Here is a 552,262-nt window from a genome sequence, read left to right as displayed (position 1 = left end):
GAGAAATACGCCACATTCTTTTTTCTGTGAAAGTTAATTACTATAAATTTAAATAATAATCTAAGTTCTATATGCTAAAAATCACGAACTCTATTCGGTCGAAAGATTTAGAAATGATTTCTCGATCGTCGTAATTAAGATTCGGAGCAGGAGATTCTAAAGTAAGAGATCTGTTAGAAAATGCAAGTCAAAAATAATAATAACGCGATGTGAGAAAGTTAATTTCGCGACGCGAAGATTAAAAGAAATAAAAATATTTAAAATATAAAAATTTCATTGCTTATACATGTATATATACGTATGTATGGAATTGTATGTTTCGATCTAAGTAATCCTGTCGAATCGTACAAAAACTCGCTGACCAAGGCGACATAAGCGCATACATATGAATAACCAGTTTTTTAAATACATGTATGCACTAGCTGAAGTTTCGTATATATAGGTATGTGCTCGAACGCATGTGTGAAACCTGCTCTTCGATCTTATGCAGATACATACATAGTAGCTTTCGTTTCGAATTAACAATATACACATATAGATACGCACACGCATATGTATATGTATACGTATGCGTATATACACATTTTTAATCCCGAGCATGTGTGTCACTAAACGAAAGTGTACCTGTCTACGGCCCCATGATCTTCCGTGTACATACCTGCTGTTTTACACTTTAATCAGACGGCTGCGCACGAGCGGCAAAAAAACGCATAAATGCTGAATACATTTGTTGCGCATTTATTAAGCAATACTTATATAGATAATAATACGCACACGCATACGTATGCGCGATGACGCTGATATAGATCGCTGTATGCACATACCTACTATGTATATATTGCTTCATTACCATCTAGTTAAATACGCTGCGTCTAATCAACACATATTTTTGCTAATCGTTATGTGCGGATCAATCTTGCGCTTAACATCCTCGTCCGAGAAAAAAAAACAGAATAAACTGCTTTTTTTTAACAATTTGAAAATAATTATGGAAGTAATCAGTCGGAGTTTTCTTGATCGGAACAACAATAATTTACATGTAATAAAAATTTATTTACATATATTTATACACGCATGCATTGCTTTTGATTATAACATTCTCGATTTTATACAAAATTTATATTTTTAAGTCTTATAGATTTCTCATTAGCAAAAATTTTGAAAGATATTTTAAAAAGCGTTTAATTTGAGACAATTATACAATCATAATTAACAATTATACTTTACGAGTCGCATTATTTTTTGGCAATTTTATAATCATGATCATACTTCTTCGATTCTTTGTGTTACGACAGTAGAGATTTATTGTAAGTGCAGTTAAATTTTCGTGTATAACTAAATTTTTTTTTTGCAATAAATATTAGCACATATTTAATAAAAAGTTATTAATTTAATAAATTATTATAATAAATGGCGATTAATTTTCCGTATGTAGCTGAATTTATTTAGAAGAACGAAAATGACAAAATTTATTACTTCTCATCAATCTCGATTTCATTCATAAATACTCAAATATTCATATTTCAAGACATGGCATTATTTGATAAGTATGAATCTCGCAGATTTATTATTATATAAAAATTAAATGAATTGTTACCTGTAGAGCAATTGAATCATGTGATTTTAAAACAACACAAGCGACTATTTTTTCGAAACAGGTTCTATAATATGTAATTTTGTTCTTTGAATTATTTTTCTCTCTTAAAAATTTTTTTTCTTTCTCCTGAGAAGTTTAGTTGAATGGATATATGTTGTTTTAAAATTACATTGATTTTATTGTATTCATCATAGAAACACAATTATGAAACTTTCCTTTTAAACCTTATAGGCTCTATCTTGTATGTTAATACCTGATTAATTAAATGCGCGTGATTTGCATAAATGGTATGATAGATTTAGGTTTATCAAGTAACAAAATAAATAATAAGATATTGTTTATAAAAAAGTTGATTTAAAATTATAAAATTTATTGATTATAAAATCACTTGATTAGATGTGATATAATCGCTATCGTTTATATAATTGTACAATATTCAGGCACGTTTAAATAGAAAGTACAAGAAGGCCTTACATACAAGGTGTCCCATTATCTGCTGGTATAATCAGAAAAGTAATGATTCTATATAATAAAAAGTAAATTTAAAGTATAGAATAAAATTTCTTCGCAAGAGTCTTTATTTTCGAGAAAATTGACTATTGAAATTGAAAAGTGAATAATTTTTTTAATAATTCCTATAGAAATCTCTTATTATATATTATCTTTTCATGGTTATTACAAAATATGTATAAATACAATATTTCTCTATCGAAAAAATAAAATTTATTTGTGTTGTTGTTAAAAAATAAGTTTCTTAAAATATTTCTTCCGATGTTGCATAAACACAAAAGTTTTTTCCTTCGCAAATTAATACAATGAAACATCTCTGATATATGAGACACACCTTCTGCATATGAGAGTGACCTATTGAAGGATGGGATTTATTTAATGAGGCAACGGGAGAAAGTGTTAGCAATGAGATAAACCAGTTATTGACATTAGCTTGAAAGCAAAAGAATTATGATAACACTTGCGATAGCGATGTAGAAGCCGCCAGTTTAGGACATGTGGGTTATATAGTAAATACACTGGTGCTACATGTACAGGAACAAGTTATGTTTCGAAATTTTTAAATCAATTTTGTGGAAAATAAAATCTTATATGAAAAAAAATTATTCCACATTTTTACAACTTATGTTTTTTCATTATTTTCTCGATTATACCACCAGTTGCGAGACATCCTGACTACAGTGTTTTATATCAAGAAGCTACAATCATGTCTCGCAATAGACATCAACTTTTATCAACATAAATTACAAAAAAAAAAAAAAAACGTTATCAATGAAATTTCTGATATAGCCCGCAGAAATGATTGAAATCACTGAATCAAACTTGACGTAGTGTTATGAAAGATTCTTTTAAAATTCATTTTAATTCCTTCAAAATGCTATTAAAATATTATTTTGTTATAATGTGTGTAACAATATTTTTTAATCTATTTTCTTGCATTATAAATGACAAAAAAGAATTTATGATTATCAGCAACATCTATTTTCCATTTTGATAAACGCGATTGTTTATATCATCATCATCGAAATATTGGAAATCATATATTTTCCATTTTTATTGAAATGTTCCTAAAACTCGAAATCTAGACACACAGCCATCCGGTTTTATCAAAAGTTTTACATAAGTCATTTTCGTCTGCTCTTGACTATGTGTAGCAATTAGTTGCTGAGTGCCAGCCTTTACCTGTAAAACAAAGAACACGACGAATATATTTGATTAGAATTTGTTTATGTTTGATACAAACATAAACAAATGTTTTATACAAACGCGCGTAGCGCGCGCCATTTTTTAATTTTATATTAAAAAGAATAATATTAAAAAAAAAATAATATATAGTTTGTTTAAACTCGATTAAAATATTTTTTTACAGAAATCAGCTGATTAAAGCGTTAATTTGCTAATTAAATTTTAAAAATATATTATAAAAATTAAAATAATAATGTTGTAAATAATATGTTATAATTTTTAACTTTAAACTCGAATAATATTTTATGACAGAAATCAGCTGATAACTTTCAAAAATATTAATCGAGTTTAAAGTATTATAACATTATCTAAAATATATTATTTTTTATATTATATTATTTGCTAATTAAATTTTAAAATAATAATATGTTAAATCGGAATTGTCCGGACTCGGACCGCCGAGCCGAGCCGAGCTCCGAGCTCGCACGCCATTAATACGCTGCGACCCCCACCACTACGACTTGGCCATCGGCCATCTTGTCGCAACGTGTGACGTGTTGCGCGTCCCGTAACTGGCAGTGCCAGTCCGGCAGTCCGACAGTATTGTTGTTGTTAGGTTCATTTTCGGTTGGTTATATATTTATAATACCTTATTCTTGATTAATATTTTTTGACAGAAATCAGCTGATAACTGTCAAAAATATTATAACCCATATTATTTAAAACATATTATTATTTTAATTTTTATAACATTATTTTAAATATTAATTAGCAAATTAACGCTTTAGTCAGCTGATTTCTGTCAAAAAATATTAATAAAACGAAAATTTGTTAAATTTTAAAATATTAATATGTTATAAAAATTAAAATAGTAATGTTTTATTTTATTTTATTTGTTACAGGTAGCATTACTGATAAGCTGTGCGCGAGATTCTCGAGTGTCGAACGGATTCGTGCGATTATAGTTTTCGCATCGTTATTTCTCATTGCGCAATGTACGCGAAATACGCGTTGCATCGGGAGTGCCGTGTAAAGTATCGGGCGATCGTAATTATTCGTGTTTTCGCGAGTGTCGTAAGTGCTACCATGAACTAAGAGAGGAGGAGGAGGCCCGGGGAGGCATCGGGCGACAACGGGGCAACTGTGAGGTAAAATCTAAAAATATTTTTTTCTAAATACATAGAGAGAATTTTCTCTTAGAATTTACCCTGAAAATCATGATAATTGTGGGATAATATGGTATGGAAAAAATTTTATGAGAATTTCTCTGATTAATATTTATCACAATAAACATGATAATATCTACACGTTAAAATATAAAACATGTTTGAGTAATTTTACCATGCAGTTTAGTAAAATTAATCAAACATGTTTTATATTTTATTGTGATAGATATTATTATTTTTATTGATAAATATTAATCAGAGAAATTCTTATAAAATTCTTTCCATACCATATTGTCCCATGATTACCATGATTTTCAGCGTAAATTCTAAGAGAAAATAAATTAAGAAATTTTTTTCTAAATTATATTGAGATATTTGACCGTTTCCAGACTTTCAAAACACCTGTACACACACACATACAGCCTCTCCCCCTCCACACACATGTATATACATAATTTGAATATTTTGTTTTCAGATGAATGTGTGCTGTGTACTACTCCACTATTGCACGGATCGGTGAGTGAGAAATTGTTTATTTCGATTAAGAAAATATTATATCATCCCTTTCTTAAAAATGGATGTTAAGTCCATTCTCGCAATATTGTTGCATCTTTTCCACGATACTTATTGACTGTTTCGATTCGCATTGTGCATTATATTTGTAGCATTGAGAGGCTGTCGCGAAAGTTAGTAGTTTGACAGTTTGTTAAAAAAAAAATTAAATGAAATGTTTTAAATAATATGTTATTATAATACTTTAAACTCTCTCGATTAATATTTTTGATAGTTATCAGCTGATTTCTGTCAAAAAATATTAATCGCGGATAAGGTATTATAATATATTATTTACAACATATTACTATTTTAATATTTTTTACATATTATTTTAAAATTTAATTAACAAATTAACAGTTTAATCAGCTGATGTCTGTAAAAAATATTAATAAATTTGTTAATTTGTTAATTAAATTTTAAAATAATAATATGTTAAAAATATTAAATAGTAATAAGTTGTAAATAATATGTTATAATACTTTAAATTCGATTAATATTTTTTGACAGAAATCAGCTGATAACTGTCAAAAATATTAATCGGGTTTAAAGTATTATAACATATTATTTAAAACATTTTATTTAATTTTATTTTGAACAAACTGTCAAACTGCTAGGGTTCGCGATGACAGCCTCTTGATACTATGAATATGAACGCACAACGCAAATCGAGATAGCATCGCAGAAGAGAGGCAATATTATTTGCGAGAATTGACTTAATATGTCTTTTTTAGAAAGGGATTTTATGTGCGTTTGTAAAGTTAGTAGAATTCGTCGTTTTTAACAGAAGACAATGAATTGAGACGATAGAAGTAAATAACAAATAAAAAAGCGATCGGTATGTGTATAACAAAGACAAAATCTCTCAATAGATTAAATCAAACTTACGATGGTATCAAATATAATATTTTTCCAGAACTGATTGTAAGTAGTATTTAAAAGCGTATCTACATGTATATTCTCTTCTGCCAGTCCTTGCACTTCTACAGTGTACGGAGCATTCCCTATACAGAATTCTGTATCGATTATAATAGAAGCGATTTTACCACGCAGTCCTAACTGAAATACAGCCCATTCTTCTCCAAATACCTAAAATTCATAATGCGAAAATCATTTTGTAATCTTTTTAGAGCATATTAATACAAGCGATATTTATACACAGCATTTTGTGGCGAAAGAATATTTTTCATATTCTTAAAACGAGATATCAAAATGAATATGAAATGTATATTATATGGCAAAGAAAAAAAAAAAAAAAATAGTTTTTAGATTATCAATCTTACGATTATTTATGGTTGGACTTTTTATGTACCTTATCGACCTTTTCTGTCCCTGCAAATGTGTTTAAAAAAGATGCGAATCTCATCGAACTTCTCGCAGTATGCCATCCATCCTCTTCGTTAGTAGGGTCTCCAGGCTTGATCAAGTTATTAGGATGTGTTTTGTTGTAACAACTACTACAGGCTATACAAGTACCACCATAAATCTTAGAGACGAGATCAATCTGTCCCTCCTGCGGTAATGAGCGTCCGGGAATAAGTATCACTTTTCCATAAACACGTAGTCTGCTTATACCACCGTCTGGAAAGATATTGAGCCGCAGATGACTATATTCTTCTCCATTATTCATTATATGAAAATATTTTTTCATCGACTCATAACCAGGATTCAGCGTTTGCGGTAAAATCAAATATGGCCAGGTCTGAAATCACATTTGGTAATCATTAATTATGTATCATATAGATATAGCAAAATTATTTGAGAAATTGAAAAAGGTAAAAAAAATTATCGATACAATTTCACGTTTGCAACAAACCCATTTAGAAAAACATTTTAAAAAAAAGCATATAATAATCCATAAAAAGTAAAGTAACAATACAAATTTGATCCCCCCCCCCCCCATTTATACAGATGTTTTTTTATACTTCTAATAAAAAATAAAAATTGATTGATCAAAAATATTATATATAAAAATATATAACGCTTTAATCATATAATTTTTATAATTATAGTATATTGAAATTTGTATTTTTGTGAGACCTCTGACTGGAGCTGCTCAATACGGGACCATTCTTCGAGGCTCGAAGTAGTGCCTAAATTGTTGTCCCGATATTGAAAGTAGGAAGAATTAAAATCTGTGCATAATAAATAATATAATAATACACATATAGACACATATATATATCTACATAAATAAAAAATACAATTATAAAATTACAATTATAAAATAAGAGAGTAAAATCAAATCTCATACAAAAGTTAAAGAGAAGGAGAGGGAGGAGGAGAAAGAGGGAGAGAGAGAGAGAGAGAGAGAGAAACAAAATATTACAAAATTATATTTAACGAACCTGTTGTCAATAAATTGGCTTGTACGGAAAACCGGGGTGCAACATTGCCGATCATAAAAGTAGTATCTACGCAAATGAAATGTATTTCAGCTCTTATTGCTAATTTAATGATTGCAAAATCATGATTTAACATTCGTTTTCTTTGGGTTAACCATCCATCTGCCGAAACGTTTAACTGTCGATCAGTTATTTGCATTAAGCCTTTTTCTGTAGGTTCACTCTCCTGAAGTAAAACATCAGATAACGATATATATATACGTAAATAATGAGATACTGTATATTTAATTTTCTATTTTTCTATTTACGTTCTTCATATATTTAATCGTTGCAATTATATTTAAATTATATTTTATATATTTTCATATTTTTTACAATATATTGAAAGAATAAATATTTTTGCAATTATTTTATAGTCCAAATATTCAAAATACTTTATACGCAACTTTTCACCGACTTTTCACATTTGTTTTGCGGATATGAACATGTAAGTCAAAATATATAATTAATTATATAAACAAAAATCCATGTTTTGAAATATTACAAAGCAAATCGATCGTTGAATGTGAATCTATCGGACTGGATTAATGTCTCTAATTATACAAGAAATTGTATATCCTGATTGTTACATTTTTTTATACAATTACATCTCAAATGTAATCACTTACTTTAAGTAGATTTTCAGCTATACCGAAAAAATCGTCGGTTGCAAATATAATTTCTGCTCCGTTCTAAAATTCAATTATTATATTTAATTTTAAAAAATAATCCATTTTATGAACACAAAAATATATTAAATGATTGCAAGAAAGCTGATGCAATAAAAAGAGATAATAACATTTTCAAAAATTAAAAAATTTAGAAAAATATAAAATATGTAATATATAATTAATTTAAAAAATTTAAGACTGCATAAAGTAATATGATTAGCAATACGAACCAAATGTGTTGCTATTGAAACGGATAAATGTTTTGCTATATGTATAAAAGAGAATTCAAGAACTTAATATAACTTAGGAATAAACTTTCCATTTAAGATGAGTTTATTAATTATTTGACTTTAATATTATACATATACATTCCTATATTGTTGAAAGAATCTAAAAAAAAGAATAATGTCGAAACGTTCCCAAAATATATTGAATCTTTATACTTTTATTAGTACAAAATGTTTAGCAAGAAATCAGTACATTCGTTTAAATAGCATATTTGGCTTGTATTATTTATCAAATTGTCACTTTGAAGAAAAAGTTACATCTATGGATGACAATTCGCACAATTCTGTCATCCTTTCCACTTTAGGCTTCTCGGAATTGAGATCTTCTGTACGATTCCAACTATATAATGTAAAAAAGCGTATTGCTTTTGAATAAGATATAATATAAGCTTATCGGATATTGTTTATTTAAGATTATACCGAATTTTTTGAAATATTTTATATTATAATTAATATTTTGATAGACAAATACTAATTAATATATACACAATCAGCGCTAATAATCATATACAATAATATAACAGAACATCTTTTAATCAATGAAATTTAGAGAAAAATTTATACCGATATCTTCAAACTTAGCATTTTTTAAATAATGAATTATTTTTGTCATTAATAATTATTAATTAAAAGCATAGCTCTTTATTATATTTTGTAAATCGTTGTGCACTTGTATTGTAAAATAATTATATATAAAATATTCAAAATTATTTTAAAAATACTTTATAAAAGTAATTTACTAGATATTTCTCGATTTAAATATATGTATTTGCTCTTACCTGTTCTCGCAAACGTCTTCAATCGATGCTTCAAGTCAACTAAAATTTTAACACTTAGTAACGTATACAAGGTCATTACTATAAGTAAACATAACATATAAGTACATGTACGCGGATTATATTAATATAATCTATATAACTCTCTGTTTAAATCATAAATCTTTTGTATCGAAAAACGATTATTTTTGAAATAATAAGCTAATGTTCTTTCTTTTCAGTTGTATGTTCTTCTATTTTTTATCGTTTTCAAATAAAATAAAATACATTTGACACACTAGAGAATTTGTGTAATAATATAATTAATAATAATAATGATATAAAATTGATAATAAACTAAAATAAATAATTAAATGAATAAATAAATGATTTAAAAACTATTAATATAATTTAAATAGAATTTTATCCTATAAACACTTGAGAAAAATAATAAAATTCTAAATAATAAAATGGAAAATTCTCAAAATTTATTGTGATCAAGATTAATGAATGTGTTACCGCCGATGAACACGATACTATAGAGTTATACCAAACATAATTATGGTTTCTAATGATTCTGGCTTCTAACATTAATCTCAATAGTAATTGATGGCTTGATAATACTATTATTTTTATTTTACATTCTGGTCAGTTTTTATAATAAAAAACAAAAGCCAACATTTATTATTTATATTTGACTAGAACACTACAAAGCGCGCGCTTCGCGTGCGCCATTTATTTCCTTCAACTATACATATAAGCTGCGGTCGAAAATGTGCTACTAATATGGAACAAAGATAGAATGATGTTTCGAATTATTCGTAGCGCATTCTCGATCCACAGCTTGTACATTAATTACATATTATACAACAATTATAATATTTATCTTTTCATCTTTTGGTACCATGCAGACACCAGCGTACAAATTTTTTAATATGATAAACATAAAATAAGTATGCGTCGTATAGGGTCAGCGGCATAAATGTATCAATTTCTAATATTTTAAGACGAGCCAAAAATTCATCGATTATACATTTTAATAGTACATTGATTACAGAATCTTTTGGTACCATGCAGACACCAGCGTACAAATTTTTTAATACGATAAACATAAAATAAGGATGCGTCGCACAGGGTCAGCGGTAAAAAGTATCGATTTCCAATATTTTAAGACGAGCCAAAAATTCATCGATTATATATTTTAATAGTACATTGATTACAGAATCTTTTGGTACCAACCAGACAACAGCGTACAAATTTTTTAACTTGATATACATAAAATAAGATTGCGTCGCATGGGATCAGCGGTAAAAAAGTATCGATTTCTAATATTTAAAGACGAGCCAAAAATTCATCGATTATACATTTTAATAGTACATTGATTACAGAATCTTTTGGTACCATGCAGACACCAGCGTACAAATTTTTTAATACGATAAACATAAAATAAGGATGCGTCGCACAGGGTCCGCGTCAAAAAAGTATCGATTTCTAATATTTAAAGACGAGCCAAAAATTCATCGATTATACATTTTAATAGTACATTGATTACAGAATCTTTTGGTACCAAACAGACACCAGCGTACAAATTTTTTAACTTGATAAACTTAAAATAAGGTTGCGTCGCATAGGGTCAGCGGTAAAAAGTATCGATTTCCAATATTTTAAGACGAGCCAAAAATTCATCGATTATACATTTTAATAGTACATTGATTACAGAATCATTTGGTACCAAACAGACACCAGCGTACAAATTTTTTAACTTGATAAACTTAAAATAAGTTTGCGTCGCATAGGGTCAGCGGTAAAAAGTATCGATTTCCAATATTTTAAGACGAGCCAAAAATTCATCGATTATACATTTTAATAGTACATTGATTACAGAATCTTTTGGTACCAAGCAGACAACAGCGTACAAACTTTTTCATTTGCTATACAAAAATTAAGGATGCGTCGCATAGGGTCAGAGGCATAAATGTATCAATTTCTAATATTTTAAGACGAGCCAAAAATTCATCGATTATACATTTTAATAGTACATTGTGTACAGAATCTTTTGGTACCATGCAGAAACCAGCGTACAAATTTTTTAATACGATAAACATAAAATAAGGATGCGTCGCATGGGATCAGCGGTAAAAAAGTATCGATTTCTAATATTTAAAGACGAGCCAAAAATTCATCGATTATACATTTTAATAGTACATTGATTACAGAATCATTTGGTACCAAACAGACACCAGCGTACAAATTTTTTAACTTGATAAACATAAAATAAGTATGCGTCGCACAGGGTCCGCGTCAAAAAAGTATCAATTTCTAATATTTTTAGACGAGCCAAAAATTCATCGATTATACATTTTAATAGTACATTGTGTACAGAATCTTTTGGTACCATGCAGACACCAGCGTACAAATTTTTTAATACGATAAACATAAAATAAGGATGCGTCGCACAGGGTCAGCGGTTCAAAGTATCGATTTCCAATATTTTAAGACGAGCCAAAAATTCATCGATTATACATTTTAATAGTACATTGATTACAGAATCTTTTGGTACCAACCAGACAACAGCGTACAAATTTTTTAACTTGATATACATAAAATAAGATTGCGTCGCATGGGATCAGCGGTAAAAAAGTATCGATTTCTAATATTTAAAGACGAGCCAAAAATTCATCGATTATACATTTTAATAGAACATTGATTACAGAATCTTTTGGTACCATGCAGACACCAGCGTACAAATTTTTTAATACGATAAACATAAAATAAGGATGCGTCGCACAGGGTCCGCGTCAAAAAAGTATCGATTTCTAATATTTAAAGACGAGCCAAAAATTCATCGATTATACATTTTAATAGAACATTGATTACAGAATCTTTTGGTACCATGCAGACACCAGCGTACAAATTTTTTAATACGATAAACATAAAATAAGGATGCGTCGCACAGGGTCCGCGTCAAAAAAGTATCGATTTCTAATATATAAAGACGAGCCAAAAATTCATCGATTATACATTTTAATAGTACATTGATTACAGAATCATTTGGTACCAAACAGACACCAGCGTACAAATTTTTTAACTTGATAAACTTAAAATAAGTTTGCGTCGCATAGGGTCAGCGGTAAAAAGTATCGATTTCCAATATTTTAAGACGAGCCAAAAATTCATCGATTATACATTTTAATAGTACATTGATTACAGAATCTTTTGGTACCAAGCAGACAACAGCGTACAAACTTTTTCATTTGCTATACAAAAATTAAGGATGCGTCGCATAGGGTCAGAGGCATAAATGTATCAATTTCTAATATTTTAAGACGAGCCAAAAATTCATCGATTATACATTTTAATAGTATATTGTGTACAGAATCTTTTGGTACCAAACAGACACCAGCGTACAAATTTTTTAACTTGATAAACTTAAAATAAGTTTGCGTCGCATAGGGTCAGCGGTAAAAAGTATCGATTTCCAATATTTTAAGACGAGCCAAAAATTCATCGATTATACATTTTAATAGTACATTGATTACAGAATCTTTTGGTACCAAGCAGACAACAGCGTACAAACTTTTTCATTTGCTATACAAAAATTAAGGATGCGTCGCATAGGGTCAGAGGCATAAATGTATCAATTTCTAATATTTTAAGACGAGCCAAAAATTCATCGATTATACATTTTAATAGTACATTGATTACAGAATCTTTTGGTACCATGCAGACACCAGCGTACAAATTTTTTAATACGATAAACATAAAATAAGGCTGCGTCGCACAGGGTCCGCGTCAAAAAAGTATGAATTTCTAATATTTTAAGACGAGCCAAAAATTCATCGATTATACATTTTAATAGTACATTGATTACAAAATCTTTTGGTACCAACCAGACAACAGCGTACAAATTTTTTAATACGATAAACATAAAATAAGGATGCGTCGCACAGGGTCCGCGTCAAAAAAGTATCGATTTCTAATATTTAAAGACGAGCCAAAAATTCATCGATTATACATTTTAATAGAACATTGATTACAGAATCTTTTGGTACCATGCAGACACCAGCGTACAAATTTTTTAATACGATAAACATAAAATAAGGATGCGTCGCACAGGGTCCGCGTCAAAAAAGTATCGATTTCTAATATTTAAAGACGAGCCAAAAATTCATCGATTATACATTTTAATAGTACATTGATTACAGAATCTTTTGGTACCATGGAGACACCAGCGTACAAATTTTTTAATACGATAAACATAAAATAAGGCTGCGTCGCACAGAGTCCGCGTCAAAAAAGTATCAATTTCTAATATTTTAAGACGAGCCAAAAATTCATCGATTATACATTTTAATAGTACATTGTGTACAGAATCTTTTGATACCATGCAGACACCAGCGTACAAATTTTTTAATACGATAAACATAAAATAAGGATGCGTCGCACAGGGTCAGCGGTAAAAAGTATCGATTTCCAATATTTTAAGACGAGCCAAAAATTCATCGATTATACATTTTAATAGTACATTGATTACAGAATCATTTGGTACCAAACAGACACCAGCGTACAAATTTTTTAATACGATAAACATAAAATAAGGCTGCGTCGCACAGGGTCCGCGTCAAAAAAGTATGAATTTCTAATATTTTAAGACGAGCCAAAAATTCATCGATTATACATTTTAATAGTACATTTATTACACAATCATTTGGTACCAAACAGACACCAGCGTACAAATTTTTTAACTTGATAATCATAAAATAAGGATGCGTCGCACAGGGTCCGCGTCAAAAAAGTATCAATTTCTAATATTTTTAGACGAGCCAAAAATTCATCGATTATACATTTTAATAGTACATTGTGTACAGAATCTTTTGGTACCATGCAGACACCAGCGTACAAATTTTTTAATACGATCAACATAAAATAAGGCTGCGTCGCACAGGGTCCGCGTCAAAAAAGTATCAATTTCTAATATTTTAAGACGAGCCAAAAATTCATCGATTATACATTTTAATAGTACATTTATTACAGAATCATTTGGTACCAAACAGACACCAGCGTACAAATTTTTTAATACGATAAACATAAAATAAGGATGCGTCGCACAGGGTCCGCGTCAAAAAAGTATCGATTTCTAATATTTAAAGACGAGCCAAAAATACATCGATTATACATTTTAATAGAACATTGATTACAGAATCTTTTGGTACCATGCAGACACCAGCGTACAAATTTTTCAATACGATAAACATAAAATAAGGATGCGTCGCACAGGGTCAGCGGTAAAAAGTATCGATTTCCAATATTTTAAGACGAGCCAAAAATTCATCGATTATACATTTAAATAGTACATTGATTACAGAATCTTTTGGTACCAACCAGACAACAGCGTACAAATTTTTTAACTTGATATACATAAAATAAGGATGCGTCGCACAGGGTCCGCGTCAAAAAAGTATCGATTTCTAATATTTAAAGACGAGCCAAAAATTCATCGATTATACATTTTAATAGTACATTGATTACAAAATCTTTTGGTACCAACCAGACAACAGCGTACAAATTTTTTAATACGATAAACATAAAATAAGGATGCGTCGCACAGGGTCCGCGTCAAAAAAGTATCGATTTCTAATATTTAAAGACGAGCCAAAAATTCATCGATTATACATTTTAATAGGACATTGATTACAGAATCTTTTGGTACCATGCAGACACCAGCGTACAAATTTTTTAATACGATAAACATAAAATAAGGATGCGTCGCACAGGGTCCGCGTCAAAAAAGTATTGATTTCTAATATTTAAAGACGAGCCAAAAATTCATCGATTATACATTTTAATAGTACATTGATTACAGAATCTTTTGGTACCATGCAGACACCAGCGTACAAATTTTTTAATACGATAAACATAAAATAAGGCTGCGTCGCACAGGGTCCGCGTCAAAAAAGTATGAATTTCTAATATTTTAAGACGAGCCAAAAATTCATCGATTATACATTTTAATAGTACATTTATTACAGAATCATTTGGTACCAAACAGACACCAGCGTACAAATTTTTTAATACGATAAACATAAAATAAGGATGCGTCGCACAGGGTCAGCGGTAAAAAGTATCGATTTCCAATATTTTAAGACGAGCCAAAAATTCATCGATTATACATTTTAATAGTACATTGTGTACAGAATCTTTTCATACCATTCAGACACCAGCGTACAAATTTTTTAATACGATAAACATAAAATGAGGATGCGTCGCACAGGGTCAGCGGTAAAAAGTATCGATTTCCAATATTTTAAGACGAGCCAAAAATTCATCGATTATACATTTTAATAGTACATTGATTACAGAATCTTTTGGTACCAAGCAGACAACAGTGTACAAACTTTTTCATTTGCTATACAAAAATTAAGGATGCGTCGCATAGGGTCAGAGGCATAAATGTATCGATTTCTAATATTTAAAGACGAGCCAAAAATTCATCGATTATACATTTTAATAGTACATTGATTACAGAATCATTTGGTACCAAACAGACACCAGCGTACAAATTTTTTAATACGATAAACATAAAATAAGGATGCGTCGCACAGGGTCCGCGTCAAAAAAGTATCGATTTCTAATATTTAAAGACGAGCCAATAATTCATCGATTATACATTTTAATAGAACATTGATTACAGAATCTTTTGGTACCATGCAGACACCAGCGTACAAATTTGTTAATACGATAAACATAAAATAAGGCTGCGTCGCACAGGGTCCGCGTCAAAAAAGTATCAATTTCTAATATTTTTAGACGAGCCAAAAATTCATCGATTATACATTTTAATAGTACATTGATTACAGAATCTTTTGGTACCAAGCAGACAACAGCGTACAAACTTTTTCATTTGCTATACAAAAATTAAGGATGCGTCGCATTGGGTCAGAGGCATAAATGTATCGATTTCTAATATTTAAAGACGAGCCAAAAATTCATCGATTATACATTTTAATAGTACATTTATTACAGAATCATTTGGTACCAAACAGACACCAGCGTACAAATTTTTTAATACGATAAACATAAAATAAGGATGCGTCGCACAGGGTCCGCGTCAAAAAAGTATCGATTTCTAATATTTAAAGACGAGCCAAAAATTCATCGATTATACATTTTAATAGAACATTGATTACAGAATCTTTTGGTACCATGCAGACACCAGCGTACAAATTTTTTAATACGATAAACATAAAATAAGGCTGCGTCGCACAGGGTCCGCGTCAAAAAAGTATGAATTTCTAATATTTTAAGACGAGCCAAAAATTCATCGATTATACATTTTAATAGTACATTTATTACAGAATCATTTGGTACCAAACAGACACCAGCGTACAAATTTTTTAACTTGATATACATAAAATAAGGTTGCGTCGCATAGGGTCAGCGGTAAAAAGTATCGATTTCCAATATTTTAAGACGAGCCAAAAATTCATCGATTATACATTTTAATAGTACATTGTGTACAGAATCTTTTGGTACCATGCAGACACCAGCGTACAAATTTTTTAACTTGATAAACATAAAATAAGAATGCGTCGCACAGGGTCAGCGGTAAAAAGTATCGATTTCCAATATTTTAAGACGAGCCAAAAATTCATCGATTATACATTTTAATAGTACATTTATTACAGAATCATTTGGTACCAAACAGACACCAGCGTACAAATTTTTTAATACGATAAACATAAAATAAGGATGCGTCGCACAGGGTCCGCGTCAAAAAAGTATCGATTTCTAATATTTAAAGACGAGCCAAAAATTCATCGATTATACATTTTAATAGAACATTGATTACAGAATCTTTTGGTACCATGCAGACACCAGCGTACAAATTTTTTAATACGATAAACATAAAATAAGGCTGCGTCGCACAGGGTCCGCGTCAAAAAAGTATGAATTTCTAATATTTTAAGACGAGCCAAAAATTCATCGATTATACATTTTAATAGTACATTTATTACAGAATCATTTGGTACCAAACAGACACCAGCGTACAAATTTTTTAACTTGATATACATAAAATAAGGTTGCGTCGCATAGGGTCAGCGGTAAAAAGTATCGATTTCCAATATTTTAAGACGAGCCAAAAATTCATCGATTATACATTTTAATAGTACATTGTGTACAGAATCTTTTGGTACCATGCAGACACCAGCGTACAAATTTTTTAATACGATAAACATAAAATAAGGATGCGTCGCACAGGGTCAGCGGTAAAAAGTATCGATTTCCAATATTTTAAGACGAGCCAAAAATTCATCGATTATACATTTTAATAGTACATTGATTACAGAATCTTTTGGTACCAACCAGACAACAGCGTACAAATTTTTTAACTTGATATACATAAAATAAGATTGCGTCGCATGGGATCAGCGGTAAAAAAGTATCGATTTCTAATATTTAAAGTCGAGCCAAAAATTCATCGATTATACATTTTAATAGAACATTGATTACAGAATCTTTTGGTACCATGCAGACACCAGCGTACAAATTTTTTAATACGATAAACATAAAATAAGGATGCGTCGCACAGGGTCCGCGTCAAAAAAGTATCGATTTCTAATATTTAAAGACGAGCCAAAAATTCATCGATTATACATTTTAATAGTACATTGATTACAAAATCTTTTGGTACCAACCAGACAACAGCGTACAAATTTTTTAATACGATAAACATAAAATAAGGATGCGTCGCACAGGGTCCGCGTCAAAAAAGTATCGATTTCTAATATTTAAAGACGAGCCACAAATTCATCGATTATACATTTTAATAGAACATTGATTACAGAATCTTTTGGTACCATGCAGACACCAGCGTACAAATTTTTTAATACGATAAACATAAAATAAGGATGCGTCGCACAGGGTCCGCGTCAAAAAAGTATCGATTTCTAATATTTAATGACAAGCCAAAAATTCATCGATTATACATTTTAATAGTACATTGATTACAGAATCTTTTGGTACCATGCAGACACCAGCGTACAAATTTTTTAATACGATAAACATAAAATAAGGCTGCGTCGCACAGGGTCCGCGTCAAAAAAGTATCAATTTTTAATATTTTAAGACGAGCCAAAAATTCATCGATTATACATTTTAATAGTACATTGATTACAGAATCTTTTGGTACCAACCAGACAACAGCGTACAAATTTTTTAACTTGATATACATAAAATAAGGTTGCGTCGCATAGGGTCAGCGGTAAAAAGTATCGATTTCCAATATTTTAAGACGAGCCAAAAATTCATCGATTATACATTTTAATAGTACATTGTGTACAGAATCTTTTGATACCATTCAGACACCAGCGTACAAATTTTTTAATACGATAAACATAAAATGAGGATGCGTCGCACAGGGTCAGCGGTAAAAAGTATCGATTTCCAATATTTTAAGACGAGCCAAAAATTCATCGATTATACATTTTAATAGTACATTGATTACAGAATCTTTTGGTACCAAGCAGACAACAGTGTACAAACTTTTTCATTTGCTATACAAAAATTAAGGATGCGTCGCATAGGGTCAGAGGCATAAATGTATCGATTTCTAATATTTAAAGACGAGCCAAAAATTCATCGATTATACATTTTAATAGTACATTGATTACAGAATCTTTTGGTACCATGCAGACACCAGCGTACAAATTTTTTAATACGATAAACATAAAATAAGGCTGCGTCGCACAGGGTCCGCGTCAAAAAAGTATCAATTTCTAATATTTTAAGACGAGCCAAAAATTCATCGATTATACATTTTAATAGTACATTTATTACAGAATCATTTGGTACCAAACAGACACCAGCGTACAAATTTTTTAATACGATAAACATAAAATAAGGATGCGTCGCACAGGGTCAGCGGTAAAAAGTATCGATTTCCAATATTTTAAGACGAGCCAAAAATTCATCGATTATACATTTTAATAGTACATTGATTACAGAATCTTTTGGTACCAACCAGACAACAGCGTACAAATTTTTTAACTTGATATACATAAAATAAGGTTGCGTCGCATAGGGTCAGCGGTAAAAAGAATCGATTTCCAATATTTTAAGACGAGCCAAAAATTCATCGATTATACATTTTAATAGTACATTGTGTACAGAATCTTTTGATACCATACAGACACCAGCGTACAAATTTTTTAATACGATAAACATAAAATAAGGATGCGTCGCACAGGGTCAGCGGTAAAAAGTATCGATTTCCAATATTTTAAGACGAGCCAAAAATTCATCGATTATACATTTTAATAGTACATTGATTACAGAATCATTTGGTACCAAACAGACACCAGCGTACAAATTTTTTAATACGATAAACATAAAATAAGTATGTGTCGCACAGGGTCCGCGTCAAAAAAGTATCGATTTCTAATATTTAAAGACGAGCCAAAAATTCATCGATTATACATTTTAATAGTACATTGATTACAGAATCTTTTGGTACCATGCAGACACCAGCGTACAAATTTTTTAATACGATAAACATAAAATAAGGCTGCGTCGCACAGGGTCCGCGTCAAAAAAGTATCAATTTCTAATATTTTAAGACGAGCCAAAAATTCATCGATTATACATTTTAATAGTACATTTATTACAGAATCATTTGGTACCAAACAGACACCAGCGTACAAATTTTTTAATACGATAAACATAAAATAAGGATGCGTCGCACAGGGTCCGCGTCAAAAAAGTATCGATTTCTAATATTTAAAGACGAGCCAAAAATTCATCGATTATACATTTTAATAGAACATTGATTACAGAATCTTTTGGTACCATGCAGACACCAGCGTACAAATTTTTTAACACGATAAACATAAAATAAGGCTGCGTCGCACAGGGTCCGCGTCAAAAAAGTATGAATTTCTAATATTTTAAGACGAGCCAAAAATTCATCGATTATACATTTTAATAGTACATTTATTACAGAATCATTTGGTACCAAACAGACACCAGCGTACAAATTTTTTAACTTGATAAACATAAAATAAGGATGCGTCGCATGGGATCAGCGGTAAAAAAGTATCGATTTCTAATATTTAAAGACGAGCCAAAAATTCATCGATTATACATTTTAATAGAACATTGATTACAGAATCTTTTGGTACCATGCAGACACCAGCGTACAAATTTTTTAATACGATAAACATAAAATAAAGATGCGTCGCACAGGGTCAGCGGTAAAAAGTATCGATTTCCAATATTTTAAGACGAGCCAAAAATTCATCGATTATACATTTTAATAGTACATTGATTACAGAATCATTTGGTACCAAACAGACACCAGCGTACAAATTTTTTAATACGATAAACATAAAATAAGTATGTGTCGCACAGGGTCCGCGTCAAAAAAGTATCGATTTCTAATATTTAAAGACGAGCCAAAAATTCATCGATTATACATTTTAATAGTACATTGATTACAGAATCTTTTGGTACCATGCAGACACCAGCGTACAAATTTTTTAATACGATAAACATAAAATAAGGATGCGTCGCACAGGGTCAGCGGTAAAAAGTATCGATTTCCAATATTTTAAGACGAGCCAAAAATTTATCGATTATACATTTTAATAGAACATTGATTACAGAATCTTTTGGTACCATGCAGACACCAGCGTACAAATTTTTTAATACGATAAACATAAAATAAGGCTGCGTCGCACAGGGTCCGCGTCAAAAAAGTATGAATTTCTAATATTTTAAGACGAGCCAAAAATTCATCGATTATACATTTTAATAGTACATTTATTACAGAATCATTTGGTACCAAACAGACACCAGCGTACAAATTTTTTAACTTGATAAACATAAAATAAGGATGCGTCGCACAGGGTCCGCGTCAAAAAAGTATCAATTTCTAATATTTTTAGACGAGCCAAAAATTCATCGATTATACATTTTAATAGTACATTGATTACAGAATCATTTGGTACCAAACAGACACCAGCGTACAAATTTTTTAATACGATAAACATAAAATAAGGATGTGTCGCACAGGGTCCGCATCAAAAAAGTATCGATTTCTAATATTTAAAGACGAGCCAAAAATTCATCGATTATACATTTTAATAGTACATTGATTACAGAATCTTTTGGTACCATGCAGACACCAGCGTACAAATTTTTTAATACGATAAACATAAAATAAGGATGCGTCGCACAGGGTCCGCGTCAAAAAAGTATTAATTTCTAATATTTTAAGACGAGCCAAAAATTCATCGATTATACATTTTAATAGTACATTTATTACAGAATCATTTGGTACCAAACAGACACCAGCGTACAAATTTTTTAATACGATAAACATAAAATAAGGATGCGTCGCACAGGGTCCGCGTCAAAAAAGTATCGATTTCCAATATTTTAAGACGAGCCAAAAATTCATCGATTATACATTTTAATAGTACATTGATTACAGAATCATTTGGTACCAAACAGACACCAGCGTACAAATTTTTTAACTTGATAAACTTAAAATAAGTTTGCGTCGCATAGGGTCAGCGGTAAAAAGTATCGATTTCCAATATTTTAAGACGAGCCAAAAATTCATCGATTATACATTTTAATAGTACATTGATTACAGAATCTTTTGGTACCAAGCGGACAACAGCGTACAAACTTTTTCATTTGCTATACAAAAATTAAGGATGCGTCGCATAGGGTCAGAGGCATAAATGTATCAATTTCTAATATTTTAAGACGAGCCAAAAATTCATCGATTATACATTTTAATAGTACATTGTGTACAGAATCTTTTGGTACCATGCAGAAACCAGCGTACAAATTTTTTAATACGATAAACATAAAATAAGGATGCGTCGCATGGGATCAGCGGTAAAAAAGTATCGATTTCTAATATTTAAAGACGAGCCAAAAATTCATCGATTATACATTTTAATAGTACATTGATTACAGAATCATTTGGTACCAAACAGACACCAGCGTACAAATTTTTTAACTTGATAAACATAAAATAAGTATGCGTCGCACAGGGTCCGCGTCAAAAAAGTATCAATTTCTAATATTTTTAGACGAGCCAAAAATTCATCGATTATACATTTTAATAGTACATTGTGTACAGAATCTTTTGGTACCATGCAGACACCAGCGTACAAATTTTTTAATACGATAAACATAAAATAAGGATGCGTCGCACAGGGTCAGCGGTTCAAAGTATCGATTTCCAATATTTTAAGACGAGCCAAAAATTCATCGATTATACATTTTAATAGTACATTGATTACAGAATCTTTTGGTACCAACCAGACAACAGCGTACAAATTTTTTAACTTGATATACATAAAATAAGATTGCGTCGCATGGGATCAGCGGTAAAAAAGTATCGATTTCTAATATTTAAAGACGAGCCAAAAATTCATCGATTATACATTTTAATAGAACATTGATTACAGAATCTTTTGGTACCATGCAGACACCAGCGTACAAATTTTTTAATACGATAAACATAAAATAAGGATGCGTCGCACAGGGTCCGCGTCAAAAAAGTATCGATTTCTAATATTTAAAGACGAGCCAAAAATTCATCGATTATACATTTTAATAGAACATTGATTACAGAATCTTTTGGTACCATGCAGACACCAGCGTACAAATTTTTTAATACGATAAACATAAAATAAGGATGCGTCGCACAGGGTCCGCGTCAAAAAAGTATCGATTTCTAATATATAAAGACGAGCCAAAAATTCATCGATTATACATTTTAATAGTACATTGATTACAGAATCATTTGGTACCAAACAGACACCAGCGTACAAATTTTTTAACTTGATAAACTTAAAATAAGTTTGCGTCGCATAGGGTCAGCGGTAAAAAGTATCGATTTCCAATATTTTAAGACGAGCCAAAAATTCATCGATTATACATTTTAATAGTACATTGATTACAGAATCTTTTGGTACCAAGCAGACAACAGCGTACAAACTTTTTCATTTGCTATACAAAAATTAAGGATGCGTCGCATAGGGTCAGAGGCATAAATGTATCAATTTCTAATATTTTAAGACGAGCCAAAAATTCATCGATTATACATTTTAATAGTATATTGTGTACAGAATCTTTTGGTACCAAACAGACACCAGCGTACAAATTTTTTAATACGATAAACATAAAATAAGGCTGCGTCGCACAGAGTCCGCGTCAAAAAAGTATCAATTTCTAATATTTTAAGACGAGCCAAAAATTCATCGATTATACATTTTAATAGTACATTGTGTACAGAATCTTTTGATACCATGCAGACACCAGCGTACAAATTTTTTAATACGATAAACATAAAATAAGGATGCGTCGCACAGGGTCAGCGGTAAAAAGTATCGATTTCCAATATTTTAAGACGAGCCAAAAATTCATCGATTATACATTTTAATAGTACATTGATTACAGAATCATTTGGTACCAAACAGACACCAGCGTACAAATTTTTTAATACGATAAACATAAAATAAGGCTGCGTCGCACAGGGTCCGCGTCAAAAAAGTATGAATTTCTAATATTTTAAGACGAGCCAAAAATTCATCGATTATACATTTTAATAGTACATTTATTACACAATCATTTGGTACCAAACAGACACCAGCGTACAAATTTTTTAACTTGATAATCATAAAATAAGGATGCGTCGCACAGGGTCCGCGTCAAAAAAGTATCAATTTCTAATATTTTTAGACGAGCCAAAAATTCATCGATTATACATTTTAATAGTACATTGTGTACAGAATCTTTTGGTACCATGCAGACACCAGCGTACAAATTTTTTAATACGATCAACATAAAATAAGGCTGCGTCGCACAGGGTCCGCGTCAAAAAAGTATCAATTTCTAATATTTTAAGACGAGCCAAAAATTCATCGATTATACATTTTAATAGTACATTTATTACAGAATCATTTGGTACCAAACAGACACCAGCGTACAAATTTTTTAATACGATAAACATAAAATAAGGATGCGTCGCACAGGGTCCGCGTCAAAAAAGTATCGATTTCTAATATTTAAAGACGAGCCAAAAATACATCGATTATACATTTTAATAGAACATTGATTACAGAATCTTTTGGTACCATGCAGACACCAGCGTACAAATTTTTCAATACGATAAACATAAAATAAGGATGCGTCGCACAGGGTCAGCGGTAAAAAGTATCGATTTCCAATATTTTAAGACGAGCCAAAAATTCATCGATTATACATTTAAATAGTACATTGATTACAGAATCTTTTGGTACCAACCAGACAACAGCGTACAAATTTTTTAACTTGATATACATAAAATAAGGATGCGTCGCACAGGGTCCGCGTCAAAAAAGTATCGATTTCTAATATTTAAAGACGAGCCAAAAATTCATCGATTATACATTTTAATAGTACATTGATTACAAAATCTTTTGGTACCAACCAGACAACAGCGTACAAATTTTTTAATACGATAAACATAAAATAAGGATGCGTCGCACAGGGTCCGCGTCAAAAAAGTATCGATTTCTAATATTTAAAGACGAGCCAAAAATTCATCGATTATACATTTTAATAGGACATTGATTACAGAATCTTTTGGTACCATGCAGACACCAGCGTACAAATTTTTTAATACGATAAACATAAAATAAGGATGCGTCGCACAGGGTCCGCGTCAAAAAAGTATTGATTTCTAATATTTAAAGACGAGCCAAAAATTCATCGATTATACATTTTAATAGTACATTGATTACAGAATCTTTTGGTACCATGCAGACACCAGCGTACAAATTTTTTAATACGATAAACATAAAATAAGGCTGCGTCGCACAGGGTCCGCGTCAAAAAAGTATGAATTTCTAATATTTTAAGACGAGCCAAAAATTCATCGATTATACATTTTAATAGTACATTTATTACAGAATCATTTGGTACCAAACAGACACCAGCGTACAAATTTTTTAATACGATAAACATAAAATAAGGATGCGTCGCACAGGGTCAGCGGTAAAAAGTATCGATTTCCAATATTTTAAGACGAGCCAAAAATTCATCGATTATACATTTTAATAGTACATTGTGTACAGAATCTTTTCATACCATTCAGACACCAGCGTACAAATTTTTTAATACGATAAACATAAAATGAGGATGCGTCGCACAGGGTCAGCGGTAAAAAGTATCGATTTCCAATATTTTAAGACGAGCCAAAAATTCATCGATTATACATTTTAATAGTACATTGATTACAGAATCTTTTGGTACCAAGCAGACAACAGTGTACAAACTTTTTCATTTGCTATACAAAAATTAAGGATGCGTCGCATAGGGTCAGAGGCATAAATGTATCGATTTCTAATATTTAAAGACGAGCCAAAAATTCATCGATTATACATTTTAATAGTACATTGATTACAGAATCATTTGGTACCAAACAGACACCAGCGTACAAATTTTTTAATACGATAAACATAAAATAAGGATGCGTCGCACAGGGTCCGCGTCAAAAAAGTATCGATTTCTAATATTTAAAGACGAGCCAATAATTCATCGATTATACATTTTAATAGAACATTGATTACAGAATCTTTTGGTACCATGCAGACACCAGCGTACAAATTTGTTAATACGATAAACATAAAATAAGGCTGCGTCGCACAGGGTCCGCGTCAAAAAAGTATCAATTTCTAATATTTTTAGACGAGCCAAAAATTCATCGATTATACATTTTAATAGTACATTGATTACAGAATCTTTTGGTACCAAGCAGACAACAGCGTACAAACTTTTTCATTTGCTATACAAAAATTAAGGATGCGTCGCATTGGGTCAGAGGCATAAATGTATCGATTTCTAATATTTAAAGACGAGCCAAAAATTCATCGATTATACATTTTAATAGTACATTTATTACAGAATCATTTGGTACCAAACAGACACCAGCGTACAAATTTTTTAATACGATAAACATAAAATAAGGATGCGTCGCACAGGGTCCGCGTCAAAAAAGTATCAATTTCTAATATTTTTAGACGAGCCAAAAATTCATCGATTATACATTTTAATAGTACATTGATTACAGAATCATTTGGTACCAAACAGACACCAGCGTACAAATTTTTTAATACGATAAACATAAAATAAGGATGTGTCGCACAGGGTCCGCATCAAAAAAGTATCGATTTCTAATATTTAAAGACGAGCCAAAAATTCATCGATTATACATTTTAATAGTACATTGATTACAGAATCTTTTGGTACCATGCAGACACCAGCGTACAAATTTTTTAATACGATAAACATAAAATAAGGATGCGTCGCACAGGGTCCGCGTCAAAAAAGTATTAATTTCTAATATTTTAAGACGAGCCAAAAATTCATCGATTATACATTTTAATAGTACATTTATTACAGAATCATTTGGTACCAAACAGACACCAGCGTACAAATTTTTTAATACGATAAACATAAAATAAGGATGCGTCGCACAGGGTCCGCGTCAAAAAAGTATCGATTTCCAATATTTTAAGACGAGCCAAAAATTCATCGATTATACATTTTAATAGTACATTGATTACAGAATCATTTGGTACCAAACAGACACCAGCGTACAAATTTTTTAACTTGATAAACTTAAAATAAGTTTGCGTCGCATAGGGTCAGCGGTAAAAAGTATCGATTTCCAATATTTTAAGACGAGCCAAAAATTCATCGATTATACATTTTAATAGTACATTGATTACAGAATCTTTTGGTACCAAGCAGACAACAGCGTACAAACTTTTTCATTTGCTATACAAAAATTAAGGATGCGTCGCATAGGGTCAGAGGCATAAATGTATCAATTTCTAATATTTTAAGACGAGCCAAAAATTCATCGATTATACATTTTAATAGTACATTGTGTACAGAATCTTTTGGTACCATGCAGAAACCAGCGTACAAATTTTTTAATACGATAAACATAAAATAAGGATGCGTCGCATGGGATCAGCGGTAAAAAAGTATCGATTTCTAATATTTAAAGACGAGCCAAAAATTCATCGATTATACATTTTAATAGTACATTGATTACAGAATCATTTGGTACCAAACAGACACCAGCGTACAAATTTTTTAACTTGATAAACATAAAATAAGTATGCGTCGCACAGGGTCCGCGTCAAAAAAGTATCAATTTCTAATATTTTTAGACGAGCCAAAAATTCATCGATTATACATTTTAATAGTACATTGTGTACAGAATCTTTTGGTACCATGCAGACACCAGCGTACAAATTTTTTAATACGATAAACATAAAATAAGGATGCGTCGCACAGGGTCAGCGGTTCAAAGTATCGATTTCCAATATTTTAAGACGAGCCAAAAATTCATCGATTATACATTTTAATAGTACATTGATTACAGAATCTTTTGGTACCAACCAGACAACAGCGTACAAATTTTTTAACTTGATATACATAAAATAAGATTGCGTCGCATGGGATCAGCGGTAAAAAAGTATCGATTTCTAATATTTAAAGACGAGCCAAAAATTCATCGATTATACATTTTAATAGAACATTGATTACAGAATCTTTTGGTACCATGCAGACACCAGCGTACAAATTTTTTAATACGATAAACATAAAATAAGGATGCGTCGCACAGGGTCCGCGTCAAAAAAGTATCGATTTCTAATATTTAAAGACGAGCCAAAAATTCATCGATTATACATTTTAATAGAACATTGATTACAGAATCTTTTGGTACCATGCAGACACCAGCGTACAAATTTTTTAATACGATAAACATAAAATAAGGATGCGTCGCACAGGGTCCGCGTCAAAAAAGTATCGATTTCTAATATATAAAGACGAGCCAAAAATTCATCGATTATACATTTTAATAGTACATTGATTACAGAATCATTTGGTACCAAACAGACACCAGCGTACAAATTTTTTAACTTGATAAACTTAAAATAAGTTTGCGTCGCATAGGGTCAGCGGTAAAAAGTATCGATTTCCAATATTTTAAGACGAGCCAAAAATTCATCGATTATACATTTTAATAGTACATTGATTACAGAATCTTTTGGTACCAAGCAGACAACAGCGTACAAACTTTTTCATTTGCTATACAAAAATTAAGGATGCGTCGCATAGGGTCAGAGGCATAAATGTATCAATTTCTAATATTTTAAGACGAGCCAAAAATTCATCGATTATACATTTTAATAGTATATTGTGTACAGAATCTTTTGGTACCAAACAGACACCAGCGTACAAATTTTTTAATACGATAAACATAAAATAAGGCTGCGTCGCACAGAGTCCGCGTCAAAAAAGTATCAATTTCTAATATTTTAAGACGAGCCAAAAATTCATCGATTATACATTTTAATAGTACATTGTGTACAGAATCTTTTGATACCATGCAGACACCAGCGTACAAATTTTTTAATACGATAAACATAAAATAAGGATGCGTCGCACAGGGTCAGCGGTAAAAAGTATCGATTTCCAATATTTTAAGACGAGCCAAAAATTCATCGATTATACATTTTAATAGTACATTGATTACAGAATCATTTGGTACCAAACAGACACCAGCGTACAAATTTTTTAATACGATAAACATAAAATAAGGCTGCGTCGCACAGGGTCCGCGTCAAAAAAGTATGAATTTCTAATATTTTAAGACGAGCCAAAAATTCATCGATTATACATTTTAATAGTACATTTATTACACAATCATTTGGTACCTAACAGACACCAGCGTACAAATTTTTTAACTTGATAATCATAAAATAAGGATGCGTCGCACAGGGTCCGCGTCAAAAAAGTATCAATTTCTAATATTTTTAGACGAGCCAAAAATTCATCGATTATACATTTTAATAGTACATTGTGTACAGAATCTTTTGGTACCATGCAGACACCAGCGTACAAATTTTTTAATACGATCAACATAAAATAAGGCTGCGTCGCACAGGGTCCGCGTCAAAAAAGTATCAATTTCTAATATTTTAAGACGAGCCAAAAATTCATCGATTATACATTTTAATAGTACATTTATTACAGAATCATTTGGTACCAAACAGACACCAGCGTACAAATTTTTTAATACGATAAACATAAAATAAGGATGCGTCGCACAGGGTCCGCGTCAAAAAAGTATCGATTTCTAATATTTAAAGACGAGCCAAAAATACATCGATTATACATTTTAATAGAACATTGATTACAGAATCTTTTGGTACCATGCAGACACCAGCGTACAAATTTTTCAATACGATAAACATAAAATAAGGATGCGTCGCACAGGGTCAGCGGTAAAAAGTATCGATTTCCAATATTTTAAGACGAGCCAAAAATTCATCGATTATACATTTAAATAGTACATTGATTACAGAATCTTTTGGTACCAACCAGACAACAGCGTACAAATTTTTTAACTTGATATACATAAAATAAGGATGCGTCGCACAGGGTCCGCGTCAAAAAAGTATCGATTTCTAATATTTAAAGACGAGCCAAAAATTCATCGATTATACATTTTAATAGTACATTGATTACAAAATCTTTTGGTACCAACCAGACAACAGCGTACAAATTTTTTAATACGATAAACATAAAATAAGGATGCGTCGCACAGGGTCCGCGTCAAAAAAGTATCGATTTCTAATATTTAAAGACGAGCCAAAAATTCATCGATTATACATTTTAATAGGACATTGATTACAGAATCTTTTGGTACCATGCAGACACCAGCGTACAAATTTTTTAATACGATAAACATAAAATAAGGATGCGTCGCACAGGGTCCGCGTCAAAAAAGTATTGATTTCTAATATTTAAAGACGAGCCAAAAATTCATCGATTATACATTTTAATAGTACATTGATTACAGAATCTTTTGGTACCATGCAGACACCAGCGTACAAATTTTTTAATACGATAAACATAAAATAAGGCTGCGTCGCACAGGGTCCGCGTCAAAAAAGTATGAATTTCTAATATTTTAAGACGAGCCAAAAATTCATCGATTATACATTTTAATAGTACATTTATTACAGAATCATTTGGTACCAAACAGACACCAGCGTACAAATTTTTTAATACGATAAACATAAAATAAGGATGCGTCGCACAGGGTCAGCGGTAAAAAGTATCGATTTCCAATATTTTAAGACGAGCCAAAAATTCATCGATTATACATTTTAATAGTACATTGTGTACAGAATCTTTTCATACCATTCAGACACCAGCGTACAAATTTTTTAATACGATAAACATAAAATGAGGATGCGTCGCACAGGGTCAGCGGTAAAAAGTATCGATTTCCAATATTTTAAGACGAGCCAAAAATTCATCGATTATACATTTTAATAGTACATTGATTACAGAATCTTTTGGTACCAAGCAGACAACAGTGTACAAACTTTTTCATTTGCTATACAAAAATTAAGGATGCGTCGCATAGGGTCAGAGGCATAAATGTATCGATTTCTAATATTTAAAGACGAGCCAAAAATTCATCGATTATACATTTTAATAGTACATTGATTACAGAATCATTTGGTACCAAACAGACACCAGCGTACAAATTTTTTAATACGATAAACATAAAATAAGGATGCGTCGCACAGGGTCCGCGTCAAAAAAGTATCGATTTCTAATATTTAAAGACGAGCCAATAATTCATCGATTATACATTTTAATAGAACATTGATTACAGAATCTTTTGGTACCATGCAGACACCAGCGTACAAATTTGTTAATACGATAAACATAAAATAAGGCTGCGTCGCACAGGGTCCGCGTCAAAAAAGTATCAATTTCTAATATTTTTAGACGAGCCAAAAATTCATCGATTATACATTTTAATAGTACATTGATTACAGAATCTTTTGGTACCAAGCAGACAACAGCGTACAAACTTTTTCATTTGCTATACAAAAATTAAGGATGCGTCGCATTGGGTCAGAGGCATAAATGTATCGATTTCTAATATTTAAAGACGAGCCAAAAATTCATCGATTATACATTTTAATAGTACATTTATTACAGAATCATTTGGTACCAAACAGACACCAGCGTACAAATTTTTTAATACGATAAACATAAAATAAGGATGCGTCGCACAGGGTCCGCGTCAAAAAAGTATCGATTTCTAATATTTAAAGACGAGCCAAAAATTCATCGATTATACATTTTAATAGAACATTGATTACAGAATCTTTTGGTACCATGCAGACACCAGCGTACAAATTTTTTAATACGATAAACATAAAATAAGGCTGCGTCGCACAGGGTCCGCGTCAAAAAAGTATGAATTTCTAATATTTTAAGACGAGCCAAAAATTCATCGATTATACATTTTAATAGTACATTTATTACAGAATCATTTGGTACCAAACAGACACCAGCGTACAAATTTTTTAACTTGATATACATAAAATAAGGTTGCGTCGCATAGGGTCAGCGGTAAAAAATATCGATTTCCAATATTTTAAGACGAGCCAAAAATTCATCGATTATACATTTTAATAGTACATTGTGTACAGAATCTTTTGGTACCATGCAGACACCAGCGTACAAATTTTTTAACTTGATAAACATAAAATAAGAATGCGTCGCACAGGGTCAGCGGTAAAAAGTATCGATTTCCAATATTTTAAGACGAGCCAAAAATTCATCGATTATACATTTTAATAGTACATTTATTACAGAATCATTTGGTACCAAACAGACACCAGCGTACAAATTTTTTAATACGATAAACATAAAATAAGGATGCGTCGCACAGGGTCCGCGTCAAAAAAGTATCGATTTCTAATATTTAAAGACGAGCCAAAAATTCATCGATTATACATTTTAATAGAACATTGATTACAGAATCTTTTGGTACCATGCAGACACCAGCGTACAAATTTTTTAATACGATAAACATAAAATAAGGCTGCGTCGCACAGGGTCCGCGTCAAAAAAGTATGAATTTCTAATATTTTAAGACGAGCCAAAAATTCATCGATTATACATTTTAATAGTACATTTATTACAGAATCATTTGGTACCAAACAGACACCAGCGTACAAATTTTTTAACTTGATATACATAAAATAAGGTTGCGTCGCATAGGGTCAGCGGTAAAAAGTATCGATTTCCAATATTTTAAGACGAGCCAAAAATTCATCGATTATACATTTTAATAGTACATTGTGTACAGAATCTTTTGGTACCATGCAGACACCAGCGTACAAATTTTTTAATACGATAAACATAAAATAAGGATGCGTCGCACAGGGTCAGCGGTAAAAAGTATCGATTTCCAATATTTTAAGACGAGCCAAAAATTCATCGATTATACATTTTAATAGTACATTGATTACAGAATCTTTTGGTACCAACCAGACAACAGCGTACAAATTTTTTAACTTGATATACATAAAATAAGATTGCGTCGCATGGGATCAGCGGTAAAAAAGTATCGATTTCTAATATTTAAAGTCGAGCCAAAAATTCATCGATTATACATTTTAATAGAACATTGATTACAGAATCTTTTGGTACCATGCAGACACCAGCGTACAAATTTTTTAATACGATAAACATAAAATAAGGATGCGTCGCACAGGGTCCGCGTCAAAAAAGTATCGATTTCTAATATTTAAAGACGAGCCAAAAATTCATCGATTATACATTTTAATAGTACATTGATTACAAAATCTTTTGGTACCAACCAGACAACAGCGTACAAATTTTTTAATACGATAAACATAAAATAAGGATGCGTCGCACAGGGTCCGCGTCAAAAAAGTATCGATTTCTAATATTTAAAGACGAGCCACAAATTCATCGATTATACATTTTAATAGAACATTGATTACAGAATCTTTTGGTACCATGCAGACACCAGCGTACAAATTTTTTAATACGATAAACATAAAATAAGGATGCGTCGCACAGGGTCCGCGTCAAAAAAGTATCGATTTCTAATATTTAATGACAAGCCAAAAATTCATCGATTATACATTTTAATAGTACATTGATTACAGAATCTTTTGGTACCATGCAGACACCAGCGTACAAATTTTTTAATACGATAAACATAAAATAAGGCTGCGTCGCACAGGGTCCGCGTCAAAAAAGTATCAATTTTTAATATTTTAAGACGAGCCAAAAATTCATCGATTATACATTTTAATAGTACATTGATTACAGAATCTTTTGGTACCAACCAGACAACAGCGTACAAATTTTTTAACTTGATATACATAAAATAAGGTTGCGTCGCATAGGGTCAGCGGTAAAAAGTATCGATTTCCAATATTTTAAGACGAGCCAAAAATTCATCGATTATACATTTTAATAGTACATTGTGTACAGAATCTTTTGATACCATTCAGACACCAGCGTACAAATTTTTTAATACGATAAACATAAAATGAGGATGCGTCGCACAGGGTCAGCGGTAAAAAGTATCGATTTCCAATATTTTAAGACGAGCCAAAAATTCATCGATTATACATTTTAATAGTACATTGATTACAGAATCTTTTGGTACCAAGCAGACAACAGTGTACAAACTTTTTCATTTGCTATACAAAAATTAAGGATGCGTCGCATAGGGTCAGAGGCATAAATGTATCGATTTCTAATATTTAAAGACGAGCCAAAAATTCATCGATTATACATTTTAATAGTACATTGATTACAGAATCTTTTGGTACCATGCAGACACCAGCGTACAAATTTTTTAATACGATAAACATAAAATAAGGCTGCGTCGCACAGGGTCCGCGTCAAAAAAGTATCAATTTCTAATATTTTAAGACGAGCCAAAAATTCATCGATTATACATTTTAATAGTACATTTATTACAGAATCATTTGGTACCAAACAGACACCAGCGTACAAATTTTTTAATACGATAAACATAAAATAAGGATGCGTCGCACAGGGTCAGCGGTAAAAAGTATCGATTTCCAATATTTTAAGACGAGCCAAAAATTCATCGATTATACATTTTAATAGTACATTGATTACAGAATCTTTTGGTACCAACCAGACAACAGCGTACAAATTTTTTAACTTGATATACATAAAATAAGGTTGCGTCGCATAGGGTCAGCGGTAAAAAGAATCGATTTCCAATATTTTAAGACGAGCCAAAAATTCATCGATTATACATTTTAATAGTACATTGTGTACAGAATCTTTTGATACCATACAGACACCAGCGTACAAATTTTTTAATACGATAAACATAAAATAAGGATGCGTCGCACAGGGTCAGCGGTAAAAAGTATCGATTTCCAATATTTTAAGACGAGCCAAAAATTCATCGATTATACATTTTAATAGTACATTGATTACAGAATCATTTGGTACCAAACAGACACCAGCGTACAAATTTTTTAATACGATAAACATAAAATAAGTATGTGTCGCACAGGGTCCGCGTCAAAAAAGTATCGATTTCTAATATTTAAAGACGAGCCAAAAATTCATCGATTATACATTTTAATAGTACATTGATTACAGAATCTTTTGGTACCATGCAGACACCAGCGTACAAATTTTTTAATACGATAAACATAAAATAAGGCTGCGTCGCACAGGGTCCGCGTCAAAAAAGTATCAATTTCTAATATTTTAAGACGAGCCAAAAATTCATCGATTATACATTTTAATAGTACATTTATTACAGAATCATTTGGTACCAAACAGACACCAGCGTACAAATTTTTTAATACGATAAACATAAAATAAGGATGCGTCGCACAGGGTCCGCGTCAAAAAAGTATCGATTTCTAATATTTAAAGACGAGCCAAAAATTCATCGATTATACATTTTAATAGAACATTGATTACAGAATCTTTTGGTACCATGCAGACACCAGCGTACAAATTTTTTAACACGATAAACATAAAATAAGGCTGCGTCGCACAGGGTCCGCGTCAAAAAAGTATGAATTTCTAATATTTTAAGACGAGCCAAAAATTCATCGATTATACATTTTAATAGTACATTTATTACAGAATCATTTGGTACCAAACAGACACCAGCGTACAAATTTTTTAACTTGATAAACATAAAATAAGGATGCGTCGCATGGGATCAGCGGTAAAAAAGTATCGATTTCTAATATTTAAAGACGAGCCAAAAATTCATCGATTATACATTTTAATAGAACATTGATTACAGAATCTTTTGGTACCATGCAGACACCAGCGTACAAATTTTTTAATACGATAAACATAAAATAAGGATGCGTCGCACAGGGTCAGCGGTAAAAAGTATCGATTTCCAATATTTTAAGACGAGCCAAAAATTCATCGATTATACATTTTAATAGTACATTGATTACAGAATCATTTGGTACCAAACAGACACCAGCGTACAAATTTTTTAATACGATAAACATAAAATAAGTATGTGTCGCACAGGGTCCGCGTCAAAAAAGTATCGATTTCTAATATTTAAAGACGAGCCAAAAATTCATCGATTATACATTTTAATAGTACATTGATTACAGAATCTTTTGGTACCATGCAGACACCAGCGTACAAATTTTTTAATACGATAAACATAAAATAAGGATGCGTCGCACAGGGTCAGCGGTAAAAAGTATCGATTTCCAATATTTTAAGACGAGCCAAAAATTTATCGATTATACATTTTAATAGAACATTGATTACAGAATCTTTTGGTACCATGCAGACACCAGCGTACAAATTTTTTAATACGATAAACATAAAATAAGGCTGCGTCGCACAGGGTCCGCGTCAAAAAAGTATGAATTTCTAATATTTTAAGACGAGCCAAAAATTCATCGATTATACATTTTAATAGTACATTTATTACAGAATCATTTGGTACCAAACAGACACCAGCGTACAAATTTTTTAACTTGATAAACATAAAATAAGGATGCGTCGCACAGGGTCCGCGTCAAAAAAGTATCAATTTCTAATATTTTTAGACGAGCCAAAAATTCATCGATTATACATTTTAATAGTACATTGATTACAGAATCATTTGGTACCAAACAGACACCAGCGTACAAATTTTTTAATACGATAAACATAAAATAAGGATGTGTCGCACAGGGTCCGCATCAAAAAAGTATCGATTTCTAATATTTAAAGACGAGCCAAAAATTCATCGATTATACATTTTAATAGTACATTGATTACAGAATCTTTTGGTACCATGCAGACACCAGCGTACAAATTTTTTAATACGATAAACATAAAATAAGGATGCGTCGCACAGGGTCCGCGTCAAAAAAGTATTAATTTCTAATATTTTAAGACGAGCCAAAAATTCATCGATTATACATTTTAATAGTACATTTATTACAGAATCATTTGGTACCAAACAGACACCAGCGTACAAATTTTTTAATACGATAAACATAAAATAAGGATGCGTCGCACAGGGTCCGCGTCAAAAAAGTATCGATTTCCAATATTTTAAGACGAGCCAAAAATTCATCGATTATACATTTTAATAGTACATTGATTACAGAATCATTTGGTACCAAACAGACACCAGCGTACAAATTTTTTAACTTGATAAACTTAAAATAAGTTTGCGTCGCATAGGGTCAGCGGTAAAAAGTATCGATTTCCAATATTTTAAGACGAGCCAAAAATTCATCGATTATACATTTTAATAGTACATTGATTACAGAATCTTTTGGTACCAAGCAGACAACAGCGTACAAACTTTTTCATTTGCTATACAAAAATTAAGGATGCGTCGCATAGGGTCAGAGGCATAAATGTATCAATTTCTAATATTTTAAGACGAGCCAAAAATTCATCGATTATACATTTTAATAGTACATTGTGTACAGAATCTTTTGGTACCATGCAGAAACCAGCGTACAAATTTTTTAATACGATAAACATAAAATAAGGATGCGTCGCATGGGATCAGCGGTAAAAAAGTATCGATTTCTAATATTTAAAGACGAGCCAAAAATTCATCGATTATACATTTTAATGGTACATTGATTACAGAATCATTTGGTACCAAACAGACACCAGCGTACAAATTTTTTAACTTGATAAACATAAAATAAGTATGCGTCGCACAGGGTCCGCGTCAAAAAAGTATCAATTTCTAATATTTTTAGACGAGCCAAAAATTCATCGATTATACATTTTAATAGTACATTGTGTACAGAATCTTTTGGTACCATGCAGACACCAGCGTACAAATTTTTTAATACGATAAACATAAAATAAGGATGCGTCGCACAGGGTCAGCGGTTCAAAGTATCGATTTCCAATATTTTAAGACGAGCCAAAAATTCATCGATTATACATTTTAATAGTACATTGATTACAGAATCTTTTGGTACCAACCAGACAACAGCGTACAAATTTTTTAACTTGATATACATAAAATAAGATTGCGTCGCATGGGATCAGCGGTAAAAAAGTATCGATTTCTAATATTTAAAGACGAGCCAAAAATTCATCGATTATACATTTTAATAGAACATTGATTACAGAATCTTTTGGTACCATGCAGACACCAGCGTACAAATTTTTTAATACGATAAACATAAAATAAGGATGCGTCGCACAGGGTCCGCGTCAAAAAAGTATCGATTTCTAATATTTAAAGACGAGCCAAAAATTCATCGATTATACATTTTAATAGAACATTGATTACAGAATCTTTTGGTACCATGCAGACACCAGCGTACAAATTTTTTAATACGATAAACATAAAATAAGGATGCGTCGCACAGGGTCCGCGTCAAAAAAGTATCGATTTCTAATATATAAAGACGAGCCAAAAATTCATCGATTATACATTTTAATAGTACATTGATTACAGAATCATTTGGTACCAAACAGACACCAGCGTACAAATTTTTTAACTTGATAAACTTAAAATAAGTTTGCGTCGCATAGGGTCAGCGGTAAAAAGTATCGATTTCCAATATTTTAAGACGAGCCAAAAATTCATCGATTATACATTTTAATAGTACATTGATTACAGAATCTTTTGGTACCAAGCAGACAACAGCGTACAAACTTTTTCATTTGCTATACAAAAATTAAGGATGCGTCGCATAGGGTCAGAGGCATAAATGTATCAATTTCTAATATTTTAAGACGAGCCAAAAATTCATCGATTATACATTTTAATAGTATATTGTGTACAGAATCTTTTGGTACCAAACAGACACCAGCGTACAAATTTTTTAACTTGATAAACTTAAAATAAGTTTGCGTCGCATAGGGTCAGCGGTAAAAAGTATCGATTTCCAATATTTTAAGACGAGCCAAAAATTCATCGATTATACATTTTAATAGTACATTGATTACAGAATCTTTTGGTACCAAGCAGACAACAGCGTACAAACTTTTTCATTTGCTATACAAAAATTAAGGATGCGTCGCATAGGGTCAGAGGCATAAATGTATCAATTTCTAATATTTTAAGACGAGCCAAAAATTCATCGATTATACATTTTAATAGTACATTGATTACAGAATCTTTTGGTACCATGCAGACACCAGCGTACAAATTTTTTAATACGATAAACATAAAATAAGGCTGCGTCGCACAGGGTCCGCGTCAAAAAAGTATGAATTTCTAATATTTTAAGACGAGCCAAAAATTCATCGATTATACATTTTAATAGTACATTGATTACAAAATCTTTTGGTACCAACCAGACAACAGCGTACAAATTTTTTAATACGATAAACATAAAATAAGGATGCGTCGCACAGGGTCCGCGTCAAAAAAGTATCGATTTCTAATATTTAAAGACGAGCCAAAAATTCATCGATTATACATTTTAATAGAACATTGATTACAGAATCTTTTGGTACCATGCAGACACCAGCGTACAAATTTTTTAATACGATAAACATAAAATAAGGATGCGTCGCACAGGGTCCGCGTCAAAAAAGTATCGATTTCTAATATTTAAAGACGAGCCAAAAATTCATCGATTATACATTTTAATAGTACATTGATTACAGAATCTTTTGGTACCATGGAGACACCAGCGTACAAATTTTTTAATACGATAAACATAAAATAAGGCTGCGTCGCACAGAGTCCGCGTCAAAAAAGTATCAATTTCTAATATTTTAAGACGAGCCAAAAATTCATCGATTATACATTTTAATAGTACATTGTGTACAGAATCTTTTGATACCATGCAGACACCAGCGTACAAATTTTTTAATATGATAAACATAAAATAAGGATGCGTCGCACAGGGTCAGCGGTAAAAAGTATCGATTTCCAATATTTTAAGACGAGCCAAAAATTCATCGATTATACATTTTAATAGTACATTGATTACAGAATCATTTGGTACCAAACAGACACCAGCGTACAAATTTTTTAATACGATAAACATAAAATAAGGCTGCGTCGCACAGGGTCCGCGTCAAAAAAGTATGAATTTCTAATATTTTAAGACGAGCCAAAAATTCATCGATTATACATTTTAATAGTACATTTATTACACAATCATTTGGTACCAAACAGACACCAGCGTACAAATTTTTTAACTTGATAATCATAAAATAAGGATGCGTCGCACAGGGTCCGCGTCAAAAAAGTATCAATTTCTAATATTTTTAGACGAGCCAAAAATTCATCGATTATACATTTTAATAGTACATTGTGTACAGAATCTTTTGGTACCATGCAGACACCAGCGTACAAATTTTTTAATACGATCAACATAAAATAAGGCTGCGTCGCACAGGGTCCGCGTCAAAAAAGTATCAATTTCTAATATTTTAAGACGAGCCAAAAATTCATCGATTATACATTTTAATAGTACATTTATTACAGAATCATTTGGTACCAAACAGACACCAGCGTACAAATTTTTTAATACGATAAACATAAAATAAGGATGCGTCGCACAGGGTCCGCGTCAAAAAAGTATCGATTTCTAATATTTAAAGACGAGCCAAAAATACATCGATTATACATTTTAATAGAACATTGATTACAGAATCTTTTGGTACCATGCCGACACCAGCGTACAAATTTTTCAATACGATAAACATAAAATAAGGATGCGTCGCACAGGGTCAGCGGTAAAAAGTATCGATTTCCAATATTTTAAGACGAGCCAAAAATTCATCGATTATACATTTAAATAGTACATTGATTACAGAATCTTTTGGTACCAACCAGACAACAGCGTACAAATTTTTTAACTTGATATACATAAAATAAGGATGCGTCGCACAGGGTCCGCGTCAAAAAAGTATCGATTTCTAATATTTAAAGACGAGCCAAAAATTCATCGATTATACATTTTAATAGTACATTGATTACAAAATCTTTTGGTACCAACCAGACAACAGCGTACAAATTTTTTAATACGATAAACATAAAATAAGGATGCGTCGCACAGGGTCCGCGTCAAAAAAGTATCGATTTCTAATATTTAAAGACGAGCCAAAAATTCATCGATTATACATTTTAATAGGACATTGATTACAGAATCTTTTGGTACCATGCAGACACCAGCGTACAAATTTTTTAATACGATAAACATAAAATAAGGATGCGTCGCACAGGGTCCGCGTCAAAAAAGTATTGATTTCTAATATTTAAAGACGAGCCAAAAATTCATCGATTATACATTTTAATAGTACATTGATTACAGAATCTTTTGGTACCATGCAGACACCAGCGTACAAATTTTTTAATACGATAAACATAAAATAAGGCTGCGTCGCACAGGGTCCGCGTCAAAAAAGTATGAATTTCTAATATTTTAAGACGAGCCAAAAATTCATCGATTATACATTTTAATAGTACATTTATTACAGAATCATTTGGTACCAAACAGACACCAGCGTACAAATTTTTTAATACGATAAACATAAAATAAGGATGCGTCGCACAGGGTCAGCGGTAAAAAGTATCGATTTCCAATATTTTAAGACGAGCCAAAAATTCATCGATTATACATTTTAATAGTACATTGTGTACAGAATCTTTTCATACCATTCAGACACCAGCGTACAAATTTTTTAATACGATAAACATAAAATGAGGATGCGTCGCACAGGGTCAGCGGTAAAAAGTATCGATTTCCAATATTTTAAGACGAGCCAAAAATTCATCGATTATACATTTTAATAGTACATTGATTACAGAATCTTTTGGTACCAAGCAGACAACAGTGTACAAACTTTTTCATTTGCTATACAAAAATTAAGGATGCGTCGCATAGGGTCAGAGGCATAAATGTATCGATTTCTAATATTTAAAGACGAGCCAAAAATTCATCGATTATACATTTTAATAGTACATTGATTACAGAATCATTTGGTACCAAACAGACACCAGCGTACAAATTTTTTAATACGATAAACATAAAATAAGGATGCGTCGCACAGGGTCCGCGTCAAAAAAGTATCGATTTCTAATATTTAAAGACGAGCCAATAATTCATCGATTATACATTTTAATAGAACATTGATTACAGAATCTTTTGGTACCATGCAGACACCAGCGTACAAATTTGTTAATACGATAAACATAAAATAAGGCTGCGTCGCACAGGGTCCGCGTCAAAAAAGTATCAATTTCTAATATTTTTAGACGAGCCAAAAATTCATCGATTATACATTTTAATAGTACATTGATTACAGAATCTTTTGGTACCAAGCAGACAACAGCGTACAAACTTTTTCATTTGCTATACAAAAATTAAGGATGCGTCGCATTGGGTCAGAGGCATAAATGTATCGATTTCTAATATTTAAAGACGAGCCAAAAATTCATCGATTATACATTTTAATAGTACATTTATTACAGAATCATTTGGTACCAAACAGACACCAGCGTACAAATTTTTTAATACGATAAACATAAAATAAGGATGCGTCGCACAGGGTCCGCGTCAAAAAAGTATCGATTTCTAATATTTAAAGACGAGCCAAAAATTCATCGATTATACATTTTAATAGAACATTGATTACAGAATCTTTTGGTACCATGCAGACACCAGCGTACAAATTTTTTAATACGATAAACATAAAATAAGGCTGCGTCGCACAGGGTCCGCGTCAAAAAAGTATGAATTTCTAATATTTTAAGACGAGCCAAAAATTCATCGATTATACATTTTAATAGTACATTTATTACAGAATCATTTGGTACCAAACAGACACCAGCGTACAAATTTTTTAACTTGATATACATAAAATAAGGTTGCGTCGCATAGGGTCAGCGGTAAAAAGTATCGATTTCCAATATTTTAAGACGAGCCAAAAATTCATCGATTATACATTTTAATAGTACATTGTGTACAGAATCTTTTGGTACCATGCAGACACCAGCGTACAAATTTTTTAACTTGATAAACATAAAATAAGAATGCGTCGCACAGGGTCAGCGGTAAAAAGTATCGATTTCCAATATTTTAAGACGAGCCAAAAATTCATCGATTATACATTTTAATAGTACATTTATTACAGAATCATTTGGTACCAAACAGACACCAGCGTACAAATTTTTTAATACGATAAACATAAAATAAGGATGCGTCGCACAGGGTCCGCGTCAAAAAAGTATCGATTTCTAATATTTAAAGACGAGCCAAAAATTCATCGATTATACATTTTAATAGAACATTGATTACAGAATCTTTTGGTACCATGCAGACACCAGCGTACAAATTTTTTAATACGATAAACATAAAATAAGGCTGCGTCGCACAGGGTCCGCGTCAAAAAAGTATGAATTTCTAATATTTTAAGACGAGCCAAAAATTCATCGATTATACATTTTAATAGTACATTGTGTACAGAATCTTTTGGTACCTTGCAGACACCAGCGTACAAATTTTTTAATACGATAAACATAAAATAAGGATGCGTCGCACAGGGTCAGCGGTAAAAAGTATCGATTTCCAATATTTTAAGACGAGCCAAAAATTCATCGATTATACATTTTAATAGTACATTGATTACAGAATCTTTTGGTACCAACCAGACAACAGCGTACAAATTTTTTAACTTGATATACATAAAATAAGATTGCGTCGCATGGGATCAGCGGTAAAAAAGTATCGATTTCTAATATTTAAAGTCGAGCCAAAAATTCATCGATTATACATTTTAATAGAACATTGATTACAGAATCTTTTGGTACCATGCAGACACCAGCGTACAAATTTTTTAATACGATAAACATAAAATATGGATGCGTCGCACAGGGTCCGCGTCAAAAAAGTATCGATTTCTAATATTTAAAGACGAGCCAAAAATTCATCGATTATACATTTTAATAGTACATTGATTACAAAATCTTTTGGTACCAACCAGACAACAGCGTACAAATTTTTTAATACGATAAACATAAAATAAGGATGCGTCGCACAGGGTCCGCGTCAAAAAAGTATCGATTTCTAATATTTAAAGACGAGCCACAAATTCATCGATTATACATTTTAATAGAACATTGATTACAGAATCTTTTGGTACCATGCAGACACCAGCGTACAAATTTTTTAATACGATAAACATAAAATAAGGATGCGTCGCACAGGGTCCGCGTCAAAAAAGTATCGATTTCTAATATTTAATGACAAGCCAAAAATTCATCGATTATACATTTTAATAGTACATTGATTACAGAATCTTTTGGTACCATGCAGACACCAGCGTACAAATTTTTTAATACGATAAACATAAAATAAGGCTGCGTCGCACAGGGTCCGCGTCAAAAAAGTATCAATTTTTAATATTTTAAGACGAGCCAAAAATTCATCGATTATACATTTTAATAGTACATTGATTACAGAATCTTTTGGTACCAACCAGACAACAGCGTACAAATTTTTTAACTTGATATACATAAAATAAGGTTGCGTCGCATAGGGTCAGCGGTAAAAAGTATCGATTTCCAATATTTTAAGACGAGCCAAAAATTCATCGATTATACATTTTAATAGTACATTGTGTACAGAATCTTTTGATACCATTCAGACACCAGCGTACAAATTTTTTAATACGATAAACATAAAATGAGGATGCGTCGCACAGGGTCAGCGGTAAAAAGTATCGATTTCCAATATTTTAAGACGAGCCAAAAATTCATCGATTATACATTTTAATAGTACATTGATTACAGAATCTTTTGGTACCAAGCAGACAACAGTGTACAAACTTTTTCATTTGCTATACAAAAATTAAGGATGCGTCGCATAGGGTCAGAGGCATAAATGTATCGATTTCTAATATTTAAAGACGAGCCAAAAATTCATCGATTATACATTTTAATAGTACATTGATTACAGAATCTTTTGGTACCATGCAGACACCAGCGTACAAATTTTTTAATACGATAAACATAAAATAAGGATGCGTCGCACAGGGTCAGCGGTAAAAAGTATCGATTTCCAATATTTTAAGACGAGCCAAAAATTCATCGATTATACATTTTAATAGTACATTGATTACAGAATCATTTGGTACCAAACAGACACCAGCGTACAAATTTTTTAATACGATAAACATAAAATAAGTATGTGTCGCACAGGGTCCGCGTCAAAAAAGTATCGATTTCTAATATTTAAAGACGAGCCAAAAATTCATCGATTATACATTTTAATAGTACATTGATTACAGAATCTTTTGGTACCATGCAGACACCAGCGTACAAATTTTTTAATACGATAAACATAAAATAAGGCTGCGTCGCACAGGGTCCGCGTCAAAAAAGTATCAATTTCTAATATTTTAAGACGAGCCAAAAATTCATCGATTATACATTTTAATAGTACATTTATTACAGAATCATTTGGTACCAAACAGACACCAGCGTACAAATTTTTTAATACGATAAACATAAAATAAGGATGCGTCGCACAGGGTCCGCGTCAAAAAAGTATCGATTTCTAATATTTAAAGACGAGCCAAAAATTCATCGATTATACATTTTAATAGAACATTGATTACAGAATCTTTTGGTACCATGCAGACACCAGCGTACAAATTTTTTAACACGATAAACATAAAATAAGGCTGCGTCGCACAGGGTCCGCGTCAAAAAAGTATGAATTTCTAATATTTTAAGACGAGCCAAAAATTCATCGATTATACATTTTAATAGTACATTTATTACAGAATCATTTGGTACCAAACAGACACCAGCGTACAAATTTTTTAACTTGATAAACATAAAATAAGGATGCGTCGCATGGGATCAGCGGTAAAAAAGTATCGATTTCTAATATTTAAAGACGAGCCAAAAATTCATCGATTATACATTTTAATAGAACATTGATTACAGAATCTTTTGGTACCATGCAGACACCAGCGTACAAATTTTTTAATACGATAAACATAAAATAAGGATGCGTCGCACAGGGTCAGCGGTAAAAAGTATCGATTTCCAATATTTTAAGACGAGCCAAAAATTCATCGATTATACATTTTAATAGTACATTGATTACAGAATCATTTGGTACCAAACAGACACCAGCGTACAAATTTTTTAATACGATAAACATAAAATAAGTATGTGTCGCACAGGGTCCGCGTCAAAAAAGTATCGATTTCTAATATTTAAAGACGAGCCAAAAATTCATCGATTATACATTTTAATAGTACATTGATTACAGAATCTTTTGGTACCATGCAGACACCAGCGTACAAATTTTTTAATACGATAAACATAAAATAAGGATGCGTCGCACAGGGTCAGCGGTAAAAAGTATCGATTTCCAATATTTTAAGACGAGCCAAAAATTTATCGATTATACATTTTAATAGAACATTGATTACAGAATCTTTTGGTACCATGCAGACACCAGCGTACAAATTTTTTAATACGATAAACATAAAATAAGGCTGCGTCGCACAGGGTCCGCGTCAAAAAAGTATGAATTTCTAATATTTTAAGACGAGCCAAAAATTCATCGATTATACATTTTAATAGTACATTTATTACAGAATCATTTGGTACCAAACAGACACCAGCGTACAAATTTTTTAACTTGATAAACATAAAATAAGGATGCGTCGCACAGGGTCCGCGTCAAAAAAGTATTAATTTCTAATATTTTAAGACGAGCCAAAAATTCATCGATTATACATTTTAATAGTACATTTATTACAGAATCATTTGGTACCAAACAGACACCAGCGTACAAATTTTTTAATACGATAAACATAAAATAAGGATGCGTCGCACAGGGTCCGCGTCAAAAAAGTATCGATTTCTAATATTTAAAGACGAGCCAAAAATTCATCGATTATACATTTTAATAGTACATTGATTACAAAATCTTTTGGTACCAACCAGACAACAGCGTACAAATTTTTTAATACGATAAACATAAAATAAGGATGCGTCGCACAGGGTCCGCGTCAAAAAAGTATCGATTTCTAATATTTAAAGACGAGCCAAAAATTCATCGATTATACATTTTAATAGAACATTGATTACAGAATCTTTTGGTACCATGCAGACACCAGCGTACATTTTTTTTAATACGATAAACATAAAATAAGGATGCGTCGCACAGGGTCCGCGTCAAAAAAGTATCGATTTCTAATATTTAAAGACGAGCCAAAAATTCATCGATTATACATTTTAATAGTACATTGATTACAGAATCTTTTGGTACCATGCAGACACCAGCGTACAAATTTTTTAATACGATAAACATAAAATAAGGCTGCGTCGCACAGGGTCCGCGTCAAAAAAGTATCAATTTCTAATATTTTAAGACGAGCCAAAAATTCATCGATTATACATTTTAATAGTACATTTATTACAGAATCATTTGGTACCAAACAGACACCAGCGTACAAATTTTTTAATACGATAAACATAAAATAAGGATGCGTCGCACAGGGTCCGCGTCAAAAAAGTATCGATTTCTAATATTTAAAGACGAGCCAAAAATTCATCGATTATTCATTTTAATAGAACATTGATTACAGAATCTTTTGGTACCATGCAGACACCAGCGTACAAATTTTTTAATACGATAAACATAAAATAAGGCTGCGTCGCACAGGGTCCGCGTCAAAAAAGTATGAATTTCTAATATTTTAAGACGAGCCAAAAATTCATCGATTATACATTTTAATAGTACATTTATTACAGAATCATTTGGTACCAAACAGACACCAGCGTACAAATTTTTTAACTTGATAAACATAAAATAAGGATGCGTCGCATGGGATCAGCGGTAAAAAAGTATCGATTTCTAATATTTAAAGACGAGCCAAAAATTCATCGATTATACATTTTAATAGAACATTGATTACAGAATCTTTTGGTACCATGCAGACACCAGCGTACAAATTTTTTAATACGATAAACATAAAATAAGGATGCGTCGCACAGGGTCAGCGGTAAAAAGTATCGATTTCCAATATTTTAAGACGAGCCAAAAATTCATCGATTATACATTTTAATAGTACATTGTGTACAGAATCTTTTGATACCATGCAGACACCAGCGTACAAATTTTTTAATACGATAAACATAAAATAAGGATGCGTCGCACAGGGTCAGCGGTAAAAAGTATCGATTTCCAATATTTTAAGACGAGCCAAAAATTCATCTATTATACATTTTAATAGTACATTGATTACAGAATCATTTGGTACCAAACAGACACCAGCGTACAAATTTTTTAATACGATAAACATAAAATAAGTATGTGTCGCACAGGGTCCGCGTCAAAAAAGTATCGATTTCTAATATTTAAAGACGAGCCAAAAATTCATCGATTATACATTTTAATAGTACATTGATTACAGAATCTTTTGGTACCATGCAGACACCAGCGTACAAATTTTTTAATACGATAAACATAAAATAAGGATGCGTCGCACAGGGTCAGCGGTAAAAAGTATCGATTTCCAATATTTTAAGACGAGCCAAAAATTTATCGATTATACATTTTAATAGAACATTGATTACAGAATCTTTTGGTACCATGCAGACACCAGCGTACAAATTTTTTAATACGATAAACATAAAATAAGGCTGCGTCGCACAGGGTCCGCGTCAAAAAAGTATGAATTTCTAATATTTTAAGACGAGCCAAAAATTCATCGATTATACATTTTAATAGTACATTTATTACAGAATCATTTGGTACCAAACAGACACCAGCGTACAAATTTTTTAACTTGATAAACATAAAATAAGGATGCGTCGCACAGGGTCCGCGTCAAAAAAGTATCAATTTCTAATATTTTTAGACGAGCCAAAAATTCATCGATTATACATTTTAATAGTACATTGATTACAGAATCTTTTGGTACCAAGCAGACAACAGCGTACAAACTTTTTCATTTGCTATACAAAAATTAAGGATGCGTCGCATTGGGTCAGAGGCATAAATGTATCGATTTCTAATATTTAAAGACGAGCCAAAAATTCATCGATTATACATTTTAATAGTACATTGATTACAGAATCTTTTGGTACCATGCAGACACCAGCGTACAAATTTTTTAATACGATAAACATAAAATAAGGCTGCGTCGCACAGGGTCCGCGTCAAAAAAGTATCAATTTCTAATATTTTAAGACGAGCCAAAAATTCATCGATTATACATTTTAATAGTACATTGTGTACAGAATCTTTTGATACCATGCAGACACCAGCGTACAAATTTTTTAATACGATAAACATAAAATAAGGATGCGTCGCACAGGGTCAGCGGTAAAAAGTATCGATTTCCAATATTTTAAGACGAGCCAAAAATTCATCGATTATACATTTTAATAGTACATTGATTACAGAATCATTTGGTACCAAACAGACACCAGCGTACAAATTTTTTAATACGATAAACATAAAATAAGGATGTGTCGCACAGGGTCCGCATCAAAAAAGTATCGATTTCTAATATTTAAAGACGAGCCAAAAATTCATCGATTATACATTTTAATAGTACATTGATTACAGAATCTTTTGGTACCATGCAGACACCAGCGTACAAATTTTTTAATACGATAAACATAAAATAAGGCTGCGTCGCACAGGGTCCGCGTCAAAAAAGTATGAATTTCTAATATTTTAAGACGAGCCAAAAATTCATCGATTATACATTTTAATAGTACATTTATTACAGAATCATTTGGTACCAAACAGACACCAGCGTACAAATTTTTTAACTTGATAAACATAAAATAAGGATGCGTCGCACAGGGTCCGCGTCAAAAAAGTATCAATTTCTAATATTTTTAGACGAGCCAAAAATTCATCGATTATACATTTTAATAGTACATTGTGTACAGAATCTTTTGGTACCATGCAGACACCAGCGTACAAATTTTTTAATACGATAAACATAAAATAAGGCTGCGTCGCACAGGGTCCGCGTCAAAAAAGTATCAATTTCTAATATTTTAAGACGAGCCAAAAATTCATCGATTATACATTTTAATAGTACATTTATTACAGAATCATTTGGTACCAAACAGACACCAGCGTACAAATTTTTTAATACGATAAACATAAAATAAGGATGCGTCGCACAGGGTCCGCGTCAAAAAAGTATCGATTTCTAATATTTAAAGACGAGCCAAAAATTCATCGATTATACATTTTAATAGAACATTGATTACAGAATCTTTTGGTACCATGCAGACACCAGCGTACAAATTTTTTAATACGATAAACATAAAATAAGGATGCGTCGCACAGGGTCCGCGTCAAAAAAGTATCGATTTCTAATATTTAAAGACGAGCCAAAAATTCATCGATTATACATTTTAATAGAACATTGATTACAGAATCTTTTGGTACCATGCAGACACCAGCGTACAAATTTTTTAATACGATAAACATAAAATAAGGATGCGTCGCACAGGGTCAGCGGTAAAAAGTATCGATTTCCAATATTTTAAGACGAGCCAAAAATTCATCGATTATACATTTTAATAGTACATTGATTACAAAATCTTTTGGTACCAACCAGACAACAGCGTACAAATTTTTTAATACGATAAACATAAAATAAGGATGCGTCGCACAGGGTCCGCGTCAAAAAAGTATCGATTTCTAATATTTAAAGACGAGCCAAAAATTCATCGATTATACATTTTAATAGAACATTGATTACAGAATCTTTTGGTACCATGCAGACACCAGCGTACAAATTTTTTAATACGATAAACATAAAATAAGGATGCGTCGCACAGGGTCAGCGGTAAAAAGTATCGATTTCCAATATTTTAAGACGAGCCAAAAATTCATCGATTATACATTTTAATAGTACATTGATTACAGAATCTTTTGGTACCAACCAGACAACAGCGTACAAATTTTTTAACTTGATATACATAAAATAAGGTTGCGTCGCATAGGGTCAGCGGTAAAAAGTATCGATTTCCAATATTTTAAGACGAGCCAAAAATTCATCGATTATACATTTTAATAGTACATTGTGTACAGAATCTTTTGATACCATGCAGACACCAGCGTACAAATTTTTTAATACGATAAACATAAAATAAGGATGCGTCGCACAGGGTCAGCGGTAAAAAGTATCGATTTCCAATATTTTAAGACGAGCCAAAAATTCATCGATTATACATTTTAATAGTACATTGATTACAGAATCATTTGGTACCACACAGACACCAGCGTACAAATTTTTTAACTTGATATACATAAAATAAGTTTGCGTCGCACAGGGTCCGCGTCAAAAAAGTATCGATTTCTAATATTTTAAGACGAGCCAAAACTTCATCGATTATACATTTTAATAGTACATTGATTACAGTATCTTTTGGTACCAAGCAGACAACAGCGTACAAACTTTTTCATTTGCTATACAAAAATTAAGGATGCGTCGCATAGGGTCAGAGGCATAAATGTATCGATTTCTAATATTTAAAGACGAGCCAAAAATTCATCGATTATACATTTTAATAGAACATTGATTACAGAATCTTTTGGTACCATGCAGACACCAGCGTACAAATTTTTTAATACGATAAACATAAAATAAGGCTGCGTCGCACAGGGTCCGCGTCAAAAAAGTATGAATTTCTAATATTTTAAGACGAGCCAAAAATTCATCGATTATACATTTTAATAGTACATTTATTACAGAATCATTTGGTACCAAACAGACACCAGCGTACAAATTTTTTAACTTGATAAACATAAAATAAGGATGCGTCGCACAGGGTCCGCGTCAAAAAAGTATCAATTTCTAATATTTTTAGACGAGCCAAAAATTCATCGATTATACATTTTAATAGTACATTGATTACAGAATCTTTTGGTACCATGCAGACACCAGCGTACAAATTTTTTAATACGATAAACATAAAATAAGGCTGCGTCGCACAGGGTCCGCGTCAAAAAAGTATCAATTTCTAATATTTTAAGACGAGCCAAAAATTCATCGATTATACATTTTAATAGTACATTGTGTACAGAATCTTTTGATACCATGCAGACACCAGCGTACAAATTTTTTAATACGATAAACATAAAATAAGGATGCGTCGCACAGGGTCAGCGGTAAAAAGTATCGATTTCCAATATTTTAAGACGAGCCAAAAATTCATCGATTATACATTTTAATAGTACATTGATTACAGAATCATTTGGTACCAAACAGACACCAGCGTACAAATTTTTTAATACGATAAACATAAAATAAGGATGCGTCGCACAGGGTGAGCGGTAAAAAGTATCGATTTCCAATATTTTAAGACGAGCCAAAAATTCATCGATTATACATTTTAATAGTACATTTATTACAGAATCATTTGGTACCAAACAGACACCAGCGTACAAATTTTTTAATACGATAAACATAAAATAAGGATGCGTCGCACAGGGTCCGCGTCAAAAAAGTATCGATTTCTAATATTTAAAGACGAGCCAAAAATTCATCGATTATACATTTTAATAGAACATTGATTACAGAATCTTTTGGTACCATGCAGACACCAGCGTACAAATTTTTTAATACGATAAACATAAAATAAGGCTGCGTCGCACAGGGTCCGCGTCAAAAAAGTATGAATTTCTAATATTTTATGACGAGCCAAAAATTCATCGATTATACATTTTAATAGTACATTTATTACAGAATCATTTGGTACCAAACAGACACCAGCGTACAAATTTTTTAACTTGATATACATAAAATAAGGTTGCGTCGCATAGGGTCAGCGGTAAAAAGTATCGATTTCCAATATTTTAAGACGAGCCAAAAATTCATCGATTATACATTTTAATAGTACATTGTGTACAGAATCTTTTGGTACCATGCAGACACCAGCGTACAAATTTTTTAATACGATAAACATAAAATAAGGATGCGTCGCACAGGGTCAGCGGTAAAAAGTATCGATTTCCAATATTTTAAGACGAGCCAAAAATTCATCGATTATACATTTTAATAGTACATTGATTACAGAATCTTTTGGTACCAACCAGACAACAGCGTACAAATTTTTTAACTTGATATACATAAAATAAGATTGCGTCGCATGGGATCAGCGGTAAAAAAGTATCGATTTCTAATATTTAAAGTCGAGCCAAAAATTCATCGATTATACATTTTAATAGAACATTGATTACAGAATCTTTTGGTACCATGCAGACACCAGCGTACAAATTTTTTAATACGATAAACATAAAATAAGGATGCGTCGCACAGGGTCCGCGTCAAAAAAGTATCGATTTCTAATATTTAAAGACGAGCCAAAAATTCATCGATTATACATTTTAATAGTACATTGATTACAAAATCTTTTGGTACCAACCAGACAACAGCGTACAAATTTTTTAATACGATAAACATAAAATAAGGATGCGTCGCACAGGGTCCGCGTCAAAAAAGTATCGATTTCTAATATTTAAAGACGAGCCACAAATTCATCGATTATACATTTTAATAGAACATTGATTACAGAATCTTTTGGTACCATGCAGACACCAGCGTACAAATTTTTTAATACGATAAACATAAAATAAGGATGCGTCGCACAGGGTCCGCGTCAAAAAAGTATCGATTTCTAATATTTAAAGACGAGCCAAAAATTCATCGATTATACATTTTAATAGTACATTGATTACAGAATCTTTTGGTACCATGCAGACACCAGCGTACAAATTTTTTAATACGATAAACATAAAATAAGGATGCGTCGCACAGGGTCAGCGGTAAAAAGTATCGATTTCCAATATTTTAAGACGAGCCAAAAATTCATCGATTATACATTTAAATAGTACATTGATTACAGAATCTTTTGGTACCAACCAGACAACAGCGTACAAATTTTTTAACTTGATATACATAAAATAAGGATGCGTCGCACAGGGTCCGCGTCAAAAAAGTATCGATTTCTAATATTTAAAGACGAGCCAAAAATTCATCGATTATACATTTTAATAGTACATTGATTACAAAATCTTTTGGTACCAACCAGACAACAGCGTACAAATTTTTTAATACGATAAACATAAAATAAGGATGCGTCGCACAGGGTCCGCGTCAAAAAAGTATCGATTTCTAATATTTAAAGACGAGCCAAAAATTCATCGATTATACATTTTAATAGAACATTGATTACAGAATCTTTTGGTACCATGCAGACACCAGCGTACAAATTTTTTAATACGATAAACATAAAATAAGGATGCGTCGCACAGGGTCCGCGTCAAAAAAGTATCGATTTCTAATATTTAAAGACGAGCCAAAAATTCATCGATTATACATTTTAATAGTACATTGATTACAGAATCTTTTGGTACCATGCAGACACCAGCGTACAAATTTTTTAATACGATAAACATAAAATAAGGCTGCGTCGCACAGGGTCAGCGGTAAAAAGTATCGATTTCCAATATTTTAAGACGAGCCAAAAATTCATCGATTATACATTTTAATAGTACATTGATTACAGAATCTTTTGGTACCAACCAGACAACAGCGTACAAATTTTTTAACTTGATATACATAAAATAAGGTTGCGTCGCATAGGGTCAGCGGTAAAAAGTATCGATTTCCAATATTTTAAGACGAGCCAAAAATTCATCGATTATACATTTTAATAGTACATTGTGTACAGAATCTTTTGATACCATGCAGACACCAGCGTACAAATTTTTTAATACGATAAACATAAAATAAGGATGCGTCGCACAGGGTCAGCGGTAAAAAGTATCGATTTCCAATATTTTAAGACGAGCCAAAGTTCATCGATTATACATTTTAATAGTACATTGATTACAGAATCATTTGGTACCACACAGACACCAGCGTACAAAATTTTTAACTTGATATACATAGAATAAGGTTGCGTCGCACAGGGTCCGCGTCAAAAAAGTATCGATTTCTAATATTTAAAGACGAGCCAAAAATTCATCGATTATACATTTTAATAGAACATTGATTACAGAATCTTTTGGTACCATGCAGACACCAGCGTACAAATTTTTTAATACGATAAACATAAAATAAGGCTGCGTCGCACAGAGTCCGCGTCAAAAAAGTATGAATTTCTAATATTTTAAGACGAGCCAAAAATTCATCGATTATACATTTTAATAGTACATTTATTACAGAATCATTTGGTACCAAACAGACACCAGCGTACAAATTTGTTAACTTGATAAACATAAAATAAGGATGCTTCGCACAGGGTCCGCGTCAAAAAAGTATCAATTTCCAATATTTTAAGACGAGCCAAAAATTCATCGATTATACATTTTAATAGTACATTGATTACAGAATCTTTTGGTACCAAGCAGACAACAGTGTACAAACTTTTTCATTTGCTATACAAAAATTAAGGATGCGTCGCATAGGGTCAGAGGCATAAATGTATCGATTTCTAATATTTAAAGACGAGCCAAAAATTCATCGATTATACATTTTAATAGTACATTGATTACAGAATCTTTTGGTACCATGCAGACACCAGCGTACAAATTTTTTAATACGATAAACATAAAATAAGGCTGCGTCGCACAGGGTCCGCGTCAAAAAAGTATCAATTTCTAATATTTTAAGACGAGCCAAAAATTCATCGATTATACATTTTAATAGTACATTTATTACAGAATCATTTGGTACCAAACAGACACCAGCGTACAAATTTTTTAATACGATAAACATAAAATAAGGATGCGTCGCACAGGGTCCGCGTCAAAAAAGTATCGATTTCTAATATTTAAAGACGAGCCAAAAATTCATCGATTATACATTTTAATAGAACATTGATTACAGAATCTTTTGGTACCATGCAGACACCAGCGTACAAATTTTTTAATACGATAAACATAAAATAAGGCTGCGTCGCACAGGGTCCGCGTCAAAAAAGTATGAATTTCTAATATTTTAAGACGAGCCAAAAATTCATCGATTATACATTTTAATAGTACATTTATTACAGAATCATTTGGTACCAAACAGACACCAGCGTACAAATTTTTTAACTTGATAAACATAAAATAAGGATGCGTCGCATGGGATCAGCGGTAAAAAAGTATCGATTTCTAATATTTAAAGACGAGCCAAAAATTCATCGATTATACATTTTAATAGAACATTGATTACAGAATCTTTTGGTACCATGCAGACACCAGCGTACAAATTTTTTAATACGATAAACATAAAATAAGGATGCGTCGCACAGGGTCAGCGGTAAAAAGTATCGATTTCCAATATTTTAAGACGAGCCAAAAATTCATCGATTATACATTTTAATAGTACATTGTGTACAGAATCTTTTGATACCATGCAGACACCAGCGTACAAATTTTTTAATACGATAAACATAAAATAAGGATGCGTCGCACAGGGTCAGCGGTAAAAAGTATCGATTTCCAATATTTTAAGACGAGCCAAAAATTCATCGATTATACATTTTAATAGTACATTGATTACAGAATCATTTGGTACCAAACAGACACCAGCGTACAAATTTTTTAATACGATAAACATAAAATAAGTATGTGTCGCACAGGGTCCGCGTCAAAAAAGTATCGATTTCTAATATTTAAAGACGAGCCAAAAATTCATCGATTATACATTTTAATAGTACATTGATTACAGAATCTTTTGGTACCATGCAGACACCAGCGTACAAATTTTTTAATACGATAAACATAAAATAAGGATGCGTCGCACAGGGTCAGCGGTAAAAAGTATCGATTTCCAATATTTTAAGACGAGCCAAAAATTTATCGATTATACATTTTAATAGAACATTGATTACAGAATCTTTTGGTACCATGCAGACACCAGCGTACAAATTTTTTAATACGATAAACATAAAATAAGGCTGCGTCGCACAGGGTCCGCGTCAAAAAAGTATGAATTTCTAATATTTTAAGACGAGCCAAAAATTCATCGATTATACATTTTAATAGTACATTTATTACAGAATCATTTGGTACCAAACAGACACCAGCGTACAAATTTTTTAACTTGATAAACATAAAATAAGGATGCGTCGCACAGGGTCCGCGTCAAAAAAGTATCAATTTCTAATATTTTTAGACGAGCCAAAAATTCATCGATTATACATTTTAATAGTACATTGATTACAGAATCTTTTGGTACCAAGCAGACAACAGCGTACAAACTTTTTCATTTGCTATACAAAAATTAAGGATGCGTCGCATTGGGTCAGAGGCATAAATGTATCGATTTCTAATATTTAAAGACGAGCCAAAAATTCATCGATTATACATTTTAATAGTACATTGATTACAGAATCTTTTGGTACCATGCAGACACCAGCGTACAAATTTTTTAATACGATAAACATAAAATAAGGCTGCGTCGCACAGGGTCCGCGTCAAAAAAGTATCAATTTCTAATATTTAAAGACGAGCCAAAAATTCATCGATTATACATTTTAATAGTACATTGATTACAGAATCTTTTGGTACCATGCAGACACCAGCGTACAAATTTTTTAATACGATAAACATAAAATAAGGCTGCGTCGCACAGGGTCCGCGTCAAAAAAGTATCAATTTCTAATATTTTAAGACGAGCCAAAAATTCATCGATTATACATTTTAATAGTACATTTATTACAGAATCATTTGGTACCAAACAGACACCAGCGTACAAATTTTTTAATACGATAAACATAAAATAAGGATGCGTCGCACAGGGTCCGCGTCAAAAAAGTATCGATTTCTAATATTTAAAGACGAGCCAAAAATTCATCGATTATACATTTTAATAGAACATTGATTACAGAATCTTTTGGTACCATGCAGACACCAGCGTACAAATTTTTTAATACGATAAACATAAAATAAGGCTGCGTCGCACAGGGTCCGCGTCAAAAAAGTATGAATTTCTAATATTTTAAGACGAGCCAAAAATTCATCGATTATACATTTTAATAGTACATTTATTACAGAATCATTTGGTACCAAACAGACACCAGCGTACAAATTTTTTAACTTGATAAACATAAAATAAGGATGCGTCGCATGGGATCAGCGGTAAAAAAGTATCGATTTCTAATATTTAAAGACGAGCCAAAAATTCATCGATTATACATTTTAATAGAACATTGATTACAGAATCTTTTGGTACCATGCAGACACCAGCGTACAAATTTTTTAATACGATAAACATAAAATAAGGATGCGTCGCACAGGGTCAGCGGTAAAAAGTATCGATTTCCAATATTTTAAGACGAGCCAAAAATTCATCGATTATACATTTTAATAGTACATTGTGTACAGAATCTTTTGATACCATGCAGACACCAGCGTACAAATTTTTTAATACGATAAACATAAAATAAGTATGTGTCGCACAGGGTCCGCGTCAAAAAAGTATCGATTTCTAATATTTAAAGACGAGCCAAAAATTCATCGATTATACATTTTAATAGTACATTGATTACAGAATCTTTTGGTACCATGCAGACACCAGCGTACAAATTTTTTAATACGATAAACATAAAATAAGGATGCGTCGCACAGGGTCAGCGGTAAAAAGTATCGATTTCCAATATTTTAAGACGAGCCAAAAATTTATCGATTATACATTTTAATAGAACATTGATTACAGAATCTTTTGGTACCATGCAGACACCAGCGTACAAATTTTTTAATACGATAAACATAAAATAAGGCTGCGTCGCACAGGGTCCGCGTCAAAAAAGTATGAATTTCTAATATTTTAAGACGAGCCAAAAATTCATCGATTATACATTTTAATAGTACATTTATTACAGAATCATTTGGTACCAAACAGACACCAGCGTACAAATTTTTTAACTTGATAAACATAAAATAAGGATGCGTCGCACAGGGTCCGCGTCAAAAAAGTATCAATTTCTAATATTTTTAGACGAGCCAAAAATTCATCGATTATACATTTTAATAGTACATTGATTACAGAATCTTTTGGTACCAAGCAGACAACAGCGTACAAACTTTTTCATTTGCTATACAAAAATTAAGGATGCGTCGCATTGGGTCAGAGGCATAAATGTATCGATTTCTAATATTTAAAGACGAGCCAAAAATTCATCGATTATACATTTTAATAGTACATTGATTACAGAATCTTTTGGTACCATGCAGACACCAGCGTACAAATTTTTTAACTTGATAAACATAAAATAAGGATGCGTCGCATGGGATCAGCGGTAAAAAAGTATCGATTTCTAATATTTAAAGACGAGCCAAAAATTCATCGATTATACATTTTAATAGAAGATTGATTACAGAATCTTTTGGTACCATGCAGACACCAGCGTACAAATTTTTTAATACGATAAACATAAAATAAGGATGCGTCGCACAGGGTCAGCGGTAAAAAGTATCGATTTCCAATATTTTAAGACGAGCCAAAAATTCATCGATTATACATTTTAATAGTACATTGATTACAGAATCATTTGGTACCAAACAGACACCAGCGTACAAATTTTTTAATACGATAAACATAAAATAAGGATGTGTCGCACAGGGTCCGCATCAAAAAAGTATCGATTTCTAATATTTAAAGACGAGCCAAAAATTCATCGATTATACATTTTAATAGTACATTGATTACAGAATCTTTTGGTACCATGCAGACACCAGCGTACAAATTTTTTAATACGATAAACATAAAATAAGGATGCGTCGCACAGGGTCCGCGTCAAAAAAGTATCGATTTCTAATATTTAAAGACGAGCCAAAAATTCATCGATTATACATTTTAATAGTACATTGATTACAAAATCTTTTGGTACCAACCAGACAACAGCGTACAAATTTTTTAATACGATAAACATAAAATAAGGATGCGTCGCACAGGGTCCGCGTCAAAAAAGTATCGATTTCTAATATTTAAAGACGAGCCAAAAATTCATCGATTATACATTTTAATAGAACATTGATTACAGAATCTTTTGGTACCATGCAGACACCAGCGTACAAATTTTTTAATACGATAAACATAAAATAAGGATGCGTCGCACAGGGTCCGCGTCAAAAAAGTATCGATTTCTAATATTTAAAGACGAGCCAAAAATTCATCGATTATACATTTTAATAGTACATTGATTACAGAATCTTTTGGTACCATGCAGACACCAGCGTACAAATTTTTTAATACGATAAACATAAAATAAGGCTGCGTCGCACAGGGTCCGCGTCAAAAAAGTATCAATTTCTAATATTTTAAGACGAGCCAAATATTCATCGATTATACATTTTAATAGTACATTTATTACAGAATCATTTGGTACCAAACAGACACCAGCGTACAAATTTTTTAATACGATAAACATAAAATAAGGATGCGTCGCACAGGGTCCGCGTCAAAAAAGTATCGATTTCTAATATTTAAAGACGAGCCAAAAATTCATCGATTATACATTTTAATAGAACATTGATTACAGAATCTTTTGGTACCATGCAGACACCAGCGTACAAATTTTTTAATACGATAAACATAAAATAAGGCTGCGTCGCACAGGGTCCGCGTCAAAAAAGTATGAATTTCTAATATTTTAAGACGAGCCAAAAATTCATCGATTATACATTTTAATAGTACATTTATTACAGAATCATTTGGTACCAAACAGACACCAGCGTACAAATTTTTTAACTTGATAAACATAAAATAAGGATGCGTCGCATGGGATCAGCGGTAAAAAAGTATCGATTTCTAATATTTAAAGACGAGCCAAAAATTCATCGATTATACATTTTAATAGAACATTGATTACAGAATCTTTTGGTACCATGCAGACACCAGCGTACAAATTTTTTAATACGATAAACATAAAATAAGGATGCGTCGCACAGGGTCAGCGGTAAAAAGTATCGATTTCCAATATTTTAAGACGAGCCAAAAATTCATCGATTATACATTTTAATAGTACATTGTGTACAGAATCTTTTGATACCATGCAGACACCAGCGTACAAATTTTTTAATACGATAAACATAAAATAAGGATGCGTCGCACAGGGTCAGCGGTAAAAAGTATCGATTTCCAATATTTTAAGACGAGCCAAAAATTCATCGATTATACATTTTAATAGTACATTGATTACAGAATCATTTGGTACCAAACAGACACCAGCGTACAAATTTTTTAATACGATAAACATAAAATAAGTATGTGTCGCACAGGGTCCGCGTCAAAAAAGTATCGATTTCTAATATTTAAAGACGAGCCAAAAATTCATCGATTATACATTTTAATAGTACATTGATTACAGAATCTTTTGGTACCATGCAGACACCAGCGTACAAATTTTTTAATACGATAAACATAAAATAAGGATGCGTCGCACAGGGTCAGCGGTAAAAAGTATCGATTTCCAATATTTTAAGACGAGCCAAAAATTTATCGATTATACATTTTAATAGAACATTGATTACAGAATCTTTTGGTACCATGCAGACACCAGCGTACAAATTTTTTAATACGATAAACATAAAATAAGGATGCGTCGCACAGGGTCAGCGGTAAAAAGTATCGATTTCCAATATTTTAAGACGAGCCAAAAATTCATCGATTATACATTTTAATAGTACATTGATTACAGAATCATTTGGTACCAAACAGACACCAGCGTACAAATTTTTTAATACGATAAACATAAAATAAGTATGTGTCGCACAGGGTCCGCGTCAAAAAAGTATCGATTTCTAATATTTAAAGACGAGCCAAAAATTCATCGATTATACATTTTAATAGTACATTGATTACAGAATCTTTTGGTACCATGCAGACACCAGCGTACAAATTTTTTAATACGATAAACATAAAATAAGGATGCGTCGCACAGGGTCAGCGGTAAAAAGTATCGATTTCCAATATTTTAAGACGAGCCAAAAATTCATCGATTATACATTTTAATAGTACATTGATTACAAAATCTTTTGGTACCAACCAGACAACAGCGTACATATTTTTTAATACGATAAACATAAAATAAGGATGCGTCGCACAGGGTCCGCGTCAAAAAAGTATCGATTTCTAATATTTAAAGACGAGCCAAAAATTCATCGATTATACATTTTAATAGAACATTGATTACAGAATCTTTTGGTACCATGCAGACACCAGCGTACAAATTTTTTAATACGATAAACATAAAATAAGGATGCGTCGCACAGGGTCAGCGGTAAAAAGTATCGATTTCCAATATTTTAAGACGAGCCAAAAATTCATCGATTATACATTTTAATAGTACATTGATTACAGAATCTTTTGGTACCAAGCAGACAACAGCGTACAAATTTTTTAACTTGATATACATAAAATAAGGTTGCGTCGCATAGGGTCAGCGGTAAAAAGTATCGATTTCCAATATTTTAAGACGAGCCAAAAATTCATCGATTATACATTTTAATAGTACATTGTGTACAGAATCTTTTGATACCATGCAGACACCAGCGTACAAATTTTTTAATACGATAAACATAAAATAAGGATGCGTCGCACAGGGTCAGCGGTAAAAAGTATCGATTTCCAATATTTTAAGACGAGCCAAAAATTCATCGATTATACATTTTAATAGTACATTGATTACAGAATCATTTGGTACCACACAGACACCAGCGTACAAATTTTTTAACTTGATATACATAAAATAAGTTTGCGTCGCACAGGGTCCGCGTCAAAAAAGTATCGATTTCTAATATTTTAAGACGAGCCAAAACTTCATCGATTATACATTTTAATAGTACATTGATTACAGTATCTTTTGGTACCAAGCAGACAACAGCGTACAAACTTTTTCATTTGCTATACAAAAATTAAGGATGCGTCGCATAGGGTCAGAGGCATAAATGTATCGATTTCTAATATTTAAAGACGAGCCAAAAATTCATCGATTATACATTTTAATAGAACATTGATTACAGAATCTTTTGGTACCATGCAGACACCAGCGTACAAATTTTTTAATACGATAAACATAAAATAAGGCTGCGTCGCACAGGGTCCGCGTCAAAAAAGTATGAATTTCTAATATTTTAAGACGAGCCAAAAATTCATCGATTATACATTTTAATAGTACATTTATTACAGAATCATTTGGTACCAAACAGACACCAGCGTACAAATTTTTTAACTTGATAAACATAAAATAAGGATGCGTCGCACAGGGTCCGCGTCAAAAAAGTATCAATTTCTAATATTTTTAGACGAGCCAAAAATTCATCGATTATACATTTTAATAGTACATTGATTACAGAATCTTTTGGTACCATGCAGACACCAGCGTACAAATTTTTTAATACGATAAACATAAAATAAGGCTGCGTCGCACAGGGTCCGCGTCAAAAAAGTATCAATTTCTAATATTTTAAGACGAGCCAAAAATTCATCGATTATACATTTTAATAGTACATTGTGTACAGAATCTTTTGATACCATGCAGACACCAGCGTACAAATTTTTTAATACGATAAACATAAAATAAGGATGCGTCGCACAGGGTCAGCGGTAAAAAGTATCGATTTCCAATATTTTAAGACGAGCCAAAAATTCATCGATTATACATTTTAATAGTACATTGATTACAGAATCATTTGGTACCAAACAGACACCAGCGTACAAATTTTTTAATACGATAAACATAAAATAAGGATGTGTCGCACAGGGTCCGCGTCAAAAAAGTATCAATTTCTAATATTTTAAGACGAGCCAAAAATTCATCGATTATACATTTTAATAGTACATTTATTACAGAATCATTTGGTACCAAACAGACACCAGCGTACAAATTTTTTAATACGATAAACATAAAATAAGGCTGCGTCGCACAGGGTCCGCGTCAAAAAAGTATGAATTTCTAATATTTTAAGACGAGCCAAAAATTCATCGATTATACATTTTAATAGTACATTTATTACAGAATCATTTGGTACCAAACAGACACCAGCGTACAAATTTTTTAATACGATAAACATAAAATAAGGATGCGTCGCACAGGGTCCGCGTCAAAAAAGTATCGATTTCTAATATTTAAAGACGAGCCAAAAATTCATCGATTATACATTTTAATAGTACATTGATTACAAAATCTATTGGTACCAACCAGACAACAGCGTACAAATTTTTTAATACGATAAACATAAAATAAGGATGCGTCGCACAGGGTCCGCGTCAAAAAAGTATCGATTTCTAATATTTAAAGACGAGCCAAAAATTCATCGATTATACATTTTAATAGAACATTGATTACAGAATCTTTTGGTACCATGCAGACACCAGCGTACAAATTTTTTAATACGATAAACATAAAATAAGGATGCGTCGCACAGGGTCCGCGTCAAAAAAGTATCGATTTCTAATATTTAAAGACGAGCCAAAAATTCATCGATTATACATTTTAATAGAACATTGATTACAGAATCTTTTGGTACCATGCAGACACCAGCGTACAAATTTTTTAATACGATAAACATAAAATAAGGCTGCGTCGCACAGGGTCCGCGTCAAAAAAGTATGAATTTCTAATATTTTAAGACGAGCCAAAAATTCATCGATTATACATTTTAATAGTACATTTATTACAGAATCATTTGGTACCAAACAGACACCAGCGTACAAATTTTTTAACTTGATATACATAAAATAAGGTTGCGTCGCATAGGGTCAGCGGTAAAAAGTATCGATTTCCAATATTTTAAGACGAGCCAAAAATTCATCGATTATACATTTTAATAGTACATTGTGTACAGAATCTTTTGATACCATTCAGACACCAGCGTACAAATTTTTTAATACGATAAACATAAAATGAGGATGCGTCGCACAGGGTCCGCGTCAAAAAAGTATCGATTTCTAATATTTAAAGACGAGCCAAAAATTCATCGATTATACATTTTAATAGTACATTGATTACAAAATCTTTTGGTACCAACCAGACAACAGCGTACAAATTTTTTAATACGATAAACATAAAATAAGGATGCGTCGCACAGGGTCCGCGTCAAAAAAGTATCGATTTCTAATATTTAAAGACGAGCCAAAAATTCATCGATTATACATTTTAATAGAACATTGATTACAGAATCTTTTGGTACCATGCAGACACCAGCGTACAAATTTTTTAATACGATAAACATAAAATAAGGATGCGTCGCACAGGGTCCGCGTCAAAAAAGTATCGATTTCTAATATTTAAAGACGAGCCAAAAATTCATCGATTATACATTTTAATAGTACATTGATTACAGAATCTTTTGGTACCATGCAGACACCAGCGTACAAATTTTTTAATACGATAAACATAAAATAAGGCTGCGTCGCACAGGGTCAGCGGTAAAAAGTATCGATTTCCAATATTTTAAGACGAGCCAAAAATTCATCGATTATACATTTTAATAGTACATTGATTACAGAATCTTTTGGTACCAACCAGACAACAGCGTACAAATTTTTTAACTTGATATACATAAAATAAGGTTGCGTCGCGTAGGGTCAGCGGTAAAAAGTATCGATTTCCAATATTTTAAGACGAGCCAAAAATTCATCGATTATACATTTTAATAGTACATTGTGTACAGAATCTTTTGATACCATGCAGACACCAGCGTACAAATTTTTTAATACGATAAACATAAAATAAGGATGCGTCGCACAGGGTCAGCGGTAAAAAGTATCGATTTCCAATATTTTAAGACGAGCCAAAAATTCATCGATTATACATTTTAATAGTACATTGATTACAGAATCATTTGGTACCACACAGACACCAGCGTACAAAATTTTTAACTTGATATACATAGAATAAGGTTGCGTCGCACAGGGTCCGCGTCAAAAAAGTATCGATTTCTAATATTTAAAGACGAGCCAAAAATTCATCGATTATACATTTTAATAGAACATTGATTACAGAATCTTTTGGTACCATGCAGACACCAGCGTACAAATTTTTTAATACGATAAACATAAAATAAGGCTGCGTCGCACAGAGTCCGCGTCAAAAAAGTATGAATTTCTAATATTTTAAGACGAGCCAAAAATTCATCGATTATACATTTTAATAGTACATTTATTACAGAATCATTTGGTACCAAACAGACACCAGCGTACAAATTTGTTAACTTGATAAACATAAAATAAGGATGCTTCGCACAGGGTCCGCGTCAAAAAAGTATCAATTTCCAATATTTTAAGACGAGCCAAAAATTCATCGATTATACATTTTAATAGTACATTGATTACAGAATCTTTTGGTACCAAGCAGACAACAGTGTACAAACTTTTTCATTTGCTATACAAAAATTAAGGATGCGTCGCATAGGGTCAGAGGCATAAATGTATCGATTTCTAATATTTAAAGACGAGCCAAAAATTCATCGATTATACATTTTAATAGTACATTGATTACAGAATCTTTTGGTACCATGCAGACACCAGCGTACAAATTTTTTAATACGATAAACATAAAATAAGGCTGCGTCGCACAGGGTCCGCGTCAAAAAAGTATGAATTTCTAATATTTTAAGACGAGCCAAAAATTCATCGATTATACATTTTAATAGTACATTTATTACAGAATCATTTGGTACCAAACAGACACCAGCGTACAAATTTTTTAACTTGATAAACATAAAATAAGGATGCGTCGCATGGGATCAGCGGTAAAAAAGTATCGATTTCTAATATTTAAAGACGAGCCAAAAATTCATCGATTATACATTTTAATAGAACATTGATTACAGAATCTTTTGGTACCATGCAGACACCAGCGTACAAATTTTTTAATACGATAAACATAAAATAAGGATGCGTCGCACAGGGTCAGCGGTAAAAAGTATCGATTTCCAATATTTTAAGACGAGCCAAAAATTCATCGATTATACATTTTAATAGTACATTGTGTACAGAATCTTTTGATACCATGCAGACACCAGCGTACAAATTTTTTAATACGATAAACATAAAATAAGGATGCGTCGCACAGGGTCAGCGGTAAAAAGTATCGATTTCCAATATTTTAAGACGAGCCAAAAATTCATCGATTATACATTTTAATAGTACATTGATTACAGAATCATTTGGTACCAAACAGACACCAGCGTACAAATTTTTTAATACGATAAACATAAAATAAGTATGTGTCGCACAGGGTCCGCGTCAAAAAAGTATCGATTTCTAATATTTAAAGACGAGCCAAAAATTCATCGATTATACATTTTAATAGTACATTGATTACAGAATCTTTTGGTACCATGCAGACACCAGCGTACAAATTTTTTAATACGATAAACATAAAATAAGGATGCGTCGCACAGGGTCAGCGGTAAAAAGTATCGATTTCCAATATTTTAAGACGAGCCAAAAATTTATCGATTATACATTTTAATAGAACATTGATTACAGAATCTTTTGGTACCATGCAGACACCAGCGTACAAATTTTTTAATACGATAAACATAAAATAAGGCTGCGTCGCACAGGGTCCGCGTCAAAAAAGTATGAATTTCTAATATTTTAAGACGAGCCAAAAATTCATCGATTATACATTTTAATAGTACATTTATTACAGAATCATTTGGTACCAAACAGACACCAGCGTACAAATTTTTTAACTTGATAAACATAAAATAAGGATGCGTCGCACAGGGTCCGCGTCAAAAAAGTATCAATTTCTAATATTTTTAGACGAGCCAAAAATTCATCGATTATACATTTTAATAGTACATTGATTACAGAATCTTTTGGTACCAAGCAGACAACAGCGTACAAACTTTTTCATTTGCTATACAAAAATTAAGGATGCGTCGCATTGGGTCAGAGGCATAAATGTATCGATTTCTAATATTTAAAGACGAGCCAAAAATTCATCGATTATACATTTTAATAGTACATTGATTACAGAATCTTTTGGTACCATGCAGACACCAGCGTACAAATTTTTTAATACGATAAACATAAAATAAGGCTGCGTCGCACAGGGTCCGCGTCAAAAAAGTATCAATTTCTAATATTTTAAGACGAGCCAAAAATTCATCGATTATACATTTTAATAGTACATTGTGTACAGAATCTTTTGATACCATGCAGACACCAGCGTACAAATTTTTTAATACGATAAACATAAAATAAGGATGCGTCGCACAGGGTCAGCGGTAAAAAGTATCGATTTCCAATATTTTAAGACGAGCCAAAAATTCATCGATTATACATTTTAATAGTACATTGATTACAGAATCATTTGGTACCAAACAGACACCAGCGTACAAATTTTTTAATACGATAAACATAAAATAAGGATGTGTCGCACAGGGTCCGCATCAAAAAAGTATCGATTTCTAATATTTAAAGACGAGCCAAAAATTCATCGATTATACATTTTAATAGTACATTGATTACAGAATCTTTTGGTACCATGCAGACACCAGCGTACAAATTTTTTAATACGATAAACATAAAATAAGGATGCGTCGCACAGGGTCCGCGTCAAAAAAGTATCAATTTCTAATATTTTAAGACGAGCCAAAAATTCATCGATTATACATTTTAATAGTACATTTATTACAGAATCATTTGGTACCAAACAGACACCAGCGTACAAATTTTTTAATACGATAAACATAAAATAAGGATGCGTCGCACAGGGTCCGCGTCAAAAAAGTATCGATTTCTAATATTTAAAGACGAGCCAAAAATTCATCGATTATACATTTTAATAGAACATTGATTACAGAATCTTTTGGTACCATGCAGACACCAGCGTACAAATTTTTTAATACGATAAACATAAAATAAGGCTGCGTCGCACAGGGTCCGCGTCAAAAAAGTATGAATTTCTAATATTTTAAGACGAGCCAAAAATTCATCGATTATACATTTTAATAGTACATTTATTACAGAATCATTTGGTACCAAACAGACACCAGCGTACAAATTTTTTAACTTGATAAACATAAAATAAGGATGCGTCGCACAGGGTCCGCGTCAAAAAAGTATCAATTTCTAATATTTTTAGACGAGCCAAAAATTCATCGATTATACATTTTAATAGTACATTGTGTACAGAATCTTTTGGTACCATGCAGACACCAGCGTACAAATTTTTTAATACGATAAACATAAAATAAGGCTGCGTCGCACAGGGTCCGCGTCAAAAAAGTATCAATTTCTAATATTTTAAGACGAGCCAAAAATTCATCGATTATACATTTTAATAGTACATTTATTACAGAATCATTTGGTACCAAACAGACACCAGCGTACAAATTTTTTAATACGATAAACATAAAATAAGGATGCGTCGCACAGGGTCCGCGTCAAAAAAGTATCGATTTCTAATATTTAAAGACGAGCCAAAAATTCATCGATTATACATTTTAATAGAACATTGATTACAGAATCTTTTGGTACCATGCAGACACCAGCGTACAAATTTTTTAATACGATAAACATAAAATAAGGATGCGTCGCACAGGGTCCGCGTCAAAAAAGTATCGATTTCTAATATTTAAAGACGAGCCAAAAATTCATCGATTATACATTTTAATAGAACATTGATTACAGAATCTTTTGGTACCATGCAGACACCAGCGTACAAATTTTTTAATACGATAAACATAAAATAAGGATGCGTCGCACAGGGTCAGCGGTAAAAAGTATCGATTTCCAATATTTTAAGACGAGCCAAAAATTCATCGATTATACATTTTAATAGTACATTGATTACAAAATCTTTTGGTACCAACCAGACAACAGCGTACAAATTTTTTAATACGATAAACATAAAATAAGGATGCGTCGCACAGGGTCCGCGTCAAAAAAGTATCGATTTCTAATATTTAAAGACGAGCCAAAAATTCATCGATTATACATTTTAATAGAACATTGATTACAGAATCTTTTGGTACCATGCAGACACCAGCGTACAAATTTTTTAATACGATAAACATAAAATAAGGATGCGTCGCACAGGGTCAGCGGTAAAAAGTATCGATTTCCAATATTTTAAGACGAGCCAAAAATTCATCGATTATACATTTTAATAGTACATTGATTACAGAATCTTTTGGTACCAACCAGACAACAGCGTACAAATTTTTTAACTTGATATACATAAAATAAGGTTGCGTCGCATAGGGTCAGCGGTAAAAAGTATCGATTTCCAATATTTTAAGACGAGCCAAAAATTCATCGATTATACATTTTAATAGTACATTGTGTACAGAATCTTTTGATACCATGCAGACACCAGCGTACAAATTTTTTAATACGATAAACATAAAATAAGGATGCGTCGCACAGGGTCAGCGGTAAAAAGTATCGATTTCCAATATTTTAAGACGAGCCAAAAATTCATCGATTATACATTTTAATAGTACATTGATTACAGAATCATTTGGTACCACACAGACACCAGCGTACAAATTTTTTAACTTGATATACATAAAATAAGGTTGCGTCGCACAGGGTCCGCGTCAAAAAAGTATCGATTTCTAATATTTTAAGACGAGCCAAAACTTCATCGATTATACATTTTAATAGTACATTGATTACAGAATCTTTTGGTACCAAGCAGACAACAGCGTACAAACTTTTTCATTTGCTATACAAAAATTAAGGATGCGTCGCATTGGGTCAGAGGCATAAATGTATCGATTTCTAATATTTAAAGACGAGCCAAAAATTCATCGATTATACATTTTAATAGTACATTGATTACAGAATCTTTTGGTACCATGCAGACACCAGCGTACAAATTTTTTAATACGATAAACATAAAATAAGGCTGCGTCGCACAGGGTCCGCGTCAAAAAAGTATCAATTTCTAATATTTTAAGACGAGCCAAAAATTCATCGATTATACATTTTAATAGTACATTGTGTACAGAATCTTTTGATACCATGCAGACACCAGCGTACAAATTTTTTAATACGATAAACATAAAATAAGGATGCGTCGCACAGGGTCAGCGGTAAAAAGTATCGATTTCCAATATTTTAAGACGAGCCAAAAATTCATCGATTATACATTTTAATAGTACATTGATTACAGAATCATTTGGTACCAAACAGACACCAGCGTACAAATTTTTTAATACGATAAACATAAAATAAGGATGTGTCGCACAGGGTCCGCGTCAAAAAAGTATCAATTTCTAATATTTTAAGACGAGCCAAAAATTCATCGATTATACATTTTAATAGTACATTTATTACAGAATCATTTGGTACCAAACAGACACCAGCGTACAAATTTTTTAATACGATAAACATAAAATAAGGCTGCGTCGCACAGGGTCCGCGTCAAAAAAGTATGAATTTCTAATATTTTAAGACGAGCCAAAAATTCATCGATTATACATTTTAATAGTACATTTATTACAGAATCATTTGGTACCAAACAGACACCAGCGTACAAATTTTTTAATACGATAAACATAAAATAAGGATGCGTCGCACAGGGTCCGCGTCAAAAAAGTATCGATTTCTAATATTTAAAGACGAGCCAAAAATTCATCGATTATACATTTTAATAGTACATTGATTACAAAATCTTTTGGTACCAACCAGACAACAGCGTACAAATTTTTTAATACGATAAACATAAAATAAGGATGCGTCGCACAGGGTCCGCGTCAAAAAAGTATCGATTTCTAATATTTAAAGACGAGCCAAAAATTCATCGATTATACATTTTAATAGAACATTGATTACAGAATCTTTTGGTACCATGCAGACACCAGCGTACAAATTTTTTAATACGATAAACATAAAATAAGGATGCGTCGCACAGGGTCAGCGGTAAAAAGTATCGATTTCCAATATTTTAAGACGAGCCAAAAATTCATCGATTATACATTTTAATAGTACATTGTGTACAGAATCTTTTGATACCATGCAGACACCAGCGTACAAATTTTTTAATACGATAAACATAAAATAAGGATGCGTCGCACAGGGTCAGCGGTAAAAAGTATCGATTTCCAATATTTTAAGACGAGCCAAAAATTCATCGATTATACATTTTAATAGTACATTGATTACAGAATCATTTGGTACCAAACAGACACCAGCGTACAAATTTTTTAATACGATAAACATAAAATAAGTATGTGTCGCACAGGGTCCGCGTCAAAAAAGTATCGATTTCTAATATTTAAAGACGAGCCAAAAATTCATCGATTATACATTTTAATAGTACATTGATTACAGAATCTTTTGGTACCATGCAGACACCAGCGTACAAATTTTTTAATACGATAAACATAAAATAAGGATGCGTCGCACAGGGTCAGCGGTAAAAAGTATCGATTTCCAATATTTTAAGACGAGCCAAAAATTTATCGATTATACATTTTAATAGAACATTGATTACAGAATCTTTTGGTACCATGCAGACACCAGCGTACAAATTTTTTAATACGATAAACATAAAATAAGGCTGCGTCGCACAGGGTCCGCGTCAAAAAAGTATGAATTTCTAATATTTTAAGACGAGCCAAAAATTCATCGATTATACATTTTAATAGTACATTTATTACAGAATCATTTGGTACCAAACAGACACCAGCGTACAAATTTTTTAACTTGATAAACATAAAATAAGGATGCGTCGCACAGGGTCCGCGTCAAAAAAGTATCAATTTCTAATATTTTTAGACGAGCCAAAAATTCATCGATTATACATTTTAATAGTACATTGATTACAGAATCTTTTGGTACCAAGCAGACAACAGCGTACAAACTTTTTCATTTGCTATACAAAAATTAAGGATGCGTCGCATTGGGTCAGAGGCATAAATGTATCGATTTCTAATATTTAAAGACGAGCCAAAAATTCATCGATTATACATTTTAATAGTACATTGATTACAGAATCTTTTGGTACCATGCAGACACCAGCGTACAAATTTTTTAATACGATAAACATAAAATAAGGCTGCGTCGCACAGGGTCCGCGTCAAAAAAGTATCAATTTCTAATATTTTAAGACGAGCCAAAAATTCATCGATTATACATTTTAATAGTACATTGTGTACAGAATCTTTTGATACCATGCAGACACCAGCGTACAAATTTTTTAATACGATAAACATAAAATAAGGATGCGTCGCACAGGGTCAGCGGTAAAAAGTATCGATTTCCAATATTTTAAGACGAGCCAAAAATTCATCGATTATACATTTTAATAGTACATTGATTACAGAATCATTTGGTACCAAACAGACACCAGCGTACAAATTTTTTAATACGATAAACATAAAATAAGGATGTGTCGCACAGGGTCCGCATCAAAAAAGTATCGATTTCTAATATTTAAAGACGAGCCAAAAATTCATCGATTATACATTTTAATAGTACATTGATTACAGAATCTTTTGGTACCATGCAGACACCAGCGTACAAATTTTTTAATACGATAAACATAAAATAAGGATGCGTCGCACAGGGTCCGCGTCAAAAAAGTATCAATTTCTAATATTTTAAGACGAGCCAAAAATTCATCGATTATACATTTTAATAGTACATTTATTACAGAATCATTTGGTACCAAACAGACACCAGCGTACAAATTTTTTAATACGATAAACATAAAATAAGGATGCGTCGCACAGGGTCCGCGTCAAAAAAGTATCGATTTCTAATATTTAAAGACGAGCCAAAAATTCATCGATTATACATTTTAATAGAACATTGATTACAGAATCTTTTGGTACCATGCAGACACCAGCGTACAAATTTTTTAATACGATAAACATAAAATAAGGCTGCGTCGCACAGGGTCCGCGTCAAAAAAGTATGAATTTCTAATATTTTAAGACGAGCCAAAAATTCATCGATTATACATTTTAATAGTACATTTATTACAGAATCATTTGGTACCAAACAGACACCAGCGTACAAATTTTTTAACTTGATAAACATAAAATAAGGATGCGTCGCACAGGGTCCGCGTCAAAAAAGTATCAATTTCTAATATTTTTAGACGAGCCAAAAATTCATCGATTATACATTTTAATAGTACATTGTGTACAGAATCTTTTGGTACCATGCAGACACCAGCGTACAAATTTTTTAATACGATAAACATAAAATAAGGCTGCGTCGCACAGGGTCCGCGTCAAAAAAGTATCAATTTCTAATATTTTAAGACGAGCCAAAAATTCATCGATTATACATTTTAATAGTACATTTATTACAGAATCATTTGGTACCAAACAGACACCAGCGTACAAATTTTTTAATACGATAAACATAAAATAAGGATGCGTCGCACAGGGTCCGCGTCAAAAAAGTATCGATTTCTAATATTTAAAGACGAGCCAAAAATTCATCGATTATACATTTTAATAGAACATTGATTACAGAATCTTTTGGTACCATGCAGACACCAGCGTACAAATTTTTTAATACGATAAACATAAAATAAGGATGCGTCGCACAGGGTCCGCGTCAAAAAAGTATCGATTTCTAATATTTAAAGACGAGCCAAAAATTCATCGATTATACATTTTAATAGAACATTGATTACAGAATCTTTTGGTACCATGCAGACACCAGCGTACAAATTTTTTAATACGATAAACATAAAATAAGGATGCGTCGCACAGGGTCAGCGGTAAAAAGTATCGATTTCCAATATTTTAAGACGAGCCAAAAATTCATCGATTATACATTTTAATAGTACATTGATTACAAAATCTTTTGGTACCAACCAGACAACAGCGTACAAATTTTTTAATACGATAAACATAAAATAAGGATGCGTCGCACAGGGTCCGCGTCAAAAAAGTATCGATTTCTAATATTTAAAGACGAGCCAAAAATTCATCGATTATACATTTTAATAGAACATTGATTACAGAATCTTTTGGTACCATGCAGACACCAGCGTACAAATTTTTTAATACGATAAACATAAAATAAGGATGCGTCGCACAGGGTCAGCGGTAAAAAGTATCGATTTCCAATATTTTAAGACGAGCCAAAAATTCATCGATTATACATTTTAATAGTACATTGATTACAGAATCTTTTGGTACCAACCAGACAACAGCGTACAAATTTTTTAACTTGATATACATAAAATAAGGTTGCGTCGCATAGGGTCAGCGGTAAAAAGTATCGATTTCCAATATTTTAAGACGAGCCAAAAATTCATCGATTATACATTTTAATAGTACATTGTGTACAGAATCTTTTGATACCATGCAGACACCAGCGTACAAATTTTTTAATACGATAAACATAAAATAAGGATGCGTCGCACAGGGTCAGCGGTAAAAAGTATCGATTTCCAATATTTTAAGACGAGCCAAAAATTCATCGATTATACATTTTAATAGTACATTGATTACAGAATCATTTGGTACCACACAGACACCAGCGTACAAATTTTTTAACTTGATATACATAAAATAAGGTTGCGTCGCACAGGGTCCGCGTCAAAAAAGTATCGATTTCTAATATTTTAAGACGAGCCAAAACTTCATCGATTATACATTTTAATAGTACATTGATTACAGTATCTTTTGGTACCAAGCAGACAACAGCGTACAAACTTTTTCATTTGCTATACAAAAATTAAGGATGCGTCGCATAGGGTCAGAGGCATAAATGTATCGATTTCTAATATTTAAAGACGAGCCAAAAATTCATCGATTATACATTTTAATAGAACATTGATTACAGAATCTTTTGGTACCATGCAGACACCAGCGTACAAATTTTTTAATACGATAAACATAAAATAAGGCTGCGTCGCACAGGGTCCGCGTCAAAAAAGTATGAATTTCTAATATTTTAAGACGAGCCAAAAATTCATCGATTATACATTTTAATAGTACATTTATTACAGAATCATTTGGTACCAAACAGACACCAGCGTACAAATTTTTTAACTTGATAAACATAAAATAAGGATGCGTCGCACAGGGTCCGCGTCAAAAAAGTATCAATTTCTAATATTTTTAGACGAGCCAAAAATTCATCGATTATACATTTTAATAGTACATTGATTACAGAATCTTTTGGTACCAAGCAGACAACAGCGTACAAACTTTTTCATTTGCTATACAAAAATTAAGGATGCGTCGCATTGGGTCAGAGGCATAAATGTATCGATTTCTAATATTTAAAGACGAGCCAAAAATTCATCGATTATACATTTTAATAGTACATTGATTACAGAATCTTTTGGTACCATGCAGACACCAGCGTACAAATTTTTTAATACGATAAACATAAAATAAGGCTGCGTCGCACAGGGTCCGCGTCAAAAAAGTATCAATTTCTAATATTTTAAGACGAGCCAAAAATTCATCGATTATACATTTTAATAGTACATTGTGTACAGAATCTTTTGATACCATGCAGACACCAGCGTACAAATTTTTTAATACGATAAACATAAAATAAGGATGCGTCGCACAGGGTCAGCGGTAAAAAGTATCGATTTCCAATATTTTAAGACGAGCCAAAAATTCATCGATTATACATTTTAATAGTACATTGATTACAGAATCATTTGGTACCAAACAGACACCAGCGTACAAATTTTTTAATACGATAAACATAAAATAAGGATGTGTCGCACAGGGTCCGCGTCAAAAAAGTATCAATTTCTAATATTTTAAGACGAGCCAAAAATTCATCGATTATACATTTTAATAGTACATTTATTACAGAATCATTTGGTACCAAACAGACACCAGCGTACAAATTTTTTAATACGATAAACATAAAATAAGGCTGCGTCGCACAGGGTCCGCGTCAAAAAAGTATGAATTTCTAATATTTTAAGACGAGCCAAAAATTCATCGATTATACATTTTAATAGTACATTTATTACAAAATCTTTTGGTACCAACCAGACAACAGCGTACAAATTTTTTAATACGATAAACATAAAATAAGGATGCGTCGCACAGGGTCCGCGTCAAAAAAGTATCGATTTCTAATATTTAAAGACGAGCCAAAAATTCATCGATTATACATTTTAATAGGACATTGATTACAGAATCTTTTGGTACCATGCAGACACCAGCGTACAAATTTTTTAATACGATAAACATAAAATAAGGATGCGTCGCACAGGGTCAGCGGTAAAAAGTATCGATTTCCAATATTTTAAGACGAGCCAAAAATTCATCGATTATACATTTTAATAGTACATTGATTACAGAATCTTTTGGTACCAACCAGACAACAGCGTACAAATTTTTTAACTTGATATACATAAAATAAGGTTGCGTCGCATAGGGTCAGCGGTAAAAAGTATCGATTTCCAATATTTTAAGACGAGCCAAAAATTCATCGATTATACATTTTAATAGTACATTGTGTACAGAATCTTTTGATACCATGCAGACACCAGCGTACAAATTTTTTAATACGATAAACATAAAATAAGGATGCGTCGCACAGGGTCAGCGGTAAAAAGTATCGATTTCCAATATTTTAAGACGAGCCAAAAATTCATCGATTATACATTTTAATAGTACATTGATTACAGAATCATTTGGTACCACACAGACACCAGCGTACAAATTTTTTAACTTGATATACATAAAATAAGGTTGCGTCGCACAGGGTCCGCGTCAAAAAAGTATCGATTTCTAATATTTTAAGACGAGCCAAAACTTCATCGATTATACATTTTAATAGTACATTGATTACAGTATCTTTTGGTACCAAGCAGACAACAGCGTACAAACTTTTTCATTTGCTATACAAAAATTAAGGATGCGTCGCATAGGGTCAGAGGCATAAATGTATCGATTTCTAATATTTAAAGACGAGCCAAAAATTCATCGATTATACATTTTAATAGAACATTGATTACAGAATCTTTTGGTACCATGCAGACACCAGCGTACAAATTTTTTAATACGATAAACATAAAATAAGGCTGCGTCGCACAGGGTCCGCGTCAAAAAAGTATGAATTTCTAATATTTTAAGACGAGCCAAAAATTCATCGATTATACATTTTAATAGTACATTTATTACAGAATCATTTGGTACCAAACAGACACCAGCGTACAAATTTTTTAACTTGATAAACATAAAATAAGGATGCGTCGCACAGGGTCCGCGTCAAAAAAGTATCAATTTCTAATATTTTTAGACGAGCCAAAAATTCATCGATTATACATTTTAATAGTACATTGATTACAGAATCTTTTGGTACCAAGCAGACAACAGCGTACAAACTTTTTCATTTGCTATACAAAAATTAAGGATGCGTCGCATTGGGTCAGAGGCATAAATGTATCGATTTCTAATATTTAAAGACGAGCCAAAAATTCATCGATTATACATTTTAATAGTACATTGATTACAGAATCTTTTGGTACCATGCAGACACCAGCGTACAAATTTTTTAATACGATAAACATAAAATAAGGCTGCGTCGCACAGGGTCCGCGTCAAAAAAGTATCAATTTCTAATATTTTAAGACGAGCCAAAAATTCATCGATTATACATTTTAATAGTACATTGTGTACAGAATCTTTTGATACCATGCAGACACCAGCGTACAAATTTTTTAATACGATAAACATAAAATAAGGATGCGTCGCACAGGGTCAGCGGTAAAAAGTATCGATTTCCAATATTTTAAGACGAGCCAAAAATTCATCGATTATACATTTTAATAGTACATTGATTACAGAATCATTTGGTACCAAACAGACACCAGCGTACAAATTTTTTAATACGATAAACATAAAATAAGGATGTGTCGCACAGGGTCCGCGTCAAAAAAGTATCAATTTCTAATATTTTAAGACGAGCCAAAAATTCATCGATTATACATTTTAATAGTACATTTATTACAGAATCATTTGGTACCAAACAGACACCAGCGTACAAATTTTTTAATACGATAAACATAAAATAAGGCTGCGTCGCACAGGGTCCGCGTCAAAAAAGTATGAATTTCTAATATTTTAAGACGAGCCAAAAATTCATCGATTATACATTTTAATAGTACATTTATTACAGAATCATTTGGTACCAAACAGACACCAGCGTACAAATTTTTTAATACGATAAACATAAAATAAGGATGCGTCGCACAGGGTCCGCGTCAAAAAAGTATCGATTTCTAATATTTAAAGACGAGCCAAAAATTCATCGATTATACATTTTAATAGTACATTGATTACAAAATCTTTTGGTACCAACCAGACAACAGCGTACAAATTTTTTAATACGATAAACATAAAATAAGGATGCGTCGCACAGGGTCCGCGTCAAAAAAGTATCGATTTCTAATATTTAAAGACGAGCCAAAAATTCATCGATTATACATTTTAATAGAACATTGATTACAGAATCTTTTGGTACCATGCAGACACCAGCGTACAAATTTTTTAATACGATAAACATAAAATAAGGATGCGTCGCACAGGGTCCGCGTCAAAAAAGTATCGATTTCTAATATTTAAAGACGAGCCAAAAATTCATCGATTATACATTTTAATAGAACATTGATTACAGAATCTTTTGGTACCATGCAGACACCAGCGTACAAATTTTTTAATACGATAAACATAAAATAAGGCTGCGTCGCACAGGGTCCGCGTCAAAAAAGTATGAATTTCTAATATTTTAAGACGAGCCAAAAATTCATCGATTATACATTTTAATAGTACATTTATTACAGAATCATTTGGTACCAAACAGACACCAGCGTACAAATTTTTTAACTTGATAAACATAAAATAAGGATGCGTCGCACAGGGTCCGCGTCAAAAAAGTATCAATTTCTAATATTTTTAGACGAGCCAAAAATTCATCGATTATACATTTTAATAGTACATTGTGTACAGAATCTTTTGGTACCATGCAGACACCAGCGTACAAATTTTTTAATACGATAAACATAAAATAAGGATGCGTCGCACAGGGTCAGCGGTAAAAAGTATCGATTTCCAATATTTTAAGACGAGCCAAAAATTCATCGATTATACATTTTAATAGTACATTGATTACAGAATCTTTTGGTACCAACCAGACAACAGCGTACAAATTTTTTAACTTGATATACATAAAATATGATTGCGTCGCATGGGATCAGCGGTAAAAAAGTATCGATTTCTAATATTTAAAGACGAGCCAAAAATTCATCGATTATACATTTTAATAGAACATTGATTACAGAATCTTTTGGTACCATGCAGACACCAGCGTACAAATTTTTTAATACGATAAACATAAAATAAGGATGCGTCGCACAGGGTCCGCGTCAAAAAAGTATCGATTTCTAATATTTAAAGACGAGCCAAAAATTCATCGATTATACATTTTAATAGTACATTGATTACAAAATCTTTTGGTACCAACCAGACAACAGCGTACAAATTTTTTAATACGATAAACATAAAATAAGGATGCGTCGCACAGGGTCCGCGTCAAAAAAGTATCGATTTCTAATATTTAAAGACGAGCCAAAAATTCATCGATTATACATTTTAATAGAACATTGATTACAGAATCTTTTGGTACCATGCAGACACCAGCGTACAAATTTTTTAATACGATAAACATAAAATAAGGATGCGTCGCACAGGGTCCGCGTCAAAAAAGTATCGATTTCTAATATTTAAAGACGAGCCAAAAATTCATCGATTTTATATTTTAATAGTACATTGATTACAGAATCTTTTGGTACCATGCAGACACCAGCGTACAAATTTTTTAATACGATAAACATAAAATAAGGATGCGTCGCATGGGATCAGCGGTAAAAAAGTATCGATTTCTAATATTTAAAGACGAGCCAAAAATTCATCGATTATACATTTTAATAGTACATTGATTACAGAATCATTTGGTACCAAACAGACACCAGCGTACAAATGTTTTAACTTGATATACATAAAATAAGATTGCGTCGCATAGGGTCAACCGTAAAAAAGTATCGATTTCTAATATTTTAAGGCGAGCCAAAAATTCATCGTATATATATTTCAATAGTGTATTGTTTGCAGATTATCTTTGTACCATAAGCATACCAGCGTACTACCTTTTTGGTCCAATATACGTTATATAATTCTGCGCCGTATGGGATTTGCGGCTTAAAAATTTTAATTTTCGATATTTCAAAACGTGCAAAAAATTAATCTTATATACATTTTAACAGTACATTGTCTGCACATTATCACGAGTTATGCGTGACTGCATGCATATATCGCTGTAATATATGTCGAAACTCATTTCTACTGCGCATTCGGAATTCGAATTATATCAAGATTATCGAAAAGTGTCGGACGATATATATTTGTGACTCTAATTAAGAAAATAATTTTTGTTTTAATAATTATTTCTACGAAACCTTAATTGTAAATTTGTATTCATGTCTCACTTCTATTCTTAACTTAATAAATATACTACTTCTTAATTAAATAAATATATTAGAAAATATGAATATAGTAAGGTAATTATATTTTACAATAGTAATATGTTATAAAAATTAAAATAGCAATATATTGTAAATAATATGTTGTAATATCTTATCCTCGATTAATATTTTTGTTACAGAAATCAGCTGATTAAAACGTTAATTTGCTAATTAATTTTTAAAATAAGAATATGTTATAACATTTAAAATAATATGTTTTAAATAATGTAATATATAATTCCTTAAACTCGATTAATATTTATAACAGCTATCAGCTGATATCTGTCAAAAAATATTAATCGAGTTTAAGGAATTATATATTATTTTAATTTTTATAACATATTTTTATTTTAAAATTTAATTGGCAATGTAATGCTTTAATCATCTGATTTCTGTAAAAAAATATTAATGAAGTTTAAACAAACTTTATATAAATACATCATACTTTTTTTAATAAAATCGAGGAATGGCATAACGCGCGCTTGTGTTATTCTAGTCTTTTTCTAAAAAAGACATATTAAGTCGATTCTCGCAAGTATTGTTGCCTCTTTTCCGCAAAAATATTAATCAAAATTTAAAGTATTATAACATATTATTTAAAACATATTATTATTTTATTTTATTTTATTTTGGACTAACTGTCAAACTGCTAACTGCTAACCCTCGTGATGACAGCCTTTCGATGCTACGAATATAACACAACGCGTATCGACAGAGAGCCAATCAGCATCGCGGAAAAGCGACAACAATGTCAATAACATGCCTTTTTTAGAAAGGGGATTCATTTTTGGCGCGCTTTAAATATATTTAAAATTGAAATTTTGTAACCGCGGACTCCATACGTCGCAAATTAATTTTAGGCATTTTATATCAAAAAGTTTGTAGGCTCTTGTGCTCTTGGTACCATAATTATCTACTAACTATGTACTTTTGAAATGTATATACGATTAATTTTTGGCGCGCCATAAATATATTGAAAATCGAAATTTTGTCACCGCGGACCCCATTCGTCGCATATTAATTATACGCATTTTATATCAAAAAGTTTGTAGGCTCTTGTGCTAATGGTACCATAATTATCTGCTAACTATGTACTCTTAAAATGTATATACGATTAATTTTTGGCGCGCCATAAATCTATTGAAAATCGAAATTTTGTCACCGCGGACCCCATACGTCGCATATTAATTATACGCATTTTATATCAAAAAGTTTGTAGGCTCTTGTGCTAATGGTACCATAATTATCTGCTAACTATGTACTCTTGAAATGTACATACGATTAATTTTTGGCGCGCCATAAATATATTGAAAATCGAAATTTTGTCACCGCGGACCCCATATGTCGCATATTAATTTTACGCATTTTATATCAAAATGTTTGTAGGCTCTTGTACTAATGATGCCATAATTATCTGCTAACTATGTACTCTTGAAATGTATATACGATTAATTTTTGGCGCGCCATAAATATATTGAAAATCGAAATTTTGTCACCGCGGACCCCATACGTCGCATATTAATTATACGCATTTTATATCAAAAAGTTTGTAGGCTCTTGTGCTAATGGTACCATTATTATCTACTAACTATGTACTCTTGAAATGTATATACGATTAATTTTTGGCGCGTTTTAAATATATTGAAAATCGAAATTTTGTCATCGCGGACCCCATAATCTGTATATAATATACTATTAAAAAAAACACACGATTAATTTTTGGCTCTGTTTAAAATATATAAAATCGATACTTTATTGCCGCGGACGCTATATAACGCAGACTTTTTTTATGTGTATTAAACGAAAAAATTTGTACGCTGTAATCTGTTTGATACGAAAGTAATCTGTATAATTGTTGGCTCTGTTTATAATATTTAAAATCGATACTTTATTGCCGCGGACGCTATATGTATAACGCAGACTTTTATTATGTGTATTAAACGAAAAAATTTGTAGGTTCGAATTTGTTTGGTATATAAAAGTAATCTGCATACAAAGTAGTATTAAAAAAAAAACGGACGATAAATTTTTAGCTCAGTTACATATATTAAAAATCGATAGTTTGTAGCCGCAAACCCCACACGGCGCAGACTTATATTATGTATATGATATGAAGGAATTTGCAGGCTCATATTTATTTAATATAAAGAACCAATAATTCATCACTTGTTTTTTTCGATAGTACATTGTTCGCAGATTATTTTAATACCAATCATATACAAGCGTGCAAATATTTTTATTTAATATACATAATAAAAGTCTGCGCCTTTAACGCTTTAATTTGCTGATTTATGACAAAAAATGTTAAACAAACTTTATATAAAAATATCATTCTTTTTATATAAAATCTAGGAAATGGCGCGTGCATATCGCGCACTTGTGTTGTTTTAAATTATATATTTTAATATGTTAAACTCGATTAAAATATCTTTGACAGTTATCAGCTGATATCTGTCAAAAAACATTAATTGCAGATAATGCATTATAACATATTATTTACACCATTTTATTATTATTTTAATTTTTATAACATATATTATTACTTTGAAATTTAATTAGCAAATTAACGCTTTAGTAATATTTTATACAGAAATCAGCTGATTAAAGCGTCAATCTGCTAATTACATTTTTAAATTATAATATATATATATATATATATATATATATGTTATAAAAATTAAAATAATAATATGTTATGCCGAAAAAGTTCGCACGTACGCCGAGATTTCTACCACTACGACCTTGGCCTTGGCATGCTGCGCGTTTCGTAACTGGCACAAGCCTGTTTGTTGTTAGATGCATTTTCGGTTGTTCGTGATCAACGTTTTAATTTTATTAATGACATTTCATTATTTTTGCAGAATGCAATCAAATGGCGAAAACTATGATAAAACGCTCGAATGATACTTGTATTGAGAAAAATTCTAAATTTATTTAAAAAATAATATTTTAATTTTACCCGCTCTTGAACGGGTAATAAAAAAATAATAAATTAGTAATTTACTCTTATTTATATTTCTCTTTTCTATTTTTTAATATATCAAGATATTTATTATATATTAGAACAACACAACTCGCGCTTGCCATTCTTCGGTTTTATGTTTAAAAAAAATGGTATATTAAAATAATAATTATAAAGTTTGTTTAAATACGATTAATATTTTCTCACAAGAAATTAGCTGATTAAAGCGTTAATTTGCTAAATAAATTTTAAAATAATAATATACCGCCGAACGCCGAGCCGAGCCGAGCTCCGAGCGCGCACGCCATTCTTACGCTGGACCCCCACCACTACGATTTGGGACTCGGCCATCTTGTCGCACGTGTCACGTGTTGCGCGCCATACTTACGGTGGACCCCCACCACTACGATTTGGGACTCGGCCATCTTGTCGCACGTGTCACGTGTTGCGCGCCATACTTACGGTGGACCCCCACCACTACGATTTGGGACTCGGCCATCTTGTCGCACGTATCACGTGTTGCGCGCCATACTTACGCTGGACCCCCACCACTACGACTCGGCCATCTTGTCGCAACGTGTGACGTGTGCGCGTTGCGCGTCCCGTAACTGGCAGTGCCAGTTCGGCAGTCCGACACTCGACGTCAGTATTGCTGTTGCTAGGTACACTTTCGATTGTTCGCACGCGCGATCGACGTTTGCGCGCTCATCGCCGATCCGCGACAGTACGAGCGTGAATTTAGTGTTTTTAAGTGCTTAATTATCATATAAATCCGATCGCGTCGCGAAATCGTGTACCAACATCGTGGTCGCGATCGCACGAGCGAGTCTATTACATGGGCGAGTTTACTACACGGGCGGATCGAATTATCAGCTGCGACGCTTTCGACGCGAATTTCCCGAGTTTTTCGGCGTTGGCGATCCGCGATTTCTACGTCGTTGAATTGTGAAATATAAAACTCTTGGAATATCGACGACTCCTGACCTAACCTAACCTAACCTAAGTGCGTCGCGGGGAAGTCGCCGCATCATCGTCGTTCGATGAGGCCCTCCGATAAGTGGGCCTAGAAAAAAGCGGCGACACGAAAACAGAGCATCGGTTCTATTCGCGCGCGAATAAGCTCTCGCGATTCTCGCGTTTTACCGAAACGCGTCGCGAACGAAAAAAATAACGCGAGTCCAAGTGTTTAGAGTGAGTGCCATAAAGGAACGGTGCGGAGAGAGAGAGAGAGAGAGAGGTGGCCCGGTGAGGCATCGTGCAACTGCGGAGCAACGATAGGGTAAATATAATTTATAATTTATTTAACTTTTCATTTTTTATTTGTGAGATTAAGTATCTATTTATCTTCGCGATAATGATTCAAATTTTATATTGTTGTATAATAATGAATATAAAATATCCTGGATTTTATATTTTGAAATACTTAGAATATTTAATAATAATAATAAATATAATAATTTTTAATAATTTAATAATAATAAATATTTGTATATGTATAAAATACAATTTCTACATTGTATTATATTTAAGAGATATGTAGATATAATTATTTATATGTAATGCGTACCTAGATTCTTTCACTATTAAATATTTTAATTTAAATATTTTTTATAATTATTTCTATCTTTCTTTAAAAAATATTTCTTTGCAAATTATGTAGTTTTTTAATATCTTAAAGCAAATAACAAAAGTTAACTATGCGCATAATATAATCATTTTTTGAAACATTGAAATTAATATTTAAATTTTCAAATTAATTTTAATATTTCAAAAAATGATTTAAAATATTATAAATAATTTAAATATTTTAATAATTGTTTTATATAATATTTATACGTTTATATTTTACAGATTAACATTGTCTACAACTCCGCACATCAAATTGGTGAGTGTTGAATTATTTAAAAAAATTTTATTATTATTGCGGTTAATATCTATGAATGTTGCCGAGAGTCTCTCTTACTAACTTAGACAAATTTTCAAGCGTATCAAAAGATACAAACATATATATTTTTGATACATTGGTGAACAATATATCTTACATTGTCTATTCCGAGTGCATTTTCTATGCACAATAGCTTACAAATTAAGCGACTGTCAATTAGCTCACAATTATAATTTGTTATTTTTTATAATGTAAAATTATCTTTAAGTTTTAATACTTAAATATTTAAGAAGTCATTTATTAATAATATAAAAAAAAATCTTTATTTTTATAGTAATATCTTATTTTATCAACTGTAGTAATAAATATGTAGGTAGATAATTCCATTAAAAAGTAACTCAATAAGCTTCTTAGAATTATTTTCATGATATAATTTATTCAAATAATTTATTTAAATAATTTATTCAAATAAATTATGTCATGAATATAATTCTAAGAAGCTTATTGAGTTACTTTTTAATGGAATTATCTACCTACATGTTTATTACTACAGTTGATAAAATAAGATATTACTATAAAAATAACGATTTTTTTTTATATTGTTAATCTCAATCTTAAATATTCAAGTATTAAAAATTAAAAATAATTTTACATTCTTGAGAATTAAAACAAATTTATATCTAAATATCTATTTAAATACATTTTTTTCTAAAATAAAGGCATGTTCAGTCGATTCTCGAAAGTCTCGAAATATTATTGCCTCTTTTCCGCGATGCTGATCAACTATCTCGATACGTGTTATGCATTATATTCATAGTATCAAGAGGCTGTCATCGCTCATCGCGAGGGTTAGCAGTTTAACAGTTAGTCCACAATAAAATTAAATAAAATAATATTAATATGTTTTTAATTTGTTATAATACCTACTTTAAACTTGATTAATATTCTTGACAGTTATCAGCTGATAACTGTCAAAAATTATTAATCGCGGAAAAAGTATATATTATAAATACATATTATAACATATTATATTATTTACAACATATTATAATTAAAATAATAATATTTTGTAAATAATATAATGTGTTATAATACTTTATCTGCAATTAATATTTTTGACAAACATCAGCTGATAACTGTCAAAAATATTAATCGAATTTAAAGTATTAAAATATATTTTTTTAAACATATTATTTAATTTAATTTAATTTTGTTTAAACTGTCAAACTGCTAACTCTCCCAATGACAGCTTCTCGATGCTAGGAATATAACGCACAACGCGAATCGAGACAGCCAATCAGCCTCGCGGAAAAGAGGCAACAATACTCGCGAGAATCGACTTAACATACCTTTTTTAGAAAGGGAATAATATCGAGTACTTACGATAATTAGAATTTATTTGATATCGAATTTGCAATCTCTAAAGCTTATGTATAACCTTTCGGTTATCGAATCTCCAGCATTGATGAGCAAATAGTAATGATAAGGAGCAATTTATTAGCAGAGAAATAAAATACAAAATCACACACACACAAAATCAAAAATATAAATGTCTACAACGTCATTTGCTTTAAAATGAAAAGATTGCTTTTAAGGCGTTGTATTCTCTAGACATAGTAATCATATCAAAATATATATAATCAATATTAGATTATTATTAGAGTTATTTTTCACAAGGCGGTGCATTCGTTTCATTGATGATGTTGACCATTTCCTTCACCAGTTCCCTGTCGGTCACATTAATAAAATCATTCTCGTTAACACCCAATCTGACTCTATTTGCACCATAGAGCACCATTTTCCGCCTCTTCGCCGACGCGTGAAACTCCTTGGCACCAGACTCCACGATTTTACGAATGTTATCCTTTGTAATACCAGCTCCAGGCATAATTATTAATTTTTGTGTCTTTTGCAATAACATTTTTATCAGTTCTAATCCTTCCAAAGCGCTATTTTTCTGTCCCGATGTCAGAATTCTTTGGAAACCGAGATCGGCGAGGACTTGCATCGATTTTATAGAATCGGACGTGAGGTCGAAGGCACGACTAAACGTTACTGACAAAGGACGAGCGGCGGAAATAATTTTCTCGCATGCGACAGTATCGATCTCGCAGTCGGAAGTCAATGCGCCAAAGACGAATCCGTCCGCGTGATGATCTTTAAGAATCATCAGATCGTGTAGCATAGCGTTGATTTCTTCACTAGTGTAGACGAAGTCGCCACCGCGAATACGGATCATGGCGTAAAGCGGAATTGTCGCGAATTTCCTTATTTGCTTGATTAGACCTGGACTCGGTGTTAGACCACCTTCCGAGAGAGCCGAGCAAATCTCCAGTCGGCTGGCCCCACCTTCGACCGCGTTCCTCGCAGATTCTAAAGAATCGACGCAGATCTCCATCTGCAAAGTAAAATGTGTGATAAAAATAAATTTTAGTGATAAAAATAATTAGTGATAAAAATAACTTTTTTCTACAAGTGCACTGACGAATTAATTGTCTTTTAAATACAATTATCCATTTTCTTATATATCTCATTATTTTTTATATAAAAGTCTTAAAACGAGAGAGAGAGATTATCAAAAAAAGTTTATACTTTACAAAATATTTTGTATATTTTATTTTATTTAATATTATATCATATATTTCTGAAAATATAAATCAGAATTTATAACTGATTGATATATTCTGAATATATCAATCGACGCGGTAAAACGTTGCATCGTCTGCTGATGACAGACTGATGCACGATAAAATTATCGATTGAAGGAAAAAAGAACACCTTTAGAAACAGTAATACTTGTGTATCTTATATATACTGAAAAAAAATTATATACTAAAATGTATTGAAGCGAATAATATATTCGATTGAATTAAACTATTAATGACTTACCTCGATTGAACAGCTGCTGCGATCTGGTTGATAATAATATTGCCTTAAATTAGCTAATAATTATGTACTGTGTGTTGTCATATTCGTTATTAAACTATTTTTATTGCAAATTTATTATCTTTGATTCTGTTACGTAGATCTGCTTGCGCGTTGCTGGTAACGAAATTATACGTGTATATATTCGCGCCGAATATCTCGAAACGTGTCGCGATAAAAAATTTTGTTCAGTCTCAAATCAAGATCACTGCATCTCAACACATGGCTGCAATACTTAAATATGGTTGCCAGTATGCTGTCTGTAAATCGAAGTTGTGTAGCGAGTCTCGCCATCTGTATTTTACCGAAAGGAATGTCGTATACATATATTGTGTAATGATAACGCTATTGTTCATTGATGGATGCCTGCTTGAACTGTCTGATAATGGCATCATCCGCTTATTTGACAGTTCAACAGATGAATATGATAATAATAAAACACAAAGATATTCCAATATTCGCTGTAATAATATGTAAAATTTTGCTGAAAAATTTAAATTTAATAAATTTTTAATTATGCCTGTGATTATTCCATTTGGCAATTAGATGAGCTAATAAATATTTCATTTGTCAATCAGATGAGCTAATAAAAATTCCATTGTTGTATGCGGTATGTTAATATATGTTATTATTATCGCTACGTATTATATGCATATTTGTTTTGTCATCATAGATAATACTTTTTTAATTATCATTAATTACGCACATTTACATTTTTAAGAGCACATATAATATATACCTATAAATTCACAAAAATATATAAAATTCTTATTTATTAAAGGACAGGTGTTTGGATACAAGGTCTATGAAGCGTAATGTAATATTGTATTATACACAACATATATATAATATATAATAAAATAATACCAAGTGCGGCGCATATGTAAATAATAATAATAATAATAATAAAATCAATAAAATAATAATAGTAACAAATACATCAAGCAAACTTTATGAGCGATGACAATAAGATTTTTAGAATTGAGGGGATAAGACACTTAATTTTTTTTATCAAGAAATATATCAGTTCGTTCGGGGATCGCTTTTCCATTGGCAACTGACAAACATATGTACAGTGCGCATTTGATATAATATAGAATAGATTTCGCAGATTACGCACGTAATTAAGTTGACGAAATAAGAAGCGCGCATTGACTCTTTTAATTTAAATCATAAATTCGCGCTCTCGATTTATGAGCCGATGAACATTGTGACCAAAATGTAATCGTTCACATTTGATTCATTTATTTAACACTTTCCGGCAAAATTACGATCCTCGAAGAGTATTCGCGCACGAAATTGTCTCTCCCACATATCTCGTTTGATTTTCTTTTAACTGTTAAATATACAATTAACACGTATTCGCACACGGGCTTAACGTAATATAAAAAAAAAATGTACAATTTATAATTATCATCGCATTATTTCCCAACCACAAGCGGATCTAGTTTATCGTTTTCGAAAAAAAAGAATGTCAAACTGATAAAAATACATAATATAAATTCACAAATTCGATTAATATTAATCCCGCGTATTTCCGAGAGAGAAGATAATTCTCCTTCCGCCTAGATCCGCCTAGATCCACCGTAAATCCGACTAAAATTCAATAGCGATGTACATACAAGGGAAGAGGGAAGAGTGAGATGGGAGACTTGGAAAATCAGAGATCGCCGTTTGAGACCGCGATCGGTGATGGGCTCGTGGAACTGTTAGAATTTGTCGCCCATTTGTTCTTGTGTGGATCGACGCCGAAGCCCTCGTCATAGTTTCCCCGTGTGATGAAGAGCTGCTTGAAGTGCGGAATGCAATACAGCTTGCCGTTGTTTAGCGTGAAGGAGTCCATCCTGTTCGAACACATTACGTCGTGACGATGATTTCACATATTCACATTTTCGTTTAAACATAGCGAGTATTAAAAATTGTATATGAAAAGTAATATACAAAAAATACATTATCACACTATTTCATATATAAAGTTTTATATTAAACATAGTTACATTATATTTTTCACAAAGAAATTATTTAAAATTAATCACCAATGTTTCTTTGTACATTGAGACCAAATATACCTTCATAAGCGACACGATGCGTCTGAGTAGGATATTTCAGTGTGGCTAATGAGTATAATATACAAACAAGAATTTATACGTGTCTTTTTTCGTGTTACCTTAAAATGCAATTGCACTGGAGGCACCGGAAACATTGCTTATGGAAGATTTTGTTATTTGTCTCGACCTTTTCCAACGGGTAGACCTTCTTCTGGCAGCTCTCGCACACGTCCGCGCAGTTCGTCTGGATCTCCTATACGAGCGTTACGTCAAAAGAGTGGACGGTATAGTTAAACTTATCCCTATTAAATACTCCGCGATACAGTCAGATAAACGGGAAATGTATTTGACGAATATATATACGATGAGAAATGTGTGTATGAAGAGGTGTTTCAAGAGGGATATATGCGGACGTTATGTGAAAAAGAAGAAGTAGAAGAAGAAGAAAAGCCGCGTTACTTCTCGAATTGAGAAATCTCTCCCTGCTCCTTCTCTCCTCCTCCTGCTCCCACGAAAGAGATTTAGCATCTTCTTTATTTACCACTTATGTATTATCGTAATAAATGTTACACGTGAAACAGAACAAAGATAGCGTTATACATCGATAAGAAATGATACGTTAACAGACGCAATAGAGTCGTATTAACTTAGTATTATCGCTAACTATGCTACAAATTAGAAGGCCATTAACGAGAATTAGAACTTGCTAAGAATCGTCACGCGAGATTGTCTCTATTGATAGCTCGATTAATGGAGCGAATCTTTCGCAAATCAAAATCCAGCTTAGCGCTTTTCGTTACAAATCGCTTGTCTCCCGCATTCGTGACTCGAAAGTTATTATTATTGCACAAACAAAAGAAGGAAGACGGAAAATATATACGTTGTCTAGAGAACATACATCTTCGAATTTTCTCTCCTCTTTCTACAGCACTTAGATTACATATCTACGAAAATTCGTATACTCAAAAAGAATTCTTTTCATTCTCGACTCGACTCGAACTCGAAGAGCGACCGCATTTTACCCTGATATTTTACGAAGTCAAAATTGTGCTTCTCTTTCCTGGAAATATATTAAGTATATATATTGATACACAGGTATTTCATATCTCTATATATCGATGACATTCTCGTACTTAAATTTGCGCGAAAAATATGTCGAATTTACAGCGAACTTCTTGCTTTTTCATACGATCTTATGATAGTATCAAAAACAATATGACAGAGAAAGAATAACGTAGTGACAGATACAGACGATAGAAGACAAAAGTGATAAAACCCCATTGATAAAAATGCGTCTCACTCTTGAAAAAAAATATATAATATACAATGTAATCTAGATATAATACAACTAAAAGAGAAAGATTGACATTCGCGCTTTGCAAGACAATAAATACGTAATCACAACTTCTTTTATTGCACAAGTGTAAGATGCAAATGCGCAATGTATTTCGCGAATATTCCAATCGCTCAGATCAAAACGCGAGAAAAATATTTTCGTTTCCGTTTGTTTAGTAATCTCCGAAGACCGTTTTGATGGATAGACGGGTATAAAAATCTACTCACTATCGCGCTAAGCTGTAAAAAGATTAGAAATCTGTAAAAGCGATCTCGAAATAGCTACGTTTCCCTAATCGGCTAATCAGCTCCTAGAAAGCCTAAAATAGCCGCCCCCGATATACTTCCTCTGTATACAAATGATAATTCTTCATTCAGGCCCTCATCTCGCATTTTGGAAAAGCTACTCACTCTTCTTTTCGTTCGTCACTCTCACGCATTTCTTTCTCTTGCGCGCTTTCTGACTCTCGCTCTCTCTTTTCGTTCATTTGTCGACGAAAAACTTGGCACTTATGAAAATCAGAAATTTAAAGCGGTACTTAGTTGTGTGAAAACCGTAACGATGCGAGAAGAAAGTTCGGAATTTGAAATCGATGAAACAAAAATGTAGACTCCGGAAATTTCATTAATTTCCTATTATTTTTGTTTACTCACAGTAATACATATATTTTATAATCAGTGATCAATTTTGATTTATAATATATTCGTTTCAATAAAAATTATTGTGACTTGCAAACTCACTCGAGTATATTCAATAAAATTTGGCACTCTGTAAAGTCATTAAAATCGTTCATAATGACCTCTGTCATAATTAAAAATTATAATATAGAAAAATGGTTAATAAAATACGTTTAATTACGTTCGACGATTTGTGTTTTAAGAGAGTAATATCAAGTAATGGAAGATTGAATGCGCATCGTTACGAATTTCACTATTGAGAAGCAAATCCATCTCATGCATTTTACAAAGATCTTGTCTCAACGCATCTATAGGCACCTTATAAAGAAAGAATCTTTGCAAGAAACGATAAAAGTCGCGTTGCTGTATACGACACAAATGGACGCTTTCTCTCTTTTTTTTTTCTCTAATTTCACTCTTTCTTATCTTTCGTTTATATATGAAGTAAATTAGTAGACGATAAGATTTTCTCTCTCTTTTTCTGTTTTATATATATCAGGATAAATCGAGCGTCTCTCTGCATATAAGGAATATTCGTTTTCTGTGATAAAGTCAATTCCTGTTGAACTTATCATTCAATTTTACAACTGTCGAATTTATTTCTTGTATAAATTTTTATTTAAAAAAAAAATAATAATGAGATGATCATTAGATCGATTAACGAGGTGTTTTGTGAAACTTTATGTGAAAAATTTTTTATGTGCAAATCAATATATATTAAATTTCTCACATGGTCTTTATATTTCTTATGTGACTCAGCACATTATCATCTCGAATGCTTTACAGCCATCTGCTAGTTTTTTTCTCTCTGTTGAGGTAATTTTCCATCTCTGAGTGGACGAAACGCTCGACAGATCCAACAGTCGTGCAGACTCGTAATACAATAATATATATATGTATATATATTAACATGCAACATATGGTACAGTCTACGCGGACTAGAGAGACTCACTATACGAACATAACACTCAATGTGTATGTGTGTTAAAACCAGCCCTAAAAAAACGAAAAGATCGTTACAATAATTGACGATAACCGAACATTATTGCCGTTGCGTGAGATTAAAGAAAAAAAAACTGCTTTTCCAAGATGGTTGTCCCAACGACGCACTCCTTCCTCCATCGATTCTTCTCCTCCTCTCTTTCCTTCTTCGATTTAATCCAGGGGTATTTTTCCTCCGTCTCTCTTTCTCCCTTTTACTGCTCCGCGTTACAAAAAGAAGATCACTTGATACTCTTTGCAATTATTTTCTCTCTACGATATCACATACGACACAAGCGGGCAAAAAAATTCGGCCAAAATATCGCATAGGCAGATTAAAAAAAAAAAGAATGTAAAGACGATAACGACAAATCAAAAAATAATCACACCGATCATGCTCGATAATAATCAGCAAGGGAGTAAAGGTTAAACCATCGATGTTCACGCTTAAAATTTTAAAACACATGTACTCTAAATTTCATTCAACCGTGTAAATTTATATTTTTGTTGATCTAGCGGGCTATTTTTTTCATTTTCTATAATCGTGGAACAATTTTACCGCTATGTGCACTTCATGCAAACAATAATTTCATATTATACCGACGAGTGAGTTTAAATGCAAAATTTACTTTTCAGATTGCATCGGTATTTTATGTGTATAGAAATATATTTTAACCAGAAAGAAATGATTTAAAAATTTAAAAACAATTTTAAAAACATAAACGTTCGGATAATATAATCGTCGCTTAAACAACATATTTTCAGATTTATCGTCAATTAAAATGCTATTATTCCTCCAAAATATAATAGCACACATTCGTAGTTTTTTCTTAAATTAAGAAGATTATTCATAGCTTTTCTTCTTAATATGTTCTTATTACTTCTTATTACGAATATTTGAAATTATAAACAAATAACTAGCTTAAAAGTATTTTGGCTAATATTAAAAAATACAACATTCGCCAATGTATACAATTTATACAATATAGCTTAACTTTTTGCAATATTATATCGTAGAAAAAAATAAAAAAATAAATTTTCCATGCTATGGAAAGTTATAATTACATGTCTTGTAAAAAGTTTTGATAATATATTTACATTCACAGAATCCATTGATTGTACGAAACGGATAAATAGCGGATTTAAATTATCATAAGCAAACAATTAGTCTTTATCGTAAAATATACATATACGTCGCCAAAATAAAGAGTGCAAAAATAAAAATCCTTGTTTTATATATGTATATACAAGACATATAGAATAAAATAAAATATAAATCAGTCGTGCTTTCAAGCAGTGCTCTTATCGCGTTTGAAATGCTGTGATTTGCTAGTTCAAATAAAATGCGCTTATTAAAAACGCGCGTATCAAAAATACATATCTTTGTTTGTTCTGAAATTCTGACGCAATATAAACACTGCTCACAATGTAAATTTAAAGAATACATTTATAATTCCAACATATAAGTTGATAAGCAGGCAGAATGATGACAATTCAAAAAATTCACACCGCATGCGCATACTTCATGATGCCGAGTCGTTCAAAAACAAAACAGGAATTTTCACTGGGAGAGATATATTTGGTCTTTTAAGTTTCTGAACGAACACACACACACACAAAATTAGACGCATATAAGCTAGCCAGAGAAATATCTTGTTACGTTCAAAAAGAAAGGATAAAAAAATGTGTGTTTTTCAAATTTAATTAATATGGTAGTAGAAAATCAAGACACAAATGACAGATGGATGGGCGTAAAATGATGGATGCAGGATAGATGACGATGATTATGAACGACGAATCGCGAATATCGTTTCGAGTATGATATTTGTCGAGGATGAGGGTGAAACGTGTGCGATTATATTTGACGAAGTGCTTCCATAAGTACTTACCACAAATCGATTAACTTTGACCTTCGGTGCGCGCGGAGATTCGTTGCTCTGCGAGCCGAGAGACTCGAAACGAGCTCTCAAACTGCTCGCGGATTCTATGCTCGACTGTTCGCCCGTGCCCTGAGCCATTTCCATTTCGGCGATATGGTGATTGCTGACCTTGCCATCGGTCTCCTCCCAATGCTCGAACTTAGCACGAAGGGTCTTGGCGCGCGCCGCATTTTGCGCTTGTTTCAAGAATTCGTCCTCAACCTAGGCGAGAATAACAGGCGAGAATTTCGTAAATTATAGGGTAATGTAACATAATCAAGAGTAAAAGACAGCTTTCCCGAAACGATTAAATCTGAAATATAGATTTGCTCCGAAAATTTGCATCAATTTCTTATCGCTGAATAAAACAATCCAGCTCGTTCCACTTTCAGAATATCAGTTTTTAATTTATTTAGTAAAATTAGAATTTCGAAAACTCATATAATGTGTAAAGAAAATTTTTAGAAAAGAACGAAAGGATTATATATTTCTATAATTTAAATAAATAACTCTATATGTTACATCTCCTTCACTCTAATATGCAATAATTTTAAATAATAGTTACAAAATAGAATCAGAAAACTGAACAAGATTTTTCCTTTTTGTAAAATTATTAGATTTACCCGATATTATACTAGAAATTCTACATTTATTAATTATATACAAAGTTATATTATTCTCTGCTTTTCATTTACATTTTGATTAAATCTTAACAAATTCGATGGAAAATCCAGTATAAATATTGCATGCATGCATACCTTATCAGAAGCACGGACGTAGTTGGGATCTTTCTCCTCAGCGCTCTCGTCGCCGTCAGACTCTTCGTTTTCTTCATCCTCATCCTCCTCAGAATCTGAGGCCGTCGCCTTGGCGAATTTGTCCTCGGGAGGTGGTGTGAAGCGTTTCAGAGGTTTTGGACCATCTGGCAGTTCCTCCTTGCTTGCGTTTTCCTCCATCTGTCGGAAGATGGACAGCATCTTCCTTGCCGTATCTGTGTGCACCACCTCGTCCACCCTGTCGTTGGCCCTGACGACATCGGGATCGCGGTATATCTCGCGATCCGGTGAATCCATCTGTTTGAACAGTTAAGATGATGTTATAATGTGACGACATGATAATCGAATAGCTCGAACCACATTACTTGATCATTTAATTTTCTTATCAAAGACAATCTCAATCCCTCTCGTATTGAAGAACTTAATTTATTAGATTTATTAGATTTTACAACATTTATAGCATAATTTTTATTAACGTTTTTCTTCTATCAAAGTTCTTTTCTTTTCTTTTTAGATTTTTATAAAACAAATTATGTGATTCGATATTTCTCAATTATTATTGCTCACTTTATGTTTAATGCTTCTATTACGAATTGTTCTATTACAACAGATATTAACACATCAATCAAGCATTATAAAAACATCTAAACAAGATGGGATATAATTAGAATTGTTAAATATAACAAGGTTTATTCTTTTTCTTGTAAAACCTTATTACAGATAAAAAGTATTTAAAATTCAAAGAAGAGTTTTCAAACTTATGACTACTGATCATATTATTATTTCTATATATTTCTTGATAAAAGCATGTGTTTTTAATTGGTAAATTCCACGCCAAATTTTTATAAAACATCTTTTTATAAAAAAGAATATGTCTTCTTGACGTCTGCAAAAGGTAAATATATGCAGGAAATAACAGCATTACAATTATATGAATTCTAAGCACAGTGTATTTTTAATGTAAAAACGATAAACTAAAGATTTATATTTAATTAAAATGAGAAAGTAATAATAATTATATTGTAAAAATAATCTTTTTACTCAGAAAAAGATTTCAATTAGCTGAATATACACATATATTTGAATATATTTTAATGCATTAATCTTGCTTATTAAAAATTTGTGCATGCAATTCTTGCATACTAATTACACATTATTTTCACTCGAATTAGTTTCATTTTTCTAGAAATTTATCAAATAATTATTATTAAAAGTATTGTAGGTTGTGGATATATTTATTAATTCACATGCAAAAAATTTTTTTGGGTAGAAAAATTATATGATAAAGTGACAAGAACAGATGATTGTGAAGAACATATTTCGTGTGTCTTTCATCGCACGATAATTTTAAATCGAATATTTAGACCTGTGATGCACACACACACACATATACCCACACCATATACGCACGCATACATGCATACACTTCGTCGGAAAGGATCTCAGGTAAGCTGGAGATTGGACGACCAAAATGTTCTTTTTTACATGCTGTCCGACGTGAGTCAGCTCTAAAGGTTCTAAGTGTGGGTGGTATGGTTATAAATCTCGTGTAGAAATTACTACAAATCTTTTTTTATCGAAAATTATTTTATAAAATAAACAAATGTATAAATATAAAATAATATATAATTGTGTATATAACAAAGTTGGAAAAAAAATATTAAAAAACGACAAATTATAGTTTAAATAATATCTTCAAAAATAAAAAAGTTTATGTATATGAGGATACAATGTTAAAAAAATATATATTATACATGTATCGCGCACAAAAAAAAATTTTGGAGAAAAGGCAATGGGTGAAAAAAAATCTGTATGAGAAAAAATATGCAATGTACATAAATAGCTGAATATTCACGCTTTGAAGTTTCACAATCATTCATACTGCAATATCAACAAGAGTTCCTATTATACAAAACAGGGTCCCTTTTTTACGAAAGTTTGGTCTCTCCGACAGAGACTGTACCCATTTGTACCTGAACCCAAGCAGGTCAGGTAGAAGCTGAAAATCCGATTGTACATCGCATGGAGCGATCGAAGGTTGTGACATTTTAAAGGGACCACCCTTGCTTCAGTTCTAATAGTTCAGGTCTAATAGGGGCGAGGAGATCGGGATTGTCGACCGGAATCGTCGGCTTAATCGGGCAAAAGGGTTGCGAACCGCTTCAAGGTTGACGACGACAAATTGACAGGTTCAAGAGCAGTACCCGCACTATGCGGAGCGGTCAATTGTCGTGTCACTTGCGACAATCCGACTAATTTACTCTTCTCGCTTTCGTTTATGTCGACGAATTTGCTCTTCAGCGAAAAATATTGAAGTGCGTGAGTGCAACCGTTTCTCTTGAGAGAGAAGCGACACTCTTCAGAAAGCAGCGAGAGAGAAACAGTCTCTTCGAGAACTTGTTAAAATAGATATGTTACTGTTGGGAGGAAATAATTAAAGTAATTAGAGTTGAAATAGATAGATCACGTAATATGGGTGATTCATTACATGATTACGGTGAAAAAAAAAGGAAACTGAGACTACATGCTTCGACTATTATCGTCGTATTATCAATTAATCTCAATCTTAATCATTGCAAAAAAATATAACTTTGGAAGGTAACTCTAAATTATCTTATCAACGATCGTGTTAAATTCGAATTAACTCCAGAGAGGACTTTTAGTCGAAAAGGAAATGGGAAATCAATCATTGTCGCGCGGTGTTTTTATTGAATTACGCGAGAGACCTGGTGTTTATCGCATTTAGTCTAGAATTGAGGAAATTTCCGTCACATAAAGTTAGTGAACATGAATGAATCATTCCACCGTGTCTTAATTCACAATTATAAATATTTGCAAATATGAATTATAAATATAATACAATAATTATTAATAAGTAAGAAGAGAGAACATAAGAAAGCAAAAATATAATATAAGCAATGAAATCGCAATTAAATAAGGAGTAGGTGTATTCTCGAAAAAAAGATTTATCTATTTCCGACGCGCCTTTAAAGAATTTAATTTGGTTAATTAGCACAAAAGTCTGTGCTTTTTAATTAGGGTGGAGTGAAGGCAACGTTTTGATACACTGATTCTTGGCCGGATTTCGTATTAAGATTTCATATTGGAATAAAATAGAGCGGCGGAGAGAGAAGCTACGGGAGCGTACTTCCAGCGGAATTCCATAAAATCATCAGTCCAGAAAGGATATTTGATCACACGGTATCCTTCAAGCGGCAAATCAAGCCGCGACGAGAAAGAGAGAGAGAGATTTCGCCCTGCAAGCGACGTCCGTTTCTTCACAGATTACCATCAACGGAAACGCACTTACGGTCGCGCGACGCGAGGCCAGAAAAAGATCTCGATTGTACTCGCGAGTGTACGTTGAAAAGTAATTAAAACAATCAACAATTCGATGGGAACACACGGTGCACGGTTACACGCGTATTAATGATCTCTCTAAATATGGTAATTGAAACTTTCATATCAGAGTTTCTCGCGCAATTTTCACCTCTCCTGCAAACGCAAGATGTATCACTCGCGATATAGAATGGTCTACTTAGAAAATTTGATTAAAAAGATCTGTAATACTGTAAATATTTTGTCGATATCGAGCGCGAATGCACAGTGCAATTAATTAAACATAGATGATCAATTATCTTCAGTCTAAAATTTTAGCGTACCTATATCAAAATTATTCATACAGCTAGCGAACTTCATTTAAGAAAAATTCAGATACCAAACGCGGTATTTTAAAAAAATTCGACTGCAATTGCAAGGCATTATTAATTTGATGTGTTCAACAGACGATCGAATACTTTTCAATTAAATTGTCAAGAAATATCACAGCAAACGCGTCACACAGACACCAAATAATCGTAAATTAACGAAATCTCAAATGTGAAATAACGATCACAGTATCTTGCCGAAGAATTTAGTCGATCGCGATCGCAGAGAACATTATTAATCGGAGCGATTTGATTACCTGTCAAACTGTCAACTAGAAACTTGAATCGCGTCACTTTTTCGAACCGCGCGAGTCAAACACCAAGAGAAGGATCCGCAACCAGAGAGAAATCTTGCGAGATTACTCTGTACCGAAAGAATCCAGGTACTTTCGACAATCTGAGCAACGTAATTACGAAATGCTGACTTGACCGCGTTTACTGCGTGGGGGATCGCGATAATTACCTTTCCGCAATATTTAATAACGCTTCCTCGGCGAGCGGATGAAGACTAAGCGTCGTCGCTCAAACCGTCTGCCACCTTCGACGCGCTCTCGAGGGAGACTCTCTTTCTCCGGTTCGTGAGAAGATCGTCGCGACAGCCGGTCGCCGGTTGCTATGCCGTTCACACGAGGAGGATACGGCAATGTGTATTTCTCTCCTTCGGGTGTGTGAGTTACTGCGATGAGGGGGGCTTCGTGGAGCGCGCGAGCGCTCGCCCTCCTTCTGTTGGGTCCCCGGACCCGCCACGAGTTCCCGGTCTGTGCTCGTTGCCCGTTTGCTCTTCACGAATGGAAGGATGTAGGAATACTAACGGTAAAAGTATGGTTGTGCTGCTGCTGCAGCGTTGACCACTTCGGGGGGGTTCAAGGACAGCCCGGTTTGTGTTGGAACGTCGACTCGCTCTTGTGTGAGTTGCGCGCGCGACTCATCGTCGGACCCTTCGTACAGGGGCCTTTTATTATAAGCTGCGTCCGAGAGTATGCTGAGCTCTCGTTATCGCGCTCCGATAATTATCGATAAACACGCATTTCACAGTGATACATTGACAGAGCGAGAGAGAGAAAGAGAGATAGAGCTGGGATTTAGGGGTTGCTATTTTTGGGTACGAGATAAACGATATTTCATTCTTTTGCGAGTAATAATTATTTTATTTAAATATAAGTATTTTATTTTAATTTTAAATATGTGTGTACTCGCGAAATTAAAATTATTTTAAATATTATATTTTAAATATAATCTAAACAAAACAATTTCTCTTGAAAAATATTGCGTATGTTATTTATAAAAGAAAAGTAATTTAAAGAATTTATCATAACACAATATATTTTCAGAAGACTCTTATCTTTCTTGAAACTCATTGTACTTGTGTTAAAATAAAGAAAAATTTTATTTGGAGGGAAATTAATCATAGCTGTTGTTTTTTATATGATTTTTTTTAAATATACATATATGGGCTGTTATCAATCTTTGTCGGATAATGATAAGTTCTTTGACGAATTTGGAATCAATATCTTACGAAATAATTTTGGACAATTTTGTTAAATAACTCGAGTTATTTAATGCAAGGAACGTAATTTAATTGGGGAAAGTAACAAACCACGTTAATATTAAAAATTAAGAATAAAATATTAAAACATAAAACATGAAACTGCAGGTGGTTAAAAACGTGCAATATTTTATGTGCGCGCAATTTAGTCTCGTATTGCTAATATCAACGTAAATCAATGTCTTAACATATCTTTACACATATATATATTCGCTTTATCAATAATCGAAGTCTTTATCAGTGAGTAATAACGTCATTGCATGAGCAATAACGTGTTGCATTTGAAATACGATAAAAATAAATTAATATACGAAAGATAATAGTATCAGAAAGGAAAAACAGTCATTGAAAGCTTTATCCCTAGCGTAACGTAATAATTTTATACACGTTTATTTCTACATCAGTTACTTGATTAAGTGAGTTTTATTAGTTTCTATATATTTTTCTTCTAACTCGATAGAGAGTATTTTTTTAGCGAAAGTCGTTTTACCGAGTATGTAATGCGATACATTATGCGATTACTTAATTAGTTAACACGCACACGCATTTGTTAGATGAAATCACACAGAAGCGTGAGTCAATCAACGACAACAAGGTCAAAGGATCGAACCTTGACTTGACCATCGCGAGGAGGTGTGATGCGAAACTGCTTTCGCTGTTTCTCCGGTTCCTTGTAGGTCTCGAAGAATTTAAACTTGTTCGAAATTTCCGAAGTTTCTACGTGAACCTCCTCGGTCGCATCTGAGCTGCGTACCACATCGTCTGAGACTTGACGACCCATGAACGCCTTTTTCGCAGATATTTTCGGAAATTATCTACTTAGATCATTACTAGAAGCGATGACATTTGACCTATTCCGCGCAAATGTTCTTACGTTTGATATCTCTTGTTCAAAGGCGAGATAGGTTTGTCTCAAATAGAGTATTTTTCTTGACGCAACTTTTGCTTTGAATATTAAATTGAGCGACGTAACATCGGATGATATAAATAAATAATACAATATGTGATAATAGCTAATAATAAAGAGAATTTTCAGAGTATCTTACTTTGAGAAATTAAATTAAATTAAAGTGTCCAAAAAGTATAATTTTTTAAACAAATGTATATTTAAAGAAACCATCTTAATCTTTTAATAAACTGAAAAATATTTTTTAAATTAAAAATAAATTATATAAATTATATATTATTAAAATATATAGAATTTCTTACAAACTCGTAATTTTAGCAGACGAATCAATGTCTGTAAGATTTCAAAGACGAATCGTAGAAGCGACTTAATCGAAGTTTTAATCGAATAATAAATAAATAAAAAATTAAACTTACGTCTCGTGCACGTCGTGGGATTTCAGTTGGTGTCTTCGGTTGCACTGGCGTTACTGGACGTCCTGTTTTCGCTGCAGAGGCATCCAGTTCCAAAAAGAGCGATCGCGATTTCCTGCTGATACCTGTGTACGATGACCAACATAGATTACTATAAATCAATCTTGTGTTTTTAAACTATTAATTAGCATCGTCGATACTTTCCCTTTGCACATTTCGACAACTTATAATTACTTGTCTCTATATCCGGAGCAAAATAATAAATCTCACAGAGAAGCCGATGAATATTAATATGACCTCTTAACACAGTCTTCTATTCTGTAGAGACTTTTTGCACTGAATCTTTCTCATATATTATATATAAGCAATATTAGTTGCTTTCTTTCAAGCTTTTCTCTCTAATTCTTGACAACAGCGTATGAGTGTGTACATCTTATTAAAATGTATTTCATTAAAAAAAAAAAAAATATTAATTTTCTATTCAGACATCACCTCATTACATTTATTCATCCCTAATTATCGATAATTAAATTAATTTTGAAATGCAAAACGATACAAACAACGATAATATTTCTTTTTTATATTTTTCAGTGCAAATAGATTTTTATACGTATTTCCAATTATCTCACAAATCTTCTACACTTTTATGGTAATCATTTTTGATTAAATATTTCTTCGAACTCTTTTGCGATATATATTAATATCTTTGTTTATTTTAAGTTGGTTTATATAACATTAATAATTTTCAATTCGCAAGTCATTTAATTAGTGAAAATATTAATTTGTACCTGCTGCGATTACTTCTTCGTCGGCTTTCTCCGGTTTCGGTTTACTGTCGATTTCGTCGTCCGAAGCTGCGATTGGCTCGCCTCGTTCAAATCTCTCTTTGATGGAACGAGCGTGGGCAGTCGAGTGCTGGATCTCATCTGCCGCATTTATCTTCGTGACGCGGTCACTTCCGGCTACTGCCTGCTGATACATTTCCTTCATCTTACCCTGTTTACCCTGCAAAGTAGAGAAAGAGAGAGAATATTATAATAGCGAAATTATATTGCGAATTATTTAAAAAATAATAATAAATAACTAGTGTGATGTATTAATTAATTGTAAGTCTCTCTCTTGCAAATAGCAAGTATTCCTCCCTTCGAAATAATTATATCTTATTATTTTTTTATCTAATTATTTTTATAGAGGTAAATATTATAATTACCATGAACAATCGCGAGCGGATTCCTGCGATTTCTTCCTTCCTAGCCTCGCGCTGAATCTCGCGCCTTCCCTGCTGACTGGTGGATTCCCAACGATTCTTGATGTCGTCCATCTTCGAGAAACTGATCGGTCGTTCACGTGTGCTGCGTTTTGCCTTCACAATCTCGGTTTCCATTTCTGAAAAATCACGAAAGAAAATAAATAAATAAATAGAATTACATTCGGCGCACGAAAGAACATATGCGAAAAAAATGTTTATTGGGAAGAAATAAAAAATTTTACATTTAAATCGAGGGAAATTTCCATTTCTGCCAAATTAATTTGTTATGCAAAATTTGTATATCGCGTGTCTCTCTCTCTTTTATCGTAATGACCTTTTTACTTATCTCACCTTCGGTCTCCTCCGTCTCTACGTCGTCTTCGCTTTCGCTCGACTCCTCGTAGGGTATGCCATTGAGAGATTCGTCCGCCACGCCAATATCCATGCCTTTCGCCTGGAATCTGCATGAGAAGACATGCAAGGCGGTTACAGATATTCCGATTACGCTTGTAGCATGTTCTGTCGCTTGTGAGTTTTCTCGAGTTTCAACTTACGAAAAGAAAACTGCTGACTGCTGAATACCGCGAAAATACCGGTTGTGTGTCGCACACGAAGTAGATTAATGAGATTATCAACGGTGAGATTTATATTTGATTATACGTCATAATTATCATAATGAAAATCTTACAATCTCTCTTAATGCATTTTTATTTTGATACTAATTTGAAAAAATTTTTTTAAATAAAAAACAATTTTTTGTGATTATCATATCCAAGACTGTAATAATATAATTATATGTTTAATATTTGCTTTTTTTATATCAAAACTTTAATTATTTTTATCAATTCTTTAGCAGCGCTCTCAAATATCATTTTAATTCTTTACATAAAAATAAACACGATAGAAATTACAGACTCATCATTACGCATCCTACGGAAACGAGTCTGTGTGTCACGGATAATATAAGATATTACAGTTTAGGGTAAATAAAGAGAGTCGTATATGGTCGTATCAAAGAAAGATGTGACTTGCACTACCAGCTAATACTTAGATATAATGTGAAATTCCATTCTGCGAATATATTACAAACAGATGGATTTTTAATCAGCGGTTTTGCATCTCGTAAAAAAAATCTATTATTGATTGCTCACTTGGCCAGTTTACTGAGGATGCTGGGCGATCTCTTGACAGCGATCTGCGACGGCGATCTCTCGATTTCATTGGCGTTCTCTGTTCTAGCTTTCTCAAAGACTTGGAAGCGCGATTTGACGTTTAAGCTTGAGAGCTCCTCGAGTCCTAGGTCGGGTTTGTCGGAAGCTGAAAAATTCAGATAAGAGGTCTCTCTTTATACATTCCACTCCCCGTGATGCTTCTGCTCCTGCTTAAACATTTAGACACTTTCTCTCCTCGGCGGTAAATTTGTTAGGCCGCCATTCGAGAACACGGCAATTTGCGGAAAAGACAAAGTTGCACACACGATAAAAAATTCTAAAAAGCGTCCGAGATGAAAGAAAATCTTGTTAAAAGAGCTGGGGTTAAAAAGAAATCGCTTTGATATAGCGTCACATTATATAGACACATCATATTACGAAAAATTGTTTTATTTTCTCGTGGATGTTAACACCACATACCTGTAATGAGATTCCGCTCGTTCTTCGTGAACTATTAGTAATATCGTATATAATATAATATAAGTTTGATGAAAAAATAATAATTGTGTTAATTTTTTTGTTTCAACTTCCTGGTGATACGTGGGCCGCGATGTATATTCAGTAATGAATCTTTCAAAGAATCTTGTCAACCACAGGTAAAATGAAATAAAGTTAACATACAATATACGTTAATATTAATATACGTTAAAAATGCATCAAATAATTTTGTACGCGAATTTAAAGCATTAATAGCGTTATTAACCGAATAATATTGATCACTGCATTTTTTTCATGCAAAAGACTAGATTAATTTTAGTGTTGAGAGTAGAATTAGTTATTTCGTAATTTTGTCAAATATACTGGGAAATACGCCCCTCGTTTTTGAAACGTATTCACGTCCCCCGTTTTATATTAATCGACACGCTGATGCGAGAGACCCGATTAAAGATGCACAGATAATTCTTCTATTCGGCACAGAACCGAATCAATGGTTAGATAAGCCACTTGCGAAAAGGGACACGCAGTGTTAGGAGCAATCTCCAAATTGCGGTCCACACACACACGTAGACACACGCACACTATGTCGAATATCGTTACCTCTGACCACATCGGGCGGCAACTCTTTCGGCTCGTTCTCCCGTATGATCAGCTCCGGCTTTCGAGGTCGCACTGCGGAGTTCACAAGACAAACTCTTTGTCGCATTAACGATACCTCTCATTCTCTTGGTGCGCGCGTGCACGCATGTAATTATACAGGTTGGGGGAGAGGGAGAGAGAAAAGAGGACTCTGCAATGTTAGCCTCTGTGCTAACAGCGTATAACAAAGTGGATCCGCGACGACGTTGTACTCAGTATGTTCCCCTCCTCCCTTTTCAAGTTATGCCAGCAATTAAGACAGCATTATGCTACATCTAGATTCCATTTTATACACCACTCTGTCTTTGTCCGACGTCTTCGTACAACTTCCTTTCTGTTATCTCTGCATCGAGAATGCAGCCTTGTTTCCAATTGTTTTTACGTTCTATACATACTCATTTTTTGACGCGTATCTTGTTATCGGGAAAGAAGAAACACGGGACGGCATAAGTTTGTACAAAATTACAAAAACCTGACCCGAGACGGGGCGGCTGGGATTAATCGAGCGCCCTGGCTAATCATTAGGGCGAAAAGAAATTTACGAGCACCGCGAGAACCAACTTTATCTCGTCCAATTTTCCCGTCGAAACGTATCTCATCGCGTTTACGTTTCTTTGATACATTCCGGCCGCTTCATACTTGCAAAGTTCTCCTTAGCCCTGCGACTACGAGATCGACATCGATCGTTAAGTATTCCGCGTTAAGATTTAATGTATAATATTCGCGAGAGCGATCCGTTTAAGCGGATTAACGCGGCTTAACGGCTTAAAAAAAAGCGTATCCGCGCTACATATCTACCCGAGAGACATAGCAATCATCTTACCGGGTTGTTCGGACTCCTCGACCGGTTTCGGTTGGAAGAGCTCCTTGAAGTGAGGCTTACAGTAGAGCGTGCTCTCGTGGCTCTCGTAATTGTCCACGTTGAGCTGTTTACCGCACTGCACGCACCGGAAGCAATTCTTGTGCCAGACCAGACCCTCGGCCTTTGTCTGCTCCATTTGAAATACGACCTTGCCGCAGCTGCGACAATTCGTATTCGCATCACCGCCCTGACCCACCTGCAACGCGTTCAAATTCATTAGCGTCTTTTCGCGGCTTTCACTCTCTATGCCGCGCCGCCTCTTTAGAAGAAGCGAGCAGCAGATGATTTTCTCTAGCACCGTCGTTCTCGGTGTTGAAGGTGTGTCCAAGTATATGCGTCTTTTGAGCGAGAGTTTAACATATTGCGTCCGGAAGATGATTTCAAGTGATTTCAATGCAATATGTAAATATTAAGATATTAAGATAAAAAAACTCAATTTTCAAAGTGAATTGTTCTACGTTTCTTCTTATTTTCATTCTATACTTGTAGACATTTTTATATAAAAGCGATATGTTTTTTTTTTTCGGAGTTTTGAGTAATGGAAAGAAAAAAAAAAAAGAGAGAGAAAAAGAGACTTACGGCATTTAGTTGTTGTTGCACTTTTCCTGCATCAACCGAACGTACGTGCAGAACTGTCTTCTTGGTGAGAGCGTCGAATTTGTTGAAGCTTGATTTCTGTAAATAAAACAATGATCTTGTCACAAAATAGATACTATAAATCTCGAAGCTAAAAAAGAAGAAAAAAAAGAAAGAAAATGAAGATAAAAGCTTTGCAAACAAACGTTTCATCCTCTTCCAATATTATTATGGAGCAAGAAAATTTTTTATCACCCGCAACCCTTTACTATTCTCAAAATAAGAACGATGCAAAGAGAAATGATTGTAGATTATCAAAAAAACTACGGAAACGGAAATTAAACGTGTAAAATTATGAAATTATTAAAACTTATTTGAACCCAAGTTTGAGATATTCTATTAGAAGAATAATTCGTACCAGAGAGAGCTAATATTAATTATACATAATTATTACAATATGTATTATAATATTTTTATAATCATTATAAACTGCACCAACTTTTGCGCAAATTGCAATTTTCAATCTCCACAAAAGAGTTGATTTGATTTGAACATTTATTTTCTAAGAAGATCGTACAAAGGTCTGAGAAAGCAGAAAAATCAATCGCAAGCTAAGAAAGCGAAGCATATATTTCTCTCTCTTGAGAAAGAGATGGCACAAGCAATTAAAAATGAACTCTGGGTCAAGTCAAATCAAACCTCTGTACGAATCGACCTTATCGCGCTTTATCTCTCTCTCGTCAAAATCTTTCTTACCTCGAGTTTCGGCCTCTCGCATGCACGATCCTTGTCCTTACCCTCGCTCGTTAAGCTTGCCAAACTACAGTAGGAAGCCCTCTGTCCCCCGAGGTCGGTTTCAATGATTGTCAATTTAGGGTTTCGCATGCCGGGAAGAGGTAGACGTCGAGAAGAACAAAGAGAAGAAACGGAGGCCGCGGGTTAGTGAAACGGTGACGTAAAACGAACAACAGGCGGAATACGGTACTCGAGTACTTATTACGGGATGCAGCAGTTAGCGATACTCGCGCCATTATCCACGGTTATGGCGTCGCCAACGACGCGACCGGAAATTTTAAAATCATAATTTGCAGGTAAAGAGAGAGATCCCTCACGCGGCTGAGGACAAGTATATACAATATATGCGACGACGTTGTCGTCATCGTCGAAGGCGGAGACGGTGCTCGAGTCTTCGCTAATATTTACGTCCGAGAGTATTAATTTTTTTTCTAAGCATACATTCTGTGCACTCAATATAAAATACACGTCCTTGAAGCGAACGAGGGAGAAGGCGATCTTGCGCCAAAGAGTCCTCCGACTCAGATATTTGCTTAACAATGTGTGGATACTATAGTCTTTCTCAATATTTTGTTCGCATTCTGTGTTTCACGACTTTAATTATTTATGTGTACGATTTGTTTTCTTTTGAAAAATCAATTTCTCCTTTTTAATTTGAATTTTAATATCTATGGGGAGATACTTTTCTCCCTCGTCTGCGTGCTAGGTGTTTTAATCGCCTCGAGCGAAGCTTTGCCAACTGCTGCATCAGACGATAAAGGAAAAGAGGGGTCCAACAAAACGAACGACAAAGGACAACATTGGAAGTAGCACGAAATTTATCCGTTGAATCGCGCCACGAGCTCACACACTTCATCTCGAATTGGCTTTGCTTTCGGCGCCGTCACGCCTATCAGCCACATCAGTAGGCTTTCTTCAGCAAACCAGATACGATCGCGAACATTTAATGGCTTGGCATTACCGTTAACACGATATATTTCTATACGGCGCATAGAATCATAAAATCAAATTATATCGAATAATGCCTTCCTTTAATTGGAATAGAAAGGATTTTAATCAAACGTCTCTCATCAGTAGCACGATTTGCAGATAAGATCGAAGACTCGTTAGGATCACGTTATACAAAGTTAATAGATAAAAAAAGAATTGCATTTTAATTATTATAATTTATCTAAATAATTAAAAATTATAATTCCTTGATATTTATTCTTTACACACATATTTAATATTAACTACTCGTGACTACTTTTTTGTTTTACCTCAGAGGCAGTCGCTAGTTTGTCTCAATCTGGTCTGGTAATTAAAATAAAAATTCTAGCAACTATGCGACACATTTAGCAGCATTGCGGTCTCGATGCGTCAATTCTTACGTTTGACCCGCTTTTCTCCCGCTTTCCTTTCCATATTCGGATCGGAAAACGATGAGAAACGTAAAATTTTGATAGGGGCACGCGTGCCCCATCGACGTTTCCGGGAGCGAAGTCGTGCACCGAAAACCCGATAACCGGATAACCGGACGATCGGCGGGTGGAAAAAAAACTCGTAATCGCCATCCGGAGTTCGCGTTTCCACGCAATCGGCTGAAGTAGGGCAACTGAGTAGTGGGTTATTATCAAGTCGGACCCTTCCATAAATGGAGAGACGGCATTCGCGGCGCGATGGAATGAAACTACTCCGGCGTGCATACGAGTTCTCAGAACACTGTACTTGACCGAGTACTTATTCAAGGAGAGAACTCATATTACCGAAATTCTTTTCTCAGGTCGCTTTCGGCGAGAAATTTGCGTGTTCGTAAAAAAATTATGAAGCTAAATCAAAGTTAAATCTCCTGAACCATGTAGTTTTAACACATCAATTTCGAACAAATTTAATTAATTAATAAAACGTTAAGGAGATAAATTTTTAGATTTATGTCAACAGCGAGAGTATTTCTGTTCTTCGTAAATTATCAATCATGTTTGCATGGACGCTTTTTGCATCAGAGCTGATTAAAGATTTCAAATACTGAGACTCAACGCTTTGAGACGAAAAAAAATTAAGTCGCCACTTCCACGGAAATGATCGCGAAACATTATAAATCGACGCTTGTAGAACGTTTATATTTTTTCATTCGTGATTTGATTATTTGCGATGATGCGAACGCGGCAAACAATAATCGATGGCCTTCAAGTACCGGATAGGATAAGACAATTACACGTCCATCGCTCTACACGTAGATTGTTATTCTCGGATAGAATTTGCCGATTGCGAGTCACGATAAAGGCTACACAGTTTCGATAGAACGAGTTCGCGACTCCATCGGTTCATTGTTGCTCGGCTGACTCCGATGTTGTCCGTGTCACTTACAAAAGATTACTTACGAGGGCCTTGACCGACACTCCGGCGAAGACGGGCGCGTCTTTGGCGAATCTCGAGTAACCCTGCTCGCATAATCTCAGATCACCCATCGACCTCGCTTTCTACGATCGAGCGAGAGAGCGTCAACGAGAATACAAATTAGCGATGAGCCGTTTCGAGAGACGCGAGTTCTGTGAAATATCGATCGCAAGCTAATGGACCGTCTTATTAGAGACGTGACGAAAAGTTTCGGCACCTAACTTTTTAAATTTTATAATAAAAATTTTTAATTTTATAATAATACTTTGCTATCTATATTTTTAATTGTGCAATAAAACAAAAACACTAATAAAATATTGTTTGCACAAAATTAATCAACATTAACAAGGCTGCGTTTTGTTGCAAAAATTCTGTTGCTATAAAAAAGAAAAAACATAATGTTTCTCAAGACAAAATCATTATGCAATTATAATAGCGTTTCATATCACAGAACTCGCGTTTTAGAATGTGTGATTAGTATATTATAATGTTGTAGTATATTATAATGTTCATATTATTTATTTGGAATTTGGATAATCGCCACGTTATAAAGCAAATCGGAAGTAGCTCATGCAATAACGAAGGTTAGATAATGCACTTTTCATTCATGTCTCGTACATATTATGGCGAAGACTAATTAGCGACATCGTTAATAAGCATTCGCATGCTTGCACAAATTCTGTCTATGCAGCGCGAATCATTCTCTTCTTACTTTGACACTAAGAAATTGCAAGTAGATTATATATTTACTTTATGAATAAAAAAATATTGATTAAACGAAGAATGAAAATTTTAATAAATAAAGACAATCTATTTTTCAAGAAAAATGCTATAAAAATTTTTGGAAAAAATCTCATCTTTAAAATCTGTTAAAAATAATTTCAAGATCCTATTTTATCTTTTTTTATATAAAAAGGTTTTTCAAACTTTCTAATTCGAATAAAAAAAAATGAGCATTTATCAATTTGCACTTAAGTTGTTTCTTACAACACTGTTTCCGACTATAACGAGCAAGACAAAACGAATACATAACATTCGATGCAAATTTGTGTGAATACGGATTATAAATAAAATATATACAAACCTCCTCGGTTTCCATCGCGTGGCTCGTTTTCCCAAAAGCCGCCTGATCGCCGTCGCTCATGTTCGAGATGTCGCCAAAACTGCGACACTGTTAGTGACAAATGTATCGGCTATTTATTAACGAAGCAAATTTGCGGCGAAAGCGTACGAAATGATCATCGATCTTATCGTTAAAAAAAGAAACGAGGCGCTTCCTATCTTATACAAAAAAAAAAAATGCTCGATAAAACGACAAGCTTATCTCGTCGTTATCAATCTCCACGTGTTTCTCTGTAAATTTAAACACATACATAATAATCGGCAATATGTCACTTACTAATTGCTTGATAGACACGCCGGTCGCGATTCGTTCCCTGCACAGCTTCTCCTGATCGCTACGGCTCGTCTCCGAGACATAGTTCTGTGTCTGCATGCGCAAAAAGAAAAAGAACAAAATGCAGGCGCGAATCGATGAGCGTATGCATGCGTATTAAGTACGCTTTAGTGTGCGTTTTTGCGCAATCTCGCGCCGTGAATCACAATTACACGCGGAATATGCATTACGTTTAATTATATGTTAATACCAATCGTCATCTCTGAACGATTTGTTCCGTTTCACCCCGACACAACAGGAAACTATTACTTTCCTTTTCGTAAAAAGCGACTTTATGAAACGTGCTCGGTCATGTTGGCTCATTATACTTACTCTCGTTACTCTTGCTCGCGTAAAAGCGCAAAGCTAATGCACGCGATTCCCGAAAGTGACAATATCATTTCTTCGGCGCCCTTAATCAAACGTCGCGCAAAAAAATTACTTTCAGTCGCTCACTGAAATGATTGCACGCCACAGCCGAGCTAATTATTTAGAGCTGCGTCAGTCATTGTTTCCGTGATCGTGTCGAGTGGATCGCGAAATGAGGACTCAGATCTCAATCTCGTGCACGCGCGTTTATTCGTTTGCAGGAAATTGTGAAGTCAGAAAATAGCATCTCTCGTGAACGCATAAACGCCGCGCGTGAAATGCGTCACTGGAGAACAGCTGAACCATAAGAGAAACGAGAAGATAGAGAGAATACAGAATGTTTGGTTGAGGTTTACGTTAAATGTCAAAGATTTATTTTATGCTGACGAATTCGAAGAATTTGACTTTCTCTGTTTGCGAAAATTTGAATATACGAAAGTACATCCGCGGTAGTTTGGAAACGTTTCAGCTATATAATCATTTGATAATTCATTTTCCAGAGGTATATAATGTTAATTGTTAATAAAATTGGATTAGATTCGTAAAAAGATTAAGGATTATAAATTAATAATATCTCGACTACAATTATTAGTTTGCGGTTAGTTTAAGGACAATACAGACTTTAGCGTAACTTACCAGTGACTTAACATTGACATTCGACAAATCGTCCTCGTCGGAGAAATCGATCATCTCTGAATGCGATCGCCGAGTACCCGTATGCATGCTTGCGTCTCGTAAGCTACAATTCTGAATGAAAAAAGAAACACAAACACACTGAGCATGCAACAGTGAGAATATTAATAAGCTGCGCTACGCTAATTTGTATCGAGCCATTAGTCGCGTATGAGATATCAAACGGCAAGAATAATTATTATATGCTGCATTAATTTTATTGATGTTATATTTTTCAGAATTCGAATTTCATTAAGCAGGAAAATACTCAATTTCTCTTTGATTTCTTTTATTTTAATTAAGAAAAAAAATGCATTCTTTCTCGATAAAAATTTCAGGAGCAACTAATATCAAAAGCAATGCACTTATACGATAATAAATTTATCGCATTTTGCTGTTTACATATGCAAATAATTTATGCAATTTTATCAGCACAGTAATTAAACCGATATTATGCAAGAGAAAGCTAACTTGCAAATAAAAGAAAATTTTTACGCACAATTAAGTTGGCCACAAAACATTTTCTCGGCACATTCTAAACATAATTTATACTCACGCAAGACACATCCCACGATACTGTTAATTGGTATAATTAAGGGATAAGATTCGCATGACACGATTGTTACGAATACTTGTTTGAAATCATTACTGAATTGTTTCTATTTTGCAGTTATAAGTTTGCTTTATGAGTCAAGACATAAATAGTAACAGTCATAATGAAACAGTCATAATAAAGTTTTAAAATCTTTCCTCTGCAATTGATGACGAATCGTTTAGCCACTCGTAATGTATTCAAATCTCGCTGAGTCAATCGATTTTTGTATAATATCAATATCAATTCGTTTTTCTCTCTTTCATGGACGTTAATGTCATAAAGGATGATTCGCGGAACGGAAGTAAAAGCTTGCGCTAGCCTGCAAAGGGAAACGTCGCAATCTCGATCGATATCGTTCGCCGCTCCACTTAATCAACGTTTCGATCGCGAATGTATCGGATCTTCGACGATGCCAAGAGGAACGCGATCAGGCTAAAATAGAAAACTCGCTCCACAATCTGTGCCGACGAAGTCCGGAAAAGCCGGCGTATGCAGATGAGAGACGAAAAGTGCGAGCTTCCGGTTTTCACCGGCGCATCGCCGGTAAAGAGTTACCGAGCAAAGCGATAATTAACGTGATAACGGTTATTTTATACCCGCGCATTTTGCATGTCGGATGACCGCCCTCGCTCGTGTTTCTAGAGTAATCGCTGACGCGACAACGCGAATAACCGGGCGCTTATTGAATGAGAAATCGCGTTGACATATATACATATGTATACATGTACGCCGTGTCGATAATTAACGCGACAGAACAAAATAAACTAATAAACATAGCAAAACGTAGACAGGATGTCCCGGAATAATCGCCCATTTCCTTCGTTCGCGGACCCCCGTGGTTTCTCCAACGAAAAAGAAAGAAAAAAGGTCGATCGATGATAACGCAACGTTTCAACGAGAGTTCCAGGCTTGAAGTAACTCTACGTGGAGTTTAATTCGATGGAACTCCGATTTGACGTCCTATCAGATATTCGTTCGAGTCGGCTATATTAGAGAATATGTACGGGTGAACGGATAGCTGCGGGACATACATATGCACACACACGCACACACACACACGTGTGCATCTATCAAAACGATTTATCACTTACCACGGAGATGTTCTCCTTCTCGAGATCGCTCTTCTTGCTCTTCTTAGTTTTCTTTGTGCGCGGCGTAAGGTTCGGCGAGGTGGCATCGTTACCAGCGACGCCCTCGATCTTCTTCTTCTTCGTTTTCGTTCCTACCTTCGAGGAGGTCACCACGGTGGAACTGGCGGTCACCGTCTCCTCGCGGCTTTCGCTCTACAAATAATAAGGAAAAAATTTATACAAATTAAATCTAGACCATCAGAAATTGAACTCCTTTCTTTTTTTTTTTTTTTTTTTTGTGGCATTCTCGTGACCTGGGATTCTTCGCGAACAATTAAAATGGAAATTCTGAAATGGTAATTTCTTTCCGCCGGAGATACCGAATATATATACCTATGCATGTATTTCTTTCGTGACTATATCATATGTGGCACACGCGAGGTCTCCCGGAAAGGAATACAGACTCGCAGAAACTAGATTTAGCATGCGCTATTGTGTTTCAATCGCTCTGGGATTCAATAGACTTCATTGCGCGTGTCGACGTATAAGTGAAATGCGGTCTTTGCGGTGGGACACGAAAGTTTACGTTCGCCCAACGAACACGATTTGCAAGCAATAATATCGATTTCACGGTATTATAACGCAATCTTTCCGTCAAACGCATGGGATAGTAAGGGAAAAAAAAATTGTTTGACGATTCGTTGCTACGAAAAATAAATTTTCCTCGCTCAACGCTTTTGTGAAGAGTCTATCTCTCGTCCAATGTACGTAAAATCTTGATTACTAAACGATTACAGACTAAATGTGAGGAAAATGTAAATTAGAAAGCGTGCGAAAGAAATAATAAATTAAATTGCATGGTTTTTGCCAATAACACAGTCGCGATTCTTCCTTCAAGAAACCATTTAAGACACTTCTTTTCTATCTCTGTAGAAAAACCGCAACATCACGCATCTTTCTCTATTGCAATTAATTATTTAATATAATTATTTATCGTCAATATAATAAGACAATAAAAACATTATAATTTTCGACTCAATATTCTCTTTACGAACAAATCAAAATTATTACTCCAACACCATGTTTATCCCGATCCAAGTATATCCCGTTGCAAAAGCTGTTCTTTCGTACGATCAGCCGCATATTCGCAGCGCACGTCATTTGCGATGTGCATACGTGAGCGTGCATAACGCGATCATCTGCACGTTAGAAAGGCGAGATTTGAGACGGAATATTTGTTTAATCATATGGTTTCACCGGCGCGGGCGGAACTGCTCCGATATCGCACGCTGCAATTAAAGCGTCACCCGCCTACGTGAGTCTCGGTCTGACTTGTAATTGTTCGACTCGTAATAACTCAAGTCGCGCGCGCTTACGATAACACACTGAAGTAATGGAATAATTATCAGAATAGAGAGTTTACGCGCTCGGGGTCTCGGGGACAAAAATATACATATCATAAATTAAAAAATGCTATTTTTTTAATTATAAATTAAAAAGATGCACATCGTTCTCGTTCTTTTTTATCAAACCGGAACGACGACTCGACTTTGATTCCTTTGGAACGTAGCGGAACTAGTTTTCAGCATCCAGATGTGTCGTATATAGACGACTGATAAGAGTGTATGTTCGTAAAGCCCCGATTTATGCGCAACAGCATAATGACTGCCCGACAAGGAAGACTTACGATAAGAGTCCCGCGCGCGCGAAAAGCAATATTCCGGAACGCATGAGTTATGCGAGCGTGGCATAAAGCCGTGACATAATGCGCACCGCTGGTAATCAAGACGACGTGACGTTTGGCTATTAATTAATCTCGAGAGTCGAGAAATCAGCACGGCGCAACATTCGATTCCAGTCGTCGTGACGAGCTGTTTATATTGATTTTCGTTCGAATGTCGATCGTATCTTGACAACGCGATACGTAAAAAAGGAAAGATGTTCGGATGCATCTATACATTGCGGGATATCTTGGTTAATTCTGACGCACTTTATCAATTTTTTTTCAGAGCTCTTCCGAACAATTAGAATCTTTTTGCGATATTTTACAGGCTGTCTATTTTTCACACTTACGTGCTCTCCGATACAAGAGTACGGAAGCAGAGTTTCTCGAGAATCCGCGCTACGTTTTAATTATTCACTCTCATCCCGAGGAAACCAGAAGATCGTGATCTTCCTTCCGATCTTTTCTCCGCGACGTTCACCAAGAACTTTCTCGTAGAGAAGATAGAAAATCGTGTCCATCACATCATCACTGATTCACAAAATACAAAACGGTGTATCCGAACGATTCACGAATAACTTATCCTAGCAGTCTCTAACACCGGCCACGCACTCAGAATGACGGACGCGCGTCTACCTTGGCAACGAGGTCGACGAAGGACAGAGGGAGAAAGAAGGAGTCACTGGAGGCGGATTTGAAGTGCGAGCAAGACGACCGGTGACCGAAGCGAGAGTGGGAGTGATGTAGAGTGAAAGAGAGAGAAGAAAAGAGAGAAAGAGAGAAAGAAGGAGAAGACTACAAGGGGACCAGAGAGAAAAAAAGCAAATGTTCTTGCTCAACAACCGTATCGTCTCCCCCGCTCACGTTCGAATCCATCAGCGACCTGCACTAGCACTGATGGATCAGGCCGATCGTCGTCCAGGTCATACCTGATCGATGATCATCCTCGGAACGCTGGAGGCGATGTGAAGAGACGCACGAGGTGCCTGAGATATGTCTGAGGGACCGAAGGAACGCGTTTCCCGAGGAGAGCGTGCGCGTCTCGTAACGGGTTCAGGAAACTCGATGTTCTCCAAAGCGTGGCACGCGCTTCCCGATTGGTCGTTTCCACCGGGCACGTGGAACCGATTGGCCAAGTGAGAGCTCTCTGGATACCGCTGCTCAAGCCAGCAGAACCAAGCCGAGGTGGAGCGTCCCGAGGAGCAAGCGGCCGGCAAAAGCCGTTCTTACGAGCGCAATGCGCAGCGTACGATCGACTTTGACCTCGATCTTGGTCAGCCCTTAACTGGTGACATAAAACCGCTGGTATTGCGTTTCATAAAGTATGAGAATTTAATAAAAAAGGAGGACGTCCATTTGAGAGTTGATGAAAACGAGGACGAAACTCGGTGGTTTTGCTTCAAAAGAGAATTCGTTGAAAATGATTTAATATACCCGAAATTTAAATAAAATAGAAAAGAGAAGTAGAATGTAATTTTGTGATAAAAAATATTATTTTTAAAATTTAGCTTCTCAGATATACTGTGTAACAAGTAGGCAGAGACTGCGTTGAAAAGACGAGGATAAAATAATATATTATTTATGTACACAGTCGTTCATTATCTCTCCTTTTATACGTTTTCCTTGCACAAGCAGTAAAATCGACCATCAAAAATTATTTCTTTTGAAAAATCTGCACTGCGCATATAAATAATAAAGTTACAGAAAATTACAGGAAGAATAAATCAAATTTACGAATGTAATTATCAAGTTTAGCAGAATATCCAGAATACGGAACGCACGAGTTTAAAAAATGAATGTTACCAATTAAGAATTAAATATCTCTTTTTCGCTTTATTTATCTCTTTTTAGATTAAATATTTTCCGAAAATCAATTTGGTCAAGGAGGCAAATGTCATTGTACCGCCACGTGATAAATGACGTTTCATGGGCTGATACGAAAATCCATGGCGATAAGCTGGCTTCCGCTGCCGCAGCAGATCTCGCATTTGCATGAAATTTGTGGCGTGAGCGATCGTCACGCGCCGCTGATCGTGAGAGGGTGTACCTTGGAGGGTATCGAGGAGATGAAGGCAGATAATACTGGTTCGGGTTTTGCGAGTAATGAGTTGTAGCGAAAGGTACACGTCGCGAGAGTCGCAATTGTGCAGGAATGTTGAAATAAGTGGATAATCATAAAGAAGAGGGGAAAGAGATTATCTGCTATTAATGATTATTTAGACTCGTGCTCGTTCGATTATTTCACGAAAATTGAAAAATTAATCGAACGGATTAATAATAAAACGTCGCGTTTCAGTAATCGCCGGGTAATTCCTGATGTATAACAGGAACATAAATTTACTCAAAAACTCAATGCACCATCGATGAAAGTATCATCACGTTATATGCGGATCCCGCGGGCGTTCTGAGAATCGCTTACCCGGAGGCAAATGCTGTCGAGAAAAAAAAGTATAAACGAGATTAATCGCTGCAACGTGTAAAAACATGCGTAGGAGTTACATACATAGAGCGATGGCGCAATTAGTCTCGCGAAGATTGCTAGGTGGATTCACAATGCGCTCGCAAGAATTATTCAACACAAGCAAAACCCGAACGCGCTTGCTTAAGTTATGGCGAGCTTGCGTCTCTCTCTCTCGAGACGTGTTCTATGCAGCTCTTTACCGGCAAAAGCAGAAACCAACCCTATCAATTTCAAGGTACATAAATTACACGCTCTGCATACATGTGAAATAGTGTCAGTTAATAAAACGTTTGGAATTATTTCTCGCTGAATTAATCGGGCACAATTTTCTATGATATCATAGAAAGAACAATTAATTTTAATAACAATGATGTTACTCGACATTAGTAAAATGTCGAGCAAATCAGTCGGCAATCAGGCATTAATTACTAATAAAACGATCATTACTCTTACCTGTGTGAACGAATGGCTCGAAAAAAAGAGCTGTGACTCGAAACGATGAATTTTCTCAACGCTTTACACTCACATGAAATACCACATGAAATCAATATGTCATTGTCATAAAATTTATGATAGTGACATATCGTTAATTAATTCCTAAACGCTGAAATTAGTTGCGAGTGCAAAGATTCGATTTAGGCAGATATATAGACACAGATCTTGTTCGAGTCTCTCTCCCTCTTTCTTTCCCTCGAGCCTCTTCGTCGTGCGTAGGCATCAAAGTTAATTCACGAAAAAAAAAAAAAGCACACTTACATCGCAGGCGTTAGAAACATCGCTCGTCTCCGTCTCGTCCGGGGTGGCCAGGGGGGCGCGGGGGGACGTGGGGGGCGCGAACGAATCTTTCGCTTTCTCCTCGTTATCGTCTCTCGTCGCCTCGTTAACGTTACCGCCGCGTTTCTCCTCGACGTCAACTGATTTCGTAGCCTCCTCGACCGTGGTCCACGAGTCCAAATTCTCGTCGACGACCCTCTTCGTTTCCGAGAAGATGGTCACGTTTGTGTCCGACACCACGACTTCGGTCTTTTCTATGAATGTCGAATCTGACGCCGACAACTCGCTCGAAGACTCGTCCACCTGGTTCTGCGGATCTTCCGCGATGGGACACTCTGGGGCGGATTCGCTCTCGAGAACTGATCCCGTTGTCGATGAATCAATGATCTCTGACAATCTCTGACACGTACTGGCCGTCTCTGTCGACATCTTAGATTGGCTGGCGATATCGTCGTGGAAGCTTCCTAATTCGTCGTCGAGAAGCACGAGCTTCTTGCTCAGCTTCGAATTTGCCTCTTCGATTTCGGAAGACAACATTTGCAAACTTGCTCCAACATACTGGGTGAAATCCTCAAGCGGCATGATCTGAGATGTCTTTTGATTGGCCTCTTCGCTCAACACGAGACACTCCGTAGCGAGAAATTCCTGCGTGCTAGCCGTCTCCGTGAATATCTCAAACTGGCTAGCGATACAGTCTGCGTCTTCGATGATTTCGGAGGGCGATTGTTTGTCCTGAGAAATCAGCGATGTTCGCAAACTTGCCTCATCACATTTCTGAAGCGTCACATCGTACAAAGATTCTTCGTTCGTGGAAGGAAACTTCTGCTCATCATCTTGATTTTGCTTGACGAAGTAGTCTATATTTATGCTTTCTTGATTGACATCGGTGCGACAAAGATCCGCGTCGTCCGGCTTTTGCGCCAGTTCATTCTCCTCATTTGCGGAACAAAGTTGAGAGGTATCGATAAAATTGTTCGTGACGTTACTAAAATCCGGGACGTCTGTAGCATGAATGGCGTGATCCCTGGCGATTGCCTGATGCTCTTCGGGTTCGTCTCGATTCGACGTTCTATCGTCGTCGCACGTTTTCCGACCAACTTCCGGTTGCTCGACGAACACCTGATCCTTCTCCTGATCGTGAAAATGCACCGGTTCCGGTTTCACGATTTCAGTATTGGCGTCCGGGGACACGTGACCGTTTTGATGGGGTTCCTCGATCAGAGAATAGTGCTCGCTCTCAGCCGCTATAAACTCCGCGTTGATGTCAACAGGATCCTGTCGACGATCCAGGACGATCCTCTTGATCGGCTCCGGTTGAGTGACGACGGATTCCTCCTCGAGCTCGTCGGCGATGTCGTCGTCGCTCTTGCTCGAGCAGATTCTCAGCGCCAGCTCGCTCTCTATCAACTCCTGCAGGCTCTTGTCCTCGTTGTCGTCGAGCTCGTTACGCGTATTGTTCGTGAGTACGAGATCGTCATCGTCGTCGTCGTCGCACAATGAGATTAGTTGGTTGTTACTCGCGGTTAGATCATCCAAATCAATCAAACCGTTGTTAGACTGAACACCGCACACCTCGTTCTTCTTGCTACTTACTACATTGATCGATTTCTTCGTCGCCACCTCCGCCATCGTGATTCCTCGTGCGGTCACACCGTGGAGGCACCTGGAAGAGGATGATCATTTAAAATCGAAAGTAATTTAAATAAGCGCATTTCGATAATGAGCTTGAAAGCGACATTAAGGTGGTTATTCGTCCGATTTCAAGAATGTTAATGCCGCAACTCCAATATATGTAATCCTATTTTATATTTTGACTTTGGCTTTGTAAGAGAATATACAATATGGACTGGAAAATAAGGCTTCTCTCTTTCTAGCGCGAACAAGAAGAACATATGAATTTATAGATAATTAATACAAAGATGCAGATTAATACAGAGATGAAACTGGGCAATGGGAACGCGAAATGTAACCGGTTTTTCCATGTAATTTCGAGCTAGAAAGTGCGAGATAGAATAAAAATTTCACGGGACACTCGCTTGCGATGCGGGAAAATGTAAAAGGCTATACGTTAAATTAACGTTTCGAAGAATATAATGAAAAATACATTTATTTCAATAACACGTTCCTAATTGTTCCTATATCGAATAAATATATACGATGTGTCCGTCAAAATTAAATTGTATGTACATTAATCTCAATTAATTTGCACGAATATTATATCGCAGATATAAGAGGAATAAATTTCCAAAGATAGAAATTTTTTAGTTCGAGACTTTCTGTAAATATTCTCATAAGAAATCATTTTATATATACACAGAGAGAATTTTCTCTTTGAATTTACCCTGAAAATCATGGTAATCGTGAGACAATATGGTATGGAAAGAATTTTATGAGAATTTCTCTGATTAATATTTATCACAATAAAAATATCTATCACAATATAAAATATGTTTGATTAATTTTACTATGCAGCCCCACGATTATCATGATTTTCAGGGTAAATTCTAAGAGAAAATTCTCTCAATGTACTTGTAATTTTTTTAATCAATCATAATAATATGTATTATCGAAAACAATAATTTATTTAGCTATATTTATCTTGCCATAATACGTTTCTTTATTTTACGCGGCACAATAAGCATATACATATGAATCCGATCTCTTCAATCCTCGCACTTGACTTTCTCCGTATCGGTGTGCAAAGAAAACTCTTCAGGGACGCGCATGGTGAACCATCTGCCACTCGATGAAGTAGCGTCGGTTTATGGTTATGCAAAATATAGTTCGCGCAAGTGGTCGTGCAAGATCAGGGTCGAGAGGATATATAGCGCGCTTGTTAGGCAACTCCTGCCGGTCGCTTAAATAATGTTTGCTTAAATTTATTTTTTTGCATTGCATTTTTCGCCGATTTTATCCTAAGCTAATTAAATTAATTTGCACGAATATTACGTCGCAGACATGAAATTTAACAAGCCGTATGTTTGTTATATAAAAAATATATCATCAAGTGTTAGACGCGCAAGAATAATTTTTAATGTCGCGTACATCAAATTATGATAATAATATTCTAGAGTATCGTATTCTCGAAGCATCAGATATTTATTACTGCGTTTCAGTGTGTATTTCGTGCACGTTCGCGCGCTCTCGAAAATTTCTGACCTCGCTTACGAAATCGTCGCAATGGAATGCGTATGATATTCTCATACGCGGATGTGCGAGAGCACCAAGATGCACCAAGAGCACCAAGTCCGTCGCGATATTAACGGAAGTTACGCCTCTATAGAGCCCAGTCGCGACTGCGGACCGGCGTTGTTGGCCGGCAAGCCAACCTCCTATTATTAGCCATTCCGCACGTCGCGCATTTATACCTCTACGACGGAATGCACTTTCAAAATATGAAATTCAAAACTCGTAAAGAATATTCCGAAATAAAATTTCGAGGAAGTCGTTATTTATAATTGCTTTCATGCTCAACAGTATCCTGTTGAGGCCGTGGAATTAAAGGCAACGTGTCACTATCTATTTAAGATTTCCTAACGTTTTATTTTTAAATAGTCCGTATAATTAAAATCAAAATATTCATGCAATAATAATTCAGACTGAATTAATTTAGTGAATTAGGAATGGAGAACAGTTTCAGGAAGTTTCACTTCGGTGCCCCAATTCGCACCGTTTTATTAAAAGAGAACCGTATAAGCTCTCATTCATCTTCTTTTTCGGCCCGCTCGAGTATAACGGTTCCCCGTTAATTCCCTCCGTAATTTGACAAATTCCAGCGCTACATACGTACATCCCCAACCGTAAGAATTTATAAACAGAGCCGGTTCGATCCCGCGACGCGATGTAAACCGACGCGATATGTGGCGAGTTCAAAATTAGAAAGTAATGCGTGGGGCGAGCGATTTCTTATGCGCAGGCATCGGTTTCTTTGCGTCCTTAGAACGCGATATCGCGCGCAAAATTTTAATTTTGTTTGTTCGAGACACCTTCGAGTCTTTCGCAGCTGTTTAATTTAATCTCACCCTCTCTCTCTGTCAGCATCACCCACCGCGATTCCATCTTCTCTTTTTTTTTCTTCTCTCCCTCTCTCTTTCTCTTGCTCGTTCCTCTTTACACGACGTTTCACCGAGGTCGTTCCTCGGGTTCACGACCGAAGTACTCTTTCCCTTCCTCTCTTACTCTCTTCACCTACCTCTCCTTCTCCTTTCTCTATTCGTCCTGCCACCTCTCGTTCTCTCGCGTCTTTGGCTTTCCTCTCGTTTCAACCTCTCTCTATTTTTAGAATGACACACTACCGCGATTCAAAGATGCATCGTGTACAGAGAGAGTCCTCGGAAAATGTTCTGCCCAAATGTGGTGAGCGAACGAGAGCGAGCGTTATGAAGGCGATCCAGGGGAAAAAAAGAATTTTTTCTCTTTTAGGGGACGACAGATGCATCATATGAATCCTGTCCTGCTATAAAGTCTGGTCGTAACCCTCGCCACCAGATCGCAGGAAAATAAAATTCGCGAGATCGCCTGGACGAATTGCAAGGCGATAGTAAGCAAGGTCTGAGAGAGACGAAATACCGCGAGAAACTTGAAAAAATCTCACTCCGATACTATTTGAAATCCAAATTGAGTTATTAAATTATTTCGGAAATATCGGCCAAATTGTTAAGTATCGCATATCTAAATTTCACCGAAGAAATTTAAGACACATATTTATTCGAGACTTTGTAGTCCATAACAATTAGCTTTGATATATTCTATACAAAAGGATTGTAAGATTATTGTAATTTCAAGAGCTAATAAAAGATAATTGATCACGCAATCGGAGTTTGCCGCCCGTTTCTCCTTGAAAATACGAAGACTCTCGACGCTCATTTCATGGTGAGATAAAGACGGTAGATAGATACATACGTACGTACAACAACGCGAATTATGATAATAAATAGAATCTGCTTACGCTTTAATTATGCACCATTAAAAAGAAAATGCCTCGGCGTACAGATCGTGGTCCAAATAGCAGAATCATATCGGTCTCGCGCTCAAGAGTGCACGCAAGGGTGTTGCACATTCCGTTGTCTCTTTTTGTGTGCTCGAGAAAATGTTGCGATCGTAACATTTTTAATTGTACAGTAAATGCGCTCGCGCTAACAATAAGTATACCTCCGAGAATACCAATTCCACGTGTATATACGACGGAGTCGTTGGAAACGCAAGGTCTGCGCGTTCATATAAGAGCACCCACCATCGCGTATATCCACGATCCTCGGTGCATCTACTATGGAATTAAAGCCTCCGAACGGTACCGAGCCTGTTGCGTAGACTATGAACGCGGTCAATGAGTTAACAAGTGTGTAATTACATGTGATCCAACAATGTTGAAAATAATTTCGTATTAAATTTCTACGTAATCATATTGTATATGTATAAGGATGGCAGAGTGAAAAAATTGTATTTTAAGTGCTTATCGATCTTGAGAAATTTCGCATATTGATTAAAATAATAATTTTTGAATATATACCTAATTGCAATAACTAAATATATATTTAAGATAATGCGTCTCGTTATTATTAATTTCTTATACTAATAAACTTTGCTAAATTACATGATTCTTTAATTTAAAAATTTATTCAATCGCGTTTATTATATATATATTACACAATTACACTAATGCAATTCTCTCTAAAATTTGCCAATTTCTTGATAAAAATGTCTGAAATGTCTATGAAATAGTGTCGTCGTTTTTATCTCCTATAAAGTTCTCCGTTCTATAAAGTTGACTTTTCGGCCGTGATCAATAATGTAAATTTTATTATTCAGGACTGTTGAATAATGCAAACACTTCGCTGCTCGGATTAATCGTGATAGGTCTTCATCTCAATAGCGTTTTATCGGGATAACATCGCTTCGGTGATTCCATTCGACAAAACGATGATTACTTTACATATCCACGTCAAATTAGAATTCCTAAGGATTATCAAATAACTTAATTATCTACGCACACATTCCTTCATTCAACTGCTTTCGATTTCTTTAAACGTACTAGGGTACAGGGTTTCGTTGAATTAACTAGTGGAATATTTCGATCACTGATAATGATACAGTTATTTACGATTTATTTCGGAAAATGCAAACATTATTAATTTCTTGTCTTTTTTTGCGATACAATGAATAAAGATTTTAATTAATTATAATAGCAATTTTTCAAAAAACATATATGTAGATATATTTTGATAAAAAATTAATTGATAGATAAAAAAAATTTCGGATTCATCATTAAAATCCATCATTAAAATAAAATAAAATAATTGTGATAAAAAGAAAATTATAAGTGTGTTAAACAATCAAAAAATAATCTGATAAATACATAATTTAAAAAATCAATTAATTTCTATGATTTGGATTATTGATAACTCGAATGTGTGCCTTTATTTAAAAAATCCCCTACGTCATCTTCTTCTTCCCTTCGCTTCTGTATGTTTGTGTGTGCGGCGTACGTGTGATACGGTCTTAAATCATCTCTGAAAAATAAATCCGTGGAAACGCAACGCACGCACGCACGCGGCCTTCCGCGTGTCTCACGCACGGTGTGCGCTTTCATTGCACAAGCCAAATGCATAAGGCGCGGTCCCGGTTTTCTCTCTCTCTCTTTCCCTCTTTTCTCTCTTTTGGATGCACTCGCGGTGTCCCCTTACAGATTTCTATGTGCAACTATAATTAGGTAACCGACACCAGACTGCACTCCACTCTGCCGCCGTAGGAATCCCTGTTAACCGTTAAGCTATGTCGCGGTGGAAAGTGTGGCGCGAATATTTTCGGCGCGAGGAAAGCCGAAATTAAACGGCCGGCGTAATGCTTCTCCGGCCTTATTTACTTACTCCCGTTACTTCCCATCTTCCCACTTTTTCTCCTTTTTTTAAATTTCTTTCCTTTCATCTTAGTCCCCTTTTTGGAAACGCGCGCGATAATTTCGGGCACGCGAACGAACAAATCGCGTCATAAATCGCGTCATAAATCGTGCTCGGAGAGGAGTCTCATATTTTTCTTCTCTTTTCGTCCTGAGAATATTTAAGAATATTTAAAGCTCGTATCTTCCTCTCGTTGTACCGAGAAATTTGCGCGATTCCTTCGTCGAATAATATTTTTGCGCGCAGAGAAGAAGCTGGCCAGAGTCCAATTTTTATTTTTGCGCGACAGGAGAGGACCTGTGTGAGTGTGTAACACGAGATTTTCTACCTGCGCGTTTACACGAGAAATGGATTAACGGGATGAAGTTCTATGTCAAGGACTGAAATCCGATCAATTCGATCGCGAAGATGAGAAACGGAGACGACGCGACGCGACGGTCCAGCGGCGACACGCGATCGCGCGCAGCTTCCGGCTTTATGATTAAGCTCCGCCATCTCGTCGCCTTCCGCAATTTCTATTTCGATCGATGCGAGCGCATATGCGCGTGCAACACAATTCAGTAATATATGTAGCTACAGAGCACTTTATTTTCTATTCTTTTTTTTTATATAGAGACTTATACATTATTTGTAAAAAAATTATTTTCTTTAATTAAATTTATATAAAGAAAAATTTGATTAAATTTGCAATTTTTAAATTAAAAATATCAGATTCTTATTTAGGCTTTAAAATTGTTACTATTGTTAACAGTTGTTTTCTATAAAAACGACGGCAATTTTATTAGAGAAAAATTGCGACGGAGGCAGGGTTCCTAAATAGTGCTCGACGACACGCTGAGTATTTTCGGAGCGCACAAATATTTAGGTAGAAGAAGTTTCACAAGGTGTAGCCGATACAAATGGAGTAAGAACATAAAAATGGGATACAATCTTTTTCGACACGTTGTCGGACAAAGAACAGCGCTGATATATATACGGATTCCTAGGTGGCAAGTATAAATGATGCGTGAATCTGTACGAGTCTTTATCTTTCATAGGTGCAAATTCGAAATCTGTCTCGTGATGAAGTGAGAATAGTAAAAAAAAAGACGATGTAATAGGAAATTTTTGAATCATTTTGAAGATGAAAACTTTTACGGCAAATGTATTTTTAAATAAACAAATAGCTATTGAATTTTTGCGATTATTATGAATCAAGTTCGGATGCTTATTTCTGTTGAATTATCTGCATGTTATAAAACTCGTTTTTCATCAAATTTTTTCAGAAAAATTAATATTAAACGCTGGAAAATTATTTTTTTTTAAAAAGGAATGCAGCAGCTGTGATGCATTTCTTCTTTCATAAATCATTCGTTAGAGATAGATAATTATGCAATGTCATTAAATTTTCCAACTTTATTTTCGTAACAATTTCATATAAGATCTCTTACAATTCACGACGCGGTCATGCCCTAATTCTCTATACTCTGCACACTAGGAATGCAGTCGTATTAATCAGATATCGTGCTTCGTCGCCTATGCTAGGCTCGTAGGCGCGTCGCTTCCTCTATATCGAAAAACGAATATATCCCGATATTATGGCATTTCGACGAAGCGTTAATTAAAATACGATCGCAAGTCGTCCCGCACGTGATGCAATGCAATTAAAAATAATGCGCGATTTTCAGCGAGCAAAGCGGCTGTATATCGCGTGTACCAGGAAGAAGGCGCTTCTCAACGCAGACGAACATTGTTGGACAATTGGCTTGCCAGACACCGAAGCGAGTATGCGCCACGCATGTCGGTGCATGGCACTTACTCACTTCCCGCCCATCGCACGCATTACGCACGCGGTGCGCGTAATGAGAATGCAAGCAACCAACGCATCGCGATCCTTTACAAATATAAGTATCGCGAGCCTCTGTGCAGCTGTCGATTGTTGAGCGCTTTGTTTCGAAAATAGCCGCAAAATTGACGGTCAGACTCCGACCGCGAAATCGCGCGGAAACCGCGAAGTTTTGCTTGATTGAAACTTTACAAATCGATCGTTTGATTTAAGAGGTAAAGCAGAGTAAACTAAAATAAATAATAAATTAAAATAATAAAAAATGTAACAGCCAATGTTATATAAATATGTATAAAAACAGAATACTTAAAAGTATTATATATATATATATATATTTCGCAGACAATGGGATATTGCAGAATCTGCATTTTATTGAATCTCGCTTTCGCGGAATTAACTTGCAAATTAGACTTCGAACAATATCGACTATATATTTGTATTGGTAAGCAATCACTCTTGTATTACCAATTAATGGCAATTTGTTTTGTCGTTCCTTTATTCAATTTCACATTTTAAATAAAACAATCAGGAGTATTTTATTTAAGATAGCGATCAAAAAACTTCTCTCTAACCAAGGAAAAAATCTATTAAATTCCCCCTTCAAAAAAAAAAAATTATTCTTAATAAATATGACTTAAATTAAAATTGATAAAACTATAATATGTATATAATTTTTACAACTTTGCAGTTATGCACACTGTACTATATATTGAATACACGTTTCTCGATAGCGAGATAATTTCGAACAGTAATCGGACAATCTCCGGATGCTCTCCTGAATATATAATATTTTTCGGAAAGATACGTCGCGAGCGTCTTTTCCGCGATGCAAGCGGAGCGATCTCTGGAAGAGGTCCGAGCGCGGCTCTCGGCTGCGAGCGGGTTGAACGACCGCTCGAGAATCGGTATTCGCGGCATTCCGCGGAACGAATAAAGATGACCGAGCGAGAGAGATGAGAGTCGCGCTCTCGCTACGTCAATTACCACCGATATCGTGTATCGCAGACAATGAATGAGAGTCTCACTCGCTTCGCTTTCTCAGTGGCGGCTCGAAGACCAGAGTATCTTGCCACGCCGAGCCACCGTCAAGGTCACCGGAAACGACCGGAGCGCGCCGCTCTCTCGGCCGGATATTCGCCAACTGGTGCAAACACAATACCGTAAACGGGAAAAATGCGAGGAGGAAGACCCGTGCACCGTGCGTTTCTATACACGTTCGGAATCTCGCGTAGCTAACCGCATTAATTAACGCGGTATTCCTGGGAGAATCATTCGTCTGGCAAGCTGAAATGCTAGGCTAACATTTCTCATCGATGTATTGTTGTATGCAAAGTCGTAGCGAGAGTACGGAGTCAAACATTTAATATTAAAAATTTGATTTAATCAAAAAAATAAAAGTTTGTCAAATAAAGTTTAAAATTAAAATAATTTTAAACTTTAAAATTTTATTATTTACATTCTTTGCGTCTCTCTTTCTTTCTTTTATTCACTAAAATATTTATATATTAAAAAGAAAGTTATCTCTTTTAAATCACTGCGTCACGTCTCGACTCGACAACGCACAATAAATTCGAGAGTCGGAATTGGAGATCAACTCAGGATGACTTGGAAAAATATCCATCTCCGTCAGAATCGGAGATTGGTATATTATGTTACATGTCGTAGGTACCATTACAGTTGTATTTCACATAGCTGAGGTGCAAGCATGCGTTACACCGCACGCTCGTGATGTGCGTCTTCACTCCAAGTAGTGGAAAGCATGTTGCAAAATTCGAAACTGCAACGTCACTGACACGAACATAACACCTTCCGTAAGAGAGATGCAATTAATCTCATTACAGTATTCTACTTGCTGAAATGTCTGCTCGAGTCATCATCTTTCTCTGTGAAGTCCTCATCTTTTCTTCATTGTTCATTTAACTTCAAACAAGTAACTTAATAAAACTTGCCGGTAAATTAAGTAATTATCTAAAATAAAATGTTTAAAAAGTTTTAAATTGATAGAAGGGCATCTTGCAGAAAAAATATCCCATATCAAGATCTAACTATATACCTATGTACTATGTACGCAAATGAATGGAAGAAATCCGGCTCTATCGATCGTATTTTATTCGCAATCCAAGTAATTTCATCGAGCGAAGAAGAGTGCCAAAGAAGATATTCGTATGCGACGAGGGAGACTCTTAACACGAAATTAATCCAGGCAGAGACGACACGCGGAAGAATGCGGGTAGGGTGTTGCAGGTTGCAAAACAGATTGAAGACAGACACTCATGATCAGTGACGCGCGACGCGCGATCGTTATGCCACGAGCGAATTAATGAAGCGTGGATGCTCGGGAGGGAAAGCTGACGTTTGATTTCTCGCAGTCGGCGGTATAATCACATTTCATTCTTTTCTCTTGAACACCACGAGAGAGAGCACCGTATAGGAGTACTCTCGGTACCATTTAACGCTGCTCCCTTCGGCGCGAGCGTTTCATACGTCCGCCGCCTTTCCATCCTTAATCGCGGTCAATTGTTGCATTAATAAAAAAAATACATGCGAGAAAGGGAGAGGGACAACTCGTTGTGTTTGTGTATGTCGGAAGATTTACATCCTAAATGTCAAAACGCATTATTCGCGCGCGGACATGTGGGTCGACGATGCGTAACATAATGGAGAACAGAATTATGCGCAATAGTCTTAAAATGCAGTCTGAAGACCTAAGAAGCGCCAGCTGCGGCTTTCTCCGCGATGTGTCTTCGGAATGAAGCTTGATATGAATTGTCTATGTCGGAGTCTTGTGTAAAAAAGAAAAATTAATCCAGAAAATTATTAAAAAATTTCGAAAACTGAATATACAGAAAATAACAATTTTAAATTTACTGCATATTTTTTAACGTAATGTTTTATAATAATATTGCAATTAAAAAATTTTAGAATGTGCTTTAATTATATGACATTAAGCTACACGAGGAAAATTAAATATAATAATGAAAGATAAACAGAGCTTTTAAAGCGCGACACACAAACGAGAGGAAATTTTCAAGTGGCTCTCTGCGCGAGTCAACCAAACTTAAGGACCGGAGTAGATTTAAGCGTTCTCGGGCCAAATAGCCGCCCGTATAAATAGACGCTTGTCCTCGATTTCTCGATGAGCAAATGAATCGGATGCCGAGATACTTAATACCCACCAGATGGTTAACATAGCACTTCGATTCAGTATTGATGGAGCTTTGAACGGCATGAAAAAGTTGCGTTCACGATCATCGGGCAGCCCCAGGCATGTCAATAAAATTGGTTTGTCAGTAGGAATGCTCGATATCACACAGATATCGATTCACGTGGCATCTCGAGAATACGTTTTCAATATAATGCCCACTTTGTTACCCGCATTTTGCCTCAAGAATCGCACTCTCGACATTTTAATTGATGATTCATTTCGCGCGTGCGCGAACTCGCTCTAACATTCTCTCATGTCATTCTTTCTAATAATTACGTTAATGAATGAAATTAAAAGATATAATAAAATCTTTGATTAGTCAAGAACCATGATAAGATAATTTAAACTCATCCTTTTCTTTCGATAACGCCGGAGCTGACTCTAAGTAATCTCGGATTAGCCCTATTAAATGATTTCTCGTATCGAGCTTGCTAAAAAAAAAAACCTAATAATTAATGGTCAGAGTTGTAATTCTTAATGTGATTTTAATTTGAACGCCTAACTTTTTCAGTGTGGTCCAGATAATCTACGTAATAGCTTAGTAATAACGGTAGTATGGACTAAGTAATAGAGGCACGAGGAAAGGATCACACAGGAAGATTCGATCTGAGAGTAGATATTCGCTTCCTAGAATCTCGCGCGAATTATTTCGTTACGCGCCGCCTCTAAACACAATCCTTCTGCCTTCTACACGTTAGCGAATATCTTATACGTTCACCTAAATCGTCTTCCTCTCTCGAGATATACATCCCGGCCCCGCCGGGAACAAAAACCCATTTATCACATTTCCATCGATCCTGTCTCGACGAATACAGTATCGATATATTGCGCAGCGCGTTACCACACGATATCTTTAAACAGAACGAACCTAAGGCGAACGGAAATCGATTATAAGGAACAATCGCCAACCGTAAATTTCGGCTCTTATGCTTACGACAACCGATAATCGTTCGTGTACGCAACATTATCGCGTGCTCTTTTTGTCGAGATATCTCGCGATACGTGAAAAGTGCTCGATAGGTACACTTGTAGAACACTGCTGGAAGTTAAAGTATCAAACACATGCCGCGATAGATTTAATCCCGGAGAGGTCGATTAAGTCAGACTGCAATTGCGATTTGATATCGTTGGTATAAAGTTTGCTTTTTTTGTTGTTTACAACAAACTCTAATATCGCTACAGAGAATCGTTACATGAATTACACAATTCGCACAAAGTTTATCTTTTATATGGTTGATAATAATAATCAAAAAGAATGGAAAAAATTGAGTTGCGTAACAATACGACTGTTTTTCTTGAATGCATCCAAAAGTGCTACTGCATATATATTTTTTTAAGTTATAATGAATAATAAAAAATTGAAAAATTTATGAGATGTTTCTATTTTAATCAGACATAATTTAACATAAAATATCTGGTAAGAAAATATTTATTTTTCGATCACCTTAACTATTTGATGTAACGTCATCTCAAACTCTTGTCATTATGTGTCTTCCATTTATTTTCCAGATTTTTCAAATAATTTGTCAATCTTATCTTCTTCCTAATGTTACCTTCCCACATGTGTCAAGCGAATGAAGGAAAGATACTTTCCAAACTTTTCAATGTTCATTATCTTCCATACACGTAATAATATTCAGGAATTTGAAAATCAATGACGATGCTACATAAAAAATTGCAAAATTTTTTTTCGCGATATAATATAAGATTTTTAGATCACCGAAATCGCACCGGTTTCTTCGGACTTGTATTTATAAGTATATATATTCCTAAGAGAGAAAAGAATTGCTTCTCTCTCTCGTCGGATTCCCGATGTCGAGGCAGGTGTGCGATGAGTCGCGCATCGTCGTCTCGGCAAGATTTCGTTCCGAGATGTCGGGTCGCGGCAGATTTGCGGACGAGAGCTCACGCGTTTTCTCCAGGATTATTCTACGCAACATCATATTGGCGTAACAGGTTCTAACAGGCGTTATTTCACGCCTTATAGATCCGCATTCACGTAATAACGATTGAAACAATGCGACCACTCTCTCTTGACATAACGCGCATACCAGATGCGCGCCAGATGATATCTTTAAATTTCTCGCGCATAAGATAGCATTTGATACGCGGATTAATTCGATTAATTAATAACACGAATTGGGTAACGAATAAGCTCAGAATTTTAATCGTAAGGGATGATTCCGACATGTCCGATAAGTCTTTGATCAAATCCCTTGCAAAAACGCGCGAAATGAATTAATTATATATTTTATTAAATATGTATGTCTGCACATGTATGCGAAAAAATTTAAAAAAAAAAATTAAAATAAATATTAATATTAGACTCTTATCCATTTTCATTTTATTAGTATCATATTACTTTCTATTATTATCGTTATTGTAATTTATCTCTTCAATGCGCTATCTCTCATATCACATTGATAATTTTCGTTCGTGAAATGAAAAAAATAGATTCTGTCGTTGCACTTCCGAGACAATCTAGTCTTCTAAATGCGGTCGCTGGCATCATGGGGCGTGTCGCTTTTAAAATTAGTCGCACGATCGTTGGCACGACGGCGCCTATATATAGGTTTAATTAAAGACTCCGCCAATTGCACAATCATCGAACGCGGCCTGTTTCTCACTCGACGAACGAGTGCGATTCCTCCCTACCGGTGCATTTATATATACCGGTGGCCCTGAGTGCGGTTAATTACCCGACGCGAGTCAATCAACGATATATCGCGCGTGCTGACGAGAGAAAAGATCCGCGCTCGGATCTTGCTCGCGCGATCGCACAAAGACCGTGTGTGTACAAAGGCGCGTTAAAAAGTAGGGTGCAATCAAATGACCGACGATTCGTGCGCACGCATATCTTCGTAAATCAACGGCAATTGATGCGCCGATTATGCTTGGCGGACCCTTGTATTAACGCGACGAGATGAAAACGAGGCCCTCCTTAAAACAATTATTACGTTGTAATAAAAAGGAGACTACTCCCCAGCTGCTTTCAGCTGGAACTTACTCTGTATTTTGCGTTTATTATCGCGCCCTGTTGTCCCAATTACGCGAACACGTTTTTGCTCAACGCGAATTATTTTTCTTCGTCGTCTTTTAACTGTACATCTAATAATATATTAATAATAATAAAATATATAAATTAAAAATAGATAATAATATATGATGTTTTGCCATAATAATAAATATTAATATTATTCTAATAAAAATAATAATTAAAAGTATTGCCAATGTCTAATAATAATAAAATAATACTTTTTTTTATAATAATGTGTGAAATAATTTTTTGAAGAATTTTTTTAAGAATTTTGCTGCATATTCGTGTGCACGTATATCATCAATATTAAGATTGTACACAATTATACATAGTATAGTAGATCGTCAATACACACTCAGGCGCAAGACTATCGACGAATTTATCGAATGCGTCATCGTGGCCACAAAGGCGGCAAATAGGGGCCAGTGGCTAGCTAGGAGATTTTACACGCGTGCGTGCCTTCACGAGCACGCGAATCACGCGCTTATAGACAGAAGGAACGTTTAGGAAGTGGAGCATGCGGTGCGCGCCTTTCAAGGGTTATCGGTTCCATGCCGATATAAAGCGCGCGCTGACCCAAGTTCGATAATTCGCGTCGTCGTCTTTTATCAGCAAACGACGACGATATAAGGGAGCGCCTTTTCCCGCGCAAAATTCACGACCGCGATAGTCCAAGATCGGAGAATCCGTTCAAGAACATCCGCTCCGCGTCTCTAAACGGTGACGACGGAATCGATAGTGTCGCAAAACACGATTATCGCGAGAGAGGATTGGATTGCATCAACAGCCGTAATTTTGCAACGAAGTAAAGAAGAAGATTCTGAACATAGATCAAACAAATTCGTCACTTCAAGTATTAATTAATATTTAAATAAAAAATATTAATTGTTACTTCTTATTTAAATATTAATATAATATCTTTTATATAAATATTAATTAATATTTAAATATAAAATATTTACTAATACAGGAATAATTAATACTCGCAGTAGTAATTATTCACATCATACAAAAATAATTATCAATTATAATTAAGAATAATTAGCGTAAAAAGTAAATTCAACGAATTTTTAGAGATACCATACATCTTTATTCTCCAGTGCAAGATTGTTTCTTCCTCTTTCTCTCTTTCTCACTCTCTGCTTCGACATGCAATAATGATATGCAGTATGTAATATTATGTACAATATTCGAATAATATAAAATGCAAATAATCTAACTTGTATGCAATTTACAGTGTAGAGTAGATGTGTGTAACGAAAAAGGAAAGTAGCATGCGAGGAAAGTATCGAAATAACCGCTGTACCAGATACATTAATAGCTCCGCACTTGAGTGGATAACGCGGGAACATAGCAACAACATTTTACAGTGATGTAGAGCGTTTAATATCGGCGCTCGATTAACAGTGTTAAAATACGCGAAGACGATACCATGCGCCTTTCCGTTTCGTTCGATAATTCCCACGAACCTGACGGCGAAAAGCAGCTGAATAAATTCATTTCATCCGTTTAATTCTCGATAAACGAGAAAACGAGAGAGTGGAAGACGTCGGTCCTTACCTCCAATGCGCCGTGTCTCCCTTATTCAATCCCGTAAAGCTCATTAAAACACTAATAATTGCGGCAAAGAACGGCCGCGAACGACGTGGTTTCCAGGAAAAAAAAATTCAAACCGAGTCTAGCAGGCTGTCCATAAATTAAGGAAAAGCAACGAATAGATCGGCGATCATTATCGGCGTGAAATAAACGGCAATCGAGTCACGGCGCGAGTAATAATAAGAAAATTCATTTCTAAGGATCGCCGGCGCGAGATCAACAGAACGACTGACTTAAGCGAGATTTTCAAAGAGCCCGATTTATTTCGAAATGCAATATCGAGAGATAAAAAGAAAAAGAACTCTTGATTTTTAAGAATCACTATATTATAACGGATCGTTATCCTTGCCTTTTTTATTCTTATAAGATTAGCTTGAATATAGTAATTATCATCAACGTTTAATGTGTTATTTCACCAGTTAAAATTTTTATTTTTATCATAATAATGTCATGTTACAACATTTCGACAGCGATGCGCGATAATATAACACTGCTAATGAGCGTCTATTACCAGCACAACTTATTGTTAGTCACAGTAGTCCGAGAGCGGCCAGTAGAAAAAGATGCTCCATGACAGACACGACGACTCCGTTCAAACGCTTCGGAAACAATGTGCTCGAACAACGATTTAAAATTTCTCTTATCGCATCTCTTATCGCATTCTGCCTACAAATTCTTAGGCTACAGATACTTGTGAGAGAAGACATACAAATAAAGATAATAAAAATAAAAATATAAAAATATAAATATCCAAAATATAAATATTATGATATTAATTATATTAATTAATTATTAATTAATTAATTTTTAATAATATAACTATAAATATAAATATAAAATAATAATTATAGTTATAATATAATTCATATAATATAAAAATATAAATATATAAATATATTATGATATTTAATATTATTAGTACAATATAATAACTAATTTAATAATATAAATATAATATAAATATAATTAATATTTTTATATAAAATTTTTATTTTGTGAGTAAAATATCCAATTTATTATAACTCCTGTATAAAAATATTGAAATGTAAATTAAACGTTAATATTTGTGTGATGCAATATTTAATTATTTTTTTATATTTAATTAATTTAAATATTTTATTGGTATTGCTTATGCAACTTTAAGATGTCGCTATCGATTAGTTTATAGTTGGCGTAGACACTCCTTAAAATGATCGATTAGATTCCGAGACTGTCAGGAGCGTTTTACGGCCCAGCGACTCTCGTGTCCGACTGTCAGATAACCAAGCGTTATCGGGGCTGGATGATTCACTTTACTACTGATATGTAAACGGAAAGTTTATAGAATAAAGAAATGAATGTGCAGAGTTTTTTCAGGAGCAAAAATTTAATCACTACTAGAATAACACAAGCGCGCGCTATGCGCGCGACATTCTTCAATTTTAAAAAGAGTGATATATTTTCAAAAAATAATATAAAGTTTGTTTTAACTCGATTAATATTTTTTGACAGAAATCAGCTGATAACTGTTTAAAGTATTATAACATACATATTATATTATTTTAATTTTTATATTATTTTAAAAATTAATTAGCAAATTTACGCTTTAATCAGCTGATTTCTGTTAAAAAATATTGAAAGCGAAAATTTTTTAATTAAATTTTAAAATAATATGCTATGAAAATTAAAATAGTAATATAAAATTAAAATAGTAATATATGTTGTAAATAATATGTGTTATAATGCCTTATCCGCGATTAATATTTTTTGACAGAAATCAGCTGATAACTGTCAAAAATTATTAGAATCGCAGATGAGGCATTATAACACATATTATTTACAACATATTACTATTTTAATTTTCATAGCATATTATTATTTTAAAATTCAATTAGCAAATTTTTGCTTTAAAATATTTTTTGACAGAAATTAGCTGATTAAAGCGTTAATTTGCCAATTAATTTTTAAAATATAAAAATTAAAATAATATGTATGTTATAATATTTTAAACTTGATTAATATTTTTGACAGTTATCAGCTGATTTCTGTCAAAAAATATTAATCGAAGATAAGGTATTATAACATATAATTTACAACACTAAACAACATAAGCGCGCATTTTGCGGACTTCAGCGTTTTATACGGTTTGCTCGACTATTTCGTTGCTGTTATAACTCCTGTCCCCTCTAATGCAATTTATCTGCATTAAAACTATACGATCTAAAAACCAAGTTAACCAGGGTCGCACGAACGATACGATGTGCAATTAATTCGGAGAAGTAATATCAAGATTAAGAAAAAACATCGAGCGGGATTTAATGAGTTAGTTGGACGAATCGTCGGATGCAACGGATGTAGCGATTCGCGCAGAATGTATTGGCAAAGATTAGGAGGAAAGAAAGAGAGAAAGATGTAGCTCTCTCCTATATCACTTTTAATTGCCGTGACGCAATTCTTTAATCGATAGATCGTTATATTGGCACTTTTTAACATGGCTTCTGTATTCATTTTGACTATAAGAATCGTGAGACCATTTGATGCAGAACAAAATGAGATGATACCTGCGCACGTTTAAAAAAAATATATATATATATTTTTCTTTTGCAGACCATAAAAATTTCTTTACGAGCGGATTGGCGTGTGATAACGTTTAACCCATCAAATTCCTCGTGCCATTTATAGGTTCTTAGAATTTGCATAGAATATTTCGAAATACTTTAATATCAAATTATCGACTTGGAATAAGTTGAATAACCTGTAAACAATTTTTTTTAGATATACGTATGTATAGATTATAATTATAATTCTTTTAACATTATCTTAAATTAATTCGCTTTTTCATCCAAAACAAGATGCGTCATTCGCGCGTTTGTATGTTTGTAACCAGTAGAAGTGACGTGTTACGTACGGAAGGATGGTGCTAGGGTTTATGATTCTGTGCCTAAATTTATGCGGGCCAAAGCGTATGTTCCGCACGCGGCCTCACGGGATCATCTATATGTATATCCGGGATTCTGAACAAGCTCGGTTCAAGCTTACGTATCTTGAACGAGAGCCAGGGAGAATCAGCGGCAATTTTTTTTTTTTTTTTTTTTTTTTAAAGCGAGAAGATACGAAAATAATATTTGATATAATAATTGAAATAAGTTTGATAATATTCGCGCAAGTGTTTAAACAATTTTTATGCGTAGTACGATTTGTACATAGATTTCAACATTCAATCCGGCATGCTCTTTAAAAATTTATTTTTAAATTTAATTTTAGAAATGTTTAGCTCGAAAATAATTATCATCATAATACATCTCTCTCTAGTTTACATAACTTGCATCCTGTTTTATATACTATATCTTATTTTTACTTTATTCATATATGCGACACGTTCCTCGAACCAATTCCGATTTCTTCGGATTAATGATCGTTGACAGGACAGTTAAAAGCATCGGTCGTTGTTGTCCCTTTACAGGCCGCGTGTGCCGATTTCACGCTAATTCATTCCGAACGTCGCGTCGCTCGCGAATGAATCAGAGCAGATGCATCACTGTCTCGCGACTCTCGGCGATTAGTCATTATTACCGGTTGCGAGCGTGGCGAGTCTTCTTCAATCGAAAGAACGAGTCCTGTGCTGCGGGGCACGAAACAGCTGGAGGATCGCGAGTCGCTCACACAGACAGAAATTTTTTTCAAGTCAACAAGTTCTCGCGCTTTCTCGCTAATATACATATAGGATCTAATTGCAGAGCGACACAGAAACTGACGAACGGATTTCCATAAACATCTCGCGGGCTTCTTGTTTTGTCATTTGTTGGTGCTTCGTGCAGCGGTACCTTGCCATCTGGTCGCGGCCAGATTCTGTCGAAAGCACATCGGCCGATGGTGAGTCATGCCGGTTAGGTTTCTGGCAGTCGGATTTATCCTTTATTTTGTACGTATAGGGTGTCGTATAAAGAGAATTATCGCGAGAGAATTTATTCATCAAACGACGCGGCGCGATGTAAAATTGTTAAAAGAGAGATTAATCTTCTCAAATCTTTAAAATGGGCAAACTGTCTAGAGTCTATTGTTCTCAATTGCTCGCGTACTTTCTATATGAAATGCTGATAATCTGCGAGGTAGATTGTTGGAGAGATACATCCTTCCATCGTCGATTTCGCGTCGCGCTTGAATTGCAACGAGCATCAACCCTTGTCGACGTTCGTCTCGTCTCTCCCTTTGCCATTACATAAAATGACATCAGAAAACTTCTCTCTTCACCTTCTCTCATGCATTATGCATTGCCAACCGAGAATCCTTTGCAACTAATAGTTAATCTCCGGCGGACAAGACTCCTTTCCATTCGAGCGAGTATCGTGACGAGGAACTATATCTTCCTACGATTTAATCTGAACGGTGAATCTTTCCGCGCGAACAGTCGCTTTCGATCTGACACGGGCGTGCAAAGCGGCCCGTTCATTTTTTCGCAAATCGAGCTTGAATTCACCGAGCGATCGCTCGCGGCAAAATGGCTTAAAATAACTGTAAGCTACGGAGAATGGACCGAGAAATATTTGCGATGCTATTTCGACAATTGTATGCGATTAGAGGAGCAAAGTTCTCCGAGGAAATCCGACTTCGCATAGTAGTTGTCGAATTATTAAATTTAGATTGCGAATAATTGAATGAAGAAAATAGAATGAAGAAAGTAAATTACTATCTCAATAATCATTATCGAGTTACGTTAAAATTTGGCCTAATATTCGCAAAAATATAGTTTCAGTTCTTATTCGGATTTATTCTTGCAGGAAGCTTTCTCATATAAATAACTAGATTTATAAATAACTAGAATTCCTGTTGAAATATAATCTGATAATAGTCCTGTACATATAATTTTACGTTTTAATTTTGTTTACGACAATAAAAATTTATTGGTTTTCGTTTATATGAAATCGTTTATTTTTAAAAATAAAAATTTTGAAAAATTTATTGTCCAGAAATTAACACGTGCGTAAAAGACGAACATAGATTCGTGTCCACACCTTGACATATGCATTAAATTTTATTATTTCACGCGATTCTCGTGAACCGAGAAATAGTCGTGTCAAGCGATGACAGAAATTGGATTTGCCCCTATTTTTGCGACGTTGGATGCCGGAAATAGTACATCTAGGCTCTAGAATCCCGACTATTGATTGCGCGATGGAATTGTAAAGAAAACACTCGCGGGGACCATGATCAAAAGCCGTCGCGACATTAATGCAATTTATTAAATGCAAAACAACATAATTGGACGATATTCCTGGCCTTATAAATCTCGTTCAACTCCCAAGTTTCGCATATAATTTTCACAATAAATTTTCCTGTTATACAGAAAAGAAGAAAATGAATTGAAAATACTCTCTTCCTCACACATATCAGTACTATTTCCAAGTACAGTTGTTTTCTGTGTGCACCTGTTCTGACAGGATTAAAATCATGTGAAGCACACTAGACGGTCACACTACCGTGGCTTTCATGGTTGAGTCAACGCGAAACACTTCCGTTTGACGAGGACCACTCCGTCGGTCGAAATGCATACGTGCTGATTCACCCTATGCGCTTTCCACCCAGATACCCTCACCGCAGTCTGCAGTCAACGAAAATATACCGGGTGTACGATGAATATCAAAAATCTTTACATGATCCGAGATCGCGCGGCCGTTTCATTAAACAAGTTGGAAATAATAATTTCGCGTAAAATTGAAAGTAGGTATTAATCGACAATATTGCTCGAACGTCAAAATATAAAAATATCGTTGTGCTGAAATAGAAATCGAGGGATCAGAATCGTTGGTTTTTATCAATGTTTGTGTTTTCAGCTGTAGGGTTTTTAAAATAATATTTTAATATTTTATATAAAGAAGCATATTTTCGAATCGTGCAAGACGGTGCGTAAAGAATGCATCTTTTAGGCGGTTCGGAAACCATAGAAAAACTGTAATGACATTAACACAGCTCCGTCATGTGTCAGTGTGTCGGCACCTGATCTAATGACATAGATTCGTGGGCAATTTAATATACGCGAGCACCGGTAATACATAAGTATTTCTATGTTTACTTTCGTTTCATCACACATGGATATAATATATTTACATATATATATTATAAAGAAATTGCAAAGAAATCGTAATGTGTTGATATATAAGCTATAAATCTATCACGCTTGGCAATGGCAATATGTGATTTGATGTCACTTGGATAATTTAACCATCGATAATCATCGCGATTAACTGACATTTTTCTTCTACTGGAATGCACTGTATGTTTATCTTTTATCGATTTATTAAAAATAAATATTCTGAAAATTACTTGCATTCTTTCTGCTTTGCATCACCCAATAATACAAGAGAATTGCTATTAAATTTTGAATAATATTAAAAATTTGATTAAAATCTCATACATCATATAGAATACTATATTTTTTCTATTCAAAGATTATAGCTGTTATGATAATTTATATATAATTAAAGTTTAAAAATTCTTGAATATTTGTTAAAATATAGAATTGTGTTTTAAATATAATTATACCTGAAATATTTGAAAAATATATATATTTATAAAGAAACAAATAAGATAAATAAATTAAAATAATAATTAAAAATCACGAGAAGTTTTTTTCTAAACAATTAAATTCTATTTCTTTCGCTTGAATTATTTTCAGAAAAATAAAGTAATACATAAATGGTTGATTTAAAATTTTCTTTCGTATTATTGCAACTTGCATTGCGAAACGATATGGACCTCGTGGCTGACTGGCTTATGGCGCCAACATGTGTCTCGATGGTCTTTTATAAAAAGATCACACTGTTTCACCAGCTCAACTCGAGTACGTAAAAATTCCCAAGAATTCGCGCTCTCAACGTTTACTTCATATCATCACAATTTCTCATTAGAAATTGATAAAATTATACATTCATTCATACACCATAAATTTCTCATTATCGCATGACAATTGTGTTGTATTGTGAAAGTTTGTTTTCTCTTTGATTTTCTACGATATTTAAACATTGCGCATGTCACAATGTGTGATAACTACTTCTAATACATATATCCGTTTTAATAACAGCACGGAATCGCGCGTGTGTGAGTCACAAGTTAGATATAGAATACCTGAGTGAGACAAGGCCAAGTTAGAAATTATTTCGATGACGAATTTCCGTTTATGCAAGGAGTTTAATCGGTGAAAGTTTTTACATTACTAAAGCTTTTCAATTTATCATTCTTTCGATCTATTACACACATTCTTCTTTTTTCAATTTAATATAGATTTAGAAACTAAAACACAATTATATGATTCATGATAAAATTATGAAACAAAAAAAGCGTATGCTACTTTTTGGATCTTTTAAAAGCAGCACTTTGTCAAATCGGAGACGCATTTTAAAATATCACTAATTGACAGCCATTATTATTAAAATAATAAATCGAAAAAGCTTTGAAATATAAATACAAAATCAGGTATGAAAAGGGCTAATTATTTTGTTTTGTTTTGCAAAGTAATTAAAGGGGAATTTAAAAACAATTTTGTTTGGCGATGTTGCGTTGAACATCTACGTCTGGCTCTTATTATTAGACTTTTTCATATCTGATTTTATATCATCACTAATTAATTCAATCAGTGAAATTTCACTAATTTACAGTGCTATATTTATAACTGAGGCAGACTATGATTATTCACTACTTTTGAATGATAATACATTCTGATTCGATTTAATTGTAAAGGAGTACGAAGAAATAAATGAATTAAAACAGATTAAAGCTATTAAATTAAAAACATTACAAGATTACACCAAGTATAAAATGAGTTATAAAAATAATAAAACGATATAGCAGCCCAAAAAATATCTAAAAAGCACGTGTTCGGAGGAAGATGATGATTCGCTTGTAGCACACAGACGAGAATCGTTCCGCGTCGTAAAGTACTGGCTAATTTCGGCTCTGACCGGCAGAAGACCATATTTTCTTGGTCGCAGCTCTTCCGCGAACGGTTTATAAGACTATCATGTAGAAACACTAATTAATGATGGGTGTGAGATGAAGGAGAAAGAAAACTCGGATCTGAGATATGTCAAGTGATGCGATAAAGCGATTAGAATAATTTTCCAAATTTCGAGTTTAAATCTTAATTATATGATATATTCTCGATTTATTACTTTTTCCTAATTAAAATATTTCCGTAATTCTATTAATGTTTATTTATTGACGCAGCCACATCAAATATCAGATTCTCGAAAATTTTTAAATATATAATAATCTAAAATAAATCTCGAAAATATTGTAAAATGCTCCTCTTTTACGCTCATGTTCGAAAATGTCTAACAAGTTATCCATGCTCACGTTTGTTTTGTCGCATGTGTCGCTTTTAAGTCACGTACAACGAACGTGTCGTGCTTCTTTGCGAAATCTCTTGAAAAATTGATTTGAAAAAGTAAGTATACAATAGCCTGAGGAATGTGCTCTCGGCCCAATCTTGATAAATATTAACTCGATACCACATTATTTGCTTTTGCAGGAAATCGCTCTTTAGGAGAGATAACTTTTCAACTTATATAAAAATTATTGCTTTGAAGTAACCTTGTTTCTAATATATTATTTAATACATTATATAAAATACAATATTTGGTAAATTTTTTCAACAAATTTTGTTTAATAAAAAAGAAAAATAATATAAAATCTTAAAATTTTTATAATGTACGCTTAATGCTTTTTGTATATACATTACAAGATATAAATTTTAGAACACTATGCAAATAATATAAATTATTTATAACACTAAATTATTCGATGCGTATTTTCTTCGCCTAAATATAATTCGTTGTGTTATATTATTTCTCATAACTTCTCTCTATATTCCTTCTGTGCCAACGATAGATCACGAGAGCAGCAAAGTCGCAGCAGGGGACACAGTGTGTCACCCACTCACTTTCTCTGCCTTCGGCATCTATTTGTGCATATGCTGCATTTCCCTCTTCCCGTCGAGAGGCCATTGTTGCTCCTGTGGGAGATATCAATTTTGCAAAGATAGAATTTGGCTGCGAAACGCTCTGGCATCTCATCTCTCAACGGAGAAAACATTTTTATCTCACTCATTTCAGTAGAATTTATTAGTAGCGCGTTGGTATTTGTTAGCGAAGAGTGTGGTAGCGAGATGTTTACTGTCTCGTTAACTATACGTCCTCCTCTTGCCGCGTTGTCGAGATACGAAAATAGAGACCGAGCGGGCAAATTGTATCTATTTTTTGCTACATTCGAAAGACCACGTGCTTCGACGACGATTTTGGAAGGAGCACTCCCCGCAACGCGTTCAAGAGTAACGCGATATCGTAAAATCGCGCTTTTAATCATTTTATCCTTAAATGACGCGGAGCGCTTCCTTGATCGCGGAAAAATAATCGCAATTTCGCGCGGTTCGTTTGGCCGATACGATTTAACCGCTGAAAACTCTCGGTAGATGTGCTTGACCGGATAATTACAATGAGTTGCGCCGCACTTAAAGTCATTTCGCCGGACGTACTCTAAACAGGGCCGGTAAATGGAAGGCGGTGTATTAATGCTGCTGCGGCAAATTGCATGGAAAAAAAAGTGCCAAAAAAAGGAAAACAGTAAGAGAATAAGCTTGTGGTGCAGTCGATGCAATAACGATGCAACGACCGGCATAATTCATCGAGTCTTGTTCGCAAAATCACCGCCGACCTTTCCGTATTACTCGGTTTCGCAAACGTGCCATTTCCTAGATAAGGGCAAAATATTTTTTAGAGGTGTGAGAAATCGATTAAAGTGAAAAGAAATAAATACTGTTGTATTTACCCGTTAGATTTACGAAGAATATCGAAATATCAAATCTATATTATCTCTCTCTTTTCTATCATAAAATACTAAAATATTACTTTACTTCGGCAGCATTCGATAAGGTATATCGCTTAATAGTAGCTTAAGCACTACAGTTAGTGCATCCCCAGATTGATTGTACATATCTGTTATATTGTGCTCGCGGCTGCTATCGCGTCATTTCCTATGTTTTTACTTGCACGAGATATTGCACAAGAGATAATTGCCGGGGTAACTCGCGTGCCCTACTTTCCTAGCGGAAAAGCGATTCACGAAATCCGCACAATTTTGAATATGTATAAGAATTTCGTTTATTAAAATCATTTATCGCAGGCTGGAAATTCTCATTTGAAAAAAAATTAGGAAGATCTATATGCAATATTAGAGAATTATTAAATCTAACAAACAGTTATTTCTGCAAATAAAATAGGTATATGAATAATACAAGCCGCTCTTATAGAAAAAGTTATAAATATTATTATTATATCATATAATTATTAATATAGAAATTATATTTCTCTCTCCTTGAATAATTTTAATTTCCTCTTTTATTAGAAACATTTCGCGAGATGTGGCGGGATGTTGATTGTCCGGTAAAGTAAACCGCAACTTTTCGCACACGGAAAGATAATTCTGCGGTGAGATATTGCAATATCCGCGCCGGAGATGTATGACCAAGTGTGTGATGCGGAAATGAGCCACGATCTCTCGAGAAAAGCCACGAACTCGTCGGTTTCGTTCGTAAAAAAACATTCCTTCTCAATAAAGACTCGATAAAGAAAAGAATCAACAAGTTATGTCGCACCTGTCGCGATTGTTTCGCACGTGTCTCGAAGAGAAATTCTTTTCGCGAATTTTCGCTTTCTTCGATCATGCGGTCAAATTGTCACCAAGTCTTCTTTATCGTCCCGGAATTTTTTCGCGCTTTATTTCCGCGCAGATGACTCACGACGGAGTTCGTTACTCGCGAAATGCAGCGTTTTTATGCAGAGACGTCGTGAATCGACAGGATGCATCTCGTGCACACAAATGAATCGATTCATGCCGGATCAAGAGCGTATTATCGATCCAACGAGATAAAACACAAAAGATCGCCACCATTTCCTTTTCTTCTCGAATTCAAGTTTTTTTGGTCTCATAATATCAAAAGATAGATTCGTTATTGATCGAAAAAATAAATCTCTATTTATAATTGATATTCACGTCAGTGTATATGATATGATAACAAGTCGAGTGAAATTGAATAATTTCAAAATTGAAATTATATTTTTGTAATTTTGTTGCAATTACACGTCATTAATCTTCATCAGATCTCTCGGATATAAATGGATTATATTTCGCTTGCGCATCATCAACGAAGATAATTCTAAGCAACAGCGTACGACAATTAGCATTACGGTGCAATATATCTCTTATGTTTCGCGCATGTCCATCTGAAGGCCATTGTATGCAATAGGATGCGGTGTTGTCTACAATGAGACAATGTTTTTAGGACATTATGCAAATAGAAAGCAATTACAAATTTTGTAAGAGCATCATTAAAAAAATAAGAAAATATATACAAAAGATTAAAAACGAAACTATGAACGAGACATGACGGAAATACTTTCCAAAAATAAAATATTTTATTCTAATAACACTTTCAACTATTTTTCACATAATTTTCAATTTAAATATACATCTGCGTCGATGTGCGGTTTATGTCAATATTATTTTTACTAATATATAAAATATATTTATTCCTTTTAAATATATATCTATATTTCTCTCATTATTATACAGGACATTTCAATACCATTAAATCATCTCGATCATAGAGAAAAAGATTGGTCAAGAGACCTGTAGTTAAAGGGCTATGCGGGACACCCTGTATACGACTGAGTACAGGCCCTTATTACGAGTCGTATTATTTTGGTCGCCGATTGTGGGAACGGATGCGCGAGGCCCCTCGCTTGGTTCCGCGATGCGCGCGAGTGCATCTATAATTGTCGCGCGCGTGAAATTAATGCGGGCGTTTACGCGCCAGGGATGCACCATCAGGCGCATCTAGCATCTATATAAAATATCGTTGCTGGAAATTCGACGGCCTAACTTTTGGGTCGACGGCCTTCTCGCGTCAGAATCTTGGGACAAAAGGGGCTCTGTGCGTTGGGGAATTCTTGCCCTCCCTCTCGCTCTTCCATAATCCCGTTTTCCCTCCCTCTTCGCGCTCTCTCTGCACCACGTCGAACTTTGGTGCTTCTTTGACATCTCTCTGAGTCGGAGTCCCGGCGACTACTCGGACTCTCGCTGCAGAAAATGAAAGTGCATCCGCACGAATGCCCGCGTCTCTAAAGCAACCTGTGAATAATAATTCGTCTCTTGCTAATTAAGGAGGGGGGTCTTTCAATTTGCGCTCCGAGCGCAACACTCGTTAATCTCGACGCGACTTTTGTCCTCGAATATGATTGAAAGTCATCGAGAGTTGTTGTTTGCTCGCAGACACTGAGAACGTGACTGTATGTAAACAGCTGTATTATTCGCAATTGCTCGCAGAAACCATCATCACCCGAATAAAGTTAAATTTGTGTCTACGTAGCCTAAGAAAGAAAATAAAACCGAGAACAACCTGTTCGAAAAATCGATGAAAAAAGCGTTAAAATATATTATAAGAAGATGATGAAGAAATAAATTTCTGATAAGCTTAACAAAGGAAGAGAATGAACACACGAATATATAAGGCGAATATATTTAAATCTATTATGTATATTGTATATTCTAACGTTAGAGCAAAATGACACGACTTTTTCCTCGGCAACGCGATGCAAAATCAAGCGGAAAGGGTTAACCGGATTCAGAAGGAGAGCCAACATGTGTATAGCGGAATGTAGCGCGCGGGATTCCAGCTGGCTGGCTTTAGAAATAGCAACGTTAAAGATTCCGAACGCGGACCGCAACGTTTCTCTCTCCGACCGGTCACGTTCGGCGATAGAGCCGCGCAACTCGGCGCGGATCCTTGGAGGTAGGTAGGTAAAGGCAGGCAGGTAGATACTTCTCGGGACGGACTCGCAAAAGAGAAAAGCACACGAGCGAATCCGCGCGTGCATATATACGGGGGATCGGACACAGTCGCCGACCAGACGAAGCGCACGTTTTCAGCACGCGCAGTAACTGAAGTAAGCGAATTTCACCTCGAGGTAAAGGGTCGCCGGCAAGGTCGACATACGACGCAATCTTAGGAAGAAGAGAAATGAAAAAAATAAAAGAGATATAGAAAAAAGTATAGATATATATTACTATTATGTAAAATAAGTGCTATTGTGCTAGAGAGAAATTGCACAACGTTTGAAGCAACTTCTTATTGTCAAAGAGCAAAAAATTTATTGGTACCGGACTCCTAGATGTAAATAAACTCATCAAGTGTATACGAGACAGATAATGAAAATGAATTTTTCAAAACATTTTTTGTGTTACCGACCTTTCCTCGTCGTTCACCAAGAAGATCGGGAGACAATCGACTGGAGAACGAGGAACCGGACTTTATTCGCGGCGTATCTCGACGAAGAAACGACGATGCGGGTGCGAGACGACAGGGCAGGTCGTTATTTGCGGTCGCCGGACGACCGCATGTAAATCACGTCCATCGAGAGGAGAGTTTCGCGACGTTCTCCGATCGCATCGCAACGCAAAGTGTCGACGAGAGAGAAGCCGTACGAAAGTAACTGGGACGATTCGATAAAGGTGACTCGCTTTCGACGAGGTCACGACTGCAAGAGGTCCACGATTGAGGCGAATCGATGTTAATTCAGGTCAAAGAAATTCGACATTAATCATCCTCCTTTAGAAAGATGCGCTTTTACATCTAGGCGCAGCATTTGGCAAGTGCATATGCATGTATAAATTGTTTAAAAATAAATTTAGTTGACCGATGCACATTGACATATAAACATTGATTAATTTTAAATTAAGAAAAATGTATTTCAAAACGCGCAACAACCCGATAATCTACGATAATTCTGTCAAGACGAATTTCGGGACTTAAATGACTCGAAGATTCGCGAAGTGTAGCAAGAGACATCTAATTTCTCAGACAAGTTATACGTCGAAAGATCGAAAAAGAGAGAGAAGGAAAGAAAAAGAAAGAGAGACCGGGGAAGATATATTTTATTCAACGAAACAAGATAATTAACGGATCTGAGGGACTGGAACGACGAACGATGTTACGCAGCTCGACTGGTTGAACCGGAGTAATGTGCGAGTATGGTATTCAAGGCGTGGAAAATGATATAGAACAAAATGCAAAAGCGTTCTTCCGATAACGAGGAAAAATTGACCATCGCACGGAGCCATTTGTTACGAAAATCGATTCGTTGCATACTTTCGGCTGCGTGGCATTCAAGCATTCCGAGCTCGATTGCAATTAATTTACGTCCATTATTTTAAGCCTATCGTTAATTTGATTCTAATGCATATAAGATAATGTAGATTTTTTTATATAATACTTAATATATATTGTAGATAATTAGAAATCAATATATAATGATATATATTTTTTTTTACGCAGAGATTTTTTTAAGTATTCTTACGCATGTTTTTTTTACCTTTGTATTTTTTTTGAGTCAATTTTTTTCAACCGAAAAATTTATAGTTGATCACTGTATCTTTATAATTTCCCTATAGAAAAAATAAAAATTTTAAATATACAAGAACACACTATGTATACAAGAAACCCGTGAGAGAGATTTATCCTTGGCCGAGTAGTTCGAATAGAAACGTCTAATAAAATTCCCCCCGAAATGTGTTTTCGTGTACAAGTACTCTCAACACTGTTATAACGTCATAAACAACTCTGTACTGACACCGAAGGAGAGAAGGAACGCTTCTTATACTAAGAGTTTCTATTTGTCGTAGTATCTCACGCATTATACAAGTGGCTAGTTTTTCATTCGTATCACTATATTTACAAACAGTGCCATATTAATCATCCGACACGGAATCCGCTTCGACATTATGTGTATATATGGGCCTACATTTTGTTCCGCTAGTAAGCGAATCTCTCAGAAATTTGTTTGTACGTTTAGCAAAATTTCGCTCTCTCATCTTGCCGCGATACTTCGACAATTTTTTATTATTCTTATTTTTTTCATTATTGTCATAGCTACGAGATTATCGAGAATAAAAACTTATCATTAATGTTATATATGTATATTCCTATCTTTATATGTAGATAACATATTATTTTATTAAAGTAAAACGTTTTATCATTAAGATATTTAAAGTAATTTTGTGATTTATAGTTCTCTATCCTTTTTTATTTCATATTTATCACATATATATTTTGTGAAATAATTATTAACACGTTATACGAATCATATCGAATAGATCGATATACAACATGTAGACGTTTAAAGGGCAACATCACATATAGCGACATATTGGTGTCGGTATAATTCAATAACAACTTAAATTAAAATTACTACTTCTAAAAGCCCTGCTTTTTTTCGACAAAATGTTCCATGCAAGATTACGCAATATCCCCATATTCTTTTATTCAACACATTCAAACAATTCTTTTTTCACACGAATATTCAATTCTTTGATTGCTATGAACGCCCAGCAAATTGCGTAATTCGAAATATATTATGAATATGTTTATCCACTCGTTAATTAAGTCTCATTTTACTCATATAAGTTACGTTCAAAATATTCAGATAAAATTGAAAAGATTGATATACAATAATTTTTGCACGATTCTCAAACGAGCAAGCTCGCAAATGTCAGGCCAAGCAAATAAAGGTCACGGAATATAATAGGGCGTGACGAGTTCCCTTTCGAGGCTTATATATCCGAGGCGAATCTCACGCCCTTTCGCGCGAGCTGTCCCGAAAAGCCGGCAGCCCTCAGGCGTATACACGCGAATCCTCCGGTCCTCGTCATCGAGAGTATATCGTTCGCCGGGTCGATAGGAATTCGTCTCATCCCCGACGAGTGACATCTGCAAGGACACTCGAAGGAGAATCTCGCGAATTCGCGGTCGATGCAAAATCATGAGAAGAGAAAGGGAGAGAGAGAGAGAGAAAGAGAGAGAGAGAGAGAGAGAGAGAGAGAGAGAGAGAGAGAGAGAGAGAGAGAGAGAGAGAGAAGAGAGACCGAAAGCCGGCGCAAGCGGTCGCTGGAAGGGCGGAGGGCTCGTTGTCGGCGGCGGCGATGGCGTGGTTCGAGGAGGAGAGATCGATGCCGACGTCTGGGGCCACGATGAGAGGAGGCCACGCTGGGCCTCCCTCGCAGGAAGCATTATTGTGCGAAGCGGGAACATGCGTCGCGCGCAGAAGGTAGAATAAAACTCGTAAGGGTAAAAGGTGGTACTCACCGCTGTTCGGAGTATAGCCTACAGCCGCTTCCTCTTCTTCGTCGGCGTCGTCGTCGTCGTCGTCAACCCTGCCAAATTGTCCGGTTCGCTCGCAGCCTTCCTCGATCCTATCCTGTCGATCGCGACACCGAGACGATGACGAAGTACACAAGATCGATTTAGACGGGTGAAGTGAAGGGTAGAAAAGCACAAATAAGGAAGGAGACGGAGCAGTGTGCGGGGTGTTGTGATAACACCGGATAACAACACCAGCTCTCTCTTCTGCACGTATATCCCGTACGACACTCCGCGCGACACTACGCCGAGACAAACGGATAGATTACTACTTCGCCTGAGTGGGTTGAGGCCGCTAGAAGAGGGGGTGCATCGGGAGAACGTACCGAAAAAGGGGAGGCAGCCAAACCACCGTCGTTCTCTGTTTCTCTCTCTCTTTCTTTCTCTTTCTATCTCTCTTTCTCTCTCTCTTTCTTGCTCCGTTCACGCGGGTGTCTCGAGCCTGACTGACACTCGGCTCCGGATCGCGCAGCCGGTCGACCGACCCCTTTGCTCCCTCTCTCTCCCTCTCTATCTCTATCTCTCTTTCATTCTTTCCTCCTCTCCCTTTTTCTTTCCTCGTCTCACTCGTCTGTGTTTCTTTCTATCTCATGACAATCTCGGCAACGTTATCCATATTTCTCTCTCTCTCTCTCTTTTTCTCTCTCGTCCCCTCCCCTCCTTTTCTCAGCTCCACCGATGTTCATCGCACGTATCGGGTGGTTTTCTTTCGCCTCGGATGCTTCTCGACAGGAAGTCGGGAATTAGATCGACACCCCGTATGTGGCGGAGAACACGCGAATGAGCGTTGTGGTTTCCCATGGGACCCCATGAATTATTCCAGCTGATATGAGAAGCTGTATGTATCGGCGCGTCTTCTGGTCGTATATGAATGATACTGATAATTACGAATTCTCATCATTCAGATCAGAGCAATTGATACGACAAGGTTTACCGAATTAACATCTCAGAAGATGAGAGCGGAATTTATGTTCAGAGAATAATGAAAATTATATGTTTTCTCGAGACCCCCCGATATGACACGTAAAATTGTGCGAAAATTGATCAAAAAATACGTTTCATAATTCTCTTTTATTGATTTTTTTTAAGTATACTTCATAATCGTTCCACGCGCGAGATGTTTAATCAAATAAAACACATGCGAATGAAATTAGATTTGCGCACTTTGAAGGTTTTTTAAATAAACATTTAATAGCGGATTATGTAGGGGATTTAGTTACATGCAATCTTGAGCGAAGCTCTCTCATTACAATTTCATATCTATATCAAAACCATACACACGATAAATTATTTTCTAAATTATATAAATAAATATTAGCGCTATATGTGTACCCTATAAAAATATTAGCAAAATTAATTGATTCAAATTTTTATATATATTAAATCCTATCGTAAATAAATTAATTAATATTTCTTGTACATATTATTTTGTATTGTATATATTTTTACATCGTGTGTGTATATATATGTGATGTATTCATATTTTAATAAAAGATATCAAGACTTCTGAAATAATAAACTAGACGATTTCTAAAGGATATCTAGAGGACGTGTGACACATTAAGACGCTCTTAGACTTTAGAGCCTTTTAAATATCGCGTTGTTCAAGAATGCTTTCATCATGCTCATTGAATCTGTTTAATTTAACGAATCGGAAGCGAATCGAAGCGAGAAGCTGCAGAGATCGAAATGCATTTATCTAGGAGCTGATTTTCTCGTCCTTCTCATGCGGGATGTCTTCGATCATCACACTGTCTGTCGGGACCAGTTTAACACGATCGGACGGCTTGGATCTCATCAGAACAAACGGCAGCTCGGCTGCCAACTCGCCACCCAGAGCGCCCAAGTACAGCTTGACCTTGACGGCATAAGACACGATGATGCCGAAGGAATCGCGCACGTCCGGCGAGGTAAGCAGGGTGCTGGACGCGAGTTCGCACTCTTCTCGTTTCATCATGCCGTCCAGGGCGATGCCGCGACGCTGCTTGTTGCTCTCCAGGCAGGGCTTCAGGTAGAACACCTTCTGCAGGGTCGAGCCAGGATTGATCGGGCAGCCGTCCTGCGTCTCCACCGACTCTATCACCGCCCTGAACTGACCGTTCTGAAAGATGACCACGTCGATGCCCTGCTGCACCAGCGTCTTGATCTTCTTCACCACTTTGTTGCTATTGTTGCGCACGCATATGTTGACGGTGATCGTCTCGCCGTGATTGTACAGCTGCTTGTCCAGGGTAACCTCGAGCTCCAGTTCACCCGGGCTCATCATAAAGTCCTTGCGCACCACGGTGCAGGGTTGACGACCCTGCTTCGTCGGTGCGTACTGGATCTTGCGGATCCCCATCAAGACCGTGCTCCGCTTATGGGTCAAGTCAGTCTCCGTTTCGCCACAGTACACCTTCACGTAGTAACTGACGCCGCAGGGCTCGCCGATTTCGTCGGGTCCAGGCTGAAGAGTCACGCTGGACGGTGCAGATTGCGGGAACGTGAAGTTAAACGGTATCGCGTTCGGGCCCAGTTTCTTCAGCAACCTATATATTTCGGAGATATACCTCAATTTTTCATATATAATTTGCTCTTATAATTTCTTATATATAATTTTTATAATATTAGTTTATTTTATAAAGACTGAATGAAGAATACAACAGCCTGAATTAAAGATGAATCATTTCAAAAACTAGTCTTTTAAATATCATTAATGAATGTTGATGGATTTCGACTCGATTTTTAATATATGCATAATTGATTGCATAACAAGACTTATCGAAGCTTTAACTCGTATTCTACATCTTCAAGCTTGAGAATATCACCCTGACCTGTCCTGCAACTTGGTAGGATTGGATTCGGGCTTCTTAACTTTCGGGAAAATCTGCTCCGATGTCAGATAGAGATCCTTTTGGAAGTTAAGGCCCATCACCTCGTCTTCTTCGCGGCCGTACCGGAAGCTGCACACCAGCTGACACCACACCTTCCTGCCGCTGTCTACGTAATCCTGATCGACCAGGACTATCCCGTCGATCGGTTCGGTGCCTGACAGATAGTCGATGAAATCGCGTTTGCCCAGGTAGACAGCGAGCTTGCCGTTGGGCGAACATTTCTTGTAGACCTTGAAATTCGCCACCATAGTGAAAATACTTTTTTTTTTCTCTATACCACTCACACAGAAGACGACTGGATCGTCGAGTCTTAAATCGAGGACTTATATACCGGGTGGTTACGGTGACACGTGATCGATTTCTAAGGTTTCTTAAGGCGTTTAGCGATGCGGATGAAGCAACCTTTAGGTCGTCTTTATGTGAACTTTCTGCGTTTTTCAGATACTCACGTGGTACAGATTATTTATGACGCAACATGTACATCATTCATTTTTTTCGCTCATGAATAATTTAATTTTGAGAATATTATTGCGTTGCAAGGGACAACAAACTATAGTCTTATCAAAACATGTATCCCCTTATATAATATCTTTTATAAGCTTGGTGACTTTGACTTATTCGGTTGATCTTCGAGCTTCTCGGGCTTCGTTTCGACGTTCAAAGTAATAATTTCTTAAGAAAGCATTCTTCAACATATGTTTATCAAAATTTTTATATGAAGAGTTGCATTTTTTGCGACTTGCTGACGAAGTAACATTCTTTTATTTAATTAACAAATAAAGAATGTTGTTATTTGAATTATACGTAAAAATAAATATACGAAATAAAATACTAAATATATAAATCTAATTCTCCTAAATTTAGTTTTTTTAATTAAGAATATACACAGAGAGAATTTTCTCTTAGAATTTACCCTGAAAATCATGGTAATCGTGAGACAATATACGGTATGGAAAGAATTTTATAAGAATTTCTCCGATTAATATTTATCACAATAAGAATAATAATATCTATCACAATAAAATATAAAATATGTTTGATTAATTTTACTATGCAGTTTAGTAAAATTAATCAAACATGTTTTATATTTTATTGTGATAGATATTATTATTCTTATTGTGATAAATATTAATCGGAGAAATTCTTATAAAATCCCATACCGCATATTGTCTCACGATTACCATGATTTTCAGAGTAAATTCTAAAAAAAAAATTCTCTCCGTGTATAAATGTAAAAGTATTTATAGGAAATCAGAACAAATTATTCATAAAATGAAGACAATCAATTAAATATTGTTGTCCAAAAAATGGATTGATACCGCCATTGAAATGTATAAATCTTTATATTAATTTATATGTAATATATAATTAATTTTAATTGCACGTTGCTCATATGTTAATAAAATTTCTTTATATATGAAAATATTATATAAAAAATTTTTTATATATAAAAATTATATAGAAAAATATATATATACATATACGTAACAGTGGGATATAGTACAGCTTGAAATCGTTTCGATGTTCAAAGTAATAATTTCTTAAGAAAGCATTCGTCAACGTACGTATGTTTATCAAAATTTTTATATGAAGAGTTGCATTTTTTGCGGCTTGCTTGTAAAATAACGTTTTTTGTTTAATTAAAAAGTAAAAAATGTTATTTGCAGAGAATTATATGTAACAATATAAATATACGAAATAAAATCCTAAAAATATGAATCTAATCTCTTAATAAAATTTCTTTATATATGAAAAAATTATATAAAAAAATTGTTTATATATCAAAATTATATAGAAAAAGAGATATAGTACAGTTTAAAACTACATTATCTCTATTTAATAATGTAGAAAACTGATAATTCAATGATCAATAATTTGGCGTTCAACTTTAGCGATGTAGTAACAACATGGTTTACAGTTGTATTATTTATATTGCCGGAGCTGTGCACACACAAACTGTTCTAAATATTTCTAGAAATTTTCAGATACAGTGAATTTTACAAACACGTGTTATTAAACAGTGCACGAAAATGTCGAAAAATTCAGATATCAATGTTGACACGGTAAGTTTGTTGTTATTTGACATATGCAAAATATTGTTTGATCATGATTCATGATCTTTTGCATAGAAAACATTTTATTATATATCATTATTTTAATTGACGCATATCTATAAAGATAATTTATAATACTTCAAAGATAAAAAATTTGTTTTAAGTTTATGTGTAATATAAATTATTAATGTTGTTAATTTGCAATAAACTAAATAAGGGAACCATAACAAAAGAAATTTATATATTGCAGATGAAATCAATAGCCATAGTGACCCCACCAGACTCTCCAAAAAAACCTGTGAAGTCCACCGCAGTGGTGAAATATTCTGCGGTCCAAACACCAGCGACATATGCTCAATTACAATGTAATACAGATTTGAATCTTCCACCCAGCAATTGGCTTAGCAGTTCAGCAGAAAGTTATGGTCTGCAAAATGTTTGGTCTCAGAGTACAGGATTCTCCAGTTTTCGCATGGCACACATGTTTCCTGATTGTGTTGGCGAAGTAGATGTAGTATCGGATGCAGAAAATATAAAGAAATTACTTAAACTTCCTTATAATCGTGGTGTAATTTCAATGATGGTTCATCGAATTGAAAACACATTGTTGTTGGATGACTTTGATATACACAAGTATCTACTGAGACAGGCTGAAAATGACTGGGAATGGCTGAAAAAGTTCTTCTATGAACATATCTTTCAAAATCTTGGCGACAAGGAAAAACGTTTCTTCCACAAGGCATATAGCAGAAATAGTTTACAACAGAGAAATCTAGTGTCTAAATTTCTCTATCATTCTATAGTACTTGCGGATAGTGACAAACAGAACGAGAAACCTCAGTTACCTATGGAAACGTTAGAACCATGTTTACCTGAACCAACGCAAGAGGAGAAAGTACCTGATCCAAATTATAATCATAATTTCGCGAGGAATGTCGTGTGGACGTTCGAGAACATACAGATGCTTATTGGAACAGACATGCCAATATTTGGCGGTCAAACACATCCATGTATAAGTCTACGATTAAGAGATATGTTGAAACCAATTAATGTTTTAACAGGAATAGACTATTGGCTAGATAATTTAATGTGTAATGTTCCGGAAGTAGTAATGTGTTATCATTTAGATGGTATTGTACAAAAATATGAACTGATAAAGACAGAGGATCTTCCAAACTTGGATGATTCCAAGTTTAGTGCTAAAGTAATTAGAGACGTTGCTCAAAATATTCTGAGTTTTCTAAAAAATAATGCAACAAAGGCTGGTCACACTTACTGGTTATTTAAAGGTAAATATTAACTTAATATAAATTATATATATATAAATACATATAAATTTGTAATCTTTACATTGGTTTTTTTTGAGTATTCTATTCATATGCAATATTTTTTCATTAGGTGAAGACGACGATGTTGTGAAGCTATACGATTTGACATCACTGTGCAGTGACGTTTCAGAAGAAAAAGGACAAAACCCTTTTACCGTACCTGTCGCAATGTTGTTGTATAGAGTAGCTCGCAACATGAAGTATTCCCCCGATCACCATCGCCATCAGGGGACAATCAGAATGCTGTTGAAAAATTGCATTCAATTATTAGCCAAAGAAAAATATCCTCAGATCGTCACATCAGCATATTTTATGCTTTCGGATTTGTATATACCATCGGATATAGATCCAGCCAGTCCAGGATTATCGGATCAAAGCGACGAGGAAGACTCTCATAGCGAATATAGCATGAATCACGAAGAGGAAGTAGAAGAGGAGAAAATTTGCGCGGCAATCAAATCCTTACCTCTAGCTAACAGTAAATAAATCTTTGATCTAGATATCTTTTTTTTTTTTTTAATTCTTGTATAAATTACAATTGACTGTTCTTGCAGTAAAGGAACAAATGGAACGTGAACAACCAAAGTACAAAACACCACCAATTTCCGGTACGATAGAAGAAAGATGTTTATTCGGATTAGAACATGTTACTCATGGACTCGAGTGTCTCCAGTATTTCCCGATTGAGGACAACACCGACGAGGAACAGAAGAAAGCAGAAGAACGCGAAAAGGAGAAACGGAAATACGAGGAGATGCACCCGAATGTAGCAAAACCTTTTCAGGCGATTCCCATGCCTTACACCCCGTTGAATAAACAAGAGATAAATGGCACGTTGAAAAAAAATTCGGAGAATTATAGTCCCGCGCATAAAAAGAAAAATAAGCAAAAGAAGAAAAAGAATGAGAGAAACATGATGAAAGAGATGACGAGTGAAAATGCTTTATTGTGTAAACCTAAGGCGGAAACATTACCCACGTGGCAAGCGCCGAAAAAGAGCGACAATATTTGCTGGAACGCTCATTTGAAAACTCTATTATACGAGAAAGCATCATTGATATTTGCCGTACTCGCCGAGAAAGAATATGTGAATAAAAATTACGGCGTTTCTCTTAGGTACATGCTGGAAGTTTTGTATTGTCAAAAGATATTGGAAATCTTCTGCGGCATAAGAAACGACAAATCAATCAGTTATCTATTAGGTCGCGCGGGAGACTGTTGCTTTATGATAGTGCAAGATTGGAGCAATGTTGAGAGGCATAGAAAGGATTACGATATGAAAAACGAAATGGAAGAAAAAATAGTCGAAGAAGTGTTTAATATAGAGGATCTAGATATGAGTAAATATCGAAACGACAGTATTATGTAATAAAAATAATACGAATAATTGTTATTGATGCATATTTTGTTACAGACGGTGCTGAATTATTGCCGAAGAAACTTGATAATTTAGAATTTACTTTACTTTCTTCGTATAAATGTTATGATAAGGCTTTGTCATTAGAATTGATGGATGTAGACCGAAATAACTTGTTGAGACGATTAGGGAATATTCATAATGAGTTGGGTGTTCTTTACATGAATCAGGCAGGATGTTCGTATAATTTTCGCGTTTAATTTTAATAAAGGATAGCGAATACGCGTCATTCATTAATCATTAAAAAATATAATTTTTTACAGCTCGATTCCAAGAAACCCAAATGGACGGGTCGTCGAATGCGGACGTAACTACGCTTCTAACGCATTCATTGACTCACTTAGAATCCGGGATTTCAGTCTTTCATGACGTCCATGACGAAGCGAATCTGGCACTTTTGCACTCAAACACGGGACGACTTATGCGACTCTGTGCGCACATACACGACAAACAGAACACGAAAGAGCGTCATTTTTATAACAAGGCACTCGAGAGTTATCAGAAGGCTCTGCAAGTTTTGGGCGATAGAAAAACGAATCCGGTAATATGGGACAACGTAATGTGGGATATGTCGACAACGTTATACACGATGGCCTCATTATTACAAGATTATCCTATAGCCGGACATAAGGTACAGTAATATTTTTCCTGTCGTGAAGAAACTGAATGTGTTAATAGATAGATGAATTAATAAATTATTCATGTTACAGAATGAGGAGGAATTGGAGAGGGAAGTGGTCGATACTCTTCAGAAAGCGCTCAAGCATTGTGATATGGATACTCTCGGACCGCGACAACCAGTTTATCAATTTCGCGCTGCAACCATTCAACATCGACTAGCTTCATTATATCATCACGTGTACAGAGAATACGAATCGGATAGACGAGAATACGACGCGGATAGTAACAAGAAAAGAACTAGCTTGCAGTTATCTAAATTATATTACGATAAAGCGGCCAAATTGCTACTATCATTGGAACAGACCACGGAATATTTGACGGTACAAATGGAAAGAGTCGCTCTGATGGAATATCAAGCACAAAGTATGCCACTCTCTTATGGAAGTTGTTATTTCTCATTTAATTTTCGATATAACAGAATTTTATGTTTTTTTTTCCAGACGGCACAACCTTCAATAGCAAACTAAAAGCATACCAAAACGGCTTGGTTTTAATTTTACAATGTATACCTATCATGGAGATATTATGTGAACGAAGTAACGCGACAAGGCAAAAGAAGGAAACGATCGATAATAAAATAAAGGATGATAGTGCCGAATGTGGAAAAATGATCCAAGAACAAAAGTTAATGGATGAGAATCCATTGGATGAAAATCAAATAGAGGAAAATCTCGTTGTTCTGCTAGAACAGAGATTACAATTTCTTCTACGATCGTTAACCAAGCTGTTTCTCAGTAAAAGTCCCGTGCACAATAAAAAAGAGTACGTTGCTCTTAAATTCATTATACAATTTCTAAAAAATTCAGTAAAGATTATTAAATTTCGATATTATAACATGTTTAAATATCTTCTTTTATTGAACTTTCAGGCACGAGACACTTGCAAATCTATACAAGCAATGTTACATACGAACGTTACGACAAGACACGATGTCTGGATACGCTTTCATAAAACACATGACGGATCTTTTACGAGAACTCGACGGCATGTTGAAACATATAGAGTCTTAATCATTATGTAGATAACGTACAGTTAACGATTTTAAAAGAATGTAATTAAATGTGATTTATATAAGCGCATGCTCTATACATTTCTTTAATCTTTCAGAAATTTGCGGCATGTATGTACATGCGTTGTATATATAAAAGAGATGAAAACGATGTTAGTTATTGTATACGTCACATAATGATAAAATAATATTACACACGTATTTTTTCATTTTATTAGTGCGGCCACACAAACCGAGAAACATTTTTACTAATAGCGAATTCGGTTGGATGCACTGGTGCACATTAAAGGATATCATACACAAATTTACAATAGGATAATGAAAACAGCAAGATAATAGTGATAGATGAATTATTATTATCATTATTCGTATTAAACAGTATTATCAACTCTTATTGTTAGTATTAATTATTTTACCTTTTTAATTATTTATGTCATTGTAAAATAATCTTTAATGTGCACCAGTGTGCATTCGAATTCGCTATAATATATGTAAATAAAATGTATATTTTTAAACTAAAAAGAAAAATAAAAAGAAATTATTTCTTGAAATATGTATTATACTTTTATATCCTAAAGATTTATATAATCTTATTCGCGGACAAAATTCTCAATGAGATATTAGATTCTTTCTCCATAGTGTCCTGTCGCCTTTATCAAGTCTAATTAGTATACCTTGCTTTTGGGGAGGGTCTTATCTGACGACAGGGTAGATATCAGTGTGACATTTTAATTAAAATAGAAACAAGATCGGAGGGCAAAGTTGTAAAGTCTAAGTCCATCGCCAAGATCGTGGGTTCGTATGTGTGATCGTGTCTCCGGTCGTCGGAAAGACGGATGGTGACACAAGAGTTTGAATGAGAGTCTCCACGTGGGATTCTCCGCGCGGCTTGTATATAAGTTTCCGATATACACGAGAGGGATGTATTCGGTTCGGTCGAGCGAAAACTCGATAAAAAACTCATTTATTAGAGAATCTGAGATGAGAACCGAGTTTTGTTGCACGCCTGAGAGAGCTCGATCGAAGTCGAAGATTAAAGGGAGCGAGCCCTGCGGCAAATCACTGACTGCTTGATTGTGCGTATATCAAAAACGAAAGCTTCCTCTAAGATAGATCTTTTTTGTTAGAGATGTATCAGAGATTGAAAAATCTATTTAAAAATGCATCACAGAATATCGGAAATTACGGGATGTCACAGAAAGTTCTATCTATATATTTCATATAATATTTCTACATGTGTATATTTCTTTGTCTAATTTACCTAAATTTAAGATATGTATGTAACACACGAATAATGGAATAATTGAGTAATTAAGATGTTGAAATAATAAACATGTAACGAATAAAATAAGAAAGCAGAATGGAATACGAATACCTTTAATTCAGTTCTAAAATTTGCCCTACAAGTAAAGTTCCCTTCAACGAGATCACAAGCTTCTATTGTTCTGATATTGACAAGTATACAGAAATTAACAAAAGATTTTCAAATTAGGGGACTTACGTCATAATACATATTCATTAAGGTTCTTCTCTTCCACGTCAATTGTCTACCTACCTAATTACATATACATAAATTGTTGTTAAAGATATGTCGTGACACAATAATAATTCGATGAATTAAAATTATGTCATGACATAACAATAATTGCGAATTTTTATATTGTGTCTCGATATAATAATAATTGAAAGATTAAAATTATATCGGACATAATAAAAATTCGGAATTATTATTATGTGGCGATATAATTTTAATTCACCGAATTTTATTATACCTCGGGGGAGAGGGACATAATAATAATAATTCGATAAATTAGAATTATATGTCGCGACATAATAAAATTCGATGAATTAAAATATGATATAATTTTCGACCACACAAGTCCAAACAAATTCCTGCCGGATATTCCGTATATTCGACGACGCGCGCGTATGTACATATATCCGAGTAATATATCGCGAACTGTTACGGGGCAATCGCGACGCTTTGGTTGATTAATTTTAACGAAGGTAGGAACCAATCCATCGCGCGTCGCCGACGACGGTGTCGAGACCGATCGAAGATCGATGAACTACGAGCGGTCGCGTCCGGCCCGCCGAGATATAACAATTCCAGCTGTCAGTCGCATCCCTCACGCCCGAATGGATTCGACTTCCCTCCCCCGGAATCGGGGAAATCGGACACCGGCAGAGAGCGTATGTCAAAGACAAAACAAAAGGAGCAAGCGGAAAAGGGTCGGTCAATTTGCTGTCTCCTTCCTGCTTTTATTTCCCGCCCTATTTCCCGCTCCTAGTTACGTACCCCGCGGACATTCTGTATAACTTGACCTTCCCTAGTGATGCGGTTTCAGTGGTCCCTTAGAACCCCGATCGTTGAAAGATACCTAAATCGTTCTACGAATAATTTATAAATTTATTAATGATTTATATTCTCTCTGTTCGTTTTTCAAAGTTTATGATTATCGCGCTTTTCTCCGCGCAAGGGAAGTATGATAATTTAAAAATCAAATGTTCTCTGCTTTCACGGTGAATAATAATTAAATAACAATAATGATATTTATCAGTAGCTGAGGAAATTGAAGAATAATTCAATTATTTTAGAGTAAGAGAAAAATCTTTTTTTCGCGCTCTCTTTGAAGTTTTACTTATTAATTTCAACGCTACGAGTTCTCTGAATATTCATCGCTGACTCTCCCACACAAGCAATCTCTCTCGAAATATTATCACGACATTGCGATTTCGGTCTCGATGTTGGGCGACATTGCGGTTAAATATCTGCCAAGCCCGAAGACACGACCCACCTAAATCCGCCACTTTTAATGAAACGTACTTGACGGGGGTAACAGGTATCGCGGAAATGTGCACCGTGGAAAGACTTCGGATATCGCGATTTATTAAAAGATACACACTACTTGGCAAGTGGAACGATCGACATATCCGACCGATATGTCATCATCGAACCATTTACGATAACTTCCCTTTCCACGTTCCTTCCCTTCTTCCGTAATAAAGATGTCCAAAATTTGTAGAAAGACTCCGAGAGAAGTAAACTCTATATCTTTGCGAAAGGTCATTTTTATCGCGAATTATATATTTCGCGTATTTTATTTTCGATCTTTTCACCACGAAATCATATCTGGAGGGGAAAGTTCTTGTTTAATTCGGGGATGAAATCGTGCGCTTTCAGAAAGAATAACTTTTTTTTTCCCTTAAGAACATCAACGAGGTTTCTCCACGAGGTATCGTGTTGCCGCGGTTAGTCCGAGGACGGATCCTCCCCATTTGTCCCCGACGTCGCGTTCGTTATTTGTTCTATCTCCTTGGCGGAGAGACCTTCCTTTTCGTCTCGTACGAAGCCGTCGCCCGCAGCCGCTGCCGCAAATATTAATCCGCGAAGAAATTCGCCGCGAAGTGCCGACCTTGTCCTTTCTCTCGCTCTCCTCTTTCTTCGTCCTTTGTTCCCTCGTTTCGTGAGCGTTTATTCTCCTACCCCTCTCTGGATTGAACACACGCAATTTATAGCCCTGGTACCTTATCTTCTGCACGCTTTCGGGTAAAACGGTAAACACAGTGGCGTAAATAAATGAGGGTGCACCCAGAGCGCTCAGCATTTAATCCTTTATCTAGCCTATTTTTATTTTTTAAATGCCATAAGAGGATATTGCTAGTACGGTATTTTTATAAATTCTCTAATTCTTTCTTTATCACACATTTTTAAATATTTAATCTAAATTTTTTAAGGACTTATTCAAGGGGGATTTATTAAAATAGAAACCTCGAATTTAGATTTATTTAATTATTTGGAATCGCATATCAAGAATTTGTGCCATGTGCATAACTAATCAATTTTAATGAAAAATTATTTTTTTTTTAAATTGACGCACTACTATCTGCGTCTGACTTTAATAACTCGTGGAAATTTAAATTTGTGTTTCATATTTAAGAGCCTTGCTAATTTTTAATTGTTAAATATTTTATTGACGAAAACTATATTAAATCGCGTATACAGATGGTTCTCGAAGCAGTCGCCACAATTTTTAATTGCGAATATAATGGAAAAAAAATTCATTTCATTTCATAGATTACTTTCGCATGACATCATCATTTAGCAAAGCTGGAGTCCATCTAATTGAATTCTACGATACTCTCGATGATGCTGAATGAAGGAAGAAATAGTCTGACGGACTTGAAAGGTTTCGCCGACGAAATTATGGAATTGCGTGGAATTTTGCAAGTGGGTCCCCCCGTATTCACGTCTCGTCCTTATCCGACGCGACTCTTATCTACCCATATCAATTAGGTTCTTCGGCGACAGTCTCCCTCTGTTCGCCGACCACCGCATTCCTCGAGCCTTTTCATCGCCGCCTTTTTGCCCGTTTTCCGCCCGCCGACCATTCCGACCATTTGCCCTTCGACCTTCGAGCTATCGGCTCGTTTCCGGACGATTGGTTTTTTCTAAGAGAGAATATTTTTGGCGAGCCTGGCGTTCCATCCATAAACGCGGTCGGCACGCGACCCGTCCTCGCGTGATCACGTTTACGGCATTTTTTCGCGGCACTTTCTACGTGAATCGTCTTTTCGTCTCTGAGCCTCGATGCTCGGGAAACCGTGAAATATGGGACCCGACAAAGTTTTTTTGTAGCTACTGCAATAGGAGACGCGATGCAAGAATTTCACATAACGGCACAAGACAGATATATTTTAAGACGTCTGCAAAGGATATTAAAATTATATATTTTAGAGATGTTGAAATAATTTATATTACTTCAACGTTGAAGAATATATACATAGAGTTTCTGATTTATTTTACAGCGTTTGAAACTAGAACGGTTAAAAATTATTCTATCGACCAAAACAAAAATTTTTCGTCAAGAGGAACAGGGATTCTATTTTTCTACATTTTTCCGAGTGACGAGATATCTTCTACATTAGTCTTGTCAGTCGGAGAGACAAAATAGCATTGTTTTATAAAAAGATAAAGAATAATAAGATCCTAAATAAATAATCGGTAGCAGAGATATCTCTCCGGCGATTTTGAAATCTCGAAATTCTCATCCGTGTCTCGCTCACGAATAATCATCGCGAATGCACCTCCATTCCGATGTGGGACACAAGCTACAACGATACTCCCCACGTACGGCGCGTCCGTTCGCCGCAAAGTTTGGATGGTACCGAGGGATGAATTATGCCCGCGACTAGTCCGGATTATTCTATTACGGCCGGCCTCACGTAAGACGGCTGTAACGCGACGTAATGTGGATTTTAAACGGCACGTTCGCGAACACGTGTGGTTACGTCTCGACTTGGCACACAATCTCCTTGCAATTCGGGGATACTGCATCCCAGCCGACCACCCGCACCGTGAAATATTTGTTGGCGAACTTCGCGGGTGGGTCGCGCGAAGCTGGCAAAGAGAAAGAAACGGTGGTCGAAAAGTGGGAAAGGGGGAGCAAAAGTTTCGTATGCGTGTCGAAAATTTGAATAAACAGGTGGTACGTGCCTGGTTTAAAAACGATCTCGTTTCGCGATAGGGGAGGGAGAGGGAGCGGGGGGTGGTTGACAAATCACACCCGCCTCTGTAAAATTCTCGCGCGAACATCTGTGTCACAATCTCTAATCTCTGTAACTTATATCGATATCGATATAGTCTCGCAAATTTTCTCTCGCAAACAGTGATTTTATATAGGATTTTATGTACGGCAACGGTTGTATTTCGCTGAAGGGGAGATATTTTCCTCATTGAAAATAGGGATGATTTCTTGTCTCGACGTGGCATATTTTCTAGCATTTTTTTCTTTTTTTACGAAAATAAATTATTTCATTCTATTATAAAGCATTATTTTTTAATAGAATCGCAATAAGCGTTGCAAGAGTACAAAGAATGAACAGTCGAATGCAACAAGTAATCGGACGATGCGTTCACCGTAAAATCGTGCTACAGTGTAGGATAAAAAAATGCAAACATATTTATCGTTCGGTGAAAATGTTTTTTGATTTATATGACGTACGTCAAATGCGCGGAGCGCGAAATTTTCCTCTGCGCGCGTTTTACGAAGATTTACCCACTGCGTGCTCCGACAAATGGGACGATAAGTTCTTCTACATCGTTTCTCAGACATGACAATGATGAATAATACGCGCAAAAAATCGCGACTCGCTAAAGATATTAAACAAAAATAATGATAACCGCCCATTGTATACCTTCGCAAAATATCGTGAGTAATACATTTTTGGTAACTCTTGCGCGAAACGATGTAAATTGATAAATTTATCAAACGCCTTTCATTAGAAAATGTAATTAAATCTTTTTCATTTATATCTTTATATTTTATATTTTATTATGTATTTATCTCTTGTTTTAATATCTAAATTTTTTCAATGTAACACGCGGTAATTATTTTATTGTGTAAAGAAAGACAGGAGAAAGCAACAACTGCGTGTATGTACAAAAGATCTTTGCTGGATATCTATGTATGCAGTATACATAGATATCCAGCAAAGATCTTTTGTACATACACGCAGTTGTTGCTTTCTCCTGTCTTTCTTTGGTTCTCGCGCAATAAATTCTTATGCCACGCGTCTACGGTCGTAAAATTTTGTGTACGTTTTACTGCACCGATATACCACGGTACGTGGTTCTAGGTAACCGAGAGGGATCAACGATTGAAGAGGAAAACAGCAAGTTATTACGATACGCAGCTCATGTATTTTTGCGTATAATGTGCACGATATATATATACTTTTTTTTTTAGAAATATATGTATGTATTTTAGAAAACTCTCGTGTTATAAGACGACACTTTTCGAAGAAAGTATTTTCACAAAATTTTCATTATTTTTCGACGAAATTCAAGTTTTTTGACCGTATTACTTTTAGTATCAGCTGATTATCGAGAATAGTTTCATTCGCTGTTGAATAATCATTGGAGAACGGCTATATTCTATAGGAAATCGACGGCTCTATTTCTTGCGAAAAGCGTAGTCTTGCTGCAATTCTCATTACACATTTACAGTCGAACGTGGTCATCTATTTCGCACCGGACATTTGTATTAAATAAATAACGAGGACCATTGAAATTAGACGGTCACATATCGAAGAGACGTATACGAGTTGAAACGACGTGATTAGATGAATCTGTATTTGATCCGAATTTTCAAATGCGACTCTCCTTCTTTATTCATCCGATTTAACGTGATATGAAATTGTATTATATATAAATGACGTTATATCATATTGTTTATATAAACACGTCGACTTCGAGTCTTAACCTCGAGACGTGTCCAGCTGACGATTTCACATGGAACAATGCAAATTCATCCTGCAGCTATTAGAGAATGCTAATTAATAATTCGCGTTACGATGCGCCCGATATAACGCGTTGGCAAAAGCAGGGCCGCATTCTACAACACGACCATTGTCGAGAAGCCAGCAGGGGTGCTCTGTGCCCCCGCAGTAACAAATTCTAATTTTGGCCCCCATAGCCAGCCAACGTGAAATTCAAACGAATTAATTATACGGCGCGGGTCATTCCTTTGTTTTCCTTTCTCTGTCTTTCTCTCTCCATTTCGCATTCTCCACGTTTCAATTCAATTATATACATTATCGAGCCGTTTATCTATAACTCTGCCTGTCTTTCATGCGATCTGCATTTTCCTAGAACATGCTAAATATTGATAAATATCACGTGATAAAATCCCACCGCTCATCGGTGCTCGACAGGCGACGTACAGATTTAGCGTGAGAGATAGAGGGTACTAATTAACGCTCTAATTGGCAGGCCGTCGACCTGCTGTTAAAAATATTAAGATGCTTAATAAAAAGTGCTTTAGAAATTTTCTCGAATATATTATACGGGAATTAAAAACGAGTTCTTACGCGTTTCTTTTTGATAATTTGTCATATCTACGAAAAATAAATTATGTTTGTAACAAACAAAATGTTGATTCGCGAATAATCGATACTTAGTTATGATTATATTGATAGAACACTTGCACATACATATAATTTTATCAATAAAATAATGTGATTCTAACGCATATTAAATTGAACGCGCGAAGAAATAATTATAATTACGCTGTTGTAAGATACTGCGATGGTGAAATCAAATAACGCCTCTAAAGATAGAATTTCATTCAAATTTTCAATGAAAAAAAACCAATTCACAATGCTTTATCATTCTTTTCTTCCGCCATGGCATTACCGATGCAGCGATGCAATAGTTTCAGTCGACGAAACAAATGCGCGTCAATTTATGATTCAATTTTCGAAGAATCTCAAACACCCCACTTATTCCCAACGGGTTTTACACACGCTTGAATGCCGATTGGAATAGAATTTGACGAATCTGTTAAAAATTATAGAAAGACATTTCTTATATATACTTTAATACTTATACTTCAATACTGTTTTATTTCAATGAAAATACCAATAATATTGAAAATAGTATAAATTTGATGATATAAAAAAATTAATAGGTTCTATTAATAATTAATACTCTTTAAAAAATGAAAAACTATAGTTTAAAAAATAGAAAAATTCTAATAGAATAGTCCTCTATTTCGAGGATAAAAATCTTTAAAAACACGTAAATAATTTAATACTAATTTAACTTCTACTAAGCGATTTAAAAATTATGATATAATTAATTAATGCTGCTAATGATTAAAACTCTTAAAAAATAAAATAATATGTTATAAAATGTAGAAAAAGTTTAATAAAATAATATTTCGTTTTGTAGACTAAAAATCTTAAAAAAACACAAAAAATATAACGCATACAAAATTTAAAAAAAAATAGTTTTCTATTTTAAAAATAAAAATTTTTGAAAAACACGTTTATATATAAAATTTTTTTTAAAAACATCAAACGTCCTTTTAATTTGAATACGTTAAAGCACTTTTTGAAATCTTAAAGAATTATTCTTTATAATTAATAATGTCTTTCAAAATATTAGAGAATGTTTATATATATATTTATTTGCTCATTGATTGCATCTGTTGGTTTACGCATGTAATAAAAAGAAAAAAAATTAATGAGATGAGTTGTCTTATTTGGAGCTATAATTAATATCTTTCTAATTATTGCTTCTAATTTGATATAAATAAAATTGTCTCTGTGAAATACAGTTGATTTCTGTAAAATATAATTGATTACTTCATATAAAAAGTAATAAATATGCTTAGAAATCCATATATTTCATCATTAAATATAAATGGAAAAATGACAATTTTATCGCTGTTTGATGTCTACGATGTAATTTTTTCCGCGAGTACATCGGTATCTTAATATCTACTAAAATCGTTTTGGAAATCTCGCGGATCTCGGCTCGCAGCGTTTGTCTGCACCTATCGTGTCTTTCTTCCCTTACCGTCTGCCCCTATGAGGCTGTTCCACTTGCCCGCTCTACTTGCTCCTCGCGTGACGACGAAATTAAACCATTCGTTTCGTTTCTAAAGCAATCCGACCGGCAGCGAGGAAATCTTTGTCTGCCCGGGGATCAGAATATTGCGCTCGCTCTAATTACATTAAAAATTCCTAAATCTTAATCAAGAATTTCTCTTCGCGAGTCGTTCCCGATGCAGAAATCTAAAATGGTCGGTATAAATGATATTCGCGTACGTGACACGTAGAATCCGATTATCTCGCGTGGAAAAATAAGCCATAAAGAATTTGCGATATACTTCTTAATCTTAAAGAGATTCTCCATGAGAGTACAATTTTTAATGGCAACGTCTTTCCATTCGTTTTTCGATCCAATGCGTTTGTTACGATATCTTTGTCGCTTGATTGCATTTCAACGATGCCGATTTCAGCCGAATCACTGATCTCGCTAGTTCTTGATTCGATCGCGTTACATCGCAAATTTCATTTTTGCTGGATATAAATTCGTCGAATTGATTCCGCCGGATGGTTGACACACGCACCGTAGCTATTAGTACCCTGCAGCGACACGAAATTACATTTTAATTCGTTCAACGCATACATAACACGCGTGCCACATTGCGATCGACAAGGCTAATAAAGTTCAATTCTGAATTTTCTCACGAGGTCTCGATGCCTTTTTTCTTTCCTTCTTTCTATCTCTAATTCTACCTCTGTTTCTCATTTGCCGGGAATTGGAATCGCCAAAATGCATAAGTTCCGACGAGGAAAGAGCAATAAACTGCTCGGGCGCACAAGAAAATGGAGAACGCCTTTATTTAACATAATTTTTCTTTATTAAAATTCTATTAAAAGTTTGTTCTCTAAGTTTTCTGATAAAATTTTTGATACAGATTATACATCGTAATCTAATAAATTTGCTCTTCCTATATCCCAGATCAATTTAAATTAAATTTATTTTAAATATAATATCCAAATCTTTCGATTATTTTTAGCTTTTATAAGATACACTGTAAATTATACTCATTACGCATTCAAGGAGTTAAGTTTAGATTAAGTCAGACATAGGACGAAATGATGAGATAATTTCGTTGCACGAAAATAATTAGGCGAAATTCTTTATATCTATATAATATATACAATATGTATGTATAAGATACATTGTAAATTATACTCATTACGCATTCAAGGAGTTAAGTATAGATTAAGTCAGACATAGGACGAAATGATGAGATGATTTCGTTGTACGAAAATAATTAGGCGAAATTCTTTGTATTTATATAATATATATTATATAGATATAATATGTAATATATATTATATAGATATAATATATAATATATATTATATATATATCTATATATAAAGAATTTTGCCTAATTATTTTCGTGCAACGAAATTATCTTATCATTTCGTCCTATGTCTGACTTAATCTACACTTAACTCCTTGAATGCGTAATGAGTATAATTTACAATATATCTTATACATACATATTGTATATATTATATAGATATAAAGAATTTCGCCTAATTATTTTCGTGCAACGAAATTATCTCATCATTTTGTCCTATGTCTGACTTAATTTATACTTAACTCCTTGAATGCGTAATGAGTATAATTTCCAGTGTACCTTATACTTTTATATATATATTATATAGATATAAAAAATTTCGCCTAATTATTTTCATGCAACGAAATTATCTCATCATTTCGTTCTATGTCTGACTTAATCTACACTTAACTCCTTGAATGCGTAATGAGTCTAATTTACAGTGTATCTTATACTTATATATATATAAAATATATACATATATAAAAAATATATATATATAAAAGTATAAGATACACTGTAAATTATACTCATTATGCATTCAAGGAGTTAAGTATAGATTAAGTCAGACATAGGACGAAATGATGAGATAATTTCATGCACAAAAATAATTAGGCGAAATTCTTTATATATATATATATATATATATATATATATATATAATATATACAATATGTATGTATAAGATACACTGTAAATTATACTCATTACGCATTCAAGGAGTTAAGTGTAGATTAAGTCAGACATAGGACGAAATGATGAGAATTTCGTTGCACGAAAATAATTAGGCGAAATTCTTTATATCTATATAATATATACAATATGTATGTACCCTATATCCAAATTATAACGTGCAACGTTACCTTAATTCTTTGTTTTTCATTAGATTTCGACGATCCAGACAGTTTTCGATTGACGTACATTGTAAGGTATATACTCGACCTAATATTAGGAAAAAATTAAAAATATTGAAAAATGAAGGAGCACGTTTAAAAATATAAAAAAATATTAATAAAAAGGTTCTTCGTTCGATAATAAAAAATATCAAAAAAACACGTAACATAACATAACGCATACATCACAGGCGGTTCTCTCTGCTATACTTCATTCTCCGTATCCGAACTTACAGAAAGAATCCGACGAAGAGAGAGAAAAGGAAATGGGCTTCTCGATCGAGCACATTCGTTCTGCGGCGGTAGGTCGACAGGATACAGATTGACGACGATGAAGGGAAGAAGAAACATGAACGGAATGTACCGGAGCCAATTAGCTGAACGTGTGAAAGAGGGGTGGCGGGGTGCCGCACATTTGTTCTCGTTACCGAGGATATTAAGTAATAAGAAAGAATAAGAATCCCCCGTCTGGGATATTGCCATGTGCGATACGTGACTGCCGCGATTCCGACCGTGGCGAACCGATCTGACGATCGGCCACCGCGCTAAACGAGAAATAATTGCCGCGGGAAAACTCTCGCAAGTCGGAGAATTCGCGTCACGCGACGACGACGACGACAACACTTTGGCGAACAGTCTTCGTCGTTCGAACTTTTTTAAGCCGCTTTTTTTTAGCGCACATGTCGAGAAAACGAAATTTTGCAGCACCTTGCGTGCTTGAATCGGGAGCGACCCGCGAAAAGAAATTCTTGATTAAGATTAAAAAATTTTTAAAGTAATTAAAGCGAGCACAATTCTGATCCCCGGCCAGATAGATTTTTTTGCTGCCGGTCGGATTGTTTTCAGAAACGAATATAATTACGAGCGCGAAGCGAAATTATATTATTCTCTGATAATAAAATATTAAAAATTGCAATGCATGCATAAAAATATATTAATTAATTATGCATAAATATTCAATATTTAAATCTTTAACCGAAAATGCGAACAAAAAATAGAATTTTCTACAAGAATCTTTCGATATAAATATTTGCGCTTCCATTAGACTCGCGTATCTCTATGCATCCGCCATACTGCACGTCTCGCGCGAGACTGATCCCTACCACTGATCGCAATATTCTGCGCAATATTTTTTGATGTCAACTGACGAGCTCGGCGAAAAGACCAGCTCGCCTGATCAGACTCAGAATCGCTTTTCTATTTTCTTTAAGTATGAAATGCTAGAACCTGCTGCTTCCTACTGAATTTTAAAAATTGCAATATATATGTCAAAATATAGATGCATAACAAGTTTCATTGCATTACTTGTAATAATTTTTATTATTTTTTCTTACTTTTGAAATTTAATTTGTAAAAGATACTACAAGCATTGCATTGAAATATCAAATACGACATATATATATATATATATATATATATATATATATATATATAATATTTCTATATTTTTACTAAAGATGTGTTTATAATTTTAATAAAAACATATCTTATTACTTATTACTTCAAAATATAGCAATATAATTTAATATAAAAGACAGCCCGAGTCGATTTTGCTCCTATTTTCAACTTCAATTTTCAACCTCTATTTTTATTTTTTATTTTCATTTATGGATTCTAGTCGATTTCGACAAGTTTAATGTATATCTAAGAATCGAATTTCTACTTTATATTTCAAATAGACATAGTAAACGAACAGATTACTTAGATTCCACTTAGAAGTTTAAAAGAGAAGCTTTTGGCACCACTATATTAGATTGAATTGTTTCAAAAGAGAATGATCTGTTGAAAATATCAAAGTAGATGTTGATTGAAAATTGAGGTTGAAAGCAAGAAGAACAATTTTGATTCAAGAGCACACGCAAGAATATAATATAATATTGACTTAATACATCTAACAGCTTAATTTTCATAGGTATTACACTGGTTTCCGCTGTAATACCTGCTTCATGCATCTATAGCGGCTGGAGAAAATGACGGAATTAATTTCGCGTAGTTTGGCAGAGCGTTCAAACTTGAGGCAAAAGACGGCAGGCGGAATTCTGTCGCTATTGCGATTACATTCGATGCTGCCGAATCTAAAACCGGATATCGTGCTCGCGCGCGTATTTAATAAACAATAGAATCACGTAAAGCAGAAGAGAAAGCGCAATTGCGAGCGCAAGTGGAACTGAAACTGCAAAGCGGCCGCGGCTCGTTTCGCGAAAACGAGAACCAAGAACGAGAACTCGGTCGTAAAGGAGAAACGTGGCGGGCCTTCTCTGTCGGCCGTTCCCGGTTGCGGTTTGCCAGGCCGGTTCGTACGGTACGCACAATGTTGCGAGTGAGGGATCTATCTAGGATAACCGCATTATTCCGCGAGAGTTACGATTAAACGGATTTGCATTAGGTCCGATACGTTGCGCTCGTCATAAGTAGATTATACACGGTAGCTCGGATTTTAGGAGGCCAGTATCCCACATTGACGTGGATGCATGTACACATATATGTATGTGTATGTGTGTGTATGCTCGGAAAGCAGCTGTGCGTTTTCCTGCTCGAATTGTGTGTCCCGTCTCCTCTCCCTCCCACCCATAGTTTTTTTCTTCGCCGAGAGTTTACTTCGTTAGACGTCCTCGATATCGCGATCCTTTTATTCTCGACGACAAGATTATCCCGAGAAGAGCACACCGGATGTCTCGCGATAACTCGCCTCCGGGCGACCCTCTTCGCGTATCGTCGATATCGGTGGGTTCCTTCTCAAACTTCGTTGCACGAAGGATCGCCTCTCTCCCATGAGAATTAGTTGAAAATTACTTTTGTAAGAGCAAAGGAAATTAATGGAATCTTTTATAAACTCAGAAATCAATTAAAAATTGTTTCAATCTATTTTCGTAAAAAACACACAGAAGTTTTGTTGGCAATATCTGTGTTCATGTATAATAAAATAACTTTAACAATGCAAATGTCAATCTCTATTTAATGTAAAAATAACATGTTAATTATTCATAACGTTGACAAGTTTGACTGGCACTATCAATTGAACTTTATATAATTTACTAAATAAAATAAAATAAGAATAAAATAATATTCGTGTCGAAGAATTATACTTCTCTTAAATAGTTTATGTCTACTGATACGGAAAACTAACGCACAAGGTGCGTTATCGATTAAATGCCATTACTATAGCACTTCCCCGGCTTTCATCATGCAATGGCATTCTCATTAAATTAATATACCCTTTATATGAATAATAGGTTCATGATAATATGCACTTAAAGTACGTCAATTTTATAATCACTATGAATTAAAAGCATTATGATCTTGTTAAGAGTTTTCTAAAGAATTATGTTTAAAGTTTCGATTATAAAGCAAATGATATCGAGAATTTTCTCTCTCTCTCTCTCTCTCTCTCTCTCTCTCTCTCTCTCTCTCTCTCTCTCTCTCTCAATGACATATAATATATAAAATAATTATTTTTACAACACATGTTTACAACACATATGCACATGTGGGTTCGCACACAATTATAAATATCTAAACAGCGGTTAAATATCCACTGAGTAAATTGATACTTTATTTATTCGGAGAAAACTTCTAGCTTTCAAACTGACGCGCATTCCGTTCCAATTATGTCCGCGGTTTTCCGCGGACGTTAATTTAGATTGCCAACAACACTTTTATCTTGCACGCAAAGTACAAGCTTATGACGTCTGTGCGATTCGAAGTACAACAGCGTAATCGATAGCGACCTATTTTCCCAATGTGTAACCTACGTAAACTCTCTTTCGATTACGATGGACCCTTCGATCTTATCCCTTTTACTAGTCTTCAACCAACAACACGTCTCAATTCCCGAAAGTTCTTCCCGACGACGTCTTTCCGGTTAATATTTAATCGGCCAACTGTCCACCGTGATTGGGAAACAGACAGAGCAGAGATGGAATAGGACACGATAAATAATGACAGAGATGTCGAAGTGGCCGTGAAAGAAAATGGACTAAAAACGTAGTTTCCTCGCAGACAGAAATTCGAAAGATATTTCGCCGAGCTCGAAAATATTTGATGTATCACAAATTCCTATTACGCGTAATTGTTTCGGATCTTACTCTATCAATATAGTATCAGTCTTATTCCATTCAATGATAATGCGGAGAATAAAACGACGAAAAGATTAGATATTCTATTCGGAAGAAATTTTCTGCAAATAATTCTTTTTTTTTTCGAAGATTTCCCTTTTCTTTTAATATATAATAATCAATGAAATATAGATCTTAAGAAATACTTTTTTTATGACCGTTTTACACACTTCCCGGGGTTCGTTTAAGGCATAATATTTTTTTTACGACACACTTCTTTTTCACACTCGCATGTGCTCCAATTCTGTGTGTGTCCCCAATTTCGTTAAAAAAACATTGCTAACTCTCGGCTCCTTAGTTTCTCTCTGTTAACGGTTCCGTACTCAGGAGATAATAAATAGCTTTCAGTCCCGTCCTTAGAGACGGCACGATGACGATGACGTTTTAAAATATGTATTACTCTTTTGCGCCGGCGTTTAGTTTTACTCCAACCACTATTTTTCCTGCCGTTTCATGCAGCCGCTACTACGTTCTTTATAGTTGCATCTATCGCGGTCATATTTGATCTCGTCTCACGAATGTGGAAGAAAAAAGTAGGCCTTGCAACGTTAATTTATCGACTGCGCCATTACAAAATTAAGCAGATTTTTAAAAGAACATTTTAAATTTTAATTAGAGAGAAACTGCGCGAAGCTAACCTGATAGTACAGCTAATTTTATTTACTAATTATTATTGTCACTAATTATTTATTATTAATTGTAAGTATTATTGGATAAACTGTAATTATATATTTAAAATATATTATGAAAAAATATGTTATAATACTGAAAAAAAATTATTTAATTATTCAAATAAATATTTATTTCAATAACTCCTTTATACATCATTTATTTGAAACTAACAATATTGATTTGCCGTGAAAAAATATTTATTTAATGTAAGAAATCTTTTTTCAAAACAGATAAATATTTACTTGTTTCAAACAAATGTGTAAAGGGAACTATTAAATTAAATATTTATTTGAATTCAATAGTTTGTCTCCAGTGAACAATATATGTATAATATTTTAGCTGTCTAATTATTCTATATTTGTGTACTTCTTGTTTACATTATTCTCATTGTTAATTACTGTTTGTCTCTTTCATTTACATACATCATATAGATTATTAAAAGAAAAAAAAATCTTGCAATTGTTCTTGATGTATTCCATTAAACGACCATCGAAAATTACTTTTTTTTCTGCGAACATTACACAATTTAAATTTAAAAGCTGATCTTCCAAAGCGCCGGCGCTTAAAATTCGTTTAGCTTAAACGAGTTGCTACATGCGTCTAAAAAGCCTCGTTGAAGATAAAACGATTACTTGAGGGAAATGTGTGTAGGACGATATACTCCCCTTTATTTTCGCGAATCGCTTAAAAATATGCAGTATAAAGGAAAAGGAAAAATTATAAAAGAAGCGTTGCAGTACGTTTCAATTTAGATTTTAGACCATTATTTTAATAACGTCAAAAATAATCTTGTAAATCCGCTTAATCACGAGAATATAAATTAATAGTTATGCATATGAATTATTTCATTTTAAATCATTGAGTATCACATAAATGCGCTTTGCTAAAAATAAAGCGACAGAGTAATTAACAATAAGGTATAATATACATTTTTTTCATTTGGATGAGATGACAATTTTATAAGAGCGATTCCAATTGCATTTGGTCCGACGATTAGTTTATTTAAAATTGCGTTATATTTAGTTTTTGAAACAAAATATAAATTTTTTAATCAATAACGGTGACACATTCAGCGGGGATTAAAAATAGAGAAATGTTACGTGTGCAAATTGGCTGCACATTTCGCTTCGCATCACTTGTCGTATATATAATGAGAGTCCAGGATATTCTATATATGAGATTATTGACTCGATGAAGTCTGCATTTATGCATTCACATTCATTACACGATAATTATATGTCATGTTATATTTCTTATCAATTATATGTATATGTTGACGATCATTTTCTAATTTTCTCGATTACAGTAACATAACATAAAGAGTAAGAAGAAAGAATATCATAGTATAATATAATAATGCTATTTTTTTCTCTATAATAATTTTACATGAATTATTTTTTCCAAGTTATTCGCGAACGCGTAAATATTTCGCAACTCTATTCATTTATAAAAAAGATGAGGATACTTTTCTCTCTTGCGTAAGATTACGACAAGATTTCTTGATTTTTGTCGAGCAAAGGGATCTCACGAACGTCAATAACATTTCTTCCAATATATATTTCTGTATGGGATACATCGAAAACAATATGTTTCAATTTCATGCTACTTTATCCGGCTAGATGAGCGCGCGAGATAATATTCGGGAAATTATTTGAACAAGAAATCGTGCACAACTCTCGAAAGAGAGTGTTTTCGCACACAAGAACGGCGGCAATCGTCGACATCGTCGACTCATCTCGGTTGCGACAAAGCAGCAGCACTTACGAGAATTATAATTTTCCTGATTCGGCGAAAGTCTCGTAAGTTTCGAGGGAGAGCGTGCGCGCCCTTCATCCGTCAGGTTACCCACTCGGTTTATCTTATTAGGCAGACCCTTACCCTAACCAAATCACGATTTGATGGAGATGAGTCGGCGAAAACCGGAGACGTTAGCCCGCGGAGCTTCCAATCATTTTTTAAAGTCAGCCATTGGCATACCGCGTTTACAAGAAATCAGGATTCGATTAATTATATTAATCCATAAGAAACGTATAAATATTGCAAGATGTATATTACTTTCTAAATATTTCACATTTAAATTTATTAAATCAAATAAAATAAAAAATAGATAAGAATAGAATAAAAAATGTATTTACATTATTTATATGTACAATGCCCTCAATTAAAATTTCAATCAATTTAATAATCCATTTCGAAAGAAAATCTCTTCTCGCTATCTTAAGATATTACACATTTATACCTAAGATGTAGTTGAATTATATACCGATTTCAAGAAATGTTATATTAGAAAAAGCTTTCTTAAGTAAAGCGATTTTATTGGAACAATGTTGCCGCTTGTAGTATTATATCGAAGCACTATTCTCGTGTAGGCTTTTATGGTTTCACTCATAAAATAACACATATACCACACCATGACTAAGCTATATATCTATTATTGCACCGTCCCGTCCCAGATTGCTTTTATACACATGAAGCGTTTATCGATTATATAAAAATGCACATTTCACATCAGCTGTTTATCATATGTTACGTTTCATTAAATCAGATTTATGCTTCTTGCAATTATTTTGGAAAATAAATATAAAAGACAGTATAATTTTTAAGTATATTGTATATATAATAGACTTTGTTTTAAAATATCATATGCGCATATTTATTTTATACAATATATCTCTATACTTTTAATAAACAAAAAGTACATAGTACTCTCAAGTTAAATGTAACAACGAATAAGAAAGTGATATTATTTAATTTTCAGAGATAGCATTGATAGTCGTCATAAAATTATGCACGCAAATATGACAATTATTAATCTCATAATTCAAGATTCTCCTAATTACTTCTATTGTATAGTCGTATTCAATTATCTGTCGCATTTCACACATTTTCTTCTTGTTTCTCATTTCTGTTGCGCTTATCTGTACGTGTGCAAGATCGGCACAAGTACTCACATTTATTGTTTAATTTCATGGATGTGTTATCGCACTATCATTTACAGAGACTACAAATGTTGTAGTATACTCGTCGAGAGAGAGAGAGAGAGAGAGAGAGAGAGAGAGAGAGAGAGAGAGAGAGAGAAAAAGAAGGAGCAATATTTTGAATTTTATTAAAGTCATCGACAACTAAGGGCACGATATTTTAATATTTTCGTTCGTGTCAGTAAAGGGTGAGTTACCGAGAAGGCAATTTCAGAGGGTGAACTTTTCTATATACGTAATAGCATTCTATCGCACGCGAAATATCAGTGGTTGTTCCTACGCAAATATTCGTTTTTTGCATAGTGCAGGTATTCTATAAAAACTTAAAGTTTGTGGAAAGAAATTCTCTTTGCGAGAGAGATCTTAAAGCATAAGATCGAATAGAGTAAGCTTTTTGCATTTACCTCGTTATCGAATTAAAATTAAAAAGTGAACTGCATTCAGCCAAACTATATAAATCAAGCAGATTGCTTTCCATTCTTATATTAGTCTCTTATTAAGAAGACACATTATACATGGAATATATAAGATATATTATATTGTAAAATTATATAATATAAATGCCTAATGCTTTAAATGCTTAATGTTTAATGCATCAGAAATTAATTATTAAGCACTCCATCAATATTTACTAGCAATTATATATATTCAATAATTACATTTAATATATACATGAGAGTATATTTAAAAACGAGAAATGTATATATACTATACAAATAATTAAGAAAATAATTATTGCTTGTAAATAATATCGTAACGGAATGGTAACTTGAATTCTCTTCTTTTATAGCTTTAATTTCTACATTGAATAAGATGCGCGAAATATGATGTATATATCAACTTTTGATAACGTTGTCATCTCAAAGCGTTATTTTATACTATATATTTAATGTTTTACGAAATATTTATAATTTCATGCTAAATATATTCTTTACATTTTTAATTGATTATTAAAATTATTAACTAGTACATGAGATATGTTTTATAATTTATTTATTATATATTACTTGTGTGGGTATGTGTGTATGTGTGTGTGCGTAAGAGTAATCGCTCGTTTTTTATCTTTGCGACAGTAATTCACTTTATATCATTAGCTTTATATCTATAGCTTTATATCATTAGTGTAATATAATGCATATGGGATATTATAAATTTTATTTTAAAAGACTTTAAAAATATTTAGTAGAATATTTAATTAATAAACAATCCTCTTATATTTTGGGGTGTTTTATTATGCAAGAGAATATTCATTACATATGATACACCAATATAAATTCAAAAATAAAAATAATAAATATAATAATATTAATGATAAAGAGAAATAGTAGGAAATAGATCACAGTTAAATAATGTTTGGTAAAAAGTAGTAGGTGATGATAGATCATGATTTTGATAGAAAAGAAACTGTTTCCGAAGTTGTTGCAGATATTATAATCTTTTGAGGTTTTTGTCAAATATATATATATATATATATTTGCGAGAAATATGCAGACAAAATTTTTTGGAAATTGAGAAAGCGAACATCATAAAGATATAATATATTTAATAACATCATTTTGGTAATTTTATATCAAGTATCACAATTAATTAATTTTTCGAGTTTGTTTAGATAAACAATAGAAAATAAGTAAAAGAAGAAAGAAATAAAATAAAATTATAAACAAATAAACTACTAATAATGTTAGCTTTATAAATTTATTTATATTGAACTTATATTGAAAATATAAAGCTTTTATTTTTTTAATTTCTTTAGTAGTTTAGTATATAGAATTTTATCAAAATTATAGAATAATAGAAATGACGATAAATTACTATGAAAAATCATTTGTAGTTTGCGACAAATGTATGTTTAGTTAATAGTTAAAAATAAACTGAATATGATATTTTCACGAAAACTTTTTGGACCGTTCGTCTATGTACTGAAGTTATCCGTATATTTATAATGTTCCACTTACATAAACAGTACGGAGATTTTGTCTTTTACGAAATGATGTCATTGTTCCCACCATTCGTAAACAGAATCCTCGAATAAAAATATCACAAGAGAGCGGTGAAATAGATATAAGCGACAGAAGCTCGCGAGAAAGATACTTAAGTCACTCTTGAAAAGAGGAAAACGCAATAAGAAATCCCTATTTTTTTTGGCAGTGGCAATAAAGAGAAATTTTAATGTCTCCTCATAACATTGCTTCGGCGTTTCTCTGGTAATATGGAACCATTATCTGCAATTCTATTAAGCTTCCTGTTGCGGGAATATTTTCGATAAATTGGAATCACAAGTATTCGCGCGATTATAGGTGACTTTTGCGACTTTTTGTTACGGCATTTAATATTGTGACATCGCGGCGGTTCGCTCGTTTCTGTAGAAATATTTGATGAACTATAAAGTTAATCTCATATTTTCTAAAATATTTAAAATATTTAAAAATATTTAAAAATATTTAAAAATTATAAAAAATTATTAAATTTCTAGATATTTCCCGAAGAGTTCTCGATCGATTTTAGAAAGTTTCATCATCTAAAATAAAGCAACGATAAGATCATGTGAAAAACTAGGAAACTAACTTCATTACGCGATCCATATATTTCTAGATAAGTTTTTAACAAAGTTCTGTTTAAAAAAATCTAAAAATTAATTTTCCTAAATTTCCAAATTGTTGAAAACTTTTATCTAAAAATATATAGATCTATCTTTTAAATCCTTTTAAAATTTTAAAAACTTACAATTTTTACATAACGAGAGACATCGCGAAGTTAGTTTTCTAGTTTTTTACATTCAGTTTTTTACATTTTTTATATTCTTTTCTTTCCTTAAATGATAAAACTCTTTCTAAAATTGATTGAGAACTCTAAAACTTTTTGGGAGGACATCCAGAACTCTATAATTTTCTTTTTTTGAAAATATGGGACTAACTTCACAGGAATAATGAATCCTCACACTTTGTTTCACGCGTCGAAGCTTTTCCCACTTCCCTATTACTTAATCCTTTTTATTCCTGATCCCTTTGCTTAACGCGCGTGTTCGACGGACTCGAACTCGTTCCGCTATTTTTGCAAGATAACTCGTGACGAAGAGAGATTAGCCGTGCCAAGCCGATTTGTGCGGTTCCAACAAATCTCGCGTTTAAATACCACGAGAATTCACGACCGGTGCGGTTGAAATATTTGTTAGAAATTCATGGAATATTCGAAGAAAGATATTTTGCGATAGAATGTTATACACGTGAGAAAATTCAATATTATAGTAAAAATTTAATGAGATCTTTATGCGTCTTAGCTTTTCATCTTTATCTTTAAATAAACGGTAACTAATATTTTACTATCTCTTTTTGCCAGTTAATAACATAAAATAGGTATTTGTGTCGAGTAGAGCAGATTAGACTTTCGCAAGAAAGGATATAGACAAATACACATATTATTAGACTATCTGTTATATTGGCACTTAAGCCATTATTCAAATAAAGCTCAAATTTTGGCTCTGCAGGAGAATTGTAATAATTCGCGAACGAATATTTAATTTCGAATATTTCAGGATTTCCTAAATTGGCATAGAAATAACAATCTTATGAAAAGAATTTTGTGTGTAAAACATTTAGAAGAATATTCAAATCCATTTTATATCAAATCAGTTGCATGTGGCTAATGTTATAATTTTATATCTTACAATTAGAAATAGTTATTATTCGAGATACTACTTTATTATTATTATTATTGAAAGAGAGATTATGTATTTAATGATTCACGTGAGACACTACAAGGTTTATTTCTACGGAAAATTACTTTTATAGCTTACAAGAACGATTGTTCACTTTATTTATGAGTATTTCTCCATTACGCATTACATCTCATTCGATGGAGGTCACGAATATGGATACACGAAATTGGTATCCACCTAATCTGCATATCTGCTTTCTCGGAGATACACTGGGAAGTAAGTCCAAGCACGTCGATACACTAAAGTCGGTCTTACTGACCTGCATCACGAATGCATAAGAACATCATTACGAATAGAAAACATCGATTTTTTTCAGATTATTCGCTACCAGATGCTCGAATGTTTCTCGATCGGATGTTCCCTGAAGAGTTTCGAGATTACGAAGCAGACAATCGATACGTTTCGCGTATTTCGAGTATATTTCTTTGAATAGCATATTTCTCGAAAGGTTAATCGATATAATCGCGTGCCGGAAGGATAAGTGATACTGCATCATTTCTTAAATTTGAAATAAATAACGATTAAATTATCAGAAATGTAAAAAAAATTATAATAATTACAAATAATTACAAAATATATAAATATTTATTAATTAGCCATGACTATTGATTAAATAGCTTTTTAAGAGAGGAAGAACGATTATATTAATTCTAATTATTCTTTCTATCATGCTACGGAGAAATATACCACGAATACGAGATCTGTCATGCTGCCATCGAGGTAAGTATAAGTGCAGCAATCTACGCGGTGATGCACCACCACGGTGAAGTAAACAATGTTCGTGGAGTCGCGTCCGCAACGTGAGTGATGCACCGCTCGGTGCAGTCGCGGATTGATACGAGCTGTCGGGGACCACCATCTATACGATGAATACAAAGTATCGAACACTACACAAACGGGTACATGTACAGGTGAAAGAGCGATAGAGAGAGAAAGAGAGGGGGGAGGACAGGGATAAAAGGGGTTGTTCAGTTTTCTCTCTGGAAAGAGATCGCGCGCGCGCGCGATCGAGAGGATGCAGAATGGAGTTTACTCCGACGAGTTCAATCTCCGTGTGAGAAAAGACGAGATCGTCAGCGCGATCGCCTATGCATGCACCACGCGGGGGTATATCCCGGAAAATGCAGGGCATCGCTCGTCGTCATGTCGAGCTTCTCGTCGCTACCAAGGAAAGAATCGAGCTGCACTTAAGGGCGATATTCCCGCGATTTGGAGGGACGTGAGATCTCTCGAATACTCTTATCTCTTTCTTTCTCTCGATACATGACAAGACCTTCAGTTGTCCGCGATACATTCTAAAATACTCGCGTAACGCGAGCCCGAGGGGCCAGCAACGATGAAATATAAAAATTATTCTGTACGATCGAGAATTGGATTTGTACAGTACAAATAAATCCCTAAAATAAATATTTATCTCGATATTATGGTTGTTATTTATAAAAGCTGATTTCTGCTATTTTCATGAAACTTCGACATACAAAAAGTTTTGTTTAAAATATTTTTTTTAATAAAAATATAGTGCGACGCATTGTTTGTTCGAAAAATCATATTCCGAATTTGAAAGATGTAATATATCGTAAAACATCCAAAAATGTATGTCGTTAAATTTTATATATTATTTTAATGGAAGGTACTGTACACATATATTTCATTTTTTCGTATTGCTTAAATCGGCTTTTTCTATTTCATTGCGCCTCAATCCGTTGTACCGAAAGTGCGTGTCCCATGATTTATTCATCTCCCTATCCTATCGTTGCATAACGCAGAGTAACTCATACGGCCGATTGGTACAAAGATGAACCACCGCGCGCACGCAATGTGTTATTTATTAATCTATTTATCTGCATATATAATCTGCGTGCGTCCGATTAAGATGATCTATTAGCGGCGTGTACATATTTTAAGTTACGGAGAAATAGCGGGAATGTGTTATGCTCTGCGTGCAAGTTGCAGATGCGCCTTATTCGATTTGTCTGTTGAAGTTTGAAACACCGGAGTCTATAGAGCTTTCAATTTACAAAATTTCTCGTCTGTTTCCACTACATTGCATTGCATACTCCGGTGAGATGCCTCTATTTTTTTCCCATTGTACGAAAAGTAATTTCTTTTATACAAATTTATAATCTGTTGATATCGCACTTACTTTCACTTTCGTCGATTCGCGTTTAATGCATAAATATTTTATTTTAAAAAAATCAATGAAAATATATAACTTTTTTCCTTCATTAATATTTCTTTGATCTCTTCAAATAATTGTCATCAACTGACAAATTAAAATAAAGTAAAATTTTATGCAATTTGTGAGTAAAATTCTCGTGGTCTGCATATAAATCGCTTTTAATTAATTATTCAGTTTGTCATTTGTCATAAAATGAAACTCGTAATTAAACACGCTCCATGCTAATTTTTCGCATTTTTCGCGCAATTCAAAACAAGCATTGAAAACAAGTGCAAATATCATTTATTCTCTAAAAAAAAAGGGATAGAAATATGATAGCTTTTCCTACGTGATCCATTTTATACACTAAAAAGCTGCGCAATGGTGTTCAACACACAAATCGATAAAATGCAAACGCGAGATGTAGGAAAATAAAGTAACGTGTAGAGTGCAAAATATACTTCGATATATATGTTCTATGTGTGATCCACGTTGGATATACTGTCTACCCTTTATTTACGTACTGCAAGTATTACAAGTTTTTTTTTTCGCATAACGTTATTATTCGCATCGCGTATATCAAGATCTTCTAACACATCACACACTTTTCTATCTTTTTATATATAAAATTATTAACCGCATTTTTATGCGCACACACAAATTTTTTATAAAATTTATAGTCGACTTTCAATTGTGCGTTACGAAAAAAGGAAATGCGTATGAAATAATATTCGAATTAAATAACGTCTATGAAATGTTGATCGCGGTAATGAGACTGTGCAAAATTACGGAAATAAAGGCGAAAACAATTAGACAATGCGACGAACGAAAGGGATGCGAGCGAACGAAAGAAAAGGAAATACTGAAACGAGTGCGACCGTACTAAAACGCAGGCGAAGAACTTTTATCTCTCTGCGAATGTGCGGCACGTTCTTTTCATAATGCGTCGCGAAATCATTTAAAGTTGCTGCCACTCGTGCAACTAGCGAGAGAAGAAGGTGAGGAGATAGAATGTGAGCGAGAGAGAAAGAGAGATACACAGATAGAGACGAAAGAGGAAGAAAGAAAGAGAAAGAGAAAGACACATCTCTTGGGGCCGAGGATATCGTCTCGTTGAAGCTTTGTTCGTCGCAAGATACACTCGACATTTACTTACCGTCGTACGTCGGCCATTGTTAATTCGCTGAACAAACTTTTTCAATTGCACCGACAACGTAGAGGGCCACTTGCCACGGAAAATTGGAATCTCCGAAGAATTCTCGATCTGAGTCGAAAGTAGAAAAGCCGTGGGACTATCGGCGCATTGGGACACAAAGTTTGAACCGTTCGCGCCTTTCTCTCTCTTTCTTTCTCTTTCTTCTCTCCCCCCATACTCTCTCTTCCTGCTTCTGCATCCTTCTTTTCCGAACAATTGTGCAATTGATATTGATTCCTTTCCGTTTCGGAGAAACGTCTGTCATTTTGCAAGCGTTTACCATCTTGGAAAATGCGATACAGCTTTAATCGATTGGAAAGTTCGAGCAACTCATTTATTTCGCGAAACAATACTTTTGGAAAACTGCTGCATAATTTCGCATATTTGGATTTTGTCAAAAAATTAAAAATATAAAATACAAAGAGAGTAAACAATTGCAAATTTGAAATATTTAAAGCGTTTGTCTTTAATTCAATTATAACAAAATTCAACATCTTTGAACCATACAATTTAAACTTAAATCATATGATAAACTTCAACGCTTTATCGTCTCTAGTTGAAACGATATGCAGAAAAAGATTTCTTTTTTTTTATTTAATTTTTTTTATTTACGTGTAAATTCGACCCTGTAGAGTCATCCTTTTGAGGGATAGCGGGAAAGCGATTTTAAAGTCATCCGGCGACGAGAGTTCCAGCTTGGCGAAGCGGAAAAACGCGTTCGCCAAGGCGGTGCCTGAAAAATGCGAAATGTGTCTGACGGGAACCATCTTTGCGCTCGTCAGATTTTCGTCATAATCCTGAAATCCTGACGGAGGTGAAACGACGACCGCGACGAAGCAAAAGGGAGAAAAGAAGAATGGAAAAACCGAGGGGTTTGCCGTGGCGAAGAAGCCATTGACATTGACTTTGTCCCGAAGCGGAAGAAGACGACGATATAGAATACGAGAAAAAAGAGTAGGATAAAACTGTCATGGGAAAAGAGAGAACGTCTGTTGGAAAGTTTGAAGGAGGGAAATCTACGAGATGGCCAATTGCACGACACCGAGATTATACAGAATAAAAATGTAATATTTATAATTTAATAAATAAAACGGGGGTTTCTCAATACTTTCTCTGACTTTAATAATATTAGCGCGATCGAGGATAATTATCAATTTAATTAACCGAGAAGTACATCGGAAGGATTTTTTAGCAACCGCGCGAGTAGAGTCCGACAGGCTTACTCTCGTGTAAATTATCGATTTTGTGAATAATGAAAGGCATTTATTACAAGCTTTTAGGAGAATGTACCGAGGTTTCGCGCGAAAGAGATATATTTGTCTACTTCTCCCATGCTAGTAAACTATTTTATCAAAAATGAAAATTATTCCTCTCTTTCTCTCTCTTTCTTATATCTAAATATCTCTATTTCAACATAAAGAGATAATTATTATATCGTATATATAATATAGACTAAAAGATACTAAATTCTCGCAATTTATTCTTTTCAAGTATTTTTTTCAAAGAAAAACTTATGCTTTAAATATCCAACATCAAAAATTAATTATGTCAAAACAAATAATTATCGTTTAACTTAATTATCGAGCGATGCAAAAGAACTGTTCTTTTCATTCATATTGCTTGATCAATTTTAAATGCAAAACACGCTTGAAAAATCGAAAGCACAGAAAAGATAGCGAAAGTGTTACTCGCGCGGCTTAAGAGTTTTGTCGCGTGAACCAGTTTCGGAACTTCGTGCACGTCCCGAGATATGAAGTGTGGTTCCCATGAGAAAATATTTAGATGGCCTGACACGAAAGCCGATATATCGACCGGAGTGTACTTGCGAAAAATTGTCAGTGACGTTGTACAACATGACAACAACGAATTGATATTTAGGGAATATTCAGCGATTTAAAGCATGCTGATATTTTGATAGTCTGCCTCTTTCGTAGAAAGATACATATACTTTGTGAGCAATATACGAGCTAAGAATGCAGACAATGTTAACAGAATTCTCAATATGTATGCTACTGCATTTAATAAAAGATCTCAGCGAAGTTTCGTATGAGGCATATTACGAAGAATGAAGTAATATCGCGCGCTGCCGGAAGGACAAACATTGCATATTCTCCCGAGAGTTATCAACGACGCGCAATCTTTCGCCAACATACGACAGCATCGATCATACGCGGGTATTGCATCGAAAATGTACTGCAAAATGCAGTGCCCGAGCGTGTCTCAAATTCATGTATCGATAATTCAGCGCCTACCTCGCAATATGCTCGAGATAAATTTGGCGACGTGACCGATGATCCATCATTCGTCGGGAATTCGATAAAGTGGCCCGTCACTCAGCGATGGCGATAAACTTCCGTAAGATTTATTTCGCACTTAAATAATCCGCGTTCCAATTTTTCGACGAGTGATTTTTTTCGTGTCGAGGGTTGAAAATATTAACTAATATGGGACGTGAGGCAGAACAAACAGAAACGATGGAAAAAGCTTCATTTTTATAATAATTTTTGTTTCAATAAAGCGCGTGATTTCTATATTTCATCATTTTATTATTATTTTACTTTTTATAAAAGCAGTATGTTATTATTTTATTATATACTATACGTTCGAAAGTAAATAGATGTCACAAAATAAATATGTATAATAGTTTTAATAATATTATATATTGCGATTAATGTAGATAATTAATAATTTTTAATAATTTATATATCTAATTAGATATATTAATCTTCTATATATTTACATAAAATATCATTTCTACCGTCATATGTTCATCTCTATATGTTATTCCATATTATCTTATATGTATTATATTTTAAAAAATTTAATAATTTCATGTTTTAGTTTCCAGGACGGATTTATATTATATTTATAAATTATAAATTTTCATCAAATCTCTTGCCTTTTGTTTTGATAATATCAAACAATCCGATTTGTCAACGAAATTTCAATATTTTTTATTCGCGATACTTTTATTTATACATAAAGACAATTTTACAGTATATAAATCACATAAAAATCTTTTTACAACATTTATTATAAAACTATAATACAACATTAAGATATTTATTGATATAAAAATTATGCTTTTGTTTAATTATTTATTAATGATTATGCATTTATTTGTGCATCAAAATATTTGAATAATTATATTATTTCTTTATAAAATATAATATGATATATATTAAATAAAAATATCGCAATTTTGCTAATATATTAGCATGGTCCATGATTACAAAAAAATTATATTGTAAGATTTACTACATTTTCTTTATACATATAGTAAAATCATCATGTTATGTAATTTTACTTGGAGCGCGAATTTGCGAGTATTTTTCTTTAACGTTCGTCAAATGCTAATGTAAATATATAGATTAAAAATAGCAGAAAAATTTAAGTGTGTTCCGTTCGCCAGCGTTCGTTTTCTGACCTTAATCGAACGGAAGCTTTATTTTCGCCTCCCTACCGATGTCCATTTTCTATAAATTACTTTCTGAGTTCGTGACGGAATGGTTCGCCTTGCTTCTGCCCTCGGTTCTTCCCATTTACTTAAAACCTAGTCGCATAGCTTTCTGAACAATTACCCGCGAGATCGGAGCGAGAGGTGAAAGGTAGTCGAAGGGTAAATCGCTAAACGTTCCTTCTTTCTTTCGGGCCAAAGCGTAAAAGAGTGCTTTTACAAAACGTAACCGGACGAGAAAAAGCAGAGATTGAACGGAAAGTTCAATCTTAGTAAAAAAATTCCAATAAATTAATATGGGCGAAAATGCTTTTTTAAAAAGTTATCAAATCTATTGCGCACCACGTGCTTCTTAAATGTCATATGTCACATTCTTTATAAAAACCCGGCAAATACGTACTTAATGATCGAATTTATTCAAGATGTGGAAGAATTGATTGCGCATTGCGTACGAGAAATTATGATATGCATTATTATCGTAACTTTTCGTGAAGAGATGAGGAAAGTTTCTTTAATATAAGTTTACAATTAATATCCTAATATAAGATACGCGATCCGATGAAACTTGAGAATTTACTCGTCGTTCCGGATGTCCCGAATTATCGCTCGTGGTTTCCGCGCGTAAGCAAGGTTTACACCGGAAGAAGAGATATTCGGTGCAAGGACAGTGATGCGGGTTCGACGCGGATTTGCCTAACATATAAAACGGAGCTAGGCGAGCGCGTGCGCGTGTTTTCGGTCTAAGCGCCCTCGGTTATAAATACGAACCTAAGAGCAACGACATGCACTCACGGCATATGAAATATTCCAGTGGCCCGGCTACGTGATATTCACAAATGCACGGCATATTCCTTTGTATCTTTGTCTACAGGTGACATGGCTAAAGTGCACTTTTCTCCAAGCGGCGGCGAATGAAAAATGAGAGGGCGGGAAGAAAAGCGATAAAGAGAGAAAGAGAGAGAGATAGCAAAGAACGTAGTCGGTAGTTCCGGGGTAAGAAACATTCGAGATACAACTTTCCCGGAAGGCAGGAAAGAATTAATGAGATGGGACCGAATGACTGACTACCACCTCGCGAAAGACAAGAAGAGAGACGGAAGGGGAAAGAAAAAAAGAAAGAAAAGAGAAAAGAGGGGAATTGGATCGCAAAGATGCAAAAGTTTTCCTCAAGCTGCTCTGCGTCTTCCTCTCTCTCTCTCTTTTTCTCTTTTTTTCTCTTTGCTAGTCGGAAGTCACGCGAATCGCTGCTTGCGAAGGTGGCGTGTCCTCCTTTCTTTTCCGAACAGCTGAGCAGCTTCTTCCTCTACGTCGAGCTAACTTCGTAATCTGAATTTTCCGCGGAAACGTCAAAATAAAGAATAGCTGAAAGCGACGAAAGAGAGTAACGAAAGGATTTTTCGCAACCGATCGCTTGAATACTACACAGTAGACATTTAATTAAGAATCTAGATTAATTTTTCCCCCTCAAAGATGCCGAAAAAATTAATTTATGTAGATTCCAACGAGGCATTGAAAAAGTAGTTACCATTTAAATAATGTAAAAGTTAAAATATTTTTAGTACGATAAATTGAATAAATAAGTTAAAATAATTATAAAAGACAAATTTGTGTCATTGTTAAATAATATTAGCTTAATGTGTGTGTGTGTGTGTGTGTGTGTGTGTGTGTGTGTGTGTGTATGTGTGTGTGTGTGAATTAGTAAACACATTTATTGCATTAAAGTAAACTAGTGCTATTAAGCTTCTATCGTATCATCCTGATTATTGTATCATATCATCCTGAGTATTGGTAATCGATATTGTCGCTTGTGACAAAGATAGCGCCTATTTTTGCAAGCACCTAGATAAAACTGTTCTTTAATAGTTTCAACTATAAAAATAAAATGCTTGCGACATTGTCAGATCTCAGCGGTTATTTAACAAGGAATTTTTAAAAGAGGTAACCTCGTTCCATTAATTTAGCATGCATGAAACATGCTGATGTTATTTGCCGTCGCCGTTAACTAGTACAGAAGGTGCCATAATTTATTTTACTACTCAAGATAGTTTAATGATATTTTTTTCGTGAAATTGAGTACGATAATTAAAGCTTTTTAATAAATGGATCGACGTAATGATTTTCCGATATAAACAAAATAAAAAATTAAATAATTGTATTTATCTAGGCATCGCGAAAGGGTGAAATATGATCACTAATTAATCTTATTATATTGAAAGCTTTATTTTAAAATTCATACGATCCATTGCATTCCTTCACGTAATCTTTTTTCATGCTCTAATTAAGATCAATTAGAAATATAAATAAACGCGATAGTGTTCTCTCTTAAATGAAATCAGTATATTATTACTAAAATGCAATCTTATTACTATGATAAATAATAATCATTATATTTTCAGTTATAAGTGTATATCACTGTAAATTAGTGAAATCTTATTGAAAGAACCAGTTAATGGTAGCAGCTGTTTCATCAATAATATTCTAAAATGAGTCTTATAATATTATATATAAAATAAATTTATAACAATATATTTTGTGAAATTTCTGACTTTTTCAATCAAGAGTCTTGTTCATTTTGTTGTCTCATCTTAAAAATAAAATAGTATAATATGCATATAATTCAGAATTTTATAATTATATATTCATTCTTGATGAGTGCGTGTGTATATATATTTTTAAATAATAAAATTTTTTAATTAAAAAAATGGCATTTTAAAATAAATAGAAAAAGCTTTAAAAATTACATCTTGCATATATATACAATTATTATTGACTATTCAATGAGATCTTATTGTCATAATCAGTGAAGCAAAACGGAGGAGCAAACTGTGACTGATTTCACTGAAAATGAAAAACTTATTTATCTTTGATGTGCCACCGCTTTAATAGTACTATTTTTACCAATTCAGTTTAAGAGACTGTATAGTATTGTGTAAAAATTATATTATAAGATTATCAATCGCTAAATTAATTTTAATATGCATATTTATTTAATTAATTTCGTTAATAAAAATATTCTCCTTATAATATTCGCTTTCCACATTTATTTGTCTATACTAGTGGATGAATTTTCCGGGGCATATTTCGACTAATATATCAATGTCATTACATTGCTATTGTAACTTGTCGAAGATAACGATCCTAATTTTAATGCCAATCTCCATATATCGATTCTCAACTAGCTCGATCGCGATCAATGTTACATGTTTCACGGTTTCGATCAAGCCCGGAGGATCAGACGCGGCGATTTCTCTCACCTCCGTGTCGGATCGGATAATTTCGGTTAAGTGGCTCTCGGGAAACGATTGCATCGACTGCGGCGGCGTTCCGTTAAACGACGCTTCCTTCCGTCTCCTCACCAACTGCTCGTCGTTTCTCGCTGTTCGTCCCGCGGCATCAATTCTCATCTCACTTCGTCCGCCAAGGAGCGAGAGCAACGGGGTAAGAACAAACGCGCCGTAATGACGAAGCTTTGTCGAATTAGAGCCTTCCTTCCCAGCCATTTCGCGCTCTTCCCTTCCTATCTTGTCACCCTTGCTCCCTCGCTTATGGCGACGACGCGTGTGTTTGTGTTTGTATATATGTATGTATTTGTATTTGTTTGTGTATGTGTTGGATGTGCGTGTCTTCTTCATGCGTCTAGATCATCGTGTGTTGGAGAATTCCCTTTTCATCCCCCCATTCCTTCCACATACCCTAACAGTGTATGTATCTACCGGCAGACATAATTAACAATTAGTTCCCCTCTCATAAGTCGGGCGTTCCCTTGATATGCGGCGCGCGCCTTACCGTAAATTGCATTCGCTGCCTCCTTACATACTCGTGTTGCCGCGGCATTATTATTCGTAACGAGGAATATTAAGGACCGCGATCAAACGATTGGTAAAAATATCTATGTCAAATATTATACTTCTCCCCGATAAATACAAACTTGTTAAATTCTAAAAGTCATATACCTATAAATACAATAATAGAAGCATTCACCTATATTAATTTGGCATGATTTTAATAAACGTACTTTCAGCACAGAAAATGATCTATTTGTAGTTATAATAATAATAATTTTGTTTATAGTCAAAGACAAATATACCATTTCAAAGAAATGGCTATCATCCGATTAAGATAAAAAAATCGCTATATCTTAATTTATAATTATTTATAATGATTTGCCTCTCATTTCATCGTTTAAAAGTTATAATATATTTGCAGTTACAAAAAAATTTACCAACTTCAAACAACATATCGCTAATCCGTTTGCATTGTTATCTAAAATTGTTTGCGATTATATTAATTCTCCCTTCATTTAAACTATTTAAAAGTTAATATAAAAGTTATAGTATATCTGCAATTTATGGAAAATGTAATTACAAATAAAAGAAAAATTATTGAAGACAATTAATATAAGTAGATTTAGAATATTTGTAAAATTATCAAAGTTATATTTTTAAAATTAATTTGTGAAGTTGTTGTTAATATGCACTATAACTTTGAAAGAGAAAATTTAATTACAAACAAAATAAAATTATTTCAAATTATATACAATTAATAAAATATGGCGCAGACTGCTTAATCTGCTTTTACGTTAAATTCAGACTAGGTGAATGTGTACGATAAAAAAAAGAAAGGGTCTCATCTGTAAGTGTAAATAAAGAAACGGCAAACTTGTATGCGCATGTTTGAGGTGGAGATGCTTGCAACGGAATTCATTTGTTCGGTGAAGCAAAGCTCAGCGAATCTCGCACGAGTGCGGAAAAACGAGATGCGGAAATCGCGCATGGGAAAATAGTTTTTGAATGAAAATCGGTTGTTTACGATTCGGGGAAATGTATTTCATTCGATAGACATCCTTGCCTTGCGCTGTGTGTGTAACAACGGCATGTATAACGATACCATACGTGGAGAACGACGGTATATACAATATAAATATTTCAATAATCTTTAGAAAAATACTCGTTATGATTAAAAGAGTAAAGCAGTAAAATAAATGTTGTATCGGAAAAAATTTATATATTTCATATTATTTTGAAGAGATTAAATATGAGAAGTCAAATATTATTCAAAGTTGTTTATGTTACTTTAAAAGATTTATATTTGAATAAAGACGTTTTTAACATCGTCACAACAATACTTCTTTCTTTTTTTCATTCTGTGCCAATAAAAGTATTAACGTTAATTCCGACAAAAAGAAAGAATTTCAGCAGACTGCGGGAATAAAGATGATGTCACTCGATGAGAATAAAAATTGAGAGTGTCTTATACCAATTGACGAAATAAAACTTGACGTACTCTTGCAAAGCATGACACAAGACATTTAGAAACATTTTATTCATTGACGATTTAATAATTCATGACTGTAAAATTCCGTCGATAGCAAAAAATGCCGAGTTTACTCGCAAGTTCGCAAATCAATCGTTCTTTCTCTGTTGAAACTTTTTCGCTACTCTCCTTTGGAAAAAAACTTTATTCACAGATGTACGTCCGACAATATGGATGGTTATTTGTGTATCCATCTCTGGCTCCGAATAAAGTATAGAAAATAGCGTTAGTTTCCCGCGGAAAGTATTCCGTACCTTTTTACGACTTTACTAATATGTAAGCATAAAAGACCAGGCCAATGTAAAAACAGACATTTTACTAGGTAATGCACACACACATACACAATCGAAGAATTGTATGCGTACACATATTTTTATCTATGCATTTTAACGTTAAATATAAAATATTATCTGAGATCGAATATATTTACGTTATTTACCCGTATTTTACAATAGCGTTATTTATACGATTAAATCGATTATTTTTTAGGCCAGTGGACCTACCTTTATTGGCCACAATCATTCTGGCTATACATCTAGTCAAAGATGTAACTTTGATCTCTATCGGAGATCTCAATGAAGGAGAGAAATTCCTTCCATTTCCTGCTAATTATCATCGCCAATGCATGAGCGTAATTTTACGCTCGAATACGATCGTAAGAAATCACGATCGTTTGTCATACATCGTTGAATTTAATTTTGCTTTAACATAACGCCGAGTCATCGATCAAAATAATTTCATTGATATTTTTCTAATAATAATATAATAATATATAATATTATTACTTATAACAAAATTTATAATAAATTTACAATAAAATAAAATTCATTAAAAACATTTATATTATATATTACATTATTTAATCGATAACTTGGATTTACATCAATCAAAGTAAAGTATTTTCATGTATCACACTACATAGATGGATAGACTACAAAAAATTAGGATAGTCAACATTTGTTAAAAGAATAAGTTATTTTTATATATAACGCAGTTGTTACTATGTACAATTAATAAAATTACAAGCACGTTCTTTAAATGGAATAAATAAGTGAAATTTGAATTGAAATTTTTTATATCTTTCTTTAATTTATACTTGTATGTTGTAATATGCTTCAATTATGGATATTAAAAGGCATCTATCAAAAGTTCAACCTAAAGAAATTTGACCTAATTCATTCTAGTCCATCCATAAGGCAACGAATTTGTCTACAATCTATAATCTACAATCTACAATCTACAATCTACAATCTGCAATCTACGATCTATAAATCCGTTACCTTAAAATTAAATAAAAGTTTATCTCACTCACTGACACCTATGCACAACAGCGAAGTAGTTGATGTTCCAAGCTACGTTGTCTGTAACATACAAATATAAAATCTAAATTATAATAGCATTCAAAATAATTATTATTTCTATATTAAAAAATTATTATTGGACCCGCCGAACTTTATATTTGATGCATAACAAAAATAAACTATATATAAAAATATAATAATTTTATAAATTTAAAAAAAGACAATGTTTTAAGTAGAAACTTTTTATAGAATTCATATAAATATTTAATAATATCTCTCTTGTGAAAATTTATATAATATTTATAACTTATAATATTTATAAATTTTTCTTGTTTTAATTATTCAAATAAATGAACTGAATTAATATGATTTATATAATAATTAATATGCAAATAACGATACTCACCTTGGGGTTGCTCTGCTGGTGCCCGATGCCTCTCCCAGACCTCCTCCTCCTCTCAGGTGTCGGGGTCGTCAAAATCCGTTGACTAACACGCGCGATACTTTTAACGACACTCCCGCACTCGTACGCGCGATACTTTTAATGGCACTCCCGCACTTGTACGCGCGATATTTTTAACAGCACTTCCGAATTTTACGCTGTCTGTAACATATAAATATAAAATCTAAATTATAATTATTATATTAATAGAATAGTCTTCCGCTTAAAATATAAAAAAAAATTTTTAAAGACGCAAACACACAACCTATCATTACATCATTTATCGAACATACATCATATTTAAAAAAAATAAATATTGCTTCTAATGATTAAAACTCTTTAGATAACGAAATAATATGTTATTAAAATTTAGGAAAATTCTCTAATAGAACTATCCTCCATTTAAAAATAAAAATTCTAAAAAACGCATTGACAACTTATCATTATACATACATAAGCACTAGCGGATCCTGACTTCGATAATGGGGGGGGGGGGGGGTTTTTGCAAAATTATTTTATTTAATATTTTTGGTTTCATGATTAGCTTTTATTCCAGGATCAATGACGTCGATAGCTCTTTAATGTTTGTTCTTCTTTATTTATATTTTTTAAACAAATTCAGCAAAACTGTTTTTTTTATTTGCAAGGGGGGGGGGTTTAACCCAGGATCCGCCAGTGTATATATATATATATATATATATTATATAGATATAAAGAATTTCTCGCCTAATTATTTTCATGCAACGAAATTATCTCATCTTTTTGTCCTATGTCTGACTTAATCTACACTTAACTCCTTGAATGCGTAATGAGTATAATTTACAGTGTATCTTATACATACATATTGTATATATTATATAGATATAAAGAATTTCGCCTAATTATTTTCGTGCAACGAAATTATCTCATCATTTCGTCGTATGTCTGACTTAATCTACACTTAACTCCTTGAATGCGTAATGAGTATAATTTACAGTGTATCTTATACTTTTATATATATAGTTAAGTATAGATTAAGTCAGACATACGACGAAATGATGAGATAATTTATATATATATATAAAAGTATAAGATACACTGTAAATTATACTCATTACGCATTCAAGGAGTTAAGTGTAGATTAAGTCAGACATAGGATGAAATGATGAGATAATTTCATGCACGAAAATAATTAGGCGAAATTCTTTATATATATGTAATATATACAATATGTATGTATAAGATACACTGTAAATTATACTCATTACGCATTCAAGGAGTTAAGTGTAGATTAAGTCAGACATACGACGAAATGATGAGATAATTTCGTTGCACGAAAATAATTAGGCAAAATTCTTTATATCTATATAATATATACAATATGTATGTATAAGATAGACTGTAAATTATACTCATTACGCATTCAAGGAATTAAGCATAGATTAAGTCAGACATAGGACGAAATGATGAGATAATTTTGTTGTACGAAAATAATTAGGCGAAATTCTTTGTATCTATATAATATATATTATATAGATATATATCATGTGTGTGATAGATAATAGATAATATATATTATATAGATATAAGAATTTCACCTAATTATTTTCGTGCAATGAAATTATCTCATCATTTCGTCCTATGTCTGACTTAATCTACACTTAACTCCTTGAATGCGTAATGAGTATAATTTACAGTGTATCTTATACTTATATATATACACTAGCGGATCTCCTCTGACGTCAATAGCTCTTTAATGTTTGTTTTTCTTTATTTATATTTTTTAAACAAATTCAGCAAAATTGTTTCTTTTAATTTGCAAGAGGGGGGGTTAACCCCCCCCTTCCAGGATCCGCCAGTGTACATAAGTATGTGCAGAACTATGTAAGACTCCTTTCTAATTTAAAAAAATTTTTTAATTTACATATTTTGCAGCGTAGATACCAAATTTGCTAAAATAGATTATTGCTCTTTCATTTTTTATAAAGGGGAAAAAGCACCACACAATCATTTTTTCGATTTGACTTTTACGACTCGAAATGCATAAATTATATGATTCTCAAAAAAAAAAAAAAAAAAAAAACCTGTGAGATGTTTTTAGACTAAACACATTTATTACAATATTTTAAATATATATTTCGAAACACAATGTATATTTTATATTCTCATTTTATACAATCATGTAAAGTGAATTATTATTTTAAAGAGTAATAAGTAATAAAATAAATAAATAAAATATATTCACCGCAATTACACCACTGTCGCATGATGTCCTTTCGAGCTTTTTCCTTTTTTCTTGTTCGTCTCTTGCTGCTCCTTCGTGACATTCACTAGCTAAAATATAATTGCACACACATTAATTAACAGAATACGACAAACTCGTATTATTTTGCACGATACTCCCGATTAATCATGCGACACACGATTCACGCTCAATTTGTCACAACAATGCTATATCGGTAATAAAAGATATAAGTTCTCAATTTAGGAAACAATTAGTATTTAATTATTGTATGGACTTATAATTTTTAATTATTTGTAGGAAATAATCACATTTAATCTCATAGTACTTGTCACAATCACGTTGCAGGAGATAATAATAATACAACACACATAAAGCACGACAATTGTGATCTTTGCGTTCTCATTTCAAAAATAATTAACATATTCCTTTTCTAAAAAATGTTATTGTTGTCGCTGTTCCGCGATGCTGATTAGCTGTCTCAATTCGCATTGTGTTACCAGCTGATTTCTGTCAAAAAATATTAATCGCAGATAAGGCATTATAACATATTATTTACAACATATTACTATTTTAATTTTTATAACTTATTATTATTTAAAAATTTAATTAACAAATTAACGCTTTATTAATATTTTTTGGAAGAAATCAGTTGATTAAAACGTTAATTTGTTAATTAAATTTTAAAATAATAGTATGTAATAAAAATTATAAAATAATAATATGTTTTAAATAAGCTGTTATAGTACTTTAAACTCAATTAATATTTTTTGACTGCTGATTTCTCAAAAATATTAATCAAGTTTACAAACAAGCTTTATATAAAATTATCACATTTATATAAAAATTATATAAAATTATATAAAAATTATATACAAACTTTATATAAAAATATTATTCTTTTTTATATAAAATCGAGGAATAGCGCGCTTGTGTTGTTCTAGTATATTAATTATAATTAAAAAGAAAAAAAATATATAAAAAATCAAATATAAAATATATATTTCAGACACTTAATAATTAATAAATAAATAATATTTCAATTAATATTTCAACTTTACTTTAAATGATTTATAATTTGCGAGAAAACCTGGAATAGAATTATTATTAATTTTATGTCGTGTATAAAACATTTGAAAAATTAATGTATACATTAACAAAATTTATATTAGAATATATGGCATATAAAATTTATAAATAGAATTATATCTTGAATTTTATGTATCGTGAATTATAAATCATTTAGTCGGGCTTAATAATTGTTGCAAATAAATTTTTTATTTATATTTTCAGTATATGAAAAAAAGAAAAAGAAAGAGAGAAAGACAGATATTAAATAAAAAATATTATCATCGATACGATGCGTAAACGACGAAGTAATAGATGATGTAAAATACAAACATGTACATTTAAATTAATTAATTAAAACATGTACATTAAAACACAATTTAATATATAAATATTATATAATTAATATTAATAATAATTAATATTTGAAATATATAATTCAAATAAGTCAATTCAGACAGTTAATAATTAATAAATAATAATGAATAATTAATAAATAAATATAATATTTCAATTATTTTATATAATAAATAATTATATAATAAGAATATATAGTAAGCACATATATATGTATATTAAGAATAAAAGATATAATTTGAAAAATAAGTAAATCATCAAGAAAGGCTGATTATTATAAATCAAAATTTTTGTTCATGCATATACGTAAAAAATTTCTATCAATCGTATTTGCATTCTGTGCATAAGAAAAATGTATTGTACTATAACATTCTAAAATGTCTCAGGATAGAAAAAAAGACACAAAGTAGTCCACATAGATTTTTTAGCTGGAGAAATATTCGTGCGCGCTTAAATACTTAAAAATTTCTAACCCTTCTTTCGTCCTTCGCAACAATATGTGAGAATTTCATTACGCATTTATCAAAGCAATGGAAATTTATATAGAATCAAGTGTGTATGTCACACGCATTATATCTCTCGATTTTTCGTGCAAGGAGAAACTGATCTCGAATATATGAAGGAGAATATGTGAGAGTTTTATTTCGCATTTATCAAAACGGAAATTTATTTACAGAGACGAGCATAACGAACATATATTTGCACCCTAACCTTTTTTGCGTCTTGCGCAAGAATATGTGAGAATTTCATTTCGCATTTATCAAAACCATGGAAATTTACTTAGAATCAAGTATGTATATACTCACGCGCATTATATCTCTCGATTCTTCGTGCAAGGAGAAACTGATCATCTCGAATAAGTGAAGAAGAAGTGTTTAAAAGACAGTACGACAACGAAACACACACAATTGCTTATGCAAATGGGAAAAAAACCGCGGAAGTAACTCGCGAGAATAACTGTGACTTTGAAATAGACCAATGGCGTGCGAGGTGGCGCGGCAGCTTGCGGCGACTTTCGGCGGCTTGGCCGCTCGGCCAATCAGGCGAGGTTTCGCAAGCACGGCGCCGCTTGCTCGCAGTACCGTGCAGTACCGCGGCGACCCTCGAATTAAGAGCATCGTGTCTGTCGGTGTCCGTCACCCGGCAAAAGGGGGATTTCGCGCCGTGCGGACGCGCTTATCGAGTCCAAGTAGTTGTGTGAAACGTGAGAACCTCCTCTCCCCGGGATCGTCCGTGACCAAATTCGTGCGCGTGTCGGTGGAAGCGTCGCCGTCGTCGTCGTCGCGGCGCTTCCTCGAAAGAGAAACGCAAATCTAACCGTAAGTTCGGTGAAGTCGGCCACGAACGGGAAGTAACTTTGTCTCGTCACCTAACCTTCCTGTTCGCCGTTTTTTCCCCGCTCGCCGCGAATTCGTAATACGATTTCCGATCCGCGATGCTGTGTGATATATATATATACGTGTGAAAAGTGTTTTTCCGCGAGTACTCTTGCCCATCTCGTTTTGTATCTCCAACTCGGAATTTGAGAAGAATCGCAGACGGAAGGTGGAAAGGAGAGTTAATCGAAGGTGTGACGGATCGTCGAAAGGTACGCCAGGTCAAGTTCTTGATTTTATCTCGATGTTCTTTAAAGGCGCACTTTCGAAAAGTCGAATATCGGTGGAACTTGATATTCGATATCATATATTTTATCTCGCACGGTTTTTAATTCAATCTGCAAGGGATTTAATTGCGATTTTTACGTGACTCGAGAAATTGATCGCAACGGTATTTTTCGTGCACCGCCATGTTTATTACCAAAAATCGCGCGTACTGAAACACAAAAAGCACATCTCTTTTGTCGAGCTATATTTTTCAATTTTTATAGTGTACAAAAAAGCACTTTTATATAAAAGAATGCTTTCGAAAACACTACACAGAGAGAATATCATTGAATATATTTTCCAGATATTTACGAGTTTTTTTTTAAATAAATACATTATTTTTGATACACGGGTGTAAGTGATTGCGTGTGGAAAGTGTAAATGATTTGCGCAGGTAGAGGTAATTTGTTTTTGGAAACACTTAAGCGAGTGCCACTCTCTCTTTTTCGCGAATAATAAGCTCAAGTCCTTTGACCGGCTACTAATTCAACATCGAGCTAAACAGAAGATTGGAGGCGCCCTTTTTTACGTGAAATTGAGATCCACGCGTCGATGAGTCGCCAACGATTTTCGTGAAACGTGCACTTTTTTTTCCGTTCTCTATCCAGCTCGTCGATAGTATTGCGCACTTCGCTTTTTTCCGTTATCCGATTTCTATATCGATCGTAAATGTTCCGTCTCTCTTTCTATCGCTCGAAAAATAGCAAACATTCACCTATAATTATCATTTTCTAAATTGTGATTCTATAAGTAAATATTTAATCTTACAATTAGTTGCAAGCCGCGTGTCATATAAATTTTCATTTTTTATTTTATTTATTTCGAGTATGCTTCATAACGAAAAAAGAATAGATTTTTCATATATATTATGGTACATCGTTTTCTGGTTCGCTAATTGATAATGTATGATATTTGATACTGTGCATTTTTCGCTTTATTACATATTATAGTTATCTGATTTATATATCGATCATGAAAAATGTATTTAGTTTCTTTCTGCAACTCAAAATGTGGGATATATTTATTTATAATTAACAATCTTTTTTATTATATATATGTATATGATTCTAAATAAATATTTAATTTTAAACAGAAACTGTGTAAAATATAAGTTTTTATTTTTTATTTTATATTTATTCCGAACATGTGCTTAATAACAAAAAAGTAAAGATTTTGAATATATCTCATGGCATGTTTTATGGCAAATTATAATAGTAATGACATTTGATATCTGCCGCCTATTTCGCTTTATTTTAGACGATTGTTCGATTTATATAACGATCTAAAAAAACTTTGTTTCTTTCTGTAACTGAAAATAGTAAATATATTTACTCGTGCACGGAGAGAATTTTCTCTTAGAATTTATCCTGAAAATCATGCGGTAATCGAGGGACAATATAGTATGGAAAGAATTTTATGAGAATTTCTCTGATTAATATTTATCACAATAAACATAATAATATCTACACGTTCAAATATAAAACATGTTTGAGTAATTTTACTATGCAGTTTAGTAAAATTGATCAAACATGTTTTATATTTTATTGTCATAGATATTATTTTTATTGTGATAAATATTAATCAGAGAAATTCTAATAAAATTCTTTCCATACCATATTGTCCCACGATTACCATGATTTTCAGGGTAAATTTTAAGAGAAAATTCTTTCTGTGTGATTAATCATTTTTTTATTATAATTCTACACTGAAAAAAGAATTTGTTAACTTGACTAAACCTTTCAACTAAATATTTTGTCAATTGAACGTATAGAAATATTTTAATTAAATATAATGTATTAAATCTAACATAACGTATATTTGACTTAAATACTAATATATGTTTAATTAACAAAATAGTAATTTAGTTGAAAGGTTTAGTCAAGTTAACAAATTTTTTTTTAGTGTAAGTAAATGTTTAATCTTTTGTGTGTGTGTGTGTGTGTGTGTATTAGACGAAACTGTGTGATATATATTTTTATTTTATGTATTCTGAATATGTACACTTGCTGGCAAGAGAATAGATTTTCAATGTACGTTATGATATACCATTTTATGGCTCATTAACTGGTGAGGATGGACATTTGATATCTGGTGTCCGACGAGAGTTTCGCGCTGTTGTGTAACCCGAGATGTATTCGGGCGAGTTAAGGTTATTATTACGCAGTAACTATTACGTATTCACGCGATGCACAGCTCCGATTTTGGCGAGGGGGATTCCATTAACTACGATTTGGAATCCTGAATCCGACCTCGCTCCAGCTCTAGCTCCGGGTTTCGTCTCAGATTCCTCAATGCATGGGGGGTATTAATTTCCCGAAGTTAATTATTCGTTATGCTATATATTGATGTTACGGCGATACTCGTTAAAATTACGGAAAATAAAATTGATTGGTTTTTATGAAATATAATCGGAATATAATAGATCATTATAAATATACATAAAAATAACGAAGTTATCGCGATTACATCGAAAGTTATGAAAAATAAAATTGATTGGTTTTTACAAAATAATGAGAATATAAATAGGTCAATATAAATATTCATAAAAATAACTAGGTTATCGTGATTGCATCGAAATTTGAAATATAAATAATTAATTTTACTTTCAAATTTTTTCTCGAGGAGTCTTGCCTTAGGAGAGAGATAATCTTTTTTCCATCTATTTCTCGATTAAGATTTATCGGGGAAACGTTACGCATCGTTTTCCAAATTCATGCAAACCCCTTTCTCTCGGACAAGATTCCCGGGCTTTTCGTTATTTACGTGCCAACAAATAATCAGATTTGCGACTACTTGTTGCTTACCGGAAAGCGCGGAAAGGCGAAGTTCGAAGACACCGGGACGGAGAATCGCGCTAATAGACCGACGAGAGATAGAGATGAGAGAAAGAGAGAAAGATAGAGGAATCAGTTCCCGCGACCATTAAATTAATCAACCGCCCGACCTCGGGAAAACACGAGCCCCGGGTCTGAAGTTCTCCACGTTATCCGCGATCGTTTGCACAGCGCCGTCGCATTTCCCTCCTATCATCGTCTCCTACTTTTCCGCCGACAATGACGACGGAATAAGGTCACCGGGGCTGAAAAACGAACGACGTGAATCCTCCATATGACGCGAAAGCGAGTACGGAGGGAGGAAGAGGGACCATAGCTCGCTCGAGTTATTTCGCCTACCCTCCCGCTAATGAAACATAATGAAATGTAAAGCAAAAAAGGGTTTTCAGTTACCTAGCTACCGCCGTCGTTACTCCGAGAGTGCGGCGACTTACCGCGGTTAAATAATGTTTCCTCCCTCTGCTTCCCTTCCCGGTCGGTCGCGAGAATATTCCGCGAAACTCTCTACTCTGGATCCGCATCCCCCTCGGTCCGACTCTCAAGAGTGTACTATAATTACGGATTTTTACGCAACGCGTACTGACGCAAGCCGCGAATTGAGGTCTCTTGTGAGATGTTTGCCACATATTTTCTCGCGTAAAAATAATTGAGTTTCTGGGGAAAAACTTAACTTGGGACATTACTGCTCCACTTCTACGTTGATATATCGTAGAGAGAAATAGAGCGAAAAACATATATGCGTCTTTTTTTCCTTTTTTTTTTTTTTTTGCAAGAGGTGAGAGAGATTATAAAATATCGGAGTAGATAGTTTTCTCATTTCGTGTTGAGGGGAGAAATTAATCTAAAAATTTTTTCCCTCGCATAATTTTCCGTAGATTTTTCAATGATTTTATAATACGTCGCAAATTATATTTATTTTATTTCGAACTTAGAGGACCGAGAATTTCTTTAATAAAAGTAAAAGATCAAATGCAAATGATATTAAAAGAAAAGAAAATTATGATACGCGCGTATATTTTTTAATCATTTTAAAAATACGTAATAATAATAACACGTAAAATGAATTTCTCATACATATATAATTATGTGGCAAGTAGTAAAAATTAATATTTAAAAGACATAGTGGATGAATTACCAAATAAATTGAATCGTATCGCTTCCAGATTCGGTTTCTTACAATCGTACAGCGTCGTGATCAATACTGAATCGGAAACATGGAAAGTTTTGTAGTTACCTAACTGTACCGGGGCGTAAAGAAGTGTTTAACGGTGGATTGGCAAAGTTGGTAAAGTTTCGTGCAAAGGATATAAATATTTTTCGTGTGCTTTTCATTAACTGTTCGGTTTACATTTTAGCCTTTCATCAGAAAGGCTAGCGACAAAATACAGGAAGCTTATTTTAAAAGCTGAAACTTGTGTTTACTGATAGAGCTTCCAGGTTTTAACGCCGTAATTAATATTTTTAGTACAATTATACATATAATTTTTTTGTACAATTTTAATACAATTTTTTGTACATTTCTCTCTCTCTTTCTCAAAATATTTATAATACAGAAATGTTTATATAAATTTTATCGCGAATGATCTAATTATGTTTAATTTCGAAATTAAAATCAGTCAATATAAAATTTGATGAAAAATATCAATCATAATTTTGTTATCAAAAGCAAGCACATTTCTCTACACGGAAAAAAAATTAGCTACCATAGCTAAAGCTGTCCTATATTACACATGAAATTTAGTTGCCCTATATTACACATGAAATTTAGTTATCATGCCTAAATTTTAGCTATGATAGCTAATATTTTTTAACTATAGAATTTTCTGTTAAACTATAGCTAAAAAATATTAGTTACCATAGCTAAAATTTAGGCATGATAACTAAATTTCAGGTTGCAATACAGAGACAGCTAAAATTTAGCTATGGTAGCTAATTCTTTTTTCTGTGTACATTTTATAATATATTTCATTTTTATCTCTTTATGAAAAACCTTGTGTAAACTCATGCAAAAAATGTTTTAATATATAAATATATAAATTATATATAAATTATTGTATTTGTATAAATATTAAATTATATTTATAATACAATAGAAATAATACATATTAGCCACTTGACGAATTTTACGAGATAGAAATATTCGGTTAAATATCACGTAGCTATATGATGAGGTCGCCAATCATTCCGAAATCAAGTACTGGGACGATTCCAGCGACGTGATTTTTCTTGAAGTCGAGTGGTCAGCCGGAAAAAGCGGGTCGAAAACGCCGTGAAATTTCGACGACACACGAGTGGTTGGCCAAGTCGGGACCGATCGGAAGCGATTCGGATGCGATTTGAATTTTGAGTACGCGAATCTGCATATGTAAACACGAAGCCCGCGAGATACGATCGCGTAGCCGTGCAACGCCGATTGTGTCGTCACTCGCATCCGGCGAGAGGGACAGCTTCCGAGAACTTTGATCGATAGATTTACGCGGGTCTTAAAATACAGCGAATTTTATGCAACTCGTGAAGTATAATATATGCGAGAGCGCGAGTAGCGTGGTACGTACCCTCTCTTTATGGCGAACATTTTTTCCCGACCGTTTCCGCGGATAAAATGATAATTGAGAAACGTTCGTTCCCTTCTTTCTCCCTCGAGTAATGGATTCACTTAGAAAAAAAATCGGCACGTTCTTACGCGTATAACGGATAGAAATGTAGAGAAAGGAAAGCGGGGGAATAATGATGCGGACCCACCGACATCGCCTTTTACGCGGCACTTTATTCGTCCACGCGGTAATATCGCGTTATCCTTTTGATTGCGTCCATGTAAAAGAATCCCAAGAACCCCAAAGACGACCCCCACTGAGCTCTCGGCGGTCCCTGAATTATTCAGTAGTTACGCCAGGGAAAAGCGCGCCGTCTTCTCTCTTTCGCTGACATGCCTTCGGATCAATCTTGTTTACGAAACCGAGTTATCATCGCGAAGTTGCTTGACAATATAATTCTCAAGCAATGCACACTCGCTTTTCAAGTACTATACTAAATTATCATGCGTGGTCTCTCGCATCGCTTCAGAATATCACGTCATTAATTATCGTAGTCAAAACCGAGTGACTCTCAAGAAGTCCGCTTCTTTAGTGATGAATTATTCGATGAATTTTTTATAGAATCAATTTTTCCCTTCGGCGAGAATTTTGAGAAAGGAATAAAATGTTAAAATTCTACGAAAGTAAAATATGCGCTGCGATTTAATTAAATGCTGAAGTTTCGTTTCGCAAAAAATTTCTTGTGAAAGAGAGACATTACAATTAAATAATTAAAAATGTAATTAAAACTATATTTTTTTGATATATATATATTCTTTATATTTTATTTATAATATATTTATATATATTATCTTTGTTGCATTATGATTATTCGATAGCGCATGATTATACAAAGCAGAAAATAGCTTTTCGCTTATAGTTTTCGAGACGAGGTATTCTCTCAACGACGGTTATAACAGATGATTGTGCAGTCGCAAGGACATGATGAATTGTTACTCCACTTCATTTTATTTTAGTTCCACCGATAAGAGATAAGCTTTATATTTTCCCAACGGTATCATGTAGCAACGGTAGAAATTACTATCCGAAGTAGCTGCATCTAGGAGTAGGTCCTTTCGCAGCTTTATCTTCCCTTGACGTTTCCTTATACGGAGCACTTTAGAAGTTTCGCGGTTTCTCTTAATATTTTGTTGGCGCGCGTACACACACACACAGACACATGCCTGGAAAACTGTCGGGTGTGACGTGTGTCGAATTCCATCGCGTGGTCGCATCTCGGAACGAGCGACCCAAGTATGCAACACGTGCGTGCATACATACGGCGGACGTTAACACGTGTCGCATACCGCACGTCGTGGCCGGGCTAATAGCGCTAGGCACGACGGCGATTTTATTTTTTACCTTCCCCTTACTTATGTGGATGTGTCACCGCAGGATGTCCCGTGGCACGTGGCACCGGTGGTCGGTGCTCTTGCTGCTTTTGCTGGCCACGCGATTCCTCTCCGTCCACGGACAATGCGGATCGTATGCCCAGGACCGGCAAGAGAAGCAGGACAAGCAGGACAAGCTGGCGCTTTACAAGGTTACCCTGAGGACCTACTGGTCGAGGGCGCGATTCCCGCGACATTATCCAGAGTGGAAACCTCCAGCGCAGTTCGGCAAGCTGATCGGTGAGTCCTAGTTGTTAGTATCCAATCGAGTTCGATCGATTCGTCGTGCATGAAACAAGGGCATAACTTTAATCCTAAGAATGATACTCGACGCAGTATATATGTATACGCTATTCCGAGCAATCCGATTTTTCATATTTATTTTTCTGTTTTATTTTATTTTATTTTTTTGTCACTGGAAGATATATTATTTCATTTGTCTTCGAAAATGCTGTCAAAAAATTTGCATGTTACACATTGATGCAAATTAAAAACAAAAAAGGAAAAAACAAGCACGAGTACCATTTAGGATAAAATGCCGCAGTAATGGGTTACTTGATGGATGAATTTAAATAATTTAAATGATATAACTTGCACATACGAAAAGAGAATCACAAACAGTTCTATATATTAAGAGCTATTTTTCTACAGTAATCATATTCAATTCAAAGGCTAATATATCATTTGGATCTGACGCGCATGAAGATTGAAATGTAAAATATGCACGTCGAAAATACTTTGCTCTTTACATACATAGGATATCAAATACGGTTTTAATCAGACGCGACGTCATGCAAAATTATATTAAATTGTTCCTGGAACGATTCGAATCTCATCTATCGAAAATGCTGAGGTGAAAGAGCTGACAATGAGATCAGCTAGATTTTTAAAATTATTTCGAATCTACACGATTCGCGAGTAACACGATCATCCGCAAGAGAGCAGCGTCGCCTTAATTAACGAGATCTCTCTCTTGCGAGAGCTGTCTGCCGGCTTATCGATTCTCTCGACGACGGTGTCTCACGCGCGTCACCGCCGAAACTTTAATTCGATCAAATCCCCGCAGGTACCGCGCGATTCCGATCACGGCGAATACTTATTTCTCCCGAACAATTTCGGGCAACGTCAGTCCGTGTCTTGTTCTACGGGTTTATTTTCTTCCCGACCTCCTTTCTCGGTCTTTCGACCTAAAAGGCGCAAAGGCGGGGATGAAACGATAATTGGAGAAGTTGGGAATTATTGCATGACGCCACTGGCGTTCGCAGTCGTCTGACATGAATTTGAAATGTCTTCGCGCGTGCACGGATGCCTCCAAAGTGATGACAGAGAGTATATATATTTTTATAATATGTACGCGGAGAGAATTTGTTAGAATTTACCTTGAAAATCATGGTAATTGTGGGACAATATGATATGGAAAGAATTTTATGAGAATTTCTCTGATTAATATTTATCACAATAAAAATAATATCTACACACTAAAATATAAAACATGTTTGATTAATTTTACTAAACTGCATGGTAAAATTAATCAAACATATTTTATATTTTATTGTGATAGATATTATTATTTTTATTGTGATAAATATTAATCAGAGAAATTCTTATAAAATTCTTTCCATACCATATTGTCTCACGATTACTATGATTTTCAGGGTAAATTCTAAGAGAAAATTCTCTCTGTATATACAATATATATATTATATGTTTAATATATATGTATATATTATATATATTATATATATAATATACACAGAATTTTCTCTTAGAATTTACCCTGAAAATCATGGTAATCGTGGGATAACATTGTATGGAAAGAATTTGAGAATTTCTCTGATTAATTTTATCACAATAAAAATAATATCTATAACAATAAAATATAAAATATGTTTGATTAATTTTACTAAACTATATAGTAAAATTTACTAACTATATAGTAAAATTAATCAAACATTTTATATTTTATCGTGATAGATATTATTTTTTATTGTGATAAATATTAATCAGAGAAATTTTCATAAAATTCTTTCTATATCACATTGTCCCACGATTACCATGATTTTCAGATTAAATTCTAAGAGAAATTTTTTTCTGTGATATATATAATATATTTAACAATATTTTGACACATAAGTTTTCGTGATAACTGTTATTTAAAATTTTCTATACCGAGACCGTGACATACAATGAACATTTAATGATAACTTTTGACTATATTATGAATTGCAATCTCGATTAAAGATCTTTGATCTTAATCGCTCCTATAATGGAGACATATCTTGTACACAAGCACGAGCAGCTGTCGTAAGTTTTCGTCGGTCTGTAAATCCCTCGCGACCCCTCTTCCACCAGTTAGTCTCCATAGTTTCGCGTTTTCGCTTGGTGTCTGTGGTCACGACCTTTCGTTCTCGCTCGCCGACTACACTCTTCCTCTTCTCCTTTCCACAACGCCCGGCACCTGCCGCCCCTTTCCAACGTAGTAAAGTCGAATAAATTCCTCCTGGACCTGATCCGGCCGTTTTGCCGAATGTACGGGCGAAGGTTCCGCGAGAAACCTCAAATTCGAATTAGAAAGCCGCGTGTACACCGCCGAAATTCAATTTCCAGGTTCCAGCGAGAGATCGCGACCGGCGCACTATACGAGAATAAGGACCGCGTTTTCCTCTTTCGCCGAATCGTTCTCGTAGTGGTGGCTCGTGATTCGAAATTACTTTCTGAAATATTTCGTTCGAATATGATTGAAAAGTAACGACGATTCTATCTTTGCACATAAATGAATTGGATAATAAGGAAAATACTTACTCGATAATGATTGAAATAAATATTATATATATTTTTATAATATTGATTTAATTATAGAGAGAAATATGCACGTATACACACAATATTTATATAATAGAGTTATCGTTTTTATTAAAATTTTATGCGATTATCTTTCTTCGTTTAATAGTGTTGAATTTTTCGAATATACTTTTATAATGTATTTATTTTGATTGCAATTAAAAAATTTGTCAAAGTTTATCTTAATCATAAGTTTTAATAGCCATGTTGCGATTTATCTTGGAGAATAAAACAAGAAGTTTTGTCCATAATAAAAAGTAAAAAGAAAAAAAAGCGTCGCAAGAGACCGAAAAAAATGCATAGGGTTATCCCGGAAAAAGGATTGAGGGATGGTTAGATAAAGAATCGGAGAGGAGAGGAGAGGATTGAGTTTTCTCGCGCAATACGAAAGAAGAAAGGGGGTGGACCACGTGAAGTGGGCTCGAAACCGAACAGAGCGGAACAAAAGCGGCGACAAAACGTAATCGAAAATCCTTTACGCCGTTCCGGGGAGAAATCGCGGGAAGAACGAGGCATGACGGGGGTGAGGCGGAGGCAGAGGACGGATAGTAGTAGGTTTCTCTCCGCATTCCGCAGAACCTCTACTTGGATATATCCTGCGTGCACACACAGTCGAGCGAACACGTTCGATCGTTAACGGCCGACTAATGGAATGGAATTCGCATCCCTTCGTCCCCTCGTCGTACGTATGTACACCCTCCGTCGTTTCCGCCGTTCCTTCAGCCTCGCGTCCGAATCGTAAAACTGTTGCCCGTCGTTGCACCGCCGTTGTTTTCCTTTCATGGGTCTGGATATGGTCGATTTAATTCGAGTTTTTCTTTTTTCCTCTCTTTTTCGCTGCTGTTTCCTCTTCTCGACATTTTTTTCCTTCCGCTTCGATCCATCCTCTTTGTCACTGTTCTTGAATTCTAGATTTAAATGGAGAGACACGCGCAATTATTCTTCGATAACTTTTTTTACGCGCAATCGAATCTGTACATGATACACGATATATCATATTTTTTCATGTTTTAAGGTATAAAGATTAAATTTCTTGAATAAAAAAAATAGATGGAAATATTTTAATTGATATTACATGAACGTTGACGAAATTATAATGTAACGTTTATTTATTTCTGAGAACGAAATTACAACAATATCTAATTGACGAGAAAAATTAATACAATAAAATAGATGTTCTTTCTTTTATGATAGGTATAATTAATAACATTCACCCTTTATAATTAATAACATTGACGTACATTTCGTACAGTAAGGAATAACGCGTTGTATCTTCGCGAGAAACGTGGCACATTTAAAGAAGAGTAGCTTTTAAGTAAAACGGGAGTCAAATATAAACACATTGAAACTACCATAACTGAACCAGGTCGGAATAAATGTGCATTTTACTCGGTTACGAGCCTCTCGCAACTTGCACGTATCCACGAAGAACAAAGGAACACGCTGTTACCGCGCGTATCTGCAAAGCAAACACGATAATAATAGCGTCGCTAATGCACGGCAGACACTACGCTAATGGCGAACAAATATCTTCTTCAGAGGTAGAACGAATTATATCAAATAACAAGGAAAATCTTGTAAACGTCTTTGCGCGATGTGCGGAAATGGGAAATATTTTCTGACAGATAAAACATAAAACATAATCTACGTGAAATGCTTTAAATGAGAATCGCGAATTTAATTTTACGCTTAATATGTTTAATAATACCGTGATCGTTAATGACATTTGCTAAAACATCAAAGAGAAAAGAAGACTAGCAAGAAATATTTGACGCGAAAATGTATCGTGATCTTCTTTCAGAGCATCAAATATGCAGTATTTCTTTATTCACAAAGTTTTATACATGAAATAATCGCTACACTAATAACACTGGTCGACACACAAAAAGGTTTGCAGATTCCGTAAATATTTTCTTGTAGATATTTTAGCGCTAATTACGAATCCGGCCGTAAAAATTGCGCATCACGTCAGGTTTTCGAGATATTCTAGTCTAAAAATGCGAAAACGGACATTTTTACATTTTTCCGTGAGGTATAACTTTTAATTGAAATGTGATACAAATGGCTACGACAGCTCAAAATAAAGCTTAAGACTTGTAGTAAAAAATATGAAAAAAATACGAACCTAAAGAGAGTTTATCAGAAAAAAATTATATCATAAAGCTGAAAACATCATTTTTTACGCTTTTCCTTATATTTAATACAGTTTTCAGAGGTTTCGTAAAGTCTGTGAAATAATTCTTTTTTTTTTTTTTTTTTTTTTTTATATAAAAATTAGTATGTAATGGTTTTTTGAATTAGTAATAATAAATATAGAAACAGATTTTTAATTTTTGATCCGCCATTTGGATCCATTTTGAATTTTAAAAATCTAATTCCACATTCATTATCAATGATTCAAGAAATCTTTACATACTAATTTTTATTTAAAAAATGAATTATTTCACTGATTTTACTGAACTTCTGAAAATTCTGTATTGGTATAAGGTATAAGGAAAAACGTGAAAAATGATGTTTTCAGATTTATGATATAATTTTTTTCTGATAAACTTTCTTTAGGTTCGATCTTTTTCATACTTTTTACATAAACTACAAGTCTTAAGCTTTATTTTGAGCTGTCATAGCCATTTGTATCATATCCCAATTAAAAGTTACACCTTACGGAAAAGTGTAAAAATGTCCGTTTTTGCATTTTTAGATTAGGATATCTTGAAAACCTGACTAACGCGCAATTTTTACGGCCTGATTCGTAATCAGCGCTACGAAATGTACCGGAAATGTTTATTTGGATCTCCGAACCTGACAAAAAGTATTTTTTGTCGACCAGTGTAATTGATAGACCGTTAATATATTGACGCAATAATCGTCCAATTGCGAAATTATTCTTTCGGCAAAAAGCATCGATCGATATTGAGATTTTTATTTCGTACGCGCGGCGGGATTATTACGGCAATATGTTTTCCATAATATGTATTCGGCGACGATGATACACGTCGAAAGTTCGGACTATTCGAGGGAGAAGAGGGATCCCGAAGCCATCGGCAAGTCGAAAAGCACTCCGACATATGCGAAAGTTCGCCTATTCCCGCTATGCTAATAAACCCCATAATCGCGACAGGAAGGAACGCTTTTTCCCCCGCGTCACTGACAGTTCGCGGACCCTGATGTGACGAAGCGCGGGATAAATGTCGATTAAAGTATCGTGTGTATACTATTCTGCGGATGCGTTTCGAATTTAAATGCACGTATTCACGCGTATACTCGCACATTTCATGCTTGAGTCTTTCGGTAGAGTCTCTTTGGATGTTCAAACGTTCTCTTTCCCGTAACGTGAATCATCCAGCGCGTATAGGGCGGCCCAAAAATATCTCTGGCGAGCGCCAGCTTCGCGATGTCAACGTGCGTGAGTACGCTAGGAGATAGATTCACTTAATTACTAATCCTTGTAAATAATCGCTTTCATTTGTAACCATTCAAGATCTAAAATGCTACAGTATTATATTTCTATCTTTAAGAGAGACAGAGACAGAGAAGCATATATAATTACTAAATATATATATATATTTTTTATATATGTATATTTATTATATATATTTTTTTAAATGACGAAAATTTCGTTATATTATTTTATGTGGCTAGAATATATTTGATTGGTTATAGTAATTGATAATTACATACACTATACATATATTGAAATTAAAATTACTCTATCGACGAAAGAGTGATACTTTGTCGAGTGTTCGTGTAGTTAGACGCAGCTTTTCTATTCGGCAAAATTTGATCATGTGAACACGGTTACCGAGTGCAAGAGGTCCAATATAACTTTATGCTCGACGTACACAATACACCGTAGATTTCTCAGCGAGAGAGAGAGAATTTCCCGCGTTTAGACACCGCCGACAGAACGTCTTGGAACTTGGCCGGAGGTAAAGCAGACTCTGGAACGGGGCCACGCGTACGCCATACAGTGCAAAGCGAGATCAGGAGAAGAGGGACGGGATAAAGTTGCCGCGAATGATACCTCGTACATGAAACTTAAGCGCAAGTACGCTAATTTCGCGAAAACTTTTCAAAAACTTTCGAAATATATAAGTTCGCGCGTGTCTGCCTCCGAAACATTTTTCTTTTCTTCATTAGATTTTATTCTCGCTTTAACGAGGTCCTCGATTCGATAACGTTGCAAGTCGCGCCGAGTAAAAGAGTAAAAAGAGTTTGAAAATTATGTATATTTAATCTCTGTTAACTGGAATTAAAGACTAAAATATCATATATAAGGTACAAAAATATGACGTAATCGGAATAATTAAAATTCGCTAATTTTTTTTTTTAGAAATACGTTTTTATTAATAGAATAAACGCAGATGATGCACCGTCAAAATCCGAATTTAATAGAAAATAATAGATAATAGAAAATCAGAAACGTTGACGCGAGTTTCTCTCTTCTGCGAATGAATCAAGGCTTCTAATTATTCTACTCTCGAGACATCCGCATCGCGTGCACGCGGTACTCTTTCTCTCTCTTTTTTTTTTTTTATTTATTTATTTATAGTCAGAGCGACGGTTTGGTGCAAGTGAGGGATAGAGGGAGTCGCGACTGGACTAGGAGCGAGGTAGCGTGTGGTGTAGAGATCCAGAAAAAGCGAGAAGGAAGGAACGATGAAAGAAAAAGAGAGAGAAATAGCATAGAAAGCGAAGAGGGTGAGAATACGAGGGGTGATGCGGGCGAAGGGGAGGTGTATTTTTAGCCCGGACCAGAGAGAGCCCGAGCTCTTCTCTCCTTTTGCTCCCGTTTCTCTTTTCCCGTATACACCGGCTGCACCCATATTGACGGTGAAAAGCAGAAGAAGCGTAGGGGGTAGGGGAAAAGTGGAGGGAAAGGGCGCCATTGTCAGCGGATTTGTTAAGATTGGAATCTTCGCGAGGGATCTTCTTCGCGAAGACGCGTCGTTGACTGCGACGGATCACCGGCGCTCCTTTGCCTTCGTGAAAAGATTATATAACGCGGCAGTTAATTCCGCGTTAAATTCAACGACCTCTCTCAAAGTATATAATACAACTCGAGAGCCAAGAGCAACGACGTTATACAACTTTTCTGGCGTGATGGAACCGCTAAAATACATATTTCCCCTCCGACATATCCGATCGCGAAGCGACGCGTTTTCCCTTCGTCACCCGATACTTTGAGGAAACCGGAAGAGCATTCCGCGTGTTTCGGGCCGCGCTCTGTGACGAGCAGAAAGAGAGACCGAGGCAATTTTTAGTCTGTCCAACCGGTGGCCTACTTCCCGTTTGTTTGGTCTCGAGCGCATAGGACACTCAGTCTTCTTTCGTTATTCGCGCGAGAGACACTTTCAAAGAGGCCGCTCGTTTTACGAGTTTTTGGACGCTCATTAGCGAACGAGTATGCTGTTGTTTGCAAACGATTCGCATGTATATGTTTGGATACTTTATCTCGCATTATTAAACAAGCCAGTGTATCGTTTCAAAGAACGTTACACCCTATATTCGTTGTATTAGTATAAATATAGAGCACTCCGACGACTTTGTGTCTGTAAATATTACGCGATTAATTATATGTATTATAATGTATATTATAATTGTTCTATGCTCTACCTCTTAGAGAGAAAATTGCATGAAGTTTCTAAAGTTACATTATAAGAAAATATATTTTATACACGGTAACGCGCGCGTTAAGTAAACTAACTTGGATATAAATTACACGAAAAAGAACGAAACTAAAACAATTTCACTGAACTTAAATAATAATATTCATCGCTTCTCTATTCAACGTGAAACCGTTTTCTCTCTGAGTTTATTCCCCGTCGTAATTGGCTAACCTACTTGGACGTGCATATTCAGGCGAATCTAAAAAGCCGAGCCAGTTCATCTTTGTGGAGCATCTTGCTGTTCGAACGTTATGTAAAGGGGAAAGAAAAAGAGAGAGAGAGGGAGCAAATTTATAATTACTGCCTGTTCAAGTCGTAATGCTAATTGAGCGAGACTCGAGTTCCTCGCCCAAGTCGCGATAACGCGATTCGAGACGTGTCACGGTACCATTACGCAGCTTCGCTACAGTGGAGATTGAATCCGTCCTAATTTCCGCGATCGCAATTCTCGACGAGATGCGTAGAGATTTTTGCGCGCGTCGAAGAGATTAAATTCTTGAAAATTATATTCCGGAGCACCGTTCGAAGCGCAGATCTCGGGATCTGTTTACTCGAAAACTCTCGGGGAGTAACGCGCAGACTATCGATTTGTCCTGATGCCACACGATGTAAACATCGCTCCCGACGACGATATAGCGATAATGCGGATAATAATTTGCGACGACAGGAAATGGGCGGCACATTAATAACGACGTCTCCGGCGATGCACGATGTTCCCGATTATTTTACAGTCGCGGCGACCGACCGACGCCGATCGAAGAAAATCGTTACCGCGAAAAAATATTTATATCACGACGCATCTCCGCGATGAAAATAGAACCGGGAGAGAGAGAAATATATCCGGGGACGACGACGCGAGCCATGTGTGTGCACGCGCGCGAACGTGCATAAGTGATATTTAATTAGTTTTCCGCATGTACGTTATTAAGGTAATTAAAATTTTCAGGTAATTAGAACGAGCGCTCTTGCTTTCGAGATCTTATGTTAGACGAGTAATACTTGAGGGATGCTTTTCGCTGTCACGCGTTCTTTCTCGCCATCGTCTCTCTATTTTTGCATTATTATTTCCTAACGGTATAAAATATGAAATTGCGCGTCTCATTTTCATACTAAAGCAGAGATATTTTAGGAGCATGTTTTATACATTTTTTTGCACTTTTTGCATTGCATTGCTTCATAATGTAGAGCTGCATTATTTTAAAATAGCAACATGTATGAATATGAATTAAATAAATCATATACGTATATCAATCTTATACGCGTAAAAAGAAGCTATGAAAATTCGAGATCTGGTTATAAACGTATAAAATGGATTCGGTATTATAATGACAAGAGTTTGGCGGATGATAAGCGAGAGAGTCGAGGCGAGGACAGGAAGGCGTCTTAAATCTGAAGTAATTCATTAGAAGCACCGCGTACTTCTGGTTTTGACTACCCCGAGAGGTTTTTCTCTCAGGGGCGAATCTTTCCTCTTATCAGTGTCGTAATCGTCAGTCAGAACAAACCGCAAAGTGTAACGAAGGAGGAGTCTGGTTAGAGAACGAGCGACCGACGAGAAGATAGAAAGAGGGAAGGGTAGGAAAGAGAGAGTGAGAGAGAGAAAGAAAGAAATAAAGATTTGAAGCGAGAGAACAAGTACGACGGAAAGCTTTCTGTAGCAGATGTAGTACTCGCATCTGAAAACCATCCCCCGAGGGGCTTTTGTTGATTTAATAAACGCCAGCCCTCGAGCTCACCAGTTCCGACTCTACCCATTGTCATATTCTTCCTTCCTTCTTCGTCATTCTGCGTTTCTCTCTCTCAGCCTTCTACTTCCTCTTTTTCTCTTTTATGTATATTTTTCTATCTTTACTCGTTTTATATTCGCCTTCCGTTTCAGTCACTCGGTTCACTCATTTGTTACCGTGCTTCGGATTACGTTACGCGCAAATCAATGTCCGAGCTTTGGATAGCGGGCAAAAAAAAAAAGGAAAAAAGAGAAAACCCTCTCTTCCTTTGTCGCAGTGCGGAGTCCATGCATTTGCATGATTCGCAAAAACATCGAGACGAAAGCACGACGCGGCGATCCACCCGTTCATGAACACTTGCGCGAATTCGCGAACTCGCTCGTTTTCGATTTGATTACAAAGCGCGGGGATTTTACGTATGCGATTTTGTGTGCGGGGCTGCAATTACCTCACTCGTTACTCGAACTTCTTTTCGCACTCCTCTCGTTACATTCCGCGTCGCGTTCGTTTTTTTTTTTTCGGGTTCTTTCTCTCGTTCTCCCGTCTCCGATTTATATCGTATTTCCATCGTTACGATATCGCATTTTTATCGAGACGAGAAGAGGAATCCCCTCCCCTTGAATTTTAATATTCCCCGTCGTATAATAGAGCCACACACTCGACAAATAGAGTCGGAAGATCCTTATCCCTCCGCAGTGTCTAGGAGCAACCAGTGTCAAGCGGTAATTTCCTGTGAAATTATTCAAATGGTGCCACCCTTCCTCACGAAGCTCTTGCCGCCCGGCGATTGGCACGGGGAGCAAATCACCCGCATTTTCTCGCTCTTCGATTCTAGAGTGAATCAAGAATCTCGTCCTTTCGTGATTCCGCGCGTTGAGCTCGAAAAGCGACTATTTATGGCGATGGGATAAAGTGAAGGTAAAGAGCGATCGTTAGACTCGATCTATTTATTCACGCGATCTTTATATGATAATGACTGTCAAATTAATTATTTCTCGAAGAACAAAAATGGGGCAATTGAATATTATTTAGAGATCATATATATTCAAAATTAAAATTTAATCGATTTTTAATTAAAATGGTGAAAATCGTGCTGACGTTTTATACACTTTAGAATGATCGCTTCTTTTGGAATCGCTTCAATTTTTAATTTGCAAAATATCTTTAAATGCGCACGGTTGTATTTCAAGTCCGCGAGAGCCGATTTTTAGGATGGACTTCGTTCCATTATGTCGGGCGACAAATCTCTGTCGCTGATAAAAGCGTTACGTAATGAATACTCACGTTCCGTTAATAAATTGTTTCCCTCGTCGCGCAAGCCCTTACGAAAGGGGATTAACCCTTTGGAGGCTATCTCGCCCGGTTCTCGCGCTATCAACAGCGATTTTACACACACGCGTACACGTATACATATACACACGTAAATACATACGTATGTACACGCGTTGCGACTACCATTTGCGTAATGAGCCACGTTCTCGGTTATGCGATCGTCATAATAATGCGCCCTTGTACGGGATAAAATTTGATTAACGAGCTAGTTTGGCGGAAACACGATATTAATTACGATTTAGTGCTACGTAGGTGGAATTTCATTTCTGAAATTGCCCTAGTTATTTGGCGTACGTGCTAGTGTCGCGTTATCTGAAAAGCATACTGATGGTATTTGATATCTGCTTGAAGATTCCCACGTCGTTTCGTTTATCGGAATAAACTACTGACGAATCGTTCATGTACTTTCATAGAGACTTTTGCAAACGAATTCATTTCTATGTGATAATTGTCGCCTCACAATTTTCTATAATCACCGAAATGTTAAAAAATTAATTTCATAGAATTTATCCTTAATATTTATTAAGTCAATATTATTATAATAATAATATAACAGTTACACAGTAATATGCTATAGCAGACATACTATAAATCAATTATAGTATGTCTGCTATAGGATATTACTGTGTAACTGTTATATTATTATTCCATCATGAAATCTAACAATTTTATTTGTTATGAGATTTTATGTAATCGATCTAATGTTAAATTTAAATTTATCTATGAATGATTTATAATGTATAATTCTGAGCCGAATAATTGTCGGGATTCGCGAGAATTTATGGGCGAATATTTAGGATGCGAAACGTAGCTTCGCTATAGATAGATAACACGGTTGAACTACTGACTCACTTTGTAGGATCATTTTGCACTCGGATGACTCATTCCAGCTGTGCCGGTTAGCGGCAATGATTTCGGATAATTATCTTGAATCTCTTGCCTGGATTTTACACGATTAATAGCAATCTTGAAATATTGATATGCAAAAATTTGAGTGCTTTTTTTAAATTAAAAAATTAACTTGTCATAAATATTTTTAAAAAACCATTTTTTGTCTAATAGTTTGCCGCAATACAGTTTAAGTTTAACATCGGTAACCCTTGTAACTTTGCATACCACTTGACGTATGTGATACGTTGAATCGTTGAAGGATCGCGATTACATGAAATTCCATTCGTCGGTCCATTCACGCACATTTTCACAATCGGGTGTGAATGTAAATTTTCCTTTATCTTGCAAACTCAGCGAACGTCAGTTTTCGTTTGAACGTTGGTCATCGATTGCCGCCGAAACGAAAAAAGAGAAACGTCAAACAAAAGGAAAAAATCTGTACTATTCTATGATATCTTTATTATTTCGTTTGTATTACGCGTAGCTAAAACGATTAACTTTGCGTGAGATAACGTTTCCGCGACCATTTGTTCTCAAAATTCTGGAGAATTATTTTATCTTTGTTTTTAATATAATTGTCAGAAATAAAAATAAATTTTTCTGTATATATTGCATTTTTTACGATAATTATGCGTAATTATCTATATAATTCGGAGCTTTGTTTTCGCGCGCGATTTCACCGCGAGTTTTGTTTTTGTTGGCGTTTTGAGTATCTCATCTCGGATTGATTTTTTTTTTACGAGCATAAAGATATTCATCGTTCGATTAACCGCGTATATACTATGATCGAAATTTGTGTTGCTGCATTTATCGGCGACGTGTGCTTACACGACGCGATATAGCCATTTTATATCCCCGCACATGCGACGGATTTGCAATGCCCGTTTCAAGCAGCTTTCGACCACTTTTTCTCGACAGGAGATGAAAGCCGCATTCAAGATTTCGCGAGAATCTCGGAATGAAGACTTGAACGGCGAACGAGATACCACTACCTAGTGGCGTATATTCTCGTTTGGTATCGCGTGATGAAAAGCAACTCGTTTCTACTCGCGGTGCAAACAGCAGATCGTCAGATTGTCGAGAACGGAATGAGAATCCGTCTTTTATTTGGCGCAAAATCGAACCAAAGCTCTCGGGATGATTCGTGAAGATTTTCAATATCTCGTCACGTCTCGTAAGAGTACGTTTTCGCTTTTTCTTGACGCTTCATCTTCGACATCTATCGGAATTCGAAATATTAAGTCACATTTTTACATCTCCCGGTCGAGAGTAGATATATCTCCAACAGACACTGAATCAAACATTTTTGCAACTGTTGAAAATAAATTTCGAAATTAAAAAATCTTGAGTTATTTTTTTATCGATGACAAAATGAGAAAAAATACGCAAACATTTATATATGCATTTATAGCGTTAATGACATGAAATCCAGAGTCATGTTTCTTTATTTGCGATTATTAATTTCATATATACAGACATATATAAAAGTTCTCGGTTCTCGAGTAAACATTTTCGAGTGTGAGGCGCCGAGATTTCGGCGAGATTCGAAGAATCGCATTTTAATGGCACTTTGTTTGATCGATAGTTTGCGCATTGTTGTTTACTCGAGAGAAGTAGTGAATAAACACACGTAACAATGCTCAGATTTTCGATCGATGTCGCCTTACTGCACAGGAGAGAATCTTTATTCTCTCTCTCTCTTTATTCCGCAGAGAGGACAGTATTACGGGGGGATAAATTATGTAAAGTGCACCGATAACTCAACTTGTACTACCTTGCGACCAGCACCGTCGCGCTCCATAGGAGAGTCTCTCCACTTAATATTTCTTTTAAAACTTGTAAATACACGCTCGCTTTCCCGCGAGGGCCGCTTTCCCCCGGAGTCCTCCCTCGTTTGTTTCTCGAATCTGGTCGTGTCTCGCGGCCGATTGGAATAATAAGAAAAGCCAAGAAAGAGGGAGAGAAAGAGAGTGAGAGAGAAACAACTCGACGGAAAGCAGTACACGAAAACTCGGAACTAACCGCGCTTCTGGTTTCCGAGAGTTGACAGAACTCACGTCGCCCGTAACATCCTGTCTGGGACGAGCACGCCCCGTGAACTTTGCTGCCGGTTTCCTCGAGCAATATCGTCCCTTTTCCTACGTTTTCGTCGCGAAAGGTCCAACAAAGATCTAACGACGTTGCTCTCTCCTACTGTGTGTAACTGTATAAAAGGACTCCTGCTCTAATTAAGCCTTCCGCGTGAGTAACCGTGATAACCGAGACCGGGAATGAAAAAGAAGAAGGACGGAGAAGCCGTAAGTTCAATAAACTACGAGAGTTGCCGGGATTAATTAATTAAATATTTATAACGCGGCAAGATGGCCTCCCCCCTAAGCAAGCGTATACCTGCGCGTACAAGGCGACATGTAATAAAACTAATTATAATCGTACGTAATTCAGTGAGTAGAGATATATAATTATATGTTGGAGAAAAACAAAATGTAAGATTAAAAAAATTCTGTTAATTTTTACTTAAATAGATACGCGCGTTTTTCAGATGCAAAAGTAGCAACTTTCTATAAATGTCACGGCGATCGGGCGACTAATAAAAGGCGCGTATCTTGCCCTCGAAAGCAATTAAAAGTTTTATCGACGTTCCTTTTCGATCGCGCCCTGTTATCTCCTGGGAAACGGATTCGGGGATGTTAGCCTGCGTCGCGTTGTTGCAGAGGAGAAGATTGCCGGGTGCGGTTAATGTGGCGTTATAAAGCACCGCGATTTTCGCGGGTCGAGTACAAGAGTATCGGAGCACGGAGTTTCTATCACGAGTACCCTCTTGGAACCGAAAAGGAGAACTCCCTTGCCGGCACCGAGACCGTCGATGGATCTTCTCCCGTTTGAAACGTGCTCGGAATATATTTTCGTTCTCCTGCGCGTAGCTCTGCGTAACATCGAATTTCCTCGGGAAAGTCGATCGGAGAAATTCCTCGCATGACGATGGGTTAATGTCCGTGTACGTTCATCACGAATAAAAGCTCCTCGTCTGCGAAAGAAAATTCAGAAAGAATCGAAAACGCGTCGACAGTCTGTTAGGATTTCGAAACATCCAGGTTGCGTGCAATTTCATCACGGTGGCACGTACGAAATATAATTTAGTATTATATTATATGGATTTTTATAACATCTATATATAACAAATATATAGCCGATTTATTTATTGAAATAAAATTATAATTAATAGGAATAAAATATTTCAGAAAATATCTTTAAAGAAAAAAAGATTTTTAAAAAATCTATATAATTTCTAATATATTTTTATATAATTTATGCTTTGATAAAATTTACATACAAAAATTTATTACACGTGCGCGTTGACACAAATTATTAACGATTTATTCACAATACGTCTTTTATGCGATTATTATTTCAGATGTCATATTTTAGACATTATATTTTATAAGAGTACAAAAATATGGCATTACTTTAGTTTGACTTCAAAGTTAAATACTAAAGCTTTAAAAGATCGTTGGGCACGAATAAGGCCATTATTCGTGTCTCATGAGTCATTCTATGTATTCACAAAGTTTTATTTGAATTGATGAGTTTGGGTCGCCGACGGTGGCGTTCCCCTGTAAGTTTGCCCCACATTCCGTTTCTGTAGATGGATACCACAAAAGATCTTGACTTTTATTCGAAACGCGTCGACGATACTTTTAAGCACCGCTGGCAAGATGGTTCGAAATGAATATCGATTTGGACATTAAGGTTTATGGCGAGAGATAGAAGATTTAGGAGTCGACAAAAGTTTAATGCGCGTTTCTTGTTGTAACACACAGGCACAGTCTCCCTCAGGATATATATACATGTACATATATATTTTTTTCAGTTCCTTGAAATATATGGAATGAAACAAAAATTGTCGGATAGGTATAGGGGAAAGAAAAAGAGGAAGAGAGCCTCTCGCATTTGCATGAGAATTGAGCTCCTAGTGTGTGCTGGATGCGAAATATTTTTCCGTTTATATTCCTATAGCGCGAGTATATCGCACAAGAAAAAATTCTTGGCGTGCGTATTTTATTTTATTTTATTTTTTTATCTATGAATTCTCTTGTCGGTTCGCGATATATCGCCATCGGAAGAAAGTTTCGAAAACGGTGACAGCGACTCATTACGGCTTCTGATACTAATTAATCCTCACCCGGCGTACTAAATTACTGGCACAGCTAACAGAGTTAGAAATGCATACTTTATTCATTGTCGGTGATTAAAAGAGGCAGCGAGATCACGGCGGCCTCTGGTTATAAAGCGCATCGTCCGCGTTCGAGGCGTGAAGACTTCAACGGGCAAGTTAACTCGTATAAACTTTTGCGAGAGAGTTAACTCGCTGGCTATAATTTTGTCGTTCGTCCTAACTACGCGGAACTTTTAAAGCAACCTATTGTTATGTTTCACCTAGACAAAACTCGTTAGCGCGACCGACAGTCAGAACTTTCTCTTAACGAACACATATACGACAGTCTATAGGTTTATATCTTCGTATTTTTTTTTCTTCTGTATATATATGAGAAAGATGTCACGTCTTTTACGAGGAATGAAGGATAATCGATTCTCATATTTGCGTTTTCAATCTGTAAATAAATGTATTTCGATTGGCATATATAACAACATTGAAATTATGTTAAATGATGCGCGCGAGTTATAAATTAAGAAAAGTAGATTTAAAATTTCGTTCAACTCTTGAAAATTCGATAAACGTTGTAGCCTCGCATTGCATAACGCTGTTTTAATTAATGGAACGACATCAGATGACAATTAATCACAGGGACGCTGGCTGGATGTCCAGCTGTTTTTGTCTTTTACAAATGTATGCGCCACGTTAACGCTCATTACGCCAAGGAGAAAAAAGGAAGTAAGAAAGAGAATTTTGGATCGCGTCATTAATTTTAATTCTTGAAACGTGAGAACTCGACGTACTCAAGATGACGACGACGACGTCGAGTTAAGGGGGTCACGTAGGAAAGGAAAAATTGCGATTCCTCTCTTTATGATTACGATTACGCCTGACATGTTTTTCTTAATGCTGGTACATGCTCCCATTTAATATCGTCAACTATATGGAAATTAAGTCGTGAATATACTTTCTTCATCGGCCATTAGTCGTCGCGATGTTATTTTAATCGCGTCCTTTAAAAGCGAGATTCGAGAAAAATTTTAACGTGTGAACAAACAATGCGAACACTTTTTCTCATTTTTCGCGTTTCGAGTTAAATTCAACACATTATGAGAATTTAAAATGTGTAAAATAAAATAAAAATAAGACAGATATGAGTGATATATTTTAATTGAGTAAGATCGAAAATTTGATAAATATTTTCAGACCTGATTATCTTTTTCAAAAATCGAATTTAAATGCTTCAAATTATTTGGTAATGCAATTGAATATTAATAAAAAGAGGCAACAATGAATCTGCTTAATAACTTATTCATTTGTTATTGGTGAATCTGAGATTATTTCTACCATTTCCGTTTTAATCATGTTTTAATGCAATAACACGATAGTATATATTTTAACACGCAGTGCATTAATAACAAATACATCTATCTCGAAGCAATTGTTCTGTATAACCGATTAATTTATATGATTAATTCAGGTATTTATTCGTGAGAGCCAATTTATGTTATGAACGGCAATATTTTTCGTTAGGTTACGAATTATTAATGCACACTGTGAATTATGTTTAAATATTTGCATACGAGAGAAATAAATACAGACAATAGCTATTCGTTTTACACGCAACAAAACGGTATTCTTTGAATTTTCAAATTAATATTATATTATTATAGTAACAATAAAAATCACAAGCACACAAATTTATTCAAGTAAAAATATATCATTTAATAAAATGCTATTATAATTCTTTTTCTTTACTGAAAATATCGCGAAAGTCCGCTAAAAGTTTTCCCAAAATGGCTCCAACGCCGTCTTATCGCACAACCGTTTGTGCGCTAATGGTTCTTAAAAAAAAAAAAAGAAAAGACTGTGGCACAAGTGATAGTAACTTTCAATGTATCGCGTAAATTTATGCAGTTAATTTAGCAGCTGCGATTCGTGTTACACGAGGATAAAATCGTTCGCGGCGATCGGGTAAAACCAAGTGTGATTTATACGCTCGCAAGTTAGCCGTGACCAGTTAATAACGCGATCTGTTGTCGGCACGCGGCAAATTTCCGTGACGGTGGCGGTGGCGGCGAGCAACTTGGGGAGTCGCAAGGGGTAAACTGTATAGTTAGTCATGTAGATTAGACGTCCGCGCGTTCGTGTAGTCGCGCGTGTTCCAGACGCTGTTTCTCTCGCCGTTCGCCAGCTTGGGAACGACTACGACCGCCGCCACTCCTGTTCGCCCGTATATTCCGACCGCTTGTACCCACCCTGGGGAACCTCGGTTGCAGAGAAATGGAGGGAGAGAGAGAGAGAGAACTGTTAGGATGCCGCTAATAATAGCGATGAATTGTTGATGACGTCGCGCTGTACTCTGTATTTATGTACCAACGGGTCCCTAGGCACCCTCTCTATGGAGAACGGTCGCTCTCTCTATCATTCTCTCTATTCGCGGCACCCTTCTCGGGACTCCGCTGATCTCCACCCCCTGCACGATACGCGATGAACAGGCCGATGCTCTATTACGGCGAATTCATCCACGAAATTTGCGTCCCCCGGCGTTAACCCGAGAGAGGGTGCATTTTCGACCCGCGGTAACACGCCCCCGAAAAATCGTGCCCCGACTGGGAACGAGCGCGTTTACGGACAACGGGATACTTCGCGGGAATCGAGCGTCACGCACGTGTCGCGAACAAACAGTCGCCACGTGTTCGTTTTAAATTCCGACGCGGTCGAAGAAACGTCGTACGTGATTGAACTGAAGGCGAGAGTCGAACACGGTGTCACACCTTGAATTACAGTTTGATGATCCTCCTCTATACTTTTTTTTTTTTTTAAGACGTTTGTCTCGGTGTGCGTTAGAAGCTCGAAAACCAAAAAACTTTGTCGCATTCTATATCTTTTGATCATTTCGATCATATATTGATTAAACAATTTTAATTCGTACTTTAACGCGAAAACTCATGAGAGATATAATAGTAAAAATTATTTACCCGAAATTATATAAATTTACTGAAAAAATATTGAAAATTATTAATTTACTTTATATCGAATGAGAATTAATAGCAAACAAAAATTTATTTAATTATCTTTTTCACATTCTTTTTTATGCACGATGTGTATCGCGTGCTCTTTCACGTGGATTTTAAATTAGTATCCGTGCTTTGCGCGCTTACAGACGGAGGGATTATACGAGCGCCCGCATTGGTATGAAAGAAACGAAAACCTCTCTCTTCCGCGTTATGTGAATATGTGGAGATAATTAAAAAAAATTTCCTGGACGCACACGTGAATTTGACGCGTGAATAGCGAAAAGCATTGCGGGCAGCGCCGGCTCTTAGACTGCTGCACGGTCTTCATTGCGATGAATTCATCAACTTTTGAGTTAAAAGAATAAATCGTTTTTGCCGCAAAAAAGATCATACATGTGCACAGAGATGAGAAGAATCGTATAATATCCGACAAAAAGGTATCGATGCGGTGGCGGCAATATTGTATAGCCGCGAATATCGATCAACTTTTAACCTAATTAAATCGTCCGAGAGAAGAAAAATTGCGAGAGAGTCAAAGATAGTTTATATAGAAAGTTTGTATATGTATAAATATGAACAGGGGAGTTTCAGATATTTTCTCTTGCAAAGCAAATGATATAGATAACGACGTTCTTAAGTTCTTTAGTTTCATTTTATGGAAAAGCACTTTATCTTCAATTTTTTTGCGGAAAGAAAAAATTTTAAATTATATTCGTAATAAAGCATCTTGCGCGAATAAATACGTATATAGATATAACTTGGATGTGCAGGGAAGAGAGCGGATGAGTGTATTATGGCGAATATGTGTATCTGACAAAAAAAGTAATAGTAGAATTTTTAATAAAATAGCTCGAGAGAAACGTTAATAACGTTACCCTTTTGTGAGAAAATCCAATGTTTTAAATTATTAAATCTCGACGGAATTCATCCCCGTGTTAATTTAATACGTAAAATTAATTGCGACTGAATATTTAATTAAGATTGACCAACAGAAAAATATATATATATTTCTTTGAAAAATGTAAACTCGCGAACTTAGTATATTCGAATATTATTTTAAAATGCGAGATTATTAACATTTCGATTCCGCGGATATTTCACACGGCATACATAATACGTTTCTTATCAAGATTTTCACGGGATTTCTGGCAATCCTCGACACGACACCTCGCCATTGTTGCTCTCTCCATTGTATTCACGAGAAAAGCCGATATCCTGCGCCCACTGATTCGAACAATAAAATCTGTACAAATATCTTCTCGCTTTTTTTTTTAACTTTTGATAATGCAATTATCTACCATACGTAGAGATAGAAAAAAACTGGTTAATTCTTTTTTTTTAATATACAATTACGCGAAGATCGAATTTAATCTATCAAATTTTAATTTAGAAACGTTACTTTCATTGCTTAGACCTCTATAAAAATTTTAGAGGGATCAAAGCAAACTTACGTCGATAAATTTACATTTAATGATAAGATGCTCAGCTTGTCACGACGCGTTAGTTAGTAAGAAAGGCTAATATATGGTTCGTATATACCTGTATACGACCAGCTTTCATCTTTGCGAATCAAAGTGCGCACACTTGCTCGTCTGTAATTTATGCTTGCAAATCAGCTTACACATCACTCGACGTCATCGTCGTCTTCGTCGAACTCGCAGAGACGTAAATAATACGAGCGATGCGCTACTCTATCATCACGAGATGGTAATTAATGCACCAGCGATCCTCAAAGATACCAATTGCTTCTCTTAAAAATGTTTATTTCTTGTGCTACCGTACCATGAAATTCGCTCTGGAAACGCAATACTCGACGAGACGAGATTCGTTCAATTATATAGGTGCGGCGAGATCTCGTTCCATTTTACTGGCAGTCTTTGACAACTCCTTTCGCTAATTAAAGGCTTCTTTTCTAGCTAAACGGAACGAGGCGCAGTTAGGTACGCTTACGAGACTTGATTAACAATACTTGTCTTCCGCATGAGATTATGATTATCCTATTTGGATCTTGTAACACATAATCGCAAAACATAATGATTTTTGACATTTATTTATAATTAAAAGTAACGCGGTGTATTGTAATAATATTTTCAAAGAAGTGTGTATAATTAGAGTCGTACGTTTATTTTAAGAATACATATTATCGTGATCATTCGCTAGCATAGCGAGAAAGTTTACCCTCTTTCCGCATTCTTATTTCACGACAGTCACTACGGAACAAAGAGAATTCACTCCCACGAGCGGCATTATCGCGCGCGCGCGCGCGCGACGGTAAAAACATAATAAATACCCAGTCAAAAACGGCGCGGATCCGCTTCCTGTTTATGGGGAAACTTGCGTAATAAAACGGAAACGACTTTTCGCACCGTGGAGACCACCGTCGCACCGGTCCGGGAAGACGATATAAGGGCGACAGAGGAAGAAAGAGAACGAGAGGTTGGGGCGGGCGGCCATTATGAGATGAAATTTTACTGTGCTAGTCACGCCGAGAATGCAAACTGCACGACCGCGGGGCAAGCACGAAGTTTCGCGAACAAGGAGTACGGGGGGAGGAAGGGGGAGAGTGGGAAATTCCGTTTCCTCTTCGACGGGGGTTGCGCGTAAATTTGTAAAACGACGTTCGCGCCGTGCTATATACGGATTTTCAGTCCTCGTGTACAGGCGGAATGTCTGGCGTCGTCGTCGCCACGTCGTGCAAGACTCCCTGAACCCGGTCACGATTGTAATACAAGCTATACACACGGCCGGAACTTCAATTCTCCGATCGTACGTGCGCGCGCAGAAAATTATGCGGAATGAATGCCGAGCGTGGAATGAAATTATTGTTCTCTCCTACGAAGAATGGGAATCCCGGGTATGTTGGACGCCGGGGTAAAACATCGTTTTGAAATCTCGGGAGAGCACGATCCGGCGGTTTCTGGACGATTCGTTGCAGCAAATTCCTTGAATTTTCCGCATAAATTCTCAACCCTTCTTCCGCCGATGACGATGAGCGAGAAAGTGCGGGACAAACTGCAGACGCGAAAAATGATCCGATCCGCCGAATAAAAAAATGATGTGTCTATGTATATTTCATATCAATAGAATGAGAAAGCACGATAAGGAGAATAATTATTAATTGTTTTTTTATGAAAGATACGATGAATGACATTTTTGAAATAAAAATTTAAATTTTTTAAATGAGCAAGTTAATGATAGACAATAAATATTTTTAGTTTGTCGAGACGATACATCAGAAAGAAATTAATAGAATTTTTGTTCAACTTCAAATGTATTGCGACAGATACAATATACCAAATGAAGAAGAAAATATTGCTACGCATAGAGATTTCATCATGAAGAGAATTCAATTACTAAAAGATATTTCAGACCTAGAAGTAGTAGACGTTAACCTTCAGATAGAGCGAGAGGCTACGAATATGGAAACGAAAGATACCGAGACATCCAATATGTCAAGCAAAGAGGATAATGTAAAGAGTACGTTGATGAAGAACAACAAATATCTTCGGTACATCGCGATCAAGCATCAGGAAGAGATTAATAGAGTTTATACTGAACTTCAAGTATTTTGCGACAAATACCATATGGCTATTGAAAATGTAAAGCTCGCTATGCATCCGAGTGTGGGAGCAGATGACGTTGAGAAAACCAATATGCCGAGTGAAATCGATGAAAAGAACGAGCTGAGGAAGAACAACGAATATCTTAGGACATCCATTAGAGCGATATATCAAAATGAGTTTATTAGAATTCATTAATTGGATCGATATGTTTAAATAATTTTCGTAGCTATGTCATCATTCTTAAAATATGTATAACTATTTTTCCATTGATTCTAATAATAGCAAGTTTGAAGTATCCCCTTTGAGCTTATTAATTTTGCAATGTAATTTGCTGATTTTACTTCGCGCATGCTGGTTATTTCCAAATAATTCCATAAATGGGAAATTAATCTTTTAGTAGAATCAGTTAATGGAAGATTAATTTTATACAATCCAAGCAAATTTTCCTACAAATTTTACACCGTATAACCCGCTTTCTGTAGTTTGCACTAGATTAGTTGCATCAACAAACTATTATGGCGTAAATATAAATGCACGACTTATATTAAAATATCTACATACTGATGAGTCACTTGTTAACTTGACGAATGTTTGTCAATTTTGACATTGTTTTTTTATCGCTCAAAGCATACTTTTCACATAAAACTAATGGAGAAACGTAGAAGCTGAATTGAAATATTTTTGATCGCATGTTTTTAAAAGACACTTTATACAAGACACATTCATTAATCATCGTTTACAATCATTATTCATGGTGCTTACGCGAATCCGTCTCTAATCGCGAATTAATTCAAAATTATCTCGATTACAAGACTCGACTGATTAACATACAAAGTGGACGACGTATGTATGTCGTCTTCATCAAATTGTCCCGGGAACGTACGGTAAAGAGACGTACAGAGTTACGTACGGGAAGAACGCGGAAGGAGGCGCCGGGGAGGGCGACTCCACGGAGGGTCGTTAAGAAAGTCGTTAGACCCGGTGGCGGAATAAGCGAGCACAGAATCCGGGAAATTTAAATTCGGCTCGTCTCACATCACGAGAACGAGAAAGAGAAAGGGAGGGAAGGAGGGAGGGAGAAAGAGGAGAGAGAAGAAGGAGCGAGACGTAGGATGTAGGATGGACCGCCACAGAAGCTTTCAGTCCCCGAAGGAATTATAAACAAATGGCCTCGCTCGATGCAGCAACCCCTGCTGCGCCAACCTCCGCTTCCTACCGCCGTATAACGACACGTTATTCGCGCTGTTACGACGTACTTGCGAACTCGTCGTATCCGGGACACGCCATCCCATCTATATACCGTATGCTGGCGCCTCTGCAGTTTTGCTGCTGCTGCATAATTTCTAACGATCGCCGCGTAAGAGTTACAGCGATTGGCCAGGAATCCTGCGTATACGTCATATAATTGTGATATATTTATAAACTCTTCGCGTATATTAAATCTTCACGCGAGCGAAAAAATGCATGTTTTTTTTAAACGCAATAATTATTCAATCTTCGTATTTGATTTCAAAGCAACTACATTATCAGATTTTCGAATACTCGATTTGGCGAGCGTTTACGTTCCGGAATCTCGAAATCGTTGGATCTCTGAATTTCCGATTAGAGAAATTCTTTAATCTTTCAAGAAAACCTCTTTTCTTGAATTCAACGAGACGCGGATTTTCAATAATTAAGGAAACGCGCTGTAGATTCACGTTACGGGAAAATGCTGCGAATTCCGCGGATGGCCGAAGAGGGAAATTCTATGTTCGAAGGATTTGCTTCTCGTGTCTGAATTTATTTGCCAAGCCAAACCTCTCTCGTATTCGTTCTCCAATCGAAGAAAGTATCAAACGGACAAAAATCGCGTGATGCAAAATCAATATCGTACCTAGCTTAATGATCGTTTTACACGTATCTAGTTGAAATCTCTTTGTTCCTTCGGAAATTGCAAGAGAAATGGTTTAAATTTAGATCTGTTAACAACAAAGAGAGAGAGAGATGGAGAGGGGTAACTTTTTCCGTCGACGTTATGGTTAATTGTAAGAGATAATGCTTAATCGATAGCGGAAAAGAGGATGGGGAAGCTGCAGCAACGGCTACCCTCGTCGAAGAGGAATATGCTAAGGAGGGAGGATGAGAAGAAGCAAGAGAGCGGAAGACGTTCGGTGTTGCATCCCTTGATGCATGTAGCCAATTTCAAACCGCACGCGCCATAATCGTATCTGTGCACGCAGCCACGTAGAAACGCGTAGACGGTATAGAGAAAGAAAGAGAGAGAGAGAAACTATGCGTATCGTCTACGTATTAATTCCGGGTATATGTAGACGCATCTTCGCTCTGAGGGATGTAGACGTTGGAGTTCGTCTCCCTGTAACCTCAGCTCCCGATGAACATCGCCGAGCGGTTTCGGCCGCGATTCATATTGCAAAAGCACGCTAATAGCATTAGCGTTTAATTAAGACCGTACGCCGAAATTAATTTTGCGCCCGCCAAACTTTGTCGGCATTTATGTCATAAATACAAATGCGATGCTTGGCGAATATATAGAAACGAGCGACTGATACTGCCGTGCATCCAATAGCGAATGTAGCATCCAATCGTGTCTATAGACTATTCCGTGTTCAAAATAGTCGCTCTTCTGCCTCGAATTTCCGCGCGAAGCACTGCTGAAGCAAGAGCTCGTTTGAACCGCATTGAAGGTAATTCCGCGCCGTTTACGTCGTGCAACAATTCAATCTTCCTTACAGGATGGTTACATCCGAAAAATTACCCTCCAAGAGTTATATCGTTGCCAAGTCTTCCGTATCAAGTCCCGACTGTGTTCGCGAGTCAAAACAGCTGACTTCTCGACAGACTAAACCGCTCCATTCCGCGAATGTTGTGTTATATTATGTCACTAGCAGTCGCAACGCAATTGTATAATTCGTGCACTCACTATGCCCGTTAATATGTTCGTCGTACGTTTCTGCTTGTCGCTGAATCGCGGCAATTTTACCGGGATTTGATGTTACGCAATATTATATAATTATCAAAAATAATTAAAAACCTCGTATCTTCAGCTGTGACATCAAACATTTAAAGTACGTTAAAGTTTATTTTATTTTTAAATATATCAGTAATTAAGAAATATGACTATTCAGAAAAAAGAAGGGGCATCTCTGGCATTATAAACACTAAAAACTTTATCTTGCATGATAATCAAAATATTATCATTATATCCAACACATCGGATATAAAAAAAGCTATTATACGTAACATTACAAATAAGAGATACGGTCTTTATTATAGATAACATTGCTTATTCTTCACGTTAAGCCAATTTCACGCTAACTGCGTGTTTATGACAAGTTGCTCGAGTTTATGCAGTTATCATAAAAATAAAATTAATGGAATACAGCTCGGCGTAAATTTTGTCCTCGCGGTCGCAGTTTCATATTTTTTATTATTATTCCTAATTCCCGCCTCTTGATTTGAAACGATGCCACCGATATCGACCGGTATTATATTCTCGAATCGAACTCGCCGTTGCGTTCACTGGATCGAGTGCGCTCTTTTAAGAGCGCCTCGTTTATATATAAGTGCTGGCTGAGTAACTGCGCCTCCGCTGCACTTAACTACTGCTTCTTCATCCTCCTCCGGATTGAATGAAGAGGGCAGCGCCGACGAGAGAAAGACCGGAGTGGCTCTCCGGAAATGAGCCTCTTCTCGAATAGATCATAAGCCGCCATCCGTATTTAAGATCTAAGACAACTTATTATTAGCGAAGCGTCATACAGCGGACGCGATTATTATCATCCGACTCTCGAGTTTCTTTTTTCGTATTCACCAGACCTGTGCCAAAGCGTTTTACGATGAATACGAATACATCGATTCTCCTTGAAAGCTCAGTATATAAAGAAATATAAATAACATTATGAGAATAAAACCGATTGCGAAAAGAGTTATAGGGGATGATAAAGATGATTAAAAAAAAGAAAAACAATCGTCGCGGTTAAGCAAACGTTATAATGATAATAATGAAAATATAGAGAGATCGTGCATATTGTGGTCGTAAATGGGTGGGTAAATGAAAGAAATAAAGAGGTTCGCGAATGCGAAATCGATAAAAGCGAAATATATTAGTGATGGAATGAGGTATTTGGGTTGAGAGAGGATGCTTAAACTAGCGCCTCTGGAAGGATTAAATAAAATAAACTTACGGATAGCGATTTAAAATCGATAAAGCGTATAACATTTATAAAACGTTCCCAAGCGTACCGCGATTTACAATCGTAAGGACGCTTTCATCGACGGTAGTAAATCTTTTGTTCGTGCCGTTGAAAGGGCCAGATCGAATTTTTATTGTGATCGCGCGACACGCGAGAATCACCGGTGATCTACTTTTTTTCCCTTCTTTTTTTTTTTTACATTGAAGAGAAGAATAATAGCGAACTATATCGAGCGAGTCCCGTATCATGGAGTTTTTCGCAGGCTGCAAGTCCCAGCATTCATTCGACTGGCCTAGTTTTTTGTCGTCTCCGAGGAATGGCGAACGTCACGACGTATGACCGACATTGTGTCGCAAGTCGTTCGCGATAATTCTTTTTAAGCACCGCAATATATTCAGATGTAATTTATGTATAGCAAGCACACAAAGTTTTCTTACATTTTGTGTATATATATTTTTTGTGATTAATTATAAAATTAATTATAAAATCCTTTCAGTTATATTATAGCATCTAAATATTGATTATCGAAACATATCTCTAACATTTTTGAGATTTTTATTTAAAAAAAGAAAATTATTTTAATTAAAAATTTGAAGAATTTGTTAAATGCAAGCATCAATTAATTCAAGATTTATCAATGTATTATTTTATAAATGTTTGAAATACTGAGATTCTCTAAATATATTAAATATATTTGAGGATATGTGATCAAACGGGGATGAAATAATATCTTGATAATATCCTGCAAACTGATACATCAACTCTAATGAAATGGCGCGATCGACCGAAGCTTTAAGGTTTAAGAGAAACGATCTGGCCGATATTCTGAAAACCATTACGAGATACTGTTTAGGATTTACGCTCCATTTAAGAGAGAAAGAAAGAGGTTTGTCTTTCCTCCCTGTCTTTTTATTCCCTTAGAATGTGCCGACGCGTGCGTGCACTCGGGCGTGAACGTGTGTATTCGATGCGTGTGCGTGTTAAGAGTCCTATAAAAACGGCGAACATGAGAAGTATTTCGTCCTGATGATTTTGCTTACATTTTCTATGGGTTAAGACGCGCAATGTCATGGATTAAGTGGCTTTCGAATGAACCGATGAAAACTGCCGGAGTCAGCGGAAAGTAACAAAAACATTTCAGCACGTACAATGCATCTACGGAAAATTAAAACAAAAGGAAAAGAAACTTTCAAGCCGTTTTCTCTTAATTATTTCTTCTCAGCAAAAATTTAATCTGCGACTTAATTGGCGACCTATTTAACATTGTGCATTAAATAGTTTAAAAAATGAGAGATCCAAATAATGCAAACAGTAGAAATGTGAAAATAAGAATATCTTTTAATATTCAACTTCTATTCAACTTTTTTAATAAAACTTTTATTTGAGATTTTAATCCAATTTAGCTATATTTGCTATTGTAAATTGATCAGCAAATAAGCTATTTATTGGAATTCACAAAATTCTCGGAAAAATTAGAGTTGTGAGAGGAATATTAGATTTTGGAAAACAAATATACAGTGATATATAATCATATATAAAACATGCTGTTGCAATTATAATTTATGATTTCATTATAATATATATTTAATGAGAAAATATCTGTCGAGTGAATTAATTTTCTACTCAGACGGCAGTCGCGGCGAGTAATATCGTGTTGGAATAAAATGAACCGAGGTGAAAATAAAGCGTACAAAGGATATCATAGTGGCATGGACATCCTCGCATGGCCATATATAACGGGGAAATGTGCCGGCGATCAGAAGCGTATCGCGCGGAATGCCATTATGAATTTTATGTCGACCGATCCTGCCGATATTGCTAATAAAAGTACCACCTCATCTCGCCTCGTCGACGTCCACCAATTTTCCATTTCATTTTTGTCATGCGTGACAATTGTCACGCGTGACAATTCTCGTATTTCGTCAATTCCCTCCGGAATAATCGAGATTTCTTTCACTCGCGTTCCATATTCGTAAGGTACAACCATTTGTATCGTATTATTATACAGGAGGCATTGTACGAAAGAATTCTCTTTTATATAGAAAATTTTTTTAAGATTCGGAAAATATCCCAGAATTGAAAGCAAGTGAGGATGACATTATCACCATATGTCAATTAAATTTTTAACATGATCATACGTTATGTAACCAATGGGACATAAAAGTTGCGCAAATTCTATTTGCAGTACATCTAATTTTCCTGCATTAGCATTTCTCAGAGCTCGTTTAGCAACGAGCGGGTTAAAGAAAACACGCCGGAACGGGAAAAGGTATTATCGTTGTCAGCTGCGAGCTTCGCAAGAGCAGCTTGGAGGGAATAAAATTTTAGAAGAGGTCATTCTATTTAAAGAAATGTTAAGAGATATCTACCGGACGGGGCGGAGGGAGGAAAGTCGTCGTTATTGTGAGATCGAGGTACTTTCCATCATGAAGACGTATATCGTTTTTCTTAAACTCTCGCCTTTCTGCCTTTTTTTCCATTCTTTTTTTCATTGGTTCTCTCTATTTCCTTCGATCCGGATGTGATGGGACTTCCAACGACGACGACGACAACCAATCGCTTCGGGCCAGCTCGACCTTTTGAAGGAAAGCCGAGGAAGCGCGGGGTTTCGTTTCCCGACATAGCTATACAATGGACGGTTGGTTGAAGTCGAAGGTGGAAGGAAAAGGGGGAAGGAGGGAAAGAAGAATATGTATATATACATATACATTAGTGCGGGAATAACGTATAGCGTAGGCGATTTTATTCCAGTAGATTGACCGACACTTTCTTTGCCGGAATAAAAGCGATCGTTTTTCGTGGTTCGAAGCAAATGCATCGTGACTGTGCAAGCAATATCGTAACAGATTGATTTAATATCGAGAATACATTTAAATTCATTTAAATAATTGTCTCTCTCTCTCTCTCTCTCTCTCTCTCTCTCTCCCGATTATTACATAAGAAATTTTATCATAGGGTGCCACTGCACTCTATGATTTCCGCGAGTTTGGACGCATACCATAACGGCGTGCAGTCAGCCATAACGCCATTGTTACCCGCGGCTGGTCGCTGGCTGGAAATTTCAGTTTATGAAATTGGATCAGAGGGTTGAAAGCCGGATGCATAAATTTTCATTTTAATAATGGTGCCCGAGTTACTCCGGATATAAATTCGTTAAGACTTTTGCGGGGAAAAAGAGAAAACACATGGACGAGGGAGAAAGGAGAAGGAGCGAAAGCGATTTTGTGCCGCGTAATCCATAGTTTCGTGTTTACCGAAATTATTCGTGTTTCTCGATGAGGACTTTCTTTCATACGGAGAAGGGCTCCGTAAACAGTAGGTAAACTCGGAATCTCGATTCCCCTGTTTATTCTTCGATTTGAATCCGCTTTCTGATCCTCTTTCATCTGACCCGTCACCCTAATACTCTGCCGCTCTTGAAGCTCCGCTGCGTGTCAAATATGGATGAATCCGAGGAACAGAAATCGTCTTCCTTTCAAATATAAGCCGGCAATCACGCAGATTCAATGGTGCGCGTTTTAAAGCTGTTTTGAAATATGTACCCTCCTTTATAGAAAATTTAATTCTTATATCAAACCATATTCTCAGTGAATTGAAAATTTTATTATTATAATTTTCGAGAAAGATATCTCGTATTTATAAAATTTATTAAAAGTATCGGCACAAAAATTTACGGTTTTTAATGCAAAGACGAAATTAAAATTCGCGTGACGCAACGTTAATCGGCTCATCTCGCTACGGTATTTTTGTATCCTTGCTCGATATTTCAAAGCCGATCTCAAACAAGCTCACATGTCTCGATTTCTCCAAAAGATACAAATCGCAAACGCGAGCCGACATTCGCGAAAGTGCATGGATTACGATTCCCTATTGCGATGTATTTCCCACCCCGTTTACCTCCTTGGCCCTCTTTGTCCCGCACAATCCGCAAGCTTTACGACGAAAGCCCGGGGATTGACACGACGCTAAAAAGAAAAAGCACTAAAGATTGGGACAAACATGGTATCTCTGGTGTTTCTTTCTTCAATACAGCGGCGGATTAAGAGATATCCCGAGAAGTACAAACTTACTTTATTCATAAGCACCAGATATAAACTTTATTAAGAATCAGTAAAATATAACTTGAAAAGAGATACATCGAAATTGGAAGATTTATGAGAGAATAATTTTAATGCTGTCACATTCTTTGTGTGAAATTTTATATTATGACACAACTAGAAAATTTAGAAGAATATCTTATCTACTACTAGAATAACAGGAAATGAGTGCATTATTTAAATATAATTTTTTAAATCTTTAACAGTTTTTTTTAACAATAAAATACTGAATTTTCATATTTTAAGATTATTATATAGAATCTTGACATTTAAGGAAAGCTTGTATAAAAAATTTTTTCTTTTATATCGTTGCACATATACAATTACATTGTCTTGTTCGCTAATTCAATGTTGCTAATTCAATACGATTTTTTTCAAGTTAATCAACTATATTGTTAAATTTTCTTTTTTTAACGTTAATTTATTATTTTTTTGATTGTTTTTTTTTGCTTCATTCTTTATTATTATTTAAGAAACTGCATTATACATGTATAGCTGCAATTGCTTTCTATAGTGCCAAGTCGACCGTCATACAGCGATGAGTTAGGTGAGCCGAAATACAAAAAATCGTGGAGAATCCGTGGGAAATAGAGGCGGACGAGTCGTCTCGCATTTATTTTCTCGCTCTTTTTTCGCGAGCGACTCTCGTGTCCGCTTTCGCCGGTTCCCCAAGTTGGCTTCGCATTTTTTCTGCGTTCATCTTTTTTTTTTCTTCTTTTCTTTCTCCTCGTCTCTTCGCGTTTCGTCGCGGCGGTCCCTTTACGAATTGCATATAAAATATGTACCATCCCGCTACCTCTGGTACCGTCTAGCTCGCCAAATTGGATTTCCCAAAAATTGGTTTTCTTCACGTTCTACGTATTTCATATACTTGAATGCATTAATATAGTATTGAAGTCTGTTGATTACGTTTGCTTGATGTGACAATTTATCGCAATTTCATAATCATATTTTTATCATTTAACTATCATTTATAAGTATTAACAATAAGGATAGAAGAATGATGAGAGATGAAAGATCTTAGAATAATTTAACCAAAAAAAATTATTATTAAGGAGGTTGTATATGTTTAATACAACAAAGCAAATTCGTAAGACACTTGTTTAAACATAAATAATAATAAGACCTAATCGCAGATAAATAATAAACAATTATAGTTTCTTTTTCTATTTAATATAATAAATTATTTTTAAATTTATAAATATATATATTTATGTATATATAAGTTCAAATATATAAAAAGAAGTAAAAATCCCTATGCATCTTTTAAAATGCACGCTTATAAACGAACATGTATTAATTCGCACAATGCAGATCTGTTGAGTGAGCACGAATCAATGACGTGTTGGGTGTCATTCTGCATTCGATGCAGAAAGTGAATTAATACATGCGGGTATATCTCGCACGCTAGTATCCGATGTCGCAGTGCGAAATGTACGACCTTAATTTGCACATTTTGCAATGATTGACGTGCTATCGTAGCAATCATGTCACTCAAATATTTAATTTATCAAACATTTGCGGTAAGATGGCAAAATGTGTCACACTGTCATCGAGAAATATTAAATTCGAGAATAATGTCAATCTTTGGGATGTATGTAAGGCAAGACAGCGTGAATCTAAATTTCCAAACAAGTGTATTTAAAAATATTTCAATAGAGTTACTATACCTTAATTTTACTTCAAATTTTTTAACAATTAACAATTGACAATTTGTTTAAGGAAATTCGATATCATTCTTTCTCGTACAATTTTTCAATATTTTTTATCTGCTCTTTCAAAGCAAGGGAAGGAGAGATAGAGAGGGAGAGCTTTTTTCGAATGTGCATTAAACAGTCATTTCGTCAATGACTTTTTATTAACGACGATAAACCGGGACACTTTCGGAGAGCTCGCTCGATAGTAGCAAATAGAAAACAAAACAGATTTCACTGACAAATTTCATTTTTCGAAGTGCGCGGGATTTATTCTCGTAACGTTTACAATTGTTTTTAGCCAAACACACACAAACACGAGAGCGCACGGCTATCGCCAAATCAATATGGAAGAACATTTTATCCGTTGGATGAATATTTATCGGCGCGCGTGTCACTAAATTCGCGCATAAATTGCAAACTACACAAATCGGGCGCAATTTTTCTTGTCGCACGTCACGCGAAATAATTGCGTGAGTGCCTTCCGCGAGCATTTATACCATCGAAAGAAGAACAGCGCGGCAAAGTTCTTTGTCCAAAAAGATATGTTCAATTTACTTGGCTTGGACCGAAGCGCGTCAATGATTTATTGTTGAAATTTTATTGAAATGGACTCTCAATAGCACAGTCGAAATTTACGATGCGTTCGCGCTCGTGCATGTTCGCGGATTTACAACATGGCGAGTGCGAAAATGCAGGCACCCTAGTGCGAAAACGTATATTCGAGAATAGAACAACCGTTAATTAAGCCATGGAGAAAAATTATGTCAAGCATTCTGGAGTGTATTTTAATTAATCGTGCGCTTCGTTAGAAGAAAGCACGGTCTCTTTAAAAGAGACCACTTCACAGCTTTTTTAAAAAGACCACTTCCGTAATAGAGTATACAGAAATAATATATAATAATGTACTGGTGAGACAGAGAAACTAAACACGACGACTCATTGTAAATGTTTTTGTAATTTAAAAAATTAATTAGTTACAGCGCTAGTTGCGTTAATATCTCGATATTGCGTTGAACAAGAGCGGACGCTAAAATTTTTATTTTTATTCAAAATGTAATTACCTTTTGCCAAGTTCTCCTATTCCATTGAAACTATAACATGAGCGAGCGAAACAGCATAGTCAGCATTTAATCTGTTCGAGCGTTCGGAAGTAGTTGATTTGTTTTACGAAAGTGATCGAGGAAACGAGTGACACGGTACATTCACGGTAGAACGAAGAACGGTGTAATGAGCATCCGTTAAACGAGAGGACGACGACGCGAAACTCGACGACGAACGGGGGACATTTCTCTCTCTCTGTGTGAAAGTCCTATTAGCGTTTGCGGGATCGCGCGAGCGCATAAAGGAAACGAGTGGCAGACCGACGGTAAAAGCGACGAAATGCGAAATTAACTGCGAACTCTACGTCTTTCTTCGCGACTCGGGTCGTAAGAACGGAAATAAGAGAGCCCGAGAGAAGGGTCATACGGCTTTCCCGAAGACCGCGTCTTTGCCCCTATCCGGCGAAGTATCCCTCGGACGCGAGGGAACGTGCAGCGAGAGAGAGAGAAGAGGGCAACGCGGCCACTTTGAAAGTCAAATAAAGTTTTAAATTCTTAAACACTTTATTGCGCCGAGCATTTAAATTTGAATATCATTCGATTACGGCCACGTCGCGCCACGCCGGATAAGACCGCATTCAAATTTATTCCTTCAACGTCCGATTTTGCCCCCTTTTTCCCTTTTTTTGTTCTTTTCTTTTTTCTTTTTCTTTTTCTTTTTCTTTTTCTTTTTCTTTTTGTTCTTACTCGGGACACGCGCCGCGAACCATTATTTACCGGGCCTGCCTTGATTCTAGAGCGGGACTTTGGACAAATCTCTCGCCCCCGACGATGTTGACAGTAGAACGGGATCAAGAGTACGTCGCGAACGTGGTATATAAAGTCGATAGAACGCGATTGAATCTCTTTAGAAATGATTTTCTAAAATTTTTAATAAGTAGATGTACGATAAATAATTATTGATTTGCGAAACATCATTAAATGTTGCTAAGGGACGGCGTTATTAAGACGTTAAAGAAACAATAAGCTCTCGAAAAGTATATTAATAATATTTCAGAATTAAAAATTAATTTTAATTATGTGATCATTAATTATAAATCGATTACAAATCTCTTACATTAATTTTTTTCTTATAAATTTTTCTAAAACGTATCAATATAAATATATTTGGCATATACATATATTTCCGATTTCTTCGTTCTTTTATTCCCCGCTCCAAGTTTTGGGTAGTAAAAGAACCAATGAAAGATAGATGAAGGGCGAACGTCTGTCTCAGTTGTCATCCCGCGTCGATGACACCGTTGATAGGAAACCGCTGTAGGAGAATGCGGCGAAATAAAATTAGAAACGGCCTCCGAGAAAGGAGAGCGTGCCGATATATAGACGGAAATAAAATCATTCCTTATTATGTTATTTCCACCCTCGTCCGTTTCCTCGCGCATTCCTTCTTTCCTTTCCTCCCTCCTCGTCTCCTCTCACGACGTGTCTGGCTGCAATAGAGTGAAAAGCTCCGAAGAGACACTGATTGGCTCAGACTTCAGCTTCTCTCGTACCATCTTTCTCCTCTTCTTTATCCTCGCCCTCGCCTCACGTTCGCCTCGAGAGCTCGCCGGTCGGGCTTGAATGCTCGAGAAAATATTTCCGCGTACGTCCCATCCGTCGGAGAGAGAGAATCCCGCGCCGGATTTTTGCACCTTTTTCCAAGACGCTCGTCCATCTCTGCCGACTGGCCGGATCCTTTCCCTTTCGGACCTTGATGTCCAGCGAGCGTACAGTCTCTCTGACCATGAAATTTTCCGTCGCTTCGTTCTTTCTCCAGCCCATGCGGTATCCATTGCGCCATTCCGATTTTACTCTTTCATTACCTACCTACTTACTATATCATGACTCTCAGTCTGAGACGCGATATATTACGAGTGCATGCAATTAATTGTAATTTTAATGCGCTATACGCTTTTGTAGCGCTCCGCTTGTTTCCCTCTTGTTGCTCGCGCTGTTTTTCCCAAGCTGTAGAACACACTTCTGAATGCTGGCAATCTCTGGCCAACGGCAGTATTTGTCGTCCGACTTTGTTCTTGCGTCGCGAGACATAGTCCACAGGAAATTCCGCGTCTGGAAAATTACACCCCTGCCTGAAGAACGTCGGATTATCCCTGACCCGTAGTAGAGGAGGAACTGAAATTAAACGACGAAGTTAACGTCCGCTTCCTGCGGGATTTCGAGATGCACCCGCGTCCGCTTGGCGCTCCTTGTAGTTTCTTCTCTCAATCTCGTTATTTTTTTCCCTTTCTTCTTTCTCCGGGTTTTTTTTTTCCCTTTCTTTCCTTTTCCTTTCGTCTTATCTCGCGACTTCCCTTTTTCTCTCGCGCGCTTTCTTCTCCATCCCGGGAGTATTTTCGCTCAACAAACTCGCTGCACTTGGTAATAAGACTCGTTTGCTCTTTATTTCTGCTCTCTTCTATTCGGGTGCAACGACAAAGTCAGTTCCCTTGCATTGCACGACAATGCACTTGCAGATCCTTCGAAACAAATTGTTAATTGTTAATTTGTTTCGATTAAATTCTAGTGATCGATTATGATAAAAAGTATAATATTGTAAAATCTATATTGATAATATATAGATGTGCTATTCTATCTTTGCGCGGAATAAATATATAGTGTATTTATAATATTACAAGTTTATGTACATATATGTAAAGTTTGTATACGTATATATAAATTGCTCTCTCTTTCTTTATCTTGCTTTTTTTGACGGCTAAGAATAAAATATTCTTACCGAAAAAAGTATTTCACGATCGGCAAAAGATACGAACGAGTGAACACAACATAAAGAAAATCCTGAAAATGGAGTAAAACGAAACAACGTAATATGCGGAAGATAAAATTCAATTTTGAAAATGGCTCTGCATCGTGTTATTGAAAGCTCACCGCATCTCTCTATCTTCCCTCTTTGTTTCTCTCTCTTTCTGGCTTTATGAATGTATTGTATACGCGCGAAATTTTTACAAAACCACTATCACGATCCCATAAAGATCGCAGCTCTCTCGTGTCTATCGATAAAACAGTAAACAATTTTAATCACCAGACTCTCTCATAGTCTGGGATTAACCCTCACACGCTATGTTTTAATCGACTCCGGTGCTATAATCGGCGATTAGCAACTGTCGCGATAGATTTTTGGTGGATACCTCGTTCGAACGGGCACATAAAATATGTCGGATTCAGAAAAAAAAGTACAGCGGAAAGTGTGCGGTGAAATTTAAATGGCGCTACGTCAACTATGGATAGGCCGTAATAGATTCTCGCGAATCCGCTGAAACTGAAGTTTCCTGCGGAACAACCGTGTTTGGTTTGTACCTTAAAAAAAACACAGACACATGTTTTCTCATGCAAACAGATACAAAAATGGAAAGTAAACACACATATCGCATCAAAATATTCAAGATAACATTGCGACAAAAAATATCACGTAGAATGTTGATGTTCGTTGTATTACTTGAAATGAGAACGTATTACGGAGACGGAAAAATTAAATCTCCACGGTGATTAATCCTGAGTGAAACGCGTGGATCTCCGGAGTGCCGCTAAACGGCGAGGACACGATCCAATAGGAGCTAATTCCAGAATTCGAACGCGCTGTTTAGAGCCGACGACCGCGTGCCGAATAGCGACCGAGGACGCGAGGATCGCGCGGTGGTGCATCGAGAAGCAATTCCGTACCAGGCAAGCAAATTGCACGCCTGTCGACGTCACGTCCGTTACCGGTATAAGCAATTGTCGCCCTCTCTGCGAAATGCATTTTAGCCACGGTGTAACCGACGTGTTGCACTTTGCACAGCGTTATTCCTGATATTGAAAATACGTTAAGAAATATTCGCGAAATATATTTGACAGCGTGCGAAATTAAAGTGCAGATGCTCGTCTTGAATACGTCATAAAGATACGTCTTAATGTTTGAAAAGAATAATATGGTTAAAATTTTTATCTATCTTGCTCGAGGTAATTAAGTTGACTATCCGGTTAAAGATGCAATATAAATTGATATGAATAATTAAATAAATATTATATCTCATGCGTCGCATTTAATCTTTCTTTTACAGTTTATACATTCATCTTTGAAATTGACTATTAAGTTATCCGCGTTTGCGCTTCCTATATCCATTACTTTCGATGAATCCTAAACAAATATAAGAGAGAAGGGTCGGAGTGTTCATTAGTTGAAGATAATTTTAATTCCGCGACAGAGAAAGAAAGAGAGGAAGGAGAGAGAGAGAGAGGCTTCGGGAAGGCTCTCACGAGATTTGCAATTCTCGCTGTCCCGCGATTCTGCCGTTGGTGAGGATCGCTTTAATCTGCGCGCGGATCTTGGTCAATTAATGAAACCTTCGAATATCTCTCTGACCCTTCGTCCCCCCCAGTGGGAATCGTTAAGAGCCCTTCTATGGGATTTCCGACGTTATTTTCCAGATTCAATTAATCGAGGAATCGGGTAAAATTTATCGTTCTGATTGAATAATGTGGGGAAGGTACGAATAATGCTGATAAAGACCCCGAATGTCTCTCAGGAAAATTGATGATGGTAAAATCTTTCTATGTATAAAAAAAAAATACATGCGTAAAATTTCTAAGACAATTTTTATTACTCTTTATCTCTTTCCTTTTTCTTTGCTAATTCGACATATATATAAAAGAATTTTAATAAAAATTTCCTTAAAAATTTTACGCGCAAGTATATATATCTTTTCTGAAAAAAACAAATTTACTTAATTGCTTAATCCCTTCTATCCAGGAAATATATACAGGGCCGAGGGCTAGCTATATAGCACTATGGGGAACGGATTGCCGTATTCTTGCAGAAATTAGTCGGTACCGCTATCTTTAATCGATAAATAAATCTTCGTTGCGGTCGAGAACCTCTAGTATTCCTCGGCTTGTGGTAATTGAAGACGGTGCAGCACGTTTTCTTTGTTCCGGACGTGTTTCTCTCTTTTTCTTTTTCTTTTTTTTTTCTTTTATTTTATTTGAAGAGTTCCATCGCGAAGACCCGACGAGATAAACAACAAAGGGATTAATTCAATTGCAGGCGATTCGACTTGCCACGAAATATCCTCGATGCGAAAGTTCGCTCGCGTCGTAAGAAGCGGAATTTAATTATGTATTCCGACGAGAATGCCTTTCATGATACGAAGGTGAGAGTATATCTCGAGGTGAAAGTATATTCGAGCGGAAAAAATCGGATTTTTTTTTCCTTCCCTTTCGTTATATTTCCATTCAGCGCGTCCCGAGAGGGAGCAGACTCGTTCCCTTGTTTCCCTTACATCCACGATTCCACGAAGTATGCCCTACCCGTCCGAATCTTCGAGGATCTTCGTAGCGAAAAGCCGGTTTTTCGTATAAAGCCCCAAGTTTTCATCGCGGCGGTCTTCAAGAATCATGCCCTGAATGCGAAATATGCACCTTCCGGTCTGGAGAATGAACTATATCGATATGCGAGAGAGCCGAGTAAAAAAAAATCTCGAGAGTTTACGAGGGAACTAATAATTCCTTCATGCGCGCACAATTCGACCGTGCTCGAGGTATTTTCTCATTCGAGAGTTTTATCGGCAATTTTACGGGCGAAGAGTCGGCGGAACCGGATATGACGAACTTCCTGCGACGGTAAAATTATCGAATTTCGTTGATTCTCGCCGTCTTCCTTTTTTCAATGCAATGGAATCCGGATCGTATTGTTAACCCTCTGTGCGACAAAGTTTTGTCCGCGTTTGACGGTAGAATGAACCGATAGACATGCACATTGAGGCAAAGTATTACGCAGATAACATGAGGCATTATTTTGCGAGATAGATCACTACTATAACGCGCACCGGATCATTGCGCTTTTGATTCTTTAGTACGGATGCAGCTGGCATTTCTGTCCGACTATAATGGAAGGGCTATAACTCAAAAGAGTAGTATTTCCCAGGCACAGATTTATATAAACATTTTTCATCCTTTTGATGAATGAAACGCGCTTCCGAAATTTTTGTCAGAGCTTTTAGAGACTCTCCGTACATTTCTATTTATATTCATCCATTCTAATAATCGTTATATCCGCATATATTTTTCGTTGTTTGCTATAAATCATACTTAATCTACGCGCGTTGTTGTTTCCATATAACCTTGTTTAATTAATCAACGAGATATACTTTTACATACACATTGCCATAAAATTATCAACACGTTTTTAACAATATTTTTTGTATCTAATACGAAATAGATTTAATCTTGAGGAAAAATGTCAAGGAAACTTATATTTATATAAAAGCGAGTTTTTCTTTACTTTTTTTTTTCATTTGATACTATCCGACGACGTAAAAATTATCATTTCGTCATAAAAGAGTGCGCAAAAGAGGAAGAAAGCGGCAGCTGCCCGTAACAAGCATCATCTTTTATAATAATTGTCAGGCGACACGTAGAACCGCGCGTCTCGCGTTACGGCGATCGTTGTTGTCGGCTGTTCTCAACGCGTCGCATCGGCCTGGAGATTAATAGACATCCAAAATGTGTCACCAGCAACCTGCTAGCCGAGGGAAAAATTATTCCCCCCGTGGGATCATGCTGATAGGATATCTGGACGGGAGGGCGGGCCGTCAGGAATGACGGAATGAAGAGGCAAAAAGCATCGAGGGTCGTTGATGCTGAAGTCGCCGGCGATTTCTCAGATACCCTCGTGCAATTCGATCAAATCAATACACCATTCGTCATATTTCGTGCGATACATATATATAATCCAATTAATTTTGCGATTGTAAAAATTTGAGATTTCGTAAGGGGGATCTATCTTTGGAGAAATATATTTAGAAATATTATTTTATTTATTAGATAATAAATGTATGAAATACATAAATAATATATAATATAATTAATATATGTACAACAAAGTTGTAACATTTTTGCATGAAAAAAATAATACACAACAATAATTTTTATTTACTTTTTCTATCTTTTCATATAAAGAAAAAATTCAAATCTGTTTAGAATTTTCTATTATATAAATAATTGTTAAATTAATCAACTAGAAATTATCATATACTTAAAGAAGAAATTTGTTTCTAAATAATTAATTGCATACTTGTATCTATCTCTCATGCATACGTACACGTCCACATATATTATTGTGATAAACTCGGAAATGGGACGATGCAATTCGAACGCAATTAAAGTTTAATTCATTTTAGTAGTTGTAACTCTCTATAGTAGCTCCCACATTCAACAAATTAACCTCGATAGACGTCCACTTGTAGCGCGCAAAGTGAGAGTTTTACAACGGGCGGATGGAAGGTGGGATAAATGAAATTTCCGAGTTGCATACGGATGCAATAATTTTGCACGATGCATACAATCCAACGGATACCTTTTCCGCTGTAATATTTGAAAACAGGGACACACGGCAATACTCATTAGTATCATTTATTAAATATGAACTGAGAGCACGAAAGCCGAGTAATTTAAATTTTTATTTTCCGTGTATTAATATATTATTAAAGAACGTAGCAATCCGAACATAGATATATTTTCTCATATTTATTGCATATGCGAAACATATTGTGTTCAGCAGTAATTACTTATATTTCTAAAGAACCAAGTTTGAAATTGAAATACAATAAACAAAGACGGTAAATATTTAATGCATCTTATAATAATTTTACGAATAAATACATTTGTGATTTCAAAGAACGATTAACCGACAATCTTGCAAAAATGCATATCCAAATTATTTACAAATTTGAATTAATTACATGTTCTCCAACTTTTGTCTGCACCCTCTCGCACCAGTGAGAACGTAATACTATCTATCGATATACGGTGATAGATTACGACGACGAGCGTTCGTGTACGATTAACCGCTAAGTTCATTGTCGGGTAATCTTTCAATAGCAAATATTTGCGTGCAGCGCAAACTGCCATTACTATACCGAGTTCCTTTATCAGCGCTCTATCAGCCATGCGCAATCCTAGGAGAATGAAATGAATAATTCATCGTTTTGAGGTGAAACTCTCTCGCAAACACATATGTGTATATACTATATAATATATATATATATCGTCGCACGATCCACGTGAAAAAAAGGAAGACAGAAAATTAGAAAGAAAGTGATGCGCAAGGCCATTTGTTTCGCGAAACGCGCTCGAAATTGGAGCCTCCGCCTTCAACTTCCGACGCCATCTCCGTCACTTTCGCACTCTCTATCCCGGTGTGTATCCGACTGCACGAGCGGGCATATAACCCGCCCGGGCCATCCATCAAATATAATTGTCTCGCGAATTCCTACCGCCTGCGTCGCTTTCTTGATAGCTCTTGAACTCCTTCGAGGCGTTGTCTCTTAAGTAACTGCCGTCAGATTGAACAAGTGGCCGGGATACTCCGGAAAAGAGCACAGGTCGTTGAACCATGACTTGAGACGTTCGTGATGCAAATACTCCGAAAGAGAAAAATGGTTTGTTGCAAAAGAAAAGGATATTATTTATGTACAAAACGTGGGATATTTTCGCTCAGAGCGTTCGCTTCACATCATATTTGTACGATCTGCGAGCTTAGAAACTTTAAAGTTGTTTCACTATGTGATAGTCAATAGTACACATAGTTCATCCTATATATATATGTGTCAGAGATAAATATTTCTTTAAAGAGATCACAACGTTTACTTTTCTAAATATTCCTTAGATTATCGAGACGTAACGAAACTCGAGCCATCATGGTTTAAGGAAAACAACGGCAGAAAAATGAAAGAATTTACTGCGAGAGAACACATGTTTCTCTTTAAATAATTATTTTCATAAACAATGACGAGGAAGAGAGAGCACCTATTATTCTTGCTATTAATTACATTCCCGATATACGCCCGCGTTAATTAACGTTCGAGACGTGTCGAGGAAACCCAGGAGATCGGAAAGCTTTCGAGCGAACTTGCCAAGCCAATGGTCGCGCAACGTGCGAATTTCCGGAAAAACGTCTCGTTTGCAATTAAGTTAAAGGTCGTCGCTCCGTCGTCGTTAAGGAGCGTTACTCGACGAGCTTCGAAGTGCCTTTCCCCGGCGAGATCGGAATGACGATGTCGCGTCGTCCCGGGAGACGGGCAGGTAATTCGAGAGAAGCGAATGGCAGTCGATCGGACGTCTCGATGTTTTTTTGCTCGCGGGGTGAAGGGACACACTGCGAAGGAAATTTTTCCAAAATTAGCAATTAAAAGGGGCTCGTTTGCAATAACGTTCGCGGCAAAAAGCCCTTCGCGGCCTCGGGCGAATAGGATGGGGGATGAGCAGACTCTCTTCCCAAAGTGTTACATCGTTCAGTGCGGTAATGCCATACTCGGGATTATGGTAACTGGTTTCTCGAGTACCGCGTCTCTCTCTCTCTCTTTCTTTCTCTCTCCCTCTCGGGATTTTGCGCGGGGTGCAAACGGAATTTCTCTTGGAGCGCAGGCTTGCTCCGCTCGGGTCGAGTCATTTGCAGCAACGCTCGTCAAGAGTTTCGTCGTTGAAAAAAAAGGAAGCTCGCTCGTCGGAGAGTTTCCTCCTTGCGCGCTTCTTCAGCGACGCGGCAAGAACCAACCTGCCTCTACTTGACACTTTGCGATTATATTAATCACTTTCTGAGTGATGCGCGCGAACGTACTTAAGTGGCGAGATCGCGTGGTGGAAAAAGGGTTTACGGATGACGATGAGGCGCGAGGCAGCGGTATTGTCCGCGGCAACCTTAACGATTAATAAATCATCTGGGGGACCAAATCTTTGTATATTGAACAAGAGATGCAAAAATTTCCACTGTGATATATACATATATATATATAAAATTTTATAATAAATTAATTTTATATACGTATATAATTTTTATATATATGTATATACACTTGTATTTATACTTAATATACCCATTATACTTTTGTTTCGCGTTTAAACGATATATGCGATAATAATTTTGACATCGCGACTCTTTCTATTTTCGGAATATCTTTATGCATGCGGAATCAGCTATCGATCGTTATTAATTGGACTATCTGCATAATTGCAAATACCATGTCATACTTTTAGATGACGCTCGATGCAAGATACTCCACGCACAATTTCTGCTTCCCCTACATATATATTTTACCGTTCAAACACCGATCACGTGGCTGACAATTCGTTAATACCAGGGGACTTAGCACACCACGCATTCCGCATTATAATTATCGATCGGCACGCATCTCGATCAGCGTTTATAGCCCGAGCGCGTTGTCGTGTTTCAGCAATTATTGGGTTTATCCCGCAGCCGACCAACAACCGTTGAACATGGCCGTAATGTCGCGGCCGCGTAATGCTCTAAATAGGCGTGTTAAGCGTAATTTACAATTGTCCGTAGATTCCGCTTCCGTTCATTATGAAACGCGAAAGGGACGCGGAAAGAACGGCAAGATGCAAACTAACGTTCAGATGAGTTTTTTGTTTTTTCCAACGAGAAAACTCGTACTTAAAGGGCTCTTTGTTCTGTCATTTTATATCGACGATATCGACATCGATTGTTACGCTTCTTTTGTCGTTGAGAGCTCCGTGACTTTTAACGATGATGTACCATAATTTGTGTTCATGTTGCTCTCTCTCTCTACAACAAATAAAATATATAAAATGTTCTCTTCCATTTTTCTTCCCTTTTCCGTCATCTCTTCGTTTTTATCTTGATTCTCTTGCTCTCCTTTCGCGTTCTTTGAAATTTGTTTCTCTATTCCTCTTATATCTCACAGAGTTGTGACGCGACATCTGGTACATCATCATTCGGGTAGGATGAAGAAAGCAGGTACACCACGAGAACGGTAATCTCGATTTGACGGTCAAAACGCGATAACGCGGCGAGATGCGATCAGCGACAATTTCGCTAATTTCGCGGGATTACACAAAGCACCGAAACCTCGATAACAATATCGATGTCGATGAAACAGCGCTTCATGTTTCCTCGTACGAATTCTATGATCGTTCTGTATGACCAAGGCTGAAAGGGAGTCCGACAGTAGCGCGAGAGGAAAGCTCACAAAGGTTTCTTTTTTCTTTTTTAGAGAGGGAGGGGAAGGGCGAATGCATATTATCGTGTAAATCAAAGGGCACTATCAGGTATCGCGAAAAGGCTTTATTCGTTGCGATGCGTGTCATTAACGGTAGACGCTTTCGGGCTTTCGTGCTTTGTATGTTGCATGTTCCGCATACTACGTGACTGCGGTATCTAGCAATGTCCGATTACAGCATTGTCCTGTGCGATAATGGGATATATGATAATGAAATGCGACTCGAGCAGAGATGCGCGTTATTATTTTTAGCGTTACATTTAGCGTCATTTTTTTCTATATTTTTATCATAAAAATAAACTGAAAAATTGAAGAGATACAATTGCTATGTTTCTTCTACATTAAGAACTGGTGTGATTTAAACATTGTATCGATAACACGATATTTTATTCCGTCGTATTGCTGTTTGTTTTTCGCGATAAATAAAACATTCTTCCTCGACTGCGCGCGATAGTCGAGAGATGCTAAAGTGGTTCGCAAACTGCGGAGACGGGAGACTCCGATAATAAATCCGTCGCTCCAATGTGATTTTGATGCGAGAAGGTTTCGCTCTATTTCTGGAATAGAAGAGAAAAAAAATATATCCTTCTTATCGGCTATTCCGGTTCACGTGCAGCGGCGTTGTACGTTCGCCGATAACGAGGAACAGCGTCGCTCGTAGTCGCGTCAAAGTCTGCACCGCCGCGCGTCGTCTGGCACTATCGGTTCGTTACTACTTCCAGATTTTCGCTACGACGCGACGCGGCTCCGGGCAACTTGCTTTCCGACGACGTTCGCGATGCGACGATTCGACAGTTTCTCTCTCGTCATACTTTTCGGAGCATTTACTTGCAGTCGCGATAATTTTGATTACTTTTAAATGTTTAATTTAAGCTGGCGAATGCGCAATCATATCTTATTTTTATATTTCTTTTTCTCAACACTGGATAATTTTTTTTTTTTTTTTTTTTTTTTTTTTTTCCATATAATTGATTACGTTTTGATTGATGCATTTTACTTTTATTGAATTTTTTCTGAATTTTAATTATAAAATATTTTAATATATTTGAATATATATTTAAACAAAGTTATTCTTTCTGGCAATTTTGATAAAATTATAATGTTTTTAAATTGAATGATAAAATCATAGTTTATTTGATTCTCTAGATAAAAGAAAATAATAATAAATAATTTAATCGTGATTCTAAAAAAAGATAGAAAGGTTTCTCATAAAGATAGACATTGATTGATTTTAAAAACAAAAACACGATTTCAAGAAGAGCATTATATCAAAAATTTTGATATAAATGTTTTATATGTTTAACGTTCTTTTTAGGCATTTAGATTTATTCAAAAATTATTTTATATTAATAATGCTGGCTTAAGACTGAAAAGAAAATATTGATCAAGGAACGCGATGTTATTTGAATACTTATTTTTTTAAGCTGTCTTAAACTTTTTCAGTATGGATTTAAAACAATATATATTCTTTGATTTTTCACATTTATCACGTTTATGAATCATTAATTCTTGAATTAATAATATGCCTTGTAATAATACGCCTCTTCATACAAAGTTGTATTTCGTAATTATAACGTTATTCAAAGAGCGAAACTACTTTGTTAGAAACTATCTTGTACTGCGTATTAGGAGAACGAAGTAGAATATTAATATCAGATAACAGAAAATGCGTTTATCTAAATTGAAAACGCGTTATTTGAAGTTTTTATGATTTTCTAGGCGATATACACGAAGCTCAATTTTCAATTTTTAATATCGTTTCTTCTATGGTAAAATGCGATCAGTTCGGAAAGCTGAACTTTTAGATTTGTGTACTCGCAATTCGCTTACTTGCTCGCCAAAGTACTGGTGGAAGTGATACAGAGAGGAGAACGAAGCGATACAGTATTAGTTCGACTATAGCTTGATTCGACTTTGGGACCAGCCATATCTCTCTTACACTCGAACGCGAGTGAATCCGTACAAATTTATACGAACAGTTAGTTCCGGGGTAGTTTCAGTGGCGCGATCTCTTCTACCTTCCTCACCTCTCGTTCTTCCTCCAACACTTCTCCTTTGGCTTCTCGTCATCCCCCTTCTCTCGCTCACTTTCTATAGGCAACTTGGCATATCTCGGTAATTCTCTCTCTCTCTCTCTCTCTCTCTCTCTCTTTCTTTCTCGCTTTAGCTCACTCGATACGCGATCACATCGTGAGCAAGAAGGTTGCGCTAGGTCGGTCGTAGGTTAAGCCCGGATAAATACACAGCTTCATAACTTGCACGAACTCTGCCGCGCCACTTGCGCGGCCTTCCACTCCTTATCCTTCCCATGTTTCCGCCTATTCCTTCCTTATGCTCGTATCTCTATCCGTCTCTCTAGCTCGTCCTTTTATATACATCGCTATTCATCTCTTTCGCGCCAGCGACAACCTCATATCTCGCCGACTTTAGCATGTGCGATCCTCTCTCTATCTCCCGGCATCGTTTACTCAAAATCCTCAGGTCCGTCCTTTTACCATCATTTCTTTCACCTCATCTTCCACCTCCCTTTCCTTTTCCTCTTCGTTGCCTAGCCTTCTTTAAGGTATCGCCCCGATGACTCTTCTTTGGACCGAAACGCGTTCTTGGCACAGTCTTAGAGCCGCTCGCTAGAGCGGAAAAGTGACGCTTGGAGCGTACAACGTGCGCTGCAAGACAGATTAAGGGTGGTTAAAAGGTGAAAAGCTCCCGGGCAACCATCTCCCAGTCAAAGCGCTCCACGCTCCGCGCTCGCCCGTGAATTATGCAAAATTTTCTTAGGATTCCGACGAGATATTCGTGAAACGCTACGTCGGAAATACTCGCGACAAGAGGGAACCAGCAACAGTTTCTTTACTAACTTTTCCGTGTCTCTTTTTTGCGATTTGAAAAGTTATATTTCTCTTTTATAAATCCTTAAATTTATCGGCAATTTCAAATCAACTGCCGAACGATGAATTTCAAGAATGTTTTTTTTTTCTTTTTCTCTCTTTGGCATTTTTTTTACTTTATACATTTATTTTATTGCTTCTGATTTCTTTATATTATAAAATCTGTAAGTTTGTCACTTATATAAGCAGCTGTTAAGTTACAATATGAGACTATTTTGCGCCTTACATAATAGACACGATATTTTTATGCGTTTCTCTCGCGTAAAAAGACATTTTATTATGAAAATTGCGTATATCTCTTACAATTACGGATCCATTTCAGAATACGCCGAGATGTTTAACGTTCGTAACGAGCATATAGTACAAAATCCCGTGTCGAACAAGATCCTGCGTCTATACTGAGCGCACAACGTAGAGAGAGAAATAGGAATATTAAATTATTTAAGTTCCACGAAATTAGATCTTAATCCCCGTTAGTCCGGAGTATTCCGGAACAACGCACCAAGATGTTTCTCGCGGTAAATGTACTTTGGGTAATAGTAACAAATGCTCTCACGCGCAGCGGCGCTATGAAAAATAAAAAACTTTGTTGTAAGTTTCATAGTATCTCGATATGCACTCACTCGTACAACGACCTTTCTCTTACAAGCAAAACTGAAAGTTCTAAAAATGTAATAACTTTTTCTCTTACTATATTTAGGATTTTTATTTTTAATTTTAATAGTGTATGCTTTGATTAGACTGCAAAATCTTTTTTTTTTTTAACTTTTATTCAGAATTTTATGATATCCAATATTTAAAAAAAAGTATCGAGTTAAATTAAAATTTTAAAAGATACATAATTTTTGTTTCATGTTAAATAATATCAAATTCCTCAGTAAGAGAGTAATCGAGAAAGTTCTAATGCTCGTTCTGCATATTATTCGCGTTTAGGTCCTTCGCTCGAAGACTCAAGTACCATCGTTCACGTTCGTGCGATCGCTATTATCGAAACTTTCGAACCGATATTTCAAGGTAGTTAACGCGTGGCCAGGTTTCACGTTAAGTAACGTTTGGGGCGCATATACATATATAATGTGGGCGATCCAGCAGTCCTGTATATATTCCTAGTGCGTATGTCTTGTATATAATCATCCACGTACGGAGATACGTACTCGGCGCCGAGGTTCACTCGAGGTGGCACTTCGGTATGCGAGGGACGATCTAATTTAATAGCCGCTAGAAATTCCAGCTAGGTCAGAAATTACCCCTTAGGGCGAGGGATACGACCTCGAAGGGGTCGCGCACGCTATCCGGCAGATATCTATCTTCGATGCAATCCCGAGCGCTTACAGGAAGCCGCCGGAAGTTTCGGACAAGATTGTGCCGCGGCTGCAACTGCAATCGCGGATTCGCCTCTACGTAACGAACCAAAGTTCCCTCTCGTCTGGAACGACTCCTTTCGCTCGTACTTTCGGAGAAGCTCGCGGAGAACCTTACGAAGCTAACAGAAGAGAAAGAGAGAGGAGTGAGAAAGAGGAAGGGGGAGGGGAACGAGAGGGCCGAAATTACATTCGAGGGTTACGAACTTTCGAAAATTTCTACTACGGTAGATCTTCTCGTGCTAGAGGTTTCTTCACGATTACTAGTCGTCGAAGAGAAGAGCAAGGAGAATTTAGAATTGTGTTCAAAGAGAACTTAAAAGAATTAAGTCATGCTGCTTTATTAAGCTATGTGTAAAAAATTCGATAATGGCGTGTAGAACTTTACATGATGATCACTCCTGTCATGTTTTCTCGAACGTAGACACGGAAAATTCGTCTCGAACATATCGCTTGTTATAGCTTAATTCTATTTCTCGTTTCCTTCTTCCTTTCTATCTCTTCTTTCATCTGCATATTCAATTTGCAAAACTTTTTCCCGGGCAGTCAGCAGTACCTCTGGATGAACTGCGCGCCGACAAACGAAATCGGTGATGAATAAAGCTTAATTTTCTCATAGACTGATTGCATCAGAAAAATTTTACGCAAATGTCACAGAATTAGTCCTGTTTCATATACATGTTTCTTGAATCTAATTTCCTAACACAATTTTTTCGTAATATGTATATGTATGTACGCATACACATATTTAATATATATATATATATATATTGCAATGCATGCATAAAAATATATTAATATCATATATTACATATATTAATTAATTAGGTATGCAAAGCATAAAAATTGAATATTATTATATATTTTTATATTATATGTTTGTTTGTTTCGAAATTGCGCATAAAATTTTAAAAATGTTAAGCCTACCCAAATGGCTATTGAATCACGACTATGCTATCGGCATTACAAATGCTACTCGATTAAATGCATTAGCTGTGATTCAAATGCAAAGGGCTGCTTGGATCGTGGAAGAAGGATAACAAATAACTGTAATGATTTAACCTTTATACGAGCAAAATCGAGGACTCACGTGAGTTGCATTAATGTAGTCATCCACGCTTTTATATCTGGTATTTGTTGCGAATTGTTTATAATGCAAGATTTAGTGAATTTGAAAATAAAACGGAAAGATATATCGTCTATCGTCTACAAATAAAAATATATAATACAATTATTAATTGGCTCGATAATTAGAAATTAAAAGGTAATAAATATTAGGCCTTTTCTCGAGCAGGAAATAAATAAATAAAATGACGATGTTAATATCTAGTATTGAAACTTAATTTATTTAATGCGGAACGTTTCGTGCATCTACTTATGACTTCTTCAGCCGCAATTCAATCTACAAGTATGATACAAATTAAAAAAATTTTTTTTATATATAAAAATTCTTATTAATCTTACAAACTATTAATGTGTATATGTTAATTTTGATCTATCCAGTGTTTAAGGTTCAATGATGTGTAAGATTAATAAGAATTTTTATATATAAAAAAAATTTTTTAAATTTGTATCATACTTGTAGATTGAATTGCGGCTGAAGAAGTCATAAGTAGATGCACGAAACGTTCCGCATTAAATAAATTAAGTTTCAATACTAGATATTAACATCGTCACTTTATTTATTTATTTCCTGCTCGAGAAAAGGCCTAATATTTATTACTTTTTAAAAATATATAAGTTAAAGAAAGGATTTTAAAATGTACTCTTTCGACATTCTAAAAGAGAGTTCCTCATATAAGTATCTGTGACTATCTTGAATCTTGATAGAAAAAGAGAGAGTAATATTGCAGAGCAGAGTAATATTTGAATTCCATTTCTATGATATCGTGAATCATATATTTCGTTTTCCTGATTCTACCTGCTTTTATTCATCTTTTATTTTTTTAGTCTGTATTCTCGATATTTCGGCCTCTGAGCAAAAATATTTGCTTTTCAGAAAATATGCACGTGTATCCGGTAGTGATGATAGTAATAGTCTCAAGCTATTTCTGTGATAGGAAAGGAAGAGACCTTGAAAATCGTAAACAGAAACAGCAAGATATAAAATATGATCGATATAGTTTTTTCCCGAAATGAAAGAAACCTCCTAAGAACTAGTAATATTAATATAAGTTCCACTAATATTATTTATAATAAAATATCAGCGGCGTCGCGAATATGAAAAAAATATTGATAAAATCAAATTGTACAAAACTTATCTGAGATAGTATTGCTTGCATTTACAAAACATATCTTCTTTTATCCCTTTTTATTTTATTTTATCTCAAGTGTGCAATTTGCGTGCTTCATTAATTTTCTCACTAAGACATTTCTCTCTACTTTATATTAATTTTTATTACGTACGGAATATATACAAATATAAAAGATTATTACTAAGCCAGTAGAGATTAATGAGCTCAAGTTTATATTCTATAATGAGGCTTTTACGCTGAGCTCTCTAGATTGTAGTCTCCCTTCTTTCGTCTCTTCGCAAGTTCACAACTTTATTTTCGTCTGCGGCAAAGCCTACAGTAACTATATATGGGACCTCTAGACGAGGTCGTCTGCGGTACGAAAGGATCGAAGGGTGCGGAACAATAAGAGCCCTACATTTTTTATGTCGCGCGGCGTAACTAATACCACCGGTTTTACAGCCAACCCGCCGGTAGGAACGTGCGGATATTGCCGCACGCGTATCTAGGCATCACATACGTACACTGTGGCCACGCCATAAAAAACCCACCGATGTTTGTCGAGAAATATTTCATGACGCAATGCACCACTTTCGAACCAGACGGCTGGCTAATGTAATTTTCATCGATAAATTGACAGAAATTCGTGATCCATGAATGATGGAATTCCAAAAAGTTTAAAAAATCACGGGGATTTTGGAAAAATTGAGAACTGTTAGATATCAGAAAAATTTTCCAAAAGAAAGATAAATTTTATTTACAAAATAATATTAATAAATATAATTTTTTTTATATTTTAGCGCACACACAATGAGTTATGCAGTTTGCATATCTCTATTACGGTTGAAAAAAAATGTTGAAGAAAAAATAAAATAATATAATAACTTTTTTTCTATGATCTCATTTTTTAATGTAATAATGCACGCAAAATGTACAACCGCATTTTTTTAATAGTATCTAATTTTTTTATTTAAATTGAGATTCCTTGGAGTATAAAAAGTTATAAAAATAAGATGGCTTAAATTGAATAATTAGAATAAGATATTTTATACTTTAATCCGACATTTTTATATCAAATACGAAATATCTTGAAAATCGTCATATCTTGAATATCATGAAAAAATTTCGATTATCTTACTTTAATACTTTTATTATGTCATTTAATTTTTTACCATTTTTGAATTATCGTATAAGAGATAAGCTTCATGTAATTGCATGACTCACGCTATACATATATTACAAAAGAAATCGTAATAAATAATTTGCAGATAACTATCTTAATTACTACGAATAATTTTATATTAATAATTAGATTAGAAATACTTAAATGAGGAAATATCAAAATTAATTTTAATTATAACATTTACTGACTTTTCGTTTGCTTTTCTTAAAGCATCCGGTAATGATATTTAAGACTCAAAGTTAACGTTAGGAAATAGAGAGTTTGATATATTATATATAAACGAGAGAGAAATGGTCAGGAGAGAAATTTACGAAATTCTGTCTGCGTGGCAACTCTGAATGGCGACGAGAGATCTTATCCGAGAGAGATTCCTCGTGGACGAATGGCGTCGGTGCCGCATGGGTGTAACGAATGGTTACAGTTCAGAGGGAAATCGCTTGCAGCGCTATGAGAAAACGTTGCATCGAATTTTACGATGGTAAAAGTTTTCGCCGGAAAATTCGCGATATATATTTGCCTGCGTCACGTTTCATTAATATCAATCACTTGCAAAAAAAATATAGCACTTTGCGTTTTCCCATTACATTTGCAAAAATATATATCTATGACGCGAGAGCTCAGGTGATTACGTTCGCGAGACTGCGATTTGTCAGATTCGCAATGGATTCGTGCCAACTGTTCGGTCGAATCAATATTATCGAAAAATTCGACTTTGCTCTCGTTTTCTCTTCTCTTCTCTCTTTCTCATTCGAGGAGCTCTTAAAAATGGCTGGGTTCGCCCGCTTTAATCGTCTTCCTAGCTACTAGAAGTACCCTTCATCGCCTGAAACGCCAATATCTCGCACTCGAGCTTCCAAAATCAACTTGACCTATTAACTCCGCCGACTCTCTCATGAAGAGCATTCGCGCAAGTTGATCTGATCGCAATACCACGAAGATAATGTACACGACACTTTTGCATCAACTTTATGCATTTTTTTTTCAAGTAACATATATTTTGTCGATTTTATTTTAAAATATTAAAAAATTAAAAACAAATGCAAAAACAAACAAATATAAACAAATATAAGTGAGCAACGTAAACTTTTTTTACAGTGTAATATTTTTTTTTATTTGTGCTATTAATTATGATCAGTTTTTTGTAATTAATTATGCATTTTTTTCTACAACACGAAAATTTTACTCATACTGAAAAGGTTAATACGGCGAAGAAAATCAAAATACGAGTCTGGAACAGTGATAGAATCATTGGCGGGAATAAAGTTAAAATCGCGATTCTACATCCGAAAGTCTAATGTGGTCCGACAGGAGTTTCCCATTAGTCGCGCTTGGTCGGAGAGAAGAGACTAGTAAACTGTCGGATGTCAGAAATGATTTTCGTCCGGAATCGGCCGCAATTTCGCGAACACGCGACACAAAGTTTACTATCGTCGGAGTTTTCTGACGCTACCAGCTCAATATTAGCACGTTTTCCCCTCGCTCCATTAATTCGCCAGAACCCATCTGACAAAGGAGCGATGTGTCTCTTAGAAATTTATTACCGCGAGACGTAACTTTGCCACATTTATTTGGTATCTCCCGGTTACACGTGTCTTACGCCGTTAGATTATTATCCTTCGGAATGATTAATCGAGATTATCGAAATTCTTCGTGTTCGCACACGACATATCGTGTTACGGCGAGTACAAAAGGCTAGTTTGCGAGCTCGATTGTTTACGCGCTTCAATACATATGGCTCGAGCCATACCATCCTGACAATTTTCTTTACGATCCCTATTCTATTAAACGAGATACCACGCTAAACCATTAATCAGTATCGAGGCTTGTCCGCTTTCCACTACCTCTGGGAATTCAGAGATAATAATGGTCGACCGCTTTTCGTAAAAGAAAATCCGCTTAATTTGTGCTGATGCACAGGGTGTATCATTAAATTTAAGATATATTTTTATTATTTTTTTTTTCGAGCGCTATTGAATTGACGCGAGAAAGCGTAGTTAGTTTATTCTAAATGACACGCATTTGCATGTTACATCTCGCAAAAATCGATTTCCTGATCGCAAATTCTGGCCGCGCGTATCTTTCCTTTTTTTTTTTTTTTTTTTTGCTTTCGAGTGAGTTTGACGTTTAATCGTTTTCATTGCTTTCGCGCGTAATATCGTAACGCAGATTTGCCAGATGTGTTTTACGGATTAACGCATCGCAGAAAAACCGAGGTAATGCTCGCAAATTTTCACGCTCTCGAATTTTATGCGTAACGCTTGACGTTTAAATCTACGCGGATTGAAATAAATGGGTCAAAACAAATTGTTTTTTCTCGCGAATGTTTTTTTTGCTCTCGCCATAGAGACCACGAAACGCGAATGTCAATCGAAAATCTCTTAAACCGATATAACTGGCCGATGTATTCGTATCGGACTTACTTTAGAGATATATCGAGATTACGATAACAAAGTAATTTCATCAGGTGCGTCAATCAAAGTATCAAAACCATTTATCTTGTGTCCGATTTTTCCGGCCATTACACTCGTAGCCGATTAGATTCCGCGATATTTTTGCCCTTAAATTCTGGGCACGGACAGTAGTAATGCGTTAAGCAGCACTTCTCTCGACTAATTCGGAAAAAGAGAGACTCGAGACGGGTCGCGGAAGAAAACGACGGACGGAAACAAGGGAGGATGCAAGAAAAAGAAGAGCGAGGAAGTTGTGGCAAGAAAGGACGAGGAGAACGGAATACGCGAGGAAAAATCGGATAAATACGAGGAGAAAGAAAGAGAGAGAGAGGAGAGATGAGCAGGAAATGCGGCGCGAGAGCGAACGATTCCAGCGTGCTCTCCAAGTAGTAATAGTCGACGCTCGGGCAGCCAAGCGTGATACTCTTCAGTCCGCCGGAGTCCTACGCGGACTACATAATTCCGGGTCCCGATTTCGAAGACGACGAATTACGGGAGAGCACCGACGTTCGACGATCGACGTGCTGTCGTTGTGACCCAGTTCGCAAACTTAGTTGCCTTCGCATCGATGACAGATATCTCTTTTCCCTTCACGAACTTGTCAACGCGCCATCAATTGAACATGACAAAATATAAAAATAAAATGCAAGAAATATACGCAAGGAATAATAGGTGAATTATTTTATTTATTGAAGTACGCAGAAAAAATAAAATTATATACACATTTTTTATTACATATATATCTTTTCATATGATCATGAATCGCATTTGCAGTCGCTTATCATTTGTTAGGGCCCCCTTTAACGAAAAAATAATTGCAAGCATACTTGCTCTTCTCGTGTCAGGTTTAATTAATGATCGGCGCTATACATCACTGAGAAAAATGGAAAGAACATATACAGTAGTTTGCGATAGGAAATGTCGGACATGCGGATCGCGCGACAACGGGGCGTTGTTCTCTGCACGAATTCGAACGAATTGGGAAAGAACGAGAGCTCGCCGTTGGCGTAATCTACGGCAACGAACCCCCCCAGGGCTGCAGATTAATATTGGTGCGCTCCTTGTTTTCGTCCGTCCCGAAAGCCCGCAATAAATCAAATAACGCGAGCGAGCGCGGCGATCTCAAATTCCTTGGACGCCATCGAAATCCCCTCGATATAAACACACCGGAGAGCGATAACGCCGGACGATGCCTTATCGCACGGTAGAGAAGAAATATATGATTTACGCGCGTCCTGTGCGCGAGCTGTGCGTGGATGTTTTAGAGCGCAGCCTCCGAGACTATTTGCACGTTCGAGGATTATCATCGCGTTCAATCCTATTGCGCCTCGAGATTTTAGCGATGCTATAAGAAAACGCACAGTGAAATATAAAAATAGAGAGGAATGCGATATAAAATGTTATCGCGAGGGATGAAAGTAAAATATACGAGAGATATAAAGAATAGATTCAAATATTAATGCATACTTGACATAATAAAAAAATAGGAGATACAATGTATAATATTATATCTCAATATAAAAAATTACTAAGAGCACTTCATTAGAAGGTAGATGTGGCTAAAAGTAATACAATTTCCGTCGTATTTAATGCTATGTTTGCATTGAAACTATATAGAGAAAAGATGTAAATTTCTACAAGATTGATGTTCGCGATTTTCTAGAAGGTTACTCAGCTATTTCGCGCAGGTGACTAGTCGACTCTAATATTTTCCACTGATAGTGCTCTGAGCACTATGAGGCTCTCACATCGTCTGAGAATCGATGTTAAGAGCTTGGCTGAGATTAGCATAAATTGAGGCTTGACTTTAAGAATAGAATTACATCTCGAATGCATTTGTGAAAATTGCAGATATAAAAAATTGTGAAAAAATTAAAAATCTAATATTTTGATAGTTATTCTTATCTTTTACCATTTTTAAAAATAATAAGTAACATACGAAAATATCAATAACAATTGATTTCGATTAAAATCGTAAAGAAAAATTTTTTTTGAAAACCTTTTTAATAAAGCTTTTTGTGAAATTTATATCTGCAAGATAATTAAAATCTTTAAAATTTTTTTATTTCATACAATTTTTAGAGATAGACGCTTCGCTGAAAATTTATCGCTGCATACTTTCGCAAAATACTTTATCGCAAAAATGACAATAGCGGTCAACGAATTTTCCATTTATTCTCACCCTCTGATAATTCCTCTGTCTATTCGCCGGCCGCCTGTCATCATCCCTTCGATACGAAAATATTTTCCAAGCGTTATTTACAATACGTCATATTTATGTCGTCTGCAGTTTCAATCACGCCTTTTTTCCAAACCACCCTTTTATAGCAGAGGTTTACGTTATAAAGGGTTGAACATACGCATATATGTATAATATATCAAAAGAAATAGATTTTAATAAAAACATTTGACTTCGTATTATAAGAATTGCCGAATCGCATTTTTAAAAAGTAAAATGTCCCTTTATTTTAGGCAAATTACTGCAATCACGTGTAATATCACTTTAACACTAATTACTAATCAGACCTAGTAACCCAGTCACCAATAATCATTTTCGCAAATAGAAAATCGATCGTACAATTGTCTCATCGTCCTCGCTCGTGAAACGCACATATCTCGCAGAACTAACGCCTGTCGCCGCTGCGGTTTTCTCCCTCCGCCTATCTAGAGTAGAACCTTGGATTTTGGGCAGAATACGAGCGACAGGAATCGCTGAGAGAGAGAGAGAGAGAGAGAGAGAGAGAGAGAGAGAGAGAGAGAGAGAGAGAGAGAGAGAGAGAGAGAGAGAGAGAGAGAGAACGCGATTGATCGTCGTCAACCGCAACACGACCCGCCATCACCGCGATCATCACTATCATCTCTGAATTCCAGCACGTTAATGGATATTGCGATTGGTCCGGAAGATTCGATCTTCGATTCGAAGCCCGGGGTTTCGCTCAAAGCCTGGACTTGTTTCATGACGATAATAACGTTGAACGCGCAGCTTGATCTCCACCGCGAAATCTCATCTCATCGCTACCATTAATGATGAACGTTCGCGGGTAGCATTAAGCGTCAGTAGCGTATCGCGATTACAAAGGGAGCACGATGTAATAACGAATGGCTCGACAAATATCGTTGTTTCATTTGCAAACCTTTGTGAAATAAGAAAGAAAAATCATCTCGTTTGCGATCGTATCAACAATTACGAGAGGATAGAAAGGACGAGTAAAGTCAGATCTCTCTTCTATCTTTCGAAAATACTGGTCTCTATCCTCAGTCTTTTTTCGTTAATAATTCACGACAACTTCGAAGAAGGACAACGAATATCTATGCTCTCGTGTGAGTGCGCGATCGAGCGCAGGAATTCAAGGGAAGAATCTTCGTCTTCGTGTCTTCGCCTGTCTCTTCTCCATCCCTCCTGCTCCCCCCCCCCCTTCCCTCTCTCTCTCTCTCTCTCTCTCTCTCTCTCTCTCTCTCTCTCTCTCTCTCTCTCTCTCTCTCTCTCTTCTGCGAGGTCTCGGTGGCAATTTACCAATCAGCTTTATTAAATTTCGGTGCCGCCAATATGGCGGACTACGGGGTAACTCGATTGCTTCATCCTGCAGCAGCCACTTCCGTAGCTCGCAGCCGGTCCTAATCCTTAACAGGATGAGACAGGAGCTCTCGCGCGGGGTCAGGAGAAACTCATTATAGCTCGATTGAGTCACCCAAGAATAACGTCGTGGCTAATTATTGTAAGCGGCTGTAACATGATCTGAAAACTCTGCTAAGATACCTTCTGTGATGAAGAAAAGATCTATTAAGAATGATGTATAAATATAGCGTGTGTATATTTTAACAAGAATAAGTAGAACGGAATTTAATTTGTCATTTAATTTTAAATATTATAATAATCGAATTAACGAATATCAATAATATGTATGTTTAAATGTTTAATTTGTTTCTTAAATGTAAAGAAATTTAATTTGAACTCTTCGCCGGAACACGTCCAATATATATGTTTCAAGATTCTCTTCGAGAGGCGAGATTAAAGTTTCGTTTAACAAACAAATCGATAAACCTGCGGAAAAGTTTAAAAAACATTTTAAAAAACATTTTACTGTTCTCCGACCGCGCGCGGTCGGAGAACAGTTCCGAACGATAGATACGACGGGCTTTAAAACAAACGCGCAAGTATCGATGAAATCACACAAGCCGATAGAATCTGCGCGACGCATCGCTAACGGGGGATTGCACAAACAAAAGCGAGGCGGCAAAGAGAAGCTAACACAATCGCGAGTGGCGAGGTTGCGGATGATCGCGGCGTGTTGAAGTTTGCAATTTTCGACGTTTCGTGCGCACGTGTCCGCGATCGCCGAAGCGAGACAGCCACCCCCTGGAGGGAAGGGTATTAAAAGGGATCGCTCTCGCACGCAAACAGGTAAAACCGCAAAAGAGTGCGGTTTTACTTTCACCGTGGAGGTAGAGGAACAGCCTTGCGGCGAAACGTAGTAGTCGATGAGCAGGGGGGAATCAATATATACACGCGCGAGCCTAACCAGCCACGCAGCCCCGGTCGTCTGGATCGCCGCCGCCCTCTCAACCCCATCGGGAAATCACCCCCTAGGCCTGCAACTCCAGTCAGTCACTCCCCCCATCCACCCTCTGGAAATCCCCACCTTCGCCATCGACTCGACGCGACTCGCCTCATCGTCCACCACGGCGATCTCTCCTCCTTCATCCTCTCCGATCACGTAAATTGCTCCTCCAGCCGTACTCGCCCCACGGCGATTGATACGTGGAGCTTAAATTATAGACGCCCCTGATCCCCGACGCGCCTTAGGCGAGCATGGGGCATGGATTTGCGGTGGATTCTGGGCAATCATGCGAACATCGGAGCCGAGCGGAGCCGCCGTAGCCGTCAAAATTCGCTTTCCTCGCGCGGAAAATCCTTCTGTTATATTTACCGAGAGAAAGAGCTAAGTTACGGATAAGTGTTACACTACACGATAGGGCTGTTAATTACCGTGTAACAAATTGTCTGGCACGTGGGGATGTTTTCACCTGCGGGCTTACCTAGAGGTAAAATTATTACGATCCGGCCGGGAAATATGTTATCTCGACTAGCGTGTTTATTTAGTAATTTTAAAGATAAAAATTATTCTCGAAAAGCACAGAGAAGTTTTTTCAACAATGTTAAAGACTTAGTTTATATGCAAGATGCGATATAACACGAAATATAATTTACGAAAAAAATTTCCACGTTTTTATGTTAAATATACATATATGAATATCCATTTGTTGAATTTAGAAATCATATGTTCAGAATTGCATGTTTCATATTGAAAGCACGGATTTCCTAAGAATATTAAATATGTATCTATTTGATAGTTTAGCTTTTGATAGGAAGGGCATATTTTAAAACAATTTTTGCGAGCCTCGCAAATTATATCCATGAGCCTTTGCAACGATTTTTATTTAATGATCAACAAAAATGTTCTGTCTTTGACACGTTAATTGGTCAGATAAAAGCAAAAAAGGATTATTCGGAAAGTATGATGATAATATTTTGGGAAAAACTTTTAATCTCTAAATTAACCTTTTGAAAACATCGGCGCGACTCTGACGCGAGTGAAATTATTTTCACAAATTGGAATCGATACTCCAAACGCCTGTAATCAATTTTAGTTTTAAACGTTCCGCCCGGGCACATTTTCAATCAATACACATATCGTCAGTTTTAAATACGAATCGCGAATATTGCTGGTCGTGCGTTGCTCGCGTTTAATTCATATAATAAATTACTCTTTACGAATGAGTACGACTGAAGCGCGTTGTGTTCGCCGATTATCATGGCGACATGTAATATCAATATTAATGAATTAATTTAAATACAAGTATTATTCAATAGGCGTGTATATAATACTTATTAAATCCATAATTAAAATTGAAATTATTGCCGGAAGAAACGCGAATAAGAAATAAAATATTGTGTATAATACGTTTTTTTTTTCAATAATAAGAATTTTTTTAAATTTTTGCTATCTTGTTAATTGTAAATTATAGCGAATAGGGACAAATTGTATTCTAATAATAGTTATTGCATAGCATTAATTTCAATTTAAAGAGCTTATGTTGTTACTTGCATTATTACTGTCGCATTCAATATTGCAGATTTATTTTTATCTATATTTCTCTTTATCTGAATTCCAATTAAAAATGTAACTTTATGTGAATTTTAATTATATAGCGCCCCAATTAAAGGAATATTGGCACCGTGATATTGGCAATATTGGTATCGGAAATACTCAAGTCAGAAATCTTTTTCTTTTCCGTTGCATTTCTCCGAGTTGCACCGATATCGATACCTTCGAGCGTCGACATTGGTCGTTTTACGTCTACGTATGCTACGAGAATGGTAGCCCCGTATTAAAGCGGGAGTTTCATCCGTGGGAATCGAATCGGCTGCATCCGGCGACTCTCGTGTCGCGGAGAAACCTGGAGGACAGCAACAGACTCGTGTAGATTACGAAACACGTTCTGTCCACTTCGGCTATCGTCTTCGACCTATCGTTGCGCTGCAGGCAACTTTGCCAACTTGCGAACTCGCCGAAGTGTGAGTACCCGTTATAATCCGTGAACGCTTGATACCCTAGATTCCTAGATTGTACGACACATGCGCTCGGTTCTATGTATTATCGAGCTGAATTTATCACTCAAAATTTATTTTTACCCGTCTTCAATAAATATTCTGTTCGCAGAGATTTTCATGTAGAAAAGAATTTATTTTCTTAACTTTTTGAGATAATTTAGGAGATGATAGAAATTGTCGATGAGCAAAGAAAAGAGACGGGGGGAAAGACTGTAGTTACTTCGTTAGAGAGTATTTGTCCTAACCGGTTAAAGCTGTTCACCTACATCCGTCGACGAGCGAGAACCCTGTGTTTTTCGTGTCGCGGTGTTAAACTATCTCAAACTATGTCATTTCGTAAATGCGACACGCTGAGATAGTAGCCTAGATTCGTAACTTCTATTGTAACGTCATTGGAACGTCGTTTGTAAACCTCGTGCCACCTGTGAGAGTGTGGCAAGCTTCTCGCGGATACACGAAGCGAGGTTGACGGCGGATAACTCTAGATTCCGAGGGTGCAAGCTCGCCGTCGTGAAAGTTCTCTTCGTCGTCTCTTGCGCGACGATGACTGACGATATGGCACGTAGTCTTTCTTTACACGCTTTCACGTGCCGGAACACGTTGACGACATATCGTCGTTGTCGTTGTCGCGATGTTACTCCGAGAAAGATATAGCGCGAGAGAGCTCTCCTTTGTTGCACTTATCAAGCGTACCGTTAAGCTTTAACAAAGAATCAAGTCATCGATCTTTCGCTGTAACGCGCCAAGTTATTGAACTTCGTGTCTTCTGTCTTCCTAATGTATATGTATGGAAATATATCCACCAAACTTTTCGATTCGCATACGCCTTCGGCGTGACTTTTAGAATATATCGAGACTTTCTCTCTCTCTCTCTCCCTCTTTCCTGCTACTCGAGACTCTAGTCTCGAGCCAAGCATTTTTCAGAGCGAGAATTCTTGAAAACGTCTCGTCTCACAAGTTTCTTTCAAAATAGTTACATAGTCGCTGCGTGTACTTTTAGAAATATGAGAAGCATCTTTCGCGTACAAGAATACTATAATCACATCTGTCTTTCATGGTAAAATTAAAATAATGTTTGTAGCATACTAATCAAAATTTTCGATATAAAATTTCTACTTTTGAATAATTACTAGGACTAAATATATTGTGTCAGGTCTCTAAAATATTTGATTAAACTTTGCAATAATTACACATGCTGTGCGTTGCTATTTATAATTATAATAATTAATGTTTAAGTTATTTTATTTATTCGTATAATAATAATTGAATTATACATAGTATTTTATAATATAGATATATATAATACAAAATAATGAATAAAGAAGCGAGTGCGCGTGACGAGATCATTAATAATAATAATTATTATATATTCAAAAGTATATCTTTTTTTTATATAGAAAGACTTATGTATGTATGTAATATAATAGAATAATCCTCCTTTTGAAATTATGATTAAATTGCAACGAAATTAATATTTGTGGTGCTTATTTTGTCATAAAACGGAAGCGCGAATACCTTAGGTATAATTAAGGTCACCCAGTTAGGTCAGTGTGTGAGATTAGAACCGTAAATCATACGCGTAATTTACAAAGTAATAATTTACGAACGAGTTTTCTCTCGGGTTAATTTGGAATAATTACGATCGTTAACAGTCTACACAGTCTACAGGCAATTTTACATTACGATACACGTTAGCTGTCGCCACGCGCGCGCGGATACGATCGGTCATTCGCTTAATTAGCTCCTCGTCTTTGTTTCCACTCATATCCTTCGATCGCAATTTCGTTAATTAGTCCTTCTCTCGTTAGCTGTTTATTAATTTTACCTTAATGAAGAGTGCCATAATATCAGAATTGTTCGACAAATATTTTCGAGAGAGAGAACAGCGACGCGCGCGCAATGAAAAAGCTTCTCACGTATTTAATTTATTCGATTTACAAAGCGCGCACAGGTACTTGCCAAGTTTCACGAGTGCAAATTAAATCCTTTTCATGCAAATATTCAATTAACCAGTATTTCGGTGTCTGTGCCGCAACGTGCTGTATACGCATGACATACGCATGTAAATGCAAGTATGTTGTTATAGCTGTAGTTGTAAGATATATCAAAGGGATGCTCCGCGATAGTAGCGTAGAACTAAAATTTCCCGCAAAGCTTAACTTTTTTTCGTTGTTTTAACGTTAAATTATATATATTTTCTCGTCGAAAAATATAATATTTTTATCGAGATATGCATTTCGTCATTTATCGTGATATAATACATATTATAAATAATTTAAACTGTTAAAAGATAAAAAATAGTTTCCTTATGACATGATAATTATAAATTTGATCAAATAATTAAATTATTATTTAATTTTAAAAAGAAAGATTTTTTAACGAAAGAACTTTTTGATCTATGGTATTTCGCATTTCTTAATATCTTTCTTAATATTTGAAAAAGGATCTGGGATGTACTCGCGTAAATGTGTCGCTCGTTGCACCTGATCTGGCCTCTCTTCACGTTCCTGACCCGTAATTATTTCTTTGGCAAATATTCTCCCTATCGGCTGACTCGGCCGCTTGTTTCGCTTTTATTAAACCCCGTCCGCGATTCTTCTCTTCGCCCCACCTGGCCCGTCTTTCATTCTTGGCACGAGATTTTAATAAAACGCGATATTAAAGGTATTAAGTGCGCAGTCATGGTCTGAGCGGTAGCCAGAGCTACGCGGTTCGCAAAAGGGCCTGTGCGAATTTCTTGTGTTTCTGTCAAGCCCCTTGAACTCGCAACGATTATTGCGATTGTCATAACATTTTCGCGAGGAGAAAAAGAAAGAATCACGTTCCACGTAGACTTTCCAAAGCGATGACTGCTATTAATTTGTTCATCTCTGGAAACGGTGGACAAATTAAAAACGATAGTATCGATGATTTTTATCGCTCTAAATATTGAAAAAAATAGGAGAGAATTAAATCTCGAAAAAGAATAGACATGACATTTTTCTATATATTTTAATTGAAATTTAGCTTCACAGAATTAAGTCTTGCAATTAAATATATCAAAACACAACAACTACAGAGAACGTCATTTAGGGAGAACATGTTTCATGAAGATGCGTGTAAAAAAAATGAAGAATAAAATAGATATTCTTAATTTATCTTTACACCCGTTTGGCATCGGCATTTGCGAACTTTTGAAAAGTATAAGCGCTGCATATAAACACGTGCGTCTTGAGCGTTTCGTGGAGAGGCCATTTTGCAAATCTCTCTGCAGGAAAATAATGCAAACCCGCCGTCGACCTCGTCGCGAGAATGAGGGAAGTTCATGAATTTTTCAACCGCGCATTAATAGATGCTCTGTGACCCGCGTGAAGGACGTCATGCCGCGCTCGACGACGTCTTTGATGCGTCTAAAACAAAAAGAATCCGCCGCGGGGACACACCGAGGTAAAGGGGTCCGCCCTTTTCCGCATGATCGCTACTCTTCTCTCCTGCGGATAAGAAACGACCGCAGACCCGGGGCCGAATGGGTCGTTCGGAGAAAAACTCCGCTACCACCGCTCCTTCTTCTTTGACCCGTCCGCCATCATTTCTGGAAGCACCGCCACGAGGGAAACTTTCCGACGATAAAACGAGGCCTCTTTTTGCTCACTAGTGCCTTCTGCCGCCGTTGTCTCCTTCTCTCTCGACTCGCGCGTATCCCGAGGTCTATAAATCCCTCGGCATCTTACCGCGCTTCGAGTGCGCGTCATTAATAACGACGTTGAGCCAGCCACCGTCGAAGACGAGACCCTTGTCTGTGCACAGAGACGGGAGCATTCCACAAAAGCGACACTATACGGTCGGAACAGGTGGTGCTCGGTTCGGTGATGCGATCAGGGCTTGAGCTTGCTCGGCGCGAACATGTAGTCGACGTCGAGAAGAACGGCGTCGGACAGGTACAGATGGACGATGATAACGAGAGTGCGTCGCGATAATGATAGACGGACCATGATGGACGAACCATTAGAGAGAGAGAGAGTTGGTTAGCTTAAGTTATTATAAATTTTATCTTTTATCTTATGTAGGCTTCTCTATTTTAAATTATAATTATTATAATATTAAATGTCATATATTGTAATAAATTTCAGGATCTATAATTATTCGCGTAATAGGTTTCGAAGATAAGACGCGTGACTTTGTTTTTAATATTATGTTTTAACGACTCTTTTCAATATTTAACTATTACAGCTACTTATCAAGTTGCATCAAGTGTTTTTCTTTTTCTCAAGTTCGATTATCTTTGATCACCGGCAATTGGCGCGTAAAAAAAAAATTTCAACGTTTAACACGACCGATTTTCGACTCCATTTTCACGGTGATTATAGTTCATTACTGTGTGAAACTTTGTCGTGCCGCTCGTTATGAACCGTACTGCGACCATGAAACTTCGTTAATTGCTAGAGCTTTTTATGAGGTCCTGAAAACGAAAACGGCAGCGCCGAGGATATATCGAGTCGTTATAAAAAGACATGGCGATTTATGGCTGTCTCGGTTCATTAGACGCTATTCGCGATCGTCATATTCTTTCCGAGAGTCTGTCCGAGATAATATTTCATTGGTTCATTATGTATTATTTATTTTTTCCTTTTGGATACTCTAAGATTTGCATTTTGCATAAATTTTATGCTCGCTTATTTTTAAAATTCCGAAATTTATTATTTTCTTATGAAAGACGCGAAAATTTTTTCACAACTTCTTTTCTCTTAATATGAGATTTCAAAAGATGACAACTTGTGACGTATTTGACTTTTCCTCCTTTCTCTTTCTCCTCTTCTCTCTTATATAAGTTTTTGAATTTGCACTTTGCGAGACACTTCTATTCTCCTTCTAATTTCTATTTCAAAGATGATTCAAAGAAATATTATTATATATACACCACAGAGAGATACATACACCATAAGTAGTATATACATCATACATTATCCGAAATGTTTCCCTCGCGTGAGGATGCGAATATACTTTTCCCGCTGACTATTTTATACTGACTATTCTATCAGCGCGAATTTTATGCGACGTTCCGGAAGACATATCGCGGAATCGAGCGCGAAATAATTCACTTCCTCTTATCGCACTCGTTGACGATCGTCTGCTATATAATCATATGCTCAATTGTTATGCAGATTGAAGTAACACCGGCCGACAGTTGCTAGAGTAATTTCAGTGATACTTAGCCGAATGAAGTTACCCGATCCAAACTGACCCCTAAGTGATGTCATTTCCACTTTGGTGACCGGCTGTTCTCAATTTGCCGAACCTGCCGAATGCAAATGATATTTATACGAGCTAATTTACCCTTACGCGATTCTCCTATATTTTTGTATTAAATATCGTTATTTATTAAAAATTTACTAAAGATATCATAGGTTAATAAGAATATTGAGCGGATATTTGTTTAATTTAAATAAACTAAAAACTTTTTAAATAAAAATAAAAATACCTATGGCATAACGTATATATTATTAAATATTATTTTTAACCGTGTATTTTTAAGAATCAGTTTGATTTAATATCGTATAGAATATTATCGAGATACAAGACATGAGAAAAAAAGATAGCTTTTGCTATAACGTCACATAATAGAATCGCGATTGCAATACTTTTCGCGAAAATATCATCGCATTTATTTTCGTCAGGAATAGACGGCTGTCACCGCGGCATCCGATATTTCTCTCTCAGCGGTAATCAATTATACGACTTGACGTAGTTGAATGAGCGGTTGACGTGGCTGTGATGCGTCGAAAAACACAAAAGCGATCGCGTTTACGGCGGTCAAGGAAAGGTGCATTTACACAGCGTGTCGTCGTTGCGCAGAACGAGGCGATGGCAAAATGAAACGAGTAATAAACGGTGACGGTGATTATAATAATTAATCGATAAAGCGATTTTGCCCGGCTAGCGATCCGATCTTGTTTCGCGATAAAGAAGCGCTCTTCTTCAACGAGTAACCGGACAAAGATTAATGACGTTGCTTGATCAGATTACGCTTAATGAGTGCCCAAGCATCATTCTGTCCTTCCCTCGGGCGAGGAAGTGTAAAAATTTGTTCCTACATCCCTGCACACGATGAAAAGTATTTCTCTTCCGTAGCGCTTTTTATAATTCGCACAAGATCCCCACTAATCACACGTCGGAAGAAGCAGAATTATTGCGAGATAAAAGCGGGAGAATTAATTTTATTTTATCTTTCTTATCTTTCGTCCTTTGGCAGACGTAACCGCTTATAATACGAATTAGGAATCGAGCATATTATTCTAATAATTTAACGAGATTACTTGTCGACTATTAACCGCACGCAATATTTTTGTGTTTAAATAATAATTTATCCAAATTCTCTAATTCAACAATTATTCATTATAAATAAGTAAATACTCGAGTATTTATCGGCGTGTACTAACGAAATTTTAAATGTTCGAATCACATATTATTCTTTTTCTTTAGTTTTCTCTCTCTCTCTTCCTGGTCTTTCTTATGCACTTAAAAATTATTACATTATAACATTGCTCTCTTAATCAAATACTTTTCTTAATTTTTCTGTGTTGATTTGACTACATTGTAGAGAAACTTAGGAATTCCCATGTGCGACATCAGTAGAGGTTAATACTGCATTAAAGCTCTTCCTCAAAGAGCCAATATCCCTTGCAACTTGATGGCATGCTATGGCTCTTTCGACTCGCAGCCGGACGGGCGAAAAGGGACGGGGTGAGAGGCGGATTGACTCGATTTTCGATCCGTCGCTTTCGCTATCCCGGGGGATTTTGTCCTAGGCTAGTCAAGCCCGCCTAGCTTTGTGGACCGACTGAACGGAACCGAGCCCGTGGAAATTGTCCGACCTGATGTGGTAGTGACGCAGAGAGGGAGCGAGAGTTTTTCTACTAAATTTTCTATTAAATCATCCGCTCTCTTTGTAGCCCTCCCACATATTTTGTTCAACGGATACCCTTACGCACTTGGTACTTCGCGCACGCGTTTCCGCTTCCGCGCCGATACAGTAAAGCATAGAAGTTAGTTACTTTCTGCAGAAGTATGTTGTCACGTATTCGAGTTATTTAGTTATTCGTGATCTGTTGTGTGTAACATCCCCTTGATTTTACCCGCTCGCGTGTAGTTAGTTTCTCTTCTTTAACGGGAAATGAGAGATGTAACATATTGCCAGTATAGAAACTATTACAAATTCTGGAAATCCAGCTAAATGTTCTTTGAATGAAACATATACTATAATCCTCGCTCTAAAACAGTTTCAAATGGACTTTACTCTGTATACCTTCTACATACGCTAGGTAATGCGTAGTTTAAATTAGTTCCGGGGAAGGATTAGAGAGAGAAAGCGAGAGGGCAGAGGCTTTCTCTCGAAAGAGGATGCTTATTAATATGATTATTTACACAGGTAACGATTCACACATATATACGGACATATATATATATCGCAAACACGCAATCGGAATCTGGGGGGTTGATTTTTTTTCAATTATCCTTTGCCTTATTCCCTGCAGCCCCCTTCTATCTGCATACCGTCCGCGTAGTATGCTGGAAGCACGAACGCCCCATACAAATTGAATATCTACGAGAAACGAAGCACGCGTCCCGATACTTTATTGCGCGCGCTTTTGTTTCGTAAGTTTGTTTTCACTCGGACACGAATTAGCGTGCGGAAGAGACCATCGTAGGAATGGAAACGCGACGAAACTGCGGAATCTTCGTAATGTGTTTTTTAAGTATGAAAGCTCTTGTCCCCTACCATCCTCTCTATTTAATTACACGCCGCGTTCGGAGAATTTTAAAAGATTCTTTAATATAGGATCGCAATGCGAAACTCCCAGAATCGCTCTCAAACGAGAAAAGTAAATCCAGTATCTTGCGCCAGTAATATATTCTTGTCCAATAATAACTTCATATATATCGAACGAACTACACGATGATCGAAAATAAGAAAAACTTGTTGTTCAAACAATAAAATATGACCGTGTAAAAATAGTGGAAAAATAACTTTTCGACATTTCACTGTATTATTAGCTTGTATAGCTATTCTAACTTCAGTACACTATTTGTCATTGAAGCGCATCCTTTTCAACCAATATGATGTTATTTTCGCGAGATGAGTTTCAGCTTGAAATATTTAATGCCCCGTTTCGATTCCGCACAGTAGCCGCACTTGAGATAATAATACATAAAATATCACGTATTTCTCATGACGGATTCGTATCTTTAAAATATATGTTCTCGATTCTCAATCGCATTAATTTTTTTCACAGTTTCCACGGCTCTTGAGAGCAATCATTATACTTAAAACGTCGCTGCATTTTATCTCCACGCTGGTTCTGAACGCGACGACACTCGTCGTCGGCTCGTTTTAGCCGTAAAATATAAAGCAGACTTTGCTCTCTTGTGCAAGTAAATAGGTCATACATAGCTAATTCAGAAACGGCGCTTGGCTCTGGTCGCGCGATGCCGGAGAGCAATATGACATTCATTGTATTTACAGCGGGGAATTACGCGCGCTGCGAGATCCCGACAAAGAACGCGTTATTTAACGCATTATTAATTACTGCGGCAAAATTGTTTCGATGCGCGGGACGCATGCGCGCTATATTATTCCAATTATTATACCGTATAATCTGCCCCCGCGTTGCCCTCGGGCGTTCCATGCATACATTAAGCGGCCATAATGGAACGATTTTAAAATTCGCTGCCGAATTTTCGCCAATAATTCAGCATCCCGTCGGCCACACGGGCGATATACCTATCTACCATGCGCGAATATTCGCTGACAAGGAAATATCCGCGATGAATTTAAATTATGTTGTGAAGAAACGCGAGCAAGAGCATATTTAGCGATAAACGAGCGACGAAAATAGGGATAAATTTTTTTTTTTTTTTTTTTTTTTTTTTCATAGATTGCGAGAAACGAAGTATATCAATCATTTCGCGAACAAACAATCGACGTAATTATGTTTCCTCTCCACGCTTAGTCGAAAAATTATAAGGTCGGTTCCCGCACCCATCTGGCGCGGTCGGCCTATTATCATGATAAGCGTGCTATTACCAGCTCAAGACGCGACGCGGCGAACAGAGTAAACTCATTTATCGCTCGGCCCTTCTTTCTTTTTCTCGCCCTACGTGTTTGCCGCTCGAGGGAGAGGCGGGGTGAAACTTTTTCATCAGGGCGGCGCGCCCATTTATCCGCGCGACCCTTCGGCTAACGACACGAAACGAGCGTACAACCACGTCGTAAATCCGTCGCGGCCGGAAGCGCGAGCAACGATGGAGGATCAGGACCGGATGCTCGCGGCAGCTCGATCATTATGAGTTTCGCGACAAGGGAGGATAATCGCGACAAACATTGGCACTGATAGTTTAGTTAACTGATAGTGCAACCTAAAGCACCGAAGATGCCGATCGAAAAGCATTTTTGCATAAAATTAATCAGAAATTTAATAAAAAAATAATTGTAATTTTTCTCTTTTATATTAGCAAAAATTGTGTCCGTACATTTGGAAAAAAATTTGTATCTATAAATAAAAAATGGAAAATGAAAAACTTATAGGACGCACATCTCGCCGAGCTTAATTATTGGAATTCCAAAAAAATCTCTGTGTATTGTCTCAATTGTCGAGATAACCGGAAACAACGATGCATGATTCATGTGCCGGAAATTGGGATTGTGATACACTGTAATGCCATCGTCGCGCATATTGTCCGAGTACGTGTCAGATATGAGAAAATACAAAATTTTGTCAATGTATATAAATAAAAATGTTATCGATTAAAACAATAGCCTTGTTACTCTTGATATTATTGACTCGTATCGACAAAGTGATAACACATTGTACATTATTTTCGTCAGTCCTCTCTGAATATTTCAAATGCGAATATTAATCTCTCTTATTTTAATTTTACAAGTTACATATATATAGCGTAGTTTAGTGGCTCCGATGTAAATTACACGGATATAAATTATTGAATTTTTTAGTAGAGCTTGCTGTATATTTTTAATATAAATCTTATTAGAGAGAAATGTTGTCATACAATAATTTCCGCGTTCGATCAGCACCTCGTGCTCCCTGCTTCCGCGCCCGGTGGTTCATGCAATGCGCCTCGCCAAGAGATTGTATCTCGGCAACCTTATGAATTCTAGAGAAGCAATATCCCCGTGCAATTCTCCGGCGACGATTCGGCAATACGAGACGCCTAGCGAGGCGCTTTGTCGTTTTATCGGGAGACGGCTGGTTGAATCGTCGTCGAAAAAAGGGCCGCGATATGGTATTTGAGGAGCATCGTGTTTCTCCTTCGCGTCGTCGTCCTTCGTCGTCGCCTTTCGTTATCCAGATGTGGGAGGAGAGATCGCCGGGCAACAAGGATCGACACTCTTCTCGGCGTCAGCCTCTCGAGAAAGTGAGAATTGCGCGATGCGAAACAGCATGGCGGCGCAGCGAGAAGGGTGGAGAAGAGGACGATGGCGTTCCTCTCTCGATAGCTCCTTCGGGAGACGAACCCTCCCGTGTCACGATCAGACGCGCGCGAATGTGTGCATCAACTTCTTTCTCTCCCCCCCAACCCCCCTTTCTGTACTGTGCACATTCGCTCTATGCACATTCGGATCACTTGCAAATACACTTCAATTTTATCGGTCGACTTGATCTGTTTTTATATTTCTAAAAGTGTATTTGGAGTTGCAACATTTATAGATATACTTCTGGTGTAAAAAACACCAGTATTTATTTTTCATCCAGCTATTACTATATTTAATATTTTAAAATAGATGAAAAGATTAAATTATTCAGAAATTTTAATCAATGTCTTATTAGATAAAAATTGCTTTGCTTAAGGGGCTATTCTTACAATATTTGTTCTCAATTTGAAAATATAAAGCTTAAATACAGAGTTGTCTAACAGAGTTTAAATATTAACGTTAACGTTATTAAAAGTTATTTAAACTTTTCATTCTTGCAATATATTAATGTACTTATTTTTAAGACATTTTTCATTTGCATTAGAATTTTTGTGCACGAAACGTATTACAACTTTATAATATTCTTATTCTATAGTATATTTTAACAGCTTCTTAGTCTATAATTATCTTAATTCCCCTTTTGATAAAACTCGACTGGAATCATTTTACGATAGTCCTCTTACTTGTATTTTTAAAAACTATTGCAATTACGAGCGGAAACAGCGTAATTCGGATTTTCTGCGCTTCCGTTCATGTAGAACTCTTTGACGAATTGACATTGCTTTAGAAAAAAAATGTTGTTTGAGCATTAATATTATTTTTATTATAAATAATTTAATGATGATTTTCACGAATTTTTACTCTATATTTTATTTCAGAGATCAAATTAAATAATTTAAACAAGTCTTTCAAAGTCGAATGCATACTGTTTTTGACTTATAACATAATTGCAAACACGCACGTAAAAAGTAACTTTCGATATTTCTATGCATACAGAATATCATGCACTGATTGCGATATAATCAAACGTGAACGAAAGATTCGTAGACCCTCCGATAGGAAGCTATCACCGTTAAAGCGTTATTGCGAAGAGCAGGCAACGGTTAGTCAAGCGTGGGATCGTTTGCAGTATCGATAAACAGTTAACAGAGAAGCGAGGGGCGATTTACAAATAACGCATATTGATTTGCGTTTGCACACATTGCCGTACATACAGCGCGTGTAGGCGTATCGCTAGAGTGCATCGACAAGGTAATTAATAAAAGTGTATCCACGAGGTAATTAACAGAGGCAATATTTTTATTATGGCAAAATTAGAAATTGCGTAACGCAACATTTTACATTTTGTGTATATATATATATATATATATATATATATATAAAACGCGACTAAAAAATAATTAATTTTGAAAAAAAATATGTATCTCAGAGAGGCTCTAATATATTTTTAACGACAAGGAAATTGTATTTCTTTCATCATTAATAACTTGTGCCAGGAATTTGTCCGATATTTGGTAAAGGGTGATGTTATCTAAGTTGCCGGTTTTTTTTAACAATAAGCCATTCAATTGTCGTTATAATCACCGTGGTAATTAATGCGCGACACCGCACGTGCATAACGTCGCCACGTTTTATTCGAACTTTTTAGGCTCGCGCGCAACGAAACTTTGGTTTGACAAATCCCCAGCGGATCGAACCTGCTCGTGGAGTGCTCTTTCGAAGTAAAACCTTGGTGCTATTAACATCGGAACCTCGTGTCACACGGACGATCCGCTTTGCATACTGCGAGGGTTGCCTCGAATTTCACGATGGTTCGCGGGGGGATATCACGCTGCGTGACTTGTGCTGATAGCGACCGTTCAATTTACCGTCCGGGGGATGATCGATCGACCGCCATTCGGATGCAAAGATAGTCCTCGTGGCGTAAAAATTGAAGGATATAAAAAAAAAGATTATAAACAGCGCGGAACTCTTGGGCGCACGTGTTATTATATCGCTGCCCCCGGTTTGGGTTAAATATACAAATAGTTTCCTATACAATCAAAGCTATACTGTGTCATATCGTAACATAACAACAGGTGTTGCTGTATCGTATGATGGAGAAAAATATTTCGGGATATAAAATAATAATTTTTTTCTATTATCATATAGAATATATTGTAGAAATAAAAAGCGCATTCTCTATTGAACTTATAAATTGAGAGAGATGTAGTCTTCGGGAAAAATTTGCGACGACAATAAAAGCACAAAAATGCATCTACACATTTTATAAATTTCTTTATATATCTCGGCTATTTTCGTGCAAAATTCCTTCGCAATCGATCTACGTCGCTACACGGTGCATAGTTGGCGTTACCTACATTTCAGCCAGAAGTAACGACGGACGGAAAAACAAGACGTTCCCGCGGGGTGCTTTATTCGACGTAAATGGAATTAACCGTTCGGAACTTTGCGCTTAAACAAACCAACCGGGATTGGCAAACAATTTCACCTAAATGTAACTAACTTGCTTGCGGACGAGCCGCCCAGGCTCGAAAGGAGGATGAGCGTGCAGCATCCTCCTCGCGGGTTTTCTTGTCGGAAGCGGAAAACGGAAAGACGAGCGGAAAAGCGAAGAAGTAAAAGGAGTATATAAAGGGTAAAAAGAGAGCGGGGCAAAAGGAAAAGCCGTACTAATTCCTCGGTAGCCGCTAACGACGAGGGAGCGGTCGGACCGGGAAAGGTTCTCGGGGCGAACCTCTCTCCTTGATATTTCCGACCCTCTTTTTATCCATCGTGTAATCGACTCTATTCTCGATCGAATCCTTTGTTTTGTACGTGCGACGCCGAAGCGGCTCTCCGCGAAGTTTAGAAAACGTTGCTCTCCGGCCAAGAGAGAAATCCTGCTAATTCGATCGATAATTGGTCTGAGACCCACTCAGACGCGCCGAACCGATTAATTCTTTAAGACGAACGTTACGGAAGTTGATTCTTTTTTTTTCTAGACAGACGACTAGATTCGTTCGGCATATATAAAGTATTTGCCAGCCTCCGACGTGAAGAAGAACGTCGAGAGAGTTTGGCGTGCCATTGAAATATTATAAAAGATTTCTTCCGTATACGACAGTTCTTTTATCAAGAGATATTTCCGAGAATATTGAAGAGCAGGAATATAGAAACGACCTCGTAAAAATACGGCTTGTAATATCTCGATTCTGTATATTGCCGGAAAAACGTGATAAGGATTGGCAGGTTTATACCGACCATCGCGACATAAGCATTCGGGGATCACGAATGCCAGATAGAATCGTTTTAAATCGGTTCAACAGAGCAGAGATATGAAATTTTCGAGACAGTTAAAATCAATGGAAACGACTTCACAAGGTTATTTTCCAGACCGTCTTCTCTCCTCTTCTCTTCTCTTCTTTCTTTTTGGAAGATTATATTTTTAAATCTCCTTGCTTCTTCTCTCCGCGAGAACAATCACATACAAGAGAAATTCTCCGGAAGAACAGCATAAAGAATTCTCGCGATGAAGAGATTCGATAAGAAAAAGAAAATATTCTCGAATCCGTTTGGCTTGTCTGGAAAATTCGAATAATAAGATACGTCACATTAATTTCTCTTTAATTCAACAATGGAAATGGATACCCATCAATTTCCTCGCGAGAGCTGAGCTAAAAATTAAATTTTCAGCGATTTAAATAATTCAATGACCGCCGAGGCGAAACGTAATTATTTCCGAACCAATATCTGACATCTGACTTTCACTCTCGCGAGGGACTTTCGTCATTCCTTTATTAAGCGCGGAAAAGAAACCACCCTCTCGTACGTCAACGCTCACCTACTTTCAAAATTACGGAACAAACAAAGACGAGTTTCCCAACGACCGGGGAGACATAAATTCTTGTTATGCAACGTATTCTCTCTAAACCCTCTGTTAAACTTTTTATTTTAACCTACTGTCTCTTCCTTTTTTTTTCTTCCTCTCTTTCCCACCCGTCTCGATGCTTTCACCAAGCATCGATCTCTCGAAATTTCTCTCGGAAAATCGGCGTCATACGTCGAGAGACAAACATATCGACACTGGAAATCGAGGAATGGAAAAAGTTGGAAGGGGTTGCGGAACAACGCTGCGAAATGAAAGAGAGATAGAGAGAGAATGGTAGTTGTGGGTCCACACAGGGAGAGCGACGTGAATTATTGCGGGGTCAGGTCCGAAAAATAATTCACGTAGCCGCGGAACGGTTGTAAAAAGAATTAAAACAGTAAAAATGTTTCTCTTGTAAATAATGTTGATTCCGTGTGAACGTTTTTTTTTTTTTCATTTATTTTTTTTACGTGTACTACTGATTTATCGAGTCGGAGTACCTGTCATTAGAATTGAGTTGCGGAACACTCTCTCTGTGTAGGCATGCCAGGCTTTTTAAAGGCCGCGCGCACCGATATCGACGATCCTTCATGCCGATCCTGGCTTGCTACGGGATGGTTGAAAACTTTTCAACTCCGATTGACTGCGAGAGGGAGAGAGAGAGAGGAGTAATGTGTGGTGGTCGACCGCGTCTCTTCACCTCGCGTCGACTGAACGCGCCGCGGACGAAGGATGAATTTATCGGCGAGTTGGAAGATGAATGGCGCCTCTGAGCGAATCGCGCACGTCGAATGAAACAAGAACGACAGCTCGATCGGATGATAGGCATCGACCGGAGTAGTTGGAGAGGCCTCGTATAGCTTTTCCCGAAAAAGTTCCGATTTTTTACGTCTCCCGACCCGACCGCAATCGGCCGGAAGGGAGGAGGAAGGGAAAAAAATTGTAAGCGCCCTCGAGGGTGCCCGATCTCCCCGATCGCATTTACCATGGCGAATTCGCATATCGATGCGCATACGAATAGGAATTTCCGTGGAGAATAGTAGTATACGCCTCGCTTCGCCCCTCGTCTCGCCTCTAATGCGCGGTTCCGTGTTGCGGCCGCGCGAGCGGAATATGGCAGAACGCAAAGAGAAATATACAGAGCGGGAATATCTATAAACTACGCGAGCCCGAGTTTTCAATTGCTCCGTTCGTGCTTTTACAGCCGACCATCCCACGTCGCGGATGTATATCTGCTAGTTCGGCGACCTCTTCGCGTGCACGGAGAAATGTGTCTCCCTCTCCTCTCCCTCAGATCCTCGTGAACATATAGTACGTGTAAAGCATTACAAGGCAGATGCAGCACAACAGAACGTTCGATAAAAGCGTGTTATCAGATAATTCAACGTCGTGCTAAATGAAAAAATATTACCCTCTTCTCGAGTGTGGATTTGCGTTTTCGAGATATTAATTAAGAGAAGTAAATTGGAAAAAATTTCTAATAAATATTCGTGAAATTCAATAATCACGCTAAATTCGCATAAGTAATTAAATAAGCTCGAGAGACGCAAGCTTCGAAAGAATTTTTATACTTTAACAAAAGTTGTTCTTCGGCTACTCTGCGCGTATATCGATAGCCAATTATATATTTACAAACTAGTTAATTTATAAGATAATTAATATATTGCGTTCTCCAAAATCAAGACGCATCTTCCACAATTCAAGCGGCGAGATAGCATATTTTTCCAGCACATTCAATATATTCGTGACATCGTGTCTGCATAGTTCGCACGCCACGTTTCTCAATCGTCGAATCCAGCGAGCGGCATTGCGACGTCGCGAAGGGCGACGGTTTTCAATTCCATCCTGCCCGCTCTTATGACTGACAGGTATTTACCGGATAACCGGCTGCTGCCTACGGGAGGATGTGGCGTCAGGTGGAATCGCAAAAGCGACCGCCCGCAAAACTATATCGACCTGGTTGGATGCGCCGTCGAGAAGACGTCGTTTCACCCTTCTCTCTCGCCCTCTTCCCTTTCTCTCTTTTGAACGTGATCGACAAAGAGAGAGAGCTCGGGAATAAAACGTGCCACGGGTGTATATCCGCTAAAAAGTTGGTCCAGATAGGCGGAATTAAAACGCCCCGCGGGCTCGCGAATTTTCAACTGTTTCGACCGTTTCGCTTGTTTAAAAACTCACAGATCTCGCTCGCTCGGCCGGAGCATCGACTTCTAAATAACGGCCGCGAACATAAACGTTCTGTCGCGCGTGCAACGTGATACCCGAATGTCACGTCGCTTTTTAAAAAAATCTGCCATTGACACCGCGTCGCCCGCGCGATCCATCGGCAGATTTTCCACATACATATACGTACAAAGCGCAGTATTATTAACAAAGCATTCAGAAATATATATATGTATATATAAAATTCCGTACGCTCACATACATGAAGTAATAATTTTTAACAGAGAACTTTTTTTATCGGTCCGTGTGACGTGTCATGGAGAATGGAAACATTTGCGGAAAAGCCAATATCGGTCGATCTCTCTCTTTCTCTCTCTTGTTCCGCGCAAAAATTTTGTACCCGTTCGAATGAATAACAAACCCGACTTTCGACGATATTTTCATCGTTCTGAAGAACAGCTGGTCCAAGCTGAATCCTCGAACGTATTCTTCTTCCCGTTCACATGAATCTCGTCGAGTCGTGAGAAAATCATCGGACAAGCTGTCGCAGTCGTCGCTCTCGCGTCGATCAGAAAATCAATCGCAATTTAAATCAGGACGACGTATTGAAAGCAGAAATCTGACCGTTTTTTTTTTGCGAGATTTCTAGAAGTAGATTTTTCCTGAATTTTATTAAAAACGATTTTAGTACGACTCGACGTTTCTTTTTTTAAAAATTTATAATTTTGATTCTCTAATTATCTTCTCGATTTTCTAAATTTTATTAGATAAATGATTTTTATTCAAGGATTGATTATCGTTTGACATGTATGTATGCGTGTGGGCTAGATTCTTATTCTACCGATCTCGTCCATTTTTAGCTACAGATGTACGGTTTCCTTGGAGAAGATACGCCGAGGTATCGTGTAATTCTGGATGGGAAAGCCGGTACGCGCGCGGATTAAACGAGAAGCTTGGCGAGAAACTCCTCGCGCACGCCTCCAGAATCTCTCTCCATGGAAAATGCATTCCGACTGCATTATGCTTTCTCTCGCTCGCGCGCGTTTGCTCCAAGAGTCGTCTAAACTCCTCGCTTGTTTCTTTCGCGAACGGATAGAAGTTTGAAGCCGTTCGGCAGCCGAAGAGAAATAATACTTATGAAAGTAGTTTAGGAACTCGTACCATCCCTTATTTGCAAGTAGGTATGTGGCAAAGAGTGTTATGCGAAAGCGAGACAGATAGTCAGCTTATCCGCGTGATGCTGGCAGATTAGCGCCCCATGAATTCGCCCCTTTTTGCATCGCGATGTATCATTCTCATCAATGATTTATGAACCCGCGAAAATTGATTCATTCTCTCTTCGAATATTTCGGTATTTTATAATTTTATTAAATAAATGTAAAGATAAGATTGCAACGTCATTAAGAAACGATGTGCCAATTTTCGGAAAATGCGCGAAATTACTAGAAATGGAAATAAACAAGACTATCTATACTGCATCGAATCTGCTCGATACTGCATCGAATTTCACCGGAGAGAGTGGAAAAGTAATTTGCGAAAACAAATTCCTGTACGCGGTGGAGACAGGTAAAAGCGACCGGGCAAAAGAAAAAAAAATAGAGGAAAAATCCTCGAATGCTGTATCGCGACACACTCGCGAGCATCCATTTTAAGTTTTGGCTTCGTACACCGCAATCTTCATGGAAAACTTCCACGAGGAGGAGAAACGTAAGAAACGTAAGCGGGTACGTCGGACGAACTGCAAACAGAATAAAGTTTCGGTCTCCGGGACGGTTACGGCGTCGAAAGCAGCGACGTAGTCGAGATTGCTGGTTATAGGGAGAGAGCTCGGTCCGAAAGAAATATAAAATACTGTCCCCGTTCTCTCTCTATCTTCGCGAATCCTACTATCACCACCACGACCGGCCGTTTCATTTGCTCGTAGACACGAACTGCCCGGTCCAATATACTCGAACTGGAGTTCGAGTCGAGACCTGCGCGTTAAAACGATCTTTCATAAATTTCATACACCTCAAAGCCGTCGATATAAGACGACGTCGCAAAACAGATGTTCCGATTTTTCCTGTAATTGCTCTCGTCGTCTCTCGTCGTATCGCATGTCGTATTTATTTTTCGTTTAAATCTTGCTTTTTTAAATGGAAAACAATTTTAATAAAATTAATTTTTTATTAATTTTTTTATTACAAATAACTTTAATAAAATTATTTTTTCGTATAACTACTTTCTGTATAACTATTATTTGTCTTATTATTAATTACTTATAATTTATTTATTATTTATTTAAAATATTTTTACGCTTAACAATAGCTGGTTAACAACATTTGGATATTTAGAGCATACATGTTTCGCTACTATGTATAAACTAATCGATCGAGCAGATCAGTAATTGTGCACATAGCAATTGCATCACAAATTTATACAAATTAGGCTTCGAGTAATTGCAGAGGGATGTAAATATGGCGTATATCTCCGCGCTGCACACGGCTAGAGTTCTGGGATGGGATCGGTAAGGCTTAATTCCATTCACGCGTTACGATGCGGTATGCCAGACCACCGCAAGCCATCCGATTGGCTTGCGAGCGTATTACCGCACGCGGCATACCGCATCATCGGTTCGCGCCGGGTAAAACCGGACCTTCGCGCTGATGCAAACGTATGCTCATGAATAGTCGTAACATAAGTAACAGATTATTTTCAATACAGTGAGAAACGATGAAACATCCACGCGCGATGATTAAATAGAGAAATGTAAAATTACATTTGAATATACAATATACATATATAAAATATATAAAATCTCTTCTACTTAAATTGATATTTTTCCATTATTTTTGTGTGTGTAGGAAAAACAAAAAACGAACTTCTAAAAGCCACTATATCGTGAACGGTGTTACATCAATTAATGAAAAGAATTATCCGAATTATTCGAAGTCCCGATATACACGCGAATCGGATTCAGAGAGAAACGGGACACGAAATGGATTACCGCATTCATCGTGTCCCCTACATCCCGACAACGAGAGGAGATCACGAGTTACAAGGGTGAAGCCGATTAAGAGATTTTTTAGAACCTATTTGCCGGAGTCGAGAGGGAGAAGGTTTTCCCCTGTACCGGGGGATACCGCGTTCGAGCGCGTTTCGGGATACCGGAGGATACATTTGTATTTGCTGAGAGATCCTCTCCCGCCGCATCTACGTTTTCATTTTTTGTCCGAGGTCCTTTGTACCCACCTCTCGACTGCAATCGTACCTCGCGAAAGCATCTCACAAAAGGAACACAGTTGTGACTTTCATTTTATTAACTCTTTATACTCTCCTGCACTTGAGAACTTCCTCTTCTGTAAATATCAAGATAAATCGACGATTCTTTTGTGACAGAGGTATCTTCTTTGATTATTTCAAACTTGCAATGAACGTATCGTTGTTACAAAGCGTTTTTTATACTAGAGATTTATAATTAAGACATACACGCAACCCAAGTTCGAATAGAAACGAGATAATTTTTATCGGAGATGAAAAAGATAGAGATACATGTTCGTTATCGAAAGAGGATTTTCCGTTATCGAGAAATCTCTGTTGGAAAATTCTCACGTTCTCGCGAACATAATTGAAAGTACACTTTGAGAGAGAGAGAGAGAGAGAGTAACTCGTTCGCGCTCGCGATCTCTGATTCCGGGTGATGTTTAGAAAAATATTCCAAAACCTTTCATTAAAATTCTTGCCAAAGGATCGACTTCCCCCCCGTTTGGATAGTACAATCGAACGATGGCATACCAACCGTAGTCGATATGGCGCGGTCCCATAGCGAGATTAAATGATGCTGCATTCTTTGGGGCTGATCGATGTTTTTGTTCTCCATCGCTGCTGGAGGAAATCCGTAGTTTCGGGCTCGTGTCCAACTATTCGCTGGAAAAATCAGCCTTCAACGGCGATAGGCCGACCAATCGATCGAAACGGTCCGCATTGAACAGACGTATTATTATAGAGCGGACGCGTATGATCAAATACATTCGATTAATGATAGTCAGGGCCATATCACTTCAATTACTTTATTCGTTCTTGTGTTTAATGCATTTGATAGCAATAAAAAGCTCATCCCTTCGAAAAAAATATAGGGAATATTTTAAGAACTATTATGTACAAAAAGAGAAAATATTTCAGCAAGTTAAACATATAAAATGTACGATAAAAAATCTACGGAAATTTAATATCAAGCGATATTAAAAAAAAAAAGTACACATGCCATATTTTAACACAGATTTACGCAAATTTTTATTTGAATCAAAAGCAAATATAGGAGTATTTTTTTATAAACTAATATCACATATGCGCGTTAATGTATGTACTTTTCAGCAAAGGAAAGATTACTTTGAATGCATAATTAACGAACGGTCGACTAATGCGCCGCCATAACATATACATCAGGTCAATTTCATTTACTCGGAAAACAAGCACATTATCGCAACGCGTAAAATTAAATTCTACTATGCAAACTAATTGTTGGATCCGCAAATGAAATGTATTCTGCGCGGACGTAATAGACGTGCGGGCGAAACAGGCGTCTCTTTTCACATAATAGCTCTTAATTTTGCAATTAATTCGTAGGTACATACGGCGATTGATAATTTAGTATCGTACATATAATAATTATTTATCGTATTGTTACGGGAGAAATAATTCTGCAAATTGCATTATAATACGGTCATAATCATCATCGGCGTGCATAATCATTATCGAACGATGACGCGTCTATCATGTTTTGAAAATTTCTGCAATATGCATAAAGTTCTTTAAAGTGAAAAAATTATACTCGCTACTTTGTACTTTAATTTTAATATATCACTCAAAATTTGAATTACGAATATTACTTTGGGAAGAGAAACCACATGAGAGAGATGGCTATTTTAAGTCTTCGCTTTTAAAAGCAAACTCATACTATCCGCGTGTAATTGTCGGTAGGATCTATGCCAGCTGTTTTAAGGCACGCGAGAGCAAAGAGGGAAGGAGATACTCGTGGTATGTTAACATTTCGACCAAGTGCGAGCACGCGTGTACGCGATGGTACACGAAACACCTTTATGCATACATGTGTAGCCGCGCGATTCTCTCCACACCTCGTTAGCGCGGGAACAAAAGGCTGATTACCTCGGTCGTGTATTGCGGTGCGCAACGTGTGTATATATGTACACTTGACGAGCGCATCTCCCGCATCTCTGCACTCTCGTGATCGCTCGTTCGTTCGATCGATCGAATCTGAGGCAGTGTGTCAAATCACACGGCAGCCGACCGGAAACGCGAGCGTTTCATTCCGTGCCAATTGCGTACCAATTCGAACCGCGAATGTCCACGAAAATTACGGATGCGAGAGGTAGAGAGGAGGAGGAGAACACAGTGGATATTATAAAACGTCGACGTTTACAGTTCGACCTGGAAATCCGGTCGAGCGACCGATCGATAGTCTCTCGTTAGACTCGTTCGTGATTAAACGATAGCGATTGAAAACCCTTCGTCAAATGGTTGGATTTTTAATATTTTCATTAAAGAACTACTTCGCAGGGAAGAGAGAGAGGAAGGGGGAAGATGGCGGAAGGAGAACGTTTCGCACGCGCGAAATTGTATAGCGATCTCATTTTCCGAGCGTGTCGAGACGCTTTTCATGACGTCCAATAATTTAACTCGTTTCGGTATTACGTCATATATTGCATTTGCGCGATGCGACATACCGAGTTTACAGAGGAGGCAAATGCATGGCTAATGGATGCTCAGGAGGTCTGATGACCTAAATGATTCAATATGCTTGAGACGAAGGTGGACACACTTGTGCCAATGTATAATGCATTCTAGTTTGCATTTCCAAGACAGTTTGCACAATGTTATAGATACTATTACTATCTATATATTTTTCCGTATATTGTCATCTTATATAAATCTTATATAATCTTATATAAATCGCGCGAAAAAAATTGTGCATATTATGTATCGAGAGATATCTTAATGTTCTACGACGCAATCGATTGATTTCGTTTATATCATATGCGAGGAATGCATAGTTAACAAAGTTATAAACACGTTGTGTTCGTGACTAATTATCGCGAGTAAGCTGTATGAAATTACGACGGAAATTAATTTATGGACACAAACAGTTGTAAACCGACTCTGAAGTGCGAACGATATGAACTATATTGTTGGATAGGTGGGTCTCGATACGACACTATGAACAATAGTAAGACGACAGGATGCTTGATGGATAACCGTTATATACACACGGGCAAGTTTGGATTTGAGTATCAGCTTGTTTAGACAGGTGCGTGCTCCTCGATGCATCTCGTATTTGCAAAGTCATTAATTTGAAGAACGGGCTGGCGGGAAAATCGCGATATGCGTTGCATGAAATACTCCTGAGAATGCCCGCGCGATAATCGCTGTTACATTACCGTTATTATTGTTATCAACCGAATTACGTTGCGCGCCAAGGAAATACGCGCGTGGGAATCAAATAATTATGAGATTACGTGGGAACGCAGTAAAGTTTATAATAAATGCGCCCGTGCAGTATTGCACACGTTTTATCGGTTAATTTCAATTCAGGTCGAATGAAATTCCAGCGCGAATTACCACGTTACGATGCGTCGTTAATAAGTGAAAAATGGTTATTCGTCGTTGATTGGATGAAAATAAGCAATCAGAGCGCGTCATTATGCGCGTATCTTATTTTTTTTTTATTTTATAATACCGATTCGATTGCACACGTGCACTGCGAAAATTGTCCATCGAAATTATCGATTAATTAGTACAGTAACATTTCAGTCGAGAATTCGCGTAATATCCATCATGCGTTCGCGACATTTTTCCGCGATCGATATCGTACTATTTTATTACTCATCACATTACGCAACCGCGATATAAATGTCTCATATTTATTTTCCATTATACAGAAAACAATGTTGGAATTCTGCAATAATCTTTTTCAAAGGTTATTGCATTGCATATTTCCCAATACTATTATTATTTTTCCGACCGTATAATACTTTATCTCTCTTTCTCTCTCTCGCTATGCGGCCTTATATTATATTTTGCTGAAAGAATAATATTCTCTACCGTATAAAAAACATATTTTCTCCTTTAATAAAGAACTATATTGTCTGCCTGCGCTTAAATTTTTGCGATCACGATAGTCCCTTTTATCAGCGATTGATAGAATTCTATGTTGGCGTGTGCGGCGCGATATATATACTATACCGACACCGATATCGCAACGGAGAGAACGAAAGAGTGTTAATTCCCGGCTCAAAGCCCGTCCGACGAGGCGCGGCAATACGCGTGAAAAACAACAAACTGCGACGGGATGCTGCGCGCGTTGTACGAATGCGAAATACGCGATGGTAGATGATAGAGCTGGGTGAGCGAATTACCTGCGGTCAGGGCCAGCAGATTGTATGTTCAATAAGCGGTCGCCAATTCTCAGCGGTATATATCCGGCTGTCGATTGGACGTCGACATCACTCTCTGCCAATCACCATTTGTAACAGACGGAAAAGCGCCGGCGAACGGTCAATCTGCTCGGTGCAGGCTTTCCGGTGCTCCATGGGGATGATTACGGGGAGAGAGCGATTGGATTTAGATATTTTGACTAATTAATGCAAATGTTCTCCGGGGGGAGTCGGATTTTTTCCCAAAGATTCGACGTATTTCTCGCGAATCTTTTGCATCTGCGTTTTATCAAAGTGTTCGCTTTGTAATGATAACGATGTAGAAATATAATTTTAAAATACGAATAAAATGTGCGCGCGCGCGTAGAGCAATAAGCGAAGCAGACATTTCGAAAATTTAAATAATGAAATAAATTCGCGCGCGCGATACTAAATAAAATATCCAAATTTTTTGCTTAAATAAAATTCGCAATTTCGCGAAGACCATTAAAATTCACATTGTATTTATTAATAAATTTAGTTTGCGCTTTCAAAGAATTGAGTAAAAAATTTTTCAATTTTGAAACAATGTGTAATATCTTGCTTGTCTTATAAAACATGATTTTTATACACTATAATATATTCGTGTACTATTCGATGATGAGCACAATAAAGCACATTACGTATGAAGAGAATTTGTCATTTCGTTAATTCGACAAAATGAGGGCAAAATTTTATTTCGCATCAAACTATATAAATTATATATATAAATGTATGCATGAATACGTCATTGATACGCATAAATACGCATGGATGAGAATTCGTTCGAGTAATTTAGCAAAGTAAAAGCAAAATTAAATTTTGCGTCAAACACAGATTATAATCGATGCATAAATATATGCAGATATATGTCATTAGTATATATGCGTAAATACGCATAGATAAGAATTTATTTGATTAATTTGATCAAGTAGAAAAGAAATTTAATTTTGCATCGATATGATATATTTATTAGCGCGCGTTACGTGTCTCGATAAACATGCTGCGTGTAAACATATAATTGTTGATACATATCGTTATATTTATTCAGTTATGATCGCATCAATCCAATTTATCCGATCGTGCGTAACGGCATCGCTAGCAGAGACTTGAAATTAAAAAGTATGAAAATATGATTGAAATACTATAAAAATAGAGCAATCGTCAAAGAGTGATTTTTTTGTGGCGAGTAATAATTTGAGTTTTTAAAATTGGGAATTTTATTGTTATGGTCAGAAGAGCTATTTCGGCATTTTATTGCGTTAAGCGTTGATTTATATTGCAACGGCTAACAACAACCGCAACGCGGACATTTTTCAATTAAGCCGCGCATTGAGAGAGTAAGACTTTCAAGCATTTTTATTCGTAATGAAAATGCATTACTATTAAACGGTTAATTAATTTCTCTAACGTAATTGCACAGTAATGAAAAGTTTGGTACAATTTCATTTAAATATTATAATGTTTAATATAATATAATATAATATATTGAAATGAAATTTGTATCGAACTTTTCATTACTGTGAAATTACATTAAAAGAAATTAATTAACTATTTATTAGTAATGCATTTTCATTATTCAATAATAATGTAACTTGGTGTGTGTATTTAAAGAATTTTTTAAATTTGAAAGAATTTATATATAGTATTTTTTTCCCGCGCCTTTCCTTGCATATAATGATAATAAAAGACTAGTTTTTCATTAAACAATTAATATCAGATGCTTAGTTAAGAAAAATATCCACTTCTCTTACTGATAATTATGCAAATATCACGTATCATATTTGCTCAGCATAATTTTTAGCTGCGAGTTCTAGACATGTGCAATTTAAATTTGCCCGTTTACACGCGACGTTCCCTGAATACTAGGAACGCCCCGGTCGTAAAGTGAGCCGAAACAATACCACTGAGTACCATAATCCCGACCTTAATTAATTCGTCAGGTCATGCACCGCTCTCTCTCTCTCTCTCTCTCTCTCTCTCTCTCTCTCTCTCTCTCTCTCTCTCTCTCTCTCTGGCTCTCTGATGTATCGTTAGTCCACCCCCATCGACACGGTGCAGAAATATTCTGCATTTACATTTACGTCGCGTCGTGTCCTATACACTTTCACGTCCGGAATTCTCGTTTCAAGACTGGTGGCCAGGAACTGTTATCGTAAGATTGGATGCGTGATATATGCATAGGATACATAAATTCACTTTTTCATATTTGGATATGCTACTATTCAGCCTCTTTATATTATATTATATATTGCCGCCCTTATAGATTGCATAATATGGTATTTCGTATTCTTTTTTTTTGCGTTTGATACGTTTTGGTAAATACTATTTTACAGGACGTGATTTCTTCGAATGAGACGTAAATAAAATTCTCCGTCGCTATGAATAACTTTTGCTGTATCGGGCTCCATTCATTTGCATGTGTATCGTAGTCGCACATAAAACAACCGTATAAAACAATACTATTTGCGATAGCCTGAAATGTCAATACAATATGGACAAACTCTATGGAGAGAACTTCCATTAAATATACACACACGGAATATCTATATATATATACGAACTGAATATACTACAAATATTCAAATCGAAAGCAGCCACGGTTGCAGTGCAATTTACTTCACGAAAATTCAGCAAATATGTGTGCCACGAATGTTTACCATATATTGCATGCGGACTAGTACCGTCCCTTCATCTCCAACGCATCTCCATTTCGTTTAATGTTTTCTCTTCACCTAGCATAACTAATACCTTCGAAGCTGAAAAGTAAAAGTAAAAGGGAATAAATGGGGAAAAAAGAAAAAATGTGAAAAAAGTTAAAAAAAAGAAAAGGAACAAAAATAGTTAAATGAAAAATAAGGAATGTAATAAGAAAAGGAAGATGAAGAAAAAAAGGACACAAAGAAAGAAAAAAAAGTACCCAATTTATCGTCTGCATTTTTTTGCATTGTATCAGCTAATTTTTTTTAGCATACTTAGATGCAGCAATAAATAAAAATAACTAGTGTAAGATCGACATTAACTAAAATAAATGACAGAAGACTCAAAACATCCCTCAATGCAATTTTAACTGAATTCTGAATAATCGAAACCATGTGTTTCTTTTCGGGCAGAAGCAGAAGTGAGAAAAAAAATAAGTAAAAAAAGTAGACAAAATTAAAGTCGCGGAAATGTAAACGAAAGATGCACTAAGAAAACGAGTTGAAAAAAAGAGAGAGATTGGAAGGAAGGATATTGTCAAGGTAAGAAGTCACGAAAGAAGATATCAATGGAAGACTATAAGAGTTATGGAAAATAGACCAAATGAAGATCTCAGTGGAAGGGTGGAAAAAAGACGAAGTGAATCGAGCGAAATGAGAAGAAGAGGTTCGCGGGGAAAAAGATTGAGACCGCGGCTTTTTGAGGGTTGTGGAGGAGAAAATCCAGCGGGGCGGGAAGGAGAGCACGACACGATAAAGGAGAAACGAAGGGGGGTGCCTTTCTCTTTTTTTTTTCTTCTGCCCCGCGTATATCTTCATAGGGAACTTCCCGAAAAGCACAAGGGGCTTGGGTAAACTTGATTCTTTTTTCCCTCGATCGGTGGAACAAAAGGACGAGCGACCAACCGTCTGTGGCGATCTGTACCGAACTTGTTCGAGCTCGACTTCCCCTCTTGTCGGAACTCTGATGAATCCTCCAGGGAAGTGATTACGATAATACATCCCGTTGTTATTTTTTTTTACGTGGGGGAATAAAGATTACGGTGGACAAGATGTTCAACCTTTTTTACGATTACAATAAATGTAAAGTTTTTGACAACTGTATCTAAATTTAACTAATACAATTATAAACTGAAATTAATTAAATAATATATTCGTCAGATCTCTATTCTTGTAAAAATATCGAATATTTTTCTTTTCTCTCTCTTTATGATTTTGTCATTTTTATTTCTCTTGTATTACAAGGAATCGGTGCGTATGAGGAAACACAGCGAATGAATCTATGATAACATTTATATTACTCTCTATATCGACATTTTCATATACCAATATAATTCACCGTCGATTCTACGCTTTTGCATTGCATTTGCGGTACGACGTTTTTGCAGTCACAAAGTCCCTTTATTATTTCCTCCTGTCCGCAGTCTGTCTTTCGCAGAGACTGACCCGGAAGGGATTCCTTCCTGCTCGATAAGCTCGATTTTTTTCCACCGACGTAACGCGACGGAAGGACAAACGATCATAAGCTCTCTTCGTCCGTCCGGTTTACTCTGGTTCATCTCTCCCTGACAGATGCCCTCTCCCTCCGTCTATCGCGATCGATATTACTATCGCTTCCTCCGCCTCCGAAGATTCCCACAGGAGAATTGGGTCGTTTCGGGCGAGGCAAAGACGGCTCGTTATCCCGAAAGTCTTCCGTAGACTACGTAACTGGTAGCTTTCTCCTTTACTAGGCGGAAACCTTAGGAGCGCTTCCTGTCAGTAATATTTAACAATTTCGATCTATTGCCGGGGTTTTATAGAGACTCCAACTTTGCGATAATTCTCTCTCTTTACGATTTCATCGAGCATCCGGCTTTATCGCTTTATCTTACATATCTCTCTTGGAGGAAAGTTTAATATCAATTCCAAATTGAGCAAAGAAGAAAATATAAAGTTATACTCTATTTTTTTTTAATCTATAGAGGCGCTATATTTGCATTATAAGTTTCTTCATGATTAGCCTTTGTGCACCAGAAATTAAAAACATCAAACAGGAAAGAAAAAAATATTTAAGAAAAAATAAAGTTTAAATTAAAAAAAACTTTTTCAAGATTTTTTTGCGACTTTTGCTATGTTATCTTTCTTACAATTATAATTATTAGTTTACTTTCTTGTCATATGTATAAAATTATAAACTTCAAAAAACACTTATTAAAATTATAATATTTTCACATGTTATAAAAATCTGCACCACATTTTGCCATTCTATACCATTGAGTTTGCCTGGCATTATGTTAATTTTTTTTTAACGTGAGACACGTTTGCACATATGTATATATAGATATGGTCATTGCTATAATGCGCATTATACCGTACGAACGAAAATCTTTATTACAGCGATAGAGAGCCCTGCTTTTCAGTAGCGTGAATGGCTAACACATGCAAAAAACATAAAGAGAGTTCTACATTTACACGAATTTTGCCTCTGATACCGAACACAGTGTCGGGGGATAAAGGCTAAAAGGTTAAAGAGTTACCTTCGTTTCATTAATGCCTGTCGTGTCACTCTTCTCTCGGACTAAGCCAAACACGATATTAAAAGAAACGGACGTGGAGAACAAAAACATGAATGCATATATCGAAAGGGTAATGCATAGTTCGTAAAGGTGACTACGAAAGCTTTTTACTCGGATAGGGTAAAAATCGGCATTGTTTTTTTTCTTCAAATTAAAAAAAATTCTTAAAGAATATTAATATTATCCATAGCTCTAGTATTAATGTGTAAATATCGGATAACGAGATAACTTAATCATAGTTAATCCCCAAGTCTTGTGCGACTATATGCACGCAGTATAATTATTTAATTATTAACTAAAATTAATACAGACTATAGAATAATTGAAATATAATTAAACATATGTATATTTATATATGTATGTAATCATGTATTATATATCATTATCAATACGTAATATTAATCATAAGTAAACTAATCTCTGTCTGTAGAAATTGATTGAAGCATAATTACTGAATAAAAGCGAAAGAAATATAATCAATGTAAATAACTATATAGTTATATTATGTTAATTACATAATTATTATATATATATATATATAAAATAATTATATAATTATACATATTTAGAAAACAAGTTTTTTGTGATTTTTTAAATATTGTAACAACACATACATGTATTGTACATTTCTCACGGTGACATTGTTTGTACATTTCTCACGGTGACAAAGCTGATCATCTTGTCATTAAAGCGTCCTTAGAAAGAGAGACAAATAGGTGAGCTCCCCTAAACGCTGCATTACAGTTACAGTAAGTATGCAGCATGTATAGCAAACAGACGAGTATCTCAAGCGGGAAATCATTTGGCAAATAGCCTCGAAGGGCGCTTTCAGCGGTAACAGAGGTGCTTTTGAGGTGAGTAATGTACAGTCGGTATGTGCAAATGGTCAAGCATTATCCATTCTCTCTTTGTTCACGGTGAGAATCGCGCGAGGGGCACAAGGATTATCCACGTGTCGAGAATGAAATAGAGAGAGACGACTGATGTTTCATAATTTCATATATCGCTGTGATATATTTATCATATTTATTGTATACGTATGAAATTGTACGAATACATGTTTAAAAAAATTCGAAGGCGATATTACCTTCAATTTTGAAATTATCGTAGATAATATTTTGTTAGAATTAATAATACTAATTAATATGACATTAATTGTAATTGTACAAAGCGATCCTAAATTATCACGTAAGATTTAAGATGCAGCGACGTTTTTTGTGAAAAATTGATGCTATTAATTTTTCTTTAATAATATGCTAGTAATTTTTCTTTTTAATAATATTAACGAACTACGAGATTAGGAGGAAAGATGATTTCTACACGTTAAGATACGATAATTTGCATTAAGGATGTGAATCGCAAACTCAGTTGCGAGTACTTGATTTCGTGTCGCTGGTGGATGAGTCTCGTCGGCGCCACGTATTTCATCTCATTACTCAATTCGTAATTGTCGACGCAAACGGACGATGTTCATCGTCCGCGAGGATCAAAGGATCCTTCCTCCCTCTCTCTCTCTCTCTCTCTCTCTCTCTCTCTCTCTCTCTCTCTCTCTCTCTCTCTCTCTCTCTCTCTCTCTCTCTCTCTCTCTGTCTCTCTCCCTCTTGATAGCACCAAGCGACGTCGGCAAACAGAATACGTAACTGTTGATTTTCGCGAGAGAAGAGCGAATGGTGAATATTAGTCAGAGCTCTCTCTTACTCTCCTTCGTCTCTTAGCTTATGAAATAAGTGAGTCGGATGCGAGCTGCAACGTTACGTACGAATAAGCACATCAAAGGATAATTAGCCAAACAGGTTTATGCGGCCGTCACTTTCACAGAGAGAAAGAGCTCATGATTTTTCCCTAAACGACATTTTCTCTTTCCTTTTTATGTCTCTCCTCTATTTTTGGGTTCCTCGTCGAGAAATAAAGAATACCCGTGAAATGAAACATAACTCGATAGCATCGCGTTCTAGTGGATCATTCATGTACGCGTTTGAATTCGATTACAACTTGAATATTTCGCTCTGACTTCCTAAAAGTTTACAAAATTCTATTTGCTCATTTGTCTAAAGAGATTAACTCTACTCGTCTTATATAATACAACGTATATATATCGTAATATTTTTCATTCTTTTCGTCTGAAAAACTATAGTCCTTTATATCATTATTACTTTATATACTCATGAAATTTTTTAAAATTGATAATAAGTAGTGCCATTAGGTAAATAGTGAAGGTGCACCCCGCACTGTTAAAATTAATTCGAGAAAATGCGCGCGCAATTTTAACGCTTCGTATAATTTTGTGTGAAAGGGTTTTTCGCGACAGAAAAAAGAGAGAAAGAGAAAGGACTGCTAAACCAAAATTTCAAAGAGATTTTTTTTTTTAGGCCGATTGCGGCTTTAAACATGCCGCGAGTGCGTTGCACCATCCCGTCACAAGTGTTCCCGATTATTCGAGCCGAAAATATCCGACGAGACGAGAGAGAAAGAGAGACGTAACGAATTTTATTTGAGACGAATAATACGAGCGAGAGTAATCGGTCGTCTTAATTGGCCGTCAAGTTAGGTCGACGAAGGATTTCTTTTCCCCAAAAAGGAGAGACGGCGAATGAGCAGTCGTTTTCCCTTCGCCAAAGTGGCCGTCGTTTCCCGCGATCGTTAAGCTCTGGCCAGCTTAAAGTCTCCCATGGGGATAAGACGATATCACGGCTTAGCTACGTACATATACGTACGTTTCTGTCGCTCTTTTATTTTTCGTTTCTGCCGCTGTTTATGTAATTCGCACTCGAAAACAGGACAAATCGCTGCGTTTCCGCAAAAGGCAATGTAATCAGCAAAATCCGATATCACGGCAATATCGTCTCGTTCACAATTGGGGGGATAAATATATTTATTATATTATTTAAAATTTTAGAAATACATTTTACATTATTTATCTTTAATTTATCTCATTGTTTCTGTATTATATAAATTTGTATAATGTATATGTATAATGTATACCTAATGTAAATTTTATAGGTTTTAGATAAATTTGAGATATTATGTGTATTATAATTTAATATATAATATAATATATAATATAATTCTATTTAATATTGTGTGATTCTATTTTACCTAAATCTTAAATTTATATATTTAAAAAATAAAATATAAATTTAAAAAATATAAACATATTTTATATAATATGACAATCATAGTTGAATTTTTCAAAATAAATAAAATAATTATTTATTCTGCTTTTACATATACGATATGTATATATTGAACAGTTAATTTAATATAAAAATTTATAAAAAAAAAGATTGTGGATAGAATAGAGAAAGAAAATAATAGCTTTAAGCTCAGTATCACGGACAGTTATATAAAGTAAAGGCATCCGAGAGGAAGCGACGGAATAAACGTGTTGTTGCCGAAGAGCAGAGCCGGTTACTCACCTCTTCGGCGTTAATTTCGTCGTTTCCTCGCCGATGCGAAGTGGCGAAAACGGATGCCAGCGGCATGACGGCGTTCACGGAAAACGGAGAGCCGGGAAATGCGCGGTAATTCTCTCCATCTGTCGCGCGTCTCCACGTTCTCTTCTTTGAGAGATTAGGTCAAACTATAAATATATAAGGCGCCAACCTGATCGGAGCCGGACCGAAGTAACCGCTGGACGTGCGAAACATCTCTGACTATGTCTTGCGTAACTGAGCAAGAACGTCCTCATGAATGAACCGAAACGAGCACACAACGATAGTTTCGCTTTGAATTTGAATTCTTTCGAGTCTGTGTTCTCAGCACATTCAATAAAAAACAGTCGCAAATGACTGCGAGAAAAAATTGATTAAACATTTGCTGCGAGATGTACATTAAAATATATATATATCATTAATCAATGATACAAGTAAAATATTTCCTCATCTTACATATCTGTTAGTTTATATCACGACAAAAAGAAAGCGAAAAATTTTTACTCGGAAATTTTTATCTGGATTATCAATAATTTTAAGATTGCTATAAATTCTGAACAATGAAAAATAAGAATTCGTAACGTTTTTATTAAAGAAATGAATTTTTCGAACGCGCTCTTGCAAAAAAATTCATCCATAGCCATTAGTTTTCCTGCCAACAAAATATTTCTCCGAAATATTTTTCACGCCGTATTTCTGAAAATTATGCGACCGGATTTACGGAAATTTATGCATATTTTCGTATATGCACATGTTATGAAAATTTGCGTCGTATACGCATAATCCAAATTTTCTTGACTGCAATGTCTCTGAGATTTTGACAGAGAAATGTAATTTCGTTTTTTCTCTCTTTAGAAATTCAAATGCTTCTTCAAGAGATAAGCATCGAGACTGTTGAAATTTTTCATTAAATTTTGCATTATTTTATATACATATATAAATAAAATCACATGACGCAAGGAAACTTGGTCAGCTAGCGAAATGTTTTTTTATAGTTCATATCGCAACCGTGATACACGGCGACCTGGTCCGCGTAACATGAACAAAAGATGTCAAGTTTAGACACATTCCGGTATGCAAGCCCGAGGTAGTCATAATGGTAGTAAATAAACAACGATGCCGGCCATATTTTATCGCAACTACCAGGTTGCCTGGTTCGTGAGTGTTCCGGTAGAGAAAACAAAAAATACAACTTGCGCGCACGGCGTATTTTAACCTGTTGAAATGTATCTGTATCCATTATACTCTGTGCGCACAATAGTTGGTAATTCTGTTTAATTCAGTGAAATTTACTTCGTTGTGCATTCAAACGAATTACGTGCAGTGTAGACAAAATTATTGCCGTCTATAGAATAATATGTAACCGTCTCCCCTGACCGCTGTTGTTCAGTTTGAAATAGTTTTGTGTACACGTAATAGTTTTCGGAGATTTGCGTGTGTTTAAAAAGTTGCATAAACAGCTATAATAAAATAAAATTGTATTACTATATCTCTTTTAACTAATAATATAACCAATAAATACATATAATTATTAAGGATAAAGATTAAAAACCATTTCATTTCATACTTTTATCTCACAACAAAACAAATAAAACAGTCAATTATGAAAATTGGATAAAAGTTTTTATTTTTTATATATAAAATAAAGCTCCGCGTGTGCATCGTATACACACACATGTACAATAAATCATTCAATTTTAATTTTAGTCATAGAATAAAATTATGAAATAAAATCACGGATTCGTATAATTTTTTTTATAGAATACGATTTTTATTTCAAATGTGATTTTATATCTAAATCTATAATCGAGATTTTATAAATGGGTCTTAGATAAATTATGGACATTTTTTTATTTTCTTGTGTCGATGGATCGCGATTAAATCGTACACGAAGCCAAGTTAACAAATATTTTCTGTAGCAAGCATCGATACAAGGATTTCGCTCTCGAAACTTATCGCAATTTCTCCATTCAAAGTCGTTTCCTTGCGTACGCAGACACGTGAATTACTAAAGGAATTAGCCATTCGACGAGGAACGTCTCTGCGAATCTAATATCATCCGTCTTCGTCGAGGACATCGCTCGGGTGCCGAGTTGCTTAATGATTTATTAGCTAAACTGTCTACGCAGAAGGAACTCCGAACGTTGCCTCGTATTTTACTATCACGATCCTTATGCATTTATGTACACTTCATATGCGATAGATTTTGATTAACAACATCCCCTTATATATATTATATATTCAGCCAATCTTAGATATACAGTACACACAGTGTCATATATATATACGCACAAGAATTACTACATCTTATGCATTTGGGTCGACGTTTGTTATGTATAATTCTTTTGAAATTATTTCGTCGATTTTGCTTCTCATTACGATAATTACTGATTAATTAATTATTGTCTGTTAGCACATATACGTATCATCATTGTGGATGTGCATAATGTGATGGTAATTAATCAAACTGCCTCGAATCAACTGCGTCGCAAATTTTTGCCCGATTAACATAGTTCTGTCTTTTCAATTTGCACAATTCATGCAACTTGGCGGACTGAATGTTCAGATGTTCGCAACAGTTCTCTCGTGGTAGTAATTCACAAACGCTACTCTAACAACTTTGACTAGATATGTCATGACTGTAGAAGTAATTTTCCGCGACTACGAACTGTATAATGAGAATTTGAGTTCACGTACAACTTGTCAAGAATAACTCGCCAATGGACAAGGGAGCTTTATTAGAAACGTCATTTGAGGACTAAATGCCTCATTCAGGAACTAAATACTTAGAGAAATTTTATTCACCAGCGTACGACAGAACTTCTTGTCACTTATTTCATATCATGCAGGAAAATTCGTATCCTTTCTATTATGCGCAGGAGAACTTTTCGTTTAAATAGCTTAATTGATTAATCCCGTCTTTCAATTACTATATCGGAATTTTGTGAATAAAAAAGTGAACGTTGTATGCTACACCGTCATTATATAATATCATAAAGCCATTTAACTTCCAACCCGCTCGAGTATCCACGTGTAGGCGAATGCAACGTGAAAAACAGAAGGTGCAAGAAGTGCTATTACGTTTCTTATCGCCAGAGTACACTTGACCTCGCGCCTGCGATCTCGTAACCACGTAAGAAAGCCTGACAAATTGTAGTGGCGCCTTTAAAACCGTCACCGCAGATTTTGCCGCGGTGCCTAAAGCCACCTACATGCTTTTGCGTGGCACTGCATCGCTCTCTGAGCATCATCCTCTCTTGCCCGCCTCTCGGGTCTCTCTTAACGCGCACTTAACCGCCGTGCATGCTGAAGCACTAACAATGGTCGAGCGGTCGTACCGTGAATAGAGTGGAAAAAAACGACGATATGAGGCGTATATTTATACCGTCTGACGTACAATATTCTCGATATTCTCGACTCATTGTGCTCTGAGCATCTACAATAAAAAAAAAATCTTTTTTAAATGGCTATTTAGTTATTTAGAAGAGCTCGTTAAAACGACATTTTAATGGAAATTAATTTCGCGATTGCGGAATAATGACATGTACATAATTATATAAGAGGAGAATTTTTGTGCGATAAACCATAAAGTTGAAAATGCGCAATTTTATAAAATTATAATTTATACTACGTGCAAACACGTATTTGTTGATATATATATAAGGTAATTAAATTAAAATATTATACTGTGAAAAGATTGCACAAAACATTGCATTATTAAATAATGAATAAACAAATTAAATTACAAAGCTGAAAATTCATTTTAATACAATTCAAACGTAATTATAAACGATCGTATTAGTTGCGTAAAATTGCGCATAATGAGAAATACGTAGAGAATTTAACCCGTTTATGTGTGTACCGCGAGGCAAATCAGTTGGAATGAATACTTCCGATATTTCTCATCGGCCAAATTAATTTTGAAATAACGAAATTATGAAATATAAAATGTACATGTGTAGGTATATCTACTTTGGAGTTCATCAGCTAAGATATTCCTTTATCTATATAAGAGGCGAAGTAACAAAGCGCCCTAATTCTCCTACACCCGGTTGCTTGATGTTTGACTTTTAGCTTGAAAAGCCGCACTAACGAAGTCCTCGCGACTTCTAAACTGAGTCACGGTCTGAAGGATCCTCGTAGATGAGAAAGTGCTGTTGAGTTTCGTCCCTCGACGAGACAAACGAACCATGCACGAGCGCTCGCTAATTTAGCGACACATCCGTTGAATCAGTATTAGGAAGAATTTGAAAAATTTTTCTCTCCTACTTTTGCCCGGAAAATATTTAATGCATTAAAGGTATATATGGAATAAAAATAATTGATTTAAAATAATGGAGTTAATATTCTTATATTATATGTTCGTATATGTCTCAACAAAAATGTTACTTTACTACTAAAAATGCTTTTTAAATAGGTGACACAAATAAATAATATAAAAAGTAGCATACAACTTTTGTTGCATTTTGTACGCACGCAAAAATTAATCACTTAGCAAATGTATCAAATTGAATTTGGAATTGTCCGAGCGTGAAAAAACGAACAATTCTGTGCCAACTTATTTCAATTAAACATATATTTTCTGTACCTGCTTATTCTATCAATCTTCGCGCGTAAATGAAAAAAAATTCGTACCATGTTCCATATTCGCAAGCGTTAAAAATTGAACTCGGCTCGGAATATCGATTTCGATTCGAAACGAACGACGGCTTTGCAGTTGAATCTATACGGAACAATGCCGCGATGCCGCGGGCACGTTCGGATTCTCATGGTTGCACGCACTGCAGATTCGCGTGTATGTACATAACTTAGTTAGTTACATTGGAAATTACAGCCGGCACACGATATTACACCGCGCGCGTGCACACGCGGTTCATTTATATTCATGCCCTTTCTCTCTTCCTCCTCCCGCGAATAACTCCTATTCCCACGTGGCGCGCGACTCCGCCACGTGTGTCATTGTATATATGAACGCGAATCCATATATATGAACATGATATACATGAACTATGCATCGGTACGCGTGCGTCGTGCCTTATGAATATCGGATGACCGATCGCGAGAAATTCACCATTTGTCGTTTCGCGTCTCTCGCGTCGGATGACATCTGATTTATCCGCCACCCCCGGTGACGATCATAGAAAAACACGGATGCATACGTGATATACTTCACTTGCGGAATTAATTACCTCGCGTATGAATATATGTATGTATATTTAAAAATCTCAAATTTTTGTGAAAGAAAAACATAATAAAATCATGTTTTAAACGAAAATTGCGCAGAAAATCTCGCGAGCAAGGTCCTCCTTTTTTCTGTATAGGTATACACAGAGAGAATTTTCTCTTAGAATTTACCCTGAAAATCATGGTAATCGTGGGACAATATAATATGGAAAGAATTTCTCTCATTAATATTTATCACAATAAAAAATAATATCTATCACAATAAAATATAAAATGTTTGATTAATTTTACTAAAAGTATAGTGAAATTGACTAAAAGTATGGTAAAATTAATCAAACATATTTTTAAAATTCTTTCCATATACCATATTGTTATACGATTACCATGATTTTCAGGATAAATTCTAAGTGAAAATTCTCTCTGTGTATCTGTATGTGGAGACCAACATACATATATATCGTACATAGAAACCAGAGGTGTTAAAACAAGTGATTATGTTACCGACTACGACTTTTCGCGTAGAATGGAATAGCACGTTCCCGTGTACATGTGCATACGTCACGCATAGAGTTGGCTGGAGTTCGAATCCAGAACCCCTTGCACTATAACGCGGAATGGAGTTAAATGTGCCGTGCATAAGTGGGTAACGTTTCCGAGAGGTGCGCAATCACCCCTCGTTCCATTTCGCCGTTCCATCTATATATCTATGATTTCCTTCTGTCTTACTTCTTCGCCTATTTTGTCGCCGTCCTCATCTTTTTCCCAGGATGGCCACTTCCGTTCGCCCTCGTCCTCTCTCTTTCATTTCCACCTCGCACCTGGCTGACGCCAGGATTCTTTAACTTTATTCTCGTCCTCTCTCGAATGTACATCGGCGTAGCCGAATCGCGCTGCGCTCGTGAAGAAAACGCTTTAAGCTCATTTCCGTCATTTGAACTTTGGTGGGTGAAACGGGGCTTGTGGAAGCGAAATTTTGACGGTCGTTTCGTACGTTCGCTTCACTGCGAGTTTAATCGAGGCAAGTGAGATTTTCGCGTTTCTACTTTGCTCGATATATGCGTCTTTTGAGAAATTTTACAAAAAAATATTAATTGTACCGCATCCCCCCATAAAATTTCGGAAATATTATATAGTTTCACGTAGGATAATGATTATATTAAATTGACAGAGATGTATAAATATTTATCCACTTATATATAAAAATTTCAAAAATAGACATTTTGATATTTTAAATACAGAATTATAATTTTGCATAGAAATAAAAAGGAAACAGTATCGAATTTAAAGATAATCGCGCACATCATCGCGCAAATTTTCGCGCTGTTGATGCCCGTATAATTAGAATTAAATATCATATGTTGTCCCATTTAAAACAGAAGCGTTTAAACTTCGTCGCAGATTGAGTAGCCTAGTATGGAGCGACTCTGAATTCGACGGCTTTATGAAAAGCCGTCACGTTTTCAACTTTTACGCTTTTGTTCTTCATTTTCTCGCACATTAGTTGGTTGTCGCGAGCGCGAATACCTCTCTTTCATTGCTCGCGAACTTCTCGTTGGCGTATTATCTGCGTAGGATGCAACGGCGGAAGGTAGATTATTGCATTCGCACTTTAACACGAAGACGCGAAATTGTTCTCCTTTTACGAGTATCTCTTACGAGTTAAAAACGCGCACGCTTGCATGCGAGAAAAGAATATCTCTCCGTCACAGAGGGCAGATTAAGCAGTTCGTGCAAGAGAACTCGCTTGCATAGAAACGCGTGTTTTTTCTTTTTTTCTTGTTGCTACGTTTCTAGACTTTCGCGCCAACACAAAGTGTATATTATTTTCAGTCTTGTCAAAAACAAGAGCCTCGCGACTCTCTCTTTAAATTTTTTATTTCTTCATAAAATTATATTTTAATGTATGAGAGAAATATAATATACGATGCAATGTATATAAAGTGCTTGTATAAATATTTAATTATGACAATGTAACTCTTCGCAAAAGAATTTTTTTTATTTCTAATTCTTCCCTTATTAATTTTCTTCGTTAATAAATGTTCTTGTAATTTGTGTAAACTTCTTGTTAAAGAGCAAAATTTTTTTTTTATGAAAAGAACAAAATTGCTATACCAATAGTCGACTGTTGACTGTCGTAAATAATCTTTTTTTTTCTGGTATTTTTTCCCATATTGTTTTAATCGATGCGTGTGCGCCGTTATTTTCTGTCCAGCCGCTAGCAACGTAAAAAGTGCCCCGTTTCGCTTGATTTATGCGACCATGTTCGACGCGATCTACTACACGCGAAATAGAATCGACGACGATTAATGATTGATTTCCAACAAGAAGTCGCGCATTTGACGTTCTAGATTGATGCGAGCAACGAATATCGCGGCGCAATATTGAAACACATCCGGCAGATTTTTACGAAAATTCTGAAATATTTCTCTCTCTTTCTCTGTTTAAAATAGAATAAAATTCTTGTATCGTTAGCAATATACTGCAGAAAGCGTATTAAATTATTGTTAAACGATATTGAATTATTTTACATTGCAACACAATATACATTAACATTTATGCTTTAACTGACAGTTCAATATACATATATTCGCGCATTCTACTATCGTGAAAATAAACCCTGTAGCGTGTCACATACACCGCAAATCAAATTCTGGAAAATATTTCTCTCTTTCTTCTCTCTCTCGCAAAACTAATTTAATTCCCTTAACCGCGCACAGTGTAAAATATATCGAGTCACATATTAATAGAAAACATCAAAATATTTCAATCTATTTCGCGTCGAGGATTACGATGTTTCAATAATACGATTTGACGAGGAACAAATCGTTTTTTTTTACCAATCAATTTGCCACAATGAAAAATTCGCGTACAATGAATCGTGTATTCGACGGAGTATATTGGACGATTTTTCCATTATCATTATCATCACGAGTGACATTTTCCGTTGATACACAAATACGAGGTATATTTCAACCTGATATATTACATACGAGTCGTTAACGGCAAATTAATACTCTTTAATGGATAATTCTTTAATGCCGCGGATGCATATGGCGATAATTTGCATCCGCCGATTGATGAATGACCAGGCGATGACCGATCAGCGCCGCGGGAAGAATAATCCACGATGCACCGGAAACGCTCCCGATAAGATTAAATTGCTAGCTGCCATGCTGCCAAGTGTTCGTTACAAAATATTTATCCGGTGTAATTCGCTCCCGAACCGAAATTAGTCGAACGTGCCGCGCAAGAGTAACGTCCGCGATTGCGACGCGGCACGGAATAGCGGCAAAATGGCGCAACGTGTACGAATTCCGAATTCCGGTATCGATAATTAATTCCAATTACTTAGACCGCGCTGTGTTCGACGTTAACTTCGATCGCTGACGCGAGCGATAGCGACTACCCTCGGTATAAGACCCCGCAACTGCAGTTTACCCTATCTTAATTGATGACGATAATAGAATCTCTGGGAGCCCACTTGGATATTATATATTCAGAATCTATATCATAAGTTCATATTGTTCTAGAAATGGGAATTAATATATGATTTTATTATTTTTTTTCATATTTTTTATGTGCGTGTTAATAAAGGCTAAAAATATTGTATGCAATTTTAAATCTTCCTGTGTGTGTATGTTCTTTTACAATGTTCTTTTACAAAAACATCTTTTGCTCTGGCTAGGATACGGACATTATTGTAATTTTTTGTTAAATATTTTGAATTGCCATACAGCTTAATAAAAAACATTTTTAACACAAGAGAATCGTCAAGAAAATTTATTTCTCATAGTTTTTGATACTAAATAGCTTTCAAATTACTCCATTATGCCACAGTTCTGAAAACTTTGCGATTAAAATTGCAAGAAAATTTCAATGACACTCTTCACTTTGAATGCAACAAAATTTTTCGAACATATATACCGTGTCATATATTATTAACGTCGATCTCTCCTAAGATAATCGATCGCAAGACAATTCTAACCGATCTTGAAGCGCTTAGAACAGAGCGTGCTTTCAATCAGCTGGTTCTTGAGCCTGAATTCGAAATCGCGTGAACATGTACGCAATCAGCATCGCCTCATTTCGCGAAACATTAAAATTAAGACGAATCACGGTACGATAAAAATGGATGCGCGATATCTTCAGCACTGCCGAATAGTACATTTTGGATGGCGTTCCCAAACTAATTGAGATACGAAAACGCGGATATCGATCGAAAACGTTAAAAACGTTTGGGTAATTAGCTTCTTTTTCTGAATAAATTTTCCTACCAACGTCAAGATATATATACTCAGTGGGAGGATTTCATCGACAAAAATCCGATACAATATAAATATGCTCCAAAAAAAAAAGAAAACGACTAATCACTGCCAATATGTACTCTTCGCCGTTAAAAAATACTTTGTTAATTACAATAAATTATAAAATATATCATGAATTTTGAAGTTAATTAATCGTACGAGCTGATAATTGTTCATGGAGAATGTCACAGTTTAAAGAGAGGCATATAGAGCGAATCATATCACTATCTGTCAACTTGAATTCCTCGACAAAAAAACGCTAAGATGCCAAATATATGATAAAATATATTAAATCTATTTTTGCATCTTTAATCACAAATGTTTTAAAATTGTGACATATGGAGCAATTTATAAAAATCGAAATCATATTCCAGTACTATGAAGACTAAACAAAATGATTATACTCTTTCTTATATTTTTTCCCTGTTGAACAAATTTCAGATTACAATTCATTATTTGAGAAGTTCAATATTATGGGAAGATATTAGGCTGAAAATAGAATAGGAGCAGCGGGGTTATAATGGTTTAACGCGCTTTCGCGTATCTCTCTGCGACAATCGTTATCTCCGGCCGCAAATACGCGGACGGTTAACGCATCAGGCAAAACTCTGTTACAGTTTCGAAATTCTAATCAAATAACCGCGCGCGCGGAGGATCCGCGCCGCTAATGCGTACCGTTTAAACGCTTCGCGGTGAATTGCGAAATGGGATACGGCACTTCTCGTGAATATGTCGGTTTGCCGCTTGTTTACGCTGTTTCACGCGGCTATACGGTCGCATCCAATCGCGCGACCCCGAGCGATCTCTCTCTGCGCACTTTATGTCGCTCCACGTAAAATCTATCTTAATCGACAGGCGAGAGAGAGAGAGAGAGAAAGAGAGAGAATTGCCATCAAGCGCGGTCGTCATAATTTATTCAGCTTGTTTAGCGCGTGAAACAATTATCGAGCGCAATTTAACCGCTTGAAAACGACGCGTACCTTCGCGACACGATTGTCGAATCGATAATGGCGAAATGACTATAATTAGCAGTCGAATAATCGCGCAGTGAGCTAAAACGAGAATAAATATGTATCGATTTTTTTCTCTCACGACATCTAAACTTTACGCAAACTGTCTCCAACTGCTCCGAATAAAACAAAACGAATTTTATATCAATTACGAACTTGATTTCTTCTCAATAACTATATAGTTCGGAGTTCTACAAATTATTAAAAAGTTAATTGTACATCTTCAATCATCTGTTAATTTTTTATATTGAGGAATCTATCTTCAAAGCGTTTTGAAATTATATTTAAAAAAAAGAACAGATTTTACATAATAGTGTATATTAAAAAAAGAATGGAGAAACAATACATCTCTAAATTATCTTGAATCTCTATATAAAAAAAATATACATATACATATCTTTTTTAAATATAGAGATTCAAGATGAATTAGAGACGTATTGTTCTTGTATTTTTCCCAATTCTCGGATTAGAATTTAAAACAGTTATTCATCTTGGCTCTCGCGCTGTGAACTCTGATCGAGCTTCGAAACCGAGTTGCAAAACATCGAAACGCGCGCATCTAGTCGAGCAACTAACCCGCGCTATTCAGGCGTTTCGCGACGCATTGTACCGTTCGCATGGACAAGCCGACGGGGGTTCGTTAGAGGCCCGTTTGTTTGCCACGGCTTGTAACACGCGCTCGCGGTGCGACACGTCGGGTTTTACGGCAATCGAAGCGCCCGGAAAAGCGCCCGCTCCCGCGTCCACATCCTATCGCGACACCGCGAGAGAGGAGAGAGGAGAGGACGGGAACGGTTCATAATTTATACGGCTTTACGCGAAATTAGTTATTGTTCCTGATAAATTCGGTGCATTGCGGCGACCGCGTTGCTACACGGCTGTTGGCGTTGTACGGCCTCCACGCGAAATGGACGATTATTCCATTGGACAACGACACAGCCAGGTCGTGTAAATATTGATGTTGCAGGCGCGATTTTTCCCGACGATAGACCTTCCAATAGAAATGAACCACGTATTTCGGCATCGTTCGATATCGCATCAGAGATCATAATCTGCGTGCGAATTAAATAGATAATTTAGATAATTTATTTTGCTCTATGGTATAAAAAATTCCTTATAAAAATGTGACAATAATTAAGTAAAGAGGAATGATAAGATTCATGAAAAGAAGAATAGATGAAAAAGAGAGAAGAGATATGAGACGAATGAGAGTAACAAGATAGATATATAGCACAAAATATAAAATATAAATAAAATATAAAAATAGAATACAAATAAAATAAATATATAAATAAAATATAAAAATCGAATAACAAGATTTGCGTGACAAACGTATCGCTTCGAAGTAATAATTAACGAATATGTTTCTGATATTCTTGATGAAAAGTTATATTCGGTATGATCAAGTATCAACGAATGATATATTTGTAATTTCATTCGAATAAAAAAAATAATACTTTACACGTTTGAAAATATATTATTTTTCTATTATTTCTCATAATCGAAAACGTGATTCGTTTGTAATTTCTGCTACGCATGATATTCAATGACAGTAACGTTTATTCGGCACATTGTTCATATTTTCCGCGAGGGAAATTATTCGGACAGCTTCTCATTGTCAGATTATCGATCGTTTCGTTTGGTGTTACTTGATGTACGTTAATTGCCGCTTCCGATAAATTTTGCCGACAGAATCGACTTTAGGTTCTGCGCGACTCCGTCTCCGTCAATCGGCGACGTGTCAGTCGGTTACGCGTTCAATAATCACTCGTTTCCCGGAGAATCTAAGCGAGCGAATGTTCATTTCCTTCCTAGACGCGAGGCCGCTGCTCCGTAAACCCCTTTTCGTTCGCCCACTGGGGCAGTGGTGGTAGCTCTCAATTTTCGGCATTCGAAATGCCCCATTTCCGGGAAACGTTACTCCGCGCCATCCATTTGCCGGTTCATCGATAAGGGGAAAACGGATCGATATCGATATATAGAGCGTATCGCACTTACGGTACGCGCAGGTTCGAAAATGCGAACGGTAAATCGACTGCAACGACGGACGGAAGTTTCAAATTCCGGTAGCTGCAAATCTTCCTGAACATTTTTGCAGCAAATGAAAGAGTGTCCTTAACGATCCGGGTGAGAAACTGCATCGGGACCATTTCTTTAACACCTCACCGCTATGAATTATTATTATTACGATGGAGAATAGAAAAATTAACATCGGTAAAAAACAAGTAATAATCCTAGATAACGTTACAGATCGGAAAGAAAAAATCAATTCCATATACTTTAAGTCTATAAAATATTTTTTTTAGAATTATTTTTTAGAAGAATATATATAGAGATTAGAGGATAAATATAGTGCATAATTGTACCAGAATGTTAAATAACGACATTCGTCATAATTATCTAATCATGATTTGTGATTTGATATTAATATCGCGACATATTCAGCTGCAAACATGTATGTGCATCAAGATTAAGTTGCAAAATTCGATATAATTAAATAATTCCATTGCAATCATAAACCAGATGCCCAATTAATTAACGTTAATTCAATATGCTCGATACGGTAAACCATGCGGAATTAACAGCCTAATTTACATATATATAATTTTCATAATATGTACACATATAGTTGTAATATAATTCTCTAAATCATGGTTCTTCAACCATGCGTGTAATTAGATTTAAATATATTAATTGTGTTATTTGTTTATTTATAAGATATCTTTTGAAAGATCCGAAAGCATGAAAAAAAATATGCTTAGACTTTTGATCTGTAGAAGTTAAAAAAAAACCGCCGTAGATGTTCTAGATTTCAAAAATTATTCGCCAAAGGAATGAATTAATAGCGCAAAATTCGATAACTACCATCAGAGGAGATGGTCCCTTTTCATTTTTGCCTCTCGACATAGCAAGATGTCGGAAAATGCGCAATGCTACAGAGATGAAGTTAGGTCGCACGAGGCTGGCCGCTGCGCGAAATAATACTATCGTCGTGAGAAAATTAGTTTATCCACTTTGCAGAAACACGTTTCCGCCTGCTAGCGCGTTTCATACATCCGCGAGGAGACTCAGTCGTGCAGGTGCAGGTGTCGAGGACACGCGTCGCGGGGTGAGAGAGGGAACGAAGGGAAGGAAGATGCAGTGCGAGGCGCAGTTGCACGCCATGCACAAGACGACTCGCGGTTGCTCGCCAAGTTAAGACCGGCTTGTTAGGAAAGTTGTATCAAGTTGGATCGTGCTACCCATGGAGAGACTTCGAGCTCGAGAGCTCCTCCGTATCGCGACTCTCCTACCGCACCGGGCCAAAATCCTCCGGAACGTCACCCGTATTCGCCAACCTTTGCCTCCGAACCGACCCGCACATACACCAGAAACGCGCACGCGTGCAGTATGCGAATGTATGGCTACACCAGAGAGTAGATTTACCCGTATTATTATGGGTAGAGTTTGGCATCGGTGCCAGAATGGAAAGCCTTGTGGTACTTCATTAAATTCGCGAGAAACACGCCGATCCACTTCGCACGAGAGTGGTTCCATGCACGTAACCTTATGAACTAGGCACAAGTTTACAGAAATCATTAATTGATTAACAGGTAAAAGAAGAAAGAGGAGAGAGACCGAGAGATTGCATCGATTTTTTAAAAAGAGAATTTAGTTATTAGATCTAAAGTGATATTTTATAATAACTTGGAAAAAATAAAATATTTTAATGCTATAAATTTAAAATACCCCCACTAAAATTATATAATATAAAAATAAAAGAGAAATATAGTGACACTCTTTTTCTTTAAAATGATCTCTGTTGTTAATTTTTAAGGATTAAGTGCTTCTCGTTGTTCATTTTGGGACATAGCTTGTATATGTGTGTATATGTCTGTGTACAAAAATATAGCTACAATTTATTGGCCATACGGCTACGCATAAATTTCTTTCGCCGCGTGCTACATCAGCGTGGTAAAAGCTTCTTTGACTTTATCGCCGTGAAATTGTACGAAAACTAGGCCATCCATTCGCAGCATAACACGATTTTATTGGACACTGAGCGAGAGCTGCTCCGGCGTTTTCGTAACTACTTCAGGTAGCGTGGAAACGTTAATACTTTAAACTTTTAAGCACGCCCAAATTTTAAGTTCTATGCACGTTCGCTTCTGCAATTTATATAAAAAATTTCTATCTATTCTATAGATATACATATATAAAACCCAATAGAATTTTATATTATGTAATTATATAATATATTAAACATAGGCCGGTATTCATAGTCGGTTCTTATATTTAAGACTGTCTTAAGTACAATCTTAAAATGTGATTAACCAATCACAGAGCCGTATTTGCATCTTAAGACATTACTTAAGACGGTCTTGAAATAAGAACGGACTATGAATACTGGCCATAGTGAGAGAGAGAGATTTAGTGTAAATATATAAGATATACTGTAGTAAATTACGCATTCAAGGAGTTAAGTATAGATTAAGTCAGACATACGACGAAATAATGAGATAATTTCATTGCACGAAAATAATAAGGCGAAATTCTTTATATCTATATAATATATATTATATAGATACAAAGAATTTCGCCTAATTATTTTCGTGCAACGAAATTATCTCATCATTTTGTCCTATGTCTGACTTAATTTATGTTTAACTCTTTGAATGCGTAATGAGTATAATTTCCAGTGTATCTTATACATACATATTGTATATATTATATATACATATATATATATATATATATATATATATATAAAGAATTTCGCTTAATTATTTTCGTGCATGAAATTATCTCATCATTTCGTTCTATGTCTGACTTAATCTACACTTAACTCCTTGAATGCGTAATGAGTATAATTTATAGTGTATCTTATACTTTTATATATGTATATATATAGATATAAAAAATTTTGCCTAATTATTTTCATGCAACGAAATTATCTCATCATTTCGTTCTATGTCTGACTTAATCTACACTTAACTCCTTGAATGCGTAATGAGTATAATTTACAGTGTATCTTATACATACATATTGTATATATTATATAGATATAAAGAATTTCGCCTAATTATTTTCGTGCAACGAAATTATCTCATCATTTCGTCCTATGTCTGACTTAATCTACACTTAACTCCTTGAATGCGTAATGAGTATAATTTACAGTGTATCTTATACTTTTATATATATATATTTTTTATATATGTATATATTTTATATATATATATATAATATAAGTATAAGATACACTGTAAATTAGACTCATTACGCATTCAAGGAGTTAAGTGTAGATTAAGTCAGACATAGAACAAAATGATGAGATAATTTCGTTGCATGAAAATAATTAGGCGAAATTTTTTATATCTATATAATATATATATATAAAAGTATAAGGTACACTGGAAATTATACTCATTACGCATTCAAGGAGTTAAGTGTAGATTAAGTCAGACATAGGACGAAATGATGAGATAATTTCGTTGCACGAAAATAATTAGGCGAAATTCTTTATATCTATATAATATATACAATATGTATGTATAAGATACATTGTAAATTATACTCATTACGCATTCAAGGAGTTAAGTGTAGATTAAGTCAGACATAGGACGAAATGATAAGATAATTTCGTTGCACGAAAATAATTAGGCAAAATTCTTTATATCTATATAATATATATACAATATGTATGTATAAAATACACTGTAAATTATATTCATTACGCATTCAAGGAGTTAAGTATAGATTAGATCAGACATAGGACGAAATGATGAGATAATCTCGTTGCACGAAAATCATTAGGCAAAATTTTTTATAAATATGTACATATATATATATGTATATATATATATATATATATTTCCAAGAAAATTTGTTGGCATATTATTATCTATCTTGGCATCAGTGCCAAGATGTAGGTTCTCGCGGTGAATTCTATTAAATTCCTGGAAAATGGAGTACGACTCGCGCGTTCCACCTTCTTCATAGACGCACAATGGATAGAGACATGTTCACCGAAGAATGTACGTAATGTCGGACAAATCGATAGTTATTTCTAAATCTGACGGATGGTGCATATGTCGATGCACAATTTTCGATCAATGTAAAATTCTTTCAATCTTTATAGCAGAGCAAAGAGGGCAAGGAGCATCTTAAATAAGAATAAAATTTTTTTTAGCATTATATATATTAAAAATAAATTTTGAAGAGTATTATAGGCAAGGAAGAAATTAAGCAGAAACATTTTGTTCGAAAAACATATTCTCCGTCAGAAACGTTAACTTTCCTCTAACGTACCTGTGCACCTTGCATTAGCATATAAATTCTCATCCTATAAAATTTTAGATAGCTTTAGAGCGAAGTAATACGAGATTAAGAAAGTATGATAACGATATAGAGGAAAATGGTAAGGTATAGATATATAACTCGAAAATGGGAGTCGCTGCATAATCAATGAGAAGGAAATCTATTGTCGATGTAACAGATTTTCAGGTCAACGATACATAAATAGTCGAAGTATCCGATAAAGATGGAAGCGATATGTAGAAATTGTGTGAAAGGTTCATTGTATCACTCACATCATTTTATTGTGTGAGATGCTCTTTCTACGTGAGAGAAAGATTTATCTAATATAACATCCTTTTCTAAAAAAGATATGTAAAGTCGATACTCGCATATATCGAAGTTTATTGTTGTCGCTTTTTTGTGATGCTCACTGGCTTTTAAGATTCGTTGTTATATTCGTAGCATCGAGAGGCTGTCATCGCGAGGGTTAGCAGTTTGATAGTATTACAACATATTTTAAAACTAATATTATTATTTTATTTAATTTTATTTTGAACAAACTGTTAAACTACTAACCCTCGCGATGACAGCCTCTCGATGCTACGAATATAACGCACAATGCGAATCGAAACAGTCAATCAGCATTGCGAAAAAGATGCAACAATACTTGCGAGAATCGATTTACAATTAACATGCCTTTTTTGGAAAAAGATATTATAATATTTTAAATTCGATTAATATTTTTGACAATTATCAGCTGATTTTTGTCAAAAAATATTAATCGTGGATAAAATATTATATAACATATTATTTAAAATATATTATTATTTTAATATTTTCAACATACTATATACACCCCCATAACCACTATAGAAATGTTATAAAATAAACAATTTCTCACTCACCGATACGTGCAATAGCAGAGTTGTAGTACACAGTACACATTGATCTGAAAACAAAATATTCAAATTATGTATATACACATGTATGTGTGTGTTGAATATCTCAACAATGCAGTTTAGAAAAAATGTTTTTATATTGCATACCTCACAGTTGCTCCAATGCCGCCCGATGCCTCCCCGGGCCTCCTCCTCCTCTCTTGGTCGACCGTCATTGCTCCTTCATAGCACTCACGATAATCACTTGCGAAAATACGAATAATTACGATTGTCCGACACTTTATACGGCACTCGCGACACGCGAAACTTTACACGGCACTCCCGACACGCCGCGTGAATCGCAATGCTACCTGTAACAAATAAAATACATACATATTAGAATAATCTTATTATTTTGCATTATAACATACACAATATACATGTATGTAAACTATATATGTAAACTAGAATTAACGATAAATATATCCACGGATCGCGCAACACATTCGCGCGCGCAAAAACAGATTAAGTTGGGTTATGTTGGCAAGAGATTTTGCATCGATTTTTTCGCGAAATATGCGTTTCGAACAATTACGACTACATATTAACGTTGAAATTATGATATGCGATTGATAAATATTACAATACAAAGGTTAGAAATCGTTTCTAACGATTATGCTTACTAATTAATCACAGCGGGACGCAGCTCCAACTGCCTAATACTCGCGGCGTTTCGGTAATGGCCGAGGTTACAAACATCGGCAACTTCACTCTAATAGCGCGCGCGCGATACTATATGCATGACTTAATATTAATAATTAATTAAAACTCGGAGGAGATTCGTTCGAAAAGATATAGCTTTAGAAAGAAAAAATATTAATCGAGAATAAGGTATTATAAACATTATTTACAACATATTATTATTTTATAACTTTTACCATATTATTATTTTAAAATTTAATTAGCAAATTATAACATACACAATATAAATATAAATATGTAAAGTAGAATATTTAATTAGCAAATTTTTGCTTTATTAATATTTTTTGACTGAAATCAGCTGATTAAAGCGTTAATTTGCTAATTAATTTTCAAAATAATAATATGTTTTAAATAATATATTATAATACTTTAAACTCGATTAATATTTTTGATAGTTATCAGCTGATTTCTGTCAAAAAATATTAATCGAGAATAAGATATTGTAACATATTATTTACAACATATTACTATTTTAATTTTTTAACATATTATTATTTTCAAATTTAATTATCGAATTAACGCTTTAATCAGCTAATTTCTGTGAAAAAATATTAATCGAGTTTAAACGAACTTTATATTTAAAAAAAATATATCATTTTTTTAAACATAAAACCGAAGAATGGCGCGCGCGTAGTGCGCGCTTGTGTTGTTCTAGTAATATATAAAAAATACATTCCGTTTCTTTAGAATTATATATCAGGATTTTTTAAATTAATTATCATGTTATTACTTTATTACTTTTACTACACAAAAAAAAATTAGCTATCATAGCTAAATTTTAGCGCTGTTCTTAAATTACATATGAAATTCAGATATCATCCCTAAATTTTAGCTGTGATAGCTAATATTTTTTAGCTATAGAATTCTCCGTTAAACTATAGCTAAAAAATATTAGTTACCATAGCTAATATTTAGACATGATAACTAAATTTCAGGTTGCAATATAGAGACAGCTAAAATTTAGTTATGGTAGCTAATTTTTTTTTCGTGTACACAAATTTGTACGACGAAAATGTAAAAATAATGACATTAGTAAAAATTTCTTTTCTTATCGGTAATATTATTTCTCTTAAACTGTGCATATAAAGGAATGTTTAAGATTGAAACCTTTCAAATGAGATATGAAAGAGCGGAATGAGAAAAGATAGGTAATTGAGTGGATAAAATAAAGGAATATCAGTACGAAATGCTCTACTAAAGCTGTGAAAGAAGATAAAATAGAATTACCCTAGTGCGTAGTATTTAATGAAATGGTGCTGCTATAATTAGCAATATAAAGTTTAATTATACAACTGTGCTTGGAAACGTTAAGTCACGTATTCGCAGTAAAAGAAATGCATTGTAAATATAAAGAGCACTCACACAGCTATGATCTTAAACAGTAATAAGTAAAATCTTTCTTTAGTACAACTATTATTTCTGTTGAACTATATATGAAGAGATATTTGGCAGTGAATCAAGAAAGCGACACACAAAAGTGGGCCTCCAGGAATGATAATAATCGTATAACTGAAATAAAATTCTCGGCGATATTAAAGCTCGGTGTAGAAAGTGGAGCAGAGATAATAGAGAAATGGCGCTTGATTTTCATCGTCGGAAAATATATTGTAACAGTTAAATTATATCGCCTGAAGACGATGATTCACATACATGGTAGCTTAGTTAGTGCAGCTAAGAAACGCGAATAAATACATATCATCTTAAACAGGCGCGATAGAATAAAGTACAACTTCTTCTCTCTATACATATATTGTATATTTCAAGCGCTAAGCTTCATATAACCATATTCAATGGATATTCAACCGAACAAAGAACGAAACGTGAAGGTGCACTTCCAAAGAGATAATAGTCGTGCGAATAGGATAAAATCCTCGAAATATTAGAATGTGTGGAGAGGAGTAGAATGGAAAAAGTGGAGCGAAGAGAGATCTGTGCACGTATCGAGAAGAGTACCGCGGTATCACACATCCTTAAAGAAACTCGCCTCCTTCCTCGGGATCTTTATAATTTCCAGGATCCGAGCCTGAGAACATTCCATGGTAAACAGGAGTTTCGTGGATCGAATATCGAATATATGTAGCAACCTCTCACGCTATTCCGGGGCGGAGTATCTTCGTGACCTAGCTCTCGGTACTTTCGGGGATGAGTTGAAAAGTTGCTTCTCTCTCAGACGCCAATTCCGGGAAGAAAATGAAGACGAACAAAGAAAACTGCCGGCGGGAGAGGCGGAGAGATTCCTACTCGGATTTTCATCCGCGCGGATTCTAATCCGGACTTTCTCTCCTGCTTCTCCGGCAACTGAAGAAGGAAACTGAAAACATTTACAGTCGGCTCGAAACTCAACTCCGCGCGACCATCAATCCGACTTCTACCCTCTGCCATCGTGCGCCGGCGAATTTATCAATCTCGATGTCGACGCGCACTGTCGAGACATCCATTCTTCAGCTACCGGAATGAACGATCTCGTCTCTCTCTCGGCGCGATCGTAAGCAATTTGTCAAATCACGCTTGTTTGCCCTAAGCACTTCCCGTAAGTTCGCGGATAAGTTCGACGAACCCCGCTCGTCGCGTTCTTCGGTCGCGGCACTAATTAAAGGTCGCGTATTGTCAGGAGAGAGCTTTGTTCGCATTTCAATTACGGCCCGGTCGATTTCGTTGAATGAAGCACTACGAGCCAATCCGGAAGGTCCAGAGCCCCTCCCCTCCCGATCTACATTGTTCTTATCCCTCTTGTTCGTCAGGAATTCGACCGCTTTAAGACACGAGATATGTTTGATATAGTACCTGTGCCTGAATATTATGCGGAGATTTACGAATATTCTCGAAAAGCGTCGTGTTATCGTGTTTCGTCTGACGCGTTGTTTATGCATTTCTTTAAAACACGACTGAAAAATAGATTAAAAAAGTTAAAATTAAAAATTACTGCAAAACTTTTTTCAATGCACACTGTTGAATCTTTGACAAATTTCTTTGTTAAATAAATAGAACTTTTTTTGACATCAATCGTGAATTATCGGATGATGCGCGAAATTTTTATCGAATTGAGCTTTTAGGATACAATTATCGTAAAAGGATTCGCGGCTCAGCGCCTTGCGCCTTGCGAATTCTTTGACAAGGTGAATTATGACGATCGTTAGGCGGATTGATTTCGTCGCGTGCAGAAGTTTAAATTCAGTGACATTGAATTTCGCGAATTGAATCGCAAGCCTATTCATGTTCGTCGTGTCGTCAATCTTCGTTCCGGGCTTCACCGTAGCTCCTGTTCTTACCGCTCGAATGGGGATCGCAAATAAACAAAAAAAAAAGAGAGTAAGCGAATAGCAGATAGAAGTTTCGAACGGTTTCGATAGATTGATCGAATCGAATTTCTTATTTATTCTAAACTTTCATGTGCAAATTCCCTGATAGATATTCGTACCAACGTCAAAATTCGCTATGTTATTTTTTATCAAGTTATCTCCCAATAATATCGGATTCCTATTGAACATCTCTTGGATTAAATCTTTATTTTCAATCGCAAAAATTTGCATATGAGGAGAAAATCATTCACGAGATCTGTAAACCTCGGTTTGATAGCGAGAATGCAATTCTTATTAATTTGAATCACCAATTATTTGCATTTATTTTTCACGGCGCGCGTTAAGAAAATGTATAAATGTATAAATTTGAGTTTCAAAGTATCGAACGCGTTGATTCAGTACTTTTCTTTCAAATCTTGTCGAAAAAAGATGGAACTCTCTCTATATCTTATACATTTATTTATATTTATTTTATTTCGACTTCTTTCCGCGAGCTCTCATTCTTCACCTCCGCGATTCACGGAATATAAAACAGACACGTGTCTCCGAAGATTTCCCTGAATAGTGATCATTAATACAAGTTCGCGCAAAGAAGGAAGTACTGGCAGAAAAGAGGCGACCTCGCCGCCGGTAACGAGCGAAATTAATAAAACGCCACTGTTTGCGAATGTAATTTGCGGGATGGAATCAACGTCTATTTAAGTCCTGATGAAATTACCGGCCGGTTAGAGAGGGTTAGAGAGAGCTTCAAAGGGACGGGATAATATTCATTCATAAATTCTGTCTGCCCGAGGCGAGCACGAGGGCAAGATGGAAGGAAAGGCGCCGCAAGACAGGCAGGGATCAGATTGGAGCGGCTGTGAGAGGCGAGTCGATACTAATTAATCTAATTAACGAGGCAAATTTAAGCCGCGAACCGATCCTAATAACTTTTTTTAGCTTACTTTTGTGAATAAAATGATTAATATTTTGGCCGAGTCTGTTGGATTAGCTCAAAAGCGCACTGCACAAAGACAGATTATAATTTACTGAGATTTAACTGAAAACGAAAAATGTATCAATTTAATTAACGACGAATCTCAAAGAAGAAATTTCGCTCTCGCTTAGGGAATATAATTTTGCCATGTATAGAAGTTAAATTCTTCGCACACACACAAACAAGACAGAAGATAAAAATAAGAAAATATGTTATTTTTCAATTTGTGAATAGTTTGTAAAAATTATATTACTGGAAATTATCTTTTTGTTTGTATTCGAGAAATGTACAAGTATTATTTTCTATTTAAAATTGTTTGCGAAAGAACGGATTATTAAAAACATAATATCCGAATATGTAACTCTTGTATCGAATTTGACAGTCTTCGATTCTCGGTCTACGATAAAATATGACGGGACCGCGGTCGACTCGTTTGCGTCGAAACTACGACGGAACAGCCTGTTTCGGACTTTCTGCGTAAAGTCTGCTAACTGCTAACGCACGCAGTCCATATCCCTCGCGGTTTTCACTAATTTCGTAACTAATTACGTCTCCTTCGAACTCGGCAGGACCGCTGTGGCACGAGAACTATTTCGATCCCTTTGAAAGCTACATTTCGGGTTTGTTCATGGAAATGCTATGAGAAACCGCAACGCGTAGCTCGTTTCGGCCAATAATTCGACGCATTAAAAATATGACTGATCAATATACAACGTGCTTCTCGTAGATATATATAAAACGGTCAACATTTCACAATTATTATCCGGCAATCGAATTATTTTTCTTTTTTTTTATAATATGTATAAAACTTTGCAAATAGGGATTAATTAAATAGTCTATAATTAAATACGTAAATATTAATTAATATAAAGTAAACAAAACAATTGTTTTCTATCGAGTTTTAACGTTTATCTTAAAATGCACGACAGAGTGCAAAAATTGCTCGAGCTCCCCGAGAGCTCGCGCGACGCGTGGCGTTTAATTGCGCCGGATGTTTTGCCGATCCCCCGGTTTTAAAATTCCGCGAGTCCTTGGTAAAAAGGACTCGAGGAGGAAAAGCGAACGGATGGTGCAGCGGAAGCTGGACGTGTAGCGCACAATACCGGCTGCAAAATCTCCCCCCGTCTGGAGAGCGACGTTAGTTTTTCAGAGGCGCCCGGGTCGCGGTTTATTCGCCGTCGATCGATCGTTAAATCGTGCGTGACGATGAATGCCGGTCCGGGGTGAGACCGACGAGACACAGGGTGAAAAGCGTCAGAGAAGATCGTCCGAGGGATTTTTCAGGATTTCGTTTAGTATGCATGTGCGTGCAGTGAACCTGTCGGTGTACGGCATTTGTGTATGTGTGTGTGTGTGTGTGTCTGTAAGGATGGCGCATTATTTCCGGAGTGGCGGACAACGAGTCTCGAGCGGGGTACATTAATTGACTATAAATTCAGTAGTCTGTCTCTTTCTCCATCTTCCTTCTCTCTCTCTCTCTCTCTCTTTCTCTCCCCCTCTCTCTTGCTTGGCATTAATTCGGCTATCTCGAGAGCGGCTTTCGTCGTCCGCGGCTGCTCGCGACTACAAAAGGAGCGAATCGCCGTTAACGAAGCGCCTTAAACGCGCGCTATTTAGCGCGCCCCGCAACGAAAGCGAGACGACGAACGGGTTCGGGCTGCTTGGCAAGAGTAATTAATCGTTAAATGCATTTGCATCGCGGCGCGGTCGTTGTTTCGCCGCCGCTCGGATAAGGATTATACCGACGCTTACACTGTAATTGTCGCGTTTCGTAACGAGAAACAAGCGCTGCTTTAGGCGAATGAAATATTCATAATGTTAAATATGTATGTCCAATGTACAGCTTCGATCCGAGAGAGAATCTCCTTTTCTTCTCTTTTAATAAATAATGATACCAGCAATTTATCATAGAAATTCGAGCAATTTGACAAATGTTTCGAATATACACATACATTTATATATAAGTCGTAAATGTTTTGCAACATTATTCTCTAATAAGGCGCAATTATATATTATTTTGCAGGTCGGACGCACGACTCGACTTACACTCTGTACAGATTAGGCGAGAGACTGTCTACGGGCGCTAGATTGTACGTAGAAACCGGAAGAGCCGATGGATTGGACACGGACGGGGATTCGCCCAATAGTCTGCACTCCTTTGCGGGCCCGCCAATACCTCAAGGCGAAGGCACGAGCGTTACTCGGGCCTTCTTGGATGGCAATCATACTCTAATTAGCATTATGGCGCGCATCAATCCAAGTCCCGATTGGTTCGTAGGCGTGGATTCCTTCCAATTGTGCGTCGAGGGCAATTGGGTCGATACCGTTACCGTCGAGGTAATTACGTCTAGCAATGCCAAATTAATGTACACGAAACGTGTCAATACGCCTGAAAATTGTCCCGAGCGAAAGAGGATATCGAAATGTATTTTTGTTTTTTTTTTTTTTTTCGAAAAATGAGTTATATCAATCAATATTTGTCGGTCAACATAAAATCGAAATTGCAAAAATATCGAGAGATAATATGCAAGAGAAATTATTTCTACATTGCATGATCAATATTATTTGTTCAATATTATTGTATCGTTTTGGTTATTTGTAAGCAAAGCGTATCAGGCGCTTTAATTTACGCGATGTTACGAAATACCTGCATACACAGATATACAATGTAAATCGCGTTTGAATCAGTCTCCGGAAAGTCAGACGTCCGCGTATATCGCGCTTGCCGCAAAATATAATTTATACATTTATCTCCGCGAGTCGCGTCGCGCGACTCTCGTCATTTCGCTAAAATCCGCGAATGCTTGAAAAATGCACGTCGCGGTTTAAACCATCCTCCGCTGTTCCTTTTTCAACAGCTCGACCCGTTGGACGGAGGCACGGATAACGGCTTCACATTCACGGCTGCCAACTGGCCGACGCAGCCCCAAGGAATCGCTTACAGGATCACATCCCGATATCCGGCACATCCCGCGGGAAGCTTCTATTATCCGAATCTACCTCGTCTACCGCCGATAGCTACCTTCACGTTCACCAAGGTACGTACTCACATGTTTCATATACTACATGTACGATCCTTTATTCCCCGTTATTAATTGATCTCGCGAGATAATTATTTATATTATCGGTTTTAAAATTAAATTCATGCATAAATCGGTACTCGTATATAATTATCTTGACATGATATAAAATTTAAAAAATTTTTGCTCTTGGCGTAAAACCATGAAAAATTAATAAGCTAAATGAATTTTTATATCAATTATTTCTGCAAAGCCTTTTTTTCAAAACACAAGAATATATATGTTTTTTAATAGCTCGATATTATCTCGTTCGTTTATGCATTTAATGTTTCGATTTCATGAGAGAGAGCTCTTTTGTCGTTTGATAAAATACTCATGCAACGCGCAGCAGCTCATTAAAAGAACATCGGGCTTTGGTAATAGCCATTAATTTATTTCCTCGATATTGATATTGCTGTATATAATAAATGCGCTGACAATATCAGCATAAAACTGATTAATTGCAATTCTCTGTTTAAACAATCTAATAATTCTTCTTATGCGAGATGACCCGATAATATGGGCCCGATAATGCGAGATCGGATATTGCTTCATTGTGCCAATTTTCGAATATCAAGTATAATATAATTTCGAAATTATATATTTCCGCTGATCTTTAATAAACGCGAAATGTTAATTAAAAATATTTTAAATATTTGTTCAAAAAGATAATATCGGTGTGACTTTTTCCCGATACTTCCCGATAGATGAATTTTTTTTTTCGAAACAAGATTGCCGAGCTGTTCTGCCCTCGTCATCCCCGCACCACTTTTCTTATTGCTAGCATTAAATACATTTCTGACGCGCAAGAAGGGTGGCTTGGCTCAACGTAAATATTTGTTATCCGAAGCTGTACGAACAGACTCCTCCACCTTGCGTTCCTGCAAACATGGAAGCTATCTTCGCGAAGTATCTTCCGCCTCATTGCCAAACTGATATCTCTAACCCAGTTTTTTTTATCCAAGAGTTAAATATTAACATTACGGCAAAAATTATTCCAAACATAAAATTCTGTTACAAAATCTGAATAAATTTTAAACATAAAGTGTAAGTACTTTAAATGTAAAGTTAATAATACACGTAAGAATACACACATTTTTAATCATCGTTTAGCGAATAATGAGCAATCAATTTTTAACAAGAATTTTAAACGTCAAGGGTTTATAATTAATAAAACCTTGTAAATACTTTAATCCCGATATAAAAGTAAAGATTACGCTCGTTCCGTTCGAACATGAATACTTAAACGATCGAAAATTCAGACGAGAGATGCAGTCTCTCAAGATTCTTTTTTTTTCTCCAACCGCAACATGACACTTGCGGTAAGTTACCCCCGGTAACGAAATTTGAGAGGCAACGACTCGTATTAACTCGTTAATTATCTCTACCTACGGTCTTATTCTATCTCCCTCTTTCCCTTATTCCGGTTCTTCCTCGTCATCCGTCTCTTTGCTTCCAACCTCTCTTTGACTCGTGTCATTCTCTACTTCCGTTTAGAGCAAAGGGACGGTCCGCCTACTAAATTCTTCCCCCTTGCTCTCGGCCTCACTTAATTACCAAACTTTTGTCGCTAATCCGATATCCGTTTCTCGCGCGACTCGTTCTCTTTCCAGCTCTCTTCCTTTGACTTTTCTTTCTACGATTACGTGATTTCCTTATTTACTAATGTTTCTGACAGATTTTCCTGTCATTTTATGTAAATGAGAAGACAGAAAAAAAATTGCGATGTGATATCACTGATCGCCAAAACTATAAATCAATATGATTTTAATTACTAATCACTTTTAATTTATTTTTTGTTAATCTTACTGCTATATTAACGCACTTGTGCGTTTCCAAATTGAAACGCGTTTGAGACATCGAATGGAATAACGTTACAGAATTTTCGAGAATTTTTGCATTTTACTAGAAAAATCTCCCCCCCCCCCCCCCAAACGTCGTTATTTGCCGTGCGTACATGTTTTTACTGGCGCTCGATAATAAATTTATATATGATCATCGTAATATACGCGTCGATTTATTTCTACGCGTGGCATGTTTTCACGAGTAGCCATCAAGGACCAGTTTCAGCCCCATCGAGAAAGAGAGTTGCTCGCAACTGCGCTCGCGACCCCGCTGTTTCCATTAAACTTCACGTTTCCGGAACTCCATTAAAGTGAAAATCAGACCGCCTAATGTAATGCCCATTTCGTACAACAACGTTTCCATTATCGCCCCAAAGTGTCCGGCTTTGCGAAATCGAGGACGTTTGTTTACGCCACTTGACTACTTGAGAGAGCTTTGAACAACGGTGGCACGAGTTAAGCAGAGAAATTAAAATTAGCGAATAAACTATAAATTGTTGCAAAACACGTCTAAAATACGCGCGGCAGCTTGGTAATCAATTTAATAACTTTTTTAATACATTTTTATTTTGGTAATATATTTATACGTGAACACATAAAGATCGTACGATAATGATAATGGAATGAAACCTAGAATATAATCGATAGAAGAAAAGGAAGAGGAACTCCTTATAAATTACTTTAAAATAGCAAATGAACTTAGCGTGCTATCTGTAATAAAAATTTATTTTATTATGGATATAACATGTTCGCGAAATTAAATTCGGGATGCGGAAATTGCGACGTGCACACTGGCATCTGTGCAAAGAGACTAACAATAAGATGTCTAGTACTCAAATAGGAAGAAAGAAATTATTGAGATAAAAAAAGAAAATTTAATTTAAAAAAATAACAATATGTAACGGTTTTAATCCGAAATTTTCTCGGGAAATGCTCATTTACATTCTGAATATATTTATTCTTAATTATACCGACCACAAAATAAAAACACAACTTAAAATTAATTTCGTAAAAGCTCAGAATGTGCGCACATGCCGTTCTCAAATGACAAAAAATGCGCGATTTTCTCTCACGTAATTATAAATTTAATTTATATCGGTTAATCGATTTTTATTTAATAATTTCACAAAATAATTAATTAATCCACGAATTAAGAGTTCTGAAAAACTTTTATATATATATTAGATAGGAAAATTGAATTATCTAATGATACTTCTTAACCTGTTATCGCGCTGACGTCACCATTATGGATAATATTTACTTCTTAAACACAAGGTATCTACGAACGGCCAACGTTTGCAGATGGCTAATATTTATTTTGGTCGATTATCAATTGTTAATGTTGACGCGAGCGAAATTTTATACACAAACGACTAAAATATTTTAGTTAATAATATTATATATTATATATATAATACACGCGATAGGTGTTAATTATTCTCAAATACGGTTGTCCACGTGGGAATAATTAGTGCCCCTCTTGAGGTTTGCGCGCGGACGTGTAGAGTATGAATTACTGGCTATACGGCTACGGTGCGCCAAATTGTGAGGCAAATTAGCTAAATCGATCCGAAAATAATGTGACGTGTCCTAAATTAAATATTATAAATTATATTAGAGAAAATATAATATTCACATATTAGCGCGTAAAATAATCTTTGAATATTTTTTAACATTTACACGATTAATTGGCAAATCAACTCAACTCGAATATCAGGGGATGCTCTTTCGATACAATATATTCTAATTCGCCTAGCTCAAAAATCCATCCAAATTGCGGAATAGGTACAATCTAAATCTCCCCACGGGGGAAACACGTGATCGTACTCTGGGGGCTGGTAACGCATGAATTACTATCGTCGAGTGCTGCAGATAAAGGGCTAGACTCGCGGCGACGAGCAGAATCGGCATGGAGCGGATTAGGCAGATTAAACAGATTAAGCCGAAGCAGCAGGGGGCCGTTTGCCTGCCTCTTGGCACGGGGGACCGTTCAACCCTGCGCCGCCGTATCAACGTCAACGCCCCAAACTTCGCGATAAGGAACCACCTCGGTAAAGACGACGCGTGCGTATTATACGTGTATGTGTATGTGTGAGAGTGTATGCTATACCCAAAATCTCTCGAATTTCACGCGAATTTCCCGATATCGTTGCATTCGATACTTCTCAATAATTCATGAATTTACGATGCGCTCTTATTGAAGTCATACTACTCTGGCTTGTATAAGCAATATTTGTAGACGGTATAGTGAATATTATATCTGAACGGTTTCCAGATTAATTATAAACTCTGCGAAACATTATAGATAATTATTTTGTCAGTGATAACACTTAATGCCGCACTTAATAACGCGATATTGTAAAAAATATGATGACACCTTTTGCCCTCATCTACAGTTGCGTCATCTCAAGGACGCTGGAAATTGGATTTCGGTTAGGGAAAAATGGCGGAATACATGAGCGTATCCGACGAAAATTCCAAGCACGCAATCGACGGAGCAAACATCAAGGGTGTACCTTCGAAAGTGCCGGCTACGTGTTTTTCGCTCCTCCGCATGAAGAAACCCGTGATTATTTTTCTGCTCGCGCTGTCGTGAGAATGTATACAAATGTGTAATATTCCGTATGCATCACGTGCAAGTTATTACCGGTACAGGGATTTACGTGGACAGAAGAAAGATGAACACGGCTCTCTGCTCCGGTTATATATTGTAATAAGATAACGATAAAATTTATAAAAGAAAAGGAAGAGATGAGAGAAGCGAACGCGTTGAAAGATTTAAATAATACTTCCTTTTTAAAAGAAAACAAAATGGACGTAAAAGAATATCGACGAAAGCCCTAAATATCTGCGTTACTTTTGGCGATACTATGAAAACAGTATTATTTTTCAACAAACGAAACTTTATTGCGGGAGAAAACTGTATGATATCGACTTTTGTAAAAGATAGAACTCGTCGCGAATCTAATTCACTCGCACAATCGAACGCGAACAGAGAACGCGAAGAAGAGTCGACCGATGAAGTTACCTTCCTCCTCGTTCATCTCATCTGTTTCAAACTACCGGCGAAACGCAAGAATTTATAACTGGTGACACGTCGTAAGTCTTTTCCCAAGACCGTGGAAATTTATTTTCCACGGTCGCGTTTTCGTTCGCAGGCGTTTCTGGCGTTTCGCACGCGGACTTTTAGAAAGAAGTCACGCCGCGCGCGCGTTACTTAGGATAAACTTTCGCTGGACCGATCGAAGCTATGTAGGTACGCCGCGCAGTTCGGAAAAGTATCGTGTCCGTATATACAAGCGGATACCTGCGAATTGTGCAGAATACTTTCGACCTCCTTCCCGAAGTAGGATGAGAATAAGACGAGGAGGTTGCGAAGCGCGGTTGCACGATTTATACAAAATCGATAATGGAATAAACGAGAATCGCGCGGATTCGAATTGAGCAGATAAAACATACGAAATAAATATATAAAATCGCTGATTTTTCTAGCTAAAAAAGAACTAATAAAAAATTAAAAAGTTTAGTACATTTAAAGTAAAAAAACAATCATGATGATACAAAATTTATACGAGGAAAATTTTCTTCTATCTATAAGTATAATGTTACTTATCAATATACACATACAAAAGAACACTTTTAATAATACATAAATGAATAAAACCATCTGCTTTTAGCAAGAAAAAATGGATATTATTCCAGAATTATGAAATAGATAAATGAAAGAAAGAGAGATGCAAATTATAAGTAAAGAAAAAGAAGAAGACGTAAAGTCAATTTTTTAATTTTTCATAATCGTATAATTAATAAATATAAAAAGGAAATATTTTTCCATTACTAATTACATTACGCGTAATAGTAGTAAGAATATTATATTTAAACAAAGATAATGAAATATATATTTTAATACATATATTTTAATTTTTCATTGAAACTGATTAGTTGTGTACGGGGCATAAATTTTCCTTGATGCCAACTAATTAAATAAATCTCAATTCGAGATTTTATTTTAATAAATCTTATAATTATATCTTTTATTTTACAAAATATCCTTATAATATATTTTATTCATTAATCTTTATTTCATTTAAAAAAGCTAATGTAAAATTCTAATCTATAAAATATTCCTCTCTCCTGGTCTGTAAAATATCCGCTAACACATTTTTGCTCTGTATATAATTTCATTAATAAACTCGTAATTAGCACGTTCTCGTGTTGTATCAATAACGAATTGCATTCATTAAGTGGGAAACCGATCGGAAAATCGTTACTGCGGCGAAATAGTATCGCGCGCGCGACTCGATGGATCGCGATGGGAACTTTGACATTTCCATATCAACATTGTTTCCTGCAAATAACTCTTTCCACGCTGTTTATACTCGAGTCCAGCATGTACGTACATACATGTCGCGTGAAATATGCTTCGCCGATACATGTACATACATACAATATATATATATATATCGAGCACCGAAGCTATTTTCTAACGAAGCAAAAATTTATGGACTCCGCGGAATTTAGCTCTCTCTCAGTTTCATCGGCTCCGTTGGAACGCGCTCGTCGCCTACAACAGCTGCAACAACTTGACTTTAAAGCCGCCAGCGGAATCGGAATTGCAGCTTGCGGCGCACCGTGTTTTCTCTTTTTTTTTTTTTTTTCGTGTTATCGACCGGCCGACACAGATGTCCAGCGCAAGACACGAGGACGTATTGCATTGTTGAACGTTCGTCCAACGATAAAAAAAAATAGCAAGCATCCCCATATTGTCGCCGATGCGCGAGCGAGAACGCTTCTCTATCGTCGATGACTCTCATTGTTGAAATACGCGAGGGACAGTGATAAACGAGCGCGATGAATACATTGCGACCTACCGCCTTTCAAGAGCTCGCTTCGCGGGTCGCGAGAAAAGAACGAGTTGAATACCGTGCGTGTCGGAAAAATCCGACACGTTATTTATGATTTAATCCTGCTTGTGGCTGAAACTACGTCTCTCTAAAGTTCTCTTTTCTTTCGTTTGACAAAAGTCGAAAATTAGATTCATGATATAAGATATTTCCTCCCAAATTTTTTCTTAAAAAATAGATTGCATTATTTTATATATATTTTAATAAATTATATATTTTACTTTAAATATCACATATAAAGCGTGTACTGGTTATTCTTTCAGCTCACGATTTGTACTTGTAATACTAACTTACGCGCGAAAGAAGCCAAGGGATATTGAGGTTAAATGGGTTTCTAAGTAAATTTTTGTCTTCGCTTTGTTCAACTTTATTAATGACTGTTTCCCCGAGTCACGCGACAACGAAATTTCGTAGAGTCTGAGAAACTCCAGAGACAAAGTTACGACTTAATCCGTTATCTCCGCGTAAACCAAAAATCTCATTAGCCATTGGTACAGATTCTGCAAGAGAAAATGCTTTATAATACTTTTTCCTTTTTACAAAAATTAACTCAATCTTGCGATTCTGTTCGTACAAGCTGCACAAATCCCAAGATATTCTAACAATATTCCGATAAAACGGTAGGGATCGCGAGATTGATGCAAAAGTTTAAAATCCTAAGCGGTAGTTTCGACATCAATAACCTCGGAAATCGAGTTTCAGGCCGCATTATCGAGCTTAGTATAGGATCATCCCTGCAACATCGCCCGATCGCGTGCAAAGTGTTATTGGAAATTACAATTTTGATTCAATACCCCGCGCCCGACCCGCTTACAAAATTCACCATTGTGTGATTTCGACAAAACGATCCTGAAGCGGATTAGCGATAATAACGCAACGCGATATTATCCTACCGGGAATGGGAGAGAGAGACGGATTGCGGAGGGATAAATTCGTAGATTCGACCGATACGCGTGATATGATAAATGTATTAAAATCGGCCGCTGATAATTGCATCTATTAAACAAAGTGTAATTCAACGCATACGCATATGTGCATCCTCTATATTATATGTTACATTAATCGCTAATATGTAATATTTATTGCACCTTTTGTCTATTGTCGCGCATTTCTAGTGTATAAATGCAGCAGGTATTTCTAATGTATATATGTATTTAGAAGAGAGAAGGTATTAGAATTTAATATTTTATTTAATATTCAAAGAGAATATTTTTTACGCTAAATATTTAACAGGATTAAGCAGATAAATCGTAATTCATATTAACAAGAGTAATATAATAGGTGAACGAAAAACTTTAGCATTGAATAAATTAATCTCTTAACATTAAGTATTTTTTTATTTCCTTTTGAAATTCTAATTTCTAATCTACTCTGCGTCATTAATCTACTCTGCATCTATTAATTAGCCATAATTTATGAAATCGATTTTATTTTATATTTGCTCGTTGTTAAGTGTCACCCAAACGCAATAATGGATTTTTCGTTAATCATGCACGATTGCGTGTACGACAAATTGCAATTCACAAATCATTGCGGTGCAGATAAGCACCGCTAATAAATTATTGACGAACGTTATCGATGAACGACACCTTGCACATGCGATTATCAGTAGTGTGATAATCCCTTCAATGAAGGACATTTAAAAAATTGGATATATATATATATAAAATTTTAATTTTAATCGTCATTACCAATTTTTATTTCGTGCGTAATCGTTTTAATAAAAAGTAAAAAAGATGACATAAATAACGTACTGTAATTAGACTTGCTAGACTGAAAACTGCACATGTTGAAATTTAAAACGGAATACGATTACATAAATATATAGTACAGAACAAATTTATAAAAAACCCAGTACAGTCGTATACAAACTTGATGGCAAAGCGAATTGAAAGCATACGAGATACATATTTATTAAATTTTATTAATTTCTCTAACTTGAAAAATCAGTTTATATAATAAATTAAAACATCTGTCATCCATAAGATTGTTACGTGCATTACAGAATACGTGATATAAACTGCTGTGCTTAAGGGGAATTCGTTGGTAACAACTCTGCAAACTCTCGAGCATAGATGCATATAAAAAAAAGTATAAAATTTCCGCGAGATACTCGTTATTGCGGTAGCTTGACCGTTACGTAATTCCAGACCGTATAAATCCGCAACGATTGCCGGATAAACTGATATTTCAGTAACTCGTGACGGTACGGAACGAAGCTTTATTAAATTACGCTAATTACGCTGACGCGTAATGGAAAGTTACATTATGGATAAGGAAGCGACGTAGATAAAATTTTCGAATACACTGCTGTGACACTCGGAGAAAACATTCAACGATGGCGATTAATCGAGGATAATTTATTTAATGCGTGATATACCAATTTAAAAGCTCAATTATATAATTATGCATTTATTATGGATATACTTTCGTTGATTATCAAATATCAAAAATAATAATAAAATAAATTCTAAAATATAGAGTTTATTAAGATTTCAAAGCCGCTGATTAATATTTAATATTATTATATATTTGATATCGTTATATGAAAGCTAAAATAAAATTTATAAAATTTTTCTTTTATATAATTTATAATTTATAAAAGTTTTCTTTATCTAATTCTCTGAATATCATTTAGAATTGCATAAAAATAGAAAACGAGAAGAGATAGATTTCATTAAAACGTGGGTTATAAAAATAAATATATACATATATATGACGAATGAAAAAAAAAATCGAAAGATTACTCGAAAAACGAATCGACGGAATTATAAAATAAGGATACGTAACCTGTCGACAACACGGATTTTAACGTCGTTATTCAATTATGAGCTCGGCAAATTTATACATGGTGGTTTGGCACGCGCGCGCGTCAATCTGGAAATTCCCGGCCTTTCCTCTTCCTCCCCCTTCCCTTCCTTCTTGTTCGATTCGGTTTTCCAGTTTCCAATTTCACGAAATTCGTCGGCCGTTTCGTTCGGCCATATACCCGCCGCACCGGCGTTGCAATTTGTCACGGTTCTCTAACCATCGGCGTACTAACCAACGTGGTGGTTACGAGAAAAGCAGCCCTCGTCCCCGACGCAAACGCCGAACTCTATCCGCTCTTCTCGGCGCCGCTTCCTATTACCTCCCTTCGGCAAGTAAACGATGTAAAATTAGCGACAATTATTAAATTACAGTGCCGGCCACCAGCTGCTAATTACCGCCAGTATTAACAAATTTTATGTCGGGCAAATCCGATTAATGGGAACTGTCGAGCAATCGATGCACACCAGTAGTAGCACGCGGCGAAGCTCGTTTTCGCGCTAACGATTGCAATTTATAATAATTGGCGATAACCGAAAATATACTTATAAAAATACATATAATTATGCGTTTCGTATAATGACGAAAGTTCTTTTAAAACGTTACCACGAAAACTATCCGGTATAAATTAATTGTTGAAACTGGAACTTGGATTATTATTACACAACAATTAAAAATATTTTTATTTCTCATTATTCTCTTACACTAGCAGATCCTGACGTCGATAATGGGGGGGTTTTGGAAAATTATTTTATTTAATACTTTTGGTTTCATGATTAGCTTTTATTCCAGAATCAACGACGTCGATAGCTCTTTAATGTTTGTTTTTCTTTATTTATATTTTTTAAACAAATTCAGCAAAACTGTTTCTTTTAATTTACAAGGGGGGGTTTAACCCCCCCCCCTTCCCCCAGGATCCGCCAGTGTATATATATATATATATACATATTGTATATATTATATAGATATAAAGAATTTCGCCTAATTATTTTCGTGCAACGAAATTATCTCATCATTTCGTCCTATGTCTGACTTAATCTACACTTAACTCCTTGAATGCGTAATGAGTATAATTTCCAGTGTATCTTATACATACATATTGTATATATTATATAAATATAAAGAATTTCGCCTAATTATTTTCGTGCATGAAATTATCTCATCATTTCATCTTATGTCTGACTTAATCTACACTTAACTCCTTGAATGCGTAATGAGTATAATTTACAGTGTATCTTATACTTATATATATATTTTTTTTATATATATATATTTTATATATATATATATATAAAAGTATAAGATACACTGTAAATTATACTCATTACGCATTCAAGGAATTAAGTATAGATTAAGTCAGACATAGGACAAAATGATGAGATAATTTCGTTGCACGAAAATAATCAGGCGAAATTCTTTATATCTATATAATATATACAATATGTATGTATAAGATACACTGTAAATTATACTCATTACGCATTCAAGGAGTGAAGTATAGATTAAGTCAGACATAGGACAAAATGATGAGATAATTTTGTTGTACGAAAATAATTAGGCGAAATTCTTTGCATTTATATAATATATATTATATATATATTATATAGATATAAAGAATTTCACCTAATTATTTTCGTGCAATGAAATTATCTCATCATTTCGTCCTATGTCTGACTTAATCTATACTTAACTCCTTGAATGCGTAATGAGTATAATTTACAGTGTATCTTATACTTATATATATATATTTTTTTTTTATATATATATTTTATATATATATATATATATAAAAGTATAAGATACACTGTAAATTATACTCATTACGCATTCAAGGAATTAAGTGTAGATTAAGTCAGACATAGGACAAAATGATGAGATAATTTCGTTGCACGAAAATAATCAGGCGAAATTCTTTATATCTATATAATATATACAATATGTATGTATAAGATACACTGTAAATTATACTCATTACGCATTCAAGGAGTGAAGTATAGATTAAGTCAGACATAGGACAAAATGATGAGATAATTTTGTTGTACGAAAATAATTAGGCGAAATTCTTTGCATTTATATAATATATATTATATATATATTATATAGATATAAAGAATTTCACCTAATTATTTTCGTGCAATGAAATTATCTCATCATTTCGTCCTATGTCTGACTTAATCTATACTTAACTCCTTGAATGCGTAATGAGTATAATTTACAGTGTATCTTATCTTATATTAGCGGATCCTGACGTCGATAGCTCTTTAATGTTTGTTTTTCTTTATTTATATTTTTTAAACAAATTCAGCAAAACTGTTTCTTTTAATTTGCAGGGGGGGGGGTTAATCTCAACCCCCCCCAGGATCCGCCAGTGTTCTCTTATAATTTTTGATTCGTTATCATATAAGAATTAAATTTTTAAAAATATATTTATCACACATTATCCAAAATAATATGTTGAAATAAATATATTAATTTTATTTTTTTAGTATTAATAGTTTGCAATGTGAGCTGCGAGAGAGTATATGATAATATAAATTGTTCATAAATTGAGAAAGGAATTTGTAGAAATTATAAACATACACACAGAGAGATAGCACAGGGGCAATTTGACAGAGATTACAAATAGTTTCAATTTTGTGTGGCATTCCATTAATCTATTTCAAGAATAGTTCATCAGTGCAGCCTCTTCACAGCCGGCGCTCTTATCGCCATTTCTCTTTGCAGCAGTATCCGTGTGCGAATGATACGCGTTTCTCTCTCTTTATCTCTTTCTCTCTCCCTTCCCCCTTACCCTTTCTCTCTGCCACTATTCTCTACGATCTAACCAGAACCACGAGGTGATATAGGAGTGGCGTTGCGGTGTTGCGCTTCTCTCTGTGGAATAGCGCGAAACATACTCCGTCTTGCGCTACATATGCACGCGGATGCACGCAAAAAGGTCCCGAGCGCGAGCTGAATTACTGGTTGCGCACGCGATCATATTCCGCGGTTCCGGCGATCGAATGTGGTAAAGCTGCAAAATATCGATCGTTCAGAATAACAATTTGGAAAAGAGAAGCTTGACGCTTCAGAATCAAAATCCTTCGAGTGTTCGTTTCTCTTGTCTCCGGAGATCTGATATTTTGGAATTTAATGTCACTCGAATGATTGCGAATTAATTATTCGTACTTATATTGAATTATTAATGCAATTTAGTAATAAAAGCTTTGGTTATTTCCAACTCATTAATAATTCATCATTAGTATAATCAATAAAATGTAATTGAGAGAAATGCTTGTCAATATTTAATTGTTATCGTTGTATAAAGTTCGATGAAAAAAGTGGGAAATTTCTCGTACTTGTTATCTTTACGAAGAATAATTAACAATAAGTGCATATATATATATACATATATTGATAAAATAAACACCTATATATATCTTCTCTTTGCGCGCTCACGTAATAAAAAATTCTTTATTGTTGAGTGACGTGTAAAAACATTCAATATCCGACAATTTCATCTGCAATTATTCATTTTAATTTATTCAATTCATTATAAACATTACATACGTAATAAATATGTAACGTGATTACACGTATCATTATCACGCGTCGCTAGCGCATTGCAATAATTTTAATCGATTTAAACATTTAGTTATTTCGTGAATATCAGTAATTATGATATCGGTGCACTTATGTAATGTTTTCGTCGTAATTACGTATTTAATACTACTATACTATTGTGAATAATGCATCGGCGGTATTAATAACTCATAAAACATTCATTGTGACAAGCGATAATTAAGAGCCCTAAGAGGTAAGGTTTATCAACCCTTTTGTTGTACACGAGAACGCATGCATGCACGAGAACATTTTTTTACTATACTAACTATTACTTTGTGTTGCGATAATATTTTTAATATACTTTGTGAATATATTATAAAAATATGCAAGAGAAAAGATAAATATGGAAATATGGAAATATCGTATAATATATTAATATTATTATATAAAAAATTCGAGTTCTTTATATGCGCGTATTTATATCTAATTTTTATTACCGATATAATTGCGCAAAGTTTTCAAAGCGCGTTAAAAAATATATTTTAATATTATTATTGTACACTTGATTATATAAATTGAGGAAAGTAAATTAGAAAATATTTTATGTTATGCAACAATAAATTATAAATTAATTTTAAATACACTGGGTGTATGAGATTAAACGTAATGTAGGAGCACAAATAGAGAGAAGGAGAGTAAAACGCGGGTTGGCGGATCGAGGGCCAAGTATATCTGCTCATCTTCGCATAAAGTATTATATTACGGACGTACTTAGTATTAAAAATTAATGCGGTAAGGGTTCACAACGCAAACTTTATCCCGTTTTCTAATTTTTTTTCCACGAAAACTGATGAGTTGGTTTAAACTCCCTATCCGATTTTGCCCTACTTTACTGTATTTAATTAGACATTTTCGTCCCTCTCTCTCTTCTCCTGGTTTCCTCTACTTTCTCGTATCGTTGGAACCCTCGTCGCGTATTTCGTTATAAACCGAGATACGAGATCCATATACATATATAGTTTCATCATCCTTACTCTAAATAAACAAAAAGTGATAACGCCTCGGAATTACACCGACGCAAGTCGAGCCCGGATATGCAAACATCTATTCGCGTGCACGTGCGTGCAGCGCGTGCATTCACGGCAAGGACAGATATCGCTTGTCGGCAGACTGCGATATCCAGCGATGTGGCCAGCAACGTCGGGTAATTCAGAGAGAAATAGTAGACGCGCTGCAGCATCACCAACGGACCTCAGTAACCGCAGATTTACGAGCGTCACGCTGCTCGCCGCAACGTAAAATTAGAACGCTTCCGGAAATGCGTTCGACCCTTTCCCGAAACGTCACTCTCGAAATCCTTCCTCCGTCGCGTCGTCGATTTAACTAGCGTCGTTCTAAATCAACCCTAACTTTCAAAGGCCGAATCGAAGTGTCCGCAAAAAAAGAGGGGAGGAAGAGAAATTGCATTTCTCTCCCGAAAATTCGATCAGAATTTATTATTCGTTGCGACATTTTAATCGTTGATTATTAAATAATAATCTCGTTAATAATTGCATCTCGCATTAAGAGTTTCAAGATGTAAAGCGCTCTCCTGCTCTTCCGCTACGGCATTAACATCGAAAATGAGGCAAGTTTAAAAACAGATAATTATAAGCGGCACCTTTTCGAAGAGAAACTAATTATTAATACTCTCGTAAACAAAAGATTATGATGAACAAGTAAATAAAAGGTCGGGTGCAGAGGTACGTCTATTCAAACAAGTTGTTGACGCTCAACACAGCTCCTTTGAAAGCTCCAGGAGGAGCTTCAATCGTGATTCGTTAGTCTGTAACTACGTAAGAGACTGGCAGCGAGCGAAACATCGTTTCGCGGCGCGCGCGGCATCGGTAATTAATAATTTACATAATACATATTTACGGAACGCGAGGCGTTGCGCTGAAAGTCCGACAGCCCCCACCTACCCCCTCGGTTTCTCCTCGCAACCCGGTAAGTCCGCGATACGGCGCGCGGAAAGTTTACAGAATTAATTTACACCGGGCCGCTCTCACGAACAACGGTTACTGCGGATATTCCGCCCTGGCGAGCTCCGCCGCGCCCTATACTATACTATATGCAACGAGCGTCTCGCTCTGTTCTCTCCTGCCATGAATGAATGACGAGATGATCCCCGACACGACATATACAGCGAGACGAGGGTGAGCACCTGCGCTTCGTCCGCCGAGTTTACAGCGTCATTCTGTAAGTAGTAGTAGCACTTCCAAAACCGACTGACATTACTCGTGTGACTCGCGGCGCATATGCTCTATAGTCGTATTTTCGCGATCGACGCGGATTCAAAACTGAAAAAATATCTATCCCTATATGCAGATCTTAACCGGATATGTATTACCGCGCAAATTATCATCCAATGACAGTTTATGATGGATCGTCGCGCTAAAAGAGAACGACGTAATCGAAATGCGTTTAGCCCATTCGTAGCTTTCCGTTGAGCGTAAACGTAAATTTTTTTGCAAAAGCGATTAGTTTAATATGACGCTGCGCAGGAAGAATGTCAATTTGGAAATGTAATATTCAATGACGAAAATCGTCAATCTTTATCAAATCAAGTGATTGATCAAAGTTTTTGTTTTTTTTCGCTCTCTGTCCGAATAATTTATAAAAAATTGAATAAAATCTAATTAACATCCGAATTTACATGAGAAAAACGCCAGGACAACTTAATTAACAATACAAATAAAAGTAGACTAATGAGTACATATTATCGGATTATTTGATAAATGTCAAACGATCCAATGCAAAATGGCAAGTGAATCTTGCATGAAGATACATCCGATTTTTCACAATAGTGCCAATAAATACACAAGAAGTATTAATAAGCTCGTGTAAAAAGGAGAGAGCAGAAGTTTATTTTTTATTTTAGATAATGTCTAATCGTGGTAGGGTAGAAATTAAATACATATATGTAATATTTACTTTTGTTAGAAAAATGTAAAATTAGAGAAATGTTTGAATATTTCATAACGAATGTCACAATTAATAACAAATTATTAACATTTCTTACTCGCGTACGAGTATCTATCCCGATTTCTTTTCTTTCTTTACTCTCTCATTTCTTGTTCCTTCTGCTATAGTCTTTTCACCCTGCTATGTCTTTTTCGTTCTTCATTTTTTTTCCTTCGTTTCTCGTTTATCTCTTTCTTTTCTTTTTTTTATTTACCTTCTTTCGGTCTCAAAGAAGTCCCTGGTATCAAGGGTCGCTTAGTTACGACATTTCGCTGCGCCGTACTAATGAAAATCGTCGCGAGCGTTTGCACGAAGGGGCGATGGTCGTGTCCAACGGAGCTCACAGTGTCACAGTTAACTTTATCAGAACCGTTTTTGGGGACAAACGACCGGCGTATCAGTTTTATTGGCTCGGCGCAAACACGAGAGAGAGAGAGAGTGCGCGCGCACGATACACCGCGTCAATTAAATCGGACGAACCGTGCAACCAAACTGCATTTCCGATAAACGACTGACTGAGCGAGACTTCTCGAATTTTAATACGAAAGTTTCATAGACGAAAGATCTAATTCACACGAAATTTCGCGATCTGTTTTGACTGTGCGGATCTGGGGGGAAACGCCTCTCCATGGGATGAAAATAATACAGTCGTCGGATTACCCTGGAGATCCTGCGTCGAAATGTGTCTCAGGGTACTTTAATAATAATCTGGATTATTTCATATTACAACATCCTTCGCATATTGAAAGAGCCTCGGATTATACCATGTTTTTGCAAAAATGATGGAAAAACGCGAAAATTCACATATTCGATATAGTACGTAATGATAAATATCTTGCTTAAAAGTGCAAACGCGGATGTTGAGAAATCGCGATGTAAAAAACATAATATTAAATTAAAAAAGATGATTTTAATTTATTATTTTATTTAAATTGTTTTATTTGCACATATATATATATCCGCAAGAGAAAATATAGAGTACCAGACGCGATGGGATTCTTGTTTAAAAATGCTTGATAAATATTATTTCATAAGATTAACATCGGTCGGGGCGCGTTTTCAGGTCACATGATTCAGCGTAATTACATATTCCCAGTATGACTGTACGATGACGTGATGTCTAAACCCGGTGCATAGAACTTTGCGCAGTTACCCGAGGTCTGAGACGAGCCAGGGAGACGAGGCTATGGCTCACCCAGGGAGTTATGGCACTGTTTGCGAAGTAATAACGCCTCTAACTCAAATGATATTCTATGGTTACAAACGTTGCTTGACATGTGCCCAAATTATCGGTATACATTTCATAGAGACGCAGGTGTATTTCTAATGCATGGAAATATAACATAATACACACGATAATCGCTAATACACATTTCTTTTAATTTAACAATGAAATGCAATTAAAAAGGGAAAAAACTATCGTCGATTTCGCAGATCTCGCAAAAATCTCATTTAGATAATAAAAGCTCTTTACTAATGTCTATTAATATATTTAATGATCTGGAATAATCACTCTTTAAACGCGTGCAAACAAAAAGTACATATTGAACTAAATGAGGCAAATTAAATTAATTAAGCGACTAAATGATAAAAATATAAAATAATTTAATGATTGAAATAAAAGCTATTGTGCAAAAATTTCCAACGAATTAAGAATGGGTTACTGGGCCGAAATTATTGAACAAAGGCAAAGATAATTATAACACGATTAAAAAAATATATAAATCTATTGAAATAAAATTTCATTAAAATACAAATCTAGATTATCTTTATTTTGATAAAGAGATCCATATTTAGCACGATTCTCATCACTGTAATAAAATTCTGATGCTGGTGCGCATTGGGAGAACATCAAAAATACATTTCCTAAAATATAGTTTGACATAGTTCGCGAATGCCTGAAAAATAAAATCAGGAAAAATGAAATCAGATCGTGTATACCTATATGAATATAATGAATTCCGAAATAGATTGGACGATTCTCCATAGAATTTTCACTTCGACGTCGAAAAAGAGAGACAAAGGGAATCGATTGCGATACACCAGGATTATCCCGACGATGAGCCAAAAACTGATCGCGCAAATTTATGAGTTGTTCGAGTTTATCGGGTAAATAGCGAGTGAGCTCTTCTCTCTCTTTCTCTTGTCGTCGTATACCCGGTCCTACGCGATCCTTTACGCGTGTCGCACGCACGTGTGTGTGTGTATGAGTTGTAGATTAGGTTCCGGGCTACATGGGGCGCTAATGAACGGCCGGGTGTCGTTTGCACGCGAGGGAGACCCCAGAGAAAATTTTCAAATTTGTGTTTACGTCCCCGCCCAATTCTGCCTTTCCCTCCGGCCAGTCCGACCCTTGTTGCACCCTCCCTCTCGGTCTGCTCATCGCTTCGTGACTCCCTCGTTCACGAGCCTGCGACATTCGACTCCGCGGCAAATGAACGCGCAAATATACCCCACGTAAATAGCGCCGAGATTTATCTCACGACGCGCTGTCCCTCGCCATTTTCCCTACCTACAGTTTCTGCACTCATTTTATCAACCCTCTCGCACACTGTACTATTGTACTCTCTCACTCGTTTATTATTCTTTCTATTTATTATTATTTATTATTCACTCTATTTATTATTCTTCAGTTTAATTCTATTATTATTTACAAATTTTTTTTACACGTATCTAAGTATCTATTTAATTTTCAATATCTTCAAATATATCTGTTTATCTGATAATATCGAGATTGGAATATTTTTCCTTTCGAAAACGCGTGCTTCGTATGTCATATCATTCTTGTAGTTGTGGCCACCTTCTCTTTTCATCACTATCCCCGTCTTTCTTTTGTTCTCTCTCTCTCTCTCTCTCTCTCTCTCTCTCTCTCTCTCTATCTACATTTTCCGCACAGCTTCGAAATCACCTGCAAGTTAGTTTCCCAGAGTGCACTCTCTCTCTGCGTATTCGAAATGCACGGACGTCGAGTTCGTGGAAATCGCGCGAGGTTGAGAGATATAACTTTGACTGTCGTTACGATTTCAATTCTACGCTTCGAACCATCGCGAATCGTCCGCTGACTGCGGACGGGTTCATGATGAAAGCGACGTGCGGATATAAGCGCGAATGGGTGCCGCGAGCGAAATAACGCGAACTCCAAGTGAAGAGATTCAATTACCGGAAATACGGCGAGTTGAAATTTTCGCGCTGTGTATTGCAAAGTCGTGATAAATTCTAGATAAAACGCAGCATGTGCGGTTACCGCGAAAAGGAAAAAGAAAAGAAAGAAAAAAGAAGAGTTGTGAAATTATTCGGTACTCTCGATAAAATTACTAATGAATTTATTATTTATCCAACATATTTACTTGTTAATAATCTTGCATTAATGTCAAATATAAATTGATACATGGAAGATATAAATATGAAAAGTCGATAAATATAAAATAAAAATTAAGAACCTGTAAAATTGTAACCGAGAAAAAGAAGCAAAAGGAGGAGAGACTTTATCTTTTCTTCATCTCGTTAAGTAACTCGCGACGCATTTATTTAATATCTTGTAAAAGGGAGCAAAAAAACGCGCATTTACACAATTCTCATGGATAGTTAATGGAAGAGCGTAACGCTCGCTGCAAGCTCTTTATCTCGTACGGTAACATTTGATTTATGCGCGGGAAAGCGATGGTGCGAGAGCGTTACAAGACGCGAGAGCGTGCATTTCTTTACAGTTATAGCGGCACTTTGTTACAGCGGCAACGCACGTGAGTTTTACATGGTTGTGTGCCAAGTTGATTAATACTCTGGACGATAACAAACAACTTCACGTACGTTCTCGCGCATCGGCATTAATAAAAATAATTAAAGACCGACTTTTCATGTCAGCTTGCTTTTTAACGTTTCCCTAATTCTGATACAACAATCTCGTATTTTAAAAACCGGTTAAAAATCTCTAGAAATTTCGTTAGTTGGAAATTGAATGAGATTTGTAAAATTAAAGTTACAGTTAAATCCTTTCAGATTCAGTCTTGAACAATTTAATTTTAGAATATTAGAATTTATGCAGTCATTAAAATATCTTTATTTCGATAGAACGGATTTAACTAGTTCTCTGGGATTACGCAATATACATTCTCAGCTTTCTATATCGAAGAGATGTGGCGATTAAATTCTACTTTCGATTCAACCAGCCAAGAGATCGGTCATTCGGGAACAGAAAAGTTTTCTATTCGGACAGAAAGCGATGATCACCTTTCATACGATAAAAAAAAAAAATTGTGTAAAAACGGGATAGCATGAAAGCGATACAGGCATAAAGTTACGCACTAATACATAGCGCAAGCCACCCGTTACATCGACCTCGATATTACCTCGGTAGTGCAATGTATGCCCAGGGTAATTTTCTCGGTTATACACGGACGGGTTTGTTTTGGCTGGTAATATCGCCCCCTCTGCGCCCGCGAGCACTTTTCCGACACAAAATTCTCCATCTCTCTCATCTGCCAGCCGCGGTTTTTGTCCTCGTCCCTTTCCGGCGATAGAGAGAAGAGAGACAATACACGGCGGAGACAACACGCCCGTTGAAAAATGTATCCACCATGGATCGAACCCCCTGTCCCTAAAAAACCACTAACCTTCCGACGAAAAAGTTATTACGCAGACAAAACACGCTGCCAGGTGGAGTTTATTCGGGTGAACCTCCTCCTGGACCATACTCGATGGGAAGCTTTTTTTTTATTTCATAAACGCCGCTTTCGACGTAGTGCGCGTTCTCGAAAAAAAAACAGCGGCAGAAAAATCGGAGATACCCGCGGAAAACTGTGTGCGACAGTTTAAAGAAAATACTTCGTGCAAACTATATGCGCGATCGCTCTGTCTAGATTTATATATCACGCTCGTATAAAGTAATATAATCCGTTTTCTTTCCGCGAAATGAGTTATTTCTAATCGCGGATAATAAATAAATTATGTATACATAAATTCGAATTGCGTTACTTATTCTGGTATATCTCGTTTTATTAGCGCAACTTCCTTTGTATGAAAAAGAAAAAAAATTTATCGAATTATCGGTTTTCCATACGATCTCACAACAAAAACAGACTTGTCATTCGCAGGATTAATTTGCTTTAATGGAGCGACTCTGGCGATATTATTTCTGCATTTTTGTGCTCGCGAGAGATCAAGTTATTCTCTCCAAATGATGGCAACTCGTTGTGATATTGCCAACCTTTTCAATTAGATCTGCAAATCCTCTTCCAATTTTACCGACCGACTTGCCGCCAATTTTGCCGGGTCATAAACGTTTCGACAATTGCATTAAGCCTATGCAAAAGCCAATCAATGTTAATTGCTCTGGCATTGTCATTCTTCATTACGTAAAAAGTTGACGGAAAAACAAAAGTGAAAAAAAAAACGCAAGAAAGAATATCGCTATCTTTTTACGAATAAAGAATATTTTTTCTGTCATTGAGACATCTAGCAATAGTTACGATTAAAAACTGTATAATATCAGTAAGCTCGGGCTTTTATACTTGTTAAGTAATATCTATGTTTACTCGCTATAATATAAACGCGTTAACCGCTGAAAGAAACAATGATACAAATTACATTTTCCACACTTTAGAAAAACAAAAATGTTTGCAAGTACTTTATATAAAATATGTTTGCAGATATTTTATTATAGCGTACTCTTCGTGAAAGAGAGAGAGAAAAAATGTAAATTTATGTTACGCCAGAAATAATAAACCCTTTGTTCCCAGCGGGTCGTCAGCGGCAACTCGACGAATTTTTCGTCCTTATGTAAGGACTCGCCATGACAAGTCTTAACTCGGTAGAAAATTAATTTTAAACATTGTCAAAAAGAGAAGTAATTTTAATGTAGTAGCATCACATGATACCTATTACAAAAATAATGATGAAAAATGTATCGTGAAGAATTAATTATTTTAAAATTAACATTGAAAATTATATTCTTTAATTTTATATCGGAGCCTCAAGTGAATGAACAGACCGAAGTTTATTATCAAATAAACGATCATTCGATACGCGGATTTTGCACAAAATAATACGTGACATTTTTTCGTTATCTAATGGGTGATTGATTAGGATACGCACTTCAGTTGTATTGCACTTAGCAACAGTAATAATCTCGACGCTCGATATTCTCGAAGGGGACGTACGTTATCGTCGATTAATTGGGAAACCACGTAGGGGTTTCGAGGGGCTATTAATTGGACTGTTATTAATTCAACATGTACCCCGCGAGTTTCCTCCCGGACTCTCGATATGAGATCGCGGATCGTAGTTAGTATTGCAATTAGTTTTGCAGTTAGCAACCGATTATAGTTATGTATTAATTAGGATATTAATACATATATTATTATATGTATATATATTAATGGGACAAATACACACTTATATAATTATACATATAATTTCTACAATGTAGTGAATAGCATTTATTCTATTGTCCTTTCAATATTTTCTTCGTATATTCTTTCTTTTTCTTATTTTTTTCTTATTTTTATTCTTTTTCTATTTCTTATTTAAGAAATGGATTTACGAAGAAATTTAATTGATAGAAATATTTTATTACAATATCTGTTTATGATTCCAGAAAGAGAAAACTTAGAATTTCAAATCAAATGAAATTAAATGAAATGGAATTTTATTGTTTTATCATTTTTTCCTTTACTAAAGAATATTTCTATGTTCGTCAAGATTATTTATTTCCAACAAATCGATTACGATATTCCTCAACAAGGAAATACTTTTATATTAAAAAAGAATTGTCGCGTTGTTTTTGCTGTTGTGTGTTATTGTAAACATTTCAGGAATACATAATAAGCCATATGTTACGTTGAGAAATATTTACTTGACATGCTAGACTTAGTTTGCATCTACCTATTGATTTAGCTCTTCGTCCTGAATAGAATCAACTCTACTATCGTGAGGGATTTTACGAAATGATTACCGAAACACGATTAGAGAGAAGCTGTCGCTCGACACGCGACATTTAATTAGACAATAATTAACGCTTGCTCCAATTTCAAAGTCCTGCCAGGCAAGCAAATGAAATTGTTAAGATACTTGTCGACACAATAGTATTCACAACTGTATAAATGAATACAAAAGAAAAATGTTTGTACTTTGATTTTTTCTCTTCTTATTCGATTCTTCTATATACTTTTTATTTTAAAAAAATGTTTATGCATAATTGTTTTTTTTTTTTTCGGAATTTTGTAAAAATTATTGTTCCTACAACATTCAATATACCTAATTGATTATCTGCTCAATAAAGTATGTCGAATAATTAATATGAGCACCACTCTGAAAGTAAGGTAATTAATTCGGTTGGAATAGCATTATAATCCAGAAAGCGAGTTGCTTAAAATAACCAAAGCACCACTGAAAGTTTTATCATAATAGCAGTGATTATGAATTCTTTTTGGTGTTATTCGCTCGATAAAATATTCGTCACTTTTATTTATGATTGCGGCTTTTACAGCTTTTATTAACCAAAAGAAAATCGATATATATCTCAAATTCGATATCTCGTTAATTCTTGCGGGACGCGTGCGTGTAACGATATATAAGCTTTATTAAGAATAAATGTCCGATATTAGCGACAAAAATAAAAGCGGATAAAAGATGTTTCAAGATGCTTGTGCTAATGAAATACAGTTTTTCTTTATTAAAAGTGTTCGTCAAAGATGTATCGTGTTTTACTTCCGCGATGTTTAAATAAATTTTACACGTCATATTATTTTTCACAAATTCGCGAAAAACAAAATTCTACTTTTTCTTTGAAAACGTTAGAGATGTAAAGGGGTTTAATTAAATGTTAAATGTTTCAGTGTTTAATTAAATGTTTAATTAATAGCTTATAAAACATTCGGATATAAAGTATTTTATTCGCGTACGTGTACAAAACACCGTTTTTTCGCGATGAAGTAAGTACAGGTGTTTCGAAAATTTCAGCGAGAAACAAAAAATGAGTCGGACTAAGGGGCAAACGGAGAAAAACGGCGGTGTGTTGCTCGGTAAAGCACCATAAAGTCTCATTGGCTTTAATTCGGTCGTATCCTGCTGGCCACTGGGAGTGATTAATCGTAAGGTTACTACACACGAAAGCACCTTACCACCAATCATTCTCTACGATGCTTTAAAAGGAAGTCAACAGTGTTGCTTAATGCGTTTTTCCCACCTAATTGACTATACGTAGTTGTTCTGCGGAAAAAAATAAGTCGGCCAACTATTTTATCAAAGGCATTCTTGGGCTTATTTTTAAATTGAAAAAAGTAAGCTATTAAAAAAATAATTTCATAAAATTATAAATTATGTTTGATAACATCACGTGTTTTCTCAAGAAGTTTTCCGTCATCCGGTATTCTTGACGACCACTACAAATATACCCGCGTGAGTTCTCATTTATTAAAATTCATTGTAAAAGGAAGAAGGGGCTTTCGGTTAATGGTGATGAAAAATTCAACTACTTTTAAAAGGAAGGGAAGAAGGTCGGTCAATGTTTAATCTTTAAATAGAACAGGATATACATTCTCATTGTATCCCTTATTAAATCTTGGAAGTTTTTAAGACCTATCTTTAATTCTTTATTGCGCCCTTTCTCTCTCTCTCCCCCTTCAAATTATTGAAGGAATCTGTAGATGAAAATATAACAAACTTGCGACCTTGTATCATCAAAGTAATATATTCTTATTATGGTGCTTTGCCGAGATAGAAAAAAAAACTATAATGCCTATCTTTGAAAGCTTTAAAAACATTTAATTAGATCAATTTTGTTTTTTCGACAGACAAAATATATGTATAATGTATATATTTATACTTGAGATTGGAAAAAATCCTCCATTTCTAAAAAAGATATGTAAAGTTGATACTCGCATATATCGAAGTTTATTGTTGTCGCTTTTCTGCAATGCTCATTAGCTGTCAAGATTCGCGTTGTGCGTTATATTCGTAGCATCGAGAGGCTGTCATCGCGAGGGTTAGCAATTTGACAGTTTGTTCAAAATAAAATTAAATAAAATAATAATATATTTTAAATAATATGTTATAATATTCTAAACTCGATTAATATTTTTGACAGTTATCAGCTGATTTCTGTCAAAAAATATTAATCGCGGATAAAGTATTATAACATATTATTTACAACATATTATTAGTTTAATATTTTTAACATGTTATTATTTTAAAATTTAATTAGCAAATTCTCGCTTTATTAATATTTTTTTGACAGAAGTTATCTGATTAAAGCGTTAATTTGCTAATTAAATTTTAAAATAATAATATGTTAAAAATATTAAAATACTAATATGTTGTAAATAATATGTTATACTATATCTTAACCGCGATTAATATTTTTTGACAGAAATCAGCTGATAACTATCAAAATTATTAATCGAGTTTAAAGTATTATAACATATTATTTAAAATATATTATTTTATTTTATTTTATTTTGACAAACTGTTAAACTACCAAACCTGTCGCGATGACAACCTCTCGATGCTACGAATATAACACACAATGCGAATTGAAACAGTCAATCATCGCAGAAAAGATGCAACAATACTTGCGAGAATCGACTTACAATTAATAGGCCTATTTTAGAAAGGGATGTTATAATATTTTAAATTCGATTAATATTTTTGACAATTACTAGTTGATTTTTGTCAAAAAATATTAATCGTGGATAAGATATTATAACATATTTAAAACATTATTATTTTAATATTTTCAACATATTATATACATCCCCATTACCGCTATAGAAATGTTATAAAATAAGTAATTTTTCACTCACCAATACGCGTACAATAGTGGAATTGTAGTACACAGCACACATTGATCTGAAAACAAAATATTCAAATTATGTATATACATATGTGTGTGTCGAATATCTCATAAACAATGCAGTTTTAAAAAAAACAGTTTAAAAAAATGTTTTCATATTGCATACCTCACAGTTGTCCTATTGTCGCCCGATGCCTCCCCGGGCCTCCTCCTCTTCTCTTGGTCGACTGTCATTGCTCGTTCGTAGCACTCACGACATTCGCGAAAACACAAATAATTACGATTATCCGACACTTTACACGGCAACTTCCGACACGCAAAATTTTACACGGCACTCCCGACGCGCGACACTTTATACGGCACTCTTAACACGACGCGTGAATCGCACTGTGTATCGCAATGCTACCTGTAACAAATAAAATACATACATATATTAGAATAATCTTATTATTTTGCATTATAACACACAATATAAATATAAATATGTAAGCCAGAATATTCTTTTAGCAAATTTTCGTTTTATTAATATTTTTGACAGAAATCAGCTGATTAAAGCGTAAATTTGCTAATTAATTTTTAAAATAATAATATGTTTTAAATAATATATGTTATAATACTTTAAACTCGATTAATATTTTTGACAGTTATCAGCTGATTTTTGTCAAAAAATATTAATCGAGTTTAAACAAACTTTATATTTTTTAAAAAATATCATTTCTTTAAATATAAAATCGAAGAATGGTGGCGCGCGCGTAGCGCGCTTGTGTTGTTCTAGTGTATAAAAAAATAAGTAAAGTAATTTACGCTTTCGTGTAATGCAGCACACGTGTATATGATTTCAATAAATATAGCAGATGTTCAGAAATAAAACACTCCTTTTAAATCCATTCGCCGATATTTAAAAGTGTATCATCCATCGAACACATAATCGCGGACTGTGCGCGTGCAGATCACGTGAAACGAAACGAAACACTTATGAATTCTTGAAGAGTACGTTTATTTCCCGTGGCTTATAAATATGCATGCCCCACCGCGCTTATTCCGCGGTACAGAGAACCGGCGGTATTTTCTTCTTTTTTTTTGCTTTTATTCGACCGATGTGCCGGTGAAACGTTGATTGAAAGCGTGCTTGCTGTTGCTGTTTCAGCTGCGCGAGTACACCCTGACCGAATCGTATCACGAAGACGACGTCGAAGTGGAATTCGTCAGCAACGACAATCTCCAAGCGAACAACGAGGCTCCCAGAGGAATCGATCCGAACAGGGACCTTAACGAGGCCATAGCCGAGGAACGAAGGGAAATGGACACCCAGAAATACAGGTACGCATCTCCATACTATCACCGCGATCTCTTTTCTCGGCTTCCCCCGTCAAACTTTTTACTTTGTATTTTTGCGGATTAACACGGGAGTAGAAAATCACGCTTTGCCGCATACATATTTAATAAACGGACTGCCAAAATCGAAAAATTGTCAATTTTCGCCTATTTTACATATCTGCGTTTTCGAATCTGTTCGAATTCAATCAGTTCAATCGAATGGATTAAAAAATTCTAAAGGAAAAATCGGGAGGAAATTTTAATTATCTCGACCAAAATTTGGAATATTTATAGAATGTAGGACGTGAGTTATTCCTTGCGTACATAAATGAATAATTTTTCTCTTCAATATTTAAATAAGCATAATTAAATATAGATGCACAGATACAGCATATAAAAAGAGACTCAAACTCTATAATAATAAGTTACATTACACGATACATTTTTCGTCCGAATATTTAGTATAATTTAAAATAAAATATAACAGTCATATATGTTGATAGTGTAATTTTCATACATGTAAATATATATTTTTCATATATGTAAATGTTATAACTCTGCAATTTATTTTTTGATTAAATACTTTTTTTACGATGCAACATCTTTTTCGTGTACGCTTCTTAAAGTATTCACATTAGATTGAGAAGGACTAGAGGAGACACACCTCATAAATCCACGGTTAATAAAACCGAGGGTCCGAGAAAAGTCCGAAGTTCGAGTCAGCTCGTTAAGCCTAGCAGTCTAGTACGTCTTCGGGTTTTAGTTCGTCCGGGACGTCACCTCGAGGCGAAGCTCTTAAACTTGGGGACGGTAGATAGTAAATGGGTCGCCTTTCTTCGACGATATGAGAAAGGATCGCATAAGCGACGAGTATGTATTCAATGGGCGCGCACATCCGCGTCAAGCGTATTCCATCCCGGAGGAACGACAATCGTCTGGCAACGTCCGCGTATCGATATCGAATTTTGGAAACGGCGTCATTGACTGCCCGAAAGCGGTCTTCGCGTCTACTAAGCTTTTCTCCCTTGCTTTTTTCCTTTCGCACAAAGAGTGAAGAGGCAAACGTGCGCAGAAAATCGTGGAATTTTATGGCAGGGCGATGCAAAACATTGAGCTACCGTACTCGTGAACGTGACATTTGCTGTTGTCGAGATCTCCGTCGAGAGGAGCAGATCTATAGTTCGAGAAATAATAGTATCGGTTTTTCTAAAAATACATCGGACGTATACTTAATTCTCTGTAGATTCTCTTTAGAAATACAAATTTGATAAAGAAACAATATTACAAAACACGATAGCATTTCCTACGAAAATAACATATTTCCCAAAAGTCATAAAAGAAAAACTCGAGAATTCCACCTTCAATCGACATGCACTTCGCAGGTAGTTTGCGACACGTGTTCGCGTGAGAGACCTTCTTTTCCTTCCAGTGACCAATACTGTCTCCCGCCAAAGAATTGACCTTTCTTCCCGGGATACTCGCGTTTCTCTCGCCTTATGAAAGGCTCAGTACGCTCGAGAAGAGATCCATCCAACCCCTTTCGCCGCTCTCTTTTATGACACGAACTCGGATCATTCTCCTTTGCCTTCCACCGGCATCTCTTCATGCCCTTACGAGATTGTTCTCGTCTCGTTTCTCCACAGCGTGCATCTTCTCGCTCTATTTCTCTCTGTAACTTTTACGATGGAGTGCTCGGGCTCGGAGAGAAGCTCGCACATAAAGATCGCGAGTCTTTTTTTTCCTCTCGCGATGTGTCAACCTTACTCGAGTCTCGAAAAAAATCATCGGACTCGTCCGGTGACATTTGACAACTCGATACAACGTTTACGCAATAATGGAGCAAAACCACCGTGATACGTCCTCGGGAGAAAATTCATTCTCTGGCAACACAACTTTTCACTTTCGCCATATCACGCCGTACACAACACGGTCTCTCGAGTCTCTTCAGTTAACATTAATAAAATTAGCTACTTTCTATTTCTAATACACCATAAGCACGCAAACTGTGAATTACTGCTAACACCGTTCGCCCCAATTGCACGAGAATAAAAGTTTAAAGAGAATTTATGGGGATGTTTTAAGACCACTTTCTCACGGCGCAGGTATAAAATGTGCTTGTATTTCCAGATCCGAAATAAAACCCTCCCTTATCCAGGAGATCATTAAATAATAAATGATTATTTTAATTCCACGCGAGAGATGAAATATTCGTACAACTTACTCATTACTCAATTTAACAGTGCAATTTAATAATGATTAATATTTATATAATTTTTCAACTACAGATTAATCATAATTAACTCTCTTACAAAATTTTGATCCTTCTAGAATATAGGTATATAAAATTACACTTTTCTCAAATAAATTTACTTATATAAAAATATTCATACTTGCGAATGTATAATAGTTTCTCATAATATAACTTTTCTGGAAAAATAGCTGAAGTGTATGTGTAAGATATGAATTTAGTTTGAAAAATAGAAAACTAACAGTATAGGCTAATTGACGGTCAGGATGTATGTATTGTACGCGACGGAAAGTAATATTCTCTTTCGTTTTGTTTATCGAGCGGAAAAATCCAGCTACCCCTCGAGCCGCAAATGCAATTTATCGTGAAACACAGCTAGTCAGATTGGGTAGGACGCAGCCGACATTGAATACCAATAACGATATTACGCGTCCGTGGGTGTCGCGTCTGATTCTGCTCGATGACTGCCGATTCAAACACAAACTCAAATATAACCTATTGCCTCAATATGATATTACGTGCTATGCACGACGATATTCTTACGTTTTTATTTTATTTTATTTACTTCTTTTTATATAAACGCGCGCCGAAACTTTCAGACCTTTCCGACTTTGAAGTTACTCGAGATCGACCATCGGGGCGACTTTCATCGGACTTTTATCATAATGAAAAGTAAATCATAGGATACTTTCATTAACTTAGATGAAAGTCAGAAAAACGTTTATGTGTATACAATGTGGACACAATTCAAACAGATGGCATATTCAAACTTTTCTCTTGAATCTATAGAGAGTATAAAATAATAAAAAAGCTATATTATATTAATATGCTCTAACTTTCATATTTTGGAATTTTTATTTTAGCTTTTAAATCTATTGCGCAATTATAAATAAATTAATAGGAGAAAAATAAATAATATCTGTACGAAAGAGCGATGGTATATATTTCTACGAAATGTGATAAATATGTGCGAGTAACACACAATACGCATTATACTTGTCTTTCGCATTTAAAGTTGTCATAAATTCAATGTTTTTAATCGGTATAAAATTCTGTCTCCCCCACATTCATATATTCTGATACTATTCATAACGGGGCCTATATACATTTCTATATATCCGTATTCCGAATATTATTTATGTTTTCTACAAACTTAGAGCATTATTAAGTTTTTCGGAAATTAAACGAGCTTTTCAGAAATTGCGACCGGACAATTTTGATATCCGATAGATGATTATGATATTAATTTTCATGGATGATTAGCGACAATTTCTGAGATAAGTGCAACCTGTTCGACAGTTCTCGCCATAATATCCGACTGGAGGTTAAAGATTGACGGAAAACACACCGTACGATGGCGAGAAAAGCTTGAAAATAAAGTTCTGACGCGCCGCTTTCTCACTCTCACTCTCATACGTCATCTCCTACATTTTATATTTGTTTTACTTTTACTGAAGCGGACATGGCTGACGGAGATTTTCATGACCTCCAATTTCGATCAAGCTGTTCGACAAAATTGGGAAAATAAAGGAGATATTTTCTCCGGAAGAGCTGACCGTGCGTAGCGCGAAATATTACAGTTGGCGAAAAGATAGTTCCTTGTAGAAAAACCCGCAGAGACGATGTGAAATATATACGTTATTATTTTACGTCCATGCTCGATGTAGGCAATATTAATAAATTAAAAGTATCGGAAAAAGAATCAGAGATTTTCCCTCCATTAATTTCATAATTATTATTTAAATATTTTTGCTACTCTAAAGCGCTTTGAAGAGATTTCTGTTTCGAAAAAAAAAAAAAAACGAGAATTGCACGCGCAGAGAGAAACATTCTTTATATTCGATTATACTTTCATCAGACTAAAGATCGGTTGTTTCGAGTATTTGCGTCATGTATCAATAGTTGCTGTCATATCTCTTATCAATATATTACAATCGTATTCACGCTCGTGTCGATTCCTACAATTCGCCGAACAAATGATTCCACTCTCGCGTGTGTTCTACTTTCGACCACTCTATCATATCCTATCAATAAAAATCCAATCTATGATGCATTTCTTATACTTCAATATCCCGTTCTGACGCAACAAAGCCGATCAGGATAAAATTCCGAAACGCCACGCGAAAAGAAAGATGTAAACTCTCAACAATTCCGATTATACGACTATCGATAGGAAAGAAACCGCAGCGAAAAATACATCCGGTGCTTTCAAAACATTCTGTATTTTTCGTGCTTTTCTATTATTGTACGCATTGTACGTATATATATACGCAATTAACGTCTCGAAGATGACTGACGCGATAACTGGCGCGTTAAATCGATCGGAACTGTACCAAAGGTCGCAAAAAATCTCTCGGAAAACGACGATCGAAATCGGCGACCGACCGCGCATCCACTATAGGCCTCCCTAGTCATCCAATATCCGGTTGACGCGCCGTCAAGATCGATAAAGCTTACGTTCGATGACACTCGAGATCGATCTGTAATCCTCCCTTCTGCGGCGGGGAGGTAGCCAATCTCCTCGGAACGTTACCGCAGATTCGATTCCATTCGACGCTATCTGGCCACTCGGCAAGGAACGATCGTCGTTTTCTGGTAATTGCTATTGTGCCTTCGAGACTGCCATCGATGCTACTGCCCCACTTTAGGACGAGATCTTTCTATTTTCCTGCTCTTCGTCTTAACAGATTAAATCTTACGACCGGATCATCCCGATCATTTCCTAGTCCGGGACTCGCGCACTAAGGTCGTTTCGGAACGGAACAACGTGACCGCGGCAACGATATATCTCATTACTGAACAGCCATTGAACTGCTGATCTCTTCGAAGGATTAGCAGCTGGAAATTAATCTTACGAGGAGCATAAACCTTGTCCGTATAATGAACGAAAGTGTGGACTTATCTAGTTAAGAAATATTTCCGTATTATTTAACTATATCTGCGAGACAATAGCATGATGAAAAAACGACAGTGATAATTTTTTTATACGTATGAGTTCACGCAAAAATGGATTTTTTGGACGCGCTAAAAGGAATGTCGATACATAATTGCGAATTAATGACAAAAAAAGGTAAATCTCGTTTAACAATATTCCAATTTAGCTAAAAGTTTTTGTGCCCAGAGCCAATATGAATTTTATGCTTTCTGAATTATATTCTTTTCATGAAAATAATTCGCGATTGTTTCAATAAAAAAAATTCTATTAACCAAACAATACGTTTTTTTTTTTTTTATATATCATCGACGTTTTCTCTCTCTCTCTCTCTCTGTCATGAGAAATATCACCATATATATCAATAAAACTGCACAAATAAACAAATTAATAGTCTCCGGTTCCGTAAATTTGTTGAAGGTGCGCAGAGATGGAATAAAATAATAAATCAAAATCAGAACAATTACACACGCTCGTACGGTCTCAATTCTGTAATGATTTATTTTTACTCTGTGATGATCGTTAAAATATATAAATATTATATAAAATAAAGAAATTAAAATATATATACTGCACCCATTACTTGCATTGTTTCTGCAAAAAAATATACGGATATTTTTTATTTCCATATTGTGCTATATATATCTGCCTATAAATGTTGAAAATATACGCATTGCAGTTGTAGCAGGACTAACTACGTGTACTCTCGAACTTGAGTTACAAATAAATTTTGAATGGAAACAATGATTTTCCATCATAAAAACTTGCCAAGTTACATTGTGCAAATTTATTGAAAGCAACGCTGAACACATACGATGCTTACTATATCGGTTTCGTGTGAGTGAATATCTGTGAATATATGAATATATGAAGAGCATATGAGAGTCGAGAGAGATGGAGCGAATGTGCGCGCGTCAATGAAATTATCTAAAAATATAAAAGCTTCAACGAAAAACGAGAATGTGTGAAATTCACCTTGATATAACGAACTTCAATGAGTCGCGAACTTCAAAGAATAATGATGCGTTTTTTTTTTCAAGCTCTATGAATTCTGCAAATTCGATAAAATTCACAAAACTACGAGATTCACACCTTTTGCGTAATTGTAAAGTTAATTACTGGAGACAGAGTGATAAAGCCACGCGCACATCACTAGAAGCAGAAACGCGACCGCGTAAATCCCCATCCAAACGTAATAGTACCATTTGTGAGAGGAGAAGAGAGAGAACATTCGGCATACAGCACGTTCGAATGAATTTACTGCGCTAGAGGAGGGCACGAGAGTGTAACAAGAAGTAACTATAACGGACGACGTGCTTAGGTGGTATCGCACTCGATGCATTTCGCCTTCGTATTTATCGAAAGATTGGAGAGAGAAAGAGAGAGCAGAGTCGCGAACTCGCGGCAATCGTAATGTGCTTGGCGTAATTTATTTTTCGCCCCCTATAATTTATTTTCACGTGCGCATTTTTCAATGGCGAGCACGCGAGGTCCAAGAAATTAAAGTTAGCTCATCCGAGAGATGTTTTTGTTTTGTCCAAAAAAAATAGCCTGCAGATCTTAATACATCAGTGTCAATGATGGATACTAAAATATCCACGACGATATATCACGGCGAATAACTTTATGTCTCTTTTATTCTCTCCCTATATATATGTATATATATATATATATATTCTCGACAAAATGTATAGACACATGTGCTTGTGTGGCACATGTGCGTGTGTGTTGCGTGCGAACCGCAATATTCTGAAAACATTTTTTCATATCTCGCACGAGCTCTGTGATAATCCGTGCGAGCCGGACTACGGAAACAGCTTGCATAATCCAAAATGTAAATGCTATTACTGTCGTACCGCTGGAGAATCTCCACCATAGTTCGCACTCATATTGGACAATTTCATATATCTCTGGAATCTTTCCGGAAATCCTGACTACTTTTTTCGCATTCTAATTGTACTCTGGATTTTCTCGATTTATAAAGCAAAGCTATATATATGTATATATAGAAACACACAAATAATTAATTAATAATAAAATAAGTCGCATCATAAAATAAAATAAAATAAAAATAAATGATTCGTTGAAAAGCTTTTGATGAGATTCGATAAATCGCACGATATAAATCGCAATTCACACATTTCCCGTACAACTGAAAAAAAAATATATCGACGAAAAGAGCAGCTTATATTATAATCATGCATGTTATCGCGATTGAGATGCACAGCGAGAACGTATAATGGAATGAAAATCCGAGAGACCGACAACGAAATGCATGCATTAACGCTGAAAGTCCCCTCCCCCTCTCCAACCCTCCTTTCTGCCGTCAGATGCAAACGCATTAGCGCGCAATTAATTCACCAGTGTCCATTGTATCGCGTTCTACCGCGTATTAAGTTCATCGGGCCTGTAAATTCCACACAACACGCATGCGAATCCGACGTAAAATAAATCATTGCGTCGAGAATATACATGCTAGTTCGAGAATCCCTCGTAAGGGTGCAAAACGCCGCGACGAGGCATTACATATCGTATCATCGTTAAAATTGTTAACAACCCCACGGTTTTCGTCCGATGAAACTCGAGAATATAATATATATGTATATATAAAACGGCTGATACTTTTTTTTTCGCCGCCACCACGAAATGAAATGATGCCGGTTTCGTGTAGGTCTAACGACCCGCAATAAGTTTCAACGCCCGAAGAATGAAACTCGATATAAAGCAAGCGGCACGCGATAAGGGGAACCCTCAAACGAGTCGATATTATTATTCGATAAATGAAGATTTATTAAGGTTTTCATACTTTTCCTCTCTACTGTTCTGTCTCTATTGTCTTATATGAAAAAATATTAGAGTGAAAGGGAAGTTTGAAATCGATCAGAGAAATTTCATTTCCAGGAGAAATGCCCTTCTCCGTTTTATGAAGTAAAGTAATAACGAAGACAATTTCCTGTACTTGTCTCCACGCCCTCGACTATACTGATTGCTAGCGATATACTGTTTACCCTACTTCGTCAAACTTCCTGTAGACGCGCGACGTGGCCATAATCGGCGGAGACGACGTCGTTACTCAAGTCCGGTAGAGTGGAACGAGAATCGAATCGATTAGATCTAAATATAATTCGATTGCCAGCAGTAAAAAAAAAATTCCAAGAATTGTTACGCCTCGTGGCTCAAGCATGACGATCGATCCAATTGTTGACATTTGATTCCGGATTATTTAAAATACCGCGTGTGTGTCTTTTTCGTTCGCAATCGGGTGGCAGCAAGTTTCGGAGAGAGAGCGAGTAAAATTCACTGTTTGTTCGCATTCGTGTTTAGATTTTCCGGTTGACAGCGGCAGACCAACCTACAGGTTAGTTTAATTAAAAAGTTATGCCGACTCAGCGGGCTCAGATTCTTAGCGGCCAGCCGCGAAGCTTGGAACTTCCTGGAGGAATATTAAAGCGTAGGAAAAAGTAAACTTATGCTAAATCTGCATACATGCAAATATCGTGTAGAAAATACAGTTATGCTAAACATGCCGCGTTGGCGTATCTTTACCAGCGAAGAAGTTATCTCAAATACGATTTAAAATTATATTCGAACGTCATGCGTTTATTGATAAATAACAAAATGTAGCTAAGATTTGTGGAAAAAAAAATTGCGAACTTTGTTGTATTTATTTGCTCGTGCAGATCATTGAGATTCGTCGAATTAGAAAATAATCATGATAATTAGACAATTCCGGTTTCGAAGCTGTGCTTCGAAACTGATACGCACCGATTGCATATGCATTGCCTACATATTGCAAAGCGTAATTGGTTAATTGGGTCACAAATTACAATTGGGATTTGTAATTACCATGATTAAACAGAATTTTCTAATCGATTGCGTCCGGAATCGCAAATTTTCGCCGTAAATCGCTACAATAATGAAATCGCAAACGTCATGGTTCGGTGATAGGCGCCGAGAGACACGCAGCATCCGATGATCACGTATCAAGCGAAAATAAACGCTCTCGATGAAAATTCTTCATCTCATTGTACGGGAATACGCGAAAAGCCAATTTTCTATAGAAATTTTTCAAAGAGAGCGACAAGAAGATAGAAAGAGGGATAGAAAGGAGAGAGAAAGGGTAGGAAGAAAAGCGAAGTACGGTGTGAATAAGTTTTCCTTGCATGAAACGCAAGTTTCGAGGTTGCCGGACAATCCCTCGATTCTGTTCTCTTATGTGTACCACATGCCAACCGTAAATCAATTCTCGAAATTGTTTTCGCACACCCGCACGCCTCGCTAAATTCGATTCGTCAGAGTGCACGTACCGACGAAAACTACGATGAAAACCCTCGGTTCATAAAGAACGACCGATTCGCTCGAGCGGCTAAAATCTAGAGAAAGGCGTCGTCCTAAACGAAGCGCCAGCCTCAATGTACTAGTGAATAACTAGTGAACAATAATGAATCTAAGCGTTAATTGATATTAAATAATCTATTAATATGACGATAAAAGAACATGAAATAATATATTCATTATATTTTTTATCATTATTTCCTTTGTCACTATTTTTATATTAATTTTATATTAAAAATAAATTATTATGTATATCACGCTATGAATTATTTTTTATTACATTTTTGTTTTTCAAGATTATATAATTATTATTACTCTGCCTCTATAGCATTTTAATTATACGTATTATTTTATGTTAAACAAAAACATTAATTATATCTAAAATATAATATACTGTTTGCTGCTTTTATAACATTTTAATTATACGTATATTCTTTCTCGAACAAATATTAATTATGATTTCACAAAGGCCGAATATCAACGTATAGTTCAGCGATACTCGAATTTATTCGACAAATATATATGTATTCGTTATAGCAGGAGCTTAAGTTGTGTAATGCTGCCGCAATTATAACATTGGCCAGTTAAATTAATTCAGTCGACCAATCGACTGGCAGAGCTCAAACCATATATTTTTGTCAAACCATTTGTGCAAATTCGCGAATTTCACTTTCTCCCGAAAATAATTAATTTTCAACTTCGTTTCGCGGGCGACGCGACGCATGGGCATTATATCTCGGTATTTTATACAAGTAATACGTACACGTTTGGCAAATGGCGTCCGACAAGTTAACATTCAGTTGCGCCACTAATACCTGGCCAGTTCCATTTAGTAATTGCTACCTAACACGCTCGTACAACTTATTACTGTCTAGGCTCTGTCTACACTATGGCGTTTCGTTACACCGCACCGACCGACTGCATGTATATTCATCGAGTATTGATTGCGCGAGTATATGGACATAGTAATGGAAATTCCGCCGATTCGCGTTTAAGCATTGCCCGATGCATCGTCAGTCAAAATACGCGTATCGAACAACAATTATACGCGAATAATATTAACGTAACAAGATGCAATATTCACGTATAAATATAAATAATCGTGGGAAGTACATGACGATATTAGAGACACACATACGCATACATCCATTAGACGATTCATCTTCACATCGCAAAAGTTTCAAAGACTTTACGAATTTCTAATTTCCGAATTTTCTAGAGTCTTTTAATTAAAAAGTCTCAATTTTATTTTAATGAACTAATTTATATTCGGCTTCTCTCTGAACATCACAGTTCCTCGAGTCTCCTCCTTGTCGAAGATCGATATAGGAGCTAGACGAGAGCGAGAATATCGCGAGATTGCTAGAGCTAGTCGATCTAATAACACACGTGTCCTGTCGCTTTTCTGACTTCAGATACTGGAGCACGACAGGGAACGATCAGCAGCAAGTCGTGACGGATGTTCCGCGCGACAACAAGGCGGCGATCATCAACAGCATCGCCTCATCGTACGCGTCGTGGCAACGGCCGAGGTACAGCGCAACACCGATGCCGCGACCTTCGAAGATCACCGTCGACGGTGATAAAACGAGACAGTACAGCGAGACAGGAAAATCCGACTGGCCGTACTATCAGACGTATAGACGAACGGCGGAGGCGCAGAAGGCGCAGATCTACGAGGATATCCAGAGGAAGATTGCGAACGCGTCGAATGTGTCGAGTATCGGTTATTCATTCGCGAGTAGCAACGCGACCAACTTGGCGGATCAGCGCCAGCACAGACTCCGGATGAAGCATCACGGCTTGACGTCCAAGGGCAAGCGAGTTAGAACACGTGAGTTAAAAAATCTCGAAATATAAATATCGTATCATTCGCGATGTTAAGTTTTATCATTTGCATCTAATAGAGTTATATTTTTTGTTTTTTAAATATTTTATCTAATGTTTTTCGTGAGCTTTATATATTATATCGTTTAACATTATCGTTTGCAAAATACTGGTTTCTTTATTCGCGTATCAAGGTACGATATAATACAGCTAACGGCACCATATCGAGGCGATACGATCGATAGCAACCCCTATTGATCACCGCTAATCCGGCGAAGAATGATTACGGACATAATTCAAAATGTTTTTCGATCCTTCGCTGGTATATCCGCTCTTGCTATCTAATCGAGCCTCTAATTAACTCTTTAAAAGACACGGCGAAAACGGGAGTACTGAACAAAACCCCCGATGCAGTTTTTCATTGACGGTAGCTAATGCAAAAGAGCTGAGCCCTCTCAATAGCCATATTTCCCGCGTAAATGATCAAAGCGCACTACCACGCTTTCCCTCTCTCTTTCTCTCTCTATCTCTTTCGTCTTTCACATCCGCGTTGTACCCTCTACCCTTTCTGTCTCGCGTTTGTCCGCCGTTCCGGTTTCCGTGGCAAGTTAAAGCAGCCTTTTTTTCGCGTTCTTTGCAAGATTCTCATGTATGTACGTCATATAGCAGTATATTATTTGATTCGATAATATACATAACTGACAAATTACGAGGTAGTGGCAAAAACTATAAAAATTTAATTCTAAGAGATAAAGAAGAACGAGAAAAATTTATTTTTATGTTTGCATAAATCTGATATTTCTTCTTGCAATTTATCTAATCCCAGGATTAATGCATGTCCCTTCAATTCTTCGAGAAAATAATCTTATTTTACTCAACAATCTAATTTTCTTGTAATCCAACGAGAGAACCATGGAAGTAAAAGTAAAGTCAAAAACTTCTCTTTAAAACCAGAACTCTCTATTCTCATTGCGGTCACCTATCACGGTCATCTAGTTCCGACAATTTCCCTGCACGTCGCAAGAGATTAGACGTGGACTCGCAGACCCGCTCGAGCGGAATAATTGCACTCGTGATTCCAGGCGCACCGAGAGATTGCAAGGTCGGCGAATGGGGTCCGTGGAGCGCGTGCAGTCGCAGCTGCGGGGTGGGCGAGACCCAGAGGACGCGAAAGGTCACGATAAAGCCGCGCCGAGGCGGCGCCGCGTGTCCACCGCTGAAGGAGACCAAATGGTGCGGCAGCGTCAATCCGTGCTCGGAGAGCAAGCCGATCATCGACTACCATTGGTAGTCATCGTCAGAGGTTTCCTTTCACGAACACGTGTACCAAAGTGACTCGCTCACGGACGAAAGGTCGCACGGGCAAGCGGACGAAACGGGTGAGGAGCGAGAATTTATGCGAGAAATGCGCACGCAGACGGAACGGACGTGATCGGTATGAGAAATTTAATTAACGAATGAATAATAAAATTGAAAAGTTTAGAATATCTTTTATATCGATGTGTAATCGTTGACATGGCGCTGGGAATGTATTACTATGTGGGCTAATGCTTTAGAAAGGGAGTAGCGATTTGTGTGGTTTGACAATATATATTACAGAAAAATTTTCGTAAACGGTAATTGATATCTTAAGGAAAAGAAGGACTTGCAGCGATCATTGCCATCGGATAATACTACGTATGTTTATGCAAACGATCATGCACGTATATGTATTTCGATTATGTGCGGTTCAAGTGACATAATCTCATGGTATAATTTTTTTTTTAATTACGATCAGTCGCGATTATTACATTGATCTCGCAACGAACAATTGGAAAAGCGTCGTCATTCGGCGATTTTATTTTACTCGCTTACATTTATCGTTGTTTGATGTACGATATATATTACATACGAATATATGTGTATATATATACACATATATATATTGCTTGCAGGTCTCGAATATTGAAAACAAAAAGATTGCCAAAGAGAAATTCGAATAGCTGACTCGCATCGGATCGCGTTTCCATATGTATCACTAAAATGCGTTTGAAGCTCGATTTTCACTCGTCGGAGCGCATGCCATTTTGATTTTTTTGTTTTCGGAGTAATTGAACAATCGAGCACTGTTTGTCGAATTTGTTATGGCAAGGATACGATGAAAAACCAACGTAAAAGAGAAGAAAAAAATCATATATCTATCTGCAATATCCGTCTCACTATTGCAAGACAGATCTGCGAATTGTCTATTCGTCTATATTATATATCAATACGTCTGAAATTATAAAGTCATACCAAAGATCGCACGCGTATAGATTTTCTTCATTTATATATCAGAATAACGAGAGAATCGCCGCGTTGAAAATTAAATTAATTCCCGATTTTAACTCGCGTCGAAAGCGAATTTAACGATAACACGCCTCGATCTTCGCGCACGCGATCGAGGATAGAAATGAACCTCGGTATAATTGGAAAATTGATCCAACTTTCCGGAAGAGAAAAACGTTACGTGCAATTAAGCTGATAGTTTAATCGCCCCGGTACGAATAATATACCACGAATGATCGACGTGTACTACACGCTCAGGTGCGAGAATTCCTCCGGTGAAATTTAACCGTCGCGTGCCATACCATAGTCTCGCCGAGATTAAGCCGACGTTTCTCTCGGAACCTAGTACATTGCTTAGAGCGAAGTTTTTATCGGCCCGCTATTTTCTATCGCGAAACAAAAACGCTCGTGTGCGAGATTTATATATGATGGAAATTCGGCTTAAAACACAAATATAAAGTTAATAATCAACTTAACATCTTAATGAGAGCTTTTTTAATTAAAAGAAAATATTTTTTATATCTATTTGTTATTTGTGTACATTCTCTTTTTATTTTATTGCTATATATTCTTGAAATTCTATACTTTATCTCTTACGGTATAATTTTTTGTTTGAGATCTCCATTTTCGAGAGAATTCACAAGATACACATGCAATATTTTTTCGAAACGTCGTGCAATGATCGAAAGGGTTAAAATATTTCGCGGCAGGAAAAAACAGTAAGATCGATGTCCGCGTAGGGCGTATCGAGTAAACGTCAGAGCGATTTTCAGCGCGCTCGTACAAAATCCCAGACAAGGTCGCGTGAGTGTTTTTCGCAAAGCGTCCTCCTCGCTCGACGGAGAATAACCGTGGAATAAAGCAGGAACCCATAGAGCAGGTGTTCCGCAAAATCGATTTTTTTTCTCCACCGTCATAGAGAGAGTGCTGCATCTTTCTCTCTCCCTCCCCCCTCTCTCTCTCTCTCTCTCTCTCTCTCTCTCTCTCTCTCTCTCTCTCTCTCTCTCTCTCTCTCGTGATGCGTGGTAGGGAAATTTTTACAAAGATATCATCAGGTACGTCTTAGGTGAGTGTATTATATCTTAGACATAAATTTAATGATAATAATTAATAACTAACGTCTAATTGTAACACTCGTTAATTATTAGACCCGTATTAATCGCGTCCGCGACGCGGAATTCGGTGTTGGTTGCGAAGAATGCGCGAAGCTTCAGTTGTAAGAATGAAATCGAGTCATCCCCTATAGAGAAGGGGATGGATCTATAGATTTAAAAGTGACTCGACGCTGAATTTCGCACGCGACGTACGTTGACGCACGGCTTGTCCTTCACGTTTAGCATCCCGTAGCCGCTATTCTCACCGGATATTCAGTGCTAAATGCCCGATCGTCATAAAGATATTGATATATACTATTGATTAAATTAAATTTAAAAAATAGCCATAATTTGTGCCATAAAATTGCACAGGCGCGTTTAGCGCTAAACACGCAGCGAGAATAGAGGTTTGCGTAAAGCTAATATAATTGTATAACTTTTTTTTATACCCGAATCTCTAAATGTTAATTTTCAACACGAAAATGAACGAAATATATATATATATATATAATATATATTGTGTGCCCGTTACTATATGCTGCCATAATAGAAAGAAATAACGTGTAAATTTTCAAAATCAATTTCGTGCGTGACGCAACAATAATGATTTCCCTGCTGCGTTGGTTCTAGCGAAACGTAAAATAAGCACGTTATGAAAAATAATGGTACGAGCGCGGAGATTGTAGCGTACTGTGCAAATTCGCATACCGTCGCGTAATATCTGTACCTATCTACGTTTGTTCATCGCGCTGAAACTGAAATAAAAGAGGCTAATCGTCGCGATAATAACGGATAAGGATGGCGAAAGGAGTTAATTACGTAGAAAAATTTTCAAATTACCGCTTGGCAGCTTATGACGCTTCGGCAATTATCTTGAAAATACGAAAAATTTGCGCGTTACGCAACACCTTTCGACAATACTCATATAGAGTAAGATATGGTATATCTTTTTTACACAATCGTCTTTGCTCTTTTGCTCTTAGACTTTTTTTCAATTTTTAAATTGTTGAAGCCGTTTGTGTAAATCTCTGAATGGAAGAAAAAAAAGCCTTCGTAAAATCAGAATAATAGCTACCGAATAAATAAATCTGGGTACAAAGACAAATGACGATTCTCGAAATTTTCTCTGAGGAAGGATCGAGACTTCGTCGGAAAATTTCTTGTTAAAATCACAATAATCCGGCACGCATTTTACATAGAACATGTATTTTGCTCTGAGCCTATCTTTTAAAGGTGAAAGATAGAAAGTGCACGCGGCGGGGATACAACCTTAATTACGGTGGTACTTATAATGCTCTCTCTCTCCCCCCCCCTCTCTCTTTCTCTCTATTATGTTAAAACCCGATCGTTCGCGATAATTAGCGGCTGATCTTCGCCGGAGAGAATCCCTTGGAAGCCGTCGCTGGCGGCGGGAGCGCGCGGTCGAAATGAAATATCAGACCGAGTTAATCCCCGAGACGAAAATCCAACCGGCGTATTGTAAAATCTTTCATGGAACAATACCACATGGCGATAAGAGAGAAAGAGAGAGAGAGCTCTTTTCATTTTCCCCTGATATATGTAAGTATATACATACATATATATACATACATATACATATATAAAATATATATTTATGTATATGTATATATGTATATGTATAGGAAAGAGGGTCGAGCCGTTGCCGTCTCGCAGTTTTAGATGCACTAAGGATAAACGTTTTGTAAACTAAACGGGAACGCTTTCGTGAGAAACGGGGGCTTCTGTGACACGGAAAGAGGAAAGGAGCGAGTGTACTTTTGTGAAATAACGATGGAAGTCACTGTAAATTCATTATCGTCGGATAAAGGTATTTGAGTTCGGTGCAATTGAATCAGAGAGTTCGTTTATCCGAGATCCGGGATAATTCGAAATGCAATTCTTAAATTTTCTTTTTCCTTGATTGAGCTCGATCGCAAAACTTTGTTCTTTTAGATGCAATCTGACAATGAGTATGATAAATATCCACCGTTATACTTCATCATATATCTGAGTAATTACGATTGCTCTGATTCATTTTAACTTTGTAAATTAATTATTTAATTCGTGTGTAAAATATACGTTTGTTCTTTATTATTGAAAGAACAACGATGAATTGGACAAACTTACTCATAATTTACGACCTCTGTCTTGAATTTTATTCAATGAATTTATTCAATTAATACAAATAATATGCAAATACATATTTTCATCCTTTCCTCTTTCGCGCGTTTCTGGTCTACGTGACAATGACAAATCAATGACAGATTAATGGAGGAACTAAGTGGAGTGCCACGATGATTATTCTGTACAAGTCACTGTGCATTCTAGCCCTGTAAGGATAGCCGATAGGACTAGCGATTAAGCCGAAGCATATGTAGCGATGTATAACACATAAGTTTATATTACATAATAAAATGTGTCGAGAAAATAAGCGGGCTCCCTTCTCGATCTTCGAATACATAATATTTTTCACTTGCGACGTATGAATGGTATTCGTATATAATAAAGTAGTAATTATTTCAGGAATCGTGTAATCCTCTCTCTGTCTCTTTCTCACCCATTTTTTACTCTTCGCGAGTATCACTCAATTTTTTTTTTCCGATAAAATTTATATTTCAGAATATATATAGAACAATTCCGTTGGGCTATTAAATAACGTGAGATATAAATCATATTTTAAATTATACGAAATAAATTAATCATTTTTGTAAAACGCGTTTATCGCCCACATTTTGAGAACCATCCGCCAAAGATCTAGTGTAATTTCAAGTACTTCCACTCATGTTAAAAAAACTTTTTCAAATCAAATGTTAATAAAAGAATGCGCCTTTTATCTTTTCGCATTTTAGACAGTAAGGGTTTTTTTTTACGACAATCTGTAAGACACCATAATAATAACCAATGTTGTTATATTACAAAGCCGATAGAAGAATCTTGACGACGAAAGCCACTACTGTAAGTATGCAATTACATCGTCATAAGTATATAACCACGACGGAAGTGAGCAATTTCGCGTCAAATTATAAAACCGAACGAGTTCTATCTCTCGTCTACCATTTTCCACCCTACAGATCCATCTCACTACCGCATCGCCGCCATGATAAAACCGTCGGTGATGGTACGTAAATTCACGCTTCAAGGAAATCGATCGTTATGGAGATAGCGTTCTCCCCCGCATAACAGCCTTTTAACAGTGTTACTCTGAAATTTTACTCATCTCGCGTAAAATATTCTATATATAACATACACGACTGAGAGTATATACATATATGGAAAATTCTGGATAGAAAACACTACTGCGCAATTCGTTTAATTTACAATACATCGGCAAAAAACTTCTAGATAGAAAAAACTACTGCAATTCGTTTAATTTTTAATCATCGACAAAAAAATTTCCTAGCAAGCGGGCGTCTCGATTTTTCTCAAACCATCATCTCGTGATATTTTCGTTTGCAATAAATATTCATTACAAATGTATCGAAGACGATTATTGAATTTGTTTGGATTTCCACGTCTTATACAAAATTTTTGAAGTCTTATAAGAATACAAAATATATGTAATTGACAGATATAATGCTAGAATTTTGAAGAAAGAGAATAGCTTCTCTCTGTAACTTTTATTTTTAAAAATTATAAAATTTAATAGACAGAAAGAGAACGCAAAAACTAGAACCTTACCGCTCGAGAAGATCAATATTATGTCAATTTACTTGCACATTTATTATCTCAACGTCCATTATGTTAAAAAAATTCTTTGATCAAAGCAATAGTATTCATTTTAAAAAATTATCTGTCTAAATGTCTCACAGATATACCTGTATAAAATCTACTATATATATTTTTCGAGAGATTAAATAAATTATAATATAATTTTTTGATGTATAACACTCTGTAAAAATTTCTGAATGCTTGAAATTTATTTAATCATTTATTAATTAAAGAGAGATGTTTGATTATAATTATCATGAAATATATTTTTAATTAAATTCGTAATTAAATATAAAATTTATTGCATTTGTCAATTATATTCGATCATTATTATTTCCTCGCAAAGTGTCCAAAGTATACCTATATATACCGTATGTATACTCTATTACAGAAATCTAAAAATATTCCAAAGCCATCATAATTAAATATCGCTCATTGAATGCCGAATAATATATCCGTCGAAGATAGAGAATCACGTCAATCGAGAACGAAATAGACAGCCTTTCTAACATACTTGGAATAACAAATGCGAAAAGCCGAAAGCGGCGGTATTGTTAGCTTTTGTCGAAGCAGTCGTTGAACCCACGTTGAAATCCATTTTTCACAAGTAGCTCGCTATTCTTGCTTACCGCCGTCCGAGACCAGCCGGCATCATTCGAAAGCGCATGGAGCGCAGCAGTTCTATTCATCTTTCACTGCTCCCGGTGATTCTTTGCTCGGCGGACTTGTTTCTCTTTGCTCCCCTTGCGCATCTTTCTCCGACACTCGACGGACGAATCCAACGAGCGGCGGTAAACCACTGAAGAGAGCCAAGGTATATGTACATAAGTCGTATCCAATCCTGACTCTGTTCTACACTTCTCTCTCTTTATTTCCTCGAATCTTCAGCTTCCCACCGTCTTGTGTTGTATACTTTATTATGTCGCATATTTCGTGAAAGATCAAACTGACAAGGAGAACTTTCTTCCTTTCTCTCCTCGACTACTTGACATTTCTTCTCCCCGTTTCAAGTGAACGTTCGGAATAATATTTTTTTTAAAGAAACACGGAGATATAATAAGGACATTCTTTGGACAATTGCATTCGCTGTTCGCTTATCTCTCTGATGATTTATTATTTATTGCGAATATATAAATAAAATATTTCGCGTACGTTACAAAATTCAATACTGACAGTTCAATTAATTCTCGAATTAATAAAATAAACTTACTGTCAATTAATATTAATGTAACTTTGGAAAATATATAATATAAAAAGATGAAATATAAAAATATTTTTGAGAATAAAATGGCAGAAAATAAAAATAAGCATTAATGTTGCATATAAAAATGATAAGATAATGCGGTAAGAATAATTGGATTGATTAATATGCAATCACAATTTGCCAATAAAAATATCCAGAATAATAATACGCGTCTTTCTATAAGTTTCCTTATCAACGCTCCGGTCTTCACGGAATTGCAGACGGCACTAATAATCGTCCCAACGGGACGATTCTACCCGTTCGTTGTTATCACGCAACATTACCCCAAGATAAAGCGTTCGACGCAGCGATGGCAATGGCGCTGCTGCAAAACTGCAGAGAAAAGATCGAAGTAGAGTTTAATAGAGTCTAAATAGAGTCTAAAGTCGCGCGTATAATAATATTATACAATTTTCATTGAATCGTACTAGTCATTTCTTTATACAATACTTATTATAATTATACACATTTTACATTTATTTCATCGCTTATATATCTCTTTAAAAGCCTCCAACTCAAGTCTCTAATTAAGCCTGAAACTAATTATCACACGAAAAATTATTATTGTTAAAAAATAATCCGTACTTTACGAAATAGAGAAAATAGGATAAAATCATTATAATTATCGAACTGCTTGTGTATGTGTGTTGGAACATTTTAATTCAGTGCTTCATCCATTATTTCAAACTGCTTGAAAATTGCTATATCGATAATTCTTCTCCCGGGACGACCCTGAATTTGACTCTTATAGTCAAGCCAGCTGTGCTTGTTATCACGCAACATTACTCCGAAATAAAGGACAACGCGTCGGATAACATTCGGGGTGGTGTAAGAGGTAGATATAATATCTAGAAGGCGTGCGATTCTCGCAACCCTTCGCGGATAAGAGATACGTAGATAGGACTAACCCGGCCCCCTTCACGACATGGGCTAGCGATATATAACCCCGTTGCACAAACAAGAGTCAATAGAGCAGCGCACCACGTATGTTGCTATTGCGGGGTTGAGTGCTTTGGACGATACATAATGATGCCCTAAAGCCATATACAAGCCGATAAGACCTATTCATCGTGGAGGATCGAAACTCGCGTTCCATCCCTCTTTTTGGGGAATCGAAGAACGTATGTTTGCTCGCAGGCGTTAATACGCGACGAATACTAATTTGTCTCAAATCTTTGCGAACACTGCTTTTATTTTTTTCTAACATTGATAATAAAACAATTCGGTTCGATGAGTTAAGAGAGATTGACATGAAATGCTGCGTGTATATGTAGCTATGTGATGTTCGTTCTTTAATTCTCAAAAGTCGTAACAAATACAATTATTTACATAATTATTTTCGTCAAAGATATTGAGATATATCCTCTATTATAAAATGTTAAATAAAAAGCTCAATATATAAATGATGATTTTAACTTTTAATTTCAATACAATTAGCAATGTCGGAATAAGGATAGATCTGAAGCTGAAATACACAGAAATATTTACACGCTGCTAATTTGCAACCTATCCATAAATCAACTTTGCAGAAAATAACGCTGTAGGCTATGCGAATTGATAAAATCGATTTAACGGAGTTGATTCGAGTCTTTCGTTAGAATATCGAGCGTTTATTCCATTTATTCCGTGTTTACTCGTGGAAGAAATTAATGTAACTTGTATGCGATTTTGATTGGATAAACGAGAAGAGTATTGAAACCTACGATCTAAAAAACAAAATAGTTATGTATCTATAATTCTGCAAACTATATTTCTCTCGCCCAAAATAATTCTCAATTGCATAACTTCTTTACAGAATGCAATTCCTCGTACAACCAACAATCCGGTATGTCAAATTTAACAAATAGCATTAGAAGTTGCAACGAACATGCCGCTGAAAACTCGAGCTTTTCAAAATTCTTTATAAGCGCATTAAAAATACAGCTGTTACTTTTAAAAGTAATAGTTAAACAGCTTCAACAGCTTAACGTAGTACTTAATAAACGCGAGTCGAGTGCGTGCTGCCATTTTATACACGTGCTATAATATTACGAGAATTTTCAATTTTCATCTCAATGCACGGATTCGTTATTAAAAAGTCTTGTCGTCATGGAGATTGGTTTTATTAACGCTTCGAGTACACACAGAGAGAGAAAGAATATTTACCTTAAAATAGCAAATCTTCAGATTCTTAAGAAAGATAAATCTATCCTATGATAATACAATAGAAACATTTAATTGCTTATTCAAATCCAGTAGATGTGATAATTACTATACATGTGTAAATCAACAATATAAAATACGATATAACGTACAATAATCATAATTGTAAACTTTGCAATTGTACTCCGATTTGCGTGGACTGATTTTACACGAAATATAATGAACTAAGGCTAAGGAAGTAAACCGGAACTCGATGAGTTTATAATAACGAATAAAGTCTGCGAGTCGTGGGACAAGCGTACGGAAAATCGGTCGCAGTCAGTCATAATAGAGATATTACCGAGGAAGACACGTGCCGCACGGTTAGATAGCCGGAGGTTCACAAAATTAATAACTCATAAATTTCTGGGAATATTGTCGGGGAAAATTATCCCATATATTACCGCGTCGGCCGACTAACTTGGCATCTTCTATATCCCGAGACCTTATTGCTCTAAAAATGCGAGGAGTATCATTATTTTCCACGCACAATTTTTTTTTTTTAATCTAACGTGACGAAATAGGATAAAAAAATTGATGGCGAGGATCGCGTTATATTATCTGCTGATATAATTTATCTTTCTCAGAACGCTGTTATAATTATGTAAAAATAAGAGAGAAAGCGTATTTTATTTTAAATAATAATTAATCTTTACCCTATTAACCTTAAGTGCATTTTTTCTCATATTTCAAGAGATCCATAAAATTAGAATTTATGCATTTAAAACTCATAAAAAACAAAGATCAAGATTACGGATTACAAAGATAATATTTTCATATCATTATATACGAGCTAAAGAAGAACAAATGCCTTCGGTCATTCTCTGTGGGTACAAGTAGTAATGAAGGCAAATACTAATAAACACAAATTATTCCGTTTGCCTGATGTCGGGCTTTGTTAACGCACACACTACTTTGTCGCGCGGATGGACCTGACCGAGTTTCCCTAAGAATACATTCCGTTTCTGCGACAACATTGGGCCAAGAGAGAAGGAAGGAAATAAATATTTATTCAACAAACAGCGTATTGCATATCACGCGTTTGACACATCGGTTACACATCATATTGCTCTAAACAATCCCCTTAAAGAGCTTCCTGCACCTAATCAAATGTTGCACATACATTCGGAACCCGAGAATTTCTCCCTGTCTCGTCGGTTCGCAATCTCCCTTCCTGTCTTACATCAATGACGGAATCCGTAATAGAGACGCCGAATCTCCTCTGGCGTCGTGATCGTTCTCTCGGTAATTGCGATAGCGATGAGTTATTGTTACAAGAAATGTGAGCCGCGCAGATAAAACGGATCGATCCCCGTCGCCTTCGGCGTACATTCGTGACCAAACTGTAACGAGGAAAGTCCACGGAAACTTTGGCTAGTGTATTTTGTAAAATGAAAAATCAGCAATATTATCGAGGAATTTTACTTAATATCCAGAGAGAAACCGACTTAAAATGCGAGATATTAATTAAGAAATGTTTATAGATTCGAGATAGTGCTGGTTTAAGCGATCCTACAACTACTTCGCCTAAGAATCAAGAGTGCTTAATTTTTCGTTAATATATATAGTGCGTTTTAAGCTCCCTATTGTCCTGCCTAATATCTAATTTTATTGATATTACGTAAACTCGCGCTTCAACTTGTGCACGAAACTCTTCGTTGAATTTACACCAGTAGCACAATCACTTAGATGACCGCTTCAAATCCCGATCACGAACAGCTAAACTGTGAGATCGTAAGTTCGAAATAGTAAAGTGCAGCTCTTCGTGCTTTTCGATGTACATTTTCCAAGATACGTACATTTCCGAAAAAGAAAGAAAAGTTAGGCCAAGAAGAGAGATGAAAGAAATTCGAATCATCGCGCAATATTTGCTAACTGCTAGCATTAAGACCGAGATTAAGACGGTCGGATAATTTAGATAACAAAATGTTTTTCAATGATAAGATTATCGATTTTTCAAAATGGGTATAATTATCTCTCCTTTATCAAATTATTACATCCATCAACTTCTCTCCCTCTTCACGAAAATGCGCGGTTGTTATTTTAAGATAGAAGCTTTACATGCACTTTCAAAGAGATTTTCTCATTTGATAGAGCTTAGCAATTTTAATAAACTAACGCGATTTTAATAAATTAACATCGTTATAAAGGGATTATAATAAGCCACTGCTCGACTTTTCGAGCGATTAATCTATTCCTTTCGAATGCATCAAATATCAGATAATTAATTCCACAAGAAATACGCTGAAGAAGATACTGTCAACAGCAATTAAGAGAAAATAATAAATTTTGTTTTTCCTAAATTTATTTATTTATTTTTTTCGTATGAAAAGGGTGCAACTTAATTTATCTCTTAATTTCTGGCTATAACGTTCTACGTTACACATCCATATATTTTCTTTAGTAACTTAAGCGGATTATGTAGAAGATATATATTTGGCTTTGAACATTACGCTGTGAATAAAGCAAAACTTTATTCGCATGACGAAGCAAACATCATTTTGTTGTTAACACGACGGCTTTCGGCGATAAGGAGATAATTTTCGTTAGATCGGAGTATCCGCGACGCGGTCACTTTGTTCAAGATTGCAAAATCTATTAGATGCTCACGAGGGACTACTCTAGAAAAGATACTCGCCAAACTATCGGTTTCCTCTCCCAGTGATCGAAGGAGAGGAAGACTCCGCAACCGAGTTCAAAGATGCTGCGCTCAAGGCCGCTTAAACTTTACAAGCGAGATGTTCCTTATGTACGATACCACGGCACAGGGTTTTCAGGAATCTTTTCCCTCTTTCTCCCCTTTTCCCTTGACTCCCCTTCCTTCATACTTCCTTTACTCGAAAACTTTCACGACGCTTCTCGGATAAAGTCGGGGTGAAAAGCAGACGCGATGAAATCGAGCCCGGTGAAAGCGTCCCGTAAATTGGGTAAGATTCTGTTTACCTTTCCGCAGCGCGCAAAGACAATGATGATCAAAGCTGAAAGTTCATATAAGGTAGCTTCTATCATCTTTCTGTCACCTTCTTGACAATCAAGTTTTGACCTACATTTTAACTAAATTAATTCGCAAACTTCGTTATCCATCTGGATATAACGTCTCAAGTATCATGTATTAATTTGTAAATATTATCAAATATGCCATTCTGTTTATAAATAGTTTCTGCATTTATTTTACAAAAGAGAAATACTGTATACGAAAATAATTTATACAATTTTAATGAAACTTTTTCACTAAGTTAAGTCCAATAAAATTCACACAATTATCGATTATGTCACATATATACACACACACGTACATGCATATACATATATGACAAATATATTAATATATATCAAATATCGTGCGTACACCGAGGTTGTAGATGAGAAAAAAAACGTATCGGAGATGAGATTGGAATTGATGAAGAGAATAGCAGATATGAGAGAGAGAATGGAAAAATTTTTTAAATCCCTAACGGGATTCCCGCGTCCGTGCTCTCACGTACGTTAATCAATGTAAAATGAAATAAATAGGATAAAAAAAAGATACTCTTGCTCCGGCTCTATGTGTTATCGAACGGGGAGGAAGGGTAAACTCAGTCGGCACGCTTTTCGCGTGAGTTTCATCGATTGCTTTTATCGGGCACGCCTTCGAATTCCAGAAGTCGTTAATAAAACGCGATACTATTTTATTTTTATAACGCTTCTGCAATTCAAGAGATGTTTCAACGCTTATATATACATATATAAGAGAAAAATTCAGCGTCGTTGTGTGCGTTTCTACAAGCTTTTTTCATACAGCACGTTCTCTCTTTGTAATGCAATAAAATGAATTAACGCCGAAGCGTCGTATTATCGCGAGGATTCATTACCGTATGTCAACATTTTAATATCATCATTGTGAAAGTTTGATAGCTACAACGCGCTATTTTTATAAGATAAAATCAGATTACGATTATAATGATAATATTATTTTATATCATAAATATGTCGTATAAATTTATTCAATATCTGATCTCGTCTCGTTTATATTGTATTGAACATATATAGATAACTATTGTATAGAAATACAATATAGATAACAGATATACTAGATACATAGCAGCATACTCTTTCTGGTTTTTGCTGGGACACTCTCGTAAATTAGAACGCATTGCTTTTCAGGACGGCAGATAATGACAAGAGCAAAACGTTCTCTCTGAACTCTGTTAAAAAATCAAATGCTCTGTGCACCGGCTACGTGCGCGACGAACGCAATAATGTGAATGGTAGATGCAGCAAGTGTATATATATATATATATATATATATATATACATATATATATATATATATATATACATATATATAGACAATGATCCTCGCTTGTGCGCTTCATCAATCAATAGACAGATGCCAACTGCTACCCTCGGCCGGCTACCTGTCGATAGTTTTACAACACGTTTCGTATGTATAATGGCATGTGACGAATCGCAGCAAACGATATGTCATAATTTTCTCACTCGCGAGGATAGCAATGACCTGCGCAATCTTAATCGTGATTTTGTAACTGAAAAACTTTGTAGCGACACTAACTTTTCTATCTTCTTTCATGTTATAAGTTCTCTATCTATTTAACAAAGTAGACCAACGTTTAATAATTTTAAGATACAACATCTCCTCTATGTTTCAAATGTTATGCATTTTTTTACGCGTGCAATATAAGGACATATGAACAAAGATTATTACATAACGTGTCTTAAGAATATTTGAAGTGATAATGATCATTTTTTGTAACGAAAATATTTCGTACGGAAATCTTTTTATCAATAACTTTTATTCCCGTCAGCGCGCGCGTTTTATTCTCATCGTCTAATCTCGCGCGAGTAACACCCGCCAAAAACGTAATAGCATACACGCGCGCGCGCGATTGCGAGCGAGCTGCAGGCTAAAATGTTCCATAAAGATGCAAATAGCCGAGTGGCGTCTCTGAAATGAGAAATATCGAGTATCGTTCATGGAAAAGAGGGAGAAGATCGGTAGTCGCGCAACCCGATTCAGCTTCCGCCTATGGAATCCTCCCCTTTCGCCACATATCGGGAAGTTTGCGCGAGATATTTCAAAATCCCATCCGAGGGTATAAGCGCGATCATCCAATCATTTTTTTACAACGCGACTCAATTCGCAACGGAAAACTATTTTTAAGTTAAATTTTACGAACAATTGTTCGAACGTCAAAATAGCAGAGCGAATTTGTTGCCAATTATTTCTGTTGCATTATTATATTCATTAATTAAATCGACCGTTCAATTAATGCACTGTCGATTTTTCGACATGCTGCTTATTAACGTTAACACAAAGCCTTCATTCTAATTAAGTTGTATTGTTTTTGCTATCTTTGTAAACAATTTTGATGTACTGTGATATGCTGTTAATATTTAACGCGAAGAATGTTCTTCTGTGCGTCATATTTACAGTTATCACTTTCATTGTATATAATATTATATTATTATATTGTATTATATAAGTAGGGGGGAAAAAGGATGAAAATTTCAAACTAAAGTAACAGCTAATTAATAATTAATAATAATATAATATTATGTACACTTTTACATGGAATCGTTAAATCAAAATTATTTAAATTGATTTTAAAGTGCGAAGCAGCTAGATTACTGACAATGAGACTTTTTAATAAGAATGATGCAATGTCCTATTTCAACGTGTAGATGATTATTCATCTCTAGAAAATAAAAAATCTCTAGGAATAAAAAATTCTGAGAAAATATACATATATTCTTATTTTCGTGCATTATTTAATTAAATAAATTGAGTAAGAATGCGTAATATTGATATGCAACAATCAGTATTTAAATGATATAATACTGCAAAAATTTGAGCAATTCTAATTTAAAACTCTTCCGGTCAAAAAAATATTTCAAATAATTTGTATAATGTAATTATTTATTCGTTAATATGATTACTCACCGACATAGTTCAATTGTATTAACAATAAGCATTAAAAAATACTAACATCAAGTTAACAATAATAATTAACATTGCATTATTTTATAATAATCCAATGTAATTAAACTTTTAATTTAATTTAAATTATTTGTACAGCTATGCAAGGCATGAAAGATTTTAAAAAAACCTTGTTATTTTTTAATAAAATAATTTTTAAATTCTGTTTAATTTTCCTTTAAATTTTCATATAAACGAAAAAAACGCTTTATTAAAAATTAAAAGCGTTTTATTATTTATACATCATCAATATAGATGAAAACACGTATGTTGAGAAAAAACATTGCAATAATATGTTTTCCTTTCGTATAAAATTATTCTAAAAAATATAGATTAAGTATCATTTTTATCGTATTATTAAAAATATCAGAGATCAACAATCTCATATTATATATATATATAATAACTCTTGTTAGTTTTTCAGCAACATTACTGTAAAAATCATCAATGTAAAAATTCTTTACGCGCTTTCTACAGTATTGTTTTACACGAGAAATTACATAAGTTACATAGCTCTACAGATGTGGCGAAAATATTTGTTTTCTACAATTCTCCCTGCGTAAAGAAACATGTTCAAACACTCATACTTGGCGCAGATGTGAGAAAGAGAGTTAAAAGTTCGTAGTACGCGCTTGTAGTCTTAAATATCCCCGACACTTTCATTTCCGAGTATTTCCGCGCTCAAGAGGAGAAGTATCATCGTAGGAAATTATGGTCGCGATACGGAATGTGTAAGAGACGGCGTGGCGTGGCGCGGACAGTCGCGGACGATGATCCCTGTTGGGATCTCCTTGGAATTACCGGGCGGTCTCCGATGCAATTACACGGGCGAGTTAAATCATAATTAAGGCGAACGCGGCGAACAAAAAAAGAAGAATAATTTGGTGTAAATTCTTTCGGAGAATCCACTGATCGATTACAGCAGACCAATCAATTAGCCAGATGCAATTAGTTGCATATGACGGCCTAAGCATAATTAGCGTGGGTTGATAAACGCATAATATATCAGCGCAAAGTCAAGTTACATTACGTTCCCCAAAGATTGGATTAAGCTCGCAATTGCAGCGACGACGATCGCATACCTCACATCTAACTTTATTGCCTTGCGAATTGTGCGATAATTACGTTCGATAGAAGGGCTGCGATGTCCTGCTTCGCCGTTCCGAAAAAGCAGCCTCTCCCTCAGGGTGCGCGTTAGTTTGTCTTAATAAGGGAAACGCGCCTGGCGAGACGAAGATAATGCGAAGGTACGCATAAGAGTTCACTTTCGCAAGTTCTGTTTCAGGGGATGATAAGAAAGTTCGCAAATATCGACTAACTTTCAAATAACTGGGTCTTAAGTGAAATATTTGAGAAGCATCTTGTAATCTATTTTTATAAAAAAAAAAAAATTAATACTATATGAAATTAAAACGAGAAATGTCATTCATAAAATTAATAGTATTAATTTTGTATATATCTATTTTATTTTATTGAAGTTTTCCCGATATTATATTTAGAAATAAAATGAACTCTGATTCGATTAGGACGACGATTTACTCTGCACGAATGTATGTCTCGCGGAAAGAGATTAAGGATAGCTTCGCGCAAATTCCAAAAACACAGACATTCGGGAATCTCCTGTCCCGGCCTCTGTTTATCGATGGTTCGAGGAGGAAGAACTGGAAATTAGTGAACTCAGAAGTACATATCCGCGAACGGAAAGCGGGGGTGAAATTCGTTACGGTCTCTTCGCAGAGGCGGGTGTTATCTTTCTCCTAGAAGAAGACGAGAGAGACTGAGGGCGAATATGAAAGAGAGAGAGAGAGAGAGAGAGAGAGAGAGAGAAAGGGAGAGAGGGAGAGGGAGAGAGATAAGGGAAATACTGGTTTGGCATCTACGCAATTTCCTTCATTAGCATCGAATTTCCGCAGGATACCCCCTTCCCACTTCACTCCGCCACTCCATCAGCATGTTTCTCTCCCGTAGCTCTCTCGTCCTTCGTCCCCCTTTCTCAATCGCTATCTACATCCTCGGTTTTCCCTCTCGGTTCGATCTCCCTGCGAACCCCCAACATTCCACCGCTGGTATTCCAACCGTCTCTTTCTGTCTCCGCCAAATCTCGGGGCTCGGGACTGAAATACACGGTACCCGCGTTGTCGCCGCCCACTGCAATTTGGTTAGTAAACTGAAGCCCGTTAAATATATGTATAGAGGTAGAGTAGAGATAGAGATAGAGAGAGGACTCGATACGCCGATTTTCGATGATTGAAATTCTCGCACGAAGCGTGAGAAAAAGTACGAAAACGCTCATAAATTGTACGATGAAAAATGTTCACAATGTAAGTACAATTGCAATTTTATAGTGCAGTTCTAATTTAAATAAATAGGGTGGAGGGACAATCGGATTACTTTATTGTACATTTTACATTTTGTATACAATGCTACAAATATTTGTATATCTTTTCATAATTCTTAAATTAAAAATAAGTTTCCCGGAACTTATTTTTAATTAAGGAATTTAAGAAGGAAACAAATATCTATAACGTTGATGTCTACAGAATGTAAAACGCAGAATAGAATATAGTAGCACATACAAATATATATATATATAAAACTATATAGATAATATAAAATAATTAAAGTTATTCATTGAATGTAATATTCAACATATACAAAGAGAATAAAAATAGAATTTACATATAAATAATATACATTTAGAAATTCTTTTACTAATATAAAATACGCTTTGATTTTCACATTTCAGACTTTTGATATTGTTATTCACGTTTTTATTTTCTCTATGATTGCTCTCTTCACGATACGCGCGAATCACATCGCCTCGGTTGTAAGCGAGATGAAAACAGAGTACATTTAATACTTTTTAATGGTTTTTCATCTGCAGCGCCATTGTGTCGCATCCGTGCGTGGCATCGGATAACTGAATTACTTATAGGCCACGGCGCTTACGAGAACGCGCAATTAGGTGTATGCATACGCATCGCGTATAACAATAGAGTGTAAGTGGGATTTGATTATGCTTGATGAAACGTGTTTTGATTTCGCGTAAAAAAAATAATGCGCGTCATCGAGGAAGACTATCGCTACTGCCGCCGATATCAATTCCCTCTAAAATCTCCAATACTATTGAAGATACTGTAAAAGCAGAATTTTCTATCAAATAATCAAACACGTCCCATTGTGTATGAAAAGTCAATATATTGTAGTTTATCCCTAAAATATTTTTAAACATAATATGCAGAGTATTTTTAAACAGATTGTGATCTCCCAAAATACACACAGATTCAGAGTCCACAATTTTAATTTTATATTAAACTATAGATTCAGTTCTATATCTTAAGGAAAAATGTTGTTACTAAAAAAAGTATTGTTAAAGAATTTGTCCTGCATAAAAATATATTTTAGAACAAGGACGATTAATTTTACCATTGCAAAAATAAAAGAATATAAGTATTTTATATATTCGATATATGTAGATATGATAAAATTCGATATATATAGGATCCTTGAAATAGATTTAAACAGACGAATACATCTCTCATAAAATCGTTTACTAAATCACATCATATCGCGTGTACAAAGCACAAAGTGCACTCTGCCTGACGCATCGTCCATACCCCTAGTCGATACCGTCCGAGATCAAATATCGTTTGCCTTGATTCTCAATGACGACCGAAATGCAATTTTGGCGTAAACTCGCGCGCGGATCTAAATTCCGCGCGAGCGACGAGGTGCCGATGTAAATTATGACTAACCAGGAGAGAGTCGGATTTGTGAGTGATCGAATTTCATGATGACATTTGGCAGATTTGGGGGAAAGAGGAGAAAATCTCATAGTCAGAAATAAATGGAATCACCAATTGTCTTATAGCTCTCTCTATCGAGCTATATAAAATTTTATAACTATGCGATTAAAAGAATAATTTTTCTTTTAAATGTTAAAGATAATACATTTTTATAATAAAGAAAAACTTGTATCACAAAAATATACGCATTACGTATATTATATTTTCTGAGAGTATTTTCCCTTCCCTTTATAAAAAAGGCAAGTTATTAACATTGTTATCGTTTTTCCGCGATATTGATTGGCTTTTCAATTCGAGTTGTGTGTTATATTCATAGCATCGAGCAGCTGTCATCGCGAGGGTTAGCAGTTTGACAGTTTGTCCAAAATAAAATAAAATAAAATAATATATTATGTTTTAAATAATATATTATAATACTTTAAACGATTCAACGAGTTTTCAGATGATTTCTGTCAAAAAATATTAATCGCGGATAAAGTATTACAACATATTATATTACTTACAAAATATTATTATTTTAATTATAATAATATGTTGTAATTGTAAATAGTATATGTTATAATATATACTTTGTTCGCGATTAATATTTTTTGACAGAAATCAGCTGATAACTGTCAAAAATATTAATCGAATTTAAAGTATTAAAACATATTATTTAAAGCATATTATTATTTTATTTTATTTTATTTTGGACAAACCGTCAAACTGCTAACTCTCGCGAAGACAGCCTCTCGATACTATGAATATAACGTACAACACAAATCGAAACAGCTAATCAACATCGTAAAAAAGAGGCAACAATACTTGCGAGAATCGACTTAACATATGCTTTTTTTAGAAAATGGGACTAGAACAACACGCGTGCGCCATTCCTCGATTTTATATTAAAAAGAATGATAACATATTATTATTTTAAAATTTAATTAGTAAATTAACACTTTAATAAACTGATTTCTATAAAAAATATTAATAAAACGTTAATTTGCTAATTACATTTTAAAATAATAATAGATTATAAAATTTTAAATAGTAATATGATGTAAATAATATGTTATAATGCCTTATCTGCGATTAATAATTTTTGACAGAAATCAACTGATAACTGTCAAAAATATTAATCGAATTTAAGACATTATAACATATTATTTAAAGCATATATCTTACTACTTAGGTTTGCGATACAAGGATCGTAAAGATCAATAAAAATCATTTTGTATATACATATTTCCTTTTTTTAAATAATATTTCACACGTGTCTCGTGTCTCCGCCTCGCGGCTGTTCTCAACGTATTAGGCTGACCAATCTCCGGGCTTACTACTTAGGCTCGCGATACAAGGACCGTAGAGATCAATAAAAATTATTTGATATATTTCGTTCTTTTTAATAATATTTTTACGTGCGTCTCCGCCTCGCGGTTACTCTCAATGTATTCGCGTATTTGCATCCACGTAGATGCGATTAGGCTGACCAATCTCTGGGCTTACTACTTAGGCTCGCGATACAAGGACCGTAAAGATCAATGAAGATCACTTCCAAGAAACGTTAAAATTATTTTAACGTGGGAGAAGATTTAAAATAACACTGAAGCAAAGTTTATTATTTTAATATTTATAACATATTTTTATTTTAAAATTTAATAAACAAATTAACACCTTATTAATATTTTTTGACAGAAATCAGCTGATTAAAGAGTTAATTTGCTCATTAATTTTTAAAATAATAATATGTTATAAAAATTAAAATAATATTATGTATTAAATTTTAAAATAATAATATGTTTTAAATAATATGTCATAATTCTTTAAACTCGATTAATATTTTTGACAGTTATCAGCTGATTTCTGTCAAAAAATATTAATCGCAGATAAGGCATTATAACATATTATTTACAACATATTACTATTTTACATTTTATAACATATTATTATTTTAAAATTTTATTAGCAAATTAACGCTTTATTAATATTTTTTGACAGAAATCAGCAAATCAGCTGATTAAAACGTTCATTTATTAATTAAATTTTAAAACAATAGTATGTAATAAAAATTATAAAATAATAATATGTTTTAAGTAAAATGTTATAGTACTTTAAACTCGATTAATATTTTTTGACAGTTATCAGCTGAGACTTCTGTCAAAAAATATTATTCGAGTTTAAAGTATTATAACATATTATTTACAACATTACTATTTTAATTTTTATAATATATTTTTATTTTAAAGTTTAATTAGCAAATTAACGCTTTAATCAACTGATTTCTATCAAAAAATATTAATCAAGTTTAAACAGACTTTATATAAAAATATCATTCTTTTTTATATAAAATCGAGGAATGGCGCGCGCTTGTGTTGTTCTAGTGTTTATTAAAAATATAGAAAATAAAAATTAGTTTTATATATGTAAGATGTCAAAATACTAACAATAAGAATAATTTTAAATTTTATATTCGTTATATGAGTCTTTAAAAAGCTAATCTAATCAACTCTACTTTTTGTGAATATCTTAATTTTAATATCAGAGCATTAATTGTATGCTATCTGGTATTAAAATGAATAAATTCACAAAAAATCGATTGATTTAGCTTCTGAGAGACTCGTATATTAAAAACAGAGAAATTAATTGCTATTATATGTAAAACGGTTTTTCATATAAATCTTATAAATTCATGAATTAAAGACACACTCAAAAGAGTATGAAAACTTGTCGGTTAAAGGTTGAACGGAAAAGATGGAAAATGAAAACCACCGTGAGAGATAAAAGAGGAAGGTGATGGCAGAGCGCGATATCGGATGTCGAATTGCCGCCGTCGAGTTGCGGAAAAAGGAGTTCCGAAAGGGGTATGGGGTAAAATTGCGGAAGAATTGCGATGCACATACCTATAAAAGACGGCCTGTCAATAGCATGGACCGTGCCGTGCGCGATTTCAATCGGTATCTTGTCTCTCTTTCCCTCTCGTCTTTCCTTCTCCTCCTCTATACCGCAAAACGATACGTGGTGCATACAAGGTTCCTCGTATGCATGTCGCAGTGTGCTTGCACCTGCGCAAGCACAGGAACGGATCCGTATGAAGACTAACGAGACACAAGCAAATGAGAATTGAAACCTGCATAATTTCGGTACGTTGAATTTCTCTGGTATCATCGCGATACACTAAGGAAAAATCTTTACGCCAATCTTCCGCGCTTTTGTTATAACAAATAAGTATAGCGTTTATTTTTTTTTTTTTTTGCTTATATAATTGTCGAAAACTAAATAAGACGAAGAAAGAGAAGAGACTTAAACAACTGTACAAACTTCTTCTTACTCGCGAAAACTTTTTACTTTTTTTATCGATTGCAAGAAAATCCAATCTTTACTTTCAAAGATTGAGAATAATATAATTTTGCTGAATTTGGATAGAGAAAATTAGATTACAAACAAAATACTCGAACAGCTATATAATTTGAATAATGACATAATACTTTGGGAAGAAAGATAAAATTTTTTTATTTGCTTATAATCAAGCTGATTCGTGATTTCCTGTACAACACTGATTCAATTATAAATATCAAACTTCGAGAAATCCGCCCCTGTGCAAGCACGCAAGTATAGCCTTCCTCTTTCCTCTCAGCGATCCCGATATAAAACTCGTCCGAGAAATTTTCCACCGCGGCTCATTCCGTCTTATTTCGTGGTCGAAAGGATTTCGCGGGAATCGAAAACTCTACCCCGGCCAATGCAGTTGACAGGTACAAAAGAGAAGAATTAAGACTTCGATATCACTCGTGTGAACCACCGCGTGTGACGCGACAAAAAACATGAAAGAGACATAATTTAGAAAATTTATTTGAAAAAATTCGCGTTAACACTAATTTCACGAAATTAAAGCATATTTAAGAGATATTTTATGAAATTTAAATTTCCTAATCTTCACTGAAAAAGAAAATTGTTAACGTGATTAAATCGTTCAACTAAATATTATTTTGTTAATTGAACATATAGAATTATTTAAATTAAATATAACATATTAAATCTAACAAAACGTATACTTGACTTAAATACTAATATATGTTCAATTAACAAAATAGTAATTTAATTGAACGGTTTAATCAAGTTAACAAATTTGTTTTCAGTGTTCAAACTCAAATATATTTTTGTAGCAGAGATGCTATCGTGTAAATAAGCATAAAAAAATACAAATTGCAGATGCTATCATTGTATAATCCATTGTGAAAAATGTATTAAAATTACTAATATTTTTATTACATATATTTCTAATTGTTATACTCACTTGCGTAATATTTTTTTATATAATATAAATCTTTTATATAATATCTTTTATATAATATAAATCTTGGCTAAAAATACATAGACAACATGTGACTCTCTCCTGACAACGTCTTATTTTCTTTTTTAAGAATAAATTTCTATTCAGTTAAGATTTTTATTTTTATACAATTTGCTCTTTACTTGAAAAGAGACAATTGTCGTTGAATATTTAAAGGTACACAATTTCAAATAAGCATATACATATATAAAGAGCGAACTCCAACCAAGAAACATTTATCATCGAAATTCAGGGAAAAAAACTTTTTATATATGCGGACAAGTTCCTCGGCAATCCTTCAAAACGTACGGCAAGTTTGACCACCCTCGTATTAAGTTTTTTAATTTGCTCCACCCGTCTCCGTAGCATCATTAAAATTTCCACGGAATAAAGGTACGGTCGCGTCCTTAAAAACGTGAGAGACTCGTCTTTTAGCTTTCTTTGGAAAGTTTTTTGAACTTTATGAATGTGATATGCGCGTAATAAAAGAACAAGAAAATATTCCTTGCTCTTTATATATTGTGTTTGTACTCAAAAATATAATGCATCTAATTTTTATCTGCATACAACTATACTGCATGGGCGGATTTCGCATTTTCGTACATAACAATAATAAATGTGTAAGTAAAATAAGAAAATCATATGAAAAATAATAGCTTGCAGAGAACTTAATTAATAGCATCTCAAAAGAAAAAAAAAATTATTATTTTATGCCGTAATATCAACCATTAAAGAAAAATTTTGTCGGAAGGACCCCCTATAGACGAGCATATTGTCCATGGAAGTAAGTTTTCGTGTAGTCCAGACTCCACGAAATAACAGAGTCAAAATGAAATTACGAGCTAACCGGCCGCAGTCTCTCAGGACGTCGAAGTGATAAAAAAAGGTGTGCATACGACAGTCTTTTTATTTTATCGCATATAGAATGTCAAAAACTAATATAACTCGAATATTATATAATATTTTATCGCATTTATTTTTATCATAAAAATTATTTCTTAATGCACAACGTAGTTTCTTTATATAAAATGTCTAAATAAACGCGCTATAATCTTGTTATATAAATAACATATAATCTTGTAATATTTTGCAATATTTTATACTTTATAAAGTATTGAAAAGAGAAAATTAAATCTCTTGTTCTCTTCTGTGAAACATTCTATAAAATGTGGCAATCAAAATTGTATATTATTTTCTATTCTTATTTTTTTTTAATAATAATAATTATAATGATAATAATTAATTCTATTCATTAAACTTTTAAAAAGCATAAGCTTTCGGTTCTCAAATGTCTTCCGCAAGTTTAAATCTCATTCATAAAAATGTGCTGAAAAGATTATTATTACTCTTATATAGCTTTATCGTATATATTGTGAGGATAAAGTATATATAAAGCGCGTATACGCGAGATAAAACCCTATGTATACATATATTGATATCGGATTAAATTGAATAGAAAAACAGGGTGGAGACACCATTATAATTTGACCGAGGGTATGTATACGCGACACGATATCGGGCTCCCGCGGCCTACTTTGCGACGAGCTTTCAAGCTCGTCCAGATAGTGTAGAAAAGCTCTCTTGCCGTACAAAAGACCCTCTACCACGTCCTTCGGCAATCGTGATAAAACGAGAGCCGATGCATGCAAAGTCTCGTATCAGGCTCAACTCTTGGAAATTACAAGGGAAAGTTGCGGGAGATACTTTCGTGCGTAAAATTTTGCATCATTTCACGCACAAATTTTTGTCTCGCCTTTGCGCTAATAACTCTCTTGGTGGTCAAGCCGACTCGATAGAGGATTGCCGGAAGATGAAATGTAACAAAAGTATTACACACTCACCGATCTCGTTGTTAGAACGTAGCGAAATATATTACAAGCTCATCGATCTCCGGATGTAACCGCCATTACATGCCACCACATCGCGCCACGTCGTATAACCCACATTCCTTGTCTGCATATAAACACGAAAATAACATTAATTTTCGCATAAATCGTGCAACCTCCAATATATAGTATTCAATGTAATCTTACCTACTTTCCATAAAGTGATATTCGTTGCCAGACTTTGTCGAAACACGAAAAAGATTGAATTAAACGCACTCGGACGCTGTCGCGCGCGAAAAGTGAAGTGCGTCTCTCGTCTCTCTCGATTATGGCGGGAAATGCAACCGTGTGAACGAGAGGACCAATACTAGATCGATATTATATCGAATTAAAAATAAAAGCGACCGCATTTTTTTCACAGGACGCAATTGAGAAATACTTTCTGTGATTTCTCTAAATTACTGAAGTGCTAAAAATTGTTAATAAAGGGCCAATTATTTCAGATAAATCGCGGTTAAAATTAGCAGGGTGGCCAATATATAGATATGAAAGTATTCATGACACGAATACTCGGTTACATCTAACCTTTATTTTTATAACCGCAAATATGTAAAATAACAACTGCTGTTACGAACCATTGCGATAAAACCGACAATTGATAAAGAAGCGCGTTGCTATGTAAGCAGTAATTAGAATAATTAACCAAATATACACCGACACACACGCACATATAATAATAAATAAACGCGTGTGATTATCTTCACCTTTTACGCACTCAACAGCCTCTGCACGTTTACGTCGTTCTCGATATCGAACGCGACTCTCGATATCGAGCGCGACTCTCGATATCGATTATATCGAACGACAGAGGGCGACGAGGCGCCGCGCCGGTTCGGGCGCGCGAGACGGCGCCAAGGGAAATTAAAAATCTATACGTAACGCGCCGGCTGTGGGTGAGTGACGTCACACCCCCGAGACAACATCCCCCGGAGAGGATGGCGGCTCATCCCCGTCCGAGCGGACGGACAGCGCACGGGGATATCCCGGAACGTCGTCATACGGCGTAGAAGAGGAGCAGGGAGAGTATAGATCGCCGTGAACGAGACGGCGCTGCGTCCGGGAAGGCGAGAGACCCGAAGCCCGTGGTGGAAAAGGAGGACGGCGACGACCAAGGTGCAACAAGCGTCCGCGGACGTCACGCCGGGCAAACATGAGTGAGCTAAACCCGCGGCTGGTTTACGCGAGCCTCGATCTGTCCGTCGCGAATCGCACAGCTGTGTTCGCCGGAACGGGTGAGTGAGACTCTGTCTAGGAGGTTATAGCGTAGAGGATGTCGATTATGAGGGTGGTGGGCTGTGAATTCGTTGAGCTCGATCTTCGACGGTGCCCGGAGTAGGAGCTTCGAATGACAGATAGATGACAAGACATCTCCGCGAAATATCGATAGTGGTACGGACTAATTCTACTGTCACATTTGTTTCTATAGATTATATTTTCGATTACGCGATGTTATATGACTAAAGCTAGCGGCATCGCAGTCAAGAAAATATTAATTTCTACGACGTAATGGATTAATTGAACGCTATTGAACAATGTTATATAATTAGATAATTAGATAATTTCGAGATTTTCTTGTCTTTTAAAAATCTCTCTTTTAAGGATTGAGTTTAATACGCCGCGTTTGACAGCTAGAGAATAGTTCGAGGAATGTATGTCACACACCTAACTTTCCATCTTTGCGACGCAATAACTTTGACACGTACGTGCATGCATATATATACACATGACATGATATAGGTTTTCCGCGATGAGAACAAATAGCAAGAGAGATATTGTATATCTCTCACTGTTATATATATATTTAAAAATCGTAAAGAATTTTTCGTCAAATTTCGAGAAGAACGCAGTGTTTACAAATATACTTTTACGCAAAATCGCATCGCTTTTTGTACAAACTCAATTAAATTCTGTGAACATATAATTCGCGTGAAAATTTCTTTTACACTTTATTATTCCTGATTTATAAATTGCGCAGAGTTGTTTATGTCACGCGTCGCGTATTTCATGTTTTTTATTTTTTTCTATCGAGCTTTAAATTTAAAACTTTTCTCATATCGATAAGAAGTTACGTCGGCAAATATGACAGCGCGCGTTTTATTATAGCGTAATAATACGTGCTATTTTTCAAAACTTTTTTAAATACTGCCTTCGGACGTGCGAAGGATGAAAATGTTCTGGGAAACGAATATCGCGTGATAAAGAGTTTCGTGCTTTGCAAAGTACTCTCCCCGTCCCATCTCCATATTCCATATTAATTAACCAGTTCCGTATTAATTAACTTATTAACATCGTTTGAATATATTTGACTTGTTGAAGAAGAAAAGTTTTCGCTTGCACTATTTTCAAATATACAATAATGAACTTTGCGCTGATTGTCATATAGTAAACGCTTATAATTTGATTTGTCAACGTTGAAAATCGCGCTCAACGAAATTATATCGTTATCGATGTCAGGACAATTCATTTCTTAAATATTTTGTTATAATTATACATAGCCTTGTAACTTTTTATATATCTGCTAAGGGCGCTGCTTGCATGCGATTTTAATCAAGCTTTAGCAACGGTGTGTTAGCCATGTCCTTTTTTAATTATCTAAAAGTAAAGGAGCAGTTTTTATATATCGTGTCTATCACAAATTAAATTACGTTAAGCACTTCTTTACAGAGAGCAACTTTGAAAAGTGCATGCACATATTAATTGAATAAGAGATCTTGCCAAAATATTTCAGAATAAACTATACAGACTAAAGTATAATTAAATATTTTAGTTTGAAATTTAAATTAAATTTTTCACATATGTTTGGAGAAATGTTTTCTCTTAAAATAAAAAGATCGAAATACGATATCACTTCAAAATCGATCTCGCCATTCTTCTATCTTTATGTTACTCTTACTTTTTTATTACATGATTATTTCACTATTTTGTATCTTAAAATTGACAACATTTAGTATTCGAAATAATATATATAAAGAGCACTCTTAAAGGGGCGAGTGCAATTACGAAATTATATGAGAGAATTCTATATAATTCTATCTTTGTGTTCTTTTTTCTCAACACTTTTTCTTAACATATCTGAATAATTTTTTTGTACTTTTACTCTCATATGTTTGGCTACATTTTGATGCTTTGTTGTGCTAAATCAATTCCTTCTAAATTTTAATTATATTTTGTATAAAATTAACTTTTTAACGATTCTAACATAACTTGATAAAATTATAATTTCTTCAAACCGAACGATCAAATCATAATTTATTTATTTCATAGCAATTTTAAATATAATAATAATTTATTAATTTATTTTTGAATATATTACAAAATAACGAATAATAATTGAATCAGTATTTTCTTAAAAAAGAAAAAAATAATAACAATTGAATCAGTACTTTCTAAAGAAAAGATATATAAAAATTGAAAAATATGATTCTATAGAAGAGCGTTTTAGAAGTTTTGATCCTTCCTTATATGTTCAATATTTATTTGAAACACTTAGACATATCCAGAAATAATCTTATATGTTTAACATATTTGAAAACTATCTACATTTCTCTTTAAAAAAAGTATTTTGACTTTAGTTTTTTTTTCAAGTTCACTCGCCCCCTAAAACGATGCACGCTTCATTGCAGCATCCACGAGAGATTTAAAATCACTTTAAACGATGCGCACGCTCCTATGATATCATTCATATTTCTTGTATCGCTCATTAATCGCTCATTTATCATTGCCAAGATGTACGTCGGAAAGCAAAGGACATGGCACACCTGTAGATACGAAATGCCGGACTAGCGTACGCGCGAGAGAGCGAGTGGCCGACCAGAGTAGTGGCAGCAAGAAAGCAGAGCAAAGTAGTGAAGAGAGGGTAGAGAGCAAGTACGTAGAGAAAGAGAGAAATCCTGTCGCTCGAAAAAATTAATTTGCGTGGCGCAAAAATCTCGCGGAAAGAGAGAGAATGAGTCACGCTCAACAGCATGTGCTTGCGAGCGCGATAGTTCTCGCGCTATTAGTGGTATTCGGCATCCACGTCTTCCTGTTCCCCATGTATGACACGTCGTCTCCACCGGCGCGCCACACGAAGATCTCCGCGTACGAGCAGACGCTCTGTCGCACGATCCTGAAGACATCCAACGTCCGGGCACCGGCACCCGAGTGGCGCAACAATCCATGTCCCAAGTACGGCATAGTCTCAGCGGTGCAGGGCGGTAGACTCGGCAATCAGATCTGGGAGTACGCGTCCGTGTGGGCGACCGCTCGTAGAACCGGCCTGGAGCCGTTCATGCCGCGCTGCATCCTCAAGACCCTGGAGGAGCACTTCGAGAATCTCAGCATCCCGCCGCTCAGCTACATCGGCAGGTGTACCCTGGACGTCGGGCAAGTGGTCAACTCGCTCAGTCAGTGGAATAGCACGGAGCAGAACATCATTATACCCAGGTTAGCCTTGTTAGGGAGATCTTTAGTTTTCATACATTGACTCTGAAATCAGATTAAATTAGTGATTAATTATCGCTGATATACGCTGATATATATTGGGAAATATAACTAGAATAAAATAAGTTTAACTTGTAACATTCTTTTTCAGGCATGCGGCTTATTGGTCCTTGATATTGGTCTGGCTGGACGACGTACGACGGGAATTCACGTTCAAGCCGAGTCTGAGAATTTACGCGGAGAAAGTATTGAAACGCGTGGCGGAAAAGTTCAATCTATCCTGGCCAACCTATGTCAGTGTACACGTGCGTCGAACCGATTACGTGGATTATCTTTGGCAGAAGCTGAAGACGCGGCCGGCACCGGTAAGTTACTACCTATCGGCGATGGATTACTTCGCCGGCAGGTACAGCAATGTTGTCTTCGTAGTAACGAGCGATAATATTGCCTGGTGCAAGTATAACTTGCGCAGCAAACGTCACAGAATCAGTTTCGTGTCGGATAACGATGGCAAGGGCCCGGGCAAGGATCTAGCGGTCTTATCCGCGTGCAATCACAGCATAATAGATTACGGCACTTACGGCTCGTTCGGGGCTATTTTGGCCGCCGGCGAAACTGTAGTTTACAATGTAACAACATACTTTTCTACGCTAATCGCCGACGTTCTACCAAACTGGAGGATAATGAGTTGAACGAGAATCAAAGTTTTCGAGCATAAAACAGAACATATTTACGTTGTATCATATATACACATTTTTTACGTAATTACATAATTTTTTCAAAAAGCGACATTTATATTATTCTTGGAAATTTTAAATTAATTTACATAAAAGAGAAGCTATTATATCTCTTTTAATATTAAAATTTGCAATTCAATGTTTGATTAACTTTTATCAGATCGGAAATATGTATACTTGCTCTGTGAAGAATCGTCGTATATTATTTACTTCTGTCATCTATGCAAATATGATAATTAATGTAAACTACATGAAAGTGTGTATATCTTGCCTTTCTGCCATCTCTAGAGAATATATATATATATATTCATCTTTTTTTATTTATCATACAAATGCATGAACATTTTGCCAGTAGTAAAATTCAATGAAAGTGTGTTGCTACATCACATTAAATTTTATATATGTAAATGCATCAAAATGCGCTTAGTATTTATACGCGCATACATATTACTCTCTTATTTAAATTTAGTGTGCGCACATAAACTAGAAATCGATGCACTTGTAAATGTAGCGAGCGAGGAAACCTTTCAAGGAACTCGCGAGGAAAAGGTTTACAATGGAACAATGGACCACTAATATCTAAAATTAAAACAGATACTTATTTTTTCTACGATTCCGATACAAACTCGACATGGCCGTAAAAAAATTAATGAAAAGAAAACAAAGAAAGCGTAGAGAGATATCGGCTATTTCTTTCGAATAAAGTAATGATCAAAAGAGCCTAATATATTCAAAAAAGAAACACGCGTACGAATAAATTATAAATTTGTGCAGAGTGCTCAGAATTGTATCTGGTTAGTGATCCCTTAACTTTGGCGTGAGATCTTTCCCGAAAACTGGATTTTCTGATATTATTTCGTAGTTTATATCGTTTTCTATAGCCTAGTGTCGTGGAGTTTCAAATTAATTGTGTTTACACGTTTCAATGTATATTTCATATCGCGTAGCGAACGTGTAATATAAATACTTCACGAAACCGATATATTGACAACCATCTAAGTCTTATAATGTACAATGATTTCAACTGTGATTCTATTTCTTATTGTGCCAAAATTCTTAATATACACATATAAACATATATATATATATATATATATATATATATATATATATACATACATATATATAAATATATATGTATATACACACACACATCTATATATGTATTATAAAATTATATCTATACAAGGCGTTGTATAATATTTACAAATCTGTGAGCAAATGATAAATTATTTCTTCACTTAACCGTTAAGTATTATATATATACAAAGAGAAAAAAGTTTACGGACTATTACTATTACTGCGCGAGAAATTGCGGACGGGAAAAATATTTTACATATAAAGCCAGTGTTTGAAATTTATTATAACCATGTGACCTGATGTATCTCTGACTTACAATGTTTTACAAGCTAGACTCTAGTCAGTGTGTCTAATATCTATATGTTAATATCTATATATAAATGTATCTTCAATGTATTTGTTGCCTGCCAGTTGTTAGATATCTGACACAATGTTGGAGTGCAAAAAGAAAGTTGTGCTACTAGTAATAGAATTATAACAATAAAAAATGATGAAATGAGCCGAATAAGATATTAGATTTTTCATTTAGCCAACGCTAACTGCGTGACAAGAAATGCGATTACAGACAAAAAAGTAAATATGTTATAAATAATTACTGAAACTATACAACTTCCAGGCATCGATACGATCTACTTTGTACATTCTCTGTGATAATTTTATGTAATTTTTGGAAACGTAACACGCGTAAGCTGAAATGTATTCATTTTACAGAATAAAAATACTCTGTGTCAAAATTATATGTATTAATTATATTAAAAGTTATGTGTTTTCTTTTTTTCAATAAGAGTGGTATTGCTACATGCATCAAATGCGCATATTATCGATCACTCTATATAGTGTCAAACTCTCATCAAAAATGCTGTATCACAGCTCTTTCATTAAAATATATAAAAATAGTAATAAGATAGCGATGCGATTTTCGCAGACAAGGGCATATATAAAATTACCACAAAAATCGATTAAATATAAATAATTATAAAATATTGTATTACTGATTCGTAGTGATAAGACCAGCTGAACATAGGCCCAATTTCGCACCGGTTATCCTCATTCTTAGAGACTGAACTCCAAGTTCAGCTTTGGGAATTCCATATTCTTGCAATTTAGTCTCATAAGTCGCTAATAAGTCGTCGTGTGCTTTGCAAACTTTCGCCAATTCATATTGCAGATCTTGTATTGCAGTATTTTTTCTATTAAGCATATCCTACGGGAAGAGAAAATAACACGATACAGTCGTGGATTGTGGATTACAGCGATTCAAATAGATTGATATAGATCGTAATGAGATCATGTTTAATGCATACCTCTAATTTTTTATTCACCTTTACCACCGCCGCAGGATCTAATTGAGCTGCGGCCAACACTTCGCTAATCTGTGCTTCTCGTTGTTCCAGTAACTCCGATAACTTTTCTAATTTTTTCTCCAAGAGGACATTCTTCAAACCCGTTTTCTGTTGCAATTCGAAAATAGCCGAGACAAATCTAGAATGTAACTCATCTCTCTCGGATTGACACTAAAACAAAAAAAGTAATATTAAAAAGATCACGTTCACGTATTGAACTCTTTTTATCACTCTTTATTATATTTAAATATTTTACTTTTTCAAAACGAAGTTCGAGCACTTCATTTTCCCATTTAAAATTTTCCAGATCTTTTGCCACTGTGGCCAGTCTCCGTTTCGTATTCTGGAAATATCATTAACTCAATTAAATACCTCCGTTTGTAATAGCATTGCTATACAATAAAGATATACTAACAGCTAGAATTTGTTTATCTTTCTCATAATTTGCAAGTTGACGATTAAGCTCGGTAGCTGTTTCTTGCAAAGATTTCAACTCGGTCGAATATTTTTTATTCTCCGTTGCCAATTCTCGCACTTGTTTTTTCATACGTTCCTCGTTGTTTCTCATCGCTTCCATTTGTTTCTGTTAAAACATTTGCTGCGTTAATTAGAAAGCTTTTCAGATCATTTACTTGTTATAATTGCGAAATATAACAGATAGAGAATCTTACCTTCATGCTCTTAATTAACGATAAATTATTGAGAGTGATATCATTGTAATAATTTTTCATCTCGGCGAACGCATTCTCGTGATTTTTTATCAAATTCGCAATTTGCGCGTTCTTTCTTTCTTCTACTTCTGTAATTTCCATTTGATGCTTCAACGTTAAAGACTCGTATTGACTGGTTAATTTCTGTTCGTACTTTTGCTCCAATTCTACCGCTTCAGACTCGAATTTCTTCATCATGTTATTCATTTCTTCCGAATTGTGCTGCATTTTATGTGTATAGAAAGATAAGTACATTTTTTTAATTAGAATTCAATATATTATTTTCGGCAAATTGTATTACACATGCTTACCAATTTTAACGCGCGTATCTCATTCATGTACGCCAATTCCTGTTCCTTCTGCGTTTTCTTAAGTTCCGTTTTGTCTGTAATAAGTTCGTTCTCTTGCGCAACATGATCGTCTTGCGCTAATTTAAGAGCAACCAGATGCTCGGCCTTGTTCTCGGACAAATTAGTTTGATGCTCATACATCAAGTGCTTCACTTTCTGCTTGTATAACTTGAGTTCGGCCTCATGTTTCTCTGTTAATTCCTCTTTCTCGCGTTCTTTATTTCTATATGCAAATTATGTATATAAATACGTTTATATTATATCAGAAAGAATCTTTATTATTAAAGATGATCAAATTAAAGGTACCTGACTGTAGCGCGCGCTTCATCCAACTGATGTCTCGTTATTTCCCAAAAAGTTCGCAATTTATCTCTCTCTAATTGAAAAAAATTTCTCTCCTCCCGCTCGCGTTCCATTTCTTCTAATATTTTATGAGCATATATTTCCAATTGTTCCCTATTCATTTTCGTTGTATCCACTCCATCGACGTTATCCGTCGTTTTCCCTTTTGCTTTCTTAGGAGGCTTTTTGTCATGTAATTTAAGAAATACATTAAATTATAAAAAAGAAAATTTTATAGCATAATTAATATTTGATATATATTTAGCATTTAAAAAAATTTATATATATATATATATGATATACATATAAAAGCATATAAAAATATTAATTATAAAAAATAAAAATTATATGATAATACTGATAAAAAAGCAAAATTTTTGTCACATTAATATTTAATTAAATAAAACTCACCATTTTTATCGATATGTATAAAACCGCGTAGAAAGATTATTTATATATCTTCTCAAAGATTATAGCAATATGAAACACGAACAATAATGATAATAATAATACTGCTGTCAAGTCTATAATTTCATGTCAGCTGACCTAGGTCTGTATAACACGGTTAGTTTGACATTTTAGAATGGAATTGTTTTGTAAGATCGTTACTAAGCAACCATATCTATACATACATTGATATGAATTCTATATAGATGCAGATTTTATATTATTTTTTTCGATGAGACTATAATTTTTAAATAGAAAATGGAAATATATACATATGAATAATATACATATATTATTGAAATTTCTATGTTTACAATGTATGCATATCTTGCATTACATATTTATGTACAAAAAATCTCTTTTTTATCATTAATAATTTAGGATATAATGTATATATAACGTATATATTTACATTTTGTTTTATATATATATATATATATATATATATATATATATATATATAATATATATGACATTTTTTATTTAGCAGAAATTAATGTTTATCTGGCATTTTTACAATACATTTCATCAAGAACAAGTTTTACTAGTTCTACATAAAAAGATATAGTTGTAATGTAAAATATGAAATAAATGAATAAATTACAAATAATGCAAAGTTTTATTAATAGTCAAATTTTAAATAAATAAAACAGAAAAGTTTAAATACATTAAGATTGTTATTTTTCAATGATTTTCATTTATTCATATTATTATATTACTTCTTAAAAACAAAATTTGACACTTTGGAGCATATCATTTCGTAATATCTGAAGGAAGCATGCGTACTCTGGCTTACAAATCACAATATCTCGCTGTAGCAATGTAAACGATGTATAAAATTCTTGGTTTTTCTGTTACTGTGTGTGTGCCAATCGCGCGTAAAGGCAAATAGTATTTCATTTTATTCAATATTCAATTAAAAGCACGTATTAAGAAATTTATCCTCGTAGAGATGCGCAACGCATTAACAATAAAATTATAAATATATATATATATATCAACAATTAATGCATAAATATTTAGTATTATGATGGCTTCATTCGCTGATTATAAACTTACGAAAAATCGTGCACGCAAATGTAATAACGATTGCCATTACTTATATACATAAAAAATCTGTGCATTTGTAGAAAAATTTCACAATATAAATTATGAGGTAGAACTAGTCTATGTGTGTGTACGGCATGTAACGAACATCGGGAGGAAAGGCAATCCTTAATTCCCTTTAGATTTGGTCCATTATCGATCCTGTCTGCCGAGTCGTACTAGATTTATGCTCATAATGGAACAATTATATCGAAATAGCTATCCTCTAACAAAAAAAAAAAAAAAAAAAAAAAGAAATATAATCTGACACGATTATTTCTTCTTACAGAACAATTGTGATAAAAATTATATATATGACAAAATTTACAGATATATAATTATTTTTTAAATATAGAAATCCTTTCATCTCATAATAATAAACAATTGCTTGTAACATGTATACTCGTGCGAGTAATTAAACAAAAAATATAATAAAAATAAATATAGTTATGTTGAACAATCTTGCTCACTCGAAAGATTCTGCTGAGTTGGTCGTATGGAATGCTGTATGTCGCGTAACTGGTTGCTCAACATTTTTTCATTATGTTTAGCTCGATTCACCATTAAATTGTAATAGACATCCCACAGCACCGAAGTAACCCTGAAATCACAAAGATACATCTGTGATATCTAAACGACTAATTTGTTAAATTTTTAGATTGTTCTATATTCACTTCATGCTCTAAAAACAGGGCCTTCAAAGTTCCTTTAGACCAATAATCCATAGCATAGGCCAATAATTTCATCGATATAGGATTTACCCTGAGAAAATTCCCAACAAATACAACCTAAAAACAAAAATTATTGCAAAATAAGAAAGTTGACAGTATAAGAATCATATATAATGTAATGTATATGTATATATTATATATGTACATATACATCATACATCATACACCATACACACACACACACACACACACACACACACACACAGAGGGTGTCCAATTTTAAATTATCACCCCTCGTAACTTTGCAGGGAGCGGTCATAGAGAAAAATGTTTCATACAAAAGTTTTTTGACTTTGAAGGGGACATAAGATAGTGTCATCGGTTTGACGTTAGATAGTCGTTTGAAGATAACATAGAGGTCACCTTTAATTTCTTAAATGGAACCTATTATTTTGAATTGCATATTCTTGTAGACACCATCTTATGTCCCCCTCAAAGTCAAAAAACTTTTGTACGAAACATTTTTCTCTGTGACCGCTCCTTGCAAAGTTACGAGGGATGATAGATTAAAATTATATATATAATTACCCTCTCAATTTTTTCATTAACAGCGCACATACGTGCAATGGAACCGATATTATTTGTGATAGTAACAAGCGTTGCACGCGCTAGATCTTCTTTTGTGACAGTATTGCGGCGGTCTTTGGAATTCATTTGTCCGAAACTAAAAACAAGAAACAAAAAATAGGATTATGATAAAAATAAAAGACCAGAATTACACAACTTAAAGCAGCGACTAATATAATTACGATAAATTACCTGCTTGCAACTAGATCTCCAGGAAGCTCAAAAGGGCCGTAATCGCCGCCATATATATCTTTAACCAATTTATCTACCCTTGTATTATCGCCGCCCGTCGCTAATTCTATTGCTTCTTCGAAGGTGTTACAACCGGTAAGTAAACAACATAATCCCAAAAATGTTCCGCCTCCTAAACTACATAAGAAATAATATGTTCTATTGATATCGCTTAATAACGAATCTTGCCCAACATGCAAAGTATGTACATACATAGGCTCAATATAATATTATATATATATATATATACCTTGTTCCAGATATTCTTTTATAATTTTCTGGTCCATACACAGCTAGTATGCTTACTCCAGAGCCTATGTTAACAAGCTGCACAAGATACAATCATCAAAAATCATTCGTGTCGAGGAAGAATGTATGCAAGAAAATATTTTCATGCATCCTTACCAAGAAAGGATATGGTTCAGAAAAGTCATACGGTACATTCTGACATTTGCTATCATCGGTGGGATTCGACCAATAATAGCATTCATGCGGATTCGTGGTTTCTATGTAGAGCATTCCACGTATTAAACTATCTAATTCATCGAATTTTGCCAAATTCATGTTTACTTCCTGCCAGAGATATTTCGATATTATGTGATTTACTTCTTAATAACTAGATAAATATCATGATACGCGATTCCGCACCTCTTTAAAATTATCCTCGAATTTAAAGGCACCACCACCCGTGGCGCAAACAGTAGTTATAAGATTCGCCATGCCCTTTAATTTTGCTAGTGCTAAAAAATTTCCCATTTCACTTGTAGGAAATCTAATAAAATGTAACGTTCCTTGTCTGCCTCTAATGCGAACATTATTCATCTGGAACAGCAGTTGAAGTAAACAATTATGGAAACAGGTTTATATAAGTAGTGAATTGCAGCAATTATAAATTGAATATTTAACTGACTTGTAAATGTGTATCACGATGACCAGTTTTTCCATACGCCGAGTTTTTAGTAAGATATCGACGAATATTTTTCAACGTTTCAACTTCTGCATCTGCCTCGTCTCTCGTTATATCCTTTGGCTCAAAGTACACTAATTTACACAATGTTCCACCTATATCCATTCCAAACCAAGGCATCGCTATAACAACAATATGTGATTAATATTTCATTTATTATAATTTATAATATGTGCATAAATATGATTAAAAATATTTGAAAATATACGGACAATTATAGAAAGGTAATAATTATTAGCAATTTAAAAAGCGCAATTTTACAAAAACTACGAGATTAAATTTCTAAAAATGTGATTATTAATAAGTTCATGCAGAAAAATTGTTTCAATAAAATGCAAAAGTATACACACAACAAAAACTTGTCTATTGCAGATATTATATTTACTTGGGGACTAACACTCAAGCAAAATGAATATAACTCTGAGTGAGTTTTTGTCACAAGCACTATCTACTTTGTTATTTAGTTCATGTAAGTGATCAATATCTTACTAATATTATAAACTATGCTTGTGTATCTAATTCTAAGTTAAGAAAATATTAAAATTCTAAAACAATTGACATAATATAATCACAAGCACAAGATCACTAGATATCAATTACAAACAATGTATCAGCCAATATAAATATAAATAATATATAATAAAAAGTAAAAATTAGCAATCTAAGCACACATACAGTCCACTGACTCACAAGGAGATGAATGATTCCTCGCTTCTTCAACCATAATCTTGCCAGTAGAATATCCGTTAGACTCCATGTTCTTTGGAGTTAAATTATTTTTATGGCTTTGCGGACTCATTGCTTGCGGGCTCATTCACAGTTGAATAGATTCTCGTGAATTATTTTCTTATAAAAAACCTGTTTGCTACAAAAAAAATACATGTTTAAATTTAAAAAATTAAAAGTATAATATACATATATCAAATGATATCTCATATTGAACATTTGAAGTATTATATACAAATAGAATTTCTTTTTATTTCTCCTGATATATACGTAAATATTTTTTAAAAGATTTTATGGACAAAAAGCTTTTTCCACTTTAAAATATTCAAAAATATTCATATAGAAGACTATTTTACGAATTCTGAATACAATTATCATCAAATATATACAGGATCAAAGATCACCTTTCATTTATGCAATGTCTAAAATGTCTATATATAAATTTACATAAGCGATGTCACATACATACGATTGTATTATGTACACGTCTTCAAATCTTTTGTATTGCTTTAACTTATTTGCTTTTATGTCTTATGCATGCATAAGATCAAAAGAAATTGAAATTCTACTGTAAAGTTGTTTTCTACTGTATTACAATCGAAATAAGAGATTATATATTATTACTTGAGAGGTAAATTTGAAATTAACAATACTTTAATAAATAATATCTTCAATAAATAATAACTTTATCACAAGATATATATAAAAATGCAGTGTCCGTCAAACTAATTGTAGTAAAATCTGTCAAATTTTCAACAAGTATACAACTTTTCTATACCTTTTCAACAGTAAGAACTCACATTTTGATAGCGCGCGCAAATATATATGTACATATATAGAGAGGAAGGTCTTATTCTCTCTAATATCCACCAGTTCACTACTTTTAAATGATATGAAATGGCAGAAACACGATGTGTCACGTTATATAAGTCGCGAGCGTCGCGAGTAATAATCATCTAGGCGATTAATTTTTTACTTGTATTGACATCGGTTCGATCCGAGATGGTTGTTTATATCACGATATTTCATCTATCATTCACCAATACATCGCGAGCACCGTATCGTCACACTGATATTCATCGCGAATTATTAAAGTTAAAAAAATTTTTATCGGACTATATCGGATGACACTGATGTACACCAGCGAGTCACGCTTCGTCCTCGATCGCGCGAATCGTCGTCAAGTATCGCGTCGATCGAGGAATCGCGTCAACGGGGGAAGCGAAGGTGGCGTGACGTCCCACGCCAGACCGGCGTGACACTTACTCATCGAATTTTCAGGCGAACGTCGGGAACCGGGAACCGCGCAAGTCAGCCAGGCCAGGACCGTCTTCGACCCAACGCTCCCTTTTCGCTCCGCTCGCACTATCTTGACTGGTCTCGGCGCCGTGCACAAGCGACGATTGTAGATTGTAGGCGCTAACTACAGCAGTGCTGTATAAATCACACATGCACAAACTGTATGTAGTGGAGCGATAACTGTACAACGAACGGGATTCGCAAAGACGACGGCAATGAATGTAATATGCGATGGAAACGTTCTCTACTCTATCAGCTCATCCGTACCATTATGCGGAAAAACTGCGCTACGCTCATATTTATTTATTGCAGCGAACTCGCTCGGTGATCTCTATCGTCATCAAAGCTGGAAAAATAAAATTGATTTAAAATGCAAAATTATATATCGTGCGCAAACGTTGAATATGTAAATATATGTTAAATAATTAACATACCAAATTCGTTATTGCGAGTTTGGCTCATCACCTTATCCTTTTTTCCTATGTATATGTATATCTTGTTACGAAACTTGTTTTTAATACCACTTTTTATCTATTTACTTCATGAGACAATCATTTTCTGGTCATCTGAGAAGGAGACAACGTGGCCCGCACCATAAACCATGACAGAACTCGTCTTGTAAGAATGACGCGGCGGCGATCAGCTGATCACATTGCGAATTCTTCCCCTTTCTCCTAGAAATAATATCCGTTCTCTTTTAGACAATTTTCTATTCATACTTTTTCATTTCTAGTTTCTCTATACATTATATATATTTGTATTTATTTTTCTTACCATTGACGTGGGTTTTACTTATAATTATATACATAAATATATTTTATATTATACAGAATCTCCTATTTCAACATTTTGCTCTCAAGCAATTAAAACTGGGTTCCTTTTTTTCATCTATCATTTTAAATGACTTTTATTATTACATTCGTGAACTCAGAAACAGTCATCACGATTACCTGAGTTCGAGTTCTAGTTGTCTATTATTTTCTTATCCTTCCGTCTCTCATTAACTATATATATATACAAAAATTATTTCTTTATTCTAATTAAACATTTTTATTATTCATACTTTATGTATCTTTCCAATCAAACATTATTCTAATAGATCGTTGAATACAATATGTTAGTTTATCTATCGTGCGTCAATGCAAATTGACGGCACATCTAATTTTTTATTACTTTTATCAATACCGCGCAAAATTTCGACAAGCCATATAGTAATCAATGACTAGTTCTATTGTTTTTTTAACGACGAGATTTTTCTTCGTGTCTTATTTATCCTATTGCAACAGAATACATATTATATCGAATTTTCCTCGTACGGAAATAACATTAAATTAAATGATTTTCAAACGAAATCAACATATTCACACGACCATCTTGTCGTATAATATCTTGATGTTATATTGACCAATTATAGCTGCGCTTCGTTAAATACTATCATGAAACCGCTATTTAAATAAAGCCACGCCTTGTTAATTTTTACTGCCTTAACACATTTACTGTAAGTTGTAAATAGAATAAATATATATATGTATATGAATGTATATGTATACTATATATTATATTTATATATAGAGAGATATGTATAAATTTTCTATGAATGAGATGGAAAATAAAGAAGAAAAAGCAATTGTAACGATAGCAATAAAATACACAAAATTATAGAGAAATATGTATATGTATATCTGATTGTGAGAGTGCACATATATATTGGAAGATGCGAATAAATTTTCAGCAATTTTTTACTTGTTTTATTCAATTAATTCTTAAGATAGTATTTTAAACAATTCTGTTTACAAAGCTCTTTATTTTCCATATTTCACATTTGAGGAATCGCAGGTAGCAGTTTTTATAAAAAAATGCATAGAAAAACAATATATAAAAATAAAATTGTACGTTTATCTAAAGTTTAATTAAAATTCGTTAATCTAACAATTATAAATTGTCAAAAATATAAAAAATAATAAGTTGTATTTTAATTTATTCAACAATAAATTATTCATATTTATATATATTCATCGTTTCTTCTTGTCGGATTTTTGAGTATAATTTAATTAACTTTCGAAAAGCAATATTGATTTATTTTGGGAACTTTGTCGACATTCTTTTCATTTTTCATCTTTTTCTGTCTTTAGAAGAAAGTTACATACTTTGTTATCATAAAAACAATTTTCATGTATACATTATTAGATTATTATATGCATATATGTTTAAAAAAAGAACCATCGAGGTACAGCTGATTGTGAATTGTGAGAAAGACGTGTCTAGTTATTTCAGCATCCTAAAGGCTAGTTTACAAGTCAATGTTTTTTTACTATAGTACTAGAATGACATTAACCAATCAGCGAATCCCTGACCAAGAAGGGAATCTACCAAACTCTTTGTATTCTTTTCTAAAAATTCGACCATTCTCTATTCTCTTGAAGACTGAAGCTGAAGATGCGCTTTAGTATGTTATAATTCAATGATGTAAACATATCGTATCGTGTGATCGCGCGTCCTCAATACGCCAATGTGTATTACTTGGTTATAAGCTACATTATTTATAAACATACGAGATGTCTGATGGTGAGGTCTAAGTAGCATGTTTTTAATAATATTCTGTGATTATATTTACTACTTTAAAAAATAATGATTAACAATTTGAGAAATAAATGCAATTATAAGATTTTATGATGCATAAACATTTTTTATCTCATTTAATTAAGACTTAAAGATTTCTTGATGATTGAAAGATATATTTTGTATAAAAGTAATGTATATAATCATAAATAATCATAAACATCATAAATTTGAATTTGCAGAAGAAGTAATACGCCGGAGATTGCTTATAGACGGCGATGGGACGGGAGATGATCGTAGGATTAATATGCTGTTGAAATCATTTATAAAGTGGATTAACAGCTCTGACGTAGACAATACGCTACATGAAAGAATGCTATCACAGTTGGCGCAGTGTGAATTTGCACAGAAAAAATCCAGACTAGTTTCAAATATGAGTCGAGAAGAGTTAGACAGTTATGAACAGCTATCCAAAGAAATCGAAATACAAATAGAAGAAGCTAAAGAAGACATAGAAAAAACTAAGATAGAATTGCAAGATGCCAAACGTGTGAGAAAGAATAGAATAGAATATGATGTATTAGCCAAAGTCATTAATGAACAGCCAGATCGATTGGAAACAGACATCAAGCTTGCCACATTACAACAAGAATTAGCCAATTTAAAGGTTTGAAAATATGTCTTTATATATATATAATTTTATCTTTTTAAAAAATTACAAAAATTAATTATATTTTTGAATAATTTTTCACTTGCAGGAAAAATCAGAACAGTTGGAGCACAAGTTAGAAATGCGTCGTAAACAATTCCATGTTTTAATATCATCCATACATTCTCTACAAGGAATGTTAGACGAGTGCGATGATGAAATAATTGATGTGAGCCTTAAAAGTGAAGCAGAGGACACAGATGTGCAAATGCGTAACAGTCCATAAAGTAAATTTACTTTATAAATGATTTAAAATAAGTGACAATAAAAAAGGCAATATTTGAAAAATTCTATTTTCATTTCCAATATCATTCAGTTTAACTGTATTTTTCCAAAATTTCGACAATGTATCAAAATATATATATCAACAAATCTTCAATTTTAATTTGCTAGTTTTTGGTACATGTCTAATAGTTAAGGACAGTCTAGTACCACGTTTCATTATTTCTCCTTCTGTAAACTTTCCTGCACACATTTGTAAATTTTTTATTGAAGATTCCGATATGCTATCGACATTTCTTTCTGCTATAGAATGCAAATAATTGTGATATAAATCCTTTTGTAAAACTAATAGACTTCTGCGTTCTAGTAATAAGCTGAATTCTAACTTGGGCAGTTGTTGCTAAAAGAATAATGTACATTATATATAAATATGCATTATAGCAGCCTTCATTGTACATTGCAGATTGCAGTGTCTACCTCTGTCGTGTCGAGCCGTTTGTAAAAGTCAAGAAATGTATGAGAACCACAACTGATAGTAGTTACAACAGGATAAAAAAGTGGGCCATCAGAGTGTGCCTAGCAAAAACATATTACTGTTCACAATATGTACATACTTCCACATTTTCTATTGAGAGAGAGAAAGAGACCGAGGGAGAGAATGATAAAGATAAATATAATCTTTAATATATGATAAAGAAAACTAATTGCCTGTTGCATTCAACCATACCATTATTCCTTGTCCCGATAAATATTCATTAATCAAAACGTGATTAGGTAATACTCCACTTTCAAAAGCATTCAAAGCTGTTACTTTATCTATATAATTCTGAAGCCACTAAAATGTTACCAATATTTGATTAATATATCCATTCAATCTTGTATTTATCAAATATTAAATATAAATGTTATCGCAAATATAGAAAAATCTGCAGTTTCCTATATTTAAAATAATTCTAAGACTTTTTACATTTTTACCTACACTAGGAATCTCTTCCGCTATCATTCCCTTAGAATGTGGTATGCCACCCCAATTTTGCAATCTACGGTGACTCAATTGCGTCCATTTTGGTTGTGGTACGCTATTTATGCATTTTATAATTTGTTTCTCTTCCTCCTCGGTGATAAAGTTCGGTATGTAACACGCAGTGTCTGGTATCTGTAGTTATAATATATATAAGCAGATTTTCTTTTAATTAAAATACAAGTAAAAAGTATCTCAATTAGCTAATAAAAATAAACCTGTGAAACTACTGCATTGGACAATAAGGAACACCGTTCCTTATTCATTTCTACAATTTTCCTAAACAGTAATAATACGCCCGAATAGATACCGTGCCAAGCCTACGAAAGATAATTTCAGGAATCGATAAATGTGGATGAACGATAATTGTAAACAACTGTAAACTATAAACAGCTGAGAAACCGCGTGCATACAATACATGCGCGTGCGTACACGAGAAAATTGATGAAACTGACAGCTAGCAGAAGCTTCCTTCAGTCGTACGCAGTCGTAAACGTCAAACGTTTGTTTTCTTCCGCGGGTCACATGGCAATGGCAAATTAGCAATTCCGTTATACGGATATCGGAACATCGTAACAAATATTGTTCATGGCAATATATTACGAAGACTTTACGTTTAACGAGCGTGAATTTTAATCATAAAAATTAGAATCTTATTGCGCGACACACAAGATATCAGAATATACACATTTGCCGTTGTTCAGGCGCTGTATATGTTGATCAATAGCGTAATTTGCATAAAATCGATTAATGACCTAAACTAACACATTCCGCGGTATGAATTTCTACGAGGAAAATACCTGTTAAATCTACTGAAATAAACTGAATAATAAGTGGAGTAAAAGCAAAGTATATATAAAATTATTAATGAACTAAATTGTTTCAATTATACTTCGTAAAAAACCAAAACTTTCTCTACAATAATTATAATTTTAAACTAAATAAATAAAATGTGTATTAATTGTGAGTTTTTCATGTGAGGATTAAATGGCTGATAAAAACATTAAAGCAATCCATCAGGTATAATTATATAATAATACAATTATAAAAACGTGACAAGTTCATATATTTTAAAAAATTGCTTTTCTTTTACAGTTTCTTATGGATCATAATTTTGAAAGCACTGCTGAAGTTTTAATTCAAGAAGTTTCAAAAATGGGCTTTCAAAATTCGGCACGCAAATTAAAAGCTATAGATCCGTATGCTCAATTAATATTATGTTACAATACCGGAGATTATTCAACATTTTTCCAGGTAAAAAGTTATCTGTACAATAAATTAAATATCTGCAATTGAATCATATATGTATATAAAATTAAATTAGATAAGCTCCGATATTTTATTTTTTTTCAGTTATGGAAGGACTTGTTTTCTAACAGCATTAAACAGTGTGAAGAATATAAAAAGTTAACATTTTATTTACATGTGCATTTTGCTATATTACCTAAACGTAAATTATGTGCCGATCAATATAAAGGACACGGTAAGAAAGATAAATTGTTGATAATATGCAATATATATAATTTATATGCTTTATATGCCATTTTCTATTTCTATAAACTAGAATTGGCATCAGAAATAAATATACCAAAATTGTTTTCAGTAGAAGGAGATTCTGTTTTGGAAAGATGCAAGGAGGTAATTTATATACATATATTTTTTTTTTTTTTTTTTTTAATTATACTTTTTGTATATTTATTCTTGAATATTCTCGCACTAATATTACGTTTAAAATAAAATGTGAATGCTTAATGTAATAATTTACTATGTGAAATATTTTAAAAACAATTAGTCTAAGGATATTATTAATAATAAACAGAACAATGCAACTGAAATCGAAAAAAATATAAAAAACAGCATGAAACAATTACAAGATTACTTGAATGGAGACGGCAAGGAATTAGAAAATGACATAGAATTACAATCGTTTTATGCACTGCCGTTTATAGAAGACATTCATGCAGACACTTTTTTCTCCAAAATATTAGAGCAGAGTTGGTTAGATGAACTATCAAGAAATCTAAATTTATTTATTAAAAATCATAAGCAAGTGAGTAAATTTGATAACTCGAATTCTGTGTATCACGTATTTATATTTAATAATAGAAATGAATAATGATGGAGAATTATAAGTATAAATTATAATTATAATTATTACGAAATTTACAGAATTTAATCGACTTGAACAATATAAACTTTAAAAAAGTGCAATCACGGGATTTAGTACATACTATGCCAGTAACAGAAGCAGGAATGACAGAATCAGATGCTGCGCGAAATAAAATAATTACAAGGAATAATACGTCAATTGTGCCAAACGATAGAGATATACCCATATTTTTAGAAGATCGTGACGATGAGGAGCAGTACAGTTTATCTCATAAAACAAATCGTAATCTAAAATCAAAGTAAGAGAATCTTTTTTGTATGATTTTAGCACACAAATTAGAATAATTCGTGTGTATGTGTATTATTATTTATAGAGATACACAAACACATATTACTGGAGATCAAATTATAATCAATAATTCGCGAGAAGATATACCGAATCCGGGAGAAAATGTTAATAATTTGCGGAAGATGCACAAACTAGACAAAAAATTGATTCAATGCCATCAAGAATTGACACTGACCAAGACCCATTTATGCAGTGTGCATACAAATTATGAGAAATTAAAAGTGAGATTTCACAAATTACACGCGGACTATCATAAGCTAATAAACGTTGCCGGGGAATTAACGGTAGCATTGGAGAATTCAGTAAAGGGTCAGACTGTCGATATACAACGAACGCTCGAAATTTGCATAAAGATATTTCCAGATTTATTTAACCAAAATATAAGAGAGACTTCCTATGTAAGTATATAAAGAAAATCTCGACGTGTTTTTCAAAAACTTTGTATTTTTAATATATCATTATTTTCGATAGCCATCCTTGTTGCAATTCAGTCATACTGATGTAAAAACATTTGCCCGGCCTAAACTTGATCACATCGCAGCATCACCAGTATCTCCAAAATTATTGGACTATAAAAAAATTAAATTACATCTACTTAATGGGGACGTGAAGACAAAGTTATTGCTGTTGCAAGCATTGCGTTGGGTATTAAAATTATTAATAAATAGATAAAATGATATAAATACATACTAATCATTTTAATATAATATATTTAAATTTTTAGAAAATAACGCTCGCACAATTAAACGAGCAGGATGAAGTTTTGCACGAATATATAAGCCACGATTTATTGGGACTTCATGGACAAATTGCTAGCGACAGCGGCAAGCCAGTTCTACCGTGTCTGCTGACTGTAGGAGAAGCTTATGCCAGACATCTTTTACAACAATTTACTGCACGATTACTAAACACATTGGCGTCCTTTAGATGCGGAAGAGATTACCTATCGGTCGGATCTACCGTTGTAAACGTGGTATGCTAAATTAATCATCTGTGTGTGTATGTTTTTATAATTCGTAATATTAAAATCAAACAAAAATATTTTACTCAAAATTACAAAACTAAAGTAAATTAAAATATAAATTTATATGACGACATGTTAATATAAATTATGATCCTCGATATTTCAGATTTTTGCTTGTCTCGATAGTAATAACGCTGACGGAGTTGACATTTTCGCATGTGACATGATAGTGGCGATGTTACAGAAACTATCTTTACGTAGACAGCAACGGATATATATGATAGAAAACGGATTGTTGGAATGGTTAATCAACCATTTACACGATAAATGTCGCATCATAAGTTTATACAGGCTTGAATATGCGACCGCACTTTTAATGAATCTGTCGTTGCATCGATTAGCGCAAGCTAGAGCGTCTAAGATATCTTCATTACTCGTTTCTACATTACTCATCCTTCTCTCAATAGATCATTCATCTGTGAGTGAAGTTGCATATATTTAACGAAAATATAATATTTATAAAAAAAATTTTAGAAAGATTAATATAAGAAATCTTTATATAAAGTTTTCATATTATTCACTAGTCTCTACCATATATCAATGGAGCGCTAAACAATTTTCTAAGCAATCCTGTAATTAATGAAGAAGCAAAGAAAATGAAATGTTCGAATATATCGGATTATCTTGGCAGCAATCAAAAGACTACAGAAATAAGGTACATCTTCAGAAAATATAAAGTTTCTAAAAGCAAAGATTCAAATTTTAACTATATAGAAAATAAGAAAATAATCACATTAAAGAATAATTCACGCACTTATATAATTGACTAATATAATAATATGTTCTTATAAACTGTAAATCTCTTGTGCTTTGGAGTGGTGATGATTTAGAAAGTTCACATTTGTAAATACAATTAGAAGTACACAGCAATTTTCTTTTATTAAAAAAATTAACTCAAATGATGATAATTTCGGTATATTAGAAAGCATCTAGAGCATATATTGCAAATACAGAGGTGTGAAAATGTTAATACACCGCAGACTGAAGAGATCGGGGATGATGATAACGTAAGTACAGTGTGAATTCACTAAATGAATATTATCTGATTATCACAATATGTTCGGTAGGAAGAATTGGATGTATTGGAAAATGAATTAGACGAAAATGATCCACTACAAAATTATGTCGGTGAATTGAATGGAGAAACGTTGCTTGCAATGTGTTATAGCGTTTCTTCGAAAATTCCTCAGGATACTATAACTATGGATACTACTCTACAAAAGATATCTACACTGAATCCTATTAATTTTTACGATAATCAACACAATAATCATCTTTGCAGTAAACGCCCATCATATCCTGCGTTAAGGTATTTATATATAAGTTGTGTATTCCAAAATCTCAACCACTCTTTATGTACGAAAAATGATCAAATTAGCATCGCACAATTGTTTCCTAATGACATATATGTTATAAATGTCATATACATAGCTATAGACTAATTTGATATAATAATAGTAAATTGAAATAGTAGGTATAATATGAAGATGGAAAATAAGATGTTATCGAAAAAAAGTAGTATTAAACAAGCAGCTCTTGCTAAACAAGTATTAAAGTTATCAAATTCCTCTTTGAAGGTACAATATCCAAAATAAATTCGTGATGAATTTTTATCGACTGAATCTTTTCTCTTTTCATATAATTTATATCGATAATATTTTTAAGGAACAGCAAAGTATCATAAACGGCACGAATAAAGAATCGCTCTCTGCAGATAAAATTGAAAATATTGTAAAAAGATTCGTCAGTACCAAATCTTCTTTAATTATGAAATACGAAAGTCGACAAGAACAGAATGAAAATTTAAATACATTAAAAAATATAATTTGGTCATCAAGCATGATGAAAAACAAAAATCACAATCAATACGAATTTGATTGCAATAATCGCGTCAACACAAATAACATGCAAATGACTCAATTAAAATTACGCAGATCACAAAATAAGATTGATACAGAAAAAATCTATGATGGAAAATGCAAAATAACAGAATGGGAAAAATTACCTTTAAAAGCGATAAAATCTTTTAAGCGAAATTTCTCTCAGAAAACAATTCCGAACGATACCATTTATTTATATGAAAATCGGGCTTCCAAGTGCGTCATTAATTAATTTAACTTAACTGAGCTCAACAACGATTTGAAATTATATATATATATATATATATATATATATAATTTAACTTGTAGTTTATAATTAATAGCTATCGTTTTACAGGGACAGCAGTGAAACTGCAATAACATCTTCTGTGACTCTTATATCCGGCCGTGAGAATGGCCAAATGGCAGGTATGTACGTCACATTTCTAACTATTGTTTAAATATTCAGGACAAGAAACTCTCCTATTTTTTCATTTTATAACGAACACTGACTTGAAAATGACGAACTTGGCACATTAAGAGAATAAATCGCAAGTGACATTCAGTGAAAGCTTTACAACTTTCCCTATATGTTCAAAACCTTGGGAAAATTAGAGCACGTAAACGAAAGTGGAAATGGAGACTTAGATAAATAATAATCAGTTAAATGACATACGATGATCAAACTTATTAGAATTATTTAAAAAATACTATGTATTATTTGAAATAGTAATTTAAGATATTCATATTCATAATATTTTAATATTCATATACATTTACATAATTCAATAATGAATGGAATGAATAGATGCAAATTTTTTTTCTACTGAAATTAACGAGAAACAAATAAAATAAAATTAATTTCTTATTATTGTTAATCTTATTATTATTATTAACTTTTAAATAGAATGTTTATAAATCTGATTTTTACAGAAATGGAGAAATTCAACAGTATAGCATCACTGTGAGTAACTTTGTATAAATATTGTAGTGCACTTCTCACAACTTTTGGATAATTATTTGTATTGTTGAAGCACGCGTGTTTTGTATTATTTAATTATTATACATGCTTTGTCTACATTATGACAATTTATGTATTTTTATAACTTATATTTTAAATAAATTATATATTTATTACTTGTTTTAATAAAATGCGCTTTTGGTTAACTCTCTAGATTATACGCATAGCTTTTATAAATCGATTTAGCAACAATATTGTTTGTAGGAATAGTAATAACTATGATAATAATATAGTTAAGGATAATTTATGGAAAAATGATCCAGAACTTATTAAAGAAGAAGAAGCATTTCTGGCTAAGCCTAAGCTATCAAGGACACCTCCATAAAAATTATATTAAAAATTCTATGATAAGTGTGATTAAAAAATGTTAGTTTCTTTATGTACAATATATAAATCGTAGAATTATGGTAACTAAAATTTTTTATTATTTATTAATATAAGATAACAATTGCAGAATTTTCCACAGTATGTTTATCATAGAGTACAAATAACTTTCACGCAATATAATTTAATAATGTTTAAAAAATAAATATGAATAAATCTAAATATATATGTATGTGTTCTATTCTAGAAAGGATTTTAGTTTTTTAATAATCTTAAATAATATCATTAGCTGCCATCTAGAAAACTCTTGTATCTATATATATGATAACAATTTAATAATGTTGAAAAAAAAATTTTAGAAAGAGAGAGATTTTCTTAATATACAATATATAAACACAGATATACAGGGTGTTATAAAAGCATCGGATTTGCTTAGCACCATGCGATAGAGAATGAAAATCTAAGAAGATTTTTCCTCAATGAAAATGTCGAGGCATCAATAATTTTCGAGTTATAAGTGATTGAAAATGAAGGGCTTTTCGCAAAATAAACTTTATGGAATTAAAATATTAACAAAACTGCATTCTTCAGTTAATTTCAGGTCGAGTTTAATTTAATAGAATTTTAATTTAAGGCTTAGTTACTAAGATATATGATGGCAAAAATTGGGAACTTGCAAAAAAATGATGACCTCCCTCGACATTTTCGTTGAGGAAAAATCTTCTTAGATTTTCATTCTCTATCGCATGGTGCTAAGCAAATCCGATGCTTTTGTAACACCCTGTATATCTCTCTCGACACATCAATGTGTACAATATTTTTAAAAATTTGTATATTTTTATACATAATTATATAAAAGGGGGAAAATAATAGAAACGTCCATTTCAACTTCAACATTTATAAAAAACTGAACAACATTTTTATTTTGAATAACATTAAAGTGCAAAAATTCCTATTAAAGTATACTTATAAAATAAATATATATATGTAATATATACACAAATCTCAAACACATTGGTGTGTGTGTATATATATGTTATACTTTTTAAATATTACTTTATAAAATATTACCTTATAAAAATATTAACCTTATAAAAATATTAAACAGAAATAGCTCTTTTCACAAGCATTGGACTACCATTAATTCTATATCGTCTTGACACTGTGGGATTGTCATAATTACTACTACTGCTACTATATGCATCAAAATTCGGTGAAGTGGAATAACCATTCATGAAACCGCCGCTCTTACTTCTGTAACCGCCGCTAATGCCAGCGTAAGATGACTCATCATCGGAGTAAGTACGACTGGTGTAATTCGGTCTGCTGTCTTTAATTATAATGATTTTTCTACTATCTTTACCGTAAGGAGCGTAATAACCATCGCGTTCCCTCGACAAGTAAGTTGCGCCGCTATTCGGAGCGTAGCGAGATAAATATTTGTAACTATATTTATTCGGTTTTCCCGTGGAGTAAATACCAGAACTGTGTGCCTTCGAGAAGTAACTGCTCGGTCTAGAACCCGATATATACGATGAAACATCGTGATTAGGGCTCACGTATCCCGTATTTCCCGTTCGCGTAAAGCGCGTGTCAGACGTGGATGGTATCGAAGAGAAGATATCACTGTACTTGGTGCTGCCTTTTAAGTTGTACGGGATGTCTTTCTGTTTTCCAAACGGGTATTCGCTGGTCAGACTGCCTGGCAAATAAGGGGGATAGACTTGATCACTTTCAGAGTAACTTGAGGAGCCAGATGAGGAACCGCGATACCCTTGTATGTCACTATTAACGGAGTCTCCGGAATAATTTTCTATAGCTGCGCTGGAATATTCAGAATAAGCGGGCACTCTTTTACTATTACTGCTGCTACCAGCCGCGTACTGGCCAAAATCGGAATCCTTGTGAATTGGATCGTTTGAATACGCGTTCAAAGTTGATTCCGCATTGTTGTTAGAATTAGAATATCCACTAAACAATGTATTAGTTGCTGCACGAGTAGACGAAGTGTAAGAATCGCTATCGGGATTCTCGTAAATATTGGAATATCCTGTGTATTCATCTCTGTGATTATTCGCGGTATATCCATTGTAATTGTTTCCAATATCACCTCCTATACTACCCTGATTACCGACATTGATTAATGAATGGCTGCTGACGTCGGATAATTTCTGACTGCCGTCTCCAGCACCGTAAAAATTTCCATCGTTTTGATAGCTATTCTTATTGTTAGATCGTAAGTATGCATTATTAGTAACGGTGTTACTAAGATCGTATCCATTGCTATTTCTGGTAAAAGAATAGCCTACAATAAAATAATATTTCGATTAAAGCGCGTTGTGTCATCAATTTTTAATTGTAAACTTTAATAATATTAATATTCTGCTTCAAAATATCTTATTTATAATAATTAATTTTAATGATAAAGATGAAATTTTATATATATACCTCATTAAATCTTTATATATAATTTTTAACAAGAACATATAAATACACGAAAAACACGAAACTTTATTAATACGTACTGTTAAGAGGTGGCTCCGCATTCACAACTATCGTACAACAAATTATCACTGCTCTCTAAAAAAATAATTATTTCTCGTCAAAAACTAAAAGAAATAAGATATAATTCTTCTAACATAAAAAATTGACAATATTATATATATTTATAATAATATAAGATAATTTTTCAATTATTCTAATGTAACCACTCTCAAATAAAAAATTTAGAAGCAATAATTTGTTTTTTTTCTGTCAAAATTAAGATTACAAAACAAAAAAACACTTTTTTTAACAATAATAATAAAATAGCATATTACTTTTTTATTTTATTATCTTATTGACTAAAAATTATAAATATATTATAGTACATCTTTTTTATTCATCGCGCGCGACATGATAAATATAAATTATTTTTGTTTTCTGATGAATTTATTAAATACTTGATAATATTAAATTAAATATTTTCCTTCATAAACTTTTTTATATTTTTTAAATATTTGTAGATTATATACTCTGATATTTACTTACTAATAACATGCTGACTCTCGCCACGTCTTAACAATAACTAATGTCAACCGAATAAAAACTAATAGATCTCTGTTGTCTACTAAAATGGAACTACACATATATTAGCTGGTAAAAGCGCTGTTTTCTGTTTTATACCCCCAGTAGCCCACTCCCTCGCTTTACAAAAAGGTAAAAGCGATCTTGGTTCGCACATACTGATGTGACATTGGTCGAGACCCGACCATACAGAGCAGAGAGAAACGAGCCAACCTGCTTTAGCTCTTCACTTTTACAGGGAAAGCAATGGGTCACCTCTCTGTATGACTACATAGAGAACTACACGATGAAACGATATATGACCTACCTATCTAATGCACGCAGGCTATAGGGAAATACATAGTAAGAAGAGCTCTTCGCCTTTAACTCTATTGCAATAAGCCGCGTATATTACAGTGTTCTTTAACATTACAATGATTGTGCGACATAGTAGTAACTATATAGCGGCCTAATAAGAATACAGATATCTCCTTGGACATGTCCGCCGTGTCCTATTGAAATTCACGCATAATTTATGCATGTAATTTATACTATTATTAATCTACAACATCCATTTGCATCGATTTAACAACAAGATATCAGCAAGTTTTATCAGCACTTTATCAGCAAGTACTAAAGTTTTTTAACTCCTCATTATCATATCATAAAAAATGTTGCTGTAATTAATATACAAAACTTTATATTCATCTAAAGTGTGATATGATTAAATTTATAAATACTTTAATTTTAATCATTTTTCAACATTATGTCATATATATAGATAACTTTATGATATCAAAAGTTTAATAAAATGTATGATATTTACTAACAAAAGATTCATCGAGATATATGAAGCTATTATGAATTATTACAAGCAAGAATTTATTTCAATTTTAATTATGTTATCACGTGTATATAATTTTACTTAATTGGATTGCATAATAGAGCTGTATAAGATATACTTAATGAATTAAGTGTAAAAATTCAAACGCGTATAAGATGTTAGATTACGATAAAATAAAAGTAATTTATCACGCTATCAGATTAGATCAATTTTTTCGCAGATATTAAGATATGCATTTTTCACAGAAATTTTGAGGCAAAATTGAAATTCGTGACTGGAGCCGAAAGATATTTTAGACGTATTTTACATACGTACGTAAACCGAGTATCTTGCTTGAATAATAATGCTGCTACGCGTAGAAAAGAAAGTTTTTCGTTGTTCCCTTAAATATAGCAAATCTAATGTGAGAATTTTTACTTGTCTTGGTTTGCAATTCTTTTATAGAAAGCGTTGAAATCTCATCTCATTAAATTCAATCTTTCTTTTATTATTCGCAATGAGCACATTAATATAAATGCCCATATTAATAAATATTTAAAATTTTCATTATCATAATTATTACAAGACATCACATTATGTCAGAAATTAACGATTTCCAAACAAATTAAAAAAAGAAACAGAATTTAATAATAATGTAAATATTATTTCTGCGATAGCACAATATTAATTAATAAATAACAAACTAATATAAGAAGTGCATTAAAGATAATCTCGGTCAGAATTCAGAATCATTGGCATGCATGCAATTGCCGGATATATGCGACGTTTCAAGTTCATACATCCGTTTTGAAAGTTCGTAACTGAAGCAGAAAAAATTACATAGTCCCTTGCCATTTGATCGCGGAAATCGGAATAGTTTTTTTCGCGTATGCATCTATGTATATTGGCGCGTTTATAGTTTTATGTGCCCACATTATTCTTTTTAATGCTTTCTACTTTTTCTGCGCACGCGTGTGCACTCGCCCATATTCATTCAACCGCGTACTGTGATATTCTAAGTTAATCAGATGTATTTCAATAGGAATTGGATTACTTGGATGGCAATGACCCAGCTAAATGTACCTAAATGTCAATGTCTGTACTGGTTTGCATGCATGCGATATTCATCAGTATTAGCACGCGAATAATATTCGTATTAGATGCACTTTTCTAATATAAAATGGTTGTGTTGTATGTATTCTTGTGCGTTTAATATGTATCATTAATTCATTAATAAAATTAATTTTTAATGTAAAATAAAAGAAACAAACACGCGCAATATTAATAGTACATATAGTATATATGTATTAACCAGAATTTGCAAGAAGAGTTTGCTTAAAGTGATATCTGTGTCATTAAGCTATTACTATTACGGTTATTAGATATATACATATACATATATATATATATGTGAATTAAGTTTCTTGATCAGAGAGATAATAATAAGAATTGTGCGTGCATGTATAATTTATTGCCTTTCTATAATACTACATGTGAATGTTATTTGTGTGCATGTTACAGAGTACAGAAAGTAAAATCAGAATGGAAAGTCGAATGCAATTAATTCTGAGCGTGCAACTCTCTTTGACACCAATGTAAGTAAAATCTTGACCTTCAAGAAAAGTAATTGATGCAATCTTATCTTCAGACGAACGCTGCATGCGTTTAAATGCGAATGTATCTTTCGAAGAACATTACAAATTTAATTTGGCGCGCGATATATCGCAAATCAAGATCATATACGTTTAAGATTCTTATTACAGATATAAGGAGCATTATAATTTTAATGATTTTAAATGCATTAACACTGTTCATATTTATGATTTAATATATCAAGCTACATTAATAATTACTATAAAAGACATTTTCCCAAGTCCTTGCAATATATTGAAAAAAAAAGAGTAATCGATACTTTCATAACATCGAACGAAAGTATATATTATATCTCTCAATGCTTCTAACTTATCGTTAGAATATCGAGATGAAAGTATCGAATATCGCAATATCGTTGGCATTTTGACAACAACAGTCAACAGTGGTATGTCCGCCGTGCGGGACATGAGTACAAGATTGCAGAATTCATAATTCACGACGTGACAATCGCATATCGATCACATCTTTTCGATTGGCAGCGGATAAAGGCGCTCGCTTCTTGTATTGTAAGTATTCCCTTACATTGTAAGCAACACCGATATGTATGTTACTTGAACTGTCATGCGAATCAGTGAGTTGTGAAAATGTGGATTTTGTCATTGTAACGAATCAAAACTCGAGTGAGCGATTTAGACCCGTGTTTGACGTTTCGGAAGCTGTGTCGACTGCTGTGTGCACGTGTTCGAATCTCGATGTTGCATCATCTGACATATAGATTATTTAGACTAAATTGTTAGATAGACTGCGCGTTCTCATTGGAAGCAAAAAAATCAACATCGATAAGAGAAAACAATAGTGAGATATTTTCTTCGTTCGATTGTGCAATTATAGTGAAAAGAATCAGTGAAAATATCTCTGAGGATTATTGTCATCTCTTACTTATGCTGATTTTTTGCCTTCGGTAAAAAGGCATAGTCTGTTAATAAAAAACATGATTTATATAATTATACGATGCTTTTTTATACTAGCAACTGGCATTGGATGTAATAAGAAAGATATGTTTCACCTCAGCACTTTATGAATAATTTCTGATTGAATGCTAATATATACTCATCTATTATGCGCAATAAAATCTTTTTTATGACATCATGTGCTAATACTGGTAATAAAAACAGCATGGCATAAAACAAGAGTTTAAAAGCCTATAATCTAGCATTATTATTTTATTGTTAATTCGCGTTCATAGTCCGTTCTTAAATTTAATATCGTCTCAAGTAAGATCTGAAAATGTTATATGGCTAGATAGAATTTTTTTTTATTGGCTACATAAAATTTTAAGACGATCTAAGATGACAAAATGACCTTAAATATAAGAATAAATTATGAATACAGACTTTACTTAGATGCAACATTGCACTTCAACACGTCACTTTAATGCCACTTGAGTTTGATACATAAAAGTTTACGATTCCTTCTAGTGAAAATGGCATTAACGTTAAATTAGAATATTATATCTCTATTATATATGATTTATATATTTTCTTCTTGACACGTGAATACATTATTACGTGATTATCATTAAATATATTGAATACGTAATTATCATTGCAAAATTAAGTAAGTTTCAAGAAAAAGGTTAGGGTTAGGGTGAGAGAGTAAACAAATGTTATTCTACACTCATGACACACTATTTACTGATAGTGAATGAATTGAATTACATGAGGAATTTTAATGTGATTTTTTAAAAATTGTTTTTAGGGATAAATAATTGAGATAATGACAGAAAGGCGTATAATTCGGCGGTCTTAGTTTTAGGCGGTGGATGACATATCACGAGTCACATACGAACGATATATGATTAATGACTAGTATGAATCATTTTGATATTGATTCATGCATGTCGAAAGAGTTCTAGGCTTTTTGAAAAATGGGTCCCAGTAAGTTTATTTATATTATAAATTATATCTCTTAATTATTTTCTTTCCCTCTTGATAGGAAACAGATAAGATTAATAATTAAAAAAAAAACAGCAATATATATATATATATATATATTTCAGTTGTACTGACCAATAATTCATTTCAGTTAGAATTACTACAGCGGACAGTCTTGATTATCGTTACATACCCATCACAAAAAACAATGTTAGTTTAGGCATTAAAGCTAGTCACGATGCAAGGATTGCTTTACGGACACATCTTGGTGGTGACTCCAATGTGTACGAGGTATGTCACTTTATTATCACATTTTTATTCTTTATTTTTGTCTATCTATATATATATTATATATTTTATATATGTTAATCATTAAAGGAATGTTATACAATATTAATTTTATCTTGTATTATAATATTAATTTGTGTCTTGCATTAGATTATTATCGGAGGATGGGGAAATACTATGTCAGCGATAAAAAGAAATAATACCGAACCAGATGTAGCAGAAGCACATACTAGAAATATATTGAATCCTGATGAGATATGTGATATTTTTATACAGTAAGAAAATTATATATATATATATATATTTGTTTTTATCTTGAATGAAGCTAAAGACAATGTCTAAAAATTATGTTTGTATCTTGTTTTAATCTGTTTTATAGATGGTCTTGCGATGGATTATTAAGTGTTAGCCGTGATGATGATTTTGACATGCCATTCCTGTCTTATAGGGACAGAAACCCATTTGTTATAAATTATATAGGAGTTAGTACTGCTTGGGGTGCAACTGGACAGTGGATAATCGAAGGTACATTAATTCATTTCTGCCATCGTAGAAACTTTAGGAACTCTTTCAGTTATGCATTTTAAGTTAGAGACAATGCTAAACTATAGTATAATTAAACACCACAGATATCTCTTATTTTTAAATTAATTAAAATTCTGCGCAAGAAAAAATTGTTAAATTTTAAAAAAATTAATATTTTATTATGCTATCATCAGAATGCCACTTTACATCGCCAGCCATCAGGCAGCAATTGGTGGACACGTGCCACTTCTGGGTGAACTTCAACGAGGCTCTTGGATTGCCAGCAAACGCGGTGATGGCTTCGGAGGATGGTTTGTACGTCGGTCGGGCGCATCACCAAAGCACCGTGACACCAGGTGGCATCCGCGATAATGTGTGCACGCTCGCGTGGGGCGGCGAAGGCCACGAGAAACGCGAGTTTCAAGTATTGTGCGGCAAGGACGTGAACTGGGTGAAATCTTGGGAGGGTAGCGTGCCTCTGCACGCCTTGCCCGCTGGCGAGACCGAGGACGGTTTCGCTCTATTTATCGGCAGGGTGCTACACGAGGGCGTTTACCACATCGGAAAGATACAACCGAATCACCAGGTGTGCTACATACCGCTGAACGGCCAGGAAATGCCCTATCTGGAGTATGAAACTTTAGTTATACACGACAACTATGGAGTCGAGTGTATCGGGAGATAAAGCGACAAGCGACTTAGGGACAGAGCGTATTTATTTTTCCATGAGACATCGAAAGAATATTTTCTGTACGCTATAGTTAAAGATGCGATTCTCTCTGTAAGATTTTTCCAGTTGCATATACATACATAAAAGAATATAACTTGTCTTCTTTTATAGATAAATTCTTTCTCTTTGAGTTAAAGCAATATAAAAAGTTTGAAAAAGTTTTTTTGCTATTTTTCATAAAATAAAATTAATGTAATGTATGTGATTTCAATTGAAATGATAAGGGAGGATTGTGAAATTGATACAAATTAAGAGACAAATTGATTGTAATTCATAGAATTTGATCAGAATTAGAGAAAGTTATTTGTGTGCTAACATAAAAATTAATTTACTATTTACAATTGATTTGTAAATATTAATTCACAAAGATTTGTTAATGACATTAAATTTATTATTATATAACGCATTTGTGTATACTCAAATAGCAATTACACGTCATTTAACATCAAAATGACTTGCGCTCGCTACCTGGATAGAAATGTATAGAAATGTTAATGTAGAATAATTAGTATTATTTATGATAATGTTTTTCCATACAATATCCATAAAAAAAATCTCTGTCTTTGAGTTTTGCTCATCATAATATTGCAAAATACAATTAATCTTATAGTTGTTGATGTATAACTTGATACAATTACTGTGTACAATCATATGTAGATATATTTTTTAAATCTAAAAGTGAAATTAATAACAAAGAAAATTAATTTTATTTTTAATCCAATATATTTATATGTAATTGTATAATATTATATTATAATTATATAGCTATAGGTTAATTGTACTTTACAATACTATGAGAATTATCACAATTCAAAGACGCATTACTTTTTATAGATGTGTAGAAAATTATTATCATAAATTGTGTTGATTATTCCATTGTTGTATACAAATGCCATAATGTATTTAAACTCAATATTATTCCCAAATCTTTGTGAATTAAAATTTATTAATTAGTTGTAAACAGTTAACAAATAATAGTTGTGTCAACTATAAAACTTATTACTTTGCTAAAGATAAAAAAAGACCACCGATAAAAGTTTGTTATAATTTATCGCATCCTATTGTTATATATTATATATTATAATAAGTATATAACTACATATATATTATTTATAATATTATTTTGACGTAATCGCGAAATTTATTTTTCGCACGAGTACAAAAATGAAGATATTTTAAGTATTCTGCTAAATATTTTTGAGTTATATTTATTTTTTTAGATTCTTTAACAGTATGTAAAATTAGTTGTGTATTTCTTTAATTTAGTGACTACTCAGGGTTTTACGATTAATCCACAAATGATGGCCAATTTAAAACATAAAACACAGAATCGTAATATTTTATCTATAATATTGTGATATGATAATAAACGAGTTGACAAGGGAACGACTTGAACCAAAAGAAGCATTTGTATTTATTTAGTTTAGTATTGATGACAAGAGTATTCTCTATAAATAGTGTACTATATTCTACAATATCTAGTAACAAATGCTTCTATTTGTATTAAGCACTCTTTTTGCTAGACATGTGCTCAGTTGTTGAACACGCACATAGAATATAATTGTTATTATAAGCAAGGCTGCACAAGTCCTTCCCCTACAGAATGATATAATTTATTATAGGTGCTATTTCAATAAGAGCATCCTCTATTTTTCTGCTTTTATTGTTCGTGTATAAAAATGTATGACTTGTAATGTAAGAAATGTGTAATGATATCAAAATGTAAATTTTTATAAAATATCTACCGTAATGATTGTCTAATTATGTACTGATAGAATAGCAAGGTTTTTATGAAATTTCTAATCATGTAATCAGTTTTTAAAAATCTTAATTTTTTTATTGTTGAAAAATTATAGATGACAAAAATGTGTGAATATATAGTTTACAACTTGAAACTTTCTTATAATGCTTAGAGATTCTTAGGAAAGAATCCTTCAATAAAGATAAGCAGATGTAGCAAGCGAGCTTTCTATATTAATCTATTATGATTATAATTTATAATTATATATCAGAATATTTACATAATGTAAAACATTGCTATATATTTTTAAAATATTAGAAAAATAGAAAAAAAAAATATTTAAAAACGTTTTACTTCTGTGAACTTTATGTGATAGAAATATTAATTTTTTCGGATAAAAATATCTTTTTGAATGTAGATATACTAGACACTCTGTATATTCCATAACTGTATAGCATATAATGCAGTAATATAATATTTTGTTAATGGTTGCATAATTATAATAAGTTGTTAAAGCATATATATCTTCCCATTATGTTATAATAGAAATTATATTATTTCTCTGATAATATTCTATTACTTTTATATTATATAATGAAATTTATATAGTGTATTATCGTTTTCATTATATGAAAACAAAGACATAATTATTTTTGCATACTAAATACAGTAGCACTGTTATGTTTATTATCATGTAATCGTGAATCATTATACGTCAACAAAATATTTAGTTAAACTCTTGATATCAGCATCTAATAAAAATAAAATTGTACAACTAATAATTACTAGACAAAGAGAAAAGCATTTAAATATGCAATTTACAGAAAAAAATTATTAAAAAAAAGAAATATTTCTTGTGAAAAATACTTTTACCTATAGTTGAATGGAATAATGAATATTTTGATTCTTGCAAATATATAGCAGCAAGTAGCTTATCTGATTCCACACAATATGTTCATTTGTCAATTTAAATATAACATTACGTATAAATTGATTGGGCTAATTACATGATAATTATGCAGTCATTAATAGAATTTTGCATGCGACAAATGCTTTACTCACAGTATTTCTTCCCCTTCCTCTCAACAAATGTTCCATATACCGAAATTTATATATATATATATATTATATATAATACATTGTTATTATAATTGTGGTAAATAAAAACCTCACTTTAAGCCAGCATGAACGGCTGTGTCGACGATTAGAATGTATACAGGGTGTCCCAGAATGATGGGGACTAAATTCGTGCGCAGATTCCTGGGATCATTTGGAGACGATTTTTCCTCAGCGAAAATGTCGAGGGAGGTCATTATTTTTTGCATGTTTCCAATTTTTGCCATCATGTATCTTTGTAACTAACCCTTAAATTAAAATTCTATTAAAGTAAACTCTATCTGAAATTAACTGAAGAATGTGAATTTATTATTATTTTATTTCCACAAGGCTTCGTTTGCGAAAAACCCTTTATTTTCAATCGCTTATAACTCGAAAATTATTGGTGTCTCGACATTTTTGCTGAGGAAAAATCGTCTCCAAAGGAAAAATCTGATCCCAGGAATCTGCACACGAATTTAGTCCCCATCATTCTGGGACACCCTGTATATTATATGAAATAATGGTTGGCTTTCAAGAAAGTATTAAGTTGGAGAAAATTTTGACATTGTCAAAATCACTTACATATGCTGAATAATTCGATAGCTTCTCTTTAATCCTCGGTGTATCCATGATTTCGCAGCTACTCTCCTTTAAAGGACGTTGCTCTCACTTTGGCCTCGGTTGTTATCGCACTAATTATCACACACAAAACACATCACAAACGCTATTACGTATTTGACGAAACGAATTGTAGCGATCTGTCACTTATTCGAACGCAATTTCGACATACGACATCGGTTTTCGGTAATTATTTAAAGCAGCGATTCACTCGCGAATCGCACGATTTAGCGACCGATTGTTAACTGACTCGGAGCTTTGAAATGCGCGTCGCTGATTGGTCGAGAGTTCACCCGCGCCTCTAATCTATTGAAACTTCATGTCGCGCTATTATAGCCTATCCTATAATTTCCCTTTTTATTCTCAACGGAAATAAATCAATGTTCAAGTAATGTTGTCGCTAATATTAACAAATAGAATAAATGGCTATTATTATTATTGTACTGCCGAATATCTATCGGATTCCTATCAAGGATTAATGTTGATACAATTTCACTGAATTTACATGAATGGGGAAGGATTATTATCACGCGCCAAAGGCATGCGATTATGATCTTTCAGGTACAGTAAGTATACAAAAGTGCAGAAACACTCTTTGGTTGCGTTCCACTTAACGATCGCAACGCTCGCGAGCGTTATCTGTCTTTATTTAACTTCAGGCGAACAACAAGGATGAAATGATTCCGCGAGCGCATGCTCTCTCTCTCTCTCTCTCTCTCTCTCTCTCTCTCTCTCTCTCTCTCTCTCTCTCTCTCTCTCTCTCTCTCTCTCTTTATAAATAAATACATATATATATAAAAGAGAAATTTTAATTTTTTGCATAGTTTACTTTTATTAAAAATTGATTATGACTTAATGAGATTAATCGATATAATCAATACAAGTTCAATTTCTAATGTAAAATAATTCGCAAAAAAGACAATAAAATTAAAAATTAAAAATTAAATTAATCTATATCAGATTCGTTTTTTTTATTTTGCCGAGGTGAGGGGGCCAGCTGGACAGAAGGTTTACCGAAAATCTATATCATATTATGTCGATATTAATATCGCGTTCGAATAAATGAATAAATCATTAAAATTCATTTTAAATTACATGATAATATTTGTATATTCCATGCATAAAATTAATGACGAATGATTAAAAGCAGAAATATAAGGGCTACGTTTCCGAAAAAGTGTAATAGCTGAAATGTACATATATAATTCATCTTTAGCATATGACAAAGTAGAACATCTCTCGCAGACAACTTTTCCAGTAAATTTCACAAAGAAAATGTCCATGGAAGGCAGTTGTTACTGTCTTTGCATATATTTCTCGCAAACATTCATAACTTCATTATTGTCAGGGTCGCATATATATTTTAATTATTAAAAAAAGTGATTAATAAATAAAAAAAATCATTGTTAATAAATATATAAAACATTTAAAATGTCTGTTGAATATCATAATATATCAAAATAGATGCAGCTTCAGGAAAATTATTATATATATATAAATTATTTATTTTTTACTTCATTCTATTATTTATTTTTATTTCTATTATAGTATTTATTTATCGATATATAAGCAGGTAAAAAAAATGAAATAAATTTTTATAAATTATATAAGAATTATATAATTATATTAAAGAATTATATAATTAGTTATTCTTTCATGATATTAAAATTTTAAATATAAAATCGCTTTGTGCGTCTAAATTGCTTTGCAAATTCGGCCCTGGACATCCTATGCAATATTCTAACGCGAATATAATACATTCTTTGTTTTTGACGTTGCCTGACATTTTTCCAAATGAACCAGACGCAGATAAGACTTTACAAAGTTGACATGTGAAATCGAGTACGAGTGAGCGAAGCATGTCTTGCTCATCAACAATGACAGACGTATTGAAGATGTTGCACGATTTATAACTTTGTCTTCAAGTAGGGATGTGTTCCTTATTCTGTATATAAGACACGCTAAATGAGAAGCTGTTGTCAATTAGATCGCAGACTGTCGAGGCGCGAGTAAGTATAAAGTTTGAAAGAAATCTTTAAGTGAGTTTTTTGCAATAATGACATATAAAATCTCTCGTATTTTAAATAGGAGAATGCTTTTAATTTCTAACTATTGCACTACTTTTCGAACAATGACTATATTGTATTTTTATAATAATATTATATATATATATCACACATACACAACACATCAAACTATTGTAACACGTTTAAAACAAATAATATACATGTAAGTATTTTTATTATGCAATTATTTTACGGATTGTAAAAACAAATTTTCTTGTGTGTGTATATGTGGATTGAGAGAAAAATATTATTGTACATTATTTGCGTGTTAAATCGTTAATATATTACTAAAAAAAAATTACAAATACAGAATAATCGATATTTTTCAGCATTATATCGCTCATCTCTTTTAACAGCTACTTCAGCATGCGTAGAAACTCGCTATACTTTCTGCTGTTGTTCATCATCCTGACGAAAGCTCATGTAAAGTCCTGCAAGTACTGGTGTAAGATGGGCCATCATCGATACTATTGTTGTCCAAGTGGAAAAAGCGGCTCTTCATCGGAACATAACTGGCATTCCTTTTTATTTCCATGGTTTTGGTTTGGCATTGTTGAGTCACACGTTGCACATCCTTGGCAAGAAGTCGAGATGAAGCCGAAAAAGCATTGCCCACCCTTGAGGGCCTACTGTCCCAGGATGTTCGAATGGTACAGGCCACCAAAATTATGTGACAGCGATTCTGAGTGTGAGAAAGAGGAAAAGTGTTGTTATGATGTATGTTTGGAACATAAAACGTGCAAAAACGCGGAATAGAGTTTCTTATCGTCCAGCTAATTCTAAGATATATTAGATTCTGATTATATAAAAAATTTATTATTAAAATATTATTTTAGTTTGATATTTTTTGTCATAATTAATTAATAACAAGTACTTCCTATAATAAACAGAAATTTCTTCCAATAAAGAGAGAGAAAAAGAAAATATCAATACAATACATAAACTAGAATTTTACAAAGCACGTGTTATACACGTGCTATTTATTTTTAATGCTATATATCATGTAATCAATTCTAAAATTAGAAACAAAAATGTTTGATATACAAAAGTGTAATCATATCGATGCATATAATATATGTTGTCTGAAAAACATATCATTTTTTACGTGTCATAAGAATAAAAAGCAAAATAAAAGTATAAGATAAATGCAAGATAATTACAGTATTTCGTTATGCAATATTTCATTGTAATGTACATTCGTCCGAATGTGCGAGCACGATTCCGCTGTAGTACTTATCAATTTTCTTAACTTTCCTTCTTTCTCTTAATTCATGTCAATCTTACGTCGATCTATCTTATGTGTTTTCAATCTGAAAAATGACGAACAAATTATACCTAATTATCATTAAATATTATTATATTAAAAATTAATTAATTAAATATATAAATTATTATAAATAAATTAATTTATATTATAATATTATTATGACATTATTATCATTTGCATAGCAATACTCCTAGATACACGACGCGATGTGCTCCATGTATGTTACGCATTAATTTTTAAAACGTGATTGCAAGAAGCATTATAGAATCATTTTCTGGTAAGTGATTAGTTTTAATATCATTTTACACAATTATTTAATTTGTATAATTAAAAGTGTATCAAGACGATTTTGTTTCGAAGAAAATATATATTTGCTGCCTTATTCATGTGAAGTAAATATCTATGTACTAGAAATTTATATAAATCAGTTATTGTCACATGATATACATTTATAATAATTATCACATGTTTTAATAATTTGTATAAATCATGTATACTTTATATAAATTATTGTCACAAGATATTATATATATAATAAACAATTAATCGTTTAATAAACGATATTAATCATTAGTTATATATATGAGAAAATGATTCTATAAATACTTTTGCAATCATGTTTTAAAAATTAATATGTAACATATATGAAGCGCATCCCATCGTGTATCTATTTAGGAGTATCGCTATGCAAATAGATAGTCTTGCAATGAATTATTAAAATGATTTTCACAAATTATTAAAACATGGGATAATTATTATAAATGTATATAATAATTATCACATGTTTTAATAATTTGTGAAAATCATATTTTAATAATCCACTGCAAGACCATCTATAAAACAGATTAAACTGGAGATTAAAACAAGATATAAACATAATTTTTAGACATAGTCTTCAGCTTCATTCAAGATAAAAAAAAATATATATATATATATAATTTTCTTACTATATAAAAATATCACATAACTCATCAGGATTCAATATATCTCTTTAGTATCTGCTACATCTGGTTCGATATTATTTCTTTTTATTACTGACATAGTATTTCCCATCCTCTGATAATAATCTAATACAAGACAAATTAATATTAAATAACAAGAACGTTCCTTTAATGATTAACATATATAAAATAATATATATAGATGATATATATGAAATAAATAGATGATTAACATATATAATATATATAAACAAAAATATAGAATAAAAATGTGATAATAAAGTGACAAACCTCGTACACATTGAAGTCAGCACCAAAATATGTCTGTAAGGCAATTCTTGTATTGTGGCTAGCTTAATGCCTAAACTAACATTGTTTTTTGTGATGGGTATGTAACAACAATCAAGACTGTCCACTATATAGTAATTCTAACTGAAAAGAATTATTTGTTAGTATAACTGGAAAAAAATATACATATATCTGTTTCTTTCTTAATTATTAATCTCATCTGTTTCCTATCAAGAGAATAATAGAAAAGAAAATAATTATGAGATATATAAAAGTTATAATATAAACTCACTCGGACTTATTTTTCAAAAAGCCTAGAGACTCTTTCGACATGTATGAAACAATATCAAAATAATTCTAGTATATATGTATATTAATCATGTATCGTTCATATGTGACTCGTATTCCCGTGATGTATCATCACAGCGCCTAATTGTAAGACTAGGTAATTGTAAGACCGCCGAATTATCTTTCTGTCATTTATCTCAATCATTATTATCACTGAAAACAAAAAAATCACATTATAATTCCTCATATAATTCAATCATTCGCTATCAATAATTAATAGTGTGTCATGGGCGTAAAATAACATTTGTTTACTTTCTCAACTAATCCTAACCTTTTTTTCCAAACTTAATTTTGCAATAATAATTACATATTCAATATATTCAATGATAATTACGTAATCAATGTATTCATCTCAAGGGGAAAATTATAATTTATATAGAAATTTATATAAATCATTGTCACAAAATATACATTTATAATATCACGTTTTAATAATTTGTATAAATGTATAATTCATATGAATTATTGTCACATGATAATTATATATATATATATATATACATTTATAATAATTATCACCTGTTTTAATAATCAAAAGCATATTTTAATAATATTCAATTGCGTAATGTACAAATACGGCTTTTATGAAATTATCGATAATTTATTTAATGTTGAAAAATCTCTGCTTTCGCGCGCAAATTAGTACCTAAAGATGTCGCAAGAGACCGCCAGTATTAAGTTTTGCGCGCTTTTCGCGCGTAATTCCACCCTCCCCCCCCCTACCACTATATAAAGTAACAAGTGCATGTCGCACTTAAAATCAGAACTGCTCCGTGCTTATTAATTGTATTCGGGTTAATGTGATTAGTCTGCGCGTAATCGTAATTGATTGTTTTTGCGAGTATGCACTTCATTGTAATTAATTGTTTTCGTTAGTGAATATCACGAAGGATGAGCGACAACGGTGAAATAAGAGAGGAGGAAGAGCAGGAGGAGGAGATCGAAAGCGGCATCACGTAACGGTTGAGTAACTGTAAGGTGAATAATTATTTATTTATTTATTTATTATTATTTGTAAAAAATTAATAAAAGGAACATATTAATGTGTGTAATAATTTAGTATCGAAATTTTAAATGTAATTTGAAATTAAAAATGTAATATATATATAAAATATATTTGCATTTAACTTTGCAATAATAATATATGCAAAAAATAAAATCTTATTTATTTCTATAAATTATTTTATATTAGAAGCTATTATTTATTCTAAAATCATATTAAAAATCAGGTTTAAAAATAATAAAAGTATAACGATAAGCGAATATAAGAGTATAATTAATATATATTTTTGGCAAATTCATTGTGCTTTAAAATGTATAGATATAGGACAAATTAGGCCCAATATTTAGTCCTGAAATATATGTGAGTGTCAACCAATGTGCGCATATAAAGATGCAGACATACAAATAATTTATAAATTATATAGACATTATTTTTATTTATGCATCAGTTTTTCGTCATTTATCTGTATTTTCATAAAAAATACAGCTTGGTATAAAATTATAATCAATTCTTTTGATCTATTATCCCTATGTATTCATCTTTGTACGAGCATTTCAAGACTAATATACCTTTCACAAAGCAATATCCACGCAAATGTATACAAAATTAGAGCACACAAAAGATCACTCATTTCTTTTTTCCCTTTACATATAAAATTCGAATAAAAATTCCGAACGCAACCTTATCCGGATAATGTTTCTTTTGTGGATTACAGGCACAAACATGCGCTGGTTCATCAATAATGAGAAAATGTTGGCCAGATGGGAGCCGCAGGCCTTTGAATTAGGTTCCGGCCCGCCTACGTCCACTTTTAACCCTCGTGAGATTCCAAGGCCTACGGCTGACTCCGGCACGCGTATAATTGGGCAGAAATTCGTCCGATCTGATTATTTCAATCTTGCGAGCTTAATGGGGCCCAAGGGCGCCAAAACAATTTAGATAAGGCCCATTGGAGTGCGCGTAACAGATGCCATGCAGTCCAAAGAGAAGGGCTCGCGGCCTTCCAGGGCCATCCGACTGTTTACACCATTTGGGCCTTCTTAATTAAGTGAGTCCCCGATGACATGCCGATAAACCAAAAGCCAAAATAATAACTAAAAAGAATTCCGCAGTATTTGCAGATAAGAATATTATAATGTCAAGTAATTCTTTATAGATTTTTATATTATTTAAATATCTTATATATTTAAATATTCTATATATTTAAACTTTTATATATTATTCTATTTATATGTTATGAAAGGAACAGTCTCTTTCTAAAATAAAATAAGAAGTTTATTATTTTAAATCTTAGATTACATATTTACGATAAAAAAAGATATAAATACGAAAGAGATTCATTGTACTCTAAATCTGACGTGTCAAGTAAAATGGTCATTATTCATACTATTCATAGATTCTCATCTATTTACAGATACAAAAGTGAACGGGAGATCGACATAAATTAAGTTTCCGAGTTACCAACACGCAGAGCGTCTGTCATCGGTCGGAGATTCCTTGGTAAACACTTGCTCTTTCATTTCGGATACTAGCCGGCCTGCCGAAGACGAGCCACTTAATGGAAGACGAGAGAAAAAGAATGAAAGAGAGGAACAGAGAAGGAAAGAGAATAACAAAAAAGGGAGCCTGAAACGAGAGGAAATAAGTGGCAGGTGCTCGTGGTAGGTATGGCATACCACCGTTGCGGATCTTTGTCGGCCAATACTTACCTCCCGCGTATTCCCAGCTTGAAACATCTTTTCTTCGAGCTTTCTTGCCTCAGTAACTTTAAAATAATTTGGCCATTGCATTATTTTTAAAAATATTTTTGTAGACTTGTTTAACATGCCGAAATAATGAGAAAACGAAAAAATTTATCGCTATTAGGATCTTGCCAATGAATATGGTATAACACATATTCTAGAATTTTTTAAAATAATTTTATTGCTAGAGTATAAAGTAATAATCTCAAGTAAAAATTTATTTAAGCAAATTTTAATAAAAATTACTGAAATAAAGATTAATTTTAGGAATATGCTTGATGTAAGACAAATTTGAATAAATTTATTCAAGATAATTTTGATAATTTTTCTAGAAATAGTTAGCATAAAAAAATAAACGATTAAATTTTTCATTGTATACACACATTACCTATTAATAATTGAACAATATGATGCGATAGTCAAAATTCAATTTAAAGATTATTTATTTTATTGTAACGCCAGTTTAATAATTACAGCATTAAAAATAATATTTCTTATGTAATTTAGATGACGGATAATACAATCACATACGCATATGCAGCAGTAATGATGACGATGCAAGAATGATTACAATTAGCAACTGTAAAGGCTTGGATAATTAGCCAACGATCTCTCAATGAAATTCGCGAAATCTGCAAGGTAATTAATCTGCTGATTATATAGCAGAGATAATTTTTTAAATCTTTTTTAGCTATGATTATATTAATGATTATATTAAATTTAGACATATTTTTATCTCTATAGGTAAGAGATTATTTTTTTATCTTTTAGAGATATATTTTAATTAATTAAAAATGTGTGAAGTATATATAAAAATATATGAATTAATATATAAATTATACATATTGTTTTAAAACATATTGTTTTAAAACATCATTAGACGAATAAATCATTATCATATATATCATATATAAAATTTTCTAAAGAACGAGTACTTGAAAGACTATATATTTTATAAAGAATACAACGTACTTAAACAACAACCATACATCAAATATCATCATAATGTAATATTTATTCTTGACTTATACAATAGTTATAGACTTATAAAATAGTGTCAAAAAATTATTTTTATAATTACACTTGTCATTTTCATAAATTACGACTTGTACTTAGTCGTTTACTTGGTTCAATTAAAGACAATACGTTTTGTAAAATTAAAGAACAATAATCTTTTAACAAAACCAGAATTAAGATAATAATAGAAAACAAGCCACTACGAGAAACACGACTTTTTACACCATCAAATTTTGTTTAATTTGTGCAGGTTTGAACGTGAATACCACAATACGAAACTCGAAATATTATAAGAATTTACCTCTCGCAATAGGAAGGAAAGAATTGTGTTGTGTTGGTCAATTCCGAAGAATGAATACTCTAAGGGGACCATGCATTCAATATTCAACAGCATTGTCGCTCTTTGGCCTTTGGCAGTCAGCTCCGAGAACAAGGAAGGATCGGCCACTGTTCGTTCTACAAGGCTGTAACCTGTTACTACGACTGTGTTAGGTAAGTTTTCAGTCTTTTATTTTTTTTACGAATCTCCAGCACTTCGCATAAAGCATTTTGTAGTCTCATCGCGTTCCGTTGTCGGAACAGAAGCAGAAAAAAATGTTACCGAGGATCATCCCGAAAAGGGAGAGAATCCAAAGATACAATTATTGTCAGGCGCAATGCGATAAATAGCATGTAAATGCAAACATTTTTACAATTATTAAGACTTATATTTGATGAAATATTTTATTTCTTATTATAAATACAAGAAATTCTCTCTCTCTCTTCCCCCCTCTCTCTCTTTTTCTCTCTGATAAATGTCAGATTTGAATTTAAATTTTGTATAATCGTACGTAATTTCCTGCTGAATACTAACGAGTTACTTATACCTCCGAAAATCTTTTCCGAGAAATATTCGAAACAGCAAAGACGTTAATCTAGGAAAGACTTCTCAGTTCCGAGATAACATCTCGGTTCGTCCGATGAACTTGTTATTTTTTTTCCTTTAAGAAAGACATATAACATATCTATATAAAACTATTTCAGATAAATAATAAGCTTTTGTGTCAGTGTAGATGCTATTTTAATACGATTTTTTATAAGTCATAAAATAATAATCTAAATTGCCTAAATGTGTCAGAGACAGATTTGATAGAGATAATATTATTTATTCCTTGACGTGTTTCATCACTACCGATTAAGATTGCGAAGGAAACGTTTGATAGTACTCAATGGATTGCGGGAGGAAATCCTTTGCCTTTATGGATTCCAATCTTGTTGTTCATTCATAACACATCGAAGGGGTTGAGGGAATGAGAATGAAACTGGGATCGAGGAATGGGAATGGAATCTTAAGCTCCCCTCATCCTTCCCCTGTCCTATACCCGGATACGTCCGGTGCGTTCATTCACGATCCCGTCCATTCATTCTACGCCCGACATTGTTGCATCTAAACGTACCTGAGCCATTCGATCTTCCATCGATTATGCTATAATATAATACGATAATTTGTATACATAATAACAAAAACTATTCCTCCAGTTCTACTTTCTAGAAATATAAGAAAAGAATAATAAAACGTAAAAAATATAAGTAAAAGAATTTTATTTTTATTTGTACATATGTCGTAAGTCATATTTATATATTTATATTTTATTCTCGTCGATTAACAAGATATAAGTTAAACATGAAACATTCTGCACTTTACATATTAATAATAATTTTTTATTACAAGAGATAGGGGATAAAACCTCCTATATTATAATTATTTTATCATATATATCTTATATATTATCTCATATATATTTATCATATATATTATCATCGTTACGATTAATCATAACTAGTCTTAAGCTAAATATTTCTCTTGCTAAACTATTCTTCATCGAGATAAATACAATATTTCTACCGCAAATATTTTTTCTCTAAAATGTGCACCACATCAGTGAACTTTGTTTCGGATACATGCGTAATCAATCCTATTTTCCAAATCATTTCATTTCCAAACCGGAGCTATCAATATTTCGCTAGGTAGACTTTATTCAAATGGAAATTATAAATATAAATTGTTTAAATAATAGTTTACAAGAAAAATATTTTTAATCATAAAAGAAAATATGTTTATTTATAATAAATTCCATGAACAAAAATATTTCTTTGAAACAAAATATCAATCTTCCTTCTTAACAATTTATTTTTTAATTACAAATAATGTAGTATATAATAATTAATATATTAATATATAAATGCATGCAATTATACATATTTTTAATGATTATATAAAACAATAACAATAATCTGAGTTGTATTGTTACTTTTATATAATTAATTCTAATGACTTGAATTTCTTAAACACATATATATGTATATTGTTATAATGTCATTAAATATATTACAAAACATTTATGACAACGTAATATAATTAATCTTTACAGACTATGGTTGTAATTTCCTGTCACGCATCATGATGAGCAATGTGCGAGGTGCATATGAAATTCGGGGTGATTATCGATTCTGGTGGCGAGTTATGGAATTACATCATTACTTGTAATCATCTACGATCTACGTATATCCTTCAAACTTGATCGACATTTAAAAGGCCGTGATAAGAGGTATGATTATTTATATTTTTGACAATAATGTAAAAGTTAATTTATATTTGAATTATATTTGAATTTAAATTCTTAATGTTTAATTTATATTTTTATATTTAAATTAAACTTAAAACTATTGATTATATATAGTTTGTCTAAAAATATATTTTATTTGAATTAATTGATAACAAAACTGTAGTTTGTCCGCGATTATTAAAAGCGTGATAAAAAGATAAATAGAAAGATAGATAGCTATAGAGGCTTTATTTTTATTTCTTATACTTATCGATTTCCGCGTAATTTATTAACTATTTGACTGTGGAAATTCTTTATCAGCAATTGGAAGCTATTCTAATGTTGAAGACAAAGATTGTAATGCTGATTAATCCGATTGTAATGCTATTAATCCGAGAGATAATATGCTCGAGAATTAAAATTCCTTATATCATTATTTGATTTGATTATATTTACATTCTGTTATCATCGTATCTGATAATGAATGCTGCTGTCTCAAATATTATTTACATACTTGATTCTTAATATCTTAATATATTACGAAAGAAATGTATTAATAAATTTATATTATACATGGATTTATATATAAAACTTTGTTTATCAATTCGATTTGTTAAGTATAATAATAAAGTTTGATTAAACATTTTAACAATTTCTTATATACGTAAATTCTTTATCTTTTACTTTTGACGACAATGTTTGACAATATAAAATTTTACAGGTATACAAAAGCAAGAAAGAAAAAAGTTTTCGGAAACATCGGACGAACTCTTGATCCCAGCGCGTCGACTCCAATTCAGACATAATTGATGTGTCGACCGCACACGCGCTCAGTATGCCGGAGTGGGGAAGCGGCGAAGTGGGAAGACGGTGGCGCCGACCGGAGGAAGAAGAGCAGTGGGAGGGGGATCAGTAGCGGCACGCATCTATACTGACGCGGAACCACGGAACTCGGAAGAGCGGCGTTCACTCACATTCATTCGTCTGCGAGCCGCTGCATCGTACGGTCGCGTTCTTCCCACAATCAATTGACAGCGTGCGTCAGTCAGACAACTAGCCGGCTTTCTAACGCTATCATCCTCCCTTGCGAGAGAGATCGGCGATTCCCGCATGAGCCGACAGACGATCTTTCCTTTTCCTCGCACGAGCTATCGATAGAAAAAAAAAGACAGAACGGATCGCTGTCAAGGAGACAATTCGGAGTGACAGTCGTCGTTCCGTTATCGAGGGAAACCGGCGTGACGCCGCTCGTCGTCGGAACGGTACCCTGCACGCCTGTGCACGGCGAAATTAGCGTGGAAAGTGCCTGCACGCTCCGTTTCGCCTCGCGAAGATTGAGGAAAAAAGAGAACAGGAAACGGAACGCTCGCAAGTTCGTAGACTGAAGTTTCCTTTTGAAAATCGCGCGTGTTTCACGCGATATCTCGCTGTGATATCTTAACTGCGGTTATATTGTTCGCCCTTTTGACTCGTCGCGTAGTGTTTGGAACTGAGACAGTGTGAGTTAAGTGTGCTGTGACAGCTGCGGAAACACTTCCGGAAAATGAAGCCGACGAGGATCCTGCTGCTGACCGTCCTTTTGGGTGCCGCCAGCTGTCAAAGTGAGTACTTTTTTCAATCTTCATGTGTATATATATATATATATATATATACAAATCGCTTGTAAGTCGAGTGTCGCGTGCCGTCGAGGATTATTACGATTAGATCGTTTCATTCTGTAAGTCTGCAAGTGTCACGTATAAGCTCGCATTACAGCGAATCGGGGGCGATCGATGCTCAAAACTCAAGTCTTCCTTTAATTAGTGAGATAAATTGAGCACATCGCGCTAATTCAGCGCACAATTTAACGAGTGATTTTTTTGATGTAGTCAAAATATGTATATAAAACAATTAAAGTATAATCGTAAATTACAAAGTTTGTAGGTTAAAATATTTAAAAGTTCTAATTGAGCGCGCATTTTATTTTCAATCTTTCATAGATTGCCAAGAAAAAATTATACACTTTTTCTCGAAAGAAATTTACTTTGATCTCTTTTAGCTTTATTTTTTTCTTTTATACAATATAATAAATTTACATTTACACAATATAATAATAATATAATAAATTAAAAATTAATAATACAAATAAGGAGTATTACATCAAATTTATAGCAATGTCGAAATCAATTAATTGCATTTACACGATGAGAGGAGGAAATTGTCTGTATGTATTATATTTTTATATACAATATATATTTTCGGTTTCGTGACATAACAATCGCGTCGTTGGACGAAAAGATTTCATTTCTCTCAGCTTTCTAAAATCTCTGTTTAATTTATACTCGGAAAAATGTGTAGCGTAACGAGATCAGTATTTGGTTCGCGATATATCGTCGACATTTCTGTGTGGGCTATCCATCGATCGACGTTAATTCACGGTAATTATCTCGAGGGACGTAGGATGCGTACGGAAGCGCCAGCATCGTAATTTGCGTGGTAATGACACATTTTCGCTCGTGTTGCGGTTCAGTGAATCTTTTGTGAGAAACATGTAGGGAGGCCGTCCGATTTATTCTATCCACCGACGTGCCACTCCTGTCGGGGTAGATTCTTTCCTTTCGATTTCGAGATATATCCACCCGCTTCTTCCTCATCGACCAAACAAATTTTATTCATAGGAACGACGCTATCGGCGCATTCCTGTCAACTCTTTTTATTTTCATCATTACGAAATGCGCATTGCGACCAGCGCATATCGACTACGACTTAATCGTCTGTGTAAAAAGAACCGTGATATGCATCAGCATTTTGTTCAATCGAATAATTTAAATTCGAGCAGAAGCGACATAACTGAATAAATTCTCTCTTTCGATTATATCTAGAGGCATTTAATAAAATATAATCTATATATTCTGTGAACACACGCCAAAAAGAAACTTATGATATATTATATGATATAATTTATATTTTTCTTCTTTATTCAAAAATCAAAATTTTTTAATCTTTTAGAGATTTAACTATCTTCGAAATAATACATAATTTACGTTTTTTAAATCAATACTTAATCCATGATACTGAAAAGTTGTTTTTTTTTTTTCTTTCTTGTCAACGACAGGCGACACGAAAATAATAATACACGCAGTAGTAATATATTTGCTTTAGAAAAGTCTGTAATTATGTAAACACGAGCTAACGGTACTGTAATTATCGCACTTTCAACGAGCGGTTTTGCTTAGCAAGTTCTTATTCGTCCCGCGTGCGCCGTTAAAAGGAGTCTAGGCGTAAAAGAGCGGACATCGGTCGGAGTAGAAACGAAATTACGAATGCAGATTGCAAGTCACGATCGGAATGTCACGGTGCGCACGTGGGTTGCACCTTACGTTGCAGCACGGCAGTCGATCGAGACACGCCAATTCAAGTCTAGAATCCGCTGGATCAGTCGTGTATTCCAATAGCTTCAAGATTAATTTTTAAACCTTATGACCATTGAGCGATAAATAATTTTTTTAACATCAGAAAGAGAAATATAATTCTTATACAGAATAATTCTAGAATAGCTTGAATTTTAAAAATCTAAAACGTAATTTAAAAATAAAAATAGATTATATAGATTTTTTGGGAAACTTTTCTGAATTATAAACATTTTCTTTTCCGTCACATAGTTTTCAAACATACATATCAATTTAATTTTGTATTGACAATAATACATAACGTTGATTAATATATAAGTAAATTATCCCTTCATAAACGTATTTGAGAGTTAATACAATTTTTTAATATCGAAAATTCTTTAATGAGTTTGATAGTCCGTTTTTCAGAGTACTCTTAAACATTTTTGTGATCTTTTCTAGTTTATGCAATTATTACACATTTAATTCTAGATTTATTTATTCTTTTTTGAAACCTGTGTGTGTATATAACATATATATACACAGATTTTTACACAAAATTTTAAATAGTAAAACTATGCGACTACCTACAAACGTGAAAATTTGTCTTTTTCATGTTTTCATGTTTATATATATATATTTTTTTTTTATCTTACATGTATATATATATATATATATATATATATATATATACACATGTAAGATAAAAAATCTACATAAAAATAAAACATGAAAAAGACAAATTTTCACGTTTGTAGTCGCATAGTTTTACTATTTAAAATTTTGTGTGATTATTTGAAAGTTTCACGAATTTCATGATCTTGAACAATACAAAGAAGTTAAAATGTGTCGGGAAAATAGTAAAAGGGAATTGTTGTACGTGTCCCAAGTCCCTTAAGAAATGTGAAAGTGGAAAATCTCGAGGATTAAACTTCATAAAGATTTGCACGTTTCTTATTGTTAGAACGATCTGTGAAAGAAATATAGCTAGCGATTATACGAGATTTAGGGGCGAATTGGTATATATTATGGCATTGTAAAGTGACAATGGTCCACAAAACGACGAGCTATTTTTCTAAAGGAACAAATCTGCAATGTAAACCTGCAAAAATTTTTAAGGGATCTTTAAAATAAGCTTTATAGACTCGTCTCTCTTTCTCTGTCTCTTTTTTCTTTTTTTCTCTCAGCACATTTAGATCTTTAAAGAAATGCCGCATGTCTTTATGCCGCATGGCTTTTGAGAATTTTGGTAAAAGGCTCGTTTGGTCGTTCTATAAAGTATATAGAAAATCCAGTGAAATATGCAGGAAAATTAAGGGAAAAACTGCTCTCTTTTATTAATATGTTTCAATATCACTTTATTTATTATTTTGATGTTAAGAACATCAAGTGCACTTTCTAGAGTATAAGAATGCAATAATCATATTTGGTTCACACAATGCAGTGATATTTTTAGATCAATCGTATAAGTATGTTGTGATTAATTTTATTTGACAAATTCAGAAATAAGTATATGAAAAAAAATCAATATATTTTTAAGATATAAAAATATTATCCAAAAAAATATATTGAATTATATGCGTTTTGGAAGTGTCAAAATATTTTTTATATTATTTAATTATTGCATTACATAATATCAAAAATATTACATCGCAAAAAAACTCCGTGTTTGAATAAAAGGCGAGTGAAATTAAAACGTAAATCAATCTTGCTTTTTTCATTAACTTTGTAGATCCGCGTATTATATTCGTATTAATTACAACCTTATTTAACTATAACTAACAACTGCCAAAGATGTAGTTCGCGGTGAGAATATCGTCTTGTCAATTCTTCATCGGATTAAGTTAACGAGTTACGATTGCGGCATTCTCACATACACGGTAGATAATCTTGATTCATATAAGATCCTGATTACTTTTGTGATCGTAACTGCTCGTACTAACTGATCGTAACCAAGGAAGCGATACTTCAGAAAAAATATATAATGAAAATGAACATCCTTGAAGTGTGTAAATTGTAATTAATCATTTTTATATTATTACTTTTATCTATCTACTATATATTTTTTTAAATTTTCACGTACAGATAAGATAATAAATTTTGCGTATTAGTAATATTTAAAATTTTACGACTGGATAATTATGACATTAATCTAAAAATATATATATATATAATATTCATTAATGCTATAATAATATATGCTACAAAAAATTTGAGAAAATATCGGAACACTACAAACGTAACGTCGCACGAATATTAATAATTCCGTCACTGCACGAATATTAATAATTCCGTCACTCGAGAGATTAGTCATGCTTAAGGCTCGTCTTCGCAGAACTCTCAGGTGATTCTGTGCACACTAAGGTCTTTATCGGCATTCTTTGGCGGCCAATGTTTTCTAATTCAAGCTGCCTGATCTCATACTGTAGGGTGCTAAATTTACGCCTGAGTCGTTGATCACTATTGACGAGCTCAGAGTAGTTCAATGTTCAATAACAGCAATTCGTTTGAGATTATTTTAATCTTGAATGTTTATATTACGCATTTAAACCTCCAAAAATATGCAGGAATGTTTAAGAATTCTCTTTATCCTTATCTATTAAACATATAGATACAGATAGATGGTTTTTAAATAAATATCAATCAAAAAAATAAAATTGATAGTAATATTCTTTGAAGTGCTACTCTCATATTTTAGAATTTATACATAATAAATAATTGCAATGATATATATTATTTTATTAAATATTTTGTTTTTTTGTTTGAATAAAATCGTTTGAAGTTTTCGATTTTGATCAACCAGAGTATATTTTTGCCTATAATACACGGTTATCACACAAATAAAGAAATCTTGTTTTATAAAATCATTTTATAAAATGAATAATATAATTCCTACAATTATTAATTGGCTCGATAATTAGAAATTAAAAGGTAATAAATATTAGGCCTTTTCTCGAGCAGGAAATAAATAAAGTGACGATGTTGATATGTAGTATTGAAACTACTTGGTATACTGCCAAATCTTATATGGAATAATCTCATACTTGAGATTTTTATTCCATACATCCCCTCTAACCCCCCTAAAGAATTAGATTTTCTCTCGCATCTAATTCTTTAGGGGGGTTAGAGGGGATGTATGGAATAAAAATCTCAAGTATGAGATTATTCCATATAAGATTTGGCAGTATACCAAGTAGTTTCAATACTACATATCAACATCGTCACTTTATTTATTTCCTGCTCGAAAAAAGGCCTAATATTTATTACCTTTTAATATAATTCCATTAGATTTTTTCACTTTTCTTTCGATTGTTTCCTTTCGTTGCACACATACATATGAGACTAAAAATCGAAAAGATCGTATTATTGTATCACTTTTTTAACAAGCAATTCCGTTTTTCTATCACCTATGTACAAATGGGCGGTAGCGATAATTTATGCCACTTTTTTTCCATGTGCCGTGATAGCTCGATAAAAATATTCGAACGCAATTATCATCGACACAACTTGGCAGAAGTAACTTTTTTTTTGTGATACGTCGGAACGAGGTGAGGTTCTTGCTCACCACCGCCAACTCAATTTACACCTTCGCGCGTCCAAACTCGGTAAAAAAGGGCTCTCGAGAAGCCATTAAGACGGACCCGAAAATGTTGCTCTTCGCGCGCGGAGACCCGGGTTATTTCGGTCCCCTCAGATCCAAGGGTGTATCAAGGGCGGCTGCAGCATGTTCGAAAGATAACGATTCGTTCTCCCGGCGATTGTCGACGATGACTCGTCGGCGAATTGGTAAAAGAGAAAAAGTAAAACTGTGCGACGTGTATATTTTAAGAACGTCGACGTAGGACATGGATGGTTACCTTGAATATCGATAAAAATATAAGATAAAGATTTATCTTTTTAATATTCAATAATGTATATACAATCTTTTCAATTTCTGTTCTCATATTATATATATACAACAAATTGAGAGAAATAAGAAAAGTGAAAAGCATTGAAAGAAATATATATATTATTCATTTTTAAACGATTTTATAAAACAAGACACATTTAATCGTATGATACTCATAGATACATTACTCATAGGCGATAAGATAGTCTCGTCGATCAAACACAAAGTCGAACATTTCAAATAAAACAATTTTATAAAATAAAAAATTTAATCGTACGGTAATTATAGATTATTCATAGACGATAAAAATAATTTTGTGGACCGAAAACAATGACATTCCATCGATGTTTTTATCGTACGGTGCTAGATGAGGATAAAAACACGTCTGTCCGTAAAGTAATAATTATTCAAAGTTAGAGAGGTCTTCCTCGTTGAGAGAAAGAATGAAACGATATCGCTGAGAGATCTTAACCAAATACCTGGCGGACAGTGTAATTATTGGCTGCTTGGCAAAGAAATTTTGACCACCCGACCGTCTTCGAACGCGCCTAATCTCTTTTTAAATTGGATCAATTAAATAAGCCCTGTCAGAGGTTTGGTTTAATTGAGTGAGTGTGTCAAGAGACGATAACATCTTTGACCGCAGATTTATAACGAAGTATGTTCGAGTGGTGTAGACTTAAAAATTTATCAGTCAAAGTTCTTTTTAAAAAATAAGTAAAGAGAGAGAGAGAGAGTACAATATATAATCAAACATATTTATTTCTATGTAAATTAATTTATTATATTTGAAAATTAATATCTTTTATTTCTTTAATTGTTTTTTTTTTTTTAATTCTAAAGTGTCTTGCATTTTAAAAATATAATATGAGAAGATAACTAATAGTAAAACGTAATAAAACTGATAAATACTTTAAGAATTTGTTATTTTTTCTATTACGTTACTATTAGTTCCGTTACGTTTATACATAAAATCTAGTAAAGCAATTGAATTCTTTTTGTGGAAAGGTACTTGCGAATTTCGCGTTATAAAATATTTTATGAGATAATTCCCACGTAAGATCGAACTGAACAGGTTTTACCAGCGCGACACGATGCAACGACGGACCGGATAACACGGGACAGATCGAAAGTCGACAGTACGGTGAAGTCGCGAGCTTAATTCTCCCCGCTGCCTCAATGGCACCTGTCGTCTCCGGCGGTGAGATGACTCGCGGCCACAATGTTACCGCCATTAATCACGATCGTCGGATGCATCGCGCGCCGTCTCGTCGTCGCCCGACGTGGTGGTTTCTCGCCTTGACGAGCCGGTGCCTCTTCTCTCGTTCTCGAGCCCCCTCGTTCTTGCCGTGTGCTCTTGCCGTAATCCATCATCGCGCCGGCGACAGCCGTGCGGTATCAAAAGCTGCCTCGTTTTCGGTTGCGTATTCGAAGAGTAAAGAGTCAGCCGGCATAGAATTTTCGAGGTCCGCGGATCCTGAAGACAAAACGCGCGAGCCATTAGGATGACGGTCCTCAAACGATGAGAGCTACTCGCTAGTTGTAATTTCAGAGAAATTTTCTTTTTTTTTTTATGGAGCTTTCATAAATTTTTCATAATGTTCCAAATTAGTTTTATCACAACATACACGAGTGTGTTGTTCTTTAACACCTAACTGAATATCAAACTTGATTGTCATATAAAATTAAAAAATTTTTTAAAGAAAGTTGATTTGCACAATTATTTCTACATAGTCTGAAAGCTTACCGAGCTAACCAAGCTTGAGCACCGCTACATTAGGACGCATGCCAACCGAATGGCCATTAAGAAAATAGATCAAGTTCTCGGCCAAGTTCCAACTCTCTCTGAATTGAGTCCCCCTTCCCCCTCACGCGGGTTAACCATTTCGCGAGGAATGGCGCGGCGCAAATCCTTTGATCAGATGATGAGTTTCAATCTTTTGAAATTTTTTCGCCAAGGTGGTCCGTTTTGGATTAGGTAGGACTAATATTTTGTGCTTATATTACATAAATTTTTAATATTAAAATATTGAATATTATCTTTGTATTTCTCGAGTGCAATTACACACACATACACACATTTCACATTTATAACATAATTTCTATGATGTTTGAGATTTCTTATAAAAAAATTATATTTTATAATAAGATAAAAATAAGGCAATCCTAAACCTGATAAGAATGGATGGTTGAAACACCTGGATAGAACCTGTTGTTCGCTCTCGGAATGGGATCCGCGTGCCGTCACGTTGAACGCGTGCAGCTAGTTGACTATCTATAGTTTAGACGATGAAAAGGCAAAAATCACGATCTGATCGATTAAGATAGATTAACATCAACGAAACGATTAGAGAATGCAGACCGCCTGGTATTTCTTCTTACGCAGCCAGGAAATTGGAACCATTTCCAGGGCAATTTCCTGCCCTTTAGTATATATATGATGCCCTTACTCCGCCCTTTCATTCTCTCATGACGAAAGGGCCATCGTGATATAATCTAGCCGTTCTTCAGGGTGGCGTGCGCGGAAGGAGCAGATGCAGCATGCAGCTCCTTTTTCGCGATCAATCGATATAACTATACTTCATTGAACGTGAAAGCGATATATTAATTTTTGTTATGTTTACTCGCTCCCTTAAATATTGAATTTTTATTGAAATCTAATAGATTTTTAAAATATTTAAATGGCAACAAATTATTGTAAATATTAAATCGGGATTTCGTAATTATAATATTCTTAAGTAATATGTTAATTCAAATAAATTTATAACTATATTGACTTAATATATTTTTTTATTTATTTTATTTAATTATATCGTATCTATTTTACTTTTTCTTTAATTTAACCTTATCTGTTTTTTTTTATATTAGTACATTGCTCATTGTACATGTTATTTTTATTATATTAAAGTAAAAATAAGCATTTAATAATATAGTAGTCAGGCAAGTTTCCATATGATTGTTCATGATTTAGAATGGAGGGGCATCGTGGGCGGCCAAATTCTGGTCTGCGTATTATAGTATACATTCCTCCCTTGAAGAAGCTTGGATCGTATCAGGACTCTTCCTTGGAGAGTCAGCCCTTGAAAATTCTAAAGAATATCTCGCACGGGAGGTCCTCCGGTTCATTGGATCTCTAAAGTGTATCTTGCTCCGAAACAACTTGATATTTTTGAAGTGTTTTAAGAAGTTTAAAAAAATTTACTTATTTTCCATAAATAAATAAGACGATATTTTTATGATGTCTTATTATGCATACGTGCATATATCATTTTAACACATATCAATTTAAATAATAATAATAATTACATATATACAATTTTTTTTAAATTTATATATTAAAATCAAAGATATTTTATTTGGTTTTAACTAATAAAAACTAATAAAATTGTTTCTTTTTATTTTAAAATGATCTTTTTTCTCATAATGACATCAAAGAGACCGGAATGTTCTATATTTCACTTTATTAGAAACAATGTATGTTTAGAATCGCCGCACGGTTTGATTGTTAACATCTGATGTAGAGTGTTTCCATACGAGAATAGTTTCCGAGATTAGTTTCTATGATCTACGGAAGCGTTTATGTCGAGAAACATAACTGATGAATCATATTTGAGCCGATGTTGAAGAAAGACGTATGCTTTAACAACGTCTATTCGCTAGTTGTAGTTATTGCAAGTCGGTTTCATACAAGCTAATTTTCTAAATCCGCTAGATATTATAAAGATGTTATAAAAGATAAAGATTAAAAAACTAAAGATTAAAAGACTAGATATTATTTAAAAAATTAAATAATCTGTCAAATCAATAAATAATCAATCAAATAATAATTAAAATTTATACCACAGTGAAATTAATAAATATTATTCTTTTGTTTATTACAAGTTGTTAAGCAATCTCATAACAATAACAGACGTCAACGTTAAACGCGAGATAAGCAGAGAGATACTTTAGATATCTCGATGGTAATTATAGGTTAAATTATAATTATGTTTACACAATGATCACAGTGACTCAACGACAAACGACTGTAACTTTTTCTTTGAAGTTTATCACAACAAAATCTCCGGAAAATTCCCAAACAAATACATTATTATTATAGCGATACAAAATTGTGACAAAATGCTTAAAACGAATAATAAGAATATTTTAATGAGATAGGTAACATAAATTATTAGTATAAATAGATTTTTGTAAACAAATTTCGAGAGAAATTTCTAACAAACAAAACCGCTGCGGCTCGATCGGAAATCGTAGGTGGAAAAAGTGATCAATGCACAATTTTCTAGTAAAAATCAGTATACGTTATTGCATCGCGAGTGGGCCGCGAAGGATTGATATGCAAATACACCTTTTACGCTTCGTAGACTTCGTTGGCAACGTGGTCGATCGCGTAGGAAAAGCGAAAATCTATCCTTTGAATTTATTTAATAGGAAAAATAATTTATATTTCTTTATCGTTTTTATGTAACTATGCGATAGTGATTTGATTAAAATTAAATCTTAGTTATGGGGAGATACAATTTTTTTATGAGAAAGTGCAAGTACAAAATTAATTTATAATATTCATATAAAATGGAAAGCAATTTTTTTAATTTAAAATATTTTCAAAATATACGATAACAGTTCCCTTTCTCATCTACGAAATTTATAATTACAATACTAATATAAGATTTCTGACAAGTAGAGTTTATACAAAAATTTGGAAATTTTTCGAATAAGTGTAAATTTCATCTCATTACAAAAAATATATCTAAAAATTAAATTCTTTGCAAACAAGTCACAATTTTTTTTAAATTAATAATTATCACATTTTATTTCGTTTAATATACATACACACGTGAAACTGATTGAATGTTGACATTGACAGTTTCGATTGTCTTCAATATTGTAATTATATTCATTTACATTTAAACGAGTTCTTGCAAGTTCGTTTGATTCGTTTCCTAGAAGATCTTTATCTTTCTTTTTTTACGATCGGTAAACGATTTAATTTTAAATGTAACGTTTTGATAAATATAGTCTTTCATTAGAGAGACTTCGTGATGCAAATGACTTGCGTGCAACGGTTTTTTGTCGCTGGCTCATCGATCGTTAAGTGGCACGATTTACGAGCGGTGATACTGTCGTTAATTTCTCTCGACCTTCTTGTAACACCGATCGACGGAACTGTAGAATCACGTGCGTATCGGTCCTGCTTCCCCATACGCATTCCCTTCTCATATTTCTCGTATGAATCACGTACGGATGTGAGGCGGGATTGATTTTTGTTACGTGCAAAGGCGCGTCTTTCTCGACGACAGCTATTTGAGATTAAGATTATGTTGAATTCCGATGAACTTGTTCCAAATAGTAGAATTAATTAAATCTTTCCAATTATTATACTTATAGTTTCAACTACAAAATAAAATAAAATTACATAAACTTCAATTTAGGTTTAAATAAAATCTCGTTAACTTAAAGTAGATACAATTGGATAAAATTGGATTACGTTATATTAAATTAAACCATACAATAAGTCTTAAAATTTTAAATTATATATTAAACTACATTTTTTTTTATACATAGCTCTATTGAATTATATATATGTTTTTCAACTTGATTTTTAAAAATTTTAATTACTCGCTCCTTTCGAGAGGGATTCGAGGCAATTCAAGCTCGATCGTGAAACAAATCCCCGCGTCCCGCCCTGTCGCTCCCTTTGTCTCAGGGAATTCAATGGCTTCGTCATTTCGCATCCCGAGCAGCTGATAGCGAAGCCAACGACGTCACTTTCCCACAGTTGCCGCGAAGAGGTTCTCGTTCCCGTCTTCTTCTCTCGTTCGTTCCGTGCGACGAGCAAATGTTCGATCGCTCGGAAAATAACGGATATACACTTCAACATCGTTTGCTATCCTTCCGAACAATAACCTTTTTGAACGGAACGCGAGCGGAAAACCGCGAGGATGCGCATCCGTTTACGTGAAAATCGATGTAAAATCAATTCCGATCATAAAAGAAAAGACGAAAATCTATTATCTTGATTGAGATTTCTCGACGTTGTAATAATCTCACAGTACGATTAATTCTATCATTGTTTTTATTACACGATACAGAAATTAAATTTTAACCGTAAATATAAAAGGCCTCGCTAATTATAATTTAAATAATTCCATCTCCGAATTGTAATTAAAATAAGTCCCTCCGCCAATTTCTGTATAATACAATAGATTTATCTCGTATTTGTATTATGTTAATACAAAAAAATACGAAGAAGGTTCGTGAAAGGGGAAGTTTAGATGACTTCTGGCTTACCTCATCATAGCGTCGCGTCTCTCATGAGTCTCAGAACGCGAATGAACGTTCTTAAGAATGAAACAGAATTGAATAATTCAACAAACACTGGGGAGCGAGAATCCACAAGAAGAAGGTGTGCGTGAGCGTCAGACGCATTCATCTTCGAGAGCTTATGCTGGTGCAGCGCACGCAACCTCCGACCGTGTCGTCCGGTCCCTGAAAGAGCATCAGACTTTAATGCCTCGGACTCGCACTTTGGGGAGCCTAAATCACTCCCCCCGGACTCTCGCGCAGCAATCGATAGAAACCTGCTTGTTCGAGGAGAGACGAGGGAGGGCGGAATGAACATGATACGCGTTTCGAGGGTTGTAAGCGCTTAGAGAGGTTGAGAGAGAGTATCGTTTTGTTGAATGGCGATTCCACTTTTCTCTCTGCGCGATGCGTCCGAAATCTCCACTATTTATTTTTTATACAATTACGATCTGTTTTTCGTTTGCTTATTGCTTTTAGCGATTTTGAATAGTCGAACGGAGGCTAAGCAGGTCACAAAGTATAAATATAGGCGTGTCAGAGTTTCTCTTTGCTTGTTATTGTTGAAGTAAACTCCATTATTTCCACTCGGGTTTCGTCTATAAATTAAAATATATGAAGTTCTGCTAGGAAGAGTTAATTTTACATTCAGAATATATTCTTTCTTCCAAGATTCTTATTTTTTTCGATTAATCTTGAAGACACTCTTTCAGTATTTCGAATCTCTATTTATATTCGAATATTGAAAATATTAAATTTTTAGAAATCTTTAAAACTAGAATAGAAGAAAAACAGATCATATACGAATACAATTCCTATATAAGTGAAACTTATCAAAATCCTCGTGAAAAAATACAAGTTGAAAATAGAAGCAAAATTCTTTAAGCGCATATAAGTTGATCCTTTTAAGGAGTTTACGCAATATAATGCGTTTCGTAGAAACGCGTGTGGAACTTACATTTTGCAAGTGGACCACGCACGCGTCTCTATGCTCGAGCGCTCATGGCCACGTGGAGAGTCACTCCCATTATGGTAGCCATCGTCGATCGGGGTCGTATCGCACGCGTAATTGCGTCTCTTCATATATGTACGCGATTACTCTTTGTTGATACGTGAAGGCTTCCTCTTTGCGTGACCGCGATCTCTCGCGAAATCAATCAGCTACGATTTATTTTCTATGCAACGAGACTCGTCTATTTTTTTTTTTTTTTTATTTACATCTGAAACTAACAGCTGATACTTGTGAAGATATGATACGATGCCGTACACGCAGAGAGTTACATAAGCTATTATAATATTTCTTTATATCGTGCACACACGAAATTCTCAGAATCGGACAGCCATATTCAGTGCTGAATATATACATATATGCGGCGACCCTGTATTTTATACCCCGCATCTACTCCTTCGCGTGGCACGCGCATGCATTATTATGTCTCATCTGCAGAAGGATTGAATGGCGCGGCAGATGTTCAATTCTCCTTATGCTTTTGATCTGCTTATAATATCAGCCGCACGTCTTTATTGTCGTTGGGTAATAATATATATATCAATACAGTAGAAATTCAATTGCATATTAAAAAGTTAGGAGCACAATATATTTAATATAATTCGAAAATTATACACAAGGAATATTATTACTCAATCTCGCGAGAGAAAAAAATATAAATCTATAAAATATATTTATAATCAAGACTAATAGTATGCTTTATTTTCTATATTATAAAAAGTTGCTAATCAGTTTATCAAAATTTATGATAATACTTATTAATAATTTCATATTGTACAATAGATTATGATTTTTTTTTTACAGTTGCATAATAATCTTCTCAAGATTACCTCATAGAGAAAGTTTAAAATGTAGATATTAAAAATATCTTGATATCAAAATAATTTTTAAATTATTCCTTTAAATTACACTCTTCATATCTTTATCCTTTGAAATAAGCACCACCCGAAGCGGTTAAAAGAGGTGCATTTTATTTTACTGTTAACTTCCTCAAACACTAATGCGTTCTAAGTGCACCTCGCGCTCACGCGAGTTCGTTGCGCTTCCGCTCGACCATTTCTTCCTTAAGAACCGAGCCTAGGACGTGCGATCGCTCGTTTCGGCGCGCAAAAAAAAAATTCTCCCGAAATTCCTGTTCAACGTGAGTGAAACCGTGTACTGCGAAAGTCATCGTCGTGTCGCGCAGAGGAGGGATCGACCGCACAATAGGGCCCCGCAGACTCCCAGGCTCCGCAGTAGACGCGGTCCGGTTCCTTCTCGTGAGAAGGTAGAACCCGGCGTGTATGCAGGACACAAAAAAAAAAATAGAAGAAGAAGAAAGACTCGACCCTGTTCTATACGCGCGCGACAATAAACGCGCGCGCGTGTGCCGACGGCGTATATATACGAGAATCAAGAACCATTCGCGAATAACGAACATCTGTCACGCGTGCGGGGCGCGTACTTCCGATTTTGTTCCCTCGTCCCTCGGTCTCTTGTGTGCGACGAGAGAGTTATTCACTTTTCAAGTAACAGCATTTCTTAAAAAAAAAAAAAAAAAAAAAAAATGATTTGCTTCATTATTCTCTGCTAATGCTATAATAAACTTTACATGCGTGTTTGGATCGCCATTAATTTGGATACCAATAATTTTGGAATTATAAAATCAATGTTTTAATATCGAGAAGAACAGAGAAGCGTTCGCGTATTCTTCGTATTCGCGTGACCGGCACACAAATACGTATATACAAATACCAGGTTTGAAAGTTCGGCACGAGCTACTGCAAGACTGGTTTTTCATGCTCCGCGATTTTGGACAATACGCAAGTATTCGCATGCGAGGTAGTACGTGCGCGATACATCGTTATACATTAAGCTCGTGCCATTCTTATATAATGTCTTTTCCTGAATATAGTGAGTTTCATTCAGTTGTCTTGTTTCGCGGTGCATATCGTGATTTCGTGAATGTAAGCGTAGGTGATTGCACACACGCACAACTTGGGAAAAATATAATTATCAGAAATAATGTCTACATGCTTATATCATTTTAATAATATTAAAACAATATTTGATAAGTGATTTACATCATTGATAATAATTTCAAAGTTTGAAATTCAATTCTTTTCTATTATGATTTTATGAATAACGATGATAATAATAATCAGTCATTTTATTGTGTTAATATAACAATTTTTTATTTTAATTTAATATTTGATCCAATTTGTAGAGATTACATCTTAAAAATAGAATTTTCACATTATTTAATATTTCTAAAACGTTCGTCGATTGTTTCTCGTGGAAAAAAATATCAAATAAATGATATCGTAAACAGAAGAAATATGAAAAGCGCGTGTGTAACATGACAATAAGAAAAAGGAAGTTCTATTATCTTCCGCTCACGTATTTCTTAGAACATTCTTGCATACGTCGATTACACCTGAAGCACGCGATAGGCTTTGCGCGAGTAAAGTGACTCCACGGTGAAACCTTAATAACCACGTGGGACCCCCAACAAACCAAAACCATGACCCGTAACCGGATAGATATTATCATAAATGATAGCCTTAACTAGGGTTCGAACCACGAAAGGTCTTCCTTTCCACGCTCAGATTGCGGAACAGAGAGATGTCACAGCGCAATTTATACCGAGACAAACATTTATACAAACATAGAGACAACACTACTGAATCTCTGGATTGAATCTAATATTTTTTATAAACATTTATTAGATATTATATCGAGCGAATAATATTATAAAATAAAAATAATATTTTAAGATTCTTTATTCCAAATTTGATTGAAAGTTCTACCAGAAATAACGTCAAAAATACTAAAGAATGGAACTTTAAATTATTTATCAGAGAAGATCGTGTGTTACGATTATTTACGCAATCTCATGAATTTTCAAGTATATCATTGTTTTAACACACAACGCTGAAAATTCCACAATCTCTAGAAAATTAATTTTGAAGATACAAGAAGTTCTTCATATAGCTGAAGTAATAAAAGAAATGACCTTAATTTCTGATAAAAATTGCGTTACATGAAATTTAGCTGACGAAAATGTTGGTATATATTTTCAACTTCTCTCTTCATGATGCAATCTGAAATCAGTCGCGCACCCAAAACAATAGAGAGAAACCGTCGCAATTATATTCACGCATTGCACGCGGAAATTACGAGTCACAGCGGGGCATAAATTAAGGTTTATTAAGGTTCCGGAGTGTAGCCTTTGGTGGCATTATTACAGACGACGACGTTAGTAATGATAGTAAATACAGTCTTCTAAACACTATAGTCGATGGAAACAGGATTCATTCCAACCATCAGACTATCGAAAAAACGACGGAGAGAAGAAACGGGGAGGGAAAGGGGACACGAAAATATCTGGTATTTATAGAGAGAGGGGGGGGATTCTATTATCGAAAATTCCTATTGTCATTGTTCTTTCGTGAATTTGAAAATTACTAGTAATGGTAGACGGCGGATCGAAGAGAGACCGCAGAACTTTAATAGGTCTGCGGTCTGATCGGGTCCAAAAAAAGTCGCAGTTTTAGTCACGCGAGATGTCTATTTAGAGCTCCCTATACAGATGACAAACTCGACTTTAGAATTTCCGTTCGAGGCTTCGAAAATTCGGTAGAATTCCGCATGATATGTGTGTTATATACATAGTGGCGCATCTCGCACGCGATCCGGAGAAGAGTCTGGCGTCGATCGCAAGAAGGTACCAGATGTTATCGCATTGAAAAAGGATCGCACTGTAATTTGTGATCCATTTCGTGACAATGTAAACAGTTTCTCGTAACAACCCGACATCCTCCGAAAATCCGCTTCTGCGAAACACGCCGCGCCCAAAGCTCGCGAGGATTCGAGTTATTCCGGTCTCGACGTCGCCGACGTGGAATTTCGACGTGAAATATCGCGGCGGCTCTTCAACCGGAAGTGTCTTTTCGACAAGGAAGTTAAATTACCGATATATCTCTTATTTTTATTGATAAAGAAATCTATATTATTATTATTATTATTATTATTGTTTTAAAGGGACAATCATTTACATATCATATATTTTATATTATTAAAAATTATTAACAATAATGTGAGACTTAATTTTCTATAACTCATATATTATCTAACTTCATTACATAACCATCTCGCCATTAAAACAACCGCTACTATTCTTAGCTCGGTCTCTCTTAGTTTCCATAGTTGAAAAGACATCCGGTGTATGTATGTGCAAAACGAAACGCACGCAGACTATTTCGCATCGCCGATCACTGTCCCTGCCCGAATTTCAAGGCTTCACTTTTGTGCTGCCGGCCTGTTCTAAATGTAAGAAGAGTCCCCGAGCTGCACGCAGCAATGCAGGCATTCGCGGATTATAAGGAACTTCCGGCCGATTCTCCTTCGTCTCGCTCATTCCACCGGTCATTGTTGCACTGCCACACCGAGTGTGACGACCTGACAACCTCGATCCGGCCGCTTAGCATGCGCCTCGATTACGTTGTCGGACGTGAAGCTGCACACCGAAGGAGGACGCGTCACGTCAGTCCGCGCGATTATTTCTCCTTCTTTTTCTCAGCTCTTGATGAGATTACTAAACGCGTGAGCAAGTGAGAGCGAACGCTCGACAGATCTTCGGTGCCGAGTGCTTATAACGAGTTTGTCGGAAAATTCACTCATGTCAACGCCACTCTGCTCGATTGACGTGACAATGATTGCCGACCTAAACGCAAGAAATGGCGCTTATATATTAGGTACAGGGAACTATTCTTGATGATGTACGATTTTTTACTTTTAATAACGTTTCTTCATATAGAGGGTCTAAAGTGCACAAGTTACGTTATACGATACAATCATTCGGGAGAGATTTTTAATTAATTTTCTTTTTTATATATATAGCGTTGTTATTTCGAGACTTAAATTATGCAAAACCGGAGCTATATTGTTGATGTCATTAATAATGCGTTTTTTTACCGCTCACTCTCATTAACCGCGTGCATGGTAAGAAAGCGTTTCTTAGATCTACCTTGCGCTCATAATTCGAATTACCTGCAAATCATGAAGATGTCCGGATGACTATCTCGAGCGTGAAGCGAGTCTTAATACTGTCTTTATCGTAAAATGTAGTTTCATATCTTCCTGATCGCAGGAAATTTTGCAGTTTTATTACAAGTCGTCTGCAATCTGCTTCGATATCTGAGAGAAAAAAAAATACTCATTTCCATAATTAAATTTATATAAATGAAAGAAATGGTATGTAATAAAAATGTATAAGTATAATACTTTACTTATATTTTAAATGGGTTTTAATTACATGTTTTTATCATTCGAACATTATTATGAGAGCACGATAGTTAGAATGTAAAAAATTACGAAACTCTTCCGATCGATTGAGACAGGATCGCGATGCTAATCTTTTCCGTCATTGCTACTTTGCGCCATTCGCTTTCGCACAGATCGATCTATGCAGATTATCCTAAGTGAAGAAGAACGCGGCGACTCTCGTTGCAAGAGCCAACTTCCGTTAAGACAATCTCGCTTTCAACACGCATTCTCTACACATTTCTAGACCTGTCTATTTTAGCTGTCTATTCTCTTCAACCGCTTAGAAAAGGAAACCAGTTCACACGCGACTAGCGAGACAGTTGTAAACGCGAGGGCCAATTCGCATCTAATACGCGGACTGAGAAACTGACAGTTAGGAAATACGTGTTATCGCGAAAAAATCGCGTTACATTTTATAATCGATTGCACATATCCGCGAATTGGTTTGCGAGATATTGGCATATCTTATGTTTTATATGTATATTTTCAGATTTTTCTCAACTTTTTTCAGTCTTTAATATTCTTTTCAATATATAGGAATTTAAAAAAGAATCAATTATTTCCAATAATAGACTTGGATGAAACATCTGACATGTCACGTCGATCTTTTTTGTCTTCTTTCTTCGAGAAGAATCCTTCTTATGACACAAGAGCGTCTTTCGAATACGTTCTTCTTCCACTTTCTCGTAGGCGTTAGACGTTCTATTGAAATGCTATTCACTCGTGCGTGGATGATGATTCACGTGGAAATCCGACGGGTTATTCACTAAGAATAATAATAGAAAATGCATATAACTACTATCTTAACAGGAGACAGGAGTTCTATTTGTTGCATTATATAACATTCATAATATTACTCTATGATCATACGATTACAATACAATTGTAGTATATGAATGCTTTTCTCAGAAAGAAACCGCGTTCTTCATTATACATTAGGTACGTTGTTGCAATTTACTGCGAAAATCTTGCAGTACGTTTTTCTATTTCTAAAATATAAAATAAAGATTAGTGTGAAAAAAACAGGGCGAAAATTATATTCAAACTTCAGTTAATTAATTGTAATTTATACTGTGTATATAAATTATGATTAATTAATTATTGAAAGACTAGTATATGCGATTTTTCCGACAGATAATTTTTCGCTTATTTTTTCAAAGTGCTGTCCAAGCGTTGCATACAAAGTGCAAATTTCGCATCACACGTTCGATTTCTTCGCTCCAGCTGGCTGACAAATTTCCGCGTGTATACCTCCTGTCGCGTCCCGCCATATGCGATCCGAATGCATATTCTCTTGCAAGATAGCGCGTATTTTAGTTGCTTCCTTCTTCCTGGCCGCGAGGGCTTCGCTATCCTTTCCTAATAATTCAAATAGCGCATATGGTGTACATGCGCGTGACCGAATGTAAATCCTATAATTCTGCGACACCGCCCTTGCACTGTGACTGCGTTATGATAATATTTAATAAGCACTCTCATCGCGCAAAATTTAATTTGAATATTTTAAATTGAATTTACATGCAGACACAATTGCGTACGTCTTTTCGCAGAATTTAAAATTCTATAAAAACAATTTGCTTCATCATTCAAATATTGCAGGAATTTTACACTTGAGTTTTAATTAATATGTATATACATTATACATAGTAGAAATTTTGAAATTTTTTCCATTATTTTTTCTGCACGTAAGGAATATTAATTTCGCGATGAGATTTGTTCGCGTTGTGATAAATTCGATGTTCTCTTTCTCTCTCCGACTTATTTTTCCTCCGGTGTATCTTTATGTTCTTAAGCAAATGCGTCATTCATAACACTGACCGCCTAAAAGCGCCATTACATCCACAATTTTATTTTTGGAAACCGGTGCCTCAAAGCGATGTTTCAAAAAATTCAAAAAAATAAGCAGATCTATTTCTGAGACGCACAGCGTCAAATGATTGTAATCTGTAATATATATATGAGTCTTCGTGAGTATATATTAAATGTTAAAATCGTTATTTGGAATGAAAAGAGAGCGGAAGGCAAAGAGTGGACAAGAATTTTTAGCATATATATTAGGTATTAACATGAAATAATATTTAATTCGCACGAAAACATTTTAAAAATATATAATTATATTTAAATACAATATGATTATATATTTTATAATTATATATTTTATATAATCATATTATATCTATATAAATAAAATGTTATGACATATACATATATTGAGATCTCTTAATAAAATCAGTGTATCTTGTATTATTGTTTTAATTAGTGATATTTTTACTGATTTAGTTGAAGCTAGCATGTTTTATATTTAAACATATTTCTTATCCAGGCTTTCTTGTCTTTCAGCATTCGTTTTTATTTCGCGTGCGCGCAGAAACAGAAATAAATAATAAAAAAAAAATTAAAGGCAGAGTTTATGTATTAACATAAAGTTAATATTAACATCAGCCGTTAGAAAACTCATGATAGTAGTAATTTTAATAGTAATTATTATATAAATAATTTTTTTATTATTATTTATTATTTATTATCGTTATACCTCTGTGAATTAGAATTCAATTTTCCTTTAATTGAAGAAAATAACAGTTGCACATTACAAAAATTAGTATTACTAATTGCAATTATATGCTTTATTTTTAAAAAGATAAGGTAAATGAATATTTAAAACTTAGTTTCTTTTCTAATTAAAGTAATTTTAATACATACGATTTCACATAATACTTTCTAGCTGCGTTCAATATAATGCCTCAGATTAAATTTTTGCCCCTTGAAGAACACCCACGATCAGATTGTTCTCTCATCGAGCTAAGATTGGCGAACATAATTTTATAGCATGTGTTTACAAGCACGTTTTAATATTATTAAGGCCGTAAAGGGGGAAATTAATTTGTGATACATCGTAAAAATTAATCCATGCATTAATTACACATTTTCTTAGTATATCTAGAATTATAAGTCATTAATATCCTTAATTAATATCCTTATTACGCACATAATTGCTACGCCTACTATCTGGATGATTTTCTATTCAATTATATCAATATCAAATTTATACCGCGAGTATATGTCTATACTTAAATATTAACTCTCATACATATATAACATGCTTGGCTAAAAGTAGAACCTACATGTTTGCAATTATTTTACTTTTAAATTTTATCCAAACATTCGTAATTATTATAATTTATTTATTAATTATTTAAAATTCGACACTGAACTCTGCTTGTGAATGCTAATAATTTGATTCGCGAATACATTGTTTCATCATTAATTGACATTATAATTTTTTATTAATAAAAGATCAGAAAATTAGAATTAATTTCATAATTTAATGGCATATGTAGTTCATATGATGCTCATTATAAAGATATAAGCGGCAGTTCTTCTTTGGCGCACGAAATAGATTATTGTGGCTCCTTTCTAATTGGCAATTAGCCGTCACCGAGGTCACAGGAAATCGTGAAAACGATCATTATTATATTATTACCTCCTCGATTTTTAGAAATCGCGTACACATTCACACACCTGAGACTTTTGTGATAGTAAATTAGTCTTCTAAATTCTAAAGAGAAGACACGGCGAGTAAAAATTGTGACAACTGTTTCTTGCTCCAGAAATTCAGGATTAGCTTTATAGATCTGATAAATATATTGATTAATTAAACAAAATTTTTAAATCAGCGAATCAATTGAGAATTCTACCGTGGCAGATATTAACGATGGAACACAATCGATAGTCTCGGGACAGGACGTCCGGTCTGTAGCGAGATGCGCGATAATATCGATACATATTTTTCGCGTTTCCAGCCACGAGAAGTTCGCTAACGAGATCGCACGTCGCGGCGCGATACTAACGAGGAAAGGAAAACGAAGGCGCGTTCCGTTCAAATTTATATTCCGGTGGGGAAGAAGCGCAAACCTATTTGTTTGCCGCCGCTTGGCAGGATTTCCTCCTGCCGCATCCTTGCCATGTAATTTTCTGCTGCAGCCGTCGTCTCTGCGCTCTTATCGGAACGGTTGCCGTCAAAAATTCGATCGAAAGAATTCGCGGATGTGTCATCGTCAACCGATCAGCGTGGAAATTTATTTGCGCGATAAATTAATGTAATTTGATTAATTATGATAAAAACCGATGACTATTTTAACGTTTGCTTAATGCGGTTTATTTGGAATCGCGAAGATCTTGTAGCAATGAACGTCACGTTTCAGCGATATGTATCGAGATGGAAATTTAGTTTTGCGATTGCAAATCAATGCGATTTATCCGATTGATTAGCCGTCTGATCGAAACAGCATTTCAATTTTCGACACGCGTACTCGTTCATCGACGACCACTACACGTGTATTACACGCGTTTACATTGCTATGTGCGTGTAACTTCCTGCGGTTACGCATGCTCGAACTCAGTCAGATATTTATAGTTAGCAGCTTCTGCCGTCTGCGCGAAGACCGGAAACGAGTCGATTATATTTAGAGAAAGACTTTACCGATCATAGTATAACTAATTCTGCTCATGTCCGCGGCCCATTGCCATTGTAAAGTGAACGGTTCTCCCCTTGAACGAACCTTATTGCTGGCACGTGCCGTCAATGGATAGATTGATATAATGATTGCAACGGTTCGCGATTATTTGACAAAAGGCAAGCTATTTTTTTAGCCAACAAAGAGACGCCTTAATAAGAAATGAATTAGATGAGGAGTACATTTTCGATTTGATATATGATTAGTGAAATAATATAAGCAGTCGAAACGTTATCGGAGAAACTTAAGAATAATTGTCAATATTAAAAAGAGAGTACACAAAAAATGATTGTCAAAGAAGCATTTTTATAGAATTAAATTTATTAAATAGTGAGTAAAAATATAGAGAGATTGTAATAGTATTAAGAAACTAATTAACACTATTATCAGTCATTTTAAAGTTCTGAGTAATTTCTTGAAACTGAGTTCTTGAATATCTAAAATATATAATCATAGCTGTGTGTGTAAAAAAAGGACGACAGATTTGATTATGTATTCAAAAGTTTTGAAATTTATTTCTCCCTATCACAGATACACTGATATTTTTTTGAGACATAATTTTCTTTGACTTTCAATTATAAACTTTATCGAGACGCAATCTACTTGCGCCATTCTATCAAATAACGTCAGTAGACCAAATCGTTATTCGACGACGACTGCACGCGAACACAAACAACACTCAATTAGATTGTCTTTACGCAAATCGCTCCACCGACTCGCTACTTTGGCTCGTGAAATGAACGTCGAAGTCGGTGCAGCTTCTCATCACGCCGGTTCGTAATGAGCGCAGGTATTATACGGCAGGATGATGAGCGGAGAAAATGAAGGAGCGAGAGAAGAGACGAAGGCATATACAAAGGAAGAGGAGAAGAGAGAAGGAGAGAGAAAGAGAGTGCACGCGCGCGTACACGCGTGCACGCTCTTTAATTGACTCGAAGATATCCACCCTATCCATAATGCATCCGGAGCTTCTAAACGACCCTAATCGCGGCGAAGAATGCCAAGGTGAGGCCTCCAGCTGCTCTCAAGGCCTTCGCGCGTGACTGTTGGTTCGCGCCGGCTGGGAACTGTATCGCGCTGCCAGATGATAGCGGTGCGAAGAGAGAGAGAGACCTGCAACACGATGTGCATAATGCGTTTTTGCGAGCGCGAGCGGGGTTACTGCACGACGATATCGAGAGTTGCATCCCAGAATCGCTCACGCGAGACGATCGCCTTTTTTCCCCTCTTTCTTTCTTTTCCTCTCTCTCTCTCTCTCAAGCCTCTCGAGCCTCTCGAGCCTCTTAAGCACGCCGGAGGGTGATGCGATTTCTGTTCGGCATAAGAGCTGGTCGCAAAGAAAACAATTTCGAGCAAAATGAGTGCGGTCTCGGTTTTAGCTTCTTTTTTTTTTTTGTTTTTTAATTTTAAAACAGTACGCGTATTTTTTTATACACCAGTTTTTCGTACACAGATGAGCGATAATATCTCGTAATGATGTAAGAAGATATGTGCGATCTTATAAAGAGAATCACGAGAGCTCTTTTGAGGCTACATACTTTTTTATGAAACTATGGATTCTGTGTAGGTTGGCGACAGAGAGTCGTTTCTCGCAAACTTCTTGTCTCCCTATTTCGCTTCCCAAGCTGATCATGGTCTTTTAGGTTGACCGACTTCCGGCGAGACTTCTTCATCCGGCTGAAATGTTCGCGGGAAGATTTTTGTGGTAGCTTACTCTCTCTCTCCCCCTTTCTCTCTTTCTCTCTCTATTTCTTTCTTTTCCTTTGACGGTGCAATCGATGTGTTTCACACTGTCATCTGAAACTTTAACTTTGTTGTCCGACATCTGAAGTGTCTCATCCTCTTCCTTCTGCTTTGTGCCGCGGTTAAATAATTCCGAAGCAGTCGTGAGAAATCGATTCTTCTTGTCATGTTTCCGTTTCTTTAATTTGCAAGAAGCTTCTCCTTAATCTATTGATAACGTTTCGATAATTGTAATTACTCTATATGTTTCAATTTGTAAATATCTTATTTTATCTAAACTATTTATATAATATATTACTTAATTACTTGAATTTTTTATTATTTTTGACGCCAAACATAAAAACTGGCATTAATATTATAAAATTTAAAGAAGAAGAGAAAAAATATGTGTGTAAATTTACATAAATTTGTACATGCATAGATAAAAAATTTGTGAGACGCATATTGATATACTTGTTTTTTTTAATAAGAAAAATGACGTATATATACGCGCTAATTTGTTGCACATACACGAGATTTATAGATAAATTACTCGAGAATACAACAAAAATTAGGTTCAATTTTCCTAGCTCGATATCGCTCGGATAACCATGGTGTGCTCGATCGACACAATCGATTCGTGGAAGCGCAAACCACCATAATACCCGTGCTTTGTCCCGCGGAAGCTCTTAATTCTGGATCCCGTCAGAGGCGATCGATAATTACAAGGAAGAAATCGAGAGGAGGTGGAGATGGGGAAAAAAGTTGTGTAAAGAGGGAATCAGGCATCTGCCAACGGTTGCTTCGTATTAACGATGATGAGCCATCGGAAGAAGAACTGGCAGACCATGGGCGTCCAGGGAAATTTTTAATCTTTCGGTGGAAGGTTTTCGCATTATTTGATCGCGCCATGTACTTAAAGCACACTGCGACACATCGTTAAAAAATAACTTAATTATAATTTAATTTTAACATTTATTCTCTAAATAATAATATAACATGAACAATGGTAATACATAATGTAACGCAATTTCGTATTCAGTTTCCCGTGAGTAGAGCCGAGTACAGGAATATATAGAAAGAGCAGAGAAAATCTGTTATCAACATAATATAGCATGCAAATTGCTTTTTAAATTAGTTCTATAACTTCTGCCTTTATTCCTTTCTTAATTACAACCATTTAATCTTATTACTATTACTCCGAAACACATCTCGTAATATAAAGATGATAATTTTATAAGTGCAAAATATAAAAGCAAAATAATAGAATATTATATTCCACGCAATCTTCATGTGAAATAAAAAAGTTGATCTTTATTTGAATACTTGGAGCTATCATTCGTTAATGAAGCTATTATATATCTAAGTAAAAGATATTATTAAAGAAGCTATTTATTTTTTCCTACACTAACTCATTACGGAGATAATTATCGGGAAGAGACGACAAATATGAGCCCCTTTCGATGGGCGCCCATGAACGGCGGTGGGCAGGGTGATTCTTCAGGCCATATGGTGCACAAAGCCCGGCCGATTCTTAGCTGGTGAGGACGAAATCCGATGAGGATGTTGCCAGGATCGAGTAAGGTCACTTTTTGCAAGCTCACCGACCTCGAAAAACGTGGCTCGGTAAGCGGCGAAAGTAAGGGGGGGAACCCTGCTGGACCACCGGATGTGGATCGTGGTGATTCCTTGATACACGAGGGAGCGGAATTTTATCGCGCGTCTCAAAAAATTCTTGACGGCCGGACAATGTTTTGCGATACAGTTCAGTGAGCCTTTAAATGAGAACATCACGGACAAGACAGCGACATGGGAAAGGAACGCGTCCGTTCGCCATAACTCTAGTGAGAGTTTGTCATAGCTATCTTTCTTTTATCGTTTCTTGATGTTTAATAATGAATTTTGTAAAATGTATTTGAGAAACGCGACTACAAATTATTTCATTGTAATTCGATTATAAACTTGAACTATTAATGCTTCGACATTTAATCAAGCAATAATATGTTTACTTTATCAGGCAATTTTTGTCATTCATTTATTTGCAATAATCGTTCAAAATAAAATCGATTTTTAGACGAATTTCTATATTTAAGTGGCAATTAGCGAGTTCTTCTTTTACACGTAAGCAGGATTTCTTTCGCGCATAGTGAGTGCTCGGCCATTGATCAGAAGGAAACAAAAGATTCATTCTTCCCCGCGCTGCTGCTAGTTTTCGCCTCGTAGACCGTCTTCAGAAAGCGTAGAGCCGCGCGCTATGCCTCGCTGCCGTTAATTTCCCGTAATAGTTACTCAATAAACAAGAACGTGTAATACGGATCTCCCGCGGATTTCCCTAATTATATACTAGTAGTCGTCATTAATTAAGCTTTTTTCGGTGCTGATATAATCTATTAAAATCAAGTACATCTTAATTTGAAGTGTGAACCAAATAAAGAGCGACAAAGTTAAATGAAAAATGATAAAGGAATGAGAAAATGTTTGCAAGAATAATTATATTCTATTTCATATTTTAATTATTAAATAATATATATATATATATATACATATTCATATATATACATATTCACACATATATACACTGAAAAAAAAATTTGTTAACTTGACTAAACCTTTTAACTAAATTATTATTTTGTTAATTGAACATATATTAGTACTTGAGTCAAATATACGTTTTGTTAAATTTAATATGTTATATTTAATTTAAATATTTATATATGTTCAATTAACAAAATAATATTTAGTTGAAAGGTTTAGTCAAGTTAACAAATTTTTTTTTTCAGTGTATGTATACAATACAATACATATATACATATTAGCCAGACTTACTTTAATATTTATAAATTATATGCGCATTGCTACACGATCGTAAATCTTAATTTTACGGTATCACATAATTATGAAATGCTATTGCATGCTCTCTTGCCTTTTTTTACGGCAAGAAATGTTTCTCGCCGACCGGAAACGAGAGTCGTTTGATCCTTTGCGCACGTCGCGACGGTGATGAAACAAATCGTCATGCATCAGCCTAATATAATGACTCGGCAAAAAAAGGAACATTTGTATATAAGGAAATTAAACAACTTTTTCACCAGTAGATATACAATCGTTTTCTTCGGAAGGTTGATTAATTTTGCTTGATTATTAATCTATATGAGAACAACTATACTTTAGTAGATTATAAAATAATTTCTCGCCTTACGAGTGGTATATAAATAAATTTATACAAGAATTCGCAAGACAAAAATTTAATCATTTCTTCAGATTTTTAATCTGAAGAAGTACTAATAGAAATACTGAGCAAATCGAGCAGCAAGTTGTATTAATTACGAATGCTAATTTGTATGCGACACACCAGTTTCTTGTATATATATTTTTTAAATTTCTCTTGCGAGTATTGCAAATTACATATTCATTAAAACCATCATGATAAGCCGTAAGCCGTAAGAAATAAGGTGTGTGTGTCGCACACGAACATAAATAAATTAAAATTCAAGTGAGAGAAACTGAAGTATCGTTCTATCATATATACGCGGAGTTCTTCGCATCTTCTCTCCTTCCGCTCCGGAATTCGCGACGAATGACAGGAAATGGAAGTCGATTAAAGAAAAAGACCGACCGGGACGAATCGACGCGAAATTAAACGGCACACAATCTCGCGCGAGTCTTCTCCAGAAATCGCGTTATCAACATTTTATTGCACACCTCCCGGTTCAGCGTGTGTTGAAGGTAAAAAAACTCAAGACGGTAACATACAAAGAAACGCACGATCGCGGCGAAACAAGATCCTGGACTCCGCTAATAGCTCGCATCCGCCTACCACGTACGCGCAGATTACTGAGGGACGGCGCAAGTATCGAAGAGAAGCTGAAGAAGCTTGCTCTCTCGTAATACGTCTCACGGAGATCTTGTATATTCCTTCTCTCGGACGAAGCCGTGCACCGGCCTATTTTCCACAGTACCAAGTTGGAGCTCACCTCCGCGGTTCTCCGATCTGATGACTTGATAAGATGACGACAACTCGCTTTCACGGAAACCCGTGTATTGTAAAACGCCGCGGCTCTCCTCTAAACTCTCGACGCGCTCGCAATCGCGTTCCCTATCTACATCGCGCTTCTTTTAGCCATGCAATTTTCACATTGTTGTCAGCTTTCGTAATACAAATTGTCTTACATTAGATTATAAAGTGCCAAAGGAAATTTCGTCGTCAGAATTCCACTGCGAAACGATTACGAATTTTAAATTTACGGTGAAGAATTTTCGGAGCTAAACAGCTGATTGAAACAGCTGATCGACATTGAGAAGAATCTTTTTCAATTCTTATATAATATTTACGAGGGAAGATACAAATTTTCTTCCGTAATAATTTTTCAGACAATACTTTTGCGATAATTATAATTAATTTTTTGCATAAGAAAATTATTTTTCGAAACTTTCTTCCTTTCTCTTTCTCTTTCTCATGGGCGAGCGGGCTACCAGAGGTCCTTAAACTCAGGACGCGCCCGCCTTCCTTCGTGAGGAAGGAAAGCGAGATACGTGAAGGTTACGTTTCCCATGGCTCGATAAACAGAGGACGCGGAACGAGAAAGGCGAGGCACCGTCGCCGCCGGAAACGCTCTTTTTCCAGCGCAGATAGCAAATATCTACCACCACGTCGCGCGCGATCTCAGCGTATTATACATATAGCGTAGACTCTCTCTCTCTCTCTCGGTCCCGCGCTCCCTTAAGTAAGGGCGTCGAGATAGCGTGACGGAGGTGTTGGTGCCCGCTTGTGGTTTTAAGCAGATAATAGCGCCGTTACGACTTTGTTATACTGTTTGCGCATTTGCGCTCGCAAACGTCTGGAGAAAGAGGCTGGGCACCTCTCTCCCGTGAGAATTCTCACCGTAATTTATCTCAGTTTACCACTACACGCGACGTTTCTCGCAATCTGGTCCACGTTCTAGTCTCTGGTCCTTAATCACGCACTTGGGAACTTAGTATATTTGGTAAAAAATTTTCGATGTTAAAATACTTAAATTCTCTTTGGTTTTTAATGCGTAAAATAGTTGAATTTAATTTTAATAAAAGTAATTGCTCCTGCAATTGTTTTCTAAATAATTACTTCCGCAATTACTTTAATTAAAATTAAATTCAAATATTTTACGGATTAGAAAAGCTTAACATTGAAAATAAAAAGTAATAATTATGACACCAAAAAATCATAAATCGAATTTCTAATTATCGCAGAGAATGTGATCATGTGTCCATGATTGTGCAGGAAATCGAACACGTGATATGCGCGATTGAAATGCGAAAAGGTATGTGTCTCCTCTCATAGAATTGCAATTGCAATTGCACAGACGAGCGAGTCCGGTGCATCCATCTGTCATTCATCGATGAGACGATGAATAAGAAATAATTTATGAGTACCACAAGTAACCATGCGCATGGACCCATTATCGCATCCGAAGGCTCGTTTATATATCGCAAAAGGTAGCAGCATTTACGCATGCCGTACTGGTCACGCGAACGATGCGACAATGATGACAACGAAGTCACGCGGATGCATTTTGACGCGAGCGCAAGAGGCGAGATTTATAGTTCAAACGTTGGCTCAAGCTCAGCAGTCAGGAATTCTTGATGTAAATACACTGCAAATATGCACTTTTAATGCCTTTTAGATTAAATGTCTATTTTCAACGATTTAGGAGAGAAATTAAACTCTACATGTCTTTAGTTGCATAAATAAATAGGGATATTATTATATAATTTTTTAAGAAAATTATCTGTATGTGAATTATATAACTATCGTGTACTACAAAGTTAATCGTGGGAAAGAATAATTTTCAGAAGAATTCATTATATCAATATTCAAAGAAATATTCAAAGAAATGAGCTTTATATAAATATAAATATTAACATTTATTAGAACGTTTATTATTATTATCATAATTTATTGAATTTTGATATGAGAGGTCTGTGTATGCGATCGATTAAGAGCTTCTCTCAATCGATTTCTTTCTCGCTCGCTCTTACTTTCGATTTATTTTTGCTTGTAATGCGGTTTATGTTCGAATTCCTCTCTATCAGCTCGGTATCGGTTTACTCGGGTGGTTCTCCTTGTAAATAGGCATCCAACACTTGAGATCCTTTTGTATATGTTCGGCTACAAACACGCGATATAATTGTACAGGATGCTGCAAAACTATCGGCTCACAGAACAAACGTTTAGTAAAGATGTAACAGGAAAAGAAATAATTATTTTTAAAATTTTACCTTTTATTTTCATCTCTTTATCTTAGAATTTTTTATTTAAAAAATTAAACTTTCTCTTTGATATGTTAAATTTAAATTAAAATTTTTATCTATATTATGATTATATGTATTTAAATTATTCGTATCGTCATATAAGTTAAATAGAATTATCTATTTTCTCACGCTATGAAAATCAATTTCGAAATGATCTAATTCGATGCGATGTAAATCGAAAAAGTATTTTTTGCCATATATATGAATTGATTTCGAAACAGCCTGTATCTCTTCGTGTATACATATACATAACTCTTTATATGCGGTGCAGAGCTCCGATACTCTGGACTCGTCAGAGGCTCAGGTGACTAATACAAGAGTGACCGACCGGCTCTGGTAGATCTCTTTAGCATTCTTTCTTAACGATAACCACAAGCCGAGATGACAAATGCAAATGCGAGGGGTCCCTCCCCTTTCTTCGTGATGACTCCGATTATTTATATCATTTTCTGTACACGCCTCCGTAATCGTATTCCTCTACGAATTACTTCGACAGAGTGTGCCTGAATTATACGTATGCATATGCATGCGCGAATTATTCCAGCTAAATTCCTTCTATTAATTTTGATTTATCTCACGTGACATCTGCAAAAATTCTTATTATCGAGATATGCAAATTTTATAAAGAAGGATATAAAGGATATAAAGGTTACTGGATATAAAAAATTACTGGATATAAAGAAGACGCGGAAAGACTTGGATACAAATTCGGTCAAAGTAATTCGAAAAAAAATTACATAATCCACTTCCTCTTCTGTCACAGAAACTCTTTACGCGAAAATAATGGACTTAGCCATCACTTAGGTGCTCATTAACTGTTCTCAGGAATCTCAGGAATACCTCCTCCGTATAAGAGATTCGCGCTGTCGTTGCCAAACCGGTGATTAGTAACTGTATTCGCGTACTTTCTTAAGTAAACGAGGCGTGCAGGGTCCACCATTAACGGGTCGCGAATCACGGTAGTGATCTCGCTACACGGTACATAGGCCGCTTATCCCGTGCATCTACGGCATAACTCGACGAGTCTCGGGTGACCAACAAACATGAGACTCAATGCTTCGTAGCTTTCGCACTCGGCATTCTTACAATCGAGATAACCGAGGACGCTGATGTCATCCAGTTGCGAGATTTACCGTCGAAGCAGCCGCTCGACTTCTTCCTTCCGCGATAACCTGCGCGCGCTGGGATAAGAAATCGTGCTAGACATAATAAAACCTGTCGCGCGCGCGTTTGCATCGCGTGACCTAGGAAGGTACACCTTTCATTCATCGTTGCTAAATAAGCGCGATGTTATTCAAGCAAATTTCTCATTAAGCTTCATTGTATCTTCCATTTTGACTGTTTGATTAAAAATGACAAGTCATACTCGTTCAATAGCGTTTAATCAGAATGACTTGCGTCTTGTAATTACGTTTTTGCAAAAATTCATTTGGAATTTATTTTGACACATGTTCGCCAATTATACAAGTTGTACAGGAGTTGAAGATTGGAAATTAGAAGTTGACAGTTGAAAATTTTCAATTGCCAATCGCAAGATAAAGGAGAGTTAAAATCACATCTTTGAGAGCAACCCTTGATAATTCATAATAGTAAAGATTTTATCTTATATGTATTTGTGATTCTATCGTTAGATATTTTTTTATGGATTTATGAAATGTAACATAGCTCAAACAAAAAATGCCATAGAAGGAAGAAACTGTTAAATCTATTGTGATTTTCGTGGCGCGAAGATAAATATGTCTTTTAGCGAGGATCTGCACGTCACGCATAAAGATTATGGACAGGATTATAGTCTCTATAAGAATGTTGGGTCGGAAATCGTTCTTTCTCCCTAAAAAAATATTGACGACATAAAATGCGGCCATGCTTGTCATTATATGTCATCTCTCATTTCCTGCAAGCAAGAATTGTTATTATACTCCTAAATATATAACGTAATTTTATTGAAGAAAATAAAAAAAGAATTTATTTTGGTCCAATTGCGGTTCGTAGATAGAAGGTTCTTTCTCAGAAATTTCGAGCCAGAAATGGCAATTCTGCTTAGAGCATTTCGCGTCTCAGCCTGAGCAACGAAAGAGACTCACGCGTTCTCGAAATACAACTGATCGAGCAGTCGTTGGTTAGACAAACAGGGACAGTTACGTGGAAAGAGGCTGTAGGGCTGCAGGGAAGTTGAAACAGGAAAAAGACGAAGAGAAAAGGAGAGAAAGGAGATGAAGGAGTTCGACTTCTCTTGCTCGTACGCTTGTCGCTGCTCATCGCGCGCTCTTCTCCGTACATTATATATACGACTGAAGACTCGGTGGTCTCGGGTTCTCCTGAGAAGGGAGAGGCCTCATAACTCCAGGACCCCGTGCCGCACCGCGTGCCACACCTTTCGCACGGCTTTGAAGTCACCAGTTAGCGCGAGCGCCGACCAGGCCCTGAAGAACGTGTCTTCCTCGTTCTCTTCGAACGGTCGGGAACCGGCGGGGGCGCGATTATACGGCGGAACCGGCGGCGCCGGGGATTTATCGAAGTTGTCGCCGAGAGTTTAGCTTAGCGCAGCCCGTGTGTGCCTTTTTTTCGGTCATAGATAATGACGCGAGACGTGGGAGTAGACCGCGGGGCTGGTCGCCGACCATCGTTTTAGCATATAATTTCAGTTCTTTCTGACAAGCAAGTATAAGCTGTGCTATATACTATAATATAGTAAAGTACATGATATTTCACGATAGCACGCGTAGCTATTTTCATCATACATTCTTATAATGCAATGAAAGTATGCACTGTCTTGGGTAAATCTAGAAACTATTTTATTTTAATCTTGAATATATAGATAAAATAATACAGTGTGTATACTATGGTATCACATATGTGTAACAATCTAAAGTATTATATAGCATGAAGAAAAAATTATCTCTAGAAAATTTCTAAAGATATAATTAAATTAATGAGATCTATATCTAGAAAAAGTTTTGTTTTATCGCATTTGAGAGTTTAACTCTTAATATTATTCTTAATATTCCTATAAAAATCTGAGGCACTAATAATCACACATCTTTATGTAAATTCAATCCTGTTTTGTACTACTTTCTCTCATCTTAGCGTATTATTGCTCCGAGCATTTCGATCAGTGCACGCTTTTGAAATGATAGACCCCGACTACGATAAATCATTGTGAAATTGTGATAGCGCCCTGACATGCACACATATACAAACTCGTGTCTCTCGAGCCGTTATTAAACAGTATTAGCCGCAGCGGTGCACTCGATATACCGGGCCACACCTTTCGCACGGTTTTGAAGTCTGACCTCCCGATCTAATGGAAAGCGCCAGCGATCATCTGGCAGATATTACGACCATAATTTGAAGACCGTTCTCTCTCTCTCTCTCTCTTTCTCTTTCTCTCTTTTTCTTTCTCTCTCCGAGTCGAGCTGAGCCGAGAGACGTAGATCTTGAAGCTCGGGATAGGATCGAGCTTGGAGTTGTCGAGTTAAACGCCGAGAAAACGGTACCACTGACTGCGCGCAAAAGGTGAAATTCAACGATCGCTGATATTTTATAACCGACCCGGTCTTGGCCTCGCCGATTTCCATTACACGGTTTAAGATCTTCGATTTATCCTACCATTTATGATGAATGATCGCGAAATCACTGCGTCCATCTTCGCGCTGAGTCAATTTTGATCGCGATTGACTGATTTCTCAATATGGAGAAGTAATCGATGATTTGCCAATAATCCCTTAATCTCGTAATCGCGTTGATCTTTAACTCTCTCGAATGAACATATTTTATTGTTTGCGACACGTACATCAAACAGCATTTTATACGATACAGATTTTTTCCCCATAATTATATATTCGTGATAATTTATTACAAACTCTTTTGTAAATTTATATTACTAATCATTTTTTTATATTAATGATATAATAAATGGGATCACACAATATATTTCTTCTTCATAGTTAATGAATTTATGGTTATTCATATATAGGAAAGAAACAATTAATTTTTAAAAGAATGTCGTGTCGTTTCATCTTTTGATCCAAGAATCGTTGATATAAAGGTAGAGATACAACGGAGGCAAGCCCCTTCTTAAAATAATGCGTGGTTGCGTCCCGTACTCTCTCTACACGCAAGCCTCTAATTTTCAGAGCGATCATTCGGCATATCGAGCCGGTTGCATTCATTAAGAATTCACCAGGAGGTATGGATTAAGGACCCTCCTGTACGCGAACACCTGGTATCTCTTCACGAGATGGAACTTAAATCGTCCAATGAAGGAATGCATAGTGGCGAAGAAAAGGTTGAAAAGGAAATCTCGAGTAATCATGGCGGAGAGATGAAGGGCACGCGAATGGAAAAAAATGAATGGACGAAAAAGAAGGAGAGAGAGAAAAGAGAAATAAGAGAAAGAGATAACAATGCAGTTATCTACTTCATAATCGAATCGATCTTATATAATTGAGATATTTTCTAAACACATTATTGCAATGAAAATTGCTAGACTTAACTTTCACCATATCATCTTAGAAAGCATCTTGATGAATTTTAAACGTAAAAGCTAATCAAAGCTAATTTAATTTATTTGAAATATCTAAAATTAAAAATTTTAATTTTTAAAAAGTAAGAATCTTAATTAATAATCTGCTAAATAAAAGTCTCAAATTCCTCAAAGTATGTTTTTAAATCATATTTCATATTTAAGTTGAAAAAGTTATTTTTTTGTGAAGCTATTATTTTAATCTTGCTTCGCAACTTAAACGATCTTCCGAAGCAAATGTTAGTTATCTGCAGTATCTAATTAATTATCAATATCACATCTGTCATGATGAAAAACTAGATTTTCATTACCCGTAATTATGCAGATATCCACATAATAATTTTTTCTCAGCACCTTCAAGCATGTTGAAGTTGTGCCTTTCATGAGCGTCTTAAGTATAGAAGATACGACAGCGCGATGCATGACACTCTAATTATAATGTGCGATGGTTCTTAGATAAAAATTAAAGAGCCATAAAGAGAGCAGTGGAATATCGATTACCAACTATCCATCGATAATCCCGACAAATGGCTATGGAGCGAACACCTGATCCTGAAGAAGTAAAAGAGGCTCGACCGATGGCGGGGGGTTTTAAAGGAGCGAGGAGAAGGAATAAGAGAGAGATTGCGAGAGGATAAAGTAGGGAATGAAGGTCACGTAAGAGGAGCAGTTGATCGTCCTTTATGCAGATGAAAGAGTGCGATAAGATGGAGCGCGCGGACGCACACGCACGTGAGAAAGAATGAGAGAAACGCCTCGTACCGGAACCAAAAAGTCGTCCGAGTAATTGCGACGCATCGGGCCGGTACCCATGGGCGGTTGCGCGCGAGGAATGCATCCCTAAAGAACGAAACTATACTTGCACAAGACTTGGTCGCGTCGCCTGTGGGATTACGTCCCTCGAACATGCGAAGACATTGAATACGATCGAGATTACACCGCGCCGATTTTCTCGCGCCTCTCTGTCATATTGATGGTCGTCCATTAGAGCGGAAATTACGCTTCGAGATAAATTAATGTTAGGTACGCAAGTACGTATTGCACTATAGCGACGTGCATCCGCGGCGAAATTCCGACGAATGGAAGAGATTTTATGGCAGGTGATTCCTTAGTAAAAGTTTAATTTATCGAATTTATCGTGATATAATTTTTTAATGTTGCATCTCTCTCTCTCTCTCTCTCTCTCTCTATTTTTCGGTGGTCCAGTTCTTTAATTTTGAAAAAGATCTTTAAAATATAACTTATTTGATCCAATATGTAGCCACATTTATAAATTTAAAATCTAGGAATATTGGGAAATCACTTTCTTTTGTAAATGAGATTTAACTTTAGCAATTTCCTTCGTCAAAAATACGACAAAAACGGCGAAAGGATCGAGACTGATCCAATATGTAGCCAAATTTACAAATTAAAAATCTAGGAGTATTGGGAAATTATTTTCTTTTGTAATGAGATTTAACTTCAGCAATTTCCTTCGTCAAAAATACGACAAAAACGGCGAAAGGATCGAGATGAACGCTGAATCGCTGCTTGATCGTTGCGGTGAGAGCGCGTTATTCGCACAGATTGTCGGAAGATACGTGTGTACAAAGGTACGCTGCATGTAAGTGGTACTAGGGAAGGTTTGTGGGAAAAACTTGATCCTACTTCCGTCGCGTTTGTGGCCCTTAATAAGATGGACGTAAGTCAATGATCGCCTATTCTCATTCATTCTACATCGTTTATTTTCTTTCGCTGTGCAGCATACATATCGCGCCAAAGCTTTCGTGCTGCTATGCCGACTTTAATTATCTATCGGTTAATTAATAACATCCGGAATCTTCGCGCTCGTGGAAAAAAAATTAAAGGATGCCGCCTTCGATTCTCTTACTTTACTGCAACAATAATTTAGAATCAAAAGATTTGCACATAATGCTGTATATTATATATATATATGATTATTTTTCTAATTAATGTTAATCATTTAAGAACTTGATGTAAGTATTTTTAATTATGAAATTCTACGAAATTCTTTTATTGAAAAATAATATCTCTACTTGAAGCTGAATAAGAAGTAAGAAATGTCGATCTGCTTGTGCATCGTTGAACTTATTCTGCCTACTTATCAACTAACATTTAATCATTTAATCAACGACTCTTCCTATTTTCCTTACCTACTTCATGTTCTGACAAACACTGCCACTATGATTACGCTCCAGTTTTTGCAAGTGCGATCTTTCTTTTATGCGATTTATGTATTTCTTCGAGCAGGAGATATCTCTCGGTGTCGTTCAGCCCACGAGAGAGCTAATTATAGTTTGCAGGACAATAATAACTGAGAAGATACGTTTTTTATTCATATACATATGTATCCCGCGTATGCTACAGACCTTTTGCGAGACCAGGTTTCGAACCGCTACCTATTACAATGTTGCACGACTCATTGGACGAAGAGGGATATATTTGCAGTATAAAAAATATATGAATATATACGCACAATGTTCCTCGTTAATAATTACGATGGACGCGCGGATTGCGAGAGCTTTGATCGTGATTTGACTTTTATTATGGCGCGACTCATGCGTGAAGTAATTTACGACGACGCTTTTTGCGTGAATATTGATTGTAACGAGAAAGAGAGAAACATGATCGAAAAAAAAAACGCCGGAAAGCCGCATTGATTTTTGCTCGACTTCCAACTACAACGTACATGTTTTCAGATCAATGCACTATAAAAAAGAATCTAGTCTCCCACGAACATTCTTCAGACACAGATAGATAGAATTTCCATTGCAAAGTAGATTCTTATAAATTAAAATCAATGAAATTAAGTTGAAGAAAAGTAAATTTTCCTGAAATGTTTTATCATAATTATATTATATTTTTTATTATATTTTTTATGAAAATCAGCTTTGATCGAGAGTAAAACATTTTTAAATGGAACATTTTAAAAAGGAAGTAAATAAAAATATTTCTAACATTTTCAGATTTATTATTGAAGAAATAATAAAAATTATGCGTTACAATAATCCTTTTTTTACACATTAATCGTGCCAAGTATAATTGTCATATCTTATAGATATGTATAATGTAGAAAGAAGGAAGAAAGCATAATATTACTCGTCGCGAGTTCGCTGGTAATTCCACCTGTCATCGTCGCACCTGTCTCTCGGGACCACTTAGTAGTAACGTTAATGACCTTTCATGGACTGCTGAATGCAGAACATGTGTCTGAGCATGAATTTAGATACCATTCTGAATGCCATAACTCTCTGCACAATCTCAGTATTATGATATATCTGCCTAAATGCTATATTGTGTGTGTGTGTGTGTGTGTGTGTGTGTGTGGTGTGTGGTGTGTGTGTGTGTGTGTGTGTGTGTGTGTGTGTGTGTGTGTGTGTGTGTGTGATATTATCTGTATAACATAATTTTAAAATAAAAAATATATCTAAAGTCATAATTTATGATACTTTATATTATGTATGATTAGAAATGACAAAATTACTTAAATTATACTTAAGATTTATTTTTCATAAATTAATTATTTAAAATTATTATATTTTTATTAAATTATTTGTTTTAACGAAATTGGATTTTACAAATAAAAGCTAAAATTTAGCACTTAATTATGCCAATAAAATTTCTCGCAAAATTCGACATTTAGCAATTTACATAGCCAATGAGCTTTAATGAACTAATAGAGAGATTTGTCCTTTTTATTTCAGATGGCACCGTAATTATGAGCGAGACTGTTCAAGATTACAATCCCCAGTTCATGGTGGGTTGTTACTTTCCTGCGGAATTCCAGGGCGAATTCGTGACGCAGGTGAACGGAAAGGGCTTCGGAAGCATGGCGAACGAGCCTATTCAGTATTCTACCATTAACATCACCTTCAACACGATACCGGTGTGGGGCTACTGCCACAGGAGAGTCGGCGATAACGTGCTGTTAATGGACAGGTCAGTTAACTCGACAAATTACGAACATTTCCTATATACATTAAAGAAAGTGTTGAGATTCCATTTAGCAATTTATGCAGTTAATGATTAGAAAAGTCGTGCCTACAAACGATTTTATAGGAATTGTCGTTAAATCAGTGGAGCAATAAATTAATATAGCAAGGATATAATACTTATCGTTCTTTGACAAAGAGTTAATTAACATGTGAAATTAATTTAATATGTGAAAAATTAGAGGCGATTTTCCTAAATTAAATTTAAAGAGTATAAATAAAAATTTTGAAAGTTTAATTTGGAATTTAGTTACAAAAATATTTAATGATAAATTCTTGCAATTTGCGATAAATAATGATCTCTCATCGCACATACACGCACGCAATTATTTGTTTAATTTACTTGATAATTTATGTAATTTGTTTCTATCACTATTTTTTTTAAATTATCTGTATTATTATCGTATTTTTATTTATCTCGGGAACTTTATTCTTACCTTTTCCCAAACATTCTGTGTAACTGAATTATCAAGTAACACAAGACTATATTTTTTTATCGTTATCAATCTCGCGCGTTAAGATCTCCAAACTAAAGTGTTAAAGTCTTAAAAGCCGCGAACGATCGTTGCGAAAGTTTACAGACACATAAAAAAGAATCTTGAAAGTGCGACACCATAAAACATCGAAGTTCTGACTTGTTGATAAAATAAGAAAGAACGGAGTTTTGGCCGACGCGTTCAAAGAATGATGGAATAGTCGGTTTAAAAGTAACGGTATATTCATAGAACGATGCATTTGTAGCCAGGATATCTGCAACGCACTTGTCGTACATGTAAATGCCGTTAAATGGGATAGCAAAGTAGTGTTGAAAGGATGTCCACCGTTAAACATGTTCCTAACATGATGTCAAAGACTCTTCTCGTTTTCTTATCAATACTCGAAATGCTCTAAAATTAAATTATATATGAGAGAAACTATAATGCACTTTATATACATTCCAAAGTTATGTAGTTTGCATATGGTTTTGTATTATATATTTTCAATTTTTAAATATTATAGATAGCATCACAAAATTATTTTGAATTGGCAATTTGACGAATATATTACATAACGTTAATCTTTTTCTCTAATGATTTTTATTTTACTAGAATTTTAATTAAACAAATTTAATTAAGAAAATATATATTGTAAAACTCAATTGAGAGTCATTTGATTAAACTTTCACTGAGATTCGAAGTTCGTTGAAATATTTATAATCGAGAAGAAATGCATATTTATTATTGCCATATAAGTCTATATAAGTCTCTTTCTATATCGCTTTCTCTATATATGTAAGTCACTGCAATTCTGTCTAGACAGGAGAATGTGGGCGGATTATTCGCACTTGAAAGACCTTTTTTTATAAAATAAAAAAAAACAGAATTTGAAGACGACGAAGGGATATTGCCGTCGCGGAAAATTTAAAGGGTGTGAAGGGGTTAAGGTTAAATTAACTTGCCAATGTCTCTCGGGATACCACGACGTCTACAGCTCGTCTGAATCAAAAATAGCCGGCTTTCCAGACACTCGCGTATTGCGAACCCGAGCTAATTCTAGAAAGAGGACGAAAGCAGTAAAATAAAAAAGAAATGATGAAACATCAAGTCCTCTCCGCGTCCTAAAACCATATTGTTTCAAGATTGTCCTTCTTGAAAAAAGAGTGATAGAAAGAAAAGAAAAAGGGAAGAAATCTTCTATTATCGGAGATTAAGAGGAAGAGGTGATGATGGATATGTTAGATACTATTTATAAAACTACAGCTATTTTTTAGAAAGTCTGGACATTTATATATATATATTTTTTTTAAATTAATTCATAGGCGTTTAATTATATATATAAGATCAAACTGTATATATAGATCTTTGTTTATATATTTTTTAGAAAAATAAAATGAGAAAATAGATAGAAATTGTCCAGCTATTAATTAAAAGATTCACAGAGAATTTCAATGTCGCATCTCGTAGAGATCCAAAGTTCGAGAACCTCGTCGCACCAATCGATAGTTCTTCGATGCATCTGGACGCTCACGCAGTCATGTGGGTGTTGTCCGCACAAGTATGCATAAATTGGCATACACGTGAGATCCCACCCCTTTCTCTTCTTCTTCTTCTTCTTCTTCTCTAGACACGATCGTATACTTCGCGATTCACGTTGAATCGTTAACGAGCTACCACGCTATGAATATTCTGAGAAATCATATCTTTGGCTGTCTTTATTATCGTCACCGTCGCATTTACGATGTTTTTCAGGTTTGCAATGTAATATTATATGTTCAGCTCTATGAAAATAAACTTTATAGATCGAAACATAAGAACACAAAGATATATAAATTTTTAATTTTTAAATATTCGTCGTATTTGATATAATCGTAATGTTTTAATTTGGGTGGTAATTATCATAAATTCAATTTTTTTTTATTTCTCGTTATTAATTAGCCGATTAACTTATAGTAATAATGATGCATTGCATAATTCTCTCTGAAGGATTTATTTATACGGATAGATAAACTGTGATAGATATACTTGATATACTTGAGATATACTTGAGTATGTAAATGACTGCGATCACTATACATATGTATCACTCGAGGCAACTCGTTAATTGCTTGAGATTTGATCGCGGCTTAATTGCAGTGCATTTTTTTGCCTTCCGTCGCAACGTTTAATCGATGTGTCCCACGATGATAATTTTTACGAAACGTGGTCGTCACGCGTTATTTAAACGACAATGACGTTCATGCGTCACTGTCGCGAGGATAGTCTCTACCAGCAAGGTCGCAGTTATTAAGCGATAATCGCAGTTTGTAATAATAATTTGCTGGGGCGACAAGCTGTATGCGAATTCGCGTAAATTGCCTCTCCACGCACGCGGTTGTCGGCAATGTTCTCACACAGAAGATAATCGCTGTATAACCGCGTCTGCCGCGAAAATTTCTTCAATAGGATCCCCGGCGAATTCCGGTTGGTTCTTTGCAAGGATTATAATGCGGTCACACATGTATCCGGCTTACACGACCACAAACGTAATAATATTCGAAATGCATGTGAGATTATAAAACGTGATATAATTATTTATTAAAAATAGAACATCAAAGTTAGCTATTTTTTATTTTAAAATCTCTGTATTATGTCTGTATTATACCTTTGCAAGGAAACTGTCGCAAACTGACAAAACAATCTCTAAGAGGCGCAAAGGTAAAAATTAGAGATTTCCTGAACATTTATAAAAATTCAGTTTTTCTGGCCTCTTCCAAAAATATTGTCTCGTCAATCATTACGATATTATTTCAATGTGAGAGAGAAAATGATGACGTTCGCTCGTGAACCGTCCGGTACAAGGCGCGCTTATGCGTTTCATGGCACAACAATCGCTTTAAAGCCGGTGAAAAACGGCATCGGAAGAGAATACATCGTCGCCGGGGATGCTGCAAGCTCGCGCTCGCCGAACGGGCCCCACCTCCAGCGATTGGATAGAACAGAGGGCCTGTTGCATACCATCTTCTATCATTAATCTCCGTGAAGAGACGGAGGAGTGACTAGCCGAAGATGCGGTACGAGCGTCTCTCCTCCAGTTTCCATGTATCCCGCCTCCGTGTTCTCTAAGTTCGCGTTGACGAGCTAGCTCTCCTCCGGGATCACTATGTCGAGAGCAACAACGTGTCGCATATTTCTTAACCCGGCTCCACACACGGCTCATTTGTCACTCTAATTGTGAGACGTAGAGGCCCGGATTCCGACTCCGTTGACAATCGGTTGAATCAATCATTAATAAAATCACGGACGCACAAACTCGTGAGAATGCTAACTATGATATAATATTATTGCAGAAAAATATTAAATAAACACTTCTTTATGCGAAATTATAGAATTTTTTTGTAACTTTACATTTCGTCTATGTGACAATTTGTCGTGTGAGACGCAGCTATGCAAATTTGATTCGAGCGCAATTTACATTTTGGGTCAGTGGGATACCGCAGTCGGATGACGATGATGACGACAGTCCCACGACAGAAAGCGAACGCAATTTCAATCGTACGTAATCAGGTTGGTAGGATAAATAACAAAAAATAAAATAGTTCAAGCGCTTATAAAATGCGAATGTTTTCGTATTAAACGCGACGAAGGGATGTTATTGACCTGTGTTGTGTGCATCGTGTCCTCCACTTTCGTGTTTCAAACTCGTTTCACAAGTTTGAAGTAGTGTAGTTTTTGACGTTCGGTTTTGCGTGCAATGTAAATTGCATTTCAGTTTATACGAACTCTCTGCTACATCGATCGCACGAAAAGTTTGCGATAACGCGTTAATTAACACCGTTCCGTAGACTATTTATAGCGAGATCTAAATATAGTCTATTATTCTGATAATAAGCTATATAGATTATTATTTTGATCAGCAGAACGAATATCATTATATATAATAGATAAACAATATTCTAATTGCAAAAAAATTAAGGTCGAGAAAAAATTAATTCAACAAAAATTAAATGTTTTTTTCTATCAAGAATGAACTCTAAACACATTGTTTAAGTTTAATACAAAGATAAAGCAACTGTATGTAAGACATTTTATTGCTAAAGCTATAGAAAAGCAAAGAGTTCGCATTTTTATTTTATAATTTGATTTTCTTATATTTCGAGAAATTAATTGGTCAGAAAAACTTCATAAAAGTACGTTCAATACTTTAATCTTAAGCATTAAGGCATTCGTGTAGCTATACTGGAAATAAGAAACTTGAAATGACGCCATCAAGACGGGTATCGCACGGCGAATACTCCGAATTCAGACAAGAATGCTTGTCGTGCACTCGCATAGTCGTTGGTATGGACAAAACCTATCATGTAACATTCTCCAGTTGGCGAATATATCCGGAGGGTTCCCAAGCACGCGCGCGCACGTTGCTCTCTTAAAAGCCGTTTGCCTGGGCGAGTCTAGAGATCCTATATGGCAAAGAGAGAAAGATCGGGGTGACCATGCGACCGCGGGCCCACACGCTCATTCCCACAAGTTGCATAATATCGACGTATAAATAGGTATATAATAGGTATTGCCTCGAAGTTACAATTATAAGCGCTGGTATGCGTTGACGTCGTAAATACTCACGTGTACATTTACGTCTATCTCGGAGGTAGGTACCGCATTGTGATTAACACATCTTGGTGTCCCATTGCGCCATTCTGTGCTCGCTGTGCTCGGAAAATCGATCGAGATATAATATTTATGATTACTATGTTAATTTGTAAATACGATTTTATATGTCTGCGTGTAAGGAAAGAAACTTCTATAAGCATTCTATTAAGAAATTAGAGAAAACATAAAATTAAGAGAGAATATTTTTTGGAATCTAAATATCGAATCTCTTTATTATATAATTAAAAAGAAAAATGATTGTATTAATTTATGTATACGAAGTCAAATAACATTCCTCAATGAGTATCCCTTTATAATATACGAATGCGTGCTTTCGGCTGCACGCGCTATATAGTTATCCTAATAACTCGCAATTATTTAAATAACATCTTTTTATCGCGACGGCGATTCTCTGTTGCGCACGATACACACCAAATACTGTTGAATAAATGACTCCTCTGCAACTACTGTCATTTTCATAATTGTTTGTGAAAAGGTACCAGATAGCGGTCGTGATAGTGCGGCGCGATAATAAAGTGTATCTCTTCCTTTCTCTTACATGTCATCTTGCACAACAATTATTTGTTTTCACAAAATGAATTTTCTCAGATGCTTACCATGTCACGAACCAATATTATCTCGTTCTCTCTTAATTTATTTGCCCTTTTTGTATTTTAACCCCCCTGCGTCAAAAAGTCAATACCTTCGATATCTTTGACGTTTATTTCAGAACAATTTTGTCATTATTAAAAATTTGACGAAGAAACTATCATTTTTTTTTTCATTTATTTAATTGTTAGCATTTTCTCCGGCGAAATTTCTTATGACTCTAATTTAGCTCGTCTCGAGATATCGCGTGTTGCTACACCAAGTCGTTGGTACCGCAAGGAACAAGAATGATCCTTGTTCTTATCCTTTTTTTTTTCTTTTGCACTTGTCATTGTCCACTTCCTGTGTCGGGTAAGTCGAGTGTTAATTCACGAGATGCTCGTCACGAGAGCGCTAATATCTGTCTCTAATCGAGACGCTATCGCGCCGCTATTATACAGCCATTAGTGTCGTCTTGTGTCTCACAATGTACCTTTATTTCGTGAGAAAATTTATAGGATATTCGAGAGTAGAAAAAAAGCTGGCTATAAGATTAGATATCTTACGATGACAGTTCAAGGATCTGATATCACGCGACATGTCATTCTTTTACATTTTTTGTTTTATTTTTGTGAAAATAAAATATGTACTTTTAATTCTTATAGATACATGTTTTTGGTTTAATTAAAATATCGAGGTTTGAAGGCGCATAAACTTTTTGGCCCTCGAGATTATGAAGATGTGAGATCCTTGATTTAATATAAGTTTATGAAGACGTTGACATATACCTGAAAGCCCAAGATTTTCAAAGCAGAATCCTGATGTGCGAGTTCTAGACTATACAGATTTTAATCAAAATGAGAGGAAGCAAAGAGAGAAAAGTGAGAGTCTTTTATTATTTTTTACATATATGATATTATGGCGCGAGTATCGTCATTTCGATATTTTATAGTCGACATTAACGGGGCTCTCGGGATATCGTTTCTTACGATACTTTACAGCCCGCAGTTAAGTTTTTCCCCGGGCAGTAGTGTTTCAGTCCTTACTAATTTTCCAATCTTTCCCCTCGGCCCCAGGATTCGTGCGTCATAAATTCCGTAAGTAATATTGCGTTTCCGCTTGCGAGATCATAGATGTGCAAGGCAACGATGAGCCTAGTATATCATACAATTTATAAAAGATGCCTCTGAACTATGATTGTCTTCGGATTTTGAAATTAAAGTTTCAGAGACAATTTCTCTGATTTAAGCAATTAAAAATATAAGATATTGAAAAATTATATTTTCAAACTACAAATAACAGAACTCTGTTCCCCGGTTAATTTCAAGCGTTCTTTACTCTGTGGCAGAATTTTAATCTGAGATTTAGCATTTAAAAAATAACTTAAAAAATTGCAAATAAATGATATCCTATAAGAGAACAATATTCTGTCTGTTTCAATATCAAAGATGTGGCAAGTAAATATTTCAACACTATATATCAATATTATGATTGTACTAACTTATATGGCATTTGTTGCAGGTATCATGATAAGGACTGCATAAGGTGTTTCCGATTCCTGCGGAGGTCGCGAAACATCATCGAAGTGTTCTCGGAAGCTCTCAACAGGTGTTATACATACGAGTCGGCTGCCTTGGCCTCCTGCGACACACTGAACTCCACCTCGATCCTATACCGTAAGCAGAAGCCGGATTTCTCTCGATAATCGCGCATTTGCTCGTAAGGCAGAAATCGCGACCTATGACGTACATCGGGCTAAATATGAGACATACTTATGATAATGAACGCAACTTTATGCTGGTAATACTGGACGATCTGTTTCAATAACTGCCTTTTCTCACGGTTAAGGAAGTTAAATTATTGCTAATGCGAATTAATGCAAGTTTTTTGTATCTGTCGAGCAAACTGCGGCTTTTCTTAGGCGATTGTGAAATTTATCTTGCTGACAGCCGCAGAAATAAATGTAGAACACGCATAGAAAGGTATATAAATGCTTGACAATAAGTTAGAGGTAAGACTTAGCGATGTTTTGTTTAATGCTAATATTATTTCTAATAAACATAGGAAAAGGAGTAAATAACTATTAAGGATATTTAATAATAAAACAGAAATATGAAATAATAAGATTAAATGAAGAGATTTTACCAAATTATATAAAATAATATGTACGCGCTCTTTTATACTTTTAGTAATTTTTTAATCAAAGAATTTTTTATACAACTTGACGTTGATTAAAAATATATATTTTCATAAAAATTTGTGGATTATGAACCACATAACGCGCGTTAAAGAATAACGTGCATTCAGTTGAGGCGAATTAATTAGCATTCTTACATACGCAATGTGCGTATTAGCGTACTCGAGGAATTTGCGGGCTTCCGGTTTGTCGAACAAACAACGCGACCTCCGTATACATACGGAGGAAAAGAAGGGAGGATTAAGTTCGGCGTACTCGCGCGTCCGCGAATTAATAGTTCTCAATAATTAGCGTTAATTGGCCGCGGGCCCTAGCGGCCAAAAGGAAGTGATGAAGCTTGCGTAACGACGCGGGAACAATGGGCCCCCAAGAATGCACGATATCCACGTCGCGTGCAGAGCGCGTACACGCGTGTGCGCACCGTGATTTTCTCACGCGTGTGACAATTAAAACGCTCTTAAAGATGATTGGGACGTATTTACATAATTATTCATATGCAGAATGGGTCGGATAAATGGATAAATCGAGTCAGTCCGATGTCGATTGGATCTCGAAAGGGATGAAGGCGCTGAGACTGCATAGAGAGAATTTTCTCTTAGAATTTACTTTGAAAATCATGGTAGGACAATATAGTATGGAAAGAATTTTATGAGAATTTTTCTGATTAATATTTATCACAATAAAAATAATAATATCTATTACAATAAAATATAAAATATATTTGATTAATTTTACTATGCAGTTTAGTAGATAAAATTCTTTCCATATCATATTGTCCTACGATTACCATGATTTTCAGGATAAATTCTAAGAGAAAATTCTCTCAGTGTGAAAATAATTTACGATAAAATATTTTATTATCACTTTCCATGCATCGAGATAAATCGGCGAATTATAGTATAAAAAATTGCGCGTTGCAATAGCAACTTTATCGAGACTCATTATCAATTGAATAAAATGTATAGGAAATACATCACTCTCATTGTCAGATGCGTGAGATTCGCACAGATTAACGTACAGGGGCATGCACGCATTCGCGTGCATTGTTATTAGTTATTAGTTGCTTAGTGAAAAAGATTACTGATGAGCATCAATCCCCTCGGCTTCCGGTACATTATCACGCACGTTCACCTGGCGGCTCCCAAGAAGTTACACCTGTCGCGACGTGATCGAGACCGTCGGCTCGATTTCCGCTTGTAATCTCAGTTTCACGCTTTGATCCGTGTCGCTACACGCGAGAAACTTCACGGGAACCGAAAATCCGGGTTGGTGGTCCGGCAAAAGAAAACAATTCAACATCCGTGCGTGAAGTCTTTCAACGAATCTCCCGAAGAAATTCAGGGACGACTTGTCGCCCATAAAAAGGCCAAAACGACGATTTCGCAATCTCGTAGATGTGCGAAGAGTTCACATCCGGTAAATTTGCTTGCGAAAATATACCGGTCTCAGCCTTTTCAGGATGAAAAAAATAATGATAGAAGTTTATTTACTCATAAACAAAAAGATAATAATAATTTTTTTTATTATAAAATTTTTATCTTATCTCTATTTCTATAATTTAAAGATTAATCACATCAAATTTCCTTTAATGAAGAAAATAAAAATACAGAAAAAAATGATAATTAATTTTTGGATTGTCTTTTCGATCAACATTCTGGAGTATGGAAGAATGTTGGAAGAAAAAACGTCGAGATTTCGTCGAAACGACCTCCCGTGTTCCCATCCATTCTTTGTCGTGTTTTATTCCTGTCTCTCTTTTTTTCTGGACCGTCGTCCGTGCAACCAGGTATTCGTCGTCGGAAGCGTGGGAGTGGCCCAAAAAGATTCTCGTCCTAATCGTCCTGCAGTGAAATAAGCGAGGGACACTACACGCGGCGATGATTTCGGTCGCCGAATAAAGAAAGAGTATATATTTATTTTGTTAGTTTCTTTCGCTAAATTATACCGTGTTGTTTGACGTTTGGGAAGAGAAAATGTTTACGCATTCCTAACTTGATGAAGACGCTTTCTGTCGTCGTGTTCTGCCATTCCTTTTCACATCTCGTTTCATGAAATTATGATATATGTTTTTTTAATATCTCTTTTTTAATTACAGTATTTCATTAGTCCGATGAATTTATATATTTATATGTGAAATATATTGTGAAACGAATACTTGTATCCATTATAAGAGACATATTTCAATTTCTATATAAATATACTGAACGCGAAATTAAAACTTCACTGATACTTTGATAGGAATCGTGCATAATTTATTTTGATATAACATATAATTTCAGATATTTTTATTTAGGAGACCATAAAAAATTAGCATAATGTAACTCGATTTTTAATCAAACAGTTTCACTTATATATATATGTATATTCCTTTTTTCTTTTTAATTTGAGAAAAAACTATCGTTTATAAAGCATTCTTTATTCTATATAATGCCTTATACATATATAAAAATCGCGAAAAAAAACCGGGTAAAGAGAATTCAATCATAGAAGTCCCTCAACCGCGACACCGTAGAAAGAAATAACATTTTGAAAAATAAATTTCTAAATATTTCACTTTTTGCTCGACAAACTGCATAGTCATGAAAAAATAAAGGAAAAAAAAAGAAAAGGAGAAAAAAGTTATGGTCGAGAATTTTTTATGTATAGGATTTATATGCTTTAGCCGTCTGAAATAATAACCTTTTTCTGAAGTTATTCTTTTGAAAGAACTTTTGACAGAAAATATTTTTAAAACGAAACTATTGGCACCCCACGGATAGAAATGCTATTGGCATATTTTCAAAATAATGTGCTATTTATATTTAGACAAATATATCGCTAGTAAAAATTTGGTTAAAATGCGCATTTTAAATATTGCAATGGAGTTAATAGAAAATTCAGATAAAATACAGTTGAAATAAAATAAAAAAATAATAATAGTAAAAAATTCGTGACATTCGAAACATGCTACATATCATTTAAATAATAATCACTTTCACATGAAATCTGTGCATTTACAATAACTTTAAAGACACCGCTGATTTTTCTCTTTTTTCTCCTTTTACATTACCACCGTGAAAAAAAATAATAAAAGTGATTTGACAATGAGTGAAAAATGCCGAAGCTTTTAGGTGAAAACGTGGTGTGGAATTTCAGTTACTTCCTGCTTATAGATCTCATTGTAGCACCGATGAAAACCGGGAGAGCTATTTTGAAGAGATTTTTGTGAATAAAGGATACCTGCGGATTTCATCCTTCGATATATCGTCTCGATTCATGAAAATTCCGGTCACCTTATATGATCACGTCCAAATGTATTCTAATAAAACTCACAATGGAAACCACGTGGGTTGAAAAATTGTACTCAAATCGAGTTTAACTCTATAAAAAATATTACTGATTTTGTACTTTATCAAAATTTTTCGCAAACTTAAGTTATATGTGAAAAAAGTAATAGATTTCTAAAAATTTTAAATGCACTCTGTGTGTTTATACCACTGTGTTCGAAAAGATATACATAAATTTATAAATGTAGAATATATATAAAAATATATGAATTTAACATTTTTTATAGAAAAAATTATAAAAGTCAATAAATAAATTATTTTCCTTCTTTTTCTTCAATAGGCACGAAAGAAATCGGCGGTGTGGAGATCCGGAATGAATACTGCCCTATTGCTGGTTTATATCACTTCAAATATACTCTCAACAATAATTCCGCGATATCATTCGAGTGCAACACATTCTCTTCCGAATTCAATAATTGCCCGGATGGTTCAATCTTACATTTAAACTTCAAACGATGCAACTTCGAAATGCACAGTAAGTTTTCTTTACTTTCTCGCAATTTTTAACATAGATATGATAAAAAAGGAAAAATATACGTATCATTAAATATATTTATAGTAAATATATATTGTTTTATACATATATTTGTATATATTTGTATGTGAGAAAAACAATTCATATTTTATATATATATATATATATATATATATATAGATTTAAATTTCAATAAATAATTAATAGCGATCGAGATTTTATAAATTAGATACAATAAACAAATATAATTCTGTTCATACATATTATTATCATTAAATAAAATGTATTGTTGTATATTAAATACAATGTTATTATTGCCAGTTGATTAATTATTGTAATTGAAGCAATGACAAAAAAGTTGCGAATTCGGAATACATTATTATAATCTCGTTTTAGCAGATCTCACATACAATTGTTTGGGCAGTTGGCCTGGACCGAATGGTTCTAATTATCTTGCTCTCTGGAATAGCAATGCCGACGATAGCACGCTTAAATATAGATGCGGGGTACGTTACATGAATTTATCTCATGAAATGACCATAAAGAAGTGTACTTGTCTAATACATTGCAAAATGATAAATATAGTATTTATTATTGACTCTCTCAATATAATAATTAAATAAATCTAAAAAATCTATAATATATAATATAAATTTTAAGATTTATTATATATACATAATACATACGTTTTTGTATATAAAATTATTAATTTCTCGTGCTAAATAAAATATAATTTTCAGCTATTCCACGTAGATAACAAAAAAGGAAAGACTTATATGGCATTTAGTAGCGACTCGAGCTGCACAAAAGATTTAAATAATTCGACTAGCGGATATGAGACTTTGATTTTGAGCAAAAGTCTAAATCAAAAGAAGGTGCCAGATTATGTGAAGACTCATGTTGCCACGTGAGTATTTTTCAATAATTATTGTTATATCGTTAGATATGTTATTAAATTATATTTAACAAGTAATATATATATTGACATAATTATAATAAAATCTATATGCTCTCCTAATAAAATATTAGATTCCCAAAATGGGCGCAAGGTGTGTGGGAGCAGTCTCTCATAGTTAATGGCACTATGACTTTCACCGATCTCAATGGCTATAATAGTTATACCTTCATTACGGTGGAGTCCAACGAAGAGACTGGCCGTTACGTTGTGTATTCGAAAGATCAGTGGTAAGTTAATTTGTTTACTATTTATATACATATACATTTTATCGAAAAAAAATTAAGAAATGAGATTCTCTTTCTTTCTCTATAAAATAAATTTGTTTTTATAGATACAGTAACATTCTTGTTCCTTCATCGTCTCTATTATTTTACTAATAGTAAAAATTAAAAAATTAAATGAATATTTATTTTTAATTTCAGTGAGCAAGCTGCCTTTGTGTGTTTAATGATGAGACAGCGCAGTGAAAATGTATTAGAATTTACGATAGGTAATTACTTGTATTCCATACAATTCGTAATTATGCAACAACTTTATTATCCTTAATTGTGATTTTTCAAGAACTTCGAATATTCAAGAGAGAATCCAAGAATAAAAATATTTGTTGCAATATTTCAATAAAATCAAAATAATATAAAATCATAATAAAAAGATTAATTAAAATAATAATAAAAAACATAATTGTATAAGATATAAATAACTATACAATATTAACTCTGAGAAAAAACTTTTTTTTCGTTAATTTATTTCTGACGGATTTCAACTGGTTATAATATAATAAAAATAATATCACTCAATATATACAGGGATGGTCTTTAGTCCAGTTCATCGGGACAGTTTATGCGACGATCCCAATCTGGACAATCTGGTGTGGATGACTCAAGCACGTAAGTAAATACATATTATAAGATCTTCATAAGTTATATCTGTACAGTGATTTTTATATTCTAATACTTGTATTTTAATATTAAATCGCATATTTTTAAATGCACAACTATTACTATTGAATATAATAATATTTTGTAACAAGGTATCGAGCGCGTAGTGGAATCACCGTGTCCAATTACGGGCCAGTATACAGGGATGATAACAGATCTGTCAGGAATGTGTGCGGAATTAAGCAGCAACTGCAACACTCGGGAAATAATGTATTTTAAAGTGAGCGACTGCGAATCCGGAGAACTATATGAAGGTATACATACAATTATAAAATTTTTAAACTAAATAAAAAACAGATAAATTATATATATTATTAAGACATGTTAGAAAAAGATTATTATATAATCTATAAATATTTTTGCAAAAATATATAATCTGATACAAATAGTTAAATTTTCTATTATAATTTCTCTATTTCTCTGGATTTAATAAAATATTTTGATGAAATTAAATCTTGTTTTAAACAAATTGATATGAAATTTGATTTGAAAATTTATACAAAAATGTTTCTTTTCTAAAGTACTTCCGAGTATGTAGCTTTTGTTCATTGCTTTTAGAACGAACATATCTATGCTTGGGACAATGGGAGGAGAAAGGTGTAATGTATACTTATACTATGAGAAACGACACTAATACGAACGAATGCTTCGTGGGTCTGATTGTCAACGATGAAGAGATATATATCAAGGAAGCTGGTGATCATTGCATACGAAATATAGATCCCAAAACGGAGGGTATGCGTCTCTACAAAAAAGGTAAATATCTTTATAAAATAACACTTATATTCATATATTATATTTTTATTATATTTTTATTTCATTTTTAATTTACTGATTTAATTTTTTAACTCGATATTTATATATATTAGATACTTATATGAAGTCGCACACACATACAAGAATCATATAGGAAAATATTCTGAATGAATAAAATTGAAATTTTTCTTGTAATTATTGCAATAGAGATAGAGAATTTTTATATTTTATATTTTATATGATAATATTATTTAAGGACAATGTTATGGAAATTCGCCGAGTCCTGCACCGACTCCGTTGAAACCGACCCCTCATAATCCAATAATGAGAATTACGACGACTCCACGATCGAGATTATCACGTAAGAAAAAATTCTAATATTCAGTCTATATTCAATTTTTATAATTTCTCTAGATTAAAAATATACAATTGTTTTAATTTAATGATTTTTATATTTAGATAATTATAAAATATGACATTTTATCTATACATTTTTTCTGTTGTCATTTTTACAATCTATTGAGATTGAGATTAATTAAATATTATGTACTCAATTAAAAAGCTCATTTATTTTTACATATTGTGATAAAAAATTAAATATTGTTATAATTAAACAATGAATAAATATTTGATTGTTTCTCTTGACAGTAACTACTCGAGTGCCAGGAAACACAGTTTCTTCATCAGCTTCTTTCAAATCGAGAAGGTGCACGAATTTCTTACTTCTTGTCAGCATCGTCATTGCGTTCTTCGAAGCAGCTTCCTTGTATAAGCTTGAATAATGACACCGTCTTTCGGAGTCAATAGTTACCGAGGTAGTTAATGAATACTGATGCACACATTGCTGCATTTTTGTTATTTTTGTCTGACCGACAATCAAGAGATGTGAGAAGACCACTTATTTATTACGAAGACCGACTTGATATGATATTGTGGAAAATGTAGAAAATTTTTATACATACGTTTATACTTAATTTTTTTCATCGCGCACATCACTCCGCGTTTTGCGACATTACTATTTCATAGAATTATATAATTGAATGAGAATATGTTCGTTGTTCCATCGAGTGAGCTGCATCTCTGAAAATCTTACAAAACAGAAATATTTCATGAATGCGAGTATTTTTTTAACTATTTTGAAGAAAACGCAAAAGAAATAGAGCTAAACCTATATACATTATAAACTCTTCGCCGATGATAAAGTTGTGATTGATCGCTATTTTTTTTTATATGTACTGTGGATCATTACTATTTATTTAATTAGTTTTAATAGATAGATACGGGAGATTAGGTCTCGGCAGTCATGTTTATATATTGCTTCATATGATACAAGAAGTTTTACGCGAGATTTTCGTTCACGAAAATCCACAGAATCATTGTTTGCATGTAAATAAATAATGATTTTCTTATGAAACAAACATCACAAAATATAAATACGATAGTAAAAAAGGAATTGACTACAATTTTGTAAATACTTATGTATGTAATAATAAATTAATTTTATTTTCTGGAAAAATATATTCAAAGATAAAATTTTATAATTATCATGACATTTTTTAAAATTAAACAAGACCAACACTTGTCAGATTTGTATACACTCTTGTACTATTTAGACTCGATGGTGATATTTTTTTTTATGATAATGTAAATGAAATAAGATCTTTTTTAAAGTTTTGTAGAATTTTTGTAGGGGAGAAACAAGCCATAATAAAATAAATATAGCTTAACAAAAGAATATATGAATTATACAGTTTCAAAGACTGACACAAAGCTACTATTTTAATATGGTTCAATTTCTAGTTTCCTTTATTCTCTATTAGAGATAAATGAGCAAAGATATATATGTAATATTAAGTATAAAAAGAAATGTATCTTTGCGACAAACACATATCGAATTTTGTAAAGGAATAAAAGATTACAAATTCTCTCTCTGTGTAAAAGTGTTAAGAAGATAAGTTAAGATGAGTTAAGGCGTGCCTCATGCTTTGTGTGATTACGGATTTTAGAATTGAAATGTATTTTATCATATTTACTAAGATGAGAGACAAATTCGCAAATGTGAAAATAAATATCTAATATTAAAAAAAAAAACAATTTTCACCTATATGAAAGGGCGATTCAAAAACAAAGTTTTTTAATCAAAGAAAATTTTTTTTTATGTAAAAAAATACTTATTCGTTTTAACTTGTTCTCACAGTTAAACTGATATGAACAATGAAGATAAGTGTACATATATGTGTAAACTTATTAATTATTTATTAGTGTATAATATTGATAATGTAACAGATTTAACGAAAAATACACATTACTTTTGCCTAATTATAAATTGTACAGAAAATACTACAAATATTAAGAAAATATTATAGTAATGTAAACTTAATATCACCGAGAATTTAATTTCACGTCTTTATAAATGCATTTCTTAATATTTAACTTGTATTTAATATAAATAGTAGTGAATAAAGTTTACCGTTTGTAATTATATTGGAGGATGTGTAAAAACTGTATAAAAGAGAGTAAGCAATAATAAAATGTGTGAGATATGTGTTACAGAATTAAGAGAGATTACTTAAAATAAGATCTAAAGATATAAATTGCAATAGATACATATTTCTATTTCCGCAAAACATAATTCAAAGCATTGTCAGAAGCTATATTAATTTCCATCAAAGTATGTGATTTGCGTATAATGACAATTTTAATTTCTATTTATTTTAGTTTACATTTACAGTTATACATAAGTATTTAATTTAACAGAATTATATAACTGATCGATATATACATAACAAAATGTACTGTAAATATATGTGACAATAACTGGTATCCTTAAGAAATATTTGGAATCAAAAGAAGGATCTTTAGGAGATATGCATGTGTGTTCACTGTATTTTATTATACTAATGAAAGGAATTTTTGTACTTTTACATGGTCCAATATAAGAAAAATAAATATTTATCACCACTGTATTTGTGCGATTTATGTTGCATGCCTAAAATTAACAGAAAATTATAAGAAAAAAAGACTCTTATGTGTCCTTTTAATTGATTAAGTATTATTCATACTTTTAAGATATTTGATAATACAAAGAGAATTTATATATATATATATATATATATATATATATATATATATATACGAGGGTAAATCAAAAAGTAAAGGGACAAATAAAGAAAAACACATTTATTTTAATCTATGTGGAAAATTTATATATCATTTTTCCACATAATCCCCACCATGACCTCATTCAAAGAAAATTTTTTTTCTCGTAGTATTTCTTTTCTTTTTTTTTTCTTTTTTCTTTTCATCTTTTCGGTTTATTAAAAGAAGCACTACGAGGAAAAAATTTTTCTTCGAATGAGAAGGTGATTGCAGTGGTGCATAACTGGCTACGCATCCAACCCAAATCTTTCTTCCAGGATGAAATACAGAAGCTTAAGTAGTGGATGAAATTTATCGATGTTGGTGGGGATTATGTGGAAAAATGATATGTAAATTTTCCACATAGGTTAAAATAAATGTATTTTTCTTTATTTGTCCCTTTACTTTTTGACTTACCCTCGTATATGAGTAAAAAATGATTAGATATTTGTAATATTTTACCTTACACATGTCGGCTTTCATATTCCAGAAGAGCTTCCTTCCGCTCTACTCCCCAAGTATATTTATTGCTGCCATTCTTCCCTTTCACACGATGACATGGTACAAGGTATGCAATATAATTCTTGGAAATTGCATTTCCCACTGCTATTGCAGCTCTGGGATTATCTATCATCTGGGCAATCTTTTCATACGTAGTGATCGTTCCCTTAGGGATGCTTATCAGAGATTGCCACACTTTAATTTGGAACTCTGTACCTTTCATCAGGACACAAACGGAATGCAGATGGGATGTGTCTGGATGAAAAATCTTCTCAATTATATTCTTCGTCTTATTTTCGTTATCTTTTAATATTTTAGTCATCGGCCATTTCTGCTTTAAAATTTTCAGAGCTTCGCTCTCGTCCTCGACGAATCCTAAGTAAATTACGTCTTCATCAGTGTCAGTTATAGCAATGAGACACTTGCCAAAAGGTGTCTCGTGAAACGCATACAATTGTTGGAACGTCATATATTCATTCTTGTATTTATCCTCCGTTATGCTTCGAAATACAACCATGATTACGAAGTTAAAGAATATCACTTATACAGGTGTTATCAACGAATGTCAGATTTATTTTGAACAGTTCTCCTGAACAGCTGATTGTGTTTACATCACGTGTATCTGATGAAGAATGAACGCAAGCGCAGCAGCAGTTTAGCATTGATTGGTCGGAAATCAAGCGTTATATATTTAACAGTTTTATATTCTTTTATTCTCTCAAATATAATGATAAAAGAATTTATGAGAATATATACAAAACATAAAAATATTAAAAGCATTAAGTAGTATTTCTCTTGAAATTTCTATAATACATTTTTTAAAAATAAAGTAATATATTTAAATACTGGTACTAAGCTAGATATTCATAAAATGTGTACAAAACATATAAAATATAGCTTATACATAATATATTGAATATATCAAAATTTTATTACACTTTCCCTATTTAATAATGAATTGTTTGATTATATTAGGTGTTGCATTTGCATTGACACGACATAAAACACCTCTACTTTTTGCATCGGATAACAATGTATTCCACATTTGATCTTTCTGTAAATAAAAAATTCATGGTTGATTTAAATTAAAAAAATACAGAGAAATAGAAACTTTCTAGAATTAAAATTCAAGAATTATGTTTTATTTACCAAAAAGGTATTGAAATTTCCACACAGTATCAAACTGTGTTTAGCTCTTGTGAGTGCTACACAGAGTCTTTGCCTGTCCGATAAAAATCCAATACCACGACTTCTCACACAAGACATAATTATAACATCTCGTTCTTGACCTTGGAAACTGTCAACTGTATTAACTTCAAGGTTGATTTTCTTTTTCAGATCATCCGCTACTGGAGATATCCTAAAGAGTCAACAAGATTCATAACAAATTTATGCACATTTATCAAAAGAAGAAACAATTATTGCTTACTTCTCGTTTATTTTATTCAATATAAGAGTTCTTTGATTGTTGTATGGCGTGAGAACTCCGAGAGAAATGCTGGCGTTTATCTTCTCCCAATTTGCAAATGTCAACATGGCTAAAATTAAGTTGGCCACGAATTCTGCCTCGACGGTGTTGGAAAATTTATCATCGTTTTGCGTGAAATCATGCTCCAACAATCTGTAGGAGTGAAATGGGAATCTCGTTCTAAATTCAATAGCATTTCTCAATTTTCCATCGTAGAAATATTTATTCGGCCAATACGAGATGGCATAATCCATACGATATTGCAGGTTCAACATTATTATAGGACTGTTCTGTTTCGACGCGAAGACGTTCTGTACTCTTGAGAATATCGACTGATCTAATCCCAGCTTCTTCGCTTGTTGGCTCAGGATAGTCGCAGGCAGCTGATTCGGATCGCCTACTAAGACCAACGTTTTCACTCCCAGCATCAATGGTATCAGGGTCTCCGCTTCGCAGCTCTGCGTTGCCTCGTCAACGATGCAGACGGATATCTTTTCCTTGTAGCCCCCGAAAATCGATTCCATTTGATTAGTGTAACAGGAGGAAAGCGTACAAGCGATTATATCGGCGCCCGTAAGAATTATATTCTCTGTGATACGCTGATACTTGGCGCGTTCTTTTGCACTGAGCTCGTTCATCGATTTACCACATTTTAATAACTCGTGTCTCGTCGTCGTTTCCATCAGTTTTCTCGTTAAATCTTTCTTCTTCATTTCGTCCATATTCTGAGAACTCGCGAGCTCGGCTTGGAGGGAATTGATCCGTGCCTCTAATATCGCCAGATCCTCGGTGCTATCCGAACAAGCTGCTTCCTGCGTCAATCTCCCCAAGTGTCGTTTCGCTAATTCCGTCACGGAAATGGGTTTAGTCATTGAATGCATATATTCCAATCGGCCAATGCGTACCATATTGAAACGTTTCTTCTTCAACTTGGACCTGATGTCTAGAAGTCTTAACACAATTTCGTCGATGGCGGCATTCGATGGTGCGCAAACTAGAATCCTCAAAGATTTCCAGTTTGTATGCTCACCGTGTAATATTTGGGTCACCAGGTTTGCAATCACCTTAGACTTGCCGGTTCCTGGAGGTCCTTGAATAAAACATATTTTAGACTCTCTCCTCAACACGGTTTCCGTTACTCTGTATACAGCCTCCATCTGTTTCGGATTTAAATTGTCTTTCGTAACCAGCGAAGAAGACGTAAACTTCTCATCCATCGGTGGCAATTGATATTCCTCAATTTTAGGATTCAAAATCAACTCCAAGAGGGGCGATTGAGGAAGATATTGCAATGCTTGTACCATTCTGATATTCGCTCGTAAATACATAACCGTTCGGACTCTTTGCACTCTATTTACAGGAATATCATGCTGAAGAGGTCGTGTCAATAAAGTATACGTTATCACAGCATGTGGATTTTTGACGTAATTCCTTAGATCCTGATTGTAATGCGTGAAATTCGTGATGATCGTTTGATACATGTTGGTGACGTATGCAAATATCCTGTTAACGGTTTGCTTTCCATGTACATTCGTAATATACTCGAAATACACTAGATCCCCATAAATGGGATGCACTTGTTTATTAAGATCCTCTTTCTTAACCAACACTTCAAGTTTCAGAGTTGTCAAGCATAAATTAGTCGATGATATTGAAATACATGTAGAACTTTCGACCAAGGAACACATCATGGTAACACGTTGTTTATTCTTCTCGATCATTTCAAACTCTTTGGTGATAGTGGACCATGTTTCGAGTAACAGGAGAGGCATCGCGATGTTATAATACTGTTTATAGGAATCATAGTTTAACTTCATAGTTTGAAGTTCACAGTGCAATGTAATTGGCGGTTCGGTCTTCAAGTATCGCTGCTCTTCGAGCCATACTGGATTCCACTTGAAAATGCAAAGTAGAAATTCTTCCAATTTTGGGCTGCATTCCGCACTGGTCGTAGGTGTTTTTAATTTATTCACAGGTATAGGTGCATCTTTCCCCACCAATCTCTTTAGAGAATTATACTGATCGATTTCGTATTCTCTTATTTCTGATTTTTCTTCAAAAGTCACTCTTTTCTTTTCTTTCGATTTCGATTTCAATTTCAATTTCAAACACGATTTCATATTGTTCGGTGAGAAAATTTCTTTCTGTGCCACAGCGGAATCATATTCAGTTGATCTACCTTGTTTGGATAGATCACTCTTCTTCCTTCTTTTTAGTCCTTTTAGTCCTTTGCTACTGCTGCTCTTGCTTCCTCTGTCATCTGTCACTTTGGAATCCTGTTTGCTATCTGTAGGTATTTGATTAGTGTTTATATTATTCAATTGCAATGACTGCTCTAATGATCTGACAATAATATTTATTGAATCTTTAGCAACATCATCTTCCTGATGTAATTTCTGCGTTCCTATGTGAGAAGTTGAAGGTTTCTTCAGCATATCAGCTTTATTTTTTAATCGTTCTTTAAACTGATTATTCGAGTTTGGCACGTTCGTGGACTTATCTTGAAGTGATTTAGTAGATGAGGACTCTTCCTCAATGAGAAAATCCTCAGTGAGAAAATCGTTTCGATTTTTTAAGGATACTTTAGCTATCGCTGTAGTAGTTCTGCGCTTAGTATTCTGATCGCTCTTGACAGATAGTTTCTTTTTTTCTTCAGCAAGCTCCTTCAATTTCATTTTCCTCTTTTCGATTATCATCTTTCTTTCATCCTTAGAAATAGCTTTCGCTTCCCTTGATGAATGGCAGTCAGTCGTCGATTTAAGCTTTTTTTCATGATGCTCCTGATTTTTACTGTAGAAGTTTTCATTAACTTTCTTTTTTAATTCCGACATCTTTTTTTTTTTTAACTTCGAAGACTTTTCTGTAACTTTTTGTGTTTTGTCTTTACTACAATCGGCTCGATTTCTTTTTACAGGTAAATTTAATGGTTCTATTATTGGAATTAATCGTCTTGATGTTATAACTGACTTTTTTATAACTGACTTTTGTATTGTACTTTTTACATGTAATGTTTGTTTATCCAATTCTGCATTTAGCTCTGCATCATCGTTTATTTTTCGTTTATTTGCATCATCAATATTTTTCGAACTAGACTTGTTAGAAGAACTGACATCATCTATATCTACCGCTTCCAGTTCTGTCGTCAATAAGTTACTATTATTATCATTATTATTAATATTTTCTGATTTCTTAGAATTGTCTATATTTGTACTTATAGTCAAGATATCATCTTCGTCCCAAATTCCCAAATCGATTTCGTCTTTTACAATTGCATTATCCGAATCAGATTTTTTGTCCTCGTTAACCAGTTGACTTCTAGATAATCGTTCCAACCATGGATTATCCTCATCTTCACTGTCCGTTAAAAAGATGACTTCGTCATCTATATCCAGGCCAATTTTCTCAATGTTTTGATCATCGTTGATATATTCCTGTTTAATTTCTCTTTCGTGCTCTGTATTATCTTCATATTTAATATCAAATAATTGGGAACATGGAAATACTCCTTCTTCGTCATCACTCAAATCAATAATATCAATCTCTGAAAATCGTGTCTTTGGTTCATGTTTTATTTTTTTCAATTTAATCAATGATGTGTCGCAAGTCATGTTAACAGATCTCAAAGATTCTTCTTCATCATTATCTGTGTTTTGCTCTTCCAATATGATGATTTGGTCTTCGGACTGTACAACGTTTAAATTCTTCGGGAGATTTATTGTTTTATTTGTTTTATCAGTGCTATTTAACTTTTCTTTGACATCTATTTTGTTTACGTTTTTATTACTATCACCATTATCATCTTTATTATTTTCATCAATGATGATATCCATTTTCTCATTGAAATTCGATTTATTATTGCTGTTTAAATCTTTTGCAGAGTTACGATCATAATCTTGATTCTTTACTTTCTTTTTGAGAGAGGTATGAATTATTTCAATGTCATCTTCTGTCTCTATATCCACAATATAAGCTCTAGTTTCTATGGAATTACTTGTAACACTGCTACTGGCTGAATTTTGATTATTACAAGAAAAATTAGATTTATTGTCTGCAACAAAAATTTAATTTATCTAGTTCATTGAAAAATATAATTATTACAAAATATATATCCCAATATATATCATAAATGGAATGTTTCTTTTGTCTATTATTGAAAAAAATAAAAAAATTTACCTTTCGATAGAGTAGTTTTAGAAATATGTGTATTTTTATCTATGTTTTTTAATTTTTTTGTTGGCACTTCTGTATCACAATCTGTATTAATTCCATACTTTTTTCCTAAAATACGTTCAGTAGGAGAAGTAGGAGAAGATATTGTTGATGGTGTATTATTATTTAAAACTGTGGTTGACAAAACACTTTTTTCTGTATCACGAATTTCTTCTGTATCAAGAGCTGATGACTAAAAAAAATCCATTAATTAAATTTTAATAACAAACACACAGAAATGTCTTTGCTACAAATATTAAATACTAATCCAAAACTATTCTACCTCAATGCAAACTTTGTAACTATACAATGTATCATTATTTGAATCAATATTTGCACAACCAAGTCCAATAATATCATCCTTTTTTAGTTTGACCATATAAAAAGGTTGTTGTTTCTCTCCATTGATAAAAACACCATTTCCACTCTGAAAAATTTCAAGAGTTTTTTAATATTATAAACTTATTATATATACTTTGCTAATCAAAAATTGACAGTATCAAAATAATTATATTTTATACATACGCCATAATCTGTGATATATAAATCATCAGAGTCACGAACAAATATACAATGTTTACGGGATATAAGTAGACTAAGGCAAATAATCTTATTTTCCCTGCCTCTACCACAAGGGTACTGAAAAATTCAAACAATTATAATAAAAGAATTTATAAGTAAAAATAAATTATATATGTATATATATGTAAATAGAAATAAATAGTTACAACGAATCGAGCTAGATCTTCTATAAGATACATAAATCTTCATATTTAAAATGTATTAATATTAATAGTATACATTAGTAATATAATATTGTAATTTTATTCATATGTAAAAAAATACAACAAAGAAAGAGAAAGAAAGAGTTGTACCACTTTACTAAATTATTAGTGCTTAAGATTAACTTTGCATCATAATAAAGTTAATATTTTCTCAAACAGTAATCATCAAAGCGAAAGATTTAAATAAAAGCTCAAACTTTATGATTGCTTAAGTGAAAACTTTTCTTCTCTGATGCAATTATAGCTCTTGTGAAGCAAGTTTTACCCGGCTTGTATACAATGTTTAAATGTAATAATTTATGAAAGAGTATCTTACAGAATGATTGGGCACGTCCAAGACAATGCGCGTTTTATCTGCATTGTGCAGCCGTTGTAATACAAAATTCATCCTGTGCAATTGCGTATATAAAAAAAAACGTTTTTATACAAGTAACACTCGCGATCTCATGTTAACCTTGCACGAACATGAAAAATACTTTTATATTTTCTGCACATATGTTTTCTCGCTCGTTCTCATTCACTAGTTTGACGAAAAATTAGTTAAAGCAAAAAATCCATAAATTCACATTTAATCCAACACATTCAATTAAATAAATTTCGACTTAAAACAAACTTCTATTCTGTTTGTTTATTTCAAAGAGAGGAACAGAAAATAATACGAAAATGGGGGAAAATGCAAGCGCCACTGTTTTCTTCAATTTACTAGCGGGACTAGCGGCAATACTGCTACCTATTTTAAACACTAAAACTACATAGCTAAATCATTTCCTCACTGCCGGTAAAATCATCGTTTGGTACTTGTCCGTACTATATTCAAACAGAAAAATTATAAATCAAATATGTTTCTCATTAAACCCTTTTTAATTATTGTATAATTCATTAGATGCAAGTAATATTTTTTTATTTTAATATAATAGCAATTCAACATCAAAATATCTTTCATTATTATTAAAATATTTATGTGTATATACATATATGTATTTATATAATATATATATATGTATTAATAAAATATTTATATGTATACATTTAACAAATAGATCTGTATATGTGCACATAATAATATTAATATCGATACAAAAAACAGAAAAATAGAAAAAAATAAATCATAATTTATAGACAACAAGAACAATAGAAGCGCATGCTACGCGCGCACCATTCATCGGTTTCATATTGAAAAGATTGATATTTCTAAAATAATAACACAAATATATATATAATAATATATAGTACATAATAATACAAAGTTTATTTAATTCGATTAATAGGTTTTTGAAAGAAATTAGCTGATGAAAACGTTAAATTACTAACTAAATTTCAAAATAAAAATATGTTTAAAAAATACTAAAAGATTCTGCTATCAATGTACTATTAAATGTATAATCGATGAATTTTTGGCTCGTCTTAAAATATTAGAAATCGATATTTTTTTACCGCTGACCCTATGCGACGCATCCTTAATTTATGTATAGGAAATGAAAAAGTTTGTACGCTGTTGTCTACTTGGTACCAAAAGTTTCTGTAATCAATGTACTATTAAAATGTATAATCGATGAATTTTTGGCTCGTCTTAAAATATTAGAAATTAATACTTTTTTGACGCGGACCTTGTGCGACGCATACTTATTTTATGATTATCGTATTAAAAAATTTGTACGCTGGTGTCTGCATGGTACCAAAATATTCTGTAATCTATGTAGTATTAAAATGTATAATCGATTAATTTTTGGCTCGTCTTAAAATAATAGAAATCGATATTTTTTTACCGCTGACCCTATGCGACGCATCCTTAATTTATGTATAGCAAATGAAAAAGTTTGTACGCTGTTGTCTGCTTGGTACCAAAAGATTCTGTAATCAATGTATTATTAAAATGTATAATCGATGAATTTTTGGCTCGTCTTAAAATATTAGAAATTGATACTTTTTTGACGCGGACCCTGTGCGACGCATCCTTATTTTATTTTTATCGTATTAAAAAATTTGTACGCTGGTGTCTGCATGGTACCAAAAGATTCTGTAATCTATGTACTATTAAAATGTATAATCGATGAATTTTTGGCTCGTCTTTAAATAATAGAAATCGATATTTTTTTACCGCTGACCCTATGCGACGCATCCTTAATTTATGTATAGCAAATGAAGAAGTTTGTACGCTGTTGTCTGCTTGGTACCAAAAGATTCTGTAATAAATGTACTATTAAAATGTATAATCGATGAATTTTTGGCTCGTCTTAAAATATTGGAAATTCATACTTTTTTGACGCGGACCCTGTGCGACGCATCCTTATTTTATTTTTATTGTATTAAAAAATTTGTACGCTGGTGTCTGCATGGTACCAAAAGATTCTGTAATCTATGTACTATTAAAATGTATAATCGATTAATTTTTGGCTCGTCTTTAAATATTAGAAATCGATATTTTTTTACCGCTGACCCTATGCGACGCATCCTTAATTTATGTATAGCAAATGAAGAAGTTTGTACGCTGTTGTCTGCTTGGTACCAAAAGATTCTGTAATAAATGTACTATTAAAATGTATAATCGATGAATTTTTGGCTCGTCTTAAAATATTAGAAATTCATACATTTTTGACGCGGACCTTGTGCGACGCATCCTCATTATATGTTTATCGTATTAAAAAATTTGTACGCTGGTGTCTGCATGGTACCAAAAGATTCTGTAATCTATGTACTATTAAAATGTATAATCGATTAATTTTTGGCTCGTCTTAAAATATTAGAAATCGATATTTTTTTACCGCTGACCCTATGCGACTCATCCTTAATTTATGTATAGCAAATGAAGAAGTTTGTACGCTGTTGTCTGCTTGGTACCAAAAGATTCTGTAATAAATGTACTATTAAAATGTATAATCGATGAATTTTTGGCTCGTCTTAAAATATTAGAAATCGATATTTTTTTACCGCTGACCCTATGCGACGCAAACTTAATTTATGTATAGCAAATGAAAAAGTTTGTACGCTGTTGTCTGCTTGGTACCAAAAGATTCTGTAATAAATGTACTATTAAAATGTATAATCGTTGAATTTTTGGCTCGTCTTAAAATATTGGAAATTCATACTTTTTTGACGCGGACCCTGTGCGACGCATCCTTATTTTATTTTTATCGTATTAAAAAATTTGTACGCTGGTGTCTGCATGGTACCAAAAGATTCTGTAATCTATGTACTATTAAAATGTATAATCGATGAATTTTTGGCTCGTCTTAAAATATTAGAAATCGATATTTTTTTACCGCTGACCCTATGCGACGCAAATTTAATTTATGTATAGCAAATGAAAAAGTTAGTACGCTGTTGTCTACTTGGTACCAAAAGATTCTGTAATCAATGTACTATTAAAATGTATAATCGATTAATTTTTGGCTCGTCTTAAAATATTAGAAATCGATATTTTTTTACCGCTGACCCTATGCGACGCATCCTTAATTTATGTATAGCAAATGAAAAAGTTTGTACGCTGTTGACTGCTTGGTACCAAAAGATTCTGTAATAAATGTACTATTAAAATGTATAATCGATGAATTTTTGGCTCGTCTTAAAATATTAGAAATTAATACTTTTTTGACGCGGACCTTGTGCGACGCATACTTATTTTATGATTATCGTATTAAAAAATTTGTACGCTGGTGTCTGCATGGTACCAAAAGATTCTGTAATCTATGTAGTATTAAAATGTATAATCGATTAATTTTTGGCTCGTCTTAAAATAATAGAAATCGATATTTTTTTACCGCTGACCCTATGCGACGCATCCTTAATTTATGTATAGCAAATGAAAAAGTTAGTACGCTGTTGTCCACTTGGTACCAAAAGATTCTGTAATCAATGTACTATTAAAATGTATAATCGATTAATTTTTGGCTCGTCTTAAAATATTAGAAATCGATATTTTTTTACCGCTGACCCTATGCGACGCATCCTTAATTTATGTATAGCAAATGAAAAAGTTAGTACGCTGTTGTCTACTTGGTACCAAAAGATTCTGTAATCAATGTACTATTAAAATGTATAATCGATTAATTTTTGGCTCGTCTTAAAATATTAGAAATCGATATTTTTTTACCGCTGACCCTATGCGACGCAAATTTAATTTATGTATAGCAAATGAAAAAGTTTGTACGCTGGTGTCTACATGGTACCAAAAGATTCTGTAATCAATGTACTATTAAAATGTATAATCGATTAATTTTTGGCTCGTCTTAAAATATTAGAAATCGATATTTTTTTACCGCTGACCCTATGCGACGCATCCTTAATTTATGTATAGCAAATGAAAAAGTTTGTACGCTGTTGTCTGCTTGGTACCAAAAGATTCTGTAATCAATGTACTATTAAAATGTATAATCGATGAATTTTTGGCTCGTCTTAAAATATTAGATATCGATACTTTTTTACCGCTGACCCTATGCGACGCAACCTTATTTTATGTATATCAAGTTAAAAAATTTGTACGCTGGTGTCTGTTTGGTACCAATTGATTATGTAATCAATGTACTATTAAAATGTATAATCGATGAATTTTTGGCTCGTCTTGAAATATTAGATATCGATACTTTTTTACCGCTGACCCCGTGCGACGCAATCTTATTTTATGTATATCAAGTTAAAAAATTTGTACGCTGGTGTCTGTTGGGTACCAAATGATTCTGTAATCAATGTACTATTAAAATGTATAATCGATTAATTTTTGGCTCGTCTTAAAATATTAGAAATCGATATTTTTTTACCGCTGACCCTATGCGACGCATCCTTAATTTATGTATAGCAAATGAAAAAGTTAGTACGCTGTTGTCCACTTGGTACCAAAAGATTCTGTAATCTATGTACTATTAAAATGTATAATCGATTAATTTTTGGCTTGTCCTTAAATATTAGAAATCGATATTTTTTTACCGCTGACCCTATGCGACGCATCCTTAATTTATGTATAGCAAATGAAGAAGTTTGTACGCTGTTGTCTGCTTGGTACCAAAAGATTCTGTAATAAATGTACTATTAAAATGTATAATCGATGAATTTTTGGCTCGTCTTAAAATATTAGAAATTCATACATTTTTGACGCGGACCTTGTGCGACGCATCCTCATTATATGTTTATCGTATTAAAAAATTTGTACGCTGGTGTCTGCATGGTACCAAAAGATTCTGTAATCTATGTACTATTAAAATGTATAATCGATTAATTTTTGGCTCGTCTTAAAATATTAGAAATCGATATTTTTTTACCGCTGACCCTATGCGATGCAAATTTAATTTATGTATAGCAAATGAAAAAGTTTGTACGCTGTTGTCTGCTTGGTACCAAAAGATTCTGTAATAAATGTACTATTAAAATGTATAATCGATGAATTTTTGGCTCGTCTTAAAATATTAGAAATCGATATTTTTTTACCGCTGACCCTATGCGACGCAAACTTAATTTATGTATAGCAAATGAAAAAGTTTGTACGCTGTTGTCTGCTTGGTACCAAAAGATTCTGTAATAAATGTACTATTAAAATGTATAATCGTTGAATTTTTGGCTCGTCTTAAAATATTGAAAATTCATACTTTTTTGACGCGGACCCTGTGCGACGCATCCTTATTTTATTTTTATCGTATTAAAAAATTTGTACGCTGGTGTCTGCATGGTACCAAAAGATTCTGTAATCTATGTACTATTAAAATGTATAATCGATGAATTTTTGGCTCGTCTTAAAATATTAGAAATCGATATTTTTTTACCGCTGACCCTATGCGACTCATCCTTAATTTATGTATAGCAAATGAAGAAGTTTGTACGCTGTTGTCTGCTTGGTACCAAAAGATTCTGTAATAAATGTACTATTAAAATGTATAATCGATGAATTTTTGGCTCGTCTTAAAATATTAGAAATCGATATTTTTTTACCGCTGACCCTATGCGACGCAAACTTAATTTATGTATAGCAAATGAAAAAGTTTGTACGCTGTTGTCTGCTTGGTACCAAAAGATTCTGTAATAAATGTACTATTAAAATGTATAATCGTTGAATTTTTGGCTCGTCTTAAAATAATAGAAATCGATATTTTTTTACCGCTGACCCTATGCGACGCATCCTTAATTTATGTATAGCAAATGAAGAAGTTTGTACGCTGTTGTCTGCTAGGTACCAAAAGATTCTGTAATCAATGTACTATTAAAATGTATAATTGATTAATTTTTGGCTCGTCTTAAAATATTAGAAATCGATATTTTTTTACCGCTGACCCTATGCGACGCAAATTTAATTTATGTATAGCAAATGAAAAAGTTAGTACGCTGTTGTCTACTTGGTACCAAAAGATTCTGTAATCAATGTACTATTAAAATGTATAATCGATTAATTTTTGGCTCGTCTTAAAATATTAGAAATCGATATTTTTTTACCGCTGACCCTATGCGACGCATCCTTAATTTATGTATAGCAAATGAAAAAGTTTGTACGCTGTTGACTGCTTGGTACCAAAAGATTCTGTAATAAATGTACTATTAAAATGTATAATCGATTAATTTTTGGCTCGTTTAAAATATTAGAAATCGATATTTTTTTACCGCTGACCCTATGCGACGCATCCTTAATTTATGTATAGCAAATGAAGAAGTTTGTACGCTGTTGTCTGCTTGGTACCAAAAGATTCTGTAATAAATGTACTATTAAAATGTATAATCGATGAATTTTTGGCTCTCTTAAAATAATAGAAATCGATATTTTTTTACCGCTGACCCTATGCGACGCATCCTTAATTTATGTATAGCAAATGAAGAAGTTTGTACGCTGTTGTCTGCTAGGTACCAAAAGATTCTGTAATCAATGTACTATTAAAATGTATAATCGATTAATTTTTGGCTCGTCTTAAAATATTAGAAATCGATATTTTTTTACCACTGACCCTATGCGACGCATCCTTAATTTATGTATAGCAAATGAAAAAGTTTGTACGCTGTTGACTGCTTGGTACCAAAAGATTCTGTAATAAATGTACTATTAAAATGTATAATCGATTAATTTTTGGCTCGTCTTAAAATATTAGAAATCGATATTTTTTTACCGCTGACCCTATGCGACGCATCCTTAATTTATGTATAGCAAATGAAGCAGTTTGTACGCTGTTGTCTGCTTGGTACCAAAAGATTCTGTAATAAATGTACTATTAAAATGTATAATCGATGAATTTTTGGCTCGTCTTAAAATATTAGAAATCGATATTTTTTAACCGCTGACCCTATGCGACGCAAATTTAATTTATGTATAGCAAATGAAAAAGTTTGTACGCTGTTGTCTGCTTGGTACCAAAAGATTCTGTAATAAATGTACTATTAAAATGTATAATCGATGAATTTTTGGCTCGTCTTAAAATATTAGAAATCGATATTTTTTTACCGCTGACCCTATGCGACGCAAACTTAATTTATGTAGAGCAAATGAAAAAGTTTGTATGCTGTTGTCTGCTTGGTACCAAAAGATTCTGTAATAAATGTACTATTAAAATGTATAATCGTTGAATTTTTGGCTCGTCTTAAAATATTGGAAATTCATACTTTTTTGACGCGGACCCTGTGCGACGCATCCTTATTTTATTTTTATCGTATTAAAAAATTTGTACGCTGGTGTCTGCATGGTACCAAAAGATTCTGTAATCTATGTAGTATTAAAATGTATAATCGATTAATTTTTGGCTCGTCTTAAAATAATAGAATTCGATATATTTTTACCGCTGACCCTATGCGACGCATCCTTAATTTATGTATAGCAAATGAAAAAGTTAGTACGCTGTTGTCTGCTTGGTACCAAAAGATTCTGTAATAAATGTACTATTAAAATGTATAATCGATGAATTTTTGGCTCGTCTTAAAATAATAGAAATTGAAATTTTTTTACCGCTGACCCTATGCGACGCATCCTTAATTTATGTATAGCAAATGAAGAAGTTTGTACGCTGTTGTCTGCTTGGTACCAAAAGATTCTGTAATCAATGTACTATTAAAATGTATAATCGATTAATTTTTGGCTCGTCTTAAAATATTAGAAATCGATATTTTTTTACCGCTGACCCTATGCGACGCAAATTTAATTTATGTATAGCAAATGAAAAAGTTTGTACGCTGTTGTCTGCTTGGTACCAAAAGATTCTGTAATAAATGTACTATTAAAATGTATAATCGATGAATTTTTGGCTCGTCTTAAAATATTAGAAATCGATATTTTTTTACCGCTGACCCTATGCGACGCATCCTTAATTTATGTATAGCAAATGAAGAAGTTTGTACGCTGTTGTCTGCTTGGTACCAAAAGATTCTGTAATAAATGTACTATTAAAATGTATAATCGATGAATTTTTGGCTCGTCTTAAAATATTAGAAATCGATATTTTTTTACCGCTGACCCTATGCGACGCAAATTTAATTTATGTATAGCAAATGAAAAAGTTTGTACGCTGTTGTCTGCTTGGTACCAAAAGATTCTGTAATAAATGTACTATTAAAATGTATAATCGATGAATTTTTGGCTCGTCTTAAAATATTAGAAATCGATATTTTTTTACCGCTGACCCTATGCGACGCATCCTTAATTTATGTATAGCAAATGAAGAAGTTTGTACGCTGTTGTCTGCTTGGTACCAAAAGATTCTGTAATAAATGTACTATTAAAATGTATAATCGATGAATTTTTGGCTCGTCTTAAAATAATAGAAATCGATATTTTTTTACCGCTGACCCTATGCGACGCATCCTTAATTTATGTGTAGCAAATGAAGAAGTTGGTACGCTGTTGTTTGCTTGGTACCAAAAGATTCTGTAATCAATGTACTATTAAAATATATAATCGATGAATTTTTGGCTCGTCTTAAAATATTAGAAATTAATACTTTTTTGACGCGGACCTTGTGCGACGCATATTTATTTTATGATTATCGTATTAAAAAATTTGTACGCTGGTGTCTGCATGGTACCAAAAGATTCTGTAATCTATGTAGTATTAAAATGTATAATCGATTAATTTTTGGCTCGTCTTAAAATAATAGAATTCGATATATTTTTACCGCTGACCCTATGCGACGCATCCTTAATTTATGTATAGCAAATGAAAAAGTTAGTACGCTGTTGTCTGCTTGGTACCAAAAGATTCTGTAATAAATGTACTATTAAAATGTATAATCGATGAATTTTTGGCTCGTCTTAAAATAATAGAAATTGATATTTTTTTACCGCTGACCCTATGCGACGCATCCTTAATTTATGTATAGCAAATGAAGAAGTTTGTACGCTGTTGTCTGCTTGGTACCAAAAGATTCTGTAATAAATGTACTATTAAAATGTATAATCGATGAATTTTTGGCTCGTCTTAAAATATTGGAAATTCATACTTTTTTGACGCGGACCCTGTGCGACGCATCCTTATTTTATTTTTATCGTATTAAAAAATTTGTACGCTGGTGTCTGCATGGTACCAAAAGATTCTGTAATCTATGTACTATTAAAATGTATAATCGATTAATTTTTGGCTCGTCTTTAAATAATAGAAATCGATATTTTTTTACAGCTGACCCTATGCGACGCATCCTTAATTTATGTATAGCAAATGAAGAAGTTTGTACGCTGTTGTCTGCTTGGTACCAAAAGATTCTGTAATAAATGTACTATTAAAATGTATAATCGATGAATTTTTGGCTCGTCTTAAAATATTGGAAATTCATACTTTTTTGACGCGGACCCTGTGCGACGCATCCTTATTTTATTTTTATTGTATTTAAAAATTTGTACGCTGGTGTCTGCATGGTACCAAAAGATTCTGTAATCTATGTACTATTAAAATGTATAATCGATTAATTTTTGGCTCGTTTTTAAATATTAGAAATCGATATTTTTTTACCGCTGACCCTATGCGACGCATCCTTAATTTATGTATAGCAAATGAAGAAGTTTGTACGCTGTTGTCTGCTTGGTACCAAAAGATTCTGTAATAAATGTACTATTAAAATGTATAATCGATGAATTTTTGGCTCGTCTTAAAATATTAGAAATTCATACATTTTTGACGCGGACCTTGTGCGACGCATCCTCATTATATGTTTATCGTATTAAAAAATTTGTACGCTGGTGTCTGCATGGTACCAAAAGATTCTGTAATCTATGTACTATTAAAATGTATAATCGATTAATTTTTGGCTCGTCTTAAAATATTAGAAATCGATATTTTTTTACCGCTGACCCTATGCGACTCATCCTTAATTTATGTATAGCAAATGAAGAAGTTTGTACGCTGTTGTCTGCTTGGTACCAAAAGATTCTGTAATAAATGTACTATTAAAATGTATAATCGATGAATTTTTGGCTCGTCTTAAAATATTAGAAATCGATATTTTTTTACCGCTGACCCTATGCGACGCAAACTTAATTTATGTATAGCAAATGAAAAAGTTTGTACGCTGTTGTCTGCTTGGTACCAAAAGATTCTGTAATAAATGTACTATTAAAATGTATAATCGTTGAATTTTTGGCTCGTCTTAAAATATTGGAAATTCATACTTATTTGACGCGGACCCTGTGCGACGCATCCTTATTTTATTTTCATCGTATTAAAAAATTTGTACGCTGGTGTCTGCATGGTACCAAAAGATTCTGTAATCTATGTACTATTAAAATGTATAATCGATGAATTTTTGGCTCGTCTTAAAATATTAGAAATCGATATTTTTTTACCGCTGACCCTATGCGACGCAAATTTAATTTATGTATAGCAAATGAAAAAGTTAGTACGCTGTTGTCTACTTGGTACCAAAAGATTCTGTAATCAATGTACTATTAAAATGTATAATCGATTAATTTTTGGCTCGTCTTAAAATATTAGAAATCGATATTTTTTTACCGCTGACCCTATGCGACGCATCCTTAATTTATGTATAGCAAATGAAAAAGTTTGTACGCTGTTGACTGCTTGGTACCAAAAGATTCTGTAATAAATGTACTATTAAAATGTATAATCGATTAATTTTTGGCTCGTCTTAAAATATTAGAAATCGATATTTTTTTACCGCTGACCCTATGCGACGCATCCTTAATTTATGTATAGCAAATGAAGAAGTTTGTACGCTGTTGTCTGCTTGGTACCAAAAGATTCTGTAATAAATGTACTATTAAAATGTATAATCGATGAATTTTTGGCTCGTCTTAAAATAATAGAAATCGATATTTTTTTACCGCTGACCCTATGCGACGCATCCTTAATTTATGTGTAGCAAATGAAGAAGTTGGTACGCTGTTGTTTGCTTGGTACCAAAAGATTCTGTAATCAATGTACTATTAAAATATATAATCGATGAATTTTTGGCTCGTCTTAAAATATTAGAAATTAATACTTTTTTGACGCGGACCTTGTGCGACGCATATTTATTTTATGATTATCGTATTAAAAAATTTGTACGCTGGTGTCTGCATGGTACCAAAAGATTCTGTAATCTATGTAGTATTAAAATGTATAATCGATTAATTTTTGGCTCGTCTTAAAATAATAGAATTCGATATATTTTTACCGCTGACCCTATGCGACGCATCCTTAATTTATGTATAGCAAATGAAAAAGTTAGTACGCTGTTGTCTGCTTGGTACCAAAAGATTCTGCAATAAATGTACTATTAAAATGTATAATCGATGAATTTTTGGCTCGTCTTAAAATAATAGAAATTGATATTTTTTTACCGCTGACCCTATGCGACGCATCCTTAATTTATGTATAGCAAATGAAGAAGTTTGTACGCTGTTGTCTGCTTGGTACCAAAAGATTCTGTAATAAATGTACTATTAAAATGTATAATCGATGAATTTTTGGCTCGTCTTAAAATATTGGAAATTCATACTTTTTTGACGCGGACCCTGTGCGACGCATCCTTATTTTATTTTTATCGTATTAAAAAATTTGTACGCTGGTGTCTGCATGGTACCAAAAGATTCTGTAATCTATGTACTATTAAAATGTATAATCGATTAATTTTTGGCTCGTCTTTAAATAATAGAAATCGATATTTTTTTACAGCTGGCCCTATGCGACGCATCCTTAATTTATGTATAGCAAATGAAGAAGTTTGTACGCTGTTGTCTGCTTGGTACCAAAAGATTCTGTAATAAATGTACTATTAAAATGTATAATCGATGAATTTTTGGCTCGTCTTAAAATATTGGAAATTCATACTTTTTTGACGCGGACCCTGTGCGACGCATCCTTATTTTATTTTTATTGTATTAAAAAATTTGTACGCTGGTGTCTGCATGGTACCAAAAGATTCTGTAATCTATGTACTATTAAAATGTATAATCGATTAATTTTTGGCTCGTTTTTAAATATTAGAAATCGATATTTTTTTACCGCTGACCCTATGCGACGCATCCTTAATTTATGTATAGCAAATGAAGAAGTTTGTACGCTGTTGTCTGCTTGGTACCAAAAGATTCTGTAATAAATGTACTATTAAAATGTATAATCGATGAATTTTTGGCTCGTCTTAAAATATTAGAAATTCATACATTTTTGACGCGGACCTTGTGCGACGCATCCTCATTATATGTTTATCGTATTAAAAAATTTGTACGCTGGTGTCTGCATGGTACCAAAAGATTCTGTAATCTATGTACTATTAAAATGTATAATCGATTAATTTTTGGCTCGTCTTAAAATATTAGAAATCGATATTTTTTTACCGCTGACCCTATGCGACTCATCCTTAATTTATGTATAGCAAATGAAGAAGTTTGTACGCTGTTGTCTGCTTGGTACCAAAAGATTCTGTAATAAATGTACTATTAAAATGTATAATCGATGAATTTTTGGCTCGTCTTAAAATATTAGAAATCGATATTTTTTTACCGCTGACCCTATGCGACGCAAACTTAATTTATGTATAGCAAATGAAAAAGTTTGTACGCTGTTGTCTGCTTGGTACCAAAAGATTCTGTAATAAATGTACTATTAAAATGTATAATCGTTGAATTTTTGGCTCGTCTTAAAATATTGGAAATTCATACTTATTTGACGCGGACCCTGTGCGACGCATCCTTATTTTATTTTTATCGTATTAAAAAATTTGTACGCTGGTGTCTGCATGGTACCAAAAGATTCTGTAATCTATGTACTATTAAAATGTATAATCGATGAATTTTTGGCTCGTCTTAAAATATTAGAAATCGATATTTTTTTACCGCTGACCCTATGCGACGCAAATTTAATTTATGTATAGCAAATGAAAAAGTTAGTACGCTGTTGTCTACTTGGTACCAAAAGATTCTGTAATCAATGTACTATTAAAATGTATAATCGATTAATTTTTGGCTCGTCTTAAAATATTAGAAATCGATATTTTTTTACCGCTGACCCTATGCGACGCATCCTTAATTTATGTATAGCAAATGAAAAAGTTTGTACGCTGTTGACTGCTTGGTACCAAAAGATTCTGTAATAAATGTACTATTAAAATGTATAATCGATTAATTTTTGGCTCGTCTTAAAATATTAGAAATCGATATTTTTTTACCGCTGACCCTATGCGACGCATCCTTAATTTATGTATAGCAAATGAAGAAGTTTGTACGCTGTTGTCTGCTTGGTACCAAAAGATTCTGTAATAAATGTACTATTAAAATGTATAATCGATGAATTTTTGGCTCGTCTTAAAATAATAGAAATCGATATTTTTTTACCGCTGACCCTATGCGACGCATCCTTAATTTATGTATAGCAAATGAAGAAGTTGGTACGCTGTTGTTTGCTTGGTACCAAAAGATTCTGTAATCAATGTACTATTAAAATATATAATCGATGAATTTTTGGCTCGTCTTAAAATATTAGAAATTAATACTTTTTTGACGCGGACCTTGTGCGACGCATATTTATTTTATGATTATCGTATTAAAAAATTTGTACGCTGGTGTCTGCATGGTACCAAAAGATTCTGTAATCTATGTAGTATTAAAATGTATAATCGATTAATTTTTGGCTCGTCTTAAAATAATAGAATTCGATATATTTTTACCGCTGACCCTATGCGACGCATCCTTAATTTATGTATAGCAAATGAAAAAGTTAGTACGCTGTTGTCTGCTTGGTACCAAAAGATTCTGTAATAAATGTACTATTAAAATGTATAATCGATGAATTTTTGGCTCGTCTTAAAATAATAGAAATTGATATTTTTTTACCGCTGACCCTATGCGACGCATCCTTAATTTATGTATAGCAAATGAAGAAGTTTGTACGCTGTTGTCTGCTTGGTACCAAAAGATTCTGTAATAAATGTACTATTAAAATGTATAATCGATGAATTTTTGGCTCGTCTTAAAATATTGGAAATTCATACTTTTTTGACGCGGACCCTGTGCGACGCATCCTTATTTTATTTTTATCGTATTAAAAAATTTGTACGCTGGTGTCTGCATGGTACCAAAAGATTCTGTAATCTATGTACTATTAAAATGTATAATCGATTAATTTTTGGCTCGTCTTTAAATAATAGAAATCGATATTTTTTTACAGCTGACCCTATGCGACGCATCCTTAATTTATGTATAGCAAATGAAGAAGTTTGTACGCTGTTGTCTGCTTGGTACCAAAAGATTCTGTAATAAATGTACTATTAAAATGTATAATCGATGAATTTTTGGCTCGTCTTAAAATATTGGAAATTCATACTTTTTTGACGCGGACCCTGTGCGACGCATCCTTATTTTATTTTTATTGTATTAAAAAATTTGTACGCTGGTGTCTGCATGGTACCAAAAGATTCTGTAATCTATGTACTATTAAAATGTATAATCGATTAATTTTTGGCTCGTCTTTAAATATTAGAAATCGATATTTTTTTACCGCTGACCCTATGCGACGCAAATTGAATTTATGTATAGCAAATGAAAAAGTTAGTACGCTGTTGTCTACTTGGTACCAAAAGATTCTGTAATCAATGTACTATTAAAATGTATAATCGATTAATTTTTGGCTCGTCTTAAAATATTAGAAATCGATATTTTTTTACCGCTGACCCTATGCGACGCATACTTAATTTATGTATAGCAAATGAAAAAGTTTGTACGCTGTTGACTGCTTGGTACCAAAAGATTCTGTAATAAATGTACTATTAAAATGTATAATCGATTAATTTTTGGCTCGTCTTAAAATATTAGAAATTCATACTTTTTTGACGCGGACCCTGTGCGACGCATCCTTATTTTATGCTTATCGTACTAAAAAATTTGTACGCTGGTGTCTACATGGTACCAAAAGATTCTGTAATCTATGTACTATTAAAATGTATAATCGATTAATTTTTGGCTCGTCTTAAAATATTAGAAATCGATATTTTTTACCGCTGACCCTATGCGACGCATCCTTAATTTATGTATAGCAAATGAAAAAGTTTGTACGCTGTTGTCTACTTGGTACCAAAAGATTCTGTAATCAATGTACTATTAAAATGTATAATCGATGAATTTTTGGCTCGTCTTAAAATATTAGAAATTAATACTTTTTTGACGCGGACCTTGTGCGACGCATACTTATTTTATGATTATCGTATTAAAAAATTTGTACGCTGGTGTCTGCATGGTACCAAAAGATTCTGTAATCTATGTAGTATTAAAATGTATAATCGATTAATTTTTGGCTTGTCTTAAAATAATAGAAATCGATATTTTTTTACCGCTGACCCTATGCGACGCATCCTTAATTTATGTATAGCAAATGAAAAAGTTAGTACGCTGTTGTCCACTTGGTACCAAAAGATTCTGTAATCAATGTACTATTAAAATGTATAATCGATTAATTTTTGGCTCGTCTTAAAATATTAGAAATCGATATTTTTTTACCGCTGACCCTATGCGACGCATCCTTAATTTATGTATAGCAAATGAAAAAGTTAGTACGCTGTTGTCTACTTGGTACCAAAAGATTCTGTAATCAATGTACTATTAAAATGTATAATCGATTAATTTTTGGCTCGTCTTAAAATATTAGAAATCGATATTTTTTTACCGCTGACCCGATGCGACGCAAATTTAATTTATGTATAGCAAATGAAAAAGTTTGTACGCTGGTGTCTACATGGTACCAAAAGATTCTGTAATCAATGTACTATTAAAATGTATAATCGATTAATTTTTGGCTCGTCTTAAAATATTAGAAATCGATATTTTTTTACCGCTGACCCTATGCGACGCATCCTTAATTTATGTATAGCAAATGAAAAAGTTTGTACGCTGTTGTCTGCTTGGTACCAAAAGATTCTGTAATCAATGTACTATTAAAATGTATAATCGATGAATTTTTGGCTCGTCTTAAAATATTAGATATCGATACTTTTTTACCGCTGACCCTATGCGACGCAACCTTATTTTATGTATATCAAGTTAAAAAATTTGTACGCTGGTGTCTGTTTGGTACCAATTGATTATGTAATCAATGTACTATTAAAATGTATAATCGATGAATTTTTGGCTCGTCTTGAAATATTAGATATCGATACTTTTTTACCGCTGACCCCGTGCGACGCAATCTTATTTTATGTATATCAAGTTAAAAAATTTGTACGCTGGTGTCTGTTGGGTACCAAATGATTCTGTAATCAATGTACTATTAAAATGTATAATCGATTAATTTTTGGCTCGTCTTAAAATATTAGAAATCGATATTTTTTTACCGCTGACCCTATGCGACGCATCCTTAATTTATGTATAGCAAATGAAAAAGTTAGTACGCTGTTGTCCACTTGGTACCAAAAGATTCTGTAATCTATGTACTATTAAAATGTATAATCGATTAATTTTTGGCTTGTCCTTAAATATTAGAAATCGATATTTTTTTACCGCTGACCCTATGCGACGCATCCTTAATTTATGTATAGCAAATGAAGAAGTTTGTACGCTGTTGTCTGCTTGGTACCAAAAGATTCTGTAATAAATGTACTATTAAAATGTATAATCGATGAATTTTTGGCTCGTCTTAAAATATTAGAAATTCATACATTTTTGACGCGGACCTTGTGCGACGCATCCTCATTATATGTTTATCGTATTAAAAAATTTGTACGCTGGTGTCTGCATGGTACCAAAAGATTCTGTAATCTATGTACTATTAAAATGTATAATCGATTAATTTTTGGCTCGTCTTAAAATATTAGAAATCGATATTTTTTTACCGCTGACCCTATGCGATGCAAATTTAATTTATGTATAGCAAATGAAAAAGTTTGTACGCTGTTGTCTGCTTGGTACCAAAAGATTCTGTAATAAATGTACTATTAAAATGTATAATCGATGAATTTTTGGCTCGTCTTAAAATATTAGAAATCGATATTTTTTTACCGCTGACCCTATGCGACGCAAACTTAATTTATGTATAGCAAATGAAAAAGTTTGTACGCTGTTGTCTGCTTGGTACCAAAAGATTCTGTAATAAATGTACTATTAAAATGTATAATCGTTGAATTTTTGGCTCGTCTTAAAATATTGAAAATTCATACTTTTTTGACGCGGACCCTGTGCGACGCATCCTTATTTTATTTTTATCGTATTAAAAAATTTGTACGCTGGTGTCTGCATGGTACCAAAAGATTCTGTAATCTATGTACTATTAAAATGTATAATCGATGAATTTTTGGCTCGTCTTAAAATATTAGAAATCGATATTTTTTTACCGCTGACCCTATGCGACGCATCATTAATTTATGTATAGCAAATGAAAAAGTTTGTACGCTGTTGTCTGCTTGGTACCAAAAGATTCTGTAATCAATGTACTATTAAAATATATAATCGATGAATTTTTGGCTCGTCTTAAAATATTAGAAATCGATATTTTTTTACCGCTGACCCTATGCGACGCATCCTTAATTTATGTATAGGAAATGAAAAAGTTTGTACGCTGTTGTCTACTTGGTACCAAAAGATTCTGTAATCAATGTACTATTAAAATATATAATCGATGAATTTTTGGCTCGTCTTAAAATATTAGAAATTAATACTTTTTTGACGCGGACCTTGTGCGACGCATACTTATTTTATGATTATCGTATTAAAAAATTTGTACGCTGGTGTCTGCATGGTACCAAAAGATTCTGTAATCTATGTAGTATTAAAATGTATAATCGATTAATTTTTGGCTCGTCTTAAAATAATAGAATTCGATATATTTTTACCGCTGACCCTATGCGACGCATCCTTAATTTATGTATAGCAAATGAAAAAGTTAGTACGCTGTTGTCTGCTTGGTACCAAAAGATTCTGTAATAAATGTACTATTAAAATGTATAATCGATGAATTTTTGGCTCGTCTTAAAATAATAGAAATCGATATTTTTTTACCGCTGACCCTATGCGACGCATCCTTAATTTATGTATAGCAAATGAAGAAGTTTGTACGCTGTTGTCTGCTTGGTACCAAAAGATTCTGTAATCAATGTACTATTAAAATGTATAATCGATTAATTTTTGGCTCGTCTTAAAATATTAGAAATCGATATTTTTTTACCGCTGACCCTATGCGACGCATCCTTAATTTATGTATAGCAAATGAAAAAGTTTGTACGCTGTTGACTGCTTGGTACCAAAAGATTCTGTAATAAATGTACTATTAAAATGTATAATCGATTAATTTTTGGCTCGTCTTAAAATATTAGAAATCGATATTTTTTTACCGCTGACCCTATGCGACGCATCCTTAATTTATGTATAGCAAATGAAGAAGGTTGTACGCTGTTGTCTGCTTGGTACCAAAAGATTCTGTAATAAATGTACTATTAAAATGTATAATCGATGAATTTTTGGCTCGTCTTAAAATATTAGAAATCGATATTTTTTTACCGCTGACCCTATGCGACGCAAATTTAATTTATGTATAGCAAATGAAAAAGTTTGTACGCTGTTGTCTGCTTGGTACCAAAAGATTCTGTAATAAATGTACTATTAAAATGTATAATCGATGAATTTTTGGCTCGTCTTAAAATATTAGAAATCGATATTTTTTTACCGCTGACCCTATGCGACGCAAACTTAATTTATGTATAGCAAATGAAAAAGTTTGTACGCTGTTGTCTGCTTGGTACCAAAAGATTCTGTAATAAATGTACTATTAAAATGTATAATCGATGAATTTTTGGCTCGTCTTAAAATAATAGAAATCGATATTTTTTTACCGCTGACCCTATGCGACGCATCCTTAATTTATGTATAGCAAATGAAGTTTGTACGCTGTTGTCTGCTTGGTACCAAAAGATTCTGTAATCAATGTACTATTAAAATGTATAATCGATTAATTTTTGGCTCGTCTTAAAATATTAGAAATCGATATTTTTTTACCGCTGACCCTATGCGACGCATCCTTAATTTATGTATAGCAAATGAAAAAGTTTGTACGCTGTTGTCTGCTTGGTACCAAAAGATTCTGTAATAAATGTACTATTAAAATGTATAATCGATGAATTTTTGGCTCGTCTTAAAATATTAGAAATCGATATTTTTTTACCGCTGACCCTATGCGACGCAAATTTAATTTATGTCTAGCAAATGAAAAAGTTTGTACGCTGTTGTCTGCTTGGTACCAAAAGATTCTGTAATAAATGTACTATTAAAATGTATAATCGATGAATTTTTGGCTCGTCTAAAAATATTAGAAATCGATATTTTTTTACCGCTGACCCTATGCGACGCAAACTTAATTTATGTATAGCAAATGAAAAAGTTTGTACGCTGTTGTCTGCTTGGTACCAAAAGATTCTGTAATAAATGTACTATTAAAATGTATAATCGATGAATTTTTGGCTCGTCTTAAAATATTGGAAATTCATACTTTTTTGACGCGGACCCTGTGCGACGCATCCTTATTTTATTTTTATTGTATTAAAAAATTTGTACGCTGGTGTCTGCATGGTACCAAAAGATTCTGTAATCTATGTACTATTAAAATGTATAATCGATTAATTTTTGGCTCGTCTTTAAATATTAGAAATCGATATTTTTTTACCGCTGACCCTATGCGACGCATCCTTAATTTATGTATAGCAAATGAAGAAGTTTGTACGCTGTTGTCTGCTTGGTACCAAAAGATTCTGTAATAAATGTACTATTAAAATGTATAATCGATGAATTTTTGGCTCGTCTTAAAATATTAGAAATTCATACATTTTTGACGCGGACCTTGTGCGACGCATCCTCATTATATGTTTATCGTATTAAAAAATTTGTACGCTGGTGTCTGCATGGTACCAAAAGATTCTGTAATCTATGTACTATTAAAATGTATAATCGATTAATTTTTGGCTCGTCTTAAAATATTAGAAATCGATATTTTTTTACCGCTGACCCTATGCGACTCATCCTTAATTTATGTATAGCAAATGAAGAAGTTTGTACGCTGTTGTCTGCTTGGTACCAAAAGATTCTGTAATAAATGTACTATTAAAATGTATAATCGATGAATTTTTGGCTCGTCTTAAAATATTAGAAATCGATATTTTTTTACCGCTGACCCTATGCGACGCAAACTTAATTTATGTATAGCAAATGAAAAAGTTTGTACGCTGTTGTCTGCTTGGTACCAAAAGATTCTGTAATAAATGTACTATTAAAATGTATAATCGTTGAATTTTTGGCTCGTCTTAAAATAATAGAAATCGATATTTTTTTACCGCTGACCCTATGCGACGCATCCTTAATTTATGTATAGCAAATGAAGAAGTTTGTACGCTGTTGTCTGCTAGGTACCAAAAGATTCTGTAATCAATGTACTATTAAAATGTATAATCGATTAATTTTTGGCTCGTCTTAAAATATTAGAAATCGATATTTTTTTACCGCTGACCCTATGCGACGCAAATTTAATTTATGTATAGCAAATGAAAAAGTTAGTACGCTGTTGTCTACTTGGTACCAAAAGATTCTGTAATCAATGTACTATTAAAATGTATAATCGATTAATTTTTGGCTCGTCTTAAAATATTAGAAATCGATATTTTTTTACCGCTGACCCTATGCGACGCATCCTTAATTTATGTATAGCAAATGAAAAAGTTTGTACGCTGTTGACTGCTTGGTACCAAAAGATTCTGTAATAAATGTACTATTAAAATGTATAATCGATTAATTTTTGGCTCGTCTTAAAATATTAGAAATCGATATTTTTTTACCGCTGACCCTATGCGACGCATCCTTAATTTATGTATAGCAAATGAAGAAGTTTGTACGCTGTTGTCTGCTTGGTACCAAAAGATTCTGTAATAAATGTACTATTAAAATGTATAATCGATGAATTTTTGGCTCGTCTTAAAATAATAGAAATCGATATTTTTTTACCGCTGACCCTATGCGACGCATCCTTAATTTATGTATAGCAAATGAAGAAGTTTGTACGCTGTTGTCTGCTAGGTACCAAAAGATTCTGTAATCAATGTACTATTAAAATGTATAATCGATTAATTTTTGGCTCGTCTTAAAATATTAGAAATCGATATTTTTTTACCACTGACCCTATGCGACGCATCCTTAATTTATGTATAGCAAATGAAAAAGTTTGTACGCTGTTGACTGCTTGGTACCAAAAGATTCTGTAATAAATGTACTATTAAAATGTATAATCGATTAATTTTTGGCTCGTCTTAAAATATTAGAAATCGATATTTTTTTACCGCTGACCCTATGCGACGCATCCTTAATTTATGTATAGCAAATGAAGCAGTTTGTACGCTGTTGTCTGCTTGGTACCAAAAGATTCTGTAATAAATGTACTATTAAAATGTATAATCGATGAATTTTTGGCTCGTCTTAAAATATTAGAAATCGATATTTTTTAACCGCTGACCCTATGCGACGCAAATTTAATTTATGTATAGCAAATGAAAAAGTTTGTACGCTGTTGTCTGCTTGGTACCAAAAGATTCTGTAATAAATGTACTATTAAAATGTATAATCGATGAATTTTTGGCTCGTCTTAAAATATTAGAAATCGATATTTTTTTACCGCTGACCCTATGCGACGCAAACTTAATTTATGTAGAGCAAATGAAAAAGTTTGTACGCTGTTGTCTGCTTGGTACCAAAAGATTCTGTAATAAATGTACTATTAAAATGTATAATCGTTGAATTTTTGGCTCGTCTTAAAATATTGGAAATTCATACTTTTTTGACGCGGACCCTGTGCGACGCATCCTTATTTTATTTTTATCGTATTAAAAAATTTGTACGCTGGTGTCTGCATGGTACCAAAAGATTCTGTAATCTATGTAGTATTAAAATGTATAATCGATTAATTTTTGGCTCGTCTTAAAATAATAGAATTCGATATATTTTTACCGCTGACCCTATGCGACGCATCCTTAATTTATGTATAGCAAATGAAAAAGTTAGTACGCTGTTGTCTGCTTGGTACCAAAAGATTCTGTAATAAATGTACTATTAAAATGTATAATCGATGAATTTTTGGCTCGTCTTAAAATAATAGAAATTGAAATTTTTTTACCGCTGACCCTATGCGACGCATCCTTAATTTATGTATAGCAAATGAAGAAGTTTGTACGCTGTTGTCTGCTTGGTACCAAAAGATTCTGTAATCAATGTACTATTAAAATGTATAATCGATTAATTTTTGGCTCGTCTTAAAATATTAGAAATCGATATTTTTTTACCGCTGACCCTATGCGACGCAAATTTAATTTATGTATAGCAAATGAAAAAGTTTGTACGCTGTTGTCTGCTTGGTACCAAAAGATTCTGTAATAAATGTACTATTAAAATGTATAATCGATGAATTTTTGGCTCGTCTTAAAATATTAGAAATCGATATTTTTTTACCGCTGACCCTATGCGACGCATCCTTAATTTATGTATAGCAAATGAAGAAGTTTGTACGCTGTTGTCTGCTTGGTACCAAAAGATTCTGTAATAAATGTACTATTAAAATGTATAATCGATGAATTTTTGGCTCGTCTTAAAATATTAGAAATCGATATTTTTTTACCGCTGACCCTATGCGACGCAAATTTAATTTATGTATAGCAAATGAAAAAGTTTGTACGCTGTTGTCTGCTTGGTACCAAAAGATTCTGTAATAAATGTACTATTAAAATGTATAATCGATGAATTTTTGGCTCGTCTTAAAATATTAGAAATCGATATTTTTTTACCGCTGACCCTATGCGACGCATCCTTAATTTATGTATAGCAAATGAAGAAGTTTGTACGCTGTTGTCTGCTTGGTACCAAAAGATTCTGTAATAAATGTACTATTAAAATGTATAATCGATGAATTTTTGGCTCGTCTTAAAATAATAGAAATCGATATTTTTTTACCGCTGACCCTATGCGACGCATCCTTAATTTATGTGTAGCAAATGAAGAAGTTGGTACGCTGTTGTTTGCTTGGTACCAAAAGATTCTGTAATCAATGTACTATTAAAATATATAATCGATGAATTTTTGGCTCGTCTTAAAATATTAGAAATTAATACTTTTTTGACGCGGACCTTGTGCGACGCATATTTATTTTATGATTATCGTATTAAAAAATTTGTACGCTGGTGTCTGCATGGTACCAAAAGATTCTGTAATCTATGTAGTATTAAAATGTATAATCGATTAATTTTTGGCTCGTCTTAAAATAATAGAATTCGATATATTTTTACCGCTGACCCTATGCGACGCATCCTTAATTTATGTATAGCAAATGAAAAAGTTAGTACGCTGTTGTCTGCTTGGTACCAAAAGATTCTGTAATAAATGTACTATTAAAATGTATAATCGATGATTTTTTGGCTCGTCTTAAAATAATAGAAATTGATATTTTTTTACCGCTGACCCTATGCGACGCATCCTTAATTTATGTATAGCAAATGAAGAAGTTTGTACGCTGTTGTCTGCTTGGTACCAAAAGATTCTGTAATAAATGTACTATTAAAATGTATAATCGATGAATTTTTGGCTCGTCTTAAAATATTGGAAATTCATACTTTTTTGACGCGGACCCTGTGCGACGCATCCTTATTTTATTTTTATCGTATTAAAAAATTTGTACGCTGGTGTCTGCATGGTACCAAAAGATTCTGTAATCTATGTACTATTAAAATGTATAATCGATTAATTTTTGGCTCGTCTTTAAATAATAGAAATCGATATTTTTTTACAGCTGACCCTATGCGACGCATCCTTAATTTATGTATAGCAAATGAAGAAGTTTGTACGCTGTTGTCTGCTTGGTACCAAAAGATTCTGTAATAAATGTACTATTAAAATGTATAATCGATGAATTTTTGGCTCGTCTTAAAATATTGGAAATTCATACTTTTTTGACGCGGACCCTGTGCGACGCATCCTTATTTTATTTTTATTGTATTAAAAAATTTGTACGCTGGTGTCTGCATGGTACCAAAAGATTCTGTAATCTATGTACTATTAAAATGTATAATCGATTAATTTTTGGCTCGTTTTTAAATATTAGAAATCGATATTTTTTTACCGCTGACCCTATGCGACGCATCCTTAATTTATGTATAGCAAATGAAAAAGTTTGTACGCTGTTGTCTGCTTGGTACCAAAAGATTCTGTAATCAATGTACTATTAAAATGTATAATCGATTAATTTTTGGCTCGTCTTAAAATATTAGAAATCGATATTTTTTTACCGCTGACCCTATGCGACGCATCCTTAATTTATGTATAGCAAATGAAAAAGTTTGTACGCTGTTGTCTGCTTGGTACCAAAAGATTCTGTAATCAATGTACTATTAAAATGTATAATCGATGAATTTTTGGCTCGTCTTAAAATATTAGATATCGATACTTTTTTACCGCTGACCCTATGCGACGCAACCTTATTTTATGTATATCAAGTTAAAAAATTTGTACGCTGGTGTCTGTTTGGTACCAATTGATTATGTAATCAATGTACTATTAAAATGTATAATCGATGAATTTTTGGCTCGTCTTGAAATATTAGATATCGATACTTTTTTACCGCTGACCCCGTGCGACGCAATCTTATTTTATGTATATCAAGTTAAAAAATTTGTACGCTGGTGTCTGTTGGGTACCAAATGATTCTGTAATCAATGTACTATTAAAATGTATAATCGATTAATTTTTGGCTCGTCTTAAAATATTAGAAATCGATATTTTTTTACCGCTGACCCTATGCGACGCATCCTTAATTTATGTATAGCAAATGAAAAAGTTAGTACGCTGTTGTCCACTTGGTACCAAAAGATTCTGTAATCTATGTACTATTAAAATGTATAATCGATTAATTTTTGGCTTGTCCTTAAATATTAGAAATCGATATTTTTTTACCGCTGACCCTATGCGACGCATCCTTAATTTATGTATAGCAAATGAAGAAGTTTGTACGCTGTTGTCTGCTTGGTACCAAAAGATTCTGTAATAAATGTACTATTAAAATGTATAATCGATGAATTTTTGGCTCGTCTTAAAATATTAGAAATTCATACATTTTTGACGCGGACCTTGTGCGACGCATCCTCATTATATGTTTATCGTATTAAAAAATTTGTACGCTGGTGTCTGCATGGTACCAAAAGATTCTGTAATCTATGTACTATTAAAATGTATAATCGATTAATTTTTGGCTCGTCTTAAAATATTAGAAATCGATATTTTTTTACCGCTGACCCTATGCGATGCAAATTTAATTTATGTATAGCAAATGAAAAAGTTTGTACGCTGTTGTCTGCTTGGTACCAAAAGATTCTGTAATAAATGTACTATTAAAATGTATAATCGATGAATTTTTGGCTCGTCTTAAAATATTAGAAATCGATATTTTTTTACCGCTGACCCTATGCGACGCAAACTTAATTTATGTATAGCAAATGAAAAAGTTTGTACGCTGTTGTCTGCTTGGTACCAAAAGATTCTGTAATAAATGTACTATTAAAATGTATAATCGTTGAATTTTTGGCTCGTCTTAAAATATTGAAAATTCATACTTTTTTGACGCGGACCCTGTGCGACGCATCCTTATTTTATTTTTATCGTATTAAAAAATTTGTACGCTGGTGTCTGCATGGTACCAAAAGATTCTGTAATCTATGTACTATTAAAATGTATAATCGATGAATTTTTGGCTCGTCTTAAAATATTAGAAATCGATATTTTTTTACCGCTGACCCTATGCGACGCATCATTAATTTATGTATAGCAAATGAAAAAGTTTGTACGCTGTTGTCTGCTTGGTACCAAAAGATTCTGTAATCAATGTACTATTAAAATATATAATCGATGAATTTTTGGCTCGTCTTAAAATATTAGAAATCGATATTTTTTTACCGCTGACCCTATGCGACGCATCCTTAATTTATGTATAGGAAATGAAAAAGTTTGTACGCTGTTGTCTACTTGGTACCAAAAGATTCTGTAATCAATGTACTATTAAAATATATAATCGATGAATTTTTGGCTCGTCTTAAAATATTAGAAATTAATACTTTTTTGACGCGGACCTTGTGCGACGCATACTTATTTTATGATTATCGTATTAAAAAATTTGTACGCTGGTGTCTGCATGGTACCAAAAGATTCTGTAATCTATGTAGTATTAAAATGTATAATCGATTAATTTTTGGCTCGTCTTAAAATAATAGAATTCGATATATTTTTACCGCTGACCCTATGCGACGCATCCTTAATTTATGTATAGCAAATGAAAAAGTTAGTACGCTGTTGTCTGCTTGGTACCAAAAGATTCTGTAATAAATGTACTATTAAAATGTATAATCGATGAATTTTTGGCTCGTCTTAAAATAATAGAAATCGATATTTTTTTACCGCTGACCCTATGCGACGCATCCTTAATTTATGTATAGCAAATGAAGAAGTTTGTACGCTGTTGTCTGCTTGGTACCAAAAGATTCTGTAATCAATGTACTATTAAAATGTATAATCGATTAATTTTTGGCTCGTCTTAAAATATTAGAAATCGATATTTTTTTACCGCTGACCCTATGCGACGCATCCTTAATTTATGTATAGCAAATGAAAAAGTTTGTACGCTGTTGACTGCTTGGTACCAAAAGATTCTGTAATAAATGTACTATTAAAATGTATAATCGATTAATTTTTGGCTCGTCTTAAAATATTAGAAATCGATATTTTTTTACCGCTGACCCTATGCGACGCATCCTTAATTTATGTATAGCAAATGAAGAAGGTTGTACGCTGTTGTCTGCTTGGTACCAAAAGATTCTGTAATAAATGTACTATTAAAATGTATAATCGATGAATTTTTGGCTCGTCTTAAAATATTAGAAATCGATATTTTTTTACCGCTGACCCTATGCGACGCAAATTTAATTTATGTATAGCAAATGAAAAAGTTTGTACGCTGTTGTCTGCTTGGTACCAAAAGATTCTGTAATAAATGTACTATTAAAATGTATAATCGATGAATTTTTGGCTCGTCTTAAAATATTAGAAATCGATATTTTTTTACCGCTGACCCTATGCGACGCAAACTTAATTTATGTATAGCAAATGAAAAAGTTTGTACGCTGTTGTCTGCTTGGTACCAAAAGATTCTGTAATAAATGTACTATTAAAATGTATAATCGATGAATTTTTGGCTCGTCTTAAAATAATAGAAATCGATATTTTTTTACCGCTGACCCTATGCGACGCATCCTTAATTTATGTATAGCAAATGAAGTTTGTACGCTGTTGTCTGCTTGGTACCAAAAGATTCTGTAATCAATGTACTATTAAAATGTATAATCGATTAATTTTTGGCTCGTCTTAAAATATTAGAAATCGATATTTTTTTACCGCTGACCCTATGCGACGCATCCTTAATTTATGTATAGCAAATGAAAAAGTTTGTACGCTGTTGTCTGCTTGGTACCAAAAGATTCTGTAATAAATGTACTATTAAAATGTATAATCGATGAATTTTTGGCTCGTCTTAAAATATTAGAAATCGATATTTTTTTACCGCTGACCCTATGCGACGCAAATTTAATTTATGTCTAGCAAATGAAAAAGTTTGTACGCTGTTGTCTGCTTGGTACCAAAAGATTCTGTAATAAATGTACTATTAAAATGTATAATCGATGAATTTTTGGCTCGTCTAAAAATATTAGAAATCGATATTTTTTTACCGCTGACCCTATGCGACGCAAACTTAATTTATGTATAGCAAATGAAAAAGTTTGTACGCTGTTGTCTGCTTGGTACCAAAAGATTCTGTAATAAATGTACTATTAAAATGTATAATCGATGAATTTTTGGCTCGTCTTAAAATATTGGAAATTCATACTTTTTTGACGCGGACCCTGTGCGACGCATCCTTATTTTATTTTTATTGTATTAAAAAATTTGTACGCTGGTGTCTGCATGGTACCAAAAGATTCTGTAATCTATGTACTATTAAAATGTATAATCGATTAATTTTTGGCTCGTCTTTAAATATTAGAAATCGATATTTTTTTACCGCTGACCCTATGCGACGCATCCTTAATTTATGTATAGCAAATGAAGAAGTTTGTACGCTGTTGTCTGCTTGGTACCAAAAGATTCTGTAATAAATGTACTATTAAAATGTATAATCGATGAATTTTTGGCTCGTCTTAAAATATTAGAAATTCATACATTTTTGACGCGGACCTTGTGCGACGCATCCTCATTATATGTTTATCGTATTAAAAAATTTGTACGCTGGTGTCTGCATGGTACCAAAAGATTCTGTAATCTATGTACTATTAAAATGTATAATCGATTAATTTTTGGCTCGTCTTAAAATATTAGAAATCGATATTTTTTTACCGCTGACCCTATGCGACTCATCCTTAATTTATGTATAGCAAATGAAGAAGTTTGTACGCTGTTGTCTGCTTGGTACCAAAAGATTCTGTAATAAATGTACTATTAAAATGTATAATCGATGAATTTTTGGCTCGTCTTAAAATATTAGAAATCGATATTTTTTTACCGCTGACCCTATGCGACGCAAACTTAATTTATGTATAGCAAATGAAAAAGTTTGTACGCTGTTGTCTGCTTGGTACCAAAAGATTCTGTAATAAATGTACTATTAAAATGTATAATCGTTGAATTTTTGGCTCGTCTTAAAATAATAGAAATCGATATTTTTTTACCGCTGACCCTATGCGACGCATCCTTAATTTATGTATAGCAAATGAAGAAGTTTGTACGCTGTTGTCTGCTAGGTACCAAAAGATTCTGTAATCAATGTACTATTAAAATGTATAATCGATTAATTTTTGGCTCGTCTTAAAATATTAGAAATCGATATTTTTTTACCGCTGACCCTATGCGACGCAAATTTAATTTATGTATAGCAAATGAAAAAGTTAGTACGCTGTTGTCTACTTGGTACCAAAAGATTCTGTAATCAATGTACTATTAAAATGTATAATCGATTAATTTTTGGCTCGTCTTAAAATATTAGAAATCGATATTTTTTTACCGCTGACCCTATGCGACGCATCCTTAATTTATGTATAGCAAATGAAAAAGTTTGTACGCTGTTGACTGCTTGGTACCAAAAGATTCTGTAATAAATGTACTATTAAAATGTATAATCGATTAATTTTTGGCTCGTCTTAAAATATTAGAAATCGATATTTTTTTACCGCTGACCCTATGCGACGCATCCTTAATTTATGTATAGCAAATGAAGAAGTTTGTACGCTGTTGTCTGCTTGGTACCAAAAGATTCTGTAATAAATGTACTATTAAAATGTATAATCGATGAATTTTTGGCTCGTCTTAAAATAATAGAAATCGATATTTTTTTACCGCTGACCCTATGCGACGCATCCTTAATTTATGTATAGCAAATGAAGAAGTTTGTACGCTGTTGTCTGCTAGGTACCAAAAGATTCTGTAATCAATGTACTATTAAAATGTATAATCGATTAATTTTTGGCTCGTCTTAAAATATTAGAAATCGATATTTTTTTACCACTGACCCTATGCGACGCATCCTTAATTTATGTATAGCAAATGAAAAAGTTTGTACGCTGTTGACTGCTTGGTACCAAAAGATTCTGTAATAAATGTACTATTAAAATGTATAATCGATTAATTTTTGGCTCGTCTTAAAATATTAGAAATCGATATTTTTTTACCGCTGACCCTATGCGACGCATCCTTAATTTATGTATAGCAAATGAAGCAGTTTGTACGCTGTTGTCTGCTTGGTACCAAAAGATTCTGTAATAAATGTACTATTAAAATGTATAATCGATGAATTTTTGGCTCGTCTTAAAATATTAGAAATCGATATTTTTTAACCGCTGACCCTATGCGACGCAAATTTAATTTATGTATAGCAAATGAAAAAGTTTGTACGCTGTTGTCTGCTTGGTACCAAAAGATTCTGTAATAAATGTACTATTAAAATGTATAATCGATGAATTTTTGGCTCGTCTTAAAATATTAGAAATCGATATTTTTTTACCGCTGACCCTATGCGACGCAAACTTAATTTATGTAGAGCAAATGAAAAAGTTTGTACGCTGTTGTCTGCTTGGTACCAAAAGATTCTGTAATAAATGTACTATTAAAATGTATAATCGTTGAATTTTTGGCTCGTCTTAAAATATTGGAAATTCATACTTTTTTGACGCGGACCCTGTGCGACGCATCCTTATTTTATTTTTATCGTATTAAAAAATTTGTACGCTGGTGTCTGCATGGTACCAAAAGATTCTGTAATCTATGTAGTATTAAAATGTATAATCGATTAATTTTTGGCTCGTCTTAAAATAATAGAATTCGATATATTTTTACCGCTGACCCTATGCGACGCATCCTTAATTTATGTATAGCAAATGAAAAAGTTAGTACGCTGTTGTCTGCTTGGTACCAAAAGATTCTGTAATAAATGTACTATTAAAATGTATAATCGATGAATTTTTGGCTCGTCTTAAAATAATAGAAATTGAAATTTTTTTACCGCTGACCCTATGCGACGCATCCTTAATTTATGTATAGCAAATGAAGAAGTTTGTACGCTGTTGTCTGCTTGGTACCAAAAGATTCTGTAATCAATGTACTATTAAAATGTATAATCGATTAATTTTTGGCTCGTCTTAAAATATTAGAAATCGATATTTTTTTACCGCTGACCCTATGCGACGCAAATTTAATTTATGTATAGCAAATGAAAAAGTTTGTACGCTGTTGTCTGCTTGGTACCAAAAGATTCTGTAATAAATGTACTATTAAAATGTATAATCGATGAATTTTTGGCTCGTCTTAAAATATTAGAAATCGATATTTTTTTACCGCTGACCCTATGCGACGCATCCTTAATTTATGTATAGCAAATGAAGAAGTTTGTACGCTGTTGTCTGCTTGGTACCAAAAGATTCTGTAATAAATGTACTATTAAAATGTATAATCGATGAATTTTTGGCTCGTCTTAAAATATTAGAAATCGATATTTTTTTACCGCTGACCCTATGCGACGCAAATTTAATTTATGTATAGCAAATGAAAAAGTTTGTACGCTGTTGTCTGCTTGGTACCAAAAGATTCTGTAATAAATGTACTATTAAAATGTATAATCGATGAATTTTTGGCTCGTCTTAAAATATTAGAAATCGATATTTTTTTACCGCTGACCCTATGCGACGCATCCTTAATTTATGTATAGCAAATGAAGAAGTTTGTACGCTGTTGTCTGCTTGGTACCAAAAGATTCTGTAATAAATGTACTATTAAAATGTATAATCGATGAATTTTTGGCTCGTCTTAAAATAATAGAAATCGATATTTTTTTACCGCTGACCCTATGCGACGCATCCTTAATTTATGTGTAGCAAATGAAGAAGTTGGTACGCTGTTGTTTGCTTGGTACCAAAAGATTCTGTAATCAATGTACTATTAAAATATATAATCGATGAATTTTTGGCTCGTCTTAAAATATTAGAAATTAATACTTTTTTGACGCGGACCTTGTGCGACGCATATTTATTTTATGATTATCGTATTAAAAAATTTGTACGCTGGTGTCTGCATGGTACCAAAAGATTCTGTAATCTATGTAGTATTAAAATGTATAATCGATTAATTTTTGGCTCGTCTTAAAATAATAGAATTCGATATATTTTTACCGCTGACCCTATGCGACGCATCCTTAATTTATGTATAGCAAATGAAAAAGTTAGTACGCTGTTGTCTGCTTGGTACCAAAAGATTCTGTAATAAATGTACTATTAAAATGTATAATCGATGATTTTTTGGCTCGTCTTAAAATAATAGAAATTGATATTTTTTTACCGCTGACCCTATGCGACGCATCCTTAATTTATGTATAGCAAATGAAGAAGTTTGTACGCTGTTGTCTGCTTGGTACCAAAAGATTCTGTAATAAATGTACTATTAAAATGTATAATCGATGAATTTTTGGCTCGTCTTAAAATATTGGAAATTCATACTTTTTTGACGCGGACCCTGTGCGACGCATCCTTATTTTATTTTTATCGTATTAAAAAATTTGTACGCTGGTGTCTGCATGGTACCAAAAGATTCTGTAATCTATGTACTATTAAAATGTATAATCGATTAATTTTTGGCTCGTCTTTAAATAATAGAAATCGATATTTTTTTACAGCTGACCCTATGCGACGCATCCTTAATTTATGTATAGCAAATGAAGAAGTTTGTACGCTGTTGTCTGCTTGGTACCAAAAGATTCTGTAATAAATGTACTATTAAAATGTATAATCGATGAATTTTTGGCTCGTCTTAAAATATTGGAAATTCATACTTTTTTGACGCGGACCCTGTGCGACGCATCCTTATTTTATTTTTATTGTATTAAAAAATTTGTACGCTGGTGTCTGCATGGTACCAAAAGATTCTGTAATCTATGTACTATTAAAATGTATAATCGATTAATTTTTGGCTCGTTTTTAAATATTAGAAATCGATATTTTTTTACCGCTGACCCTATGCGACGCATCCTTAATTTATGTATAGCAAATGAAGAAGTTTGTACGCTGTTGTCTGCTTGGTACCAAAAGATTCTGTAATAAATGTACTATTAAAATGTATAATCGATGAATTTTTGGCTCGTCTTAAAATATTAGAAATTCATACATTTTTGACGCGGACCTTGTGCGACGCATCCTCATTATATGTTTATCGTATTAAAAAATTTGTACGCTGGTGTCTGCATGGTACCAAAAGATTCTGTAATCTATGTACTATTAAAATGTATAATCGATTAATTTTTGGCTCGTCTTAAAATATTAGAAATCGATATTTTTTTACCGCTGACCCTATGCGACTCATCCTTAATTTATGTATAGCAAATGAAGAAGTTTGTACGCTGTTGTCTGCTTGGTACCAAAAGATTCTGTAATAAATGTACTATTAAAATGTATAATCGATGAATTTTTGGCTCGTCTTAAAATATTAGAAATCGATATTTTTTTACCGCTGACCCTATGCGACGCAAACTTAATTTATGTATAGCAAATGAAAAAGTTTGTACGCTGTTGTCTGCTTGGTACCAAAAGATTCTGTAATAAATGTACTATTAAAATGTATAATCGTTGAATTTTTGGCTCGTCTTAAAATATTGGAAATTCATACTTATTTGACGCGGACCCTGTGCGACGCATCCTTATTTTATTTTTATCGTATTAAAAAATTTGTACGCTGGTGTCTGCATGGTACCAAAAGATTCTGTAATCTATGTACTATTAAAATGTATAATCGATGAATTTTTGGCTCGTCTTAAAATATTAGAAATCGATATTTTTTTACCGCTGACCCTATGCGACGCAAATTTAATTTATGTATAGCAAATGAAAAAGTTAGTACGCTGTTGTCTACTTGGTACCAAAAGATTCTGTAATCAATGTACTATTAAAATGTATAATCGATTAATTTTTGGCTCGTCTTAAAATATTAGAAATCGATATTTTTTTACCGCTGACCCTATGCGACGCATCCTTAATTTATGTATAGCAAATGAAAAAGTTTGTACGCTGTTGACTGCTTGGTACCAAAAGATTCTGTAATAAATGTACTATTAAAATGTATAATCGATTAATTTTTGGCTCGTCTTAAAATATTAGAAATCGATATTTTTTTACCGCTGACCCTATGCGACGCATCCTTAATTTATGTATAGCAAATGAAGAAGTTTGTACGCTGTTGTCTGCTTGGTACCAAAAGATTCTGTAATAAATGTACTATTAAAATGTATAATCGATGAATTTTTGGCTCGTCTTAAAATAATAGAAATCGATATTTTTTTACCGCTGACCCTATGCGACGCATCCTTAATTTATGTGTAGCAAATGAAGAAGTTGGTACGCTGTTGTTTGCTTGGTACCAAAAGATTCTGTAATCAATGTACTATTAAAATATATAATCGATGAATTTTTGGCTCGTCTTAAAATATTAGAAATTAATACTTTTTTGACGCGGACCTTGTGCGACGCATATTTATTTTATGATTATCGTATTAAAAAATTTGTACGCTGGTGTCTGCATGGTACCAAAAGATTCTGTAATCTATGTAGTATTAAAATGTATAATCGATTAATTTTTGGCTCGTCTTAAAATATTAGAAATCGATATTTTTTTACCGCTGACCCTATGCGACGCATCCTTAATTTATGTATAGCAAATGAAAAAGTTTGTACGCTGTTGTCTGCTAGGTACCAAAAGATTCTGTAATCAATGTACTATTAAAATGTATAATCGATGAATTTTTGGCTCGTCTTAAAATATTAGATATCGATACTTTTTTACCGCTGACCCTATGCGACGCAACCTTATTTTATGTATATCAAGTTAAAAAATTTGTACGCTGGTGTCTGTTTGGTACCAATTGATTATGTAATCAATGTACTATTAAAATGTATAATCGATGAATTTTTGGCTCGTCTTGAAATATTAGATATCGATACTTTTTTACCGCTGACCCCGTGCGACGCAATCTTATTTTATGTATATCAAGTTAAAAAATTTGTACGCTGGTGTCTGTTGGGTACCAAATGATTCTGTAATCAATGTACTATTAAAATGTATAATCGATTAATTTTTGGCTCGTCTTAAAATATTAGAAATCGATATTTTTTTACCGCTGACCCTATGCGACGCATCCTTAATTTATGTATAGCAAATGAAAAAGTTAGTACGCTGTTGTCCACTTGGTACCAAAAGATTCTGTAATCTATGTACTATTAAAATGTATAATCGATTAATTTTTGGCTTGTCCTTAAATATTAGAAATCGATATTTTTTTACCGCTGACCCTATGCGACGCATCCTTAATTTATGTATAGCAAATGAAGAAGTTTGTACGCTGTTGTCTGCTTGGTACCAAAAGATTCTGTAATAAATGTACTATTAAAATGTATAATCGATGAATTTTTGGCTCGTCTTAAAATATTAGAAATTCATACATTTTTGACGCGGACCTTGTGCGACACATCCTCATTATATGTTTATCGTATTAAAAAATTTGTACGCTGGTGTCTGCATGGTACCAAAAGATTCTGTAATCTATGTACTATTAAAATGTATAATCGATTAATTTTTGGCTCGTCTTAAAATATTAGAAATCGATATTTTTTTACCGCTGACCCTATGCGATGCAAATTTAATTTATGTATAGCAAATGAAAAAGTTTGTACGCTGTTGTCTGCTTGGTACCAAAAGATTCTGTAATAAATGTACTATTAAAATGTATAATCGATGAATTTTTGGCTCGTCTTAAAATATTAGAAATCGATATTTTTTTACCGCTGACCCTATGCGACGCAAACTTAATTTATGTATAGCAAATGAAAAAGTTTGTACGCTGTTGTCTGCTTGGTACCAAAAGATTCTGTAATAAATGTACTATTAAAATGTATAATCGTTGAATTTTTGGCTCGTCTTAAAATATTGAAAATTCATACTTTTTTGACGCGGACCCTGTGCGACGCATCCTTATTTTATTTTTATCGTATTAAAAAATTTGTACGCTGGTGTCTGCATGGTACCAAAAGATTCTGTAATCTATGTACTATTAAAATGTATAATCGATGAATTTTTGGCTCGTCTTAAAATATTAGAAATCGATATTTTTTTACCGCTGACCCAATGCGACGCATCATTAATTTATGTATAGCAAATGAAAAAGTTTGTACGCTGTTGTCTGCTTGGTACCAAAAGATTCTGTAATCTATGTACTATTAAAATGTATAATCGATTAATTTTTGGCTCGTCTTTAAATATTAGAAATCGATATTTTTTTACCGCTGACCCTATGCGACGCAAATTTAATTTATGTATAGCAAATGAAAAAGTTAGTACGCTGTTGTCTACTTGGTACCAAAAGATTCTGTAATCAATGTACTATTAAAATGTATAATCGATTAATTTTTGGCTCGTCTTAAAATATTAGAAATCGATATTTTTTTACCGCTGACCCTATGCGACGCATACTTAATTTATGTATAGCAAATGAAAAAGTTTGTACGCTGTTGACTGCTTGGTACCAAAAGATTCTGTAATAAATGTACTATTAAAATGTATAATCGATTAATTTTTGGCTCGTCTTAAAATATTAGAAATTCATACTTTTTTGACGCGGACCCTGTGCGACGCATCCTTATTTTATGCTTATCGTACTAAAAAATTTGTACGCTGGTGTCTACATGGTACCAAAAGATTCTGTAATCTATGTACTATTAAAATGTATAATCGATTAATTTTTGGCTCGTCTTAAAATATTAGAAATCGATATTTTTTACCGCTGACCCTATGCGACGCATCCTTAATTTATGTATAGCAAATGAAAAAGTTTGTACGCTGTTGTCTACTTGGTACCAAAAGATTCTGTAATCAATGTACTATTAAAATGTATAATCGATGAATTTTTGGCTCGTCTTAAAATATTAGAAATTAATACTTTTTTGACGCGGACCTTGTGCGACGCATACTTATTTTATGATTATCGTATTAAAAAATTTGTACGCTGGTGTCTGCATGGTACCAAAAGATTCTGTAATCTATGTAGTATTAAAATGTATAATCGATTAATTTTTGGCTCGTCTTAAAATAATAGAAATCGATATTTTTTTACCGCTGACCCTATGCGACGCATCCTTAATTTATGTATAGCAAATGAAAAAGTTAGTACGCTGTTGTCCACTTGGTACCAAAAGATTCTGTAATCAATGTACTATTAAAATGTATAATCGATTAATTTTTGGCTCGTCTTAAAATATTAGAAATCGATATTTTTTTACCGCTGACCCTATGCGACGCATACTTAATTTATGTATAGCAAATGAAAAAGTTTGTACGCTGTTGTCTGCTTGGTACCAAAAGATTCTGTAATCAATGTACTATTAAAATGTATAATCGATGAATTTTTGGCTCGTCTTAAAATATTAGAAATTGATACTTTTTTGACGCGGACCCTGTGCGACGCATCCTTATTTTATGTTTATCGTATTAAAAAATTTGTACGCTGGTGTCTGCATGGTACCAAAAGATTCTGTAATCTATGTACTATTAAAATGTATAATCGATTAATTTTTGGCTCGTCTTAAAATATTAGAAATCGATATTTTTTGACCGCTGACCCTATGCGACGCATACTTAATTTATGTATAGCAAATGAAAAAGTTTGTACGCTGTTGTCTGCTTGGTACCAAAAGATTCTGTAATCAATGTACTATTAAAATGTATAATCGATGAATTTTTGGCTCGTCTTAAAATATTAGAAATCGATACTTTTTTACCGCTGACCCTATGCGACGCATCCTTAATTTATGTATAGCAAATGAAAAAGTTAGTACGCTGGTGTCTACTTGGTACCAAAAGATTCTGTAATCAATGTACTATTAAAATGTATAATCGATTAATTTTTGGCTCGTCTTAAAATATTAGAAAACGATATTTTTTTACCGCTGACCCTATGCGACGCATCCTTAATTTATGTATAGCAAATGAAAAAGTTTGTACGCTGTTGTCTGCTTGGTACCAAAAGATTCTGTAATCAATGTACTATTAAAATGTATAATCGATGAATTTTTGGCTCGTCTTAAAATATTAGAAATTCATACTTTTTTGACGCGGACCCTGTGCGACGCATCCTTATTTTATGCTTATCGTACTAAAAAATTTGTACGCTGGTGTCTACATGGTACCAAAAGATTCTGTAATCTATGTACTATTAAAATGTATAATCGATTAATTTTTGGCTCGTCTTAAAATATTAGAAATCGATATTTTTTACCGCTGACCCTATGCGACGCATCCTTAATTTATGTATAGCAAATGAAAAAGTTTGTACGCTGTTGTCTACTTGGTACCAAAAGATTCTGTAATCAATGTACTATTAAAATGTATAATCGATGAATTTTTGGCTCGTCTTAAAATATTAGAAATTAATACTTTTTTGACGCGGACCTTGTGCGACGCATACTTATTTTATGAATATCGTATTAAAAAATTTGTACGCTGGTGTCTGCATGGTACCAAAAGATTCTGTAATCTATGTAGTATTAAAATGTATAATCGATTAATTTTTGGCTCGTCTTAAAATAATAGAAATCGATATTTTTTTACCGCTGACCCTATGCGACGCATCCTTAATTTATGTATAGCAAATGAAAAAGTTAGTACGCTGTTGTCCACTTGGTACCAAAAGATTCTGTAATCAAGGTACTATTAAAATGTATAATCGATTAATTTTTGGCTCGTCTTAAAATATTAGAAATCGATATTTTTTTACCGCTGACCCTATGCGACGCATCCTTAATTTATGTATAGCAAATGAAAAAGTTAGTACGCTGTTGTCTACTTGGTACCAAAAGATTCTGTAATCAATGTACTATTAAAATGTATAATCGATTAATTTTTGTCTCGTCTTAAAATATTGGAAATTCATACTTTTTTGACGCGGACCCTGTGCGACGCATCCTTATTTTATTTTTATCGTATTAAAAAATTTGTACGCTGGTGTCTGCATGGTACCAAAAGATTCTGTAATCTATGTACTATTAAAATGTATAATCGATTAATTTTTGGCTCGTCTTTAAATATTAGAAATCGATATTTTTTTACCGCTGACCCTATGCGACGCATCCTTAATTTATGTATAGCAAATGAAGAAGTTTGTACGCTGTTGTCTGCTTGGTACCAAAAGATTCTGTAATAAATGTACTATTAAAATGTATAATCGATGAATTTTTGGCTCGTCTTAAAATATTGGAAATTCATACTTTTTTGACGCGGACCCTGTGCGACGCATCCTTATTTTATTTTTATTGTATTAAAAAATTTGTACGCTGGTGTCTGCATGGTACCAAAAGATTCTGTAATCTATGTACTATTAAAATGTATAATCGATTAATTTTTGGCTCGTCTTTAAATATTAGAAATCGATATTTTTTTACCGCTGACCCTATGCGACGCATCCTTAATTTATGTATAGCAAATGAAGAAGTTTGTACGCTGTTGTCTGCTTGGTACCAAAAGATTCTGTAATAAATGTACTATTAAAATGTATAATCGATGAATTTTTGGCTCGTCTTAAAATATTAGAAATTCATACATTTTTGACGCGGACCTTGTGCGACGCATCCTCATTATATGTTTATCGTATTAAAAAATTTGTACGCTGGTGTCTGCATGGTACCAAAAGATTCTGTAATCTATGTACTATTAAAATGTATAATCGATTAATTTTTGGCTCGTCTTAAAATATTAGAAATCGATATTTTTTTACCGCTGACCCTATGCGACTCATCCTTAATTTATGTATAGCAAATGAAGAAGTTTGTACGCTGTTGTCTGCTTGGTACCAAAAGATTCTGTAATAAATGTACTATTAAAATGTATAATCGATGAATTTTTGGCTCGTCTTAAAATATTAGAAATTCATACTTTTTTGACGCGGACCCTGTGCGACGCATCCTTATTTTATGCTTATCGTACTAAAAAATTTGTACGCTGGTGTCTACATGGTACCAAAAGATTCTGTAATCTATGTACTATTAAAATGTATAATCGATTAA

At 34.4% G+C, this 552,262-nt stretch overlaps 18 protein-coding genes and 2 long non-coding RNA genes across 54 annotated transcripts; 8 read left to right on the top strand and 12 right to left on the bottom strand.

The window, feature by feature from the left end:
- Nucleotides 1-3,160: 3,160 nt before the first annotated feature.
- LOC145945334 (allantoicase-like) lies at nucleotides 3,161-9,207 on the bottom strand. The gene is made up of 8 exons (XM_083054270.1): nucleotides 9,132-9,207; nucleotides 8,611-8,717; nucleotides 8,024-8,086; nucleotides 7,359-7,581; nucleotides 7,051-7,145; nucleotides 6,323-6,712; nucleotides 5,899-6,099; nucleotides 3,161-3,289 (listed from the first exon to the last, which is right to left on the bottom strand). The coding sequence occupies exons 1-8, from the start codon at nucleotides 9,205-9,207 to the stop codon at nucleotides 3,161-3,163; spliced, it is 1,284 nt and encodes a 427-aa protein (XP_082910396.1).
- A 77,775-nt stretch (nucleotides 9,208-86,982) lies between these two features.
- On the bottom strand, nucleotides 86,983-89,483 carry LOC145941029 (copper homeostasis protein cutC homolog). The gene is made up of 2 exons (XM_083046838.1): nucleotides 88,740-89,483; nucleotides 86,983-88,248 (listed from the first exon to the last, which is right to left on the bottom strand). The coding sequence occupies exon 2, from the start codon at nucleotides 88,246-88,248 to the stop codon at nucleotides 87,514-87,516; it is 735 nt and encodes a 244-aa protein (XP_082902964.1). The 5' UTR covers nucleotides 88,740-89,483; the 3' UTR covers nucleotides 86,983-87,513.
- A 96-nt stretch (nucleotides 89,484-89,579) lies between these two features.
- LOC145940364 (uncharacterized) lies at nucleotides 89,580-153,567 on the bottom strand. Of its 14 annotated transcripts, XM_083045479.1 has the most exons (22): nucleotides 153,438-153,564; nucleotides 153,058-153,353; nucleotides 120,313-121,993; nucleotides 115,394-115,585; nucleotides 113,672-113,782; nucleotides 112,631-112,720; nucleotides 112,316-112,402; nucleotides 111,216-111,314; nucleotides 108,817-108,897; nucleotides 108,064-108,159; nucleotides 107,446-107,680; nucleotides 106,584-106,655; nucleotides 105,486-105,651; nucleotides 104,686-104,795; nucleotides 104,296-104,471; nucleotides 103,874-104,090; nucleotides 103,089-103,210; nucleotides 102,376-102,552; nucleotides 96,495-96,809; nucleotides 95,707-95,958; nucleotides 90,943-91,076; nucleotides 89,580-90,619 (listed from the first exon to the last, which is right to left on the bottom strand). In XM_083045479.1, the coding sequence occupies exons 3-22, from the start codon at nucleotides 121,957-121,959 to the stop codon at nucleotides 90,436-90,438; spliced, it is 4,563 nt and encodes a 1,520-aa protein (XP_082901605.1). In that variant the 5' UTR covers nucleotides 121,960-121,993; nucleotides 153,058-153,353; nucleotides 153,438-153,564; the 3' UTR covers nucleotides 89,580-90,435. The 14 variants fall into 14 exon arrangements, with proteins under 14 accessions (XP_082901605.1, XP_082902036.1, XP_082901692.1 ...); XM_083045910.1 differs by lacking the exon at nucleotides 102,376-102,552 and having other exon boundaries at nucleotides 153,058-153,567; XM_083045566.1 differs by lacking the exon at nucleotides 106,584-106,655 and having other exon boundaries at nucleotides 153,058-153,567.
- A 708-nt stretch (nucleotides 153,568-154,275) lies between these two features.
- Nucleotides 154,276-156,298, bottom strand: Arr1 (arrestin 1). Its single transcript, XM_083046713.1, has 2 exons — nucleotides 155,925-156,298; nucleotides 154,276-155,639 (listed from the first exon to the last, which is right to left on the bottom strand). Exons 1-2 carry the CDS (start codon nucleotides 156,230-156,232, stop codon nucleotides 154,811-154,813), a joined length of 1,137 nt encoding a protein of 378 aa, XP_082902839.1. The 5' UTR covers nucleotides 156,233-156,298; the 3' UTR covers nucleotides 154,276-154,810.
- A 1,611-nt stretch (nucleotides 156,299-157,909) lies between these two features.
- LOC145940285 (erythroid differentiation-related factor 1) lies at nucleotides 157,910-162,916 on the top strand. 2 transcript variants are annotated; one of them, XM_083045249.1, is made up of 9 exons: nucleotides 157,910-158,047; nucleotides 158,289-159,327; nucleotides 159,437-159,844; nucleotides 159,921-160,706; nucleotides 160,781-160,960; nucleotides 161,047-161,414; nucleotides 161,494-161,827; nucleotides 161,905-162,226; nucleotides 162,333-162,916. In XM_083045249.1, exons 1-9 carry the CDS (start codon nucleotides 158,015-158,017, stop codon nucleotides 162,472-162,474), a joined length of 3,612 nt encoding a protein of 1,203 aa, XP_082901375.1. In that variant the 5' UTR covers nucleotides 157,910-158,014; the 3' UTR covers nucleotides 162,475-162,916. The 2 variants fall into 2 exon arrangements, with proteins under 2 accessions (XP_082901375.1, XP_082901463.1); XM_083045337.1 differs by having other exon boundaries at nucleotides 157,919-158,047; nucleotides 158,272-159,327.
- Nucleotides 162,917-198,951: 36,035 nt separating this feature from the next.
- LOC145940217 (uncharacterized) lies at nucleotides 198,952-397,674 on the bottom strand. Its single transcript, XR_014425971.1, has 9 exons — nucleotides 397,104-397,674; nucleotides 396,912-397,023; nucleotides 357,953-358,192; nucleotides 357,797-357,842; nucleotides 323,970-324,172; nucleotides 323,829-323,872; nucleotides 201,646-201,734; nucleotides 199,386-199,583; nucleotides 198,952-199,039 (listed from the first exon to the last, which is right to left on the bottom strand). It is a non-coding gene; the product is annotated as an uncharacterized LOC145940217 (long non-coding RNA).
- On the top strand, nucleotides 204,168-376,372 carry LOC145940159 (spondin-1). The gene is made up of 7 exons (XM_083045098.1): nucleotides 204,168-204,655; nucleotides 211,513-211,748; nucleotides 330,862-331,175; nucleotides 331,697-331,876; nucleotides 358,934-359,106; nucleotides 370,034-370,452; nucleotides 371,528-376,372. The coding sequence occupies exons 2-7, from the start codon at nucleotides 211,514-211,516 to the stop codon at nucleotides 371,734-371,736; spliced, it is 1,530 nt and encodes a 509-aa protein (XP_082901224.1). The 5' UTR covers nucleotides 204,168-204,655; nucleotide 211,513; the 3' UTR covers nucleotides 371,737-376,372.
- Nucleotides 397,675-400,902: 3,228 nt separating the features above from the next.
- Nucleotides 400,903-403,979, top strand: LOC145940086 (galactoside alpha-(1,2)-fucosyltransferase 2). The gene is made up of 2 exons (XM_083044985.1): nucleotides 400,903-401,381; nucleotides 401,530-403,979. The coding sequence occupies exons 1-2, from the start codon at nucleotides 400,903-400,905 to the stop codon at nucleotides 402,068-402,070; spliced, it is 1,020 nt and encodes a 339-aa protein (XP_082901111.1). The 3' UTR covers nucleotides 402,071-403,979.
- Nucleotides 401,310-406,699, bottom strand: Gas8 (Growth arrest specific protein 8). Its single transcript, XM_083044856.1, has 9 exons — nucleotides 406,352-406,699; nucleotides 405,905-406,122; nucleotides 405,560-405,821; nucleotides 405,210-405,470; nucleotides 404,954-405,121; nucleotides 404,795-404,881; nucleotides 404,500-404,709; nucleotides 404,188-404,399; nucleotides 401,310-401,423 (listed from the first exon to the last, which is right to left on the bottom strand). The coding sequence occupies exons 1-9, from the start codon at nucleotides 406,352-406,354 to the stop codon at nucleotides 401,411-401,413; spliced, it is 1,434 nt and encodes a 477-aa protein (XP_082900982.1). The 5' UTR covers nucleotides 406,355-406,699; the 3' UTR covers nucleotides 401,310-401,410.
- A 362-nt stretch (nucleotides 406,700-407,061) lies between these two features.
- On the bottom strand, nucleotides 407,062-412,586 carry Fbl (pantothenate kinase 3 fbl). Of its 5 annotated transcripts, XR_014425840.1 has the most exons (12): nucleotides 412,429-412,586; nucleotides 411,962-412,340; nucleotides 410,645-410,834; nucleotides 409,913-410,091; nucleotides 409,651-409,824; nucleotides 409,408-409,575; nucleotides 409,253-409,329; nucleotides 408,964-409,140; nucleotides 408,733-408,868; nucleotides 408,148-408,261; nucleotides 407,944-408,074; nucleotides 407,062-407,699 (listed from the first exon to the last, which is right to left on the bottom strand). XR_014425840.1 is itself a non-coding variant. In XM_083043972.1 (11 exons), the coding sequence occupies exons 3-11, from the start codon at nucleotides 410,781-410,783 to the stop codon at nucleotides 408,021-408,023; spliced, it is 1,203 nt and encodes a 400-aa protein (XP_082900098.1). In that variant the 5' UTR covers nucleotides 410,784-410,834; nucleotides 411,962-412,340; nucleotides 412,429-412,586; the 3' UTR covers nucleotides 407,706-408,020. The 5 variants fall into 5 exon arrangements, 4 of the variants coding, with proteins under 4 accessions (XP_082900098.1, XP_082899802.1, XP_082899964.1 ...); XM_083043972.1 differs by lacking the exon at nucleotides 407,062-407,699 and having other exon boundaries at nucleotides 407,706-408,074; nucleotides 410,660-410,834; XM_083043676.1 differs by lacking the exon at nucleotides 407,062-407,699 and having other exon boundaries at nucleotides 407,707-408,074.
- A 1,832-nt stretch (nucleotides 412,587-414,418) lies between these two features.
- On the top strand, nucleotides 414,419-416,086 carry Thoc7 (THO complex subunit 7). Of its 2 annotated transcripts, XM_083044215.1 has the most exons (4): nucleotides 414,419-414,559; nucleotides 414,796-415,220; nucleotides 415,312-415,489; nucleotides 415,948-416,086. In XM_083044215.1, exons 1-3 carry the CDS (start codon nucleotides 414,550-414,552, stop codon nucleotides 415,486-415,488), a joined length of 612 nt encoding a protein of 203 aa, XP_082900341.1. In that variant the 5' UTR covers nucleotides 414,419-414,549; the 3' UTR covers nucleotide 415,489; nucleotides 415,948-416,086. The 2 variants fall into 2 exon arrangements, with proteins under 2 accessions (XP_082900341.1, XP_082900422.1); XM_083044296.1 differs by lacking the exon at nucleotides 415,948-416,086 and having other exon boundaries at nucleotides 415,312-415,593.
- Nucleotides 415,616-417,137, bottom strand: LOC145939604 (putative RNA/DNA demethylase ALKBH6). The gene is made up of 6 exons (XM_083044090.1): nucleotides 416,938-417,137; nucleotides 416,724-416,825; nucleotides 416,464-416,640; nucleotides 416,212-416,319; nucleotides 415,962-416,060; nucleotides 415,616-415,884 (listed from the first exon to the last, which is right to left on the bottom strand). Exons 2-6 carry the CDS (start codon nucleotides 416,769-416,771, stop codon nucleotides 415,627-415,629), a joined length of 690 nt encoding a protein of 229 aa, XP_082900216.1. The 5' UTR covers nucleotides 416,772-416,825; nucleotides 416,938-417,137; the 3' UTR covers nucleotides 415,616-415,626.
- Nucleotides 417,138-417,431: 294 nt separating this feature from the next.
- LOC145938923 (lisH domain-containing protein ARMC9) lies at nucleotides 417,432-423,338 on the top strand. Of its 5 annotated transcripts, none has more exons than XM_083043028.1 (16): nucleotides 417,432-417,525; nucleotides 417,601-417,759; nucleotides 417,859-417,988; nucleotides 418,112-418,143; nucleotides 418,325-418,555; nucleotides 418,675-418,913; nucleotides 418,989-419,361; nucleotides 419,435-419,608; nucleotides 419,688-419,936; nucleotides 420,094-420,405; nucleotides 420,512-420,642; nucleotides 420,910-420,994; nucleotides 421,055-421,296; nucleotides 422,205-422,275; nucleotides 422,780-422,810; nucleotides 423,072-423,338. In XM_083043028.1, the coding sequence occupies exons 1-16, from the start codon at nucleotides 417,493-417,495 to the stop codon at nucleotides 423,190-423,192; spliced, it is 2,613 nt and encodes an 870-aa protein (XP_082899154.1). In that variant the 5' UTR covers nucleotides 417,432-417,492; the 3' UTR covers nucleotides 423,193-423,338. The 5 variants fall into 5 exon arrangements, with proteins under 5 accessions (XP_082899154.1, XP_082899074.1, XP_082899239.1 ...); XM_083042948.1 differs by having other exon boundaries at nucleotides 418,109-418,143; XM_083043113.1 differs by having other exon boundaries at nucleotides 417,830-417,988; nucleotides 418,109-418,143.
- A 912-nt stretch (nucleotides 423,339-424,250) lies between these two features.
- On the bottom strand, nucleotides 424,251-426,308 carry LOC145939122 (uncharacterized). Its single transcript, XM_083043332.1, has 3 exons — nucleotides 426,222-426,308; nucleotides 425,717-425,771; nucleotides 424,251-425,496 (listed from the first exon to the last, which is right to left on the bottom strand). The coding sequence occupies exons 1-3, from the start codon at nucleotides 426,228-426,230 to the stop codon at nucleotides 424,292-424,294; spliced, it is 1,269 nt and encodes a 422-aa protein (XP_082899458.1). The 5' UTR covers nucleotides 426,231-426,308; the 3' UTR covers nucleotides 424,251-424,291.
- A 2,771-nt stretch (nucleotides 426,309-429,079) lies between these two features.
- On the top strand, nucleotides 429,080-434,357 carry LOC145938513 (C3 and PZP-like alpha-2-macroglobulin domain-containing protein 8). Of its 9 annotated transcripts, none has more exons than XM_083042654.1 (6): nucleotides 429,080-429,218; nucleotides 430,462-430,589; nucleotides 430,738-430,877; nucleotides 431,025-431,149; nucleotides 431,254-431,399; nucleotides 431,594-434,357. In XM_083042654.1, the coding sequence occupies exons 2-6, from the start codon at nucleotides 430,580-430,582 to the stop codon at nucleotides 432,082-432,084; spliced, it is 912 nt and encodes a 303-aa protein (XP_082898780.1). In that variant the 5' UTR covers nucleotides 429,080-429,218; nucleotides 430,462-430,579; the 3' UTR covers nucleotides 432,085-434,357. The 9 variants fall into 9 exon arrangements, with proteins under 9 accessions (XP_082898780.1, XP_082898605.1, XP_082898699.1 ...); XM_083042479.1 differs by having other exon boundaries at nucleotides 429,085-429,218; nucleotides 430,411-430,589; XM_083042573.1 differs by lacking the exon at nucleotides 429,080-429,218 and adding an exon at nucleotides 429,232-429,444.
- Nucleotides 434,358-436,536: 2,179 nt separating this feature from the next.
- LOC145939942 (uncharacterized) lies at nucleotides 436,537-438,819 on the top strand. Its single transcript, XM_083044636.1, has 3 exons — nucleotides 436,537-436,594; nucleotides 437,390-437,595; nucleotides 438,009-438,819. Exons 2-3 carry the CDS (start codon nucleotides 437,552-437,554, stop codon nucleotides 438,406-438,408), a joined length of 444 nt encoding a protein of 147 aa, XP_082900762.1. The 5' UTR covers nucleotides 436,537-436,594; nucleotides 437,390-437,551; the 3' UTR covers nucleotides 438,409-438,819.
- On the bottom strand, nucleotides 438,194-440,734 carry LOC145939993 (uncharacterized). Its single transcript, XR_014425943.1, has 5 exons — nucleotides 440,441-440,734; nucleotides 440,152-440,292; nucleotides 439,867-439,986; nucleotides 438,813-438,962; nucleotides 438,194-438,334 (listed from the first exon to the last, which is right to left on the bottom strand). It is a non-coding gene; the product is annotated as an uncharacterized LOC145939993 (long non-coding RNA).
- LOC145939264 (uncharacterized) lies at nucleotides 440,579-502,925 on the top strand. 2 transcript variants are annotated; one of them, XM_083043568.1, is made up of 20 exons: nucleotides 440,579-440,593; nucleotides 441,373-441,474; nucleotides 442,215-442,547; nucleotides 442,914-443,160; nucleotides 443,749-443,880; nucleotides 444,509-444,750; nucleotides 446,670-446,846; nucleotides 447,565-448,444; nucleotides 487,473-487,707; nucleotides 494,975-495,129; nucleotides 499,257-499,451; nucleotides 499,851-499,957; nucleotides 500,192-500,358; nucleotides 500,481-500,636; nucleotides 500,832-500,899; nucleotides 501,216-501,296; nucleotides 501,440-501,601; nucleotides 501,906-502,103; nucleotides 502,360-502,464; nucleotides 502,752-502,925. In XM_083043568.1, the coding sequence occupies exons 8-20, from the start codon at nucleotides 448,387-448,389 to the stop codon at nucleotides 502,883-502,885; spliced, it is 1,821 nt and encodes a 606-aa protein (XP_082899694.1). In that variant the 5' UTR covers nucleotides 440,579-440,593; nucleotides 441,373-441,474; nucleotides 442,215-442,547; nucleotides 442,914-443,160; nucleotides 443,749-443,880; nucleotides 444,509-444,750; nucleotides 446,670-446,846; nucleotides 447,565-448,386; the 3' UTR covers nucleotides 502,886-502,925. The 2 variants fall into 2 exon arrangements, with proteins under 2 accessions (XP_082899694.1, XP_082899642.1); XM_083043516.1 differs by lacking the exon at nucleotides 440,579-440,593 and having other exon boundaries at nucleotides 499,848-499,957.
- Nucleotides 502,926-503,065: 140 nt separating this feature from the next.
- On the bottom strand, nucleotides 503,066-506,380 carry Agt (O-6-alkylguanine-DNA alkyltransferase). 3 transcript variants are annotated; one of them, XM_083044522.1, is made up of 2 exons: nucleotides 505,704-506,379; nucleotides 503,066-503,191 (listed from the first exon to the last, which is right to left on the bottom strand). In XM_083044522.1, the coding sequence occupies exon 1, from the start codon at nucleotides 506,257-506,259 to the stop codon at nucleotides 505,705-505,707; it is 555 nt and encodes a 184-aa protein (XP_082900648.1). In that variant the 5' UTR covers nucleotides 506,260-506,379; the 3' UTR covers nucleotides 503,066-503,191; nucleotide 505,704. The 3 variants fall into 3 exon arrangements, with proteins under 3 accessions (XP_082900648.1, XP_082900543.1, XP_082900602.1); XM_083044417.1 differs by lacking the exon at nucleotides 503,066-503,191 and adding an exon at nucleotides 504,794-505,092 and having other exon boundaries at nucleotides 505,709-506,380; XM_083044476.1 differs by lacking the exon at nucleotides 503,066-503,191 and adding an exon at nucleotides 504,794-505,092 and having other exon boundaries at nucleotides 505,704-506,377.
- Nucleotides 506,381-506,488: 108 nt separating this feature from the next.
- Setx (probable helicase senataxin) lies at nucleotides 506,489-512,880 on the bottom strand. Its single transcript, XM_083043434.1, has 7 exons — nucleotides 512,521-512,880; nucleotides 511,945-512,058; nucleotides 511,703-511,846; nucleotides 511,384-511,612; nucleotides 507,172-511,258; nucleotides 506,892-507,102; nucleotides 506,489-506,796 (listed from the first exon to the last, which is right to left on the bottom strand). The coding sequence occupies exons 1-7, from the start codon at nucleotides 512,590-512,592 to the stop codon at nucleotides 506,686-506,688; spliced, it is 4,968 nt and encodes a 1,655-aa protein (XP_082899560.1). The 5' UTR covers nucleotides 512,593-512,880; the 3' UTR covers nucleotides 506,489-506,685.
- Between the last annotated feature and the right edge of the window lie 39,382 nt (nucleotides 512,881-552,262).

Source organism: Prenolepis imparis, unplaced genomic scaffold (assembly GCF_030444845.1).
Source record: "Prenolepis imparis isolate NDT839.2.m4 unplaced genomic scaffold, iyPreImpa1.0 SCAF_1, whole genome shotgun sequence".
Lineage (NCBI taxonomy): Eukaryota > Metazoa > Arthropoda > Insecta > Hymenoptera > Formicidae > Prenolepis > Prenolepis imparis.
This window is presented reverse-complemented; position numbering and strand designations above follow the sequence as displayed.

Excerpts from the sequence above, each read along its gene's own strand:
- LOC145938923 (XM_083042867.1), top strand. The coding sequence starts at position 417,493 with ATGGCTGATAAAAACATTAAAGCAATCCATCAG. Across the intron at positions 420,406-420,511 it reads TCTCAATAGATCATTCATCT|TCTCTACCATATATCAATGG; the intron begins GTGAGTGAAGTT and ends ATTATTCACTAG. Across the intron at positions 422,276-422,779 it reads TGAGAATGGCCAAATGGCAG|AAATGGAGAAATTCAACAGT; the intron begins GTATGTACGTCA and ends TGATTTTTACAG.
- LOC145939122 (XM_083043332.1), bottom strand. Across the intron at positions 425,497-425,716 it reads TGCGGAGCCACCTCTTAACA|GCTATTCTTTTACCAGAAAT; the intron begins GTACGTATTAAT and ends ATTTTATTGTAG.
- LOC145939264 (XM_083043516.1), top strand. The coding sequence starts at position 448,387 with ATGAAGCCGACGAGGATCCTGCTGCTGACCGTCCTTTTGGGTGCCGCC. Across the intron at positions 448,445-487,472 it reads GGGTGCCGCCAGCTGTCAAA|ATGGCACCGTAATTATGAGC; the intron begins GTGAGTACTTTT and ends TTTTTATTTCAG. Across the intron at positions 501,602-501,905 it reads ATCCGGAGAACTATATGAAG|AACGAACATATCTATGCTTG; the intron begins GTATACATACAA and ends CATTGCTTTTAG.
- Arr1 (XM_083046713.1), bottom strand. The coding sequence starts at position 156,232 with ATGGTGGCGAATTTCAAGGTCTACAAGAAATGTTCGCCCAACGGCAAG. Across the intron at positions 155,640-155,924 it reads CCTACCAAGTTGCAGGACAG|GTTGCTGAAGAAACTGGGCC; the intron begins GTCAGGGTGATA and ends CGAAATATATAG.
- LOC145941029 (XM_083046838.1), bottom strand. The coding sequence starts at position 88,248 with ATGGAGATCTGCGTCGATTCTTTAGAATCTGCGAGGAACGCGGTCGAA.
- LOC145945334 (XM_083054270.1), bottom strand. The coding sequence starts at position 9,207 with ATGACCTTGTATACGTTACTAAGTGTTAAAATTTTAGTTGACTTGAAG. Across the intron at positions 8,087-8,610 it reads GCGAATTGTCATCCATAGAT|AACGGAGCAGAAATTATATT; the intron begins GTAACTTTTTCT and ends ATTGAATTTTAG. Across the intron at positions 6,100-6,322 it reads GGACAGAAAAGGTCGATAAG|GTATTTGGAGAAGAATGGGC; the intron begins GTACATAAAAAG and ends TATGAATTTTAG.
- Fbl (XM_083043676.1), bottom strand. The coding sequence starts at position 410,783 with ATGAGCCCGCAAGCAATGAGTCCGCAAAGCCATAAAAATAATTTAACT. Across the intron at positions 410,092-410,644 it reads TCCTTGTGAGTCAGTGGACT|CGATGCCTTGGTTTGGAATG; the intron begins GTATGTGTGCTT and ends TTGTTGTTATAG. Across the intron at positions 408,075-408,147 it reads CCCTGTTTTTAGAGCATGAA|GGTTACTTCGGTGCTGTGGG; the intron begins GTGAATATAGAA and ends TTGTGATTTCAG.
- LOC145938513 (XM_083042654.1), top strand. Across the intron at positions 430,878-431,024 it reads GTGACTCCAATGTGTACGAG|ATTATTATCGGAGGATGGGG; the intron begins GTATGTCACTTT and ends GTCTTGCATTAG. Across the intron at positions 431,150-431,253 it reads ATATGTGATATTTTTATACA|ATGGTCTTGCGATGGATTAT; the intron begins GTAAGAAAATTA and ends TCTGTTTTATAG.
- LOC145940086 (XM_083044985.1), top strand. The coding sequence starts at position 400,903 with ATGAGTCACGCTCAACAGCATGTGCTTGCGAGCGCGATAGTTCTCGCG. Across the intron at positions 401,382-401,529 it reads CAGAACATCATTATACCCAG|GCATGCGGCTTATTGGTCCT; the intron begins GTTAGCCTTGTT and ends ATTCTTTTTCAG.
- LOC145940285 (XM_083045249.1), top strand. The coding sequence starts at position 158,015 with ATGTCGAAAAATTCAGATATCAATGTTGACACG. Across the intron at positions 161,415-161,493 it reads ATCCTATAGCCGGACATAAG|AATGAGGAGGAATTGGAGAG; the intron begins GTACAGTAATAT and ends TTCATGTTACAG. Across the intron at positions 162,227-162,332 it reads CCCGTGCACAATAAAAAAGA|GCACGAGACACTTGCAAATC; the intron begins GTACGTTGCTCT and ends TTGAACTTTCAG.
- Gas8 (XM_083044856.1), bottom strand. Across the intron at positions 405,122-405,209 it reads CGTTAATTAAGAGCATGAAG|AAACAAATGGAAGCGATGAG; the intron begins GTAAGATTCTCT and ends ATGTTTTAACAG. Across the intron at positions 404,400-404,499 it reads AGGTGAATAAAAAATTAGAG|GATATGCTTAATAGAAAAAA; the intron begins GTATGCATTAAA and ends CTCTTCCCGTAG.
- LOC145939942 (XM_083044636.1), top strand. The coding sequence starts at position 437,552 with ATGAGAAGCTGTTGTCAATTAGATCGCAGACTGTCGAGGCGCGA. Across the intron at positions 437,596-438,008 it reads CGCAGACTGTCGAGGCGCGA|CTACTTCAGCATGCGTAGAA; the intron begins GTAAGTATAAAG and ends CTCTTTTAACAG.
- LOC145940364 (XM_083045479.1), bottom strand. The coding sequence starts at position 121,959 with ATGGCGGAGGTGGCGACGAAGAAATCGATCAATGTAGTAAGTAGCAAG. Across the intron at positions 104,091-104,295 it reads TCCGCTCGCGATTGTTCATG|GGTAAACAGGGTAAGATGAA; the intron begins GTAATTATAATA and ends TCTACTTTGCAG. Across the intron at positions 96,810-102,375 it reads CTCGCGATGGTCAAGTCAAG|ATGGATTCACCGGATCGCGA; the intron begins GTTCGATCCTTT and ends CTGTTCAAACAG.
- Thoc7 (XM_083044215.1), top strand. Across the intron at positions 415,221-415,311 it reads AAGAATTAGCCAATTTAAAG|GAAAAATCAGAACAGTTGGA; the intron begins GTTTGAAAATAT and ends TTTCACTTGCAG.
- LOC145939604 (XM_083044090.1), bottom strand. The coding sequence starts at position 416,771 with ATGAATAAGGAACGGTGTTCCTTATTGTCCAATGCAGTAGTTTCACAG. Across the intron at positions 416,641-416,723 it reads CCAATGCAGTAGTTTCACAG|ATACCAGACACTGCGTGTTA; the intron begins GTTTATTTTTAT and ends TTATAACTACAG. Across the intron at positions 415,885-415,961 it reads AACGGCTCGACACGACAGAG|CAACAACTGCCCAAGTTAGA; the intron begins GTAGACACTGCA and ends TTATTCTTTTAG.
- LOC145940159 (XM_083045098.1), top strand. The coding sequence starts at position 211,514 with ATGTCCCGTGGCACGTGGCACCGGTGGTCGGTGCTCTTGCTGCTTTTG. Across the intron at positions 359,107-370,033 it reads ATGGACACCCAGAAATACAG|ATACTGGAGCACGACAGGGA; the intron begins GTACGCATCTCC and ends TTCTGACTTCAG. Across the intron at positions 370,453-371,527 it reads GGGCAAGCGAGTTAGAACAC|GCGCACCGAGAGATTGCAAG; the intron begins GTGAGTTAAAAA and ends TCGTGATTCCAG.
- Setx (XM_083043434.1), bottom strand. The coding sequence starts at position 512,592 with ATGAATTTTGTATTACAACGGCTGCACAATGCAGATAAAACGCGCATT. Across the intron at positions 512,059-512,520 it reads TGGACGTGCCCAATCATTCT|TACCCTTGTGGTAGAGGCAG; the intron begins GTAAGATACTCT and ends TGAATTTTTCAG. Across the intron at positions 507,103-507,171 it reads TTGAATAAAATAAACGAGAA|GATATCTCCAGTAGCGGATG; the intron begins GTAAGCAATAAT and ends TTGACTCTTTAG.
- Agt (XM_083044417.1), bottom strand. The coding sequence starts at position 506,259 with ATGGTTGTATTTCGAAGCATAACGGAGGATAAATACAAGAATGAATAT.